A 557,673-nucleotide genomic window follows, 5' to 3' on the forward strand; every position below is an offset into this window, starting at 1 on the left:
GTAATCCTAGCTCTTGGGAGGCCGAGGCGGGCGGATTGCTGGAGGTCAGGAGTTCAAAACCAGCCTGAGCAAGAGCGAGACCCCGTCTCTACTATAAATAGAAAGAAATTAATTGGCCAACTGATATATATATATATAAAAAATTAGCCGGGCATGGTGGCACATGCCTGTAGTCCCAGCTACTCGGGAGGCTGAGGCAGAAGGATCACTCAAGCCCAGGAGTTTGAGGTTGCTGTGAGCTAGGCTGACGCCACGGCACTCACTCTAGCCTGGGCAACAAAGTGAGACTCTGTCTCAAAAAAAAAAAAAAAAAAAAGAAAGCTGGAGCATAGCATAGATGAGTCTTGAGGACATTGTGCTAAGTAAAATAAGATAGTCATGAAAAGACATATACTCATTCCTGTCTCAAAATCCCAAGTTCTTAAGAAAAGATAAAAATTTTATTAATAAAAAAATGAAAAGGCCGGGCGTGGTGGCTCACGCCTGTAATCCTAGCACTTTGGGAGGCCAAGGCGGGCAGATTGCTCAAGGTCAGGAGTTCGAAACCAGCCTGAGCGAGACCTCGTCTCTACCAAAAATAGAAATAAATTAATTGACCAACTAAAAATATATATAGAAAAAATTAGCCGGGCATGGTGGTGCATGCCTGTAGTCCCAGCTACTCCGGAGGCTGAGGCAGTAGGATCGCTGAGCCCCGGAGATTGAGGTTGCTGTGAGACAGGCTGACGCCACGGCACTCACTCTAGCCTGGGCAACAAAGTGAGACTCTGTCTCAAAAAAAAAAAAAAAAAGACATATACTGTATGATTCCACCGATATAAAATACTTAGAGTAGTCAAAATCATAGAGACAGAAAAGTAGAATGGTAGATGCCAGGGCCTGAGGAAAAGGGGAATGGGGAGTTAGTGTGTAATGGGTGCAGAATTTCAGTTTTATAAGGTGGAGAGTTCTGGAGACAGATGGTGGTGATGGTTGTATAATAAATAGTATGGATACTTAATGTCACTGAACTGTCCATTTAAAAATGGCTAAAATGGTAAAGAATTACAATAAAATAAAACTACAAACCAATATCCCTCGTGAATATAGGCACAAAAGGTCTTTTTATTTATTATTTTTATTTTTAAATATTTAATTGTGAAATGAAGATTGAATATATGCAAGGTTACTGTGTGATGATTTGATATACATATACTTTGTATAATGATTACCATAATCACATTAATTAACGCATTGATTTCCACTAATGCTATATATTAGATCCCCAGAACTTATCTCAAAACTGAAAGTTCGTACCCTTTGACCAACATTTCCCTGTTTCCCTCACTCCCCAGTGCAAAAATTCTTAATTTTTATAGAATAAACAGAATTCTTAACAGAAAAAACTGCCACAGGGTTTGTGGTAAGTTATTGCAGAAGTCCTAGGAAACTAATACAATTGTAGTCTATATAGAAAATGCTATAGAAGGCCGGGCGTGGTGGCTCACGCCTGTAATCCTAGCACTCTGGGAGGCCGAGGCAGGCGGATTGCTTGAGGTCAGGAGTTCGAAACCAGCCTGAGCAAGAGCGAGACCCCGTCTCTACTATAAATAGAAAGAAAACTAATTGGCCAACTAATATGTATAGAAAAAATCATCCTGTTCTATGTTGTCCAAAAAAAAAAAAAATAAATAAAAAAAAAAAAAAAAAAAAAGGAAAAGAAAAAATCAGCCGGGCATGGTGGCACATGCCTGTAGTCCCAGCTACTCGGGAGGCTGAGGCAGCAGGATTGCTTAAGCCCAGGAGTTTGAGGTTGCTGTGAGCTAGGCTGACACCACGGCACTCACTCTAGCCTGGGCAACAAAGCGAGACTCTGTCTTAAAAAAAAAAAAAGAAAATGCTATGGAATTTACAAAAAAGCTTCTAGAACTAATGAGTGACTTCAGCAAGATTGTAGGATACATTGTCAATATATAAAAAGCAATTTTTCTTCTCTGTTGTCATTTAAAAAAGTAAAGAAGAAACGAAAATGTTAAAATTTTTTTTGAAAAACAGATGCCACGTGCGTGCCTTTTCGGATGTGTGCACCCCCCCAGCCAGAACTGGGACCCCCTTTGGGGCCACCTGGCTCGTCATTAGGGGTGGGGAGGAGAAGCTTGTTTCTAATTCTGTCAGTTCCTTGCACAATGGAAATCACTGTGATTTGTATATGTATATATACCTTAGGAAGATTTTACTGCTGTCTCATTTATGTAATAATACTATTGATTCCAGGTTTGTTTAATAAAACTTTGTATTTTTAAAAAAACTTTTTTTAAATAAAGAAAAAAAGCAATTTTATTTTATATACTAGTTATTAACAATTGGAAATTGAAATTTTAAAAAATATCATTTACAATATAATCACAAAATATGAGGTACTTAGGGATAAATCTGACCAATTATGTGTAAGACATATACTAAAAACTACAAAATATTGCTAAGAGAAATTGAAGAGAGATATATTATGTATATCTCAGTATTATAGAGCTATAGTACAGAGCTTCAAGACATATCATAGAACTACTTACATAGTGTTGTGTGGCCAAAGATAAAATGAGATCATTGACATGTAACAGAGCCCAGAAATAGACCCCAAATATAAAATATATATGACTAATTGATATTTGCCAAAAGTTCCAAGGCAATTCAGTTGGAGAAAGAATAATTTTTTCAACAAATTGTGCTGAAACAATTGGATACTTATTTTTTTATTTTTTTGAGACATAGTCTCGCTTTGTTGCCCAGGCTAGAGTGAGTGCCGTGGCGTCAGCCTAGCTCACAGCAACCTCAAACTCCTGGGCTCAAGCGATCCTCTTGCTTCAGCCTCCCAAGTAGCTGGGACTACAGGCATGCGCCACCATGCCTGGCTAATTTTTTCTCTATATATTAGTTGGCCAATTAATTTCTTTCTATTAAAGTAGAGACGGGGTCTTGCTCTTGCTTAGGCTGCTGGTTTCGAACTCCTGATCTCGAGCAATCCGCCCGCCTCGGTCTCCCAGAGTGCTAGGATTACAGGCGTGAGCCACCGCGCCCAGACTGGATACTTATATCTAAATAAATGAACTTCAGCCCATACCATGCACCATTTACAAAATTAACTCAAAATGAATCATAAAATTTAAAAAATGGATCATAGTCCTAAATATAGAACCTAAAACTAAAATGTGGGGGAAAAACATAGGAGAAAATCTTTGTGGTCTTAGATTAGGCATGATGTCTTAGATATGTCATCAAAGGAATTGTGAAGTTTATCAAAATTAAGAATGTCTGCTCTTTGAAAAACACTGCTAAGAGCATATTAGGTTATTAAGTATGAAATGTCCAATTTCCTTAAGTACTAAGTCTGACAGTTGATAATCTCTGACATTTTACTTTGACATTTCTTGTCTTATTTTTATAATGAATGTACATCCTCAGTCTTTCAAACACACCTTTTGGCTTGTGATTATCTTTCAAATTTTTTTTGGAACAATGTTTGTGAAACCATGGATAAGTCAAAAATTCATGTCATTGTCGAATATGAGTTACATTGTCGAATATGAGTTACAGCAGCACAGACAGCTTGAAATATCAACAGAGTGTTTGGGAAGGATGTGGCAAATGGATGCACTGTACCTCTATGGTTTGAGAAATTTCATTCTGGTATTTTAATCTTGAAAATGAGCCACGTGGGTGACCTCAGACCAAGGTGGATAATGATGAGCTGAAAGCTGTAGTGGATGCGAATCTATCTCAACTCACGTGTGAATTAGCAGCAAGGTTTGACGTTACTACTCCAACAATATTGGACCACTGGAAACAAATGGGCAAGGAAAAGAAGCTGGATAGAAGGGTTCTGCATGAATTAAATGAGCATCAGAAGAGAAATCATCTTGAAGCTGCCCTTCTTTGTTGTCAGGACATAAAGTTCAACCATTTCTACACTGTGTTGTCACACTTGATGAAGAATGGATTCTTTTTGACAATCGCAAGCGCTCGGCACAATAGTTGGATAAGGATGAAATGTTGAAACACTGTCCAATACAAAATGTCCATCAAGAAAAGCTAATGGTCTGTGTTTGGTGGTCCAGCACTGGTATTATCCGCTACAGCTTCATGAAACCTGCTCAATCAATTGCAACAGATGTCTACTGCAACCAGTTGGGTGAAATGATGAGGATGCTTGTGATCAAGCAGCTGATATTGGTCAATAGAGACAGGCCAATCCTCTTGCAAGACAATACTCCACACATGTGGCACAAACAATGCTGCTCAAACTACAGCAGCTGGACTTGGAAACTCTCTGTCACCCACCATGTTCACCAGACCCTGCACCAAGTGACTAGCACTTCTTCCAGGCTTTGGACCACTTCTTACAAGGTAAAATATTCAATTCTCAACAAGCTGTGGAAAATGCCTCCAGGCTTCTTCACTGCTGGCATAAACAAGTTACCATTAAGATGGCAAAACTTCTGCAGGATCTACTTCTATAAAAAAAAAAAAAAAAAAAAATGGCAAAACTGTGTTGATAGTTTAGGCACATAATTTGATTAATCATACTGCTTCTTGTTTGAGATATAATAAACTAAATTTTTGATTTGAAATGGGACATTTCATATTTAATGGCCTAATATAAAGACAAGCCACACACTGGGAGAAAATATCTGCAAATCACATCTCTTTTTTTTGGCAGGGATGGGTCTCATTCTGTCACCCAGGCTGGAGTGTAGTGGCACGATCATAGCTTTCACTGCATCCATGAACTCGTAGGCTCAAGCCATCCTCCCACCTCAGCCTCCCAAGTAGCTGAGGCTACAGGTGCACACCACCTATAGCTATGGGCTGCTATGTTGCCCAGGCTGGTCTTGAACTCCTAGACTCAAATGATCCTCCTGTCTCAAACCACATATCTCAAAAAGACTTGTATCACTTCATACTCATTAGGATGGCTGCAATCATAAAAACAAAATACATGTTGGTGAGAGTGTGGACAAATTGGAACAATTGTGCCTGGTTGACAGCAACGTAAAATGGTATGGCTGCTGTGGAAAACTGTTGTGAAGATTCCTCAAAAAGTTAAAAATAGTTTTATCATTTGGTCCAACAATTCCACTTTTGGGCATACAACCAAAAACATTGAAGACAGGGTCTTGAAGCGATCTTTGTACATCCATATTCATGGCAGCATTATTCACAATAGCCAAAAGGTGGAAGCAACCCAAGTGTCCATTGACAGATGAATGGATAAACAAAATGTTGTATAAACTTTCAATGGAATATTATTCAACCTTAAAAAGGAAGGAATTTCTGACATATGCTACAAAATGGACAAACCTTAAGGACATTATACTAACTGAAATAAGCCAGTCACAAAAAGACAAATGATGTGTGATATGAGGGACCTTGAGTAGTAAAATTCAAACAGAGAGAAAGTGGAGTGTTGGTTGTCAAGGGGTGGGGTAAAGAGGAGGGGAATGGGAAATTGTTTAATGGATATAGAATTTCACTTTTGCAAGATGAAAAGAGTTCTGGAGATTGTTTGCACAGCAATGTGCATGTACTTAACACTACTGAAGTGTACACTTTTTTTTCCTTGAGACAGAGTCTCTGTCACCCTGGCTAGAGTACAGTGGCGCCATCGTAGCTCACTGCAGCCTCAAACTCCTGGGCTCAAGCTATCCTCCTGCCTCAGCCTCCTGAGTAGCTGGGACTGCAGGCGCATGCCACCACACCTGGTTAATTTTTCTATTTTTAGTAGAGACAGGATCACGCTCTGGTCAGGTTGGTCTCAAACTCCTGAGCTCAAGCAATCCTCCTGCCTCAGCCTCCCTGAGTGCTAGGATTATAGGCGTGAGCCACCCCACCCAGACTGAATTGTACACTTAAAAATATAACCACTGGTAATAGTAAATTGTAAATTTTATGTTATGTGTATTTCACCACAATTAAAAATTAAGAGGCCGGGCGCAGTGGCTCACATCTGTAATCCTAGCACTCTGTGAGGCTGAGGCGGGTGGTTTGTTTGAGCTCAGGAGTTCAAGACCAGCCTGAGTAAGAGTAAGACCCCATCTCTACTAAAAATGGAAAGAAATTAACTGGACAACTAAAAATATATGGAAAAAATTAGCCGAGGGCCAGGCGCAGTGGCTCACGCCTGTAATCCTAGCACTGTGGGAGGCCAAGGAGGGTGGATAGCTCAAGGTCAGGAGTTCAAAACCAGCCTGAGCAAGAGCAAGACCCCGTCTCTACTAAAAATAGAAAGAAATTAATTGGCCAACTAAAAATATATGGAAAAATTAGCTGGGCATGGTGGCACATGCCTGTAGTCCCAGCTACTCAGGAGGCTGAGGCAGCAGGATTACTTCAGCCCAGGTGTATGAGGTTGCTGTGCGCTAGGCTGATGCCACGGCACTCTAACCCGGGCAACAGAGTGAGACCCTGTCTAAAAAAACCCCAAAAACAAGCAATTCAATAAAAAAAATGGGCAATAGAGCCCGGCATGGTGGTGCCCACCTATAGTTCCAGCTTCTCAAGAGGCTGAGATAGGAGGATTGCTTGAGCCCAGGAGTTCAAGGTTATAGTGAGCTATGATCACACCACTGCACTCCAGCCTGAGCAACAAAATGAGACCCTGTCTCTAATAAATAAATACTAAATTAAATTCAATTAAAAAGACTGACCATACCAAGTATTGGTGAGGATATGGTACAACAGGAACCTGTATACACTGCTGGTGCAAGTGTTAAAGGATACAACTATTTTGGAAAATTTTTGGCATTTGAATTTAAAATTCATCTACCATATGATCCAGCCATTGCACTCCAAGAGAAATGGAAGGATATGTCCAAATAAAGATTTGTACATGAATGTTCATTGCAGCTTTATCTGTAATGGCCTCAAACCGGAAACAACCTAAATATCCATCAACAGGTGAATCGATAAACTGTGGTATGTTCATATAATTGAATCTACACAGCAACAAAAAGGAATGAAGTGCTGATACATGCTCTGACACACAGAAATCTCAAAATAATTATGCTAACTAAAAGGAGCTAGATGTAAGGTGTGTATGCTTCCCTTTATATAAAATTCTAGAAAGTGCAAACTAATTTATAGTGATAGCACATCAGTGCCTGGGTGTGGGGTCGATAGGGTGCATGGAGGGTGCATAGGGTGTGTGGGGGTTGGATAGGGTAGGCAGAAAGAGGAGTATGGGAGGAAATATAAAGGGGCAGGGGGAATGTTTTGAGGCAGTGAATATGTTTGTTATTTTAATTGTTTACATTTATTTGATGGTTTCACAAGTGTATATATATTTCTAAACTTATCAAATTGTACACTTAAATTATGTGCAGTTTATGTACCATCAATTACATTTTAGGAAAGGTGTTAACATTGTATTAAAATAAAACCATGGGAGAAACTTCATGAAGAGTACAAAGGACCTCCCTGTACTATCATTGTACCTTCCTGTGAAACTATAATGATTTAAAAACAAAGAGTTTGGTTTTAAAAAAAGAAGCATACTAAGCCGGGCGCGGTGGCTCACGCCTGTAATCCTAGCACTCCGGGAGGCTGAGGCGGGCGGACTGCTCAAGGTCAGGAGTTCAAAACCAGCCTGAGCAAGAGCGAGACCCCGTCTCTACTATAAATAGAAAGAAACTAATTGGCCAACTGATATATATATAAAAAAAATTAGCCGGGCATGGTGGCGCATGCCTGTAGTCCCAGCTACTCGGGAGGCTGAGACAGAGGATCGCTCGAGCCCAGGAGTTTGAGGTTGCTGTGAGCTAGGCTGACGCCACGGCACTCACACTAGCCTGGGCAACAAAGTGAGACTCTGTCTCAAAAAAAAAAAAAAAAAAAAAAAAGAAGCATACTAAGCCGGGCGCGGTGGCTCACGCCTGTAATCCTAGCACTCTGGGAGGCTGAGGCGGGCGGATTGCTCGAGGTCAGGAGTTCGAAACCAGCCTGAGCAAGAGCAAGACCCCGTCTCTACTATAAATAGAAAGAAATTAATTGGCCAACTAATATATATATAAAATTAGCCGGGCATGGTGGCGCATGCCTGTAGTCCCAGCTACTCGGGAGGCTGAGGCAGAAGGATTGCTTGAGCCCAGGAGTTTGAGGTTGCTGTGAGCTAGGCTGACGCCACGGCACTCACTCTAGCCTGGTCAACAAGCGACTCTGTCTCAAAAAAAAAAAAAAAAGCATACTATTTTTTTTTTTTTTTACAAATTGTATTAATACTTGCCGAATTGCTCTGTGAAAAGGCTGCACCAGTTAATTCTTAAAAACTGAAAGAAGTTGGTTTCTCCACCTCCTACTAGTGGTGGTTGTAATAAATATGGGTTGCTCTTACCAATCCAGGAGGCAAAATGTGCTTGTTCAGTTTGTACTCCTTTGAGGAGTAGTACAATTTAATGTCTTATCAGGTTTTGGGACTTTTTATTTCTCCTTTGATGTGCCTGCTTATATGCTTCACTGTCTTACCTCCTTCAAGTGTTTGCTTAGATGTCACCTCAGAGAAGCCCTCCTGACTCCACTATTTAAGATTTCAGCAACGCCCCCGTTCCTGCTTGATTTTTCTCTGTAGGATACATCCCCATCTGACACATCACTCAGTTTACTTATTTATCTTTTTTCTTTTTTTTTAATTTAAGATTCTTAACCTCTTTATTTTTTTTTTAATTTTTACCATGGCTATTTAGCGACCTACACAAAACTTATTTATCTTATTCAACATCTATGTCCCCATACTGAGATGTCAATGCATCAAGGGCATGATTTTTGTCTGTTTTGTTCACTACTAAATTCCCAATATGTAGGTTGTGCTTGGCACATCATAGATAATAAATTTCTTGAATGAATTAATGTTTCCCCCCATGGGTGTGTTTGTCTTTTTCTTGTTGGTTTACTATCTCTTTATATGTAAGGGATATTAACTCTTTTCATAAAAGATGCAAATATTTTCCCCTGTTGCTATTTGTCTTTTACTTTACCACAGAGATTTTAACTTTCATGTGGTTATATCATTGTCTTATCTTTCTTTTCTTTTTTTTTTTTTTTTTTTTGAGGGAGGGAGGGAGGGAGGGAGGGAGGAAGGAAGGACTCATTGTCTTATCTTTTGTGGTTTCTGGGCTTTGTGTCTGCCTTAAGATTGTAAACATTTTTCTTTATACTGTTCTTCTAATCCTATAGATTTTTCCTTTATTTTTTTCTCCCCAGAGACAGAGTTTCATTCTGCCACCCAGGCTGGAGAGCATTGGCATGATCACAGCTCACTGCCTTGAACTCCTGTGCTCAAGTGATCCTCCTGGCTCAGACTCCCAAGTAGCTGGGACTACAGGTGCAGTGTATCCGCCAGATTTTTCCTTTTCAGAGCTTTAATTAATTTCGAATTTATTTTTGTGTTAGATGTGAGGTAGGAATAGAATTTTATTTTTTTCCAAATGACAGCCAACTGTCTGTATTTTTCCTGAGATATCATGTGTGTTTTTCCTGTCTTCCTAACTAACATTTTAAAGGGTTGCCTGGTATTCTTTTTATCCAAAAGTTATTCCTTGCCTCTTGTACAAATTAAGTCAATGTTTCTTCCTTTTTTATATGTCATCCAAAAAAAGTTAATCTTTGTATTCTGCAGAAACATTTAGCATAGTGCCCAGTACATAGTGGGAGCAGAAATTGTTTGTAGATTCAGTTGGTAACTCAGAGTGGAAAAAATAAAATAAAATAAAAAAAGAAATTGTTTGTAGAATGAGTGAATGAAGGAACAGATATGTGTACCTGCTGTATTGGGCAAATGAAATCCTCGTGGGGAGGCACGTGAAAGCTGGAGGGGAGAAGAGGTTGGTTACAGTCCAGTGTCAAAGTTTTCACTGACCTGTGGATAAATTAAAAGAATAAGGCCAATATGCACATATGCATAAATGTGTAGAGAAAATCATTTTAGGGCTGCCAACTGTGTTTTCTTGGAAAGGATTTCTGAAATCTTGGCTTTCCTTTTCCATTGTTCTGAAATTATGGTAAAATTACTGAAATTTTATTGTTTATAAAATCCAAAACAAAAGGAAACACTGAATTGCAGTCGTGCTCCTCCATCCAGTATTTACTGAGCTACCTGGCCAGTGCTGGTCACTGCTACAGTCCTTGAGGACTCAGAAGTGAACAGGAGAAGCCCAGAGGCCTGTACAGTTTAGCAGAGGGGACTGACATTCATAATTACAGGTGGGGTACGTGTACGGAAGATAGAGTGACGGGTATATTGCGCAGATAGAGACTCAGGCCGAAGGAAGTGCAAGCAATAGCACAGGGACACACAGTCTACGCTGTCCCTGGTAGGTCCTCACACTTTCCTCGCAGGGTTCGCCAGACCGCGGCAGCGCGACCCAGGTCCCTCTATCCTCGCCAGAGCTGCAGCCCGACCGGGTTAGGGTGGATGGGTAGGCGGAGAGCAGAGGGTAACACGTGACAGGGCGGGGCGGGGCCAGCGGGGCAGGACTTGGCGGGGCGGAACACTCAGGCTTGTGCTTGTGTTTCCGGCCGGAGGCTTTTGCCAGACGCCCCGCGTCCCTGGGGGGCGGCGGCAGCAGCGGTACAGGCTGCAGAGGCACCTGGGGGGTCCGGAAGTCAACACCATGTCGAGTCTGCACAAGAGCCGGTAAGGGGCCACGGTCTGAGTCGGCCAGACTACTCCTGGCCAGGCCGCCCCTTCTGTCCCGCAGAGGGTGGGAGCGACGGCGCGGCCAGGAATCGGAAGGCCACTTTCTAACCTCATTGCTGTGGGCCAGGGGGAGGGCGGAGCGGAGGCATTTCTCCTGCCCCTGCTGTCACCCCTTCTGTCTCTCTTCCCTTGGACCCCTGGTTTCCCCCTTCCCCTGGTGTCTGCCCCATCCAGACCGCCATGCCCTGCCCCCGTCCCTTTCTCCCTTTTAAACCCCTCTGCCTCTGTATTCTTTATCCAAATTCTCCCTGTGCCCTTTTCTTAGTAGAAATGCTAGAGAACTTGCTTTCTCCAATCTTTCCCCTCCCCCAGCCAGATCCTGCAGCATTGGCTAAATTTTGCTCACTCCTCAGTTTTCCTCCAGGATGTGCTTTTTATACCTTTGTCCTTCCCTGTGGACAGGCCCAGAGGTCTTGTAATGGTTATATTTGTGAGCTTGGAGAGCTGCGCGCAGATTGCACAGGTCCATCGTCTGCGGATCAAATTACCCTGGTTCCTAGGGTTCATAGAGTTAAGGTCCTGGCTGTGCTGTGAGCCGGGCCTGGCCAGCAGGAAGTGCCCAGTAAATGTCAGTTCACTAAATATCAAAATGTGTCTAATTTTATGGTGCTCAGTTGAGAACCTCTAGATAATAAATATCTCAAGTTTCTTCACTGGCATTCTATGTTTCTAAACTTAGAGGAAGAAATACTCTATAGATCTGTTGTTCCCCAGAGCTGCTTTTGGTGAGGACCTTGAATGAGCTTTGGGTTTTTATGTCCTGAAGGGAAAGGAGGGACAGGTTGGAGACTGGAGGTGTGAGGGAGCTGTGGGCAGCAGGCTGTCACTAAGCCTGCCACCTTAGGATTTGAGTGTGCTTCATTTGCCTTCTCCCCCCTCCAGGATTGCAGATTTCCAGGATGTCCTGAAGGAGCCCTCAATTGCATTGGAAAAGCTTCGAGAACTCAGTTTTAGTGGTAAGAGGCAACTCTGAGTTTTCAGAGTTTCCCTAGAGCAGCCTTGTGTCTGGCATGGAGGGGAAGGTGCTGAGGGCCACACCTGGTCAGTTCTGGGGGCCAGCCTCACTCCTGAGGCCTTCTCCAGGTTCTGGAGAGCTAAACAAGCAGTGACTGTCCTTAGCTTGGAGAGCTTTCCCAGAGGAGTTGTGGCCACAGTTAGCATACCTTTAGGCCTTAGACAGGAGTCACCAGGTTCTTGAAAGTAACTGGAGAGGACTGGAAATGGGAGAATGAAAGTGGGCATTTAGTGCCTAGGTCAGGCCTTTCCTCATTTCTCAGCTAGCTTCCTATGTTGTGGAATTTGATTAGCTGCAAGGTGGTTCCTGGTTCTCTCCCTGTCTTGGGATCTAAGCTGAGGTGACAGTACATTTTGGTTAATGGCAAAATTTCAGCCTTGGGACACTAACTTTAAGAAGCTTATGCTCCACAGTGTTTGACTTTGCCCTCCCTGGCATGGTTAATTATCTGCTTTTTGCTTGTGTTTAAAAATACCCCAAAGTGTTCCGTGAAGCTTCTTGTCACTACCTTGCCCCTGTAACTTTGCCAACAAGAAGTTCTTTCATTATCCCTGTCATTCTGAGTGGGGGGCATTAGCTCATGTTCACAGGGATACTGCTCTAACAAGACTCCTGACAGTGTTGCAGGACAAGTTTGCCTGGAAGGGAAGGCAGTCTGTGTCAGCGGTTAAGAGTTTGGGCTTTAGAGTCAGACCTGTGTTGAGGCCTTGGTTACTCTGTCTTTATAGATAAATTTCCTTATCTGTAAGATGAGAATGATGATGCTGATCTTTCCTACTTACTGGGTTTATAATGAGGATTAAGTGAAATAATGTCTGTAAAGTACAAAGCACTTAGCATTAGTAGCTTAGTTTTTTTTTTATTATTATTACATATATTTATTTCATTTCTTTTTTCTCTTTTTTTGATTACCAAATTTGGCAAAGTGTTGAAGTAGTTTAGTTTTTATTCCACAAATACTTACAGAATATTTTCTGTGTGCCATGCCCCATGCTAGGCACTGGGAATAATAGACAGATGTTGGTTTTGTCTTTCTGGGGCTTACCCAGTAGTAGGGGTTAGAGATATTAAATAAATACATAAATTATATTATATAATTCTAGTTGTGATAGATGCTGTGAAGAAGTCACAGAGCCATTATTGTTTGTAACAGGGAGACCTGACTTTGGGAAGAGACGGTGGTTGGTAAAGGCTGCTCTGAGGAAAGAATATCAAAGATGAAGGCCGGGCGCGGTGGCTCACGCCTGTAATCCTAGCACTTTGGGAGGCCGAGGCGGGCGGATTGCTCAAGGTCAGGAGTTCGAAACCAGCCTGAGCGAGACCCCGTCTCTACCAAAAATAGAAAGAAATTAATTGACCAACTAAAAATATATATAGAAAAAAATGAGCCGGGCATGGTGGCGCATGCCTGTAGTCCCAGCTACTTGGGAGGCTGAGGCAGGAGGATCGCTTGAGCCCAGGAGATTGAGGTTGCTGTGAGCGAGGCTGATGCCATGGCACTCACTCTAGCCTGGGCAACAAAGTGAGACTCTGTCTCCAAAAAAAAAAAAAAAAAGATGAGACTGATGAGAAGATGTTAGCCTCAAAAGAGTGTTCTAGACACAGGGAGCTCTGGGCTAGGGCCTGGGGCCGTGTTCAGAAATTACACACAGAATTAGCTTCCAGTCTAGTAATCTTTCTGACAGAAAATGATTCCTGAAGAAATACTTCTTGCCTACTCCACTCCCTGCCAGCTGGCTCCCAGGTGAAGGGCTGGGGGGTTCTGGGACTCTGGCCTGGGCGTGACCTTTGCCTGCTGTGTCCACAGGCATCCCCTGTGAGGGCGGACTGCGGTGCCTCTGCTGGAAGGTGGGTGTGCCTGGGCTGGGACTTCTGCTCTGCTGAGGGTCCCTGGGTTCCTGCATGGGCTGCCCCCACCCTGGCCCCTTCCTCCTGTTCTGCACCTTTCCTTGCTTGTCTGAGGAAGCTTTTCTGGAAGTTCTGGGTTTTCTGTTGCTCTTGGTGTCCCCTCCAGGATCTCCTTGGGGATGGGACACTTTATAATGCTGGTGAAGGCCTCTGCTTCCTGGTCCATACAAGCAGAAGTGATGCTTACTGGGATAAAACAAAGGCTGTGCTTTCTCCAAAGCTGTCGGCTGAGGTGGCAGTGGAAACCCAGTGTCCTGGTTTCTAGCCCCTTTGAGCACAAGTGGTGGTGTTGGTGCTGTCGTTTGAATCATTTGAAAGGGCGTGTGTGAGGAAAAGTGGAGGAAAGGGCTGGTTTGGGATAAAGGGGAAGGGAGGCAGTGGGGAGGAAAAGGGGGGACTAGCCCTGGTTCATGTGGACGTTCCTGGGTTCTAGCACTTCTCGTCTTCTCTGGGCTTTATGAGATGTTTTTCTTGAGGCCTGTCAGCCTCCACCTATTGTCTGGTTGTCACCAGTGCTTAGCCCATCTCCATCTGTGCAGATTCTCCTGAACTACCTCCCCTTGGAGAGAGCCTCATGGACCTCCATCCTGGCCAAGCAGAGGTGAGGCCCTGTGGAAGGGTGATGGCGGGAGGGCCTTTGCGTCAGACAGAGCTGGTGGTGCCGAGACCAAGCTGCCTCCTATTGCTGCTTCTCTGGTCTGGGCTGGGCTCCCTGAGCAAGACCTTTGGGAACCATCACTCTTTCTCCTCTCCACAGGGAGCTATACTCTCAGTTCCTGAGGGAAATGATCATCCAGCCTGGCATTGCCAAGGCCAACATGGGTGTGTCCAGGGAGGATGTGACCTTTGAGGACCATGTGAGTAAGGGGACCGAGCAGCAGGGACTGAGGCTAGAGAATGAGGCGGGTGGGGCCTTTTGAGCAGGCCAGGCGCCCCCATGCCAGAGGATGGGTGCAGCAGCCTGGCGTCAGCTCCCTCTGGACCTTCCAGTCCCTCCTTTCTGCATTTGGTTGCTCAGCCCCCGAGGACAGTTGTCTGCCCCACTCCTCCTCAGGCCCCGTCAGTGTATAAACAACGGCCAGTGTCCCGGGAGTGCTATGGGCAGCCCTGCTGCAGGTGCCCCAAGGGCAAGGTCTCCTTCCACACTCGTCCACCTTCCTTGAGGCAGGTCCCATGATGGTGTAGTTGAAGGAAGTCAGAGCAGGGCAGGAGGGGGACAAACTGCCTTTCTGTGGCCTAGGGCATCACAGAAAGGTTCCTTTTCAAAGGTTGAGCTTCTCCCACGTGCATCACACTGCAGGACATGAAAAGGGATTGACCCTAGGCCTGTCCTCCAAAGACTCAAAGCATTGATAAATGACAGTTGAAGAAACCTAATGATATAACATTCATTCATTTAGCAAGCACTTATGAGCACCTGTTACACACAGAGTTCTAGAGCTAGGGCAAGGAACAGAAAGAACAGAGACCCCGCTCAGCAGGGCTAGACCAGAGCAAACTGCTGGCTGAGCTGCCGGCTGTGGAGTCTGAATGGGGTTTGGGAGGCTGTGGGAAGGCCTGTACCGTCTCCTTTGAGCAGCTTGCAGGCTATCTCAGGGCCACAGCTGGGTGTGTGGTGGGATTGTTGGGGAAGGCCACTGCTCAGGCCTCCAGGGCAGAATCGGTCCTTGGGCCCTAGCTGTGCCATGGATGAAGCATCTTCTTCTCCCCCCACAGCCACTCAACCCCAGCCCCGACAGCCGGTGGAACACGTACTTCAAGGACAATGAGGTGCTGCTGCAAATCGACAAGGATGTCCGGTAGGCAGGGCACCCAGGGGCTAAGGGCTGACCCACGGGGCTTCTGGGCGTTTCTCCAGCTCTGTCCTTTCCTTTTGCAGCCCAGGTGCACAGGGTGTGTGTAGAGTGTCCCTGTGGGTCCAGGTGCCATTGATGATGGGCCTGAGAATAGACTATCAAGGGAAGTATGTGGGAGGGGCTCTACTCGCACACGCCCAGCTCTCCTAGTCCACACTTGAGTTTCATTTGTGTCCTGGGTGTTCATGGGCTCATCTGATCATTCATTCAACAAGTATTGAGCCCTGGCCATATATAGTGCTAAGCTCAGGGTTGAGTGCTAAATAGACAGGCATAGTCCTTCTGCTTAAGTAGCTTACAACTTAGAGGGAAAGATGGAAAGACAGACATTCAACCAGTTAGACCTTACCTGCACTTAGCACTCATGGTAAATGTTTTGACTTAAAGTTCAGGGGGTTGGGGGAGGCCTAGCCTGAGAAAGCAGTGTGGTAGCGGCTGTCTGAGGAGTCAGAGGCCTCAGGAAAGAAGAAAAGGCTGTTGCAGGCGGGAGGTTTGGGAAGCCCTGGAGAGCCCACAGAGCTTGGTGCATTCAAGGAGCAATGTAAAAGCTGGGGTACGAGGCAGGGGCTGGACCTTGGGCCTGATCGTAAGGGCATGGGGCAGTCATGCAAAGGCTTTGAGCAAGGAAGCAACATGGTCAGATATGTGTGTTTTAAAATTGTGAGCTACAACGTGTGACCGCCCTTCCACTTGCTAAAGAAATGTGGAAGTGCTGGCTCTGCTGCTCTGCCGGGTTGGGAGTCTGGCAGCATTTGGGATCTCCATAAGGCAGGGCGAGGAGCTAGAAGGAAGGCCTTGTCTGCAGGGTGGTGGAGTGGCTGAGAGCCTGGCTTCTGAAGTCCATTTGACTGGTTTCAGTCACACCTTTACCGCTTGTTAGCTGTGTGACCTTGGCAAGTGACTCAGGCTTTCTGAGCATGACTCTTTTTTTTTTTTTTTGAGACAGAGTCTCACTTTTGTTGCCCTGACTAGAGTGAGTGCCGTGGCGTCAGCCTAGCTCACAGCAACCTCAAACTCCTGGGCTCAAGGGATCCTCCTGCCTCAGCCTCCCAAGTAGCTGGGACTACAGGCATGCGCCACCATGCCTGGCTAATTTTTTGTATGTATATATTTTTTAGTTGGTCAATTAATTTCTTTCTTTTTTTAGTAGAGACGGGGTCTCGCTCAGGATGGTTTCGAACTCCCAACCTCGAGCAATCCACCCGCCTCAGCCTCCCAGAGTGCTAGGATTACAGGCGTGAGCCACCGCGCCCGGCCTGAGCATGACTCTTTATATCTGTAAAGTAGGAGTAAGATGGTTCAAGTTAAGGGCATAGAGTGGGGCCTGGGTCTCCATGGATAAATGGAACTGTTGTGCTGGTCTTAGCACAACATGGAGGCCCTTAAAATCATTAGCTCTCCATTGGAGAAGGGTTCTGGGAGCTCGTCCTATTCCACTTCCCGCAGCCTACCTGAATCCTCCTCTGGCATTTTTCTTGGTCAGACAGGACAAGCTAGCTGTCTGTCCCACACAGTGACCCTTCAGCACTTCCAAGGGGCAGCTCTCAGGTGCCCAAGTTGGTCTGCAAGGCCAGGTGTACCTTCATTTGGCTGCTTCTCAAGGAATTGCTGGATGCCTGTGTGAGTAAAGGTCTAGGGGTAAGCAAGACTGAAAGGGTCTCTGCCCTTGGAGAGCTTCCAGTTTAAGTGAGGAGACAGACACTAAACCTAGAAACACATATGTAGTTCCAAATACTGCAGATGCTGTTATAGAAGGAAAAACTGATGCTCTGAGAGAATAAAAGGGGGGTCCTGTTTACACTGGAGGAATCAAGAAAAGCCTTTCTAAGGCGGTGACTCAGCACAAGACATGAAGGAAGAGGAAGAGGCCGTGAGGCAGACCAGCTGGGCTGAGGACCAGCACCAGAGTGCCCTGCAGCTTGGGAAGACGGTACATGGCAGGGGAAAGTCAAGGGAAAGGTCCTCCTCACACTCACCACCCTGGGTGCTGCTCCCCTGCCCAGGTACATCTGAAGATGGCCCCAAGGGACCCCAGCACTGGGTAGCTCAGCCAGGCTGCAGGAGAAAGGGGGCTCTGCCACAAGGTGTTCTGATGGCCACATGTAAGTCAGGAACCACATGTTGACCCAGGAGAGCAGCTTCCGTCGTACCCTGGTGTAGTGATTGTAGAACAACCTTCAGTGTTTCTAGAGGGCAGGTTTGCAATGTGCTATGTCTAAGAAGTCTACAAAATGTGCATATGCTGCAATACATCTAATTTAAAAACTAGATCACATTCTAGTGAGACTGTCTCCCAACTTATTTTTTCTCTTACTCTGCCTTGGACATCTCTCCATGTTGGCTATATAATATTCTCTTGTATGGTGTATAACTTACTTAACCAAACCTCTTTCACTACTTCAAACAGCATAACAGTTAATAGCCTTGTGCATACTAGATAAATGTTTTTGACATGGAAAAATGTTTTTGACATTGAAAGATGTTTGTGGTTGAAGAGAAGAGTTAGGTTGTTTGACCATAAAGACGCTTAAAAAATGTGCATGTTATCTATTTGGAAATGCACATAAAATATGGGTGCTATACATATATAATGACTTTTTTGGGGGAGAGTAGGAGACAGGGTCTTGCTCTGCCTCCTGGGCTAGAGTGCGGTGGCACCATTCATGGTAGCTCACTGCAACCTCAAACCCCTGGGCTCAGGCAGTCGTCCTGCCTCAGCTTCCCAAGTAGCTGGGAATACAGGCATGCACCACCACACCTGGCTAACTTTGGTATTTTTTGTAGAGATGGGTTCTCACTGTTGCTCGGGCTGGTCGTGAACTCCTGGCCTCCTTGAACAATCCTCCCACCTTGGCCTCCCAAAGTGCTAGGATTATAGGCTTGAGCCACCATACGTGGCCCTATATTGTTTTAATTTTTATTTATTTATTGATTGATTGATTGATTGATTGATTGATTGATTGAGACAGAGTCTTGCTTGTTGCCCAGGCTATAGTGAGTGCTGTGGCGTCAGCCTAGCTCACAGCAACCTCAAACTCCTGGGCTCAAGTAATCCTTCTGCCTCAGCCTCCAGAGTAGCTGGGACTACAGGCATGCGCTACCATGCCCGGCTAATTTTATATATATATATATTAGTTGGCCAATTAATTTCTTTCTATTTTTAGTAGAGACGGGGTCTCGCTCTTGCTCAGGCTGGTTTCGAACTCCTGACCTCGAGTAATCCGCCCGCCTCAGCCTCCCAGAGTGCTAGGATTACAGGCGAGAGCCACCGCGCCTGGCCCTATATTGTTTTTTTTTTTTTTTTTTTTTTGAGACAGAGTCTCACTTTGTTGCCCAGGCTAGAGCGAGTGCCATGGCATCAGCCTAGCTCACAGCAACCTCAAACTCTTGGGCTCAAGCGATCCTCCTGCCTCAGCCTCCCGAGTAGCTGGGACTACAGGCATGTGCCACCATGCCCGGCTAATTTTTTCTATATATATTAGTTGGCCAATTAATTTCTTTTTTTTTTTTTATTTTTTATTTTTTAAATTTTTTTTACATTTTTTTTTTTTTAGGGTCTAAGTCCCAGAGCACCGACACGGCGGCCTCTATTGGGACAAAGACCTAATTAATTTCTTTCTATTTATAGTAGAGACGGGGTCTCGCTCTTGCTCAGGCTGGTTTCGAACTCCTGACCTCGAGCAATCCTCCCGCCTCGGCCTCCCAGAGAGCTAGGATTACAGGTGTGAGCCACCGCGCCCGGCCCCTATATTGTTTTTATTTTATTTTATTTTATTTTTTTTTCTTTTATTTGTTTTTGGTACCTATTGGTTTTGATGTTAATGTTACACATTTTCTTTTTTTTTTTTTTTTTTTTTTTTGAGACAGAGTCTCACTTTTGTTGCCCAGGCTAGAGTGAGTGCCGTGGCGTCAGCCTAGCTCACAGCAACCTCAAACTCCTGGGCTCAAGTGATCCTCCTGTCTCAGCCTCCCGAGTAGCTGGGACTACAGGCATGTACCACCATGCCCGGCTAATTTTTTGTATATATACTTTTAGTTGGTCAATTAATTTCTTTGTATTTTTAGTAGAGACGGGGTCTCGCTCAGGCTGGTTTCGAACTCCCGACCTCAAGCAATCCGCCCGCCTCGGCCTCCCAGAGTGCTAGGATTACAGGCGTGAGCCACCTCGCCTGGCCTATTTTATTTTATTTTATTTTATTTTTTTTGAGACAGAGTCTCGCTTTGTTGCCCAGGCTAGAGTGAGTGCCATGGCGTCAGCCTAGCTCACAGCAACCTCAAACTCCTGGGCTCAAGCGATCCTCCTGCCTCAGCCTCCCGGGTAGCTGGGACTACATGCGCCACCATGCCCGGCTAATTATTTTTTTTTTTTTATTTTTTTTAACGTAACATCAAGATTTTATTGTCTTCATAATAAACAAAAGACGCTTAGAACTGGATCACTTGGCCCTTTCTCTTCTTATCTCCTCCCAGTTCAAAATGCTTGCATCTCTTAATAGCCAGCATTCTCTTAGATCTGCAGTTGGGCTCGACACACTCAAGCCTCAGCACAATTTTCTTTGTAGTTTTAGCCTTTTTCCGGAAAATCGGCTTAGTCTGCCCACCATAGCCACTCTGCTTCCTATCATAACGCCGCTTTCCCTGGGCATACAGAGAATCCTTGCCCTTCTTGTACTGTGTCACTTTGTGGGGTTGGTGCTTGCCACATTTCTTACAGAAAGTCCGACGGGTTTTAGGAACGTTCACCATGTTTGCGTGCGCGCTATCGGCCCCCTATATTGTTTTTAAATAAAATGTTATAATTATGCCCATCCTGAGGTCCACAAGGAATAAGAAAGAAAAAAATGTTATAATTAAAAACAAGGCTGAGCACGGTGGCTCACGCCTGTAATCCTAGCACTCTGGGAGGCTGAGGTGGGCGGATTGCTCAAGGTCAGGAGTTTGAAACCAGCCTGAGCAAGAATGAGACCCCGTCTCTACTAAAAATAGAAAGAAATTAATTGGCCAACTAATATATAGAAAAAATTAGCCGGGCATGGTGGTGCATGCCTGTAGTCCCAGCTACTCAGGAGGCTGAGGCAGAAGGATAGCTTGAGCCCAGGAGTTTGAGGTTGCTGTGAGCTAGGCTGATGCCATGACACTTTAGCCTGGGCAACAGAGTGAGACTATCTCAAGAAAACAAAACAAAACAAAAAATAGATTTTTGCCAGCTAGGCTGATGCCACTGCACTCTAGTCTATGCGACAGAGTGAGAGTCTATCTCACTGTCTCAAAAAGAAAACAAAAACAAACCAGGGTGAGCATGGAGAACTTCCATTAATATGTAAAATAATTAAAAACCCCCCAAACAGATAGTGCGTTCAGTGGTCCCATGGATCTGTCTCTTGCTTCAACAGTGTTTGGATGGAACAGACCCAGGGACTCCCTTTCTAAAACAAAAAAACCAAAAAACTCTAAAAACAGTGCTTTGGGGAACCTTGGAGTCTCCTAGCAGCAGAGGGCTGATGCAATAGCCAAAACCATCCTGAGTAACAGGATTCTCTCCTGTTCCTTCTTGACAGGAGGTTGTGCCCAGACATATCCTTCTTTCAGAGGGCCACCGAGTACCCCTGTCTCCTCATCCTGGACCCTCAGAATGAATTTGAGACCCTTCGTAAGCGAGTGGAACAGACGACGCTGAAATCCCAGACAGTGGCCCGGAACCGGAGCGGGGTTACAAATGTGAGCCAACCTGGGGCCCCCAGGGACTCCTCTAACAGCCTCCCCCTTCCTGCCTCCCATGGACCACTGGTGCCAGGCCCCAAACCATCTGCCCTGACAGTTACCCAAAGCAACTTTGGTCCTGCCAGGTCCACCTCTAGGGCTCTCTCTGAAAGTTGAGCCTCAAAGGTTCATTGCCCTTCACCTGGTATAATGGCTACCAGGGTAGGGCCTTGCATCATGGTGAACAAGCTACACTTCTGTTCTTATGACAGAAGTGGCTTTGAGAATGTGATTAGTAACGTGGTAAGGAAGTGTGAGGCGGGTGGGATGGGCAGGGGGCTGACCCGTTCAGGGTATCAGAGAAGACTTCCCTGAGGAGGTGGCATTTGAACCAAGGCTTGAAGGACAAAGAGGAAGGAACATTCCAGGTGGAGAGGAGGGCATATGTCAAAGTCCTCAGGAGAAGAGAGTATGATGTGTGCAAGGTCCTGGGGCCTTGGCTAGAAGCGGAGAGCAAGGGGAAAGAGGTTGTTGGTGGTGAGGCCACAAGGAACCTTTGTCCTGAGGGGTGGGGAGAGCCTTTGCAGCATTCTCAGCAGGCGGTGATTTAGGTCTGCTTTTGTAAAGGATTGCTTTGGGCACTGGAGGTGGGGAGGCCACCCGGGAGGCAGCTGCAGTCATCTAGGCAAGAGGTGGTGGTTGGGAGGGCTGAGCGGAGCAGGCATAGATCTGAGAGCCTCAGGATGTGGAATTGGTGGGACTCTTGCTGGGCAAGTCATGCTGGTGTTTGAACCCAAATCTTCTAGCAGATTCCTGTAACTCTGAGAAGCTGCTTGTAGCCAAACAAGTGTTATTACCTTGTTCCTTAACTTACACCTACTGCTTTGGTACCTGGAGCAGGGGCTTTTTCTTCCAAACTTCTCACTGTCCTCTATCATGGAAAAACCATTCTCTGTAGCCTCCAACAAGCTAGAGACGGATACTGCTGCAGACTCCCATTCCCAAGGGAATGACTTTGATCAAGGCTCTGACAGGATGGCAGGGACAGGGGCTGATATCAGAATTCCATGTGCCTACGACAGAGTTGGGAGCAGCAGAAGTGCTGTGAGGTGCAGAACACTTGCTTAAATAACCACGTGGCTTATTTTGGTGGCAGCCTGCTAGGCTGAGGATTTCCTGGCTGAGCAGCTGGGCAGGTGGGTGGGGGGGGGTTGGGGGACTGGCCCCTGTCTGTAGTAACTGGGGTCTGAGAGCAGAGCTCTTAACACATTTTAACTTTTGGAATGGGTCTTGGTGGCAGAGAACCCACCAGAAACTTCATCTCTAGACCTCTGGGCCTGTGGTTGGGTGGTTTGAGTTAAAGTGGACCATCTGTGTGATGCTGGGCAAGTAAACCTGGCTCATGTTCCTGGGCCTCTGCTTCCTCTTCACATAAACTGGGCATGATCATTTCTGCCCAGCCTGGCTTTTGAGTTGCCAGGAGGGTGAAACGAGGTCATGGCTGTGCAGATTCTTAGAGAGCAGAAAGCGCTGGGCATCTCTGAGCGGCAGCCTGCCCTAGAGGCCTGGTTCTGCTCGTCTGGGTTCAAGTCTCAGTGCCATTGCTAAGTGTGAGACATTTAATGAGTGACCTAACATTTCTGAGCCTCAGTTTCCTCTTCTTGAAAATGATGTTGAGAGAGTATTCTAGGTTGTTCAGGGGGTTATTTATGGAGGAATGTTTGTACAGCACTCTCTGTTACATAGAAAGCTCTCAGTAAATGTTACTGAGATGTGTGCATGTAAACGTGTGTGTGTATGTGTGTGTGTGTGTGTAAGGGGAGAGGGAGTTTAATGTCCTCAGGACCCTTAGTGCCAGCATAGCTTCATAAACTCTCTCTGCCTGGGTCACCCCCACTGCTGGGGCTGCTGATTGAGTAGGTTTAAGAAGCACAGACACCTGAATCTTTAGAGAATTCAAGGGATCCTGAGGGGCAACTGGTACTGGGGTTGTTGCCCAGGCTGGAGTATAGTGGCACTATCATAGTTCACTGTAACCTCAAACTCCTGGGCTCAAGCAATCCTCCTGCCTCAGCCTCCTAAGTAGCGGGGACTACAGTCACACAACACCACACCCCTAATTTTTAAATATTTTTATAGAGATGGTTTCTCACTAGTTTTCCCAGGCTGCTCTCAAACTCTATTTTTTTTGATGTATAGTAGTTTTATTTACACAGCCACATTATCATAGCAATAAGAAAGGAGGTGTAGGCCAGGCGCAGTGGCTCACTCCTGTAATGCTAGCACTCTGGGAGGCCTAGGCGGGCGGATTGCTCGAGGTCAGGAGTTCGAAACCAGCCTGAGCAAGAGTGAGACTCTGTCTCTACTATAAATAGAAAGAAATTAATTGGCCAACTAATATATATATAAAAAATTAGCCGGGCATAGTGTTGCATGCCTGTAGTCCCAGCTACTCTGGAGGCTGAGGCAGAAGGATCGCTTGAGCACAGGAGTTTGAGGTTGCTGTGAGCTAGGCTGATGTCACGGCACTCACTCTAGCCTAGGCAACGAAGAGAGACTCTGTCTCAAAAAAAAAAAAGAAAAGAAAGGAAGTGTAGTAAATAGTTGGAGAAGCTTTGTCAGAAGGAGAAAAGCACTGATGTGTTTAACACTAGTAATGCAGTTAGAAACTTATTTATTTACAGGAACAAATGGTGCCTGAATATTAACAGTGTTTCGACTTAAAAAAAAAAGATACATATGCCTTGTAAATGGCTCACTGAGTTGTCAGTAGTCACTTCAACTCTTTTTTTTTTTTTTTTTTTTTTTGAGACAGAGTCTCACTCTGTTGCCCAGGTTAGAGTAGTGCCGGGGCGTCAGCCTAGCTCATAGCAACCTCAATCTCCTGGGCTCAAGCAATCCTGCTGCCTCAGCCTCCCGAGTAGCTGGGACTACAGGCATGCACCACCATGCCCGGCTAATTTTTTCTATATATTTTTAGTTGGCCAATTCATTTCTTTCTATTTTTAGTAAAGACCGGGTCTGGCTCTTGCTCAGGCTGGTTTCAAACTCCTGACCTCGAGCAATCTGCCCACCTCGGCCTCCCAGAGTGCTAGGGTTACAGGCGTGAGCCACCGCGCCTGGCCCACTTCAACTCTTAGTTCACTTTTGTAGTGTCGACCAATCCTCCTGTCTTGGACTCCCAAAGTGCTGAGATTACAGGCATAAGCCACCATGCCTGGCCTTTCAGAGAGATCATCATCTCTTTATCTTCTAACCTTTTCTTTTTTTTTGTTTTTTAACTGTTTTTTCCTTTTAAATTTTATTACCACCACAACGTGCCTGCATCCATATCTTCTAACCTTTGCTTAGGAAAATTTCTAAACATTCGGAAAAGCTGAAAGAAGAGTACAGTGCACATCTGTATACTTTCCATCTAAATGCAACAGTTGTTAACATTTTGCCATGTTGCTTTATTTATGTGCATCACATATGGAGAGAGTAAGTTGCAGTTGTCTGACCCTTCATCCCCAAGTACTTCAGCAGGCATCTGATAGCACATCTACGAAAATCAACAGTAATTCCATAATATCATCTCATATCCAGTCTGGGATCAATTGAGATGTCATCCTCACTTGTACCAAGAGTATCTTTATTGTTTTATTCCAAACCGGGATCCAATCAAGGTTTATACCTTGCATTGGGATGTTATGTTTCTTTAGTCTCTTGATGTAGGACAGATAGATCTCTCCCCTGCCCCCCAAACAAGTGACTTTTTAAACAGTTTTGCCCAGTCATGTTTTTGATATATTTAAAGGTTTTAAAATGAACTGTAAGTTATATATAGTAAAATGTATGTATGCAACTAGATAAATTTTATTATATATACACGTTTGTAACCACCAGAGTTAAGATACAGAACATTTCCATCTTGTCAGGCCACAGTTGCTGCAAGTCAAAAACACTAAAGCAAAAGCAAAAAAAAAAAAAAAAAAAGAACAATTTCCATCATCCAGAAGGTTCTTTCATGCTCTTTCCCTGTCAGTACTCTTTGCCTCAGATGTAACTGCTCTTCTGGCTTTTACCACCATGAATTAAGATTAGGTCTTAATACTATTGTCCTGTAGAATGCCCTGTATTCTGGAATTGTGATTGACATGTTCCTTTATGTCTTATATTTTCCCTAAGCTGGAAGTTAAGTCCAGGCTTAATGGTAAATATTTCTGGCAAGACACATTGTTCTTCCTGATGGGCTCCTCCTCTGCTCCCCAGATGAGCTCCCCACACAAGAACCCTGCACCATCATCCCTGAACGAGTATGAGGTACTGCCCAACGGCTGCGAGGCCCACTGGGAGGTAGTGGAGCGGATCCTGTTCATCTACGCCAAGCTCAACCCTGGCATCGCTTACGTGCAGGGCATGAATGAGATCGTGGGACCCCTCTACTATACCTTTGCCACTGACCCCAACAGCGAGTGGAAAGGTAAAAAGGCCCTTGGCTGCCCACATCCCTCCTTGCTGGCTCCTAGGAAAATGGACCAAGGCAAGCAGGCTGCATCCGGCTGTCAGCTCACTTTCCCCCTCGGGCCTCCTCTCTCTCTGTCACACGAGGGTTTGGCCTAGATCATCTATAAGATCCTTTGTGGCTCCAGTCTTCTAGAATGTTGGATGTTTACTGATCTTATAATATTTGTAACTTCATTTCTGGTAGAGGAGCTGAGATGTACATACAGGAAGCTTACCTTCTTCTGTGAAAAATGTCATCAGGAGAGCATGTAATAAATTGCTAAGTGAGTGTACAGCATTGCCAGATGTGAGAAGAAAGCAGTGATGTCCTTAGTCTGGGAGTGGAGTGTAGTCAAGGACAGAGGAAGGACAGCCTGACCATGAGGGAAGGGTAACCTGGGGGGGCTCAGAGGGGCCAGATTTCAGCAAAGTAGGTGGGGGTGGTGGGCCCCATGCTTGCCACTTCTGTGCACCCTGCGTCTTTCCAGAGCACGCTGAGGCAGACACCTTTTTCTGCTTCACCAACCTCATGGCTGAGATCCGGGACAACTTCATCAAGAGCCTGGATGACTCCCAGTGTGGCATTACCTACAAGATGGAAAAGGTGTACTCCACCTTGAAGGATAAGGACGTGGAACTCTACCTGAAACTGGTGAGGACCCCCAGAACCAGAGAGGTGGAACAGGGCAGAGGTGCAGAGCAGTTCCTGAGCAGCCCAGGCCTGGGGCCAGGTCTGGCTTGAGCCTGGGGATTGAAAGTGGCTGCTGCTGCTGCTGCTGGGGTGCTCACCGCACACAGAGGCAGGCTTGGGAGGGAAGGGGAGAGTTGAGAGCAGTGCTCGTTGTGTGCCAGGCACAGTCAGGGCATTTACCATACACTAAACTAGTTAAGCCTGTTAGTAGTCCTCTGGGATATGCATTAACTTCATTTTTAAAAATTAAAATGAATTGCCTGGGCATGGTGGCTCTTGCCTGTAATCTCAATATTTTGGGGGGCCAAGATGAAGGATCACTTGAGGTTAGAAGTTCATCACTAGCCTGGGCAACATAGTGAGACCCCATCTCTACAAAAAATAGAACAATTAGCCAGATGTGGTAACCTGTAGTCCCAGCTACTCCAGAAGTTAAGGCAGGAGGATTGCTTGAATCTAGGAGTTTGAGGTTTCAATGAGTTATGGTGACGCCACTGCACTCTAGTCCAGGAGACAGAGTAGGACCTTGTCTCTGGCAAAAAAAAAAAAATCTGTGTTTGTGGCTTCTCTTGAAAACTCAAAAGGTCTGAAGACATTGGCAGCAAGAAGCCCCTGCCTGTTTAACCAGGTGAGGCTCTTTGGTGGCCTAGTGCTGCCCCCATAAGAGTACCTGGCACTCACACCTGGCCCACTCTATCCTGGATGTTTGGTCCTGGGCCCTGGTGTTTGTCTGCATTCACTTTTAAGAGGCTGTGTGGGCCGGGCGCGGTGTCATGCCTGTAATCCTAGCACTCTGGGAGGCTGAGGCAGGAGGATCGCTCAAGGTCAGGAGTTCGAAACCAGCCTGAGCAAGAGCAAGACCCTGTCTCTACTATAAATAGAAAGAAATTAATTGACCAAATAATATATATAGAAAAAATTAGCCAGGCATGGTGGCGCATGCCTGTAGTCCCAGCTACCCAAGAAGCTGAGGCAGCAGGATTGCTTGAGCCCAGGAGTTTGAGGTTGCTGTGAGCTAGGCTGACGCCACGGCACTCACTCTAGCCTGGGCAACAAAGCAAGACTCTGTCTCAAAAAAAAAAAGAGGCTGTGTGGTGCTGTGTGGCAGCTAAAACCAGATTCTTGCACCCCACCCCCTACCACTCTCTCCCCAGCAAGAGCAGAACATCAAGCCCCAGTTCTTTGCCTTCCGCTGGCTGACACTGCTGCTGTCCCAGGAGTTCTTGCTGCCTGATGTCATCCGGATCTGGGACTCCCTCTTCGCCGATGACAACCGCTTTGACTTTCTCCTCCTCGTCTGCTGCGCCATGCTCATGTGAGTGTGTGGCCATGGCTTTGCCTTGGTTCACCTGGCCAGTCCTTGGGAGCAACCAGAGGGGAGGACCCTCAGCCCCCTCCTGGAGGGCGGGCAGGAGCTGCTCTCAGGTGACTGGAGAGAGCCTCTGGAATCCTTGGTGGTGCCAAACCAAGCGCGCTGTGGGTGGTGAGGAAGAAGCTGGAAGGGGCCTGGCAGGGCCTGCACTCAGAGCGGCCCAGGGTCCCAGCACTTTTGCTGCTTCTTTTTCTTAGACTGATCCGGGAGCAGTTGCTGGAAGGGGACTTTACCGTAAACATGCGACTCCTACAGGTAATGGGGGTTTGGAGGGGCGAGCCCAGTCTTAGCCACAAGGCAGATGCTTACCAAGCTGCCACCCACAGCAGCTGCTGTGACAGCTAGGGTCAGGAACAGTAGAGTGTAGCAGAGACGAAGAATCCGGGCCCCTGAGGCAGATCTGGTTTGGATATGGGTTTGAATCCTGGCTCTGCCACTGACCTCGAGTGTTGTGTGGCCTTGAGCAGATGACTTGGTCTCTCTGAACCAAGTGCTATATGTAGGTTAGTCACACCTGGGACACCGCAGGCCCCAAGAACATGGCAGTGCTCATTGGTAATTGTGCTCAGACTCGAGCTAGGAAAGCGGAACACAGATTAAGAGCATGGGCTCAAGGGCCAGACAGCTCTGGGTTCACACCTTTATTCCTCTGTGCTCGTCGTGTGACCCGAGTGCCAAGTGACAGCCTCTCTGGGTCTTAGTCTCTTCACCAGCATCTGGCCTAAGTTGGTTTTCTATGACTTCACCGATGAGCTCTGCAAGACAGGCCTGAGCACAGTGACCTACTCCTAGGGCTGTTGAGGTGACTCAGGGAGCTGACGCTTAGTGCCTGGCCCTGTACTGGGTGTGAGTGGAGTTTGGGGTTTGATGGCAACAGGGCCCTGGTCCTGGTCCTGAGGAGGGGGCTGTGGGACCCCTGGGTGGTGCTGTTTGGGTTGGCTCAGCTAGTGCTGCAGTGGGTGCTGCGTTGGCTCTACCCAGGGGTTTGGGCAGCATGTGCGGAATGTCTGATGTTCTGTGGTCCCTGCCCTGGGCCCAGGGTGCAGCATGGTGACAGGCCCCAGTGGGAAGGGTACAGGTGTGGCAGAGATGGCAAAGGGTGAGCTGGCTCAGGCATTTTGTTGGCCTTTCTCATGCCCAGGATTACCCCATCACAGACGTCTGCCAGATCCTACAGAAAGCCAAGGAACTCCAAGACTCAAAGTAGGCCAAGGTTTGGGAGAGCAGCCACTGGACCTGGTGCCCTGGCTACTGGGACACGCAGAAGCCTGTGGGGCCCCTAGCCCGGGGGGAAGCTGCAGGATTGATCCACTCCAGTCCTTCCTGCCCTGGCTTCTCGCCCTAGGCCGCTCCCACTGGGAGCACACTGTGCCGTGTCCCTTCCCTACCACCAGGCCCGGCTCCCTGCCAGCTCTTCAGCCCAGCAACCCTTTGCCCTGGCCTCTGAGCAGGGTTGGGGCTTGGGAAGTTCTCTTTTCTGGGGCCAGGGTCTGTGTGGGGGTACTGGGAGGCTGGCCAGGGCCCCTCCCTGCCTCAGTTCCTGCTTCTGGTCTTTTCCTGGGCGCTGGTTAGGGAGGTGCTTTGGCAAAGGGGCCAGAAACCATTTCTGAGGGTTGGTGCTTAGGCTTCTCCATGGGGTCACTACTATAGGCTTCACTACCATATGGTCACTCCATAGGCTTCTCCAGGGTCACTACCCTGAGGGCACTAAGCATCTGCCAGGCCCAGGTCACACCCTCTGTGTGTCTCCCACTAATCATGTGTCTATCTGGTGGTGTTGGTGTGTATGTGTCCCTGAATTCCCCAGGTGTCTGTACATTCGTGTGTGTGTGTGTTTTGTGTGTGTGTGTGTGTGTGTGGAAGGGGGTAAGGGGTGAGGGTATCTGAATCCCACTTGGTCTCACTGCTTCTCCTTCTTTGCCCCCTCTCTACCTCTGTCACCCTCCACCTCTGTTGCAGCGGGTGTGTACGCCCCCTCACTCTATGTTCCTCTCGCCATTACTCTCCTTTTGCCCTTCTCTCTTGGGGTGCCTTATTCTGAGCCTCTTTCCCCCTCTCCTCCCCTCCACTCCCATGAACCGGGAGACAGTATGAGGCATCTGGCTCAGCAAGGCCCCTGGAGATCAACCTTGGCCTTTGCATACTTTCTCATCCCACAACCCCAGGCTCCCAGGTCCCCAGGCTGGGAGGGAGTCCTCAATGCCTCACTATAGGGCCCTGAACCTGCTTCCTATAACAGGATTCTTGGAAACCAAAAGCTGCTGAGAATTGTTGAGGCTTTGGTCCTCTTGCCCCTGCTTTCTGCCCAGGGAGGGAGAAGGACAAGGAAAGCTGGGTTTTCTGGAAGTGCCCCCAAAGGCCCTCCTGTCCCAAAGGAAAAGGACACTAAGGTGACTCTGTACCCAGGGTTGGCATCCAAGTGCTTCACAAGAGTTGTCATTCCCTTGGCCTCCAGGTTCCAGCCCAGGGTGGTGAGTCCCATAAAGGGCAGGTGGGACCCGGCACATCCCCGGGCCAGCCGTAGCTGAGCATTAGGCCTTGGATCCTGTCAGTGCCAGGAGGGCCATGGCTGCATCTCTGTGTGCCCCTCCAGTCCATGCAGGCTGGCGGTGCTGCTGGCCCTTCTCTGGGCACCTGCTTGGGCTGTTCCCAGGGTTGGGGCAGGTGCACTCTGAGCAGGGGCAGCGTGCCTACTCCCAGCTCTGGGAGGGTGGGGCTTCTTCTGACCAAGTGCCCTCCCTCCTTTTGTGAGCAGGCAGGTGGTTTGTGTCTGGAAGCCCAGGTAACTTGGCAAAGGTCCTCATCCTCTTCCCAGATGGCCAGCAGGAACCAGGTCCCGAAAGCCTTCCTGAGTCTGGCAGGTGGGACCTCTTGCTGCCTTCCCAGGCCTGGCTGTGGGCCAGAAACACCTTCTCCCAGGTGGCTCCTTTACCAGGCTTTTCCTTGGAGGCTGCTGGGACTTTGTGCACTTGCCTGTTTCCTCTTCTCCGAACACACAGTATTCGGGAGATTTTTACTATTTATTGAGACTCCTGGCTATTTATTGCAGATTGGCAAGCGCTTTGGGGACAAGAGGTGGGCCTGGGAAGGTAGAAAGGAGTTGGAGACATGGTCCTCTTTGTTTCCCAAGGTCAAAGTCAGCATCTTTTCTCCCTGCCCCAGGACCTTCCTGGTTTTCCAGCAGGAAGAGGGCTGGGAGGGCTCTGAGCTCTCTCTGTACAGGAACTGCGTGTAAAGGAGACTCAGGGACCCCTGGGATGAGGCAGAGACACACACTGCCTCCTACCAGCCTGGTCCAGCCTCTACCTGGAACTTGTTGGCTGGTGGTTCAGCCCCACTTTGACTCCTTCACAGCCTGAGGTTTGGGCCACTGCCTGGGACCCAGCAGACACTGCCCAGGACACCTGATGCATTCCCTCTTGCCTGTGCCCTACCCTCCCTGCTGGGACCATACTACTTGAATCACTGCATCTGATTTGCCTCTGGCAGCACTGGGTCTGATGCCCTCTCTTTGACCCTGAGATGAAAGTCAAGAGCACAGGGACCATGTCTTGGTTAGGCTGAGCTCCCAGTGGGATACTGTCTGAAGAAAGGACTTGCCCTTGGTGAGTTCCCCTCTCCAGATTCTCAAGGGAGGTCCCCACAGAGCCAGAGTGCCTGAGCTTTCCTGCTTGAGAAGCTGCTCCCAGCTTGGGACACTTACAGATTGAGCTGTAAGAATTCAGCAGGTCTCACTCCAGAGTCAGAATGTTAGTCTGCTTTTGTTTTTTTCATCTGTTTTGTTCCTTGAATCAATGCTGTTGATGATGTCTTTAATAAAATCATGTATTCTTTACAGTGGGCATTGGGTACTGTGACGGGTTGAAACCTTTGAGTTCTCAGAACAGGGAGAAAAATTTGAGCAGGGATGGAGTTAGAGTGTCTCAGAGTGGTCTAAGAAAAAGGCCACAAAATTGTTATTGGAAGAGCCTCTTCAACTCTTCTAATTCAGCTGCAGTAATCTGCAGCTTCCAGGAGGAGGGAGTGTGGACTTGAGAAGGAGGTAAAACACATGATCACATAGCAAGTTTTTAGATTTAAAAATTAGATCATCTCATTAGATACAAAAACATTTGACAAAGTTTGACATATTTTCATGATAAAAACTCTCAAATTAGTGCTGGGTGTGGTGGCTCACCCCTATAATCCTAGCACTTTGGGAAGCTGAGGCAGGAGGATCACTTGAAGCCAGGAGTTCGAGACCAGCCTGGGCAACCACAAGACTCTGTAGAAAATTTTAAAAATTAGCCAGGCATGGTGGTGCACTCCTGTAGTTCCCAGCTACTCAGGAGGCTGAGGCAGGAGGATCGCTTGAGCTCAGGATTTAGAGGCTACAGTAAGCTGTGATCATGCCACTGTACTCTAGCCTGGGGGACAGACAGAAACCCTGTCTCAAAAAGGAAAAAACCTCAAATTAGGCACAGATGGAGCATACCTCAACACAATAAAAGCCATATATGAAAAGTCGACAGCCAACATACTCAATGATGAGAAGTTGAAAGTCTGTCCTCTAAGACAAGGATGCCCACTCTCTCCAATTTTGTTCAAAATAGTCCTGAAAGTCCTAGCTAGAGCAGCTAGGCAAGAGAAAGAAGTGAAAAGTATTCAAACAGGAAAGGAAGAAGTGAAATTGTTTCCTAACATGATCTTATATATAGAAAACCCTAAAGAGTCTACCAAAAAAAACCTGTGAGAACTAATAAGTGAGTACAGTAGGAAAGCTGCAGGATACAGAGCCTGTAGCACTTCTGTGCTCTAACAACGAACTCTCTGGGAAGAAATCAAGAAAATCCCATTTACAATAGCTACATGCAAATTAAATACTTCAGAATAAATTTAACCAAGGAGGTGAAAGACCTATTCACTGAAAACTATAGAATATTGATGAAAAATTAAAGACAAATAGAAAAATATCCCATGTTCCTGAAATGGGAGAATTAATACTGTTAAAATGTTCATACTACCCAAAGCAATCTACAGATTCTGTGCAAACCCTATCAAAATTCCAATGTCATTTTTGACAGAAATAGAAAAAAAAATTGGGCCAGGCGTGGTGGCTCACACCTGTAATCCTAGCACTCTGGGAGGCTGAGATGGGTGGATCATTTGAGCTCAGGAGTTCGAGACCAGCCTGAGCAAGAGAGAGACTCTGTCTCTACTAAAAATAGAAAAAAAAAATTAATTGGCCAACTAAAAATATATAGAAAAAATTACCCGGGCATGATGGCACATGCCTGTAGTCCCAGCTACTCAGCAGGCTGAGGCAGGAGGATTGCTTGAGCCCAGGAGTTTGAGGTTGCTGTGAACTAGGCTGATGTCATGGCACTCTAGCCAGGGCAACAGTGTGAGACTCTGTCTCAAAAAAAGAAAAAAAATCCTAAAATTTATATGAAACCACAAAAGACCCTGAATAGCCAAAGTGATCTTGAGTAAAAACAAACAAAACTGGAGCCATCACACCACCTGATTTCAAAACATATTACAAAGCTATAGTAATCAAAACAGCATGATGCTGGCATAAAATAGACACATTAACCAGTGGAACAGAATAGCCCAGAAAATGAACCCATACATTTATGGGCAATTGATTTTCTATAAAGGTGCCAAGAACATAATGGGAAAAGGACAGTCTCTTCAAAAAATGATGTTGGGAAAACTGGGTGTCCACTTGCAGATGGGAGAAATTAGACCTTCATCTCACACTGTGTACAAAAATCAACAATGGATATGACGTTGGTCTGGACAGTGATTTTTTTTTTTTTTTTTTGGATTTGACCACAAGAGCCCAGGCAACAAGAGCAAAAATACACATTAAACTAATAATTTGCACAGCAAAGGAAACAGCAGCATGAAGAGACAACCTGTGGAACGGAAGAACACACAGTCATACAGCATACAACTTCTCTGACGATGAACTGCACATACGCCTGTGGTCCCATAAGATAATAGAGCTGAAAATTTACTGTTGCCTAGTGATGTCCTGATCATTCTGATCCTGTGTGGCCTAGGCTAATGTGTGTCTTAGTTTTTAACAAAAAAGTTTAAAAAATAGGCCGGGTGCAGTGGCTCATACTTGTAATCCTAACACTCTGGGAGGCCGAGGGGAGGATCGCTCAAGGTCAGGAGTTTGAGACCAGCCTGAGCAAGAGTGAGACCCTGTCTCGACTAAAAATAGAAATTATCTGGACAGCTAAGAAATATATATATATAGAAAAAATTAGCCGGGCATGGTGGCGCATGCCTGTAGTCCCAGCTTCTCTGGAGGCTGAGGCAGGAAGATTGCTTGAGCCCAGGAGTTTGAGGTTGCTGGGAGCTAGGCAGATGCCATGGCACTCTAGCCCGGGCAACATAGACAGACTCTGTCTCAAAAAAAAAAGTTCAAAAAAAAAAAAGGAAATTTTAAAAATTTAAAAACAAAAGCTTATAGTATAAAGGATGTAACAAAATATTTTTGTATTGCTGTATAATGTGTTTGTATTTTAAGCTAAGTGTTATTACAAGAGCCAAAAAGTTTTAACAAATTAAAATTTATAAAGCAAAAAGTTACAGTAAGGCCGGGCATGGTAGCTCATGCCTGTAATCCTAGCACTCTGGGAGGCTCAGGCAGGAGGATCGCTTGAGTTCAGGAGTTGGAGACCAGCCAGAGCTAGAATGAGACTCCGTCTCTACTAAAAATAAAAAGAATGGCCAGTCGTTGTGGCTGGCATATGTAGTACCAGCTACTTGGGAGGCTGAGGCAGGAGGATCACTTGAACCCAGGAGTTTGAGGTTACTATGAGCTATGATGATACCACTGCACTGTACCTAGGGTGACAGAGCAAGACTGTGTCTCAAAGTTACAGTAAAAGTTTATTATTGAAGAAAGAAAAACATTTTTAATAAATTTAGCATATATAAAGTGTTTATAATATCTACATTAGTGTACAGTAATGCCCTAAGCCTTCCCATTCACTCACCATTCACTGGCTCACCCAGAACAACTTACAGTCCGGAAAGCTCCGTTCATAGTAAGTGCCATATAAAGGTGTACCATTTTTTATCTTTTATGCTGTATTTTTACTATACATTTTCTGTGTTTATAGATTTGTGTAGATACACAAATGTCACTGTGTTACAGCTGCCTACAGTATTCAGTACAGTAACATGCTGTATGGGTTTGTAGCCTAGGAGCAATAGGCTCGCTATACCAGATAGCGTAGGTGTGGAGTAGGTTATACATCTAGGTTTCTGTAAGTGCACTCTACGATATTCACCCAACAAAATCACCTAACGTTTCTCAGAATGTATTGTACATCGTGTCCCAAAAGTCGCCATACATAGGGGAAATGGGAAATTTTAGCTGAATGTACCTTTATTTACAAAATATTCATTACAAAATTTTACAAAAGTTTTCCTTTGTATGGAGACTTGGGACACCTCGTATCTAAGCAACACATAACTATTTGTGAACCATGCATCTGATAAGGGGTTAATATCTAAAATATATAAGGATCTCAGACATCTTAATAGCAAGAAAACAACCTGATTAAAAATAAGCAAAGGGGGCCAGGCGCCGTGGCTCACGCCTGTAATCCTAGCACTCTGGGAGGCCAAGGCGGGTGGATTGCTCCAGGTCAGGAGTTTGAAACCAGCCTGAGCAAGAGCAAGACCCCATCTCTACTATAAGTAGAAATTAACTGGCCAACTAATATATATATATATATAAATTAGCCGGGCATGGTGGTGCATGCCTGTAGTCCCAGCTACTTGGGAGGCTGAGGCAGGAGGATTGCTTGAGTCCAGGAGATTGAGGTTGCTGTGAGCTAGGCCAATGCCATGGCACTCACTCTAGCGTGGGCAACAAAGCGAGACTCTGTCTCAAAAAAAAAAAGAGAGAGAAAGAGAAAGAAAAAATAAGCAAAGGGGGAGTGGGGGGAAAATAAACATTAAAAATGGGCAAATGGGCCGGGCGCGGTGGCTCACGCCTGTAATCCTAGCTCTTGGGAGGCCGAGGCGGGCGGATTGCTCAAGGTCAGGAGTTCAAAACCAGCCTGAGCAAGAGCGAGACCCCGTCTCTACTATAAAATAGAAAGAAATTAATTGGCCAACTGATATATATATAAAAAAAAAATTAGCCGGGCATGGTGGCTCATGCCTGTAGTCCCAGCTACTTGGGAGGCTGAGGCAGAAGGATCGCTCGAGCCTAGGAGTTTGAGGTTGCTGTGAGCCAAGCTGACGCCAAGGCACTCACTCTAGCCTGGACAAAAAAGTGAGACTCTGTCTCAAAAAAAAAAAAAAAAAAAAATGGGCAAATGACCTGAATGGACATTTCTCAAAAGAAGATATACAAATGGTCAACAAATACATGAAAAAATGCTCAATATCACAGATCATGAGGGAAATGCAAATTAAAACCAAAATGAAATATCACCTCACACCACGCAGAATGGCTGTTATCAAAAAGACAAAAGAGGCCAGGTGTGGTGGCTCACGCCTGTAATCCTAGCACTCTGGGAGGCCGAGGCGGGCGCGGATTGCTTGAGGTCAAGAGTTCGAAACCAGCCTGAGCAACAGTGAGACCCCCGTCTCTACTACAAAGAGAAAGAAATCAATAGGCCAACTACTATATATAGGAAAAAAAATTAGCTGGGCATGGTGGCACATGCCTGTAGTCCCAGCTACTTGGGAGGCTGAGGCAGGAGGATTGCTTGAGCCCAGGAGTTTGAGGTTGCTGTGAGCTAGGCTGACGCCATGGCACTCACTCTAGCCTGGGCAACAAAGTAAAACTGTCTCAAAAAAAAAAAAAAAAAAAAAAAAGACAGGCCGGGCGCTGTGGCTCACGCCTGTAATCCTAGCTCTTGGGAGGCCGAGGCGGGCGGATTGCTCGAGGTCAGGAGTTCAAAACCAGCCTGAGCGAGACCCCGTCTCTACTATAAATAGAAAGAAATTAATTGGCCAACTGATATATATATATAAAAAAATTAGCCGGGCATGGTGGCGCATGCCTGTAGTCCCAGCTACCCGGGAGGCTGAGGCAGAAGGATCACTCGAGCCCAGGAGTTTGAGGTTGCTGTGAGCTAGGCTGACGCCACGGCACTCACTCTAGCCTGGGCAACAAAGTGAGACTCTGTCTCAAAAAAAAAAAAAAAAAAAAAAGACAAAAGACAACCGTGTCAAGGACATGGAGGCTAGATGTGGTGGGATGTGCCTGTGTAGTCCCAGCCACTTGGGAAGCTGAGGCAGGAGGATCACTTTGAGCCCAGGAGTTTGAGGTTGCAGTGAGCTGTGATCATGCCACTCTAGACTGGGTGACAGAGTCAGACCATCCTGTCTCAAAAAATAAGTAAATAAAAAGATATGTTGAAAAGGGAAACTTTGTATATAAAATACGCTGATGATGGGAATGTAAATTGGTACAGCCATTATGGAAAACTGTATGGAGGTTCCCCAAAAACCTAAAAATAGAACTTCCATATGATTCAGCATTCATACTTCTGGGTATATATATCCAAAAGATTTGAAATAAGTATGTTGAATTATCTACATTCCTATGTTTATTGCAGCAAGGTGCTGTATGGTTAAAAAATATTTTTATGGGCTGAATATTATTGAATTTAATATGCTAAAAGTGTCCTTAACCAGTCCATTTCTGATTATTTTGCTTATTTCATCCTCTAGTGTAAGTGATACTGTGGGGAATATTCGTGTTTGAAATCCTTCCATTTCCAATTTCCCCGGCTCGTCCTCTATGTGGTTTGAAAGGTATGAACATTTTAAAGGCTTCATCCATCCTGTCAAGCTGCTTTCTGGAATCGCTATGCCCAGTTTCTGCTCCATACCGGAGTTGGCGTCAGCTGCCTGCATCCTTGTCTTCCCGCCGGTGTTAACGTGAAACTCTTTGCCAATCTAGTAGAATGTGGGGCTTTACGGTATAATGGTTAGGAGAGCACCCTGGGGCCAGACAGATCTGGGGTCCTGTCCTTGTTCGGCCAAGTAGGCGCTCCCCTTGGGGGCTGTCGGGGATTAAATGAAGTAGCGATAAGAGCGCTTTAGAGTAGTTTGCGACCCTTCCCGGGCGCTCGTTCAGCCGCAGCGCCGGCGCTCCTGGCGCCCCGTGCGCAGGCGCAGAGGAGGAGCGGCCCCTCCCGCGGAGCCGACCTCCCGGCGGCCACCGGGACTGAGGCGGCGCCACTGCCCCGGCGCGCATCCGAAAGGGCAGGGGAAGGGCGCGAGGACGCCACCCCTGGAGCGGGCCCTGCGTCCTCTGGTGGTGAGTCCCAAGCCCTTCGGGGCGCTTGTGACCGGTGAGGAAGGTCGTCTCAGCGCCCCGGCCGCCCCGGCCTCTTCCCCGCGGGCCCGCGGCGCGGCCCCGTTAAGAGCCTCGGGTCGCACGCCGGCGGTGGCCGCGCGCCCTCCGCCTGCCCGGGTCCCGGCCGCGGCGGCGCTCCGGCCATGCGGGCGCTGCGGCTCGGCCTGAGCCTGGCGCTGGGCGCGGGGCTGGGCGCGGCAGCCGAGCGCTGGCGGCGGCGGCGGGCGGACGCGCAGGCGGCGCCGGGGCTGCTGGGCCGGCTGCCCGTGCTGCCCGTGGCGGCGGCGGCGGCCGAGCTGCCGGCTGTGCCCGGGGGACCGGCAGGCCGCGGCCCGGGCGAGCTGGCCAAGTACGGGCTGCCCGGGCTGGCGCAGCTCAAGAGCCGAGAGTCGTACGTGCTGTGCTACGACCCGCGCACCCGCGGCGCGCTCTGGGTGGTCGAGCAGCTGCGGCCCGAGCGGCTCCGCGGCGACGGCGACCGCCGCTCGTGCGACTTCCGCGAGGACGACTCGGTGCATGCGTACCACCGCGCCACCAACGCCGACTACCGCGGCAGCGGCTTCGACCGCGGCCACCTCGCCGCCGCCGCCAACCACCGCTGGAGCCAGAAGGCCATGGACGACACCTTCTACCTGAGCAACGTCGCGCCCCAGGTAGCGCCCGCGCCCCAGCCGGCCGGGTCTCGGATCGCGGGGCCAGCGCCTGGCTTCTCTGAGCTTCGGTCGCGCATCCGCAGAACGGAGGAGCTCTCGTGCGCGCTCTAGGTTAGGCCCTTCTAATCGGGCCGAGCGCCCTAGGTGGGAGGGAGGACACGGGCTCTGCATGCAGGCAGACCAGGGCTTGAACTCGAACTGTGAGCCTTGGCACCTCCTTGAGCTTCAGCTTCCTGGTCTGTAAAATGGGGGTAGTGGCGAAGCGAAGCACTGAAGACAGTGCAGGTAAAAGTACCGAGCACACTTCCTAGCTCACTAGTTATTAGTTATAAGGAGGGATTGAGGCTCAGAGAGGCAAAGTGACTGGCCCGGTGCCACACAGCAGGAAGAGAACCCAGGCAGTCTGTCTAGAGGAGTCTGAGCCTTAAGCCATTGTCCTACCCTGCCCGCCTGAGAGCAGGTGCCACCTGGCACAGTCGGGATGCTTGTGCCGGGCACTGTGCACCCTGGACCAGCTGCCCTACATCTAGGCCTGTTCCCAGCAGGGCCGAGCACACAGTGGATGGAGACCCAGCTGGGGCTTGGGTGAATTCCATGGGGTACAAGCATCCCACCCCAACTTGTAACTTCTCTGCCAGCGGAGCGGCTCAGTCCCCTACCCATTTTCCATTGTCCTGAGGCCCCGGGAGCTCAAGCCATGCAGGCAGATCCATGACATTCCCAGCTGGGCACTGCCCATGGCTCAGCCTGAAATAGGACAGGGCTAGCCTTCCTGTGAGCCCCTGGGTAGGGGGCAGGGACAGGCCTCAGTCCTTCTCTGAAAGGCGGAAGTGTGCCCCTTCCTCATGCAGCTCTTTGGAGTTGAAACTTTGAGACCTGGAGGACGGCTGCAGAGGGTGGCACCGAGAAACTGAGGCTCCAGGCGATGAGAGTGGAGCCTGGGCTGGGCTGCCAGGGACGGAGAGCCCTCTGATGGAGGGGGAGGGTCCCAGTCCCAGTCCCACTGAGCCCAGTCTGCCCAACCAGGTGCCCCATCTCAACCAGAATGCCTGGAACAACCTGGAGAAGTACAGCCGCAGCCTGACCCGCAGCTACCAAAACGTCTATGTGTGCACAGGGCCGCTGTTCCTGCCCAGGTGAGGCTGCAGCCAGGCCCAGAGGTGGGCAGGGCCTCCCATTTATGACAAGGCCCCTCCTGTCACTCACGCGCCAGGCTTGCTTGGACTCTGGGTTAGTACCAGGTTACTACTCATCTGGTTTCTTGGCAAGTCTGTTTCCCGGCCTCAGCAGCCCCATTCCACTTCCATAGCCAGAGAGACCTTTGGGGTACTCACCTGGACAATCTGTCACCCCTTGCTACACACCCCCAACCCTGGGTTTTGCCCAAACGGAAACCCTTGCAGTCGCTGATGCACCAGCTCTGTTGCAGCACTCTTCCCCGGAGCCAGAGTTTGAACTGGGATCTGCCTGGCCAGGGCGCTCACTCGTGTCCCCTGCAGCCCTGCCTCTCAGGTGGAAGGCGCTGAGGTCCTCAGGGTGTACTCAGGGATTTTTCTGGCCTGCTGAAGACTGGGACCGGGTGAGGCAATAGGTCGCAGTTGCGCAGCTGGCTCTGGAGTCAGCAGACTGGGATGGAATCTAGGCCCTGTCACCTAGTCCCGTGGTGCCAGGGGCAAATAACTTAATATTCTCCCCTGCAAAATGAGGATAAACCTTGTGACCTCATAGTATTGTGGGACTGAGCGGGGTGGCAGACATCACATGCTTAGCTCAGGGCCTGGCCCATGGCAAGGGCCCCCCCAAGGGCGGCTGGGGACACTGATAAACTGATTAGCAAGTGAAATAGGAGACTGCTGAGGGGAAGCCGGGCAACAGCCCCTCCAGTGTCCTGCACCTACCATGTGCTGTGTGCCAGGCCCTATGCAGGGGGCTGGGGTTTCAGCTGTCACGGCCCTCGCCCACTTGGTGCTCACCTCCATGGGGAGAGACAGCAGTAAACACGAGTCTGCATAGATGGATGTGAACATTAGAAGGCTTAATTCTTTCAGCAACATTTATTGTTACCCATTCTACCCAGCCCAGTGTTGGGCTTGGGAAGAACTGGGGCAAAGAGTCTTCACCCTGGAAAGACTTCCCAACTGCAAGGAGGAGCCAGGCAGGGCCCAGAACCTCACCGTGAAGGGTTGACAAAAGCCTGTGTCAGATCATGAAAGGTTTCCTGGAGGAGGTGGTCTTGGGTTCAACCAGGCTCCCTTCTCATGTGTGCCTGGGTCTGCCCACAGGACGGAGGCTGATGGGAAATCCTATGTGAAGTACCAGGTAATTGGCAAGAACCACGTGGCAGTGCCCACACACTTCTTCAAGGTGTTGATCCTGGAGGCGGCAGGTGGGCAGATCGAGCTCCGCTCCTACGTGATGCCCAATGCGCCTGTGGACGAGGCCATCCCACTGGAGCGCTTCTTGGTGCCCATCGAGAGCATCGAGCGGGCCTCCGGGCTGCTCTTCGTGCCAAATATCCTGGCGAGGGCAGGCAGCCTCAAGGCCATCACTGCCGGCAGCAAGTGAGACTGTGGACTATGGGCGTGGGGGGGCTGGGTCTCATTAAAAGTGGTTATTTTTGGAGACAAGTCTTGGCTGTGTCTGTTCTTGTTGACCAGCAGGAGCCCCTGGTTTCATGGCTGCTCTGGACCCGATGGAACTGTCAGGTGGGCCGGGTGCCCGCCAGGGTGAGGCCAGGCTGCAGGGCGGCCAGGGAGATGAGGATGGCTTCCTGTGAGAGGAGCATGCAGCGGGCTGGGGCCTGGGAGGCTGGCAGGTGCCTGGCCACCCAGGACCCGGCCCCATGGGGTCAGCTGCCCTGAGCAGGGCAGGGGAGGTTAAGGACAGGCCTGGTCCACACTAAAGATCTGCCACTTGGCGAGTGGCACAGCATGTGTCTCAGTCTCCTCTTCTGTAAAACGGGGAGGATGGTAGTAACGCCCACCTCCCTGGGGCGGGGTGGGGGGGTGAGGGGTAGGAAGTTCTCAGTCCTGGGGACAGGTGCTGGAGGGGTGGGAGCCTAGGTTCCTGCTGGGGCTGTGGCTGGCAGGCTCATAGCACCTGGCCTGGGCAGGGCCTCAGGGACAGGTAGACTGGGGCGGCCCACGTGTCGGGACCACCCCTTTGAGACTGAAGGGAGGAGAGTACGCACAGCATAGTGTTCTATGCTGACCCTGAAAGTGGGCGCACAAGTTCCATGGCGCCCAGGACTAAGGCTCTCAGCTCTAGCTGCACATGGCTAAGGAAACAGGCCTAGAGCAGGAGGGGGCAGGGTTGAGCGGGCCACCCAGCCTGGGAGCACAGGACCCACTGAGCACTCAGGATTCTTGACTCCCAGCTGCACTTGAGTCTGTCCACACCACAAGACTGCTGTGGCGAGAGGCCCCGGGGGTGGGGAGACCACCCCCAGAGAAGGCATCCTTGAGTGGGGGTGAGTTCCAGGGAGAGAGCTGCACTGACCCCCACCCCCACAGAGATCCTGAAGGCCCTGGGCAGAGGCCAGGTGCTGGTGGCCGGAGGCGGGGGAGGTGGCGGGCTCACCTCCGTGCGGATGGTGCGGCTGCCCTGGCTGGGGCAGGTGTTGACGTAGAGGTCGAAGAGGACGCTGGGTTCAGCTACCTCCAGGTTGGGGTCCGCATCCACTGCAGCTTCCAGCCCCTGGAGGCCCCCAAACACCACGAGCACATGCCTGGAACCCACAGGAGGGGTGACCGACTGTTAACCAAGGCCCAGAGGACACAGCCCCCAGCACTGGCAGCTGCCACACGCAGAGCTGGGCCCAGTCTGTGCAGCTTCACCCACCAGGCGGGTTCCCCGCTCCACTCCTGTGCACCCCCCCCAGGCAGCACGCACCTGAAGCTGGGCAGCTGGGCAGAGGCCACGTCCGAGCCTCGCTCTGACGTCCCGATGGTCAGGTCGTAGCCGTCCTGGAAGGGGGCCTCAGCAAACACAGCACCTGTTGCGGGGGCGGCCAGCTCAGGGGGGTCCTGCTCCCCACTAAGCTGTGTGCGCGAGCATGTGTGTCGCGGGGTAGAGAAGAACGCTCAGTGAGGGCGCTGCGCCCGGCCTCCACTATTCCTGGGAAGTGAAGGATGAGCAGGGTAGAGAGCAAGCCTGTGCTTGGTGGGGAGAACTGGGCAGAGGTGGGCCAGGGACATGGAGTGGACCTGTGGCTTCTCTGGCCTTGTGCCCCATCCCCACCCTACAGCGGACGTCAGTAAGCAATCGCGACACTTTGCCTCAGAAGTCAGAACTGCAGTCAAGGCCTGAGGTCAGGGAGACCCAGAGGGGAGGCACCTGCCCAAGGCCACACAGCAACTTGGTAGGACGAGAACTCTGGTCTGATGTTTGGGTCAAGCAAGGCTGTCTGCCACCCCCCAGACAGAGGACTGGGTGGCTATTCAGAGGCAGAAGCTGTGTCCTTACTGAGGCAGGAGGCCAGTCGGACGGTGTAGCCCCAGTAGAGACCCGCTTTCGTGCGGGGGTCCTGTGATGACACAACTTTGCCTCGGTAGGTCTTGCATCCTGGAGGGGAAACAGAGTCGATAAAGTGGGGTGAGGGGACGGGGAAGTGGATGGAGGAGGCTCAGAGCCTCAAGATGGCCAGGCCACCCCAGGAGCCAGGGAAGTTTCCAGATACCTGGGAGCTGTTTCTGGTTTAGTCGCACAGTCACCCTAAGTCCAGGCTCCAGGTTCTTGTCAATCTTCACCTCCTGGGGAGAAACCAGAAGAAATGGGTGGTGTTCCCCTCAAGACCAGCAGGGGTCACCACTCTCCCAGAGGCCACCAGGGGAAAAGCAGCCCAAGGGGTCTAGGTCACCTTATCCCCTGCCCCCACTCTGGCACATGTTGGACCTGCTGGGAGACCACTCCGTGCAATGCAGTGGTCAACAATGAAGGCTTGGGGCCTGGTGCAGACTAGAAGTAGATAAAACCCCAGTGCTCTACATTTTGGTAGCTCTGCTACATAACTGACTGTAGGAGTTTGACCAAATCACTTAACCTCTTTGAGCCTCAGTTTCCTCATCTGTGAAATAAAAAATTCTTCATGACCAGGCACAGTAGCTCATGCCTGTAATCCCTGCACTCTGGGAGGCTGAGGCAGGAGGACCACTGGAGCCAAGGAGTTAGAGAGTGCAGTGAGCTATAATGACGCCACTGCACTATACCGAGGGTGACAGAGGGAAACTATCTCAAAAAAAACCAAAAAAATGTCCACAAACAAGCTGGGCATGGTGGCATGTGCCTGTAGGCCCAGATACTCGGGAGGCTGAGGCAGGAGGATCCTTTGAGCTTAGGAGTTCAAGACCAGCCTGGGCAACAAAGCAAGACCCATTTCAAAACCAAACTCACCAAAAACAATGGCTATTGTTACATCACATAAGGCCTGGCATGAGATAAATGCTTACCATGGGAACTGTGATGAATGACAATTTTGTTTATGTTTTATGCCCATTTTGAATTTATCACCCTTAATGGGGCATTTTCTTTCTTTTCTGAGGGTTTTTCATGCTTTTCCCCTTTTGTCTGTGTGTCATTCTGGTCTGTGCTTTTTTTTTCCTGTATTTTTTTATTTGCTTTTTTCCCCTTTCTTTAATCAGTTTTCTTAGATTAAGATTTGCCTTGTATTTTTATCTATTTATTTATTTTAGAGACAGGGTCTTGCTCTGTTGCCCAGTCTAGTATGCAGTGGTGTTGTCATAGTTCACTGCAGCCTTAAACTCCTGGCCTCAAGGGATCCTGCTCCCAAGCAGCCAGGAGTACAGGAGTGGGCTGCCACGCCCCAGCTAACTTAAAAACATTTTTTTTATAGAGACAAGGTCTCACTCTGTTGCCCAGGCTACAGTGCAGTGGCGTGATCATAGCTCACTGCAGCCTTGAACTCCTGGGCTCAAACGATCCTCCTGAGTAGCTGAGGCTTCAAGCTTGCACCACCACAGCTGGCTAATTATTTTTTGTGGAGATGTGGTCTCTCTATGTTGCCTAGACTGGTCTCGAACTCCTGGTCTCCAGCAATCCTCCCAAAGTGCTGGAGCCACTGTGCCAGCCCTATGATTTGCTTTTAAACAATAGTAAATTCATCCCTGGCTTTATGCATTGAGCCCTGTTTAGGGCGCTCCTCTGGCCTGAATTTGCACCAGTGGGGGATCTGCAGGCAGGGGCCAGGGGTCCCAACCCACATTCCCCTGTCTGCCTGCCAAAGCCAGGGTGCATCCCTGAGGTATGTGTGGGACCACTTTTTCATTCCTACCTTCTTCATGCCACAGTTGACAAAGGAGCCGTGGCCCAGCCGGGTGGGTCGGTCCACCACGATGCCCTCTCGGAACTCGGATTCCTCATCCTGACGCATGTGGTGAGGGCTGTCCAGGGGATTCAGGAGCCCTGTGGGAGGGAGGGCCGGGAGGAGTCTGGAAGGTGCCAGAGTGCATGGGGGTGCAGTAGGGACCATGGTTCAGGGTCCCCCACAGAACTGCTGTTACAGGCCTTGGCCTCCCAGGTCTGTTTTCCCAGGTGGACAGCAGTCTCTCAGTGGGGCGATCCATGGGAAATGGGGGTCGGGCCCCACCCCCGGCCATACCTGCAAACTGTAGATCCTGGTGCTTGGGGAAGAACGCCTTTCTCAGGTACCTAGCAAAGAACACAGATGGAGGTACCCAGGCCAGGGGAGGCCACCTCCTACCTGACCTCCACTTTGACATACCCTCCCTCACGCTCAGGGGAGTCACCCCCTTACTGTGGACACTCCAGGTACTGCAGGATCCGGGCCAGCTGTACACATGCCTTCCCCTTCTTGCCGACTCCCGTGAACTCCCCCTCCACAGTCCTGGGGAGAGGAAGATAGGGTTCAAGATCCAATTGCAAGGCCGGGCGCTGTGGCTCATGCCTGTAATCCTAGCTCTTGGGAGGCCGAGGCGGGCGGATTGCTCAAGGTCAGGAGTTCAATACCAGCCTGAGCAAGAGCGAGACCCCGTCTCTACTATAAATAGAAAGAAATTAATTGGCCAACTGATATATATATAAAAAATTAGCCGGGCATGGTGGCGCATGCCTGTAGTCCCAGCTACTCAGGAGGCTGAGGCAGGAGGATCGCTTGAGCCCAGGAGTTTGAGGTTGCTGTGAGCTAGGCTGACGCCACGGCACTCACTCTAGCCTGGACAACAAAGTGAGACTCTGTCTCAAAAAAAAAAAAAAAAAAAAAAGATCCAATTGCAGGCTGGGAGCGGTGGCTCACGCCTGTAATCCTAGCACTCTCAGAGGCCGAGGTGGGAGGATTGCTCCAGCTCAGGAGTTCGAAACCAGCCTGAGCGAGACCCTGTCTCTACTATAAAAAAATAGAAAGAAATTAATTGGCCAATTAATATATATATAAAAAATTAGCCGGGCATGGTGGCGCATGCTTGTAGTCCCAGCTACTCGGGAGGCTGAGGCAGCAGGATTGCTTGAGCCCAGGAGTTTGAGGTTGCTGTGAGCGAGGCTGACACCACAGCACTCACTCTAGCCTGGGCAACAAAGTGAGACTCTGTTGCAAAAAAAAAAAAAAAAAAAAAAATCCAACTGCGGCCCCTTCAAGAATTCTTCCCACCCAATCTTCCATTTGCAGTCACCAGCCCTGCCTGGCAGCTCTACCCACGAAGGATTACAGTGGGGGCATTCCAGGCAGGCCACTGAGGAAGAACTAACTAGCAGGTAGACAGAGAGGGCAGGGTGAAGCCACACCGATCTTGGCAGTCCCTTCCTTCTCCCTGAGCCCTGGCACCCTATGGGATGGCCCCTCACTTGGCATCCTGGCCCTCCTCATCGAACACCACAATCTCATCCACGCAGAAGATGGCACAGGCTCTGGCGATCTGGCCAGCCAGGTAGGTGCGAAGCTCAGGCGACTGGGCGTTGTCCAGGATGGAGCCTGGCAGGGCCACGGTCAGGGTGTACGGCCGCCCTGGGCAGGGGAGATATGTCCTGGTCAGCCTGAGAGGTCAGAGTCCCACCCTCGCCTCCTTTCCTCTGTCCTCAGGTCCCAAGATTAGAGAACTTTCCAACTGGCAAGAATTCTGACATCAACAAAATAGCTTCAACTCTCCTCTCCAGGTCTCAATCTCCCAGGAGGAAAATGGATGGAGCAATCTCCAAGACTCCTTTGAGCAGGGCAGAGCACTGGGCAAGGCCAGGGAGTGGTTAGAAGCACTGGCCTAAGTTCATATCCTGGCTTTGCCCCTCACTGCCTCAGTTCTCCAGCTGTCCAATGGGGATAATAACGTGAGCTAAGGCTGGGAACTGTGGCTCACTCCTGTGATCCTATTACTTTGGGAGGCTAAGGAGGGAGGATCACTTGAGGCCAAGAGTTCAAGTCCTGCCTGGGCAACATAGCAAGACCTCATCTCTACAAAAAAATAGAAAAATTAGCTGGGTGTGGTGGTGAATGCCTGTAGTCCCAGCTACTAGAGAGGCTGAGGCAGGAGGATCACTTGGGCCCAGGAGCTTGAGCCTGCAGTGAGCTATGATGATGTCACTGCACTCTAGCCTGGCCAACAGTAAGACTCTGTCTCAAAAAAAAAAAATAATAATGTGAGCTAATATCTAACTTTTTTTTTTTTTTTTTGGGACAGAGTCTCGCTTTGTTGCCCAGGCTAGAGTGAGTGCCGTGGTGTCAGCCTAGCTCACAGCAACCTCAAACTCCTGGGCTCAAGAAATCCTGCTGCCTCAGCCTCCTGAGTAGCTGGGACTACAGGCATGCGGCACCATGCCCGGCTAATTTTTTCTATATATATTAGTTGACCAATTAATTTCTTTCCATTTTTAGTAGAGATGGGGTCTCGCTCTTGCTCAGGCTGGTCTCGAACTCCTTACCTCGAGCAATCCGCCGGCCTCGGCCTCTCAGAGTGCTAGGATTACAGGCGTGAGCCACCGTGCCCAGCCTCTAACTTTATATGTACATATTAACCCAACAGCCCTCGGAAGCAGATACTACCATTATCCCCATTTTCAGGTGTGGAGGCTTGGGTCCAGAGAAGTCAAATACATGACCCAAGGTCATACAATAAGTGGGGCAGCTAAGATACGGGTTCAGGCCTTCTGGCTCTAGAGGAACCCCCATATTCTCTCCTTTCTAGGGTTTTCTGGAGGGAGCTGCATGAGATACCACCCATAAATGGCTTCCTGGTCTCTGGCACAGATGATTTGCTGGGTTGCTGTCTCCACTGTCACCATCCTCACTGGTAATTATTAGGCTCTACCAGGCTAAAATGTGGCTCCCTGACTCGCCACAGATTCTAGTCTGGCAGAATTTTAGCAGGGTGGATCCTGACATATTGATGTGGAAGAACACCCAGGGTGTAATGTGGGATGAGAAAAACCAGGTCCAGAAGCATGTAGATAAAATAGTCTCACTGATGTAAAATCGTATCTATACCCCTCTCTACATTTGGATAAGTAGGTATAACGTCAGGACAAACTTTCAACATAATGTTTGCTGGGATTGTTCCTTTCTTCTTTGTAGCTTTTTGTATTGTTTTGAGCATGTATTATTTACAATGAGAAAAAAGGAGACATTATTATTATTAAATGAAAAATGAAATTAAAGCACAGAGAAAATACTCAATAAAAAATGCTCAGTAAAAAAAGAGCCAGGCGCAGTGACACATGCTTGTAATCCCAGCTACCCAGGAAGCTGAGGCAGCAGGACCCCTTAAGACCAGCCTGAGCAACATGGTAAGATATTGTCTCAATTAAAAAAAATTGTTTTTAAAGTAAAAAATAACTATCATTAAGATTACGAGGTTCTAGAGGTATAACGTTTGCTTACCCTCCATAGGCTAGAAATCAATCTACAGAGGGGGTGAGAACTCAGTTTGCTGAGTCCCTCTCCTAATCTGGGCCTGGTCTCTCCATCAGGACAAGATGCTTGGTCCCACTAGTCTCTCAGGGCCCTTCCAGACATGACATTTTCTGCTCTGCCTGCAGGACAGCTGCTGCAGGCCACAACCCAGGACTGGTTCCAGGACTTAGGCTGCTCACCTCTGTCCTCCCTTTGTGCAGCTGCCTCCTCCTCCTCCTGGCGCTTTGCCTGCTCCTCTTGTGCCCGCTGCCGCTCCAGTTTTTTCGTCAACTTGAGATCCTTCCATTTCTTTTTCTCCTCTTTCTCTGGATAAGAAAACATGCCGATTGATCAAAGGAGTGGTTCCCTCTCACTGAGTCAGCTGGGGCTCTCAAGTGCTGCTGGGTGAGCAGCCAGAGGGCAGCAAGGCAGCCTCCCCAGGGCTCCTGGCCCCCGCCTCCCCACCTTGGGTGCTGTGGGATCCGGAGAGGACAAAGCTGGTGTCTTTCCCCAAAGCTAGGCTGCGTATTGCTCGGGTGGTCTAGGGGAAGGGTGGGCACACTCCTCCCAGCCCCCTAGCCTTTACTTACTCTGTTGCTTCCATTTTCGCCACTCAACCCTTTGGCCATGTTCACCCTGGAGTAGGGGAAGGATTAGGACTGTGAGGCTGAAGGTCACACCTGGGAAGTCCACTTGCTGCTCACCACAGCCATCCTACCCCTCTAAACGGAGGCGATGATGAATGTAGGGACCCTTCACACACTGCTGCCCCAGGAAGCGGCAGGGGCTCGCTGTACACTAAATGCCTGGAACCAGGCCTGGCACATAGTAAGCACTAAATAAATTGTTGAATGAGTTCCCACGGAACAGAAGAGGAAACTGAGGCTCAGGAGGCAGGACCTGCCCACTGTCGCCCTGGGAGTCAGAAGACACAAACCACGAAAGGGCTCAGAATTGTGAGCAGGCTCCCACCTGCTCTGTAATCCAGCTGGTACCAGAAAACCACAGGCGGCTCCGGCCACAGGCTACCCTACACTGCCCCAGCCCCAGACCACGCTCCCACCTCCGGTTCTCATCGAGCTGAGCCGCACGCGACAACTAGCTTGCGGCACCTCCGTGGCTTCCGGCCTCGGATCGGCACGAAGTAGGGGGCAGGAGGCCCGCCCTGGCCCCACCGGAGGCCCCTACACCTCTCGTTCTCACGCCTCCAACTCACTGCCAGCCCGGGATCCCGGCTCCCGCCACCTACCGGGCCGCAGGGCCGCTTCCGCGCGGGCTCCGCCATGTTGCGCCGCACACCTTCGGCCACGCCCCTGCCAATCCGACTCGTCTCTTCCGGCCACACCTCCACGAGCTGTCCAATCGGAGAGCCAATGGCGCCCGGGGGCGTGGCCTAGACGCGCCGCGGCTGCAGGAGCGCGTGGGCGCGGGAGGGCTCCGCGCGTGGGCGCGGGAGGGCTCCGCGCGTGGGCGCGGGAGGGCTCCGCGCGTGGGGATCTCCGGCGCCGGGCTGCGCTGAGCTAGTCGCGGGGACAGCTGGGCGCCCACATGAGTAGCATCTCGCGCACTGTCCTGGACCCTTGGATGGCTCGAGGGCCTCCGTCTGGGCTGGGGCAACTGCGACACTCAGACCTCTGCGCGGTTTTATACCTGGGGACCCTCAGGGCCCAGAGCTGGAGTGTGATTCAGTGCTGGAAATGACCATGGAGACAATTTAATCAATTTCTTTTATTAAGTCATTCATGTACTCCTCTTTTTTTTTTTTTTTTTTTTTTTTTTTGAGACAGAGTCTCACTTTGTTGCCCAGGCTAGAGTGAGTGCCGTGACATCAGCCTAGCTCACAGCAACCCCAAACTCCTGGGCTCAAGCAATCCTCCTGCCTCAGCCTCCCGAGTAGCTGGGACTACAGGCATGCGCCACCATGCCCAGCTAATCTTTTCTATATATAATAGTTGGCCAATTAATTTGTTTCTATTTATAGTAGAGACGGGGTCTCGCTCTTGCTCAGGCTGGTTTCAAACTCCTGACCTCGAGCAATCCGCCTGCCTCAGCCTCCTGAGTAGCTGGGACTACAGGCGTGCGCCACTGTGCCCGGCTAATTTTTTCTATATATATTAGTTGGCCAATTACTTTCTATTTATAGTAGAGACGGGGGTCTCGCTCTTGGCAGGCTGGTTTCGAACTCCTGACCTCGAGCAATCCGCCCGCCTCAGCCTCCCAGAGTGCTAGGATTACAGGCGTGAGCCACTGCGCCTGGCCCATTTACTCCTCTTTTAATTAACAGACTTTATTTTATTCTTTCTTTGTTTTTGTTATTTTTTTGGACCGCTTCATGAATTTTGGTGTCATCCTCACACAGGGGCTTCCTAACATTCTCTATATGGTGCCAATTTTAGTATTTGTGCTCAACAGACTTTAAAGTCGTCTTCTTTCTTTCTTTTTCCTTCCTTCCTTCCTTCCTTCCTTCCTTCCTTCCTTCCTTCCTTCCTTCCTTCCTTCCTTCCTTCCTTCCTTCCTTCCTTCCTTCCTTCCTTCCTTCCTTCCTTCCTTCCTTCCTTCCTTCCTTCCTTCCTTCTTTCCTTCCTCCCTCCCTCCCTCCCTCCTTCCTTCCTTTCTTTCTTTCTTAGACAGAGTTAAGCTCTGTTGCCCAAGCTAGAGGATGGAGTACCCTGGCAGCAGCCTAGCCTCCAGCTCCGACTCTGGGTCTCAAGCGATCCTATTGCCTCAACCTTTCGAGTAGCTGGGACTACAGGCACACGCCAACACGCCCAACTAATTTTTTCTATTTTTAGTAGAGATGGGTCTTACTCTTGCTCAGGCTAGTCTCCTCCAAGGAACTCCTGACCTAAAGCTATCCTCCCACCTCAACCTCCGAGAGTATTAGGATTACCAGCATGAGCTACCCTGCCCAGCTGACTTTAAAGTCTTGTAAAGCAGTTTTAGCTTTAAAAAAAAATTGAGGCCGGGCGCGGTGGCTCACGCCTGTAATCCTAGCACTCTGGGAGGCTGAGGCGGGCGGATTGCTCAAGGTCAGGACTTTGAAACTAACCTGAGGAAGATCGAGACCCTGTCTCTACTATAAATAGAAAGAAATTAATTGGCCAACTAATATATAGAGAAAAAATTAGCCAGGCATGGTGGCGCATGCCTGTAGTCCCAGCTACTCAGGAGGCTGAGGCAGGAGGATTGCTTGAGCCCAGGAGATTGAGGTTGTTGTGAGCTAGGCTGACACCACGGCACTCACTCTAGCCTGGGCAACAAAGCGAGACTCTATCTCAAAAAAAAAAAAAAAAAAATTGAGCATATGGTACAGAGAATCCCCATATACTCTCCCTCTCTTTGCCTCAGTTTCCCTTGTCTTGGGTGTGGTATTGTTATATTTGATGAACAATATCAATACATTATTAGCAACTGAAGTCCTGCATTTACATTAGGGTTCACTCTTTGAGTTGTACATTTCATGGTTTTTTTTTTGTTTTTTTTTTGAGACAGAGTCTCGCTTTGTTGCCCAGGCTAGAGTGAGTGCCGTGGCGTCAGCCTAGCTCACAGCAACCTCAAACTCCTGGCTCAAGCAATCCTCCTGCCTCAGCCTCCCAAGTAGCTGGGACTACAGGCATTCGCCACCATGCCCGGCTAATTTTTTGTATATATTAGTTGGCCAATTAATTTCTTTCTATTTATAGTAGAGACGGGGTCTCGCTCTTGCTCAGGCTGGTTTTGAACTCCTGACCTCGAGCAATCCGCCCGCCTCGGCCTCCCAGAGAGCTAGGATTACAGGCGTGAGCCACCACGCCTGGCCTCATTTCATGGTTTTGACAGATGCATAATATCCACCACTGCAGTGTCTTACAGAATAGTTTCACTGCTCTAAAGGCCCCTGGGCTCCTATTCATCCCATTCATCCCTCTTCCCCTCCTATCCCCTGGCAACCACTGATCTTTGTTATTTTTGTTGTTGTTTTTTTTTTGAGACAGAGTCTCACTTTGTTGCCCAGGCTAGAGTGAGTGCCTTGGCGTCAGCCTAGCTCACAGCAACCTCAATCCCCTGGCCTCAAGCAATCCTTCTGCTTCAGCCTCCTGAGTAGCTGGGACTACAGGCATGCGCCACCATGCCCGGCTAATTTTTTCTAAACATATTAGTTGGCCAATTAATTTCTTTCTATTTATACTAGAGACCGGGTCTCACTCTTGCTCAGGTTAATTTCAAACTCCTGAGCTCAAACGGTCTGCCTGCCTCGGCCTCCCAGAGAGCTAGGATTACTGGCATGAGCCACCCCGCCCGGCTTGATCTTTGTTTCTATAGGTTTTTATTGTTGTTGTTGTTGTTTTGAGACAGTCTCACTGTGTTGCCTGGGCTAGAATGCCGGTGGTGTCAGCTTAGCTCACAGCAACCTCAAACTCCTGTGCTCAAGCAATCCTTCTGCCTCAGCCTCCTGAGTAGCCTCATGCCTGGGACTACAGGCATGCACCACCATGCCCGGCTAATTTTTTCTATATATTTTTACTTGGCCAATTAATTTCTTTCTATTTTTAGTAGAGAAGGGGTCTAGCTCTTGCTCAGGCTGGTTTCGAACTCCTGACTTTGAGCAATCCTCCTGCCTCAGCCTCCCAGAGTGCTAGGATTACAGGAATGAGCCACCATGCCTGGCCTGTTTCTATAGTTTTGCCTTTTCTAGAATGTCATATAGTTGAAATCATATAGTATGTAGCCTTTTCAGATTGGCTCTTTCATTAAACAATATGAATTTAAGGTTCCACCATGTCTTTCCATGGCTTGATAGCTCATTAAAAATTTTTTTTAGGGACAAGGGTCTCCTCTATCATCCAGGTTGGAAGGCCGTGGTGTCACCATAGCTCAGAGAAGCCTTGAACTTAAGGCTTGGCTTAAGGGATCTTCCCTCCTCAGCCTCTAGAGTAGCTGGGATTACAGGTACAAGCTGAATGCTCAGCTAATTTTCTTTTTTTCTTTTTTGAGATAGAGTCTCACTCTGTTGCCCAGCTAGGTGTCAGCCTAGCTCACAGCAACCTCAAACTCCTGGGCTCAAATCCTGCTGCCTCAGCCTCCTGAGTAGCTGGGACTACAGGCATATACCACCATGTCCGGCTAATTTTTTCTATATGTATTAGTTGGCCAATTAATTTCTTCCTATTTATAGTAGAGACAGGGTCTCGATCTTGCTCAGGGTAGTTTCGAACTCCTTACCTCGAGCAATCTGCCCACCTCGGCCTCCCAGAGAGCTAGGATTACAGGCGTGAGCCACCGCCCGGCCAGCTGCGTTGTTTTTTTAACATGTGGTGTTGCAAGAGGATTGGCCTATCTCTATTGACTGATCTCGGCTGCTTAATGACAACCATCTGCATCATTTCATCCAACTGTTTGCAGTAGACATCTGCTGTAATCAATTGACCAGGTTTCATGAAGCCGTGGTGGATAATAGCAGTGCTGGACCACCAAACACACACCATTAATTTTTTTTGATGAATATTCGATTTTGGACTATATTTCAGCACTTTGTCTTTAACCATTGTGCTGAATGCTCTCGATTGTCAAAAAGAATCCATTTTCATCACATGTGTCAATATGGTGCAGGAATGGTTCACCTTTATGTTGTGACAGCAAAGAAAGGCAAGCTTTGAGATGATTTCTCTTCTGATACTCATTTAATTCATGCCAAAACCATCTATGCAGCTTCTTTACTTTACTGATTTGTTTCAAATAGTTCAATATTGTTGGAATAGTAACATCAAACCTTGATGCTCATTCACACATAGGTTGAGATGGATTCAAATCACCATAGCTCACAGCAACCTCAAACTCCTGGGCTCAAGCAATCCTCCTGCCTCAGCCTCCTGAGTAGCTGGAACTATAGGTATGAGCCACTACACCTGGCTAGTTTTTGTATTCTTCTTCTTCTTCTTCTTTTTTTTTTTTTGAGACAGTCTCACTCTGTTGCCTGAGCTAGAATGCCTTGGCATCAGCCTAGCTCACAGTAACCTCAAACTCCTAGGCTCAAGTGATCCTTTTGCCTCAGCCTCCTGAGTAGCATGTACCACCATGCCTGGCTAATTATACATATATATATATTTTAGTTGTCCAGCTAATTTCTTTCTATTTTTTTAGTAGAGATGGAATCTCGCTCTTGCTCAGTTTGGTCTTTAACTCCTGAGCTCAAGCTGGAGCATTCCAGAATGCTACAATTATAGGCGTGAGCCACCACGCCCAGCCATAATTTTTGTGTTCTTTATAGAGAGTGGTCGGTCTTGCTCTCATTCAGGCTGGTCTTGAACTCCTGGCCTAGAGCAATCCTCCCGCCTTGGCCTCCCAGAGTACTTGGATTACAGAAATGAGCCATAGCATGTGGCCCAGTTTTAGGGCTTTTATATAGGTTTTATTAAACAAAAGTGTATTGGAGGCCATTGTTTTGGACTGAGCTCCTGCACTAGACACCGATAAACTAGACCAAACTAGAATAGAGTCACCTGTGCTAAGTGCTACTTAATCAAACTGAACTTTGAAATGGGCCAGTTCCCTTCCCCTGCCAAAAAAACCCCAGAAGATTCACAGCAACCAATCAGAAGGAGTGCAGTTTACCTGAGCCAGCATGATATGAAACCCCCATCATTTTGGCCCTATAGGGAAAATAACTTTGAAGGAATCAATCCACTTTTCTTTCTTATTTCTACTTTCTTCAGCTCTTTTCTGCCTATAAAGCCAACCCCCATTGCTAAGCAATTTGGAGCACCCATTCTATTTTATAGAATGAATTGTTGCCAGTTCTAGACTTGCTAATAAAAGTTAATTATATCTTTTTATTTTTTTTTTTTTTTTGAGACAGAGATTTACTCTGTTTCCCCAGCTAGAGTGCTGTGGCGTCAGCGTAGCTCACAGCAACCTCAAACTCCTGGGCTCAAGTGATTCTCCTGCCTCAGACTCCCAAGTAACTGAGACTACAGGAATGTGCCACCATGCCCGGCTAATTTTTTCTCTATATATTTTTTAGTTGGCCAACTAATTTGTTTCTATTTTTAGTAGAGATGGGGGTCTCACTCTTGCTCAGGCTGGTTTCGAACTCCTGACCTTGAGTGATTCACCTGCTTTGGCCTCCCAGAGTGCTAGGATTATAGGCGTGAGCCACCGCACCCAGCTGGTAATTAGATCTTTAAACTAAATCTGTTGTAATATTTTTAAACAGGTCCCATTTCACGGCCATGACTGATTAAATCATTGGCTGTGTGATTGAGCTCAAAGTCCCTCTCTGGAGGCAGGGATGGGCTAGAAGTTCTGACCCTCTAATGTGGACGTCCAGAGGGATGCCTTATGAATAACAGACACTGCTGTTACTCAGAAATTCTATGGCTTTTTAGGAGTTCTGTGCCAAAAATCAGGGACAAAGACCAAATTTTTTTTTATTATACATATGCTCCCAATAGTTCCCCCAATTAAACACATGATATAAGCATGTGCTTACTATGCAAATGCAACTTCAAGACATGTCCCCTCTGACTACCTTACAAGTGAATGCAGGAACGATCTTGCTTTCCCATGGGATGAACATCCTACTAGCTACTCCTTCTCCTCCTGTCTAATTCTGCAAGTCCCTGGCACTCCCAGCCCACAGCCCACAGCCCACACTGGGGCAGTTCTCTCTCTCCTGTGGGAATGTCTGTATCTTCCTTGTCAGAAGCCCCCATCCTCTACAAACACACAGGACACCCCTGACCTAGCCATTGCACCCAGCACCAGTAATCACTACTGTTATCAAATTAATGGAGGATGGGGAATGCAGTTGGGGCAAGTCCCAAGTCCCCGCCCTTCTCTGGGCCTCGCTTTTATTCCACAAGAAAGTCTGCACAAAGTGTGTGTGTCAGGGGTCTGAGGTTCTCTGAGGTTCCTCCCTTCCTGACCAAGTCTAGGTTGGCTATCAGCACCACAGTGCAAAGCAGAGGAAAGCTGTCATTAAGTGTTTGAATAACTTAAAACTTTATTATGGGCAGAAAGGGCTGGCTTGAGGACTCAAGATTAAAGGCAACTTCCCAAGGTCAAGATTAGACAGGAAAGGTAGGGGTTATACCTGAGCCTTAGCTGGGGCAGTGCAGGGTTGGGGACATGAGTCCAATACACTGTAGGACTCTGCCCTGTCAGTCCCAGCCACACTGGGGAGACCAGAAGCAACCCAAAGCCCTGTGACTTGACCCAGAGAGGGGCAGGAAGAGGCCAGGTCAGGCCTCCCTCTACTTGGGGACAGGAGTATGGACAATGTGGAGAGGTAACACCTGACTCCCCAAGAACAAGGAGGGGGCTCTTCCCTGGGAACACTCTACGTCACAGAGAAGGGGTCTCCCAGTGCCATCTTCCCCCGACCTGGAAAGACCCCACAAGAATGTGTGGGGACTGGGTGGATCAGGGCTGAAGAGGAGGCTTCAGGGGTTGAGCTCGGCCTTCCACTCCTGCAGCTTCTCGTCCATGGCGCGGAGCGTGGATTCATCCTGCACCGACACAGGTTGGTCCCACCCTCTCCCCACACTCCCAGCAGCCTCGGGAGCTTGGTGAGGGCTTCCCTCCCCCTGCCACGCCCCTTACCTTCACAAAACAGAAGCGGATATAGTGGTCGAAGTGCTTCTGATGCGGCTTGCTGCAGAAGATGGACACGGGGATGGCCACCAAGCCCTGTGGAGGAGGACGGCCACGTCTCAACACAGCCTCAGCACAGGGGTGCAGGGAGAGCCTCGTGATGGGGAATGAGGGGAAGTTAGCTCCAGCACTTCAAAGTGCTGTATTAAGGTCAGAGGAAAAGAATCCCAGAACGTCATGCCAAGTCCCTGTGTACTGAGGTGATGGAGGCCAAGAGAAGGAAGATTGTGCATCAGGACAGAAATAAGCCTTATGTCACAGATTTGAGCTAGAAGGACTAGCTCAGAGTAAATGGGCCAACTCACCACAGCACAGACAGGAAGACTTGGGTCCCAGAGAGGCAGGAAATCCTGCCAGCCTACATGGCATCTTGTGCAAATTAGGAACAGGCTCCCCATTCCTTGAAGTAGATGCAACCCTGTACCAGGGCTCATGGCAGAGGCTGGGCTGGACTTTGGCCCATCAGCCCTTGTATGGGCACCCCTGAACAACCCACAACCCATGAAATCACACATGGTGGCCTTGGTGGAGGCCCAGCCCACCTTGTTCTTGATCATCCACTTGACGAAGCGGCTGTCATAGGGCTCATCCGCAGTGCCAGGCAAGTCGGGCATCTTCCTCTCTGTGGGACAGAGACCATGCTAAGCCGTAGGCGGCCTCCAGCCTCAGACTCTGCCCAGACTGGCCAGTCCCACTCACTTAAGTCTGAGATGTCTGTGATGAGGAAGTAGCTGCCCTGGGGGACCACGGGCTGCAGGCCCACTGACTGCAGGCTGCGGATCATGTGGTCACGCCTTCGCTGCATGGCCTGTGGGAACTGCACAAAGTAGCTGCTGGGCTGGCCAAAACACAGCTGCTCCCGCTCAAAGCTCCAGGCTACTGCGGCCTAGGCAGGGCAGATGGACAGGTAGGTCAGGTGTGCCCTGACACTCCACCCAGGGCTCCTCTGTGGCAACCCCTGCCACCACTGTGGGGTCTCCTGCCCCTCCTCACCTGGCTCTGTGTGGGGCAGTGGAAGATAGAGTTCTGGTGTACAGTCCTCAGGTGCTTCAGGATATTATCTGGACCCAAGACCCAGCCCACCTGGACCAGGAACACAGGTAGGGGATGAGGCCCTCCCAGGCCTGGCCAAACCCTTTCTCAATTCCCAGCCCCACGTCACCTGGCATGGATCTTGGGGAGGGGATTATCCCACACCCTCATCAACTCACCTTCCAGCCGGTGGCGCTAAAGGTCTTGCCAGCGCTACCGATGGTCAGGGTCCGATCCCACATGCCAGGGAGGCTGGCTGCCAAGGCCAAAGGGAGCAGCAGGTGAAAGGGGGTGGGGGCAGGGGGATGGTGGCCTTCACACCGGGAGCATTCGCAGGCCCAACACTTTGGATTCCTCTGTGCACTAAGCTATATGCAGGACTTATTTTATCTCATCCTCTCAAGAACCAGGGGGCAGATGCTACTGTGATCCTTCGCATTCAGGGAGGAAAAAGCCACAGGACCCGTGTGGCTCCAGACCTCTTGGTCCTAACCACCAGTCACTGACTCTCAGAACAGGTCAAGGCCCTGCCACCAACACCCAGGGGAGGGGCCCCCGGGCCAGCCTGGCTCACCGATGCTGATGTGCTGGTGCCCGTCGTAGACCAGCCACTGGTAGACCTCGTCAGTGATGCACACCACATCATGCTGCTGGCACATGCTAGCCACCAGCTCCAGCTCCTCCCTGGAGAACACCTGCGGGGACCCAAGGAGGGCACAGGCCTGCAGCCAGGACCATTCTGAAACACAGATGCTGCTAGGAGAGATTAAAGGATATGGCCAAGCCTGGTGCTAAGGGCTATTCCGCACCGTCCCATTGGATCTCTGCAACCCAGACTCCGTGAGGATGGTTCTTTCATGTTCCCATTTTATAGATGAGGAAACATGGTGAGAGGTTGAGTCACTGTCCCAAGGTCACTGGCAAGTGATGGAGGCACCCAGCCCACTCCCTCCCCCCAACTCTCCTGCCCTCCCTGGGGATTCCTGCTGCTGTCGATGGGGCCTCTGGAGCCTCGGTCCTAAGAGCTTATCGCACGTGGCCCTCCCACTTCACAGATAAAGAAACTGAGGCCCCACAGCAGCAAATCAGGAATGGGGCGGGATGTGAACCCAGTCTGGAGGGGTCCCTGGAAGGGGTCTCTCAGGTACCTTTCCCAGAGGGTTGTTGGGTGTGTTGAGGACCAGGGCTTTGGTGCGAGGGGTGAATTTGCTGGCCAGCTCTGTGGGGTCCAGCTTCCAGTTGCTGCTGGAATCTAGTTCCCCGTCCTGGATGGGACTCTGCAAGAGCAGGTGGCAGTGGGTAGCAATATTCACCCACTGGACATTCAGCTCCCCCCCCCAAGCATCTGTCCTCACCTCCTTTCCTCTAGGCCAGGGGTCCTCAAACTTTTTAAACAGGGGGCCAGTTCACTGTCCGTCCCTCAGACCGCTGGAGGGCCGTTGGAGAGTGCTGTGCACATTCTACACATGCGCACTGTGGGCCAGGGACAGGTCCGCTGCTAAGCAGGACAGGCAGCAGCGGCAAAAACACCCAGCAGGCTGGATCAATGTCCTCAGCGGGCCGCATGTGGCTGGCGGGCCGTAGTTTGAGGACCCCTGCTCTAGGCTCTAGGCTCTGAACACACACCTAGCTCAGAGGAACTGGCCTCCTTCACTTCCCTCCTCCCTTCCCTCCTCCCAGGGTCTAACTCAGCCCATACCTGGGGTCCCTCTGCCCACCCACACCCCACCTAGCATGCTTACTGGCTTCAGGGACACAAATACAGGGCGACCCCCAGCCATCAACGTCATGGGCTCGTAACAGTCAAAAGCAGGTTCGATGATGATGACCTGATACACAGATCAGATTAGCTGAGGTCAGCATGGCCCTGACCCCTCCCCCACCCGACTCAAGCCTAGCCACTCACCTCGTCACCATCATCCACCAGGGCCTGGAAGGCTGTAAACAGGGCCCCATAAGCTCCCACAGTCACCAGCACATTCTTGTGTGGGTCCATCTCCTGTCCCAGCAGCTTCCCAAAGAAACTTGCCAGGATCTCCGTCAGTGGCGGGTAACCCTGCCAGGACAGCAGGGGTTAGCCACCAGGCTCGGCCCACCCTTGTGCCCATCCTCCCAGCAGCCTTGCAAGAGAGGTATTATTTGATCCCCACCATTTGACAAGCAGAAAAAATAAAGACCCAGAGAAAGGAAATAACTTGTCCAAGGTCATAGATGGTGATGGGCAAGAATAGGACTTTATTTTGCAGCTTTGGAAGCACCCCACTTTGAGAGGAAGATTGGATCCATAAGCTTGTTTGCCGAGGCCACTTAAGAAATACTCAAGGCTAAGCCAAGTGACTGAAACTTTGTCTAGAACACAAAGATGAAAATTTTCTGTGCAACAAAAAGCACCATGAGCAATGTTAAAAGACAAAAACATTGAAACATAAGAGAAAGAGGTAAATATATTTAATATGTAAAGAGCTTTTACAAAGGAGCAAGACAAAGATATACACCCAAATGCAAAAATGAACAAAGGAAGACCATGAAAGAAAAAATGCTGATGTATACAAAAAGAATAATAACTAAAGATGAAAAGAATAATAACTAAAGAAAAGCAAATAACAGGGAAATACTACTACCATGTTATAAGAATATAACATTAGGCTGGGCGCAGTGCCTTATGCCTGTAATCCCAACACTTTAGGAGGCCAAGGTGGGAGGATCACTTGATACCAGGAGTTTGAGACCAGCCTGGGGCACAGAAAAAAAAAAAAAATCAGCCAGTGGTGGTGGTGTGCCCCTGTACTCCCAGCTACTCAGGAGGCTGAGGCAAGAAGATCGCTTAAGCCTAGCAATTCGAGGCTACTGTGAGCTATGATGGTGCCACTACACTTTGGCCTGGGAAACAGAGTAAGACTCTGTCTCAAAAAAAAAAAAAAAAAAAAAAAAAGAGGCTGGGTGCAGTGGCTCACGCCTGTAATCTTAGCACTTTGGGAGGACAAGGCAAAAGGATCGCCTGAGGTCAGGAGTTCGAGACCAGCCTGAGCAGTCTCCCTGTTGTTTCTAAAAATAGAAAAAATTATCCTCGAGTGGTGGCACATGCCTGTAGTCCCAGCTACTTGGGAGGCTGAGGCAGGAGGATTGCTGGAGCCCAGGAGTTTGAGGTTTGAGGCAGGCGTGCACATGAGTGGACCTTACTGAGGGCAATTTAACAATATCTATCATATATTTAAATTTTACAGCCTGTGATTCACGAGTTTTACTTCGAGGAATTTTTTTTTTTTTTTTTTTTGAGACAGAGTCTCACTTTGTTGCCCAGGCTAAGAGTGAGTGCCATGGCGTCAGCCTAGCTCACAGCAACCTCAAACTCCTGGGCTCAAGTGATCCTGCTGCCTCAGCCTTCCGAGTAGCTGGGACTACAGGCATGCAACACCATGCCCGGCTAATTTTTTCTATGTATATTAGTTGGCCAATTAATTTCTTTCTATTTATAGTAGAGACAGGGTCTCGCTCTTGTTCAGGCTGGTTTCGAACTCCTGACCTGGAGCAATCCTCCCGCCTCGACCTCCCAGAGTGCTAGGATTACAGGCTGAGCCACCACACCCGGCCTACTTCGAGGAATTTATGTTAGAGAAATCCACATATATGCAAAGCTGTCCTCACAGGGCTATTCACTGTGGCATTGTTTATGATAGTGAGATATCTGATATAATATTAGTGTCCATGTAAGATTGGTTCAATAAATGATGATATATCTAGGTGCAGGAATACGGGGAACTTCACGGCTCCCTGGTCTAATGAGTATTTTGAATTAAAGGCCCTTAAAGATCAACAGATGCTGGAAAAGACTTTTCCTCTGTCTACATGAAAGACTGATGGACCCAACAACAAATGATTTTCCTTCCCTTTCCTGTTATCTCAGCATCTACTACAAAGACCAAGAATGTAAAACACGCTTGAACAGACTGTTTCACAAACATCTTTCAGGGTCATTTAATTTCCAAAGAGAATCATTTACAAATGGTTATTCTAGAGACACAGTCTCACTGTATTGCCCAAGCCATGTGCCTGATCATAGCTCACAGCAACCTCCAACTCCCGGGCTCAGCCAATCCTGCTGCCTCAGCCTCCCAAAGTGCTGGGATTATAGGCAGGAGTCACCCACCCCCAGAACCATTTACAAATTAATCTCTGTTCCCAGATCCATTCACTCTCCCTAGCCCTAGTAATCATTTATTGCTCTTCAACAGAATTACCTATATTCTTTATTTCCTCCTGCCCTCTGAAATGAGGCTATTTAAGTATCTGGGCCCTGTTAGGCATGGGGTAATCACTCTGTGGTTCTCTCTCATGTGCATGTTAATACATTTGTATGCCATTTCTTCTATTAATTAACTTTTGTGCATTGATTTTTTTTTTCTTTTTTTTGAGTCAGAGTTTCACTCTCTTGCCTGAGGTAGAGTGCTGGGGCGTTAGCCTAGCTCACAGTAACCTCAAACTCCTGGGCTCAAGTGATCCTCCTGTCTCAGCCTCCCGAGTAGCTGGGACTACAGGCATGTGCCACCATGCCCGGCTAATTTTTCCTATATATTTTTAGCTGTCCAATTAATTTCTTTCTATTTTTAGTAGAGACGGGGTCTCACTCTTGCTCAGGCTGGTTTCGAACTCCTGACCTTGAGCGAACTCCTGACCTTGAGCAATCCGCCCACCTTGGCCTCCCAGAGTGCTAGGATTATAGATGTGAGCCACCATGCCTGGCCTTGTGCATTGATTTTTCAGTGAATCTTGAGAGGATAAAGGGAAACCTTTCCCTTGGTCCCTACATAGGCAACCAAATACTATGCAGCCATTAAAAAGAATGAGGTTGTTCTGACATGGAAAGATGTCCATGACATTCTTTTCGATTTTTTTTTTTTTTTTTTTTTTGAGGCAGAGTCTTGTTCTGTTGCCTGGGCTAGAGTGTTGTAGCATCAGCCTAGCTCTCAGCAACTTTAAACTCCTGGGCTCAAGCAGTCCTCCTGCCTCAGCCTCACCAGTAGCTTAGGACTACAGGTGCATGCCACCACACCTGGATAATTTTTCTATTTTTAGTTGCCTGCCTAGTTATTATTCTATTTTTAGTAGAAACAGGCGGGCGGGGAGGGGGGGTCTCACTCTTGCTCAGGCTGGTCTCGAACTCCTGACCTCAAGCAATCCTCCCACCTTGGCCTCCCAGAGTGCTACGATTACAGGTGTGAGCCACCGCACTTGGCCCATGACATTCTTTTTAATGAACTAAGTTATGGGACATGTATAGCATGAGTCCATTTGTGTTAAAAAATGTTGCATGTGTGTATGCCTCACATGGATTAAATATGTGTGTGCATATGCATATGTTTTTATAGGCATTTTTAAAAGTCAGAACAGTGAAAAAGTCTAGAATACTCTTCAGCAAAGTAGCAAGCTGTGGGCAATGGTTATCTCTTGGTGGTGGAATTGGAGGGGACCTCTATCCAGGCCATTCTGGGGCATATAAAAATTTAAGAACCATTGTTCCAATTCAATGCTTGGTAAATATTTATTATGTGGCCCTTTACAGGAACAGTTTGGATTTAAAGTGTAATCCAAGCAGCAGCTTGTCTTTCAGGGCTTGGTTTAGGTGTTACTTCTTCTAGGAAGTCTTCCCCAATCTCCCCAGATTTAATTCCTTCCTTCCTGCTTCCACTGTACCCTGTCCTCCTCCACTGCAGCCTGTACCAACTGCCTTTGTCATTACTGGTCTCTTGTCTGCCTTCCCCACTGGGCCACGAGACACTCAGACTGAATTCCCTGGGCTCTGCCCCATGAACCCGGACGCCTAGGTGGGCTTGATGTCCAGAAACAGCCGCTCCCTCCTCCCCGGGGCATCCAGAAGAGGCCAGGAAACTCACAAATGCTTTGGTGTACTGATTGAGCATGAAGTCCCCGCTGACAGCGCGCTGAAGGGCTTCCATGGCGAAGTCTGGGGGTGCGAAGTCAGGGAAGCCTTGGCCCAAGTTCACAACGTCATACTCACTGGAGAGTCTGACAAATTCCACCCTAGGGAACAAATGGAGAGTCAGCACCAGCCCAACCCTCCACCCCGACCGACGACCCTGACTTCTGCCTGTTTCCAGGCAGGGTAAGCATGTGCGGAGCCTGTTCTAGAAAGACTGGGCAACCAGCATGTGCCTAAGCCTCGAAACCTGTGTGAAGGCGTAAACAATCTCCTGCTTTGAGGTCAGGGACTGCACCAATCGTGTGGGGCAGCCCAGGGGCTTCTGAACTTCCACCCTGACCCAGAGTAAGGAACAAGCTTCACATCACAAATCCTGGAGAGCACAAGTGCAGAAACGTCATCCTTCTAGGTGCGATCTAGGACAGCATTTTCTATCCTATCCTGTTGTACTCTATTCTTTAAAAATACTAGTTGAGACCGCCCACATGGATTGCATGACTCCTTGGTCCATTTGTCAACACCACAGTTTGAAGTGCTCTGCTTCTGTAACCTTCACAATGGCCTCTGACGTACATCCTGTTCTTGGACCACAATCCGGACAGAGAGCCAAGTGACACCAAGGTCTTCCAGCTAGGATAAGGCATGTCAGCCTTTGATTCTGCATCTGTCTGAAGCACAGTTTATGCTTTTTTTTTTTTTTTTGAAAGAGGGTCTCACTCTGTTGCCCCGGGTAGAGTGCAGTGGCATCATCATAGCTCACTGCAACGTCCAACTCCTGGGCTCCAGCAATCCTCCTGCCTCAGCCTCCTAAGTAGCTGGGACTACAGGTATGTGCCACGATGCCTGGCTAATTTTTTCTATTTTTAGTAGAGACAGCATCTTGCTATGTTGCCTAGGCTGGTCTTGAACTCTTAAGCTCAAATGATCCTCTCACCTCGGCCTCCCAGAGCACTAGGATTACAGGCATGAACCACTGCGCCCAGCCCAGTTTATGCTCTTGACTCTATTCTGGACAAACTGAGGCTGGACCCCTGCACCAGACACCTCTGGTCCCTAGCAACCTTTGTTTTGGCCCTGCCTAGGATGCCACTCTGGGGAACTGGGAAAGAAGCTTGGAGCCACATATGTGGTTCTGGGCTGACTGGGAGCAGAGAAGTCAGGCTTGGCTGAGTTGAATTCATGGATCAATATCATTTATGTCTAAAATTTGTCATTTCCCCTCAGAGCTCCACGATGCCTCTGAAGGCACATAGTTGAGGCTCAGAGTGGGCAGTGATCTGCCCAAAGTCACATAGCAGCCAATGGTGGAGTTGGGACTCAAAATCTAGTGGTGGATGTTCCATTGCAATTTGTTTTTTTTTTTTTTAGAGACAGGGCTGGGAAGAGGGGAACCAGGCTCAGGGCCCTGCAGAGAACAACTGCTTCTTGGTCAGGCCTCCAGGGTCCTAGTCCCAGAGGGTGGCAGGAGCCTGGGACTCTCTTTTGCTGACTCTCCTCACATCCCTGCCTGTCTGTGCCTTGCAGTCCTTCCAGGCCAGCTCCTGCTCTGCATTGCCTTTGCAGGAGATTTAGCCTCTCCTGGCCTCAGTTTCCCCTTCTGTAATAACAGGAGTGGGTTTGGGAGTCTTACAGCTCTGCCCCCCAATTCTGCTAGGTCTGAGAGTTAGGAAAGAGCCTTTCTCAGCGTGCTTACAAGTTTTTCTTTCCTCTAATTTAGAGCGGCTAAACTCCTTGGACTCTCTGGAGTGATAAGAATACCTTTTGTGGGCCCAGAGCAGTGGCTCATGGCTGTAATCCTAGCACTCTGGGAGGCCCTGGCCAGAGGATCGGAGGATCACTTGAGCCCAGGAGTTTGAAGTTGCTGTGAGCTGGCCTGACGCCATGGCACTCTACCAGGGGCAAAGTGAGACCCTGCTTAAAAAAAAAAAAAAAAAGAGTGCCTTTCGTATGCTAATGAATGACTGGTGGCTGGGGGAGGTGGCTGGGACTGGTTGTCAGGGGAGCCAACCATGTGAGTAGAGGGCTGAACTTTCAGTGGTGCCCTTTGAATTCCAGGGAAGGAACAGGGGCTGCAGGTCAAGCCAGTAAACCAATGGCCATTGAAGCTTCTTCTGTAAGAATGCCAAAGGACTGAGTTCCAAGGGCTTCCAGAGAGCTGAACACATGGATGTTTCTGGAGGAACCTTCCCCATACGCATCTCTTTGTCTGGGTGTTCATATGTATCTTTTGTATTGACCTTTATAATAAATGGGTAAATGTAAGTACATGCCGTCATGAGTTCTGTGAGCTGCTCTAGCAAATTGGACCCCAGGTCGTGGGAGCCCCGATTTATAGGTGGCTGGTCAGAAGCACAGGCCACAACCTGTGCTTGTGACTGGCACCTGAAGTAGGGGTGGTCTTTGTGGGACTGAGCCCTGAACCTGTGAGATCTGATGCTGTCTGCAGGTTGACAGTGTCAGAATTGAATTGGAGGACACCCAGATGGTGGCCATTATTTTTTTTTTTCAAATATATAGCAGTGTCTCTACACCCCTGGCCAAAGGTAGGGGGAGGGAGTGGGAAGATTATTAAAGCTTTGCACCTTCCCATGGCATCCATTGTATCACTAGTGACAATGGCCACATGTTCCTTTCATATTTAAAACAAGTCAAAAAAGAAAGGAATATCAAGTCTGCAAACATCTAGTGAAGAGCTGACTGCATCTTACTTTCTGGCTTACTTATCTAAGATTATTTTACGCCATGCCAAGTGGGAAATGAAATAATCGCTGCAAAGCTCTCAGGCTGGGGCCTGGGGAAAATGGCTATTGCTATTAGAGAGCAGTTCACCTTATCCTCCCCAAGACCGCTCAGGTAGGTATCATTACTTCAATTTTGAACTGGGGAGCTGAGGCTCAGAGTAAGTATGTCACCTGTGCCAGTGCCACAGCCAAGTGGCAGCAGACTCAAGCCTGCTGCCTCGGGTCTTGCCTCTCTTGGGCTGTGCCTGCAAATCTTGCAGTCTGTGTACCATGGTCACCCTGGGTACCCCTGGTAACTCAGGGGTGGCTAACCCATGCCCGAGTGGATACCCCCACCCCTCCCCAGCCCAGCCAGCTCACCAGGGGTTGTGATCGATCCCATTCAGCCTTTGGGCCTGCAGCCGCTTGGTCATGGCGAGCTGGAGACAAGCAAGTGGAAGGTCAGAGTCTGGGCCTGCCCAGCTGCTTTTAGGCCATAGCTCCACCCATCCACTTCCAGGCGGGAGGCAGAGATCAGAGTTCCCTTAAGGCAGGGTAGGCTTCAGCCTGGCCTCTACCCCACTCCAGCAATCCCAGCCTCAACCTCCCCACCTTCAGGGTTGCCCGGCCCCTGCTCAGTGGAGCCCAGCCTTGGCTCCATGTGTCCTGAGATACAACCCTGACTTAGCCAGGTACAGTTTGACCTAAGAAGGGCTGGGGCTGAGGAGGAGGAGCTGGAAGTAAGGAACAGGGACAGGACAATGGCAACACTGACAGCAGCAGCTTCTCTTTACAAAAGTCTTGCTAAACTCTTGCATTTAACTTGCGGAATGATCTGGCTGGGCCCATCTTATAGATGAGAAAATGGAGGGTGGAGTCAGGGGAGTGATGTGTTCAAGGTCACTCAACAAATACATTCAGACACAAGCCTGTTTGACCCAAGGCCATGTTCTAACTCAGGGGAAGGGGACATTTCTCCAGTCCTGGGAGAGTCCCAGGGGTTCTTGTTCCCAGCCTGCTCCTCCCCTTCCTGTGTCCATTCCAGGCCAGCTCCTCCCACACCCACATGTGCATAGAACCTCCTAAGCCTGCCTGGGCTGGGTGACATTGGACAGGTAATTTGACTCCTCCTGGCCTCAGTATTCCATCAGTACAATGGGAGCATGGGCTTTGTGGTCCCTGAGGAACTGTCCATTCTGTGGGTTTGCCAGTCTCGGAGGGCTGGGAGGTAGTGGAGCCAGGTCTTTAACATTTGTCTCAGCCACCTGCTGTGGCCAATAGTGAACCCTTACTGCAGTTCCTGAGCTCACTCAGTTCCCACAGCATCTCCACTAGAGGTGCTAATAACCACCCCCAGCTAACACAGGAGGACACAGAGGCTCAAAGAGGCTAGGGATCAGCCCAAGGTCACAGGAGAAGCCAGCCAGGACCCAGGGGTGGTTGTCGCAGCAGGTCTTAGCCCCAGGCCACTTGCCTGGAGGTCCCCCACCCCCACCCAGGGACCATTTGTATAAGGGCCAGGCCAGGTTCTTCCACAGCCTGGGAATCCTGCCAATGTGAGCGATTCACAGCACCCGGCAGGGGGCCTGGCACCCACTGGTGCTTTGCCAACAATGACAGACTTCTCCCATCACTGAATCCCTAACACATATCACCAGGCCTCGCACTCAGTACACATCAAAACAGTTGAAAACAATGGTGATTCCTGCCAGGGAAAATGTGGTTATAACCAAAATTTTATTGGTGATTATTTTTGATTAGTTACTTAACAGACATTTTTTATTTTTTTTCCTTATAATTTTCTTATTATCCAAATGTTCTGAAACAAATGTCTTATTTGTATGATTAAAAATGTGGGAGACCAGGCTCTGTGGTTTACACTTGTAATCCTAGCATTCTGGGAGGCCAAGGTGGGAGGATTCCTTGAGCTCAGGAGTTTGAGGTTGCTGTGAGCTAGGCTGATGCCATGACACTCTAGCCTGGGCAAAAGAGCAAGACTCTGTCTCAGAAAAATAAAAACTTTTACTATCATGGTTTCTGTGGATCAGGAATCTGGGCGTGGCTTTGAGATCTCTTAAGGCCAGGGGTTTGAGACCAGCCAGGGCAATATAGTGAGAGCCTGTGTCTACAAAAAATAAAAAATTAGCTGGGTATGGTGGCACATGCTTGTAATCCTATCTGCTCAGGAGGCTGAGCCAGGAGGATCACTTGAGCCCTGGAGTTTGAGATTGCAGTGAGCTATGATCTAGTCCAGGTGACAAAGGGAGAAAATCACAGTTTAGGAGAGTATTGGTCAATGTAATATACTGATATCAATAAATAGGCTACAAAATAGCATGTAGACTATGATTCTGCTTTGTAAAGAAAATACTCTAAAATATATTTTTGTGTGTATGTTTTCTGTGACCATGATGAAGAGAAAAAAAACTTGGAAAGAACTTTATCAAACGGTTAAGAAAGGTTCTCTCTGGCCGGGCGCTGTGGCTCACGCCTGTAATCCTAGCTCTTGGGAGGCCGAGGCGGGCGGATTGCTCAAGGTCAGGAGTTCAAAACCAGCCTGAGCAAGAGCGAGACCCTGTCTCTACTATAAATAGAAAGAAATTAATTGGCCAACTGATATATATATAAAAAATTAGCCGGGCATGGTGGCGCATGCCTGTAGTCCCAGCTACTCGGGAGGCTGAGGCAGGAGGATCGCTTTAGCCCAGGAGTTTGAGGTTGCTGTGAGCTAGGCTGACGCCACGGCACTCACTCTAGCCTGGACAACAAAGCGAGACTCTGCCTCAAAAAAAAAAAAAAAAAAAAGAAAGGTTCTCTCTGAGTAGTGGAATTATAGGTGACTTTACTTTGGGGCATGTGCTTTTCTAAGTTTTTCTATGGTGAGCGTACCTATGCAATTGATTCAGGTCTATGCATTCTCTTGCATTGCATCCTTCTCTGTGAATTCAGATGTGTCTTACAATCTCTAGCATGAGTTTAGTTGGCACTTGTCCCCTTTCTAGTCCACAGAATAGCAATGCATTTTATAGCTGATGGTATAATGAATTCAATGATATATGGAATCACTTTTGAATTGGGGATACATCGTATTAAAAAAAGTGAAGTGAGGCTGGGTATGGTGGCTCACGCCTGTAATCCTAGCACTTTGGAAGGCCAAGGCTGGTGGATCATTTGAGCTTAGGAGTTCGAGACCAGCCAGAGCAAGAGCCAGACCCCATCTCTGTAGAAAGAAATTAGCTGGACAACTAAAAGTGTATATATATAAAAATTAGCTAGACATGGTGGCACATGCCTGTAGTCCCAGCTACTTGGGAGGCTGAGGCAGGGGGGTCGCTTAAGCCTGGGAGTTTGAGGTTGCTGTGAGCTAGGCTGACGCTACAGCACTCTAGCCTGGGCAACAGAGTGGGGCTCTGTCTCGAAAAAAAAAAAGGCCAGCCCGGGCAACTTAGTGTGGCTGTCTTAAAAAAAAAGTGAATGGCCTGCGCGGTGGCTCACGCCTGTAATCCTAGCACTCTGGGAGGCCGAGGCAGGAGGATTGCTCGAGGTCAGGAGTTCGAAACCAGCCTGAGCAAGAGCGAGACCCCGTCTCTACTATAAATAGAAAGAAATTAATTGGCCAAATAATATATATAGAAAAAATTAGCCGGGCATGGTGGTGCATGCCTGTAGTCCCAGCCACTCGGGAGGCTGAGGCAGTAGGATTGCTTGAGCCCCCAGGAGTTTGAGGTTGCTGTGAGCTAAGCTGACGCCATGGCACTCACTCTAGCCTGGGCAACAAAGCAAGACTCTGTCTCAAAAATAAATAAATAAATAAATAAAATAAAATAAAGAAAGTGAAGCTGAGTCAGGGATAGTGGGGGTTGGGGGCATCTGGGGGATAGAAGTTGGAGTGAGGGGAGTGTAGGGAGGGGTAGGGTGTGGGAAGGAGTAGAGGGGCACAGATCGAGAGGGAGAAGAACAGAGGAAGTGAGTGGAGTTGAATGGGTTTAGGAGGGAGACAGAGATAATGGGGGGACCCTGGAATGTGGGGTGTTCAAAAGAACAACTTTTAAGTATGTCACACAGTGCTTGGATAAGTGAGGACAGTGTCTATTCTTGGGTTTATGCATAACACACTCATTCAGTTAACATTTACTGAGCACCTACTGTGTACTGGGTGCTGGGCTGGGCCCTGGGGATGATGGGGAGGCAGCAGCACTGCAGCAGCACCCAAGCAGTTCATTTTGATGCAGAGCTACAGGTTCCAGACAGAGAAGCAGGGGTAAGGAAGGGACCCACATCCAGCCTGCAGCTAGAGAGGGCTTCCAGAAACAGGAAGCTCATGCACAGCTTTGAAGCCAAGACCAAACAGGGGCCATGCAGATGGCAGAGCGCTGGGGGTAGAACACTTACAGTCTGGTGCAAGCACCGGGCGAGCGCGGCTCCAGCCTTCCTTCCCCGGAGGGCCCCTACCAGGTGCACACATCTGGCTGCTGCATTCCTGAACATGCCTCCTAGAGCCACGGGGCACTGCTGACTTCTCCTCCAGGGACTGAGGAGGAGGGAGGAGAGAACCCTGGCCAGAAAATGCCTCTGAGCTCAGGACTTGGGTCTCACACAACAGCTCTAACAGTAACAATAACAGCAACAACAATGTGGTCACTGGGTGTCAGGTACATGCCAAGTGCTTTCTTCCATGATTATCCCACTCCGTCCTCACAACAACTCTGGCATTCATACACAACACACACCTCAGCAAGCGGAGTGACCCTTTCAAAATGCAAATTACCTCTAAGGAAAAAATAATCCAGGTGAGGAACACGGATAGCCCCTAACATGACAGATGGCATCCACCCGGGAATTATTCCTACAGAGTGAACCTAAATCAGATCACAGTGAGTTACTGAAATACAGGGACAGAAGAACATGTTAAATGACACTACAGAGATGCAATCAACAAATTCAAACTGATGGAAACTCTACAGAACAAATGACCCTGTTTCTTCAACAAGTAAATTGCAAGAAATAAAAAAAGGCTGGGGCACTACAGATTAAAAGAGATTTAACAGACAAATAAAAAAATTCAATGCCTGAAAAAGAAGAAAGAAGTTGAATGAATCATACTGCACAATTTCAAAGCTTATTACAAAGCCATAGGAGCCAAGAAAGTGTAGTACTGGCTTAAGGGATAGATCTATAAATCAATAGAACAGAACAGGCAGTCCAGAAATAAACTCTCACATTATGCTCAATTGCTATTTGACAGAGTGCCAAAAAAAACTAAATAGGTGAAAGAATAACCCTTTCAACAAATGGTACTGGGACATCTGGATATCTACATGTAAAAGAATGAATCTGGGCCAGGTGTGGTGGCTCCCACCTATAATCCCAGCACTCTGGGAGGCCAAGGTGGGAAGACCACTTGAGGCCAGGAGTCTAGACCAGCCTGGACAACATAGGAGACTCTATCTCTAAAAAATACATCTTTAAAAATGTATTTTTAAATACATTTTAATGTATTTTGGCCATTTAATTGGCCAATAACATTGGCCATTTAATACATTAAATACATTAATGTATTTAATGTATTTTGGCCACCACCTGGGCGTGGTGGCCAAAACCTGCAGTCCTAGCTACAAGGGAGGCTGAGGTGTGAGGATTGCTTGAGCCCAGGAGTTTGAGGCTGCAGTGAGCTATGACAAGGCCACTGCACTCCAGCCTAGGGTGACAGAGCAAGACCCTGTCTCAAAAAAAAAAAAAAAAAAAAAGATAAAACTCCTAGAAGAAAACAGGAGTAAATCCCTGTGACCTTGGGTTTTTCAGATATAACACCAAAAGCACAAGCAACAAAAGAGAAAATAAACTGGGCTTCATCAAAATTAGGAACTTTTATGCTTCAAAAGATATCCAGTAAGGGAGTGAAAAGACAACCAATGGAATAGGAGAAAATATTTGCAAATCATAAGTCTGAATTTCTCCAAAGATGATATATAAGTGGCCAACAAGCACATGCAAAGATGCTGAATGTCAGTCATTAGGGAGATGTCACAATTTGGAGAAGTCACAACAGGACACTGCTGCACACCCACTACGATGGCCAAACAAGTAAGATGATAACAGCCAATGCTATTGGCCAGGCTTTGCTGAAGCTTCCTGGGAACTGCAGCACAGTGAGACTTCTTCCAGCCTCCCTGCCTTTGCTCTGTCCCCAGGGCAACCTGCATGGCTGGCTGAGGACTCGCCCAGCCTCCCCACTCCCTCCCATTTGCCTCTCCCACGTGTTTCCCCCAGTAAGTCTCCTGTATGCCTAGTCTCATCGTAGCATCTGCTTCTCAGAGGCTATGTTAACACAGCCCTGAAGAAGTGCACGTCTGGGGGTGAGGGGGGCTGTTCTAGATTAGAAGAGACTGAGGCCAGGCATGGTGGCTCACGCCTGTAATCCTAGCACTCTGGGAGGCCGAGGCAGGTGGATTGCTCAAGGTCAGGAGTTCAAAACCAGCCTGAGCAAGACCCTGTCTCTACTATAAAAAAATAGAAAGAAATTAATTGGCCAACAAATATATATATATAAAATTAGCCGGGCATGGTGGCGCATGCCTGTAGTCCCAGCTACTCGGGAGGCTGAGGCAGGAGGATTGCTTGAGCCCAGGAGTTTGAGGTTGCTGTGAGCTAGGCTGACGCCATGGCACTCACTCTAGCCTGGGCAACAAAGTGAGACTCTGTCTCAAAAAAAAAAAAAAAAAGAAGAGACTGAGAAGACACAATGAGCAAATGCAATATGTGATCCTCAAGTGGACGCTGGATCAATGATGACAGGGAGGACAACAAAAGTCCACAAGAGATATCTGTGGGACATCTGGGGAAATCTGAGTGACCTGTGTATCAGATGACACGACTGAATCGAGGGCTGGTTTCTTTGCTGGTGTGATAAAGAGGGGTGCTTATGCAGGACATAGCATTCTTAGGAGGCACGCGTTGAAGATATTTAGGGGTGAAGGGTCACAATGTCTGCCACTGGCTTTCAAGGGATTCGGTAAAGAAGACATCTGCATGAAAAGGCAGAGTCGGGAAGAGAGAGACGTTAGCCAATGTGGCAAAATATTAACTTGTGGTGAGTCTGGATGGCAAGCATATGTGTGGCCACTGTACAGTTCTTTCAACTTTTCTGTACATTTGACTTTTTCAAAATAAAAGGTTGAGAGAAAGAGGAGGCACAACAATCAATGCAACGTACAGACTTCCCTGGGATTTCATTCAGAGAAACCGACTACAGATGCTGCTGCCCTCGCACATTGGGGGTTTCGTCAGAGAAGCCACACCTGTCGCACTCAACACAGACACTAAGATATTTATTTTCTTTTCAGTCTCTTAAGGAAGGTTTTGAAAAATCTGGTAATTAAGCAAATAGGGTTATGGGAGAGAAAAGGAGAGGGAAGAATGAGCTGAACTCGGCCGGGCGAGGTGGCTCACACCTGTAATCCTAGCACTATGGGAGGCTGAGGTGGGTGGATTGCTTGAAGTCAGGAGTTCGAAACCAGCCTGAGCAAGAGTGAGACCCCGTCTCTACTATAAATAGAAACAAATTAATTGGCCAACTAATATATATAGAAAAAAAAAATTAGCCGGGCATGGTGGCACATGCCTGTAGTCCCAGATACTCGGGAGGCTGAGGCAGCAGGATCGCTTGAGCCCAGGAGTGTGAGGTTGCTGTGAGCTAGGCTGACTCCACAACACTCACTCTAGCCTGGGCAACAAAGCGAGACTCTGTCTCAAAAAAAAAAAAAAAAAAAAGAATGAGCTGAACTGGATCTCCTTGGCCAGAGGACGTGGGGCTGAAAGCCAGAGATAGAGAGATGGACAGAGACAGACAGCAGGCACTGGGGGCTGTGCATGCAGGAGAAACTTCACCTCTGCCCTGGAGAACCAGGAAAAAAGGGGCTCCTTGATTCGGGCTGGCCACCCCAAACCCCCAAAGTGGGCATCTAGCAGACAAGTGTCCCCGGCAATGGCGCTCTGGCCTGCTGGGCCCCTGCCCTGTGCTGCCCGGCATATCCGTGCCCACTTAGGTGGCACAAGAAGAGAAGCAGCCACTGTGCCTCAAGGGCAGTTCTCAGGGAGTGCGCTGTGGGCCCCTGGGTGGGAGTGCCAGAGCCCAGCTTTGTTCCAAGTGGTAAACATTGAGACAATCGGTGTGTGGGCTTCATGGCAGCTTCCCAAATGTTAGGGGCCAGTCTGACAGGCAAATGTGAACACTCACTGGGTGTTGCACCTTATCAAGGAATCATTCATTTCTTTAGGTGTGATAATTACTATGTGTCAGACACTGAGCACCAGAAACACAAAGAATGAGCTACATTATTAAATTGAATCAAACCTCCACTCCCACCTGTGTCCCCATACCTGCAAGGATCAGTTCCCAAATCTGGCTCCCTTTCTATCCCAAATCTTTGGAGAGCAAGGGCCATTCCTAGGTATTTGACTCCAATATAGTTTGGATACTTGTCCCTCCAAATCTCATGTTGAAATTCTATCACCAGTGTTGGGGTGGGGCCTGGTGAGAGGTATTTGGGTCACAGGGGCAGATCCCTCATGAATGGCTTGGTGCCCATCCCACGATAATAATGACTAAGTTCGCATTAACGGAGCCTGGCACCCCTCCTCCCTCTCTCGCTTCCTCTCTTGCCTTGTGACGCACCTGCTCCCCCTTCTCCTTTTGCCTTGAAGCCCTCACCAGAAACAGATGCTGGTGCCATGCTTCTTGTACAGCCTGTAGGACTGTGAGCCAAATAGATCTCTTTTCTTTATAAATTAAAAAAAAAATTTTTTAGGTGTGATATTGTATTGGGGACTGCTCTTTTAAAAATCCAAAACAATCCAGATGGAGGAAGTGGGAAAGTAGACGGGTTATAGTTGAAACAAAATGGGCCAGGAATTGAGGTTTAGGGAGTTTGTTGTAGTTGACGCTCTCCTTTTGTAAATGTTTGAAACGTTCCATACCCATGAGGTAGAAGTCAGAGCCACAATATGGAAGAAGCCTGGGTCCCTGCTGATTGAGGAGCCATCACTTACCTGTGGACTTACTTTATGAGAGCAGAGGGAGAGAGAAATCTGGATCTTGTTTAAGCTACTGTTATACTGGTTTTCCTTTCATTCATAGCGAATCTAGTCTTAACTGATACCCTGTCAATGCTGTCAGCCATCAGCCACCAAGAGCACAGCTGTGATTGAACATGTTGCAGCAAACGAAAATGCACACCACAAGGAGCCATGGGTGCCTCAGTAAAAAGGTGCTAGAACTCATCATAGGATTAGGACTTTGGTTGGGTGATTTGCGGGAGGGTCCAAGGAAGCCAGAATTTTGCTCTGGATTGGTGCCTCCTGAAGCAGGAATAATCTTACGGCTGGGAAGCTCAGTACATTTTATTTATAGGGAGAGCAGGCTGGAGTGAGGCTGAAGCTGGAACTGGTAAGGAAGCAGCCATCACTCACACGAGCCAGGAGAGGGAGTGACTGCCATTTTGTGGCTTCAACAATGTTCATGTTTGTCTGTATTCAGACAAGTTATGAAGTGGTCTTGTTTTCCTTTTTTCCCACCCATCTACCCACTCTCTCTGTCTCTCTCTCTTTTTTTCAGGCAAGCACAAAATGAGGTTATTGAGAGAAAGATAGGATTATAGGGCAAGGGTAAGATACAGGCTTACAGAGCATGATACATATGCCACAGATGACGACTAGACCCATTGTCACACCACAGGGAGAGCAAAAGGGAAGGTGCAAAAAGGTGGTCTTGTTTTTGTTTTGATTTTTCATGGTCACAGAGTGGCCTCGTCTGGGGTTGATGTTCTGTGAAATTGTTCCCATTTAATAGGACACCAGGTCCTATCTGTGGGTGCCGGGCCAGCTCCCAGATGCTGCTTTATCTTTCTAAAGGCACATACTAAGAATACAATATAAAGCCTTTACTATGTACCATAAGTCTCTATTAGATCAGTTTGAGGTCACCTGTCCCAACTCATTTCTTGCCACACTCACCATTCCTGTCTACTTGTTAGTTCTTTCCAAATTTCCACTCTCCATCTTCTAGAGCAGGGTCAGAAAACTTTTTCTTTAAAGGGCCACTAAATGTCCACAATTTTCAGGACATGAAGTCTCTGTCACAACTTCCCAATTTTGCTATTGTAGTGCAAAAGCAGCCTTAGGCTGTCTTATCCACTGTCCCCAGGGCCTGCCTAGCATGTGGCAGGTGCCCAGTGACTCTTTGCTGACTGATTCCAGCACCCTGGTCTCTCTGTTCCTTTACCAGCCCTTCCTTCCTCTCCCATGATACCCCCGGGAGAGTGATTCATGACCCTGTGAGACCCAACATTCTTTTTATAACAAATGTATTATATGAAATGTCTGATTTCCAATCAAAAGTGTAGTTTATTATATCTCAAACAAGAAGCAGTACAATTAATCAAAGTATGCACCTAAACTATCGAGACACAGTTTTGCCATCTTAATGGTAGCTTGTTTATGCCAGCAGCGAAGAAGCCTGGAGAATAAGCAGCATTGAAATCATTAAAGGTATTTTCCATACCTTGTTGAAAATTGAATATTCTTATTTGAAAGAAGGGGTCCAAAGCCTGGAAGAAGTGGTAGTCAGTTGGTGCAATGTCTGGTGAATACAGTGGATGACAGAAAGTTTCCAAGTCTAGTTTCTGTAGTTTTTTTTTTTTTTTGGAGACAGTCTTATTCTGGGCTAGAGTGTCATGGCGTCAGCCTAGCTCACAGAAACCTCAAACTCTTGGGCTCCAGCAATCCTCCTGCTTCAGCCTCCCAAGTAGCTGGGACTACAGGCGTGTACCACCAGCTAATATTTTTTCTACTTTCAGTTGTCTGGCTAATTTCTATTTTTAATAGAAATGGGGTCTTTCTCTTGCTCAGGCTGGTCTTGAACTCCTGACCTCAAGTGATCCTCCTGCCTTGGCTTCCCAGAGTGCTAGGATTACAGGCATGAGCCACCATGCCCTACCCCAGCTTCTATAGTTTGAGCAGCGTTGTTTGTGTTATGTGGTTGAACACTGTCTAACAAGAGGATTGGCCTGAGCCGGATGCTGTGTAATCCTGGCACACTGGGAGGCCAAGGCGGGAGGACTGCTTGAGCTCAGGAGAGTTTGAGACCAGCCTGAGCAACAGTGAGATCCTGACTCTACTAAAAAAATAGAAAAATTAACAAGGAATCATGGTGAGTGCCTGTTGTTCCAGCTACTTGGGAGTTTGAGGTTGCTGTGAGGTAGACTCAGGCCACAGCACTCTAGCTGGGATGACAAAGCCAGACTCTGTCTCAAAACCAAAACCCAAAGAAAGGATTGTCCTGTCTCTATTGACCAATCTCGGCTGCTTAATTACAAGCATCCTCCTCATTCCATCTAATTGGGGGCAGTAGACATCCGCTGTAATCGATTCATCAGGTTTCATAAAGCTGTAGGGGATAATACCAGCGCTGGACCACCAAACAGACACCATTGGCGTTTTTTTGATAATGTTCAGTTTAGACTGTGTTTCAGCACTTCGCCTTTATCCAATCATTGTGTTCAATGCTTGCAATTGTCAAAAATAATCCATTTTTCATCACACGTAACAATGAGGTGTAGAAATGGTTCACCTTTATGTCATGACAGCAAAGAAAGGCAAGCGTTGAGATGATTTCTCTTAAGCTCACTTAATTCATGCGGAACCCATCTATCCAGCTTCTTTACCTTGCCCATTTGTTTCCAATGGTCCAATATTGTTGGAATGGTAACGTCAAACCTTGCTGCTAATTCATGTATGAGTTGAGATGGATTCGCTTACACTATAGCTTTCAACCCATCGTTATCCACCTTGGTCTCAGGGCACCCACGTGTCTCATTTTCAAGACTAAAATCATCAGAATGGAACTTCTCAAACCATTGACATACTGTGCTTTCATTAGCCACAACCTTCCCAAACACTTTGTTAATATTTTGAGCTGTCTATGCTGCATTGGTTCCATGACAAACTCATATTTGAAAATAACAGGAATTTTTTACTTACCCATGGTTTCACATAAATTGCCCTAAAAAAAAATTTGAAAGATAATCACAAGAAAATTTGCATTTGAAAGACTGAGGATGTACCTTCACAATAAACATAAAACAAGAAGTGTCAAAGTGAAATGTCAGAGATATCAACTGTCGAACTTAGTACTTAAGGAAATCGACATTCCATACTTCATAACCTAATGTAATGCCCCATTTTTTCCTTTTTTTTGAGACAAGGTCCTGCTATTGTTGCCCAGGCTGGTCTAAAACTCCTGGACTCAAGTGATCCTCCTGTCTCAGCCTCCTGAGTAGCTGGGATTACAAACACACTCTATCTACCATGCCCAGCTCAATGTCCCTTTTACATATCCTGAAATAAACTAAATAGACAATATAAGCTTTCACTGTCTCCTTGCCTGTATGGTTTCTGAGGAGAAGTTGCATGTAAATTTCATCTTTGCTATCCTATAGATAAGAAGTTTTTTCCCTTCTGCCTTCTTTGAAGATGTTTTCTTTATCTTTCATTTTCTGAAGTTTGAATATGATGTTCTTAGGTGTAGTGTTTTTTTGTTTTTTGCCATTTTTGTTGTTTGGCATTTTGGCTTGCTATTCTTGGAGCTTCCTGTAAAACAAAAGCTCAGGTTTGGTGTCTGATCTTAGCTTGGGGGAAATTCTCAGTCATTATTATTTCAAATGTTTCCTCTGTCCTTTCTCTCTTTCTTCTACTATTCCCATTACATGTACGTTAAACCTTTTGTAGTTGTCCTACAGCTACAGTTTTTGGATATTTTGTCTGGTTTTCTTTATTTTCAGTCATATTTCTTTCTTAATTTCCACACACAGCATTGATCTCTTTGAGTTTTGGAAATTTCTGTTACTATATCATTAAGCTCAGAAATTCTTTCCTCAGCTGTGTCCATTCAGTCTACTAATAAGCCCATCAAGGGCATTCTTCTTTCCTGTTACAGTGTTTTTGATCTCTAGCATTTAAAAATTGTTTTCTTAGAATTTCCATCCTCCTGCTTACGTTGTCCATCTGTTCTTGCATGTTCTCTACTTTTCCCATTAGAGCCTTTAGCATATTAATCAAAGTTGTTTTAAATTAGTTGGTCTATGCCAGGTCTGGTGGCTTACACCTATAATTCTAGCACTTTGGGAGGCCAAGGTGGATCACTTGAGGCCAGGAGTTTGGGATCAGCCTGAGCAAAAGTGAGACCTTGTCTCTAAAATAATAGAAAACTTAGCTGGGCATGGTGGTGTGCACCTGTAGTCCCAGCTACTCGGGAGGCTGAGGCAGGAGGAACACTTGAGCCCAGGAGTTTGAGGTTGCTGTGAGCTATGATGACACCACTGCACTCTAGCTGGGGTGACAGAGCAAAACTGTGTCTCAAAAAAAGTTAAATATATAAATTAGTTGGTCTAATAATTCCAACATTTCTGCCACATCTGAGTCTGACTGTGATGTCTGCTCTGTGTTTTTAAACTATGTATTCTGACCTTTAGTATGCCTTGTTATTTTTTGCTGAAAGCTGGACATGATGTCCTGGATAAAAGGAACTCTGACACACAGGCTTTTAGTGATGTGGTGGGAAGAAGGCGTAGGGGAAAGGGAAGCATTTTGCAGTCCTGTGATGAGGTCTCAGTGTTTGGTGATCTTGTGCCCCTGGACTGTGACCTTCACCAGTGCTTCTCATTCTCCTCCCCCTTAGGTGGGACAAGATAGCTACAGGGGGCTGGAGTCAGGTATTTCCTTTCCTCGGAGTTGCTTAGGATCTGATAAAACCCAGCAGGATAGGCTCTGGTAGAATAGTTTCTCATGCAGGGAGGCCTTATTAAGAAAAAAGAATATCTTGGCAGAATGCTTTGGCAGAAAAATGGTTACTTCCCCCTCCTCCAGTGAGGGGGAAGTAGGAGGGGCTCTATCTCTGATATTCACTGGGAGAACGAGGTGGAGCTCCTAGACATAAAACTCACAAACGGTGCCCCCTCCATGACCGGGCCCACTCCCACCTGCCAGGGTTCTTAACTCTTAGACTTGTATTAGTCAGGGTTCTCCAAAGAGACAGAACTCATAGGATAGACAGACAGACAGACAGATGGGAGGGGATTTGTTAGGGGAAATGGCTCATGCAATTACAAAGGCTGAGAAGTCTCATGACAGGCCATCTGCAAGCTGGAGATCCTGGGGTGCTGGTAGTGTGGCTCAGTACAAGCCCAAGAGTCTAAATAAAATCGTGATTTCTCAGAGGAGGTCAAAATATCAATATGAGCATGAGTTTGGAAGAAGTTGATTCCAACCGTCACGGATGACTTTGAGAGGCTCGAGACTTCAGTGGAGGAAGTCACTGCAGATGGGGTAGAAAGCACGAGAACTAAAATTAGAAGTGGAGGCTGAAGATGGGACTGGACTGTTGAAAGGTCACACAGGTTAGCACATCAACATGACTTTTTTAGGGACACAATCCAAGCCATCACACACAGCTGTGCACTTGTCAGCAAATACTTGCTGGATGAATGAAGGAGACTATGCTTGTAGAGCGTCTCTCTCCCCGCAGGGAACGTGAGGCAAGGCTTGCTGGGCCCCACTGCAGTCTCAGCACAATGCTAGGGCATGGCCAGCAAAGATGGTTAGGAGAAGCTGATGAGTGAATGAAAAGCAGAACAAAGTGTCCCACCTTTGGCCAGACTGCAAGTCCTCAGGGCTCAGAATTGCTTTGAAAGACCTTGAGGGAAGAGGCTGGGTTTGGAAGGGATTGGGACTAGGGAGTTGCCTGGTCTAGGGCATCATTGTAGCTCACAGCAACCTCAAACTCCTGGGCTCAAGTGATCCTCCTCTTGTTTCAGCCTCCCGAGTAGCTGGGACTATAGTCTAGAACTCCTGAGCTCAAGCAATCCTCAGCCTTGGCCTCCCGAATGCCAGGATTACAGGTGTGAGCCACTGTGCCCATCCAGGAATCACGAATGTTCTTAACGGCATCCAGAATTGTGGGTCCTTTCCAGCAGGTTTTCAATTTCCTTTGCCCAGGTCCATCAAAGGAATCGCTATCTATGACAGCTATAGCCTTACAAATGCATTTCTTAAATAATAAGACTTGAACACGAAAATTACTCCTTGATCCATGGGCTGCAGAGTGGATGTGTATTAGCAAGCAAAAAATCAGTATTAATCTTATACATCTCCATCAGAGTTCCAGGTGACTAGGCACACTGTCAATGAGCAGAAACATTCGGAACAAAATCTTTTTCTGAGCAGTAGGGCTCAACAGTGAGCTTAAAACATTCAGTAAATCATGCTATCAACAGATGTGCTGTCATCCAGGCTTTATTGTTCTGTTTATAGAGCACAGGCAGTGTAGATTTAGCACCACTCTTAAAGGTTCTGGGATTTTCAGACTGGTGAATGAGCATCGGCTTCAACTTAAAGTCACAGCTACCTTAACCCCACATAAGAGAGTCAGCCTGTCCTTTGAAGCTGTAAGCTTCAAGCATTGACTTCTCCTCTCTAGCTATGAAAATCCTAGATGGCATCTTCTTTGAATAGAAAGCTGTTTTATCTACATTGAAAATCTGCTATTTAGTGTAGCCATTGGATTCTTTCCTTAAACCTCATGAGCCAATCTCTGCTAACTTCTAACTTTCCTTTCGCAGCTTCCTCGCCTCTCAGCCTTCATAGAATCCGAAGAGAGTTGGGGCCTTGCTCTGGATTAGGCTTTGGCTTAAGGGAATGTTGTCGTTGATTTGGTCATTTCTCCAGACCATGAAAACTTTCTCCATATTAGCAATAAGGCTATTTAGCTTTCTTATCATTCCTGTGTTCACTGGAGTAGCACTTTTCATTTCCTTCAAGAGCGTTTCCTTTGGATTCTCAAATTGGTTAACTATTGGTGCAAGAGGCCTAACTTTCAGCTGGTCTCGGCTTTTGACATGCCTTCCTAACTAAGCTTGATCATTTCTGGCTTTTGATTTAAATAAGAGATGTGCGACTCTTCCTTTCACTTGGATGCTTAGAAGCCATTGTGGGTTATTAATGGGCCTAATTTCTTTCTTTCTTTCTTTTTTTTTTTTGAGACAGAGTCTCACTCTGTTGCCCAGGCTAGAGTGCCGTGGCGTCAGCCTAGCTCACAGCAACCACAAACTCCTGGGCTCAAGCAATCCTACTGCCTCAGCCTCCTGAGTAGCTGGGACTACAGGCATGCACCACCATGCCTGGCTAATTTTTTTCTATATATACATATATTTTTAGTTGGCCAATTAATTTCTTTCTATTTATAGTAGAGACAGGGTCTTGCTCTTGCTCAGGCTGGTTTCAAACTCCTGACCTTGAGCAATCCGCCCGCCTTGGCCTCCCAGAGTGCTAGGATTACAGGTGTGAACCACCACGCCCGGCCAACTGGCCTAATTTCAATGTGGTAGTGTCTCGGAGAATAGGAACGCCCAAGGAGAGGGAGAGAAATGGGGGAACAGGCAGAACACACACAACATTTATTGATTGACACTTATACAGGCACAGTTTGTGGCTCCCCCAACAATTACAGTGGTAACATCCAAGGTCACTGATTACATATCACCATATCAGATATAGTAATAAAGTTTGAAATATGAATTACCAGCTGGGCGCAGTGGCTCACGCCTGTAATCCTAGCACTCTGGGAGGTTGAGGGGGCGGATTGCTCGAGGTCAGGAGTTCAAAACCAGCCTGAGCAAGAGTGAGATCCTATCACTACTAAAAATAGAAAGAAATTAATTGGACAACTAATATATATAGAAAAAATTAGCCGGGCATGGTGGCACATGCCTGTAGTCCCAGCTACTCGGGAGGCTGAGGCAGCAGGATTGCTTGAGCCCAGGAGTTTGAGGTTGCTGTGAGCTAGGCTGACGCCATGGCACTTACTCTAGCCTGGGCAACAAAGCGAGACTCTGTCTCAAAAAAAAAAAAAAAAAGAAATATGAGTTACCAAATCGTGATAGTGCTGTGTTCTCAGGAAAGAAAAAGAAAAAAAAAACCCCAAATGTGATAGAGACATAATGTGAGCACATGCTGTTGGAAAAATGGCACTGAGAGGCTTGCCTGATGCAGGGTTGCCAAAAACCTTGAATTTGTAAAAAAAAAAAAAAAAAGATGTATCTGTGAAGTGCAATGAAGCAGAGTGCAATAAAATGAGACGTGCCTTGCTTTGTTTCAGCAGCCCTAGGAAACTAATACGGTGGACACTAGAGGGCGCTCCCGGAGCGCCTGCCTAATACAAGGGCACCCGGCAAGGTTCTTGGCGGCTGTGACTGAGTTCCAACTAACAGTGTGCCAGGCGGAGAGAAGGGTCAGTGCAAAGGCCTGGGAGTGGAAGTGAGCTGGGCAGACTCCTGAAGCTGAGAAGTCAGTCTGTCTAGAGTTTACCCTCCAATTTCTCAGAATTGAGACTGGTCTACAGGAAGTACTCCCTGATCTCTGGGGCTAAGAACCTGTGCTTTGGAGCAACAGGGTAATGTTACTACCATCCCAGGAGGGACATCAGGTAGTGTCACTTAGGGGAGGCAGTCTGGTGCTTCAGCCTCAGAGCACTCAGCTAAGGGGATGTGAGGCCCAATACCAGGGCCCAGCCCAGGGCTGGCCGTCTTAGGCACCTGTGCCCCTGTGTGTTCCAGGGGGACCAACTGTCCTGCTAGCCTGGGACTGAGGGGTTTCTTGGGATGGGACCATCCTGGGTTGGCCTAATGCAGGGTTGGCTGCTCCTGTCCTGAACCCTGTCCTGCTGACACCTCCAGGTGGACCCCATCCTACCAGGACCCTACTCTGCTGCCTCCTGAATGCCCAGATCAAAACCAGTGGCTGCCTAGTAGGTCGAGCCTCTCTTCAACACCCTCCTCCCTATCAGCCTCTGTGTCTATCAAATTGGTCTTTTACCCTGAAGTGACAACATCCTAAGTCAGGCCTTCCTCATCTCACTGGATGATGGTGATACGAATAATAGTAACACAATCAGCTCTAATTTACTGAGACTCACTCTGTCTCAGGCACTAATACAGGACCACTGGATGTGAGTGAGCTCTGTAAAGCAGGTGTTATCCTCACCCTTGTTACTGGGGGTGAGGAGACTTGTAATAATGCTATAATAACAACTAACACATATACTGAGCCCCTCGAGCGCCCTATAGCCGTCTGTACACCTGGTGCCAGCTCAGGGCAGAAATTCAGGAGGAAAAGATCCCAGCTGTGGCCCTCCTCTCCCCTGCCTCAACCTGAGCTCCTCAACCTTCTCTGGGCACTGCCAGGTCTCCGGAAAGGTGGTGCCTGGTAGGTGTCCAGAGCACCTGGCTTCACGGAGGGCAAGGAGAGCTAGGTGGCACCTGTCTGTGTGTCTGTGCTGGACAAATATGCTTAGCCAGTCTTGCAGCCTCAGGGCTAGGGCTGGAAACCCCAGGATCAGCTTTAACACAGGGGACTGGCAGGGTAGGGGGTGGTATGTGTGCCCAGGCAAGTCTGCCGGCACAGGAGTGACCATTACGCCATGTGTCTCCCGTGGGATAGGTCTGCTCTACTGTTGCAGAACCATTGGTGCCCACCTAGGCCCAGGCCCCAAGGAAACCTCTAGCAGGAGGGCAGGGGCAAGGGCACAAGTGGAGAAGGATGAGAACACAGGCTTTGGTGTCCTTGGCTGTGTGACAGACCTTGGCTGTGTGACCTGAGATAAGCCACCTTACCTCTCTGAATATTCAGTTTCCCTATCCACAAAGTGAATAAACATGGAAAGCATTTTACTTAGTGTCTGACACATAGCAAGCATCCAGGAAACGACAGATGTTACTAATAGAGAGGGACCTTATAAACGAACACTCACGGGTTCATATAATATGGCATGTGAGGCCAAATGTGTTGAATTCACACATGCACACGGGCACGCCAACTTCTCTACCAGATGCAGGAGGCGCAGGCCCGAGGGACCACAATACTTTGAGAGGCCCATGAAAATGTTTTAATTTTAATTTCTCTTAGAACAAGAAAAAAGATAATAATATAATACTAATAAATGTGTAATGATGAATCCAATCTGGATGATATTTGTTCTTTATGTCAACAGTTGTAAAATATACTTTTTATGTTTTTTAATGCAGAACGGGGCCCATGAAAGGCATATTCCAGCTCTGAACATGGGTAAATCTGTGTGTGGCTGTGACTTCACGCACATGTGAGTGTTTGCACTGGAGCATGTATACACCTTTGCATCTGTTAGTGTGTGGGTGTAGTGGGGACAGTTTCCAGGAACTTGAAAGAGAGGGAGAAGCCATGGGGGGGGGGTCTGAGCCAAGGGCAGGAAGGGCACAGGTGGTCACATGGGCTGCTCTCACCCAACAATACTTGTTGGGGTCTAGAAGGTCCCCTGGTGGGTCTTCCAGCTGGGGGAGGGGGGAGGGTATCACAAAGAGCCAACCCTGTCTTGGCTTTGGGCAACCTGGCCCTGAGGCTCCCTGACTTGGGCAGAGGGCAACTTCCATGCCCCAGGAGGGGACTGTGGCCTCACTTCACAGAGGCCCAAAGCAGAGAGGATGCTGGTCCATGCCCAGTGTGAGGCAGGACTCCTGGCCTCCCAGCCCAGACTTCTAGGGACCTCATACAGAGGCACTTGGGGGCTCTCACTAGGGACTTGTTTAACTCATTCAGAGACAGCTGGGGGCCTCTGTGGTATTCCTATCACAGGCCACACCACCTCCAACATCACCCCCTACCCTTTTCCAGGAAGCAGGTTTTCACTAATCAGCCCATCAAGGGTCCTGAGGGTAAGGACAATGGCCTTTTATTTACTGCACACTCTGTGCAGGTTCCCTGCTGAGCACATTACAGGTCCTATCACTTTACAATTTTTTTCCTTTTCTTTCTTTTTTTCCCCCTCTTTTGATAAAATACATATAACATAAGATTTACCATCTTATTATTATTATTTTTTTAAAGACAGAGTCTTGCTTTGTTGCCTGGGCTAGAGTGCCATGGCATCAGCCTAGCTCACAGCAACCTCAAACTCCTGGGCTCAAGCAATCCTCCTGCCTCAGCCTCCCGAGTAGGTGGGACTACAGGCATGCGCCACCATGCCCATCTAATTTTTTTCTAGATATTTTTAGTTGGCCAATTAATTTCTTTCTATTTTTAGTAAAGACGGAGTCTCGCTCAGGCTGGTTTCGAACTCCTGACCTTGAGCGATACTCCTGCCTCGGCCTCCCAGAGTGCTAGGATTACAGGCATGACAGCCAATGCGCCCGGCCAAAAGTTACCATCTTAATCGTGTTTAAGTGTACAGTTCAGTGGTATTATTAATAATATTGTTGTGCAACCATCCCCATCACCCATCTTCAGAACTCTTCGTCTAGTAAAACTGAAACCCTACACCCATTAAACAGTAATGCCCCTTTATCTTCCTGCCCCCTGTCCATTTCTGTCTCTAAGATTTTGACTGTTCTAGGTCAGGTCCCTTCACGTTTAATGCTATGAGAAAGGTTCCATCAAGAGGGTAAGTCACACACCCAAGGGCAGAGCTCACAAGTAGCGGAGCCAATGTTTGAACTCAGGACTCTGACTTCAAAGCCTGTAGACACTACCACTGTGGGGCAAGAGAGGCTCTAAGCAGTGACATGATGGCTCCTTGGGCCAATGACTCCTATTTCCTAGAAGAGCCAAAGAAGCACAGACTGATAGAAGCTCAAGGGGAAACGAGAGCTTTGGCCCAGCACTCACACTTTATAGATGCAGATGCTGATAACCAGGGATGGGGAACTGGCTCACCCAGATTCCCACCAGGACCAGGTCACCCAAGTCCTAGTCCTGGCATCTTTCTCATCCTACCACACTGGCTCTTCCAATCGGTGTTACGCAACTGGCAGAGAGTAGCTGCTGAATGAGAGCACCAGGCTGTGAGTTCTATTAGAACAAGGACTCTATTCTGTTCATCTTTTTATTTTCAAAACCTGGTGCACAGCATGCCATACAGTGGTACACGCCTGTTCACTGCTTCAGCCAAATATTTACTGCACTCTCATTACGTGCTATTCCTTACACTAGCCACCACGTATACAAGGGTGAATAGGATACTTCCTTTCCTTCAAGGAGTGCACAATCTAATAAAGGAGACAAACAAGTAATTGGGCCATTTAAATATAGTGTGAGCCTTAATATACAAAGGATTCCTACAAATCACTAACAAAAGACTAACATCTCAATAGGAAAAAAAAGTGGACAAAAGATATAAATGGGAAATTCACAAAAAAGAAAATAGTCAATAACCTTGAAAAGATGCCGAACCTTACTCATAATTACTGAAATGCAAACTAAAATGAAACACTATTTTTTGCCTCTCAGCTGGGCAAAAAAATAAGAATATTGAGACCCACCAAATTACAACTACAACGCACTAAAAGGTCATAATCCATGATTTGAAAAATACCAGGTTGGCGCATTCATTAGTATAAGTTTTGGAGGGCAATTTAATAATTGTACACATTACTCTTTTTTTTTAATATGTGAGTATTCTTCATTAACTATTCTATATCTTAATTAAAAATTGTTTTATTTCAGCATATTACAGGGATACAAATGTTTGGGTTATATATATATTGCCTTTGCCCCACACGAATCTGAGCTTCAAGCGTGTCCATCCCCCAGACAGTGCGCACTGCACCCATTAGGTGTGTATATACCCATCCTCTCCTCCACCCTTCTATCTGCCCAACACCTGATCCATGTTATTAGTATATGTGCATGTAAGTGTTGATCAGTTAATACCAATTTGATGGTAAGTACATGTGGTGCTTGTTTTTCCATTCTTGTGATACTTCACTTAGTAGAATGGGTTCCAGCTCTATCCAGGATAATACAAGAGGTGCTAGATCACCATTGTTTTTTGTGGCTGAGTAGAACTCCATGGTATACATATACCCCATTTTATTAATCCACTCACGGATTGATGGGTACTTGGGTTGTTTCTACACCTTTGCGATTGTGAATTATGCTGCTATAAACATTCTAGTGCAGGTGTCTTTTTTATAGAGTGTGTTTTGTTCCTTTGGGTAGCTGCATCAAATGTTAGTTCTACTTGTAGATCTTTGAGGTATCTCCATATTACTTTCCATAGAAGTTGTACTAGTTTGCAGTCCCAACACATTATTTTTTGACCCAATTCTTTCTCTTGTAGAAATTGATCTTACAGGAATATTCATACTGATATACAAAGAAATGTACATCTGGATGACTGATGCAGCACTGAGTATGAGGGAGAAAAAATTAGAGACAATATGATGTCCATCAGTGTAGGGCTGGTTCAATATTGTGTCACTGTAGGGTTTGTCCATACAATGGACTACTGTACAGCCACCAAAAATAGTGAGATTGCTTCTAGCATTCTGACATGGAAAGATATTCAGGTTACATGAAAAAGGCAAGTTAACTTTAAAACTCATTACAAAGCTACAGTAATCAAAACACTGGTACTGGCATAAAGATGGATATAGACCAGTAGAACAGAATTGAGAGCCCAGAAATAAATACAAACTTCTATAGCCACTTGATTTTTGACAAGGATACTAAGGCCATTCAATGGGGGAAAGAATAGTCTCTTTAACAAATGGTGCTGGGACAACTGGATATCCACATGCAACAGAATGAAGTTGGACTTCTATCTCACTTCATCTACAAAAATTAACTGAATGAATCAATGACTTTGGTCATATTCTTGATATTGTTCTTTGAAGCACAAAAGTTTTTAATTTTTAATTTTTTTTTTTTTTTGAGACAGAGTCTCACTCTATCCCCTGGGCTAGAGTGCCGTGGCATCAGCCTAGCTCACAGCAACCTCAAACTCCTGGGCTCAAGTGATCCTCCTGCCTCAGGCTACCCAGTAGCTGGGAGTACAGGCATGCACCACCATGCCCAGCTAATTTTTTCTATGTATATTTTTAGTTGGCCAATTAATTTCTTTCTAAATTTAGTAGAGACGGGGTCTCGCTCTTGCTCAGGTTGGTCTCGAACTCCTGAGCTCAAAGGATCCTCCCACCTCGGCCTCCCAGAGTGCTAGGATTACAGGCGTAAAACATCGGGCCTGGCCAAAAGTTTTTAATTTTTATGAAGCCCAAATATAAAATTACCTTATGACCTAGCAATTCCACTCCTAGGAATTAATAACCCCAAAGGATGGAAAAATATGTCCATACAGACACTTGTACACAAATTTTTATAGTAGCAGTATTCATCATAGCCACAAGGTGGAAAAAAAATCCAAATGTCCATCAACAGATGAAAGGATAAATAGTGGTATATCCATACAGCGGAATGCTATGTAGTCATAAAAATAAATGACAGACATACTGATAACATGCTACAACTAGGTGTGGTGGCACATGCCTGTAGTCCCAGCTACTCAGGAGGTTGAGGGAGGAGGATTGCTTTAGCCCAGGAGTTTGTGGTTGCAGTGAGCTATGATGACACCACTGGACTCTACGCACCAACCTGGTATTTTTCAAATCATGGATTATGACCTTTTAGTAAATAAATAAATAGAGCTTGCCACTCTTCAGGGAACTAACTGGCAGTGCCATCCAGGACTGGGATGTGGACCCAGGTTTGTTAGGGCCATATAGTTACAGTGACTTCCTCACTGCTATTAATTCTCATGTGTCCCTTTGTTGCCTCCCCACCTGAATGATAAAATCAGGAGCCCTACTTTTTGGAGCCTGCAGAGGTTAATTAGGTGTGGAGTTGGTGGGAAGCCAAGTCAGCACCTAAGGGAGGCATTCTCCAGGAGGACAGAAGAGTCCCACAGAAGCCAGACTGAATGCTTCTTCTTTTTTTTTTTTTTGAGACAGAGTCTCACTTTGTTGCTAGAGTGAGTGCCGTGGTGTCAGCCTAGCTCACAGCAACCTCAAACTCCTGGGCTCAAGCAGTCCTCCTGCCTCAGCCTCCCGAGTAGCTGGGACTACAGGCATGCGCCACCATGCCCGGCTAATTTTTTATATATATATTTGTTGGCCAATTAATTTCTTTCTATTTTTTTATAGTAGAGACAGGGTCTTGCTCTTGCTCAGGCTGGTTTCGAACTCCTGACCTCGAGCAGTCCGCCCGCCTCGGCCTCCCAGAGTGCTGCTAGGATTACAGGCGTGAGCCACTGAATGCTTCTAACCTACATGCTCTCTGATAGTGTCGGTTACCCCTGGCTCCTGCACGGACCCCCAAGGCAGATTCCCGGCCAGGGACCTGTCTCTGCTTGGGTCTTCAGCACCATCATTTCTCCTTCTAGACATCCTTTTAATCAGCCACAGATTAAAACTCATTTCCTTGGAGAAGCCCTTTCTGACTCCACTCAGGCCAACCTACGTAGCCCCTGCTTTGTGGTCCCAAGGCCCTGGGCTTCTGCCTCCAAGGCACTCAACTCCCAGGACAGGAACTATGAGCTTGTCCTTTCCCCACTAGATCCTCAGCAACTGGCAGCTCAGCACGCATAGGTCCCCAAAGCATTAGTGCTGATGAGCCCAGGAATCTGAGGGAGACCGAGGAGCCCAACCTCTCCCAGGAAGTAGGAGAGTAAGGACTTGTGGTAATCTTCTTTGGGTAACTTTCTTAACCTCTATGTGCCTCACTTACTCATCTGTAAAATGGGGCTAATCTGCACATAAAGTATTAGAGTATGAGTGGGAGTGCTCAGTGTCCACTATTGTGGTTGTGGTTGTTTGCTTTACAGATGGGGACATGGAGGCCCATGGAGGACATGCCAGATCCATAGTCTCAAAGTTGGAAAGAGGGGAGCGAGCCTTGGACTCTGTCCTGGGCTCTGACCTTCAATGTTTGCTTCTTTTCACTCTACACCTAGGGTTGTCTCTTCCATTTGTTCCACTTGTTCAGTCAACAAACAATTACTGGGTGCCTGTTGTTTGCCAGTCCCCAAGCTGGGTGTTGTATAACTGAAAACAAAAAAAAAGCTTCTCACTAGAGAGTAGGATAGATGGTGGGCATTAGTGTAAAATCCTCCAGAGCTCAAATTCCAGCTTCTCTACTTTCTGGCTATGATATTGCCATGTTTCCTCACCTCTCTGAGGCTTTCTCTTTTATTAAAAAGGAAAAATAAGATCTCCTAGTGGGAGACCTGAAATTAGGCATTGGCTCAACACATGACAAATGGGAGCTATTACTATCTTCATCATTTTGTTTTTATTTATTTCTTTAGAGACAGGGCCTGGCACTGTCATCCAGGCTGGAGTGCAGTGTGATTGTAGCTCACTGCAGCCTCCAACTGCTCGGCTCAAGGGATCCTCCTGCCTCAACCTCCCCAGTAGCTGGGACTACAGGTGCACTCTGCTACACCTGGCTAATTTTTATTTATTTATTTTTTTAAGGCAAGCATGAAAATTAGGTTTATTGAAGCGAGAAAGATAGGATTATAGAGCAAGAGCAACATATAGGTTTACAGAGCATAATACATACTCCACAGATGACCAGACCCATTGTCACAGCACGAAAAGAGCAAAAGGGAGGGCATAAAACGGCTAATTTTTAAATTTTTGTTTTAGTAGAGCCAGGGTCCTTCCATGTTGCCCAGGCTGGTGTCAAGTGATCCTCCCACCTCGGCCTCCCATAAGTGCTGGGATTACAGGTGTGAGCCACCGTGCCTGGCCTTATTTTTAATAACCAACCTGTGCACATGGTAGCAAATTATTCCCCCTTGTCCCGGTACCCAGGATCCCAGTTCTCCTGTTCGAGGCAACCACAGTTAACTTGTGTGTCTTATCGCTCAGCTGGGGCGCACACCCTCACCTGTCCCTGTACACAAACGGAAGCACCCACCAACGCTGTTTTTTCTGTTCCTTCCTTTTTTCACCTAAGGTACCTAGGAAGTCGTCCCATATTAGTGCATATTGAACACGTATCGTTTTAACGTCTGCACATTATTCCATTTACGAATTATTTTTTAACTTGGCTGCCGTTACTATGAACAGCCTGGGAACTGCAAGGACCCAGGAGGAAACATGGAGTTGTAGAGCTTGGAGTCCAGGGACTGGGTTCCGACCCAAGCTCTGCCCAGAATTGGCTGTTACTTCGGGCTTCATTTTCTCCCTCGTAGGCTGCCGGGAGGAGGGCAGGGGTGCAGAGAGGACCAGCCCCAGCGTCCCAGCACGGACCAGGGAGTAGTGCGCGCAACTTAAGCCCACAGGCAGCTCAGTCACTCGGCGCAGCTACTCCGTTACACGTACAGCACTAAACGCATTGAGCACGGCGGCACAACCAAGCTCAGAACCGTTAGCAGGCCCTCCCAGCCTTGGCACACGACCTCGGGGCAGCACGCTCGGCACCAACTACTCACCTCCATTTCAGCAGCTTTCCCCTCGTCCCCAAGTACTTTCTGAAGGTTGCAGCCTTCCCTGTCCCTTTAAGTGGGCTGACCCCGAGGTCTTCTACTTCCGCCACGAAGCAGCATGGCGAGGGCGCGGGGGAGAGAGCGGGGTGAAGGCAAGGAGAGAGCTCCCCACATAAAGATGGCGACCCCCTGGCCACGGCGTTCGCGCCCGGCGGTGACGTCACTTCCGGGGCGGAGGAGGCTGAGTGGTGCAGTGAGGGACAAACAAAAGGAGGCGCCGGAGGAGCGCTGCGGCCGGCAGCGGGACGGAGTGGCCAGGGGCTGGGGCTGCCTGCTGGGCGGCCGGGCGCGGCGAGCCCAGGTGAGTGGGTGGGGTGGGGAAAGGGATGGTGTTGTCACCTTTCCAAACCCACTCACACACACCCCCAGTCATCTGCCGGGCCCCAGGCGCTCCGGCCGGCTGGGGCTCTGCTCGCCAGGGCCGACCCCTCGGGGGCCTTCCGTGGCCGCTCTGTTTGGCCTACCTCCGGGCTCCCCCATGCCTCGGTCTCTGGGGCCCCACCCTGTCCCCGGCGCCGCGGCGCGCGAGCCCCCTCCCAGGCACCCCCGAGTTTCCGCCTTGGCTTCCCCATGTCCCCTTGTCATTCCCTGGGTCCCCCGGATCCTTACCCGTCTGCACACACACTCCCATTCCCAGAGGTTCCACTTCTGGGCTCACTCCTTGCTAGTTCTTTTTCGTTTTCAAAAAGATTCTCCCAGCTGTCTTTTCCCGGGCCCCTTCTCTTCCTTCGGACCCCTCTCTGCCCTTATCTGGCGGGGACAGTGCCCTGACTTGGGGGCAGGATCCCTGGCTAGGTTCTTGGGGCCTGTCTGGGCTGGGGTTTCTGGGAACACCCTACCGGAGTGTGAAACCCCAGCCCCTGCCCCTGTTCTGTGCATCCAGATGGGCCTGAGAGCCAGATCTAGTGTGGTCCGGGCCTGGTCCAGCTGTAGGTGAGCCGGAGGTCAGCAAAGTTGGTTCTCTGGCTGATGGAACATAGCTTGGGGTTCTTGGGGGTCATGATATTGGCTGCTCTTGGTGACTGCTTTTTCCCCTTGGTCTGATCTGGAGTGAACCAAGATGGGCCGGTTCTTGGCTGATGCAATTGTTGCCTTTTTTGGGAAGGAGTGATGAGTTGGGGGTTGTCTGGCAGCCTCCTCCTGATGGGGACTTGGCTGGAAGGGTGAGGTGGCTCCTGCGTGAGCCACACTTCCACTAATTTCTCTTCCCCTGCCCTACCTCAGGAAGCCTTTTAAGGATGAGGTGTGGAGGGAGAGCACTTGGTGAGAGAAAAGGAGTGTGGCCCTAATTGAGGAGGAGGGATTTGGGGGAGCCTAAAGTTCCCAAGGGCCTTTTCCACATTTTCTGTTAGGAGTATTGGTCACCCCTCCAAGCTGTATTCTGCCCTCTGGAGCAGAGGCACTGCCAGACAGACTGTAGGAAGGGGAGGAGATGGGCTGTTGGTGATACTTCCTGTGGAGGGGATGGGGGAGTGGGAGTTTGTTCAGGGGGACTGGACAGTGCTGGTGGCTCAGCCACACTGGTGTTGCTTCTGTAAAGGTCAAGTCATCTTCTGGCTCATGAGGGGAGGCAAGGACAGATGACTTGTGCCGGAGGGCTGGCTGCTGTAGAGATGCCGGGGATGAATGACTGGCCTCTGCTTCCTTGCCTTCCCAGTCTTAAAGATTCTTTGGGGTGTAGTCTAACACCCCGCTGCCTTCCAGGGACTGTGGGGTACAGAGCAGGGGCTCAATAAATGTTTATGATTATCCCCCAGAACTCGACCAGATGTGTGTGTTCTCCATCTCTTGCGCACACTGCTAGGAAGCAGTTTCCTTGCAAACTTTGAGTGACCTTTCTGGACAGTGGGGGCTCCTGAGGATTGCCCCAGTGGGTCAGAACGCAAGGAGATGGCTGGGCCTTGGGTTGCTGCCTGGCCCGGCCCAGACCTTGGCTGTAGGAGTTAGAGGGAAGGAATCAACTTGGTTCCTGATTTCCTCTCTGAGAGTAGAGGTGATTCCAGGTTTGGCCTAAGACCTCTTGGGGATTCAGGTGGGATGGATGCGGGGCCCTAGAGCCCAGCACACCATCTCTCCATCCCTTGATTCATTCATTCATTCAGCCATCCTTTAGTAAGAACCTGTCCTGGGCCGGGAATGGTACTAGGAAAACATGGTCCCTGGCTGGCTCAGAGCTGCAGTCTGGGAAGAGAGGCAGCCAGGAAAACACATAAGTTCTGATACACTGTGGCCAGTGTAATAATAGAAATACTACAGAGGCAGTCCAGAGGAAGGAGGAATTTATTTGCTCTGGGTGAATATGTAGGAGATAGTCAACATATGCTTCCTGGAAGAGGAGGGAGAAGAGTCAGTGACAGGGAGTCCAAAGGTCTAGTCCCACCTCTGCCATGGGCAAGTGACTAGACTGCCTAGCCTCAGTGGGTGCCCCATCCTCGCAGAGGAGGGCAGGGTGGAGTAGAGGTTGACCTGGATGGCCTCTGTGCCTTTACACCTCTAGGTACTTTACTGCCCAGTTGCCACCACCCCATGTGAAATTGCTGGGTTATTGACCTGTCTCCGTGAGAGGGGAGACCATCTTCTGCTACCCTTTTCCTGGCACAGTGCCTGGAACTGAGGTGGTCTAATAAATACTTAGTGGCACAAGTGATTGAAAGGCTCCACAATCCCTCCCAGGTCTGTTCATCTCCCTCTGTCTACCCTCCTTCCTGGCTAATTCCAGCTAATCCTTTGGCCTTCCCCAGTGGCTGTGCCACACTCCCAGCTCCTGGCTGGTTTGGGTGCTCCCTGCTGCCCTATTATAGCTGGTTACACTTCGCTCTCCACCTTGCCAATTTGTCTTGTTCAGCTTCGTGAACAGCTCTGAGCAGAGTGTCTGGTGCGTGGTAGATGCTTACCAGTGCTTATTGACTGGTAGAGATGCTGAGTGGGGTCTGTGTTTGGGCTGGAGTCTGAGCAGAGGCTGGGTCTTTGCCTGCCCAGCTCACCCCACTGAGGCTCATCTTTTGCTGCTTCCCACCTCCAGCTCTGGCTTTAGCCATGCTGAACCACTCAGCATTCTCTAGATGCCGTGTCCTCTCCCCTCCAGGCAAACATGTGCTCTGCCTTCTGGCTGGAATGCTCTTTTTCAACTCCTACTATTCTTCAGGAGCCAACACAGGCAACTCCTCCTCCTGGAAGCCTTCCTCGACCCCACAGTCTGGATCTAGTGCTCCTCTTGGACTCACCCCAGCAAAGCCCTGGGTTCTCCAGGGCTTTGGACAAATTGCCGATTTGTCATCTCCTCAGTTAACCAAGTTCTGTGAGGGAGGGTCTCTGTCTGAATCTCTCTTGTCACCGGGAGCCCAGGCCAGGGCCTGGCACCAAGCAGGCTCTCAGAAAATGTTGGCAGCACAGCAGGTAACTCTGATAGTCACACATTCGCCTGCTGACAGTAGCTCTCACTTCCTCGTAGGGAGGCAGCGTCCATGGAACGAAAGGAATGCCAGGACCCTGCCCAGGCAGACGTGGGCCGGCCTCAGCACCGACAGCCAACGCACAGATAGCGGAGCCGTCCTGGGGTAAGGACTGGGTCCCCCTCCTGCCAGGCCAGCTCCAGCTCTGGTCAGGTGCCTTTCCCAGCCCAGGGAGCAAAGGGCAGCATCTCTCTCTCCACAGTCCTTTGCCCTTTTCACTGTAGGTCCAGAGAGTCCAGGACAGAAGCAGCAGACAACAGAATCATTCTCTTCTCCCTTCTCCTGACTCAGTGGCCAGCTGAGTAATGTCTGATTGCTGTACTCTTTGAATGCCAGTGTTGTTTAATTGCAAACCTGTGTTTTTTCTCTCTCACTCCAGATCTTATCAGTCGGTATTGCTAATGCTGCCTAGTGACTACATTTCCCAAAGAGTGTTCTGTGGAACACCAGTTTCTTTGGCCACGGTGGTTAGATAATTCTGGGAAATAGCTACTTCTTGTTATTCTTGCTGCAGACTTTTCAGAGCCTTGAATGTATTGAGCTGAGCATGATGAGTCTCTGAGAAGGAGCTGGCATGTCATATTTCCCGACACTTACTTGATCATGTAGACATTTTTGGGGACTGGGGTTCCTCAGCCTACACTTTGGAAAATGGCTCCTGGAGTGTGCGCTGGTTAGGACCTGAACTCTGTAGTCAGGATTTAACTTTTGGCAGTCATATTCCTGCTGAGTGACTGTGGAGCAGTCATTATACCTCTCAGGGCCTCATGTCCTCATCTGAAGTCCTTTCTTCTCTGTCCTGGGGCCTCCCTGCCTCCATCCACCCCTCTCAGTTTTTTGTGAAGGAAGGCCTGAGCCTCCCCACCTAGATTTGAAAAGGAATAATAATATCATTATTATAATTATTTTTTGGTAATTACCAAATAGTTATGTGTTCGTTATATGTTTTTGTACTGTTTGGGTTTTTTTTTTCCAATACAGAGTCTCACTCTGTTGCCCCCGCTAGAGTGCAGTGGTGTCAGTCTAGCTCACAGCAACCTCAAACTCCTGGGCTCAAGCAATCCTCCTGCCTCAGCCTCCTGAGTAGCTGGGACTACAGGCATGTGCCACCATGCCTGGTTAATTTTTTCTATATATTTTTAGTTGGCCAATTAATTTCCTTCTTTTTTTTTTTTTTCTTCAGTAGAGATGGGCTCTTGCTCTTGCTCAGGCTGGTTTCGAACTCCTGACCTCGAGCAGTCCTCCTGCCTCGGCCTCCCAGAGTGTTAGGATTACAGGCGTGAGCCACTGTGCCCGGCCTGTTTGGGTTTTTAATGTAATATAGAAAAGGAAATCTCCCGTGATCCTCATCTGCAGAGTTGTGAATGGGGACAGGTATAATCTACCACATCTATTAGTACTGTTTGCATATTTTTATGAAAATCAGGCCATGTTTGAGTTACTGATTCACAGCTTACTTCTGTTTCAATTAAGGGTGTCCCCTGGACCTTTTCCCAGGCAGGAGGCAGATAGGTCTGCGTGTGGTTGGGGCAGAACTGCCCCGCTCTTGTCCTGCCACCACATGGCCCCCCTTCACCATACTGGGAGTCTTGACCTGTTTGGGCATTCACAGCAGCAGAGGGAGGTAGGAAATGCCTGGTGTGTGATTTTGTCAACTCTCCTGTTTATTGGGATAAGGTCACCCAACCGGGCCCTGCCCTGTAGGAGTTTCCTGTTGGTTTTGAGGAACTCTGTCCCCTGGAGAGAGGAGGCCTGACCCGAAGTCTCTCATGCTGGGCAGCCATGAGCAGGAAGCAGCAGGTCCTGCTTATCTGGGATCAGAATTCCTCCTCCCTTCCAGGGATAGCTTGGAGGGAACAGCGGGCCAGCTGCGCCCTCTAGGTTGTGGCTGCTGCTGTCTGCCTGAGGCAGGCCTGGATTGGGGGCTGGGGGACACACAGTTAAGTCAAGTTGAGTGTGAGTCATTGTGTTTGCCTGAGTCTGGCCCTTTGCAAACCTTCAGAAACAGGCAGGCCCTGACTCAGTTTACCCTTGCAATACCTGGAGCAAGCTTTGGTTTTGGTCCTTTTGGAATGCTCCTTTCAGATTTTAGCCCTGAGGGTGGGCAGGTGAGGAGAACAGGAGAACCCACCCTGTCACCTAGGTCAAAGATGCTCTTTTGGGAGCATAGATGACCTCATGATGGGCTTTGGCAAAAAAAATTTTAGGCCTGGCAGCCTTGCTTTGTGGAGCTGGGAGAGTGTTGTTTGTCAGGTTTGAGCTGGGAAAGAGATCTTTGCTGGAATTCCTGCTGTCTCACCTCACCTGGTGGTTTTCCCAGGCTCACTGTCCTGGCCCTCTCCCTCTTGCATGTTTCTTCCTCCCGTTCTTCCCCAAGAGTCTCTTCCTGCTCACACGAGACGATGCCTGGCAGGCAGGAGCCCTTGGAATAGGCCACTGCTTAGGTGATGCGCAGCTTCTCCAACCTCTTCCTGGCAGCGGTGCCTTCACAGCCCGGGTCATCCTCAGCACCGTGTCTGAGTGTCAGGTGGTCTGCTGGTCACTGCCTGTGTGTGCTCGTCTTACCCTTGCCACCGCCTTGCGTGTGAGGTCACTTCACCGTTTCACAGACAAGGAGACCGAGGCCCAGAGGGATGAGGTCTCTTGCCCAAAGTTGTACAACTTACAGGTGGCAAAGCCAGGAGTTGAACCCAGGCCTGTTTGGCTTTGCAGTCTGTGCTCATTCTACTCTGCCCTCCACTGCTGTTTTTTTCCTAGTTTCTCAGGCTTTGCATGGTGCTTCAAGGTCACGTGGGAGCTTGTTTAAAATACTCTGCCCGCTAGGCCCACCACCACAGACCCACGGAGTCTGTCCTGGAGGGCTGGGCCCAGGAGTCTGCAAGGTGAAGAAGCTCCTGTGGCAGTGGTGAGGCTAGTGGGCTGCGGACCACACTGAGAAACACTGGCCAGAGTCTACTCTTTCAGTCCTGGTGCTCCCCTCTGGGGAATGAGTCCATCCGCTGCCAGAACTGATGCCGGTGGGTAGAAGCAGGGCTGAGCTCTCCTCCAGGACTGGGGCTGGATGATTGTGTTTTAGTGGTTTTACTCTGTGTGTGTGTGTGTGTTGGGGAGGCGGGGACTAAACCTTCCTTCTTCAAGGACGTGTGGGGCCGAGTATAAAAGGACTTTTACTCCCAGCCACAAATGTTCCCAGCTGTCTTTCCTGATGCATTTCTACGGCATCTTGAGTCTTGCAGCAAGTTCTTCTACATCTAAATGTCTCTTGAGGGCTTAAAACCTCAAAATTAAATTGCCTGCTGCAATAAAGCCTCACGCCTAGAGCATCATTCCACTGGAGTAAAAGTGGCTGTAAAATTCCACGGCTTTCACATGCCACCTGGACACCCTAGAGGTGCAGCTGCCAAACCCGCGCCCTCTGACAGGCAGCATGACAAATGCACTGACCAGCAGCGGGGGCGGGCTGGGCGGGAATCCTGGCCCTGCGGGCACCTTGCATCTCCAGCTGGCTCCCTATGTCGGTGGCCCCGGGTGTCAGGCTCCCCCTCAGCCAGACCCCTCATTCCTCCCCCTGACCTGCCTGGGATCTTAGCCGAAGGTACCTCTGCAGCCTCTCTGGGTGCTTGTGGCCACATTTCATAACCCATCTGGGAGGACAGTGCCAATAATGTTCATGGCAGTTAGTACCTGTCTCCCAGATCCCTCTGCCCCAGGGGCCCAGACCTGGACTTTGGCTCCCTTCCAGAGTTTCCTGAAAGTGGGACATAGGAGATCAGAGACATCTGAGTGTGGCCTGCTGGGATTCCCTTTGGAGCCCTTGTTCCCATGCATCCCTCAGAAAAAGGTTCTTCTTCTGGGAAGCAGCTCCAAGGGCCTGGATGCACAGGCAGGCCCAGGAAACCTGTTTGCCTTTGAGGCAGGTTGGCACAGTGGAACGTCAGACTTGGGCTGGAACTTCCCGCCCTCTCCTAGTTGTGTGGCCATGGGCAGGTCAGTTAACTTCTCTGGGCCTCAGACTTCATACCCGTAAAGGGACTGATACAACCTACCATGATGGTAACAGCAGCTAACATTGCAGGGTCTTGCCACACGGCAGACGCTGGTCCAGAAGATTTGTATGGACTTCCTCACTCAATCCTCACTGCAACCCCATGAGCAATACATGCGTCAGCCCACTTTACTGATAGGAACGCAGAGCCCAGCAGGTGAAGGGACTTTCCCAGGGTCACACGCTGGTGAAGTAGAGATCCCCCTTCTGGCCTGCTTGGAGACTGGGAGCTGAGGCATGGCTGCGTCAGGGCTTAGTCTGTGTTCAGTAGCTGGGCACTCCAGCACCTGCCTGGCAGTGCAAAGGCAGGCCTGAGCCTGCGCCTCCAACTGGGCAGGCTACCTCTGTGTGCTTGGCTTACAGAGCTGGTGGGGGAAGCTCCAGGTGGGTCACCCTTGCCTGTCACCCTTCACTGAGAAAGGCAGGCCATGCCCTTGCCAGTTGGCATGAGGATGAACCTGTTGAGGAAGCCCAGCCCAAGTGAGAGCAGTTTGCAACTAACTCTTGTTCCCCTCCCCCTCCGGCCCTGCCTGTCTCCCCTCTTCCTTTCCCCAGGAAGTGAGGGCGTGCCCTTCTACACAGGGTGAGTCCCAAGCCAGGCAGCACCCCCAGCCCGCAGCCTCTGACTCACCCCAGCTGGGTGTGGAGCCTAGAGGGCAGCACACTGCTCTGGGGAGGGTGGGAGCTGTGTGTGCCAGATGAGGGGTGAGACCTCTTCTCCCCCTCCTGCCTCTGGGACCAGAGGAAGCACATGGCAGAGCAGATTCACAGGCCCAGAGGCCTCCTGGGACGGGACCTCTTGAGAATGGCCCTTCCCCCGTCCCTGGGAGAGTGTTGGTGGGACAGCCTTCCCATCCGTGGTACAGGAGGGGCGCCTGCCTCCCGCCTCCCCTCCTGCCTGGGAAATCTTCCCGTCTTAGCCCTGTTTGTGCTTTAACAAAAGGCTCTCTGTGCCCTGTTTACCCACAGCCCGCCTGCCTGCCGCCCAGGTGTGGGAGCCACGCCAGACCTCTGCAGACCCACGTGGGGTTTGGGGAAGGCCTGGGTGGTCTCCCTCTGGGACAGAGGGGACAGCATTGTCCTTTCTTTGACTCCCTTCCATGTTTGTAAGAAGCACCAAGAGGACATGGACCCTGTGGACTGGGGTTGCACCTAAGGACTGGTTCTGAGAGCAGGTGGCCAACTCTACCCTCGCTCCTTTCCTGGGGCCCCAAGCCTGGAAGGGTCTCCAGGAGTTTGAGGCTCTCTGAGGAGGTGCTGGGGGGTCTGGCCCCTGCCCAGAGACTTCTGTGCTTGAGGTCCAGCCCACACATCAGGGAGGGTGGGTCTGTGCTTTGCCAGGAGTGAGACCTCTCCTCCCCTCTGAACTCTGGGAGGGTCTTCTGCGATGGCAGGTGGGATTGTGGAACAACAGCCATATGCTGTGCCAGGTGTTGTATTGACACATAAGACCTTATCTTATTTTTAATTCTCACAATAACCCTTTCTACAACTATAACATTTCCATCTTGCAGTTGAGGAAACTGGGGCTCTGAGGCCTCAAGAAGGAATTTATGGGGTTGGCATTTGTGGAGTTGGCCACTCTGCTCCCATGAGGTGAGGAGGGTGGCCCTGTTGAGTGTGTGTGTTGTCAGGTATGGCAGGGAGCATGGGCTTCCCTGTTTCTAACAGCAGCCACTCCTCATAAATTCTTTTATAATCCTGAGAAACCACATGGTGAGGAAGGTCTTTTTTTTTTTTTTTTTTTTTTGAGACAGAGCCTCACTTTGTTGCCCAGGCTAGAGTGAGTGCCGTGGCGTCAGCCTAGCTCACAGCAAGCTCAAATTCCTGGGCTCAAGCAATCCTGCTGCCTCAGCCTCCCGAGTAGCTGGGACTACAGGCATGCGCCACTATGCCCGACTAATTTTTTCTATATATATTACTTGGCCAAATAATTTGTTTCTATTTATAGTAGAGACAGAGTCTCGCTCTTGCTCAGGCTAGTTTCGAACTCCTGACCTTGAGCAATCCGCCCACCTCGGCCTCCCAGAGTGCTAGGATTACAGGCGTGAGCCACCAAGCCCGGCCAGGAGGTCTTTTGATTTTTTTTCCAAGTATCTTCTCTACTGGTAAATATACCATCCTTAAATAATAAAAGAATGTACATTGTAGATAACTCTCTACAATCCTACCTACCCTTAGATTTAACTACATATAGTTCTATGTATACTTTTCCAAATTTTTCTCTGTATTCAGTAATAATTTTGCTACTGATACAATTTTTTAAATAAGAATGGGATCATATTTTTCCCTAATTTTTTTATTATGGTAAAATACACATAACATAAAGTTTACCATCTTAACCACTTTTAAGTACAACAGATCAGTGTATTAAGTATATTTATAGGCTGGGCGCGGTGGCTCACGCCTGTAATCCTAGCTCTCTGAGAGGCCGAGGCGGGTGGATTGTTCGAGGTCAGGAGTTCGAAACCAGCCTGAGCAAGAGTGAGACCCCGTCTCTACCATAAATAGAAAGAAGTTAATTGGCCAACTGATAAATATAGAAAAAATTAGCCGGGCATGGTGGCGCATGCCTGTAGTCCCAGCTACTTGGGAGGCTGAGGCAGGAGGATTACTTGAGCCCAGGAGTTTGAGGTTGCTGTGAGCTAGGCTGACGCCACGGTACTCACTGTAGCCTGGACAACAAAGTGAGACTGTCTCAAAAAAAAAAAAAAAGTATATTTATATTATTGTGCAACCATTGCCACCTGCCATCTCCAGAACTCTTTTCATCTTACAAAACTGAAACTCTCTGTCCCCATTAAACACTAACTCTCTATTTCCTCCTCAACTAACACCTGGTAACCACTCTTCTACCTTCTGTATCCACGAATTTGAACTTCTCTAGGTATCTCATATAAGTAAAATCATACAGTGATTTTCCTTTTATGGCTGCCTTCTTTCATGGATCTTACATTTTGTATACTGCTACTGCTCAGGACCTTATTTATATATTTCTTTTGTAAGAGACAGAGTCTCATTCACTGTTGCCCAGGTTGGACTGCAGTGGTTCAATCACAGCTCACTGCAGCCTTGAATTCCTAGGTTCAAGCAATCCTCCTGCCTCAGCCTCCTGAGTAGCTGGAACTATAGGCGCGCACCACCATGTCTGGCTAATTTTTTCTATTTTTAGTAGAGATGGGGTCTCACTGTTGCCCAGGCTGGTCTCGAACTCCTGACCTCAAGTGATCCTCCTTCAGCCTCCCAGAATGCTGGGATTACAGGTGTGAGCCACTGCACCCAGCCTGTTCCTGTTTTAAGTTGCAAAAGCAGAAGCTTAGGCTAAGTAATTTGCCCAGAGTCATAGCATTATTTCATGCCAGAGCTGGATTTCAACCCACATGTTCCCAACTCCAAAGCTCTTGCTCTTTGCGCTCACCCAGATCTGCCTGTCCCCAAGGAAGGATGGGGGCTCTCTAGGTTGCTCATTTGACTGCTGAGGGACAGAGATGTCCCAGCTCTGCCACAGGAACCTGGTCTCTCTTCTCCCACCTGCCTGAGCTGCCTTACAGGAAGGGCCTGCATCAAACCCTCTTCTGTGTCTCCCTGGGGACAGGGCAGGTCCAGGCAGCAAGGTGCTCCCTTGTTCTGTAGTGTCCTCAGAGGCCAAGGAGCAGGCAGGCTGGAAGGAGGAGTAGCAGCTGCTGCCCTGATACCTGGTAACTGGCACAGTAGTGGCTGCCTGCTAAGCATTCACAGGTGTGAGGACAGGGCAAGGACTAGCCATGCAGGGTAAAAATGCATGATTGTTTTGGTAAATTTGGTGTGATGAAGTAGTTTAAGCATACTGGGCACACTGGCACCCACCTATAGTCCCAGCTGCTCAAGAGGCTGAAGTGGGAGGTTTGCTTGAGCCCAGAAGTTCGAAACCACCCTGGGAACATAGCAAGACTCTGTCTCAAATAAATAGCCTAGTGCAGTGGCTTACACCTGTAATCCCAGCACTTTGGGAGGCCGAGGCAGGAGGATCATTTGAACCTAGGAGTTCGAGACCAGCCTGCAACATAGTGAGATCCCTATGGAAAAAAATTTTAAAATTAGACATGTTGGCATGCACCTATAGTCCTAGCTACTGGGGAGGCTATACCAGGAGGATCACTGGAGCCAAGAGTTTGAGGTTACAGTGAGCTATGATGATGCCACTGCACTCCAGCCTGGAAGACAGCAACACCCTGTCTCTAAAAAAAATTCTAAATTAATTAATTAATTTTAAAAAAGAAATAATTTAAGCACATAGGAAAGTATAAAGACTAGAACAAGCCAGGCACAGTGGATCACACCTGTAAGCCTAGCACTTTGGGAGGCCAAGGCAAGAGGATCAGTTGAGGCCAGGAGTTTGAGACCAGCCTGAGCAACATAATGAGACCTCATCTCTACAAAAAAAATTAACAAGTAGCCAGGTGTGGTGGCACGTGCCTGTAATCCCAGCTACTTGGGAGACTGAAGCAGAAGGACCACTTGCCTAGGAGTTTGAGGTTGCAATGAAGTATGATGATACCACTGTACTCTAGCCTGGGTAACAGACTGAGACCCTGTCTCCAACAAACAAAGACTAGGACAGATATTTCTGTATCCAGAATTCAGCTTTGTCAGACCTTAATGTTTTGTGGTAATTGCTTCAGATGCACACGTGCACGTGCACATGCATGTAAATAAAATACTTCAAGCACAATTGAAGCCTTTTCTCCAGTCCCATTTTCTTCCCTCCCTAGATGAAATTACTATCTTGATTTGGTGACTTTCCATGCATGGTTTTATACCTTCACTATACTTGTATATATCCGTTATAGAAAATCTCGTAGAATATGTGTATCGTTCTACAACTTGTTTTTGGATCAACGTTGTTTTTGAGGTTTATCCAAACTGATACGTAGCTTTATCAATTAAATCAATTAACTTTAATTGATTTAAAGCATTCCACTGTATGAATAGAACAATTTATTCTTTCTTCTGTTGATGAAAGTATAGGTTGTTGCCAGTTTTTTGCTGTTAGAGACAACTATTTAGTGAGCATTCTTTTTTTTCTTTTTTTTGAGACAGAGTCTCACTGCTTTGGCCAGGCTAGAGTGAGTGCCATGGCGTCAGCCTAGCTCACAGCAACCTCAAACTCCTGGGCTCAAGCAATCCTGCTGCCTCAGCCTCCCGAGTAGCTGGGACTACAGGCATGCGCCACCTTGCCCGGCTCATTTTTTCTATATATATTAGTTGGCCAGTTAATTTGTTTCTATTTATAGTAGAGACGGGGTCTCGCTCTTGCTCAGGCTGGTTTCGAACTCCTGGCCTCGAGCAATCCGCTCACCTCGGCCTCCCAGAGTGCTAGGATTACAGGCATGAGCCACTGCCTGTAAAGAAGATACAGATTCTTGTCTGTATCTTCTCACCTGTGTGCAAAGCAGCTAAGATGTATAACAAAGAGAGAAATTGCAGGGTTGTAGAGTATGTACTTTGTAAGTTCTCATCTAGGAGTTCACATTTTTTGCCAATCAGAGGGCGTGAAATGACATCTGATTGTTTTAATTTACATTCTTTGATTATTAATGTGGTTAAGAATTATTTCATGCATTAATTTCCATTTGTGTTTTTCCCCTGTGAATTGCCTATTCATATATTTTGTCATTTCCCCTCATTGGATTGTCTTATGTTTGTAGGAGTTCTATATTTATTCTAGATATTAATCCTATGGTAGTTTTTTGTTTGTTTGTTTATAATCCTTTTTTTTTAAATTTTAACGTATTATGGGGGTACAAGTGTTAAGGTTACATATATTGCCCATGCCCCCCTACCCCCTCGAGTAAGAGCTTCAAGCCTGTCCATCCCCCAAATGTTGCACATCTTACTCGTGGTTGTATATACCCATCCCCTCCTACCCCCTCCCAATCCTATGGTAGTTTTATACACTTTGGAAATATCTCTTCCTAGTGTTTGGCTTCTTTTCACTTGTTTATTACTCTGTCCTTTCATGTGCATATGTTTTAACTTTAATGTGATTAGTATATCAGTCTTTTCCTGTAAGGGTTTGTACATTGTGTGGCAAGCTATTCTCCCTTGTCTCAATGACATTAAGATAGTCTCTTAGATTTTTCTTTGAACATTTTCAAGTTTTGCCTTGAGTCTTTAATTCATTGGAATTTGTTTTTGTGTAAGAAGGGAGATGGGGCTGTATATGCTTTTTCATGTGAGAGCCCACACTGCTTATGGACACCCATTCTTTTCCCCTAACCTGCAAAGCCTACACTCTCTTGTCTAAGTCTACAGAAGCTTGGGGAACTGTTCCCACATTCTTTCTTCAGTTATTTTGGTCCACCCATCTATCCATACCAGTGTTGGTTTCATTCCTACGGCCTTATAGTAAGTTTTACTATCTGGAAGGGTGTCTCTTCCTACCTTATTCTCTCAAATGTCTTAGCTATTTTTGATTCTTTGAAATAGTGATTTTTAAAAATTGTTTTTAGGCTCAGCACTGTGGCTCATGCTTGTAAACCCAACATTTTGGGAGGCTGAGGCGGGAGGGTCACTTGAGGCCATGAGTTCAAGGCTGCAGTGAGCTGATTGCACTGCATTCTAGCCTGGGCAACAGAGCAAGACCCTGTCTCTTTAAAAAAAATCATTTTTCTTAATTATCTGAGTAACTTGTACTTATAATAAAAAACAGAAGCAAATTTGGGGTGAAAAAGGATTATAAACAGCACCACAGAGAGAGAGAGTGTGTATAATTTATGGCTGAGTGGATACTCTACACAGTTTTATTACCTACTTTTTGCATTTAACATATTTTGAACATTTTCTCATGGCATCAAGTGTTTTGCTCTAATGTGTTTTCATTATTGTATAGTATTCCATCCTTTGATCATTTAGTAAGTAATTAACCATTCACCTAATAACAAGCACCTAGTTTTTTCCCAGTTCTTCTGGGATGTAAACAGCACTGTTGATGAACATTCCCGTGACTGAATCTTTATCCTAGAGTCTTTCCCAGACATCTGCCATCCTCCTCACTATCTCTCCTTCCTGGGCTCAGTCCAATTCAGCAACTTCTACTCTGCCCTCCATATCTGAGTTCTGCTCAAAGGGCTTGGGATGAGTCTGAAATGGTCCCTGTCCTGCAAAGCTCCCAGCCTCCCCCTGCTCCGCCCCCACGGTGGTCTCTTGCCACTGCCTCTTGAGTTTACCCGGGTGCAGCCAGGGACCTCCCACCTCACTGTTAATCCCTGACTTTAAGGAGCAGTCTTCAGCAGAAACTGATGCGTCTGTTCTGGAAGGAAGAAAAATAGTTAGGCGAGAGCCCAGAGGACAGCAAAGCGTACATCTTTTTTGTCTTTTCTCAGCCACCCAGATTTCAAACCCTTTAATCTTTGTCTTCTATTCAGGATTCTCTGCAAATTCTCCTCTTCTTGGGGCAGATACCTGGCGTGACCTGTCTCTCTGTTGTTGCCTTCCAAAACCACCCTCTCAAAGCTACAAAGAACACCTAATCCCCACACTGAGAACTGCGTCTTTCTTTCTTTTTTTTAAGGCTATATTTATTTAACATTCTGTACTATTTTTTAATCACCAAGATAATGCGTGCTGATTAAAGCTAGTTTCCATTTTAGATTTCTGCTTCCTATTTTCTCTCCAAGGTGCAGGAAGTGCTGGTCAAGGGTTTATCAATATGGGATTGTGTCTGTTCACTTTTCTGGATCTTGCTTTTTTCCAAAAGGGCGGTATGTGAAGAGCTGAGTCATTCCACTAGAAAGGCCCTGTCCCATTCCAGTGGCTTCTTTAACTCACTAGGGTGTGCTTCTTGCCCACCTACTGTGCGCCAGGCTCCACCTAACTCTGTCTCTTGGCCAGGTATCTATCTGGGAGCCCTCTGGCTGGTTTTCCCTCTTCCATTTCCTGCCCCAACTCTCCCACACACTTTTCATTCACTCATCCCACTGAAGCCAGGATTGTTGGGGCATGGAGGCTGGGGGGAAATGGAGGGCCCTGTCTGTTTTGCTCTCACCTCCTCACTCCCACCCCTGGCTCTGGCCCCAAACCTGGTATGTGTTCAGTATTTCAGGCTTTAGCCTTTCAACAGCCCTGTGAGGCAGGGCCTGTCCTTTGCCCCATCCCACAGATGGGGGAACTGAGGCTCTGAGAGATAAAGTCACCTACCCTGGATCACAAGTGGCAGAGCCCAGGCTGGCCCAGACCAGTCCTCACACTTCTAAGAGCACATCTTCAATGCTGTGCAGGGTCCTGCTCTCCACCTGTCTGAGGCCCCGCTACAGGTGATTTGGGAAACCCCATGTCTGTGACTGTCATGATAGTCCTGAGAGCTCTGCAGGGCATTTGTCACCATCCCCATGTAACGGATGGGGAACCTCCCCCAAGGGGCCCTCGACCTGGACAGCACCTCCTCTCTGCTGGATAAAAGCAGGAGTGTTCGGGGACAAGGGGTATCTGTGGTGGCAGCAGTGGCTCTGGGGTCACAGCCCTGCTGTCTGATGTGGGGTGGGCTGCAGGTAAAGGAGAAGGAAGAGTCCAGACTTGGGCAGTGCCTGGGCTACACAATCCTTGGTACCTCGGTCTCCTTTTTACACAATGTGGCCACATCTCTGAGATTCTCCACTCCCTTCCAGACAGGAAGACTAAGGCCTGGGAGAGAAGCTGTTCCACACTTCAGCTAGAGGCAGTGCCAGCTACGGAGGACTAATTACAGGGAGAGGACAAATACACTGCCTGTGGGAAACTTTCTTAAAAAGGACAGTTTTCATAACTTAGAGAAAGGCCCCTGCTTCCCTGAATATGCCCCCTTCCCCTCCTGGTGCTTTTCTGACCACACCGAGATGTGCCCCAGTGGTGGCTGTCGAGTGGGGTCTGCCACATCTGAGGGTACCCCCCCAATCTGGGTCTGAAGGCTGCCTCTGTTCGAAACCAGCCTGAGCAAGAGCGAGACCCTGTCTCTACTATAAATAGAAAGAAATTAATTGGCCAACTGATATATATAGAAAAAATTAGCTGGGCAAGGTGGCGCATGCCTGTAGTCCCAGCTACTTAGGAGGCTGAAGCAGGAGGCTCGCTTGAGCCCAGGAGTTTGAGGTTGCTGTGAGCTAGGCTGACGCCACAGCACTCGCTCTAGCCTGGGCAACAAAGTGAGACTTTGTCTAAAAAAAAAAAATTTTTGAAAATTTAGCCAGGCATGGTGGTGTACGCCTGTAGTCCCAGCTACTAGGGAGGCTGAAGGAGGAGGATCACTTGAGCCCTGGAGTTGGAGGCTGCAGTGAGCAAGAAGGAAATTTTGAACTGCTATAATGTGGGTGAACCTTGAGGACACTATGCTAAGTGACATAAGCCAGTTACAAAAGGACAAATACTGTATGGTTCCAGTTACGTGAAGTCCCTAGAGTTGTCAGATTCATAGAGACAGAAAGTAGATGGGGGTTGTCAGAGGATGGGGCAGGGAGGTTAGTGATTGATGGGTGCAGAGTTTCAGTCTCACAAGATGGGAAGGATGGTGGCGATGGCTGCACGACAGTGTCAGTGTGCTATCTGCCACTGAACTGTGCACATAAACATGGCTAAGATGGCAAGTTTTGTTATGTGTATTTTACCACAATGTAAAACAGTTGAGAAGAATGGACCTGGAAACAGTGGGCACCTCCTGGCTTCTTTGAGGGTTCTGGCCTTAGCCCCCATCATCTGGCTGTGACAGGGAGCTGCTCTCATGTGGGTATCTGGTCACTGAGTCTCCCAGCTCCTGGGCAGGTCCCTGCACTGGGGCTCCTTCCCTGTGGGATTCGGGATCCCTTCCTGCCCGAGGGCCCCAGGGCTGGGCAGGAAGCAGGCAGGTCTGGGCCAGGCTGGCCTCAGCTTCCTGCTCCACCCCAGCCCACACCCACCCGAAACTGCTGCCTCCCCACCACACGTGGGGCCCACGCCCTGCACATGCCCACCCTGCCCTGTGCCTTTCAGGTTCTCTGTGGGAGGACATCTGAATTTATTGAGCATCTACTGTGTGCACTAGACTCCAGTCCTCAGAGAGCACGTGGCCTTGCCGAGGTGATAAGGAGGCTGAGGAAGGATGAAAACACCAGCCCAGATACCGCACCACCTGTGCAGTATCATGCCGTTGTGCACGTGTGGAGCCCGCTGCGAGCCAGCCAGCCTGGCCCACAGCTCGGTGCTGGCATTCCTCTTCTATCCTGGGCACAGCCACATGGGGGCCAGCGGCCGGTGCTGGGGTCAGGCAGGCACCTGGTGGTCTCCTGGTGAGGGCCTGGGTGTAGGGCAGGGCGCCTCTTCCCCAGCACCCCTGGGGACTAAAGCCCTGGGTTTGGTGCCTGCACCTTCTTTCCTGATCCCCCCAAAGCCCCAGCAGAGAGAGGCGGCGTTGTATCCAGAGTCACTCAGCAGAAGGGAGTAGGAAACACAGATGCAGCTGGGTGTGACCCCTCCAGACAGGTGATCCTCACAGGTGTGGCCCAGGTGCGAGCTGGACCAGGCCTGCTCTGGACTCCAGGCCTGGCCCCTCTTAGCGCCGCCTCTCTGAATCTCTGTGTCCTCTTCCCCACACGCCCACACAAGACCAAGAGGACCCTGAGGTGGGGGATATACCTTGGTCACTTTTGTTTTCCCCACAGGACCTAGCCAGGGGCTGAATAGAGCCCACACATGCTGCAAGACCAAGGAGGGGGGTAAGTGCTGACAGACCTGAATGGGACACACTGTTCCCTACCTTGGGCAGGTGGTTTAACCTCTGAGCCTCAGGTTCCTTAACCCCTGCAGCGGAGCTGTGAAGGCTTCCTGCCTCAGCGCCAGGAGTCGGGAGGGCGTCCGCAGGGCGAGGTGGCGCCTCAGTGTGAGGAGGCACACCCCACTCCCCTCAGAAATGGAGGGAAGTATTGTAGTATTGCAGCCACATCCTGTCTGCTCATAAAGTGCCCGCACCCCAAATGTCTGGCTCCCTGCCCTTAGCAGTCTCATTCTGATCCTTCACAGAAGGCTGCTGCACACCCTCAGGCCCTTTAGTCTTGTTCCCTCCTCACTTGTGGTCCCCAATCTTTGGGCCCCTGTCCTGGATGAGGACTCAGGGAGCCAGGAAGCAAGGGACGGACAGGCGTCTCTGTGGAGGAGGCTGTGATTCAGCAAGCGCTTTTCCGAGTGCCAGTCTCTCCCGGGAGTGTGGGTGGTGCGTGGGGCCAGCTGGTCATTAGAGGGCCCGGGCCTTCCTGTGGGGCAGGCACTCACCCTGGCCCGTGAGTCCTGGCCTCACTAGGAGGGCCGACCCGTGGGCTGCTGGCTTAAGGTGGGTGGTAGTGTCTGCTGGCCCCACGGTGACCTGAGCTCTGGGAACCCAAGCGGGCCAGGAAGCCGGACTCCTGGGCCCGTCCTCTTGGCACTGCCCGTGTGGGGCCTCAGGCAAGTGGAGAGCAAGCCCCACACAGCGGTGAGGACCGAAGCTCAGCAGTGGAGGGACAGGCCTGCTGCGTTTGGCCACAGCTCTGCCACTCAGTAGCAGGGTGATGCTGGGCAGCTAACTCCACCTCCTTGAGCCTTAGCACCCTCATCTGTGGAATGGGGCCAGTGGCCTTGTCTCCCAGGTGTCAAAGGAACTCCAGGAGAGCCTGTACAGGAGGATTGCCAGAGTCTAGGAGTTCAAGGTTACAGTGAGCTATGGTGATGCCACTGCATTCCAGCCTGGGCAACAGCCAGACCCTGTCTCAAAAATATAAAGATAGAGAGCCTGCAGGGAGGGCCTGCCTAGTGCCTGGCAGACATCTAGGCCCTCAGCAACTGCTGTGACCATCCTACCTCTACTGAGTGCCCTGATTACTCCTGCCTCACACGGGGTCCTGGTCTGCTTCCCTCCTGTCCTCCCTATCCATCCCAGCATTTCCTGGAAAGACTAGGAACAGGAAGCATTTGGCATTTGTACAGAGCTCTTGTTCTTGAGGGGTTTGTTACTATAGTGTTTACTAATATTGTCAGTAATCAAAGGGTGGCCCAGTCCCATCACCTGGGCACCCTGTTCCCTCCCAAGAGAAGCAGATCCATTTGACACGGGTATTTAAAACTCAGTTTAAATTCTAGATTCAGACTTAGAAAATAAAGTATAAATAAAAGCAGTATTTAAAAAAACACATAGAATGGACTAGGCCAGGCCAGTGGCTCATGCCTGTAATCCTAGCACTCTGGGAGGCTGAGGCAGGAGGATTGCTTGAGCTAAGGAGTTTGAGACCAGCCTGAACAAGAGTGAGACCCTATCTCTACCAAAAATAGAAAAATTAGCTGGTTGTGGTGGCACATGCCTGTAGTCCCAGCTACTCAGGAGGCTGAGGCAGGAGGATCACCTGAGCCCAGGGGTTTGAGGTTGCTGTGAGCTATGATGACACCACAGCACTGTAGCTGGAGCAAAAGAGTGAGACTCTGTCTCAAAAAAAAAAAAAAAGAGAGAGAGAGAGGACTAGAAGATTATTACTCAGTGAGAAGTTAAGAGTGGGTAACTCTTGGTGGTGTTTTTACAGGGAATTTCTTTTTTTGCCCTTATGCTTTTTTTTTTCCTCCCTGTTTTGCCCATGTTGAAAATCCCTTATGCTTGTTTATATTTTTCCAGATGTTCTGTAGTGAACATCTAGTGCCTTTTCCCCTTTTGTTACAATCTTCGGGACCATTATATTAATAAGAACAGTCTACCCTGGCAGGGTGAGCACGGATGGCCGAGGAGCAGAGTCCTCCCATGTTTATCTAGTTGGGGCCTCCTGTGTGGCACAGGCTGGATTTCCTGAATGTGGCTTCTGATCCAGCGTTTCCCAAACTTGGCTAATCATTACTGTCACCAAAGCCATATGTTAAAAATCAAATTCCCAGGCTCTACCCAAAACCAGCCAAATTGGGCTCTAGGGGGAGAGTCGGCTGCTACTGCTATTCATTCCTTTACACGCACACAGCCAGAGATGATGTTACATGAAGGCCTCAAAGTGACCAGGGCCCCCAGCTAGGGGTGGAGGGCAGTCTTATTCTCTCATCTCTCTGGCCCCTCACCCAGGAGCCCATCATTACACCTACATGTGTGACATGTAGTCTTCCCTGAGAGCTCCTGGAATCCTGTACACCTGTAACTATGCACACATGTAGAAGTTTTAAACTTCATTATTTGTTTTACAAAAGTGAGTTCATGTTACACCCCTTCTGCATGTTGCTTTCCTCATACTTTGCAGAAATCCCTTTGGATCACTGCTACAGCTTCACAGTGGCTGGTTCTGAGTGAACTGGGAGTTCCACGCAGGCCCCTCTGCTCAATCTAATCATTAAATGGGTGGACTCCAGACGGGAATTCCTGAATGCTCTTACTGGAATGCAGGGGTGGAGAGGGCAGAGAGCAGGGAGGCTGTGCTGGGGAGGTCAGTGGTTCCCTAACCTCACATGCTCAGCCTTCCCGTATGTTACATGGTAGACTGCCCCCCTCCGGGGTGGTTTTCCAGCCCACAGGTGACCACATGGTTTCTGCAGAAGGGCATTTGGCCTATGGAGTGGCCAGGCTTTGACTCCCAGCTAGATTCAATGTGGAAGTATGGACCATTGTCTTCTTTTCCTGACCCTGGGTCCCCAGAGAGCCAGGCCACCCTATGGTAACTCCCTCCTGTGGGTCCCTTTCAGGTTGAACCATGATTCCGGTGACAGAGCTCCGCTACTTTGCGGACACACAGCCGGCCTACCGGATCCTGAAGCCGTGGTGGGATGTGTTCACCGACTACATCTCCATCGTCATGCTGATGATTGCCGTCTTCGGGGGGACACTGCAAGTCACCCAGGACAAGATGATCTGCCTGCCCTGTAAGTGGGTCACCAAGGACTCCTGCAACGACTCGTTCCGGGGGTGGGCAGCCCCTGGCCCAGAGCCCACTTACCCCAATTCCACGATCCTGCCGAGCCCTGATGCGGGCCCAACGGGCATCAAGTATGACCTGGACCGCCACCAGTACAACTATGTGGATGCCGTGTGCTACGAGAACCGGCTGCACTGGTTCGCCAAATACTTCCCTTACCTGGTGCTCCTGCACACTCTCATCTTCCTGGCCTGCAGCAACTTCTGGTTCAAGTTCCCACGCACCAGCTCGAAGCTGGAGCACTTTGTGTCTATCCTGCTCAAGTGCTTCGACTCACCTTGGACCACACGGGCCCTGTCGGAGACAGTGGTGGAGGAGAGCGACCCCAAGCCAGCCTTCAGCAAGATGAATGGCTCCATGGACAAGAAGTCATCAACAGTCAGTGAGGACGTGGAGGCCACCGTGCCCATGCTGCAGCGGACCAAGTCTAGGATCGAGCAGGGCATCGTGGACCGCTCAGAGACAGGTGTACTAGACAAGAAGGAAGGGGAGCAGGCCAAGGCGCTGTTTGAGAAGGTAAAGAAGTTCCGGACCCACGTGGAGGAGGGGGACATCGTGTACCGCCTCTACATGCGGCAGACCATCATCAAGGTGATCAAGTTCATCCTCATCATCTGCTACACCGTCTACTACGTGCACAACATCAAGTTCGACGTGGACTGCACTGTGGACATCGAGAGCCTGACGGGCTACCGCACCTATCGGTGCGCCCACCCTCTGGCCACGCTCTTCAAGATCCTGGCGTCCTTCTACATCAGCCTGGTCATCTTCTACGGCCTCATCTGTATGTACACGCTCTGGTGGATGCTGCGGCGCTCCCTCAAGAAGTACTCGTTCGAGTCCATCCGTGAGGAGAGCAGCTACAGTGACATCCCCGACGTCAAGAACGACTTTGCCTTCATGCTGCACCTCATCGACCAGTACGACCCTCTGTACTCCAAGCGCTTCGCCGTCTTCCTGTCGGAGGTGAGTGAGAACAAGCTGCGGCAGCTGAACCTCAACAACGAGTGGACGCTAGACAAGCTGCGGCAGCGGCTCACCAAAAACGCACAGGACAAGCTGGAGCTGCACCTGTTCATGCTCAGCGGCATCCCGGACACCGTGTTTGACCTGGTGGAGCTGGAGGTTCTGAAGCTGGAGCTGATCCCCGACGTGACCATCCCGCCCAGCATTGCCCAGCTCACGGGCCTCAAGGAGCTGTGGCTCTACCACACGGCCGCCAAGATCGAGGCTCCCGCCCTGGCCTTCCTGCGCGAGAACCTGCGGGCACTGCACATCAAGTTCACTGACATCAAGGAGATCCCACTGTGGATCTACAGCCTGAAGACGCTGGAGGAGCTGCACCTGACCGGCAACCTGAGCGCCGAGAACAACCGCTACATCGTCATTGACGGGCTGCGGGAGCTCAAGCGCCTCAAGGTGCTCCGGCTCAAGAGCAACCTGAGCAAGCTGCCGCAGGTGGTCACGGACGTGGGCGTGCACCTGCAGAAGCTGTCCATCAACAACGAGGGCACCAAGCTCATCGTCCTCAACAGCCTCAAGAAGATGGTGAACCTTACCGAGCTGGAGCTGATCCGCTGCGACCTGGAGCGCATCCCCCACTCCATCTTCAGCCTCCACAACCTGCAGGAGATTGATCTCAAGGACAACAACCTCAAGACGATCGAGGAGATCATCAGCTTCCAGCACCTGCACCGCCTCACCTGCCTTAAGCTGTGGTACAACCACATCGCCTACATCCCCATCCAGATCGGCAACCTCACCAACCTGGAGCGCCTCTACCTGAACCGCAACAAGATCGAGAAGATCCCCACCCAGCTCTTCTACTGCCGCAAGCTGCGCTACCTGGACCTCAGCCACAACAACCTGACCTTCCTCCCCGCCGACATTGGCCTCCTGCAGAACCTCCAGAATCTGGCCGTCACGGCCAACCGGGTGAGTGGCCCGGCCATGGCTCAGTGTGTGGCTGGGTGGGCGACTGGCTGTGGCCTGTGGTGGGATGCTCAGGAGCCCCAACGTCTAGGAGAGCTGATGCTCCTGGGTGTGAAGTCCTCACTGGGTTCTTCAGAACCACTAGGAGGGAGTTGAAGACACAGACTCCCAGGCCAGGCGCGGTGGCTCACGCCTGTAATCCTAGCACTCTGGGAGCCCAAGGTGGGCGGATTGCTCGAGGTCAGGAGTTCTAAACCAGCCTGAGCAAGAGCAAGACCCCGTCTCTACTATAAATAGAAAGAAATTAATTGGCCAACTAATATATATAGAAAAAATTAGCCGGGCATGGTGGCGCATGCCTGTAGTCCCAGCTACTCAGGAGGCTGAGGCAGGAGGATCGCTTGAGCCCAGGAGATTGAGGTTGCTGTGAGCTAGGCTGACACCATGGCACTCACTCTAGCCTGGGCAACAAAGCGAGACTCTATCTCAAAAAAAAAATCCAGACTCCCAGGCCCCACCACAGACCTGCTGAATCAGAATCTCTGGGCTTGGGAGCCTATCTTTGCCACAAAATGCTGCGGAGTTCTTCTGCCAGGAGAGGTGGTATGGCCAGGCAGTGCCTGTCCCCAAGATGGCCTTGAAACAGGTTCTTCTCCTGCTGGGATGTGTATGGGCAGGAGCTCCAAGGCCCATGGTTCTCTGTTAGGGCAGTTGGTGGGAGACAGGACTTAGCCCAGAGCTTGTGGTATCTTCCTCAGCTCATTCCAGAACAGATTTGGATCAAAGGGGCCAATCTGCATCCACCAGAGACAGAAATTGGGGTGGCCTGTGCTGGCTGAGGTGAAGTCAGACGGTGCAGCTCCCAGCATGGCTCACGTCCCTCCTGTACACCGGGCTGGTGAAGGGCGGAGCTGGGCTGAGATGAGGCTGGCTTGTCACCACTTGCCTTTCTGGAGAGGAAATTGTGCAGACCATTACTGCTGGCAGTACGGGAGGCCATGCCCTCAAGATGCCCTTGAGACTGTTGGTGGCCCCTGTGCACCAGTCCCTTGCTTTGCTGGGGAAGCCCCCACCGAAGGGCACCTTGGTGGAGGCAGGCAGGGTGGGGTACTCCTGTGGCTTTGTGGTACAGCCTTCACAACAGAAACAAAGCCGCAGCCACTGGGGGGACCTACCCCTGCCTGCCCCTCTTGGGGACCTACAGGGCTTCCTAGGCCTTACTTTCAGGTGGAGATTCTTGCAGCAAGGAGATGGGAATGGAAGCTTGAGGCCAGGGGCCTGGAGACAGACTGAGAGCTGCTTCAGCCACCACCTTTTTTTTTTTTTATTGAGACAATCTCGCTCTGTCACCTTGGCTAGAGTGCAGTGGTGTCATCATAGCTCTCTGCAGCCTCAAACTCCTGGCCTCAAGCAGTCCTCCCGCCTCAGCCTCCCAAAGCGCTTGGCCAAGCCACCACCTTTGCCTGTGGTGTAATAGCCCTAAGGCAGCCCCTGTTGATTTATTAAGCACTTGCTCTGTGTCCTTGCTGTGCCAGGCAAACTGCTGCCATCCGCCTCCCACCAGCATTGCTGAGTCCTAGCATCAAGAGCTACCGTGTTTCCCTGAAAATAAGACCTACCCATAAAATAAGTCCTAGCAGGATTTCCAAGCATTTGCATAAGATAAGCCCTACCCAAAAATAAGACCTAGTGATGGGTGTGGCTACGCAGCGCATCCGCACAACCCATGCATTTCCTCACGGAGCAGGAAAGAAGATGAGCAGCCCTTCTCATCTGCCCCATGAGAGCTTTAGTGCTCGACATGAGAGATTGGGGCCAATGGTTCTAAAGGAAATAGAGTTGCAAGAAGTTCAGGATGGAATTCGGAGTTTGCAGAGTTATGATGATGTTCCAGAAGAAGAGGACTTAACTATATTTGAATAAATGTAGATTGTTGCACTGTACTTAAAAAAAATAACACATCCCCTGAAAATAAGCCCTAGGGTGTCCTCTTGAGGAAAGATAAATATAATACCCTGTCTTATTTTCAGCACGGTATCTGTGGCAGCCTCAGATGCTGAGGAAGGTGGCCCCTGAAATGCCCGTCCTGTCCTTCTCCAGCGTCACTCAGACTGGAGGGTTCCGGCCCTCCAGATCCCTCACAGCTTAGAAGCTGTCCTCTTCCTCAAGTTTTTTTTTATTTTTTTTACTGTTCAAAATCATCTTTATTCATTTGGCTACTTGTTTAACCCTTCGCCCCTTCCTCTGCCCCCAAGCTTCCTCAAGTCCTTATTGCCAGCCTGCCTGTCTCCTCCATGCATTAGAGATTGTGACCAGTCCTTGTCTCCCTCCCCCACATTATGAGGCAGGAATGCGAGTGTGTAGCAGGATGAGGTGAAATCTTAGATTGTTTCACTCTGGTGGGGCCTGGGGCAGGCCCACTGATCAGGAAAGTTGGAGTCCCCTGGGGGAAGCCAGGTTTGGGATGCATTGGACAAACCTAGCTTCTTTACTATACGGAGGGGAGCCCCAGTGGCTTACCCACAGCGCGGCGTTGGAGCCAGATTGCCCCTAGAGTTTGTTCAGACTCTCACCCACAACTCTTTGCGATGCCTGCTCTGTCGGGGTACTGTGTTGGACTCTCCATCCTGTCTCCCACCCCCAGCTCCTCACACCAAGCTTGTGAGTTAGTATCATGCCTGTTGGCTGAGGTCACCCCTCAGGAAGGGAGCTGGCGGCAGGCACGCTGTCCCGGAGGAAGGACAGCCTCTGGACACCCTGTTTAGCACACTGCTTAATCACATCCTGTCCCCACCTCCTGCAGCACCAGAGGCCTTTATAGGGAAGAAGTTCACTAGGGCCAATCCCAAGTAGGCTCCTCTTTTTAAGGTTGATGCATGAGCCTTTCTCCTTCCTCCCCCTTGGGCGTGATGGCCCCTTGAAGCCACCTTAGACTGTGGTGACTAGGAAGGCTGAGTGTGGCCACTCCAGCCCTTGGGTGCTGTTTCCCCTGGTTTGCAAGGCGGGTGTTCATTGGTTTGCTCACTTGTCCAGCTGCGGAGGGAGGTGCTGGGGACATGGGGATGAACAAGCCCCACAGGTGACCAGGCAGTTAGTACACAGTGCCACAGAGCTCCGCTGGGGCACAAGATTCATGGGAACACAGAGGAGTTGTCCTGGGGTGGGAGTAGGGGGGTTAGATTTCACCTGGTTCCTGAAGGACCAGGAGGAGGTAGCCAGGTATGGAGGAAAGGAAGAGTCTCGTACAGGGGTGGGGAACCTGCGGCCTTAAGGCCACATTGTGACCTTCTTGGTCCTTTTGACTGAATCCAAATTTTATAGAACAAGCCCTTTTATAAAAGAGGTGCAGCAGAGAAAGACAAAGCTTTTCTTACCTCCTTTGGTGCTTAAAAAAGAACAATCTTGAAATCAGAAGGCAGCGGGTTCTAGTAGGTTCTGGCTGGGAGGAACAGAGAGCTGGTGGCTGAGTGGAGCTGCCAGGGAACCTTGAGGTGGGCAGGGCGGGGCAGGGCTGTGCTGGGGCTGGTGGGAGGAGCAGAGCCTCCACTTCAGTTTTAGGTGTCTCTCCTTTGTTCGAGTCTTATCCCCTCTCCAGCCATATGCTCAGACTAGTAGTATCTTGGCTCTTTTGTTCAAGACCTGACGAATAGCAAGAGTTCACCGAATTCTTGTTGACTGTGTGGATGAAGGAATGAGCTGACTAGTGGTTTTGATTGGTTCCTCTTGCTACAGTGAGGGGGGTGGGGTGTGAGAGGCAGGGAGGCTGCCAGGAATGGAGAGTTGTGGCCTTGTGGACGGATTAGGGAGAGACTTTGGAGATAGAGTCGGAGATAGAATCCACAGGACTGAGAAATGGTGGGGGAGGGAGTGGTCTCACTGGGTAGATGGAGGATCGTTGAGACAGAAGCTGGAGCAAGCACAGGTTTTCAGAGAGGCGAGGGTCTGTCCTGTGTGGGGCGGGGCCCTAGAACATCCCGGGGACCGTGTTGAATCGGCCTGAAGCTTGAGGCATCATCCTTTCCCCAGGCACGTGGGTAAAGAGGGGCCCTAGACAGGATCACCAGGGAGAGCAGAGAGGAAGAAGAACCAGAGTCTGCCTCGCGCTCCAGGAGGGACAGCGGAGGAGGAAGGCTGGGCCAGGCCGGAGGGTGCAGGCATGCGGTGCACGGAGAGTCGGGTGGATAAGGAATGATGCAGGTGACTCTAGCCAGACAGTCAAGGGTGGGTGGGGACAGGAGCCAGGTGGTGGTGGACTGAGGAGAGAGACGGTGTCTTTCTGGATGGTCGGGCAGGAAGGCTAGGAGCCAAGAAGTGATGGCGTAGCCCCAGAAGTCTCCTGGGAGGGCTGTCTGCTCCAAAGCCCAGGATGGCTGAGGCCATTTCAGCGCTGACAGGGGAACCCCTGCAGTCCCTGAGGAGGCAGGAGAGTGCGAGTTGGGTGATGGGAAACTCTTTAAGCCTTCCATGGACAAGCAACACTTCAGCAGAGAAGGACAGGTCCAGAGGATGGGTGTGGCTGTGGTAGGGACTTGAGCGACTAAAATGTGCTTCCTCTTCTCTCTGCGGAGCCTGCAAGGTTGGGGTTCAAGTCTGCGGAAAGGTCCTCAGCTGCAGAGCATCCCAGTGGATAGGCCCTTGTGGCAGAACAGGAACACAGCAGGGCTCTGAGCGGGAGAAAGCAAGGCTTCCATCTCCTCTTACATTCCCTTTCTGAGAGGGCGAAACCATGGACAAGTGGCCTTTCACCTATCCAGGCCTCAGTCTCCTTGGCAGGGGGATGGAGACAGTGATAGAGCAGCCCAAGAGGTTACCGTACAGTTTTCCGTTGTCCTCACTTGGGATTGGGGCCAAGGCTCCTGGCTCCTGCCCACCATGTCTGAAGGAGTCAGGCCCAGTAAGAATGCGTGTCCATAGCCGATTGCACACAGAAGGGCAGGGAAGGAGCTGGTGTTCACGAGGCTCTTCCTGCATGCTGGGAGACACAGCACGGACCCCTCTGGCCCAACAGTTTGCTCCTTGCTCCACCAGTTCTGTGGATGGTTAGCAGAGCATGGGCTGTTGAACCAGGTTCAAATCCTGGCTCTGCCACTTACCAGCAGATTCTCTGGGCAAGTTGGCTTCTTTAGGGCCTCAGTTACTCCATCGGTAAAATGGGAAGTGTGTTTTGTTTTTTTTGTTTTTTTTGTTGTTTTTTTTTTGAGACAGAGCCTCGCTTTGTTGTCCAGGCTAGAGTGAGTGCCGTGGCATCAGCCTAGCTCACAGCAACCTCAAACTCCTGGGCTCAAGCGATCCTCCTGCCTCAGCCTCCTGAGTAGCTGGGACTACAGGCATGCGCCACCATGCCCGGCTAATTTTTTCTATATATATTAGTTGGTCAATTAATTTCTTTCTATTTATAGTAGAGACGGGGTCTCACTCTTGCTCAGGCTGGTTTAGAACTCCTGACCTCGAGCAATCCTCCCGCCTTGGCCTCTCAGAGTGCTAGGATTACAGGCGTGAGCCACCGTGCCCGGCCGGGAAGTGTGTTTATAGGTAGTTTGTGGGTTGAACGAGTTAATAGTATCAGTGCTCAGAGTGAGCCTGTCACACTTGTCCCCCATTATCTGCAGGGAATACATTCTATGACCCCCAGTGGATGCCTGCAACCACAGATAGTATTAAACCCTATACATACTATGTTTTTTCCTATACATACATACCAGTGATAAAGTTTAATTTTAAAATGAGGCATAGTACTCTTTATACTTTGTTAAATAAAATAACAAAGTAGCTTGTGCTACTTGAGCACAAGCACTGTGACACTGCGACAGTTGATCTGATAACCAAGACAGCTACTAAGTGACTCACAGGCAGGTAGCAGATGCAGTGTGGATTGCTGGACAAAGGGACGATTCACATCCTGAGCAGAATGGAGCCAGAGAGTGCAAGACCATCACACTACTCAGAATGGTGTGCAATTTAAAACTTATAATTTAAAGGCCGGGCATGAGTGGCTCACACCTATAATCCTAGCACTCTGGGAGGCTGAGGCAGGAGGACCTCTGTTTTTTTTTCTTTTTCTTTTTCTTTTTTTATTTTTTTGAGACAGAGTCTCGCTTTTGTTGCCCAGGCTAGAGTGAGTACCGTGGCATCAGCCTAGCTCACAACAACCTCAAACCCCTGGGCTCAAGTGATCCTACTGCCTCAGCCTCCCAAGTAGCTGGGACTACAGGCATGCACCACCATGCCCAGCTAATTTTTTCTATATATATATATTAGTTGGCCAGTTAATTTCTTTGTATTTATAGTAGAGACAGGGTCTCGCTCTTGCTCAGGCTGGTTTAGAACTCCTGACCTCAAGCAATCCTCCCGCCTTGGCCTCCCAGAGTGCTAGGATTACAGGAGTGAGCCACTGCGCCCGGCCAAGGAGGACCTCTTGAGCTCAGGAGTTCGAAACTATCATGAACCCTGAGCAAGAGCAAATCCGCATGTCTACTAAAAATAGAAACAATTAGCCAGGCATGATGGCATGTGCCTTTAGTCCCAGCTACTGGGGAGGCTGAAGCAGGAGGATTACTTGAGCCCAGGATTCTGAGGTTGCTGTGAGCTAGGCTGATGCTGTGGTACTCTAGCCCAGGTGACACAGCGAGACTCTGTCTCAAAAAAAAAAAAAAAAAATGTATGAATTGGGCTAGGCGAGGTGGTTCACGCCTATAATCCCAGCACTTTGGGGGGGCTAAGGCAGGAGAATTGCTTGATGCCAGGAGTTCAAGACCAGCCTGGGCAACACAGTGAGACTCCATCTCTACAAAAATAAGAAAAATTAGCTGGGCTTGGTGACACATGCCTGTAGTCCCAGCTACTTGAGAGGCTGAGCCAAGAGGATCACTTGAGCTCAGGAGATTGAGGCTGCAGCGAGCTATGATGATACCATTGCACTCCAGCCTGGTCAATAGAGTGAGACCCTGTCTCTAAAAAAACAAAAGCAAAACAGGAAAAACTTATGAATTGTTTCTTTCTGGAAGTTTTCATTTAATAGTTTGGACTGTAGTTGACCGCAGATAATTGGAACAGCAGAAAGTGAACCTGCAGATGAGAGAAGACTCCTGTATTCACATTTGGTACAATCAGAAGGAAGGGGCTCTCAGTAGTAAGCCATTTACACTCATGCTTACCCTGTGACTTGACATATGGGGAAACTGAGGTCCAGGAGGGCACAGTCACACAGCTGGGATTTTCACCCCATCCGTGAACTCTCCCCCGTTCTCAGAAAGAATTAAGTGGGTGGCATTTTCTCAGCATGCCACTCTGCTTTCATAAGTCATTCCTAAGCTGGGTAGGACCAGCAGCCTGGCTCCTGGTAAGCACTGGCGCATGCAGGTGGCAATAGCTTACCAGTGCGATATACTTCCTCTGGTGCCAGGTGCTGGGAGACAGTGGGGGACAAGACAGGTCCAGCCTACCCTCTAAGAGCCACAGTCCCGGGGTGACAGATGGAAAGATCAGTGCTGTGAGGGGGGTGTGGTTGCCATGGGACCCAGGAGGTTGAGAAAGCTTCCTAAAGGAAGTGACTGCAAGAGCCGAGACCTGCCGCACAGGTGGACAGTTGGCCAGACTTTGGCGCAGACTGTGCTGGGGCCTGGGGCCGGGGGAGCGGAAATGGGGATCTGAAAAGGACGCCTGGGGGAAGGATGGAAGGGAACCCAAAGGCACCCACCTCACTCTCACCGCCTGCTCCTCCCCTGCAGATCGAGGCGCTCCCTCCGGAGCTCTTCCAGTGCCGGAAGCTGCGGGCCCTGCACCTGGGCAACAACGTGCTGCAGTCGCTGCCCTCGCGGGTGGGCGAGCTCACCAACCTGACGCAGATCGAGCTCCGGGGCAACCGGCTGGAGTGCCTGCCCGTGGAGCTGGGCGAGTGCCCGCTGCTCAAGCGCAGCGGCCTGGTGGTGGAGGAGGACCTATTCAACACACTGCCGCCCGAGGTGAAGGAGCGGCTGTGGAGGGCCGACAAGGAGCAGGCCTGAGTGCGGGCCGGCCCAGAGCAGCCAGCAGTGGGAGTCCTGGCCAGGAGGGCCAGGCCCTGTTCCTCCCGGAGCTCCTAGACAAGCAGGCCAGCCTCTTGGCTGGGCAGGAGCCTGGGACCAGATGTGAGTCGGGCCAGAGCGAGAGGACAGTGTCTGCGGGGCTGGCCCCTTTTCTCCCTCTGAGACTCAAGCCCCTCAGGGTAGGCGCCTGTCGGAGAGACCAGAGACCTGGTCAGGCTCAGAGTGCAGTATGTGGACAACTGGATCTCCTCTCTGGAGGCCATCTCCGCCCCGGAGGCTGAGCCGACGCTGGAGGCCCTGGGACTGAGCTCTTGGTATTTATTTTTTTCCACCTCCCACCTCCTTCGTCCAGATAACTTATACATTCCCAAAAAGTTCAGCCCAGATGGGAGGTGTTCGAGGAAGGGTGGGCTGTTTCCCCTTCTTACTTAGCAATGCCGCCAGCAGTTGGCGCCCACCCAGACTGGAACAAAGCAGTCCAGGGCAAGCCAGCCGCAGGACGGTTGCCCCATTGGTGCCAAGCTGGGCTCTGGTGGCCTGTGGGACAGCAGGCCACCAGGCGGAAAGGCCAGGCCTGGGGCTTGCCTCATCAGTTTGTGTGGCAGTTTTAGATTTTTTTTTAAGCAAAAAAAAAAAAAAATTTTTTTTTAAGCTTTAAAAATTGATGATTTGGGTATTAAAAAGAAAAAAAACTAAAAAAATTAAAAAGACACTAAAGGCCAGTGAGTTGGAGTCTCAGGGTAGGGTAGCAGTTTCCTTGAGCAAAGGGGCGAGACACGGATCGTGTTTCCTCTCCCTGGGGTGCGGGGTGCAGGATGTCTCCCGAATCCGGTGTGACCTTGGTCCAGGAGTTCTGTTTGTTCCTCTCCTCTCCTGGGGCGGGGATTTTGTTTGTTTTTTAGGCTTTTTTGGTGTCTTGTTTTCTTTCTCCTCCATGTGTCTTGGCAGGCGCTCATTTCTGTGGCTGTCGGCCAAAGGGAATGTTCTGGAGCTGCCAAGAAGGGAGGAGACTTGGGTTGGCTAATCCCCGGATGAACGGTGCTCATCCTCCTCTCCCCCCTCGCCCCCGCGCCCCTCTTCATGCACAGTGTTAAGGAGCCAAGAAGAGCTACTGCGCCTGGACTCTGTCTCCCCACGTCACGTGTCACGGGTTTGCCCAGGGCCACCACAGGCCTCTGCTGCTTACATCAGCCCTGTCACCACCTGTTTCTTCATGAAGAGCAGACACTCGGAGGTGGGGCTGGGCACAGGGAGGTCACCACTGGGAGGGCAGGCTCCCCAGTTTCTGGTTCCAAGCCCGTTTCTGTCCCAGGCGCCTAGTGCACACGTAGCCCATTCAGCGCCTGGTGGCAGGAAGCCACCCTGCTATAGATCAATCACTCGGGTCCCCACCTTAGAAGGGTCCCCACCTTGGATCAATCACGTGGACACTAAGGCACGTTTTAGCGTCTGTTGTCTTAACGATTATGTCCATCAGTCTGTCCATCTGTTTTCTGTGTCGTGTCTTGTATGTAATCCTCAGAAATAATGCACACTAGCCTCTGACAACCACGAAGCAATCCGTTACCTGTGGGTCTGAACTTGTAGACTCGGTTCCAATATCAAATAAATCTATAACAAAAAGTAGCCTTTGGAGGTCTCCTTGTCATGGGGGGACCCTTCCCTTGCTCTGTGAAGCCTGCCTGGCCGTGCCAACGGGACTGCTTGTGCCCATCTCTTGGGCATCTATGGACTAGTTCCCTCTGCCCAGGGAGCTGCCCACAGTCAGCACTCTCTGCTGTCCCAGTCACCTGTGGTTTGGGCCCTCATGGGTTTGGATGGGCAGGGGCTGGGAAAGGAGGCAGTGGAACGGGAGCCAGTAGTCCTGGGTCCTTGTCCCAGCTCGGGCTTCCCGTGCCTGAAGCTGGGCAGATCCCTTCCCTCCCATGGCTTCCGTGTCTCCATCTATATCAGGCGCCCTCAAACTACGGCCCGCGGGCCACATGTGGTGTTTCTGCCCGTTTGTTTTTTTACTTCAAAATAAGATATGTGCAGTGTGCATAGGAATTTGTTCATAGTTTTTTTTTAAACTATAGTCCAGCCCTCCAACGGTCTGAGGGACAGTGAACTGGCCCCCTGTTTAAAAAGTTTGAGGACCCTTACTCTATATAATGGGCATTTGCACTCCGTGGGCTCAGAGGTCCTTGCAATTCCAATAGCAAAGCTCGGGTTCTACAGGGGTGCGCTGAGCCACCACAAGAAGGCCTGGCTCTGCTCCCAGCCCCTCTGGGGCCTGCTGAAGGTACTGGGTCAAGGGCAGAGGCTGAGGGAGGTAGCCAGAGCTGCCTTCAGATCTCAGTTCTGCCATAGGTTTCATGTGAGGCTTCAGTTTTCTCATTTGTGAAATCAGGGTGATAATGGCAAACTTACAGGATTGATTCAGGAATGATAATGATTATGTAGGTAGGTGGAGTTTTTTTAGTGGAGGGCCTGGCTCCTTCTACCCAATAAATTGTCTGATATTTTCCTCCTGGACCAAGAAGCCTTGTGCTGGGCCAGCATGGGTGCCCTGCAGCAGGAATTTCTGGATGAAGAAGAAAGGCCATCATATTTGACTTTGGCCTGTGTTGCTGCTTGGGCACCTCCTCTGGAGCAGGCCAGAGTCTACCCTTCCTCGGTCCACAAAGACTCTGACCCCTCAGGCCTAAGCCAAGACCCTCCCTCTTCTACCCCTGTCTTGGGCTTTCTGACAGGGAGGCTGAGCAACTTGATGGCCACCCACCTCTAAGACCCTCTTTTTTTCTCTTTGGTTCTTCCCCTCCAGTCTGGTATGGTAATATTCCCACCAACCTCCACCCACTACCCCACTCTTACCCCTACCCTGGCCTTAGGGCTTCCCAGCGCCCAGGGCAGGACAGTTGATCTGGAGCTGGTTAACTTTTGGAAAAAACAACCATGTAGAAACACCGCCCACCCACTTCCGAAAGCTGAGCGGAATGAACAAACAGTGGGAGGCCAAGCCTCTCCTGTTCCCCCCACCCCACCCACCCAGTGCTCTCCACTCTGCCTGAAACCACAGTGGCAGTCTTTTCTGTGATTGTAGCAGCAATTTGGAAAACTTGGGGAAGCCCAAAACCTTTTTTTTTTTTGAGACAGAGCCTCACTCTGTTGCCCAGGTGAGTGCCATGGCGTCAGCCTAGCTCGCAGCAAACCTCAAACTCCTGGGCTCAAGCGATCCTTCTGCCTCAGCCTCCCAAGTAGCTGGGACTACAGGCATGTGCTACCCGCCATGCTTAGCTATTTTTATTTATTTATTTTTTATTTTTAGTAGAGATGGGGTCTCACTCTTGCTCAGGCTGGTCTCGGACTCCTGACCTCAAGTGATCCTTGGCCTTGGCCTCCCAGAGTGCTAGGATTAGAGGCGTGAGTCACCGTGCACAGCCGCAAAGCATTTTTTTTTAATCTTCATATTCCACCCAGAACAGCTCCTGCTAACATTTGGTGAATAACTCCGGTTGGTAGGCACTTAGTGCCAGGCCCGGTGCCAAGCCCTTTATCAGCAGTGAGGCATGTGTCTATTCACGGCTCACAGGGGTCTTTCTATTGTCCCCAAATTGCAGATGGGGAAGGTAAGCCCCAAACATCTGGGCCTCAAACCCAGCCTGCCTCACAGAACCTCCACTACCAGCCTTGTGGGGGTTCCCAGGGGCAATGCTGCTCAGCACGAGGACCTCACCGTGTACCTGGCACATGGCAGGTGTTCCTTGGGGGTGGCTGCATCAGTCTAGGACAGCGGGGGGCACACCCTGCCTCCACTGAGTCTCATGGTTCTGTCTTCTGCCTGCTCCCTGGCCTGGCCTCAATGCCTGGCTGGACTCGCCCCTCCCGAAAGCCCTCGGAAACCTGGACGCCTGGACAAAGCAGCAACTCTCAGTGCAGTGTCCCAAAAAACACAACTTGACTTAGGGCCAAGGCTCTCAAAGGCTGAGCAGTGTCCCCATGCTCACTCCTGAGACACTCTGACCCTTTGCCATTCACAAAGCGTCATTTCAGGGAAGGCCACTGGCTGGCATTTCAGAGCTAGAGAGTGGCCCTCTCAGTGGCTGAGCAGGACTGGCTGAGAGACAGTGGTGGTGGCACTTGCAGGTGTTCTGACCTGAGGCCATAACAGGAGCCATCTCTCTCTCCCCCTCACTCTGGAGACCCAGGCCCCGTCTCTCTGGCCCTTCCTCTTTCCAGATATCCCTTATCTCTGCCTCCTGAGCTGCAGAGGGATGGTTACTCCCTCCCTAATCCTTCAGGACTTAGAGGACTTCAGATCAGAGCCCCAGGGGCCCAGGCACTTCTCTCAGGACCCAGGAATGCAGAGCCACTCAGGGCAGGTCTGACCCGCAGGTCTCCTGCCCAGACAGGGCACTAGGGAGGGCAGACTTTCCTCGGTTACAGCGAATGGTGGCACCCAGACTGAGACTCAGGTGTCCTCCTGCCAGCCAGCTGCTTTCATGTGCAGTCTCAGAGCACAACTTCTGGGTACTTGGTATGCAATGGCCAGGAGTGTTTTCTGGAAAGAAACCCAGAGGGAGTGGTTAAAAACCAGGAAGGAAGTGGGAGAAGGCAAATCCTGGACTAGTAGGGGGAGGGGGTGGGGGGAGGGGGGAGGGCAGAGACAACACCCTCCTGGCGGGTGGGGCTGGAGCTCAGCCTGGAGGCCTGGTCTGTTAGGGGAGGAGGGCTGGATGTGGGACTGGGTTTTCTCTGAGTAGGGAAGTGTTAAGTCCTCCCAGCCTCGTGCCAGGCCCCTCCTCCTGAACTTAGTCCTCCCTAGCCCCGGACACCCAGAGCCGCCTGTTCCTGCAACTGTCCCCATGGCAGGCTTGAGCCCCTCACAACTCCAGAAGGTAGGAGTCTGCAGGGTGGTAGCTGGGAGGGTCAGGTGAGAATTGGGGGCCCTTGTGGCCTCCAGTAGTCTCAGGAACTCAACCCAGCCCCTGCCATTTTACAGAAGCCCAGAGTGTTGCCACCCAACCAGGTTCACTTGTCCTCTGCCCAAGAGGAAGCAAAATGCTGAGACAGCAGGGTTTATAGCAGAGAAGGGTTTATCCTGCACAGTGCTAAGTGGGGAGACAGGAGAATTTGGGAAATAGGGTTTTTAAAGACAGTTTTTATGTAGGCAATTGTGTCTGCTAATTGGCGGGGTTCGGGGCAGAACCATAGGGTTGTAGAAATTGTCTTCTTTGCTGACCAGGTTCTTGGATGGGGTTCACAAGACCAGTTGAGTCAGTTCCTCAGTATGGGCTGCTGGTCTGGGTGGGTTATGGGTGGGTTAGCCGTTCCACTGTAATTCGGGACCTGGAAGATACTCAGAAACTACCCCTAGTTTTCAAAAAGGTGATGTTATCTATGGAGAAAGCTAAGACCACCAGCTATGTGGCTCCAGAGTAGCATATTGGGGGACAGTAGCTAATATTATTTTTAGGTGGACCTGTACCTTATTTTTAGCTAGGCCCTTACCACAGTTCTCACCTTGCACCCCTTTATCAATTTGCAAGGGCAGTTTCAAGAGGGTTGGGTTCCAAACCATCGCCCCAACTTCTGCACACACAGCCTGGGGAGTCCATGTCACAGGACCCAGGGTGTGTGTGTGTGTATGACCAAAACCAGAATAAAGCCTTGGAATCAGCCAGGCCCGGCCCTGGGTGTGGGAGGTGGGGCCGGGAGGGGGTGGGAGGTCATCCTCCTGGGTCCCAGTTCTGCAAACAGGAAAGGCTGACACATGGGAATTAGAGCAACAGACTTGTAAAAAACCACTCATAAAGTTCTGTGCTGAAACTGTTAATATTTTGGTACATAGCCCTAGAATCTTTGCTTCGATGTCCATCATAACAGCTACCACGCATCTGGTCCTGCCAAGTTTTGCAAATGAGGCTCTGCTGTTGTCCCCATTTAATAGTGTGAGTGTCCCAGAGAGAAACACACTTGGCCAAGTTCTCACAGTGCCCAGATACTTACTTGCATCTGACCTTTTTTCCTCTCACAATGTATCCGTATATGTCATTCCTATGTCAGTGAATGCTTTCCTACAACCTGATTTTTATCACGTCATGTTCCAGACAGATATGCCACGCTTCGTTAAACTAGTCCCTTGTGCCAGGCATTTAGGTTGTTCCCAATTATTGCTGTCATTGGGCAAGGCTCAGCAGATGCTCTACACATACATGTTTGCTCCCTGATTTCCTAATCTTAAGAGGGGCCTTCCAGGCAGTGTGTTGACTGGATCGAGGGTATGCACAGTTTGCAAGGAGGTCATTTTTAGCTTAACACTGACATGACTGAATTTCTAACATGCAGACAGAAGAGCCCACGCTGGGTGTTCATGAATGTTCCAATATCTGGTGTGCGGAAGCCAGAGCTGGACATCCCACCATGGGGCGGTGGTGTCAGCAATGGGAAATAAGACACTTCATGGGGTGAAGCAAGGGGTGGCGTCCAATGTCCCTGTTCAGGCTAAGACTTTGCCATGCTCTGCACGCAAATATGTAGGTATTCATTCTTCCCATATCTTTTCAGTAGCCTCAGAATGAGGGGACTAGAGGCAAATCAGAATAAGCCATTTGCTGTGCCCCCCCACCCACCCTGCACTCAGAGTAAAGTCCAGCTCCCCACTTGGCCCAGCCCAGCCCCCTTTCACCTCCCCTTCCACCCTCCCCTTGCCCTGTGTTCCATCCATTCCCAGTTCCTCCTCTTCCTCCCACGTTCAGGAGCTTCACCTACTCTGTTCCTTCTATCTGGAATGCCCTTCGTCTTATCCTGGTGGTCTGCTCTGCAAATGCCACGCCACTGCCTCAGAGCTGCTGCCCTGAGACCCTTCTCCTTCCCCCGGCTGGTTTGCATCAGCCATCCTCTCCCTCCCTGCAGGCAGCGCAGTTTGTGATGTGGTGCTGGTCTCCTTCACCAGACTGTAAGCTCCAGGACAGCAGGTGTGGTGGCTGGCTTGCTCAGAGCCGTCCCGCCAGCTCCTGGAACCATGTCTCACACACAGTAGGTGCTCAGTCAGGATGAGTTGGATACCTCATCTGAATGAGGTATTTCCCTGCACCCCAAGCCTGCTGGAGGGGAAGGGCGGGGGCAGCCCCCCCCTTCTTCCTTCACTCAAGCAGCCAGTATGAATGGCTGCTGACGGGGTGCCAGGCTCCATGCCTGGGTTGGGGGACAGAGCAGTCAACAAGAGCTTGGTCTCACCTTCACATAGCTCCAACATGGGTGATAAGGAGAGTGTGAGGACAGGGGAAACCCGAGTCTCACTCCTGCCTGCAGTTCCGGGACGATGGATTCCTGGTGCTGGAAGGATTCTTGTCTGCAGACGAGTGTGTGGCCATGCAGCAGAGGATTGGCGAGATAGTGGCCGAGATGGATGTCCCTCTCCACTGTCGCACAGAGTTTTCCACCCAGGAAGAGGAACAGATTCGAGCCCAGGTAGGTGCCTGGGCAGATGGGGTTGGGATCTGGTCCATGATGAGGGGCTCAGTCCCAGGCCAGAGCGGCAGCCTGGTAGGGAGGACCCCAAGGCCCAGGGGGAGCACGTCTTTCTTTCCCTCCTCACTGTGAATTCGTAGTATAGGGATTATAGTCCTATTGGACAGGTGGGGAAAATGAGGCTCAGATCTCTTGCCCCAAACCACACAGTCGTCAGGATTTGAACGCAGATCTGTTTGAGACCAAGTCCCTGCTGTTCCCCACTCTGTTGTGCTTCCTCAGTAGCTCTCCCGCCACAAAAGGCCTCTCTGCGGCAGCCACTGGGAACAAGGCCATGCTTATGAGGGGCCCACCTGTGCACGCCTCAGCCCACAGCCAGATTAGGAACTCTGGGTGCTTCCCCAAGTGACCTAGTGTGTCACACAGCAGGGCACAGCACAGTGTGAGATGGACAAGTTGAGCCTGGGGGTCTCCCGCACAGTTCTCTTAACCCTTCCCGGTCTGAGTGTAGGAGCCTGTCTGTCTCCCAGTCCCCGGCTGTGCCCAGGTGGGGAGCTGGAGGCGCTCGCTCACACTCACGCCGGGGAGCGCCTGCCATCTGCTGGGCGCGACGGGAATTACAGCAGCCGGAAGCCGTGCATCCCAGGGATGCGCCAGCCGGATGGGGTCTTGAGAAGGAAAAGAGGTGACAGAATGACAGTTTCCGCCAAACAGCTGGTCTCATTTGCTGCATGCCTGCTTTCCAGGTGGGGAAAGCAGAGACGGGTCCTGCTGCCAAGGACAGTCGGGCTACCCAAGGGTTCCAGGAGGGAGGAGGGCTGAATCTTGTGCCCTTCAAGCTGCCTTCAGTGACCAGTGTGCTGGGGGCTAGGAGAAATGTGGGAACAGAGCGCATATGTCTCCTTCCGTAACACAGGCAAAGAAAGCTCTGCACGGGCCCAGCACCCAGTAAAACCCTCAATATTCACTATCGATATCATGGGGGGAAAAGAATGGTGGGTGTCCTGTCTCTCTCTCCCTTCCCGGTTACAGCCACCCTTCGTGGTCTTTGCGTTATTGTACAACTGTGTAAGTTATAGAAAACTGAAAACAATGCACAGGACATTTGTCCATAGAAATGGATATGGACTGGGTCCTAGGGAATGCAATTCCTGCCCTGTGGATAGAGCAGTTTGGAACTGATTTGTAAATCCATTCCATCATTCCTTATTGTCTATATACGTGTGGTTCCTGGAATTCTCCTTTGAACCAGTTGTAACATCTTACTGGTTTCCCTCATGAATAAACGAGGCAAGTAAAATCTTGTACACATGTTCAGCATCATTATCTTGAATATTATTAACAACTATGCCCCCTGACTTGTTTCCCTCATCCCGATCCTGCTGCAGACTTGCTAGGAATGTTGAAAACAACTTTTAGTTTTCCCTCGGAAGGGTTTTGAAAAGGCAGGGCATGGGCCAGAGGGAGTGGGGGGCTGTGGCCACATGGGGATCCAGGTAGGGAGTCGGTGCCACTGGGTTCGAGTCACGTGGCCACACAGAAAGGTAGGCCCAGTCTGCATGTACAAAACAGAAAGGTTGAATACTATCCTTGCTTCCCACCGAGGAGGGAGAGCCGTACGGCAGCAGTCGAGGTTGGTTAAGCCATAAGGAGAAACACGAGGCATCTTCCTGGAGCATCGTCTTCATATGCTGCTAAGAAATTTAAAACATGACTGTTAAGAAAACAGAAAAAGATGAGTAATGGCTTATTTATTTATTGAGTATTTAGCCATGCCCTTGCTGAGTATTTTACATATAGCAGTAGTAACAGTAGTAATAATAATAATAACAAATACATGGTACTTAGCATATTCCAAAGACAGTTCTAGTGCTATATATACACCAACTTGGAATGCTTACACACCCTGGGAGATGGGTACCATTAATGGCATCTATATTTTGTGAAGAAACTAAGCCCAGAGAAGTTCAGTAAAGTGGTCATGGCCACACAGCCAAGAAGTGGCAGAGCTGGGATTTTTTTTAAAGTCCAGGAGTCTTTTGTACACTGCTTGTGCCATGAAATCATAGGGAACAGGTTCCAGCAGCTCGGGCTCCTTTCCATTGGTTCTCACAAAGCGTGCTTCTCTGGGTGGAGCAGGCTGTCGCTTCAGTTGAACCCAGGTACCTTTCTCTTTGGCTTCCTTCTTTTTCTGATCATTTTCCTTCACACGTTTCAGGAAGCCATCTCCACTCTCAGAGTGCTTAATGTGCTCAATACGCACATTAATCCTCTTGGCAAGAATCTTGCTCTTGTTTGTTAACGACAATGCCAACAGCACGCTGGGTAACAGTGTAGGTTCTTCCTGTGTTGCCATGGTGATGTCTATGGGGCATGCCCTTTTGAGCAATACCTACACCCTGGATGTCTACAATATCACCTTTCTTGTAGATTCACATGTATGTGGCTAAAGGAACAACTCCATGTTCTCTAAAAGGCCTAGAGAGCATGTATAGGTGTCTCTCCTCTTTCCCTGGGTTCGCCATTTTGGCAAATGACTGGAAGATGGCGGCTCCGGCCGAAAGGAAGCCAGAGCTGGGATTTAAACCCAAGTATTTGAGCTCCAGAGTCTGTGCTCTCAGCTGCTGTAAGATTCAGCCTCTAGCTGAAGCCTCCGATAATTCAGGGAGGTCAGTGCTATTATTATTCCGCTTTTGCAGATGAGGAAATCAAGGCTTTGAGAGGTAAAACGTGGGGCTCAAGGCCGCCTGGGAACAGCCCTGTTAGACTCTGGTGGCTGTGTTCTGAGTCACAATAAGAGGTTTCTGAGCAAAGCAGCTTTGGGCTGTGCTTCCAGGCAGTTGGGGTGCTGGTTCACTGTGCCTCAGTGGACAAGTCTGTGCGCCTCCTTGGGGATCTGTGACCCTGCGGGGGTGGGAAGGCATCCTGCCCCCCCTTGCCAGGCCCAGCTCCGTCCCCAGGGAGCTCTGCCAGTCCCTCGATGGCCCCTTTCCACAGGGCAGCACGGAGTATTTCTTGAGCAGCGGCGACAAGATTCGATTCTTCTTTGAGAAAGGCGTTTTTGACAAGAAAGGTTTGGAGCTGGGGGCCCTAGAGATGTGTGGGAGCTATGGCGAGGGTGGGCTGGACTCGAGCATTCCCCCACCCCCAGGGCTGGGAGGGTGCTGAGGCCAGATCTCCGTGGGAGACTGGACTCTAGTAGTTCTTCGGTTCTTTGTGCCACAGGAAATTTCCTGGTCCCTCCAGAGAAATCCATCAACAAAATTGGCCACGGTAAGCAGGGGCCTGGGGGTGCAAGAAAGAAAATGGGGAAACTGAGGCCTGAAGCATTTAGGAGCCTTAATCAAAGCCCATAGTAAGTTAGTCATCGGGCAAATGACATTTTGGATCCAGGTTTCCCTCTGGCCTTAGGGCTTCTATACCTCGTGATGCTAATCATATGACACTGCCACCACAGCACTGGGAAGAGGAGGTCCACTTGAGGGACCAAGTGGCATAAGAGGAGGTCCAAATGGCATAACCCAGGCGCCAGGCACAGGGGAGCGGCTGGGGCCAATCTTCCTGCAGCCTCCTTACATCTGACATGCTGACGTGCTCCCGTTCTGAGACTCCGAAACCAAGTACAGAAACCCTCACCTTTTTTTCAGGATCATACGTTATAATTTGTTTTGTAGACTGCTTATTTTTAAACTTGATGTTATATCTTGGTAGCTTTGTAAACAAGTTTTGGTAAAATACACATAACATAAAACGAACCATTGTAAGCATTTTAAAGGATGTAATTCAGTGGCATTAAGTACATTGAACCCTCACATTTTGTAATAACGATAGTAATAGCAAAGAATGATGACAAGTGACTGTCCCTGCCCGAGCCCTGGGCTACTGCTGCACATGCCTTTGCCCATGGAGTCCTGCAGCAGCCCTGAGCGGCACAGCTGTTCTTCAAATCCCCGCTTGACAGAGGAGGAAACTGAGGCTGACAGGAGAGAAATAGTGACCTGAGGTCACACAGAGTAAGTGGTAGTACTGAGATTGCAACCAACTGATCGGCCCCTTGGAACCCTTAGTCCTCTGAGCGTGGAGCAGAGTCAGGGCTGGTGTGAGCTTCCCAGATGGCCAGAGGTCAAGAATCAGGTCACAGGTGGCATAGGGCCTGGGGTGGGATGAAGGCACCTGTGGGGCCCACTACTCGGTTATAAACCAGCATAAAGTCTAATGCACACAACATAGGTGAGACTGTCAGAGGCCTGAGTCTGGGTGCCCAGAGCTAGGTGTGGGAGGGACACATGGAGCCCAAGACTGGCCCATCAGCCTGCCTCTGTCCCGCAGCACTGCACGCCCACGACCCTGTCTTCAGGAGCATCACACATTCCCCCAAGGTGCAGGTGAGCAGAGGTGGGGGTGAGGGTAGGAGGGTGGGCCAGGTGTGTGTGGGGGCAGGCTGGCAACGTGACCTCCGCCCCTCTCCAGGCCGTGGCCAGAAGTCTGGGCCTCCAGATGCCCGTGGTGATACAGAGCATGTACATCTTTAAGGTGAGCTCCCTGCCCTCTCCAGGCCTCAGTTTACCATCTGTAAAATGAGCAGACTGCTCATTCTAAGCCCTTCCTCACAATGGGCCAAAAGCTGCTGGAATTATTATTATGTTGGTAGGAGAACATAGAAAATTGGTCTCCTCTGGCTAAAGCACCTGGCACTTAGTTGGTGCTCAGTTAAAATTGGGTGGTAGGAGGGAAGGGGGCCCCTAGGACTCCCACCTCCCTTCTTTGCTCTTGAAATGCTCTGCTCCTAGCTTTCAAGGCCCAGCTCAGTGCCACCTCCTCCAAGAAGGCTTCCAGGTCCCCTGAGAAAAGAGAGACTCATGTCTGACTCTGAGGCCGAAAGGCTCAATTGCTGGCCTGTGTCCCAGCCTCCCCTTCTAGCCCTCACTCCGTTCTGCTCTGGGACCTTGTTAGGCACATGCGTGCTGTCTCCTGCACAGGCTGGGAGCTCTGTGCCGGGCAGGGTGGTTTTTCTCTTTGCATCCCTCCTGGGCCTGGCACACAGTAGGTGCTCGGCAGCTGGTGTTGAATGAATCCTGGGAGGTGAATGCCTGTAGCCAGGGCAGCAGCATCCTGGGAGACCCAGGACAAGCCCTGCACCTCCCCACCGTCCTCCACCCTCACCAGGCTCTCCCTCTCTCTTGCAGCAACCTCACCTTGGTGGCGAAGGTGAGCTGACAGCAAGCTGTGGGGCCCAGCAAAGACCATGGGTGGGACATAGGGGACATCATTGGTTGTCAGGTCTTTGAAGAGAGGGAAAGCACTTGTTGCAATGTCTGCAGGCTGGAGCCTGGGCTGCGGTGGAGGAGCCACCTTCCATTCCTTCCAAGAATAGAGGATTGGGAGGGAGCCCTTGAGTTCTTGGCATGGTGGTTCCTGAACCTGACAGCAACCCCCAGCTGGTTAAAAGTACAGATTCCTGGGCCCTGTTGCCTGAGATCCTAAGCCAGTAGGTCTGCATGGGCCTGACGATCTGTTTTTTTGTTTTGTTTTATTCTGTTTAGACAGAATCTTGGTCTGTTGCCTGGGCTAGAGTGCCATGGCATCAGCCTAGCTCACAGCAACCTCAAACTCCTGGGCTCTGGCGAACCTCCTGCCTCAGCCTCCCAAGTAGCTGGCACTATAGGCGTGCACCACCATGCCCAACTAATTCTATTATTTTGTTAGTAGAGACGGGGTCTCGCTCTTGCTCAGGCTCGTCTTGAACTCCTGAGCTCAAGGGATCCTCCTGCTTCAGCCTCCCAGAGGACTATTTTAGCATAGAATTTGCTGATCTAGTCTCACACCCTACCCAAGGCACAGATAACATTTAGGTGATTAGCCACTTCTGCTCAAATACCTCTGGTGACAAGGAGCTCAGCCCCTCACAGGCAGCCCTTTCCTTCCTGGCCCAGGCCCAAGTCTGCCTCCTTGTGAGCAGCCCCTGCTCCCAGCACTCAGCCTAAGCGCAGGCCTGAAGGAGGACTGTCCCTTTCCTGAGCCTCCTCTGCCTGAGTCTAGCTCCCCGAGATCCTTCAGCCATTCCTCCTCCAAATGCTTGGAAGTCCCCACCATTAGGAAACCTCCATCTGGACAGTGTCTGCATTGTCCAAGTCCCTCTTAAAGTGTGGTGTTCAGATGACACAGTTACCCAGAAAGGAAGGAGGTGAGACTAGCACTCCCTTTACTTTGTTACCACAGACTGAGTTCCTCAGTTCCATCCTGACTGTGCCCCGGCATCACGTGGGGAGGTTTTTAAAAATGTGAACACTTGGTCATAGCGCCCCTTGCTTCACACCCAACTTTCCAACCTTATGCCATGGGGTGAACCATCTGGTGTCTGGGGACTGCTAGTCCCTGGTTAAGAACAGTCACTTCGCCAGATGTGGTGGCTCATATCTGTAATCCCAGCATTTTGGGAGGCTGAGGCAGGAGGATTGCTTGAGGCCAGGAGTTTGAGACCAGCCTGGGCAACATGGTAAGACTTCGTCTCTACAAATAAATTAGCTGGGTACGGTGGCACACACCTGTAGTCCTGGCTATTCAGGAGGCTAAGGTGGGAGGATCGCTTGAGCCTAGGAGTTGGAGGCAGCAGTGAGCTATGATCGTACCATTGCACTGCAGCCTGGGTGACAGAGTAAGACCCTGTCTCAAAAGAACAAATACAAAAACCAGTGGCTTTAGTTACCTGGCTGGAATTAATAAACCAGAGCAGCTGCTTTTTGGCAAGCAATTAAATGTTGGGCCCTGTCTAAGTTCTTTTAATACATCCTCCAGCAACCCATGAGGGAAGTTACCGTTGGGGCTGCTTTACAGTTTAGGAAATTGAAGCTTTGAGGGGTGAAATCTCTTGCCTGGAGTTCCTGGGCTAGGAAGTGGTGAGATTCTAACTGATCAGGAAAGGCTGGCCCTGGAGGGCTTGGGGAGGACTGAGGAGTGGGAAAGGAGGCCAAGGGGAGGTGGTACTGGGCAAAGGGGACAGCTCCTCACCCCCAGGCGGGCCTGCTGCAGTCACCCCTCACCAGGATGCCACCTTCCTGTACACGGAGCCGCTGGGCCGGGTGCTGGGCATCTGGCTTGCGCTGGAGGACGCCACGCTGGAGAACGGCTGTCTCTGGTTCATCCCTGGCTCCCACACCGGTGAGGACCTCTGCCCCTCCCTGCCCGCCCGCACTGCCCCATCCCTACCCCTCAGGGAGAGGGACCCAGAGAAAAGGGATCAAAGCTCCATGTTGGCCTGCAGGTGGTGTGTCAAGAAGGATGGTCCGGGCCCCTGCTGGCTCGGCGTCTGGCATCAGCTTCCTGGGGGCCGAGCCCGACCGGGATAACAGCCTCTTTGTGCCCACGCCTGTGGGCAGAGGTAGGAAGGATGCAGAGGGCAGGGAGGCAGGGGGCCATCTGTGTCCACGGGTCCGCACTTGCTCCACCACCCAGTGTCTAAGAGGCTTCCTCAAGGTCATCTGAGGGTAGTGAAGTCACAGAGAGAGAAGGCAGCGGGCTGGACGGCACTGGGAAGTCAGGAAGCAGGGTGGTTATCAGCAAGTTTGCCCTGGTCAGGCTAAAACCCACACTCTGCTACTGACAGGCTGCTGCTCTGAGCAAATGGCTGACCCTCTGAGCCTCAGTTTCCTTAATTATCAAGTGAGAAGTCAGTGAAATGATGTTTATAATAAATATCATAAAATCCACGTGGTTAGGCTGGGCACGGTGGCTCACACCTGAAATCCTAGCACTCCGGGAGGTCAAGCAGGAGGATTGCTTGAGATCAGGAGTTCGAGACCAGCCTGAGCAAGAGCAAGAAACTGTGTCTACTAAAAAAAAAAAAAAAAAAAAGAAAAAATTAGCTGGGCGTGGTGGTGCACACCTATAGTCCCAGCTACTTGGGAGGCTGAGGCAAGAATATCCCGTGAGCCGAGGAGTTTTGCTGTGAGTAGGCTGATACCATTGTACTCGAATTGGGCAACAGAGCCAGATTCTGTCTCATAACAACAAAATAAGAATCTACGTGGTGCACCACAATGTTCAACAAATGTCGGCTATCAGTCCCCCTCTTCCTCAAGGAAAAGGGAAAACTGAGGTCCAACTGAGAGTCACCATGAAGGTCCCAGAGGACAGGCACAGTACAGAGGGGAGGCCCTTCCTAAGGCTTGCCAAGGCCACAGCAGAGGGAACTTGATCCTGGGCAACCCACATCTAAGCAACACAGCCTCTGGCCCTGGAGCAGGCTGCAGATATCCGAGCTTCCAGGGAAGGGAATGTGGACGGAGGGGGCCACGACCCACTTTGGGTAGGAGCACCCATGTCCCTTCCTGCCCCAGGGAGGGGGAATGTGGGGCTGGTGTTTTGACCTGCTGTCCCCGCCAGGGGCCCTGGTCCTAATCCACGGAGAAGTGGTGCACAAGAGTGAGCAGAACCTCTCCGCCCGCTCGCGCCACGCCTATACATTCCACCTCATGGACACCTCTGGCACTGTCTGGAGCCCAGAGAACTGGTAGGTGGCAGGGTGGGGGTGTGTGCCCCAGACGGTCCCCGAAGAGACCCTGGAGCCTGGGAGCAGTGATCTGGCATCTCAAGTTCATCTCCTCTGTCCTTTGCAGGCTCCAGCCAACAGCTGAGCTGCCCTTCCCCCCACTGTATACCTAAAGGCCCTCTCAGGGCTGGGGCCCTGTCCCCCGCCAAGTGGGCTCTGGCTGAAACACTAGTGCCGTGCTTGGCCTCCCAGCTGCAATGGGGAAGTCGTGTCTCCCCGCTCAGGCTTTCCTCCTGTGGGTGTCTGCCCTCAGCCCCGAGGACAGCAGGCAAGAGGCAGAAGTGACGGGGCGGCAGCCTGGGCTGGATGGGAGGCTTCCCCAAGATTTTGTCTCTCTGCCTCCTGCTGCCCCAACACAACCTCCCCCTCGAGGTGGCCCTCAGCCAGAAAGTCTGGCTTCTCACTCGTCTCTCCTCTCTGATGGAACTCTGATCATCATGGTGTAAGACACGGAATAAAAATGACTTCTGAATGCAGTTTCTCGTTCAAGCCTTCTTTCCCAAGCAGCCTTGCTCTCCAGAGGGGAGCTGTGCTGGAAATCATCCCAGGGGCCTCAGCCCTGCCTGGTGTGGTTCCATGATTCTAGGAAGGATAAGTAACATTTAGGGGGCACCAGCTGTGGGCTGCACTCTGCTGAGAGCTGAACACACTTCATCTTCTTGAACCCTCACCCGGAGCGCAGGGTGCTCTTACCATCTGCATTTACGGCCAAGGAGGGGCAAAAGGCCTGCCCCGGTCACACAGCTGCTTGACAGTTCAGCCGGGCAAGCCTGATCCAGAGCCCGTGATCCTAACGAAAGAAGCCCAAGGCTAAGAATCCATAGTCTCAGGTTCTGGCCCTGGCTGTGACCAGCTCGCTCCCTGGTCTCAGGCCAACCCTTTCCTCTCTCTGGGCCCATTTCCCCATTTGTACAATAAAGGGGCCCCTTGAGCATGCTTGGCAGGCACCCAGACCTTTCTGAAAAACTACCAAGTCCAATACTCACTTAGCTGGGGGCTGGTCCATATGCTGTAAACTGAGGGCTGCTGGCTGATCCCAGACTGCAGATGTGCTTTGTCTGGGCTTCAACACTTAAGAGAAACCTTTTTTTTTTTTTTTAATAGACAAGGTCTCTCTCTGTCACCCAGGCTGGAGTGCAGTGACAAAAATCATAGCTCACCGCAGCATCAAACTGCTGGAGATCCTTCTGCCTCGGCTTCCTGAGTAGCTGGACTACAGGCGTGTACCACCACACTGGCTAATTTTTCTTATTTTTTGTAGAGATAGTGTCTCACTGTTGCTCAGGCTGGTCTCTAACTCCCTTACTCAAGTGATCCTCCCACCTCAGCCTCCCAAAGTGCTGGGATTACAGGCTATCACACTCAGCCAGAAAAAACTTTTTCCCCCACAGTATTTGTTAATTATTTATCAAGAGAAAGTATTCCTTAGCCCACATATTCATAGCTCAGGAACACAGGGCAATGACAAACATCTATGTAAATCAACCCAAAGAAACTCTTTTATCTTCCAAAATCACTTCGCACTCTGAAAGGTGCCAGCCTTCCCCATCTCAAAATCTTTCATAGAACCATAAGGCGTGTAGAAATCTGCATATGCCTTCTTTCTTGGTTCAGCCACAGCAAACTTATACAAAGCTGCAACCGACATTCACGTTGGATATAATGAATGCTCCGACAATATGAAACTGCAGATGCCTGGCCAAGAGGCCACACATCTGAGGTTTCATCAAAGTGTTGGAAGTCATGGCAGTTACTGACTTTGATGGGTATGCCAACCTCAACACGTCCTTCCTGGCTGATGGAGAAATGAACTGTACTCTAGCATCCCAGAAGAAACTTAAAAAAAAAAAAAACCAAAACCTTTTTTTTTTTTTTCTTACCACACAGATAGCCAAGGTATAAAACCTTTTTAAAACTTGGGAGATTTCACATAGCAATCCAGGTTTCTAAGCTTCCTTGAACAAGTGCCCAATTGTCACACTGGGCCTGCACTCCAGCATGGTGGCTACTGGCTAGAGCTGCCTCCTTAGAGGCCATGGTCTCCTGTCCTCATTGTGACACCTGCCTGGCCTTGGCAGCCATTTGAGTTTGTGACCCTGTTTTAGTCCATCCCCCTACTACCGTATACATGGACAAACCAAGGCCCAGAGGATAAAGCCCTTTCCCAAGGCCACCCAGGGAGTCAGTGGGGCAAAGATGGTGCTCCTTCACCAACAATTTGCCACTTCCTTTGGCAAACAGTACAAGGAACTGTGAGAGAACAGGTTTCTACTGAGCCCAAAATGAATGTCTCGATACTCTTCTCTCAGGGAAAAGACTTGGCAGTGATTCTGACTCTCTAGAGCTCTGCTCCTGGATACTGCCTTGATGGGTCAAAGTTCTCACCTCTGTCCAGGCACGGTGGATCACACCTGTGATCCCAGCCCTTTAGGAGGCTGAGGCAGGAGGATCGCTTGAGGCCAAGAGTTCGAGACCAACCTGAGCAAGAGTGAGACCCCATCTCCATAAAAAACAGAAAAGTTAGTTGGGCCTAGTGGTACGTGCCTGCAGTCCCAGCTACTAGGGAGGCTGAAGCAGGAGGTTCACTTGAACCCAGGAGTTTGAGGTTATAGTGAGCTATGATGAGGCCACTGCACTCTAGACCAAGAGACAGAGAAAGACCCTGTCTCAAAAAAATTCTTACCTCTTCCTAGTATGCCCCTCCCTGCCAGGCCGGGAAGAAGCAGGAGAACACTGTCCAGCCTCAGGAATCCTGCTGTGCTATGTTCTCAGCGATGGGACATGTTCGTCCATTCAGTGAATGTCTACTGAGACCCTGGTCCATGCCAGGCTCTGTGCTAGCCTTCAGGGATGTGGTGGGGAACCAGGCAGACCCAGAGCCTGTCCTCCTAGAGAGCAAGGCTAGAGCACAGGCCCGAGTAGAGCCATTCTGAACTCCCAGGAAATTTCCCCCAACTCCTGTGGATCCTTCCTAGGCCACAGGAAGAGACAAACACTGGCTTAGATAGGCCCGGAATGTGAAAGGGTCAGGAGGGACCCTTTGACAAGGACCCAGTGCTGTTCAGTCCATTCTTCTCTATCAGCACCACTCGCCAGGCAGCACAGGCAGCAGTGGGGTTGGCTGAAACAGGACGTCAGCCCAGTATCTGATCCTCTTCACCATGCCTTCCACACATGCAAAAAGCTGACCCCACCTCTCCCTTCAGCTCTTCCTAGCCCAAATGAGAGAAACCACATGCACGCTACTCCTTACGTTCTCCACCCCCAAGTAAAGCCAGGAGAGTAAAGGTCACTCTGGTTTCCAAGTATAAACCATAAAACCCCTTGGTTCGGCTGGGCGCGGTGGCTCACGCCTGTAATCCTAGCTCTCTGGGAGGCCGAGGCGGGCGGATTGCTCGAGGTCAGGAGTTCGAAACCAGCCTGAGCAAGAGCGAGACCCCGTCTCTACTATAAATAGAAAGAAATTAATTGGCCAACTAATATATATACAAAAAATTAGCCGGGCATGGTGGTGAATGCCTATAGTCCCAGCTACTTGGGAGGCTGAGGCAGGAGGATTGCTTGAGCCAGGAGTTTGAGGTTGCTGTGAGCTAGGCTGACGCCACGGCACTCACTCTAGCCTGGGCAACAAAGCAAGACTCTGTCTCAAAAAAAAAAAAAAAACAAAAACAACCCCTTGGTTCACTTGGGCTTTTGCTAAGATGAGGACTGGTCTTGGGTAACAATGACACTTTCCCTTACTGACTGCTTATCATGGCAGGCCCTAGGCTGGACACTTCACACACCACCCCCACTGGACTCTCACAACACCCCACAAGGCTGTCATTTCTATTTTGCAGACAGGAAAATTGAGGCTCAGACTCGTTAAGTGACTCATCCAAGGTCACCCAGGTAAGAAGTTGTGCAGTCAAGGATTCTGACCCGATTAATTTGACACCAAAAACTAAAGCATTAACCGTTATGCTTTAGTGTTTCCAATGTCCACTGCGGCCCCATCTGAGATTGCAAGGTGAGAAAAGGGGGCCTACAGCAAACTTGAGTTGAGCTGTACTATCCTTTAAGCTTTTTCTCTTTTTTAAATATCAGCACAACAAGAACCAGAAGAGCTTTGCTTTTTTATTTTAAATCTGAATCAAATGAAAAATCAAATCTGTTTTTTATCGCTTGGCTCTTCATGCCCAAGTGGCTTGCTGCTGTGAGGACCATTCATCCTCCCCATGTCCCATGTTCCTGCTTCTTCCATCACTGCTGCTGTTCAACAGCTAGGCCATCAGCAATATCAGGAGGTAGAGAGGCAAAAGGAGATTGTCTATCTGTGTCGTGTACGCTTCTAGAAGGGACACAGTGCTGATGGACCCCAAAATCCAAGCGTAACTGTAGTTTAGGTCCACTCCACTGTCAAAGATTAAGATTAACGCTACAGAAATTATCTGTGCAAATATAGACGTCATGGTCCCCTCAAAAGTCTTTTTGGTTCCAGGCCAGTGGATCTCCCCCATGGTGCTGCCAAAGATGGAGGCCACAGTATCACCCACACCCACGGCCAGGACACCAGCATAGGGGACTAGGGCCCTGGCTCCTCCGAGGCTACCCTTCTGTGTGCAGGGTCTAGGAACCAACCAAATGGGAAGAGACATGCCCAGGAGCAGGTAGATGTGTGTCAGAATGAGTGGTCCGCTATCTCGTTCATCCAGGAAGAGGGACAGGAGGCTCCGCAGAGTGTGACCCAGGGGCTTGATGCGGAAGTAGCGCACATACTCCAGGAAGATGAAGACTGCTAGACATACAGTGGCAGCCACATAGAGCAGTGGCCGGTCAAAGATGATACCTGGGACGTAGGTGGCTACAACAATGAAATGGAAATACTTTCGGGCAATAGTGGGGGCCTGGTGCTTCTTGGACTCCGAAGATGACCGCTTGGCATTCTGGTAGAGCACCACCAGGCAGGCAAAGGTGGCCAGCAGAGACCAATAGGCTAGGAGGTAGATGCGGGTGTCTGTCTGGAAGAGGAATTGAAGAAGCCAAAGCAGGGGGTTCCTGCGGATGAGCCGGTGCAGCCAGGGCAGGACCACGCCAAGGCCCAGTACACAAGTCATGAGGTGGAAGAAGATGGAGGAGGCCCAGGTGCCTGAGTCCATGAAGACAAAGAGGGTGCTGAAGAAGATGCCCATGAGCACCATCCCTACCACAACCACCAGTAGGAAGAAGTCCACTGGGTCCCCCTGGCTTTCTACTACTGTCAGAGAGCGCTTGATGAGCTGGTTGAGGACAAAGCTAATGCCACCCAATACTAGCAGCGCCTCACCAGGAGTGAAGCAGCGGGGCAGCAGGTATAGCAGGATCATGTTGAGATAAACAAAGATTAGGAGGACTTCCAAGACCTCAATCACTTCTCCCACGCTCAAGGAGTGTTTCATGATATAAATGATAACACCTCCGGCCAAACCTGAGATGACACAAGTGTTGGTTGGCACCGGGCGAGTGATGCCCAGCGCTAACACTGATGAGAAGAGGGCCACTGCCATCCCAGTGGCTGCCACCACAATGCCAAAACGCTCGAAGAACGGATTCCCTGCAACTTGGCAGCGCTCCTTCATGACTAGTCCAAGCAGAGGCATGACCATAGAGGCGGGCAGTAGACCGCTGTTTGCAGACATTCGAAACTGGAAGACGGCGCTTCCCTGTTGTAGTAGCCGGTCCCACTTGTATTGGACGTAGAAGGCCTGTACTGCGAGGGCCACGGCGCACCACGAGTATCGGTCCCACACGGCTGCATGGATGCTCAGCACCACTACAAACACCACTGCCGCCTCTGCCAGCACCGACCCACTCAGCGGTGTCCCGGTTGGGGTGGGGGCCGGGGGTGAGTACCCTCGGGTCATGTCTCTAAATGTGGGGCTCCGGTGAAGCCGGGGTACCTAGGGAGCCCTTGGACTTTGGGCCCCTCAGCACCGCCAAGCTGAGGGCGGCACCTTCACCCAGACAGCAACCTTCTCCCTCCGTTCTCCAGCTGCAAGGAGGGAACTCCACTGCAGGTCACTCGCTAGCCTGGGAGATGGCGTTCAGCCACCCTCCACAGCCTCCAACCTACAGCTTAGAAGTCGCCACTCCGTCGCCGGTCTCACAGTCTCAGCCACCCGTGCTGCCGGATCCTCACCTCATCGGGCGTCGCCATCTTGGCACCGCCCCGCACCACTGTCACGTGACAGACCCCTGGTTCCCCTGCGGGTCCGGGGAGGGCGGTCACGTGGGCTTCGCGTCTGGGGGCGGGGCTGGAGCGCGCGCGCGAAGATGGCGGCGGACGCCGGCGGGCCGTGTGTGAGGTGCGGTGCGGTGCGGTGCGGCCCGAGTGGACGGCATGGTTGTGAGGCGCGGGGTGGAAGCCGAGCGGAAGCAGGGCGGGAATTGGAGCCGGGATGTGGCGGCAGTGACCGGGCGAACCTCGGCTGGGTGGACGGGCGCCGAAAAGGGAGGCGGTTACATCCAAACGGTCCCCGCTCGCGGGGATCTGAAGAGATTTCTCCAGGAGGGGGCCGGCTCCTCACTCCTTCCCTCCGCGCTGGGCCTCGGGTCTCCTCACCCAAGTACCTTTTCCTTCCTCTCCTCCTCACCGGCCCGTTCTTTGGCGCCCCACCCGCGCTTCCTCGTCCGGCCGTGACGCGCCCTGGAGGCGCGACGGGGCCCTTGGCGGTCGCCAGGAGGACCCTCCACCTCCGTCCCCACTGTAGGGCCCTGGTGTCCTGCCCTGGCGTCGGGTGTGCCTTGCGGGATCCCCTGGTTATCCCCATTTGCTCTTGTTAGGAGTTGTTTCATGTTGGGCTGAGCCACTCTGCAGTTTCTGCCCTCCGTTTCCGCTCTTCTGTTCATTTTTTTTAATGAATTGAATCAGTCGGCCGACATGCCCAAATCCTCCAAGAGATGCCAGGCTTTAGGGAATACTAGGCTTTAGGGACAGGAAGATGGAACTATTAAACATGAAAGGTACAGTTTTCTCTCATAGAGTGCTTGCTTACTGGCGCCAGACCCTGGCGAAGTGCTTCTTATGCGCTGTCTCATTCAATTCTCACAACTCCAGGAGGTGTCTTCTATTTTGCAGATGACTCAGAAGTCAACTCAGAGGTAGCCAAGCAATAAAGTGAGGATTCAAACCGAGGTCTGGGTGACTCTGACACTATAACATTACCACCACACCTCCATCTTCCACATTGCAGCTTGAAGCTCTTCGTTCTTGCCACCATCCTCCCTCCTAAAATTAAACATCCCTGTCGCTTGTTTCTTGTTCCAGCAGTGTTTTCCCCACTTTCTTTGTATGTTCTCCGCTGTATTCTCAACACCCAGAAGAGCATGTGATAGGTTCTCTCAGTAGATATTTTTTACACATACTGCCTTTCCTCTATTCCTTCACCTCTCAGCTGGAAGTGAGACTTCTTTGAAGTTTCCACTGGACAAGGTTTGAACCTTCTGAGAATCAGTTTGCTTTTTCCTCCGCTGGTATTTCGTGCCAGCTCTTATTTCTGGCGGAGTTGTCATTACTGTGCCTTCCTTTTCTCAGGCCTATTTTATAGTAATTGTGGAACTTGGGTGAAGTTCGGCTCCTGCGGATAAAGAGCTTATTCTTTAATGAAAGAGATCAAGAGAAGAAAAGCATTGGTTCTCTGGCATGCTTTGATCGTGGTGGTGAACCTACCAGACTCATCCCTAAAGATGGAATTAAACTGACACTATGATTTCTAGGCATTGTTCTGCTCATGGTCTGTGTTAGGAGAGTGATCTGTATTTTATTGTTGGAAAGCATGCTCCATAATGGTTGAGATTATACCGAGCTACAGTCTTCTGTTTGAAATGCTTAGAGATCTGGACTAAGAGACAATTTAAATTCTATTCCTGGTGCTTGTTGATTTCCAGTTGACCTCAGACAGGTGGTCTTATCATTTTGAGCCTCAGTTTCTCCAAACGATAACCCTTTTCAGAGGGATATTGAGATGGCTGTAATGTTTGGTGTTCTTTTTTTTTTTTTTGAGACAGAGTCTCGCTTTGTTGCCCAGGCTAGAGTGAGTGCCATGGCGTCAGCCTAGCTCACAGCAACCTCAAACTCCTGGCTCAAGCAATCCTCCTGCCTCAGCCTCCCAAGTAGCTGGGACTATAGGCATTCACCACCATGCCCGGCTAATTTTTTGTATATATATTAGTTGGCCAATTAATTTCTTTCTATTTATAGTAGAGATGGGCTCAGGCAATCCTCCTGCCTCAGCCTCCCAAGTAGCTGGGACTACAGGCATGTGCTACCATGCCCGGCTAATTTTTTCTATATATATTAGTTGGCCAATTAATTTCTTTCTATTTATAGTAGAGACGGGGGTCTCGCTCTTGCTCAGGCTGGTTTCGAACTCCTGACCTCCAGCAATCCGCCTGCCTCGGCCTCCCAGAGTGCTAGGGTTACAGGCGTGAGCCACTGCGCCCGCCCATGTTTGGTATTCTTGTAGGAAGTTCATTGTGTATGTTAATAATAGTTGGCACTAGTCAGAAATGGAATAATACTCTTAAATCACTTAGGTTTGGGATGGTCACTCAGGATTTAGTAGAAAGTCAGTTTGAATATTGGCATTTTGGGTATCTCTTGTGTTCTTCAGTTAATGTGTTTGTGTCTCAGCTTTCTTTCCTTTTTTTTTTTTTTTTAAAGGAAACAGGGTCTCCCACTGTTGCCCAGGTTGGAGTGCAGTGGTGTGATCATGGCTCACTGCAATCTCAAATCTCAAATTTCAAATGCCTGGGCTCAAGCAATCCTCCCACCTCAGCTGCCTGAGTAGCTGGGACCACAGGCGCAGGCCACCATGCATTGCTAATTTTTGTATTTTTTGTAGAGATTGGGTCTTGGTGTGTTGCCCAGCCTGGTCTTGAACTCCTGGCTTCAAGCAATCCCCCGACTTTGACCTCCCAAAGTGCTGGGATTGCAGGTGTGAACCACTGTGTCAGACTGTGTGTCTCAGCTTTCTACCAAAAGGACTCAGTTGTAGAAACTGTTATTCCTAACCTTCCAGTAGCTTTTAGCCAAAGGTTTCCTAATGAATCTCCAGGTGAATCTCTCTAAGGAAGATAATTTCTAATGTCCATTAACTTCAGGTTTTTTAGAAATGATGTTCCATGTTGTCTGCTAGAACATGAGACTGGAAGTCAATACATTTTTAAAACTTTACCTTCGAGGCAAGTTATTTAATTTATGTGCCTTAGTTTCTCTCCCAAATACTTAGCTCAGATTTATTTATTGTGCAAATAAATGATAGACACTATAGCATATATTTAGTTTCTTTTTTTTTGAGACAGAGTCTCACTTTGTTCCCTGGGCTAGAATGTCATGGCATCAGCCTAGTTCACAGCAACCTCAAACTCCTGGGCTCAGGCAATCCTCCTGCCTCAGCCTCCTGAGTAGCTGGGACTACAGGCATGCGCCACCATGCCCAGCTAATTTTTTTATATATACTTTTAGTTGGCCAATTAATTTCTATTTTTAGTAGAGATGGGGTCTCACTCTTGCTCAGGCTAGTCTTGAACTCCTGAGCTCAAATGATCTGGCCTCCTTGGCCTCCCTCAGTGCTAGGATTACAGGCGTGAGCCACCGTGCCCGGCCTTGTTTCTTTTTTTTTTTTTTTTTTTTTTTGAGACAGAGTCTCGCTTTGTTGCCCAGGCTAGAGTGAGTGCCGTGGCGTCCTAGCTCACAGCAACCTCAAACTCCTGGGCTCGAGTGATCCTTCTGCCTCAGCCTCCCGGGTAGCTGGGACTACAGGCATGCGCCACCATGCCCGGCTAATTTTTTTATATATATATCAGTTGGCCAATTAATTTCTTTCTATTTATAGTAGAGACGGGGTCTCGCTCTTGCTCAGGCTGGTTTTGAACTCCTGACCTTGAGCAATCCGCCCGCCTCGGCCTCCCAAGAGCTAGGATTACAGGCGTGAGCCACAGCGCCCGGCCTCCGGCCTTGTTTCTTGAAAATAGATATAGAAGATATTTCCCTAGGGTTTAGATTGGATATATCATTGTTCTAGCCATATCTGTGTATCTTTTGAGAATCACCTTCTCAAACCTTCAGGTTCCAGTTTGAGGTGAAGTCTTTCTTCCATCCCTGGCTAGTTCCCTGTGATCTCTCTCTGTTCTCTGACTCTTTCTGTTCTATATGGTTATGTTCCTCTGTAGTCTGCAATTGTTAGGATGCTGCCCTTTAGTACTTTTTCCTTTTTGATGATTGTATAGTATGTCTTTAATGTCCTTTGTCATTCCCAACACTAAGCTTATGAGCATCATGAAGATCTTAGATTTATTTGTATCCTCATTATTCCTAGAACTGTTGATGTGTAGTAATTGAGGATCCAATTACACATTTCCATAAGAATTCTCTTCCCACTAAACTATATTTTCTCCTTTATTCTGCCTTCTCTTGACACTGCTGCATATATTACTTGTTTTTTTCTGATTTTTATGTTCTAATTAGATTGCAGGTCTAAAAGGCACTCATGTCATTCTCTTTTGATATTTATTCATTCACCATGTATTTTGAGCCCCTCTTGTGTTCCAGTCCCTGTGTTAAGGATATGGTCTGCCATTGTAGAACATAAAGCTTCACCTCAGTGGACACCTTTGCTTACTTGCAGGATGAATTCTTGTGTGCAACTTGAGGCAGTGTAATGTAATGGTTAAGTAAGCTCTGGAGTCAATGCAGACCTGGGTTCAAACTCTGGCTGCGTTAGATATTATCTTTGGACCTTAGATGTTATCTTTGTGACCTTAGAAGAGTTACTAAACCGCTCTGACACCTCAGTTTCTTGATGAGATAAAGAGGATAACAACTGTTTCTGTCTCCCAAGTAAGATATTAAAGTTTAATAAGACAAATTGTTAAACTACAGAGTATGGTGCCTGACATATAACTGCTCAATAAATATTGGCTGTATGTATGTATGTATGTATGTATGTATGTATGTATGTATTTATTTATTTATTTAGAGACAGAGTCTCACTTTGTTGCCCAGGCTGTGGCTTCAGCCTAGCTCACAGCAACCTCCAACTCCTGGGCTCAAGCGATCCTTCTGCCTCAGCCTCCCGAGTAGCTGGGACTACAGGCATGCGCCACCAGGCCCGGCTCATTTTTTCTATATATATATTAATTGGCCAATTAATTTCTTTCTATTTATAGTAGAGACGGGGGTCTCGCTCTTGCTCAGGCTGGTTTCGAACTCCTGACCTTGAGCAATCCGCCCACCTCAGCCTCCTAGAGTGCTAGGATTACAGGCGTGAGCCACCGCGCCCGGCCAATTGGCTGTTTTTAATATAAAAAACTTAATTTCAACACCTTATAACAAAAAGACCATTAGATAACATAGTTTTGTTAATAAGATTTTTTTCTTCAAATGTAGAGTGATCCTTTTATTATTTTTTATTTCTTTTTATTTTCCTCCCAGCTTTATTAAGGACAAATAAAAATTGTATGTACTTAGCATGTACAACATGATGCTTTGATATATGTGTACATTGCAAAATGATTAAATCAAGTTGATTAACTTATTTGTCAATGAGAATTTTAATTTATTTATTTATTTTTTTTGAGACAGAGTCTCGCTTTGTTGCCCAGGCTAGAGTGAGTGCCATGGCGTCAGCCTAGCTCACAGCAACCTCAGACTTCTGGGCTCAAGCAATCCTGCCTCAGCCTCCCGAGTAGCTGGGACTACAGGCATGTGCCACCATGCCCGGCTAATTTTTTCTATATATTTTTAGCTGTCCAATTAATTTCTTTCTATTTTTTTTTTTTTTTTGAGACAGAGTCTCACTTTGTTGCCCAGGCTAGAGTGAGTGCCGTGGCGTCAGCCTGGCTCACAGCAACCTCAATCTCCGGGGCTCAGCGATCCTACTGCCTCAGCCTCCCAAGTAGCTGGGACTACAGGCATGCGCCACCATGCCCGGCTAATTTTTTCTATATATATTTTTAGTTGGTCAATTAATTTATTTCTATTTTTGGTAGAGACGGGGTCTCGCTCAGGCTGGTTTCGAACTCCTGACCTTGAGCAATCCGTCCGCCTCGGCCTCCCAAAGTGCTAGGATTACAGGCGTGAGCCACCGCGCCTGTCCTCTTTCTATTTTTTAGTAGAGACGGGGTCTTGCTATTGCTCAGGCTGCTTTCAGACTCCTGAGCTCAAACGATCCACCCGCCTTGGCCTCCCAGAGTGCTAGGATTACAGGCGTGAGCCACCGCGCCCGGCCTAGTTTCTTTTTTTTTTGAGACAGAGTCTGACTCTGTTACCCTGGCTAGAATGCAGTGGCATCATTATAGCTCACTGCATCCTCAAACTCCTGGGCTCAAGTGATCATCCTGCCTCAGCTTCCTGAGTAGCGAGGGCTACAGGTGGGTGACACTATGCTGGCTAACGTTTTCTCTTTCTTTTACCTTTTGAGTTTCTTTCCTAGAAATAATTTTTTCAACTTTTGGTAGAGATGGGGTCTTGCTATAGTTCAGGCTGGTCTTGAACTCCTGACCTCAAGTGATTCTCCCACTGGGGCCTCCCAGCGTGCTAGAATTACAGGTGTGAGCCACTGCACTTGGCCATATTTTAGTTGCTTAATTTTTATTTTAAACATCAAACGTCTAAGAATACTGTAATAGGATTACTTTCCCAAATTTTAATTAATTGTTAAAATTTTGAGTTTTACAATGAGCTTTTTTGTATGTCGAGTTTGTTTTTGTTTTGCTTTTATAGAGGAGGTAAAATAGCTATGAGGCAGCTTTGTCAAGTTCATGTAATTTATTATTATTATTTTTTGAGACAGAGTCTTGCTTTGTTGCCCAGGCTACAGTGAGTGCTGTGGTGTCAGCCTAGCTCACAGCAACTTCAAACACCTGGGCTCAAGTGATCTTCCTGCCTCAGCCTCCCAAGTACCTGGGACTACAGGCATGCGCCACCATGCCTGACTGGCTAGTGTTTTTTTCTATATATATTAGTTGGCCGATTAATTTCTTTCTATTTATTGTAGAGACGGGGTCTCGCTCTTGCTCAGGCTGGTTTCTAACTGACCTCAAGCAATCTGCCTGCCTCGGCCTCCCACAGTGCTAGGATTACAGGCGTGAGCCACCGCACCTGGCCTTATTATTATTATTTTTTGGGGGGCAGCACTCTGCACCAGTGAAGGTTCAGAGAGCTTCCAAGTTCATGTAATTTAAAAGAGCAAAATCACCTCTGTTCTCTCATTTTGCAGGAGCAGTAGAGAACTGTGGACAATTCTTCTTGGAAGGTCAGCTCTGAGAGAGCTGGTAAGTGTTGGTGTTTGAGTGAGTTCTGTGGGGTCTTTGTGTAGCTTTTGTTAGCAGAAAACCTGCCTCCTCTTTGATATAGGAAGTAAATACATTTTTAATTCCTAAACTTTATAAACATTCCCTACTTCTCTCTGCTGAAATGAGAATATATGTTATAGACTAGCTGCTGAAATTTTCTAAATCTACCTTTGTTTGTACCTCATTGATTCCTTTGCTGCAAAGATACTAGTGGTGATTGATTTGGTGCTGAGAATAGCAGTACAAATACCATTCAGCTACCTCAGCCTAAGAAAGAGTCTCAGGCTTTTTCTCTCATACCTTACTTGCTTTTTCTTCCTTTCCCATCTAGCTATCTCCTTTAGGCCTGGCTCGGTAGCTCATGCCTGTAATCCTAGTACTCTGGGAGGCTGAGGTGGGCTTATTGTTTGAGCTCAGGAGTTCAGGACCAACCTAAGCAAGAGCAAGACCCTGTTTCTACTAAAAATAGAAAGAAATTAGCCAAACGACTAAAAATAGAAAAATTTAGATGGTCAGGAGTTCAAGACCAACCTGAGCAAGAGCAAGACCCTGTCTATACTAAAAAAGAAAAATTAGCTGGGCACAGTGGTGTACGTCTGTAGTACCAGCTACTCAGGAGGCTGAGGCAGGAGGATCCCTTGAGCCCCGTAGTTTGAGGTTGTAGTGAGCGATGATTATGCCACTGCACTCTATCGAGGGTGACATAGCAAGACTGTCTCAACCAAAAAAAAAAAGGAAACTGGGCTGGGTGTGGTGGCTCATGCCTATAATCCTAGCACTCTGGGAACCGGAGGTGGGCGGATTACTTGAGGTCAGGAGTTCGAAACCAGCCTGAGCGAGAGCAAGATTCCCGTCTCTACTATAAAAAGAAATTAATTGACCAACTAAAAATATATTCAGAAAAAATTAGCCGGGCATGGTGGCTCATGCCTGTAGTCCCAGGTACTTGGAAGGCTAAGGCAGGAGGATCACTTGAGCCCAGGAGATTGAGGTTGCTGTGAGCTAGGCTGACGCCACGGCACTCACTCTAGCCTGGGCGACAAAGTGAGACTCTGTCTCAAAAAAAATAAATAAATAAAAAATTTAAAAAAAGGAAACTGAAATAGCTGCCTCCTTTAGGTCATAGAGGCTGTGGTTTCTAATCTATTTCCAAGTGTGTAATCAGTAAGGCGCAGTTCTTCATGTTGATCCTTGGGTGTTCTGACCCTGTGATAATTAAGTATTAAGATGACATTCAAACAAAGTGAAACTCTGTCTCAAAAAAAAAAAAGATGACATTCAATTCTTATTAATTTTATTATCATAATTAACATAATGAATGTTATACTTTTTAGAACCTTAATATTTTTTGATATGCCTTATCTGATAATTCCACTTCTAGGAATGTATCTTAAAAGAAATCCTGAAAAAGTTTTATAGGTAAAACTCTTCCAGACCACAGCATTATTTATATTATTAAAAGATTAAATTCAGCTTTAGTGTGTCTAACATTAAAGGAATGATAAATTATGATCTAGTCACTTGATAAAATATTATGTAATCACTAGAAAGCATTATGTATATATATATATTTTTTTTTTTTTGAGACAGAGTCTGACTTTGTTGCCTAGGCTAGAGTGACTGCCGTGGCGTCAGCCTAGCTCACAGCAACCTCAAACTCCTGGGCTCAAGCAATCCTTCTGCCTCAGCCTCCCAAGTAGCTGGGACTACAGGCATGCACCACCATGCCCAGCTAATTTTTTTCTATATATTTTTAGTTGGCCAATTAATTTCTTTCTATTTTTAGTAGAGACGGGGGTCTCCCTCTTGCTCAGGCTGGTTTCGAACTCCTGACCTTGAGTGATCCACCCGCCTCGGTCTCCCAGAGGACTCGGATTCATAGGTGTGAGCCACCACGCCTGGCCAGTATTATATGTTTATCAAGATTTTCATAATAAGGTTAATCAAAGAAAAGGAGGTTATGGGATTCTATATTTAAAATGACTTCAACTGCGGGGAAAAGTACATATTAAAAATACTCAAAGGATTCCAGGATGTATCGGTAAATGAAAAAAAAAAAAAAAAAAAAATACTCAAAGGAATATGTGATCCTCAGTGTAATCTTGGAGTCTGATTAAAATTGCACTTGTATAATTGCCCTTGTTCTTTTCCAGAATCAGATTGAGGCAGAACTGAGTAAACATTGGCAGCGGTTGTTAGAGGGGCTTTCTTACTACAAACCTCCCAGGTATGGCTATTCCATGCATCTGTCTAGAGTGATTCCCCTGTGGAAGCTGACATAGATGAAACCATTCTCATGTATGCTTTTATGATATTGCTGGGTTAGGTAGATCTGAGAATACAATTTGGTTACCAGTGTAAAAGAGTAGGGTACTTTTTTTTTAATTTTTGAAAGAAAAGGAAATTCCTTGTAGAAATACAGTATTATAGAATGCGATTATATTAGCCTATGTGTGGGGATGAGGATTTATTAAATATTCAATGAATATTTATAATCTTTGGGATCTGCTGTGTTTGTGTGATCATTAAATGCTGGGATATAGCAGTGAATGGTGATGGTAACAACAGCTGGCACTTGTGTAGTGTTTGCTGTGTACCAATGATTATTTTAAGCACTTATCAGAAGTTATTTATGCCTCACAACAACCCTTTGAGATAGCTACTACTTTTATTTTTTGGATGAATATGTAGGTTTTCTTACTGAGCAGTAGCAACAACAATAATAAAATATAAAGTAGTTAAAAAAGAAGAGAACACAGCTTGTAGGGCTAGACTTATTTATCTTAATTCCTAGTCCAGATCTCATTCTGTTATATATTATAGTCCCAAGTCACTGTCATTTCTCCTACTTCAGTACATCTGTTAAATCTATTACTTTCTTACCTTCCATCTCGGTTCTCTTAGGTTAATGATGAACTTCTTGTTGTAGTTCTCCTTCCCCCCATAATTATTTTGAAGTAACTCTCAAGATATCTTGTTATTTTATCTGTAAATACTGTGTATCTAAAATATATGGACTTTAAAAAAGAACATAATCATTGTATTATCACATTTAGGTACTTTTATTATTATCATTTCCATTTTACAGATGGGGAAACTGAGGCACAGAGAGGTTAAGTAACTTGCCCAAGGTCACACAGCTAGTAAGTGGTAGAACCAGGATTCAAACCTGGCAGTCTTATTCCACTATATGTGTTCTTATTCATCATTCTGTGTTGCCTCTTTCATAACTTACTGTTTACTCCTCCAGGGTTGGGGAACCTGCAGCCTTAAGGCTTTCTTGGGACCTAGAAGGCCATATGTGGCCTTAAGGCTGCAGCTTCTCCACCCCTTGGAAGTAACCTTTATGTTGTGGATTTTCTGTGAAATGTGAGAGTCTCTATTAAAAAAAAAAGTCCAACCACAACATCATGCTGTATGTTCTGTAAAGTTTTGGTTTAGTCAAAAGGCCACACTTAGGGACCTAGAAGCCACATGTGGCCTTAAGGCTACAGCTTCCCCACCCCTGTTATGTTGTGCATTTTCTGTGAAATGTGAGAGTCTCTATTAAAAAAAAAAAAAAATCCAACCACAACATTATGCTATAGGTTACAGAATGGACATTAGTGGCATTTAAAGAGAAAAATTCCCTTTGTAATAGCATGAGATTTGAAGTCTGACAGATACTTTTTAAAAAAATAAAACTAAACTCCATACTTTGTTGGAATTTAACCAGTTTTTTCTTTAATTTCCTCTTTTATTCCAGGCTCCAATCCAGAGTACCACATTGCATTGAGTTGTCATATCTCTGGTCTCCTTTACCTATGACAGTGTCTCAGTCTTTCCTTGATTTTCATGATGAGCATTTTGAGGGGGACTGAAAAAGTATTTTGTAGAATGCCCTCTATTTAGATTTGTCTGATGTTTTTCTCATTATTAGACTGGGGTTGTGAGGTTTGGGGAAGAATACAAAGAGGTGAGGTACCATTCTGATCACATCGTATGAAGGTACATGTTATCTATGTGAAATCACTGGTAATATTAACCTTGGTCACTTGTTAAGGTAGCTTTTGCCAAGTTTCTCCTTTGTAAAGTTCTTTTTTTCCCCTTTCCTCAATCTATTTATTCTGTGGAAGTGAGTACTAAGTGTAGCCCACTCTCAATGTGGGGTAGTAGTGGAGTTAAACTCCATTTCTTGGAGGTCAGGGTAGCATCTACATATATTATTTGGAATTCTGTAAGGAGGATTTCCCCTGCTTCTCCCATTTATTTATTTAGTCATTCATTCATTTATATCAGTATGGACTTGTGTATATTTATTTTATTCTTTGTGTATACTATGTTCCAGCTTTTGCCATTGAGATTTCTTTCAGGTTGGCTTCTGTGTCCTTTTGACATGTCCCCATCCTCTTGTTTTTTTAAGCACTTTCTTTCTTTCCAGCATTACAAGATGCTTCAGGCTTATCTTGTATTTTCTCTGTCCTGCTGCTAGAATCAGCCAATCCTCCAAGGAGTCCTGGTGCTTTTTATTAGAGAATGGTGTTAGAAACCAAGATCTGGGTGTTGGCTGGACTTGCTGCTACTAGGGTATTGTAAGTTCTAGGCTTTCTCAGTGGACAGACCTAGATAATACAGTTAGTATGTATACTAACAGACCTGGTTTTAAATCTTACCTCACCTTTTATTAGCTGTGGGATTTTTGGTAAGTTATTTACTCTTTTTAAGTGTTGATAATTCCATTTGTAAAATGATAATAATATTTGCCTTTCAGAGTAGTTGTAAGGATCAAATATAATTAATGTAACCTAATGAATTTATAAATAATATTGTTATAACTATGGTTTATAAGAGACATATACTATTTTTTATTACTTAGGCATAAACAGTTCTTTTTTTACAAAGTCTATAGAGGTGAATTTGTGTGTGTGTGTGTTTTATAGGTACCTAAAAGTTAAGAAAAAAAGTCTGTAGTAAAAATATCTTTGTATAGTTTTATACCCATAGACGGTTATTGAGAATGAGGAAATGATTCACTGTTCTTTTCGTAGCCCAAGTTCAGCTGAAAAAGTGAAAGCTAATAAAGATGTAGCTTCTCCACTGAAGGAACTGGGTTTAAGAATCAGCAAGTTTTTGGTGAGTAAAAATTAGGACCTGTTCAGTTTATTACATGTAGTGTGGATGTGCATGGTTTTATGGTTAGTGATGGTGAAAATTCACTTTATTTTAGTTTTGGGGATTAAATTGACCATGCTGTGTTTCAGATATACCCGAATGCAACTCTTTTCCCTAAAAGTCACAAATCAAAGTTGCCTGACCCATTTACTACATATTATTGAGTTTATTTCAGCATGCATGTGGTGGTCTTTAAGCTGACCAAGTTTGTATATAGCCGTTTCCTTTTATTTTGGAAGCTCAGATTATGCCTACTGCTGTGTTAATGTGCTTGATAAATGAGCACAGTTGGTTGTTTTTGGCATGTAAGTATAATTATCATGTAAATTGCATGTTAATGACCGACTCTTTTTTTCCTCCTATTGGGATCAAAATTGCTATGTTCTATGAAATCTTTGGAAAAGATTTTTTTTTTTTAAATTCAAATCCAGTGTTCATTCCACTGCACAAATCTTTAGAATGCTTTGCATCCTAATGTGTGGTTTCTGAGCTGAGGTGGCTACTCTTCACTTTAAGACCTCTGTATTTCAGGGTCTTGATGAAGAACAGAGTGTGCAGTTACTCCAGTGTTACCTTCAAGAAGATTACAGGGGTACTCGGGACTCACTGAAGGTTTGTGGTTATGTCCAGCTCCTTTCTGCTGTCTTTATCCTTTTTCCTCATTTGTTTTAGATAATTTAGGGTTTGGCACCAATTCTTTTAACAGAGGTAGATAATCAGATATAGCCATTATTAGGAAAGACTTTCTAAAGGCTTGAAAAAGAACATATACTTAGCTGAGATCTGTCCGCATACTTGGAGGTGTGGAGAAGTCAAAGACTGACATGTTAATCATAGAATCTTAGAATATCAAAGGCGAAAAGGATTTGAGAGAATGTCCAGCCTGCCCAGCCCCTCATCTTACATATGAGGAAACCGAGACCAGAGGAGAGGGGCAGGGATTTGAGCACAAGTTTGAATACACTTAGGTAAAAAAGGTGAAAAGGGCTGGGCATGGTGGCTCTCTCCTGTAATCCTAGCACTGTGGGAGGCTGAGGCAGGCGGATCACTCAAGGTCAGGAGTTTGAAACCAGTCTGAGCAAGAGCGAGACCTCGTCTCTACTATAAATAGAAAGAAATTAATTTTCCAACTAAAAATATATAGAAAAAATAGCCGGGCATGGTGGCACGTGCCTGTAGTCCCAGCTACTTGGGAGGCTGAGGCAGAAGGATTGCTTGAGCCCAGGAGTTTGAGGTTGCTATGAGCTAGGCTGACACCATGACACAGTAGCCTGGGCAACAAAGTGAAAATCTTTCTCAAAAAAAATAAAAATAATAAAAATGGCGAAAAGCATTTACAGAAACAAATGTGCAGTTATAATCTTGAAGGAAGAAGTGAAGATATGTATCTTTTTCTTTGTTAATTCAGTTTTGCCCATAAGATGGCTTTTTGACTACTTTGTTTTTCTTCAGACGGTACTACAAGATGAGAGACAGAGCCAGGCCTTAATCCTGAAGGTCAGTAGTAGTCACCATTTCTATTCTTTGATGTAAAATTGGATGACGGCTTCTTGACCTTGTTTTCCTGAGCATTGCTAAAACTCTTCTGTTGGGTAAGCATTGATGTCTTAATGAAGAAGCTTATTAACTCACTTGTGAAACAAGATGCTTTTATCCACTGGACCCAGCTAAGAAGTTTTTCCCCGGGAGATTCCTCAGCTACTGGTAGTGAGAAGTATTTTTTCTCTAAGTCTAAATCCAATAGGATTAATTTGTATTTCTTTATTCCCCAGCCCTCCTCCAGAAACCTTCTCACTTAGGATCTCATTTTAAAATGGAATTTGACTGTGACGTCTGCAGAAATTTCCCCACGTGATATTTAGTGAGAATGAAGTACATTAGTTATATGCAATTAGGACCTGTATTAGTGGTGTTTTTTCATTTGTTTTTGTGTGTTGGCCTGTCGGTATATAACACTGTGTTTTACTTGAATGTTCTGAAAAATCGTGCTAGAAAACATTTTTGAAACTTGTTTATATTATTAAGTAAAAATTCTATTCATCCTGTATGACTTGACTTATATCCTGGTTTATGAAGGTCTTTTGCTTTCTTTTGGGTTAATTGAATATGTTTGTATTTCTTTGTTGCTTATTTATAAGCAACAAAGAAATTAAATATTTTTTCATTCACATCTTTACATGTTCTGATTATCAGTATAAAATTGAGTATCTTCTATACAAGGTGAGTAACTGATTTTGAATCTTTGTATGTTTCTCAGATTGCAGATTATTACTACGAAGAAAGAACTTGTATTCTTCGTTGTGTCTTACACCTTCTCACTTATTTCCAAGATGAAAGACACCCCTATAGAGTAAGCTTATTTAGTTGTCTTGGTTCTCTTTACCCTGTATCATCCAACTTTTTAAATAATTTTATTCATACTAATTTGAATATTTACCTTTCAGTCTAGGTATAAGTTACTTTGTTTTGATTTTTTTACTTTTTTTTTTTTTTTTTTTAATCAAGACCCTAGTGAAAGAATGTTTTGATTTTTTTAAGGTTGAATATGCAGACTGTGTTGACAAATTGGAGAAGGAACTAGTTTCAAAATACAGGCAGCAGTTTGAAGAGCTTTATAAAACTGAAGCACCAACATGGGAGACACATGGAAACCTCATGGTATGTGGTTACTCTGCTTTCCTATAACTCTTAGGAGAATTGTATACCCTTGCTCATAGAGCTCCAAGTTAAATTACTAATTTTTTAATTTAAAACATGTATAGACCGGGCGCAGTGGCTCACGCTTGTAATCCTAGCACTCTGGGAGGCCGAGGCGGGTGGATTGCTCAAGGTCAGGAGTTCGAAACCAACCTGAGCAAGAGCGAGACCCTGTCTCTACTATAAATAGAAAGAAATTAATTGGTCAACTAATATATATATATATATATATATATATAAATTAGCCGGGCATGGTGGCGCATGCCTGTAGTCCTAGCTATTTGGGAGGCTGAGGCAGCAGGATTGCTTGAGCCCAAGAGTTTGAGGTTGCTGTGAGCTAGGCTGATGCCACGGCACTCACTCTAGCCTGGGCAACAAAGTGAGACTCTGTCTCAAAATAAAAAAAAAAAAGTATAAATTATCATTTTTCAGAAAAGTTTAAACATGCCGTATAAATGAAAACATTGATGACTTTAATTAATGGTACTTAATTCTGGCCTTTTCCCTTGACTTTATCATGTTACTTTACTTTCTCTTCCTAAAATAATCTCTTAGTGTTTTTTTGTTTTGTTTTGTTTTTTTCTTTTTGAGACAGAGTCTTGCTCTGTTGCCCAGGCTAGAATGCCATGGTATTAGCCTAGCTCATAGAAACCTCAAACTTGTGGGCTCAAGCGATCCTCCTGCCTCAGCCTCCCAGGTAGCTGGGACTTCAGGCATGCACAACCACACCTGGCTAATTTAATTTTTTGTAGAGACAGGGTCTTGCTCTTGCTTAGGCTGGTCTTAAACTCCTGACCTCAAGCAATCCACTCTCCTTGGCCTCCCAAAGTGCTAGGATTACAGGTGGAAGCCCAGCCTCTCTTAGTGGCTAATGGAACTCTAAACCTAAGATGTTATCTTCATTATCATTTTTATTAAGTGTGTGACACTAGTCTGATTGTTTTATCCTAAATCCTAACCAGTTTGCATTTATAGATTATAGCATGACCTTTTTATTTTAAAAATAATACATTCTTATTAAAACATGTCAACAAAAACACAGACAGTAACTATTTAAAATATTTAATAGAATAGAAAGGCCCATGTATAATGTAATGTATAGAGCTTTATAAAGACTGAAACTTTGGTTTAAGCATTGATTTTAGCTGCATCCCTCAAATTTTGAAATATTATATTTTCATTGTCATTTAGTTCAAAACAGTTTCTGGTTTTCCTTATGGTTTTTGTTGATTCACGTATTATTTAGAAATATGTTTAATTTTCAAACAGACTGTTTTTCTTAGCTATCTCTTACTGTTTCAATTTTTTATTTTATACTAAGATCACAGAACACATTCTGTGTCGTGTTAGTCTTTTAAAATTTGTTGTCTCTTGGCCGGGCTCGGTGGCTCACGCCTGTAATCCTAGCTCTCTGGGAGGCCGAGGCGGGTGGATTGCTCTAGGTCAGGAGTTCGAAACCAGCCTGAGCAAGAGCGAGACCCCGTCTCTACTATAAATAGAAACTAATTGGCCAACTAATATATATAGAAAAAATTAGCTGGGCATGGTGGCTCATGCCTGTAGTCCCAGCTACTTGGGAGGCTGAGACAGAAGGATCGCTTGAGCCCAGGAGTTTGAGGTTGCTGTGAGCTAGGCTGACGCCATGGCACTCACTGTAGCCTAGGCAACAAAGCGAGACTCCGTCTCAAAAAAAAAAAAAAATTTGTTGTCTCATAGTTTATTGCCCACCATATGATTTTTCTTTTTTGTTTTTTTGAGACAGCGTCTCACTTTGTTGCCCAGGCTAGAGTGAGTGCCTTGGCGTCAGCCTAGCTCACAGCAACCTCAAACTCCTGGGCTCAAGCGATCCTCCTGCCTCAGCCTCCCGAGTAGCTGGGACTACAGGCATGTGCCACCATGCCCGGCTAATTTTTTCTATATTTATTAGTTGGCCAGTTAATTTCTTTCTATTTATTGTAGAGATGGAGTCTCACTCTTGCTCAGGCTGGTTTCGAACTCCTGACCTCGAGCAATCCGCCCACCTCGGCCTCCCAGAGTGCTAGAATTACAGGCGTGAGCCACCGCGCCAGACCCATATGATTTTTCTTGATTAATGAACGATTTGCACTTGAAAAAAATGTGTGTTTGACAGTAGTTGAGTGTGATGTTCTGTAAATATCAGTCAGGTCAAGATTGTTCAGGTTTTTTTTGCTGATTTTTTTGTCTGGTTGTTCTATCAGTTGTATAGCATGATTTTGTTAGCAAAAGATTGGTAATGACCTAAATGCCCATCCAGGTAGTCTGGTTAAATTGTGGCATTTACATGGAGTACTATGCAATATTAAAAATAATGAGAGGACTGATGGAATAATCTATGGCATATCCACATAATGGATTACTCTGTATGTATAAAAAGGGATGAGAAATAAGGAAATTCTTTTTTTGTTTGTTTCATGAAAATATGAGAGTACAAACATTTTGGTTACTTTTTATATCTTTGCCTCTCCCTAGCAAGGGTTAGAGGTATGCCCTTCCCCTCCACAATGCTTACCGCATCCCTCAGATGTGGATCTATCCCCCCAAACCCCGAATTCCTGGTGAACACCACCACCATTTGAGCACCATAGTGTTAATCAGTCAGTACCAATTTGATGGCGAGTACATGTGGAGCCCATTCTTCCGATCTTGTGTCACCTCACTTGGGATAATGGGCTCAAGCTCAATCCAGGATAATATAAGCTGTGCTAGCTCACTGTCGTTTCTTAAAATCGAGTAATATTCCATTGTAAACATATACCAAATTTTAATAATCTACTCATTAATTGACGGGCACTGGATTGTTTCCACGTCCTTGCAATAGTGAATTGTGCTGCCATAAACATTCGGGTGCAGATGTCTTTATTATAGAATGTCTTATGCTCTTTTGGGTACATTCAATAATGCTATTGCTGCATTGAATGGTATTTTTAGCTCTTTGAAGTATCTCCAAATTCTTTTCCACAAAGGTTGCACTACCGTGTTTCCCCGAAAATAAGACCTACCCATAAAATAAGCCCTAGCAGGGTATCTAAGCATTTGCGCATTATAAGCCCTACCCCAAAAATAAGACCTAGTGATGGGTGTGGCACCACAGAGTATCTACACAACCCATGCATTTCATCGCGGAGTGGTAAAGAAGATGAGCAGCCCTTCTTATCTGCCTCATCATGATAGCTGCTATCCTAGAGGTGACCAGAAAGGGCAGGCAGCCCCACCAACAATGTCGGCTCCCCCTGTCAGCTCCCGGCCATCCTGTGTGTGTTGCAAGCTAAGGCTTTGAGTGGAAAATAGCACATTCCCTGAAAATAAGCCGTAGGGTGTCTTCTTGAGGAAAAATAAATATAAGACCCTGTCTTATTTTAGGGGAAGCACAGTAATTTGTAGTCTCACCAGCAGTGTAGGAGGTGTTCCTGTCTCTCCACATCCTTACCAGCATTTGTTGTTTTGGGATTTTTTGATAGAGGCCAATCTCACTGGGGTTGGGTGATATCTCATTGTAGTTTTGATTTGCATTTTTCTAATGATTAGAGATATTGAGCATTTTTTTGTATGCTTGCTGGCCATTCTGTCTTTGGAAAAGTTTCTGTTCATTTCTGTTGCCCATTTCTTGATGGGGTTGTTTGATTTTTTTCTTGTTAATTCTTTTGAATTCTAGATAGATTCTTATTATCAGACCTTTATCGGAAATGTAGAGAGCAAAATATTTTCTCCCATTCTGTAGGTTGTCTATTTGCTCTAATGATAGTTTCCATGGCTGTGCAGGGAAATTCTTAACATACTGTTACAGGAAATAATCTTTAAACGTACATTGTTAAGTGAAAAATGTAAGGTACTCTGAATGGTTTATGTAATATATTAATTTGGTTTAGAGATAGCATATAGAATGAATGATTTAATATGTAGGCATATTGCTGAAAAGAGAAATATCTCTTAATAGTGGTTGCTTCTGGGGAGAGGAGAGGTTTGCATGACTGGGCAATAGGAATTATAGGGTGGCAGGCCTTTTTTCACTCTGTTCTTACACTTTTTGAATTTTCTATCATGTGCCTGTGTTACCTAATAAAAATAACTTCATTATTTCTCAGTTTTTTGACTGAGATCAACTGTAAAAGTAACTTTAAAAAGTTTTAAATATGGTTTTTAATATCATTTTATTCCTTTCCCATTTTTTTCTTAACTGGTTGTACAGACTGAGCGCCAGGTATCTCGCTGGTTTGTTCAGTGCCTTCGGGAACAGTCCATGCTGCTAGAAATTATTTTCCTTTATTATGCATATTTTGAGATGGCACCTAGTGACCTGCTCATATTAACGAAGATGTTTAAAGAGCAAGGATTTGGTAGTAGGCAGACCAATAGGCACCTGGTGGATGAGACCATGGATCCTTTTATAGATCGAATCGGGTAAGTCTGAATGAATTAAAGGTCATAGAACTTGTATAATGTTTAGAGCATTGATACTGTATTGGTTCTGTAAATGGGTGAAGGGGTAGGTGTACTTTTCATTTAATGGATTGGAAATAGGTGGGTATAACTGCCACATTCCTGTTCACGTAGGGAATAAAAACTGGGGTTGAGAGGCACATGTTCTTCTCTCAAAATAAGTATTGTATTCTACTTTTTTTTTTTTTTTTTTTTTGAGACAGAGTCTCGCTTTGTTGCCCAGGCTAGAGTGAGTGCCGTGGCGTCAGCCTAGCTCACAGCAACCTCACACTCCTGGGCTCGAGCGATCCTTCTGCCTCAGCCTCCCGAGTAGCTGGGACTACAGGCATGCGCCACCATGCCTGGCTAATTTTTTATATACATATCAGTTGGCCAATTAATTTTTTTCTATTTTATAGTAGAGACGGGGTCTCGCTCTTGCTCAGGCTGGTTTTGAACTCCTGACCTTGAGCAATCCGCCCGCCTCGGCCTCCCAGAGAGCTAGGATTACAGGCGTGAGCCACCGTGCCCGGCCTGTATTCTACTTTTTTACTTACAGTCTTCATCCAAGAAGTTCATCCAGTCAGTAGAAATTTGTTGAGCAACTATTGCAAGCCAGGCACTATGCAAATGCTAAGAAGATAGTGATAAATAAGGCATATGTGCTGTCTGACCTCTCTGAGGTCATGGTCTATGGATTTTGAATTTTGTCACTTTTTCTCTATTTATGGCTATGGATATATCCACATTTGGGGGCCTGTTCCCTCTGTGAGTAAGGATATACACTTGAGAAATGAGACAATTCACCTAGGTCATGTAAAACTGGTAGCTGTAGAAACCTTTAGTGCTAGATCTATGTTTTCCAGTATGGTAGGTACAAGCTACATATGACTATGAAGCACTTGAAGTGTGACTAGTCAAATTGAGATGTACTGGAAGTATAAGATACATATTAGATATAGAAAACTTATAAAAAAAGAATGTTTAATAACTCAATAATTTTTTTGATACTGAAGTTTCTTATATCTCAGCTTAGTCTCCAGTGAGTTTCAGAGCAGCGTGTGTGACACCGTGATACCATTTTTCTTTCCAGCTACTTCAGTGCCCTCATCCTGGTGGAAGGCATGGATATTGAGTCCTTACATAAGTGTGCTTTAGATGACAGAAGAGAACTTCACCAGTTTGCCCAGGATGGGCTTATTTGTCAGGTAAACTTGGAGTAGCATCTTTTCTTTTTTTCGGACTGTTTATAGTTAATAGTGTGTTTTTAACCACTGAACTATCCTGCTGCATAAAATTTTCTGCCTTGTATGATTCTACATTGTTCAGTGTTGTAGAGGTTCTGTGTTGTTAAACAGATTATAGGGTCCAGAAGAAATCTCATATTTGTTAGTCATCTGTACAGAGGTGATAATTGTATCTGTGAAGAGTGAGTCACTCATGGAGATGGTACAAGGACAAAAGAGGCCCTTGAACAAAACTCTGGAATTGTCTGCATTTATGGGGCCTGTGAAAGAAGAGAGGAAAACATTGAGATGGGATAGTTAGAAAGAAAGAAAATGAGGAGAGATCACAGAAAGTTCAAGAAGGATCGGGGTAAAATTTCTAACAAATATCTGTTTGAACATGTATTTTATAATCTTAAATTAAACTTTTTTTTTTTTTAGACAGAGTCTTGCTCTGTTGCCTGGGCTAGAGTGCTGTGGCATCAGCCTAGTTCATAACAACCTCAAACTCCTGGGCTCAAGCGATCCTCCTGCCTCAGGCTCCCAAGTAGCTGGGACTAAGGCGTGCACCACCACACCCAGCTAATTTTTTTCTATTTTTAGTTGTCCAACTAATTTTCTTTCTATTTTTAGTAGAGATAGGGTCTTGCTTTTGCTGAGGCTGGTCTTGAACTCCCGACCTCCAGTGATCCTCCTGCTTTGACCTCCCAGAGTGCTAGGATTACAGGCATGAGCCACCATGCCTGACCTAGATTATTTAAAATCAGTAGAAAAAATTTGTGGGTAAAGGAAAGAGTAATTGAGGGGTTTGTTACTGGGGTTGCTGGGGGTTTGAGAAGAGTGAACTATCAGAATGGGAAAGAGAGGCTACTCTGGATGGTTGAAGGGCATATTGAACATGATGAAGAATCTGGTTGAGGATTTCTGTTTGGAGACACATGTGTTTTCTCCTCATTAGGATATGGACAGTTTGATGTTGACTTTCGGGGACATTCCACATCATGCCCCAGTGCTTTTGGCCTGGGCTCTCCTCCGTCATACCCTGAACCCAGAAGAGACAAGCAGTATGGTCCGGAAGATAGGTGGTACAGCCATCCAGCTGAATGTATTTCAGTACTTGACCCGACTGCTCCGGTCACTTGCCAGTGGGGGAAATGATGTGAGTCTAAAGCTATTGGTGGTTGAGCATGATAATACTGTAATAATTGTAATGGTAAAGTGGATAATGAAGATAATATTGTAACTAACATTTATAGAGCATTTGCTATGACCAGACAGACACTGCCTAGCACTTTCTGAACGTTATCTTTTTTAATCCGTATAACACTTCTTTGTGTTAAGGATTATCATCCTGTTTTTTTAATTTATTTTTGTTTTTTTGAGACAGAGTCTCACTTTGTTGCCCAGGCTAGAGTGAGTGCCGTGGCATCAGCCTAGCTCACAGCAGCCTCAAACTCCTGGGCTTGAGCAGTCCTCCTGCCTCAGCCTCCCAAGTAGCTGGGACTACAGGCATGCACCACCATGCCCGGATAATTTTTTCTATATATATCAGTTGGCCAATTAATTTCTTTCTATTTATAGTAGAGATGGGGTCTCACTCTTGCTCAGGCTGGTTTCAAACACCTGACCTTGAGCAATCCACCCGCCTCGGCCTCCCAGAGTATTAGGATTACAGGCGTGAGCCACTGCGCCCGGCCTACAGCTGTCTTTAAAAAGAAAAAGGGAATGAGAAACAGTCGCAGGTCCCAGCCATCCTGTGTGCTGCAAGCTGAGGCTTTGAGGGGAAAATAACACATCCCCTGAAAATAAGCTGTAGGGTGTCTTCTTGAGGAAAAATAAATATAAGACCCTGTCTTATTTTCGGGGAAACACGGTAGTAGAGAGGAGGTCTTGCTCTTGCTCAGGCTGGTCTCCAACTCCTGACCTCAAGCGATCCTCCTGACTTGGCCTCCCAGAGTGCTAGGATTACAGGCGTGAGCTACTGTGCCCAGCTGGAAATCTCTACTTTCTGCTCAGTTTTGTTATGAACCTAAAACTGCTCTAAAAAATAAAGTCTATTTTAAAAAGAAAAGAAACCTTAGCCAGCAGGCTCCGGCAGTTCAGGTGCTATATCAATTTGTATCAGGACATATTTACTCTTTATTATTTCTCTAGACTGGATATGGTTTTCTTCTTCCCCACACAAACTTTGATCATTTTGAAAATAGTTCCTTTTTTATTTTATTGTTTTTTGTTTTTGTTTTGTTTTTTTGAGACAGATTCTTGCTCTATTGCCTGGGTGGGTGCCGTGACATCAGCCTAGTTCCACAGCAACCTCAAACTCCTAGGTTCAAGTGGTCCTCCTGTCTCAGCCTCCCAAGTAGCTGGGACTATAGGCACACCCAGCTAATTTTTTCTAATTTTAGTAGAGATAGGGTCTCACTCTTGGTCAGCCTGGTCTCGAACTCTTGAATTGAAGCAGTCCTGCTTTGGCCTCCCAGAGTGCTAGGATCACAGGCATGAGCCACTGTGCCTGGCATTTATTCTTGACTGTGTTATGATATTTGTGGTTCCTGCTTCCTCTTTTCTCCCTGATCTTGTAACTAAATTAGAAAAATTATGAAGCTTCAGATTTCCTTCCCATTTGTTTATAAGGACTGTATATATCTTTTTTTCATTATAATTTCTTGGTATTACAAGGACTATATTAATGTAGTAGGATTAGCTGAATCTGGGGAAGAGTTGTGTTATTGAGAATTATTTACTGACTTCTTTGCTATTCCAGTGTACCACCAGCACTGCTTGCATGTGTGTCTATGGACTGCTGTCTTTCGTTCTCACCTCGCTGGAGCTGCACACACTAGGCAATCAGCAGGTTGGTGTTGGGCTTTTATGAAGCTGACTATAGTACTGTTCAGCTTTGCAATCAAGTCCCTAAATATATCAGATCTGATATAGTTTACCTCATGTCTTAATTGGTTTTCTTTTGTTCATTTTCATTTACCATTATACAAATGGTACATGGTAATTATAGGAAAAACAGGAAATGCTGATTAAAAGAAAAAATTATAATCTCACCATACAGGGTAACTTCATAACATTTTGATGTGTTCCTTTCCAGTTTTTATATACCTATATACTTGAAAATATAATAATTCTCTAAAAATGGAACCACAGTGTATATACTGTTTTGTGTCCTCATTTTTTTATTCTGTAGTTCATCTGTTCTGGACATCTGTTGGTGCTAATAAATCTCCTGCAGTGTTTTTTAAAATGAAACATTTTAATTTATACCAAAGGACACAGAATTGTGTGATGAACCCTCATGATCCCATCCCCAGCTTCCAACTGTTACTAACTCGTGACTTATTTCATTTCTGTCCTTTCCCTGCATGATTATTTTGAAGTAAATGCCAGACATCACTTAATCTATGAATATTTCAGTAAAACTTAAGTTTACAACTATTATCACGCCAGAAAAAACCCAGAGTCTTCAAATATCAAGTCAAGGTTCAGACTTCCAATTGTCTTATAAATGTTATAAATTTTTTTTTCTATCTTGAGACAGAGTCTCACTCTGTTGCATAGGTTAGAGTGCTGTGGCATCAGCCTACCTCACAGCAACATCAGACTCCTGGGCTCAAGGGATCCTCCTGCCTCAGCCTTCTGAATAGCTGGGAATATAGGCTTGCTGGTCCACCACACCTGGCTAATTTTTACTATTTTTAGTAGAGATGGGGTCTCACTCTTGCTCAGGCTGGTCTCAAACTCCTGAGCTCAAGCAATCCTCCCAGCCTAGCCTCCCAGAGTGCTAGGATTATAGGCGGAGCTACCACACCTGGCCTAAATGTTATAAATTTGTCATAAGTTTGCTTGTTTGGATTAGGATCTAAATAAGGACCACACATTATAATAGGTTGATGTATCTTTCAAGTTTCTTCTAGTCTGTAACTGCTGTTGATTATGGTAGCCACAAGCCACATATGGCCATTTAAATTTAAATTAACTAAAATTAAATTCTCAGTTCCTAAATTGTACTGGCCACATTTCTTTCTTTCTTTTCTTTTCTTTTTCTTTCTTTTTTTGTTTTTTTTGTTTTTTTGTTTGTTTGTTCGTTCAGAGTCTTACTCTATGACCCAGGCTGTAGTGCAGTGGCATAATCACAGCTCACAGTGGGCTTGAACTCCTAGTTCAAGTCATCTTCCCACCTCACGTTCTCCTATAGCTAGGACTACAGGTGTGTGCCAACATGCATGGCTAATTTTTTAATTTTTTGTAGAGATGGAGTCTTGCTATGTTGCCCAGTATGATCTTGAACTCCTGGCCTCAAGTAATTGTCCTGCATTGGCCTCTCAAAGTGCTGGGGCTATAGGTATTAGCCACTGTGTGTGGCCCATTGGGTTAATTTTCAATGATTAGTGACTTGTTTTGTAAATTGATTAAATTAATAAAAAATGAAAATTTCTTACTATTGGGGAGAAGTGACTTTGGTGGTAAAGACTCAATTTGCAAAGGTCTGTCTAGGGGCCATAGCTGTGGGTACTTTGGACAAATTCTGGTTACCTCTGGACCCTACCTGGCACTTGGAGGATTGATATTAACATATTGGGGTTTTAGGAGTTCTGGTACTTAGATATTTTTAAAAAGTCATTCTGTAAGTATTCATTAGATTCCCAGTATGTGCTAAGCTCTATGCTAGGTGCTGAGGACTAAAAAATTTAAAAGACATTATTTTTACCCTCTAGGAGGATAGTCTAGTTGAGCCTGCTAACATCTTACATTTACATTGCATTTTTGAATTTACAGTCAATTCCTGGGCCTAGACACTCGAAAAAGAAAGAAAAAAGAAAAAAAAATGAATTTACAGTCCACTTCTCCATGCATTATTTCATTTAGTTCTTACTGTAATACTCTGAAGCAGATATTATTGTCCTTATTTTACAGATAAAACATTTAAAGTTCAGAATGGTAAATTTGTCTAACATCATATATCAGACACAACACATCCCTTTGGACGGGGTGTAATCTTACTTTTTAAAACCAGAGTTCTTTTGGGCATATGTGGCAGTGTCTATGGTGTTTATATTTCAACAGAATACAGTAAAAAAGATTGGTTCAACTAGAGAAAATGAACTGTTTTCTCCTCTCCCCCAACAGGATGTAATTGACACAGCATGTGAGGTCCTCGCAGACCCTTCTCTTCCAGAACTGTTCTGGGGAACAGTAAGTATGTGAGAGAGGATCAATGTGTGACATTCTCTGGAGCAAAAGAATTTATCAAACAGTTGCTTTGTGATAGGTTTTATACTAAGCTTTTATGTATATTTTCTCAATGTAATCGTCATAAAAATCTGTGAAGTAGATACTGTCACCATTTTTTATATGATGACAAGCGATGCTTAAAGATGTGAAAGTCTGGCCGGGCGCGGTGGCTCACGCCTGTAATCCTAGCACTCTGGGAGGCCGAGGCGGGCAGATTGCTCGAGGTTGGGAGTTCGAAACCATCCTGAGCGAGACCCCGTCTCTACTAAAAATAGAAAGAAATTAATTGACCAACTAAAAATATATATACAAAAAATTGGCTGGGCATGGTGGTGCATGCCTGTAGTCCCAGCTACTTGGGAGGCTGAGGCAGGAGAATCGCTTGAGCCCAGGAGTTTGAGGTTGCTGTGAGCTAGGCTGACACCACGGCACTCACTCTAGCCTGGACAACAAAAGTGAGACTCTGGGCCGGGCGCGGTGGCTCATGCCTGTAATCCTAGCTCTCTGGGAGGCCGAGGCGGGCGGATTGCTCGAGGTCGGGAGTTCAAAACCAGCCTGAGCAAGAGCGAGACCCCGTCTCTACTATAAATAGAAAGAAACTAATTGGCCAACTAATATATATAGAAAAAATTAGCCGGGCATGGTGGCGCATGCCTGTAGTCCCAGCTACTTGGGAGGCTGAGACAGAAGGATCGCTTGAGCCCAGGAGTCTGAGGTTGCTGTGAGCTAGGCTGACGCCACGGCACTCACTCTAGCCTAGGCAACAAAGTGAGACTCTGTCTCAAAAAAAAAAAAAAAAAAAAAGTGAGACTCTGTCTCAAAAAAAAAAAAAAAAAGATGTGAAAGTCTTTTTTTTTTTGTCCTCCATTCTGCAACCTACCAATTCTTATTTCACAATAGCAGTCTCTTAGGCAACAGTGTTTCTGCTGCTCTTGAAAGTGCTATTAGGGGATTTTAACTGTATCTTATGAATTGCCAGAATATTGTAATTGATTCTAATGAGAATTTGGCTTTGGAGAGAACAATTTTTTTTTTTTTTTTGAGACAGAGTCTCACTTTGTTGCCCAGGCTAGAGTGAGTGCCGTGGCGTCAGCCTCGCTCACAGCAACCTCAAACTCCTGGGCTCAAGCGATCCTCCTGCCTCAGCCTCCCGAGTAGCTGGGACTACAGGCATGCGCCACCATGCCTGGCTAATGTTTTGTATATATATTAGTTGGCCAATTAATTTCTTTCTATTTATAGTAGAGACAGAGTCTCGCTCTTGCTCAGGCTGGTTTCGAACTCCTGACCTCGAGCAATCCGCCCGCCTCGGCCTCCCAGAGTGCTAGGATTACAGGCGTGAGCCACTGCGTCTGGCCGGAGAGAATAATTTTTCACCAGTAATTTGTCTTAGCATTGGCCATAGCCTCAAACCTCAAGGTCCAGATGATGAATAAGTCTGTTTTTTCTTATGATTGCTGGACAATTTGAAGGTATGTTATTTTGTGGACAACGTGAAGATCAGTGACTTCTGTGCTTCTACCATAGGAGCCAACCTCTGGTCTTGGGATCATTCTGGACAGCGTATGTGGAATGTTTCCCCACCTGCTTTCCCCACTCCTGCAATTGCTTCGAGCCCTCGTATCAGGGAAGTCCACTGCCAAAAAGGTAAGCTGTTCAGTCAGATACCTAAAGAGAATAGGAGATATTTTTTGCACCATTCATAAGGATTTCTTTTTGCTTTCCATCTTGTAGTTCCACTTCCTTGACAGGAGTTAGTATGAAGTTGAATGAGAGATGCCAAAGATAGTGCCTCAATTCTATAAAATTAGAATATTTTAATTATTAAGTACCTATTATAGATACTGTGGGAGTAAGACCAAGTATAAAGCTCTTTAATATCTAGTTGGAAGAGAATCATATATATATAAGAAACAAATAGCTAATAACCAGGTGGTACATAGTAAATGTCATTTGAGCAGTAAAGACCATACTGTTCAGGAGAGACAACTGTCTCTGTGTGGAGTAAGAAGGACTTGAGTTGGGTGTTAAAGCATGGTGAATATTTGGCAAGGAGGACAGAAGGCAATTTCAAGAACAATCATAGTCGTGAGCGTATAAGAAGTTAAGAGAGTCTGGCTAAAAGAGCAAAAGAGCAAATGGGGACCCCCTTGCATGTCCCAGAGGTGACTGTGTGATGGTTTCTTTTCGTGTGTCGGCAGGTGTATAGTTTCTTAGATAAGATGTCTTTCTACAATGAACTTTATAAGCACAAGCCCCATGATGTGATCTCACATGAAGATGGAACACTTTGGCGGAGACAAACACCCAAACTTCTTTATCCTCTTGGTAAGATAAAGAGATCCTTGGTGCATTAGTCCCTTTTTTGACAGCCTCTGTTTAGACCTCATTATTGTTTTTATTCTTTCATGTGAGGTGCCTTTAAAGCAGTTCTTCTCTCTAACCATGTATGTTGATTCATTGATAAGTAATTAGAGTCAGTTTCTCTCTTTTGTAGTTAACTTTTTTGCATCATTAGATTGATTTCTAAAATAATGCATGTTCATTGTAACAAGGTAAGTAATGCAGAGATATATTTTAAAAAGTTAATGTCTCAGTCCTTTCTCCATCAGATAATCAATGTTAAGAATTTGATGTATGTCCTTTCACATATTTCTGTGTACTCTCACAATTCATTCTGCAAGTTGATTTTATTATATACGGCTCTGACTCATTTGTTTTAGTAACTACTGAATTATCCTTGATGTTTCATAATTTTTTATCTTTCTCCTTCTAAAGGACGTTTAGACAATGTTAGTGTTTTGCCACTACAAATAATGCTGCTTGTGTTGGGTATGTACATACCCAATATACATACTGGTGCTTTTATTTTTAGTAGATAGAATCCCCAAAATGAGATTTTTGAGCAAAAGGGTTATATAGAAAATAGAAATTTTTTTTTTTTTTTTTTTGAGACAGAGTCTCACTTTGTTGCCCAGGCTAGAGTGAGTGCCGTGGCGTCAGCCTAGCTCACAGCAACCTCACACTCCTGGGCTCAAGCGATCCTGCTGCCTCAGCCTCCCGAGTAGCTGGGACTACAGGCATGCGCCACCATGCCCGGCTAATTTTTTGTATATATATTTTTAGTTGGTCAATTAATTTCTTTCTATTTTTGGTAGAGACGGGGTCTCGCTCAGGCTGGTTTCGAACTCCTGACCTTGAGCGATCCGCCCGCCTCGGCCTCCCAAAGTGCTAGGATTACAGGCGTGAGCCACCGCGCCCGGCCTATCAGAAAGTAGAAATTTTGAATAGATTTCCATTGACAGATGAATGAATAAATAAAATGTGGTATATACATAAAATGGAATATTATGATATTTAGCCTTAAAAAGAAAGGAAATTCTGATGCATACTACAACATAGATGAACCTTGATATTTTACTTAAGTGAAATAAGGTAGTCACAAAATAACAAATACTGTATAATTCAACTCATATAAGGTACTTAGAGTAGTCAAATTCATAGAGACAGAAAATAGAATGGTGGTTGCCAAGGGCTAGGGGTTTGAGAGAATGGGGGAATTACTGATTAATGGGTACAGAGTTTCAATTTTGCAAGATGGAAAAAGTTTTGTGATAAATGGTGGTGGTGTACAACAATGTGAATGTACTTAATGCCACTGAACTGTACCTGTTGTCAAAATGATAAATTTTATGGTATTATATTTTACCACAATTAAAAAAATTTTTTTAATGTTTGATTAGATTGTGCCCAATTAAGTTGTAGAGAAAGGTTGTAACAATTTGTTATTAGCAGTGAGTATGTTAGAGTGACCAGTCACTGCTTTTGGGCTCATGTGTATCCCAATTTCTCAAGGAGTAAAATAAAGAGGGAACGGCCTTACTGTTCTAGTCCTGGCATCACCACTGATTCACCCAGTGATCTGTGGACTTTCCATAGCCATCATTTGAATAGAAAACCACTCTCTGCACTCATCTTGTTTTCAGACATGTAGAAAGTCATTTCTTCAGGCCGGGCGCGGTGGCTCACGCCTGTAATCCTAGCACTCTGGGAGGCCAAGGCGGGTGGATCGCTCGAGGTCAGGAGTTCAAAACCAGCCGGAGCAAGAGCGAGACCCCATCTCTGCTATAAATAGAAAGAAATTAATTGGCCAACTAATATATATAGAAAAAATTAGCCGGGCATGGTGGCACATGCCTGTAGTCCCAGCTACTCGGGAGGCTGAGGCAGGAGGATCGCTTGAGCCCAGGAGTTTGAGGTTGCTGTGAGCGAGGCTGACGCCACGGCACTCACTCTAGCCTGGGCAACAAAGTGAGACTCTGTCTCAAAAAAAAAGAAAGTCATTTCTTCAGATCACGAGAATTTTGGGGTTTTTTTTTAAACATGAATAAAGCTGTAGGAATGTTAGCTACCAAGATGTGTTTAAATATTGGTGTCTGGGAAAGGAGTTACCTCTTCTTATTTGTCTTCAGATATTAGACTATTGTTCTTTCTCCTTCGTTAGGGGGTCAGACCAACCTTCGCATACCTCAAGGCACGGTGGGCCAAGTAATGCTGGATGACAGGGCTTACCTGGTGCGCTGGGAATACTCCTATAGCAGCTGGACCCTCTTTACCTGTGAGATTGAAATGCTGCTTCATGTTGTTTCAACTGCAGGTAAGGTCAGCTTTGGGAAACATGGAGGAGTAGGGGATGTTGGACATGCTGGGAGGATTTGAAGGAATTTCAAGATAAAATTCAGAACCATCTAGATTGTGATTTGTTTATCTGGGTCTCAGGGACTATTCTGTGGTTGTATGTTTTTTTTTTTGAGACAGAGTCTCACTCTGTTGCCTGGGCTAGAGTGCCATGGCATCAGCCTAGCTCACAGTAACCTCAGACTGCCAGCCTCCTGGCACAGAATAGGATGGAATGTTTCAGCAACACGGCTGCAGGGGAGGCATTACCTCAGATGGAGAGAAGAGCAAAAAAGATCGAGATTGTTGTGGAGTATTTCAGATACTCCCCAGTGTGATGGGGAGGCAAGTGATGATACTTACAAGGCATAGGCTATTAACGGGCAAGGAAGTCCCGCAGGGGAGCAGCCAGAGGTCCTCATAGCAGAACCAGAAAGGCCAGTAGATAACATGAAGAGGCTAAAAGGAATATTTGGAGGGTGCAAGGGGAGCTGGGACAGGGGAAGGAGGTGGCTAGAGAAGAAAGCTCTTTTAGCAAGGCCAGCAGTACAAAGACTAGGAGAATGGCCTTAAGGGTGGGACTGCCTGGATTCAAATCTGAGCTTCATCTCTTACTAACCATCTATTTGGAGCAGCACTTAACATCACTGAGCCTCAGTTTTTTTTTTTTTTTTTTTAGAGACAGAGTCTCACTCTGTTGCCCAGGCTAGAGTGAGTGCCGTGGCATCAGCCTAGCTCACGGCAACCTCAATCTCCTGGGCTCAAGTGATCCTACTGCCTCAGCCTCCTGAGTAGCTGGGACTACAGGAATGTGCCACCATGCCCAGCTAATTTTTTGTATGTATATTTTTAGTTGGCCAATTAATTTCTTTCTATTTATAGTAGAGACAGGATCTCGCTCTTGCTCAGGCTGGTTTTGAACTCCTGACCTTGAGCAATCCGCCCGCCTCGGCCTCCCAGAGTATTAGGATTACAGGTGTGAGCCACCACGCCTGGCCTCAGTTTTTTTATTACTTAAAAGAAAGGATAGAATACTGGGAGGCCGAGGTGGGTGGATTGCTCAAGGTCAGGAGTTTGAAACCAGCTTGAGCAAGAGCGAGACCCTGTCTCTACTAAAAAATAGAAAGAAACTAATTGGCCAACTAAAAATATATAGAAAAAATTAGCTGGGCATGGTGGCACATGCCTGTAGTCCCAGCTACTCGGGAGGCTGAGGCAGAAGGATTGCTTGAGTCTAGGAGTTTGAGTTTGCTGTGAGCTAGGCTGATGCCACAGCACTCTAGCCTGGGCAACAGAGTGGGACTCTGTCTCAAAAAAAAAAAAAAAAAAAAAGGATATGATAGAACCTGTGCCTGTTAGCAAAAGTTCGGCACTTGTCCCTGAGGCTGAATCAGAAGAATGAGGACAAAGAGTTTGAAGATAAAGAAAGAGGAGTTTATTAATTTGCTGGCAAATCAGGAGGTTACAGATTCCCACCTGAAAATACCAACGTCCTTTATTTTGTGATTTTAAAGGAGTTGTTTGCCATGAGGTCATAGTTTGTCTTTCCTCTCAGATGTGATTCAGCACTGTCAGCGAGTCAAACCCATCATTGATCTGGTCCATAAGGTCATCAGTACTGACCTGTCAATAGCAGACTGTCTTCTGCCCATCACGTCCCGCATCTACATGCTGCTGCAGCGGTGAGTCTCTTGTGGCCAACCCTTAGCTGCCTGGCAGAGCTCTCAGCAGTTATTCTCTTGGTTTTGAGGAGCCTGGAACATACCCACTAGGTTAAAGTCCACACATGTTCCTCTGTGCGAAGCCCTGGTGTAGTATCTGTCCCCAGCTGAGGGCTTTCCTGTTTTTATATCCCTGCTGAGATGAAGGACTTGGGAAGAGAGAACTGGGAAATATTTGTGATGGAACCAATTGTATTATTCATTTAACTGAAATTTACCAGTACACTGTTCATTTAACAGTACACTGTTCTTCCTAGGTTAACAACAGTGATCTCCCCACCTGTACATGTCATTGCTTCCTGTGTCAACTGCTTGACTGTTTTGGCTGCCCGGAATCCAGCAAAGGTGAGACATCAAATCTTTCCAACAGCCAAAAATGCAACAGTTGACATATACCTGAAGATACGTGGACATTTAATTCTTCTTTTCCCTTCTCAGGTCTGGACTGATCTTCGTCACACAGGCTTTTTACCATTTGTGGCCCACCCTGTCTCCAACATGAGTCAGATGATCAGGTGAGCCCAGGTCCTAGGGTGGATAGAGCATATTTTCTAGAGAGAATCATGCATGTTTCAGGTCTAGCCTAGCTTTACAGGTCTTAAGGAAGCTTGCCTGTCCACTTATTCTGTGCAGTCTTTGCCTATTCAGCCCTCTGGTCAGAAGTAGGATGGTGAGTGAGGACAGGGTAAAAGAGATGGTGGGGTATATGGGGCCCAGAGCTGCTCTCCTCTCAGGGTAGCACTGATCGCTCATAGTCTTTAAGCCTGAGAGTGGGAGAGCAAGGAAGATTCTCATCTAGCTGCTGCCATTTTAGGTATGTGCGAGTTTACTTTCCAGCCTAGAGAATCCAGAGATATCTAGATCCAGCGACTTATCTCATTCTTAAGCCACAGTAACTCTGTATTTTTTCTGTTTTCATGGGTGCTTGAACTTGTTCAGTGGACCACTTACTAATGCACTGGCTCTATCTTACTACCTGAGCATTCTTACCTTGCCGGCTCTTGCTTATAAGACAAAAATGTTTCCCTGATGTTCATTTGATTTTTTACTTTGAATCTCTTGATGTTGTACATCAATAAAACATGTTCTTAATGTTTACTCTGGGCATAAAATTGATTAAGGCTCTTGCAGAGCTTTCCTGTTTTATGCTTGAACCATCTAGACTATAACAAGACTGCTATGTGATTAATTTCTTGAAACCTGAAATTTCCTCATCATTTTTTTTTGCCTTTGCCTCTCTGTCTTCCCAGTGCGGAAGGGATGAATGCTGGGGGGTATGGAAACCTCTTGATGAATAGTGAACAGCCCCAGGGCGAGTATGGGGTCACTATTGCCTTTTTGCGCTTGATCACCACCCTTGTCAAGGTACAGTCTGGTCATATGATTCTGAAATAATTTCCCTCTCCCTGGCTACTGTAGTCATCTTGTCTGTAGGTAGAACAGTTGTCCTGAAGTTATGGTGCTTACCATTTCAATACATGAAGTATTGTATTGTACCCATATATTCTATAGTGGATACTTAATTATGTGAATTTATTTAATAGGAGGCTTATGAGTTAGAACTGAAGAGGCCATATGGGTAATGCAGTGGCTGTCAAGCTATTTTGATGGTAGCCCAGGGTAATAGGCATCATTGTATATCATTTCCCAGTATATATGTGTGTATATATACTCCTGAAGCAAAATTTCACAATACAGCATTTACTGTTACTACACAACATTCACTCAGTCCCACTCCCCTTTTTTTAAAGTGAGTTGTGACCATATACTGATTTCATAATCCACTAATGGATCACAGCTTAGTTTGAAAAATACTCTATATGAGTTGAGAGCATAGATTTTGGAGTCAAATAGAATTCGGTTTACATTTCATGTTGACCACTTACTAGCTGGCATGACCTTGGGGACAAGTACAGAATTTCTCAGAATCTCTGTAAAATAAGAGTGGTACATGGTCTGCCTGGTTGAGTTGAAAGAGGGTCATGTGTGGAAAGCACTTGACCCACTTCCTGCCTGCAGGAATCAATGAATGTTTAAAAAGATAGAAGCAATTGTATACAGAGGTAGAGATACAAATTCAGGTGTAAATTTAGAAAACTGAAGTTAACAAGTACCATCAGGGCAAAGAATTTGGGGTATGAGATCTCCTTTCTCATATTTCAGCGATGGGGTTGAGGTTAGGGACGGCTGATGATTGTGACAGTGAAATTGGCAGTCTTCATCGTCAAAAATCCTATAGCCTTTATGTTTAAGGTACCTCCCTTCTGTCCACATTTAGCCTTCATCCCTCTTCATGTTGGTGCCTTTAGTAACATTTTCACATTGTCTTTTTAGTCACTTTTTCTATTCTAAAGAAACCCACAACTTGGGCTCAATTAAAGTACGATGTTCTGATGTTTTGGTTTTTCACTGATGGCCAAAGCTTGCCCAGAATTCCTTTGGACTGACCTATCTATGGTTTTGGAGTTAAGTGTCTAATCACTAGATGACTTTTCTTTAAGTGGCAAAAGCCTTCACAACATGGTTTTTTGTAGGGGCAGCTTGGTAGTACGCAGAGCCAAGGACTTGTGCCGTGTGTAATGTTTGTGCTAAAGGAGATGCTTCCCAGCTATCACAAGTGGCGCTACAACTCCCATGGTGTGAGGGAACAGATTGGTAAGGACAGCATGGGCTGGAAAGACCTGGGAATTTCTGGGTGCCTGGAGAGCTTTCTCTCCCTTTCTGGGGATTAGGGTCATCACATAAGGCCACATTATAATTTTGTCTTTCTTGGAGTCCAGGTTGCCTGATCCTGGAGCTGATTCATGCGATACTGAACCTGTGCCATGAGACAGACCTGCATAGCAGGTAATGAGGGTGATTGTTAGAGCTCAGTGCTCACCAAGAGATATGTGGGGCTATTGCTGTGTAAAGCCATCTCATTTCTTCCTGAGAACTCACCTTGGTTGAGCCCAGAGCTCAGTAATCTTGAGATTATGAGCTGGCCTATTTATCATTTTTCCTTGAGAGAGAAGAGCAAATGAAGTGGGAACAAGATTGTGTGTGTGTGTGTGTTTGTGTGTATACTTATATAATAATCATTTTTATGATCCTTCCAAAAGCTATGCACATTCATTGGACAATATACAGTGCAAATGCCCTTCATATATCTACTTCCCATAGGCGATGTTAACAAGTTTGTGTTTCTTCTAGGTTTTTTCCTCCGCCTATACTAACTTTCTGTGCCATTTCATACTGATCTGTCTTGTTTTAATGATTCTGTGGATTCCATTTTATGGATTAATCATAATTCATTATATTAACTGTATCAGTTAATTGGTGAACATTTAAATTCCTTCTTAAATGATTATTTCAGGCATATATGGGAAATAAAATAAATACATAAAATAAATTCCTTCTTAGTGTGGTCTTTAGGATCAAGTCTATTTCAGGAAAATGATCAGAGTGCCTTCAGCTTACAGAGAGCTGATCTGTATCACCAATGGCCAGTTTGTTAAGTTTGCCACCCTAGGCAGCTAGATAGTGCCCTTTCCTTTCAGTGATGAACTTGGCAGCTCCCTAGTAACTCAGAACATTTCTTTCGTTCAGCCACACTCCCAGCCTGCAATCTCTCTGCATCTGCAGTCTGGCCTACACAGAAGCAGGACAGACAGTTATTAATATCATGGGCATTGGTGTGGACACCATTGACATGGTGATGGCTGCTCAGCCCCGAAGGTAGGGCTCCTTCTCATCCTTCCTGTTGTTTGTCTTTATTGTGCCTGTGTGTTCTAAGAAATCCAGTTAAGGTTAACTTGCAGTAGGTTTTTTTTTTTTTGAGACAGAATCTGGCTCTGTTGCCAGAGCTAGAGTGCCGTAGCGTCATCTTAGTTCACAGCAACCTCAAAGTCCTGGGCTTAAGCAATCCTTCTGCCTCAGCCTCTCTAGTAGCTGGGACTACAGGCATGCGTCACCATGCCTGGCTAATTTTTTTTAGTTGTCCAGCTAATTTCTTTCTATTTTTAGTAGAGGCAGGGGGTGGGGGGGTGTCTCCCTTTTGCTCAGGCTGATCTCCCTGCCTTGCAGTAGGTTTTTTAAGATAACCTTGTTCTCAGTATATAGCTGTTATCTAACCTAGTGGCTGCTAAATAGACTGGCACATAGCAAAGGGAGTTGATTACTCCTCCTCTCTCTTAGTTTGGACTGGGGCCTCTAACAGCAGCTGTTGAACTCTAGGATTATTGTTGGAATCTAATTCATGAGAGCACTTATGTTACAAATGAAGTCGTATTGTCTGAATCAACTTTGGTTTCCATTTGGCACCCTAGTGATGGGGCAGAGGGCCAGGGGCAGGGCCAGCTGCTGATCAAGACAGTGAAACTGGCATTTTCCGTCACCAACAATGTTATTCGGCTGAAACCTCCTTCTAATGTGGTGTCCCCCCTGGAACAGGCTCTCACACAACATGGTATGTATTTCTCTTCCAATCAGCAACATTTCTGTCCATGAATACATATTTTAGGCAGTGTTTTTGGATGTCAAAACTATTTTCTGATTAACTTCTTAAAGAAATTTGGGAATGATTACCAGCCCCTTTACTGGTTTTGGAAACAAGAGGACTGGGTCATACTCTATTTCTGCCTCCTATTGATGATAGAATGATAGTTAAGAACACGAGTTCAAAATCAACCTGCCTTGGTTCAAATTTTGGTCCCGACCACCATGACCTTGGGCACATTATTAAACAGTTCTCCCTTGGGTTTCTCATCTGTAAAATGGGGATAATAGTACAGGTCGAATATCCTTTATCTGAAATACTTGGGGCCCAGAAAAAAAGATTTCAGATTGTTTTGGATTTTGGAATATTTGATTTATACTTACTGGTTCAGCATCTCTAGTCCAAAAACCTAAAATCCAAAAAGCTCCAGTGATCATTTCCTTTAAGCTATAGTTTTAGATTTTGGAGCATTTCAGATTTTGGATTTTTGGATTAGGGATGCTCAATCTATAGTATCTACCTTGTAAAATTACAATGAAGATTAGATAAATGACTATGTAAAATATGTAGAGAATTACTATGTAAAATATGTAGAGATGGTTTTGATACCTATTAAATTTTGGCTATTACTCTGTGACTTTAAACTAATTATTTAATCTCTTTAGGACCCACTTTCCTTATTTTTAAGTAAGTGTTTGGATATGTCTAAGACCCTGTTGAGCGGTATAATTTTGGGAATTTTAAGATTTTTTACATATCAGTGCAATGCCTTTTTCTGACCTATTTGATAAAAGTATGTATTTTCTTCAAAGTATATCTTTGCTATTAATGAATTGCATTGAACTGTTTACCCCCAAATCCTGGTTATTCCTTTGCTCCTGAATGAAAGAGAAGGATGCTGCCACCTGGGTTTGCTCTGGCCCTCCAAGAATTTGAGAGCAAATTCCCTCACATATCCAGCATAAGCCTTTTAGAACTACAGCTTCTCTAAGAACTTGAGTGAGGCACACTTGATGTCTAAACTGTTTCCTGTGCTTCTTCAGGTGCTCATGGGAACAACCTCATTGCTGTTCTAGCCAAGTACATCTACCACAAACATGACCCTGCTCTGCCACGTCTTGCTATTCAGCTGCTGAAACGTCTGGCCACGGTAGGATCCCACTCAACCAACTAGAGCCTCAGGAAACTGACTCTTCCTGGCTTCAGACCACCCTTGCCCCATCTCCCAAAAGAAGCAGCTGACTAACTTGGACTTCTCTGACTTTTAAAGTATAATAATATAGCCATACACACACACACACAAAATGTGTGTTTATATGAGGGTGGTTTTTTCCCTGATTACAATAAATATACATGCTCATTGTAAAATATTTCTTTAAATGTTACAGAAATGTTAGAAAGTTGAGGTGCCCTGTGGTCCCCTTGTTCCAAGAATCCCTATGGGCAGGTTGATATGCATTGCTCCAGATTTCTTTTTATCTGTGTTTATTTGTTAAATAAAAGTATTTGGTGCTTTGGTCAGATGAATCTGTTTTTTTTAAAAAAAGAACATATATTTTTGTTCTTTATAAAAGTAGAATTCCACTACACGTACTGTTTTATGACTGGCTTTTTTCATGTGGTACCATATTGTGCAATCGTTTCACATGAGCACATTTGGACCCACTTCATTTTTTTTAGTGCTATATATCATACCCTGGAGTGGATATACCTAATTTATTTGGGCTATTTTGTATCTCACTGTTATAAACAGTGCTGCAGTGAACATTATTATCCCTAGAAGCTTGTAAATGTTTATAGTTACTAAAAATTAGTAGGCATAAATGAACATTTTAATTTTTAATAGATATTTCCAAATTGCCCTCCAGAAAAGATTCTAACAGTTTATATTCCTCTAACACCAAGTCTTGTATCCTTGCCACGATGCCTTCATCAGTTTTTTAACCTTTGTCAATCTAATAGGTAAAAAAATGCTATGTAATTTTTCACTTTTTATTTATTTAACTGTGAGAGAGGTTAAGTGTTTTTTTGTGTTGATTTCTCCTGTGAATTTTAGGGCATCTCATGCTATTGGTTGGCATGATGTCCCCTTTGTCCCTTTATGTCTGGATGCTTCCCTTTCTGCCAATTTTTAGGGAGTTCCCCAGAGCCTTTCTGCAGAAGCCCACTGATGTTTTTCTGGAAGCAGAGCTCTAAGCCTGTGTGTCCTGGTCTCCATCAGGTGGCCCCAATGTCAGTGTATGCTTGCCTGGGCAATGATGCAGCAGCCATACGTGATGCCTTCCTGACCCGACTGCAGAGCAAGATTGAGGACATGCGCATCAAAGTCATGATTCTGGAATTCCTCACAGTTGCAGTAGAGACCCAGCCAGGCCTTATTGAACTGTTTCTGAATCTGGAGGTGAAGGATGGGAGTGATGGCTCCAAGGTGAGCCTGTACTTGGGATGAGCTGAGAGGTGGCTTCTAAGATGTGCTGGGTTCTGCAGGCATGGATGCTAGCAGTGGCTGTGAGACTGAACTCTCACCCACACCCGATTAACAGGAATTCAGCCTTGGGGTGTGGAGCTGCCTCCATGCAGTGCTGGAGCTGATTGATTTCCAGCAACAAGATCGATACTGGTGTCCACCTCTGCTGCATCGTGCAGCCATTGCCTTTCTGCATGCCTTGTGGCAAGACCGTCGGGACAGTGCCATGTTGGTACTCCGAACCAAGTGAGTCTGACTCTGCGAGTAGTCTCCTTGTCCTTGTCTGTATAATGGGAGTAAAAGTAGTTGTCTCAGGGTTTTGTTGTGACCGTTCACTGGGAATGAGCATAAAACATGCTTAGTGTATGTTTCCATATATGAAAGTTTTATACTTACTCTCTTTTTAATGCTGTCAGTAGCAATTAAGGATCTTTAAGCATTAAGCATCTTTTTTTTTTTTTTTTTAAGACAGTCTCGCTTTGTTGCCTAGGCTAGAGTGAGTGCCGTGGCATCAGCTTAGCTCACAGCAACCTCAAACTCCTGGGCTCAAGCAATCATCCTGCCTCAGCCTCCTGAGTAGCTGGGACTACAGGCATGCGCCACCATGCCCGGCTAATTTTTTTTTATATATATATATTAGTTGGCCAATTAATTTCTTTCTATTTATAGTAGAGACGGGTCTTGCTCTTGTTCAGGCTAGTTTTGAACTCCTGACCTTGAGCAATCCGCCCGGCTCGGCCTCCCAGAGAGCTAGGATTACAGGCGTGAGCCACCGCACCCAGCAGCATTAAGCGTCTTTAAGGTTCAACTACTTTTGTGTTCTTGCCTTCTGCTAACTCCGTCAAAACCCAGTGGTCTTGAGAAACAGTAGATTCAGATGAGAATGGCTTGCTTAAGCCACTGGACCAAATGGAACAAATATCGTATTCTCTTGGATCCCGTTGACACAAAGGAAAGAGCATTAAAAACTCAGAATTTGGAACTCTGCTGTCTTATTTCCCTTCTTTGTGAGGCTTTTGGAAATGTACAATGGAAGGAATCATTAAGAGTTTTTATTGATCAACTCTATAATGCATAATTGTGTTTCTTAAAATGTGGCTGGGTGCGGTGTCTCATGCCTGTAATCCTAGCACTCTGGAAGGCCGAGGTAGGAGGATCACTCAAGGTTAGGAGTTTGAAACCAGCCTGAGCAAGAGCGAGACACTGTATCTACTGAAAATAAAAAGAAATTAATTGGCCAACTAAAAATATATATGGAAAAAATTAGCCGGGCATGGTGGCGCATGCCTATAGTCCCAGCTACTCGGGAGGCTGAGGCAGATGGATTTCTTGAGCCCAGGAGTTGGAGGTTGCTGTGAGCTAGGCTGATGCCACGGCACTCTAGCCTGGGCAACAGAGTGAGACTCTGTCTCAAAAAAAAAAAGAGAGAGATAAATGTAATTTTTATCTACTCTATGTAGGAGCAATTGACTTATGAGACAGATGTGAGTATTGGGACTGGTAAAATAGGAAGAAGTGACCACCATAGGGAGCTGGAGAGAGGAGAAAAGGACTATGGGAGAGAAAAGTGTGATTTCCAACATGTGTTTCCTTTCTAGACCCAAGTTTTGGGAGAATTTAACTAGTCCGCTGTTTGGAACCCTTTCTCCTCCCTCAGAAACATCTGAGGTAAGCTGTGGCGGAGGGTAGGACAGCAGCTGCAATCCCTGAGAGAAAAGGCTGGCCTGTGAGATGGGGGTGTAGAAAGTAATATGTCCCATAATTAAACAACAGAATATTCTCTTCACTAGAAACTTCTATCTTAGAGAAGTGCCTGCTTCCTCTCCCTTTGGTATCTTGCTTTGGGAAGTACAGTGGCTTGCCCTGCCTCTTCTTGTTAATGGTTTTGTGGTCTTGTCCACTCACTTGCAGACATTGTGGACCTGACACTTCTGCTTTTGCAAGTCATGTGGCCATTTACAATTTAGAGGGAGTATACTTGCTTATTCTCCAAGTATTGGGTCCTGCTCTGTTGACTTTTGGGGCCACTGGGGGAGATGTTCCTCCACGTGATCAGTCTGTTCTTTTCCCTCTTCACAGCCCAGTATCCTGGAAACCTGTGCCCTAATCATGAAGATAATTTGCTTGGAGATATACTATGTAGTTAAGTGAGTCCTTTCCCCTTTTGAGATTTTAACTGAAGGTTGGGAGGAGAGGAAGATTGTGGTGGCCTACCACTGGGTGCATGGTGGTATGAGCCAAGGCAGAGGACAGAGCTTGTTTGAAACCATTTATGGAGGGCCAGTGAACTGTGTCCCTGGCCAATCCATTGATGGCATTTATGATCATCAGAAAGTTATTGTGAAGCAAACTCCATGTGACCGGGATTTTATGGAGGAGGAATCCTGGAAAGGCCTCAGCCTAACCCATTATGTTGAGCAAGAAGTATGAGTCCCACACTTTGGAGGTGATCCTGGAGCCGTCTGCCTTTAAGCCCATGTGAGGTTGTTTTCTCTGCCTCAACAAGGGTCTGTGCCCGTCACACTCCCATCTGCTTTTAAAACCTAACTGTGGGTTTTGTTTATTTCTTGACACCACAGGGGTTCATTAGACCAGTCATTAAAAGATACACTCAAGAAATTTTCCAGCGAGAAACGCTTTGCCTACTGGTCAGGGTATGTCAAGTCCTTGGCAGTTCACACAGCTGAAACAGAGGGCAGCAGCTGTACCTCCTTGTTAGAGTATCAGATGCTGGTCTCTGCCTGGAGGATGCTTCTCATCATCGCCACCAGTCACGTAAGAACTTCCTGGGGCAAGTGTTCACTTTGATGTCTTAACAATGACCCTTTGAGATGCCTAGCAGATACAGGTCCTTGGGATGAAAAACGAACCAGTATGGTTTTATCCTTGAGAGCTAAAATTAACAGATTGTTTGCCAAGAGATTGGGGCAAATGTGGAGTATTTGAGGGTATTGGGCCCAATGGACTCTTAAGAATAGTGTAGAGAAGTGATTCGAAATCCTTTCAGACGTTCTTAAAGCCTTGTGTAGTTCTCTTTGAGCCTTGACTGGGTCTCAGCTGTTCCCTCTCTGCATCTACGTCTTGTGCAAATATGTAATTGCCTTCTTGTGCTATGTGTCCTGTAGATACTAGGTAAATATTTGTAGACTAGTCAGCAGGTAGCTCTGACAGCTGTAGCAGCACCCTGTCTAAAGAGCAGTTTATTTTCATTGGTTCTAGAAACTGCATTTCCTGGTCTTAGAAAAAACAGAGGCCATTGTCTTTGCATTGCATGCTACTCAGAGGTGGTTTCAAAAGAGAGTTTGCATTGTTTGTGGCATTTTTCGTGGTTTGATGCTATCATGCTATATTGTAAGACTTGGTGGTGAACTATTTTTCCTTAGGGTATACAGACAGATTTCTTGACTTCATTAACAACTTCAGCTTGATGGATGTCTTCTTGTTCCAAGTGTCTCTTACATCTTCTGTGAAATTTGTTCCCTAGTGCCAGACTGCCCACATGCTTGGAGCTTTGCACCTAGAAAGAGTGGATGTGTGAAACACCCTTGCCATGGCACAGTGGCTATGGACCCTAAAACCCCAGACACACTGAAAGGCTCAGCCATCTTTGGGAGTAGTTGATTCCCCAGGGTATAATCTCTCTGCCTTTTAGGCCCTAGTCAGGAAGCAGTTTTTGAGTTGTAGTTCTGAAAATCCCACCATCCTCTTTCCCCTAGGAGACCTATCTGGCTAAGTCTAGGATGTTGATCATTCATTCATTCAGTTAATGGCTTTTAGTGGAATGCTTACCATGTGCCAGGCATCAGGATACAGCAATGAGTAAGGTAGATAAGATCTTCAATCTCATAGAGGGTGGTCCATGAAGGAGGTAAATTGTAAACAAATTTGCCAGTAAAAAATATGGTTTCAGATAGTGATAACTGTCTGTGAAGGAAATAAGGTGCTATGGTAGTGAACATGTGAGACAGAAGTAGTCAGGGAGGCCCACTCTGATGAGGTGATGTCCCACCTGTGACCTGAGTGTGGGAAGAAGCCTTCCATATGGAATGCCTGTGGAGGAGAGGTCTGGGCAGAGGAGCTTGCAGGTACCAAGGTACTGAAATGGATAGGAGCTTGGTGTGTCCAAGGAGGGGCAGGAGGCAAGTAGGGCTGGATTGGATTGAGCACAGTGGGATAATACCAGAATGAGTTGGGAAGAGTTTGGTTTGCATTTTCTGGGCACTGGGAAGCCTTTGAAGGGTTCTAAGCAGAGGACAGATGGAGTCATGAAGAGGCAGTGAACCTGGACTTGACTCTGACCATAGCTAAGAGTCAACAGAAACAGCAGGGCTGCAGTGACTTGTCAATAGCTAATTGCCTGACAGAGGACCCCACATTTTTTGGCTCTAAAGTCTGGGAAATTTTCCCAGCTGAAATCTTTTTCTGTTCCTTTGCAGGCAGATACAATGCACCTGACCGACTCTGCAGTGCATCGACAGCTCTTTCTTGATGTACTTGACGGGACCAAAGCGTTAGTAAGTGTGTCTGGAAGGTTTCCTGTTTCTCCCAGGGAGAGAGTCGCCAAAGTCAAATAGCAGAGCTCGTGTGTTGGCGGCCAGCGCACAGTGGTCAGGTCAGAGGGCTCATGTGGGCCTGAGGGGCGCCAGAGGCTGTGGTGTGTCAACAGGGTCTGCTGCTGCTGTGCCAGCACTGGCTTCTCCCCCTCCGCTCCGCCCCTGTGAACTTGCTACAGGGAAGAAAGGCATGTGTCCAGGACGTGCCCTGTGGATAAAGTGTGGATCCTCTCGCTGTCTGCTCACAGGAAGTCAGGCTTCTCACTGGTGTGCTGTCTCCCCTCAGCTCCTAGTTCCGGCCTCCGTCAACTGTCTCCGCCTTGGCTCCATGATGTGCACTCTGCTGCTCATCCTTCTCCGGCAGTGGAAGAGGTGAGCGCTGTGCCAGGAGAGGCGGGCTGAGGCCACAGCCTCCTGGCAGTGCCTGCTTACTCCGCTTACTGGCCTTTCGCCTTCCCGAAGGGGAGAAAGTGCGTCTGAATTGGCTTGGCTTTCCCTCATAGGGAGTGGATGTGACATGGCAGAAGGGAGGGGAAGTATACTGCCTAGGGGCCCTGCTGACGTGGAGTATGGGTAGAGTATGACCTTCTGTGAGGTGTTATCCCCCCTCCACTCCCATATTCTTTATAGAGAGTTAGGTTCTGTGGATGAAATCCTCGGACCCTTAACAGAGATCCTGGAGGGAGTGCTGCAGGCAGACCAGCAACTCATGGAGAAGACCAAGGCCAAGGTGTTCTCAGCGTTCATCACAGTGTTGCAGATGAAGGAGATGAAAGGTGAGGAGCAGGGACAGTGGGAATAGCAGCAGTAGTCTGCCCACCCCTGCTGGCAGCCATCTTGGGTGGGCCTTCCTACAGCTCAGGGCACACATTTCTCTTGTGACTTTTAAACTTTCATTCTTGGAATTTTACCTCAAGAGTACTCTTTTTCTTCCTGACCTGTCTTTCCTCCCTTCCTGCCAGACATACACTCTCCCTCTTAGCACTCTACCACATTCCCAGCCCCTTGCCTAGGAAGGAATGTGAGAGTTGGCCTGGTGAGCATGACTGTGTCCCCTATCTGTTCTGCAGTAAGTGACATACCCCAGTACTCCCAGCTGGTGCTGAATGTCTGTGAGACCCTCCAAGAAGAGGTGATTGCACTGTTTGACCAAACTCGCCACAGTTTGGCATCGGGCAGTGCCACGGAGGACAAGGATAGCATGGAGACCGATGACAGCTCTCGGCCCCGGCACAAGGACCAGCGTGATGGGGTGAGGGAGTGCACTAGCAAGCCATCTGTCCTTCCTACTGCCTGCTAGCTCTGTCTCTGACCCTAGGGGGACTAGTGAGCAAGACAGATAGTTGCTGCACTTCTAGAATTCACAGCCTGGAAGGAAGAGTTAATAGATGAGACACTGTGCAGAGAAGCAGAGGAGTCCCAGAGGAGTTACACCTTAGAGTAGATGGAGTTGCTGTCCACTGAGAGCTAGACCCAAGAGGGCAGGATGGGGAGATAGCATGAGTTCTGATAGTCAAGCTCATGTTGGAGGTGTGTGACCAAGCAGGTCTTGGGCGTCCAGGCCCACATTGTGACAAGTGATGCAGGGGAGAAGTGCAGGGAGAACTTAAAAGCCTGGGTTCTGGCCGGGCACGGTGGCTCACGCCTGTAATCTCCTAGCACTCAGGGAAGCCAAGGCAGGTGGATTGCTCGAGGTCAGGAGTTTGAAACCAGCCTAAGCAAGAGTGAGACCCCATCTCTACTATAAATAGAAAGAAATTAATTGGCCAACTAATATATACAGAAAAAATAAGCTGGGCATGGTGGCGCATGCCTGTAGTCCCAGCTACTCAGGAGGCTGAGGCAGCAGGATTGCTTGAGCCCAGGAGTTTGAGGTTGCTGTGAGCTAGGCTGATGCCACGGCATTCACTCTAGCCTGAGCAACAAAGCGAGACTCTGTCTGAAAAAAAAAAAAAAAGCCTGGGTTCTACCCTGATCCATGACTCGGACTGAAAATGCCTTTTCGGAGATGACATGGATTGGTAGAGGCAGGCAGTGAAAGGGACTGGAGAAAGACCATTTAGGGGGCAACTGCATTAGTGCAGCAAGAGGTGGTGAGATCTCTCCAACTCCTGGTGGTGCAGTTGGGTGGAACATCCAGATTGGGGACAGGAGGTGGCACTGACAACACTTGGTGACAGTGTGGGTGAAGGCGGAGGGAGGAAGCAGATGTAGAGCCCATAGGTTATGGGGAGTTACACCTTAGAGTAGATGGAGTTGCTGTCCACTGAGAGCTAGACCCAAGAGGGCAGGATGGGGAGATAGCATGAGTTCTGATAGTCAAGCTCATGTTGGAGGTGTGTGACCAAGCAGGTCTTGGGCGTCCAGGCCCACAGCTGGCCATCATCATCATCCTCTTCCTTCCCCTGGACTGCTTCCTTCCTCTTCTACTCATCTTTGCTCCTGGGTTCCAGCAGGTGTGTGTCCTGGGCTTGCACCTGGCCAAGGAGCTGTGTGAGGTAGATGAGGATGGTGACTCCTGGCTGCAGGTGACCCGCAGGCTCCCCATTCTGCCTACCCTCCTCACCACCCTGGAGGTGAGTCTTCGCATGAAGCAGAACCTGCACTTCACTGAGGCTTCACTGCACCTGCTCCTCACCCTGGCTCGCACCCAGCAGGTAGGAGGCCAGTCGAGGGCAGGAAGGGATCACCTTGTTTTGTGTGGGTTCTGACATTCGAGAAGCTGTGGTCTAGCCCAAGAGCCCTACCTGCCCTTTGGCAGAGGGCTACAGGCTTAGGCTCTGGTTGTGGTGGGGCAGGAACAAACAGGCTCCGTCACATTCTGTGTCCTTATCTCCCAGGGAGCCACAGCAGTGGCTGGAGCTGGCATCACTCAGAGCATTTGTTTGCCCCTCCTGAGCGTGTACCAGCTCAGCACCAATGGCACAGTGCAGGTGAGTGCCAGGAGTTTGCCGGGAGGCCCAGCATGGCCAACCTGCAGTTCCAGTTGAAAAGGACCCTTCCCACCTGGCCCTGGAAGTTGCTCTCCTCTTCTTGGCTTGCTTAATACGCTGATGGTTAGGAATCTTCCTTACCCCCAGGCTGATCTCTAACAAACTTGCCACTAAAAGGTACCACCTAATCTCTGTGCACCACCTTTGGGAGATGGGATGGATTCTTCCTATCAAAAGCATAAGGAGGGCCAAAGAACACATTCCTGAGATTGGGCCTGCAGCCAGGACAGCTGTCCTCTCCTCTCTCCCTCTGAAAGGCAGCGTGTTACTGTGACTCCACCCCTGTCCCATGGGACCAGGAAAAGGGAAGTGGGTGGTATGAGGGCTTGATGTGGCCTCAGCACCCTGCCCTCTGGGTACCTTGGTTACTTATAGTTTAACAGATGTCTCTTAATCCCAAAAGAGTAGTCTTCACTTGAACCTCTCACTCTTGTGAGAATTGTTAAGTAGTTGGGCATCTAGCCCAGCTGCCCTTTAGAGGAAGCACATGAGGGCCAGAGCTGGGCAGTGATATGTCCAAACTTACACAGCTGGTTAGTGCCAGACCTGAGTCTGGATCCCAGGATCTTGAATCTCTGCCTAGTGCTCTTTCCTTGCATCTGCTGGCCTTGGCCCCTTTTCTGGCCTTGCTGGTTGCCAGGCAGTGGCTGTGCCCACCCTGGTATATTTCTCCTCCCAGCAGTCAGTTGCCTTACCTGCTGTACTACAAGGAGGCCTTACCCTCCCTGTCAGTTGGGTTCCTGTGGCACTGTGTCCTGAACTTGTCTGCTGTTTTTCTTCAGACACCTAGTACCTCTCGGAAGTCCGTGGATGCCCCGTCTTGGCCGGGTGTCTACCGCCTGTCCATGTCCTTAATGGAGCAGCTGCTCAAAACTCTGCGGTACAACTTCCTGACCGAGGCTCTGGACTTTGTGGGTGTCCACCAGGAGCGGACCTTACAGGTGAGCACCTGCCAGCATCACAGGAGAGGAGACCTCAGGGTAAAAAGGGATCTGGGCCATTCAGGAGGCAAGTGGGTATGGAGCTTGGGCCTCGGCAGTGGAGGCGTGTTGATGCCCTTATTTCTAAGATGTGCTGAGGACTGTTGGCTCATTGGCCAGCCAGTCTGCTGAGTGACGGGAATGGTCTCATGTCAGCTCAGACAGAAACTTGCTTGTACTGCCAAGTGACATGTTGTGCTGCCACCTCAGTGTTTGTGGGCTCAGGACCAATCCTCTCCATGGGAGGGCAGGCATGGTTGTGTCTCAGCCATCCCCATCCTTCCCTGCTGTCCCGTCTCTTCTCAGTGCCTCAACGCAGTAAGGACAGTACAGAGTCTGGCCTGCCTGGAGGAGGCGGACCACACTGTGGGCTTTATTCTGCAGCTGTCCAACTTCATGAAGGAATGGCACTTCCACCTGCCTCAGCTCATGCGTGATGTCCAGGTGGGGGCTTCAGACACTGTGTCTTGGAGGTGTCTGGGGAAATGCTTAGGGACAGGGAGGCTGTGGGCACTCTCTGGGGCACCTCCAGTGAATTGCAGGCTATTCCTGAACATGGGCTTTTTGCTTGGGGAGCACAGGGTTTGGTTTCATTTTGCTTACTCTGGCTGAAGTTTTCCCTCTACCATGAAGGGCAGCCATGTAGATTAAGAACCTGGGCTCTATCAGATAGACCTTATTCAGATCCCATAAGGACAGACCTGGAGCTGGGAACCAGCAGGGAAAGAACACAGGCTCTAATGCCAGATAAGCTTTTGTCATATGCTGATTTTGTGACCTTGGCCAAGTCACTTCACCTCTATTTTTCTTTTCCTTTTGTTTTTGTAGAGACAGGGTCTCACTATGTTGCCCGGGCTGGTCTTAAACTCCTTGGTTTAAGCGATCCTCCTGCCTTGGCCTCCCAAAGTGCTGGGATTACAGGCATGAGCTATTGTACCTGGCCTCACCTCTATTTCTAGGCTTGTATTGTTTTCCTATAAAATGGGAATCAGTCTTATCTCATCTTCTTTACTTACTTAGAACCATATAACGTGTCAGGCATTTAGCTAGGTCCTAGGTAAACGTTACAAGCCTGAGCCCTGCTGACCCCAAGTTTGCAGTGCTATATATTTAGTGGCTATAGGCTAGAGTGTGGCCAAGTGAGCACTGGCAGGTAAGAGAAGAGTGTCAGGGAGTGAGAGAAGCACATTGCTATCATGTAGAGACTTGTTGGGTCAGTCTAGTCAGATGACTGGGGCTGCTGCCCACAAGAATCTTCCTCTCCCTCCCATGTCTGCCCCAGGTCAACCTGGGTTACTTGTGCCAGGCCTGCACCTCTCTCCTGCATAGCCGCAAGATGCTGCAGCACTACTTACAGGTAACTGAGTTATGAGTGCCCATGAGTGCCCAGAATGCCTCACCCTGGCTTCCCTGGGCTCCACTTTCATTTTCTGACTCCCCAGAACAAAAATGGAGATGGCCTCCCTTCAGCTGTCACCCCCCGAGTCCAGCGACCGCCCACCACTGCTATGGCTACACCTGCTGCGCCAGCCTGCTGCTCCTCCTCCAAGCAGCCCACTGCTGACACAGAGGCCTCAGAGCAGCGGGCCCTGCACATGGTCCAGTACGGCCTTCTCAAGATCCTCAGCAGGACCCTGGCAGCCCTACGCCACTTCACCCCAGATGTCTGCCAGATCCTGCTCGATCAGGTACCAGTTGCCACCTGTGCAGCTCTGCAAGCTTCCTGGATCCTTGAAGTCTGTGTTGTTTTGTGCTCTGCTCCCCTCTGCTGTGTACTGAGAGCCATCTGGCATCTTAGCTGGGTCCTAGATCTTCCCTGTCTTGCCTCGTAGTCACTGGATCTTGCTGAATACAACTTCCTGTTTGCCCTGAGCTTTACCACCCCCACGTTTGATTCTGAAGTAGCCCCCTCCTTTGGGACCCTTCTGGCCACAGTGAATGTGGCCCTCAACATGCTTGGAGAGGTAAGTTGGGTACTGTCAAGACTTGCCCTCTACCCATTCTTCCTCCAGTCTGCCACCTCCTCACCTACCGTGGGCCTGTTATCTAACATTCCTGGGGATAGAACCTACCCCTGAGCATTATTGTATAAATTAAATGAGGTCACTGGGTTGGCTCACGCCTGTAATCCTAGCACTCTGGGAGGCTGAGGAGGGCGGATTGCTCAAGGTCAGGAGTTTGAAACCAGCCTGAGCAAGAGGGAGACCCTGTCGCTATTATAAATAGAAAGAAATTAATTGGCCAACTAATATATATAGAAAAAATTAGCTGGGCATGGTGGCGCATGCCTGTGGTCCCAGCTACTCGGGAGGCTGAGGCAGCAGGATCGCTTGAGCCCAGGAGTTTGAGGTTGCTGTGAGCTAGGCTGACGCCGGGGCACTTACTCTAACCTGGGCAACAAAATGAGACTCTGTCTCAAAAAAAAAAAAAAAAGTCACTGATAAGCAGGAAACTTTCAGCAAGTGAGAGCTGTTACTGTTGGCTTACTTTTTTACTGCTTGCTTCTCTTCTTCCAGCTGGACAAGAAAAAGGAGCCCCTCACCCAAGCTGTGGGGCTCAGCACACAGGCAGAAGGAACCAGGACATTGAAGTGAGACCTCCCTCTGGGATCTGACAAGGGGCTGGGGCAGTCATAGGGCCACCGTTCTATTGGAAGGTCCTCTGCAACAGTGCCGAAAGCCTGCCCTTCCTTCCAGGTCTCTCCTGATGTTTACCATGGAAAACTGCTTCTACCTGCTCATCTCCCAGGCAATGCGGTACCTTAGGGACCCAGCTGTGCACCCCCGGGACAAGCAGCGGATGAAGCAGGAGCTCAGCTCAGAGTTGGTATGGATAGAGGGCTGATTAGAGGAGTCTGGACCAGCAGGGCATGAGCCCCATGGGGTCCTGCCTGCCCAGTTCCTAAGGGGTAGGGATGGTGCCCTAGAGGTGCTAGGTCTCATCAAGCTTATTTTCTTATAGAGCACACTGCTCTCCAGCCTCTCACGCTACTTCCGCCGGGGAGGCCCCAGCTCCCCTGCTGCTGGCGTCCTCCCTTCATCACAGGCCAAGTCCAGCTCTCTCTCCAAAGCCAGCCCCGAAAGCCAGGAGCCTCTGATCCAGCTGGTACAGGCCTTTGTCCGTCATGTGCAAAGATAGAGCAGTGGCATGCTGCCCACCTGCCACTCTCCAGCACCGTGACCCTGGACAGTGTGGGTGCTGTGGCTGCCAAAGCCAGTGTGCAACAGGGAAGATCCTGTCACCCTCTTCCCAGTGTGGCCACGACTCCTACCACCCGTCTGCTGACATTATTTTTGTAATAGATTAAGAGGTCAACAGCAGGGGCGGGGAGCCAAGAGCCCCTTGTGCTCAGGCCCTCACATTCAAAATGCCCCAGAGGTAAATTCCTATCCTTCGAGCATTCCCCACAGCACTCAGCCCCCAGGGGAGAGGCGGCAGCTGGTGTGTGACAGTCCAGGAGAAGCTCTATACACGGGTTTGAAAATCTGTTTTCCATGATCTGTACTTGCAGTTTTTTGGTAATACTGTGGTCTATTTATACAAATATTAAAATACTGTTTATAGACAACTGTGTCATATGTAACTTCAAGGCCTGGGAATGATAAGCCAACTCTCAGAACCTTGAACAGTAGTCTCCCTCGGCCAGGGGCCCAGGCAGTGATTTGGGAAGGCAGGATACTTATCATGGCTGACTCTTCAGCACCCCTGTTAATGTCCTCGGGCAGAGGGGCATGCTGGGTGGACATTTTGTCGTGTCCCCGACCACCCTCTTCCATCTGCCCAGCTGGCTGAGCTCATCTGTGGGTGTGGCCTTTCTTGAGGCTCTGGGGCTCTTACAGCCTTTCCCGTCCCCCTCTCCAGAAGCCCAACAGCCGTTGGCCTCCTCAGGACTAAAGTCAGAGTGCGAGGCCCCACTAAGAGCCATCTAGAGGCTTCTAGAATCAGGCTGACCTGGGCTTGAGTTTCTGCTCGGCCACTTGGCAAGTTGTCCCTTGAGGAAGTGACTATCTTGCTTATCTTTCCTCATCTGTAAAATGCCGCAGAGGACAGTGTGAGAACGTGTGGGCCCTGTGCTGGGCTGTCTGACCAGCAGAAAGTGCTGACGGCCACAAATGACTGGAGCTTAAACTGACAGGCAAGGCAGGTTCTACAGTCCACTCCACGATGCAAATTTAGGAGTGTTTTTCTTAGGAATGGAATGTTTCCTGTGCAGCTTCGTGTCTGGGAATAGCGGTGCCCTCTGAGGCACAGGCCCCACATGAGGAAGGCGGCTGCCTTCCCACTGCACTAGTGTCTTGCGGGGCCAGCTTCAGGGCACCCTGTTCACTCCGTAGGTCACTCCACCGAGAAAGAGTGGGGAGAAGTGGAAGTCTTCCCTTCCCTTGCCCACCTGTAGGGCTGGCCCCTGACAGGAGCCCAGGCAACTCACACATGAGGAGGGTTTATTATTCGTCATTGGCTAGAGAGCAAGCGACAGGCAGAAGTAGAAATACCAGTTAAAAAGTGAGTGTGGAGAGGTGAAGGCTGCAGCCACCAGACTTGGCTTGAACTGTGAGGGGTGGGAGGGGCAGGGTAGCACCGGAAGATGCTGCTCCAGGCTCAACCCTGGTTCCTGCCAGGCTCTCCCCTCCCTGCCAGACCCCTGCTGTCACCACTTTCCCCTTTGCTGCTTTTGGCAACTAAATGGCAGGGGCTCTCTTCTTGCCAAGGGTGCCCCAGGGCTTCCTAGGCCTGTCTGTGGCTGCCCCCACCCTGGCTTAGGTGCCACGTGCAGCTGCTGCAGGCAGCCCCTCCCTCCTTAGCAGGAGCTGGGAGGTTGGGTGCTCAGGAGGTGCAGGCAGGGGTGGGGGCTCCAGAACCACAGGGCAGAAGCAGGGCTGGGGGAGGGCTGGGGCCATTCAGCCTCTTGGGCTCCTCACAGCTGATAACTGGGGCATAGGCAGGATGGGGTGAATCAGTCTCCCAATCCTGAGCAGCTGCAACGCCCGCAGACAAGGTAAGTGGCAGGGCTGTGCCTGTCCTCTTCTGCCCAGGCCAGAATGGGCAGGGGCCCAGAAAGGGGCCTTCTTAGCTGAGCAGTTCCAAGTAGGTGACAGGGACCTTGCCCTTCTTGTTGCCTCTCTCACCAATGAGCCAGTCAGGGTCCATGCCAGGAAGGCTGTAGACGGTGATGAGCTGCAGAGGTATGGCAGAAAGGGAAGGTCATGTCCTGGCCAAGGGCAGGGCTGGCCCCAGGTCTAAGGGGACAGAGCTGCTACCTCCCCATGATGAGGGTGTCTACACCTTCAATGGCAGGTGTTCACCACCTCACCCACTCTGCTGAGACCTGGCAGAATAAGGATTGCTTCCTCAGAGCTGGAACCTCCTGGCCCCCAGACAACCCCTACCCAGCCCCCCCCCCAGGTCCCATGCACCCAGTCCTGGCTCCCTGGTGGCCTCATCCAGCCTGCTCCTGCCCCCCGCGTGGCACCAGGCCCACCTCATCGGCCAGCAGGGCCAGCTCACTGCTGTCAGCAGCCTCGTAGTCGTAGAGCACGCGGGCTTTGCGGGTCCCGCTGGCAGGGGGGGCCACCTCCTCCAGGCAGAGCGCAGCCTCTCCTGCAGGGGGCAGGCTGGCCACGGAGGGCACCACAGGCATAGTGGCCGCGGTGGTGGTTGGTGAGGTGCTGTTCAGGGGTGGGGAGGCAGGCTCTGTGGTGCCCACGAAGGTGCCTGGGAATCTGGAGAGGAGGGAGCGCTTCAGCAGGCAGGAATCATGCCCCTGAGGGAATCCCACAGGCCGCCCCATACCCCAAAGGCAAGGGTCCCTCCCCAGTCCCAGGAGATGCCCTCATTACTCACATGGCACCCTGGGAGCTGGCAGCACAAAGGGAAGAGCAAAGCAAGAGTGAGATGGTCCTGCCCCTAACCTCCACACCCCAAGCATTCTCTAGAAACTGCTCTCAGAGCTCCAGGTGACTCGGTGGTCACCAAGGCTAGCCGCCTCACCCTCATACACATGGGGTGCCCAGGCCCAGAGCAGGTTCTTCCCTCCAGTGAGGCTACGTGTAGAGGCCCTCAGCTCCCAGGGAGAAGGCCCTTGCCTGGAGAAGCTCCCACTGCCCACTGGGTCTGGGAGCTAGGGGACCCCCGTGCCCGCCCCACACCTGCCCAGCTGCTTCTGCAAGTCCAGCATGTGGCGGTAGCACTGCGCGTAGTATGTTGTCTGAGACTTGACGAACTCGTGCAGGCAGCGAAGATGGTTCACCTGTGGGGAAGAGGCCAGTGTTGAGTTCCACTCCTGCCCCAGGGGTGAGCAGAGCCTTGGGACAAAAAATTCCGTTTCTACCCTAGTCCTCTGCCAGACCCCGGCCCAGCATTCCCGTGTGTTGTCCCAGCTGCCTGCTCCGCTGGGGGCAGAGAGAGATACCTAACCCTGGGGGCCTTGCTCTGTGAAAGCCCCTCTGGTCATGCTAAAAGCCACCTTCAGGGACTCAGGGACAACACTGCCCTGCTCACCTTCTGAGATTCAGGGTCACTCCTACCTGTGGATGGGTTTTACCAGGGGGCCTGAGGGCAGGACTCACGTGAGTGCTACTGATTCCCTCCAGCAGGAGACGGGTCACTTCTGCCTGCCGGTCAAACTCTGTCTGGGCCACTCGAAGCTCCTGCTCGGCCTGGACAGGACAGGACAGACGTGAGCACCCACATCGCCTCCCTAGCTTCCCTCCTCTCAGCCTTCCCCTGTGCCCTGAAGAGCAGCCTGTCACTTCCCCAGGGGATGCAGAGATATCTGGGTCTACCTGACTTCATACCTGGAGCCCTGACCCCTGCAGAAGCTAGAGCCCCATTCAGGACCCCCATGGGCAGGTGCAGTGACAGGCCTTCCCTCCACCACCCATCAGGAAAATCCACCTAGCAGGTGCCTCCCAAGGGCTACTACCCACAGGGAAAAAGCAGTCACCCCTCACCCCTGACCGGAGCCCAGTGGCTATGAGGCAGACCCTGCCAGAAGGTGTGCCTGGGCCCGTCCCCACCCCCACTTCCCCCAAGCCCCTCAGGCCTCAACTCACCTTGTCCACCTCATCATTCCAGAGCTGTGGAGACCATAACAGGATCGGTCAGCAGGGGAGGGGAGGTGGGCACTGGTCAGTGGGGGAGGGGAGGACACCTAGACCCTAGAGCCTGTGCCCTGCCCCCGCTCTCAGAGGCCCTAGTCTGCCCACCCTGCCCCTCCACCCCCACCCAGCCGGGAGCTGAGGCTAGGGTGAGGCCCAGTGTGAGAGCAGGGTGCCACATGCAGGGAAGCGGACGGCCAGCCGGGAAGTCCTGCCTGTGTTTCTCCTACAGTGTCAGCCCCAGTCTTTGAGTGGGGTCTCAAAAGAGACTGAGTGTCCCCCACCCCACCCTGACTTTTGGCTAAGGCTAGTGGGCTGGGAGGCAGGGTGGTGTGACTCTGGGACAGTCACTGAACCTTTCTGTCCTCTGGCAGAGAAAGGCAGCCTCGTGCCTGAGTCACACCGGGGCTCGGTGGCAAAAGAAAAAAACAGGGCAGTCTCCACCCTCCAGGATGTTTCTCCTTCCATGCAGCCCAGCGAGGAGGGCAGGAAGAGTCATCCACGGTCTAAAAAGAAAGATCCCCCCGCCCCGCCATGACTTGGGAGGCCCATTGCTCCTGCCCGCTTCTGGAAATCCAATCTAAGACAATAGCCTGCAGTGTGGACCGTGAACCCAGGCCAGCCACGTGGACAGTCCCTGTGGACCACCCGCGTGGCCCCCAGTGCTGCTTGGGAAGTGCACAGCAGGGGCAGCCTCCGCCTACACAGCACTGGACGCCGCCATGGGCCTGCGGCAGCACACAGGGCTGGCACCTGGCGGGACAGTTACCCAACCATGGAACAACTGCACCAATGACATTTGGCAGCATGCTCATCATGATGGGCAGGGCCAGAGGGTCGCCCCCTCAGGGAGATGGAAGAGACGGAAGGGGCAGAAAAGGCACAGCAGTGGTCGTGACAGGCATGAGGGAGAGGTGCGACTGGCCTAGTTCCCAAACTAAACAGTAAATAGCAAACATCTCTACAAAGCTGTAAGAACAACAGACGCCAACACATACGAAGACTTCCTGGCCCAGCCCCACCTGCCCCCCCAGGACAGGCCCTGCTCCCCAGCGCCTGGCCTTGGCACAGCCGCGGGTCCTCTGCCCTCCCAAGCCCTCTCCTCTGCCTCACACACCTAGCAGATGTCCTTGCCACCTGTCTTTTAGAGGTCTGTGAACTCTTCCTGTGCCCTTGTGGCCCAGCCATGGCCTGGCATTCAGAGGTGGTGAGGGGATGGGGGTAGGGACAGCAAGACTCTCAGGGCCCCTGGAGAGAGGACAGCTGCTGTCCTAAGTCCACCATGCTCCTCAGTTTAGCTTGCGGAGCCACCATCACCAGCATTTTGCAGGGAGAAGCAAGTCCCACCACACGGTCACAGGGCAGGGAGCCAGGCCGGTGGAGAGGTGGGGGCTGGCTGCGTGTGCGGCACCCCCGGCTTACCGCCCGCTCCAGCTCCAGAGCACTCGGGGCCAGTGGCGCAGGGGTGGGGGAGGCAGCCCGAGGTGGGGGTGGGGCGCTTACCGCGGAGGCGCTGGCCGAGAGAATGTAATTACGAGGTCTAGTCTCCTGAAAGTCAGGCACCGTCTGGCGGGGAACAGAGTTCATGGGGGGAGGGGGTCACCCTGGGCCAGGGCCAGGGCCAGGGCCAGGGCCAGGAGGCTGCCCCAAAGTCTCCCACAAGGAGATGTCAGGAGGCCCCGGCCCCAGGGACAGGAGGACACAGACAAATACAACATGAAGCCCCTTCTCCCGACTCCTACCGCCTGGAGATGAGGAGTCCAAACAAAGACCAAGTGGGTGTAGGCCAGAGGGTGGCCCATGAGAGCAGATGTCACAAGGAGACAGCCCATGGCTGCTGTCACAGCCCTTGCTTCTGGGCAAGCCACACACTGGGCCCCGCCCTACCCCTTCCTCCCTGGACCAGCGGCACTCAGATGCCCCAGTTAGCCCCACAGTCCCCCAAACAAAGCCCATCCTGTCCCCACCATAGCTTTCTCCATCCCAGAACCCCCATACAGCACGTCTCGCTCCTGCTTCGAGGGCCAGGCCCCTCCCCGACAATGAGCATGAACAGATGGATGCATGGACGGACAGAGTGATAGGCTTTCAACATTTGCAAAAAGCTGACTCACAGGCTCCAATGCCTGGCATCCCCCCTAAACCAGAGACTCCGCGTGGAAGAGGCTCTGGTGGGGAGATCAGCTGCTTGCAAAACGCCCAGGGAGCGGGCCGGCCACACATGGTGGGCCCACGGGCGTGAAGGGCAAACCAGAAGCAGCACAGCACGTGGACAGGTATACTCACATCTCCCTCACACTGAGCCAAGTTACCCAAAGCAGAACAGAAAGGAACAAAAACAAAGAGTTAGTGAGTCCACAGCGCAGGCGGGAGCAGGCCCCCCAGGCCCCGGCAGGAGGAGGGCGGGCTGGGTGGACAGGCAGCTGATGCACGAGGCCCACCCTCTGAAGAAGTCCCGGGGGACTGGGGGCGGGTGGGGTGTGTGTGTGTGTGTGTGTGTGTGTGCGTGTGTGTGTTGGGAGGCTTGAGTCCTCTGGGACGCTGTTCCTAGTACTGCCAGGTCCTAGCTCTGGAGAGGGTGGCCTGGCCCAACCCTAAGGCATGAGGACGTCTGGGCCCAGCACGTGAATAAGTCACACCGCTGCAATGACTACAGAAAGGCTCCCTGGCCTGGCTAATGGAGGAAGAGTCTGTTTTGGCCGAGTTACTTGAGAGAGGTTGTCCAGCCCTGATGATGGGGGGAGACTGTCCTGTCTAGGTGACTTAGAAGAGGCCATACCAATAGCCACAGGTCACCCTAGCCAATCCTGACCAGTTGAGCCCTACCCTCCAGTCTACAGCCCACACACCTGAGTGAGCTGAGAGATTGCCCATGGCTCTTGCCAGGGGTAGTGCAGGCCCAGTCGTGGCCCTGGGGCTCTGGGGCCACACTGTGGGAGGGAAATGCAAGGAAGGTTTGGGGCCAGAGCTGTCATGGGCAGCTGGGAGCTGGGCTCAGAGCCTGGGCAGGCAAGGTTGGCAGTCTCCCTAGCATGCTGTGTGCCTGGGAGTTCCTTCTGCAGGGCATGAGGTGGCCTTTCGGCCCCTGCACCCCCCCAAGCAGCCAGGCATGCCAGGAGTAGGCTCACCCACAGACCCAGCTCCCTGAATCCCAGCCTGGCCCTGGTCAAATCATCCCTTGCTGTGTCCCACTGGCCCGGCCAGGCTGAACAGGCCTCGATGAGCTGGGAGAGAAGAGGGAGTAGGGACGGCCCAGGCCTCATCCAGTCTCACGGGGCTGCTTGATAGGGCTCTTCAGACTTGCCCCTGAGCAGCTGGGCAGTCCCGTTCCAGGGTTCTCTACCCCACCGTGCGCGTGCCTGAGCATAGGGCAGCCCAGGCCCAGCGTTCAAGCAGCAGGTTGGGGCGTTAGTAAGGGGAGCCATGGCGAGGCAGAGCCAGGGACAGAGCTGAGCATCTGGAAGGGCAGGGTGGGGGAATGCGAGAGACTCCAGCTGGCTGTCTGGGGGGAATGTGTTGTGCCCTACACCCAGGTGGGGGTGCTGCTACTCCACCCACCCCATAAACCTCTTCCTTGGGACCCATAGTTCTGGGGCCACCAGGGTTCCCTGTGGGGTGGAGGCGGACAGCCGTGACCCCAAGTGGCCAGGGCAGCCCAGCACCCCCAGCCATGCCTCTCCAGCCAGGGAGAGGAAGAGAGGTCATGCCAAATACCAGGTCCCTTCACATCCCCTGCCCTTGGCTCCAACCAGAGCCTGGGGCCAGGAGGCCAGCGGGGACACCTACCGTGGCTTTGGCTTCTGCGGCCTTGGCTCTCTTCAGCCGTGCTTTGCAGGCATCCAAGTCCAAACGCCGGTTTTGGAGGAGCCGCCTTTCCTTCTGGAGGGTGGGACGGGGGAGCAGTGAGACCCTGGGCAGCCCTGGGAGACCCTCAGCTGTGGCAAGACTGGCCTATGGGGATCTCTGGTCAAGATCCACAGGGAAACTGAGGCCCAGAGATAGGAGGTCACTCCAGTCATTAGTCCACAGGAGCCACCTCTGGAGAGGCCCCAGGAGTTCTGGGTCCCCAGCATAGGAGGAGAGGGGGGACCTCCAAGGAGAGTACTCAAAGGATCTGAGGAAGGGGCTGTTGAGGTTGCCAGGAGGCAGAGCAGTCCCAGGTCCCTCACCGATATTGTCTTCCAGTCCCCTTCCAGGAAGTTTCGCAGGGGAGTGAGGAAGCTGACGGAGGCCGTGTGGATGAAATCCCTTTCTGCAGCTCCCAGGCGCTTTTCAGCTTCTGACACCTTGATCAGTGTCTTCCCTGAGAAAACAGAGTGGAAGGGTGAGGAAGAGGGTCGGGCTCAGGTTGCTCTGACCCGCAGGCGGTAGGGGGAGCTCAGGAGAAGACACGCTGAGCACAGAGCAGGGGCGTTCTGTGCTGACGGTGTGTCTGGCAACAGTGAAAGCAACCTACATAGACATCATCGGGGACTAACAAACAGTAAAGCTGCCAAACTATGAAACGCTGTGTAGCCATTAAAATGACTGGGCGGTCAGGCAGGGCGCAGTGGCTCATGCCTGTAATCCCAGCACTTTGGGAGGCTGATGCAGGAGGATGGCTTGAGACTAGGAGTTCAAGACCAGCTTGGGCAACATAGCAAGACCCTGTCTCTACAAAAAATAGAAAGATTAGCTGGGCATCATGGCACACACCTGTAGTCCCAGCTACTCAGGAGGCTGAGGCAGAAAGACTGCCTGAGCCTGAGAGTTTGAGGACAGCTTGAGCAACAGAACAAGACCCTGTCTCTGAAAAAATAAATGAATGACAGAGAAGAAGCAGTTCCACAAATCTTCTCCCTAAAAAGTAATAATAAAACTAGACACACCTGTCAAAAACATCCCTTTCCATACTCTGGAAATCGACTAAAGGCAAAAAAACAAACTGAGAAGTATTTATTGAAGACAAATGACTGGATCTTGGGAAGAACAGTGGCGTGGCGTGGCGTTTTAGGTTTTAGCTTGCAGGGGCTCCCAGCTCCTGTTCTGCGGTTCTGTAGCTCTACCAGGCGGGGCAGGCTGACAGGCCGGCAGTTCTGCTGCTGGAAAGAGCTGACTTGATTTGGAGCCAAAGCACAGAAAAACCTATGGGACAATGTTGGAACAGTAATTTCAATGGCAAATAATAGGGAAAGGCCAATATTGCAGCTAACCTGAAATTGGAATACTACTCAGAACACGTAACACACCTGCTAGAACAGATGATCCAGGAAACAGGGTGGGCCTTGGTAAGCTCCCAGACACCGCTGGTGGTCTGGAAGGCTGTGCATCCGTGCAGCATGCTCAGGAGAGACTGGAGAGAACCCCAGCTCTCTGCTTATGCATGGCTGAGCAGGAGGCTTTGTACACTCACAAAGTTAAAGCTGGGGCAGACGAACAAGCTGCCTGAACTTGGAATGTGTTCCCCAATTCACTGAACAAATTTACTGGTAAAGCTTTAATGGTTCAAAATGTGTAAGCACAACCTCTGACCAATCACTGGCTGATGACTATCATATGCTCACCCAGGAGCAACCCCTAGGTTGCTAAACTTAAGTTCAGCTTAAAATAAAAAGAGTAATTTAAAGGGGGGGGGCAAAGGCAGAGACATTAGTGGCTGCACACTGCAGAGGACACAGACTCTAAACAATTAGCTTAGGCAAGTCTCTAAACAAACAGCGATAACAACCCCCGGAGGGATCAGAATACAGAGCTGCTATATTACCTATATCCAGAATTTGACAAAGAAGACATACAAAGAAGTAGAAAAGTGTGGTCCAGGCTGGGCGTGGTGGGTCATGCCTATAATCCTAGCACTCTGGGAGGCCAAGGCGGGCGGATCGCTTGAGGTCATGAGTTCGAAACCAGCCTGAGCAAGAGCGAGACCCCCCCTCTCTACTAAAAATAGAAACAAATTAATTGACTAACTAAAAATATATATACAAAAATTAGCTGGGCATGGTGGTGCATGCCTGTAGTCCCAGCTACTCAGGAGGCTGAGGCAGGAGGATTGCTTGAGCCCAGGAGATTTAGGTTGCTGTGAGCTAGGCTGACGCCACAGCACTCACTCTAGCCTAGGCAACAAAGTGAGACTGCATCTCAAAAAAAAAAAAGAAAAGTGTGGTCCATACACAAGAAAAAAAGCAATCAATAAATACTGTCTCTGAAGAGGTACAGATGTTACACTTAGCAGACAAAGGACTTTTAAGAAGCTATTACAAGTATGTTCAAAAAAACTAATAGAAACCATGTTGAAAGAATTAAAGGAAAGTATGATGGCAAAGACTCATTAAATAAAAAAATATCAATAAAGAGATAAAAATTTTAAAAAAAGAACCAAATGAAACTCTTGGAGGCGGAGGCGGGCGGATTGCTCGAGGTCAGGAGTTCGAAACCAGCCTGAGCAAGAGTGAGACCCCGTCTTTACTATAAATAGAAAGAAATTAATTGCCCAACTAATATATATAGTAAAAAAAAAATTAGCTGGGCATGGTGGCACATGCCTGTAGTCCCAGCTACTCGGAGGCTGAGGCAGGAGGATCACTTGAGCCCAGGAGTTTGAGGTTGCTGTGAGCTAGGCTGACACCACAGCACTCACTCTAGCCTGCGCAACAAAGCGAGACTCTGTCCCAAAAGAAAGAAAGAAAGAAAATGAGACACCAAAAAGTAATCTGAATCCATGTAAAGAAATAAATAGTATTAGTAAAGGTAATTACATAGGTAAAGATAAAATATATTTTTTCTCTTTTCTTCCCTGATTTAAGATAATTATATAAAACAACAATTATAAAACTATTATTGGGCTTATAACATACAGAGATGATTCAAGGAATATTCAGAAAAAAAAATTAAACAAAGCAAAACAAAATCATACAGAGATGTAATATATATGACAACAATAGCACAAAGAAAGGGGGAGGGGATGGATGTCATATTGGAGCAAAGTTTCTATATTTTCCTAGAATTAATATTACTCAGAAGTAGACTGTGATAAGTTAAAATGCATATTGTAATCCTTAGAATAAGCACTAAGAAAACTTTTTAAAGTTAAAAAAAATCAACAATGAAATTTAAATGTCACACAAGAAAATATCTTTAACACAAAAGAGGGCAGTAAAGGAGGAAGAGAGGACAAAAATTACCTGAGACACCATAGCAAAATGGCCTATGTAAATCCAAACACATCAATAATTACACTACATGTAAATAGGTTAAACACTCCAATCAAAAGGCAAAGATTAACAGACTGGATTTTTCAAAAACATCCAAATACATGATGTTTATAAGAGACACACTTTAGAGTTAAAAACATAAATAGGTAGAAAATAAAAGGATGGAGAAAGGTATACCATGCAAGCAGTAACCAGAAGAGACCTGAAGTGGCTGTACTACTATAAGACAAACGGACTGTAAGACAACAAATTTTCCTAGAGACAAGGAGTGGTATTTTATAATGATGAGTCAATTCATCAAGAAGATATACAATTATAAATATCTAGACATAACATATAGAACTCCAAAATACGCAAAGCAAACACTGATAAACTAAAGAGAAACAATGCAATACTTGGAGGCTTTAATACTCTACTCTTAATAATAAATAGGACAGCAAGACAAAATCAGCAAAGATACAAAAGACTTGACAATATCAACCAATTTGGCCTGTATACAACACTCCACCCTACAACAACATAGTATACAATCTTCACAAGTGTACATGGAACATTCCCCGGATAGACCATATACTAGGCCATGAAACAAGTCTCCACACATTTAAAAGGCTTAAAGTTAGCCAGGCGTGGTGGCTCACGCCTGTAATCCTAGCACTCTGGGAGGCCAAGGCGGGCAGATTGCTCGAGGTCAGGAGTCCGAAACCAGCCTGAGCAAGAGTGAGACCCCATCTCTACTATAAATAGAAATAATTAATTGGCCAACTAATATATATAGAAAAAATTAGCCGGGCATGGTGGCGCATGCCTGTAGTCCCAGCTACTCAGGAGGCTGAGGCAGGAGGATAGCTTGAGCCCAGGAGTTTGAGGTTGCTGTGAGCTACGCTGATGCCACGGCACTCACTCTAGCCTGGGCAACAAAGTGAGACTCTGTCTCAAAAAAAAAAAAAAAAAAAAAAAAAGCTTAAAGTCATACAAAATACATTCTCTGAGCTCAGTGGAGTTAAAATCAACAACAGAAGGAAACTTGGAAAATCCACAAATATCTGAAAATGAAATAACATACCACTGATAGGAATGTAAAATCATGCAGCTACTTTGGAAAACAGTTTGGCAATTTTTTTTAAATGTTAAACTAAATTTACCATTTGACCCAGCAATTCTACTCCTAAGTTATATACCCAGGAGAAGTGAAAACATGTGTCCCCACAAAGATTCGTATGTGAACATCCATAGAGAAACAACCCAAATGTCTTTCAAATGGTGAGTGGATAAGGAACTGTGGTACTTCCATGTAGTGGAATACTATTCAGCTATAAAAAGGAATGATAAAAGAATGATAAAACAGGCTACAACATGGATGACCCTCAGAAATACTGTGCTAGGTGAAAAAGCTAGGTGTGAAAGACAATATATATGATTCCATTTATATAAAATGTTCAGAAAAGACAAATTTATAGAGACTAAAAGCACATTAGTGGTTGGATGGGGTAGGAATGGGGCATGACAATCAACAGACACAAGGGACTTTGGGGGTGATGGAAATGTTCTTTAAAGTGGATTATGGATGTAACTTTGTCACCAGGCAAGAAAGAAAAGAAAGAAAGAAAGAAAGAAAGAAAGAAAGAAAGAAAGAAAGAAAGAAAGAAAGAAAGAAAGAAAGAAAGAAAGAAAGAAATAGAGAGAGAGAGAGAAAGAAAGAAAGAGAGAGAGAACTATGGAGATGCTTGTACAAATCTAAATTTGCTAAAAATCATGGAATTACACACTTAGAACAAGTACATTTTATGATATATAAATTATACTTCAATAAAATTTAAAAATTAAAAAAAAAGACAAACATGACTCTGTAAGTGCTACAGTGAACAGATTACCTGGAATATGATGCCAAGTTGAAAAGTCAAGTTGCAGAATAGTACACATAGTATGATCCCATTAAAAAATACACGTAACCCTAAACCGGTTAGGGGAATATTAATTCCATTTGTACTCTATTTTCTTCTGCATTGATTGAGGTTTTTACATTTAGAATGAATTCAGGCATTATTTGTATAATTAAAAAGAAAACAAACAAAGGAAGGAGGAAAGATCAGGGCGCGAGAGACTGGGCCCCCCAATCTGGGGCTATGAGGTGTGCTCACCGTAGGGAGTGGTGGGCCCCAGCTCACTGGCCGCCTCCGCCATGTACTGAGCCAGCAGCTCCCCATTGGTGACCCGTGAGGGGACCTTCCTGTCCAGCTTCTCATACAGGAACTCCTCCACTCGGGCACCTGTGGGGAGACAGCAGCCAAAGCCACAGGGCTCTGCAGTCCAAGCCCAAAGACAACAGCCACGGTGACAGACCCAGACCAGGCCCCACTCACAAAAGCATCCAGCCTAGTGACTTCCAGAATAATCTCTTGCTATGCCCCCCTCAACTATTCACCCCTAACTCCACAGAGGAAGAAGCCAAGGCTTAGGACACAAAGCGCCTGCCTGGGGTCACACAGTTGGGGGTGACGGGGCTGAGGTCAAAGCCCATCCACTTCTCCCCCATTCATATGATTTACAGAATGTAATGCACGTTTGAGCAGTCCCCTGGTCCTCGCTCCCAAAGCCCTGCGGCCACTGGACTGGCCACACAGCAGGTCTACGACTGCAAGCCCCCTTCTCTTCCTGCAGGGCCTCCTGCAGCCAGCGCCCCTTGTGCTTCGCTCACAGTGTGACTTTGGGCAAGCCCTTTTCCGCCTCTGCCCTGCTGACCTCCTGACAACGACCAGGTTTGTGTTTTGCCTGCCTCTGCTTTCGTTTCCAGGCAGTTCTTCAACTGCTCTGTGCAAAACTTAGCATTTCTGCTGTCCCAGAGCACATCTTGGAACCCAACACTGAGTCCCTTGTTTTCTTTTAATGGAGATCCCCCCACAACAGCCCCGAGCCCCGAGAGTCTCCGTGAAGCTCTCCCGCAGCCCCGTCCCTCCTGCATGGCCTCGGCAGGGCCGCTTCCTGCCAGCCGCGTCCCGCCCGGCCACTCACTGGGGTTGGGCTGCAGCAGCACCTCTGTCTGCCTCAGGATCTTCTCTGTCCAGTTCTTGGTGCTGTCCGCCCGGGCCAGAAGGTTTTCAAAGTGGGCATCGAGCTCGGTCTTCTCGGCCTGGCCAAACTTCTCCTCTGTGAACTGTGGCGGGAGCACCAAGGCAGGGAGGGCTCAGAAGGAAGTAGGGGTGGGACGGAAGCTCCCCCTGGCTGAAAGCCAGCCCCAGGGTCAAGGACCTTCCCCCGCAGGTGAGGCTCGGGACCTTGCAGGGCTTTGAAGGTCTGGCCTCAGTGGAGCTGGCCTTGGCCTGGCCTAGGCCTCAGTGGGCCCCTTTGAGAAGCAAGGCAAGTCTGGGATCACAGCTTCTCTTAGAAATCTAGTGAAAGCTACAGAACACTCTCCACGAAAACGCACGTTCGACACGATCTGGCACACGACTTAGAAGGACGAGGAGCCCTTGGGAGGCCATCTCTAGGGTCCTTTGAGCCTGACTCTGAAGGAGACCACTTGGCAGAAAGTGCTCAGGGAACCAACAGGGCACGGAGCAAGGTCGGGTCCCCAGGGGGCTCCACGGGCAGCTGGGAGCTGCCAGGGGGGCAGGTGGGAAGGACTCGGGTTCCAGAATCAGAGGGACTGATTCAAGTGTTAGTTCTACCCGTGCTGAGCTGTGTGACCTAGCGTGAGGGGCTCTGCCTTACTGAGCATCAGTTTCCTAAGCTGAAAAATGGGAACCACGATAGCAGGTCCTCATGGGCTGAGATGGGGCTTACACATAAAGGCCAGGCCGGCGCAGAGCTGGTGCCCCGCATGAGGCGCTGCCAAGAGCTGGCCGGCGCAGTGCTGCCCAGGAAGGGAAGAAGGGAGGGAGGCAGAACGGACAAAGCTTTGCCTCCGGCCGCCTGGCACAGTGGACAGGAACACTGCCAGCCCGCCAGAGCCTCCCCAGGGCCTAGCATATCACATGCGTCCCCCACCAGAGCTGGCAGGGGTCATGGGGGCCACTTAGGAACAACCAGAAACTGGCCCAAGTCCTGCCCCTTCTAATCTAGAAGAGCCCTGGAACAAATGTCCCCATTTTCCTAACAGGGACACCAAGGCCACCTCCAGCTAGGTCAAAGGACTTGCGCAAGGTCACAGCCAAACAGTGATAGAGTGAAGCCCAGCAGGAGTAAGATAAGGAACAACAGATACTGCTGCCCGACCCTGCCCTAGGGGCTTCACACCCATGACCTCAAGTTGCCCATTTCTCAGATGCTGCCACTGAGGCTGAGCCAAGAGCAGGACAGTGCTGGAGTCAGCATCAGCAGGGTCCAGGGCAGGGGCTGGAGGCCCTTCCCAGAACTACTTGGTAGTAATGAATCACCCAGAGGCCCCAGACTGCTCCAGCTGCGGGGTGGGGAGCAGGAGGCAGGAGGCTGCCAGGAGCCACCCTGCAGCTCAGCAGCCATCAATTATGTAGCAGGGCTTAGGTTTCTCCCGCTGGGCTGGGGGGCCAGACCCAGGTTACAGCCTCCAGCTCCCACCTGGGGCAGCTGCTCCTGGCTTCCTCCTCCCTCCCCCACCCTGGCTGGCCCAGCCTCCTCTTCCTCCTCACATTCCCCAGACTGAGGCCTTCCAGGGTGGGTCTCAGGCTTGCCCGCTACCGGCACCATGTTCCGGTAGCTGTGGCTCCATCGCACACTGGCAGCCAGGCCCGGAACAGGCCTCACCTCACCCAGCCCTTTAGGGGCGTGGTGTTTACCCCATCTTTGAGACAAGGAAACCAAGGATCACAGAGGCAAAGGGGCCTCTCTGGGCCTCAGTGCCCCCCCCACCAGAATGTGGGTAGCAGGATCCATTTCACAGAAGATCTGGCCGGCAAGCAGCATGGGGCTGATGTTAGCTGTTCTTATAGCCATTGTCATTAATAATAATATAGTCTCATCTTCCGCCTCGGCTGTGGGAAGCTGCCCTGAAGGCACCAGGGTGTCACTGTAAATGTGCACCTCAGCACCTCCCCTCCTCACCGAGGCTGAGAGCTGAGAGCGGCACCACCCACCTGCGGCCTGGCCCCCCACACCCACCCAGGTTCGCAGTTCCACCAGGCTTTCCTGACCTCCTGGGCATCTCTCCCCGTCCACTGTGGCCTGCCTGGCCTGGATGACAGTGCCATCGCCTCTCTGGCTTTTATGATTATTGCTGTACTCTGTTATTACTACTAATAGTATCAGTACTATCAACTCCCACTCCCACTGGCATCTTATGCAAATATGCCTGAGTTTTTCCTGCCCTGGTGCCCTTATCTGGGCTGCTCCTGCCACCTGGACCAACGTCACAAGCCCTTCCCTACTTTCACACACAGCTCAGGGGCTCTCCATGCAGGAAGCATCCCAGAATCCTCCAGGCAAAAGAGATGCTGCCCTCTGGAGTCTCATCTGGGGGGGGGCAAGGTCTCATTCCCTGCCAGATGGGGCTGGGGCGAGGCTCTTCAAAGTTGTCCCTAACACATGCAGGGGCTGGGAGCTTAGCCAGCATGTCCTGGTGCCTGGTGAGGTGGCATCTACACATATGTATTGATAATAAAGAACCCCCCTCCCGGCCCTCCTGACAGACCCCACCCCAGGGCAGCCAGTCCTCAGGCAGGTCCCCTCTGTGGCCTTTCCTGCCAGGTCACATTTCAGGCCCCTCTCTCATCCGGCCTGCCATCCTGCCCACTCCTGCCAAGGGGAAGGGGCTTGGTGCTTGAGGCCGAGGCTGCTCCCTGCAAGATGACAGCAGCAGGGGGGTGGGCGTGCAGAGTAGAGAAAGCCTCTATTTATAAAGCTCCCAACCCACCTCCCTCCTCCATCCTGGAGGCTGGGGCCTGGGTGCTGGCTCCCACTCTGGTACGAGTGACCCTGCGGGCCTGGCCCCCACCAGGCGGAGCAATGCCTCCCTTGTCCCCAGCCCTGAGCCCAAGCCTCTCCACACCTAGGCTCTGCGGGTCCTGGCCAGGTCAGGTGGCAGGGCCCCAGTGGTAGCAGGAAACTGGCAGATCAGGTTCTTCCCAGATATGGGAGATAGTGTGGTTGCCATACCAACCCTGGGGAGGGTTCCCCACCTCCCAGATGGACTGGGGCCATCCAAGGGGCTCTGGGGTCCTGGCATCCCCACTAGGGCTGGGGAGGCACACCAGGCTTGGAACACAGAGCAGCAAATTCTCACTGGGACACTAATCCTCAACAGGACACAGCGCTTTCTAGTAAACATGGCCACATGGGCTTCCAAGAGACTGGCTGGGGCTGGGCTTCTCTGTGGAGGGAGGACCGTGCTCAGCAGAGCCAACAACAACGGTAGACAAGGACAACACAGCAGGACCAGTTCCCAGAGCGCTGAGATGGGCCAGCTCTGGGTCTGCAGAATTTCACTGAATCCCACAGCCACCCTTGAAGGCAGGCACAGTGTCACACCCGATTTACAGAAGGGGAGACTAAGCTCAGAGACAAGTGATTTGCCCAAGGTCACATGCTGCACAGGTGCAATATTAACCACATTAGACACCAATAATGAACTTGCCTTCAGTGAACACATACATGCAGAGTGCCACAGAATCCTCACATCCATCCTGGGAGGGAAGGATACTGATGCCATTTTTCAGACTGAGAAACTGAGGCCCAGCAAGGAGAAGAGAAAGGCGAGTTCCCACCCATACCTGACTCTAAGCCTTGCCCATGACATTAAGCTGCCTCAGTTTCTCTCCCTGCACCCAAATGTATAGGACTTGTTTCAATCTCAGCATCACTGGCCTGGACAGCTTACCAAGGAGGGAACCCAGCCAGACCCCACCCCTCTCCCCATCGCCCAAGCCCAGGAAATAAGAGGAAACAGACTCTCACAGAGCCTAAAGGAAATAGTTCCTGGCTTCCAGCCCGACTATCCAGCGGGTAAAGTGGACCTGAGGGATCACAGTACCGCCTGCCCATTGCACAGGTGCAGAGACTGAGGCTCGGAGAACGGGTTGTGGCGGATGCATGAGTCCTTGGGCCTGGGACCCAGGCCTCCAGATGCCCCTCCAGGAGTCAGAGTCACTGCTGGACAAGGGCAGGGAGGTAGGAGCCACCCAGTGCCCTCTCCTCCCCTCAGCTGGGCAGGCGCCAGGGCGGCGGGGTAGCCCAGCCAGTCCATATGGTGAGCCCCAGGCAAGAGGGCCAAGGCCCTGCTCCACCCCGACTCTGGGCCGCCCGAGCTTTCTCTTTCTGGACAGCGCATAAGGAGCAGAGGTTCAGGGGGGCTGAGCCGGGTTGCAGCAGCACGGGAAGCTCCCCAGGCTTCTGTCGCAGGGTGCTCCCCGCCCGCCCCACATCCGGGCCCCGGGCGCACGGCGCGGCGCCAGGCCTCACCTGCACCGCCCGGGTGAAGAAGATGCCCGCGTCCGACGCCAGCTTCTTCATGTTGAAGTCCATGGCGCGCCCGCAAGCAGCCGCGCCCGGCCCGAGCGCAGCCGGCAGCCCCAGGCCCGGCCGCCGCCACCCGCCCGCACCCCGCCCACCTGCTGCCGGGCGACGGCCCTCTCTGCTAGCCCGCCGCCCGCAGCCGCCTAGCCAGCCGGAGCGCGCAGGGCGGGGCGCGGCGGCGGCGGGGCGGAGCTCGTGGGCGGGGGCGGAGCCGGCGGGGCGGTGGGCGGAGCTCGTGGGGGGCGGAGCGGAGCTCGAGAGGGGCGGAGCGGAGTCGTGGGCGGGGGCGGTCCTACGGGCGCTCTCTGAGGCACCCTGAGCTCGGGACTGTGGGCGGGCCTGTTCTTTTCCCCTTTTACTGAAATTATTATTGAAATTGAAAACACAGGTCCTCTTAGATTATTGTAGGTACACACTATAATTACACATTATTTGCAATCTTGCTAATGCTTTTTCAAATTTTTATTTTTTAAAATAATTTTTGTTTGAGACAGGGGTCTTGCTGGTTTGCCCACGCTGGTCTAGAACTGCTGTGCTCAAGGGATCCTCCAACCTCTGGTCCCCTGTAGCTGGGACCACAGGTGGACTCCACTGTGTCTGGTTATAAATTCTTATTTTTATAGGGTACAAGGTGATGTTTTTGTATGGTTTTTTTTTTTTTTGAGACAGAGTCTCACTCTGTTGTCCGGGCTAGAGTGTCATGGCATCAGCCTAGCTCACTGCAGCCTCGATCTCCTGAGCTCAAGTGATCCTCTTGGCTCAGCTTCCCAAGTAGCTAGGACTACAGGCATGCGCAACCATGCCTGGCTAATTTTTCATATATATATATATATATATATATATATTTTTTTTTTTTTTTAGTTGTCCAGATAATTTCTGTTTTTAGTAGAGATAGGGTCTCGCTCTTGCTCAGGCTGGTTTGGAACTCCTGACCTTGAGTGATCCTCCCGCCTTGGCCTCCCCAGAGTGCTAGGATTATAGGTGTGATCCACCATGCCTAGCCAAGGTGATGTTTTGATATATGTTTACATTGTCAATGAGGAAAGAAAGCTAATTAACATATTCATCACCTCACCTACTTATCAATGTTTTTGTGGTAAGAACATTGCAAATCTATTCTCTCAGGAATTTTGAAATATACATTACTGTTAACTACAGTTGCCCTGCTGTGCAGTAGGTCTCTACATGGCCTCCCTGGCCTGCTCCTCGCTGGCCCATGTCCCCCTGCCTCTCCCTGTTTGTGCCACTTCAGCTCCTTCTCCCTTTATCTGCACCCTTCTTCCTCCTCTCTCAGCTTCTCTGCCTCTGTTTCCCTGGGGCTCCCTCCCTGACCTCTCTCCCTATACTTCTCCCCCTGACCCTGGTGACACAACTGAGCCTGAGACAGGCTAGCTGTGGATGCACCCTCTGCTACTGGAAGGGCTGTTTGTCACCCTGGGAAGCCCTTTGGCTTCCCAAAGTTGGGGGAGGGTTTGCAGAAGGGTCAGGGGCAGGAAAGGGATTCTGGGTCTGGGCAGAGGAGGAGGTCAGTGTCAGAGTGGAAGGAATGAGCTGCCTTGGGGGTACAGACATGTGCTGACCTTGAACCCAGCTCTTCAGAGCCCTAAACATGCTAGGGATGATCTGTGGAGACTTCCAGCCCACCCCCCCTTCCCTTGTGGCTTGGGAGGGGACTTTTTTTTACTGGTTTTCACCTCTCCTTGCTCTCCACTTCTAGCCTTCCTCGCCCCACCCCTAGCTCTGCTCCTGAGCTGGTAACTGCTCCTCCCTGGCTTTGTTCATCTCCCTATACTTACCCCAGTTCTCCAGCACCTATTCCAGCCTTCTGTGCAGGGTGAGCTTCAAGTCACCGGGTGCTTGTTCAAAATCCTCCTCCCTCTCCCAACCCTGGTTCTCTCAGTGCAAGTAGTGGCCAGGCAGGTAGGATTTTTGAAAGCTCTCAGGTGATTTAATGTCAGAACCACAGACCAATTTAGAACCACTGGTGATTTATGTTTATGGAGTCATAGACTTTCTTGTCATTCTCATACCTGGAATCCATCAACTCTGTGTTTCTCTTTGTGTTTCTATGTGTTCATTATGTGTTTCTATTTGTCTGTGTTGATCATTGACTTATTTACCAGTAACTGTCTAAAGCTGACCATATCATTCATTTAACCAGCATCCAGCCATATCCTTTCCAACAAGCGTATATGAATATAGTCCTATGTTCACTCACTCATTAATTCAGTAACCCACGTTGAGTACCTCTTATGTGCCAGGCACTGTGATAGGCGCCAGGGATGCAGCAGTGAACAAAATGAGGGCTCCTTCCCTCATGGACAGACAAATAAATATACAACATATCAGGTGATGGGTCCCAGGGTAAAGGGGACACAGAATGCAACAGTAGGTGCTAGCTAGCGCTGATCTAATAGCTATACCAGTTCAAATATTCACCTATTTAGCCACCTTTCCACTTGGCTATTGCAGTTTTTCTAAAAGCAACAGCCATCAATATTCAAAATATTCCATAGGGGGGGAAAAAAAAATAGAAGCAACAGCCAAAATGTCCTGAGCCCATGACAGGCTCAGCAACAGAGCAAGACCCTGTCTCTAATTAAAAAACAAAAACAACAAATTCCAGGAACACAAACATAAGGGAAGAGGCAGCTAGCCAGGAACAAAATGCCTTTAAACAATTGTCCCTTGGCACAGGAGTGTGACTGAAGTCCCATAGCCCTGTTTCTCTGGGCATAAGTTTTTCATAACTCACATAGTTCAGACTGCTCTGAGAGACTTTTCTTTTCTCAGTGACTTTACGGCAAGTATAATTGTAAAACGCAGTTGTGCCCAGCCTTTTGCAGTTCTGAAAGGGCTGCCACACCGTCGCACCCTCACCTTGCAGCAGGGTGAGCTCCAGAGAGCTGAAGTGGCAGAACTTGATTCCACCTCATGTCTCCCCTATCCTAAGCCCAGTATTCGGTGTCGGGCACAGCTCGGTGGTCAGACTCGAACACCCTGGACTCGGGCTCTTCGCGAAACAATGTCTGGTCGGGGCGACCCGGCGCTGTCGCCAACTCCAGAACACGGAGGAGAATGGCAACTGTTTGAGAGGATGCCGTGGGAAGTCAGAGGTGGAGGCATCTGAAACTGGGCGCTTGGAGAGCGGGAAGGATTTGTCCGAGTGGGGACTGTTAGGGGCAGGGGAGGCAAAGGTGACGGTACACACTGCGGAGATTCCTTTCCGAAAGCCCCTTGGAGGCCTGACTGCTCCGCCTCAGCCTCTTTAAGGGCGGCCCCGCCCTACTCAGACGCTCGTGTCAATCTAATCCCCATGGCCAATCGTAGAAGATGAGAGACCACTTCCGCACCTCAACCGCACTAGGAGGCGGGACAGCTTGGTCACGTGGCCAGACGGATTAGCCAGAGGCGGTAGAGGCCTGGAGCGGTTTGGCGACGCTTATTGGCCGGAGAAGGGTAGGCCCGGCGCGAGGCCACGCCCCCCGGCGGCCATGGGTTTGGTTGCGCGGACGCGGGGGAAGGAGACGCTGTCCTTCCGCAGCTATGGGATCCCGGGTGAGTGGCGGCCGGGGCTGAGCCCCCCCGGCGGCGGGGCCTGGGTCTGAGGTTTGCGCAGAGGACTGGGCGGGCGCAGGTGTCCGAGCTCAGCTGGAACCGGAAAGTGCCTGGGTTCGAATGAGTAGCTGCCCGGGCTGAGGGCGGCGCGCGAGGATGCCTTTCTTGGGGGTAGAACGAGAAGGTACGTGGGTCCGGGAGCAGATGCCCCGGCCTGGAACGTTGCGAGGCTTGGAGCAGGGGCGCAGGTACCCGAACCCGGGCTGGGAAAGTAGCCGGGATGGAAGGAGCAGGTGTGCCGGCTGTGGGTGGTGTCAGAGGGTACTTGGGTGATCCTCTAGGATGTTAGGGGATGGGGCAAGAGATGAAGGGGCCTGACCCGGGGCTGCGCAAGGAGATGTCAGGGGTGGAATGAGCAACTTGCGGGAATGCCCAGTGCCTGGCGAGTGGGACAGGTGAGGTGTCTAGGATGGGATGAACAGGCGACTGAGCAGCGAAGGCCTAGGGAAGTGCCTGGCCGGGGACATTGCTGGGGTCAAGGAGAAACGAGGGTGTGCTCAGGCCACAGTCATTAGTTGGGTCATCCAGGGACGGGGAGGATTGTCTGGGATGGAAAGCTTGGGCATCCAAGCTGAGAGTTGTAAATGCACAGGTTGTAAATGTCGTGGTGGGGGTGTGAGGAGGTGTCCACTTGAAGTTGTAGGGCAGGAGAAGTGGCTGCTCAGGTGGGGCCAGGCCCTGCACTGCATTGGAAGTGACTGCTTGGTGGGGAGCATTGCCATAGGCTTTTTTTTTTTCCTTGAAAGAGAAAATATGCCATAGGCTTTTATTTTGGGGAAGAGGTGGAGACCCTGGGTCATGCCAGGAGGACGGACAGGGTGTGGGTGGGCTGGATTTGGATCCATCTTTGGAGTGAAACAGTCTTCGGGGCTGATGGTGTTGCCTCACACCTGCCACTCTTCCTCTCAGTGAAGACAGCAGGGGATGCCTTGGACTGTCCTGTTAACACCAGGCCTCAGTACCCCTCTACCAGCCCTGTCTCTCTCTTGAAGCATGTGTCCAGGCTCATCTTTGTAACCCCACCTGGGCTTCTCGTGTGGGGGCCCAGAAGTCCTGCAGGTGTGTCTGGGAGGGAACAGTGGCAGTTGTAGGCAGCGGCTGGGAAACACTGTAGAGCCTTGGGATCCCCCAGAGCTGGGGTCACATCCTAGCTTGGCCACTTGCTCAGTGACCTCGGGCAGGTTGCTCCACTCTCAGAGCCATGTGGTTTCCCCATCCGTGAGATAAACATGGGTCATCGTGAGGGTTCTGTGAGTGGCTAGACTGAAAACCTTTAAGAGCTCGTTCCAAGTCTGGCCTAGAGTAAGTGCTTGGGAAATAGTAGCTGCTGATCCTCTGAAGTTCTTGTCTTCCCTCATTCTGAAGCCTGAGCTGGGCTGGGTTGGGGGGAGTGACTCACAGTATTGACTCGGGCCCTGACCACTGGAGGTCATGTAGCTCAATTCGTAGCCCCCTGGCACCATGTCTCCTAGTCCTGACAACATGGCAGTTCCCTTAGGCCCAGATCATTACTCTGCCTGCCCCTCCTCTCACACACCCACCCCAGCCCTAGAGCTAGACTGATAGGATCCTTTGTCCTTCCCACTCACTAGGGATAAACTGTTTCTTGTGCTGGCTCAGTGACTTTGGCTGCCATCCCAGGAAGACAGGGTCTGTCCTGGCCTGCATGTTCCTTCCACTTGAGGTCCCAGGAGACCTTGAAGCCATCCTTAGGCTTGGTGCTGGCAGTTGGGGAGCACCCTGCAGGGTCTTGGGGTCTGGGCTATGTGTGATCAAGCCACTTATTCCCTGGCCTTGGAATGGGGCAATGGAGTATGGGGTTGGTGCGCTTCCCTTGTGCTCGAGGGTTCTGCTGGGACTGCTGCTTCTTGCTCTGTGTCAAATGTTGCCAAAGGGTTGCATTGAGCACAGAGTCTAGAGTCCGATAAACTTTGGTCCAAATCCTCACCCCACCCCCGGCATTCCAGCTGTGTCACTGTGGACTCCTGACAGCTTCCCGGAGACTCAGTTTCCTCACTGGAAATTGGGGGTAGGGCTAGGGAGGAAGGCATCTACTTCACAGAATTGTAATGATTCAGTGAGAAAATGTATGTAAAGAACTCAACATGAAATACACAGATAAAGCATAGTAGCTATTATTATCTGGGGAAATGCACTGCTGTTTTCATAATACAGTCCACAGGAAATAAAACATTCTTAGCTTTGTGGGAGGTGAAAAAAAAAAAGGATTCTCAGTCTGGGGCCTGAGATTTTTGTGTAGCAAATGGCCCATTGGTTTAAAAAGGTTGAGAAAATGTGACATAAAGCCCCAAGTTTGAGAGTGACCTATCTATCTCCCAGGCCCTGCATCTTCTTGGGCCAGCAAGCCAGAACTGTTTCCACTCCCAGGGCTCATGGTGGGTAGAGGGTCTGTGGGGCATTCGGCCGCTGGCCTGCTGGTGGGTGTGAAGGGCGGGGCTTGATTCTAGGTCTGGTATTCCATAGGTAGGCGTTGCTCTTGCCTTATCGCCCAAGGGCACTCGTGTGCATTTCTGTGTGCTTACATGCTCATGTTCTGTATCTGTTTCTGTCTTTTAGCTTGGTGGAGGGACTCTCTGGTATGTGTGTCCCTGTCCTTCCGCGGTGTGGATGGTGCCCGGGACCCAGCCAGCAACCAGTTGAAGACATTCTCCTTGGAAGCTCTTGGCCCAGGGGATCTTGCCTGGGGTGCTGGCCCTGCCATGGCGTTCAGGAGGACCGAGGGCATGTCCATGATCCAGGCCTTGGCCATGACGGTGGCCGAGATCCCTGTGTTCCTATATACAACGTTTGGGCAGGTGAGGATTGAGACAGGCTTTGATCCTGCTCTTTACCCCTCTGGTCCATGAAACACTGAGATACTCAAGGCAGGGTCTCTCATTGTCCAGGAAAGCCATGCCCTCATTATTGCTGTCCCAGACATCTGGTGTTTCTTTGAGCAGAGTAAGGACTGGTTTAGGAGTCTTGAGGCCTGAACCTGGTCTTCGCCCTAAGACTATGTGAACTCTTGACCTCAGTTTCTCAGTCTGTAAAAGGGGTCAGTAATGTCTTCCCTGACAACCTCAAATGTTTCCAGCTGACTGGGACTCTTGATACTTCCTAAAGCTCTGCCCCATGGGGTGCAGTCCCACCCAAGGGGCACCCAGTCCAGTGGGCAGAGGAGGTGGTTGGGTGGAGTGAATGTCATTGTCCTCAAAGAGTTGTTAAGAAATCGGGGTCAGCAGACCTGGGTTCAATTTCTGTCTCTTTGTCAAGTCCTAGTGTAGCGCCTGGCACAGCAGGCGCCTGCTTACTGCAGCTGTTGTAATCATGAGCAGCGGTGCTAGGGACCCTGCTGCACCCCAGCTCGTCGCCTGGGCATAGGCATTTTGCTGTCTTAATATCTCTGAGGTGCGTATTTCAGAGAGGCTGGTCAGGTTCCATCTCTAGAGATGGCTGCCTTCAATCATGCCTCTGGTCAGCAGATGTACTCTGAGCACGCAATGTGTGTCCTGCACCCTGCGTGCTCTCCGGGCAGCTCTGCCGCCTCGGGCCCTCCCTCGGGAGATGTGACCTGGCTGCCTCTCTCTTTCCTGCAGTCTGCATTCTCCCAGCTGCGATTGACACCAGGCCTGCGCAAGGTCCTCTTTGCCACAGCCCTGGGGACTGTGGCCTTGGCCCTGGCTGCCCACCAGCTGAAGAGACGTCGACGGAGGAAGAAGCAGGTTGGCTCTGAGAGGGGAGGTGAGCAGCTGGGCACAGTGCCCCTCCCTATCCTCATGGCCAGGAAGGTCTCTTCAGTGAAGAAAGGTAGGTGTGAGGTGGGGGTATGGGCCTGACCTGGGTCACGTCCCAGCTGGGCCACTATTAACTGTGGGATCTTGGGCTAGTGACTTCCTGTCTCAGAGCCAAGTTCCCCTCATCTGGGAACAGGATGACAGTACAACTCCCTTCCTTGAGTCATTGTAAGGATTTGGTGGGTGGTGCAGCTGGATGCCCAGGGGGTGGTGGTGGCTCTGGTTGTTCTCATTATCTGAGCACCCTTTGGGGGCATCCAGGTCCATGGAATGAGGCTCCTCATTCCGCGGAATGACGTTCTCCTAGGCTAAGGAATGGAAGGGCCATGTAGTTCTTGAACCACGCAGCATTTCTTTTAACCCCTTCTTTTTTAGAAATTAAGGTTTAATTTGTATACAGTAAGTCATACTTTTTAGTGTACAGCTCTATGAGCTTTGACACACAGGTAGTCATATAACCACCCACATAATAAAGAACCATTCTATCACCTGCTAAGTCCCATCTTGTCCCTTTGTCATCAGCCCCTCTCTTCTGCCCCCACTCCTGGCTGCCACCTATCTGTTTTGTGGCTGCTGATGTGGTTTTAAAAAACTCTTACAGTTCCTGTTAATCTTGTGATGCAGACACCCAGTGTGTACCACATTGGATATTGTCTCAGTTTCTTTCCAAGGCAAGGAGTTCTTGCCTTGCCGGGCTCTTGTCTTGGGAGAAACTTGTTTTAAGAAGCAAAAGTCTCGGCCTGGCCCTGTGGCTCACCCCTGTAATCCTAGCACTCTGGGAGGCCGAGGGGGGTGGGGGATTGCTCAAGGTCAGGAGTTTGAAACCAGCCTGAGCAAGAATGAGACCCAGTCTCTACTATAAATAGAAAGAAATTAATTGGCAAACTAATATATATACAAAAAATTAGCTGGGCATGGTGGCACATGCCTGTAGTCCCAGCTACTCGGGAGGCTGAGGCAGCAGGATCACTTGAGCCCAGGAGTTTGAGGTTGCTGTGAGCTAGGCTGATGCCACGGCACTCACTCTAGCCTGGACCATGGCACTCACTCTAGCCTGGGCAACAAAGTGAGACTCTGTCTCTAAATAAATAAATAAACCAGCCTGAGCAAGAGCAGACCCCGTCTCTACTATAAGTAGAAAGAAATTAATAGCCAACTAAAAATATATAGAAAAAATTAGCCAGGCATGGTGGTGCATGCCTGTAGTGCCAGCTACTTGGGAGGCTGAGAGAGAAGGATTGCTGAAGTCCAGGAGTTTGAGGTTGTCGTGCGCTAGGCTGACACCACAGCCCTCTAGCCCAGGCAACAGAGTGAGACTCTGTCTCAAAAAAGAAATCTTTTGTGTATTTAAAAAAACTTTTTTTGTGTAGAGCTGGGGTCTTGTTATGTTACCCAGGTTGGTCTCAAACTCCTGGCCTGAAGAGATCCTTCCTCCTCAATATGCTCCAATTACAAAGTGTGAGCCACCACATCTGGCCATAATTAATAAAATTTTCTTTAAATAGGGTCTCAGTGTGTTGCCCATGGTGGAGTGCAGTGGTGTAATCATAGCTCACTGTATCCTCAAATTCCTGGGCTCAAGGAATCCTCCCACCCCAGCGTCCTGAGCAGCTGGGACTACAGGCATGCACCACCATGCCTGACCAGTGTTTTAAATTATTTTTTGTAGAGATGAGATCTTACCATGTTGCCCAGGGGGGTCTTGAACTCCTGGCCCCAAGTGATCCTCCCGCCTCAAACTCCCAAAGTGCTGGGATTACAGGCGTGAGCCACCTTGCCTGGCTCTCTTTTGTGTTTTGTTTTTTGTTTTTTTTTTGAGACAGAGTCTTGCTTTGTTGCCCAGGCTAGAGTGAGTGCCGTGGCGTCAGCCTAGCTCACAGCAACCTCAAACTCCTGGGCTGAAGCAATCCTGCTGCCTCAGCCTCCCGAGTAGCTGGGACTACAGGCATGCACCACCATGCCCAGCTAATTTTTTCCATATATATTAGTTGGCCAATTGATTTCTTTCTATTTTTAGTAGAGATGGGGTCTCACTGTTGCTTAGGCTGGTTTTGAGCTCCTGACCTCGAGCAATCTGCCCGCCTCAGCCTCCTAGAGTGCTAGGATTACAGGCCTGAGCCACCGCGCCTGGCCTCTTTTGTGTTTTTTTAAAAATTGTTGCCTTGGCCGGGCATGGTGGCTCACGCCTGTAATCTTAGCACTCTGGGAGGCCCAGGTGGGTGGATCGTTCGAGGTCAGGAGGTTGAAACTAGTCTGAGCAAGGGCGAGACCCTGTCTCTACTATAAAAATAGAAAGAAATTAATTGGCCAATTAAAAATATATAGAAAAAATTAGCCAGGCATGGTGGCACATGCCTGGAGTCCCAGCTACTTGGGAGGCTGAGGCAGGCGTATTGCTTGAGTCCAGGAGTTTGAGGTTGCTGTGAGCTACGCTGATGCCACGTCACTCTAGTCTGGGCAACAGAGTGAGACTGTCTCAAAAAAAAAAAAAAAAAAATTGTTGCCTCAAATCTCTTTTGGAAGGAGAATCCGAAACCAGCTACTCAGCCACGCAGAGAGGCTAAGAAGGCAAAGAAGTAGCTGGACCTCATTCTCTGCTCATCTGGCAGATCTGGGTCCTTCTTCTGGACCCGGCCTTGTGTTGGGTGTCAGGGATGTGGCAGTGAGCAGGACAGTAAGGAGGGGCTCTGTGCACGCACTCGGGGGGCTCTGCCGTTACCCTGACTTAGGCTAGGTTCCCAGATAAGGAGGAAGGGGGGTGGCTGGGGCATCTGTACAATGGCCAGACGAAACATCTGCATGGCCCCGCCCTCCGTTGTCCCCACAGGCTACTCCAGCCGGAGGGTGCAGAGCCCCAGCAGCAAGAGCAATGACACGCTCAGCGGCATTTCCTCCATCGAGCCCAGCAAGCACTCGGGCTCCCCCCACAGCGTGGCCTCGGTGAGCTGCGGGGAGCAGGGCACCCAGCCCAGCCCTCTGAGGACTCTGCCCTCGGGAGGCTTATGGACTGGTAGGGAGAGCGGAGAAGAGGCTTCGTTCGTTCCTTTGTTCTCATTCACTCATCCGTCCACGCAGGCTCTCGGAGATGGTCACTGATTCCTCCCTGTGCCGGGCATGGGGGGAGCAAGGTGGATGGGGCAGAGGAGAGACACTCACTGATGGTCTCTTGGGGAAGTCACGTGTCTGTGAGAGTACATATTCATTCGCTCGACGCCCCTGCGTTGTGCCAGGGCCTCTGCTGGGCGCTGGGGACGTGGAGATAAGTGTGACTCAGAGAAGATTGTCTTTTCCTGGGGAGTGGCTTTCAGTTCATTCATTCATCTAGTCATTAGTTCATTCAGCAAGCACTGAGTCCCAGCTCTGAGCCACACCCTGCCCTGGGGACACAGGGGCAAGCGAGAGTTGGTTCTTGTTCTAGAAGAGCCCACAGCGTGGTCGATGGTGAATGAGAGGCGTGGGTGACGGCCAGGGCCCTGCCCGGCCCGCACATGATGCGAGCTCTCTGTCTCCCTTCTCCGACCTGTAGAGGAGCCTCACAGCTGGAACAGAGAACTCTGGCCAGGAGAGGGGCTCAGGGCGGGTTTGTAGGAGGCTGCTGCTTCCTGGCCTGGCATCGGCTTTGGTGTTTCTTCCGTGAGGCATGGGCACTTGGAGTTTGTGGGTCCCGGCAGTCCTTAGGGTGTGGCCTCTGTGGCCAGGGCTAGCACAGGGATGGCACGTGGAGAGGGCATGAGGCACATGGTCGGGCAGTGGGGAGGTCTCAGGAGGTCCTACAGAGAATCAGGGATGGCTTCACTCTTTGTCTTTGCACCGATCTGTGCCCAGATGGTGGCTGCAAACTCTTCCAGCCCCACGGCTGTGTGCCCGGGACCATGGGATGCCAGAGGGATGGACGAGTCCTTGACCAGCGAGGGCAACGCCGAGAGCCTCTACATGCAAGGTGCGGGCAGGAGGCACCCGGCCTCAGGGGCAGGGCGGGTGGCAGGAACGGCCTCCTCCTGGGTGCCTGAGCTCAGGTCACTTCTCTGGATGGTGCTTTGCACCCTCCCCCACCACACACGCACACGCACACACACACACACACACACACCCCGTTCTGCCCTAAACCCCTTACTCAGTGCTTTTAGCCATTTCTGAACAGGGGACAGTGTCCAGGAACAAATCTGGTCTGAATGAAGGCCTAAAAACTACCAGCCCTGAAAAAGTGATCGAGCCCCTGATACATGATCCTGTCCTTCAGGGCCCTCTGCATTCTGAGCCTCCTCTTGAGTGAGACTGGGGGACCTGACTCTCTTCTCTCCCTGCCTGTGCTCAGGCATGGAGCTGTTCGAGGAGGCTCTGCAAAAGTGGGAGCAGGCGCTGAGCGTGGGGCAGAGAGGGGACAGCACGCCCACCCCAGGGGACAGCCTCAGGAACCCGGAGACTGCTTCAGAGCCACTCTCTGAGGTAGGTGGTCTTCCCCTGTGTTTCCCATCCCACCTGCCATGGGAAAAGGTTGGTAGCGTAGAAGAGGGGCGGCCAGCCCTTGCTGCTACCAACAAGCCTCTTATCCCCTGTTTCCCTCTACAAGGCTATTATTATTATTATTTTTTAATTTTTAAAAATTTTAGTTGGCCAATTAATTTCTTTCTATTTTTAGTAGAGACAGGGTCTCACTTTTGCTCAGGCTGGTTTCAAACACCTGACTCTTGAGCTCAAACGATCATCCCGCCTTGGCCTCCCAGAGTGCTGGGATTACAGGCGTGAGCCACCATGCCCAGCCTACAAGGCTATTAAATTAAGTAAAACAGGCTGGATGTGGTGGCTCACGCCTGTAATCCCAGCACTCTGGGAGGCTGAGGCGGGAGGATTGCTTGAGGTCAGGAGTTCGAGACTAGCCTGAGCAAGAGCAAGACCCCGTCTCTGCTAAAAATAGAAAGAAATTACTTGGCCAACTAAAGATATATAGAAAAAATTAGCCGGGCATGCCTGTAGTCCCAGCTACTCAGGAGGCTGAGGCAGGAAGATCGCCTGAGCCCAGAAGTTTGAGGTTGCTGTGAGCTAGGCTGATGCCACAGCACTATAGCTTGGGTGACAGAGTGGGACTCTGTCTCAAAAAAAAAAAAAAAAAAAATTAAGTAAAACTAGCTAGGATTACAGGCGTGTGCCACCGTGCTCGGCCAAGATTATAAATTTTTTTAAAGAGCACACCAAGTATATGTATCCTAGGATGGATGCTTATTGAAGCATTGTTGTATAATAGTTAAAAAAACATAAAAACATAAAAGACTGGGTACTAAATGCCCATCAGTTTTTCAGCTATTAAGAGGAACAAGGAAAGCTGAGAGGACAGCTGGGTCATCTCTAGGCTGTATAACTGAGTGACAAAGGCAGGGTAGAGAATAGCATGCACAGCACTGCCCCTTGTGTTTATTTTATTTTATTTTGAGACAGAGTCTCACTCTGTTGCCTGGGCTAGAGTGCCGTAGTATCAGCCTAGCTCACAGTAACCTCAGACTCCTGGGCTCAAGGGATCCTCCTGCCTCAGCCTCCCGAGTAGCTGGGACTACAGGCATGTGCCACCATGTCTGGCTAATTTTTTCTATATATTTTTAGTTGGCCATTTAATTTCTTTCTATTTTTAGTAGAGACAGGGTCTCGCTCTTGCTCAGGCTGATCTCAAACTCCTGACCTTGAGTGATCATCCTGCCTCGGTCTCCCATAGTGCTAGGATTACAGGCGTGAGCCACCACGCCCGGCCTGCCCCTTGTGTTTAAATTTTAGAGACGCAAAAAGTGTGTACACTTAATAGGTAGTGCTGGTGTATACATGCATTATTATTTCTCTCTTGATGGACACATAGGAATTGTTAACAGGTATCTATGGGGAGAAGGTCTGGAGGGAAAGGTGGAAAAGACTTTTATTTAACTTTTCTCTACTTTTCGGTACCTTTCTTTTCTGTTTGATTTTTATAATTTTGAGCATTTGCTTATGGGTAGGGCTTACATAGTTGACAATATTGTGGACTGTTTTTGTTTTATTCTTGATGCTTTTCTGTATTGGGGAAAAATAGAAAACAAGCCCAAACTCCCCTGAGCTCTGCTGGCCCAAGGTCAGGTGGGGGCCCCCCCCCTCTTCGGCTGCTTGACAATATGTGGAGAATCAGCCAGGTCCTAACCAGGAAATGGGAACAACTTCAGGCACTACAAACAGAGGGACTTGCATCCAGGAGTTGGTTGCACAGGTGGGGGAGGAGCTGGGGAGAGGTGGGAGCAGGGAGTAAACCCAGAGCTCAGGCCAGCGCTGTCTTGTAGGAACTAGAACTACAGCACGGGGCTGACCAGCGAGCGGGGCATGTGCCCACTTTGGGGGGTGGGATACAGTCTGAGGCTGAACAATGTGGGATTTCTCTGTCCACTCCCTCCACCTGCCTTTCTTCCTCAACCCTTGTCTCCCTGTGGCCGGGAGCCAGTCAACAGGGAGCCTGGGAAGCATTTTGCAGAACAAGGGTGAAGACGTGCCTGGCACAGCCCGTGACAAGTTGAAGGTGTCCTGTCCTCCACCCCCGCTGGGCTACACCGAGCCCTGTCTGAGTGTGGGCAGAGGCCGGCGCCTGCAGGAGTGCGCTAGGGAAGGGGCGCCGAGGGAGGCAGCCTTATTTCCCAAGGTGTATTTATTGCCAAAACTACATCTGAAAATTACAGAACTTCTGTTGTTGTCCTTATTGTGAAAGCAATTAAATATTCCCTATGAAATAGTGAAAACTACAGAAATAGAGAAGGGGGAAGGGCCCAGAGTCCTGATCAAGTAGCTCATGGTTGCGTGCCAGAGGGCACAGGCCCTCGGGCTCTGGGAGTGCTGGTGCTCTGGGTGGGGCTCCAGGACCAGATATTCAGGCCTGGCCCATAGTGGGTAGTCAGTAAATGATCTGCCACCAGTGTCATTGATGCCTTTAACCCTCTGTCCAGGTGTAACCACTTTGGGTTTTTGTTTATACAGACAGGGTCTCACCCTTTCCCCCAAGCTGGAGTACAGTGGCATAATCATAGCTCACTGCAACCTCAAACTGTTAGGCTCAAGCGATTCTGCTGCCTCAGCCTCCCGAGTAGCTGGACTATAGGCATGCACCACTGTGCCTGGCTAATTTTTTAATATTTTGTAGAGATGGGGTCTCACTTTGTTTCCCAGGCTAGTCTTGAATTCCTGGCCTCAAGTGATCCTCCCACTTTACCCTGCTAAAGTGTTGGGGTTACAGGTATGAGTGAGCCCAGGTGTAACTACATTGTATTCTTGCAGGCATTTTTCTGTTGCTATAATTTCTTTTCTTTTTCTTTCTTATTCTATACAGAGTCTCACTCTGTTGCCTGGGCTAGAGTGCTATGGCGTCAGCCTAGCTCACAGCAACCTCAAACTCCTGGGCTCAAGCAATCCTCCTGCCTCAGCCTCCCGAGTGCTACTCAGACACGCCTGGGACTACAGGCGTGTACTACCACATCTGGATAATTTTTTTCAGATGGGTCTTTTTTTTTTTTTTTTGAGACAGAGTCTCACTTTGTTGCCCAGGCTAGAGTGAGTGCCGTGGCGTCAGCCTGGCTCACAGCAACCTCAATCTCCTGGGCTCAGCGATCCTACTGCCTCAGCCTCCCAAGTAGCTGGGACTACAGGCATGTGCCACCATGCCCGGCTAATTTTTTGTATATATATTTTTAGTTGGTCATTTAATTTCGTTCTACTTTTGGTAGAGACGGGGTCTCGCTCAGGCTGGTTTCGAACTCTTGACCTTGAGCAATCCGCCCGTCTTGGCCTCCCAAAGTGCTAGGATTACAGGTGTGAGCCACTGCGCCCAGCCCCCCCCTTTTTTTTTTTTTGAGACAGAGTCTCACTCTTGCCTGGGCTAGAGTGCCATGGCATCAGCCTAGCTCACAACAACCTGAAACTCCTGGGCTCAAGCAATCCTTCTGCCTCAGCCTCCCGAGTAGCTGGGACTACAGGCATGCGCCACCATGCCTGGCTAATTTTTTCTATATGTATTTTTCTTTCTTTATTTATTTTCTTCTTTTTTATTTTTTGAGACAGAGTCTTGCTTTGTTGCCCAGGCTAGAGTGAGTGCCATGGCATCAGCCTAGCTCACAGCAACCTCAAACTCCTGGGCTCAAGCAGTCCTGCTGCCTCAGCCTCCCAGGTAGCTGGGACTACAGGCATGCGCCACCATGCCCGGCTAATTTTTTTCTATATATATTAGTTGGCCACTTAATTTCTTTCTATTTTTTTATAATAGAGACGGGGTCTTGCTCTTGCTCAGGCTAGTTTTGAACTCCTGACCTTGAGCAATCCCCCGCCTCGGCTTCCCAGAGTGCTAGGATTACAGGCGTGAGCCACTGCGCCCGACCTATGTGTCTTTTTATTTTGCCAATTAATTTCTTTCTATTTTTATTAGAGACGGGGGTCTCACTCTTGCTCAGGCTAGTGTTGAACTCCTGACCTTGAGCGATCCACCGCCTTGGCCTCCCAGAGTGCTAGGATTACAGGCATGAGCCACCATGCCTGGCCTCAGGCTGGTCTTCAACTCCTGACCTCAAGCAATCCTCCTGCCTCAGCCTCCCAGAGTGCTGGGATTAGAGGCGTGAGCTACTGTGCTCAGCCCTTAATAACATTTTCTTTTCTTTAGCTTGCTTTATTGTAAGTATACAGTATATAATACATATACAAAATATGTGTTAATTGACTTTTTGTTATCAGTAAGGCTTCTGGTCAACAGTAGGCTACTTGTAGTGAAGTTTTTGGGGGAATCAGAAGTTGTATGCAGAAATTAACTGTGGGGGCATTGGTGCCCCTAACCCCCACACTTTTTTCAGGAGTCAGTTGTACTTTATGTAAGTTGATATATCCCAAATATGACCATTTCAGCATGTAATTGACATAAAATATTATTGAGATATTTTACATTTCCTTTTGATGTTAAGTGTTTGAAATTGTGTGTTTACACTCATGGCACATCTCAGCTGGGACTAGCCGGGTTTCAAGTGCTCAATCAGCACGTGTGGCTGGTGGTTCCTGTCTTGGGCAGGAAGGTCTGGAGCATGCGCACTTGCCTGCTGCGCCCCAGAGCCTTCTCCCTTTTCTGCAGGGGCCTGGGGCCCCCGTTAGTGGTGGGGGAAGGGGCTGTCGGTATGGGGAATTTGGAGGCTCTGGGTTGACGGTCATTATTTTTCCCGTAGCCGGAGTCACAGCGAAGGGAGTTTGCGGAGAAGCTAGAGTCCCTCCTGAGCCGGGCCTACCACCTGCAGGAGGAGTTCGGCTCCACCTTCCCCCCTGACAGTGCGCTGCTGGATCTTGGTGAGCTGGGCCTGGAGCAGGGGGGCGGCGGTCGAGGGTCGGAGGAATAGACATGGGGCAGAGGTGAGAGAACCAGGGCGTGGTTCCCATAGTGCATCAGAAAACCAGAATCATCCAGTCTAGCACCTCAGTGCACAGGGCGGGAAACTGAGGTAGTCCCTTATATGTGGCAGGCAGGAGCTCAACGTCTCCTTGACGTCTCTTCCAGGCCTCTCTTTTGGGCCATTCCCTGCAGGCTCAGCCCGGTGGGTGGATGGGGTGACTCACCTGGAGGTTGAGCCGAAGCAGGTCAAGGGCCCAAGAATGGACATCTGCTGTGGCTCCCTCGAGGTGAAGTGACACCACTGAGAGGGAGTCACAAGTTGTCCAGCCAGACACCAGTGTACTCTGTGGGCCTGCTGTGTGCCACCCTCATGGCGAATGACACCCCCAGGCCCTTCCCTGGGTGCACTCAGCCCTTGCGGGGGCATTATTAGGCTCCCAGATGTCAGGCTTCCCGGCGCTAGCAGTGGGACACTGGGAACCAGAGCAGCTTGGCTAAGGCCACGCATCCCCTGGCAGCCCCCCATGTACCCCCACCGTGGCTTTGCCTGTCAGAGGAATCCTGGCCCTTGTGGGCTCCCCACATGGCAGAGCTGGCTGGTAGGGCCTTCACAGCTTGTCACAGATCTGTGGCCTTTGCTTATTGGTCCAACAGACCTTTCCTAAGTGTCCTCAAAGGTCCAGACCCCTCAGCCCTGGAGCCAGTGGGATGGGAACACCCAGCGAGTGGCCCATGGACTCCCTAGAGCCCTTCGTATCAGTGGCTACGTTTCAGCTTGGCAGGGAGGAGAAGTGACTTGCTCAGGGCCACACCGCATGGCAGTCCTACCCCCACAGTGCTCCACGGCCATCAGGCCTCGGATCTGGCCGTGTGACCCTAGGGGAGTCCGCTTGGCAGCCTAGTGTCTACACCTAATGCTGCCCACCCCTGAGGAGGCTGTGAGGACAGACGGAGGCGATTGTGTGAGGCAGTGAGCCCGCGTCTCACACAGACGCGCTCGGCAAGGAGCTTTGCCACTGTCGGCACTCGGGCCCAGACAGACAGAGCCTCCGCCGCGGCTCTGCGCCCAGGCTTCCCGCGGGGGCTCAGCTCTGCCCTCCCGCCGCTCTCCCCAGAGAGGACCCTCATGCTGCCCCTGACCGAGGGCTCGCTGCGGCTGCGGGCGGATGATGAAGACAGCCTGACCTCGGAGGATTCCTTCTTCTCTGCCACAGAGGTGACGTGGGGGACCCAGCTGGGCGTGGGGTGAGGCCTCGGCTCCGGTGGAGACCAGGGGGCAAGTGCGAGGTCATGGGAAAGAGAAGGCATTGCCTTCCGCGGTAGCAGAATTTGGAGGTTACTGAGTACTGCTCCTTGGAGACTCAGAGAAGTTGCTGGAACGGGGAGGCCTGAGAAATGGGGGGTCGCAGGTCCTGTGGGTCAGAGCGGAGGTCCCAACCTTAAAGGCTCCAGCACATGCTGACGGCTCCCTTCTGCAGACACCGTGCCTGCTGCTTGCCGCTAGTCTCCTGCCACGAGCACGTGTGTCAGGCATGGTGTCCTTCCCCGGAGCGGGAGGACATGGGCGTGTGTCCAGTACGTGGCCTCTTTGGGAAGGGTCCCTGGAGATGGGGGTGCTGCGGGCCAGAGCTGGACTTCACAGGGCCTGCTGTCTCTCGGGCCAGTGTTCCGTCTGACATGCCCTGTGGGAGGGGCCCTTGCCAGGGACTGATGGCAGGTGCCCTACCCCACGGGACGCAGCTCACACGGTTCCTCTGCACCCTCCCCCAGCTCTTCGAGTCCCTGCAGGTGGGAGATTACCCCACCCCGCTCTCCAGACCCGCTGCCGCCTATGAGGAGGCCCTGCAGCTGGTGAAGGAGGGCAAAGTGCCCTGCCGGACCCTCAGGTGAGTGGGGCGGGGCAGGGAGCAGCGGGGGAGCCCCAGCCCCCTGGGGAGGTGGGGGAGCGAGCAGCGCTTGGTGAGGACTTGGCTGGGGTGATTCCAGGCTGCCTGGGGGCTGCAGCAAGCCCATCCATGACAGCTCTCGCCCCTGCTGTGGCCCTGAGTACCACGACCAGCAGTCTAGTGTCAATAATAACAGTAACGAATTTCCATAGTTAATACAATGACAATAGTTAATACCTGGGCTAAGTTCGCAGAGGGCCCAGCCACAGAAGCACAGGGGGCACTGTTCCTAAGCCCAATGTCGGGACACAGCCCATCACAGCCAAGGTCAGGAACCTGGGCTCTGGGGACAGACGACCTGGATTCTCTCCAGGTTCTGCCAATTTGTCGTGTGTGGCCCCGAACAAGTCGCCAAACTTCTCAGCCACAGTTCCCTCGTCTGTGGTTATCTCAGGCCTCTCAGCCATCTGCAGTTAACTCGCTGTGCTGTAGGAAGCTCAGAACCTGGCTTTTTGATCACGCCTTGCAGATTTAAGTATGTGTATTTGAAAGTTCACTGACCAGAAATGCCTGAAAGTTTTGGTTGCAGCTGTGGTGATTTGGATAAAGGGGCGCCAGATGGGTGGCAACTCTGCCTGGGTGCTCTGTGATGTGGGGACAGTTTGGTCATTTGGTCCTTTGCTAGTGAAGGTTTAGGGCTGGTTGTGGCCGCAAAGAGCCCTTGGTTGCCTGCCCCATGACCAGACCTACCCCTGTGCCCAGTGCCAGGACTGCTGACATGTCCTCAGGCCACGTCCTTTGGCTTGGAGGAGACTGAGGCCTTGAGGGAGGCAGGCATCAACCAGAGGTCACCCTGCTGGGCAGGCAGGGCCGGGGCTGGGGCCAGAGCCTCCCACTTCCCCACCCAGGGCACCACCTGACCCCATGGGGCATTGCTGGGCAGGGACCGGTGGTGTGACAATATCTGTCCTTCCCTCAGGACGGAGCTGCTGGGCTGCTACAGTGACCAGGACTTTCTGGCCAAGCTGCATTGCGTGCGGCAGGCCTTTGAGGTGGGTGTGGTCCAGGAGCTCCTTGGGGTGGATGGAGCCTGGGACGAGGGGCGGTCAGGCTGGCCACAGCCGTGGCACATGTACTTGGTTTCCCTGTCCCCAGCCAGAGCTGCTCCCACACCGGCTCCTCCGTGGTGGGTGGGTCACCTACCCAGCCCATCTTACTGCCCTGTCCATGGGCTTTGGGGGACTGCTGTGCCCGGCAGCTCACTCCCTCCCTTCCTCATTCCTTAGGGGCTTCTGGAAGACAAGAGTAACCAGCTTTTCTTCGGGAAGGTTGGCCGGCAGATGGTGACAGGCCTGATGACCAAGGCTGAAAAGGTAGCAGGGGTGGGGACACAGCCCAATTATGAAATGCAAACCACAGAGGGATCCCCGAGCCCCCCCAGCCAGAGGCGGCCACTGTCCTGTTCAATAGATGTCCCTCCCACTCCATCCTGTAGCCTCTGGCCCTTGAACATTGCTATCGAATGTACAAACCTTTGTGCCCTACTTCCCGTCACGCCACTTTGCTTTGTGGTGTGACAGTATATCCGTTCCATCCGGCCACATCGGTACAAGGAGTCGCTCTTACTGCCTGTAGATTCTGGGGTGTGGAAGATGTCAGGTTATTTATCTGGTTCCCTGACGGGTGGACATCTGGGCTGGGTCTGATTTCTAACTGTCACAGACGTCACTGCCATAATGGCCTTCACACTGCTGTCTTTAGCTACTCGTGAGGTTTTCTGTGGGCCGAGCCCAGACTTGGCGGGTCTTGCCAGCTGGCCCTCTGAAGGGCCATGACAACTCGCGGCCACCAGCGCTGTGAGTGTTTCCTCACATCTTGGCCACTACCAGATATTAGTGATCTTTTTTTGTGTGTGTGAGACAGAGTCTTCCTCTCTTACCTGGGCTAGAGTGCCATGGTGTCAGCCTCGCTCACAGCAACCTCCAACTCCTGGGCTCAAGCGATCCTCCTGCGTCAGCCTCCCGGGTAGCTGGGAATACAGGCATGCGCCACCATGCCCAGCTAATTTTTTCTATTTTTAGTTGTTTTGGCTAATTTCTTTCTATTTATAGTAGAGATGGGGTCTCGCTCTTGCTCAGGCTGGTCTCGAACTCCTGAGCTCAAGCAATCCTCCCGCCTTGGCCTCCCAGAGTGCTAGGATTACACGTGTGAGCCACCGCACCCGGCCATTTAGTAACCTTTTGAATCTTTCTTATTTTAACATGCTTTATGGTTCTTATTGTTGGTGAGGCTGAATAATTTTTCATGTTTCTTGACTACTTGTGTTTTGTTTTTTTTTTTCTTTAATGAGTTTGAACCTTTTTTTTTTTTGAGACAGAGTCTCGCTTTGTCGCCTGGGCTAGGGTAAGTGCTGTGGTGTCAGCCTAGCTCACAGCAACCTCAATCTCCTGGGCTCAAGCAATCCTGCTGCCTCAGCCTCCCGAGTAGCTGGGACTTAGGACTCTGTGCCTCAATCCCTTTTTCTTTTTAAAGACAGTTGTAGTGTGACATACACATAGAAAAGAGTATAAAAATTATCTGTAGGATTTAATGAATGAAAAGACAATCCCTGTGTCCCCAGCCTGGTCTGGGAAGGTGCAGGCCCCATGGGAAGTGACCAGGCTCTGGGGTTATAGCACTGGGTCCCTCTCTCACTTTGTGTCACTGGGCTGGTCCTGAAACCAACTCTCTTTCTGTGTACCTGGGCGTGTCCCAGATGTTGTGAGATGGTGTCAGATGGGCTCAGGTATCTTCATCATTGTCACTGTTTACAAATGAGGAGACTGAGGCTCAGGAAGATTAAAGGGACAGTCTAAGTCATCCCAGTAAATTTTCTCTAAAACTTAATCACAATACCTAGCACTCTGGGAGGCCAAGGCAGGTAAGTGGATTGCTCGAGGTCAGGAGTTTGAAACCAGCCTGAGCAAGAGCGAGGCCCCGTGTCTACTAAAAACAGAAAGAAATTAATTGGCCAATTAATATATATAGAAAAAATTAGCCAGGCATGGTGGCACATGCCTATAGTCCCAGTTGCTCGGGAGGCTGAGGCAGGAGAATTGGTTGAACCCAGGAGTTTGAGGTTGCTGTGAGCTAGGCTGATGCCACAGCACTCACTCTAGCCTGGGCAACAGAGGGAGACTCTGTCTCAAAAAAAACAAAAACTTAATAACAATAGGCCAGGCGAGGTAGCTCACACCTCTAATCTCCCAGTATTTTGGGAGGCTGAGGCAGGAGGATTGCCTGAGGCCAGTAGTTGGAGACCAGCCTGTGCAGGAGCAAGACCTTGTCTCTACTAAAAATAGAAAGAAATTAATTGCCCAACTAAAAGATAAATGGAAAAAATTAGCCGGGCATGGTGGCACATGCCTGTAGTCCCAGCTACTGGGGAGGCTGAGGCAGGAGGATTGCTAAGCTCAGGAATTTGAGGTTGCTGTGAGCTAGGCTGATGCCATGTCACTCTAGCCTGGGCAACTGAGTGAGACTGTGTAAAAAAAAAAAAAGCCAGGCCGGGCGCGGTGGCTCATGCCTGTAATCCTAGCACTCTGGGAGGCCGAGGCGGGCGGATTGCTCAAGGTCAGGAGTTCAAAACCAGCCTGAGCAAGAGCAAGACCCCGTCTCTACTATAAATAGAAAGAAATTAATTGGCCAACTGAAAATATATGGAAAAAATTAGCCAGGCATGGTGGCACATGCCTGTAGTCCCAGCTACTCGGGAGGCTGAGGCAGGAGGATCGCTTGAGCCCAGGAGTTTGAGGTTGCTGTGAGCTAGGCTGACGCCACGGCACTCACTCTAGCCTGGGCAACAAAGCGAGACTCAAAAAAAAAAAAAGCCAAAAGAACACAAGCAAAGTAGAACCTGCTGCCACTCTGTTCACATTTTGGCGAATGTCCATTTGGCATCTCCTCTGCCTCCAGTGCTTCATAAAAGGCATGTTCTGTGTCGGCTCCACCTGCCTGGCTCTCAGGAACATCGCTGATCTCCCAGAGCCTCAGTATTTCTACGTGTCAGATGGGCATAATAGTGGAAGTCCGTCACAGGACTGTAAGAATGCAGCCAGTCTATGCATGCTCAGTGCTCAGCACAGATCCTGACACTCACTGCTTTTCCACGTCCGTGAATGCAGACCCACATCTGCAAATGTGTCGTGAGCCGCAGCTGTCTCTCAGGGTCCCTCTGAGTGAATGAAGAACAGTGCAGGACTGTGTAGAGAGTCTTGCCTTGCAGTCAAGCACTCACATGCTTTTTTTTTTTTTTTGAGACAGGGCCTCACTCTGTTACCCAGGCTGGAGTGCAGTGGCGCAATCACAGCTCACTGTAACCTCCAACTCCTGAGCCCAAGCAATCCTCTTGCCTCAGCCTCCTGAGTAGCTGGGACTACAGGCATGTGCCACCACACCTGGCTAATTTTTAAAATTTTTTCTGGAGATGGGGTCTTGCTTTGTTGTCCAGGCTGGTCTTAAACTCCTGGGCTCACATGATCCTCTGCCTCAGCCTCCCGAAGTGCTGGGATTACAAGTGTGAGTCAGCACACCCGGCGCTCATGCACCATGGAATGCTCAGGTGCAAGGACTGGACTGATCGCATTACATTCGCGAGCTCGTCCGCTCCCCCAGAATGGCCTGATGAGGGTGGGGCCGTAGCTTCTCCCATTTCACCACAGAGATTTGAATCTTTGGCTGCTGGACTCTAAACCTCACGTTCTCATGCATCCCTCCAAAGTGAGACCTCCTGGAAGGCAGTAAGCGCTGCATACGTAACCAGCCTGGGACGTGGCTGGTGCCCTGGCTCTCTGGAGAAGCTCATCGTGGTGGGCAGAAGACGCTTGCTTGTCTCGGTTTCTCTGTGGCTGCTGGGGTAGAGCCCAGCCGTGCATGCGTGTCCCCCACCCGCAGGCCAGCCTGTTCCTGTGGATCTTGTGCAGCTGGGTCTTAGGGCTGTGACCAGGACAGGCTGTGTTTCTCCCCACAGAGCCCCAAGGGCTTCCTGGAGAGCTATGAGGAGATGCTGAGCTATGCCCTGCGGCCTGAGACCTGGGCCACCACACGGCTGGAGCTGGAGGGCCGCGGGGTGAGTTGGTTTGTGCGCAACCCCGGTGTCCTGGGCTCCCTTGCATGTGAGATCGATGAGCAGGGAGGGGGCTCCCACGCCAAGCTCCACCTCAGTTCTGAGCAGCTGAGAGGGCTCCATTGCTGGTTCAGGTGCCTGGTTCCTGCCCTGGCCCAGGCCCAGGCTGGAGAAATGCTCCACCCCCGGCCCTCAGTGTCCCTCCCCGACCCCGTGGGGCCCCGCAGCACAGGCGTCCGCCTCTTGCAGGTGGTGTGCATGAGCTTCTTCGACATCGTGCTTGACTTCATCCTCATGGACGCCTTCGAGGACCTGGAGAATCCCCCGTCCTCGGTGCTCGCTGTTCTGAGGAACCGCTGGCTGTCGGATAGCTTCAAGGAGACGGTGGGTCACCGTCCGGATCCCACACACGCATGCACGTGTAACCCTGTGTGCTCGCCTGGCCCCGCTCCCCCATCCCTAGCTCTGGCACCAGGGCTGCCCCCCAACCCGCCCCCTGCCCCAGCTCTGGGGCTGCTGGGCCTGGGGGATGGGCTCCTGCTCTGGACAGGCCACTAGGATGCTCCGTTGCTGCCCTCAGCCCTGGCGTAGAACCAACACAATGGTTTGTGTTTTCTGCCTCCCCAGGAAGGGGGTTTCTGCTCATCCCGCGCTGGCATTAATTCTGTCCAATTATAATGCATCCTATTAAGTCAAGTCAAAATGGGGAGACACAGAGCGAAAGGGCATAGAGCAGCAGCAAGCCCAGTGCAGGGCACACGGATACTCGGCAGCCGCGCTGCCCGGGCCGGGGCTTCTGCTGGGACGCTTACAGGTGGCGCGCTCTGCTCCCACAACCTCCAGATGAGGTGGGAGTGCTGTGTCGTGGCCATTTTATGGAGGAGGAAACAGGTTCAGAGAAGATCCCTGGCCAGTCCAGGGACACACAGCAGTGAGGGTTAGAGGCAGGATTCAAATTTCGGGGCAGGAAGCAGCAGAGCTCCGGCACCAGCCCCATCTTCCTGCTGGGGCTGAGTGGGGGAGAAGGGCTTGGTCCTGGGTGGGTGGAGGGGGAGGGTCCGTGGTCCTAGCCTGTACTGACACCAGGGTGGGGGCCCATCTTTGTTTTAGGCCCTGGCCACTGCTTGCTGGTCGGTCCTCAAAGCCAAGAGGAGGCTGCTGATGGTGAGTGGCCTTGCTCAGCCCCGGCACCTTTCACCTCTCGTGGCAGGGCCGCCTCTCCCTCAGCCAGGAGCTCCCCCAATGCCAGCACAGGAGGGGTTGTCGAGAAATGTCTGAGGAGTCAGAATAGGGGAAAGGGCACCCTCCCAGGGGGAGAAAGAGGAGGGAGGAGGGGCATGGGCATGCCCTGGAGGCGTCTCGCTGGGGGGCACGATGCCCCTGGGCAGGCAGAGACCACCCCTCTGCCCTTTGCCCTTCCGCCCGCCCTGTCTGCGCTCCCAGGCGGCCATGGCTGCACTATCTGGGCTGTGCAGCTGCTGCCGCTGCCCTGTGCTCCAGGCACTTCCTGCTGAGCCCACCACGGTCTCCTGGTGCTCACTGCAGCCCTGTGGTTACCCTGTCTGTAGACATGAAAACGGTGTCTTTGAATTGAGTCATTGCCCAGGGTCATCTAGCAAGAATGTGAACCAGCAGGGTCTACCTCCAAAGCCTCTCCTTTATATGGTCCCCAGAGCCTGGTGGTCCTCGCCCTCCCTGGGCCGCAGCTGGCCCCTTAGCCTTGCCGCCCACCACAGGTGCCCGATGGCTTCATCTCCCATTTCTACTCCGTATCGGAGCACGTGAGCCCTGTCCTAGCCTTTGGCTTCCTTGGACCCAAGCCCCAGCTCGCCGAAGTCTGTGCTTTCTTCAAGGTAAACTCAGTGGCTCCCACTCTTCCCGGCCCTGTCCTGTCCCGGGCGTGGGAGCCCTGGCCGATGCCAGGAGTGCAGTGGGGGCCCAGGTGGGTGCAGGGGAGGCCCCAGGAGGGGATGAGTCTGAGGATGGGTTGGGGCTTTGAGGGTCTGGGGGACTTTATGGGGCAACAGGGGCTTGGGCCAGGCCCAATGCCAGCCCTGTACCCCCAGCACCAGATTGTGCAGTACCTGAGGGACATGTTCGACCTGGACAACGTGCGCTACACGTCGGTGCCGGCCCTGGCGGACGACATCCTGCAGCTGTCCCGGCGCCGCAGCGAGATCCTGCTGGGCTACTTGGGGGCCCCAGTGGCCAGCAGCATTGGCCTGAATGGGGCGCTGCCCCGAGAGAACGGGCCCCTGGGGGAGCTGCAGTAGCGGGGCACAGAGACGGCCGCCTCCCTTTTGGGGTGGCATCCAGCCGCGGTGGCCAAGGGCACTCGTCCTGACTTTGCCCCAACCCCCATCATCTGGGAAGCCCCCAGGCCCAGGGGACAGATTTCCGTTGAGAGGCGTGGAGCCCCTAGGGCCCCGCCGACTGCCCTCAGCGGTCCCTGGGGAAGCAGAGGCCGGGCCAGCGGCCAGCAGGGCCTGCGCGAGAGGAAGGTGTTGTGGAGAATGGATGTAGGCAGAGCTGGGGCGACCTGGGTGTGGGCCCCAACCCGTTGCCTCCCATCACCTCAGGGCTTCCCACGAGGGGCCTGGGAGGGTGGCGGTGAAGGGTGGCACCAGAGCTCTGTGGTGAAGGCCAGGGTGTCCCGAGCTAGAAGCCACTCACGGCTGCACAGCTCAGAATCCAGGTACCCGGCCCACCAGTCTTGGTGGCCTCCCCACCTGGGCCACCTCTCTAGAGAGTTTGGAAGTCCAGAGAGCCAGAGTGGGGGGTGCTTTGGTGGGCAGCAGGCCTGGGCCATCCCGAGGTGGGACAGAGGTGGGCCTTCTCCTTGTGTTCATGTCTGCTCAGGGACTGGGCCCTTGACAAACCCAAGCACCAAACCAGGATGCTGTCCTTCAAACATTCCCTCACCCTGCCAAAGACTGTTTCCTCTCCCACCTCCGCCACCACCAAAGACGAGAGGAGGTGGGGTGGGCACGCCCGTCCCCCTCCACCTCCCTCTGTGAGCCCGGAACTCCCTGGGCGGTGCTAGGCTCTGAGCTGAGGGCTCTGACCAGGGGTCCCTCAGGCCAGGGACCACGTTGGGGAGGTCAGAGGATGTATGTGGCTGGACCAGCTCCCCAACCCTCAGTAGGACAAGAAACTTTGCCTGGCACTTTGCCTTCAACGCACAAATGCTCGGAGCCTGCAGGGGTGTGGAGCCGGCCGGTCCTGCTGGCGGAGTCCAGTTAGCATCTGTCCCCGCAGCCATGTCCCCACGCCACAGGGTTCCCATCAGCCCAGCAGACTCAACTCCTCTTAGAGGGTTTTCACCCGAGCTGGGAAGTTTTATTTATTGCCTTAACACTTTATTTTGAGGTTCTGCCCCTTTCCAGGTTGAGACCTGCAGGAGAAAGACTCCCCGTCCTGCCTCTCCATACTTGAGTTCGCTGTGGGCAGGCTGCTCGCTCCCCAGTGCCTCTGCCCCGCATGGGAAAGGTGTCCCAGGGGTGAGAGGGAGGGCACACCAGGGGAGGGGATGAGGGGTGATGCTGGGTGTGGCTCATCACCTCGGGGCCAGGTCCCCAGACCGCAGGACCCATGGGCACCTCCAAGACCAGTGCCCAGAGGGAGCAGCCTCCTGACTGAGCAGTAGGGACCCCGCACCCTCCTCCCCTCCCTCCGGACATTCCGTTCATTTGCACTTACCCCGAGCTGTGAATGTAATATTGGGCCTGGGCCTGGCCCACCCTGATTTGCTCCCAAACCGCACAGAAGTGGCATTTTTGTCTCGTCCTCATTTACACGTCATGCACTGCCTGCAGCACTTGATTTGTTGCAGCTTTCACCTTTTATACGATAGAGCGTGTGCAGCGGCTGCGAGTCAAATAAAGGATTTGAACAATTTCCTTCCATTTGGCCATGTTGTTGGTTATGTGCATGGCTGTTTGCTTCTGGGCCAGAGCAGGGCACCTGTTCTCTGGAGTGCAGAGGGTGGAGGCTCCAGGAGAACAGAGGTCAGGAGGAGCCTGGTGGGGGCTGAGCCCACTTGGCAGCCTGACAGGGTCCGCGTGTCCCTAGGCAGGGCGGTCCCTGGTGGTGGGGGTGAAGGATGGGGAGTGGCCAGTGTTGCACTCAAGGGCACAGATGCAAGGTGGGCAGCCTGGGTGTAGATCCAGCCCAGGCTCCACCTTAGGGACATTGCTTCTCTCTGGGCCTCAGTTTCCACATCTGTGGACTGGGCCAGGGGTACAGATTCACAGGCCTAAAGGCTGTTACTATAACTGCCTGAGTCATGGGGCAGGGGGGAGGCCGACACAGGTGGGAGCGACCCAGTCTTCAAATGTCTTCATGGGCAGTTGGAAAGCACAAGTTTTTTTGTTTCTTTCTTTGAGACAGACACTCTTGCACAGCCTAGAGTGCCTTGGTGTCAGCCTAGCTTACAGCAACCTCAAACTCCTGGGCTCAAGCAACCTCTTGCCTCAGCCTCCCCAATAGCTGGGACTACAGTCATTCACCACCATGCCCGGCTAATTTTTTTTCTCTATATTTTTTAGTTGTGCAGCTAATTTCTTTGTATTTTTAGTAGAGACAGGGTCTCGCTCTTGCTCAGGCTGGTCTCAAACACCTGAGCTCCAACGATCATCCTGCCTTGGCCTCCCAGAGTGCTAGGATTACAGGCGTGAGCCACCATGCCCTGCCTGAAAGCACAAGTTTTACTTGAAAGGTCATTGAAGAAAACTGTTTCAGATGTACAGAAAAGCTGTAAAAACCATATAAAAAACACCCATAAAACCAACACCTCCAGTCAGCAATTAACATTTTGTCATATTTATTTCACACATTTCCAAAATGTTTTAGAGACGTTTCAGACATGTACGTCACCCCTCAACCCTTAAGCAAGCAGATGTTAAAAATCAGGTAGTTCTTGGCCGGGCGCGGTGGCTCACGCCTGTAATCCTAGCTCTCTGGGAGGCCGAGGCGGGCGGATTGCTCGAGGTCGGGAGTTCAAAACCAGCCTGAGCAAGAGCGAGACCCCGTCTCTACTATAAATAGAAAGAAACTAATTGGCCAACTAATATATATAGAAAAAATTAGCCGGGCATGGTGGCGCATGCCTGTAGTCCCAGCTACTTGGGAGGCTGAGACAGAAGGATCGCTTGAGCCCAGGAGTCTGAGGTTGCTGTGAGCTAGGCTGACGCCACGGCACTCACTCTAGCCTAGGCAACAAAGTGAGACTCTGTCTCAAAAAAAAAAAAAAAAAAAAAAAAAAGGTAGTTCTCTGGCATAACCACAATACCATAATCGCACCTAAAGAAACTATCAGTCTCTACGGGGGAGGGGGGCATGGGCAATACATGTAACCTTAACACCTCTACCCCCATAATACGCTAAAACAAAAAAAAATGCAATAATAGCATGTCCTATATTTACATGGCGCCTTGCATTTTCACAGGGCTTTCAGTCAAAGACTGGCTCCTTGGTGATGGTTTTGCTCATTTCATCAAATGTAAATTTGCTCCTTTTTTTGAGTTCTCTTAATTCATTGTTAATTATATTTGAGTATTTATTATGGTCAAAAACAAAAGCTATCAGTCATTCTCTAACATCTTTGCCAGGATTCTGAAAAGAGCTTTTTCCAATCAACTGGGGACGGACTCCATTTCCACTTAGATAAATGCTCAAATCTTTACTGATTAGAGACATGAACTAATACAGTAATCCCCTCCAATGCTGAAAAACAAGTGTGTGTTTTGGTTTGTTTTAATTTGTATACCAAAACTTCACCTGCTTGAATGACTTTCAGTAAATTAACAGGCATTACCTGTTAACCAATTACCACAGTGTAGTTTTAGAACATTTCCATCACCCAGAAAAGACCGTGTGTGTCACGTGCAGTACATCTTCCAGGTCACTCTGTTCTCTCTAGACTTGCCTTTTCTGAGCATTTCCTATAAATGGAATCACACGATATGTGGCATTTTGTGCTTGGTTTCTTCAGGTAGAATAATGTTTTTGAGGTTCATCCATTTTATGGCATGCATCAGTATTTTATTTCTTTGTTGCTGCATAGTATTCTGCAAATGAGTCTTTTCCCTTCTTTTTCAATGCCTCTGTGGACTCACAGGTTTTTAATTATTTGGTACTTTCCAGTCAGTTAACAGAGACACCCTGGCCAGCAGCCCCAGGTCACTGCCAGACCTGAGGGAGGCCTTCTCAGGCCACAGGGCCCAGCTGAGCGGCCAGCTGCACGAGGACCCCAGCAGAGCCCAGCCAAGACTGCAGATCTTGGCGTAAAAAGGGGATGGTTGTGACACAAGGGCAGGTAACTGAGCCCAGCCCCCTTGTTGAGGAAAGGAGAGATCCTGAGGGGTGGGGGCTGCGGCGGTGCACACAGCACCTACATGGCAGCCCCAGGCTGGACACCCAGGTCTCCCGAACCCCAGCCCAATGCGCCATCCGCTGCCCCGTGGCGTGAGCTCGGTCACGAGCAGCTGTGGGACTTTGGCTGGCATCCCCGGCCGTGGGCTGACTCCCACGCGGTTGTACGGTGGGATCTCCCAGCGCTAAGTCTTTGGTCTGTGACAGGCTCACACCAAGTGCTCAATGAGCAGTGGTGTGAGTTACAACACAAATGGCTCCCAGGACGCAAGCACAAACGCGACAGGGCAGTTGCAGAATAGCTATTTATTTACTGTGCACTTAGGGTGTGCCGCACCTTGTGCCAGGTGCTGCCCAGGCAGGGGTGGAGTGCGCTGGGGCTTGCACCGCCCGCTCTCCAGGGGGCGGCGAGGCTTCCCAGCTTTCTCAGAGCAACAGTGTGATGGCAGCTTGACGGGGCCCAGGAGGGAGTATTTACATGGCAGAAGTCAGCAAGTGCTCCAGGCAGCCCAGGGAATGAGCCTGACCATTTCTGTCTCAGGGATTTGGTCCCAGGGTGCGTGGAACTCCAGGCCTTGCCTTCCAGAAGCTTCTAAGACAAAGATAACGAATTTCTCTCAGAGGTTTTGACAACCAGAACTATCACTTCCAGTTTGAGTCCATTTGTCTTTCTAACTGGCGCCTTCAGGATCCAGGAGTTCTACAACCTCCACGTTTCGCGAGGGCGGCGCACGGCTGGCTGTGCTCCCTCTTCGTCCCCGACTCCCACACACTGTCTGGCTCGGGCGGCAGAACGCAAATATTTCCTGAAATGAATGTATGCACCTCTAATCTAGAGGGCAGCATCTGCTATGTTTTGGGGAAACAGGTCCAGACAGGGGAAGAGAATTTCCTAGGGCCTTGCTGGGACTTTGAGCACAGACCAGTGTGGCCAGGGTGCAGTGCAGAGTTAGGTCTGCACCTCTGATCTCGAGTCCGCCTGTCTGGGAACTCCCTGTCAGAGGAGAGGCCAGAGGTGAAAGGCCAGATGCTGCCCTAGGTCAGCTGGGGCTCTAGAAGAGCTGGGGTCTCAGGACGCCTGGGACAGTGGGAGGAGATGGCCAGCAGTTTGGTTCTGAACCTGGGCCTGCCAATCAGGTAGACCTGGATTCAAACCCCAGCCCTGCCACGTACCAGCCAGCTGCCTGCGGCAAATGTTGGCCACTCTGAGCATTACTGTCCTCAGCTATGAACTGGGAGCTTTAGGAGCTGCCTTTCAGCGCTGTTGTGAAGACAACATGAAGGACTAGGGATGCAGCACCTCACAGGCTACACAGAGGGACATGAGGAAGACCCTGGTCTAAGCTCAGCTCAGAGGGAGGAGGCAGGTGGCTCCTGCAGCCTCCCCTGGGGCTCCTCCCTCATCCACACGGCAGGTCTGTGTCATTTCTTCCATCTCAAGGGACCTTGCGATGGCTCCTAGCACATCTCCATCAGAAATGAACTCACAGGTGCACCAAATATGTGCACAAGGATGCTCACAACAGCACTATTCATAACACCCTAAACCTGGAAACACCCCAAGTGTCCATCAAAGTAGAATGGGACGACAACTGTGGTATGTTCACACCATGGAATATCACACAGCAAGGAGAGGGAACAAATTTCATCTAGAGGCCCCAGCACAGCTGACCCTCACAGCCATAATACTGAGTGAAAGAAGCCACACACTTCCTGCGAAAAAAGCACCTACTGTTAGATTCTGTTTGTAGGAAGCAGGAAACCAAGGCAGACCTAATGTGCAGTGTTAGAAGTCAGAAGTCACCTGGGGTGACTGGAAGGAGTGTTGAGGGGTTCTGGGGTCCTGGTTTTTGAACCAGTAACTGTTTAAAGTGTATTTGGTTTGTGAAACTACATCAAGCTGTACACGTTTGATTTCTGGAACTTTCTTTATGAATGTTATATTTCAATTTAAGCAAAAAAGCAAACCAAAACAACCAACCCATCCTTCTGAGCTCCCCTCTGTCCTCTCCACCAGCAGTCCCCTCAAAGTTTCAGATGGCCAGGCCCCTGCCAGCTTCTGCCTTTCCTGCACCTGCACCCTCCTTCTTGAACATTTCTTTTTTATTTCTTTTATTTTTTTAGAGACAGGGTCTCACTCTATTGCCCAGGCTGGAGTGCAGTGGCTCAATCATAGCTCACTGCAGTCTCCACCTCCTGCCTCAGCCTCCAGAGTAGATGGCACTACAGGCATGTGCCACCATGCCTGGCTAATTTTTAAAATCTTTTTGAAGAGACAAGGGTCTCCCTATGTTGCCCAGGCTGGTCTTGAACTCCTGGCCTCAAGGGATCCTCCTGCCTCTGCTTCCTAGAGTGTTGGGCTCACAGGTGTGTTGCACATTTCACTGAGCCACAGTCCATTCTCAGGACACTTGCTTATGCTGCTCCTTCTGCCAGGACGGCCCCCCCCCTTGGATAATCCCACTCATTTTGTAGCTCCACATCCTCTTCGCTTCCTCAGGACACACTCCCCCTTAGATAACAGGACTCCATGGTCCGACAGGCCTGTGCTTCAGGGACTTTGCCTCTCCAGGCCTATTTGGGAGGGGCAATGCGGCCCAGATCCAGGATAGCCACCCTGCCCTGGTGAACTATTCTGGGAAACTCTTGGCCCACTCCTCACACCTCCTGCTTCTCAGAGGCTAATAATGGCAGTGCCTGAGGAAGGTGAGGGCAGGTGACAGGGAAGGGGGGCCAGCTGACCCAGACAAGCCCAGGCCGGGCCAGGTTGGGAGTGAGCACAGCTGAGCTTAGGGCAGGGAACCTTCCTGGCTCTCCGGTGGGTTCTGAATTGCCATCATCTCCCCAGCCCACTCAGGAAAGAGGATGCAACCGTGGGAGCCCAGTGGAGGCCCCTCACTTTGCCATGGAGATCTGTAAGTGGGAACAGACACTTGAGCCAGATTTGGCCCGGCAAAGTAGGGCAGGAGGGGTAGTGCGTTCCAGGCAGCGGAAAGGCATAAGCAAAGGCTAGGAGACGGAGCCGAGGCCAGTCCTCCCCCGCGCCCACGCCTCACCTGGACAGATTCCATCTAGCTGGAGACACAGTGGGGGTATGAGAGGGAGAAGTGGGTGGGAAGGTGTCGCTGTTTACACGGGAATGTTCTGGGAAAACTGAGGGAGGGGTGGGAAACCGACTTCTTGTTTCAAGTACTCCCAAGATGCTTCATTAAGTAGCATAAATGTGACTGAATCAATACATCTTTGCTAAATGAATGAAAGAAGGACGGAGTCTTTAACTTCAATTACGCTTCCGTTCGGTACAGCGCCGCTGTGCGCCCCGCCCCAGGGGTTCCCTCCCCCACGCCATACACTTCCACCAAAAGGTCGTTTACTCTGCGTGACTCTCGCCGCTCAGTTTAGCGCAGAGGAAAATGAGCCCCCTGGGTCTCCGGCCTCAGCTTACTCATAACAAAGTGGGTCGCCTCAAACCCTCTAGTGCCTAGGTTGCCTTTCCGCATCAAACATACGCTCTGCTGGGCCCGCAGGCCCCGTCGGGGTCCCAGCGAAGCCTTCTCTCCGGGCGCAAGTCCCAGCAGAACCAAAGCTCCCACCAAAGTTCAACACGCCCCCCAAGCTAGTGGCTGATTGGCCCGCCCTGTCTACACTTTGAGCCAGCCTCGCCTTCCGATTGGCTGTTATGCTCCCTGTTCTGTGCTGGAACCCTCCCCTTCCCTGATTGGCTAGACACCTACCTGTGCTCGTCCCAGATTGGGCGCCAGCTGGGTCGGCTCGCTGGTTCCCAGGGCCCCCCCTCTCTGATTCGCTGTTCGGGCCAGCCCCACGGCCTGCACGCTGAATGGCTGCGCCGCTACCTGTATCGGCCTCCGATTGGGTGCACGGCGCCTCCCCGGCGTGATAGGTCAGGACCACCGCCCCCCTGGTTCCCGATTGGCTGCTCGGCGAAGCCCGGTCTCCGGGTAAGATGGCAGCGGACGGACAGTGCTCGCTCCCTGCTTCATGGCGGCCGGTGACCCTCACCCACGTCGAGTATCCTGCAGGTAAAAGGCAGCCCCGGCTCCGAGGAAGCCTTCCCGGGGCCAGCCCCTCAGCCTCGGGCGCTCCGGCCTGTGCGAGCCCGCGGAGGGGGTTCCGGGGGACCCGGGTGGGAACTGTCAAATAGTGAGCCATGGAGGGGCTCGGCCGGCGCGCGCGCCGCGCAGGCGCAGTGGTGCAGGGATGAGCTGGGCGAAATTGTGAGCCGCTCGCTCGCGCGCTCTGCGGCTGCGCGGCCGGGGTGCTCTCTCCAGTCGCGGGGTGCGGGTGGGCTGAAATGGGTGGGGGTCTGTGTGAGGCGCGAAAGGATCACTGGCCTGGACCTTGGCCCTTCTTCCCCGCCCTCCCCTGAGCCGGAGAGGCGGCACTCCTTCCCCGGCATGTAGGGAATGCCTGTTTCCTTCAAACAGCACTTTGGGCTGCCTGTAAGAGAAAGAGCTCCTGGTTGCAGGGAGTGTGTAAGCTGAGGCCAGGCTTTTCAGTACTTGTGGTGCCACGCCCTGAACAGGGCACAACTCCACAACAGAGGGGACCCTGCGAGGGGGCAGGCGCCCCCTCCGGGATCCTGACTTCTGGAACGTCCCATCAGATACACCTCTTGAAGCGCAGGGTTTCCAGTTGGGAGGTCCATTAGTAACCGTTCTGGAGGCGGTCTAGTAGAGTCGTGCCGTCGTGGGCCGTGGGGTCGGAGCTGTCTGGGCTCGAGTTGAGGCTGAGGCCTTGTGCAAGTGCCTCCTGGGCCTCGGTTCCTTCATCTCTAGAGTGGGACTAATTACAACGCCTCCTTTCTGGTGTTGGTGTGAGACTCGAGTAACAGGAGTAATGAGAAGGGCTGAGCCCAGTGCCTGGCACACAGTAAGCATTCAGTGAATACCTGCACCCAGTGTTGTCCTACCTCCCTGGATAGATGATGGAGTGCCAGGTAGGGCTGGGGCCCTGTACATGAGCCCTGGTTGCCCCAGGAAGGGCCTGCTCATGATGCTCTCGGGCAGAGCTGTGAGAACCTGGCCCTACTGAGGGCCTCAGGGCTGGATGCCAGAGAACTTTGCACCGTGTGTTCTGGAGGTGGGGCAGCCCTGCCAGGTGCAGAGCCCTACCCACCTGCCTGCCCACCGTTCGTTCATCCATTCATTCAGCCAGTATCCACTGCGTACCTCCTGAGTGCTAGGCCTTCGGCTGGCCCCCAGCTGGCCCTGGCTTTAGCATGATCAGTAGGTCTGATAGGTCCCTGCACTCCTGCACTGTGAAAAACTCCTACTTTGTAGGAGGGAAACCAAAGCCTGGAGAGAGAAAGACTTGGCTGAGACCTCTGCGCCTTCATGACTTCCACTCCCTGGCCTCAGAGTAGCTTCTAGGAGTGCTCACAGTCTAACAGGTGAGAAGGCCTCGGGCATTTGTGATGGTGCAGGCTGTAATGAGAGACCTAGCTGAGCCTGGGGTCATCTGGTAAGGCCTAGTCCCCTGTAAACCCTTCTGTGGCCCCTGCACTACTTCTTCACACCCCTTATCACACTGATGCTTGCTTCCTTCATCCATTCATTTGACATCTTTTTTGAGCCCAGTTAAGTGCCAGGCACTGTGTTGGGATCCAGTGATAGAGAGGAGTGTGAAGAGACCCCATCCCCACTCCCACAGAACCATTGTAGAGGGAGAGCAGACACTTTCCCAATATCCACAATAACTAGTGAATCATGAACTGTGTCCTAATGACAGATTGCCCTGCCAGACTGAGAGCAGGGGGGTGTCTATCTTTTTTTGCCACTGTGGTGGGTAGTTAATTTATGTTTGCTTAGTTAATCCAGACAGCATCCCAGGTGGGGGAAACTGTATGCAAAAGTCCAGAAATAGGACAGAGCATGGTGCATTCAGGGTACTAGAGTTTGGTCCCTGGAACTGGATAGCAGAGGGTGGGAGGAGAGCAGGGCAAGGACTCTGCAGGGCTGGGTGAGCTGGGCTTTGTCCCAAGGGCAGTGGGAGTCATGGGGGTCTTGGATCAGAGAGTGGCAAGGCCAGAGTCCCTGGCAGCATCTATAGGAGGGCCCCAGGGTAGTGCTGGCTGTGGCACAGGCCATGGTGATGGCCAAAAGTTTGGGGGCACCAGCCACTCCTTGTCCTCATAGCCCAGGGCTGTGGGTATGGGCGGAGAGGCCGACTCTCAGGGCTGAGGAAGGCTATCCTCTTCATCTGGGTGGGGAGGCAGAGGCCCAGGATGGGGAAGGGATTCATCCAGTGTCACCCAGAGGGACTGTGGCAGCGCCAGCACTTGAACCCAGGTGCTTAACTTAACCAGGCTGCCCTATTCTCCTAGGCCAACTCCAAGGCAGCCCGATCCTGGGAAGGTACAAGGCCAGGCATGTGTGCTCCCATCTCTTCAGGCCTGGAACCTGGGCTCAGCCCTCTGTGCGCACCTGCCCTGCTGCTTGTGTGAGGCCAGGCTGGTGGTGTGGGCCACTTCCCACACTGGTTCTCTGCCCCAGCGTGGCACTGTCCTGGGTGTCAGGGACCGAGCTGGGTGTCTCACAGGCCCCACCACATCAAGTCTCAGACAGCTGTAGGAGGTAGGCACTGCTGTCCCTGTTCCACAGGTGAGAGAGCTGAGGCTCAGGGAGGTGAAGTCCTTGCCCGAGTTCATGCAGGCCTCAAAGATGGTGCAGGAACTGAACCATGCCTTCAGGCCCCAGATTGGCCACATAGCTGCCTTGTCTCAGGTGGCGAGGGTGGCCTTTGGATTCATCCTCAGCCCTATCCTTGGGCAAGGGAGAAAGTGGCTCTCATCTCTTAGCTTCAGTGTCCACAGCTCTTAAAGGGGCCAGTGGTCCTTATGATGCCTCCATCTCAGGCCTGTTAGGAGTGTAAAAAGCAGGTAGTCAATAGGTAGCCAATTTCTTGCTAGTGGCAAAGCAGAGAGAAGCTGTTACCACAATGGGGAGCCCTATGGGTGCAGTCCCTGTTGCAGTCCTCAGTGTGGCCCCAAGTCTGTGTGGTGTGCAGACTCCCCTGGGGGCCCTAGGCTCAGTGGGGGGCCCCTCAGCCCAGCACAGCAGGGTGCTGCAGAGGCCCTCACACACCTACCTCTGTAGTCAGACAGGGCTCAAATTCTTGCTGTGGCAGGGGTGAAGGGTATAGTGTCTACACCAGGCCAGAGACTTGGATGTTAGTCCAGGTCCCAACTCTTCCTGGTTATGTGAATTTGGGCGAGTCACATTCCCCTTTGGGACTCAGTTTCTTCACCTATAAAATGGGGACGGTAAAGGCAGCTGCTTCAAATGTGTGACAAATGAGCTTTAGAGTTCAGTAATAGACGGTCACATTATGCCCGTGACTAAGTTGGCATGGTCAACCGTTAAACTGAGGCGTCCGTTGCTGCCCTCTGTGCTCCAGGCTCTGCCGGGACCTCCTTTCTGGCTCAGGCCTCACTTGACTTGCCGGGGTTTGGCCCTCACTTGCAGGGGCTGGTCCCTATTCTGATGCTGTGCCCAGTCCTCATTCTGTTCCCTTCTCCCCCAGGTGATCTCTCTGGCCACCTCCTTGCCTACCTGAGCCTTAGCCCTGTATTTGTCATCGTTGGTTTCGTGACCCTCATCATATTTAAGCGGGAGCTGCACACGGTGAGTCTGTCCCTACCTGCCCCCTCCAGTGCTCCCCAGTGTCCCCTTCCTCCCAGGTGCTTTGCCTTCCCTCCCGTGCCCTCACTGTCTTAAAGTGTGTGGAGCCCTCTAGCTGCTTCCAGGTTGCTCACTAGTTGGGCTGGGCTGGGAGGTTCAGTCAGTGGCCACCATCCTTGGGCCTGGGTGCTGGCTGGCGGGTTCACAGAGGCCCAGCTGACCACACGTCTTCCCCAGCAGATCTCGTTCCTGGGGGGCCTGGCACTGAACGAGGGGGTCAACTGGCTGATCAAACACGTCATCCAGGAGCCTCGGCCCTGTGGAGGTAGGGCCCAGGCTGTGGGGGCCTGGGGGTCCCCCAGGTCGGGGCATTACTGGAGGGCCACATCCTCCCATGATGCCTTGGTCTCTTCTCTCTCCCAGGTCCCCACACAGCAGTGGGCACCAAGTACGGGATGCCCTCCAGCCATTCCCAGTTTATGTGGTTCTTCTCCGTCTATTCCTTCCTTTTCCTATATTTAAGGTGAGCATTTGCCCCCGCTGGGGTGACCCTGAACTTGCCCAGGCTGGGCTGTGTTGGGAACTCACTGCCTGCCCTTAGGACTCCCCTTGTGGTGGGAGGAGCTGCAGCCAAGGCAGAGGCGCCCAGGAGCATTTGAATGGGGCAGGGGACTGTTTGGGAAGCCTGGGCTCCAGGCTGTGGGCTGAGGCCATCTGGCGGGCCTGTTTTCCCAGAATGCACCAAACCAACAACGCCAGGTTCTTGGACTTGCTGTGGAGGCACGTGCTCTCCCTGGGGCTCCTCACCGCGGCCTTTCTAGTCTCCTACAGCAGGTATGGAGGGAGGGAGAGCCCCCACCCTGCACCCTGCCCCTTGGGGTCCTGCTGGATTCTTGGTCCCTGGTGGACCCCATGTGGACCCTACTGCCAGAGCCTGTAGGGCAGGGCTGGGAAAGGAGCCCCTGGCCTCTAGTTTTAAAGGGATGGGGCCTCCAGCTGCCCCTTCTAGCCCAGTCCTGGCTGAGCCCAGGATTCTGAGGACACCTCCATGTATCAGTCATCTGTTCCCCGCATTCTGAAGGAGCCCATTGCAGACAAACTCAGAGTCAAGGGCTGGACAGAGGGAGGCAAATCCCAGCCAAGCCATCCTTTCACTTCTAGAGACAAGAGAGCTGCAGCTGGGGTCCAGTGCCCCCAGCTGGAAGTAGGAAGTAGATCTGAGGCTGTGTTCCTGGGAGTCTGCGTCCTATTTGTGTGTCTCCTCTTGCGTGTGCACAGGTCCCTGGGAAGTTGGCACCTGGGCACGGGGGATTATTCAGGCCTGTCTCTGGCTTACTCTCACAAACTTCCCTCTGGCCTTCGCCCAGGGTCTACCTGCTGTACCACACCTGGAGCCAGGTACTCTATGGAGGCATCGCTGGAGGTCTCATGGCTATCGCCTGGTTTGTCTTCACCCAGGAGGTCCTTACTCCGCTGTTCCCCAGGATAGCAGCCTGGTAACTGCCTGGCCCCTCCCACCTTCCCTGGCACCGTGGCCCCTGCACCCTCCTGCCATGGGCTGTCAGTGGGAGGACCCGGGAGTCCTGACTCCAGCCCAATCTCTCTGGGAGCCCCCATGCCTGGGCCCCGCTTGCCTGACTTCCATCTCCCCCAGGGGTTTGCTGCAGGGACATGGGGAGGGTTCTTCCAGCCCAGGCACCAGAATGCCATCCTCTGTCGTTGCCTAGGTTCTCAGGGACTTATAAAGCAGCCTGAGTCTTGTTGGGCTGTGTGTGCCCTGGGACAGTGCCCCTATCTGAGGCGACACAGGTGACACAGCTGGGTCTCTCAGTGGCTCTGGGGTCTCTGGCCAGGCAAGACTCTAGGCAGTGGGGCAGAGTGCAGCCCTCGGCACTGGTGGGGGTGTCTGGCTTGGTGACAGCCGGTGCCCTGATGCAGCCCTGGCTTTCTGGGTGTCTGTCTCTCCAGGCCTATCTCCGAGTTCTTCTTAATCCGAGACACAAGCCTCATTCCCAACGTGCTCTGGTTTGAGTACACAGTAACCCGGGCAGAAGCCAGGTGAGTTAAGTGGGACACAGCCCCCGGATGTGCACTGCCTCCGTATTTGGAGGGCTCCCAGGCACTTGCCTAAGCACTTCTCTTGCATTGCCCCCTTAGACCTTCCTGTGGCATCTGTTTTCCAGATGAGAAAATGGAGGCTGAGAGAGTAGAAGGGCAGTCCCTTGCCCAAGACCTTGCAGATGGTGGGTAGGGGAGCTGGGTTGTGAACCCAGCTGTCTGGCCCGGAGCCCATAGAGAGCTAGGCAGTGAAGAGGCTCAGGGTGCCTGTGTGTGGACATCTCTTGGGGTTGTTTAGTCCAGACACTTTCTTTTTTTTTTGAGATAGATTCTTACTCAGATTCTTGCCCAGGCTAGAGTGCCATGGTGTCAGCCTAGTTCACAGCAACCTCAGACTCCTGGGCTCAAGCAATCTTTCTACCTCAGCCTCCCAAGTAGCTGAGACTACAGGCATGCACCACCATGCCCAGCTAATTTTATTTATATATATATATATATACTTTTTTTTTTTTTAGTTGTCCAATTAATTTCTTTCTATTTTTAGTAGAGACAGGGTCTCGCTGTTGCTCAGGCTGGTCTCAAACTCCTGACCTTGAACGATTTGCCCTCTTCGGCCTCCCAGAGTGCTAGGATTACAGGCGTGAGCCACCACGCCCGGCCCAGACACTTTCTTGTAGCTGGGTAAACCGAGGCACTCTGGGTTGGGGGCTGGCCTACACGGCAAGTTGGGGCAAAGCTGGGCTTGGAGTCTCCTGACTCATGCTCTTTCACTCACTCCAAATCCTGGGTGGGGCGCCTGCAGGGTTGGGGCGGCTGGCTCCTCCCAGTGTTCACAGGGCAGCGCGGCTCCAGAGGAAGCCTGGGAGGTTTCTGAGGAGGGGTGAGAGGAGCCCTGGGCAGGGCAGGGTGGGGCGGCCTAGCAGCCAGGAAATGTGTTTAGTGCATCACGGTCCAAATTATGCTAACAAGCTTAAGGCTGAAGCCTGGGATCCGTGAGGAAAGGGGATTTGAGGGCCAGGGCAGGGCAATCCCATTAGTGGCAGAAAGGCCCCAGCTGGCCTGGCTGCGTGCTCCACCTGGCTCCCCGAGTGGCCAGACCGGCCTAACCCTGTCCTAACTAGCCGCCACCTGCCTTCACTTACCAAGACCCCAGCGTGCACCTGTCAGTGCCAGGCCATGTACTAAGGTAACAGACAGGGGCAGCCCTGTGTCCACCCTGTGCTCTCAGCAGACAGTGGAGGCACAAGACACGATGCACCTACCTGTGTGATCAGTCGGAGCCGTGGAGTGAAGCTCAGCGGCTTGAGAGCTTGTGACAGGAGGCTGATGTGGGGGCAGGGTGGTCGGGCTGGCTCCCAGGACCGGGGCGTGGAAGCTGGGGGCTGGCAGGGGGAGTTCTCAGCTGAGGAATAGCATGCGCAGAGCACCTGAGGCAGATGGCCTTGTGAGGCCTCGGACAGAGGCCAGACAGAGGCCGCTGTGGCTGGAGCCCGGGGAGCAAGGAGGAGGAATGTGAGGGAGGCTGGGGCCAGATCGCGTCTGACCTTGTGGGCCATGGTTGGGTTTCTAGATTTTAATTGGGACCCTGGACAAGCCCCATCCTCCCTACTGGGCCCCAGTCAGCCCCTCTAGAAAATGGGGGTTATTATCCCTACTTCCCCCAGGTTCCTGGCCATTTTGGATGTAGCCACAGCCCAGACCTGGTGCCCGATTCCTCTCTATAGCCGCCATCAGTGGTTCTCCCACCTTTGCTCACAGACATCCGGTGGAGAGCGCACGTGGCCATCCTTTTGTGACTCTGTCTCGGTCGATAGGAACAGAACCCGTGCATGCTGGCTTGTCTGTGAGGGGGACTCCAGCCAGGTCCCTCTGCTTCTCTTGTCTCATCCTGCCCCCACCCCGGCCCAATCTCCTTGCTCCACTTCCCGGACTCCAGAGCTGAGATATCTGTGGTACAGGCCCAGCCAGAGACAGTGACCCTCCCTAGGTCCCCGTCCCAGGGCAGAAGCTCCAATCAGCCCCATGTGGGTCAATCACTGGCTACTAGGGGTGGGCATTTGCCCACTTAGTTGAGACTGGGGTGGGGACAGCTTGTGGGGGTAGGTCACTGAATAGGTATCCCCACATCTGACCCCCACCCCATTTTGCAGGAACAGACAACGTAAGCTGGGGACGAAACTGCAGTGACTGGTGGGTGTGGCTGGGTCCAGCCCCCAGATCTGGCTTGCACCATGCCTTGCAGGATGGACAGAATGACAGACAAGGGATGAAGCAGAGACCTCTACAGACCCAAGTCACCAAGTGGAGCCTTTTTTTTCCTTATTTTAATTTTAATGAACAAGGTGGACCAAAGGGCCGAGCCAGCCCCTCAACCAGGACCCTGGAGGGCCTGCTGCCTGGGGCCACACGGCCAGAGACCCTCGCTGTGCTGCTGCCAGCCCCCGGCCCGGCGGAAAGTGCCCTTGCTGTGGGCACCTGGGTGTGGGGTAGAGGAGGAGGGCTTGAGCCTCTGGTCTCAGAGGTGGCGTGAAAAGTACACACTATTTATTTTTTGGTTTTCTCAAAGGCAGACAGGATTTTGGAGATGGGGCTAAGAAGAGCCACTCTCCAGTGGCTGCCCTGTGTGAAGAGTGGCCCAGGTCAGCCCCCAGGCCCTTCACCCTGAGTCCAGGGGGCAGACTGCCTCTCCCTGGGCCCGAGGGATGGCCTGGGGGGGTCAGGAGGAGGGGAGCATCCCCTGTGCCCTCCCTGCCACCATTGCCATTCCAGAACCTCGTTCAGTGTTTCCTTGTCTGGGGGCAGGGCCCAGAGCGAGCACGAGTCTGGCGGCTGCTATTACCTTGTTCTACCCCTGATCGACGCTACACCACAAGGGCTTTCTCTGGTTCCCTGTCCCCAAGACAGTAGTCCCTTTCTGACAAAAGAGCCTGCACGTGAGGGTGAGCAAACCCAAGCTGTTTACAGCTCATCCTGTCCCGCCGTCTAGCAGCAGTCAGTCCTCGTCCCACTCGAACAAAGTGCAAGGGACAGGAGCCAGGAGGAGAGGAGTGAAGCAGTGGGTGCCTGAAGTCCCCTGCCCTTTCCTCTGTGCTCTGAATATGTCCTTGTCCCTCCTCACCCACCTCCGACTGGCTGGGAACCTGTTTGGGGTCATCCTCGAGCCTGTGTCCTGGGTGTGGGCTCAGATCCCTGCCAGCCCAGTTCAGAGGAGCCTCTTCCTAAAGGGACCCATCTCTAAGTGGCTCTGAAACAGAGTTGTGGACAGGAGATGCTTCCAGGCTCTCAGAAGTTTCAAGAACTGAACTAGGCCCCTCGGGATCTGTGTTTGAATCCTTCCCCCCTCTTTTTATTTCTTTGTGGAGGTTTCCTAACCTGCTGCTGAAGCACAACATTTTGGTGCTTTCTTTTCTCATTTGTTAAAGACAGTGTCCAAAAGCCATTCCGGATGCCAGGACCAGGGGCTTATTTCTAGGGAAGGTAGGTGAGTTCCCACATTTCCCTCCTCTTCCCTTATTATTTTTATTTTTTACTTTTTGCCTGAGACAAGTCGAGTGTGAGGTGGTTTGATTTAAGAAAAATCAATGAAATTATTTACTATTGTTTTAAAATAAAATCTTAAACTCTGGCGGCTTGAGCACATGTTGACCGAGCTCATGAGAGGAGGCTAGGAGTGGCTGTGGAGACATGTGACCCTTATGGGCAATGATATGGTGAAGATCATAAAATCATAACCTTTGGCCGGGTGCAGTGGTTCATGCCTGTAAGCCTGGCTCTCTGGGAGGCTGAGGCAGAAGTATTGCGAGACCAACCTGAGCAACACAGTGAGGCCCCCTCTCTACAAAAAATTAAATAATTAGCTGAGTGTGGTGGCACACGCCTATAGTCCCAGCTACTTGGGAGGCTGAGGCAGGAGGATCCCTTGAGCCTGGGAGTTGTAGGCTACAATGAACTATGATCAGGCTACTTGAACTCTAGCCTGCGTGACACAGTGAGACCCTGCACCAAAAAACAAAAATCATAACCATCTCAAGGATAGCTATTTTCTTCCATCCCCCTGGCAGGGGGTTTGAACGACCTCCCGACATTTTCCACCAGGGTCTGTCCAGCCTCTGGTTACCTCTCTCCATGGAGCCTCACTGAGGCCCACTGTCACATACCGGATGCTCTTCAGCTTTAGGAAGTTTCAGTCTTGATCTCCCTCTCTGTTCTAAGCCTAGCTGCTCCTGTGCAGGACAGCCTGAGGACGGGGACAGCCCGCTTGCCTTTCCTAAGGTGCCAGGATAAACATCTCCACTTTGTTTAATTCAGTTCTGCCTGGCATGTAGATGGGTGAATATCTTGCTTTGGAAGAAATAACTGCAAACCAAGCTGGGTATTTAGAGCCTTGTAGCAGTAAGATGACTTGAAGTCAAACCCAAGGGCTGACCCAAGTGGGGGAGTCTACTCCTTGATCCACTGAGCTATGGAACAGCTACACCCTCAGGGTGAGGGTGAGTCAGAAGTAACCTCATCCTACTGTGGGTTTGAAGGCTGGGTCTAGGTCCCCCAGGTGGTCTATAGAACCTTAACATTCAGTTAAGGTGACTTTAGACTGGTAGTGTGTGGCAGAAGCAAACAAATTTCTGGAAGAAGGAGCTTTCATCCTAGACTTAAAATTATTTGTCAAATAGTTTTTAAATTATAGTGAACAAGATATAGACAAAGATGACCAGGTATGAAAGGCAACAAGACACCATGATTGAGAACCAGCAGAAAACGGATAGTAGATGCTAGCACTAGAAATTTCATCCCTAGCCACAGCGCCACTGGCATAACCTTCAGACCGTAGGATTTTTAAGCTCTCTGTTCTGTAGTAGCATGGTGACACTCTCCCCAGCAGATGCCTCCCTGCTGCCTTTCCAGAGACCTTTAAAGCGCTTGCTTATTCCACATCCAGCACTTGCAAAGTGAGGTGTCAAGAGGAATTACTAAATTTCATTGTTTCTTTGCCTTTCTTTTTCCTATTAGGGGGCCAAGTATTCCATCTAACAGTGACTGATGCTGTTTTAGATGCTGATGTGTCTTCCCCAAACACCACTTTGTGGCTCTAAAAATCTGGGGGGGGGGTTCCATATGATGAGACCTGTGGCAGCTCAGATGTCCAGGAATGCCCTCATTTCCGAAGGGTAATTTTTGGGGAAAAGGATCCTGCCTTACATATATTCAGACCTATGTGGTTCTTGGGTGACTTTCAGGATCCTGATGGGGTGGCTGCCTCTCCTATCCCCGCCACTGCCCCAGGCTGGCCTGGGCGTGGCCCACCCCAGTGCTGCTCACACCACTCCCTCAGTGCCTGCTGTGACCCCTGCCTCCTGGTCATCCCAGTGAGGGTACCAGGACCCAGAGGCCCAAGCTCTCTGGGTGGCAGAGCAGAGCCTGATTCTCTTCCGGGTCAGCCTGTTCACCCCCCCCTCCTGCCTAGGGGCGCCACTCACTCCCATGTCCAGGCTCCCCCTCTCGTTCCCTGGGGATGTGGGCAGCACCCACCTTTACATGGTGAAGAGACTCGGCCAGACCTGGCGGGCCCCAATGCCTGATCAAAACCCAGGCTTGGCTGTTTCTTCCTGTGCCTCCCAGGCTGTGGCCCTGTCCTCTCTTCTGCCTGAGACTGGAGCAGTTTCCACTCATGGCCTCCCTCTTTCTCCACCCCCTGCCCCGGGACATCTGGGTGGATGTGACCTGGGGCTGGGGGACCGTGGCCTTTGGGAACCTCTGCTCTGCCATGTAGTGTCCTGGTGACCTAACTAAGCCTGTTTCCTCATCTTAAAAATGGAGAAAAGCACAGGTCCCACCCTCACACGACTGTTGCAGGTCAGGCAGGCGTGAAGCACTCATGCTCCCGCCCCACACTGCCCGGTATCCACCCTTGGTGGATCCACATGTGCCTTCCTCAAGGGCCAGTGTCCCTCTGAGACAGATTCTCCTCTCTCTGCAAACAGAGCACTTGACTTTGCCAGGACACTCTGCTTCTACCAGGTGCATGTGGTTGGGGGCAGGTACATGCTCTGTTCAGGTGGCCGCTTCCCCCAGAGGACCCCTAGCAGTGTCTCCCCAGGCAGTGGCTGGGCTGGGCCGAGCGTACTCACTTGACCGCAACTCCTGCTGGGCGTAGGTGGGGCGCAGCCACACTGCCCAGCCCGTCAGACCTGGGCCTACTGGGACGCGAGGTCCCCTGGGAGAGCGATCCCTACCCGCAGTCCATGGCCCAAGCCAGAGGTAGGTGGGAAGTTGCTGGTGACGAACACAGCCCTGGGTCTGGTGGGCCAGTGCCCTGAGGTGGGAGCTGACCCTTGGCTCCCTCACCCAAGCCTGAAGATGACTCCTCTGGGAGCCACAGGGCCCACTGGCTGCTTAGACATCAGCTCCCAGATCCAGGGAAAGCTGGATGAAGGCAAGGGCAGCTCCTGGCCCACCCTTCCTGCCCCTCAACTGAAACACCCCTTGTCCAACACATCTCCCCTTTATTAATCACCCTGCACGCTGGTGTTATACAACCTTAAACGTGGTTCGGGAACCAAGCTGAGTAGAGGCAAGAGGGCCAGGGCTCGTGGCCGCATCATCCAGAAGAGCGTGGCTGCCCTGCAGGGGATGGGGCCCGTGACATGGCATGGGCTGAGGCAAGTCCTCGGGGAGGCCCAGAGCCCCTCGGCCCCAGATGCAGGTCCTTGGGAGCTCAGGGATCAGAGTGTAGCCCTGGCCTGGCCTGGAGGAGATATACATGTGGCCTCTGGGAGCAGCCAGAGCTAAGATTGTGAGAAAAAGAGCCCTTGTCAGTCTCCTGCTCTGGCTGGGATGGGCTAGGCTGGTTCTCCTCCCCAGAGGTGGCCTCAGTGGATGATACTCAGGGGCCTGGGCCTTGCATCCTGCTCAGCTTTTGGACTCAGCGCCAGGCCTCAGGCCGCAGCAGGTGCTAGGGGTAACCCATGCAAGGCACTTGGCTTGGGCCTGCAGGCCCCACTGGAGGATGCTGTCCCTGGCTCAGTCATGTCTGGGTGGACCAGGGAAGAGAGAACAAAGGACTTGAGCCCTGGTGGGTGGCCCATCCCAAGGTGCACTTGGCTGTGGCACTGGCAGGCCTGAGGCCGGGGGCTCAGAGCTTGGCCCGAGGAGGCTGGCCCTGCAGCAGGGTGCGCATGTCTAGGAGTGCCTTCTCCAGGTAGTGCGCCAGGCGGGCGGCGTTGGTCTCTGCACAGCTGTTGTAGGCGGACAGGGAGAAGTTGATGTGGGCCTCCATGGGGTTATAGCAGACACCGTAGCCGTCTGGGACCACAGGCCCAAAGAACATGACGCAGTCTGTCTTGGCAGGGACCTGGGGACGGCAGGACTACAGCTCTCATCTCTGCTCTGCGGCAGCACCATCCTGCCTTTCACGTCTCGGCTCCCCTGTGCCCCGCCTGGGACACCCCTTCCTCTTCTCCAAAAGGTGCGTTACTCCCTCTCCTCCTTAGTGGTGCAAGCCTGTTGTCACCTCCTCTATGGAGCCTTCTTTGACATTCCCTGAGGTTGGGGGCTCTAGCTGCTCCCCCCCTGCGACTCCCCTGAGCCTTCAGCACTTTCCAGGGGCCATTCCTGCCTCACTGCCTCGACTGCAAGCCCCTTGGGGGCAGGGACTGTGGTCCGTCCCCTGCTGTAGCCCAGCGCAGGCTGGCATAGACCAGACGTTCGTTTCCATCTTACCAGTGAGTGAATGGAGCCAATTCTCCCATGGGGGCCCTGACGCCTTCCTAGCTGCCTGGGCTGCAGAGGCCCCTCCCCTAGCTCCTCCTCTGTGATTCAGCTGCTTTGGCAGTGGGCCCGTGGTGGCCTGTGTGGGTCACCTCACCCCGAAGATCTACCTGCCAGAGGGTTCTCCCCACTGCCTCCCTGGGTCCCCGGAGCAGTGGCCCACCTGGCTGGTGGAGAGGTGGAAGTGCATGGCGATGGCGTAGGAGGTGTCCATGAAGATGTCTGGCATGCTCACCAGGTCCTCGATGGCCTGCAGCTTTAGGCCCAGCAGGTGCCGGTCGAAGCCTTCCCCTCGGATGGCCTGTGGGGGTTGGGGGCTGTCAGGAGCGGGGGCTGCAGGTCCACAGGGCATACCTGCCCTCCTCAGCCTGTGGCGGTACTGCCCCTTGCAGTCACTGGCCCCTTGGTCCCATGAGACCAGAGTGTCCAGGCAGGAGAACCCTTGCTCACAGGTGGGGAAACTGAGGCCAAGGGAGGGGCACAGATATGCCTAGGGAGGCAGGAGAGTGCAGGATACAAGAGCACAGGCCCTGGCCAGGCATGGTGGCTCACGCCTGTAATCCTAGCACTCTGGGAGGCCGAGGCGGGAGGATTGCTCGAGGTCAGGAGTTCAAAACCAGCCTGAACAAGAGCGAGACCCCGTCTCTACTATAAATAGAAAGAAATTAATTGGCCAACTAATATATACAGGAAAAAAAGAATTAGCCTGTGGCACTCACTCTAGCCTGGCCAACAAAGTGAAACTCTGTCCCCCCCCCCCAAAAAAAGGTGCTATGTAGACCGGGCATGGTGGTTCACGCCTGTAATCCTAGCACTCTGGGAGGCTGAGGCGGGAGGATTGCTCAAGGTCAGGAGTTCGAAATCAGCCTGAGCAAGAGCAAGACCCCGTCTCTACTAAAAATAGAAACAAATTAATTAGACAACTAAATATATATGTGGAAAAAATTAGCCAGGCATGGTGGCACATGCCTGTAGTCCCAGCTACTCGGGAGGCTGAGGCAGGAGGATTGCTTGAGCCCAGAAGTTTGAGGTTGCTGTGAGCTAGGCTGACGCCACCATACTCTAGCCAGGCAACAGAGTGAGACTCTATCTTGGAAAAAAAAAAGAGCACGGGCCCTGAGCCAGGTGGCTTAGCCCTATCGTGGCTGTGGGACTTTGGCAGGTCGCTTACATTTTAGAGCTTTGGTGTCTTCATTTGCACAATGGGGACAGTCCTGACCTCCCCTTGCAGGGTGGCAGTGAGATCTAAACAGCCATCTGCACATAGCTTGCTCAGTGCCTGGGCATGGTCAGAGCCTGGACACAGGCGCTCAGAGACAGGACCAGGATGGGCACCCAGGCCACAGCTCCCTGACCGTGGCCCAAGCTGCTGGAAGGCAGAAACCCTGGACTGCTGGACCGTGTGCATCCTCCGTATCAGGCAGCACATGACCCAAGAGCCAGGGGTCTGTGCTAACCCTGGAACTCGGGACTGGGCACTTATTTCACCCAACTTCGGTTTCTCCAACTTTAAAATGGGGATATTCAGCCTTGTTCCAGGTGCTTCAAGGCTCAGGGGAGGGGTGGTCCTAGCTAAGGGTTGGCAACCATTTACTGCAAGGATGGACAGGCAAGTGGGAGGACAGGTGGGAGAGGCTAAGGGACAGGTGAGTAGGGATGGGCAGGGCTTACTTACTCGGTCGGTATAGGCTCGGTGGGCCTGCACCGCCTTCCGTAGCAGCTCCACCTTCTCATGCTCCTAGAGGGGTGCAGGGCAGAGGGAGCTGAAGCACTGTCCCTTCCCTGTTCCTCATTCACCACAGGAACCCACTCCCCACCCAGCATGAGATTCTGAGCTCCTCAAATGCACATCTTGGAACTGCAAACTCTTCAGTCCTTAGCCAGGGCCTGACATATAGCAGATGCTTACTGCTGACAAATAAGTGAATGAACAATCAAGTGGCTCCCTTTTCTCTTTGGCTGCCAGGAAGCTCAGAGCTAAATTCACGGCTCCATCTTCTGTTAGATTCTCAGTGCTCATCACAGAGTTAGAATACCATAGGCGCTCAGTCAATGTATGTTGACAGAGTGAACAGGAAGGGAGGTAGCTCTAGCCCAGCTCATCCACCCTTGCCCCAGACTTCTCACCGTCACATTAGAGTCATCCATGGCCTTGACGAAGGCCAGTGAGTCTATGGAGGCCGAGCGGATGGTGTCTGTGCGGCCCAGGTGAAACATGCGCAGGGAAGCACTTTCGTAGGTGGCACACGCCTGCTTGTAGATCCTGGGTGGGAAGCAGAGCTGAGCATATCCCTTGGAGGTTGCCCCCCCACCTTATCCCCGCTTCTTGGGCATGTGGGGTGCACCTGTAGTAGGCCAGCTGTAGGGCCATCTGGATGAAGGCATCTGGGCTCAGCTTCTCAGACTTGGGGAAGTCCTTTCCAAAGTGGTGGAACACCATCACTGTGATGTCCAGGTCCTGGATCATGCTGGGGGGTGGGCGGAGCGGGTGAGAAGTGGGCTCCCGGCAGCCCCCGCCAACCCCTGGGAAGGCCTGGCAGCACGGTCTCAGAACCAGACAGAGCATAATGACAGACCTGGCACAAGAGCCTCTCAGGCTCGAGGGCCCTGGCCTTGTCCACCCAGCATGGGGTGGGGGGGTGGGCACTCACATGCTGAGGTTCTGCTTGGCCTTCTCAATGTCGTTCTTGATCTCGGGGGTGATGTTGAACCGCAGCTTCTTGGGCATGGGCAGGGGCACCATGGGAGACCGAACGAGCTCGGGCTTCTTCCTGCGGGGGATGTGGGGCCTTAGCCTCGTGGGGGCCCCCAGAGCCTGGGTCTGTGGAGGGACTAGGGTGGGGAGGGTGGGTCCCTGAATCTGAGGGCAGCCCAGGGAGACTCGGGCTGGCTTTTCTGGAAACTGCCTTCACTCCAGCTTCAGGGGGCCAACGGAGGTCTAGGGAGGAGAAGGGGCTTGTCTAAGGTCACACAGCTGGAAAGTGGCAGAGCCAGAATTCAAACCCACATCTGCTGGCTTCCTTTGAAAAAGCAGATTCCTAGGTGCAAAGGAGAGTGACACTCCCCTACGAGCCAGGTCTGCCACCTGTGTGTCACCTGTCACCAGGAGCTGGGCAGGATGTTACTATACTCACGTGAACTCCATCACATGGTCCACAAGGGAGACAATGGGGGGCCCCTCCGCCGCTGCGTGCTCATAAACGAGCCCACAGGAGCCATCTTCTGCCACGATGAACTGCAGAAGTGGGAACTCCATCAGCCCCAGGTCCCTGTAGGAGGCTCCCCACCCAGCCACTAGCTAGTTGGGTCTCCTGGGAAGGGCCTGTCTGCAGCCATCTCAACGTTGGGGTCATGCTGACTTATTACTGTGACTAACGATGGCTGACACTCACTGGGTGCGTGGGGCGGCCGTCCCAGGCATGTCCCATGCTACGCACACCTGAGTCCTCAGAACTATCCTGCCGGAAGGGTCTACCGCCACCCCCTTTCACAGGTGCAGAGGGGAAACGATCTCGTCGCCCTGCCTGACCCCACTTGCCACGCTCGCTAGGATGTGCTGAGGGTGGCAGCCGTTTCCGGGCCAGCGGGCAGGACAGTAATGACAGGCTGGCTGCCTGGTAGTTACAGCGGCGTCCAGCCTGCTGGCTTCCCACCTGCTTTACAAGCTGGGAGGCCAGGGACGCCGGCCGGGAAGGGCAGGAAGTCGTGAGGCCGCAGAGGACCACGTTAGGTGCGTGTGTGGGCGGGAGTCACGGCCCTACTGGGTCCTCACCTGCAGCGTCTTGTCGAACCAGCGGTTGCCGCTGTTGAGATTGCTGCCGCCCCCGTGCAGCATCTGGCCGGCCACGCGGCTGCGGTACACGTCCTCAGAGACCCTCGGCACGGGCGCGTCCAGGCACACGGTGAAGATGCTCCTCTGGATGGAGCGCACCGACTCCCGGTTCACCTTGTCTTTGGCGGCATGGGGGGTGGGGGCACAAGATGGGGCTGAGTCTCAGGGCCTGGGGAAGACACGTCGCCCCTCTGTGGCCTCCTGCCTGGGGCTCTTCTGGCCTGTCTGTGTCCCTCTGGGGATGGGGAGCCCCCCACCTCAGGGAGCCTCCAGGGAGTTCACTACGTGCCGGGCCTGGGTTCAGAGCTCCGCACCCAACGGGGCCCTGCAGCCTCACAGCGAGTGCCCTGCGATGCAGGGCCAACACCCGGGCCACTGTAGGTAGACACGGCGAAAAGGAAGCCCAGGGCGACACAGGGAGCTGATATGGCAGCCTGACTCTGGGGACAATGCCCCAACCAATACCGGCTTTGGGGGCTTGGGGGACAGGAGGAGTGTGGAGACAGGGGAGGCTCCTCAGCCAGAGAACTTGGACTCTAAGCCCAACTTGCTACTTAACAGAGAGAAACTATCTTAACCAAACCGAGCCTTGGTTTTCTCATCCATAAAATGGGACTGCCAACACCTGCTCTGAGCTGAGAGCATCCAGGGGAAACGTGGCTGCCCAGGCCGGGTGCCCGGCCCAGCCCCATCATGGGAAGAGGCCTGGCTGTGTGGCCTCGCCACGAGACCCCCACCCTGGAGGCACCTTTGATGAGGGTGTTGTATGCCTTGGCCCAGGAGTTGCGGTGGTTGGAGGTCAGGATGCCCACGGGCTCCTTGTTGGTCTGCAGTGAAGAGTTCCAGATCTTCTCCAGCTGCATGAAGATCTGATCGGCAGTGAGGGGCGTCCCATCGCTGTGGTACACGTCCAGCTCAAAAAACTGTCCGGCACAGGCAGGTGGAGAGAAAGGGGCTGGGTTGGGGGGGGGTCTCAGGCTGAGCGCAGCCTCTCCCGCCCCTGCCCACTCACAGCACCTGGCCCGGCGGAGGGGGTGGAGTCAGGCCGAGAGGAGAGGGAGGAGGCCCTCGGATCGCCCTCCTGTGCTGGCCTCCCTCGGGCTGGAGGGAGCCGCCTGGGCACCCAGTGAGCCGCCAGGGGACGGCATTCCTGGGGCACATGGGCGTGTGGACTGGGGGTGTTGGTCCTGCCCCCCCCTCCCCTGCAGCAGGGCCACCCACCTGGTAGTTGTGCACCACGGTGATGTGCGAGGGCGGTTTCTTGGTCTTGCTGAAGTTGCTGACCGAGTCCTGCTTGGGGCCCGGCACGCGGCATGAGGACAGGATCTGATAGTACTGGTTCATGCACAGGGGCTTCCCCCCCAGGTACTCCACAGGCAGAGTCTCACTGCAGGGGCAGAGGGACAGCGAGGGGCCGCTGGGCATGGAAGTGGGGAGGAGAGCAGGGCCAGGCCAAGTCGGGGCTCACGGTCAGTGTCCCTGCGACCCCCTCAGCACGAGCAGCGGACCCATCAAGGCACATCATCTGGAAACTCCTTCCCTTCCCCTCTCTGGGCTTGTTTGCCAAGGGGGAGGTGAGGCAGTGAGTCATCTCCCGGGTCTCTCTCTTTTTTTTTCAAAGAGACAGGGTCTCACTCTATCACCCAGGCTGCAGTGCAGTGGTGCGATCATAGCTCACTGCAGGCTGGAACTTCTGAGCTTAAGGGATCCTCCTGCCTCAGCCTCCTGAGCAGGTGCAACTATAAGTAGGCGTGTGCACCACGCCTAATTTAAAAAAATTTTTTTTGTAGAGATGGGGGTCTCACTATGTTCCCCAGGCTGGTCTCAAACTCTTGGCCTCAAGTGATCCTCCTGCCTCGGCCTCACAAAGTACCATGTTTCCCCAAAATAAAACAGGGTCTTATATTTATTTTTCCTCGAGAAGATACCCTAAGGCTTATTTTCAAGGGGTGTGTTATTTTTTTTTTAAATACAGTACAACGATCCACATTTATTATTCAAAGATAGTTAAGTCATCTTCTTCTGGAACATCATCATAACTCTCCAAACCCCGAATTCCATCCTGAACTTCTTGTGACTCTATTTCCTTTAGAACCATTGGCCCCAATCTCTCATGTCGAGCAATAGAGCTCTCATGGGGCAGATGAGAAGGGCTGCTCGTCTTCTATACTGCTCCACGATGAGATGCATGGGTTGTACAGACATACTGGGTAGCCACGCCCATCACTAGGTCTTACTTTTGGGGTAGGGCTTATATTGCACAAATGCTTAGAAATCGTGCTAGGGCTTATTTTTTTCATTATTATTATTATTTTTTGAGACAGGGTCTCACTTTGTTGCCCGGGCTAGAGTGAGTGCCGTGGCGTCAGCCTAGCTCACAGCAACCTCACACTCCTGGGCTCAAGTGATCCTCCTGCCTCAGCCTCCCAAGTAGCTGGGACTACAGGCATGCGCCACCATGCCCGGCTAATTTTTTCTATATATATTAGTTGGCCAATTAATTTCTTTCTATTTATAGTAGAGACAGGGTCTCACTCTTGCTCAGGCTGGTTTCGAACTCCTGACCTGGAGCAATCCGCCCGCCTCGGCCTCCCAGAGTGCTAGGATTACAGGCGTGAGCCACTGCACCCGGCCAGCTAGGGCTTATTTTATGGGTAGGGCTTATTTTTGGGGAAACACGGTACTAGGATTACAGGCATGACCCACTGCACCCGGCCACCGGGTCCTCTTTGGATAGGATGGGGCAGGATTACCAGGAAGAGGTCCCAGCAGCCGGAGTAGAGGGCAACCCCAGTGCCCAGTCTCCCAAACACCAACAGAAGCTGGGCCCACAGGAAGTGAAAGTAACAGGGCTCTGCAGCAGGGCTTGGGTCAGGGCTCTGGTCAGGGGTGGCTGTGGTAATTAGGCAGGCCTGGGCAGGGGTGGGGCTGCTCACTTGTCAATCATGGCCTTGAACACCAACACGCCCTCGATGAGCTTGGCAGCAAATCTGGAAAGATCAATTAGAGATTATAAGCTATGTGACACCCTGAGGAGGGCCCTGGGCCAGGGACACCTGCTGGATGAGGGGAAGGCCTAGTCTTCCCACCTTCCTCACTGCTCAGGGAGAGCCTCTGCAGCTCAGGGCAGGGGCTGGGAGTCCCGGCTGGCCCCAACAGCAGTGTGCATGTGGCTGGAGTATGTGTCAGTGGGCTGGTTCCACCCGCAAAGGGCCTGAGTTCCTGAACCACAGCCTGGAGTCTGGAAGGTGACCTTTGTACATAGTCCCCTTTTCCACATTCGGCAATGTCACTCTGCCCTAAAGCATCAGTTATCGAGGGACCCAGGCCCCTGGCGGTGGTGAAGGGGTGGAGAGTGGCTCAATGTGTCACCAGGACACCTCTCTCAGCCTGGCCTTCCTCAACGGACTGTATGGGGTTATAAAGATGGGATCTCTGACCCACATCAACCAGCCCCAGTGCCTGGGCTGCCCCGGTCCCCAACATTCGGACCACTGGCTTGAGTTCCTGGGTCAGAACCAGCCCTTCCCCAGGTGCCCTGGTCCCTTTAAGAGAAGCAGGTGGTGGCAGAAGTGGCTGGTCCTTGGGCAGGAGATCCCTGTCACTGGTATTTTTATCTCTGGTAGGACTGGAATAAGAGCCAGGGCAGGTGACCAGCCCCAGTGCCTGGGCTGCCCCGGTCCCCAACATTCGGACCACTGGCTTGAGTTCCTGGGTCAGAACCAGCCCTTCCCCAGGTGCCCTGGTCCCTTTAAGAGAAGCAGGTGGTGGCAGAAGTGGCTGGTCCTTGGGCAGGAGATCCCTGTCACTGGTATTTTTATCTCTGGTAGGACTGGAATAAGAGCCAGGGCAGGTGACATGGCTGAATGTGGAAAAGGGGACTGTGTACAAAGGTCACCCTGTGGCCAGCTGAGCAGAGTGGGGAGGAGGGGCGGATCTTGGGGTGGTGGGGAAGCCTCAGGCTTGGGCGAGGGAGTGCCTTTGGTCTGAGGTTTGTTGGTTAACAGGAAGTTTTAAAGCTGGATGGACCCTGCGTCCTGTGCAGGATCAGCCAATCCTGAACGGGGATGTGGGCAGCTCCCTTCACTGCTCTGAGCCGAGGTGTCCCCTCGGTGGGGATGATGGTCCCCCTCCATAAGGCTGTTCGTGGGGATGAATCGTGAAGGGGGTCAGGGCCCTTCTGATCTCCAGGGGAAGTGGACTTGAGGGCCCTGGAAGCACCCAGAGCCCTGCCCCCGCTGCCTCAGGGCCTCCCAGCCCCAGTCGCTCACCTGAGCTGGCCCTGCACATCCACGAAGTCCTGCTTGGGCAGAATCACGCCCGGGCTGGAGTAGATGACCACAGGCTGGCGGAACTGGAGGTAGGCTGTCCTGAGCCACCACTCAGACAGCTGGGGAAGGACCAGAGCCAGTCAGGAGCAGGCGGGACCTGGTGCCCCTTCCTCCCTGGGGCCAGAGGACCCGGGCCATGCCCCATTCCCCCTTTACAGAGATTCTCAAAGTGAGTGCTTAGGCTGGGCGAGGTGGCTCATGCCTGTAATCCTAGGACTCTGGGAGGCCGAGGCGGGCGGATAGCTTGAGGTCAGGAGTTTGAAACCAGCCTGAGCAAGAGTGAGACCCTGTCTCTACTATAAATAGAAAGAAATTAATTGGCCAACTAATATATATAGAAAACATTAGCTGGGCATGGTGGCACATGCCTGTAGTCCCAGCTACTCGGGAGGCTGAGGCAGGAGGATTGCTTGAGCCCAGGAGTTTGAGGTTGCTGTGAGCTAGGCTGACACCACGGCACTCACTCTAGCCTGGGCAACAAAGCGAGACTGTCTCCAAAAAAAAAAGTGAGTGCTTAGATCCAGAACACCCTCCTCACCCCCCACCTAACCAGCATCTTTGTCTGACCCTGGGCGGTCGTTAGCAGGAGAAATTGACAACACTGTTGAGAAAGAGATTGAGAGAAAGGGTGGAAGAAAACCTGAGAGGAGGGGAAGGGGCAGCAAGGTGAATGATTCTTCTTTATCTTAAAAATTTTCTGGGGTCGGGCGTGGTGGCTCACGCCTGTAATCCTAGCACTCTGAGAGGCCCAGGCAGGTGGACTGCTCAAGGTCAGGAGTTTGAAACCAGCCTGAGCAAGAATGAGACCCCCATCTCTACTAAAAATAGAAAGAAATTAATTGGCTAACTAAAAATGTATAGAAAAAATAGCTGGGCATGCCTGTAGTCCCAGGTGTACTAGGTGTGTGCTGGGGGGTGTTGCAGTCAGCACAGAAGGCTCAAGTAGACAGTCACTGGGCGTGTACACAGCCCCAAGATAGGAGCCTTTAACACCACACCAGGGGCCGGACCCGGTGGCTCACGCCTGTAATCCTAGCACTCTGGGAGGCCGAGGTGGGCGGATTGCTCGAGGTCAGGAGTTCAAAACCTGAGCAAGAGCGAGACCCCGTCTCTACTATAAAAATAGAAAGAAATTAATTGGCCAACTAATATATATAGAAAAACATTAGCCGGGCATGGTGGCGCATGCCTGTAGTCCCAGCTACTTGGGAGGCTGAGGCAGCAGGATTGCTTGAGCCCAGGAGTTTGAGGTTTCTGTCAGCTAGACTGACGCCATGGCACTCACTCTAGCCTGGGCAACAAAGCGAGACTCTGTCTCAAGAAAAACAAAACAAAACCCACCACACCAGGGATGGTCCCCCGGAGAGACCCAGTCCCAGCTCCTCCCTAGTCCTAGCTACTAGGGAGGCTGAGGCTGAGGCAGTAGGATCGCTTGAGCCCAGGAGTTTGAGGTTGCTGTGAGCTAGGCTGATGCCATGGTACTCTAGCCCGGGCAACAGAGTGAGGCTCTGTTTCAAAAAAAAAAAAAAGTTTTCTGTCAATGACTCTAAGACATTAATAAATAAAAGTGTATGCCTGAATAGATCAAAAGGAAAAAAGGGAAAGATATATAAAAAGAAAGTCCAGTGAGTGAGTTTTGGTTGTCACCAGCTGGGACTTCTCCCAGGAGGCAGGAGACCAGGGTGTTAGAGCAGCCTGAGGGACTCTGGCCTCCCTGTGGCCTCCCACTTTGATCTTAAGCTCAGGCCACTCCTGAGGGGAGCTCACTGCGAGAGTAAGTCATGACAAAATGTGGGTGACACACTCTGAGTCTCCACCCTGGCTGCCCGTCCTCTGCCCCGGGGTGAGGGTCTCTCCGGGGGACCATCCCTGGTGTGGTGTTAAAGGCTCCTATCTTGGGGCTGTGTACACTCCCAGTGACTGTCCGCTTGAGCCTTCTGTGCTGACTACAACACCCCCCAGCACACACCTAGTACACCTTTCTCTGTCCCTCAAGGGACAGGGACAGGTCCCTCAAGCCCCGGAGAATTCCAGGTCCCCAATAGCCTTCCTCACCCCACTGCAAACAGCAGCAGGATGTGGACAGATTCCTGTGTGGCACTGGGCCACTGGCCTTCAGCCCTTGGCAAGGAGTGAGGGGGAGGCAACTTGTCCCAGGCTGCACAGCAGGTGACTGCTGGCCTCTTAAGGATTGGGCCCCTGAGTCAGCCAGACCTGCCTGTGTAGCACAGGGCCTCCCTGAGAGCCACTGTGTGGCTCTGGGCTTTCGGTCTACCTCAGTGGGACTTTCGTCATCTGTAGATCAGGGAGGAGCAGACAGGAGTTCCCTCCCCTTGGGGACTCAGCTAGGGGCTCATATTCCACTAGGGATCCCTGAGTCTCTGGCCAGAGCCTGGGAGAAAGGGGAGACCCTGCAGGTATGGGCATTCCTTCAGTGAGAATCTGCCAGGTGGTGGCAGAGGCCCTTCAGTGGCCCTCTGAGGGGAGAGGGAGCCCCCTTAGCCACAAGCTTATGTTGAAGGAGGAGTCCGAAAGCTAAACTAAGTTGGAAAACCAGTGGGCCCCACACTCTCCAGGGCCCTTGCAGGACAAGTATCCTAATTCCAGAGTCTGAGGCCCTGACCTACTGAGGATCCTTAAATACCACACAAGGGCCAATCCCCCGCCTTCTGGTGTGCAGCCTCCCACCACCCCGAGCCACAGGCTCAGAGTGCCACCTGCCCACCCCATGTCACCTCCTTTAGCACAGTATTCACAGGGCCAGAACCCAGCTCTGCTGTTCTCCCACAAGCCAGTTTCTGCCTTGGTCATCGGGATCTTGGCAAATATCCTCCACCCCAAACCCCACTGACGTTTTACATTAGGACTCTACCTACTCCCACCCCATCAGCAAGTGTCATTGGCACTGCCTCCAAAATACTCCTGGGCCTAATGACTTTTCTCCTGGCCCTGGGAGTGCCAGGCCCAGCCTGCCACATCTACCTCGGGGCAATGGCACTGCCTTTCCCCTCCCCTCTGCCTCCCACACTTGCTCAACCCAGCAGCAGGGCCCTGTTGTTCATCTCTGTGTAGGAGTATGAGATGCACATAGAAAAGCAAGTGTCCACACCAAACACACCTGTGTAGCAGATCGGACACAGAACCAGGGCACTCAACACTGAAGGACACCCACCGCCTCGGGAAGCTGTCCCCCTGAGCTCAAGTCTCCCTCTGAGCTCAAGTCTGAGATCCTTCTACCTGGCAGCCCCTGGCCCCACCCTCCACTCCTGCCTCTGTCCTCGCACACATAGGTGTTGCCACCTTAGTCCCTGCTGTTCCCTCTCTTTGTCTGAGACCCTCATGTCTCAGGCCGCTCCCTGCCCCTTCTTGACGCCCGGCATGATGACACTGCCATCCCCAGCCCTCCTCTTCCTCTTGACTCTTTATATTTCCAGAGAACTTCTCTGCCTGAAACCACCTTGTCCACTGACTTGCATCCTGTCCGTCACCTTCTCTCCCCACTGCTTGCAAGTCGGCTCCAAGAGGCCAGAGACTGTGTTCTCGCTCCTCCAGCACCCTGCCGAGTGCCAGGCACGGAGTCAGTGTTGAGGAAGTTCGGTGGAGCAAACGGATGAATGTGCCAGAGCAGCTGGTACTGGAAAGTTCTGTGTGTGCAGCTAGCTACAGGGCGCAGCCCGGGTGCCATCCCACTCACCCAGTTGTCTGTCTTCCTGGCCCTGCGCTCCAGCCCCTTCTGCAGGCGTTCCCCCACGCCGCCTGAAGCCTGAAACTCGTCCACCAGCTTCTTGGTCTGCGCCCACTCCTCCTCGCTCACGATGGGCTGCAGCGCCTTGAGGTAATGGTCCAGCGACTGCTGGAGAGGGGGCACGGGCAGCCGCGGCAGCGCATCCTGGTGTGCCTTGAAGCGGCCGGACACCTTCGTCAGGGAGGAGGGCTTGAGGAAGCCCAGAGGCTTCACCTGCAGGCAGAACATCCTGTTCTTTCTCTCACCAGCTCGGGGAGCTCCACAATCCCAAAGCCGCAGCTCTGGGCACTTATGTGCCCATCCTTGGGGGCAGAGATGGCCTCTTGGGTGGAGCCTTCCCTGGCCTCCCAGCCCTCAAGCTGTAGGTGTCCCCGCCTCTCAGGGGCCTGGAGACACAGGTAGGGATGGAGGAGGGCGGGGTGTGGCCACTGGTCTTGGCAGAGCTCAGGGGAAACAAGACAAGATGAATGGCCCCTTTGGGCTGGCAGAGGCGCGGGGGACCGCCCACCTGTTTGGATAACCAGATCCCGCCTTCCTGTCCCTGGGAAGAGAAGCCAGTCAGCAGAGGGGAGACTGCTCCTTCTCAGAGGGCCCCACCTCCTTCTCTCCCACCCTTTCCAGGTTGAGAAGAGGAGGCGAGAAGACAGAATCAGAGGGAGCCAGGCAATGACAGTGTCCTTGGGGAGGGGGGCCTCAGGCTTTCTCCTGCCTTGTGGGGGGCAGTGGTGACAGTGTGAGGACAGTGCTGCAGCAAGAGAGAGCTGGGTGGTCTGGCATGGAGGGTGAAAGGTGGCAGAGAGAGAGGGAGCCCAGCAGACTTTGGAGATGAGCAGGAAGAGAGACGGGTGGGGGCCGAGGCTGCTGGCACAGTAGGCGGGCAAGCGGCAGAAGCTCCGTTCTGTTCCATACCTTCTCTCTCTGCTGCCCGTCCTCCTCCATGGCAGGACTGAGGTCCTGAGCCCTGTCTGTCTGCCTTGGCTGGATCTCTAAGCCTAACTGTGCTACCAAGTGGGCGAGCAGAACCTAGCAAGAGGCAGCCACTTGCCTGGGCTGGAAAGAGAAGACAAGAGCCAAGGTTCAGGGGGAGGCAGGGTGGCACAGGTGATGGCTGTGGTGGCATCTGGGGTTGTGGCAGTGACAGGGGAAGCTACTGGACGCCAGAAGCCGCTCCACCCTCCCGAGCTTCCAGAAGTAGAGGACTGGGGAGCAGTGAGGAGGCTGCTGGTGGGCAGTGCGGCAGGAGAAAACCTGGAATGCTCTCTCCTTTCCTCTCGGGGTGGGCTCAGTGCCAGGGAGGCAGGCCAAGAGGCATTAAAAAATTCACCTGTCAGAATCTACATGGCTCTTTCTGACAAAAGAAAACTTGGCTGGAATACTATACCACAGCCCTAAAATCAGTCCTGAAATCAGGGTTGGTGCAAGGGAGCAGACATTAGGAAAGAACCATCAGCAGACAGGGGCCACCAAGAGCCCTGCCCATTTCCTTATCTTTCCCACAATCTTGGGACCCTTCTGGGCCACCACTCTATGAAGGCTGTCTTCTCTGAGCTGCTGCTCATTTAGCTGGGGGCCAAGAGTGGAGGACTTTTGGTATGAAAAATAAAACCAAATGGCCAGGCACAGTGGCTGACACCTGTAATCCTAGCACTTGGGGAGGCTGAGGTGGGAGGATGGCTTGAGCCCACAGGTTCAAGGCTACAGCGAGCTGTAATTGTGCCACTGCACTCCAGCCTGGCGGACGGAGTGAGACTGTCTCAAAAAAACCAAAGCAACCGAACAAAAAATAAACCAAGGGATGCTGGTTTGGGGGCTTGACAAGACTTGAATTAGCAGATCCAGGGGACTCTGGCCAAGTTCCTCCTTGCCTCAGTTTCTCCAGCAATGAAGTAATCAGGCCAGTCTGGTCCTAGAGGACGACCTGGCAGTGGGATGGGACACAGCTGGGGTGGCAGTGGCAAGGGTGAGTACAGCTCAGGGTGCTGGAACACCTGGCAGCTGAGCCCCCAGGTCTGCACCTGGACGTGTACCCTCAGCCCTCTGGCCCCACAATGTCTGTCTGAGACAGAGCGAGACACAAGCAGAGATATGCTTGGATCAGAGAGGAAAGGAACCCAGATCAGCATGGCAGAATTACTCACTCCAGGGTGCCCCGTGGAGGGGGTTGAGGGGGTTACATGTGGACAGGCTGGGGAAGGAGGCTGCCACCTGCTGCCTCCTGCCAGCCCGAGGCCTTTCTGAGCAGCCCAGCTCGATGCCTCCTCGTGAGCTCCTCTGGCCACACACAATTCCCCAGCGGACATTTGATAAACCCCAAGGAGGCAGACCAACTGGATTCGGCCAGGGAAGTGGCTCTGGCGCACGTAGAGACGGCTCAGCCCGGGCGCGCGAAGGGTGTGTGAGTCAGAGAATAACTGGGAGACTGAACGCCCGGGCTGGGCTCTCCCCGCCTTGGGTCGGGGTCTAAGAGTGGGGTGCTGTCTGAAGCCAGGGTCCCCGCTGTCTTTTCCGGGTCGTTGGAACTGAGTGCCGCAGATGTGGGTTCGATCCCGGCTCTGACCTTGTGCCTCAACCCCCTCCTATGCCAAACGGGACGCCCACCTGCCGACCCCTCCCCACCAGCTGGAGGCCGGGTGGGACAGCGGCCGCCCCGCTGCGCCGCCCTAGCGGCCCGTTTCCCTACGCGAGCGCTGCGCGGCCCGCCCTTCCCGTCCAGGGCCCTCCGGCCGGGCTGCGGCCGCACTCACCACGGTCCTGGCGGCGAAGGCTAACATCTTTGCAGTGCGCTCCGCCTCCCGCGCTGGGCAAAGTCCGCGCTGTCGCGGCCGCTGGGGCTTCGGTGGGTTTCTGTTGGAGCCTCCGGGCCAAGGTCGCCGCGTCACCGCCGCCAGCCGGTAGAAGCGGTCCCGCGCCCACCCAGCGGGCCCGGCCGGCGGCGGGCAGGCGGCCCGGGGAGCGCGGCTCGCGGGGCGGGGCTTCGGCGGCTAGCGGGCCCCGGGCGGCTAGCTGCGGGCACGGGGCGGGGCCGCCGGGGGCGGGGCCGGCGGGGCGGGGCTGCCGCCGGGGGCGGGGCCGGCGCGGCCGAGGGCTAGTTAGCGGTTGGGACCCCGCGAGGCGCGGGTGCCCGAAAAGAGGGCTGGGCGAGGTCACCATGCCGCTCTCTCCCTCCCGCCTCCAAATGCCGTCTAAGATGTTGGAGGCAGTGGTATGCACCCCTCCAAGTTGGTGTCCTTGAGCGTAACTCTCAGAGTGGTAGGAAGGCACAACCATGTTGACCGGGAAATGTCAGTGTCACCCACAAAGATGACAGGTGGGACCTGCCCTGCAAAAACGTGGCTGCGCACCAACTAAACTTGACTCCCCGCAAAAGCATGGCGGCCACTGCAGGGCGGGAGCCGGCCGGGCGGATGTTGGTGCGCATGCTCCCCGGTGCCCCGCACTAATATGGCCGCCGCCACCGTCAGAGCCGCCGCCGCGAGCCGGCCGTTGGTGGGCATGCTCCCTGAGTGCCCCGCACCAACATGGCGGGCGTCTTCGCTGGGGTGACTTTAATTCTCGGTGTTCGGTTATAGCCGGCCGGCGCTTATTTCTCTTCGGAAGGCTCGGAACCTGTGGTGTAGTCGCGGAAGGGAGGGTGGGTTCCGGGGGAGAAAGGTGAGAGGGGACTGCAGGCATCCGGGCCGGCTCCTGGCGGGAGCAAGATGGCTGAGGGCGAACGGCAGTCGCCGCCAGGTAGGGCCGGCTGGGCCGGGCCGGGTGGGGTGGGGACGCGGGGGCGGTGCCAGGCGCGGGGGCGGGGAGCGGGTGTGGTGTGGGGGGGCTCAGGCGGGAAAGGGTCCGGAGATGGAGGAACTCGAGGGGCAAAAGTTTGTGGGCCCCGAGGTGGAACAGGAGTTGAAGGGCCTTAATGGAGAGTTGGGGGAGCCGCTGGAGGAGAGGGCAAGAACCAGGGGGCTGCAAAGGGCTGGTGGGTGGGCCTCGGCCCTGGGATTTGGGGAGTGCATGATGGGCAGCGCGGTGGCCAGAAAGGGAGGTCTTTTCCACATCTGGGTAGTGAGTGCTTGAGTAAGCTGTTGACCTGCTGGGGAAGTTGCCAGGGATGCGGACGAAAGGTGATTCATTCGCTGTTTTCTGTATTGGACCCTGCTGGGAGGCGGTGCTCTCCGGGTCTGTGCCTGCCTCGTCGGCATTTTCAGCCCTCCTCCACGCCCTACCCACTCTTCATCCACCTGTTCCTCTCCTTCTTGGAGGCTGGGCTCTGGGGTTTCGATTGCCGAGAATTTATTGGGAGAAACCGCCCTTAGTGTCTAAACCACTAATTTAAAAAGGCTGGTTGTGCAAGGAGATGAGAGTCTCTCTCTGGCATCACCTTCTGTAACTTTTATTTACACCCTGGCCTCTTTTTAGTTTATCTCATAACTGGGATGGAGGTGGGAGGGAGTGATCTTGTTATAGAGACTTTCCTGGAGTAGGGGAAGGCTGTTTGCTACCCCGCCTTGAGCTCAGAAGGACTGACCATAGAAAACTTAAAATTCTGACCGAGGGGCAAATAAGTTGGCCAAACACAGCTGATATTTTGAAAGCATTTGCTAATCCTTCTAACTTGTCTCAAATTTTGTGATCCCTGGGAAGGTCTCAGAAGAGAGGAATTTTAAAAATCAGATGTGGCATCCTTACCATGCCCCCAAACATTGATGAACAAAGAGCTAGGTTTGGTCTGTTAGTGCATTCAAAACCAGACATTTATCGTATAATATTTTTGTACAAAACCTTTGTTCATGTGACCCTTGAAGTTCTGGTAATGACATCAAGAGATATGAGATATAATACAACCAGAATTATCAGTGAGATGAATGTGTCTCTGAAGATGAATAGGGGTGAGGTAAAGAGAGAACCTGTGCAGTGAGAGAGAGGGGACGGCTCAGGGAGATTATCTATAGCTGGAAAGATTGAGGTCCCTGGAGGTGGTCCTCCTTTGAAGTTGGAGACAGGACTTTTCGGAACAAGTGGAAAGAAGTTCTTAACTTAGTATAGTGGTGAAAATGTTAGATTTTTGAGTCACACCAGTCAGGCTCTGCCTGGCAAGTCACAGCCTCTGTGAGCCTCAGTTATCTCGTAAAATGAGGCTCCTGTACTTTCTTCATAGAGTTCATAGTGTGCATTCATTCAGTAAGAAGATGTGAGAAAAGTGTCGGACATGGTAGGTAGTCAGTAAATGGTTTTTTTTTTTTTTTGAGACAGAGTCTCACTTTGTTGCCCAGGCTAGAGTGAGTGCCGTGGCGTCAACCTGGCTCACAGCAACCTCAATCTCCTGGGCTCAGGGATCCTACTGCCTCAGCCTCCCTAGTAGCTGGGACTACAGGCATGCGCCACCATGCCCGGCTAATTTTTTTTGTATATATATTTTTAGTTGGCCAATTAATTTCTTTCTATATTTTGGTAGAGACGGGGTCTTGCTCAGGCTGGTTTTAAACTTCTGACCTCGAGCAATCCGCCCGCCTCGGCCTCCCAGAGTGCTAGGATTACAGGCGTGAGCCACCGCGCCGGCCGTAAATGGTTTTTGTTTTTTTATTAAAACAATTTTTTTTTCACTTTTTTTTTTTTTTTTTTGAGACAGTCTCACTTTGTTGCCCGGGCTAGAGTGCCTTGGCGTCAGCCTAGCTCACAGCAACCTCAAACCTCAAGCGATCCTCCTGCCTCAGCCTCCCAAGTAGCTGGGATTACAGGCATGCGCCACCATGCCTGGCTAATTTTTTTTTTCTGTATATTTTTAGCAGTCCTAGTAATTTCTTTTTATTTTTAGTAGAGAGGGGGGTCTCACTTTTGCTCCGGCTGGTCTTGAATAGAACTCCTGAGCTCAAACGATCCACCCACCTCCTCACCTCGGCCTCCCAGAGTGCTAGGATTACAGGCATGAGCCACTGTGCCCAGCCTTCAGTAAATGTTGATTCCTGCTATCCTTTTCAAAGTTTCAAAGTAATACAGGTTGAACATGTAGACCATTTCCCAAATGGTAGTTGATAATACTGTATATTTTACTCTTTGGTGGTTTTTTAGGAGCAACTCTAAAATTCTGGATGTTTCCATCTTGTACTATGAGGTTGTAGAGGATCCACTGTTCCTTGGCACCTTGTCAGAGACAGAATCTGAGGCTAGAGAGACTGTGGGTGTGTCTTCATTTATCACAGTCCTATCTTTGAAGCCTTGTTTCTTCTGTTTGGGATTGTGTATTCTGGCAATTTATGTGTGTTTCACCAGTAGTTTGTTGCAGTGCTTCTTGGAAGGTAGCCTTTTGTTGGGGAACAGAGAGTCTGGTCTGGCGGCCATGAAATATGCCTGTGAAATGATGTCAGGAGATCTTTCCCCTGTCAGGGATCAGTTTTCTCAGACTTACAAATGGGCTATGTTCCCAAAGATCATTTGCAAGTTGATTATTTGGAATGTGGAATGCATTTTCCCATAAAAGCAATGTCGTTGGGTTACCAGCCTGACCTACAAAGCTTTTTATTTAGCATCTTACTTAAAGTAGCAATTTACTAATAGTAGGGTCCTCAATTTTGGGTTCTGGGAACAGGACTTGCAGGACAGGTGGTAGGAAGAAGAGAGCCTCTGGTCTCTTTCTTTGGCCCTGGTTTGACTTTTAACTGCAGAGGATTGTCTTGCTTGTATCTCGGATTCTCTATCCTTTTCCTTAGGTCTCCAAGACTCCTGGCACTTTTCCTTTCCTCAGGACCTCTCCAGCAGGCTTTATTCCCTTAAATGTCACATGTTCCAGAGCTTTCTTAGGTCAATGTCCCTTTTTTTCCATACAGCTGATGTCAGCTAGGTTTTAGGAGAAAAGCAGTGGGACAAATTTACACTGCATTGTGAGTAACTGATAGTTCTTTTCTCTTCCTCTCTTTCTCTTTCCCTCACCTTCTGGAAAATTGTAAATTCAGGTCTACAACTCCCTATCCAAAACCCTTGGGGCTGGGTATGTTTTAGAATTCAGAGTTTTTCATATCTCAGAAAACAGCACCCCATAATCAAAATTACTTTAGCAAATATATAAATACCCTTACTAAGCGAGATACATAAAGCCTATAAATGTCCTCATTTAGGTTTAGGTATGATACCAAGTGAGCTTGTGATAAATTTATTTGAAAACTAGGTTTTCATAGCTTTTCGGATCTTGGAATTATGTAAAGGATTGAGGGCTTGTATTTTCCATGTGTTACAAAGTGACAAAGTTAAGGGAGTCCTAAGTATTGGGAAGATATCTTTGGGTAGAGAGGTGACTTCTAGTAAGTAACAGTTAGCTTTGGCATGAAGTTTGCCTCTAGGTCACCATATTGAACTGCCCTAGGTTTTCCTTTCCCTCACCTTCTAGAAAATGTAGAAACATTTAAAATGGTCTCTTTTTTCTGATTATAAAAGTATTATATACTTGTATTTAAAAGTGCTATGAGGCCGGGCGCAGTGGCTCACACCTGTAATCCTAGTACTCTGGGAGGCTGAGGCGGGCGGATTGCTCCAGGTCAGGAGTTTGAAACCAGCCTGAGCAAGAGTGAGACCCTGTCTCTACTATAAATAGAAAGAAATTAATTGGCCAACTAATATATATAGAAAAAACTAGCCCAGGCATGGTGGTGCATGCCTGTAGTCCCAGCTATTTGGGAGGCTTAGGCAGCAGGATTGCTTGAGCCCAGGAGTTTGAGGTTGCTGTGCGCGAGGCTGATGCTGCGGCACTCACTCTAGCCTGGGCAACAAAGTGAGACTCTGTCCCCCCCCATAAAAAGGTGCTATGTAGATCGGGCATGGTGGTTCACGCCTATAATCCTAGCACTCTGGGAGGCCGAGGCGGGCGATTGCTCAAGGTCAGGAGTTCAAAACCAGCCTGAGCAAGAATGAGACCCCTTCTCTACTAAAAATAGAAACAAATTAATTGGACAACTAAATATATATATAGAAAAAATTAGCCAGGCATGGCGGTGCATGCCTGTAGTGCCAGCTACTCGGGAGGCTGAGGCAGGAGGATCGCTTGAGCCCAAGAGTTTGAGGTTGCTGTGAGCTAGGCTAATGCCACGGCACTCTAGCCAGGGCAACAGAGTGAGACTCTGCCTCAAAAAAAAAAAAAGTGACTTGGAAAATGGAAGTCCTTTATGAATCACACCCTCTAGAGATAACCATCAATAACTTTGGTGTTTAATCCTTTAAATTTTTCCATTGCGTATACAGTCATGCATTGCTTAATGACAGGGCTGTGTTCTGAGAATGTGACATTAGATGATTTCCTCTTATGCAAATGTCGTACGGTGTACTTGCACAAAGCTAGATGGTATATATATTTTTATTTATGTGTATAATTTCCTATGAAAAACCAAATGTCCTGGCCCCGTTACTCTTCAGCTCCACGTTGTGTTTCTCCATGAAGTCCCTTCATGGGGCCGGATAGGGGGCCCCAAGTGCTGAGGACACTTTCTCCCATTCCCAGAAAGGTCGCAAGATGTTGTTTTGTGAATGCATAGAAAATTGTATTGTATAATCATTTGGTTGCATTAAAATTGGTTAACCTGCAAAAAAAAAAGATAGGTTGCTTACGGCCATGAAATCAGGCAGAAGCCTCCAAGACTGATCAAAATGAAGGGAACCTCAGACCTGGGTTCACACAGCTTCCTAGTCTACTTGTCTTGTAACTTAGACTCTTTGCACCATCTGTAAAATGGGCATAATAAGGGGAAACATCAGTCATTTCCCCTACTTGATCTACAATGCCAACATCAAGTGCCAAATATGAGGTTTCTGTATGTGCTCCACTATAATCTCATGGTAACACCATCGTGTATGTGGTCTGTTGTTGGCTGATGGAAATGTTGTTATGCAGTGCATAGCTGTACTAATATGTGTATGTGTTACTTATAATTAGTATGTATAGTTGTTTTTACAAGTATGGGATGATACTATATATAATGTAGTACAATTTTCTTTCTTTACTTTTTAATGTCTAGCCCGACTTTCCTATGTCAGCAAGATATAGATTTTATTCTTTTAAAAAGCTATGATGGGCCAGGCATGGTAGCTCACACCTGTAATCCTAACACTCTAGGAGGCCGAGGAGAGTGGATTATTTGAGTTCAGGAGTTCGAGACCAGCCTGAGCAAGAGCGAGACCCTGTCTCTACTAAAAAAATAGAAAGAAATTAGCTGGACAACTAAAAAAAATATATATATATATATATATATATATTTATATATATAAATATATGTATCTTCCACTGCTCACAAAAAAAAAATATACATATATATGTATATATATATGCCTGGCATGGTGGCACATGCCTGTAGTCCTAGATACGGGAGGCTGTGGCAAAGGATTGCTTGAGCCCAGGAGTTTGAGGTTGCTGTGAGCTAGGCTAATGCCACGGCACTCTAGCCCGGGACACAGAGTGAGACTGTGTCTCAAAACAACAACAACAAGAAAAAAAGCTATGATGATTTCTATTATGTGAACATATCATTACTTACTCATCATCTTATCAACTGATATTTAGGTTGTTTCAAAATTTTTTTGATGCAATAAGTACATTTGTGTATATCTTTTTTTTTTTTTTTTGAGACAGAGTCTCGCTTTGTTGCCCAGGCTAGAGTGAGTGCCGTGGCGTCAGCCTAGCTCACAGCAACCTCAAACTCCTGGGCTCGAGCGATCCTTCTGCCTCAGCCTCCCAAGTAGCTGGGACTACAGGCATGCGCCACCATGCCCGGCTAATTTTTTATATACATATCAGTTGGCCAATTAATTTCTTTCTATTTATAGTAGAGACAGGGTCTCGCTCTTGCTCAGGCTGGTTTTGAACTCCTGACCTTGAGCAATCCGCCCGCCTCGGCCTCCCAGAGAGCTAGGATTACAGGCGTGAGCCACCGCGCCCGGCCTTTTTGTGTATATCTTTGACTACTTCTGTGAGCACGTATGAAGGGTAAATTCCTATAAGTAGAACTGTTGGTTCATTGGATATGTGCAGCTTTTACTTCAAAAGATAGTGCTGGCCGGGCGCTGTGGCTCACGCCTGTAATCCTAGCTCTTGGGAGGCCGAGGCGGGCGGATTGCTCAAGGTCAGGAGTTCAAAACCAGCCTGAGCAAGAGCGAGACCCCGTCTCTACTATAAATAGAAAGAAATTAATTGGCCAACTGATATATATATATAAAAAATTAGCCGGGCATGGTGGCGCATGCCTGTAGTCCCAGCTACCCGGGAGGCTGAGGCAGAAGGATCGCTCGAGCCCAGGAGTTTGAGGTTGCTGTGAGCTAGGCTGACGCCACGGCACTCACTCTAGCCTGGGCAACAAAGTGAGACTCTGTCTCAAAAAAAAAAAAAAAAAAAAAAAGATAGTGCTAAGTTGCCTCCTTAGCAGGTCCCACCAATTAGCAGTCCCACTGACAGTGCAGCGGAGTTCCTGTTTCCCTTTCCCAGAACTAATGCCAGATATTTTTAATCTGCCAATGTTATTTGGGAAAAGAGATCACATATAATTTACATGTCTTTTCTGGAGGTTGGTGTTTTTGCTCAAATGTTTGTTGCAATTTGTATTTTTTTTCTTCTTTGAATTGCCTGTGTGTATTTAAAATGTTAACTTGGTTTTATTTTCTAACTGACCCACTTGAGTGGGGAGTGGGAGGGGAGGGCATGATTATTGAAGGATTATCCATACCGCCTTGCTGTTTTTTTTCTTGCAGGGTGAGGAAAGGAGGGGACCAGAGGGTTTGGCTTAGCATGTCTGGTTTATGCCAGGGCTCGAGTATTGGACTCTTGACTTAAAAGTGAGAGAGAGGGCTGGGCACGGTGGCTCAGGCTTGTAATCCTAGCACTCTGGGAGGCCGAGGCGGGTGGATCGTTGGAGCTTAGGAGTTTGAGACCAGCCTGAGCAAGAGCGAGACCCCATCTGTACTAAAAATGGAAAGAAATAAATTGGCCAACTAAAAATATATAGAAAAAATTAGCTGGGCATGGTGGCGCATGCCTGTAGTCCCAGCTACTCAGGAAGCTGAGGCAGAAGGATTGCTTTAGCCCAGGAGTTTGAGGTTGCTGTGAGCTAGGCTGATGCCACAGTACTCTAGCCTGGGCAACACAGTGAGACCCTGTCTCAGAAAAAAAAAAGTGAGAGAGGAGAGAGAGAAAGAGGGAGGGAGGGAGGGAGGACGTGCGTGCAGCACGCCTGCATGTGCGTGCGTGTGTGTGTGTGTGTGTGTGTGTGTGTGTGTGTGTGTGTTGGGGAGAGGATTCCATTTACCAATTTGTTTTTTCATTTTTTTCATCAAGATTCTTCGGAGGAGAACCCTCCAGCCACTCAGAACTTCCTTATTCCAAAAAAGGAGATCCACACAGTTCCAGACATGGGCAAATGGAAGCGTTCTCAGGTACCAGTGGTGTCTGCACTGTAGGTTGGAACAGGGTGAGAAACGTGGGCTTTTTCAAAGACAGTAGTTTTCTAGGCATGAATGGGGCTATGAGCTCCTGGCCCTTCTTGCCCTTGGAACCTGAGCTGTCAGAAGCCAGGGAGTGAGGTGACAGGGGAGCTGGGTGTCCCTCTACCTCAGGGACAGCACTCAGAGATGCTTTATCCTAAAGGTCTCAGAACCAGTGCCAGGGTAACCCCGAAGAGTTCTGCTCCTGGTTCTCATAAACCATTGCCCCTGGAGTGTTACTCTACTGGCTGAAAATGAGTGTTCTCAGTGGTAAAGTGGGTCCCTTTGATTCTGGCTGCAAATAACAGCAAGTGTGGGAGCGAGGGCATCAAGGGGAGAAGAGGTTATCTCATGGACACCTTGGCCAGGGATGTGACTCAGCCTGAAAATACCTGGGAGCTGGGACTCAGAGCACTGGGCATAGACTGGCTTTCTCTGCTGCTCAGCCCAAATGGTAGGTAGAAGATAACAGCTTGTACCTCCCGTGCTTCTGTTACGGGCTGTGGAAAGACAGATCAAGAAAAAGAACATCAATTTCAAATTCTCAAGGAAGGCCTTGGGTCTACTTCCAGTTGGGCCTGACCTCTGGTCTGGTCATCTGGGCTAGAGAGTGTCACTTGTACAAAGGGCATCATTTGTACAAAGGGCAGGCAGCCTAGAAGGTTCTCTGTGAGGAGTCTGCTGTGCTTACATTGCTTCAGTGTCCACACCTTGTCCTCACTGGGGCTTGAGGCCATCCAAGCTTATCTGATTCCTCTTTCACAAGCCTGCCCTCTAAATATTTAGAGATGGTTATCATGTCTTCACCAGGATGAATGGTTCCTTCAGCTTAGGGACAGCATCGTCCCTTTAGCTGTTCAAGGATATGGTTTGAGTCCTTTTGTCATCTTGGTTGCTTTACCTCAGGATTTCTCAACCTTAGCACTGTTGACATTTTTGGGTGGATAATTCTTTGTTGTAGGGGGCTGTCATGTGCATTGTAGGATATTTAGTAACATCTCCGGCTTCTGCTCACTAGATACCACTAGCACCCATCCCCCAGTTGTCACAACCAAAAATGTCTCCACGTATTTTCTCATATCCTCTGGGAGCCAGATTGCACCAATTGAGAACCAGTGGTCTACCCTGAACCTGTTTGTCTGAATCTAAACATGGCACTTCCCCTTTTTTGCTGCTTTCTACCCTTGTATTCCAGTGTGCTCTGCGATAGGAATGATTGTGAACACTGGCTATAGTGTTCAAGGGCTCAAACTTGCTCTGGGCTGGAGAGGTGCTCTGGATAATTCCTGTGGTCTGTTGGGGGTCATTCCATGGGCTGGCAGGAAGATCCTGGTATAGACATGTTCCCTTCTAGATATTAAGTGGTTGGTTCTCAGGGCTTATCTCAGGGATTGCTGTGGCTGCCTCCAGCATCCATGTGGCTTGGACAAGCAGAGAATGAGAGGGAAAAGGGATGAAAAAGAAGATCTAGCAGCAGTCAGTTGCTCTCAGCAGTTGCTCTCAGTCAGTTGCTCTCAGCAACTGACTGAGAGCCTGCTCCAGGGGCCTGCTCCTCAGTGCTCGGAGCCTTGGTGGTATTCCTTGAACTCCTGGTTGTATGGCCTAATGGTCATTCTTTTAGCCATTCAGGTTTGGATTTAGGCTGGCTGGGTCCTAGCTCCATGTCTAATGAGATCTTAGTCTTGGGGAACCTTGGGCAAATCACTTCTTTTGGTTTCCTCATCCATAAAATGCAGAGAGCAATAGTGTCTACCTCATGGGGTTGTTGTTTAAAGAAACTGCTGGCAGTTTCTTTACTGCCAGTGAGTACTCAGTAAACACTGGTTGGAGGCCAGGCATGGTGGCTCATGCCTGTAATCCTAGCACTCTGGGAGGTGGAGGTGGGAGGATCGTTTGAGCTCAGGAATTCAAGAACAGCCTGAGCAAGAGTGAGACCCCGTGTCTACTAAAAATAGAAAGAAATTAGCTGGACAACTAAAAATATATTAAAAAAATGAGCCGGGCATGGTGGCGCATGCCTGTAGTCCCAGCTACTTGGGAAGCGGAGGCAGGAGGATCGCCTGAGCCCAGGAGTTTGAGGCTGCTGTGAGCTAGGCTGATGCCATGGCACTCTAGCCTGGCCAACAGAGTGAGACTCTGTCTCAAAAACAAAACAAAACAAAACAAAACAAAACAAAAACACTGGTTGAGGCTGGGCATGGTGGCTCATGCCTGTAATCCTAGCACTCTGGGAGGCCGAGGCGGGCGGATTGCTTGAGGTCAGGAGTTCAAAACCAGCCTGAGCAAGAGCGAGACCCTGTCTCTACTATAAATAGAAAGAAATTATTTGGCCAATTGATATATATAGAAAAAATTATCCGGGCATGGTGGCGCATGCCTGTAGTCCCAGCTACTCGGGAGGCTGAGGCAGCAGGATTGCTTGAGCCCAGGAGTTTGAGGTTGCTGTGAGCTAGACTGATGCCACAGCACTCACTCTAGCCTGGACAACAAAGCGAGGCTCTGTCTCAAAAAAATAAAATAAAATAAGGTCAGCCGGGCGAGGTGGCTCACGCCTGTAATCCTAGCTCTCTGGGAGGCCGAGACGGGCGGATTGCTCCAGGTCAGGAGTTCGAAACCAGCCTGAGCAAGAGCGAGACCCCGTCTCTACTATAAATAGAAAGAAATTAATTGGCCAACTAATATATATAGAAAAAATTAGCTGGGCATGGCGGCGCATGCCTGTAGTCCCAGCTACTTGGGAGGCTGAGGCAGTAGGATCGCTTGAGCCCAGGAGTTTGAGGTTGCTGTGAGTTAGGCTGACGCCACGGCACTCATTCTAGCCTGGACAACAAAGTGAGACTCTGTCTCAAAATAAATAAATAAATAAAAAAATAAAATAAAATAAGGTCAGGAGTTTGAAACCAGCCTGAGTAAGGGTGAGACCCTATCTCTACTAAAAATAGAAAGAAATTAATTGGACAACTAAATATATATAGAAAAAATTAGTCGGGCATGGAGGTGCATGCCTGTAGTCTCAGCTACTTGGGAGGCTGAGGCAGAAGGATTGCTTGTCCCCAGGAATGTGAGTTTGCTGTGAGCTAGGCTGACACCACGGCACTCTAGCCCAGGCAACAGAGTGAGACTCTGTGTCAAAAAACAAACAAACAAAAAACACTGGTTGTTGCTCAGGTATTATTATGGTCACCGGCTTGCCAGCTTTTTTGGAGGGTCAAAGTGGGCTGTTGGCATTACCCTTCTACCTCTCCTGCTACTGGGTTGGAATCCAGGGGCAGCTTGGAGCTCTTTGGTAAGTGGTGGAGCTAGGGGCTGGTGGGAGGTAGTCCACCCCTCTCTCCCCATCCCCATTCTCCCCTCTATTCGATAGGCATATGCTGACTACATCGGATTCATCCTCACCCTCAACGAAGGTGTGAAGGGAAAGAAGCTGACCTTCGAGTACAAAGTCTCTGAGGTAGGCACAAGGAGGAGCCTGCTGTAGCCGCCTTCCCAAAAATAGCTCCAGTCACATGGGCTCAGTGCTTACCACCAGGCCAGTGTGGAAAATAAGATTACCCAAACACATGTGCACTTCACATTTTGATGTCTATAATTCTAATTTTTTAAATCTATGAATAGATGGATATTTACAGAATTGGAATCAATGTAAATATGCTGTTTTATTTTTTTTATTTTTTTATTTTTTTTAAATTTTAAATAAGGAACCACATTTTCTGCTATAAAATGCTGTTTTATAGCCTGCATTTTTGCTAACTGGTGGCTTTTTATAACCTTTCAAATTAAAAAAGATTATAAAAGAAGTAGGCTGGGCATGGTGGCTCATGCCTGTAATCTTTGCACTCTGGGAGGCCAAGGCGGGAGGATTGTTTGAGCTCAGGAGTTTGACACCAGCCTGAGCAAGAATGAGACCCTATCTCTACTAAAAAAATAGAAAAAAATTAGCTGGACAACTAAAAAAAAAAAAAATATATATATATATATATATATAAATTAGCCCGGCATGATGGCGCATGCATGCCCATAGTCCCAACTACTCAGGAGGCTGAGGCAGTAGGATCGCTTGAGCCCAGGAGTTTGAGGTTGCTGTGAGTTAGGCTGATGCCACGGGGCACTCTAGCCGGGGAAAGAAAGTGAGACTCTGTCTCAAAAAAAAAAAAAAAAAAAAGGAAGAAGAAGTAAACGTGCTCACTGGAGAGCTTGCTAATAGAAATGTTATTAAAATAACATTAACAGAAAAGCTGACCTCTCCCTATGTTTTCCCTCATACCGAACATCTGGGGCAGCCCCTGTTGACAGCACACACCCCAGGAAATCATGAGCACCTCTTCCCCTGCAGTATAAGTGGCTGCCTCGGTGGGCTTTACCCTTGTTTATTGAAACAACTCCAAGGGTTGACTTTAGAATCTTGGTTGTATTCCTAAACATTGTTGCCCTGAGCATCCCTACACATAGATCTGCTTTCTAAGAATGCATTCTTTTTTTTTTTTTTTTCCGGCATATTATGGGGGTATAGATTTTAAGGTTTCAATAAATGCCCTTTCCCCCCTCCCTCCACAAGTCTGAGTCTCCAGTGTGACCATCCCCCAGATGGTGCACATCTCACTCATTATGTATGTATATACCCGCCCCCTTCCCCCCTCCCACCTTCCCAATACTGTATTACTGTAGTGCCTATGTGTCCACTTAGGTGCTGCTCAGTTAATACCAGTTTGCTGGTGAGTATATGTGGTGCTTGTTTTTCCATTCTTGGGATACTTCACTTAGTAGTATGGGTTCCAGCTCTAACCAGGAAAATATAAGATGTGCTATATCACCGTTGTTTCTTAGAGCTGAATAGTACTCCATGGTATACATATACTACATTTGATTAATCCATTCTTGGATTGATGGGCACTTGGGCTGTTTCCACAGCTTTGCAAGGCTGTTTCCACAGCCTTGCAACTATGAATTGTGCTGTTATAAACATTTGAGTGCAGGTGTCTTTTTTGTAGAGATCATTGGATCTTTTGGGTAAGATGCCCAGTAATGGGATTGCTGGATCAAATGGTAGATTCACTTGTATCGCTTTAAGGTATCTCCATATTGCTTTCCACAGAGGTTGAACTAGATTGAACTACACCTGCAGTGTAGGAGTGTGCCTCTCTCCACGCCAGCATTTATTGTTTGGAGACTTTTTTGATAAAGGCCAAGAATTCATTCTTATAAGTAGAAATGCTGAGTCAAGGGATACACGCTTTTTTTTTTTTTTTTTGCCTTTGGGTACACACTGCTGGGTAGGTGCCTTTTGGATGTTTGGGTGGTGTTTCAGAGATAGGCTTGGTGTAGGGAGGGCAACAGCCATGGGGAAGCAGATACCCATCGGAGGGTGTGGTCTTGCAGGTTGTTTGCTTTTGCTAGGGTTGCCATCTCCCAGGGCTAGGGCCCAGACCTCCAGTGGCCTCTTGGGTTCATGTCCCAGTTAGCCTAGAGCCACCTTGAGCCTCTTATCACAGACACCAGGGCCTCAGCAGCCTCTCTCAGTGCCTTGGCCCACCCAGCTGGCTAGCCATAGCCTTAGGCTTGTTGGGAAAGGTCTGGCCCTGCTGCAGCTCAATTTCTCTACTTTTCCCAAGACCACCATTGTCCCCTTAGCCCTCATATCCAGCCCTTGGTGGAATTGCCTCTTCCTGGGCCTTATCTGACTGCTGGGTGGCTGAGGTCCTGTTCTATTCACTGGAGGGGAATCAGGCCCGTGCAAGGGATAGACAGCTTTCACTTGGGACTCAGCCCACCAGTGGCTTTTTGCGTTCCTCTTGGGGCCACCAGTGCTCTGGGACTGTGGCTCTAAGTGCAGGATGGCTGGGGAGGGGGAGGGCTTTTCCTTGAGCCTGTGGGGAGGGATGCTCAGCTGTGCTCAGTGGGCCAGGAGTGTTGAGGGGGAGGGCTAATTAAAGGGGAATGTTGTAATTACCCCAGCAAATCCTTAGCTGCTAAATCCCTTTCAGGGTCCTTAATTGCCCCTGAGGCTTTGATGGTAGACATCCACACCAACCAGGTATTGTCTTTAGCTGGAGAGCTACTTTTGCAGGATTGCAGTGTGATTACAGGCTTGGAGTCAGGCTGACTTTGTGGTAACCTGTCAACTTTGGAACTAGCGACCTTGTCATTTCTGACCCTCTATTTCCTCATCTGTGGATGGGCAAGAGCCAACAGATCTACTCATGACTCCATGGGGAGGATTCACTGAGATCTCACATCTGGGTGTTTTTGCATAGCGCCTGGCACAGACTAAATGCATTTATTGTTGACTGGGCATGATGGCTCTCGCCTGTAATCCTAGCACTCTGGAAGGCCGAGGCGGCGGATCGCTCAAGGTCAGGAGTTCAAAACCAGCCTGAGCAAGAGTGAGACCCCATCTCTACTATAAATAGAAATACATTAATTGGCCCACTAAAAAAATATATATATAAAATTAGCTGGGCATTGTGGCACATGCCTGTAGTCCCAGCTACTCGGGAGGCTGAGGCAGAAGGATTGCTTGAGCACAGGAGTTTGAGGTTGCTATGAGCTAGGCTGACGCCATAGCACTCTAGCCCGGGCAACAGAATGAGACTCTGTCTTGAAAAAAAAAATGCATTTATTGTTAACTACTGTTATCATTAAGTATTATTCAGGTTTTTTTTTTATTTCGGCATATTATGGGGGTACAAATTTTAAGGTTTCAATAAATGCCCTTTCTCCCCCTCCCCCCACAAGTCTGAGTTTCCAGCATGACCATTCCCCAGATAGTGCACATCTCACTCATTATGTATGTATATACCTGCTCCCCTTCCCTGTATTATTCAGTTTTAATTTTCAATAGTGTTCCTTCTGTCAGGGCCTTTTCTGATCTGGGGTTCATCCTAGTCACCAGAGTAGTGGTCTGTGCCTCACTTGGTGGGCAGAGATAGCTGATACAGTCTCCAGATGTCTCCCAACTTCTCCCCACAGCTGGGAGGGGCAGCAGAATGGACAGCTCTCAGCATGTGGGGGCCACACACAGGGGCTCTCTTCCTATCTGGAATGGCTGTCTGGGCTTCCATACCACCCGAAGCAAAGAATACAGCAGGGATGATATAGCCAGTTTGTCTAGACCCAAGTTTAGAAAGCTATCTTTCGTTTTGAGATTGTGCCTTCTCTACCCTTTGGGGCTTAAGATTTTCGAGTTTTGCAAAGTAAAGGTGACAGTAGATAGGAGATTTATTTTGGTTCTGTTGAATTTTTTTTAATGTACTAAGGGAGCAAAATAAAAAATTGGGTGATAAAATTTTAAGGAAGATTTTACTGGTCCATGAAATCAAAAAATCTTTTTCCAGGAAGAAGGGAGGGTAGCTGAAGTTATTCTTTTGTCTCAAAAGAGTTCCAGCCCACAGTTCCCTCCCTGTCCAACTCTTCTCTGCCAACACCCCAAACAATAGAGGCAGCCCCCTGCATTTAAAAAGCCCTCTCCAGAAAGAGGAGCTGGGCATGTTTTAATTATTCATTGAGCTAGCAGCTGGGTCCTGGCTCCAGTGGCCTCCAGAGGCTTCCTTTTTTATCCCGTCAGTGCCTCACCTAAGACTGAGAGCCCCAGGGAATGTGGGGCTTGCTGGGGCTTCCGGGGCCAAGAGTACTGTGCCGTCCATCGGGTTTGCCTGTTCTCATTAGCTGTTCCTGATGACCTGGTTCTTCACAAAGCCAGGCTCTGGCAGCACCCTGTCACATTTCAGCAAGGCGGCTTTATGCCACCCCAGCCCTCTGCCTCAGCCAGGTATAAAGGGAAATTTCTCCTCTTACTCGTGTTTTACTCCTCTTACTTCTGTTTTGTCTCTTTATGGTGTTTTCTATTGTTTAGCACACTAAGAATTTCAGAGGCAGAGGTGCCCCTGGATTCAGGTCCCAGCTGAAATATCACTTAGTTGCTGTGAGATCTTGAACAAGTGACTTTAATTCTTGTCAATGTTTATGCCCCAAGAATAGGTAAAGGGGAGGTGAGGTAGAGCAGCATTCAGGGCCATTGTCACACTGTACATCGCCAGGGGACACTATTTACATAGACTGCAAAGCCATTGGTGCTTCCTGGAGCTGTGTAGCTGGGCACACGGGCCAGCCTGGTTTCTGCTAGCTCGAGCCTGCCTCCCCCAACCCTCCTCTCCCAGTGTACACACAGCTCTCAGCAGCGCCTCTGCCACCGCAGCAGGCCGCGTGTGCCTTGCCCTCCCAGGCGCAACTTGCCGTGTGGACATCACTCTGCTAGTTCCTGCCCAGTGCCAGGATTTCCTAGAGGTTTCTCTTTATGCTGTTTGTTCCCATAGACACAGGCAAGATCCAATTCCTGGCAGGGACCCTCTTCTGAGGGCTGCCTAACTTGAATCGCCTTTGCATGGCGTTTCCCACCAGCCCCAGCGCTGCCCTATTTCCACAAGCCACACTTGGAAGGAGTACCCTGTAACCGCCTTCACGGATCTATGGTTGGGGTGGACAGCCCTACTTGCTTTCCTGATTGAATAACATTTTGTGTGCCAGTTCTGCCCACACCTGTGACTCCAATTTCACTTCTTAGTTCCTTTTCTGTGGGAAAGGTATAGGGAGATGGGCTCCCAAAACCCTTCCTGCCCTCTGGAGTCACACGATGACCCAGCATTTCCAGAATAGTTGAGTTGCAACACCATAGTGGTGTTTGTGGTAGCAAAACAATTGGAAACAACCCAAACATTTAACAGTGAGGAACTAGCTAAATAAATTATGATACATTAGTACAATTAAGTACTATTAACTTAGTAAAGGTTGAAACAAAATTATGTTTACATGTTGCTGTGGAATGAGGTTCACGAGTAAGAGGAGCAGGCTGCAAAGCAGAATGTGCCTGTGTATGAATTTATTCTGTTAGCCTGTGCAGGGCACTGCACTCGGGATATTTATCATCAGCCCCATTTCGGAGATGAAGAAACTGAGGCTCAGAGAATTAAAGTCACTTGCTCAAGATCTCACAGCAATTAAGTGATATTTCAGCTGGGTTCTGAATCCAGGGGCACCTCTGCCTCTGAAATTCTTAGCATGGTAAACAATAGAAAACACCATAAAAAGACAAAACAGAAGGTCATGTTAAAATGCTAATAATGTTTATTTCTTGGTGGCAAGCTTACTGGTAATTTTCATTTTCTTCCTTTTACATTTCTGTGTTCTGTGATGAGTAGATATTGTGTACTTTTTGTTGTTGAGACAGAGTCTCACTCTATTGCCCTGGCTAGAATACGGTGGTGTCACCTTAGCTCATTGCAACCTCCAACTTCAGGGCTCAAGCTCAATCCTACTGCCTCAGCCTCTTGAGTAACTGGGACTACAGACTCACACCACGACACCTGGCTAATTTTTCTATTTTTTTTTTAGTAGAGATGGGGTCTCACTTTTGCTCAGGCTAGTCTCAAACTGCTGACCTCAAGTGATCTTCCTGCCTCAGCCTGCCAGAGTGCTAGGATTACAGGCGTGAGCCACTGTGCCCGGCCGATACTGTGTACTTAACAAAAGACCTGAGAGGCAGGCTGGTGGCGTGCATGTATAGTCCTAGCTACTTGGGAGGTTGAGGTAGGAGGGTCTCTTGAGCCCAGGAGTTCAGGGCTGCGGTGAGCTGTGATTGCACCACTGCACTCCAGCCTGGGCGACACAGCAAGACCCTGTTTCTAAAAATAACAATAATAAGAAATAAAAATATAACAAAATACCCTAATAAAATATTTTTTAAAAGGTCAGGGCTGGAGTTGATGCTTGTCTAGTAGCTCCTTCTGGGTAGACTGGCTGTAGAAACCAGATGCTGAAGCCACTCCATCCCTGTCCTGCCACCCTAGTGCTCTTCCCTTTTTGCAAATCTCATTGTGCTCTGCTGACCCTCCTTCATATTTAGGACAGTGAGGAAGAAAGGGGACAGCAAGGAGAATGGCTTGTTAGTGCCATGCTGAGCAGTCATTGTCCAGAAGCAAGTGGAACTTCCCTCTGTTGCTATTGCCTGTTATTGTGGCTTGGTTCCCTCTGTTTTGCCTCCATAGGCCATTGAGAAACTGGTTGCTCTTCTCAACACGCTGGACAGGTGGATTGATGAGACTCCTCCAGTGGACCAGCCCTCTCGATTTGGGAACAAGGCGTACAGGACCTGGTATGCCAAGCTCGACTTGGTAAGGCTACCACTGGACAGGCTTGGGGGCTGGGCTAGTGGGGAGGGTGATTCCGGCACCAGACGAGAAAGGGCCTGCATTGTTTAGAGCTTTCAAACATATCAGAATCACATGGGGTTTATTAAAACGCCAATTCCAAATGAGTTTACCCTCTGTCCTAGCCATCGTCTGGGAATTGCTATTGTAGCTATACAGTTCTCTGCACAAGGCTGTTTATGAAGTCATTGTTTGTATTAGTAGCAGGTTGGAAATATCCCAAGTATTCATTTGCAGGCGATCAATTAAATTAATCCATTCACAACGTGGAGTACTATGCAGCTATATAAAGGGTAAGGAAGCTGTTTAGGGAACTCAGTGGAAGGGACTTTAACTCATTCTTGGTTAAAGAAGCATCAAGTGTAATGATGTAGATTGTAAGCTATCTTTTGCTAAGAGAGAGGGAAAAATATATGTTCCTGTTGCTCATGTTTTCATAAAGAAACATCCCTGGAAGAATGCACATGAGGCTAATAAAGCTGAGGTTTCTTTTTGTAGGCAGAGGAGGGTGGGATGGAGTGAGACTTCTCAATGCATCCTTCTGTAATGTTTTTGTTTTTGAATCTTATGAGGCATTACCTGTTCAAAGCGAACAGAAAACAAAAATGTAGGATCTCAGGCCACATCCTTAGAAAAGGAGAGTCTGTAGGTCTAGAAGGGCCTGGGAATCCAGATTTTCACCAGCTCACCAGGAGTTCTCATGCCAGTTGTCAACAGCTGAGCTTACAGAAACTTGGCTCCTAATTCCTTTGCCCAGTGTTTTCGTAGAGGGCAGAAGAGGGAGTACTGAGGACCCAGCAAGATGCTATCCAAAGAATGGCTTGGGGTGCCTCTGCACTCTAAGGTGGCATGTGCTCTTGTTTTTAAAAAAGATTTTTATTAAATCATAACTTAAAGGTGATAAATCACAGCTGTACAGCTTGATGGATCTTTACATATGTTTTTTGCCATGCACTGACTACCCATATCAAGCTATAGAACATTCTAGCACTCTGGCAGGGCCCTTGTGTCCCCTCCCAATTGATACCCCCCAGACTTTTCTGATTTTTATCTCATCAATTGATTTTTGCCTGATTCTGAACTTCATATAAATGTCTAGCTTCTTTTGCTCAATGTTATGTCTGTGCGATTTATCCACGTTGTTGTGTATAGCAGCAGGTCTTTTTCACTGCTACATAGTATTCCATTGTGTGAATATACCAGTTTATTCATTCCACTGTGGATGGACATTCAATTTCATTTCCCCATTTTGACCAGTATGAACAATGCTGCTGTGAACATTCTTGTGCATGTCTTTTGGTGGACATAGCACAAACTCTTGCTGCCCTGGAAGTGTGAAGGAAAATGGCACCTATGGGGACCATAGCACTGACCTCCTGGAGTCCCCTTGGGGCTCCATTGAGTTACCAGCTGGGAGAGTTGAATGGCTCCTACTCAGATTTGTCCTGTCTTTCCCCCAGACCCCTGTGCCCTGGAGGAAGGGTCAGCAGATGATAAGCCACCCTGAGGTAGTCTTTCAGTTGTGTAAGAATAAATGCTATTCCTCTTCTTTCTTCTGGGGCCAGTCAGAACAGGGAGCCAGGCCTGGTACGGCAGCCTGGGCTCCTGCCCACTGGGATGCTGCCTAATCTGCTGCCACCACTTTGTGTCTCTTGTGTTATCAGGAAGCAGAAAACTTGGTGGCCACAGTGGTCCCCACCCATCTGGCAGCTGCTGTGCCTGAGGTGGCTGTTTACCTAAAGGAGTCAGTGGGGAACTCTACGCGCATTGACTATGGCACAGGTATCTGCTGCTTGGAGGGCTCTGCACGTATTTGACTTCACTGCTTTACTTGGGCTCTGGATGGCCTTGGGGCTCTCTGAACAGCAAGAGTTTGCCAAGCTCCTGCAGCCTCTTGGGGCAATCTGGGGTACAGGGTGGTTGCAGGGGCAGGTGGGGGTGGGGTGGGGGACAGTAGTGTCTGGAGGCCTGATGCTGCAGCTCTAGCATGTCCACCAGGGGGGGCTGATGCCACATGCATGCTTATGTGCACAGAGCTGATTTTTTTTTTTTTTTTGAGACATTCTCTCTTGCTCTGTTGCCCCGTGTAGCGTACCATGGTGTTATCATAGCTCACTGCTACCTCAAACCCTGGGGATCAAGTGATCCTCCTGCCTCAGCCTCCTGAGTAGCTGGGACTATAGGCACGTGCCACCATGCCTGGCTAAGTTTTCTATTTTTAGTAGAGACAGGGTCTCGCTCTTGCTGAGGCTGGTCTTGAACTCCTGAGCTCAAGTGATCCTCCTGCCTTGGCCTCCCAGAGTGCTGGGATTACAGGCATGAGCCACAGTCATGAAAGAACTTTTTTGGTAGCCTCTGTAGCATCATGGCACACCCTCTCCCTGACTCCCCTTGTTTCCACCACATTCTCTATGCTGTTGAGCACTTTGAATCCCTGGTCCATGTCAGCCAAGCTGACTTGGACTTTGATGAGGAGTATGTGGGCACAAAGGACACTTGCTCTCTAGGTCAGGGGGTGGCTTGTGTATCTAAGGAGGAATACTGCTTTGGTATGGGGCCCACTCTCCTTTCTGCCCTGAAGCAGGCTAACGGGGGGGGGGGGGGGCTGCTGTTGTCTCAGAGCCCTCCCCTTGTGGAGCTTGTGGATCTTGGTTCACAGAAGGAAGCCCAGACCACAGAGACAGGCTCTGGAAAAGGGCCCTCTTGGACCTGGATCCTGGGGAAGTTTTGTCCTCTGCTTCCCCCTGCTGCTGGGAAACAGGTTTATCAAGTGTTTGACCTTTGAGGGTGGAGCTTTGACTAAGACCAACAGGGAAAAGATCCCAGAGGGCAGCCTGGCAGGTCCGCAGAAGGTGGTGCACCAGAGCCCCTGAGTGATAGTTGTTTGGACTCTGACTGGTCATATGTGGAAACTGTCGTAGGTGAAGAAAACTGAGCTCACAGGCTTTCCTGGGCTCTGAAGAGATCGTCATTCTGCATAAATAGGACAGGAAGTTGCTGACATACTCTCTCCTCACCTCCCTCCAAATATGTTTTTTATGACACCATGAACCATGGGATTCAGTCCAAAGTTCAGTCAGTGGGCTCTGTAGTGATGACCATTCCTATTTGACATGATTGGGAAGGGATTAAGGGTGCCTTTGACCCTGTAGTCTGACCATGTTCCCTGCTTAGAAGCCTGCAGTGGCTCCCTGTTGCTCTTAGGGTAAAGTCTGAGTGCTATACTATGGCCATTAAGCTCCATCTGACCTGTAACCTCATCTCATTATACTTTCTTCCTTGCTCTTGCTGCTCTAGACATACTCGCCCTCTTAGGGTTCTTCAAACAGATGCAGCCTTTTCTTGCCTCAGGACCTTTGCACATGCTCTCTTTTCTGGCTACAATGCATTTCTTGCTTCCCTCACCCCCTTTGCCTTGCTAACTCTCATTCATCTTTCAGATTTCAGATTAAATGTTACTTTCTTAGAGGAAACCTGTGATATCCTCCAGTTATTACCTTTCTCCTTCAGAGCTAGAATCATAGTAGTGATTTAATGTCTGTCGTCCCTAATGAGTCATGAACTCTTTGAGCGCAGGGATTTGTTACTATCTTCCTAGTGCCTGACATGGACATTGCCCACATAATAGGTACTCAATAAATAGGGTGGAATTCCTGTGTGAGTTAAATCTACAAAATAAAATGTAAATATCTGTTTCAGGAGTCAACACCCTGGGCCTTTTAGGAGTAGAATAATAGTTCTAATAGTTCTTGAAAGAGCCTAATATTAATAGGTCTTTATGGACTGGGAAGAGGCCCCGTTATCTCCACGTTGCCTCCTTCCTCAGAGGGGTACTTAACAGTGATTTGAATCAGGGAGACCAAAAGCAATCCCAGTCCTTTTTCTGGAAGACCATCAACCTTGACTGTGTTTTCTCTCTCAGGGCATGAAGCTGCCTTTGCTGCTTTCCTCTGCTGTCTCTGCAAGATTGGCGTGCTCCGGGTGGACGACCAAATAGCTATTGTCTTCAAGGTGTTCAATCGGTGAGGGAGAGGAGGGTAGGAGGACAGGGAGTGAGGGGGACCTCTTTCCTCCTCCGACTGAGGCCGGGTGCTGGAGGGTTCTCCTGAGTGGCTCACAGTTCTCTTGTCCTGTCCTAGTCAAGCTCTGGCTGTGGATGGAGTGTCTAAGACTCCTTTTTCTGACAAGTTTAAATGTACCACCCAGTGAAAACAAGTGAAGGAAATGTCACATACTGACTGCTAATGCTTCCACGTGTTTACCTTGTAGCGGTACCCTTCTAAGTGCTTTACACATAACTCATTTAATTCGTACAACAACTGTATGAAGTAGCAACTGTTATTTCTGTTTTATTGGTGAGGAAACGGAGGCACAGAGAAATCAGGTCTCTTCAGTGAGGTCACGCAGCTGAACACAGGCAGTCAGGCTCCGCCCTGCTGCCCCTCACCACCCTAGCTCCTGCTGGGCAGCACAGGTGTGTGTCAGAGTCACCCGGAGAGTCTTAGCATGTCCACTCCTGGGCCTTGGTGGTGCTGATGCAGCAGGCCTGTGGCGGAGCCCAGGATGCGCGTGTGAAGCCGCACAGGTAGCGGAAGCATAGCCTCCGCTAGAACTGGAGGTCGGAGCCAGAAGGAATCTACCTGGACTCCCATCAGCTTCCCGACGGGCAAGCCAAGCTCGGAGAAATTGAGGCTTCGGCCCAAGGCCTTACTTCTTATCAGGGGTTGATGGCACTAAAACCCAGGTTCGGAGTCAGTGTTTGTCCCTTTCCTGGGCCAAAAGAAGGCCAAATGTGGGGGGAAAAATAAAGCTGCATTATTTTGAGAGTGCCAGCTACAACTTAGGCCTGGAGGTTTCAACTGAAATCTAGACCGTTACAATCTTAAGTGGTTATCTCTGGCCTTCTGGTATTCCCGATGGCAGAGGGTCGAGACTGTCTTTTGACTTTTTGCTACCTTTCCTTTCTTTTCCCACTCTCCTGTGCAGGTATCTTGAGGTTATGCGGAAACTCCAGAAAACATACAGGATGGAGCCAGCCGGCAGCCAGGGAGTGTGGGGCCTGGATGACTTCCAGTTTCTGCCCTTCATCTGGGGCAGTTCACAGCTGATAGGTATTGCGGGGGTGGGGGTGTCTATCCCTCTACCCCCTGCAGGCTGCATTCTGTACCTCCCCGTACCCCTCCTGCTTTCTCGCTTTCCATTCTGCCCAGGGCAGACAGTGACAGCTTGGAAAGCAGGGCATTAGACTGGCTATTGATGGAGGCTGTTTGCTGGTGACCTTCTGCTGCAAGCCCGTGTGGCGGGCCGGGGGAGGCGGAGGCAGAGCACTGCCAAGATAATGGGAAGTGACATGGGCTGGAGCAAGGGCGCTTGCCTGGCGCATAATGGACTGGTGTGAAATGTGCCCCAGCTCCTGGCAGCAGCTGCGGGGTTTTATGTTGAAAATGAGGGGCTCTTTTGATTCAGAGGCCAACGTCATTCACTGTTATTACCGAGCTTTGTGCAGGGGAGCCTGTCAGGGAGCTGCTGCTGAGTGCTGGGCGGTGGGCCTGCTTCGGTGACTCCCCTGCACTCTTGAAACTGTTTTCTAGGCTGTGGGTGGGGTGATCATCTCTATTTTGATTCAAAATGAACTGCCTACAAAATAATATTCACAAATGACCATTGGTTGAGGACTTGCTCTGTGCCAGGCACTGCTCTAAGTGCCTCAGGTACATTGCCTCCCTGAATCTTCTCAGTGGCCCTGTGAAGGGTCTTTGCCAGCATCAGGCCAGCACCACTAACACCTGTGCCAGGCACCCTGCTGGTGAGTGCTGTGGGTGTGGTGATTGTCATGTGGGCCTCAACCGCCCAGAGGGAGGTACTGTTCTTATCCCCACTGCCCAGGTGAGGAAAGCGAGCCATGGTGGGCTGAAGTCATTCATCCAAGGTCACAGAGCTAGAGAGAGGCAGAGCTGGAGCTCAGCACATCAGGACACGCACACATGCCATTTATTGCTCCTGCGAGGTCAAATGTTGAGAGCACCATGGGCAGAACTGTGCCCCTTGGGTGGGGGTCAGCTGTGCTGGGCTGGGGTGCCCAGGTGGTGTGAGAGCCTGGGTCTGAACTCCAGGGCTCTTTGCTCTTCCCAGACCATCCGCAGCTGGAGCCCAGGCACTTTGTGGATGAGAAGGCCGTGAATGAGAACCACAAGGACTACATGTTCCTGGAGTGTATCCTGTTTATCACTGAGGTGAGGGGTAGGGGGTGAGGGAGAAGCCCATGGCCGCCTCCAGGCTCAGACAAACCAAGGCTGGTGGCTTTAGAGTGGGACACAGGAGCCAGAGCTGCTGCTCAAAGATGGCATGGCTGGCACCAGAGTCGGGTATTGAAAAGGAAGTCCCACCGGGTGTCTCCTGAAATGCTTAGTCAGCTTCTGACCATCCAGGATCTCCTCCGCCAAACCTGGGGTTTCTACTGAACACCACAGGACTCTTGAGCTGAGGGACTAAGACTCAGTCACTAGCTGGACTTGGGGACCGATGCAGCAGGTATGAAAGGCTGGGCAGTGTTGTGGGGGAGGGTCCGCATCTTTCAGTGGGGCCCACAAGGGTCTGTGGGGCTGCGTGCTTATGAATGTGCAGACCGGAACTGCCGGCGGAGACCTCGGCGCCGACTTCCAGAGTAGACAACCTTCAGCTAAAGGGACACATCTCTCAGTACCTGAAGACATGGGCCTGAGCATAGTGCTGGAGATGAAAACAAGTAGGCCTGTGGTGGCCATCACTGGGCTGCCAGCCCACCTGGCAGGGGCTCTGTGGCTGGAAGCTCTAGCCTCACCAAGGCAGAGTTCCTCATGGTGGGCTTTGGACCACTTCTTCAAGATCACCTGGGGAGTAGTTTGTTAACATGTACGTTCCTGGGCCCCACCCCAGCTTATTAAATCAGAATCTTAGGAGTCAAGAGCCAGGAACCTGTATTTAAACACACTTTCTAGGTGACTACACAGGAAACAGAGGACCCACTGCTCTCAGGCCTCTCTTCCTTCTGGGAGGTGTCAGGACTTTTCATCTTCCTTGCCCTGTACCCTCCCTGCCCCTACCAACTTCCAAAGGGCGCCCTGTCTGGAGCTGGTTCTTGTCCTCCCGCCCCTTCCTGTGCCTACACGCACGCCTGCTGCCTCAGTGATGCCCCTGGCACACCTGTGGACTCCTGCCTGTGGGGGCTGCTCTCTTGGCAGTCCGTTCTGAGCCCCCTGAAGAGGTGGAGGAGCTGGTTACGCAGCCGGGGCTCTAAGCTCTTCGTGGTCAGCATTCGGCTCAGGCTTCTGCCAAACTCCAGAGGCCAGAGGGGAATGACACATTTTTTCCAAGTCAGCAAATGGAGCTGGGACTGACGGCTGGGCGGCCACTGCTGCATTCTCAGAGATCTGCTGCCTTCAGCAGTGTAGCAGGCCCAAGGTCGGAAGGACTTGGGGGCGGCCTGGCTCGCTGCCTTGAAAACCAGTCACGTGCTGCTCTCTTCATCATGGAATGCGAGACCCGAGGATGAGCTGGAGGACCAGGGTGCAAAGAAGGGGTGCATATTGTACCCTGAGCTCGTGCTTGGGCTAAAAGCCCAGCTGTTTTGGCTCCTGCTGGTGGCTGACCAGGCCCCTGGGTCCCTGTCAATAATTCTAGCTGGGAGGCAGGCCTGGCCTGGCCTAGGGACTCTGGGAGTTGAGTCCATGTTGAAACTTTGTATTTTTGTTTGTTTGATTGTTAATGCTGATGTAAAACCCCCGAAAGCTCTACCAAAGTTTGGGACCCGCTTCTAGGAAATCCAAAAGTAGCCACTAGGTGGCACTAAAAGCACGTTGGAGGAGGTTTTGGTAACATTTAATTAAGGGAGAGGCCAGGACAGGGAGGAGGAGGGGGCAGGCGAAGAGTTTTTGGCTGTTCTGCACCTACTCTGCAAGGCCCACTTTTCAGTTTGGGTCTAGGCTCTTTGGCGTGGTGTTAAACAGTGGATGCTAGGAGGGGCGTGCCTGGGAGCTGAGGGGACTACAGCAGTGGCTGGCTGGAGGAGCCCATGTCATGTGGTTGCTGCTTACAGCACTTGTGTAGCTCTGCAGAGCGCCCACACCTTCATCCCTAGTTGGCGGGCGAGTGGCCTGGCTCGCTTGGGGACCCAGAGACCTGCGTGGAGCTCTTTGGTCGGGAAGGGGGCGATGTTGCCTCTGGAGACCTGGGAATTGCCATGGGCCGGTGCAGCTAGCAGATTAAACAGAACACCAAGAAGTTGGGAATGGAACCTGGTGCTCCTACCGGGTCTCCCGCCAAGACTGCCCTGGTGGCCCTGGGCCTCCTGGATGAAACGCCCACCTTGCAGGGCTTCTGCAGCCTTGGGAAATGCAGCCCTGGTGCCTTTAAGAGCCTAGGGCCGGCAGGAAAAGAATTTCAGTTTCAATCTGGCTTCTAAATTTGGAGTTTTGGGAAGGGAGGGATCAGATTTCAGCTGGAAGGGAAGGAGCTGACAGGAAGGCGCTGTGCAGAGCCTCCCCTCCCCGCCCATCCCCCCCAGTTACTGACAGAGGAACCATTTACAAAAGGCCGATCCTCTGGGGAGTGGAGAGGCAGGAACGCAGCGTCTGTGAGTAATTTCCTGCTCAATATGGCTGCTCTGACTCACACGATTCCCCTGGGGTCACTGCGGACTGCAGCGAGCTTGCTCTTTCTCGCTCTTTCTCTTCTCCCTTTGTGGCTAGAATGAGCTATTTTTTTTTTTTTTTTTGTCTTTTCACCCCTGATTCCTTTTTTTCCCTCATCAGTTTTCCTTTCCCAGAGTTGCGGAGTCTCCTTCTGAAGGACTTAGGGAGACCTCGGGCCCCTGAAGGCTTGGAGGTTGTGAGTGCAGCCCCTCGAGAGAAGCAGCGTCCCTGGGCTTTCCACTGATGCGGGCCCAGGGGCCCTGGGGCTCCGAACACTGGCCTCACCCTGGCTCTGCCAGTGGGCCCGAAAGGCCTTTTGGGGATCCGTTCTGTGCCCCTGGTGGGCAAGGCTGGCCCAGGAGACAGAGCTTCTGGTTTCCCAGTGTCCATCTGCCTGCCTTGGCCTCAGAGCCCTTGCTGAGCCGGTCCCTGGAGCTGTTGCTGTTACACAAAGCCAACAGGGTGCTCCTGGGTGGTTGCTCACTGGGCCTTGTCCAGAGAGTGAAACTGGATACAGCTCCAGCGATCCCCAGCTTCCAGGGCCTGCAGAGAGCTGGAGGGAGTGGGGAGGGCAGAGTGAGGGGGAGGGGGTCAGGTAGAGTCTGGTTCTATGGGAGGTGAGGTGACTATAGGCTAGGGGTTCCTGCTGCCCCCCCGCCCCCCCAAGGATAGAGGCTTGGATGATCCCGGGTGAAGGGAGTGGCCCAAGAAAAGCTTCACAGGGACCAGGGTGGGTTTTGGCTCTGTCTGTGCCTTGGGCTCTGGCCTGGCTGCTGGGGAGCCTGGGACCGACAGGACGGATGGAACTGGATAGAAAGGAGGGGCCTGTTGCCCTGGTTCCTGAGACTTGGTTATTGACAGGCTCTTGGGAACTTGGGCCAGGGGAGGGAGATGACAGGGATAAAATGACAGCGTTTTTGAATTAAATTGTAAAAGTTTTGTCAGAGCTGCCCTTACTGTAGAAGGAAGAGGCCGGTGGGAGTGGGTCACCAGGCAGTTCGGGGGCCCATGTGCTCCTGAGGGCCTTTACAGTTATCATGCTTCAGAATACAGAGAGAGCACTTCAGACTGCCCTTCCTCCCTGGAACAGCTCAGGCTCTACTTCCATGCCTGCATGCACAGTTTCTTCGGGAACCTTCCACCCACTCAGGGTCCAAGTCTCTGCTTCCTTGCCAGACTTAGCTTTGCTTTTCAGTCTTCCTTCTGCAGCCTGAGGCCCAGGGTGCTGGGCCCTGTTTCCCCTACAATGCTGCCTGCAAGCTGGAGGGGGAGGTTAGGGAGATTGCGCTGCTTGGTTAGTAAATATAGATGTGCTGGCCTCATAGTGTCAGAGGGATACACTCAGGCACACAACTTCCCTCTCTCAGTGCTGTGGTTTCTGATGTCATGGGAACTTTACTGGGCTTGCTACAGAATTTTTCTCTTCCTTCCTGGCTGGTCAGACTCTGGCCAGGGAAGGGATCAGGAGTGGAGCTGTCTTGCTCCTGGCTGTGCTCACCGCTGTGGCTGCCACCTCTTCCCCACCTCCTGGCTGAGCTGGGCTGGCTTTCTACACAGACCTTGCTCCAGCCTCTGCTGCAGGCACCTGCCTCCTGCCGGCCCTCTTCTCCCCTCACTGTGCTCCGCCTGCTGCACACAGGGTATCAGCTGCCTGGGATTGGTCATACCCACTTTGGCTCTCCCCTAAACTGACCCTCTCCTTGGCTCTTCTAGCTCTGCCTGTGCAGGTGCAGACTAAGCGCCCTGTTTGAGGAGCGGGGTCCAGGCTGCTGCTGCTGATTATTGCAGTGGGAGTGAGGCCCTGTGCTGGACGTGTTCTGAGGCTCCTCGGGAGTTGTTGGGAGCTGTACCAGGAGCTTGGGTGCAGATCTTAACTGTCCTGCGGTTGCTGGGTTTGGTGGGTGGTAGGAATCAGACCTCTTTTCTTTGGCTATGGGAGAAAGATGTGCGATGGGGGGATGGGCAAAGGATGCCATTTTCCTGTTGGGCCTTGAGGGCCAAGGGGGACCCCTGTCTCTGGCACTTACATGTGTCTGTTTGTATGTGGGCTCCACAGGCAGATGCCTGGCTTGGTCCCTGAGCGAGCGAGTGAGTGAGAGAGAGAGCGAGCAAGCGAGCGAGTGTGCGTGGGTGCGTGCGTGACTTTGCTGCAGGGTAGTGGGAATGGGCTCCCAGGCAGACGTGTCTCCAGCTTGGGGACTCTCTTTTCCAGATGAAGACTGGCCCATTTGCAGAGCACTCTAACCAGCTGTGGAACATCAGTGCTGTCCCCTCCTGGTCCAAAGTGAACCAGGGTCTCATCCGCATGTATAAGGCCGAGGTGAGTGGGGGCTTGCCAGTCTGCCCGCCCTGCTGCCACACTTGGTCCTGGGGCTGGGGACAAAGCAGAAGATGTGGGTCCTAGGGCTCTTGCTTCTCTCTACCCTACTGTGTCACTCTAGATCTTAGGTCAACCACTCTCACCCTTGGGACCTCAGTCTCCCATCTGTGGGGTGGGCAGTTAGAAAAGCACTGGATTCAGGCCCAGTTCTGTCCTAAAAAGCTCAGAGGCTGTAGCAAGGACCTGCTGCTGGGGGAGTGGCGGGGGGAGGGGTCCTCTTCCCACTTGTCAAATGGCCGAGGGCCCCTCTGAGCCTAGGCAGCCTGAGTCTGTCTCTCCCATGGCACACTTGGAAAAGGGGCTTATCCTTTGGAGACACCATGCAGAGTGGTGCCCTCAAACATTGGTATGTATGATCGCTGGGTGGGGTGAGGTCTGGGGGAGGCCAGAAACTCACATTTTTAGTGACCACTTCAGATGATGTTGATACAAGTGGTCTCCCCTGCTCTCAGATCCTTCCCTGTGGTTTCCTGGAGCTCCCCCTGCTGGGAGGCGGCTGCCCTTCTGCTCAGAGGGTGATTCTTGCTCTCTCTTCTTGGCATTGTTCTCCCAGCCAAGAAGGTGGTGGCTTTTTCTCTTGCAAGTAAGGAGAACTTGCGTCACTTCAGCCCTGTCCCTTGCACTAGCTCCTGCCACATCTTGAGCAGACTAATACTGGAACTGCTTGACCTTGGCCTGGGAAGGTTCTAGATGTAAAGTTCCTCATCTAGGATGATGGGTTCCCGAAGTCCCTTCTTTTTGCCTTCAGGCTGGCCTTGGCGACTAGTTCATGGTCTTAGATATTGTCCGGTGGATACTCATCTCTTGACTCTTGTTCATCCTCTTTTGGGAGGGGCTGCTCCAGGTCTTCAGTGTAACCAGAGCTTACACCATCTCATCAGCAGAGGCAGGACCACGGGGAAGGGTGTCAGAGGGCCAGCAGGATCCCGGAGTACAAATGCTTCCAGTTGGCCCGGCTCCCTCGGCACAGCCCTGAAAGGGTTAACAAGGCTTGAATTGAGCGGGCCTGGCCCTCTTCTCTCCCTTCCTTCCGCCCCTTTCCCTCCTCCTCTGCTCCAGGTCCCCTTCCTCTGGACTTCACATCCTGTATTTAGGTTCCAGCCCACATACCTCTCTAATCTGAGAGGAGTTTACTGGGGTTGCAGCTGCTGGTCCTGGGCTTTCCACTCCAGCTCTCCGCAGCCCAGGGAGCCCCTGCCTCACTGCCCTCTGGTGTCCTGATGCTCCTGCCCATCCCCCACTGGGTACCGCTGGGGAACTCTGTCATCCTGTTGTACCCTCCCCCCTTCTAGGGGCTGTCTCAGCTTGTGAGGGGTACACAACACCTCTCCAGCCTCCCCCTGACCCCTGACCTTTGTGTGTCAAAGACAGGACTCTCTGGCTGCCTTTTCTGCTTAGAACTTTAAATACTGCCCTTTCTGCAGGTCTCTTAACTTATCTTGACCCAGGCCCCTTAAGGGCAGGGTGGGAGACCCCATCCTTTTCTCCTACCTGCCCCATCCAGAGGCAGAGAAACTCCAGGGTGACAGAGGGTGAGGGAGGAGCACATTAAGATTCAAAATGGAGGCCAGGTGCGGTGGCTCACGCCTGTAATCCTAGCACTCTGGGAGGCCAAGGCGGGTGGATTGCTCGAGGTCAGGAGTTCAAAACCAGCCTGAGCAAGAGCAAGACCACATCTCTACTATAAATAGAAAGAAATTAATTGGACAACTAAAACCATACATAGAAGAAATTAGCCGGGCATGGTGGCGCATGCCTGTAGTCCCAGCTACTTGGGAGGCTGAGGCAGCAGGATCGCTTGAGCCCAGGAGTTTGAGGTTGCTGTGAGTTAGGCTGATCCCACGGCACTCACTCTAGCCTGGCCAACAAAGCGAGACTCTGTCTCAAAAAAAAAAAAAAAAATTCAAAATGGAAAATGGTGATGGCGCAGCAGAATTGCAAGAACAAAACAGTTGACCATGTAAAAGCTGACAGTATTTCTACGGTTGTTGAACACAGAATGTTGAACGCAGGAGGACAGCACCAGAAGGAGGGCGCTCTAGTAGATAGCAAAGTGGCCTTCTTGAAAATGGGAAATTCCAGCACAGGCCGAGTGCTGCATGTGGGAAGGGTGGGGGGTGGACTTCTTTGTAGGACAGCACTGGAACTCGCTGGTTTCTTTGCAACATTCAGTGCTCACTGATGAGTTCCTAGCAAGTAGCCCTTAGTTTTTGGTCCCAGAGAGTCTGTGGGATGGTATGTGGCTTGCTCAGAGCTCCAAGGGAAGGGCTTGGTTTTTCAGACCAGTTCTCAGTCCACAGGGAGCACCTTCGAGGCCCATCAGTCCTGCAGTTCAGAGGGGACTGTTGGCCAACCCGAGTTGGCTGCTGGAGGAGAGATGGCCTCCCAGAGCTAGAAAGAGCCTGCCCAGCTTGGCATTAGGTGGCCTCAGGATTTGGGACTCTCTGCGCATCCAAGATGCCTGTCCTGGCCCTTCTGAACTGAAGCACCAAGTGCTCTCAGGCCTTGTGTGGTGGGTGGTGGTCTCGTCATTCCCAAGGGTCATCACTATGCTGGTGCTGCCTTCCAGAAGGGCCTTGCAGGGCTTAGAGAGTCCCTTCTCCCTCCTGAATCACTGGAACCTCCAAGGACCTAGGGTCCTAGCCTCTGGGATGGGACATGCACCTGGAAGGTCTCTGAGGGATAGTCTGGACCTGCTCTCTCTCGGCACGGTTAGCTGGGCGGGCCTTGCTGGGGGAGAGGCTGGACTGGAGGCTCCTTTGTGCCCTGGAGCCTTAGACTTCCTGTGCCTCAACAGCCTCTTGCCTTCAGCTCAGCTCCTGGCTTCCCTTGTGGCTCAGAGGAAGCTTGTTCCTTGGTCCTGTGGGCGGAGTGGAGAGAACTGCCCCTGCCCTCTCTTGTCTTTGCCCCTTCTCTCATGTGAGAGCTGGAAGCAGGTTGACCTTTGAACCCTTCTGGAATTTCAGGGCCCTGGGGGGGATGCTTTTACTAACTCCCACCACTTCCTGATGACATAAGCACAATGGCAGCTGCTTTTGCTTTTGCCTCTGGCCTGGCTCTGCTGCTCCTCCTCCCTCCAGAGACTACCCCCTAGTTGCCTGCTCCCCACTTTCTCTGTCTCAGGCCTAGGACTCTGGCTGTGCCCCTCTTTGCTCCCTCTCTGAGCTTAGTCCCCACCCTGTGTGCCTCTCCGTCCTTGGTTCTGCAGCTGGTTTGTGAGGTGAGGGAACCTGGGCCAATCACTGCACCCATTTGTCCCTCTAAGTTAGTTGGAGGTCAAGCCCACAGCTACAGAGTGAGCCTCTCACCCCTGCTGAGGCCGTGGGTTGCCCCACCCCTCCTAGGAGGTGCCCAGTACACTCTGGCTGTCACTGTGGCCAAGGTGTGGGAGGAGGCCCTGGGCCAGCTTGGCAGGTCAGACCTCGCATGCCCAGAGCCACTTCCTGTGTGGTGGGCTTAGCAGGGCAGGCGCAGGGAGGTTGGGAGCTGGGTTCGGGTGGCCTGCAGACCAGGCCAGCTTCCAGCTTCTGTGATAGGCCCTGTCGGTCTCTCCAGACCCTCCCCTCTGCTAGGGGCCTGGGTCAGCTGAGCTCGGGAAGTTGGGCCACCCCCTGCTCAGCCATCCCTCCCCTTCAGCCCCCACTCCCAGGGCTGCTGGGAATTGCTGGGGGGGAGGGAGGACACAGGATGTCAGCTGGTTCTTATTGTCTCACTCTGAAGTGCCAAAATGCCTTTTTCAGTCCAGAGAACTGAAAACTAGAGAAAATAGGCCTCTTCTGGGGCTTGTGTTCAAATGTCCCCACATCACTTTTCCAGGGCCAGGACCTGAGCTAGGGGGCCCCAAAGATCAGGAGGGTTTTTTTCACCTCTGGTCCCCAACTTCCCCCTCTGGGCTGGGTGATGTCACTTGGCTGCCACTCTTCTTGGCTTCTGCTTTGTGGGGTTGGGTTCTCGTTCTCTCTCTCTCTCTCTCTCTCTCTCTCTCTCTCTCTCTCTCTCTGGTGGGTCTGACTGCTGTGGAGTGGTCCTTGGATGGGGGCGAGGATGAAGGTGCTGGGTGGGAAGCCTCACCTTTCCCCAAGAGTGGCTGCTCTGGATGGGCCACCTCCTGGGAACTGCTGTGTTGTCAGCGTCCCTGGCGTGGTGCAGCCTCACCGCTCTGCTCTCCCTCCTTTCTCACAGTGCCTGGAGAAGTTCCCTGTGATCCAGCACTTCAAGTTCGGGAGTCTGCTGCCCATCCATCCTGTCACGTCCGGCTAGGAGGGGCCAAGCCACTGAGCCTGAGCCACCCAGGCCTCAGTTCCTGGGCCCGCCTTCCCCGTCCCAGCCACACGGCCCCCTCCCTGCCCCCTCCCTCTATTCTTTCTGTTTGATGAGGCTGTTTACTGGGGTAGGGTAGAGAGCGCAGGGTTGAGGGGGGCTCAGAGCATAAGGCTGAAGGACCCAAGCTGGGAGAAGTGACCAAAGTGTGGTTAGTTTCCTAACCTCCCCTGTGGTGGACGGGCAAGAAGAGAAGGGCCGGGCCCTGTCCTGGGCTACCCTCTCCTGTCCTGTCCTGGCCTCCTCTCCCTTCTCTCCTGACAGTCTCACTTGAGAACAGGGGCTGTTCCGCTGCTGGGGAGGGGAAGGCACTCGCTGCTTCCTCTGCTTTCCCTTCCTGCAGGGATCTCTTCCGAGGGTTCAGCACTTGCTCCTCTCAGGGCGGGTCGGTTCCAAGCCATGTCTGTGTGGGCGTCTGCGCTTTAGGGCTGGAGGCGGAGGCTGACGGCCAGCTGTGGGGTGGGGTGGGATGGGGTGGTAGAGAGGCTGTAGCTGTCCAGGCTCGTGGCCCTCGCAGGCTCCTTTTCACGCTGCCCCTGGGCCCAAGGGCAGGTGTGTGTCCAGAGCAGCTTCCTGGCTTTACTGTTCTCTGTTCCTCGGCTTTGCTAGGTTTCCTGGCCGTAGCCACATGTCCTCTCTCTCCTGCCCCCGGCGCAAGAGCAGCCTAGCTATGGAAGCTGCCCTTTGGATAGGCACTGAGCTCCTGGGAGGGCCTGGCTGATTGGGTGAGGCCTGTCTTTCCAGAGCTTTCCCTGGCAGAGAAGAGGTGGCAGAAACTCAGGAAGGGGCTCAGGCCCATTGTGTCTGGAGGACCTGAATTCTCCAGGGCCGATGTGCCCAGCCCCTCCCGCTGCCTCTGCCCAGTGCACTGCTGCAGCTTCACCCAGCCCATTGGCCCTGCTTCTCTGCCCCCGGGGGGTGGGCGGCAGTGGGGGGCCCAGAGGCAGCAGCCTCACTCCCTCGTTCCCACCTCCCCAGACCTGCTCTTTGCCTGTATGGGATGAGGTAAGTGACGGCCCCCAAGCCCAGGCATTGGCTGTAGGATGGGCTGGGCCACCCCACTGAGGGCTGAGGGGCCTGGCAGCAGCATGCCTGTTGCTGGGGTTTCTCTTAGGGGTCTTCCTGTCCAGGCCCTTCTCCACCTCCCCCTCCTGAGTCTCCGTGCATATCCCCTTTGGAATGGGGGTGCACCAAGAAGCACAGCACAGGGGCTTGAACTGGGGTCGGGCTGATGGTCTGGGCTGAGGCTAGGACAGGAACCACAAGAGAGTGTCACAGACATAGCTTCCCAGGAGAGGCCTAGCGCCTGCCTTCCTCCCAGGACCAGACCACTGCCTTCCTGGCCCTCCCATGCCCCCAGCCCCTGCGCCTTCATTGCTGTTTGGATTAAAGCCTCTGTTTTGCACCTGTCACCTGTGTGAGGTGTGTCTTTTCATGCCACGTGTTTGTCCCATCTCTGCATGACTGTTTGACCCCCATCAGGTCCTTTCCCCTAGAGCCACAGGGTCTAGGGCTTGAGCTGTTTCAGTTTGGGTGAAGCCTGAACCGGAGCCTGTCCCCTCCCCTGGGCAGTGGGACAGGTAGCAGAGTGGGCTCTGAGCAGAGACTTGGGTTTCAATCCCAGCCATAGGTTGTAGGTAAGTTACTCTTACCTACAAGAATCTCTCTGAACCCCAGCTTCCTCATCTATAAAATGGGGACAGTCACAGGGTGACTTCCTGGAGTGGACAACAGATATGAAGTCCCCAGCCCATTGCCTGGCACATAGCAAATCCTCATGGTCACTGTGGCTGTTTGATGAGAGCAGCCCCTCTGGGCTCCTGGCCCAGCCCCATGCTGGCTGAGGGAGAACAGGAGAGGCTCGGCTTCTGGTCACCTTGCACCTCCTTGGGGGACCCTGGTGGCCAGGAGCCCTGCCTCTGGAGTCAGGCGTACCCTGCAGGCAGGGCGGGGCAGCTGGGAGCTCAGCATCCAGAGGGCAAGGTGTGGGGAGAGGGTGCCCTTTGGCCTCTGCTCAGGATTTGGCGAGTTCTGTGGGAAGATGCTGGAGGGCTTTGTGGGTGAGAAAGGCCTGGGATGGGTGAGGGCCAGAGGGGGACGGGACCATTTGGGAGGCTGTAGCTCTGGGTGGGCACAAGGGTGGTGGCCCCGGGAGGGTTTGGGTAAGATTGGTAGGGAATGGTTAGATTCAGGCTGTCTTTGGAGGTGCGAGTGGGAAAAGGGCAGCCAAGAAGCCCCCAGTTCTTGTCTGTGTAGCTCGATGCCGTTCACTGGGGTGGGGAAGACTGGGGGGGCTTTGCTGTTAGGGCGAGGGGATGCCTGTTAGCTTCTGAGAGGAGGTGTGTGGGCTGCAGGTGGGGCTGTGGGTGTGGAGCCACCAGGCCCAGGAGTGCCACGCGAGCAGAACTGGACGGGGAGGGGGAGGGGCAGGAGACTCTGAGGTCACAGCCCTGGAGTGGGTAGAAGAGGAGCAGAGGCCCTGTGTCTCACCTTGCCGAGGGCTGCTCCGGGGCTGGCTGGCGGGGAGGAATGGGAATAGCACACAGGGACAGTGCGTGACCCTATGAAATCAGCTCGCTGAAGCACAGAGGTAAGGTCCTCGCCCCAGCCACCAGCCTGGAAGTGGGAATCTGGAGTGGGCCATCTGGTTCCCAAGCCAGACTCTTGCCCGGACAGAGCTTGGAGTTTGCTGCAGTGGGGAGAGGGGCCGGGCTCGGGTCAAGGGCTGGCTTTCTGAAGGGGCCCTGAGAGGCGGAGAGCGATGATGGCGGGAAGGTGCGCCATCGAGCACCCATCAGGTGGGTTGTACTGGGTTTACTTTTGGGGGGAAGTGGGAGGCAAGGCCATTGCTTGCCCGTGGTGCAGGCACCGAGGACGTGGGCAAGGGCTTCTGGGCAGGGCGGCACGCCACTCAGGCCCAGGGAGATGGGACATGGGAGGACTCACACCTCCAGCCCATGCCGTGCTCAGTGGAGGGTGGCTGTGTGGCTGTCACCCCCAGAAACTCAGGTGTCTGGGAAGCCATGGGAGAGTGGGAGGTGTGCAGGTGTCACTCCCAGGCCAGAGAGGCCCCAGAGAGCAAGTTGACCGCAGCGCTCGTGGTCCTTCCTGGCCCATAGGCGTGGAGGGCACACTAGCTCTTGGGAGGTGAGAGGAAAGATTCCTTTCCTAAGAGGAAGAGCCTGGGTGGGAGTCGGGGCTGGAAGGGGAGAACCAAGCTGAGTGCTTGGTGTGCCCAAGACTTGGGCCCAGGTCGGGTGACATGTTCTTATTGAATCCAACAAGCATTAAGCACGTGTTACGTATAAGGCATTTGGGGGAATACAGAGATTTAAAAAGGTGAGAATCCTGCCTTCAAGAAACTTCCACTGTAGTGGGGAAACATAGTGAACTAGTCGTGGAGGAGGTGCATGGTGACACAGGCGTGAAGGACTCTGGGGGAGCTCGGGGAAGGTGGAGGGGGTGGCTGGTGGGTGGGGCCCTGAGTGAAGGGCTCAGCCCAAGGGCGTCCGGTGGGTTCCGTGGGAGCAGAGGCGTGGGGGTGTGTGTGGCAGGGGCGGGGCTGCAAAGGGGGGGCTGGCCCAGTGGGCTCTGAGCCAGGCTTGAGCCCGAGACCCCTGCCTCAGCTGCCCCTGGCGCTCTGCACAGCGCCCCGCGTTTGATTCTCTCCAAGACGCAAGTGCTCAGTGTCTGTTGTCCCCACTAGGTGAGCCACAGGAGGGCGGGGCCAGCTGTCTTGTCACTGCTGTGTCCCAGTGCCCAGCGGGAACCTCTGTGTGTGTGTGCGGGGGCTGAGTGTATCTCTGGGATGTGTGTGTGTGGGGTGTGCGTGTGTGAATGTGCGCGGGTGTGGTAAGTGGGATGTGTACGTGTGTGGAGTTGAGTGTGGGGTATGTATGTGTGTGGGTGTGTGTAGAGTTGTGTGGTCTGAGTGTGTAAGTGCATATGTAGGGTGTATTGCCTGTGGGGGTGTGTGGGTGTGAACATGGGTGTGTATGCATGTGTGGGGTGTGGGTGTGAACGTGGGTGTGTATGCATGTGTGTGGGGTGTGGGTGTGAACGTGGGTGTGTATGCATGTGTGGGGTGTGGGTGTGAACGTGGGTGTGTATGCATGTGTGTGCGGTGTGGGTGTGAACGTGGGTGTGTATGCATGTGTGGGGTGTGGGTGTGAACGTGGGTGTATGCATGTGTGTGGGGTGTGGGTGTGAATGTGGGTGTGTATGCATGTGTGGGGTGTGGGTGTGAACGTGGGTGTGTATTCATGTGTGTGGGGTGTGGGTGTGAACGTGGGTGTGTATGCATGTGTGTGGGGTGTGGGTGTGAACGTGGGTGTGTATGCATGTGTGTGGGGTGTGGGTGTGAACGTGGGTGTGTATGCATGTGTGTGGGGTGTGGGTGTGAACGTGGGTGTGTATGCATGTGTGGGGTGTGGGTGTGAACGTGGGTGTGTATTCATGTGTGTGGGGTGTGGGTGTGAACGTGGGTGTGTATGCATGTGTGGGGTGTGGGTGTGAATGTGGGTGTGTATGCATGTGTGGGGTGTGGGTGTGAACGTGGGTGTGTATGCATGTGTGGGGTGTGGGTGTGAACGTGGGTGTGTATGCATGTGTGTGGGGTGTGGGTGTGAACGTGGGCGTGTATGCATGTGTGGGGTGTGGGTGTGAACGTGGGTGTGTATTCATGTGTGTGGGGTGTGGGTGTGAACGTGGGTGTGTATGCATGTGTGTGGGGTGTGGGTGTGAACGTGGGTGTGTATGCATGTGTGGGGTGTGGGTGTGAACGTGGGTGTGTATTCATGTGTGTGGGGTGTGGGTGTGAACGTGGGTGTGTATGCATGTGTGTGGGGTGTGGGTGTGAACGTGGGTGTGTATGCATGTGTGTGGGGTGTGGGTGTGAACGTGGGTGTGTATGCATGTGTGTGGGGTGTGGGTGTGAACGTGGGTGTGTATGCATGTGTGGGGTGTGGGTGTGAACGTGGGCGTGTATGCATGTGTGGGGTGTGGGTGTGAACGTGGGTGTGTATTCATGTGTGTGGGGTGTGGGTGTGAACGTGGGTGTGTATGCATGTGTGTGGGGTGTGGGTGTGAACGTGGGTGTGTATGCATGTGTGTGGGGTGTGGGTGTGAACGTGGGTGTGTATGCATGTGTGGGGTGTGGGTGTGAACGTGGGTGTGTATGCATGTGTGGGGTGTTGTGTGTGGGGAGTGTGGGTGTGTGAATGTGGGGTGTGTGGGGTGTGTGGGTGTGTGAACGTGGGGTGTGTGTGGGGTGTGTGGGGAGTGTGGGTGTGTGAACGTGGGGTGTGTGTGGGGTGTGTGGGGAGTGTGGGTGTGTGAACGTGGGGTGTGTATGGGGGTGTGTGGGGAGTGTGGGTGTGTGAACGTGGGGTGTGTGTGGGGTGTGTGTGGGGTGTGTGTGGGGTGTGTGGGGAGTGTGGGTGTGTGAACGTGGGGTGTGTGGGGTGTGTGGGAAGTGTGGGTGTGTGAACGTGGGGTGTGTGGGGTGTGTGTGGGGTGTGTGTGGATGTGTGTGGAGAGTGTGGGTGTGAACGTGGGGTGTGTGTGGGGAGTGTGGGTGTGTGAACGTGAGGTGTGTGGGGTATATGTGGGGTGTGTGGGGAGTGTGAGTATGTGAACGTGGGGTGTGTGTGGGGTGTGTGGGGAGTGTGGGTGTGAACGTGGGGTGTGTGTGGGGAGTGTGGGTGTGTGAACGTGGGGTGTGTGTGGATGTGTGTGGAGAGTGTGGGTGTGAACGTGGGGTGTGTGTGGGGTGTGTGGGGAGTGTGGGTGTGTGAACGTGGGGTGTGTGTGGGGTGTGTGGGGAGTGTGGGTGTGTGAACGTGGGGTGTGTGTGGATGTGTGTGGAGAGTGTGGGTGTGAACGTGGGGTGTGTGTGGGGAGTGTGGGTGTGTGAACGTGAGGTGTGTGGGGTATATGTGGGGTGTGTGGGTGTGGGGAGGTGCAGGTGTGTGGGGTGTGTGGGTGTGTGGGTGTGTGTGGTGTGTGGGTGTGGGGAGGTGTAGGTGTGAGAGTGGGTGTGTGGGTGTGGGGAGGTGTAGGTGTGAGAGTAGGTGTGTGGGGTGTGTGGGTGTGGGGAGGTGTAGGTGTGAGAGTGGGTGTGTGGGTGTGTGAACGTGGGTGTGTGTGGGGTGTGTGGGTGTGTGAACATGGGTGTGTGTGGGGTGTGTGGGTGTGTGAACGTGCGTGTGGGTGTGTGAATGCGTGTGTGGGGTGTGTGTGGGGTGTGTGGGTGTGGGGAGGTGTAGGTGTGAGAGTGGGTGTGTGGGTGTGTGAACGTGCGTGTGGGTGTGTGAATGCGTGTGTGGGGTGTGTGGGGTGTGGGTGTGGGGAGGTGTAGGTGTGAGCGTGGGTGTGTGGGGTGTTGGTGTCGGGAGGTGTGGGTGTGAGAGTGGGTGTGTGGGTGTGTGAATGTGGGTGTGTGTGCTGTGTGTGGGTGTGTGAACATGGGTGTGTGGGGTGTGTGGGTGTGTGAACATAGGTGTGTGGGGGTGTGTGGGTGTGTGAACGTGGGTGTGTGGGGGTGTGTGTGGGTGTGTGAACATAGGTGTGTGGGGAGTGTGTGGGTGTGTGAACGTGGGTGTGTGTGGGGTGTGTGGGTGTGTGAACATAGGTGTGTGGGGGGTGTGTGGGTGTGTGAACGTGGGTGTGTGGGGGGTGTGGGTGTGTGAACGTGGGTGTGTGTGGGGGTGTGTGTGGGTGTGTGAACATAGGTGTGTGTGGGGTTGTGGGTGTGTGAACATGTGTGTGGGGGGTGTGGGTGTGGGGAGGTGTGGGTGTGAGCGTGGGTGTGTGGGTGTGTGAACATGGGTGTGTGGGGTGTGTGGGTGTGTGAACATGTGTGTGTGGGGGTGTGTGTGGGGTGTGGGTGTGGGGAGGTGTAGGTGTGAGTGTGGGTGTGTGGGGTGTGTGTGTGGGTGTGGGGAGGTGTGGGTGTGAGCGTGGGTGTGGTGTGAGACCCGACCCGCTGGGTGCTGGGTCGGGAGGAGTGCGGTGAGGGCGAGGCCTTGGCCCAGGCCCGAGAAGCCGGGGTGTCGGGTGCCCAGGCGTGGCGGGCCCTGGCAGGGCAGAGAGGCTGGGCTGGAGGGGAGAGGGCTGCGTGCTGAGGAAGCGGGAGGAGGTCTCGATGGCCCTGGCACAGCCAGGCCCGGGGATGATGGCGTCTGAGCTCAGCAGGGTGCTGAGCTGGGGCTCTGTGGTGGACAGCTTGCAGCTGGCCCACAGGGAGGCTAGCAGGGCTGCAAAGACCCCCCAGGTGTGCGGAGGAGTCCGGGCGCAGGGGCTCCTGCCTGCCCCTCACTCTCTGGGTTCCAGCCACACTGGCCTCTCTGTTCCTCAGACTCCCTGGGCCACTGAGCCGCTTGGTCCTGTTCCCAGAGGCCTTCGTCCCACTGGGCAGCCCCTGGTCACTCTTCAGGGCTCAGCTGAGGCCTCGCTCCTGCTGAGAGGCCTCCTCTGGTCGCCTAGACCAGGGCGGGTGTCCTGGACGTGCCTGTGTGGCCACGCCCGCTGAGCGCCGCACACCGGGGCGCAGCCTCCAGCTTGGAAGATGGGGAGGGTGGGGCTGTGTGCTCTGCGGCCACAGCTTCTCCTCACTTGGGGTTCCTTGGTGGGGGCTAGGGACGGGCAAAGCGTGGGGGCGGGGAGGCCCAGTGGCCACTGCTGGCTGCGCTGGAGGAGGGCGTGCGGTTCTGAGGGCAGCGGGGCTGAGAGAGAGGAGGGTGAGTCAGGAGGGCAGAGCGTCAAGGGGAGGCTGGTGGCATTGTTGGGTGGCCCTGCGGCCACAGGCTGGGGCCAGCGGGAAGGAAGGAGGGAGGCATCGGGCAAGCCCCAAGGCGGAGGCGGAGGCAGAAGCGTGAGTTGGGCCACTCGGCCCCACTGTGGAGCACCCTCAGCTCCCAGCCCTGTGCCTGGTGCCGGGGCGCTGCAGGGATGGGACAGACGGGGCCCTCCCTCCTGGAGCGTTTTCTAGCATGGTTGTCCTGAGGAAACCTCGCAAGCCCTCTGTGTCGGCCTCGGGGGACAGTAGAGGCTGGAGGATGCGGCCATGCAGTGGCTGTCAGATGAGGCCCTGACCCAGCACTCTTCTGGAAAGATGCTCACGGTGCCTGGTGAGCGGGAGAGCAGCTGCAAGACGGTGGGTAGAACACAAGCCTTTCCGCAAGACGGAGAAGTCTGTACCCTTTACCCGTCTGTCTCGTCCCTCTGTGTGGACGAAGGACCAGGGGGTGACATGCCTACCTCTGAGTGGTGGGGCCTGAGGGTTTTTGGAAAACCCTTTTTGCTTTTCCTGCTTCCGAAGATAGTTATGAAAATGCTAAACATTACTGAACCACAAAAGAAAAAGTGATTGTGGGTTTTAACTTTGCTTTATGTTTTTCATATTTGATTTTTAAATCTTTCCACAATGTTCACATACTACTTTTCTTTTTAACTTGATGTCTGTGAAACTAGACCATGTACTTCTTTTGTGATAAGAAAAATAAGGGAAACTGATTAAAAAGATTTTCTCCTTAAAGAGTACCAGGGATGGGAGGCCAAGGTAGGAGGATCGCTTGAGGTCAGGAGTTCGAGTTTTGCTCAACCAGCCTGAGCAAAAAACGAGATCCCGTCTCTACTAAAAATAGAAAAAATTAGCCGGGCATGGTGGCACATACCTGTAGTCCCAGCTACTCGGGAGGCTGAGGCAGAAGGATTGCTTGAGCCCAGGGGTTTGAGGTTGCTGTGAGCTAGGCTGACCCCATGGCACTCTAGCCTCTTCGACAGTGTGAGACTCTGTCTCAAAAAACAAAAGCACAGGGGATCATGCACCAAGCAGGGAGGAGGGGCTTGTCCTTCCAGGCAGGCGGGAGACAAAGGAGGGAGCATTGCTCAGGTATATGAAGGTGCAGGAAGGGAGGTGTGTTCTTGGACCCCCTGAGAGGGAGCGGGCAGGTTGGGCTGGGGGCTTCCAGGAGCAGAGCGCGGTCAGGTGAACCGTGTTTACAAACCCATCCAGACTGGGCCCAGCGAGGGGAGGCAGCCGATTCTTCATGGAGCCTTTGGACCAGGGGGGAGGTGAGGCAAACAGTCCCCTGAAGGGTGTGTGTAGCCTCGCTGGCCTGGCAAGGCCTTTGGGACCCAGTTGCTGCTCCTGGGCCCCCAGCAGACATGGGTTGAATCCAGAATTCAATCCCAGAGTTGAGGTGCTCTTTCTCTTGCCTGTGGTCTGGATTGCGGGGTTGGTTATAAACCAAGGATGAATTGTTCCATTTTCCCCAGTGCTCGTGATACTGTGAGGGGTGTTTTCCTGAACCTCAGAAAAGGGGCACAGCCCTTGGAGGGTACAGCTTCATCCACCATCATCCGCCATCTTCCCCTGAACAGGTGGCCGTGCCCAGCACCAAGGACACTTGGGACAGCTTGCAAAGAGGACCCGGGGCAAGGGTCTTCCCCTCTCTGTGCCTCGGTTCACTGCCCTGTGCGTGAGCGTGGCCGTGGGTGCCAGCCCGCAGTCAGAGCGCCAAGGGGCGCTTCCTCTCCTGGCAGGGCAGTGAGCGTGTCCCTGATCTTGATGTTCTCCCCTCTGTCTGCGGCCACCTCCCCTGGCCAGACCTTTGCTGACCTCTGGAGAGACATGTTGGAGCTTTTCAAAGGGACACTGCAAGGCGGGCAGAGTGCAGACACTCGTCCTCCGGTAACTGGCGGCCAGCCCCAGGCGGGACGGGCAGGCCGGGCGGCCTCCCCGGACCTCCACCTAGGACATGCGGTTGCCTCGCTGCCTGGACTTAGGGACCCCACAGGCCCTTCTAGCGGCAGCTCCCAACCGCTGCCCGGGGCTGGGGGCTGGGGGGAGTGTTGTGGTCAAGCTGTGCAGGGGCTCTGGAGTCGGCTCTCGCACTTGCTGCTGTGTGACCCTGAGCCATTGCTTAACCCCTCTGAGCCTCCGTTTCCTCATGCATGAATGAGATAAGTAAACAGGCCATTGAACAGAAGCGGCTTTGCTGGTGCCGTCTCATTTGATCTTCACCGGCCGCCCTGTGAGGTGGGCATGCGGTGACGCAGGCACAGAGGGGAAGCGGTGTTCAAACCCGGGCCATTGGGCCCTAGAACGGACATTTCTACCCACTGAGCTCAGCAGCGGCCGTTCATCCAGCCGGTGGCCGTTTCCTGGGCGCCGGGCCGTGGGAAGCTCCGCGAGACGCTGAGGGCCCTGGAGGAGGCAGGGCGGGCCCTTCCCTCTTGGAGGTTTCAGGAGGAGACAGTGGCGTGGGTGACCTGCGGGCACTTTCAAGGACAGGGCGGGGGGCTTCCCTGCGGGCAGGACTAGGGTCCCCAGCAGCGAGGACCGCGGACAGGCGTGCAGGCCCGGTGGGCATCGCACCTGGGGTAGTCGTCCCTTGCCGGCTGCTGACCCTGGGCCTGGCTTCCGGCCTGGGCCGTGCTGGCCTGGCGGGTCCTTTAGGAGTGGCCCCTGCCCCACGCCATGCAAATTCCTGGCCCCAGTGTCCTCAGCTGCCACTGCTGCCCCAGGCCCCAGAAGCTGCCTGGCCCTGGCCCCTGGGGTCCACCAGAGAGCTCGGAACCAGCGGCTCCTGGGCGCAGCCCGCACCTCCGGCCCCGAGCCACGTGCTCGGGAGCCTGACTTGCCCTGTGCTCACCGCGGGCCAACAGTGTCCTCTGTCACAGAGCAGCAAAGCCGGGCTCAGGGCGGTCAGGTCGCTGGCTGGTCAGGGGAGGTGCAGGGTCTCTTTCCATCAATGCTCGTGCTCCTGCAGCCTCTGCCCGGGGCCCAACATGAAGCCTCTGGGTGGCCCCGGCTGCCGTGTGCTGTCCCCACCAAGGTAGCCTGAGAGCCCTCCTCCTCTTCCTCCTGCTTCTGGGCCCCTCTCAGGACTGGCCCCGGGCCCCGTCCCCGTCTGAGAGGCGCCTCTTTCCAGGGCCCCACTTCTTTCTGGGAGGAAAGGCCGATTCGCACAACGATGACAAAGAGGCGGGATGGCAGTGGCAGCAGTGACGGTTCTGGCTGGTAGCGTGTATCCTGGTGTGTCGGCCTGAGGTGTGCTTTACATGTCCCCGCGTGGAGTCCCCACAGCGAGCCAGGAAAAGTGGATCATGTTCCCATTGCAGGGATGACGACGGAGGGGCTTGGAGGAGCTCAGTGGCTGTCCAGGGTCTCTAGCTTGTCCTGCCTGGTGGGGTCAGGGTGGAACCCGGGTGTGCCTGACACCAGGTCCTAAGAGGGCCAGTGTGACGGGCCACACGCAGCAGGGCAAGAGGAAGACTTCTCCGCAGTGGCGCAAACTGGCCACGGCCCAGCGGGCTCCTGGCTCTCCCCTTGGCCCAGGCCGCCCCTCTCAGCGGACGCCGTCAGGCCCCAAATCCAGGTGTCATCCTTAATTCCTTTCTTCCCTCCACCCCCAAATCCAGCCCATGAGCAGGTCCTATTGGGTCCTCCTCCAGTTGAGCCCCTTCCCTGCACTGCGGCCGCTCAGTCTCGGCCACCATCCGCTCTCACCGGGCCACGCACGGCACAGTCTCCTCTCTGGCCTCCTGACTCCACTCTGCCCTCCAGGCCTGGCTCTGGCCAGAGGTACTTGAAGGTAAATCCCATCAGATCCCTTGGGTGGCTCCTCATGGCGAACAGAAGGCTCCGCTCGGTGATCTGGGCCGGTGGCCCTCTCCTCTCTCTCCACTCCTTGTGCTTCAGTCCTACCGCTCTCGCCCTGGTCCTCCAAAATGCTAAGCTGGTTACTGCCCCAGGGCCTTTGCGCTGCTTTCTCCTCAGCTTGGACTGCCTGGGCCCCAAGCTGAGCAGTGGCTCCCTCCCGATGCTCAGGCTCAGTCCAGATGCTGCCTCCTTAGGGCGGCGCTCCCCGCCTTCTCCCGGTCGCTGCGGAGCCTGCCCATGCCAGCCAGCTGTGCTCCATCCTGCCCTCTGGTCTAGTTGCCTTGGTGACACTTACCAGGCTTTATTACCTACTGACTTGTTTACCTGGTTATCATCTCCTCTCTCAGCAGAATGTAAGCTCAGCCAGGCCAGGGGTAGGTCCGTTGTGGCCACCACTGAGTCCCCAGGGCCTGAAACAGTCCAGAGTAGGTAGGTGCCCAATAACTATTTGTTGAACCATGAATGAATGAATGAATGAATGAATAAAATTAAGTTCCCTGTCCTTGGAGTTACAACCTAGAAAAATCTGGACAACAGGCGCTGGACAGAGCCCTGGTGCCACGTTGCCCCGCCCCCGTCCCAGTGCAGGAGCTCTGAGGGCCCATGGAGGGCCAGGCTGGCAGGATGGCTCCCCAGTGTCCCAAGCTCTGAGGGTTTAGGGTTCTGGGGTTCCCTCCCAAGCTTGGGCGGCACCCTCGATGGAGACAGGGCAGACTGCTCGGACTGGCATTGGGCAGGCTGAGTGTGCAGAACATTCCCAAGGGTGGAGAGGCAGAGTGGCACCGAGTGGAAGCTGCCCTGCTTTCGATGACCTCGGAATGTCACCTGCTATAGCAGGATGAAGGCCCCGGTGCTCATTCCAGACCCAAGACCCTCCCAGAAAGAGCTGGGCCGCCTTTGCTGGCCTCCTTGCCTCCCTCCGGAGCCTCCTCTGCTTCACTGGCAGGGGCCGGGCTCGTTCACGGCCGTCCTCCCTGTGCCTGCCACAGGAGTTTATCGAGCACCTGCCGTGTGCCACGTTCTGCTCTCTCCACCTGTGGGGACAGAGCCGTGAACTGATGAACTCCTGCCTTTGTAGAGTTTGCCTCTAGTGAGGAGGACAGACAGCGAACAAATAAGTGCACAGTGAAACATTAGGCAGCAATAAAGTTAATGAAATAAATAAGGGTCAGGCGGGGCTCAGACCTGTGATCCCAGCACTCTGGGATGCCAAGGCGGAAGGATTGCTTGAGGTCAGGAGTTCGAGACCAGCCTGAGCAAAAGCGAGATCACCTCTCTACTAAAAATAGAAAAAGTTAGCTGGGTGTGCTGGTGTGCGCCTGTAGTCCCAGCTACTCGGGAGGCTGAGGCAGGAGGATCGCTTGAGCCCAGGGGTTCGAGGTTGTTGTGAGCTATGATGACACCACTGCTCTCTACAGGCCGACAAAGTGAGACTTTTTCAAAAATAAGAAAAGAAAAAGGGAAACGTGAGGGGATCGTGATGGAGGGTATTATTGTAGGGGGGTCAGGGTGACATTTGAGCAGAGACCTGAGTGAGTGAGACAGCCAACCATGCAAAGAGCTGAGTGAGGATCGCAGTGGAGGGAACGGCAAATGCTAAGCCCTGAGGTGGGCACAGCCTTGACACCGTGGGCGGCAGTGCGGGCAAATGCTAAGCCCTGAGGTGGGCACAGCCTTGACACCGTGGGCGGCAGTGCGGGCAAATGCTAAGCCCTGAGGTGGGCACAGCCTTGACACCGTGGGCGGCAGTGCGGAGGAGGCTGAAGTGCACTGAGTGACGACGGGGAGAGTGGGGACAAGTGGAGAGGTGGCCGGGCTGGGTCAGGCAGGGCCATGCAGGCCACAGGCCACAGAAAGACTTTGTATTTTATCCTGGGCGGGGCAGGAGCAGCGGTGTGCTGGAGTCGCCCAGACTGGCTTGCAGGAGCGGGCTGAGCACACCTTTCCCACTCCGAGTTCAGAGATGTCACACCGGTAGCTTGGAATTGGCCAGGGCGGGAGTGTCTGCGCAGTAGGAGCCTGCAACGCTACAGATGCGCTTCACCCACCAACCAGTTTCAAGGTTTGCGCCACTGGGAAGCCTGGAGTTGAGGAGCGCCGGCACGCTCCAAGGAGGTGAGTGGAGCGGAGGGAGAGTGGAGGCGAGGAGGCCAGCTGCGAGGCTGGGGCAGTCAGGCGAGAGGCCCTGCGGCGGGGCCAGCCAGAGCAGAGCGAGGACAGAGAGGAGGTGGCTCGTGGGTGTCCTCAAGAAGCGCCCGCAGGGTTTGCTGACGGGCTGGGTTTGGCTTGGTGGAGCCAAGATTGGCTGTCTGGGACAGGCGGGGTGGGGGCAGGGAGCAGTGTTGAGGGGCTCTTAGGGGGCCGGGTGCAGACGGTGAGCTCTGGCGTGTCAGTGCCCCAGAGGCCAAACAGGGCTGGGAGCCCGGGCCTGTGGTTGGCACAGACGTCCCGGCTGGAGAGAGCTGTCCTCCGTGGATTCCTGGGACCAGGGGAAGTGGCTGGAAGGAGAAGGGGCCCAAGGCCAGAGCCCGGCGCCGCCTCAGCACCCAGAGGAAGGGGAGGAGGACTCAGCAAAGGGGTCTGGGGACATATGAACCAGGAGAGTGAGACTAAATTGCTTTCTCCTGCCCACCTGGCATCTTCATATGGCATTTTCATCCACATGCCCCTTTAAGCGTGAGGGGGTGTGGAGGAAGCACGGCGGGGCGTGGCCGTCAGCTCTTTCCTCTGCAGCAGAGTCTCTGCGCTGGGAGGACCCGTCAGAAGGGCTGAGATGAGGCTGACTGGCCCCTGGGCTTAGGGACGGACGCGTGCCCAGAACTGGCCAATCAGAGCGCCCCACTTCCCCATCCACCTTGCTTGGTTCAGGGATGCGCATGTGACCCATGTGCTCCGGTATTTCCTCCGGAGCAGTTGGGAAGGTGCCCCTTCTGCCAGGGCTGATGCTATCATGGGCATGCTGGTGGCCCAGCCAGGTACATAAGCTGTGGGGCCCAGTGCAACATGGAAATGCAGGGTCCCTTGCTCAGAAAGCAGGAAAAATTGCTATAAAGGTACATAGAACACTTTTCTTCCTTCCATGGTTTCTCTCTCTTAGCTTGTCATGGTGTTTTTGTTTGTTTGTTTAGAGACAAGGTCTCACTCTGTCATACAGGCCAGAGTGCAGTGGTGCGATCGTAGTTCACTGCGGCTTCGAACTCCTGAGCTCAAGCGATCCTCCTGCCTCAGCCTCCCGAGTAGCTGGGACTACAGGCACGCACCACTACCCCCAGCCAGATTTTTAGTTCTTTGTAGAGATGGGGGTCTTGCTATGTTGTCCAGGCTGGTCTCAAACTCCTGGGCTCAAGTGATCCTCCCACCTCAGCCTCCCAAAGTGTTGTGATTACAGGTGTGAGCTACCGTGCCCAGACATATCATGGTGTTTCTAATTTTCTATTTAATGTCATTCTAAGTACAGAAAAATTAAAATTTCAGATAATAAGCGTGAATTTTGCCATTCATCTTTATATTGCATAATACCAGTTTTAAGTGCAAACATCAGAGCATTTAATTCAAGTGCAGAATCGCTGATATTATACAATCTGAATTTCGTGTCCCCGAGGCTGCCTTGAGCTGGCCAGAAAAGACAAACACACAAGTCAGGCTCAGGGAAGTTGTGGGAGGAGAGGACACCCCTCCCCCGCTCCATAGGGAGAGCTTCTTCTTATGGGGGACACTGCCCAGGGAGTGCACGCCCTCCCGGGCCCCCTCCAGCCCGGTGGCTTCGGGGATGGGTGCCCCTTCTCCCTGGGCCTGGCAGCAGCTGCTGGGTTAACCCTCCCCCAACCCAGACTGATGTCAGAGCCTCAGCGAGGTTCCTCCCCTTTCCACAGGCCCCACCTCCACCTACAGCAGAGGGGTGGTCTCTAAGGGTCTCAGCACCTGCGTGGTATAGGTGAGAGGCTCACCCCACATCTAGACTTGGTCTCTGGCTGGCTGCCAGACGGGCTGTGGTGCTGCCACCATGCTCTGCAAGCTGCTGGGAACGCCTGACCCCACCCCCTCTGTGCCTGCATCCGGGTCCCTGCCAAGGACGGGAGGGAGAGGCCCAGTGGCCAGGGGGCCAGGAATTAGCGTAGTGGGGGGCCAAGAACCTGTCACAGGGAGGTGGCAGGAGACAGGGCTGCACGTGAGTTGAAGCTTCAAGCCTCCGGCACATGCTCCATTGTTCCAGACCTTACTTCCAAAATAAACTCAAAGATGAAATGATTGTGGATTTCAAGACAGCCACTGCAGAGCATTAAACCTCACGCACGGGGTCATCTGAACACGGGGCCCTGTGTGACTGCAGTGGCCTTGGCTGGTGGCCGTCTTGTTCATGCCACAGAGAAAACCTAAGAAGAGGCCGAGGAGAGACAGGAAGTGCCAGGAGACAGCAAACAAGCCCTGATGACATCATGTGAGCCTCTGGATCCAGCTACGCCTGAGCTAAAACCGCCATGGACTTCCCAGTTTCTGAGCCAAGAAATAAATCCCCCCTTTGCTTGAGCCGGCGTTAGTGGAGTTTCTGAGGCCTGAACAACTTGGGGCCCACAGAGGAGCGGACCCAGGCCTGGGCACCCAGACACCTTTCTTGGCAAAGACTCTTGGGGCTGTCCGTCCAATCAGATGTCTGCGGGTCGTGCAGGGCTCTAGCTGCCCCGCTCCACGTGGGTCTGTCCTGCTCTCAGGCCGTGCTCTTCATCTGCCTTAAGTCTGGACTTCTGTGTTTAATTAAAGGGGAGCCTCATCCCTCGGTCTTCCCCGTTCCCCCAGGCTGGTGGATGTGGGTGTCGGAGGAGCTGGAGTTCCACACTCAGGCTGTGTGTGTGTGTGTGTGTGTGTGTGTAGTGCCCGGACAGTGCTTGGAGCTGTGGAATGAGCATGGGAAGGGTGCACGGGAGTGCCGAAGAAGCATCAGGACTGGGTTTGGGGCAGCAGAAGGGGGTGGAGTTGGAGGCCCAGGACGGACGTGATGGGGGCGGATAGGGGGAGCGATCTCTCGGCAACTGCTTCCCTGGAATGGACAAACAGTCCATTCATTCATTCACCCACCCATGCCTTCATCCATTCACTCGTCAAGCACACATCCTGAATGGCACGTTGAACATGCACTGAATGCTGACTGTCAGGCACAGCCAGACGCTGAACACAACCGGACACCTTCCTGGGGACTCACCTTTTTAAAAACACCAGTGCCAATCTAAGGAAAGAAAAAAAAATCCAACAAAATTGCTAGGGCACTTCCTCCTCTCTCCTCCCCAACCCCAGAGTAAAAAGCTCTTGGTTGGCTCCCTCTGCAAAAGATGTGTCTTTCTTCTTAGGTCATCAATGTTGTTCGACGGAGTCAGTAGGAAGTGTCCTGCATTTTGCAATGAAACGTTACTATTAGGGCAGAGCTGACTGGAGCCAATATAGCCGCTCCCACTTATTGGGCACTTACTGTATGCCAGGCTGGCGCTGTGGGAGCCTCACTGTGCGGGCAGGTGCCTCATGTTCATCCTCACTTTGCAGACATGGGCCTGGCGACACTCGGAGAGGGGAAGGAAAGAGCTTACTGTCACTGAGAAAGCGGCAGAGTCCGGTTAGTGCTCAGGTCCGTGTGGCTCTGGAGGCTGAGCTTGGAACGGCGGCCAGCCTGGGCTTTGGCCAGGCGCCCCGGGTGGGGGTGGCCCCAGGAAGCCCTCTGGTGATTGGCCTCACTCCTGGCAGTCCACAATCGCTCATCTGATGCTTAACAACTTCCAGCAAGGAGCGTGAGCGGCACAAGGAACCTCACACAGCCTGCGTCACCCCTCCCACCCTCCCTCTTTGACAAGGGTCCTTGGATGGGTGTGTCCATGGGGCTCAGTCTGCTGGGAAGAGGACAGACCCTGGATTGGTCTGGAGCCTCAGCCTGCCTGGCACAGCCAGGAGAACCGGTTGGGGCGGCTGACCCAGACTGTGTTTATATTGGCTCATCCCCACCCCCTCTGCCCCTCAGGCACCCTCCCCTCCACTGACCTGGGGAAGGAAGGAAATTCTTATGACACCAATAATTGCCACTATTTCTTTCTTCCTTTTTTTTTTTTTTGAGTCCATGTCTCCCTTTGTCACCCAGGCTGGAGTGCAGTGGCGCGATTGTAGCTCACTGTAACCTCGAACTCCTAGGCACAAGCAATCCTCCTGCCTCAGCCTCCTCAGTAGCTGGGACTACAGGCATGTGCCACTACACCTGCCTAATTTTTTGTAGCAATGAGGTCTCACTATGTTGGTCTTGAATTCCTGGCTCAAGTGATTCTCCCGCCTCACCCTCCCAAAGTGCTGGGATCACAGGCGTCGTGAGCCACTGTGCCCAGCCCACCGCTATTTCTTGAGTGCTTGAGTGCTGGGCAGTGCTCAGAGTCCTTCATAACTCATAAGTGAATTGCCCAACACCCTTCAAGGAGACTAAGTCTCAGAAATGTCAGGGTGCTCGCTTAAGTCCTAGAGTGGCAAAGCTGGGGTTTGAATCCAGGTCTGTGTGATGCCCCTGACAGCACTCGCATCCACTGTATTAATACCTAGAATATAAACTTAACACCTCCTGAGGCCGGGCGTGGTGGCTTGCGCCTGTAATCCTAGCACTCTGGGAGGCCCAGGCGGGAAGATTGCTCGAGGTAAGGAGTTCACGACTAGCCTGAGCAAGAGCGAGACCCGTCTCTACTAAAAATAGAAAAAATTAGCCGGGCATGGTGGTGCATGTCTCTAGTCCCAGCTACTTGGGAGGCTGAGACAGGAGGATTGCTTGAGCCCAGGAGTTTGAGGTTGCTGTGAGCTGGGCTGACACCACGGCACTCTAGCCCTGGCATCAGAGTAAAACTCTGTCTCAAACAAACAAACAAACAACCCACCTCCAGTGCGACATGGGTTCTCATCTCTCCTTTCCTTTCTGGGCCCACCTCCTGCCTCTCCCGCTTGCCCTCTGCCTCGGCCAGTCCTGTGAACTTGCAAATCCGTTCCTGTGTTTAGTCTTTGCCCTTTCTGTTCCTTCTACCAGGAATGCTCTTCCACTGTTGTTCTAGTGAAGAGATTTCTAGTGTTCCTCCACGCCACTTGGTCTTTCCTGCCCAGACAGCGGGAGCACTGCCCTTCCCAGACGGGTCATGGCACTAACTCTGGCCGGTGGGCTCTGAGTGTGAGTGAGGAGAGTCGCTTCCAGGCCGAGACGACAAAGAGCCCTTTCAGAACTGTCTAGCTCTCGTGCTGTGCCACGGTGGTGGTTCCGGAAGTCTTGTGCCAAGATAGAAGCCGCCTGAGTCGGCGAGTCACCGTGTGGAGGACGGCAGCCTAGGGGACTTAGCCGTCTGATTTAGGTGGAATTTGCATGGTCAAGAAATAGACCTTTGCTGTGCTAAATCTCTGAGATTTAGGGATTCATTTGTTACCGCAGCAGCGTCTATCCTGTACTGACCGATATGGCTGATCCGTTCAGGTCTCAGCTCAAATAGCACCTTCTCTGATCCCCAAATATTAATATAAAGTGGTGCTACCCCCGCCAACCAGTCCTCTCTTGCCCTGTTTTTATTTTCCCTTAACACTTACGTAATTGTTTATTGGTTTACTTGTTTATTGTCTGCCTCTGCCACTAGAATATAAGCTCCACAAGGGCAGAGCCCTTTGTCTGTCTGGTTCACGCCTGCATCCTTGGCGTGCAGCGCGGTGCCGGGCATATCTAGGAACTCAATAGCTGTTTGTTTGTTTCTTTTTTTTTTTTTTTTTTGAGACAGAGTCTCGCTTTGTTGCCCAGGCTAGAGTGAGTGCCGTGGCGTCAGCCTAGCTCACAGCAACCTCAGACTCCTGGGCTCGAGCGATCCTCCTGCCTCAGCCTCCCGAGTAGCTGGGACTACAGGCACACACCACCATGCCCGGCTAATGTTTTCTATGTATTTTTAGTTGGCCAATTAATTTCTTTTTATTTATAGTAGAGACGGGGTCTCACTCTTGCTCAGGCTGGTTTCGAACTCCTGACCTCAAGCAATCCTCCTGCCTCGGCCTCCCAGAGTGCTAGGATTACAGGCGTGAGCCACTGCGCCCGGCCTCAATAGCTGTTTGAATGAATGAATGCACTTAATGAATGCGTGAGTAAAATAGGCAGACATGGAATTAGCTATTGCTACCTCTGTTTTTCTTACTCTGAGTGAACACAAAGCCTCAGACCATCAGAAAGCTGGAAGCAGTGGTACTTTTCCGATTTTTAGAGCATCGAAGCTGGTTTAGGACCTTCCTCCTCCCCTCTCACCCTGTTTACAGGTGAGGGAATGTGGGTCTATTAGGAAAGTGGCTCATCCCAGGTCCCCAGGTGAGTCTGTGTCTGAGCCAGAACCTGTCTCTGGGTCTCTGGACTCCTGGTCCAGTGCTCTTTCCACTGAGCTGAAAGTATTTCCTAAGCACACTTGCCTCTTACTGCCCACCCACCGTGTCATCCAGCAGCTCTAGGCAAATCATCTTTTGTTGGGATGGAGTCAGATATAAGAGCCGGGAATGCACCCCCAGCAACAGGCGCTTGTTGTTTCTCACATCTCTTTTAACAAAAACAGAGTGCAGGCTGGAGTATTCGGTCCCCCGAGGCATTCAGCTGAGTGCTCTGTTCCTCAGGGCTTGAGCCTGCCCCGGCAGGTTGGACATAGCTGCTCCCTCCTGCACGCTCCCTAGCGCACTGTTCATCCGTGATAGCACCTGTTGAGTCACACTTTCCTCGAAAAATGCAGTGTTCATTTTTCTTCTAAATATAAAAGTGTTATATGCTTATTGTAGAAAACTTGGAAGATATAGAAACGTATGGATGAAAAAATAAAGGTCATCTCTAGTTCCCCCACCTAGCAATAACTATTTCAACATTTTCAAGCTTGTCGTCAGCCCCTTTTTCTTTAAACATGTGAATAGCAAAGTCACCTGTACCCCAGATGTCCCCAGGCCCCACCAGCTGGGCTATAAAGGTGACATGTCCTTTAGGCGGCCCTCTCCCCTCTGTCCTGCTGGCCAGCACTGCGTGACTTCCTCCAAGGCCTTTCTCTCTGGGAGTCCCTGGAGGAGCCACATATGAGCGCTCTGTCCCTACCCTAAGTCCCGTGAGGGTGAACTTGTTCTGTCCCTGCCATGGAGCCTGCAGGGAGAATCCTGCCCCCTGCCCTTCAGTTCCCTTTTCCCAGGTGATTCCCGAGTGGCCAGCCTGGGAGGCACCAGAGGGCCCTGGCCAGGAGCAGGGACAATGTTCCTTCTCCAGGACTGCGTGGGCTGCACTTAATCACCCAGGTCCCGATGCAGCTGTGCCTGTGCCCTGGGTCTCCCCAAGTTCCACATGAAAATGCCTCCTTCCGCTTGGCTTGCAAGATATCCTTGCAAGAGAGAAAGATACCCTTCTCTGTGGAAGTATCTTTGGTCTGTCACCTAGTACATCCATTCTCTGAGAAGAGCACCCCTTCTCTGCCCATGAACTTTCAGTGGGGGCTAGCTACCAGCCACCCCTCAGCCCTGACTGCAGTTTTGGGACTGGGCTCAGGTTGCGGATATGATAGACCCGTTCCTTGGGATTTTCTGAGTTGAAAATAAGTGGACAGTCCTTCTTGGGTGGCAAAGCTCTGAGCTGGGATGCCAGGAGCTGCCTCCTACGGCTATAGGGAGAAGAAGGTCACAGAAGAACATCTTGGAGAAGATCTGTGTCTGGATCCAGCTGTGCCTAAAGCCAGCTCACTGCTCATCTGAGTGCGGTGAGTGCCATGAGCATCCCACCATGTGCCAAGCTGGGGCCAGACTCACAAGTAGTGAGGACTGAGGAAGCAGGAATAGCTGAGTCCCTGTCCTGCGTGTCCCCACCCCTCGGCCCTGGCCCCAGGGGCATAAAGTATGGAGAGGGTGGGTGTGTGCTCCCAAACTGCTCGTTCAGCCATGGTGAGATTCCAGAACCCGGTGTAGGCTCAGCTGGGACTTACAACCCAGTTCGGTTACGACCGAACAACCTCAGGGTCATTTGCTAGCTCGCACTGTAGCGCTATCAATTCTTACCACTTCCTCTGAGCTCGGACAGGTAGAGACCAGCCTCTCCTTAGCTGTGTGACCTTGGACAAGTTTTCTCATTTCTCAAATGAGGATGCTAACAGTATCTACCTCAGGCGGTAGCTGGGAAAATTAAGTGAACTAATCCATACAGAGGGGCTTGCTGTTCTTGCCATTTTAAATTAATTAATTAATTAATTTTGACACAGGGTCTCTCTCTGTCACTGGGGCTAGAGTGCAGTGGCGTCATCATAGCTCACTGCAGACTTAAACTCCTGGGCTCAAGCGATCCTCCTGCCTCAGCCTCCCCAGTAGCTGGGACTACAGGTGTGTCCCAGCACACCCTACTAATTTTTCTATTTTTTGTAGAAAAATAGACACGGGGTCTTGCTCTTGCTTAGGCTGGTCTCGCACTCCCGGCCTCAAGCGATCCTCCCACCTCAGCCTACCAGAGTGCTGGGATTACAGGCGTGAGCCGCCGCACCCAGCCCTGTTCTTGCCATTTGCTGTTACTGTTCATGATGGTCAGCTTAGTGCTTTGTACAGGCGAGGCACCAAGTGGGAGCTTAGTAAGTGTGTGTCCAGTGAACGAAAGGATGGACATAACTCCCGGTGTGCACATCCTGTGCCAGAGGGACACACACACGGTCACACACACACACTCTATCTTGCTCTAGTGTGCACATGTGCACACACGTGTATGCATACACACACACACACACAGAAGCACCCAGATTGCAGTGCCCTGTGCAGCGGCCCTCCCGGGAGCCCAGGGCATCCCCACCCGGCTTCTCTGGAGAGCAGCCTGAGCTCTCCCAGGCTCTGGGCTGTCGTCCCAGCTGCAGGTTTCGGGGAGTGCAGCCGGAGCCTGGCTCAGCCCTACACCACATATCAAGGGCAGCAGGACCTGGGGTGTCCTAGGAGCCGGGAAAGTATGTGTGGGGAGCTGGTTAACCTGGGAGGAGCAGGGCTTGCTGGAGCTCTCGCTTCCAGAGTTGCTGTTCTCTGGAAGCTCCCCTCCCTAGGGCCCCAGTCTCTTTCAATTCCCCTACCTCCCCAAGCAGCACCCCGAAGTCCTGGGGGGTGTTCCTGTGGGGTCCTGCCTGGTCTTTTCACTGGAGGTAGAAGAGCTTGTCTGTGGACCTGGGGCGGACTCCTGGCCAGCTTGCCTACCTGACCCCATCCCTTTCAGAGGACCCCCCAATCCAGGCAACCCATCCACCCAGCTCCTGGACCCAGCCTTTCCCTTGCGCTATGATGTGAGCGTCAGTCTCTGCATGTTCTGGGCGGCAGGCTGCCTGCTGTGCGAGTGGCCCCAGCCTTGTGCGTGGGGTGAGGATGCTGCTTACAGCATCATTGTTGGAGACAGTGCCTTTGGCTGGGTGTGGCCCCCGCGGTGCAGCCCCCCCCCCCATCCTTACTGTGTTGTGTGGAATGTCTTAGTGTGCCATATAGGCTGCCAGTGGGCTGTGTTTTGGGCCACTGCATATTATACTCAGGACATTAACCCTTTGTGCGACTGCTCCAGGTGCCTGGGCCCTGAACAGCTAAGGGGGGAGGGCACCTCTCTTCTGAGTGTTCCCAGAGCACTAGGTCCCAATATGCCTGAGTCTCCAGGCACAGCTTAAGCTCACAACACCTGGCAGAGGGGAGGAGAACCCTAATCTGGGGTCCTAAGTGCAGGGCCCTTATTGTGCATCCCACCGCCCACACTCCTTTGCCTTAAGGATGGGGACGGGTGGGGAGTTCCCAAACCCTTTAGATGGTCCCTTTCTGTGCCCAGCTCCCAACAAAGGCGGCCGACCACGTGCCCCTCCTCGACGCGGGCCCAGGCTGGGCACGCACGCGGCCCCGCGCCCCAGCTCCGGCCAGGGCTGGATCCGGACGCTGTGCAGCTCCCCCGAGGGGCGCGGAGCGGCCCCCAGCAGCCCCGCCGCCCCCGCCGGCAGCGCCTCGCCCACTCCCAGCCGCAGCCGCTGCAGCGCCCGGAAAGCGGCGCTAGGGGGAGCTGTGGCAACTGGCTTGGCGGCTCGAATCAGAACCGTGCCCCCAACAGCTATTTCCCTGGACTTGCAGGGACTGGGAGGGAGGACGCTTGACGCTCGTTCCCCCTCCTAGCAGCTCCAGACTCTTCCCGTGGGAGGCCGAGAAAACAGCCCTGGGGGGTGAAGGTGCCTTTCCTCCCCGTAACTCTCGCCTCCAGAGCCCTCCTCTCCCCCCACCGCGATCGCGGACCTTCGCGACCCCCCGCGTTCTGCATGTCCCTGAGAACTTCGCCTCGCGCGACACAGGGATCCAGAGCTGAGCAGTCCCCTGGGACCGGCGTGCGTCCGCCTCTCCGAGTCTGGCGTGGGGGCCTCTCGGCGGCGGCCCCTCCTCCCGCTGCAGGAGGCGCGAAGGCCGGCGGGGGGCGGGGGGAGGCGTGAGCCATCCTGCGGGGCGGCGGGGGGGGGGGCGCGGAGAGGGGCGTGTGGGGGCGAGAGAGCTAAGCGGGAGCCAGGCAGCTTTGGGGAGGCAGCCAGAGACTGAGACATCGGGAGAGACGCTATCAAACGAACAGCAAGCAAGCTGCTACTTTGCTTTCTTTTTTTCCCGTTCTTTCTTTCCTAACCCCTCTTTGCAAGCTGGAACCACCCGGCGCGCCCCCGGGCCCGAGTCGCGGCTGCAGATGTGAATTTGGTTCCAGTGGGGAGAACGCGAGCTTCCCCCGGGCCTTGGCACATTCTCCCATTCTGAGGTCATTCCGTAGGTGGTCAGGAGGGAGAGCGCGCCTGGAGCCTTCCTGCCTCCATCCACGGGGAGGGTAGAGAGGCGGGCGGGAGGGAGAGGAGAGGGAGAGGGGAGGAGCGCGAGGAGGGAGGGAGACGCCGCCAGCACACCACCAAGTGGCACCGAGCAGTGATAACAAACTCAACTTGAAAAAAAAAAAAAAGGAAAAAGAAAAGGAAAAAAAACTTCCCCAAGTTGCAGCCCGAGACGTGCGGACGTGCGGGTGGAGACGCAGGGCAGGGAGTGTGGGTGGCCCTGAAGCCCCCCGGCCTCCCCCAGCTGCTCTCCCCAGCCACAGAGAGCTCAGACTGGAGGCCGACCAGGCCCTGCGCCCCTGGACGGGCAGGAAATGTGCTGGAGGCTGGCTCAGCTTCCTGCTGGAGACCCCTGGGGCGGCCGGTTCCCAAGATGGACAGGACCCCCACCAACCAACATCACCCCCCTTCCATCTCCCGCCCCCCACCCCAGCGGCTGTGGGCAGATCCCGCCCACCCAGGCCCCAGAGAGCTGAGGTTTACATTGGGGGGGTGTCTCTCCCCACCTCCCTCTATTCCTCCCTGCCGCCCCCAGGCCGATCTAAAAACAAGGCACCACCATCCTCTATAGTCGACTTTTTATTAAGATTATAAATTTAAACAAATAATCTGAACAGTTTTACCCGGTGATATACAATTCAGTATGCACAAAAATACAGGGAAATGAGGGAGAAGGGCCGAGAAAGGAAGGTTGGCAACTTGTTTTGGAGTCCACATGGTGCTGATGGGAGAGAACCAGAGGGGCTACCGACGAACCCCACCTTTTTACAACAAAAGGCTTTAAATTAAACAAAATCTATCGAGCTGAAGACGCAGGACGGGGTTTTCACAGGCTCGAACAATGCTGGTTTCATGAAATGCAACCAAAGGCTGGACGAGGGCAGTGCAATTTGGAAGCACACACACACAAACACCACAGCTGACCAGGAACTTAGGGAAAAGTCTCCAAAGCAGTCGGCGGTCCCGGCCCCTCCCTCCCCCGGGGCCGCCGGGGATCCAGGTGAAGGAATCGACTTCCTTTTTTGTTTAGTGAGGACCGCAGTGCTGGGCATGATGGGAAATGTAGTCCGCCGTGCCCGCCCCCCACCCCTTCCCCAAACAGTGTCCGAGAGTGTCGGGGTGTCAGGCGCCACCCGAGAGTCCGGGAGACGGATGGAGGAGGGGAGAACGGAGCCAGAGGGGCGGGGAGAAGCGGGGTTCAAGACACCCGCCCCGGGAAGAAAAGAAAAAAAAAGTTGAAGTGTTTTCATTTCTGCCTTCTCATTTTGAGAACTTTGGAGTCCGCCCCCAGAGAGGAAATGTGACCCAAACGTCCCTTTCGGAGATAGAGTTTGCCTTTGTTTTTGCTCAGGATTTCACAAGACCGATTCCTCACCCCACGGAGGGACTCGGGCGAGCGGAACGTCGGGCTTCCCGGGTCTGACAACTGATTGCAATCGGCGTCCCGGGCCCGCGCCCTCCTGCGCTGCGCCCCGGCGGCCCGGGCGCCCTGCCTCGCCCCCGGCTGCCCGGCACCTCCTCCGGGCAGCAGCCCTCCCTCACGTGGCAGGCTCCTCGCTAAACACCACTGCAATCACTACAATAAAAAGAAAAAAAAGAGTAGGAGAAACACAAAGCATACTTAAATAGGCGCTTTTTCTCTCTGCAAAAATAAAGTCCAAGATTTTATATTTCTTTTTTATTTTACAATTTATAAAACATCAGCCGCCTCCCCCTGCTTGCCCCCAGCTCAGCCCCGAGTGGCCTGGCGCCCGCTCGCTCCCTCCTCTCGCCCCTTGGCCAAGTCTTTGTCTGGCCCCAGCCCCGCGGGGCCCCGGGTCCCTGTGCCCTCGGGGGTCCCTAGAAGGCGACAATGGCTCGAGTCCAGGCGCCGAGGCTGGCGAGCGCCTGCTTGGCGCACAGCTGCCCGTTGAGCGGCGGCGGCTGCTCCGAGGAGTCCGGCTGTCGGCTCACCAGCCCGGAGAAGCCCGAGCCAAAGATGGAGATCAAGTTTGAGATGTTGGACGCGTCCGGGGACGAGTCCGGGCAGAAGTCCTCGAAGCGGGCGCGCTTACAGGGGGCGAACGGGGCGCCCCCGGGGGGCTCGGCCCCCAGGTCGCCCGCGTCCTCCTCGTCTTCGTCCTCCTCCTCCTGGCCAGGGTAATACTTGCGCTTGCAGCCGGTGGCGGACGCCAGGCCCGGTCCCGGAGCGCCCTGGCCACAGCAGGGGCAGTGGGCGGAGGCGCAGCAGTCCTGGTGCAAGTAGCCGTTCTCCACCGTAGTCACCACGTGAGTGTCCAGGTCCAGCACGGTGGTCTGGCTGCTGCAGTGCACGCCGAAGTCCGAGGGGGCCGGGTACGCGCCCCGGTAGAAGCCAGGGGAGGAGGCGGGTGCCGGGGAGGCGGGCGGGGAGGCGGCGGCGGCCGGAGGGGTGGCCCCTGGGGGCGCGGAGGGCGCGGAGCAGGCAGCCGAGGCGCGAGGGTCCCGCAGGCAGAGCGCAGCGGGCGCGGGCGGCGGCAGAGGCAGCGGCAGCGGCGCAGGACCCGGCTGCAGCGGCTCCAAGGGCTGCCCGCGGTGGGGCGCGCCGTGCGGCGGCTGGAGCGCGGCGCACCCGGGCAGCTCGGAGAGCGCCCCCGCGCCGCCCGCGGACGCCCCGGCCGCCGCCGCGCAGCCCCTGGGCGCCGGGTGCTGGTGCTGGTGCAGCTGCTGCTGGAGGTGCAGCTGGTGGAGCTGGTGGAGCTGGTGCAGCTGGTGCCGGGCGGCCGGCTCGCGCGCCTCCGCGTCCCCGCCGCCGCCAACTTGGAGCGGGCCGAAGTCAGCCGCGCTGGCCGGCATGCCCGGCGCCGCGTACGCGAGGTGCTGGTGCTGGTGGTGGGGCGGCTGCTGCTGCTGTTGCTGCTGCTGCTGCTGGCGCCGGTAGAGCTCAGCGTAGCGCTCGCTCAGGTAGAGCTGGCGCGCGTTGCGGAGCACGTAGGACACCAGGAGGTTCTTGTGCAGCTTGATGCCGCCGCGCTGGGTCCGGGAGCTGTGGATCTTGCGCAGGGAGATGCTGATCAGGCTCTGGGCGTCCAGGGCGCACTCCATGCTCCCGCGGAGACGGCGGCGGCCAAGCAGCCGCCGCCGCTGCTGCTAGTGCTGCTGCTGTTTCTTTCTCCAGCCGGGCGCCTGGGTGCGCCAGGCAGGGGAAACCGAGCCCGGGTCAGCGGGTCGGCTGCGCTCCGAGAGGCGCCGCCACCATGCGCTGCGCGCCACCCGCGGGCTCGCGCTCCCCAGACGGCGCCAAAGCAATGAGCCTCGGCCGGCCCCGGCCCCAGCTATTTAGCTGGATGCCCGGGCCCCGCCCTACACTGGATGAGCCAATAGGAGTGCTTAGAGCCTCCCGAGTGACAGGCGCTGCCCGCCCCAGGGCCACTCGGCTGGCCAATCAGACCAAGGCGGTTCCTTTGTGCTATTCAAATACCGAACGGACCCAGGGCCTCCAACGCCGCCGCTGCCTCGAATGTTCTCCTGGGGCCGCCGCGTCGCGCGGGACTCGGAGCCGCCGGGGCCGCGGTCTGCAACATGGGTCGCCTCGTAGCAGCCACGTTAGAGCCCGCGGCTGCCCTCGGCTTAGCTCCTGGGAGCCGAGGGTCGGCTCACCTGAGTGCTGTGGCGACGGCTCCTCCCCCTTCCGCAAGGCTGGGCCTCACCTGCGGCAGGTGCTCGCGGCTCCCCACTCCGGGCCATGCGGCGCCTCCTCTTTCTCACCTGTTGGCCCCCGGTGACCCGCGGGAGCCAAGGCCTCTGCTGGTGGGGCCGCCGGCTTGACACTGAGGGACATCAGGGAGAGAGGTTGGGGTTCGCTCCACCGCAGAGAATGCTGGGCCTGACCCCCTGTCATTTGGGCCGAGGGACCTCTGGGAATGCTTGCGGAAGGGCTGTTCTCCCCATTTGCCTGACGGGAAAACCCCAAACGTCGTGAATTTTGATCTCCTCTGACGGGGAAAGTTCAAGGCATGCCCCGAAAGGTGCGAACCTCGCACGAGCTCAGTCCCCAAGGCGTCCTGAGAGCCGGACGCTGAGTTTCCTAATCTCCAGTTCTGTAGCCTTTCCTTTAGTGCCTAACTAATAATAATGACAATGGGAACTATTATCATGGACCTACTGTGGGGAAGGCCCTTCGCAGAACCGCCCTTTGGCCTCACTCTAACGGGGGCAGAGCAGGGGCCTGAGGCTCGGAGAAGTGGAGTGACCTGGGGGTCACACAGGTAGGACTGTGCGCTCCAGACAGGACGTGGATACCAAGGGCCGAGGAACTCCCACCTTAACCTTTGTTCACACCGTTTTCCTTCTTATCCTGAACCACTCATGGGCCACCACCTTCCAGCAGGGGACTGAGACGAGGCAGAAGCGGGGGACAGGATCCGGATTCCTGGGGGCTCCCCATCTGGACTGGAGGCCTGAGGGAGCTGACTGCTGCCCCGAGGGGCTCCAGACATCTGCACAGACAGCTCCGGAGGCTCCGTGAAGTGGTCAGGAGGTTTGCCTGAGGAAGGGCCTGTGAGTGGCCCCAGAGGGGTCCACAGAGACCCCCAGAGCTAGGCAGGACCTGGCAGGGGAGGCTCCATGGGCAACCTCCTGCTGTTTCACCTCCTCCTGGGGGGTCTTTGAGTCTCCTCTTTCCTTAGGCTTCCTTTCTACTGCCCCTAGCACCAACCTCAGTGGGAGTGAGACCCACCAACCTGTCCTACAGTCGCTGGGTCTCCCTTTAGTCCTAAGATTTCCTATGATTTGTTTCCTTAAACAATTTTTCAGGCTGGGCGAGGTGGCTCCTGCCTGTAATCCTAGCACTCTGGGAGGCTGAGGCGGGCGGATCACTCAAGGTCCGGAGTTCGAAACCAGCCTGAGCAAGAGCGAGACCCCCGTCTCTACTAAAAATAGAAAGAAAATTAGTTGGCCAACTAATATATACAGAAAAAATTAGCCGGGCATGGTGGCGAATGCCTGTAAAGTCTCAGCTAATCTGGAGGCTGAGGCAGAAGGATCGCTTGAACCCAGGAGTTGGAGGTTGCTGTGAGCTAGGCTGATGCCAGGGCACTCTAGCCCAGGCAACAGAGTGAGACTCTGTCTCAAAAAAAAAAAAAAAAAAACAAAAACAAAAAAACCCAAACAAACCCCGCCCCCCACCCCCCATTTTTCAGCATCTACTTAGAGCCAGGCGTCAAAGGTGGAAGCAAAGTGAAGGGGCGTGTAGCCCATTTTTCAGATGAGGAAACCTGGGCGCTGACAACGTGAGAGACTGGCCCAGGATCCCTGGGCTCCAGGTCCACGTTCTTTCCATGCCATCTTCGAACAACCTCAAACTGGCCTGGGCCCCCGTGACCAGTGGCAGCTCTCCAGGCCCCCTCTCAAGGAAGCCAGGATTGAAATTTCAGGGCGACTTCAGAGGAAGGACATGTTATACCTACATTCTATTGGTGGCCTGGTGGCAGGGACATCCAGGACTGTGGAACTTGCTCACGTGATAATACCCGTAGGATTAAAAATGCGCTGCCCCTTATTTCCCTGGTGCCACAAAGGCTTCACTTATTTATGTTTGAAGTTCACCTTTGAGACGTCACTAGCACACGCAGGGAACTGGGCGCCCTTATCCGGCTTTACAGCTGTGACGGTTCAGCACGCGACAGTCAAGTCTGGGACCCACGGTGTCTGGCACGCTGCAAGCCGAAAGCTCCAGAATGTGTTATTAACGCTGATTTGGGGCCTTCATTCTGTCCTTGCCCAGTATTTACCCGGGGAAACTAAGAGTTTTCATGCTGTGCTTGAGGTCACACACTGGGAAGGGCTAGAGTCAGGATTGGAACCCAGGCCTGTCTGTTTCTAGGGCCAGAGCTGTTTACAGGTTCCTCAGAATCAGCTTCTGCTGTCAGTGAAGCGGACAGAGTCCAGTTCTCAGGGCCCAGCTCATGGTGACTGTGACCTTGATTTGATCGGCCCCAGCACTTTTCTGCCAACCGCCCTGGGATCAGGGCCTGCAGGAGCCCACAAAGAAGCAAGTGTCCGTCCCTGCTCAGCTCGTTGTGCACAGGCTTTCTTGGGGCTGTGCCCCAGAACACCACTCTAGGGGCTCAGATGGGGAGTCTGGGTAGGGATGGAAGTGGATTCCAGCCACAAGCTGGGGGACGGGGAGCCAGGCCCCTCCCAGTCCCCCTGGTTGGCAGCCTCCACCACAGGGTGGGTTTTGAGGTCCACCAAGACCCTTTCACTGCCTGGGGCCAGCCGAGAAGTGGTCAGCCTCATCCGAGTGTCCCCTTCTCTGTGCCTTTTTGTTGGGGTCCACCCGTGGTCTTCCCCTCTATCTCAAGAACCAAGAGGTGGGCAGGTGGGGAGGGCTAGCAGTTGTCTAGCTAAATAAAAACCCTGATCTTGTGTGGGGTGCACGGGACAGGAATTGCACAGCTGCTGTAAGAAAACCCTTGCTGAAGGAGGCAAAGGAGCAGCCGAACTACTTGGTGCCCCGGGAGCAGTGTGGCTTCGGGGACACACAGTAGGAATTCACAAATGTTTACAGAATGGGTGAGCCACACGCCAGGCTTCTGTTGGGATGCATGCACGGATGGTTCAAGCAGGGACCATAGATGGTCCAGGGCAGCGAGTGTGTCCACGTGTGTATGAGTATCTGTGTGCACACGTGTCAGGGCAGAGGGGGTTCTCGGATCTGCACCCCATGAAGGGGGACAGGTCTGAACAAGACAGATCTGAACAAGACATTGGATGAGGGGCCGGCCTTATTTGTCTGGGCACCTGAGAAAGGTTGGAGTGCTCACCTTTCCCCAGGGGCTGAGGAAATTATATCTGGCTCTGAGTCACTGCTCCCTGGAGGAAGTTAATTAATGCCTCAATATTTACCTAGTGTCTGCTGGGACAGCACGGAGCAGGGCCTGGAACCACTGGGGACCTGGGTGCTTGTCAAACCCAGGTGGTGTCAGCTGCATGTCAGAGCAGTTAACACCTCACAAGTGCACATATGCCTGTGGACACCTTCTGGTCACCCAGGCTTGGGGGCAGGTGGCATGGTTAGGAGGGCTCCAGGCCAGTTGTGGGATTGCCTCCTTGGCTCCCAGGGGTTGGTGGGGAAGAGGGTGCAAAGGCAAAAACCTTAACTTTGAGTGTTGCATCTCGGGGGTGGGGGTTGGGGGTGGGGAGGGAGATTTGGGATTCATGCATTCACACACTTGTTCATTCGTCTGAAAGATATTTCCAGAACCCTCCTTTGGAGTCCCTGGGAGTAAGACCTGATTCTGCCTTCAGAAGGCCATGATTCTGGGGAAGCAGACAGGATAAACAGATGAGACAATACGAAGAGATAAGTCTGTGATCAGGAGGACAGGGCTGGAGGAGGGTGGGAGATGGACCCCACAACTTGTCCCAGAGGGCTTCCCACAGGAAGGTAAGACCTGGAGACCAAGAAGACTTGCTGTTCTCTCTTTCCAGCAGAGAGAGCAGCAAGGGGCCCAGCAAAGGGCCTGGTGTACAGTAGGCACTCAATAAATAAATACTTGTGGAATAAGTGAATCAATGCACATAAATATGCAGAAGATACTGTTAGAGTAAGAAGGGCTCTAGGGACCAGGCTACACCCACCCAACTTCCAGATGGGGAAACTTCGGTCCAGAGAGCAGGAGGGATGTGTTCAGAGCACCGGTCCAGAGCTGTGCCGGAACCCACACGTCCCACCTCCCCGTGCAGCCTCTAGCCACCCCAGGGTGCTGTCTCTGTGGCTGGGGACAGGGTGGGGGCCTGAGAGCCCCAGGGCTTTGGGCAGCGTCAGGGAAGGTGGCAGGGCATGGCTGGCCGCAGAGGTCATTGTTGAGTCCTTTCTCAGACAGAGGAGCGGTGGCATTTGGAGGCACACACTGTTCTTTAGCTGGGGGCACTGGGGAGGGAGGCTGGGGTCCCAAAGCTGGGCAGCCTCCCCCACCTTGCAGGACCTGCAGCCTGTCACCAGCCCAGGTGGAGGTTAATGACCCACCTACGTCTATGTTTGCCCAGTGTGGTCCTGAGCAACCGGCCCGGGGCCCAGAAAGCCATTGTGGCCCCTGGCTTCAAGGACCTTCAGTGTAATGAGAAAGACTGACAGCGGCTTGGCTTCTTATAAAGCTCTTACTCTTGCCAGGCACTGGGCCACGTGTCCCTGAAACCCCATGTCAACCTTTGAGGCAGGTTCAGTTATAATCCCTGTTTCACGGATGAAGCAACTGAGGCACAGAGCAAGGAAGGAGAGGTGCCAGGGCTCTGGGCAGCAGGGGAGTAATGGAGGCTTCACCACTCCCATTCCCTGGTCTTTTGGATGAATTCTTGTCAGTGGAATGTGGGTAGAGCGCAGATATGATCTCTCACACCTGAGGTCCCTGCCCGAGCATCTGGCAAAAGCTGGGTGTCCGCTTGTTCATTCATTCATTCATTCATTCATTCATTCATTCATTCAGTAACTATGAATGCTGGCCAAGGTGCAGGCGCTGTGCTGAGCTGTGGGGAGAACTCCAGGCAGGTCTCATTGCTCAGAGCCAGGCCGAGGGATCCTTTTAATCTCTTGGGCCAAGTCTGATTGACTGGTAGTACCTGGAGCCCTGGGTTGGAAGGGATTTGGCACTTGCCCTGATTGATTAGTGATGTCTGCTGAGGGCTCAGCTGGAGCCTTTGTGGGTAGCGGTTCTGGGATGAGGATGTAGTGTCTGTCCAGCACTTAGGACATCTGAGTAGTCTCACAGATAGAGTGGGGGCCAGGCGTCTGCAGAAATGGCTTCCAGCTCCAGATTGGCCCTGTTATCCCTAGGTAACATACGTCACTTCTCTTGGGCCTCAGTTTCCTCATTTGTCACCCCTCCAGGAGGTGCTGTGAGCATCAAATGACTCAAAAGTGCTTTGCAAAGTTGAGGGGCACTATGACAGGATAGGAATTGAAATGAAACAGGAAACTTCCCTCTTTTCTCCTTTCTCAAAATCCTATCAGAAGCTGAGCACCCTGGGCAGGCCAGAGTTAATCCTGGGCCGGGCCTGGGCATGTGTATGTGTGTGTGTGCGCACGCGCATGTGTATGCATGCACATATGTGTAAAGGCATGCATGTGCACGTGTGCCTGTGTGTACAGGTGTGCCTGCACAGGTGTGCATGTGTGTTCATGTAGACATGTGCATATAGACGTGCATGTGCACACATGTGCACATGTGTAGACATGCGTGCATGTGTGTACCCAGACATGCGTGTATGTGTGCACCCAGACATGTGTGCGTGTGTGCATATGTATGTGCATGTGTGTGTGTGTGTGCATGGCACAGCTCAGTGGTCCTTGGCTCAGACTTGTTTTTATAACTCACTTAGTAGAGACCTTTGTACCCTCCCCAGCTCACTCAGCTGGGAGTTTCTGAGGAGTGAGAATCTCCTTGGGTCTTAGGAACGGAATCCTGGAGTTTTTTCCATCTGAATGGCGGAGCTGGGATATGTGCCTCTTGCCTTCCTCCCTCCCCGCTCCGTGAATAGTAACTGGAGACACCACCGTGCCAGACACAGCACCACGTTTAACAAGAATTATTTTCATTAATCTTCCAAACAATATAACGAGGTGGGTAGTGCTACAATCCCCATTTTACAGTTGAGGAAACTGAGGCCTAGAGAAGGGAAGTCCAGTTCCTGGGGCCGCACTTCTCGTGGCCCTGGTGCCACCTCTGAGCTGAGCTAGGCCAAGGCTGGCCACATCCATCTGTGACCAGCTGCACCCTGGCTCTTTTGGCCATTCACTCATTTGCTCATTTATTCACTCATCCTTCATCCTTGCTCAAGCTTTAAGTGCCTACTGTGTGCTGGGCTCTGTGCCTGCCCTCCTGAGCCTTGCTCAGCTTCCAGACAGGAAATACACCTGCAATAAGGGAGCAGGTAAACAACAAGCTTGCAGTGAGGGCGAGGGAAGCGAGCCGGGCTTCACCGCGGCCCGGACAGTAAGGAGAGTGTCTGGACTCCCAGGCGCCCTGTGCCCGGGCTTGCTCCTGTCCCTCTTGTTCCCACTCTGGCGAATGTTTAGTGCTGTGTACACGGAACGAAGCAGAGTTTTTGTTTCTGTTTTGAGAACACTTCTCAAAAAATCATTTCTCAAGTGTGAGTGAAGAGAGAGAGAGACAGCCCAGTGGGGGCCATTTGTCTGCCCTCAGTTCATCCCCTGAGCTCCTTTTCTTGTTTAATTTTTTTTTAATAGGGCCAGATGGGATTTTGGCTTGGGACTTTGTGCTGGTGAAAGGGCACCAGGCAGGGCCCTCAACGTCCCTGTCCTCAGCGAGCCTGCCCAGCCCCTTGGGAGCTCAGGCACTGTGATCAACTTTGTCAGACAGGTGAGCACACTGAGGCACAGGAAGTGGATTGGGGGCAGAATTCACATAGGCACATGTGCACACACCCACACACGCACACATGCACACACCCACACACATACACACCCCCCCACACATATGCACACACACATGCACTTGCACACACATGCACACGCACACAGCACACACACAAACCTCAGGGCTAAGTGAACTTCCCAAAGTCACAGGTCTGGCCTCAGGAGACCTGAGGGAGGGAAGGAGCCTCACCTGTGACCTCCGAGGGGCCGGGCAGGGGAGGCAGGCGCACAGGCGGGAGAGCGGGGCCTCGCAGTTTGTGCCTAGCAGGGCTTTCCCAGAACTGACCCAGGATGTGGCAAAGTGAGTCTCTGCCTTGTGTCCTGCATGGTAATAAATACGCTTTCTTTAGCGTATGTATTAAGCACTTACTGTGTACTAGCCACTGAGTTATTTACGTCGGGGTCCCCAGCCTGTGGGGAGCTGTATAATTATTTCATCATCTATTACAATGTAATAATAATAGAAATGAAGTGCACGGTAAATGTCATGTGGTTGAATCGTCCCCAAACTGTCCTCCTTTCGCCCCTGCCCAGTCGATGGAAAAACTGTCTTCCATAAAAACGGTCTCTGGTGCCAAAAAGGTTGGGGACCGCTGCTGTATAGCAACCATCTCACTGAGTCCTTGCCATAGAACCTGTGACTGAAGTTCCTTTATTACCGTGCCCATTTCACAGACTGGGAGCCTGAGGCTCAGAGAGGTTAAGTGACTGCAGTCCAGGCCGCTTTGCCTTGAGAGCTGACTCTTTGAATCCCCACTCCCAGGGAGGCTCTTGGCAGGAAGAAGAAGGAGCTTCTGGAACTCTCGAAGCTGAGGTTCACGAGTGTCCGTGTAAACTTGACAACCTTCCATGCTGCTCTGGTCCATCTTTCCAGCCTGGTTTCCCTGGTTTCTAGTCTCCGCTCATCGCTGCTCCTCTAGGGACAGCTGCAGTGGCCACAGCCTGGAGTCTCATCTCCCCTTTGTGCTGCCTCCATCCTTCCTAGTGGTGGGGTCTCTCCGCAGTTCCTGGTTTTCCTGTGCAGTAACGAGGACCTCTTTAGTCCCACGGCCTCATTCGTGAGAAAACAGGAGTGATGTCTATAAAGAACTGCGAGTTGGGCTCTGCTTTGCTGCAGTAACAACTGATTCCTGACTCTTAGGGGCTTGATCCAATACAGGTTTCATTGCTCACCTTTCAGTCCAGTGCGGGTCAGACCCTGTCCTCTTTGTGTGGCTCCACCACCCAGAGCTCTTAGCTTCCAGCCTGGCCGGCGGGGCAGGGCTTGGGGGAAGGGGAGTGTGTGGGTGGTCTTGTAGGATGCTTCATGGCAAAGACCTGGCTGGCATTCTCCCCTTCTATTGGCCAGAGCTGGGCCATGTGGCACCACCTAGCTGCAAGGGAGGCTGGACAATGTCCTCAGGTGTGTTCAGGAGGTGAACGTCCAGATTCAGTGAATACACAACTTTGTCATTGACACAAAAAACTTTGACTGGTTTGTGGATCCCAAGAATGAGCTATAATGCTCTTCACTGTGGCAGGGAGTTCTCATCACACAGCTACCAAGAAAATGTTTATCCTTTTTAACTCTCTGACTCTCTCCCCCATTAGACTGTAAATTCCCTCAGGGCAGGGCCATAAGTCTCTGTGCTTGGCAGCATCTTTAGTCCTTGGCAAATAATAGATGCCCAATTAGTGTTTTCCCAATGAACAAACACTGTCTGCCAGAAAGGAGCCTGATGAACAACTTTTTTAGTTTGCACGTATCCAATGTGTACAAATATATTTTAACATCAGTCTCGCATGTAAGTCCCTCTGCAAAAAAAGTTTTAGTCCTGCACTTCCACGAGGGGCGGGCACAATCCTTTAATCAGCAAGCGTCATTCATTGTTGATTCAGCCATCGATTCCTTGGTGACTGCAGAGATGGACTGAGTCACCCGTTTGACAGATATTTGTTGAGTGTCTACTATGTCTGAAACCCTTTCCAGGACATAAGAGAAAGGAAAGGGACAGTGGCATGCAGTATACTCAGAGGGGCAAGGTAACGACATCAGACAATATTTAATTCTATGAAACCACAGCTTGATTCCCACCTGCAATATCACACACTGAATCTAATCTGTTCTAAGGCCCCCACCTGCCCCCCATATCTAACATCTCTGACCCTTTTTCTGGGTCACCCCTCCACCACGCCATGCAGATGCCCACCCCAGAGGCCGCCACCAGCCCCATTTCTCAGATGGGGAAACTCAGGTGCACGGAGCTTACCTGCTTTGTTTAGATTCACCAAGTGAGCCAGTGGCAGAGCTGGGGTTTGAACCCCAGTCGTTCACTCCCCAGAATGCAAATGCTAACGACTCCATTCTCCCGTATCTGGCTTCTTCGTGGCCTTGACGAGGAGGCTGACTGACAGGGCAAAGGTCCTGAGACTGAACCTGCAAAGGGAGTCTGTTGCAGCCCCTCCGCCTCGGGGGCTCTGGATGAGAATGCCCACCAGGCCAATCATATTCTGATGAGGCTGAAGTGGCCCTGATAAAATTAGCAATGCAGGCCTTGCTTCCGGCCCCGGGGGTGGGGGCCGTGATGGGAGGTGAGCCCTGCAGTGAACGTTGTAGTGGGGTGCGATTTTGGATACCCAGTAACTAAACTCGATCGCTTAGAACATGTATAGCACTGATAGCGGGCTTTGTGGTGAACTTCCAAACACAGGTTCCAACTCTTCTTTGTCAGGGAATAGCCCTGCGGTTTGCATGGCATTGGCTCAGCCCCCAGCTCCAGGAATGGCAGCCCCGTTCCCCCCCGGGGCAGCAGTGGGACATAACCCAAGTCTAAAGCCAAACAGCACAGAGTTCAGGTACCGTTAGGTGCCTGTAAAGCAGGAATTGTTATCAACCCCATTTTACAGACAAGAAAACCGAGGCTCAGAAAGTGTGGTAGATTGGAATATTGTTCAATAATTATTCACTCCTCTTCTACTTGGGACAGAGTAAATGTCCCTATCCCAATGACTTAGGTCTTGGCATATGACTTGCTTTAGCTAGTGGACTGTGGGTAGAAAAGACAACAGATTTCCTAGAAGGAGGCCTTGGCAGATATTGCCTGTTTCTGTTCTACCTCTGGCATATTTGCGATCTGTTATGACAAAATACATCCCACTTAGCTTCAGATCCACAAAGCATGTGGAGGAACATGGAGCAGACTTGAACCCAACCCATGGCCTGGAACCCGGTTCAGCTGATTCACAACTTGAAACGAAACTACCTAGTGGAGCCTCAGCCTGGACCAGGCAAACCACACTCAACCTGCGATTATGAGATTAAATGTTTGTGTAGGAAACCTCTGAGAGTTTGAGGTTGTTTGTTATGCAGCATCATTACAACAAAATCTGACTGCTACACAAATATTAAGTGACTTCTTTAAGGCCATACATCTAATGAGACAAAGAGCCAGGGTCTAGAATTTTGGCCTCCTTGGACTCCCCATCCAATGCTTAACTGGAGGCTCTAGGAAAATGCAGCGGGTAATGAGAACAGAACTGGGAGTAGGGGGTTTTCTTTTTTTTTTTTTTGTCTTTTACTAGACTCCATAAGTAGGGGGTTTTCTGTAGGCATCTGGGACTTCTTCTAGCTTGTTTTCTTTATCTGTCCAGTGGAGACAATAAACCCAGTGTACAACCACACATCTCTGACTACTCCTGGCATTTCATCACCATGTCCAAACATTTGGACATGGAGAGTTTTTGGAGAGAAAACCATATATTAGCATTTTTTCTGTTGTATGTTCTTTAAGGAAGCTTGGTAAGACAACTAGAGATTCTCAGAAGTTTCTCACCTTTTCAAGGACTATTTACCAAGTAAGTCAACTCTTTGTTAAAAGAATCTATTTCTTGGGAACTTAATATCTTGTAGGTATATTTATGGATATGAATTTTCCCTTCAGTATTTCTTTGGCTGCACCCCATAAGTTGTAGCATGCAATATACTCTCATTTTATTTCATGTCCTAATAGTGTGAAACATCAAAATAGTATGTAATTTCCTTTTGAATTTCCTCTTTATCTCCAGTTACTTGGAATACAGTTTTCAGATTTCCAAGTTAGATTTTAAAAAATAAATCTCTAGCTATTAATTTTAAAATTTCATTTCGCTGTATTGAGAATGTATTTTACTTTGGAATTTGTTGAAATTTTCTTTGTGCCCTAATACCATGACTGTTATTTAGCATAATAATGGGATTATTATTTTCAAGAGTACAAGGTTTTGACAGCTCCAAATACCTGCAAATACTTTCATTCCAGGTAAATGTAATCGCTCCCTCTGCTCTTTGGTATCATATGCAAATAATTGAAAGTTGGGGTGCATTTGTTTTAAGAGAAAATCCCCCAAGGTCCAGCCCAGCCAGATGTCTGTTTCTGCTGGTGACTTTGGACTGTTCTGTAGAGATGGGCTCTTGGTTGGCCTCTGCAGTGCCGCCACTATAACAAACAAGAATGAATCCTGAAAACGGGGAGGAAGGGGCAAACGGAAGAAGCGGTTAATTAATATTTGACTCCTGCTGGGCATGTTTGGGGGTGGGTGGAGGAGGCTGATTTTTGGTTTTCTGGTTTATTCACTTTTCTGCTTTTCCCTCTGCTAATTACTGCATTACCGCTCCTATCACTTTCCTCTGTGTTGATAAAATTTGCATTTTAAAAGTGATCTGGGAGATACTGAAAGACCATTTGGCCACAATGAACTTTTCACAAATAAAATGATCCTCCAGCTTCTTGAATGGTCTTTGGGCCATTTCCTGGTCTAGTAGAGACAATTGCCTCGTTGCTGTGGCCTAATGAGTAGTTTGACATCCCAGCTCTGCCAGTTGCTAATGGAGTTTGTGGAATAATAGTCACCATCATATGCGGGGCTGTCACCTCAAGGTAGAGGCCCCAGCTCAGCAGTTTCACAGCTCTGCTGCAGGAGTGGGGCTCATACTCTCCCATTCTCCGGATAAGGAAACTGAGACCTGCACAGGTTAGGCTTGTGGTTCTCGAATCGGGCTGCATCTCAGAATCACCCACGGGGCTTGTTAATCATGCAGAATCGTGGGAGGGAGGGCAAGGTCACACTGTCCCAAACTGGAGTCTAATCCAGACTTCCCTCTTGCCTTCCTCCCTCAGGAAGCACTTCCTGCCTCTGCTGTCACATCCTCCCCTCACACCTCGGAGGACACAGTGGAGTGAGCTCCCAGCCCTTCCGTGGGTTCTTGGTTACTGGAAGACGGTCCCCTCTCTGTTCCCAACCTTTCCAATGCCGCTTCCTACAGGAAGCCTTCCCTGATGTCCCCGTCAGCACACTTCACTGCTCTTTGTCCCTGTGGCTCTGAACATCTCTGCTTAGGAACACTCCAGGGGTCTGGGTTGACATTAGTGTCTGTCCTTTTGTCCTTCTCCCCCTCCGTGGTGCCTCCTGGGAGGGGGATGCAGTGGTTGGGGAACCCACTTTGGAGGCAGAAAGACCCTGGTCGGTCCTGGGACTGCCTCTGGCACTTTCCCCTGGGGCCTCCAGAAAAATGAGTCCTCCTCTTGTAGGTCTGCCCTGTCGCCCTCACCACCGGGGCAGCAGCTCAGTCCCGCCTCACACCTCTCCTTCTCCAGTCCCGGTTCTGCCACAAGGCCGACTTATTTACCCCTGAGCCTCAGTTTCCTCATTTGCTAAACAGGGAAGGAAGAGCACGCGTCCGCAGGTGTGCAGAGAGATGACACACGGTGCTCGGCACGGCCAGCTCCTCAGTGCCAGCCCTCCCGGGCGACGACCAGCCGGGCAGCCTCTTCCTCTCCTCCCCCGAGCAGCACGCGGGTGGAAGGTGAGCGGGCCCCACCCTCCCCGCCGGAGAGAGGAGGAGGAAGAATCCCGAGAGGCTCCGCCCCGAATCTGGCTCCGCCCCGAATCTGGCTCCGCCCCGAATCTGGCTCCGCCCCGAATCTGGCTCCGCCCCTGACAGACCCTCAGAGCCCACCGCCTCACACACCTAACTTCTGGTAGGAGAACTGGGGCCCTGAGAGGAGAAGCAGCTTGCCCAGGGTCACACAGTGTGGCCCGGGGCATCTCCTGAGCCTGGCAGGACCATCCAGCGCTCTTCCCGTTTGGGGTGAGCGTGTGGTTCAGGTCCTGGAGTCTCGGGGCTCCAGGGCACCTCAAAGGCCTAGTCGCCCTCGTCCATCCAGTCACTCCTGGGTGCAGGCACGCTTGTTAAGCAGCCACTCTGTCCTGGCCCTTCTGCCCAGCACCCTGAGGGTCCCCGGGGTGGCCTGGTGATGCGTCAGGCTTTGCAGTTAACTGCAAGTCAGAGAAACCCAATGACAGGGAGCACACAGCCCTGCGGGAGGCCGCCAGGGCTATGGCAACCTCTCAAGACATCTTTCTGGCTTCCCTAGCATGTGGCCTTCATCCGCCTGGCACAAAATAGCTGCTTCACCTCCAGCTACCATGGCAGCATTCCAAACAGAAAAACCAGGATGGAGATTGGTAAAGGGTGAAGGGCAGATGACAAAAGACTCCTGCCAGGTGGGTTGCTCCTTTTATCAGAAAAACAATTGAGTTTTGGACGTTCTCAGTAGGAAACTTCTAGTTTCATCTCATTGCCAGAATTGGGTCAAGTGGCCCACCTAGCTGCAAAGGAGTCTGGGAAGTGAATATTTTCACCTGGGTGTATTTGCCCACTTGGACAAAACCAGGGTTCAGATAGGAAGGAAGCTAAAGATGAAAGAGGCGTCCAGTCGGCCAGCGGTGTTCTTACCCAGCAAACAGGCTTTCTGTCCTCGAGGAGCCCACGTGTGGCCAGCACATACATGTGGGCCTTCCGGCTGCAGTACAGGCTAGGAAGTTGCGGGCTGTGGCCTGGAGGAAGCCCGGCCCTCTCTTACCATCTCCCGGGGTAGCGTGCTGTGCCCAGCGCAGTGCCTGGTGCATTCCAGGGGCCCATCCAATGTTTGCTGGGACCCAGGGGACGAGCTTCTAGATGGCAGCGTGTCCGGGGTATTTGCCGTGAGCGGGTCTAGCTCTTGCGCTGGCTTACGCGGGGCTGCAAGTCTGGGTCTCCGTGAAGCGCCTCCTCAGTGGGCGGCGGGTGGCCGGGGGCAGGCGGGCTGAGACCAGCCCCCTCCGGGAGAAGCCTACAGCCCTCCGCCCTGTTTGCGGGGGGCTGAAATAACTCGCGGAATGTAGTCCTCCGCACGGGGACCTGTGCCCTGCCTCTGTGACCCCTAGACCTGGACAGATCGGGGCTGCCCCCTGTGCTGACAACGTGGCCCACCCCCAGGTGCCGGGGCTACCCTTGCGTCACCCCCACAGGCCCCCCACAAACGACACCCAGGGAGGCCGTGCCAATGGCGTGGCCCCATTCCACAGTTGGGGCGGGAGTAAGCGCCCTCTGTCCTGGCCGGCACCTTGGCTTTATGAAGTGGCAAACGGTTGTCCCCTCGCTGAGCTTATGGCCGTGTTTGGGGGCTGGGGAACGTTCCCAGCGGTGGAAAGCCAGATGTGGGGGAGATGCAGGAAGAGGTGCCAGGTGTCAGGCGAGGTTCAGCATGTCATCCCCAGCGGGGGGCTCGGTGGCCCCTGCCCTGAGGCTGGCATCCCCCGAGCTCCCGAGCTGACGCTGGCCCGCGTCAGGGCCAGCGTCGCTCCTTCCCTCTTCCTTTTTTCGGAGACAGTGATCTTGGCCGTGGCGCCGCATCCGCTCTATGGGAAAAACTTGTTTTTGTCGGTAAACTCTGGCTCTGTGACTCAGAAGACACCCAGGGAGCAGCCTCCCGGTGTCAGGGGGCTGCTCTGCTAATGAGCTAATGCTTGCAAAGTGCTCTGAAGACGAACATTCCACGCGAGGGCTGCGCGCCTGCGCTGCTGTCTGGGGGAGGGGGGAGTGGAAGGACGGGGTAGGGGAAGGGGGCGAACCTGGCTGAGGAGCAGCCCCGGACCCGGGCGTGGCAAGGCCGGGGTGCTGACACCAGCGTCTGGGCAGAAGCACCAGCCGCCCCTTTGTTCAGAGGGAGGCAGATCTGAACTGGGTGACACGCTGCTTTGCTTCGGTTCCTCTGGTAGTGGGGCTGGGAGAATGGGGCTGGGCGTGCCGGGGGTACGGAGGGATCGGACTTGGGTGGCCCTGCCCTCTAGACTGAGATCGTCCCGGCTGGAAGTAGCTCCTGTCGTCCGCTCATTGGACACACACGTCGCCCTGAGCCAGGCACTGCCCAAGGAACAGGGAACAAAGAAGACGGTCCCTGTCCTGTGGAGTGTGTGGCCTGGAGGGGGAGATGACATCTAACAGATGAAGAGGCCAGCCACCTGCCACTGTAATTGTGAAAGGGCAGAGGAGGAGAGACACCTAAAGGCGCGGGCACCGCAAGCAGAGCTGGCCCACCCGGGGCCTGGGAGTGGCAGGAAGGCTTTCCTAGGAGGGGCGGCTCTACGGGAAGAGTGGGAATTTCCAGCTCCCAGGCAGAGGGGGAGAGAGCACATCAGGCAGAGAGAGTAGCATTAATTAATACGTCAATTAATTAATTAATTCCACAAACCTTTATGGAGTACCTACCGTACGCCACACGCTGGGGATACAGAGGCACATAGTACAGGCAAAAATCCCGGCTTCTCAGGAAGCCCACGTTCGGTGCGACAAGCAAATGGAGAAATGAGTGAAGAGAAAGTACCAGATGGCAACGAGGGGTGGGCTCGGGGTAGCTGTGCCTGGGGAGGCGCCCACAGATTGTGCGCTGGACAGGAAAGGCCTTCCCAACGCGGCCGTGTTTAAACTGAGGCCTGAATGATGAGAAGGAGCCAGCCACAAGTAGACGTGGGCAGTGCAAAGGACCTGTGGCAGGAATGAGCTCGATGCCATCAAAGAACCAACGGAGGCCAGTGCAGCGACTGGAGAGCAACGGGACACTGACAGCAGGGCCCGCGTGAAGGGCTGCCTGTGCTAGCATTGAGTTCACTGCACATAAACAAAGTGCTACAATGGCTTAAAGAGACAGGGGAGTTTGACTTAGCCAATAATAAGCGGGTGGGTAGTCAGGGGCTGGTGCGGTGGCTGTAGATGCCACCAGGCACCCTGGCTCTTCCTGTCTTGGTCTTCCCTGTCCTCAGCATGGGGTCCTTGTCCTTGCATTTGCTGCCTCATGGTCACAGTGTGGCTGCTGCACCTCTCTACGCCCCATGTCCATGTTCGAGGAAGGAAGAAGGGGAAGGAACAAAAGGCCAAAGGGCAGAGGGTGAAGGGTCTTTTCCGTGCCAGACTCCATCCCTTTACTCAGAAAGGGAGTTGTGGCCTGGGGACTCCGTTCTACCTTGTTGGCTCGGACTGGGTTACACGGCCGCCTTGAACTATAAAGGAGGCTCGGAAATTCCAGTTTTAAAATCTGCTCTCCATAGTAGAGGGAGGAAAGGGAGAAGGGCTTGGAAGGCCTTGTGGGTCGCCAATGCAGAGTGTTGGCCAAAGGCCTGCAAAGGCCCTTGGAAGGGAAGATCTTGGTGAATTCTGGGCACAGAAAGCCAAGCAATGGGCAGGGGTCAGGCTAAGGAGTATGGACTTCACCTGGAGGGCCACAGGGAGTCACGATGGCTTTAGCTCTGCTATTTAAACCGAGCACCTGTGACATGTTGCTGAGGATGGCACATTCCATGTGAGCTCAGACACTGGACTGGGGAGTCCGCAGGGCTCAGAAGAAGCCCCAGGTCCTCGGAGAAGGGCCTCCAGGCCCCAGGGTCTCCTCCTGTATGGCACACGCCAGCCCTGGCAGCCTGCGCCCTGGCTGGCACCCAGCAGCGGCCCACAGATGGCTCCTGGCTGTCCCACATCGTCACATCAGGGCATGGAATGGAAAGTGACTCACACTGGCGCCTCTCCTGCTTGTAAAATGCCCTGCACATCCATCATCTTTGGTTTTTCTGCTAGAGCTACCCCACGAGGTGGGCGTACTATGACTTTCTTTCATTGACGGGGAAGCAGGCGCAGAGAGGTGAGCACCTTTGCCTGAGTAAGGGCTGGGCTCACCTGGAGGCTCTGACACCACCCCTGTCATTACACCTGGAAAGAGGGCTCTGGTCCAGCCCACGCTGGCCCCGGCATCTCCACCCGTCTGTTTAGGGTAGAGGGACCATTTTCTTTGGGACGATTCAAGAATCTTGGAGGTCCTATGTAAAGAATCCTATTTTCCTGCCCACATTAGGGGAATGGGCATTTTGCCAGGCCCCGAGCCAGGCGTTTTCACTGAGGTAGGACACTGGGCATTGGGTGTCTTTGCCCCTGGAACTCTGCCTCACACATGCCATAGGCAGGGCTGGGCGGGAGGGGTGTGTGTGTGGGGGTGTGTGTGTGTGGGTGTGTGTGTGGGGGTGTGTGTGTGGGGGTGTGTGTGTGTGGGGGTGTGTGTGTGTGTGTCTAGAAGACACATAAGACCTGGGCTCTCTCTTGGGGGCTTTAACATCTGGGCTTGCCTCCTTGGACCAGCTCAACCCCTCATCTCTCTGGGCCAGTTTCTTCGTTGGGATAATGGAGGGGCAGGGAAAGTTGGCAGGGAAAGTTCTGGGTTTTCCCAACCCACCCATCAAATTTAGCCTTCGAATATCAAAGATTCGGTTCCAACGTCTACTCTCTGTGTCTGTCTTTGGCTCAGAAAATCACCTTCCCTGCTGCCCCTGCTGTTGTATTCCTGTGAACCCATCACAAGTAATTATGTATTTGTGCTATTAAATGTCCCATGTCCATCTTCCTGTCTCCCTGCCCAGCAAAGAAGAGAACCATGTGTGTGTTTATCTCTGTCCTCTAAGTGATTAGCACAGGGCTGGCACGTAGTAGGTGCTCACTAAACGGAGCAGTGGTTGTTACTGTTATTGCCATTGGCAGGATTAGGCAGCTGCTGGAACGAAAGGAGCCGCAGACCGGCCGGCAGGCAGCCAGGGCGCTCAGCGGCTCCCTACGCGGCCGCGGAGGCTCGGGTTTCCCCGGGGAGCGCCCAGACTGCCCCCCAGCCCGGGCGGGGCCCCCAGGGAGAACTACAGTTCCCAGAAGGCCGTGGGGCCGCCGGCGCTCGCTCCGCCCGGGCCGCCCGCAGCGCTGCATCCTGGGAGCTGTAGTTCAGCCCCGCGGCCCAGGTGCCGCCGGCGCGGACGCGCGCGGAGCAGCGGGGGGCCCGCGGGGCTCGCGGGGGCTCAGGTCCCCCTCTTCTGCAGGATTCCCCCCCGCCGCAGGCCCTTGGCATGAACTCTTACGGCGCCGGGGACCCTGGGACAACTCCGTCCCGAACTCCAGGGACCCTTTAAGGGGCGGGGCTGGGCGCCGGCCCACCTTCGCTCCTCCACCCCAGTCTCGCAGACATCACCCCGGGCGCTTTAAAACCCTTGGTCTCCCTGAAACCTTCCAGCCTCCGTTGGCCAAGCATTGATTGTCCACTGTGTGTCGAGCCCTTTGGGGTACAGCGCTTAAAGTCGGGGTGGTGGGGAGGGGATCACAGACATTCAACCATCAGTCACACTCAGGTGCCCCCGGCGGAGATGGGGAGGAGGCCGGGGTCTGACTGAGGCCTGGGGTGTGGGCAAGGCTTCCAGGGGACGCTGACATGCAGGCTGGGCCTGGGTTGACCGGGTCAGGAGCAGGGAAGGGTGTTCCAGTGTGGGGAACAGGCGGAGGGAAGGCTCAGTGTGAAGGAGGGCTCTGGGGCCCGAGGGAGCTGGGCTTTGGGGAAGCAAAAGAAGGCCTGGGGGGTGGCGGGGCTGGGCCTGTGGGAGAGGTGCTGAGGGGAGTAGGGGTCATCCCAAGGACCGGGAGCCACGGCAGGAGTGTCTGTCACATCCCCAAATCCCATGTGTGTGACTGATTCTCAGGCGAGTAGCAGCCCCAGCTTAACCAGGGGTGGGTGGCAGAGCGGGACCCAGCCCAGGGGTCCTGCTTCCCGGGTTTGTCCTTAGGGGCAGGGGCTTCCCAGGGCAGGGGTGCAGTGCCAGCTGGCACAGTGCTGTCTGGGGTTTCCCAGGAGCCAGGCGGGGAGGCAGGGGGTGGGAGGGGAAACTGAGACCCTCGAAAATTTCTGCTGAGTGAGCTTCTGTTTGAGATCCAAGAAAAGGCTTTTCCTCCCCAGACTCTTCAGCTATCAGGAGCCCTCCATGAAGAATAGGGGAGGGTCATTTTCACACCCTGCCCACCCCCCCAGATGTGGCCGAAGCAGAAAGGATTTAGGCAGATGTTGGGGTCTGCAGGAGTTGCCTGGGGTGGGGGGCGGCCATGTCTGGAGCTCTGCGGGTGGAAAGTGAGCCCGCGCTGGGTTGGCTGCTCTGGTTGTCCCTGCTCTGGCACTGAAGGCCACGAGACCCCGGGAACAGGCTGTCTGGCTCTGGGCACATTGAAAGACAGCGGCAGGAAGCCCAGGCCTCAGTGCCCACGGCACCTGGGCTCTTCCTTCCCCGGCAACCCTGGCCGACTGTTCTCGGCTGCCTGTCCCAGGCACTGCCTCTGTCCTCCCTGCCGCGAACCCCGGCCTCCTCCCCTGCGCCTCAGGCCCCTGGACTTCTCTGGACTGTTGCAGACACTTGATAAAGCCCAACAGAGATGAAGCTCCCTGACCCCACTGGAACGTGGGTGTCTGTGCCCTGGGTGAGGATGGCATCATCTCAGCGTGGCCTCATCCCCCAGATCAGAGGCCTGGCTCGGCTGGGGTTTGTCTTTGATTAATAAAAAATGGGGAAGCAAATCAATTAGCCCTTCACAAATGCAATTCAGATGGAAGGAAAAATTACTCTTGAGGCTCGCGGGCCTCTTCTTCATGAGAAGATTGGAACACAGACAGTATCGGCCGCGACCCACCACCCCCATCCTGGTGGGAGCTACACACTGGTGCTTGAACAGGGGAGGGGACTGAATATTTATAAATTAAAAACTTACGGTTTGGGGCCGTGGGGGCAGGGCGGGGTAGGGGCATTTGTTCCTGGAGGACCCGTTCCCCGCTGGGAGCCACGGGCTTCTGAGGACTGGATGTGGCTCCACCTGGCGCCCCGCCCCTTTGATTGGATCTCCAGGTTGATATTCTGGAAACCAAATGGTTTCCCCAGATGCCCACTGGCCTGGCTGTATCAGAATCCCCCGGGGGGCTGGTTAAATGCAGATTCCTGGGCCCTCGCACTCTGAGATCCTGACACAAAGAGTCCCAGGAGGGGCCTGGGAATATGAATTTCTAAGCAGCCCCTGAGGCAGCGGTGGCGGGCAGCAGGCTGGAGACCATGGCTCCGGGACGGGCAGCAGTGCAGCAGCCAGCACATGGCTCCGGGGGCAGCCAGACCTGCCCTGGTCCCAGCTCCACTCTTACTGTGGGGGACACCAGTGACGTCCCGTCGGTGACGTCCCTTCTGTGATCCTTGAGTCCCTGTCTGTAAAGTGCTGATAATACCAACCTCCCCCAGGGGCGTGTGGTGTGTGCCTAATGTCCAGTGCATGGTAGTTGTTATTTTTGTTGTTGTTATTGGGACGGAAGGAAGAGGAGGTAACTGCTTTTTGAATTTTTTTTTATTGCTGTCTAAATGACTAATTATTATTGCCTCTAATGCACACTTTGCAGTGCGGTGGTCCCCTGTCTTCCTTTAGGAACAGGTGTGTCATCCCAGCCTGGCCAATTAGGGCCTTCATCCTCCTGGCCAGAGAGCTTGGTGAGGGGGCAGTCACGTGACCCGGGCAGGCCAATGAGACACAGTCCTGGGATTTGTGTGCAAATAAAGGGGACATGAAATCTCTCTCTGCTGGGGGGTCTAGGCTGGGGGGAATAAGGCAGAGTTGCCAGGGTCAAGCGTGTGGACAGCCTGAGCAAGAGGGAGCTGACACGGTAGGGAGCAGCACTGAGAAATGGAGAGAGACAGGGGGAGAGGGAGGGGACACTGTTTGAACACCTGGATCCAGCCTTGCCTGAGAAAGTCTCCGCCTTTTGGCTTAGGGCAGTTTGTGTTGGGTTTCCATACTTGGAGCTGGTCCTCATGCAGACAGCTTGTTTCACCCATTTCTCTGTCCCTCTGTCTGCTGTCCAGCCCCTATTTGCTGAGTGCCTGATCCATACCAGCCCCCCCCCTCACTTTGAAGGAGGAGGTGACAAGGTGACACAAGCTTTTCAGAATGTGGGACACCAGGAGCTGGTGCAGAGAGGAGCCCTGACGGCTGAGGTTGTGAGAGTCTCTATGTTGCGGGGAAGGGGAATCCAGGCAGGCTTCCGGGAAGAGGCGACCTTTGGGGTAGGCAGGATTTTACTGGTTTGAGAATCAGGAAGGGGACCTTTCAGAGAAGAAGGAGTTAAAAGGCAGCAAAGACCAGGAATGCCTGAGCTCTGCCACCTGGGCGGAGGCATGGGATGCGTGTGGCAGTGATGGGGGCCCACTGGTACTCCCGTAACAAGCTCCGGCTTTTGTTGAATGGGCGCCACTGACTTGGTTTCTCATTCATTCTCTCCACCTCCCTGGAGGGAATCACATGCATTCTCCCCATGTTGCAGGTGAGGAACCTGAGGCCCAGAGGGGTGACAGCCTTCTCAAGGTTTTGCAAACACCAGTTGGCCGGCGGGTCTCTCTGACCTCAACCCCAGGTTCTTTTTGTTTGTTTGTTTTATTTTGGCATATTATGGGGGTACAGATTTTAAGGTTTCAATAAATGCCCTTGCCCCCCCAAGTCTGAGTTTCCAGCATGACCATCCCCCAGATGGTGCACATGTCACTCATTATGTATGCATATACCCGCCCCCTCCCCCTCCCCCCTGCCCAATACCCTATTACTGTAGTTCCTCTGTGTCCACTTAGGTGCTGCTCAGTGAATACCAGTGTGCTGGTGAGCACATGTGGTGCTTGCTTTTCCATTCTTGGGAGACTTCGCTTAGTAGTGTGGGCTCCAGCTCTAACTGCTCAGGCCCACATAGGTTCTTTTCAGCTTTGCAGCTTCAGCGACGTCTTCCTGAACATCTTGGTAGGAGGTTGGGGTGGAGGGCGGAGAATCCCTGGAGATTTCTGGAGTTTCCAGGGTGGGGGTGGGGGTGGTGGGGGATGGTGGGTGGGGGCGGCAGGTGGATGGAGAGAGGCTTGCCCTGCAGGCAGGCTCCCCCACGGGGTAGAGACTGTGGCTGTGGTTGCCCGAGGCCCTTCTCCAGCCTGCCCCTCCCGCCCCGTCTTCCCCATAGCAGCCGGAGTGATGTGTCTTTGGGGCTACCCAGGCCTCCCCGTTGCTGAGCGGTCTCCAGTGGCTCCCCCTTGCCCTTGGGGACAGCCCAGACCCTGCCCCTTTGCCCACAGGCTCTTCCTCCTGGCCCTGCCCTGTCTCAGCCTCTTCTCCAGCCCAGCCTCTTCCCGCACCGTGGCCACGCTTCTCCCTGAGTGCCTAGAGGCACAACAGCGCCAGCGATTCTCTGCCACCCCCCAGGAGTCCACACAGGCATCCCCCTTCCAGAGAGTGGGGCTCGGCCGTTCTATGCCCCTACCTTCCCCGTCACAGCATTTCCTTGCTGCAGTGGCGCCGGGTGTGCCTGCGCCTGGCTCTCCCACCAGACCGAGAGCCCTGGGAGCAGAAAGCAGGGCGTGGCCACCTGTGGCTGCCGGGGGCAGCGTGGCATGCGGGGGGGGGGGGGGGGGGCTGGCCGAGAGGGGGTGGAACTCGCTGCCCGGCTTCTCTGGGCTCTGGAGAGAAGCGTGGCCACCTCTGGAACCACCTCACGTCCTGGGCTGGTTGGGAAGCAAAGCCAGAGGGACCCAGCTCCCCTCGGAAGTCCGACCGCAGGCCAGTCTCCTGCTAAAACAGTGCTGACCCCTGAGCCTCGCCGCCCTGGGGGAGCTGGCAGGCCAGGTTGCCTCCATTTCAGGCCTCAGAGGAGGGCCGTGGGCAGGGAGGGAGGAGGGGTGGAGAGGCTGACTTTTGGGACGGGCACAGGACAGCGACGAGGATGGGGCTGCTTGGAGTGGGCCTACTGCTGCCCTCTGCTTGGGGAACCTGTTACACCTTGGGGACCACTGCCCCTGCCACCCTGCCACCCTGCCGGGCAGGCCTGGCCCAACTGCCCTGTCCTCATGCCATGAAGGCTCCATGACCCGTCAGGCCCCAGGGGACAGACACTCCATTGGCCAGGGGTGTGTCCCTCTTGCTCACCGCCTGGCACACAGCAGGGGCTGGATACACTTTATTTTGAACGTTGCACGAGTGAACAAATGCAAAAGCGTTAGGCCTTGAGCTCCCACTTCCGATCTAGAAAGGGCGGCCATCACGGTTATCTGCTTAGAGGAACTTTTAAACAGCAGGCATCAGTACACCTGTGCTCGTGCGCGGCATTGTTCATTCACAACACCGGAAAGGTGGAAGCAACCCTCGTGTCCCCCACTGGGTGGATGGATCAGCAAAAATGGGCTAGCCGCACACCGGGCATCACGCAGCCTTGAAAAGGAAGGAGCTGCTGACACAGGCCACGGCGAGGATGAGGCTGGCGGACATTTAGCCAAGTGACATGGGCCGGGCGCAAAAGCACACATCCCGCGTGATTCCGCCTGTGTGAAGCACGTAAAGCAGTCAAACTCACGGGCGCAGACGGTGGAATAGCGGCTGGGGAGAGAGGGGGAAAGGAGAGAGAGCTAGGGATTGCTGGGGCCGGCGTTCCTTTGGACGAGAAGAGTTCTGGAGGGGTGGTGACGGCCGCACCGTGGTGAGTGCGCTTGGTGCCGTTGGGCCGCGCACTTAAAAATGGTCAAGGCGGTTAATTTTGTCTTATGTGTATTTTATCACAATAAAAAAAACTGAGAAAAAAAAAAACAAAACCCTTTCTAAACTTTTTATTATGGGAGCTATTTAGCTTTAACTTCCCATTATGGAAAATTTCAAGCATCTACCAAAAATGGAGAGGACGGTCCAAGCAGCCCAGCGCGACCACCGCCCGCGGCGGCCGTTTGCGGTCGCTCTGGTTTCATTGTGTCCCGCCCTCTCCCTCCCTGTATTGACTTTGAAGAAAATCCCAGACATCATATTGTTTCATCTGGAAATACTTCGGTATGTAGCTCTAAAATATAACAGCCTTTCAAACTTAACACCTAGCTACAATACCCAAAGAAAACCAAATCAATATCGTCACATTTCTCAAAAGCATAAATATATTTTATACATAGTTATGGCTGCAAAACACATAGTGCCTTCAGATTTCCAATGCTCCCAGTTTATATTTAATATATGAACATATATTATTAAATGTAATATTTAATGCATTTATATAATGCACATTGAATGGATAATTATATTTATAGGTTTAGCATGTAATTGCATATTATGTAACATACCTCGTATATAAAACACACACTCACATGTAATTATTTTCATTTGAACCAGGATTTAATAAGGTTCACACATTGAAATTGATTAAGTCTTTTAAATCTCTTCCTAATCGGACTCCCCCAGCCCCGTGTGTTTTCCTCGTGCTTGTCCGGGAGAGCTCCCTCCGCCTGGGTCTTGCTGACTGTGTCCCCCGTGGTGGCGTTTGACCTGTTTCTCTGCTCCCAGTATTTCCTGTAACTTGGTGTTTGAGTCTGGAGGCTTGGCGGGATTCATGCCTGCAGTTTTGGTAAGACGACGTCACAGGTGGCGCAGTGAGTTCCCGTGGAGGTGCAGCACCCTGCTTCCTCCTTTTCTGGGAGGCCGGCAGCCGTTGCCGGTCCTCGTCTGGGCTCACTCACCCGTGACGACGGGCTGTACAGTGGGGACAATCCAACGCCACCATCCCTTGTTCGTCTATTAGCTGGAACGTTCCTGGAGAGAAACTCCCCCTCCTTTAGAATCGGGCACCAGGTGACATGCTTTGTCTGGGACAGCTAGGGCACATGCCCGGTCCTTTCTCTTGATATACTCCCTCCACACCCCCCCCTTTTTTTTTTAACCAGGGAAGAAGCTGAGGCTCCCAGGCAACATGAGACTTGAGTTCTGGGCCAGAAAGCAAAGGGTTGGAAGGGCCCTGCAGACCAGGGCTGGACCTGCACCGTTTTCCACCGCTGGTCACTGCTGTAGTCCAGGGGGTGAAAGGGCAGGCGTCTTGTGGGAACTGACCTTGGGCTGCGGCCTTGACCTTCTCCCCTGCTCCTGCAGATAGCCCCGGGCTCACCTGTGTGGTTCGTGTACATCACCCTCTGCCTCAGTGCGAGGGACATTTGGTGCAGGTCCCAGCAGGCAGTGGGCCACAGGGTGCAAGGACGGCGGGTTTCTCCCCCTCTCTCAGCTGCTCTTCTCCACGCCGGCCATGCTCGCACTCTCAGCCTTTGCTTCTTGAGAAAAGCAAGCCCTGTCTTGGCTGCTGTCCGGGGGCAGCCTCCCCGGGCCGGCCCGTCGCCCCCTGCGCGTAGCCCAGGCCTCGGGCAGGTCCCCTACGCCTTCCTGGCGCTCACCCGTGGGCGCTGAGCTCCCACCCTCCGCCGATCTTCAGACTCACGTCTTGCACCAGGTACTGACGTTTCATTCATGGAATAGATCATGTCTTTCCTTTAAAGTTTCTTTTTAAAAATAATTCATCGGTGCCACTGAGGCGTAATTGACACGCAACAAACTACACAATGAAGCGTGCTCTTTGGTAATGAGCGGATAATTTATTGAGCACCTATCACGTAATCAGGTACTTGCCTGCAACCAGCATGTGGGGGTGGAGCAGACTGGGCGTCAGACAACCTGGGTCAAAACCCCAGTCAGAGTCACGCTGAGCGGCGGTGTGACCCCGGGCCACCTGTGTCCCTGCGTGAGGCCCTGGATTCTCTCCTCTGTGAAACCTCCTGGGGGTGGATTGCATATCATTCCCAAATTTTCGCCCCCTCCTGTAATGGAATTATACATCCATGTGCTTAGCCGCGTGACTGCAGCAGCTCCCACTGGAGGAGGCAGAGTCTGCTTCCCGCTGCGCCGCAGTGTGGGCCCGGCCGCGTGACGTGGGGTATTGGTGGGTGAGGCAAAGGCACAGGCTTGGGATACGGCTGGGGTTTTGGCTGGGCGGCCTGAGCTCCTGCCACGTGGCACAAGTGCCCCCACAGGTCTCGGGGGGCAGGCGGTTCCAGAGGGGAGACTCGTGGGGCCGGCTTCAACCTGACCCCTGGCCTGGAGCTAAAGCGAACCAACCCGCAGAACCAAGCAAGCCCCCTCGGTTGACCTGCAGACCTGTAAGGGATGGGAATCACGTGGCAGGCCACCGGATCTGCGGCGTTGCTCGTTACACAGCGTTATCCTAGCAGAAACCCGACCGTCCGCGCGTGTCATGATCGTACCCACCACCCAGGATGGCTTGAGGATTAAATGAGATTGTATTGGTATATTTAAAAATATATATATATTTCATATATTAAAATATTTGTGTTGGAGTTGAGCATGTAGTAACTCTATACAATGTTAGTTATTGTTATTAACCAAAGCTTTTCCCATGTGAAAATAAGCATAAATGCGTCTGGACGTATGGCACGATGTGCCGACACATCTGTTTGACTCGTTAGGGTTGTTTTTCTTTTCTAAGCCTTGAGACACAGACCAACTGTGGTACTGACGGAAACACAGCCTGGGACACGGATCATAGAATTTAAACCTCTCAGCATTGAGACCCTAAATCCCCCCTATCTGTTCCCCACCCTCACCTCCACCTGCCATCCTCACCATCTCTGAGATTGCTCAACTTGTGCTTGAATTCTTCTAGTGATGGGGAGCTCCCCACCTCCCATTCCAGCCTCTTTAGTTTTGGAATCTCCCTCACGGTGAAACAGGCTCTCTCTCTGGCCCGATGCAGGATGGCTCTCTTGGGCAAGGCTGGGGATTACTAGCAGCGAAATTCTGGATCCCACGCTTAGTGCTGTGTGACCTTGAGCAAGTGTATTCACCTCTCTGAGCCTCGCTGCAAAGTGGTGGTAGGGGAGATAATAAAAGATCCCTCTCCCAGGGGTGTCGTGAGGATTCAACAAGAGGCACCCGGTGGATTTTCCGCACAGGAGGGCACGTGGAGGTGTGCGTTTCACCCGAGAGTCCCGGGATACGACAAGCGCCTCTTGCTGTGCCGCAGTTAGTCTCGCATCCTCCTCTTCCGCTTCGCTTCGTGTTCCCCTTCTCTGGCTTTCAGCGTCACCCGCACTTTCCAGTTGCTTTGTAGTGTGCGGCAGGAGCTGTCAGTTGGCCGAGGAGCCCCGGGGCATGTTCGTTGTGTATCCAGCACCCGTGATGTGCCGGCAGGGCCCGCGATCTGGCGTGGGGGACTGGCGTGGGGGAGTCGGCCACCAAACCAACGCATGCGGCCTGAGGGGCAGGCCATGGAGAAAACTAGAGCCGAAAGGGCGGGGAAGTAGGGCGGCGGTGGAAGCTTGGGGGATCCGTTCTGAGGGTGCGGGAGGAGAGAGACCGCAATCTCTAGAACCAGGAAGGGCAGCACCCTCCTCTCTCCTGGCCGGGCGACACTGGCGCGTGGGGCTCCGTGCTGGGCGTCTGCGGCCCTCAGGGTGGCAGGAGCACAGGGTGTAGGCCAGGAAACGGAGGTCTGGCGGGGAGGGGACCAGAGCTGCGTCACTCCATCGTCCTGAGAGTGGCTGCCATTTATGGGAGGGGTCCAGGGTCTGAGGTCTCTGTGTCCCTTTCCCATTTTGCAGAAGAGGCTCGGAGACAGGAGGCCTGCCCGGGTTCCCGCTGTGAGTAGTGGAAGAGGCAGATTGGAACCCAGGCCTGTTCCCGCTCCCAATCTGCCTGCTACCCTGGGGCTGGCCACGGGCCTGGGCGTGGCGGGCTGGTGAATTTCAACTTCCAGAGGGGACCTTGCGGGGTACAAGCGACAGGACCTGGTGTTTGGGTGGAGGAAGCGGCGTCAAACGGGCTCCCGGCGAGAGCTGAGCCGGTGAGGCAGGGGTGGGGAGAGGAAGAGGCACCCCCATCTTTTGTTTCCTCCTCACAGCGGTGGTGCTTTGGGCAGATCCTGCAGCTACAGATGCGAAGGTCCAGGGCACGCGTGGGGACCCCCTGGAATCCCACCTGGTGACTGTGGTTCCTTCGCAAAGGTTAACCAAGCTCCTCCAAGGGGGACCGGGTGCATTCCAGGGCCTGGGAGCCTCGGCCTTGGGGTGCCCCATCTGGGAGCGCTGGGCCCCAGGGCAGCCTCTGTCCTCCAAGGTCAAGGCCGGGTGGGGAGGCCAGGCTGGGCCACAGGGAAGAGCTTGGTGCTGTGGCTGCACCCTCCTGGGTGTGAGTCCCTGCCCTGCCACCCCCAGCGTGTGATCCTGGGTGTGACATCTCCCCTCTCTGGGCCTCAGTTTCTCCCCTCGCCAAATGCAGAGGTGGGACCGATGAGCTCTGGGGTCCTCGCGGCTGGGCCTTCCTCAGCCAAAGCCTCGGAGGAGCGCGCACGGGAAGCCAGCCCCGCGCCTGCACACGTTCCCGCCTCTCCTCCCGCCGCACTGCTATTTAAAGTGGCGGTGGCTTGGCTCGCTCTTTTTTTAAAAACCATTCCCGTACTCGAGCTGAGTTCCACAAGGCCAGCTGTCACCACTAAAAATGTCTGTCGTGTGACAGCCACCAGCAAGGCGGTGGGAGGAGGCAGGAGGCCCCGGATGGGACCACAGGGTGGCTGGAATGAAGAAAAAACAAAAAACAAAAATAAAACAACACTGTGCGGAAGAAACAAAAGATGGGGGTGCCTTTCCCTCCTCCCCCGCCCCTCCTTGGCCGGCTCGTGCCCTGCGGGGACGGTGGCAAAGGCCGCCACACTGCCGTGGGGAGGGCGAGGCGCAGGATCCTGGCCGAGGGGCTCCAGCCCCTCCCATGCTGGGCCTGCAGCCCCCATCTGTGCCTCCTGCTTCATCCTCCCCTACCGGCCTCATTCCCCTCGCATGGGGAAACCGAGGAAGTGACCCATCCGTAGACACGGGGCTGCCCCGGGGGTGGAGGAGAAGAACGTCTGATGAGCCCCTGCTGGGAGTCACTTTTGAGGTGAATAAATGTTTATGATAGACTTGAGAAGGAGCTGCCATCACCCCCATTTTACAGACAGGGAAACTGAGGCTCAGGGTGGAGTGACTGGCCTAGGGCAGTGTGGTGTGGGGACAGGAGCACAGACAGGCTGGGTGTGGCTCTTGGCTTTGGACATCTTCACTGTGGGGTCTTGGGCAGGTGGTTCTCCTGCCCAGCGGTGAAATGGGGCAACAGCACACTGCTTCCAAAAGATGCCAGGCCAGGCCAGGAGTGGCGGCTCACGCCTGTAACCCTAGCACTCTGGGAGGCTGAGGTAGGAGGATCACTTGGGGCCAGGAGTTCAAGACCACCCTGAGCAACATAGCAAGACCCCGTCTCTACAAAAAAATTAAAAAATCATCCAGGTGTGGTGGTGCACGCCTGTAGTCCCAGCTACTGGGGAGGCTGAGGCAAGGGGGATCTCTTCAACCCAGGAGTTGGAGGCTGCAATGAGCTATGACGACGCCACTGCACTCTAGCCTGGGCATCAGAGTGAGACTCTGTCTCTAAAAAAACAAAAAACAAAAAACAAAAAAACCACTTTGTCCCCCTGGAAGGAATGTGTCCATCTATTCAAAGGTCTCTTTAGACATTCATTCTTTTATTCATTCGGCAAACATTGGAACACTTATTGAGTACCTGTGGTATGCCGGGCTCAATCCTGGGCACAATAGCTGATCAAATAAGCCCGGACCGTGCCTGCAGGCGCGCAGCCGGGCAGGTGGGCGCGGCTCTGTGCTCATCCTCACTCTTTCCGCGGTGTCTGTTAATCCTCTGGCAGGGGCTGCCTGATCGGGGCGGGGACAGTGGGCCTTGGCTCACGAGGGCGACATTCCCACGGGAGGGACACAGCCCTCGGTGGAGCTGGGCCGAGCCATGGGTGGGGGACAGCAGCGAAACAGGCGGGAGGAGCGAAGGGTGGGGGGCGGAGCGGGCTGGCGGCAGGGCCTGCCCGCAAGGTGACTTCAAGAAATGCCTCGTCCGTCCATTTACCCGTGTTTCGTATGCATGGCGCATTCCCGTGGTTCGAAACCCAGAACAGTGAAAAGCTGTAAAGGGAAAGAGCCCCGTCTAGCCTCTGTCCCCTGCTGCAGGCTCCCTGTCCCAGCAGCCACTGCCCGTCGGTTGGCTTGCACACCGTCCGTAACCGTGAGCGGTCTTCGCATAAGGAAGTCAGCGCGGTGGGTGCCCACGTCCCGACTGAGACCTGAAAGTGGCGGCGGCGGCAGACCCGCAGAGCTGCTGCGCCGGGCGGCGGGGGCCATGGAGGCCGTCTGCCGGCCAGGGCCCGGCGGGTCTTAACAGACTCTGTCTGGCTGCTGTGGGGGCGGGGAAGGGGCAGCGAGGTCACGGAGAAGCCAGGGCTGTGTGGACAAGGCCACCATTCTCTGAGAGTCTGCAGGGTGCTGTCTGCATGGAGTTTTCATGACACCCCTGTACAGAGGAGGAAACTGGCACAGAGAGGTCAATTCACCTGCAGGAGGTCACACAGGCAGTGCGAGCAGAGGTGGGGTAGGAGCTCAGGTGGTCTGACTGGGAGCCCGAGCTTACCTCCAGCTCTCACCTGCCTCTCCCGCGTGGCGTCCACAGGAAGGACTGGGCAGCGGCCACGCAGCAGGGAAGGGGCGAGGGGGGACTCCCGTCTGTGGGCTCCAGGGCTGGGGCCCCACAGCCAGTGGTGCGGTCACCCCTGCCGGACCTGTTGCACCCGGGCCGCTGGTCATTGCAGAGTCCTGGGCCTGGGCCGGGGGAATCGGAGCCGCTGCGGGCAGGGCCCGGGAGCCTGTATTTTAAACCAGGACATTCCCCACCGCCTGAATTGTCCCGCCTCCTCATCTGTAACACACCCAGACATTTGAGATCCCCAGGTGGTGGGGATGGGGACCCACCCGTCACCCAGCTCAGCCTTTGCTTGGGGTGGGTGGCAGCCTTCCAGCGGGCTCTGCAGGCCAGGCCCGCACCTTCTAGAAGCTGGGGGTCCCGGCGGAGGCTGCCTCCCCCCTGAGCCACCAGACCCTCTGCCTTGGCACAGAGACTCGCCCCTGCCACGGAGAATCCCGAGGGCGGGCCGCACTTGCTCCACTCCAAGACCCTGGCGCTCGCCGGAGGCCCAGCCAGCAGCCTCTAAACTCAACCCAAGCCTCACCGTGCCCCGCTGGAGCACACGTGGGCTTTCCAGCTAGTGAGTAAAAATTCATCACCAGGCCGGGCGCGGTGGCTCACGCCTGTAATCCTAGCTCTCTGGGAGGCCGAGGCGGGCGGATTGCTCGAGGTCAGGAGTTCGAAACCAGCCTGAGCAAGAGCGAGACCCCGTCTCTACTATAAAGAGAAAGAAATTAATTGGCCAACTAATATATATAGAAAAAAAAATTAGCCGGGCATGGTGGCGCATGCCTGTAGTCCCAGCCACTTGGGAGGCTGAGGCAGAAGGATTGCTCGAGCCCAGGAGATTGAGGTTGCTGTGAGCTAGGCTGACGCTACGGCACTCACTCTAGCCTGGGCAACACAGTGAGACTCTGTCTCAAAAAACAAAACAAAACAAAAAAAAACTCATCACCAGCAGGTGTCTGCGGTGCCACACCCATACCCCTCCCCGCCACACCCCTGCCCTACTGTGGAGGGAAGGCAGTGGCAGCACGGCGCCCGGGGAATGCAGCTCCCGATCATGCCTCTACCCAGCTTCTAGGCCCACCGCCCTGGACGCCGCCCTGCCGCGCACTCCTGCCTCCTGGCCCCAGCCCTCTCCCTTCCCAGGCCTCTCTGGGCCCGTGCTTGGTCCAGAGCGGCACACTGCTGGGGACAGGAGCCAGGTGGCCCTGCCTGGTGGCAGACCCCGCCTGGACCCAGGCCTGTAGGCTGCTGTTCGGTGCTGGTTCTGCTCCTTCCGGAACCATTTCTCGAGTGTGCACCCCTCCGAACCCGGCCTGTCCCTCTGCTTCTTTTACACCTCGGTTCTCCCATCTGCGAAAGGGAGTCACGAGTGTGGAGCCACGAGTGGGTCACATGATGTGAGGAAGGCCTTGGCACAGGGCTCAACGAATGGCCGGTGCTGTGATTCGGGGTGTCAGGGACTCGGGTTCCTGGGGTGGCCACGAGAGGAGAGGCTTCAGGTGCTCTGGAAACCCGAGCCCAGGGCAGGCGGCTAGACAGCAGTGTCGCGGCCGGGGTGGCAAAGCCAGCACAGGAACTCGAGTCCCGGACCCAGGGCGTGTGCGCTTTGCCATAGCGCTGGAGTCAGAAGGCTCCTCCTAACTCGCTCCCTCCCTCCCTCCCACAAGTGCCCCTGCTGTGTGGCATTTGAGTGGCCTTTCCCCAGCGTGAGAGCCTGGTTGAGGGCCGTGGGCTCTTGAGCAGCCTGTGTCCCAGAGCCCAGGCCAGTCCCTGGCCCCATGTCTGGCTCCTAGGGCCCCCAAGGCTTCCCCTAGTCCCGGATGAGGCGCTGGGGCCTCTGTTTGGGCAAGGTGGGCTGTGAGTTAATCTGTGGCTCCTTCACGTGTTTATTTACACACGTGTCGCTTCATCTGTGCATTTACGATGAATTCTTGCCCCAGATATTTCTCCGGAACTCTGTGCCAGGCCTCGCGCCCGGTGCTGAGAACGCGCCCGTTCCAGAGCCAGCCTGGCCCTCGCTCTGCGGGGGGAGCAGCCCCAGACGGGGACTGGACAGGGGACAAGGGCTCTGCAGGATGGGGAGCCCCGGACGCCCTGCCTCCTGTGAGGACAGAGAAGGCTTCGAGGAGGAGGTGACATTGGGCTTAAGCCTTATGGGAGGCGCAGGGGACCGCTTGGGGTGGCTGAGTGAGGAGGAGGCACCAGGCCCGGGGCCACGGTGGCCGAGGTGAGCAGCGGAGAGGGGAGGGCCTGGGGGGTGAGGCCGGGAGGTGGAGTGGACACAGGCTCAGGGTGCTCTGGGCACCCTGAGGAGCCACTGGTGCTGCGGGAGCACGGGAGGGACCAGGCAGGGCTGGTGGCTGCGAAACGGTGGCCCGCAGGCCTGGAGACGCCAGAGGAGGCTGTGGCGGTGGGGAGCTGGCCGGGCCTGTGGCCACCTGGCGCTGATCTGCCCCTGGGGGCTCCTCTGCCCCTGGGCCTGGGGGCTTCGTGGTCCAGGCGGCCCCTCCCGAGCCCGGGTGCGAGGCCACCCTCCTCCCTGGACGAGCAGGGCGGGCAGGACCGGAGACAGCGGGGCGGCGGGGGAGCTGGCTGCCGACGGACCCAGCCCCTCTCCCTCTGGTGCTCCCCTAAATCTTGAAATAAATTAGGCAGAATCAAAATCAGACTCTCTTCATCAGGAGAAATTACTCATTTCAAATATTTGCAGCCGCTTGAACTGAAATTGAGCGAGATGAGGGCTGAGATGAATAATCTGGGGCCTTTTCAGAGACGGATTTTACTCAGCACTTTTCCCGATTCCCGGCCCCCCACCGCCAGGAGCCACCCTCCTGTCGCCTCCCGAGACTCCCTTCTCCTACCCCAGCCCTGGCCGGGCCTCCCTCCCAGCTCCCTTCTCGGGTTCATTCACTAAACCTGCAAGTTCCCTCCTCCTGCCGGCTCTGAGCTTGGCCTGGGGACAGCGTGCCCTGCCATGCTGTGGTCCCGCCCCTGCCACGCGGAGCTGGGGGCCCTGGCGGGACTAGCCCTGTCCACAGGCAGCGTATCTGCCTCCTTATTCGCCCTACGTGGCACTTCCTAATATTCTCAAAATTTTCCTCTCCACGCTTTTCAACATGAAATCTTATATAACCACCTCTCCAGAGGCCCTTTGGAGGCTGGGAGAGAATCCGGAGAATTCCACCCCCTCCCCCGACCCCTTCCTCCTCCGCATCAGCTTGTGGCCTTCAGGCTGGGCGGTGTTTGACGAAAGGCAGGCCTGCCCACCCTCGCTGCTGCTGCTGCTGCGACCACTGCAGGAAGTCCACGGCCCGCGAGGCACGGGGGAGGGGTGCGCAGACAGCGGGCCGAGTTCTTTGAAAGAAGCTTCCAGGCTGGCCGTGGAGGCTGACCAACCTCCTGGCTCCCGGGGTCCAGGCTGTCCAGTGGGGTGGGCAGGGGACGGGCTGGCCTCTTCCTCCTTGGGTGGGTGTGTGTGAGAGGAGAGAGAGGGAGGAGGGGAGAGGATGAAGGGGGTGAGGAGGAAGGATGAGGAAGGACAGAGCGGGGGTGTTCTGGCAAGTGGGAGTGTAGGTGGGGTGGGGCACAAACCCCATTTGTGAGGAGGCTCAAGGCCTGTGTGGTTAGTGCCTACAGGGGATCTTTGGGGTTCAGGGTCTGAGGCCGCCATGAGGGCATAGGCGTTTCTGTCCCTGCGGCCCTACAGAGTTTGTCCCAGCACCCTGTCACCCACATCTCTCCCCCTGTCTGCCATGAGGAGTTACTTTTAGTTCCCGGGGGATTAGGCTCATGACTGCCCCCGGGCCTTTGCACGTGCTGTTTCCTCTCCTAGAATGATACTCGTTCTTGCCCTGGTCAGCTTGCTGGTACTGGGCCTTCAGGTCTCAGCTCAGTTGTCGCAGTGGCCTCAAGGAGCTTGTGCTGTTTGACAGGCAGCTGGACCCACCCTGGTGGTGGGTCCTGCCCGGCCAGAGAGGGGCGATCTGCTTGGACAGACGGCCCTGCTGTGCAGAACCTATGACGTCTCTGCCCCACTTTGAGCCCTGCTGGGCCAGCCAGGCTCTGGGGGGGTCACCTGGCTCTGCTGGGCCCGGACCGTTGGGTGGGAACTGGGGCTGGGCTCCAAAACCCACCTTGACCTCACCTTAGTCATTTTCCTTCTGTAGGCCGCTGAAGTTGACAACATGCCACTTAGTGTGCGTGTGCTGATGGCCGGGGCAGCCATGCAGGGCCTGGCAAGTTCTGGAAAGCAATCGGTCAGTGGCTTTGCACTGCAGCGTGGTTCAGGGTGTCACAGAGGTCCTGTGGGGGGACAGGCGGCGTTGGGCTCAACCAAACATTGCGGGCGGTGCCTGGGCGGACCCGGAGGCCAGTCCAGCATGTCTGTCTCAGTGCTGGGGCCTTTGGGGACTGTTTCTACCCCCTGCCACTGCCCCGGGGCCCTGGGGTCTGGGAGAAAGCCATGGGAGAGGAGGGCGAAGCCGGCGTGGGCGGGTGGGGAGGTAGAAGCCGGGCGAAGGCCAGGACGCCTGAAGGGGGCAGCTACACAGGCCGGGCTCCCACGTGGGTGGGGGCTGCAGCCGGCGGCGCCCTGGGCTGGGCGTTTTGCCTGTGATGCTCACTGTCCTCCCAGCACGCCCGGGAGAGGCTGTGATTGTCCTCATCATGGGGCGGGGGGGGAGCTGAGGCCTGTCCGTGGCCGTGTGGCTCGGAAGTGGGTGCCAAGGCCTCCGTGTCTCGTCACGATGCCGTGAGGCCTCTCAGAGGCCTCGAGATTACTGTGGACGCCTGGGTAGCGGTTTCCACGCTGCCAGGCGTTGATTAAGGTACACAGACCTCCAAGCTGCCTCAACACTCCCACCTTACAGATGGGAAAACTGAGGTGTAGGGAGGTTAACTAACTTGATCTAGTTTACACACCTAAGTAGCAGTGCTGGGATTTGAACCCAGGAAATCTGGCGGCAAAGTCTGAGCTCCTAGCTGGCTGGAGACGGCAGCCTCTGCTCCTGGCCCCCTGTCCGCCCGCAGGTAAAGGACCTTCGGGCTCCTAAAGCTACTGAGCATTGCTCCCCGCAGCTGTGAAACGGAAATGAGTCTGGGCTTGCCAATTTCTCCCTCTCTTTTTTAAAAAGGAAGAAACTTTTACTAAGACAACTTAGTAAACTGCAGACACCGTGAACGGGTCTCCTCCCCCAGCCCCGGGCGAGGGGAGGCGCAGAAACAGTAAATGAACAAGATCTGGTTCCTGACTATGGCTGGCTGGTGAAATTCTAGGAAAGGATTTTATGGCTCTGACGGAGGAAGCCCTTGTTCCTTCACAGTCCGCGCAGTCCGGGCGGAGCGGGAGTCGGGGACCAGCTCTCGAGGTCCTCCTCTTCCTTCCTTCCTCCCTCCCTCCATCCCGCCACTGAGCACCACTGGGTGCTGGGTGCTGGGTGCTGGGACCCAGCCCTGCAGTTGACTGACAGGGGCGTCCCTCTCCCCCAGCCCAGCTCACGGGCCAATGGGGGCGACAGACCTTGAACACACCATTCTTGAAAGAATGAGTAAACGAAACTGTGCTGGGCCGGGGTGCCAGGCAGCGTCCCTGGGGGACTCGGTCTTTTCTGTGGCGGTGGGGAGGGACGCTCAGCTTGGGGCAGGTCGTAAACAGTAGGTGCCAGTGCTCAGCAGACAGTGCCCCATGCGTGGGGCACCCCTCTCCTTCGGGGTCGCGCCGGCAGTGCCAGCCCCCGACGTGGGTCGGTTGCTCAGCCCGAAGGCAGAGCCGGCTTTGTCCAGGGTTCTGGGAAGCCGCTCTGCCCAGCAATGCTCCTGGGAACCCTCTGAAGTCGGCGGCCGGCTGTGGGCTCAACTTGAAATGCCCTGCGAATTTTGGGGTCCTTTTGATCTGAAGCCAGGGTTGCCCACCCATGAAGAGGAGGAAGTGGGGAGGAGGCGGGGGCTCCAAACAAAAAGTCTTGCAGGCCGAAGCCTGTGGAGGGATGACGTCCTAGAAGCCAGCGATTCCTGGGGGGAACATGGGGCTGCTGCAGTGGGAGGCGCCACCGTCCCCAGCGCGGGGCCTGGCGCTGAGCTGGGCTTGGGCACTACTTGCACAAGGAGTGGAGGGCTGCTCTGTCGCCGTTGCTGTCGTGGAGCAAGCCCCACAGAGAAAGACTCTTTCTGACCCTTTTTCTCTCCCACGCGGGGAGGGCGCCAGGGTGGGGGGGATGGCGGGGGCTTTATTTCCGTGTCCCCTCACAAAACCACGTCTCACCCCTGGCATGGTCTTGGAAGCAGTTCACGAGCTGGGCTCAACCTGCTGAGGCTGAACAGAGGCCGGGGCCGCACGTGCAGCTGCCCCAGATCTGGCCTAAGGCGCTGGGGAGCTATGAACGGATCTCGGGGGAGGGCATGGCACAAGAGGTCCCTCACCCTCTGGTGATGGGATCATGGTTGCCGCATAAAATACAGGGCACCAGTTCAATTTAAATTTCAGACAAACAAAGAATGAATTTTTAGTATAAGTATGTTGCAAATATAGTGTGTGGCACATACATTAAAACCATGTAATTGTTTTTATCTCAAATTCAAACATAACTCGGCATCGTGTATTTTTATTTGCTACATGCGACGACCCTAAATGGGCCCTTTCCCCAAGCTCCCCCTTGACCTCTTGTAGCCCGTGGTGTGCAGAGGGAGGAGCCACAGGCCGGCCCCTGGGTTCCAGAAGCTCCTGGGGGTTGCCTCCTTGGCATCAGGACTTGTTCCTGAAGCCGAGGGGCAGACTGGAAGGGCCACGGAGGTGTGGGCATCCCTGGGTACGTGGTTGGGGTCCAGGAGCTCAGGGAACACGAGTGAGGGGCCCCGCCCACTCCTCACCGCAGTCCTGTGGGGTGGGTGCCACCACCAGCCCGGGTCACTCGCATCTGCAGAGGCCTGGAGGGTCGCAACTGCCCTATCGCACAGCTCTGAGAAGCTGGAGCCCCCTGGGTCTCAGCCACAGCATGCTCTGTCTCCTCCCAGCCTGGAGTTCTCCCCTGGCTTCTGACCCCTGACCCTTGACCCCTCATTGGTTTGGCCTTGGCCTCAGCTTTGGTGCTCACAGCGGCCTGCCCGGCGTTGGGGCTCTGTCTCCCCATATCCTGCCTGAGAGCTGGGTCTCGCGGAGAGAGTGCCTGAGGGGGGCTCTCATTTCCCAAGGCTGGCCCCGCCCCCTCCACAGCCCCCCCCCCCCCCCCCCCCCCGCCTGAAGACACAGTGTGGCAAAGGCTGTTCCTCCAGTTGGCCCGTCACAAGGGGCAAACAGACCCCCCACTCTCCCTGCAGAACAGCGCTCGGGGCTCGTATCTGTGGAGCACTTAACGGGAGTCAGGTCTAGACTTCACTCTGTGACCCTGCCATTGCCCCACACTGACCCTATTGGGTAGGTCCCAGCAGGAACCCCGTTTTATAGGAGGGGGAATGAGGCTCAAAGAGGTGGGGTCCCCTGGTTAACCTCAGCCAGTGGGGAAGGCTGCAGAGCCTGCCCCTCCCTAGTACTCCCTCTCCTGCGAGTGTGGGTATTGTAGGCTGGGTCTGTCACTTGTCACAGCACCTGCTCTAGCCGAGGCAGCCTGGGGTATCAGAAGGGGCCCCAGGCCCGGATGCCAGACCCTGGTTCTGTTCCTGTGACTCAAGCCAGTCACCTGTTGCCTTCGCCAGGCCTTAGAAATCGGGATGAGTGCTGGCTTCAAATTAGAATCACCTGGGGAGCTTTAGCAATTATTGATGCCTGGGCTCCGCCCTGGAAGTTCAGATTTAATTGATCTGGAAGAGGATCCAGGTGTCACAGTTCTTAAAAGCTTCCAGGTGATTCAGAACCATGGGGCGTGTGAAGAGAGTCAGATGAATTGGAGCAAGAGCTGTGTAATGTGGGCGCAAGTGGAAGACAAAGAGCTCTCGTGTCTTTATTTCGGCATCTTAAGAGCTAGAGATGCCACCTTCTAGTGGAAAGCTCTATCAGATTACATTCTATAAAAAGAGAGGGACCCTCCTTCCTGAGCAAATGCCTGGTTGTACCTCCCTCAGGAATCTGTGTAGGGTGTGACACCTTCCATCCCACTACCCCCACATCCCATCCGCCATCCCTCCAAATGTCCAAATATCCACCCATCCATCCATTCACTAATACTTCCTTTCACCCATCCATCTATTTGTCCAGTTACCCACCTGTCTATCCATCCTCTCACCTATTTATCCATCTACTCAAGCTCTCACCCATCCATCCATCATCCATCCATCCATCCTCCCAACTTCTTACCCATTCATCCATCCATCCATTCATCCAATCTCTTACCTATCCATCCATCCACCCAATCTTCTGTCTATCCATCTACCCACCCAACCTCTCACCCATTTATCTCTTATCCATCCATCCATCCATCCATCATCCATCCATCCATCCATCCATCCAACCAATCTTCCATCCATCCATCCAACCAATCTTCCATCCATCCATCCATCCACCCAGCTTCTCATGCATTCATCCGCCACCCATCCATCCCTCATCCATCTCTTTTTCTTCAGCTAAGACTTGCTGAGCCCCCTCCTGTGCTGGGTCCTGGCTGGAAGCTGGGTATAAAATGATGAGCCAAGCCTAGTCTCTGCCCTTAGGAGCTCAGACTTGTGGGGAGCGGTTGTGAAAACACAGTGATAGAGATCTGGAGAGGGTGGGGGTGGAGGAAGGGTCCTTTTTGCCGGGGTGGGAGTACAAGGCTGACAAACTCTCAGCCCATTGCTCTTGGGAGAATGTTCAGATTTCTGCATGATCAGCCTCCCATTGTCCTTTGGGTCTCAGTTTAAATGTCACCTCCTTGGGGACATCCTCTCCTACCCTCTCAAGGCTGGGTACCCTGTTACATGCTTTTTTGGCATCCTGCGTTTCTTCATGGCATTTGTCACAATTGTAAAGAAGTCGTTAGTGAATGGTGCGTGCTGAGTTTATGTCTGTCCCCCTGCTAGCTGTGATCTCTGTGTCTTGATCCCAGCTGTAACTCTAGCGCCAAGCTCAGCGCCAGGCATGTGGCAGGAGCTCCCTAAGGGCTTGTTAAGAATACGAGGGGAGGCTTCGGAAGGGTTGTAGAGTTTCACTGCATCCTGGATGGCTAGAGGCTGGTGCCCAGGTAGGCAGGTTCAGGGCTGGGGGGAAAGTGGTCAGGCACACCAGGTAGGGTCGCGGTGTGGACAAAGGTTTGGAGGTGGCACACAGCTCTGTGTGTTGAAGGAACCCAGGTCCTCGGTGAGCTGAAGCCAGGAGGGGTGGTGGAGAGGGTGCAGGAGAGGGAGGCTGCCCAGGGTGGGTGCATCTGCAGCGGCCTGGGGCACCTGGACGCATTTGGAGTTGGTGCTATTTAGGAACATTCTTGGATCTGAGTGTAGGTAATATAGCGAAAACATTCTTTGCTCAAATGGGGATTTCCTCACTTTCCGAGATGGCTTATAGAGGCGAAGTCTGCTCTTGCTGGGAGCTCCCTATTGGACGGGACCTTGTATCCCTTAGAAATACCTTCAGCTGCAGGAATCAGAAAACCTGACTCTCAGAGGCTTGAACCATAAGGCCATTTAGAGTTTACCTAAAAAGAAGTCCAGGGGCGGCGTTTACAGGGCTTATTCAGCCACAGGTGAGGCCAGGGCCCTGGGCCAGCTTCTCTGTGATTCTCTCGGCCCATCCTTCTTGGTCACAAGATGGTCAGCTTCATGGTGGCAAGACAGGGGCCACAGCTCCAGGCTCCCTGTCTTCAGGGGACCACATCCCCAAGTGGGACGGGAGAGCGTGTGTGTGTGTGTGTGTGTGTGTGTGTGTGTGTGTGTGTGTGTGAGAGAGAGAGAGAGAGAGAGAGAGAGAGAAATAGGGAGAGAGAGAGATTGGTGGTGGGTCCTCTCCTTCGGGCTTCTCCCCTTTCACCAGGAAGGAAAGTATCTTTCCCTAAAGCCCTAGCAGACCTTGCCTTGTACACCATTGGCCAGCACGTGGTCACATGGCCTCTCTAGCTGCAAGGGATGCAGGGAAAGTAAGCCTGTGGCTTTCTTAGCCTCTACGATGGAGGCAGGCCAGGGAGAAAGGGCTTGGGGATGGCTGGGGGAGACTGAGCTTCAGGGTCCCTTTTCTCTAGGAGGTGACCTCATTCACCATTTCAGACCAACCCCAAATATCACCTCCTCTGTGGAGCCAACGTCCCCTGGCAGCTGGCCACCCCCTCCTCGGCGCCGGCCTCAGAGCACCTGGGCGGGGCATCCGTGACAGGAAGCCCTCCCTTCCAACACACTCCTGAAGAAAGCTCTTGAGAGGGGACCGTGTGAGCATCTCGCAGACAGACACGTGACAGCAGGGCGCCTGCTGCCCCAGCAGGACACAACAGCCCCTTGCCTTTTTAAGGCACAATCCCATCAATGTGTCATATCCAGTATTTTGTGTGTTTTTCAGTTTTGTCATTTCACTTCACAGTTTCCAACCCTGCTGCCTGGATGACAGCCAGGGCACGTCCAAAGGAGGGTCACTCCCGTGGCTCTCGGTGGGTCTCATGATGTCACACCAGCGAGCCGCCCCCTCCCCCGGGGGGCCCTTCTGGCTTGTGGTTCTGCCCTTTCGTTTTTCAACTCATTGTTATACAATAAGAGAAAGTGCAATAAAATGTTCTGATACTTCCCACTAATGACACTTGCAGTCAAAGATGCCGCAAACACAGGGACAGCCGTTTGGGGGCCGGGTGCAGCGGGAAGCGCTTGACTAATTCCACCTCTTAGGCCCTCGCTGTGATGCAGGGGTGGAGAGATTGGGAGTCCGAGAGGTCAGGGAGTGTGGCCAAGGCCACCAGATCTGGGACTCACCCTAAGAATTCTCCTTGCTGCTTGGACTCAGCAAACATTCCATCCGTGTCCTCTCACTTCCAGGCCTTTGGTGTCTCTGGCCCAGGGGCTGAGAGGTGACGTGACACTTGTCTCCTCTGGGTTGAAGCACAGAGGGACCAGAGCTGACTTCCCCGTAGTCTCCTCCCCCTTTACAGTGACTGAGAAGGCAACCCATTCCAGATGGGGAGCTGCAAGATGATGAGCCCCGGGTCTAGATCCCTGAGTGGCCGTGTGGAGCAGAGCAGGGGCCACGTAGCCTTAGTGCGAGACAAACTTTCAGGTGGAACCACTAAGATTTGGGGTGGTTTGTCCCTGCAGCAGAGCCTGCCCTACTGCCCTACCCTAACACACACCACCCTCTCCCGCCTCCAAGGCGGCCACGCACTGCGTGTGAGATGAGTGAGCACCGTCCTTGTCCCACACCCGCCGGGAACCCCAGGAGGTGCTCGTGGCTGCTTCCCGAAACAGCCTGAGCAAGGCTGAGCCACACAGCTGCACAGGACACTCTGGCCTTAGCTGCCATGGCCTCTTGTCCACGCTGGGTCCTTGGCAGGGCCTGAGCCCTGGGCTGGCACGAGCAGCCTCCCTTCTCTGTCGGGCCTTTCTGAACCTGGCAGAGCCACCCGGAACCTGGGCACAGCTGGGGTCCCTCCTGTGTGCACCCTCTGGAGCCAGGCCCTTCCACAAAAGCCCCAGCTGCTGCTGGCAGGGTGCAGGGACATCTGCGCCACACTCGCCCAGTGCTTCTGCCAGCACCAGGAGCCAGGCTTCACCCCAAGGCCAGCGAGGGCCTGGCTGGCAGGGCAGGATCTGCAGGGGGCTGGCGGCTCTGGGCTCCCCAGCCTCATCCCTGCCCATCCCGGCCTACCTTCTCCCCCACCTCCCGTACAGTCTTCTGTCTGAGGTCCCTTGCTCCAGCTGCTCCGCCTACCGGAGCACCCCTCCCGCCTGGCCTGCGGGGTTGAGCACGCACACCCTCTTCCCCCTTCTGGACGCTTTCCCCACCCTTCCCAGGGAGCGCCCTCTGTTCTTCTCCCATTGCACTCTGCCACTTTGACACGACTCCTGTCGCTTGGCTGGGTAGCCCTTGGCTTCTCTGTCTGTCCTGTGAGAACGTGGCCCTCGAGCACAGGGACCGCGCCACTCCTGGGGCCAAGCCTGGCTTGGCACGAGAGGCCGTGCGTGGACGCCGCTCTGCGCTGGGACGCCGCACCTGCTCGTACAGCACCCGGTCCCAGCCGGCCGTCACATGCCCGCTGCGCGTGGCTCAGGTGCCGCCATGGGCAGCTGTGGTCATCACATACGCTCATGAAGTCGCCGCTGTTTCTCGTCCCTGACTTAGCCCGGGCTGTCCTGAAAACAGGGCCCGCCGTGCAGACCCGGTGCAGATGGTTTGTTGGGAAGGCTCCGAGGGGGCTGCTCTAGGCGATGGGGGAGTGTGACAGAAGCAGGGGGAGCCCATGCAAGGGGGTGTCGTGGGATTCGTCACCACTCTGGACAGCCGGGGCTCCATCCCTGCTGGGACCCTCCAAGGGGCTTAGGAAAAGCAGCCCAGCCCCACCCACTCGAGCATCTGGACCCCATGGATGCGAGGTTGCCCTGGGGTACCCCCATAGTGTAGCCTTGGGTGGGCTCCCACTGGTGTCCCACACTGCTTCTGGGGATGCATGGTGGGTGTGGGCATCAAGGCACCTGCCTGGGTCTGTCCCCAGCCTGGAGCTTGCCCAGGAGCAGTGATGAGGCTGCAGACACAAAGCATCTGATTCAGTTCCCATTTTACAGACAGGTACACTGAGGCCCAGAGAGGGGAGGTCATTTGAATCATTCCTACTGTTGCAAGTACTTTGATGACTGTGAAGTTCATTCTTTCATCCTTTCAAACAACGTCCGTTGGTGCCCGCAGGGCACACACTGGCGACAGGCTCTCATCCCGGCCCCTGAGGCTCAGGGTCCTGCAGCGGGATTGTCGGGAGTTCAAGATCCTCTGCAGTGTCCAAGAACAGGGAGCGGCCGCTGCCGGGGGTGGGGCAGAGCTGGGTTGGGTCCTAGCACCATTGGTCCCCTGGTAGGAGCCTTTCTGACTCCTGGGTCTGTCCTCTCCCATGAGACGATGAGTCACAGCATTCACCTCCCAGGGCTGCTGGGGGATGGTCCCACGAGAACCGGGTATAGAAGCCCCACACCCAGCCTGGAAGCTTCTGCGTGGGGCTCTGCTGAGAGGCGGGTGTGCAGCGGGATTTCCCGCAGGCCGGGCCTGGGCGGGGCAGGCGGGCTCCAGCCGAGGGCCGCTCTCGCCTTCTCTCGTTTCTCCCTCCCGGTTGCCCCACGAAGCTTGCACATTATTGTCCCATTCAACAGACGAAAGTCAGAGTGGCTCAGAGGGTCAGCTACTTGCTCAAGATCATGCAGCTGAGCTGGGCGTGGAGTCAGACTGTCACGTGGCAGATGAGCCATGACCTCGAGGCGGAGGCCCGTCCCCTGCACAGCTCCGGGGACACAGTGGCCTGTGACTGAAAAGGCACATCTTTGGGGTTCGGGAGCTGGTGGCAAGGGGACAGCCGGGCCCGCCCCAATCCAGGCTGGGCAGTGGTGTGAGCAGCTGTCACTCTTCTGCCGGCCCCTCCCTGCCTCAAGCCTCAGGCATCTCCCCCTGCCGGGAGGGATCCCCAAAGAGGCTGTTCCCAGCTCTGTGCCTCTGTACCCGCAAAGACAGTGACCAGGACCGGCTCTGGGGCCCCTCCCAGCTCTGTCCCTCTCAGCAATTGGGGTTTCTCTTCCAGTGCTGGCGGAGGCCCGGGGCTGGCAGCAACGCCACCCCCCCCCCCCATCTCCAGCCCTTTCCCTGCCCGGGGAGTGAAATTTTAAACAGGCTCATTCCTGCTGCCCAATTTTCATTAATTGGATCTAAAAGGGTTTCTATTTTCTCCCTGAGCACTGATTGATCCAGCCGAGGTAAACAGCACCGCCAAAAATGGGGTGTGGGGTGCTGCGGCGGAGCCGGGGTAGCTAATGTTACTTGACATTTACTCAGAGCGCGGGGGGAGGGAGGTGAGTCAGAGCCGCAGCCCACAGACGTGGAGCAGCAGGCGCGGGCAGGCGGAGCGCAGCTCCGGGAAGCTTCAGTCCCCCGACTTTGCAGGCTTCAGGGGCTCCTGGGGGTTCTCCACTCCCAGGAGGAGAGGGTCTCTGTGTCCTTAAATGGCTGCGCCTGTAGCTCTGGAGGTGGGAGCCCTAGGATGGCGGCAAGGCTGAGCTCGTGGCTGTCCTGCTTGTCACAGGGAGAGAGATTCCAATGCATGCAAATCCCTCTCTCTGTGGGAGCTCTTCGTGGTGGGGGGAGCTGGGACGGGGTGGGGTGGGGTGAGAGGGAGGCAGGCAGGCAGGGCTGGGCGGTTGGTTTCTCTCTCTTGCCCACTCCCCAAGGAAAAGCCCTGCCCAGCAATCTTTGCCCCACCTCCCTCAGTTTCCCCACTTGGAGCTATACCGCCTAGAGTTTGCAGGAGTCATAATTGTGGTTTGGGAATTGCAGATCAAGGAGGATGTCCAGTAAGCAGGTCTTGCTCTCTGCACTGGGTAGAAAAGGAGGAGCAAGGAAGCTGTGGCTTCACCGTGGCCACCAAACACAGTCACCTGCCACGTGCAGGGAAGTCATCTCTTTATTTGCTCAACACGTGTTTGCTGAGCACCTTCTCTGGGCCACACTCTTTGCTGGTTGCTGGGCCCCCAGGTGGGAAGAGCCTGCCCAGCCCACCTCCCTGCCTGGCCTGTGCCCTTCCCCGCACCCCCGCCCGGTCCCTGCTCTATGGACCTGTGTGTGCTGTTCTCTGCCATCTTGTAGATCTTCTTCCTTTTGACACCTGCTCTTCAGAGCTGACTGTATTCCCTCTTCTTCTGGGAACCAATGGCCTTGATTTTCTGGGACTACTACATCCCAAACTAAGCCCGTCCTTTCCCAAGCCTGCTCCTTCTCTTGAGTCCCATCTCCGAGGAGGTCCCTGCAGCCATACAGCCTTCTGAGCCAGACCTGGCCTTTGCCCTGGCCTTCCTCCCTCACCTTGTCCCCCATAAACGCTCAAACACCAAGTTGCCTGGTTGCCCCTCACCAGCTTCTCTCAGACCTGTCCTCCCCCCCCCCCCCGCCATGGACCCGGTCCAGGCCACATCATCTTAGCTCCTGGCTGGGTCCTCAGCCTCTTGTCTGGCCCCTGCAGGCCATCCTGCACTCGGCAGCGCAGTGACATTTCATGGTGGATAATACTCCAGGGAGCAGCACTTTCCATGGCCTCTGGCTTCCACCGTTGCTGTGGAGAAGTCAGCTGTCAGTCTAACTGGGCTGTCTCGAAAGTGAATCCAGCTCTTTTTCCCTGACTGCTTTTAGGAATGTTCTCTCCTTACCTTTGGCTTTCTACAGCTTCACTATGAAGGATTGAAGAGTGGATTCTTTATATTTCTCATTCTTAGGACTCTTTGGGTGTCTTAAATCCATAGTTTGGTGTCTTCCATCAGTTCTGGAAAATTGTCAGCTATCATCTCTTAAACATCGTTTCTGCTCATTTTCTCTCTTTTCCAGAACACCAATGAAACTCTATTTTCTATCCCCTCTGCCTCTTACCGTCTCCTTTTTTCCTATCTTTGTATCTCTCTGTAATGCATTCTGGATATTTTCTTTTGACCTATCTTCTTTTGTCCTAATTCTTTCTTTGGCTGCATTTAGCTCATTCTTAGACCCATCCATTGAGTATTTTTTAAAAAGACCTTATTATTTCAAAATATAATACACTGCATAAATGCACAAATGACAAACATATAGCTTTGCAGAAGAGTGAAAAACAAATGTGCAGTTTAATGAATGCTTAGAAACCAGACATGTATGGGACCATCACCAACAGGTCAAGAAATAAAATCTCTGAGTTTTAGATTTTGGTTATTGTAACGTTCATTTCTAGAAGTTTTATTTGGTTCTTTTATGAATTTGCTGTGTCACTTTTCATAGTTTTATGTTCACTATTGACATTTCAAGCTTGTCTTTTTATTTTATTATGTTCTTTTATAGTCTGTGTCTGCTAATTCCAATATCTGAAACTTTGGTGGGGTCTATTGTTTTGTTTTGTTTTTTGAGACAGAATCTCACTCCGTTGCCCGGGCTAGAGTGCCGTGGCGTCAGCCTAGCTCACAGCAACCTCAAACTCCTGGGCTCAAGCAATCCTCCTGTCTCAGCCTCCCGAGTAGCTGGGACTATAGGCATGTACCACCATGCCCGGATAATTTTTTCTACATGTTTTTAGTTGGCCAATTAATTTCTTTTTATTTTTAGTAGGGACGGGGTCTCACTCTTGCTCAGGGTGGTTTCAAACTCCTGACCTTGAGTCATCCTCCCGCCTCAGCCTCCCAGAGTGCTAGGATTACAGGCGTGAGACACTGTCCCGGCCAGTCTATTGTTTTTGTTTTTTCTCATGGTGTCTTATTTTTTGTCTGTGCCTAGTTTTCTTTGTGTGTTGGTCATAGTGTTTGAAAAATTAAGTGCAGGGATAATAGAAGGCATGGGATGAAGCTACCTTTCTCCAGAGAATATTTTTGTTTGTTTCTGCCACACCCTTGGATTTACCACCTGTATGGACCCACCTTAATCCAAGCCTGAGTTTGCCTGGACGACCTGAGTCGTACAGACCCAGCTATAGTGTCTCAGGAGGGCTGGGCCACTTCCAGCCAGCCTCTCTCTGAAGATGTAGATAATCGTGGGACGATATCCTATTAGACATCTACATTCTGGGGGCCATGGCCCTGGTTTCTGTCCCCTTGTCCTTCACAGATGGCAAAGAACAGGTTCCTCTGGGCTTGGAGCAGCTCTTTAGGCAAAAGTGGCTTCACCATTGTATTCTCTTCTCCGAGTGCCTGTTTTCCTTCAGGTCTGGTATGAAAATTTCTTACTCTCCTATAAGTTTTTAGTGCTTTTGAAAATATAGCTCTATTTTAGATATAAGTTTTTAAGTTATCTTAAGCTGCAAAGCTGGTCCCAGTGCCCGGGCCCACCCTTACCAGAAGTCTGAGCTGTCTTTCTGAACAGGAAATGTGGCTACAGCTCTCCCCCACTTAGACATCTCGAGGGGCTCCAGCTGCCTCCACTGAGAAGCCTGCTCTTGACTGTGTCTTCCAGGACCTGTGTCACCCCAGTCCTGGCCACTGTCTTCTGCAAGCTCACCTCTCACTCCTCCCTGGTGCTGTCTGCTTCAGCCACACTGAGCTCTTCTGGTCCCTGACGGCCACTGCCCTCTAAGAGTAGGTAGGTGCTGTTCTGTTCCTTCAGGCTGAGGTGCTTTCCACTACCTCTTGGCCTCACTGAGTCCTGCTTGCCTTCTAGGTCTCAGGTTAGACGCCACCTCCTCCAGGAAGCCTGCCCTGACTGCACCGCCTGCCTCCCTGCCTGGCCTGGGCTCCCACAGTTGCCTGCACACCCTCCCCTGGAGCACTGACCTCACTGGCCTGTAATCACCCCTTCCCTGAGACTGTGGGCACAGACAGTATTTGTCGAATAAATGAATGGATGGGTGGATGGATGGATGGCTTCTTGCCCTGATAGTGTCAATTGTCTATCTCTCTGGACCCATATCCCACCCCTGCCTGAAGTGCTAGTGCCTGGACAGAGGACCTGTCCCCTAGAGGTCCCCCTGCACGTCCCCTGCCTCCCCCGCACGGAGAGGCTCCAGGCTGCTGCCAGCACACACTTCCCCTGAGGCTCGTGCATCCCCGGCCCCTAAGCCAAGAACTGGGGCTGTAGGTCCCAGCAAGAGGAGAATATCCCAGAGGGGCAGTTTTAATCCAGACCACAGGAAGCCCTGCTTCATGTAAAATTCATTCCTGCGTACACAGATTCCAAAACCTGCAGGGGATGTGTCCAGTCCAGTGGTGACATCCGTGTCTCTGACTTGGGTTAGGATCCCTAACTGTGGGACCTTGAGCAGATGACTTGGCCACTGAGCACCTCAGTTTGCCCACCTGTAAGATGGGGGAGCCACACCGTCTACCTGAGAGCACTGATGGGGGCCGGGCAGAGGGGCATTCTCACCAGATGTCACCTACGTTTTTCCAAGTATTCGCCTCGCCCCGCACTCGGCCCTCCTCGGGCCCCCTGTGCCTGTGCTGGCCCCTCTCTGGGACGCCCTTCCTCTCCCCTGACAGCACAGCCGCCCGCCCATCCTTCGAGGCCGGCTCTGCCTCCACCGGGCAGTTGGCGCCGATCGCCTGTTGCATGCAGGCCTTGCCAGCATCGCCCTCCACAGGGGGTGCACGGCATTCACGTGGAGCACTGGCTAAGCGCCACCTGTATGCAGGGCCCCATGCTGGGGCCACAGCACGGGGTGAGGCCTGTGGGGCCCCTGTGTCGCAGGGGCTGTGTCGCAGAGTCATCCTAGAAAGGCCGACAGCCCGGCTGGCCTCTCGGCAGTTCCCCCCTCCCCTGCCCCTTGGCTGTCACTCAGAGGGGGGTGGTGGAACTCGGGTGGGGCAGGTGGCAGAGAAGCACCATTTCCTGCTGGGGTTTGCAGGAGTGATGCTGACACCCTCACATACTGTGAAGTGCTTTAAAATTCAGAAACCGTGTCCCCTACATCCATATACCTGGTCTCAATCACAGAGGACAAGGTGGGGCTGATGATTTCATAGATGAGGAGACCTGAGGCCAGAGAGGGACAGTGACTGCCCAAGGTCACATGCTAGTGGGTGTCACTTGGCTCGGTGTTCATTCACAGCCTGAGCACTTCACCCCACAGAGCCCCCGGACAGACCTGCCTGTCCCCTCCCGGGGAGTCCACCCACTGAGGCCACAGAGCAGGGGGCGGAAACTTACAGGCATGCTGGCTGGGCGGGCACGTGAAAGAGTGGCCTTCATTCCAAGCGTGGAGCCCAGTGGAGTCTGCAACCAGGGAGCGACTTCTTCGGAGCTGCCTTTCACAGGACCCCTGAGGCTGATGGAGGAGAGCAGTGGAGGCAGGGAGGCCTGTGAGGGCTGGTGGTGATGAGGCTGGGACCGAAGGAGGCTGCAGGAGTGGAGATGAGGGGCAGTGTTTGAGACGTGTCCAGAAGTGGGACCTGGAGGCTGAGGGGCAGGGAGGACTCAAGGCTCTGCAAGGACAGCTAGGAGGATGATGGGCGTCATTCGCAGATTGAAGGAGCCCTGCAGGAGGTTCCAGTCTGCCTGGGGTACCAGGGGCAGGGTGACAAGGAATCCAGTTTGGGCCAAGGTCCCTTTGGGTCATCCAAGTGGGAACATGCAGCGTCCACAAAGGTGGCTGGGATTTATGGGCAGGCCCACTTGAAGCCCCTCCCCAACTCCTGGCCTCCAGCAATATGGGGACTTGGGGACAGTCCCTCGTGGTCCCAGGAGCACACAGACCTCACCTCCCTCCCAGCTTCTCTGGAGGGAAAACACCCCGGGACTTGGAACCCTGGAATTAATTTCATCTGTTTGTCTCATCGTCTCTTCATCGTGAGAAGAATGAATGATTGAGTCATCATTTCATCTGTTCACAGGGAGCTTTCCTAACCCGATCACTTAATCACAAGCTGATTCGTGATGAGGGAGGCAGGGCCCTGGGCCTGGGGGGAGGGCCCTGAGGCCCCCCTGTCCATTCCCAACGCCTACACGCCTGGCGGTGCATTTCAGATGAATCCCCTGCTGTCCCTGGCTGCCTCAGTTTCCCTGCTGGCTTTGGAATCCAGAGAACCTCATGGCGAGAGGGAAGATGATGCAGTGGTTGAGAGGAGTCTGATCTCTCAGCCACGACGGCCATGGGGTGTTGACCAGTCCTCTGCCAGCCATGCCTGGAGCCCCAGGACTTCTGCAGCTCATCCTCCTGGTCCCACCCACTAGCACAGAAACCCCATGAGGGCTTGTCTCTTTGGCTCCTGAGTGCGTGGAACAGTGCCTGGCACCTGGGAGAACTCAGAGTTTACTGAATTTCCACATTTGTCTTAAGCCCAGGCCTCCTGGCCTCATCCCCTGCCCCCCACACACCCCTGCCCCTGCACTCCAGCCCTGGGCTGTGGTCTATCCCCCACCTCCGGGTTTCCTGCTGGTGGTTCCATGAATTGAAATTCTTTTCCCTGCACTCCTCAAGGCTGACTCCCTCTCAACCTTCAGTTCTCGGTTTAAATGTCGCCTCCTTAGAGGGTCCCTCCCTGATCAAGCTATTTAGAGTAGATCCTTCTGTTATTTTTTTCTTTCCTATATTCTCATCTGCAGTGTTTGTTGCTACTTCCTCCCTTCCTTGTCTGTCTTGTTCGGGGTCGCCTCTGCTCCTGGGAGCAGCTCGCAAGGAGGCAGGCCTTGGGGAGCCTTTGACAGTCATTGCTTCGAACAGGCCAGGCAGCTGCTAGCTGCTCAGCGGATATTTTTTTGAGTAAAGAAACATATTCGTTCATAAAGTAGGGGTAACACACACTTTGCGGGGTTGTTCTGAGCTTTCAGTGGGCTGGTGCCTGGGACCACTTGGAACACAGCTCCTGGCATGGAACAGGCGATTGCAGATGGTGGCTCGAGGGTCCGAGTCACCTCCCTAGATGGGAAGCTCCTGGATGCAGGGCCCTGGATCCCAAATCCCTGCCGTGCCTGGCACAACTCGGCAGGAAATCCGCTGAATGCTTGAATGAGAGATTTACAAGACAGAGAAATAGGGTTAGTCATTGTCCTCGGCTATTGTTTTTGTTGCCTAGGAACCGCCCCTCCCCTCCCGGAGGTGAGTGACTTTGTGGAGTGAGGAACAAGGAGCGAATGACCCAGAAAGCAGGCCGGGCTCCGCAGCAGGCAGAGGGAGAGAGGGGCACCGGAGGGGCTCAGTTTTGTGGGACCCAGAGCTGGGGGAGGTGCTGCCTCCCTGTTTGGTAGAATCGAGATTCACAAGGATTTCCCTGATGTCCGCCACTGACAGAAGGAGTTTCACATAAGGAAATGCTAACTCCTGCATTTTGGCTCCAAAAATCAGTTGAAGATGGGGGGAAGGGGATGGGACCCAGCCACAGCAACTTGGGAAGCTCCAGGGCCCCTGGGCTGGCTACAGCTTAGTATGGGCCCCCGATGTCCCCAGATGGCATGTCAGTCCCTGAGAGCCCAGGGTAGGATCTCCGGGACACTTAGGGGTCTGCACTGCAGGTCCCTGGGGCCTGATGCAGTGAGTGCTCTAGTCCCCACGGCAGGAGCCCAACCTTGCCATTCTGTCCTGGACCCTTCTAGGGCGCAGGGTGGGGCACGTTGGGACATCAACCCGGGTCCCATCCCCTTTGCCCCAAGATGACCTCTTGAGCTTTCCAACTCGGCCAGGGTTTGTCGCCTAGTAGGAAAGAGCAATGACCCAGGTTCAAATCCCATCTCCACCCGTTAGTGGCTGTGGACACTCAGACGAATTGCTCAACTTCTCTAAGTCTGCTTTCTCTTCCCTAGAATGCAGGTAGTAACGACTGTTCCTTCTTGCAGTTGTGGTGGGGCTTCCATAAGGCAGCATCTCTGCAGTGCTGGCTGGGGTCCTGGCCCTGGAGCCCCCTTTGGGCCGTGGGGTGCCTTCAGAGCTGGCCAAGTGCCTGCCCTTCTAGAGGAAGCCATGGGGGGCTTCCTCTTGAAGCTGGGTCCCACGTGGCGATAGGCGCAGCAGGTGCAGGAACTCAGGAGTCCTGGGCCACGGGGAGTGCCCAGGTAAGGGCTAAACATCAGAAAGGCCGTTTCTCTGGTGGGGCTGCCACCATGTACCAGCAGCAGTAGTGCAAATGGCAGTGAAAGTGACAATGACAACAATAAAGGCAATAATGACCAGACTGGGTACACAGTGGGGGTAGGGGGAGCTCCAGCCCAGAATCTGGCTCCCAAGTCAGTGCTCTCACCTGCCCACCTGGCTGCCTCCTTTTTGTCCACCTTCTCCCCCCAGCCTGTGCTGAGGCCACCTGCTCTCTCTGCCTTTCTCTGTGGCACTCTGCCACAGAGCGGGCAGAAGTGAGGCAGCACATCACCCCGCCCCTCCAAGCCCGATGCAAGTGTTGACACTTCTTTGAACTTCCTCCCTGAGGGCCTCCCTGACCAGGCCACTCCTCTTATCTTCCAGGGCCAGGAAAAGAGCCAGGGCTTTGGAGTCTCTCAGATCTGGATTAAAATGTTGCTTGTGTGCACCTATTCAAAAACCCTCTCATACTTCATGGTGAATGGCTAAAATCATTTACCCCAAGATCAGGAACAAGACAAAGATGCCCACTCTTGCCACATCTATTCAACAATGTACTAGGGGTTCTAGCCAGGGCAATTAGGCAAGAAAAAGAAATAAAATCATCAAGATTAGGAAAGAACATGTAAGATTATCTTAATTTGCAGATAAGATCTTACATATAGAAAATCATAAGGAATCTACTGATATACATTATTAGAAATAATGAACGAGTTTAGCAAGGTTGCAGAATAAAAGATCAATATACAAGATTGTATTTCTGTGCATTAGCAATGAACACTATGAAAATGAAATTAAGAAAACAATTCTATTTACATTAGCATCAAAAACAATAAAATACTTAGGAATAAATTTAAGAAGGAAGCGTAAGATTTCTACACTGTATTGTACACTTATTGTGCCCTGTAATGTACACTTTATTTGTATACTGTATAAAACATTGTTGAAAGAAATTAAAAGCAGGCCTAAACAAATGGAAAGCTATCCTGTGTCTGTGGATTAGAAGACTTAATATTGTAAAAATGGCAACACCAACTGAACTGATTTACAGATTCAATGCAATTGAATGCAATTCTCAAAATTCCATTTGGCTTTTTGCAGCGATTGACAAGCTGATCCTAAAATTTCTATGGAAATGCAAGAGACCCGGAATAGCCAGACGATCTTGAAAAAGAAGAACAAAATTGGAGAACTCACACTTTCCAATTCAAAACTTACTGCACAGCTACAGTAATCAAGACTGTGTGGCACTGGCATAAGAATAGACTGTAGATCAATGGGAAATCGCAAGTCCAGAAATAAGCCCATATACATTTATGGTCAATTGATTCTTGCCAAGGGTACTAAGAATGAAGGAAAGAATAGTCTTTTCAACAAATGGTGTAGACAACTGGACATCTATATCAGAAGAATGAAATTGGATCCCAACCTCACACCATATACAAAAGTTAACCCAAAATGGATCATAGGCGTAAATGTAAGAATGAAAACTATAAAATTTTTGGATAAAAACATAGAAGTAGGCCAGGTGTGGTGGCTCACACCTGTAATCCTAGCACTCTGGGACTCCGAGGTGGGAAGATTGCTTGAGGTCAGGAGTTCGAGACCAGCCTGAGCAAGAGAGAGACCCCGTCTCTACTAAAAATAGAAAAATTAGCCGGGTGTGGTGGTGCATGCCCGTAATTCTAACAACTCAGTAGGCTGATGCAGGAGAATTGCTTGAGCCTGGGAGTTTGAGGTTGCTGTGAGCTAGGGCAATGCCATGGCAGTCTAGCCTGTCTGTTTTTTGAGACAGAGTCTCAAAAAAACATAGAAGTAAATCTTTGTGACCTTGGATTATGCATATGACACCAAAAACATGAGGACAAAAAGAAAATAAACAAATGGACTTGATCAAAATTAAAAGCTTTTGTGCTTCAAAGAACACCAACAAAGTGAAAAGACAATCCATAGACTGGGAGAAAAACTTTGCAGACCACATATCCGACAAGGGACTTATATCCAGAATATATAAAGAGCTCTTATAACCCACTCATAAAAGATAAGTAATCCAATTTAAAAATGGGCAAAGGATTCGAATAGACATTCCTCCACAGAAGACATACAAATTGCAATGAATACATTAAAAGATGCTCAAGAATCTTGGTCATTAGGGAAGACCATTAGTCATTAGGGAAGTGCAAATCAAAACCGTGAGATACCACTTCACCAGTGTAGAAATCTACAGGATGACTAATATTAAAAAGATGGACGGAAACAAGTGTTGGTGAGGATGTGGAGAAATTGGAACCCTTATACTTTGCTGGTAGGATTGTAAAATGATGCAGTTACTTTGGAAAGCAGTTTGGCAATTCCCCAGAATGTTAAACATGGAGTTACTATGACCCAGCAATCCTACTCCTAGGTATATGCTCAAGAGAACTGAAAACATATATTCACACAAGCACTTATCCTCGAATGTTCGTAGCCGAATTATCCCTAATAGCCAAAAGGCGGAAACAACCCGTATGTCCATCAACTGATGAACCCAACAGTGAAATGCAGTCCATCACGCAATGGAATATTGTTTGGCAATAAACAGGAATGAAGTACCGACATGTGATATGACGTGGATGAACCTTGGAAGCAGCTGAGTATTAATAAAAACAGTTGGGCACAGAAGGCCACGTGCCGTGTGACTGCATTTATGTGACCTGTTCCGAATCGGCAAAGCCACTGAGAGGGAACGCGGATCAGCGGGTGCCAGGGGCCGGGAGGGCGGAGCAGGAGCGAGTGGGAACGGGCAGGAAGTTTGTCTCGGGGCAGTGAAAACGCTCTGAAATTGGACAGTGGCAATGGCTGCACAGCTCTGCGACTATACCGGCGACCGTCGAGTTGCACGCTTTAAAACGGCGAACTCCATGGTGTGTACATTATGTCTCCATAAAGCCGCCATTAAAAAAGGCAGGGGAGGCAACGCTAGCCCACAGGAAATGTGCGGACAGAGAAACGGGTGAAACGGCACGGTGAGGAGGCAAAGGGACAGACCTGGCTGCAGGCACCCAACAGGACCCAGTTTCCTCAGTAAGCCAGCAGCATGAGATTAACTAATTTAGAAAAGGTAACAGGACTTAACATCCTGATGCCGTGGGTAGCCTTACTTGGATCCTAATTTGAACAAACCGTCTGGAACAGGACATCAATGAGAATATTCCGGAAGCTAGATTATGCCCTGGGGATTAGATGACTCCACGGCGGAGCCCGTATTAGAATCCCAACCCACTGGGCTCTGAGCCCCGGCCCTCACCTCCGGGGTGGTGTGTCCCTGCGGACCCAGCAGTTGTCACCTGCGTGTGTGTGTGCACATGAGTGTGTGTGTGCGTGAGTGTGTGTAAGAGACAGAGAAGGAGGGAGGGAGGGAGGGCGGGTGTCTGCCTCTCTGAGGCCAGCCGAGGCCCACTCCGAGGTGGAGTTTGTTTTCTCTCTTGCGAAGGCACAGTGGACACTGGGACGGCCTCTGAGCTGGCCGCAGCCCTCACACAGGCCGCTCAGTCTGTGCCGAGCCCTCCGCCTCTGCCCCAGGTCACCTCTGCCCCCCACTCCGGATGTCTAGGAGCCAGCCTGAGCAGCCCGGGAAGCCGGACAATGGGCCCTTTGGAGGCTGGGCCAGGGCCTGGGCCTCAGCTGTGGGCTGTGGCTGAGGCCACCACAGAAGGCTGCTTGTGGCCCGGCCGGGCGGCAGCCAGAAATAGGTCCTGCTGGGCGCTAGCTCCTGCGGGCCCTGCCCTGGGCTCGGCCGGGAACTCGGGTATTTGTGGAGCTGAGGGGAGGAGACCTTCGTCAGGAAAGCGGGTCTGTCTTGAGGCCTTCGGAGGCAGGGGAGGAGATGGACCCCTGCTGTCAGCTCCTGCCCTCAGCCCGAGCCTGCAGTGCAGGGGTGCAGGGAGCACAGGCTCCTGAGTCCCTCAGGTTCCAATCTTGGCCCTGCCCAGCCAGCTGCGTGCCTGGAATGCCAGGCCGGTCATCCCCCTCCCTGAGCCTCACTTTGCCCGTCTGTATAATGGGGACAAATCATAACAACTCCTTCCGGGGCGTGTGGCTTCCAGGAGACACCCCCAGCGCCTCTGCAGCCAGGACGTGCCTGTGGGCCGCTCCTGCCGTGGGGTCTCGCCCGGCCCTGGGCGGGCACCGCAGGGCCTGGATGGGGGTTTGGGGCACACACCGGTCTCACCGCTGTTTGGGGGATGGAAGCAGGGAAACTGGGCAGAGCCCTGCAGGCCCCCACCGTGGGGCAGCCCCTCCCCTGCGCAGCGTGGTGGCTCTGGGTTTCCAGCAGGCTCCCAGGCTGGCTCTGGGCTGCAGCCTCCGTCCTTCCATCCCACACTGGCGCCCTGCAGGAGTGCGGGCGGTGGGAGGAATTTCAGCCGCTGTTCCCTGTTCCCGCACGACTTCTACGTTTGCCTGTCTGGGTGATGGAGCTGCTGACGAAGGAGCGCTGCCAGCTTAGGCCTGTGGTCCACTGGGGCATATAGACCAGGGTTCAAAGCCAGAGTCATGCGGGCAGCGGAGGGCCCCTGGGAGGGAGGGGGGAGTCTGCGTATCTAGCTCTCCTGGAAGCCGGGGGACCAGGTCCCCCCTCCCGCCCCCTGTATGTCCTTGAAGCTATTTTTACATGCTGCTAGAAACCAGAATTACAGCCAGAGCCGAGGCACTGGGAGCTTTGCGTGCGCCGTGGGCCTTGCCCGGGGGACCAGGCGCCATTCCCAGCAGGCTGGTGGAGCCAGTCCAGATGCCGCACTGTGCAGGTCGGGGAGCCTGGGTCCCCCGTCCCTAATGAGCCTGGGGGTGTTGTTGGCAGGCCCCTGGCTGGCTGGGGAACAAAAACATAGAGAGGCTGTGGTGTGGGTGCTGTTGTCCCCAGCTTCTCGAGCCTCATGAAAATCCAGAATGCTCAACATCATTCATTCATTCATTCATTCGCCACTGACCTCTTCACTCGTCATGCATTTAAGGATCTTCTAGGTGCTAGGGTGGGGGGCTTACCCACAAAACACACAGAGCCTAGCTCTCACAAATCTGACTGCTTCATCCTCTGGCTCAAGACCCTCCCATTGCCCTCTGGAGACGCTTCCATCTTTGTACTATAGCAAGAACCAGTCAGGGAGTGTTCCCTGCTCACCCAGGCCTCCTGAGAGACTCCCGACCTTGCCCGTCCTGCTGTCCCCTCTGTCCTCCCCGCTTCCCAGCCTGGTCAGGACCTTTTGGGGGGTGACTGAGGGGCAGGACTGCAGAGCAGGAGGGGAGGGCAGGGATCGCACTGCTGGCTGAGTTCTGGGCTGTTCTTTGCTGGGGGCTCTGGGAGGCAGAAAGGAAACACAGGCCTAGAGCCACTGGGGCTGGACGGCATGGCACGAGGGAGGGTGGGGTGAACAGGAAGAGGGCAGGGCTCTGCGAGCGAGGGGCTTGGGGCAGCGCATGATACCAGAGCGCTGGAGGGGCAAGCGGGGGGCTGGGAAGTGCTGCCGAGGGCTGTCAGTTGGACTGTCCTTACTATCCTTTGCGTGACACAGAAAGGATTGGCAATCCCTATAAAGAATGTTCGGTCGCTGTCCTGAGCTCCCTTAAGGACACTCTGCAGAGACGGGGCATTGTGGGCCCCAGGACTTACTTGGGTCACGTGTAGACGGCTCCCGAGGCTCTCAGGGTCCGTGCCTGCCCACTCCTCCACTGGACCTCTCACGGTTTTGCCGTCCTCTCCCCCACTCCTCATCTGAATCCCACCTTCCAGCCCATCTAGTCCCTTTGACCTCCCTGAAAGGACCTTGTTCCCTGCTCCCCCCAGCTTTGCTCTGACAACTGCCTGGACCAGCCTCCACCCCCCACCGCCTGGCTGTTCCAAAGTATTTTGTCTCCTGGGCCCCCCAGTTCGCTTTCCTTGGTCACCTGTCTGCAGACCATTTCCCTCTTGCTTCCTACTTTGGTATGAATTTTAGTTCTGTCTTAGAAGAATACAAAATTAGCTTACAGGTAAGTTTTACCAGCCTGTTTACCTTTAGGACAATACACAAATAACTGGCATTGCCAGAGAAATGAGGTCAGCTGGTCACTTTGTCTTGCTGGTTCACAATGACACAGTAATTCATTCCTCAAAAAAACAAAACAAAACAAAACAAACCCAAAACCAAAACCAAAAACAAAAAAACAAACCAAACAAAAAAACCAAACCCATTGGCACCACTATATGCTAGATATTCTGTTGGGTCCCAGTGATATAACTATACATAATGGACCTTGGCCCATAATTCCGATCCTAACCCCAAACCAAACCTAAGCTCAACCCTAACCCCAATACTAACCATAATCCTAAAGCCAACCCTAATCCCAAACCCACAGTAACCCCAATTCTAACCTCAACCCTAAATCCAATCCCAAACCTAACCCAAACACCAAAACCAACTCTAACTCCAACCCAACTCTAACCCTAACCCCAAACCCAAGCCTAACCCCAACCCCAACCCTAATTCTAACCTTTGTGTTCAAATTGTTCCAATAAATGTGTGTCTCCTTTTCTTAGTCAGTGGAGCATGCAAAGTAATAATGAAGCTCATTTCTCAATCATCCAGCGCCTACAGATGGAAGAGGTAGATGGTGAGTGAGACACCTCGAATATGAGCCCAACTCAGGGGATACCTTTGAAAAACAGGCATGTGGATTTTCCTCTAAATCTCCATGACTCTATTTCCTAAAATCAAGATCCCCAGTGTGACCCTGCCTGGCGCCTGCAGATTCCTCCCCTGCTGGCCTCTGGGCCACATAGACACTACCCTTTCGTGAATGTCCTGAGCTCCTTCCTGCCGCACACCCCGCACTGCTCCTTTTGCCTGGCCTTCCTTCCCTCCGCTCCTCACTAGGCTGACTCCTGTTCAATCCTCAGGTCCCTCTCCCATGTCACTCTCGCAGGGAGGCCTGCCCTGCCTGCCCCTCCCCCAGCCTCCTTCTTTCCTGGTGCTAGTGGCTCCATACTTTCCTTTCAGGGCATTTATGGGTATCTGTGGCTACGTGTTTGTTTGCATGTTTATGTCTTTCACGTCCGTCTCCCCAGCCAGACGGTGACCTCTTTCAGGACAGGGACTGCTTTGTTCACTGTACCTAGCACAGTGCCTGGCACATAGCAGACTTGCGGAAAACCTCGTGGAATGAATGAATGCATGCATTTCCCACTTCTTCATAAAAGTGGGGCAGATTCCAGCTAATTGAAGCTCCTAGCTAGGGGATGTTTGCTTGTCTCAGGCCCTGCCCTGGGCCCTGGCAGGCACCAGTAAGAGGTACCCTGTTCCTGCTGCTGCAGTTCCACACCCAATTCTGCTTCCATCGAACTACTTAGAAACAGAGGATCTTGGAAACCCATTTCCTCATTTCAGATTCTCCATCTCACCTTCACCATTTTACATGATGCTTTTTCCCAGCGATGCAGAAAATGCTAGTGTGGCAATCCCCAAGCCCTGTCCTGCCCCCAGCGCTCGGCACCGAAACCTCCTTTTTGTCCCTGCACCCAGAGGGGCCCAGCTCTGTGTCTACCTCCAGGAACGCAGCAGACCGGCTGCTGCCATGGGAACCCTGACAGACGCCAACCCCATCTTCCCGTTTTGCTGACAGGCATGTTGAGGTCGGCGTTGGAACCAGGCTTGGGCAAAAGAGTCAGAGGTCAGAGCCCCAAGAGCCCCCAGCTGAGAGAATGGATTCTTCCCCCCCACATGAGGTCCTGTTTTCCAGACGGGCAGGGAAAGGACAGGGAAAGGGTCACTGCCGTTTATTGCACCTCCTGGTGCGAGGCCTGAGCTAACCGCTGGTCATCCCGCTGGACCCTCGCAGTCGCCCCATTTACCAGGTGAGGCACGGAGAGGCTCATTCACTCGCACAATGCGCACGGCTAGCAGTGTTGCTGGAGTTTAGAGTCTGAGCCTTACACTTCATCGGCCAAGAACATCCCAGGAGTGCCAAGGAAGCGCTGTCAAGATGTTACCAAAAATACGCGGTACCGACGTCAGCCGAGTGGGCATCGTGCGCACTGCGGACCGCGGGGGTCGGGTGACCCGGGCCCCGCCCTCGGCTGGCTGACGCCCCGCCCTCGGCTCGCTGACGCCCCGCCCTCGGCTGGCTGACGCCCCGCCCCCGGCTCGCTGACGCCCCGCCCTCGGCTCGCTGACGCCCCGCCCCCGGCTGGCTGACGCCCCGCCCCCGGCTGGCTGACGCCCCGCCCCCGCCCGCCCCGCCCCGCCCTCCCGGCCCCGCCTGCTCCGGGCCGCTCGGCCCCGCCCCCGCGGGCAGCGCGGGCCTCCCATTGGCCGCCGTTTCCATGGCTACGCGGGCCGGCGGAGCTGCCGGCTTCCCGACACGTGTCCCAGGAGCCGCCCGCAATTTGACAGGCGACCATGTGCGCGGCAGCGCGGGAGCCAGACAAAGGGCGGGAGGCGCGAGCGGGGCCGCGAGGGCGGGCGCGGCCGGACGGTGGGGCCGCGCCCCCCGCCAGCAGGACCCCTCCTCGTGGTTTGAGGGCAAGGAGAAGGGGTCGCCGCGGAAAGCCGGGCAGGACAGGGTCCCGGCAGCCCCACCCGCTCTCCCTCCCCCAGGACAAATCGGGGACTCGGGCCTCTTCTTCGCCCCAGGAGCCACCGCGTCCCGGCTTAGCTCCCGGCCCTGGGCTTCCAACCCGGCCTGGACCTCGGCCCTCGCCATGTGAATTCCGTTTCTCTGGCTTGTTCTAGAAGTGAAAGCTTAACAAGCGTTGTTGTTTCGATACTAGAAAAATGAGACCCAAGGAATTGTGGGGGACCTCGCCATCCACCCATCCATCTGCAGCAGCTGCTGCGCCCCCATCGTGACTGCGCGCCCCTCCGCTGGGCTGCTGCGCCCTGGGGTGCGGTGGAGTGGCCGCCCCGCCGTGGCCAGTTGCATCGGTTTGCTGTCGCGGCTGTAACACTTCACCACAAATGGAGTGGCCTGAAACAGCACGTGTTTACTCGCTCACAGTTCTGCAGGGCAGAGTCGGGCAGGTCTCACTGGGCTAGGTTCAAGGTGCCTGCAGGACTAGCTCCTTCTGGAGGCTCCAGGGAGAATCGGTTTCCTTGCCTTTTCCAAGTATAGAGGCCGCCTACATCGGTCCCCTTCCGTCTTCCAAGCCAGCAATAGCTGCGAGTCTTCCTTCCCTAGCGTCACCATGACGCTGGCTCTTCTGCCTCCCTCTTCCACATTGCAGAACCCCGTGATTACACTGGCCCATCCAGAGAATCCGGAATCCTCTCCCCGTCTCAGGATCAGCTGATTAGCAACCTCAATTCCATGTGCAACGTTCGCTCTCACCTGCTGTGAAACATAAGAAAGAAGTCTGTGTGTTCCAGGGATTGGGATGTGGATGTCTTGGGGGCATTGTTCCACCTGCCACACCCTCCTGACGGTCTTACCTCTGGAATCTCTGAACCCTCCACCCCCATTCTTCCTGCCGCTTCCTTGCTGGTTACTATGTCTCTCCCAAGATGCCCCCAGTAGCACCTGTCCACATGCCCCAGGGCTGGTGCCCCCAAATCCGGACGCTGCCACTTCCAGGGCCCGGGTCACCAGCAAGGGAGCGTCTAAACTCTACTTGGGCACAGGGGCCCTTGACCTGCCTTGCCCTGTTGGCTCCTCCAGACCCACACCCACTCCCACGCTCCAGCTCACACCTGCGCTCCCGTAATACGACATTACTTCTGGTTCTCTTTATGCCCCCAGGGCATTGATCCTTCCTGGCCATTGCCTGTGTGGTTCCCACTCTCTGGACTCTCCTGCCTGCCTTACTCATCCCCCCAGGGGGACCTGGGCCCCTTCGCTGTCCTTCCCCAGGCACTAAGCGCGCTTTTCACTGACTGCGTTGGCTCAAAGAGATCGGAACACGCAGCTGCCTCCCCGTGCCCCTGAGAGCCCTGTGGGGTGGGCACCATGTCTTCCTTGCCTCTTCGGCCGCAGTGCCCAGCACGGGACTGGTCACATAGCAGCTGCTCAGTGAACTCGGATAGAGCTAAACTCAAGGACTTGGTCTGGGGGGTGGTGGAGACCCGCTGGGCTGTTTTGGGGAAGCAAAGGGTAAAGTCGGGTGGGAAAGTCCTCTTGCACGGGGACCCTTGCTCTGCTTCTGTTTACTGGGGTGGAATAATAATTCAACACCAATAATACAACGACAGAGCGATACCACCCGTGGCTGCTGACACTGAAGGCTGCTCGGTGCCGGCATCTGCCAAGTGCTTTACGTGGGTGTTACTGACCGACTCCCACGGCAGCCTCCGGACATGCCAACTCCTAGCCGGTCTCCCTTTCGTAAATGAGGACCCTGGGGCGCCTGAGGTTGACTGCGGCCAGCTTTGGAAGAGACTCGGGGCTAGGAAAGCACGGTGGCTGTCCTGACTAGGGGTGTGGGCACAAGGGTGGTGCCGGCACAGACCTGCAGGGCCAGGAGCCCGGCCTTGGGTCGGCTGGGCCTGGCCCTGGGAAGCAGCTTCCAGCATGTCCGGCCCTGTAGCCTCCTCTTTCCTCTCACTTCCTGCCCCCATTCCTCATTGTTCTCCCAGCCTATTGTCCCCCCAGCCCTTGCAGGATATGTTGGCAGCAGGTTCATTTTCCAAAGTGAAAGCAGGGAGACGGGGAGTTTCAGTCGGGGGAGACGAGAAGTTCTGGAGGGGCTGGTGGCGATGGCCGTGCAAAAACGTGAAGGTTCTTAAGGCCACTGAACCATGCACTTAAAAACGACTAAAATGGTAACTTTTATGTTACGTATATTTTACCACAATAAAAATATTGTTCAAAGAAAATAAAGCGAATCGAAGGAAAAGTGCCCGGGCTTGCTGAGCTTTTGAGGCTGGCCGCCCACGGCACACTTGCCATTTCCTAAGCGCCTCCCACGGGCCGGCCACGCACATCCTCTTCTCGTCCTGGAAAGGAACTCGAGGAGAGAGATGGCCTCCCTCTCCACTGGCGGGGAGTCTGAGCTCGGGGACTGGTGGTGACGAGGCCGCGTTCACAAACCCGGGGGGCTCCGGTTCTAAGGAGCAGTGCAGGGAAGCCGTAGGAATTTGGGCTCAGAACAGGTTCTGTTCCTTCCTGCTGCACGACCTTGAGCAAATTGCTTCCCATCTCTGAACGTCCTCTGGCAATTGGGGACAATAATAGCATCCTCCCCAGTGCAGTGGGAGGATTCAACAAGATGTCGGAAAGTCCTAGCACAATGCCTTGGCCACCGTCAAACATAAAATTATCTCCAGAGCCCAGTTCTTGGCTCCACACGGCACCCTCCCTCGATGCCCACTGGACAGACGGCTGGATGGGCGGCCAGGAGAGCAGCCTCAGGGTCTCAGCCCTGACACTGACTTTCTCCGCGGCCTTGCGGAAGTCCCCTCTGTTCCCTGGGCCTCCCGTTTCCCTCCGTAAAGTTGGGAGAGTGGGTAGGGTCTACAGGGTTCCTGCCGGCTCTGGTTTACTGGGGTTTCGCCCCTAACCCTGGACCTCTTCAGAGCCAGTGTCCTCTGTCTGGCCCACTCTCTGGCAGAGGGGTCTGGCTTGGTCCCAGTTCCACCTTTGCCCCCCAGTCTTCTCAGGAGAGTCTAACCCCCAAGCAAGGGAAAGGAGGAAAGGAAGATGCGGGCAAGAGAGTTCTCGGATGCCGGGGTGTGAATCCTTGCCTGCCACCCAGCCCTGGCCTCTGCCAGAAGTGGCAGCAGGAACGCCCAGCTCCGGGGGGCATTCTGCAGCCTCCTGATGTTGGCTTGAACTGTCGCCTGGTAGTTCTGGGTGCGAGTTCTCCCCTTCTCCCCAACTACGTGCAAGTTTCAGGGGCTCAGACACAGGCTTCATTTCTCCCGTGTCTCCTGCCATCTCCGCAGGGCTGGGCCCACGGGCGGCTCCTCAGCAACCCCACGGTGCGGGGTAGTGTGGCGGGATCCTGGGTGCTGGGAGCAGGAGGGAAAGAGCGAGGGGCTCCAACTGCAGAGTCCTGGGGGGAGAACACGAGCAGGGGAGGGCGGTCGGGTCCGAGCGCTCCGGGGGGCTCAGTAAGCAGGACCCGGCTGGGCGGGCACGGAGGCTGCTGAGGAATCAGAACGCGGAGACACCTACACGGGCGGCGCACAGGCGCCGGCTGTAGGAAGGTGAGCGTTTGCAGAGGCTCGACCACAACAATAGTAATACTCATAATTTTAAAGACTAGGCGATGCTGCGCACATAGTCAAATCTCACCCACGTCTTAGGACGCAGCAGGGACCGTTGGTTTCTCCGTTTTACAGATAGAGACACTGAGGTTTGGGGACGCTGTGCCAAGGTCACACAGCAAGCGGTGGCCGTGGGCCGAGACTGAGAAAGACGTGTGGCCTGGGACTGGAGGAGGGCCGGGATTAGGCCAGGGCGTGACCGCAGGGCAGGGAGGTGGCTGACTGCCCAGGCCTAGGTGGGGGGCAGGGGTCGGGGGTGCCAGGTTCAGTCCAGCAGGACAGGGGCAGCCACCGTGGACCAAGGGGGAGGAAACCTCACGCAGGAGAAGAACACTGAACAGACTTCTCTTCCTGCTCTGCAGTGACCCTAAGTGCTTTGGGCGGAAATCTGAATTCAGCTTTCAAGCAAGACATGGAGTCTCTGCTCCTCCACCCCCCCCAATCTCCTTATAATGTCGACACTGGCGACGGGAAATGTGGCCTTAATCCGAAATCCATTCATTCGTTAGATGTCTGCTGGGCAGCACCCCGCGCCGGGCCCTGCTCTAGGCCCCGGGTGCAGCAGGGAAAGGGGACAAAACTCCCTGCCACGGCGAAACCGAGCGTGGTCGCGCTGTGACAGAGCGGGCGGGCACCACGCTGTGGGGGAAGAAAGGGGAGCGGTACAGGGTTTGTGGGGAAAGGGGTTTGCCATATCAGATAAGGGGGCCAGGTGACCTCAGGGAAAAAGTCACATTCCAGCGGAGACTTGGGAGAGTGGGGAGGGCGCATCGTGCTGGGATCTGGGGGAAGAGTGTGCTGCAGGGGGAACAGCACATGCGAAGGCTCCCAGGGACGGCGAGGTGGCCAGTGTGGCTGGACCGGGAGGGGACGGTGGCGTGCGATGCCGGGAGGTTAGGGAGGAGAGGCCTCTGTGGGGCTGCACTGGCCTCTTAGGGACTTTGGCTTGTACCAGCAAGAGCCGGGAAGCATAACCTGATTTACATTTAGAAAGGACCCTCCCAGCCGCTGTGCGGGCGAGCTGAGGACTGTGGGCCAGGCGGAAGAGGTAGACGAGAAGGAATTAGCTTTAGGATCTAATTTGAAGGTGATGCCGCCAGGATCAGCTGACGCTCTGGATGAGGGTTTACGAGGAGAGAAGTCGGGAATGATCCCAGAGTTTCTGGCTCCAGTCACTTGCTGGGTGGGGAGCGAGCTCTGGGAAGTCCTGTCGCAGCCAGGCGGGCGGGGAACCAGGCGTGTGGAGTTCAGGGGGCAGGGCAGCAGGGAGGTGGCAGTTGTGGTTCTGGAGGCTGCGCTGACCACCACCCAACCGGATGAGACCGCCCAGGCAGAGGGGGAGGAGGGCAGAGGCCTGTATTAGTCTCCCGGGGCTGCTGTGACAAAGTGCCACAAACTTTGTGGCTTCAAACAACAGAAATGTATTGTCTCACAGGCTGGAAGGCTGAGGCCGAGGGGTCAGCCGAGGTCCCCGAGACCTGCCTGGAAGCGTCCCCACCTCTGCCCGCTCCCTGGTGGCTGGCGATGCTTGGCTTGCACTGTCACTCTGAGCTCTGCCCCAGTCATCACATGGCCTTCTCCCCGCGTGTCTCTTTTCATAAGGGCACCAGTCTTCTTGGATTGAAGGCCCACCCCACTCACGTGTGACCTCATCTTAACTAATCACATCTGCAACGACCCTATTTCCAACTAAGGTCACATCCGGGGATAGGACCTCAACACATATTTTTTATTTTTATTTTAAAAAGTTTTTAGGGTCCGGGCGCTGTGGCTCACGCCTGTAATCCTAGCACTCTGGGAGGCCGAGGCGGGCAGATTGCTCGAGGTCAGGAGTTCGAAACCAGCCTGAGCAAGAGCAAGGCCCCGTCTCTACTAAAACAGAAAGAAATTAATTGGCCAACTAATACATATAGAAAAAATTAGCCGGGCATGGTGGCGCATGCCTGTAGTCCCAGCTACTCAGGAGGCCAAGGCAGGAGGATCGCTTGAGCCCAGGAGTCTGAGGTTGTTGTGAGCTAGGCTGACGCCACGGCACTCACTCTAGCCTGGGCAACAAAGCGAGACTCTGTCTCAAAAAAAAAAAAAGTTTTTAGGTTACCTTATTTTATATTGTGGAAAAATAAGCATCAAATTTACCATCTTCACCATTTTTAAAAAAATTTTTTCCAGAGATACGGTCTTGCTCTGTCGCCCAGGCTGGAGTGCAGTGGCTGTTCGCGGGCGTGACTGTGCCGCACTGTGTCCTTGCACTCCTGGGCTCTGGCGACCCTCCCACCTCAGCCTCCTAAGCAGCTGGGAATACGGGAACACACCGCCACGCCTGGCTCCATCGTCACCGTTTGCGAGTGTGCAGCGGCATTAAGCACATTCATGTCCTGGTACACCATCCCCCTCGTCCATCTGCAGAACTTTTCCTCTTCCCGGACCGAAACTCTGTCCCCGTTAAACACGAACTCCCCCTCCCCCTCCCCCAGCCCCTGGCAGCCACCATTTTCTTTCTGTCTCTGTGAATTTGACCACTCTAGGGACGCCATGTAAGTGGAGTCATATGGTGTTTGTCCTTTGGTGTCTGGCTTATTTCAATTAGCATCATGTCCCCAAGGTTCATCCACATCATAGCATGAGTCAGACTTTCCTTCCTGTTAATATTCCTCGGCATATCTTTTCTGGGGACACAATTCAACCCATAACAGGGCCCAGGGACATTTGAATCATGGTCACTGGAGATCACAGAGGTGGGGAGGAACCAGCCAAGAAGGTTGGGAAGAGCGGCGGTCAGGTCCCATCGGGGAGGAGGGCGTGGTGTCCGGTGCCACAGCTGTAACTGGGTGAGCAGTGGCGGCTGTCACTGGGCGAGCAGTGGGGAGCTGGCGGTGGCCTTGGCGAGAGCACTGTAGGTGGGGTGGAGGGGACGGAGCCTGTTTGCAGTGGTTCTGGGACACACAGGTGGGGAACCCTTTCGATAGACACTGCAGCGCGGGGAGCAGGGGGGTGGGCGGGGCCGGGGACAGATGGCAGTCGGAGGTTCTGCGAGGGTGGGAGTAGTCATGGCGCCTTTGCGTGTCGGTGAGAACTGTCCGGCGGGAGGGGACACTGGGGGACACAGGACAGAGGTGGCTGGAGCACGTCCTTCAGGGGAGGTCTGGGGCTCAAGGCAGAGTCACCTGGGGGCTGAGCGTCCTCCAGAGCAGGAGGGTGGCGAGGCGAAGGAGCCGTGGCGGCAGCCCCTGGTTCCCGTTGTCTCTGTCCCTCTGAAGTAGAAAGCAGGTCATCAAGGGACAGATCGGGGAGACGGTGTTGGGGTCTGAGAGGTGACGAGAGGGCAGGGGCAGGTAACCGAGGGGAGGGCGGGCCCGTGGGGGAGGGGCAGGCGCTAGACTGCCGGGACCGGGCGCGGCCGTGTGCCGGGCGCCAGGCCGATGCTGCCTCACACGTCTTCTTAGCTAATTCTCCCAACAGCCTCTACGTCATGTGCGCTTTTATTTTCCATTTTACAGATGTGGAGAGTCTAAGGCTTAGGAAGGAGCTATGGTCTGAATGTTTGTGTCCCCCCCAAGCCCCACGTGAGGGTGTTAGGAGGTGGGGACTTTGGGAGCCGATTAGGTCATGCAGGTAGGACACTCATGCGTGGGATTCATGCCCTGGCAGATAAGAGAGGCCCCAGAGGGCTGGCCGGCCCCGCTACCACGTGAGGACGCAGCGAGAAGTCCCGTCTATGAGCCAGAAGCCCGGCCCTCAGCAGAACCGAATCTGCTGGTGTCTTGGTCGTGGAATTCCAGCCTCTGGAGCTGGGAGAAAGCACTTTCCGTTTTTCCATAAGCTGCCAGCGACGGCGCGTGTTACAGCGCCCAGACAGACCCAGCTGGCGGGCTGCAGCTTTCTCAGCCCAGAGAACCCGTAAGTCTGCGACAATCCTAGAGGTGGCCCGAAGACTATTTTGTCAATTATTAAATTACATTTTTTATGCCTGTAAAAGGACGAAATGTTTATTTCAGAAAATTTAAAGTAATACAAACATGTAGCACAAATACGAAAACAATTTTAAATGCTTATATTAAATAATTTCACCACTCTGGAATAATCGCTGTTAACGGGTGCTGATTTTCTTGCAGTACTGTTTTCTGTGCATGTTATCAGGGGCAGATGTGATGCTGTGTGTTCAGCAAATCCTGTCTCCCTTCTGCTGTGACACACGGCCCGGCCGCCTTTCCCAGCTTCCCCTGCAGGGAGGGCGGCTGCGGTGCCGGAACGTGGGAGAACCTGACGTCACCCGATTCCCTGCCTGCTTCGCCAAATCTTCCACTGATCCTCCCAGATCTCTTCTCTGGTGCTCTCAGGCCAGGAGGGACCCAGCGAAGGACTCCCCCAAGACCCTAGGGAGCAACCAAGCCACTGGTCGGAAAAAAAACCTGGGTTCCAGGGGAGGAAAGGCCCCCAGCCCTGACGCCCCACATTCGATGGTGTCTTAGGGGAAATACGGCTTTGCTTGGCTGAGCCACCGACCTCTTGGAGTTGTTCGTTAAAGCCGTTAGCCTTATGCAGCAACGCCATGTAAACATTGGAATCATACTTGAGATGTTCCTTCGAGACTGATTTAGGATGGTGATTGCTACTGCTTAGCATTCATCACCACCTTTCCCCCATTTTATTCAACCACTCTCGACAGCATGATTTTAATGGTTGCGTGGAAGCCCACCGTGGTCCTTTGCCTGCCCAATCTCGTGTGGTTGGAAACGTGGGCTGCTTCCAACATTTTGTGTGTACAAGTCGTGCTCCAGGGAGCACCTTCACCATAGCTTAGGTGACCCCTTCTGCAGAGGCACCTCTGCACCCCACCTGGTTTCCTGCCTGAGCCTCTCCTCTGTGCTTAATGGAGCGCCCCAAGTCCACAGAGACTATGTAAAAATGAGTATGGTGGGGTAAGTGGTACCATCTTGTGCTAAGTTGTATGAAAAGCCTTGGTTTTCTAGAACTGATCTCATTTTGCCCTTGTGTCTCCTTGCCTGCCAATATCTTCCTGGTGGAGGGGGAGGTGGGGTGACAAAACTGAAAGTCTCTTCCCTTGTAAAACGGCCTCTTCCAGGCAAGCACTCGGTCCACCCAAAGCCCTACTCCTTGTAAGGGGGGAGTGTCTGCACTTGAGGGGGGTGTCTCCCTCCTGTTTCTTTTTTTTTTTTTGAGATAGAGTCTCACTTTGTTGCCCAGGCTAGAGTGAGTGCCGTGGCGTCAGCCTAGCTCACAGCAACCTCAAACTCCTGGGCTCAAGCGATCCTTCTGTCTCAGCCTCCCGAGTAGCTGGGACTACAGGCATGCGCCACCATGCCCGGCTAATTTTTTGTATATATATTTTTAGTTGGTCAATTAATCTCTCTCTCTTTTTTTTTTTGAGACAGAGTCTCGCTTTGTTGTCCAGGCTAGAGTGAGTGCCGCGGCGTCAGCCTAGCTCACAGCAACCTCAAACTCCTGGGCTCAAGCAATCCTGCTGCCTCAGCCTCCCGAGTAGCTGGGACTACAGGCATGCGCCACCATGCCCGGCTAATTTTTTCTATATATATTAGTTGGCCAATTAATTTCTTTCTATTTATAGTAGAGATGGGGTCTCGCTCTTGCTCAGGCTGGTTTCAAACTCCTGACCTTGAGCAATCCTCCTGCCTCGGCCTCCCAGAGTGCTAGGATTACAGGCGTGAGCCACCTCGCCCGGCCTCCTGTTTCTTTTTCAAGATGGTATCTGGCTTATGTGGCCTAAAGGGGTCGGGGAAGGAGTCTCTCGGCCTACTTGCTGTCACTGTACCTGTGCAGGTGTGGCGGTCTGGTCTGCCCTGGTCTCTGGCGTGGCATTGGCGTTCTCTGAAGCTGACCGTGGACTTGGCCTTGCCAGCATGTCTTATCTCAGAGCCGAGCCTCTTCCCGCCTGTCTTGCTTTCCTGTGGCTGCCGTAACAAAGTGCCACCAACGAGGTGGCTTAAAACAACAGGAATGAATTCTCCCACAGTTCCAGAGGCTGGAAGTCTGGAACCAAGGTGTTGGCAGGGCCACGATTCCTCCGAATGTTCCAGGGGAGGCTCCTTCCTGCCTCTTCTGGCTTCTGGAAGCCTCGGACTCAGCTGCATCACTGCAACTTCTGCCTCCGTCCTCACATGCATGGCCTGCTCCCTTCCACGCCACGCGTCACGCGGGGTTCTGGCCCACCCTAACGACCTCCTCTGGATTGTATCTGCAAAATCCCATGTGCGAATATGGGCACATTCCCAGGGCTTAGAACTTCAAGCTTCTTGGGGATACGCTTCAACCCATAACCCCATTCCTGGGTCCCTTCCCTCCGGGGCTTCATCTACTGGACGGCAGTGGGGGTCTCTGTGAGACGGTTCTCAGACCCTCCCGCCTGGGGACGAGGGACCCTCAGCCACTTCTGCTCGGCAGCAGCCTGGCCACGTGGGGTGCAGTGTCAGGCCCAGGGGAAGCCTTTCAGCCCACCTGGGACACACCTGGGGGCACAGGCACAAGCTCCGCCGTCCTGGTAGCCCCAAACCTAACTGAAGCTTCCACTTCACCTGGGCTCGTCACCTCACCCCGCCCCAGCCCTGCTCCCCCGCCTCCTGCCCCCAAAGGGTCTCCCACTCCCGCTGCTGTCCGGCAGGGGCTCTCCTGTGTCCTCCCCCTTCTCCCCGTCCTGTGCTGCAGGGGTCACCCACCAGCTCATCGTGGGGCAAAGAGCTGCATGGCTTGGGTTTCGTGGAGGGGGGAGATGTAGAGAGACGGAAAACATCCTGGGTTAGCTAACGGGAAGACACAGCAGGAACCGTCTCCAACATCCTGTGTTGCTAACATGTTGTTGGTGTTGAACTCTATTTGCCTTGACCTTTGAGAGGCGAAGCAGATGAGAGCCCGGCCTCCCTTTCTCTCCCAGCTGACTTGCGGGCGCAGCGAGCCCGGCCACGCTTCCCAGTCTGTCCCCCGCGCCCTGGGCTCTCCTGGCCCCTTGGCGCCAGGTCTCACTTTCTGGGACACTCTTCCCTGCCTCCTTGCTTGGGAAATCCCTACGCACGCTTTGGGTCTCAGCTTGGACGACACCGCATCCAGGAAGCTGTCCCCGGTGCCCAGACATGTGACCACCGCAATGGCCTCCCTGACACCCGCCGCGCTTGGGGCTACGTGGCGTGACCCTCACAGACCGTAAGCTCCACGAGGGCGAGAGGCACATCTGTTTTGTTCCTCTCTGTTGTCCCCACTGCTGGCATTTGGTGCCCTGCCCCCAAATGTGGGAAGAAGGAGTGAAACGCAGTGGAGGTGAGGACATCGTTTGTGTTCCATGAAAGTGCAACATTTGGCCGTGGTTGACCCGCAGACACCGCGACTGCCCGCGGTGGGCGCCTTCCTCCAGCCTTCCTGTCCCGTAGACGCCCGCCGTGCGGCAAGGGCCAGCTTGTCTGCTGGGGAGGGCAGGCTGCGGATGGCCCGTCCTTTCCTGGGACTCTCCTCTCCCCCTCCGCGTTGGCCACCAGGCCCAGCAGATTCCACGCTGAGTGGGCACGGAAGTGTGTGATTAAGTAGCTCCCGTGGCTCAGCCAGCTGCTCTCCGAATCCTGCAGGCCCTGGCCAGTTACCGTCCTGAGTCCCTCCTCTCGTCTGAGAGCAGCTTGGGGGATGCCACTATTTGAGCCCGTGTGCAGCAGCTGTGAAGAGCAATGAATTTGTCAGCATGGGGCCTGGCACACAGTAGGTGCTCAATAAATGCTCGTGGAATGATGGGAACCAGATTGGGGCTTGTGTTATAGCTCTGCTACCTACTGGCGTTGAGACCTTGGGCAAGTGACTTACACTCTCCGAGCCCGGCTCCTCCATGGCGCTGGGGCCCGGAGCTCAGCCTCTGGGGACACTCTGCAGCCTCGTGCCCCCCCGCTCAGCCCCACAGGGAGAACTGCCGTTTCCGCCCGGCCCTGCCCGTGCTCCCAGCTCCTTGCTCCTCTCGAGCTGCCCCTGCTATCCGGGGACACTCAGTGCACTAAATGAGGGGACGTTTGTCGAAGAACTTTGACTATGACAAAAAAAAAAACAAACCCGGCAAATAGCAAGTATTGATGAGGATATGGAGAAATTGGAACCCCTGAGGACTGCTGGTGGGAATGTAAAATGGTGCAGCCACGTGGAAAACAGCATGGCAGTTCCTCAAAAAAATTAAAAATAGAATTACCATATGATGTAGCTTCTGGGTATAGACCCAGAAGAATTGAAAGCAAGGTCTCAAAGAGATACGTGTGCGCCCATCTTCCTAGCGGGGCTGTGCACGACAGCCGAAGGGGCGTCAGCCCGAATGTCCATCGACGGGTGAGCAGACGGGCCAGGTGTGGTCCCTACATGCAAGGGACAATTATTAGCCTTAAAAGGAAGGACATTCGGACACATGCTGCAACCCGGATGGACCTGGAGCACGGACGTTATGCTCAGCGAAATGATCCAGGCACAAAGAGTCAAGTGCTGTTTGAGTCTCTCACACGAGGTCGGAGTCACAGAGACGGAAAGTGGAACACTGCTGCGAGGGGCTCAGGGGCGGGGGTAACCGGGAGTTAGGGTTTACCGTGGACAGAGTTTGCTACTGTGAGGATGAAAAGGCCTGGAGGTGGTGACGGTTGCACAGCAACGTGCGTGTGTCCAATGCCACCGGACCATACACGTCCAATGGTTACGATGGCAAATTTTGTGTTATGCGTATTTTCAATTAAAAAGAAAAGAACTTTGATGATTGCCTTTGCCAGAAGCCACCGCACCTTTGCTGATTGGGGCAAAGGAGCCGGGCCCTGGGAACAGCCCCTCCTATGCCACCCACCACGGGACAGGAAGAGACCCCTGTGCTTTCCCCGGGCTCCCGCCTCGTCCTTCCCTCGCCTGGCCCCCTGAAGTCCTCTTCAGCCCCTCACCTGCCCGACCTCAGCAGCCCCCTCCCTGGCACCTCTGCCCCTGGCTTGGCCAGGGACGCGCTTGCGTCTGTGGTCTCCTGGGACCCCCGCTCATCTCTCTCCCTCCACACGCTGCCTGCGTGGCCGGGACTCCCGCAGCCCGCCCTGAGGCGCAGCCCTTGTCCCCACCTGTGCCTCCTTCTCGCCTTACCAGGTTCCAGTCTGACGCCCTGTGGCAGACGCCACCACCCACCCTCCACCCCCACCGCCCGGTGCTGGCGAGTCCAGGTGCTGCCTATCGTGCCCCGACACCCCAGCAGTGGAACCTGGCTGGACAAAGCCACCGACAGCGTGACCGGCCTCACCTCATGGCCTCGCCCTCCAGTTGACCTGTGGTGCTGTCCAGCAGGCCTCGTCCTTCTCCTGGCCCGCTCCGGCTCTGCTCTGCCGACGACGTCGTTCTCTCCTCAAACCTCCAACACCTGCGTCCCTGGGCCTCACTCTCAGATGACAGCTTGCTTCTTACTCACCAAAACACAGAAGCACAGAGGGCTGCCCAGCCTGCACTCGCCACCCCGTCCACCTGTCGGCCTTCCCCTCTTTCGCTGCCCGGCCCCTCTGCCGCCCTTCCTGCCTAGGGCCAAGTACCCCGTCCCCTACCCTTCCCCATCCAGAGGCTACACTTGGCATGACCCCATGTCTCCTGTTTTGACGCCTGTCCTCGTCCACACGCAGCCATCTGTCCCCAACCCCACGCAGCAAGCACGCAGGGACGCCTTCCCATAGGTCACGGCTGTCCGTGTCGGCCTCCCGGGCTCTGACCGCCCCTCTCCAGGGCTGTGGGCTCCTCCTCTCTCTGGTGACCGGCCTGCCACCCTCTCACACCACGGAGTCCCAGACTCCTGCCCACAGCACGGCCCCTCCTCTGACCCCAGGAGACAGCTCTGCTGGCTCCTCCAGCCCTGTCCCCCCAACCCGGGAGGCCCCACCGCTCCTCCCACCGAGAGTGGAAACTGCGGGCTCTCACCTCTCCGGCCAGAGCTCTGCCCTGGACCCGTCACGTCCCACGTCCAGCCCGGCCTTCCTGTCGGCTCCATGTTGAAACACACCTGGCCCCTTCCGGGTCACCTGGGCCAGGCCAGTCTATGTGCTCCCTTGTAGGGACGCAGCTGTTCTCCTTTTCCCCGTGACCCCACCCTCGGTCCCCTTGCATCCATTCTTCACACAGAGGCCAAATGACCCTTTCAAATTCTGCGAGTCAGATTCTGCGAGTCAGAATCTTCCAGAAGCTTCTCAGCTGGTGGAGACGGTCCTTGCTGCAGCCCCCGACCTGAGCGGACCCAGCCCCTACCTGGCTGACTCCATCTCAGGCCCCTGAGGACAGGGCTGTGCGTGGTGGGTCGTGGCTGTCTCTCCAGTGACCAGCTCCCAGGCCATGCATCTGCACATGCTTGATGAATGAATAAGTGACCGGTGGGTGACTGCTCCTTCCCTGGGGGCCCCGCCCTGCACTGGAGCCCAGCCCAGCCTCTGCTCGTCCCTGCCCGCCTGGGCCTGCACCTGGCCGCCCTCCCACCTCTGCCAGGTGCGCAGCCTCAAGAGCTGTTGGCTCTGGTTGTCAGCTCTCCTAGAGGGTGGGAGTGCTTTAGGGACCAAGGCTCTGTGACGCCTGCAGGTCCCTGGGAACCTGCAAGAGTCTCCTCCTGCTGTCCTGTCACCCTCTTGGTCCCTCTGCTTCATCATCCTCACCTGGTGGGCGGGACTGAGAGCTGAGACCACGCCCCCAGCCAACCAAGCGCCAGAAAACAGAGATTTGCACAAAGAGCTGGGAGCCTGGAACAGATCCTTCAGGTTCCTCTCCTCTGCCCTGGGGAAGGGGTGGCTGCTTGTCCCAGTGTTGGGGTCGTGACACAGGGACCCCAGCCCCAGATGGCCGCAGCCTTGGCCCTCACTTCCAGCACCTGCACTGCACCACTGGAGTCACTGGCAGCCTGCGGGTCAGCGTGCATGGGCAGAACTGGGCCTGGAGCCCCTCGGTCCCTTCCCCAGGCAGGTCCCACAGTCCCCTTCCCAAAGGACGCTCCCATTCCCGGAGTCTTTTCGGAGTCAAGCTGCCGGGTGGCCGTTAGCCTTGGGTCTCAATTTCCCGCCTGCCCTGCTTCGCTCTGCACCTGCCCCTGCGGCGCAACCTCTCCTGCGCTCGCCCTCGGCCGGGCCGCGCAGCGTCAGCACGCCTGGAGCACACACACCTGCGTGGGGCGCCGCCTGGTCCCAGGTGCGCTCTGCCGGGCCGCTGCCAGGGCTGTGGCTGGGAGGATCGCGCCTGCCTCTGCTCAGAGGCCTGCTGGACCGCCGGGGCCGGGGACCGGACTGCGCTGGCTCGTAGAGGGGCTCGGGCGGCTCCCACAGCGCAAGCCTGCTCTGTGCCAGGCACGCATCTCGCCCAGGCCTCACAGCAGCCCTGCAGACAGCCTCTTTCACAGGGGAGAAAACAGAGGCCCAGAGAGGTAGAGACTCTTACTCAAGGTGGCACAGCGGACAGAGGGGCCTTGGGGATTTGAATTTGGGCTGCTTGGGCTGAGCCCAGGGCTCACACTCTTTAACTGCCCTCCTGGGTGCCGAGGGTCTGGAGGCCCCTCCAGAGTCCAGGTGGGCTGCGGGAGTTGCTGGAAGCTGGGGACAGTCGGGTTGGAGGCTCCTCCTGTGCGGAGGGTCCCTCCTGTTCACGTCGGTGGGCCTGGCGGAGGAGCACGCCTTGAACGTGGAGGACGGACGGGGCTCAGCGCCAGCGCCCCGCTGTCGGCCGAAGCCCCAGCCACAACCAGCAGCACCTGCCCCGAGTCGGCCCCGGCTGCGGATGGAGAAAAAGGTAATGAGCCCGTTTAATGCTGTTTCAAAAGTTCAGAAAATAGACCAACCCCCCAGCACTGGCTGCACAGTCCCTGCCCTGCCCTTGACGCTCCCTGCCCCTGGCTGTCCCTCCGCGGTGCCCGTGCCTTGCGGGCGCTCTTCCCTCACCTGCGGCGCCACCCAACGGTTCGGAAGGTTCCTTTGGCGTTAGGATGGTGAAGTCCGATTCTTTGAAGAAACCTTGTTTGAGGTCTAGTTTGATATGCAAATCAAAGTCTCAAGATGGCCTGTTGGGGAGAGGGGGTGGCAGGCCCCTCGGGGTCCCCTCGGGTTCCTGCTTCCAGTGGGGAAGACGGACGTTACACAGGTGGCCACCTGCAGGGGACTCGTTCTCTGGGGCGATGCATGGGAAGAGCCCGGCAGGCGGGGTGGGGTCTGGGAAGCTTCTGAGCGAGGGTGCCCGCTGCAGGCGGGGGCAGCGGAGTCTGTTCCAGGTGCAGGGAACAGCATATGCGAAGGGGAGCAGGCGAGAAAGGAGCAAGGATCTCCTGGGAATCTGGAGAAGTCTGGAAGGCACCGGGCCGTGCGCAGGGGAGGAGCCTGGAGCCCAAGGTGCTTTCCAGCAGGGTGGCAGGGTCAGATCTGCCACTTCGAAAGATCCCTGGGTAGGGACGCCGGGAGCCCGGCCAGGGCCAGGAAGGGGTGGGGGTTGGGCAGTACCAGGATGAAGGGAAGGATCCGTCTTAAAAGGGTGGACAGACAGGCCGGCGTTCCAGGAGGTGAACTGACTCAGAACTGTAAGGGACTGTTCCCAATCTATAGACTGAATTCAATTAATGCATAGAAAGTCTCAGTTTTAAGTTTCTTTACCTAAAATATTTTTGTATGTTTAACGTCTGCCAATACTTGTCTGTGCGTGACATTCACTGGTGCTCATTGCTACCACGTATGCGAAATTTACCTGCATGTCCCAGGCACGTGCGGCTGTCCCTAGGAACATACAAACTCACAGAATACCTGTGTTTGGTCAGTGCTACTGTCAGGCCTATTTTGCAGATGAGGAAAATGAGGTTCAGAGAAGTGAAGTCCCTTGCCCAAAGCCACACAGCTGGCGCAGGGTGGAGCTGAGACTTGAACCCTGGTCTGGGCAGCACTAAGGCGCCTGCTCTACCCACTCCCCTCTCCTATCTCCCCGTTAGCACAGGGCCCCGAGGCGTTTAGGAGCCTGCTTTCCGATTGCCTCCAACTGCCGCTTGCCTCCAACTGCCGCATCCTGGAGATTGTTTTGGGTGTCCTGCCCCTGGCAGGGAGGGGGGATCCTATTTCACCTGCCTGGGTGTGGCCTTGGGGCTGAGCCTGGGAGGTGGAGATTACCTAGGGTGCCCTGATGGGGGTGGTGGGACGCCTGGGGGCTCCCCTCCATCCACGGGCCCTCCCGCTGCCCTGCTGCCCAACCGGACCCAGGCTCTTCACACTCTAAGCGGGGTGCTCTTGCGCCTCAGGGCCACCTGCACCCCGTGGGATGGACAGGTGTGTCCAGGCTGCTCTCGGGACCTCGGCAGCAACCAGGGAAGATGTCAGGCTAAGGAACGTCATGGGCTTCAGAAGCGAGTCATGGCCAAGCCAGGTCCTGTGTGGACATAGTCTCACTGTCCCCACTGCACAGGGAGCCCTGGGGCTGAGTGGCAGACTTGCCACCTGTGACGTACGCCTCCAGCCTGGACGTCTGTGCCCTGACACGGCCAGCACAGAGCGTGGCCTGCCCGGCTGCCGTTTTGTGGGGATGTGGCAAACAGACACCCGTCCTTGTGCAGGTGAAACGTCACCTCCATCCCAGCTGGTCTCCCACCCAGATGGCTGTTTGGGGACCGTCCTGGCACCCTCATGAGTCCTCCCTTACCCCCTGTTCTGCACGGCCGCCTGTTTCGATTCACACCTTCCTTTCTGAGACTTATAATTGCTTTTCTCACGCAGGAAATGATTAGCACAGGGGATCACTGGGGCCCCACGCACCTGCTCACTTAGAAATTGCGGGGTGACCAGCAGGGCCCCGCTGGCAGAGCGTCCTGCGTCACAGTGGCCGAGCAGCACTGCAGACACCACGATCCTCAGTGGGACGTCGCCCCACCTGCAGAGGCCGTTGTGGGCCGGCCGACCAAGGTGTGCTGGGAGGGGAGGGCGTCCCAGTGTGTGGGGGGTGCTGGGAAAAGTGGGGAGCATCTGCAGGGAACAGACGGTCACTGGGGAGCAGAGGGCTTCTGGAGGCCGTGAGCCGGCTGTCCCCCAGGGCTTTGCTGTCCTTTCTGTAACAGGGACCATGGAGGTACCTGCCTTACACCTGGGCAGTAATAGTAGCACCTGTCAGCATTAGGTGAGACCTGGTCCCCCTCGCAGGGAGCCCCATGCCCTGGCTCACTGGCCCCGCTGGCCAGGGGATCGCCAGTGTGGGGTGGGCAGCCCTGGTGGCCTAGACCGCGGTTGTAGGGGTCGAGCAGACTCACACCACCCCAAGGTGATCCTGATCTCCATCTGTCTCAGTCCCAGGTTCCCTGGAGGGTAGCTCACACCTCCTCAACCATTTTCCATGAAAGAGCTGTTGGCAGACTAGCCGGATAAGAGTTGAACATGGTTTATTTTAATTGTCATTTATTTTTACTTTTACTTTCCGTTTACGGCACGAGATCTTAGTATTCCACTTAACAGTAGTCATCTAAAGTTCCCCGATAGCTACATTCACGTGAGTGAAAACAGCAAATTCGTTTAAAGGAAAATACTAAGCAAATAATAGAATGGGTAAGATTCAGACAGGGCAGCATCACGGGGGTGGCGCCTACGGGCTGGGCCAGCGTGAGGTGGCAGGCAGACCCCTGGTGGCGTTTGGCTTCTTGTAACTCGCAAAGCCGGAGGCGCATCTGACATTTGTTTTGCTGCGACAGCTCCAATGGACAGGGAGCTGTCGGTGCCAGCGCATCTGGCAGGAGGGGCGTGGCTCATGCCAGCGCGCACCCCCAAACCTGTCCGGGGCTTGCTGCCCTGCGAGACGCCCCCACATTCTGTGCCGGAACTGAGCTAGAGGTAGAAGCAGGGGCACAGCGACCGGGCAGGCCCAGGGCAAGGCTGGCCCACCCCACCCATCACCCAGGGGGCCGTGGGAGCCCGACTTCGGAGCCCGCTAACTCGCCACGGCTAGGAGAGAAGGTGCCGCGTGAGCGTGGGGGCGGGTGGCCAGGGCTCGGGCGCTGAGCCCCTGCCTTCTTGGGCTCCACAGTGGCTGCAGCAGGGAGTATGACGTTCATAAAATGTCATCTTTGGTGTATTTTTAGCCCCTCAAATGGTGTCCACCCGTGGATGAACTGCCAAGGGACAACGACCCCTGCTGCCAGGGCCCCTCACGTGCGATGTGGGGGGCGCCAGTACCCTCATTCCCTACAGGAGAATCTTCTCTGACCCCCTTCTCCTCCGTCTCCCCCTGGGCCCGGCTGTCCCTGCTCCCGTCACCTTCCTCTTCCCTGTTCTGGGACGTCCGGGTGCCTTAGGACCCGGGAGGAAGGGGTCCAAGGCAGATTCCTGGGGAGTCAGCTCAGTAGGTCTGGGGGGGACTTGGGGGGGTCTGCATGTTGTTGTGCTCCCCAGTGGGCTGGCGCTGGTGCTCTGGGGACCACATTTGGAAAAGGGGTCCCCTGAGTTTTGGCCGGCACACGGGGCTGTATTTGGGGGCTACGTCCAGGGTGTGGCACAGACGGGTGGGTGGGGTGGAGGCAGACGCTGTGACGCACTGAGGGGCAATGAGAGGAGCTGCCGCCCTAGGCGGCCCGGGGCCACCCACTGCCTTTCAAACCTGACTGTACATCAGTCGCCTGGGCCTTGCTGAGACACAGCTGGCCGGCCACAGGTATGCCAGGTGAGACTGCAGGTGTGCTCCGGCAGCTGCGGCAGTCCTGGCTCGGCCTGGGGGCAGAGACCACGCCCTCCCCTTCCCGGGAGCTGCCTCAGCCCTTGCAGGAAGGAAGCAGGACGTAGACAGATGGCACCAGGTGAAAATAGCGATGTGACACCTGAGTGGGAGCGCTGGTGCTGGGTCCACGCTGAGTGCAGCTTCTGGGGCACCCCCAGCACGCACACACCCCTGCAAGGCGGGGGCCGAGCCAACGTGGCCTTCCATGTAAAGTCAAGTAAGCTGAGCTCAGAGAGGGCAAGTGGCCTGCACAAGGCCACCCAGCCAGTGAGGGGACAGGTGCTCAGACCCAGACCTGCCCATCTTCATATCTCATGCTGGTGGTCGTGGTGTCACTGCTGGTGTCACTACCTGGCCCCAGTCACTTATAAGGGCAGGATGTGGACAAATAGGGGTGTGTATGGCAGGGAGGGGCGGGGGCCAGAACAGGGCCCGGGAGTTTGGAGAGCCGCGTGGGTGCTGGAACCAGCAGCCGCGCAAGGGTGCTGGGTGGGCCTGGACCCTGGGGATTTTGTCTTCACTGGGCTGATGCTGCTCCCCATCTTCAGGGGGCTCCCAGGTGGCCTCCCCCCATCCCCACCCCTCGGCACACAATGACACCTGAGGTTATTGCACCAAAGGGGACACTTATGGGTGGGGTGGGGTGTGGGGAGGGAGGCTGCTGTGTGCAGCCTCAGCGCCCACGGGCCCAACACACCTGGGTGGGCCTAGAGGGGCGCCCAGGTCCTCGGTCTGACCCTGGAGCAGAGACCTGGGCGGCGCTTCCCCCGTGTCCACACCTGAGCTGTGCACAGCCGCCCCACCCAGCGCCTGCTCGTCCTGGCTCCGGCAGCACCTGGGTCTGACTGCGGGGCTTTGCTGGGCGTGGCGGGTGGGCGGCAGGGTGGGTAACCGCAGAGGAGAGGGCAGGGGTGGCCTGAGGGATGGCCGGAGTGGCGTGGGAACGGCACGAGGGAGGGGTCTTCTTCGGGGACTCGGCTTCTCCTTCTGTACAGGGAGTGGGTGGGGCCGGGTGTCCAGAGCGCTCTGGTGGTCTGATGGGGTGGGGGTCGGTGGGACGGGTCCCTGCCCGTCCTGGTCTCCAGCCTGGGCCCCTGCCTCCACCTCCCCTCAGGAGAGCTCCCCGGCTGGGCGGCGCAGCAAGGGTGCCTGGCGCTCCTGCGCTGCGGGGCCAGGCCGCGCTGGCACCCCCCTGTCCAGCTGCCTGGTCTGAGAACCAAGGCTGGCCCTGCGCGGGTGCTCAGTAAACACGCCCGTGAGTTACGATTAGTAACAAAATGCTTGGAAAGCTGGGGGATGAGGGGCCTTCTAAGCATGTTGTCTGGGTTAGGGGTCTTCGCAGTGGGCGGGAGCTGGGTGCCACCTCCCCAAGCAGCCTGGGCTGGAGGGGTCTTGTCTTTTCCTTCCGAGGTGCTGGGCCTCCCCAGACCACCCTATGCTGCTATCTGTGGGCTGTGTCCCCCGTTGGCTGCCTGGCACCTCTGGAAACACGAGGTAGGCGTCCCGGGAACGTCTCTCTGCAGCCTCACAGCCCGGCCGGCGGTGCCTGGCGGGGGCCAGATCCTCCCCAACCTTTGTGAATGAACGAAGGATGGCATCACTGTAACCCACCCCATTTTATAGAAGAGGATACTGAGGCTCAGAGAGGGGCAGCCACTTGCCTGAGGACACACAGCAGGAGAGCAGTGAGCAAGACCCCCGGTCTGTCTGGGTTGGACACCAGCTGCCTCGCAGAGACCCCAGCCCACCCCCCTTGGAGAGTGAGGATTTTACACCCCCTGCGGGCCCAGGGGGCTGAGAAGACGGGGCTGGGGTGTGGGAAGCCGTGGCGCTGATGGCTCCCGTGGCGCCTGGCAGGAGGCCTCGCAGCCCAGCGGGCTCAGGAGGCAGCGGGCGACTCACAAAGACACTAATTATCACGCGTGCGAGAGGGACAGCGCCTGCCAGGGACCGGGAGGCAGGTCCTGCCGTTCCTTGTTGTTTTATTACCGTCTGAGTCTGGGGCCAGTGGCTTCTGCGTGGAGTCACTTAACCTCACACCGCTTTGATGGAGTCGTCGTTGGGTCGTTCCTTCCCTCGTTCATTCGGTAAAGTGCTCTCACGACGAGGAAGAGCCTCTTGGAGATGCCTCTGCCTCCCCCAGGCCTGTCTGCAAAGGGGAAAAGCGAGATTCGGTTTGTCTCCCGTTTGTCCAGTGCCTCCCACGTGCCGGGGCAGGTGTCTAGTTCGACCCCTAAGCACCCGGGTGCGGCCTGCCTGTGTCTCGCATTTTTTACTCTACATTTTACGTTTTGCGTTTCCTTGTGCACCAAAGGCCCCTGTACGAGACGGTGTGTGCAGAGTGGGACACGACACCTCAGGGCCTGCTGCCTGGCTTACCAGGGAGGGGACACCGTCCTCTTCCCAGACAGTGGTCCCTCTGTACCGCCTCCTCTCCATCCCGCTCAACCGTGCTCACCCTTCAAGGCCTCGCCCGGCTCCGCCTCCTCCAGGAAGCCCCCTACTCCCTGCCCCCCTGGCCAGCGCTCTCTCCTCCTCTCTCGTGGAGTCCTGTCTCTTCTCTTCCTTCCCACATTTCGGATCTGAGTTCAAAGTCGCCTTGTCCAGGGGCCTGCCCAGACCACCCTGTGTGATTATCCTGTGGGCTTGTCCTTTGGTTTATCCCGCAGCGTCTGGTCGCTCGGCAGAGGGACTTGTGCAGAAGGTGCTGGGTAGCTGCTCGGTGCCGAAAGACTGGCTGTGTAGAGTGGCCAGATTTAGCAATAAAAATAAAAGAAAGATGCAGCACACTCAGTTAAATGCACATTTCAGATAAGCAACCAGTAACTTGTGAGTGTAAGTGTGTCCTGAATATCGAATGGGATATACTTGCACTAAAAATCTGTTGTCGAGCTCACATTCAAATGTAACTCGGCATCTTGAATTGAATCTGGGGACCCTGCCACCTCTTTGCCCCCTCATTGGCCAAGCTCAGCAGCTAGAGTGTGAGCCCCTGAGGGCAGGAGCCTGTCTGTGCAGGCCACTGCTGTCTGCACGCCCGCCCTCAGCAGGGCACAGATGCGAAGCAGGCTCGGGATGAATACTACCTGTCGGCGGGGTGTGGGGGAGCCGGGCGCTAGCCTGGGCGTCTGGGTGCGTGCGACACTCCTCCATCTCTGCAAATTGGCGAGAAGACTGAGACGCAGGCTGTTTGATCCAAGGGAACTTTTTAATTATTGTAAAACAGCTGTGACTTGCTGAGCACCACTGTGTACCCAGCCTCACACTGTTTCCGTACACAGTAGCTCTGCAGGGAAGGCGTTCTCACGGACCGTGCCGGTGGGAAACTGAGGTTCAGAGAGGAGTACCTGGCCACGGGTCGCACAGCTGGGGATTGGTCTCGGGTCTTTCTGCGGCCCCAGCACCTGCCCCGCGGCGTGGGCGGGGCCACTGAGGCTCCTGCTGCTTTGCTGAAGGTCCTTGGCCAGTGGCGCACCCACAGGCCCTGCTCGGTGCTCACGTGGGCACTGGAAGTTCTGAGCATTCTGTTCTCCTGTTGGTCCTGCTTGTGCTGTTCCTTCTTTCTGCAAACCCTGCGTCCTGCTGGTCGTGGGGTGCACGGGAGCACTCCCCCGCTCAGGGATTCTGAATTAAGGAGGCTTTGAATGAATGAGGCTCTGCTGAACTTAAACTCCAAGCGGGCAGGGAGGTGGGGGGGCTGGTAAGGGGCAGGGGCTGGGCAGTTACACGGGACAGGGTTCGGATCCAGCCCCCACCCTTCATGGGCTCTGTGACTTCAGGCAAATACTTTCCCCCTCTCCCCCTCTGGCCCTAAACCGTCTCTAAAGAGGGGCTTAAATGAACTCAGACACCCCAAGGCCCCAAGAAGTGCCAGCTGCTGAGATGCAGATGATGAAGGTGCTTGGGGCAGGGTGTGGTCACTTCCCCGGGGGGTGGTGGTGATCTGGAGCCCTGTGCCCCCAGGAGCCCGGCGGCATTGGTTACAGCTCCGCCTGGGGAGCTGCTGAGAAGGGGACACTGCCTGTCTCAGTCCCCTGTTTGTTCCCTCCAGCCCCCACGCCCCCTCCGGAGCTATTGGAAGAAGTGAGCGAACTGCGTGGTTAAACGCCCGTGTGTGTTTAGAGCATGGTCTTACTGCACACATGCCTGTCTATCCATCTGTCCATCCGTCCACTCATTCGACAGAAAGCTGTGGGCATCGCCCTTCAGTGTGGAACGAGACACTGGCCCTGCCCTTGCGAACCCCTTTCAGCCAAGTGTGGGGGTGACAGCACCACCGAGCAGCAGAGAGAAGAAACAAACGCCACCTGCCAATTTCCCTGCCTCCTCCCAGCCCCGGCCTCTGTTTTCTCCCACACATTCCCCCTTCTGGATGTTAAGAGTTTAATATATGCAAATACCCTTTTCCTATGGTGGTTTTAGCCTTGAACTCTGTGGATTAAGTTACTTGATTTAAATACGTCTCCCCCCAACGTATACATGTACAAATCCCAAACACTAAATAAAATCCTCGCATTTCCCATGTGCTGTGGAGCTTCTAATCCCAAGTGCTGTGGGCATTTCGGCAGTTAAGATGGTTCACCGGGGCTGCTGGGATTTTATTTGGAATATCAAATACCTGTATAATATGGAATGCTCCTTAACGAGTTTGCTAATGCCAGTCGGGGGAGGGTAGCAAGGCCAGGGCTGGAGGTGCGAGGGGAGGGGCCTCTGGAAGGAGAGAGACGTTGGACTTGGGGGGGTCACACGGCCAGACTGGAGGGACACCTGGGTTTGGACGCATCGGAGGCCTGGGCAGGGCTGTGGGTTCATTAGAAACCATCACTGGGAACAAATGCAAATCCTGCCCAACTCGGCTCTCAGCTTCCCCGCACAGCAAGAGGGCCTCTGGGACCAGAGCATCGGCTGCTGCATCACCTGCACTTCCAGACGTCGAGGGACAGAGCCTGGGCCTGGCCTTTGGGTGCCTGAGTAGCAGGTGCATGGCGGCGACCTGCCCACCCTCCCCCGAGACTGGCAGGTGTAGGGACACCCCCATGCTGTGCCTGGCACCCTCTGGGCCACCTCTTCGTTCCCCTTGGACGCAGAGGCCGCCCTCACCGTAAGTCTGCCCTGAGCAAGCTGCCGGGACCCGCACGCCCCATCCCTTCCCGATCCTCCCGCCTCGTTCCACAGCACCAGCCTCCGTTGTCCTTGTCGAGCAACCTCTGTACTTTACTTTTTCTGCTGTTTCTTGTTTCCCGTCCTCTCCCTGCCCCCACTCCCTCCACCCCCCATCACCAGAACGCAGGCTCCTGGACGCCAGGGTCCGGTTTGGTCTTGTTCACTGATGTGCACCCAGCGCCTGGTCCAGGCCTGGCGCACAGTAGGTGCTCAGGGAATATTTTGCCGACCCACGAACTCCACACACTCTGCGTGAATCCCCCCCCTTGCCAGGCTCTGGCCAGGAGCGGGCATGCAAAGGCAGTCGCAGGCTGCAGAACCAACACACCGCCCCAAAACCAACACAATCCGAGGCGAGTCCTTACTGAGCGCCTGCTGCATACTTGTCAAGCCGACTGCTCGGCTCCACAAAGGGGGGAGACAGGTGAGGAAGACCCAGCCTGGCCGAGGGCCTCCCTGGGCCCACGCTCTGCCCTTCCAACCTCACCACTGCTGCCGGGGAAGGCTTCCCCGGGGAGGTGACCCCAGGGAGAGCTGGTCTGGAGACTGGCTGGCCGCGGCTGTCTTCCGTGTAACATCTCTGCAGAGCCTCGGCCTCCTTTGGCCTGCTGCTTGCACGCGTGTCCTTGGCCACCCACCCGCTGACCGTCGCCGTGTGCGTGTCCTTATGTTTAAAGAGCCGCTCTGCATTTCGTTCCTGTGCACCTCCTCATTATGATGCCCCCGCATTATTATTCATATTAATATTTGTGATTGCTTAAAGGATTAAAATACCCCCCCCCGACTTTTCACAGTTGACTTAGAGTTAATATTGAACCACTTCACATCAAATGCAGAAACCTCACAGCCACGCAGATCCGTCTGGGGCAGCCCTGGTGGCCTTCATGCCATCGCTGTCACAGGTATATGTGTATAACGTCCGCTGTGGATAGTCCTGTATACTTTGCAGAATTCAAGAGGAACACATGATCTTTCCTTTTTACCTGTATATTTATCATTTACTCAGATATTTATCTTTACCCAGGTATTTATCCAATGCTCTTTCTGAAGATCCAAATTTCCGTCTAGTACCACCTCCCTTCGGCCTGAAGAATTTCCTTTTAGCCTTGCTTGCGGTGTCTTTTGGTGCAAAAGTCTCTTCCTTTTTTTTTTATTTTTTATTTTTTTTTATAAATCTGAAAATGACTGCCTTTATTCTTAAAGGATAATTTTGCTGGACATAGAATTATTGGCTTGAAATATTTTTTACTTCCTCTTTTTTTAAAAACTACTTTGGAAATGATTACAGGCTTAGAGAAAGTTCCAAAACTAGGACAGAGAGAGCTGGGCACCCTCCGCCAGTTTCCCCCGTGGTACGCCTCCCCCGGCAGCACGGCGTCAAAGCCGGGAAACCGATGTCGTACCGTGTGTGCGTCCAGTGCTGTGCTATTTTATCACATGCACAGATTTTGTCACTGCCGTGGCAACCAGCAGACAGGACTGCACCATCGCCACAAAGACCTCCATCAATTGCCCCATTTATAGTCACACCTGCCCCCCTGCTCCCCACCTGTCCTCAGCCCCACACCCACCCGTCTGTTCTCATCTCTGTGATTTTGTCATTTCCAGAACATTGTGTAAATGATATTTTCAGAACGGCTTTGGGACTCCATGTAATGCCCGTGAGATCTATCCAGCCTGTTGTGTGTCAACTGTGCATTCTTTTTTATTGCTGAGTAATATTTCGCGGCTCATTTAGCCATTCACTTACTGAAGGGCGTTTTGGTCGTTTTCCAAATTTTTGGCTGTTGCAAATAAAACTGCTGTGAACATTCATGTGCAGGCTTCGCCGTGGGTATAAGTTTTCATTTCTCCGGGAGAACTGCCCAGGAGCATGATGGCTGGATTACATGGTTAGCGTATGCTTAGTTTTTTGAGAAACTACCAAAGAGTTTTCCAGAGCTGCTGTGCCATAACAGTTTCTATTCCCAATAGCAGTGCATGAGTGAGTGACCTAGTTTCTCTGCATCCTCGCCAGCATTTGGTGTTATTGCTATTTTGTTAAGCTGTTCTGATAGGTGTGCAGAGATGTTTCGTGTGGCCTTAATTTGCATTTTCCTAATGGCTGGTTGGACACATTTTCACATGTCTGTTTGCCATCCACATGTTTCCTTCAGAGAAACCTCTCTTCATCTGTGTGCCCATTGTCTAATTGGATTGTGCATATTTTTTACTGCTGAGTTTTGACAATTCTTTATATAATCTAGACACACATTCTTTGTTAGATGATTTGATAGGTAATTTGCAAGTATTTTCTCCTAATCTCCAGCTTGTCTTTTCATCCTCTTATCAGGATCTTTGGCAGAGCAAAAGTTAAAAATTTTGACGATGTCTAATTTATCAATTTTTTTCTATTATGCATTATGCTTTTGTGTTAAGCCTAAGAACTCTTTGCCTAGCCCTAGATACAGAAGATTTTCTTCTATGCTTTTTCCTAGAAAACTTTATAATTTTATATTTAAGTCTGTCATCTAATTTTGCATAAGGTGTGAGGCTTAATTGAAAGTTTAAAATTTCTTTGCCTGTAGATGTCCAATTGCTCCAGCACCATTTGTTGAAAAAACTACTTTCCACCATTGAATTACATTTGTACCTTTGTAAAGCATCAGTTGGATGCATTTGTGTGGGTCTTTTTCTGGGTCTCTGTTCTTGCCCACTCTGTTCTTGCTGTAAGTGTCTGTCCATCTACCAATACCCCAGACTCCTGATTACTGTAGCTACATAGTGTTTTAACATCAGTTAGAGAGATTCTTTCCACTTTATTATCCTTTTTCAAAATCATTTTAGATGTTCTAATTTCTTTGGTTTTCCATATAAATTTTGGAATAATATTGTTTATATTGTCAAAATATCTTGCTTGGGTTGTGATAGGAATTGCATTAAACTTAAATATCAATTGGGGGAGGACTCACATTTTTACTATGTTGATTCTTCCAATCCATGAACATGGATTCTCTCTCCATTTATGTAGATCTTTTAAATTTTTTTCATCAGTGTTTTACAGTTTTCAGCATATAAATCTTGTATATCTCTTGTTATTTATACTTAAGTATTTCATTTTGTAAATGGTGTTATATTTTAAATATTTAAAATATTAGTTTCCATGTGTTCATTGCTAGTATATAGATACACAGTTTGATTTTTTTTTTTTTTTTTTTTTGAGACAGAGTCTTACTCTGTTGCCTGGGCTAGAGTGCCATGGCATCAGCCTAGCTCACAGCAACCTTAAACTCCTGGGCTCAAGCAATCTTTCTGCCTTAGCCTCCTGAGTAGCTGGGACTATAGGCATGTGCCACCATGCCCGGCTAATTTTTTGTATATATTTTTAGTTGGCCAATTAATTTGTTTCCATTTTTAGTAGAGACGGGGGTCTTGCTCTTGCTCAGGCTGGTTTTGAACTCCTGACCTTGAGTGATCCTCCTGCCTCAGCCTCCCAGAGTGCTAGGATTACAGGCGTGAGCCACGGTGCCTAGCCTCACAGTTTGATTTTTCTGTGTCAATCTTGTGTCCTGTGACCTTTCTGAATTTACTTATACATTCTGGGAGATATTTTTGTAGATTCCTTGGGGATTTCTGCATAAATAATCATGTCATCTGCAAATAGGGATTTTTATTTTCTTCCTTTCTTTTTTTTTTTTTTTTTTTTTTTTTTTTTTTTTTTTTTGAGACAGAGTCTCGCTTGTTGCCCAGGCTAGAGTGAGTGCCGTGGCGTCAGCCTAGCTCACAGCAACCTCAAACTCCTGGGCTCAAGCAATCCTTCTGTCTCAGCCTCCCAAGTAGCTGGGACTACAGGCATGCGCCACCATGCCCAGCTAATTATATATATATATATTAGTTGGCCAATTAATTTCTTTCTATTTATAGTAGAGACGGGGTCTCGCTCTTGCTCAGGCTGGTTTCGAACTCCTGACCTCGAGCAATCCGCCCGCCTCGGCCTCCCAGAGTGCTAGGATTACAGGCTTGAGCCACCGCGCCCGGCCTATTTTCTTCCTTTCTGATCTGCATGCCTTTTAATTTCTTTTCTTGCCTTATTGCTCTGGCTAGAGCTTCCGCACTGAACATAGATTGTTGAGAGTGGGCATCCTTACCTTGATCCAATCTGAGAAAGCTTTCAGTCTCTCACCATTAAATATAATGCTAATTGTAGATTATTTCTGATAAGTGGTCTTTATCAAGTAGAGGAAGTTCTCCCCATTCCTAGTTTTCTGAGTTTTTTCAAGAATGGGTATTGATTTCTGTCAAATGATTTCTCCTTATCAATTAATATGATGATATGATTTTCTTCTTTAGCCTGTTATATGATGTATTATATTGATTAACTTTCAAATATCAAAACCAGTCTTATCAAATATCAAACCATTCTATCAAATATCAAAACCAGTCTTATCAAATATCAAACCATTCTATCCCTAGAATAAACTCCACTTGGTCATGATGTAGAATTCTTCTTATGTAGTGCTAAATTTTATTTGCCAATATTTTGTTAAGGATTTTGGCATCTATGTTCATTGTGGATATCGGTTTATAGTTTTCTCTTTTTTTGAACTATCTTTGTCTAGTTTTGATACCAGGGCAATAAAGCCCTCATAAAATGAGTTGGGAAGTGTTTTCTTTTCTTCTTATGAATTCAATTTCTTTAATAGTTTTCACATAGTTTATTTCATATTGAGTGAGTGGTAATAGTGTGTGCTTTCCAAGGAATTGTCCATTTATCTAAGTTGTCAAATTTATGTGTTGAATTGTTCATAATATTCCCTTACTACCTTTCTGATATCTTTAGGGTCTATAGACACTCCCCTGCTATATGTTCTTGGCGTTGGTAATTTGTGTCTTCTTTCTCCCTCTGTTCTTTCATTTGTCAGTCTTGCTAGAGGTTTCTTAATTTCATTAATCTTTTTAAAGAACCAGCTTTCTGTTTCATTGATTTTTTTTCTATTTTTTCTGATTTAAATTTTATTGATTTTTGCTTTTATACTTATTTCTTTTTATTTGCTTTGGTTTTATTTTTGTTCTTTTTTCAAGTTTTATAAGGTGGATGATTAGATAAATGACTTAGACTTCATCTATTTCTAATGTAGGCATTTACTGCTATAAATTTTTCTCTTAGCACTGCTTTAGCTTCACCCCAGAGTTTGGTATGTTGTGTTTTTGTTTTCATTCAAGTCCATGTATTTTTTTTTTTCAATTTCCTTTTTGACGTCTTCTTTGACCTATGGATAATGTGGGAGTGTATTGCTTAGTTTCCAAGGGCTTGAAGATCATCCTTTATCTTCCTGTTATTGTTTTCTACTTTGATTCTCTTATGGTCACAGAATACACACTTAAATTTTGCATGGTATATCTGCAAAATATGATATCAATCCTTTTAAATTTAGTGAGATTTATTTTAGGCCAGGATATGACCTATCCGAGTAAATGTTCTGTGAGCACTTAAAGAGAATATGTATTCTGCTGCTGGGTGGTGTGTTCTGTCAATGCTGATCAGATTCTGTTGGTTGATGGTGTTGGTAAGTTCTGCCAACTTCCAACTCTTGATTTTCTGCCTGGTTGTTCTACCAGTTGTTCTACCAGAGAGGGGTGTTTTCTTCAACTACAATTGTTGATTTGTCTATTTCTCCTTTCAGTTCTGTCATTTTTTGCTTTGTGTGCTTTGAAGCTCTGTTGTTTGATACATATACATTAGAGTTGCTGTCTTCTTAGTTTTTGACCCCACTGTTATTACGTGATGTCTCTCTTTGTCTCTGGTAATTCTCTGTGCTCTGAAGCCTGCGTTAGTCAGCAGTAATATAGGCACTTCTGTTTTCTTTTGACTTAGTTTTGCATGGTATATCTTCTTCCATCCTTTTTCCTTCAACTGACCTGTAATGTATATTTGAAGTGAGTTTCTTACAAATGGTTATATTTGGGTCATTAAAAAAAAAATCTACTCTGCCAGTATCTGCATTTTAATTGGAAGGCCATTTGCATTTAATGGAATTATTGATATGTTAGGGCTTAAGTCTGCCATTTTATTTTTTGTTTTATGCTTGTTCCCTCTGTTTTTAGTTTCTTTTTAATTTTTTCCCCTGCCTCCCTGTGGGCTACTTAAACATATTTTAGATGTCCCATGTTCAGTTATCTGTAGTGCTTTTGAGTATATCTCTTTGCATAATGTTTTTAGTGGTTGCTTTAAATATCGCACTATACACACAGAACTTATTGCAGTGTATTGGTGTTGACATTTTACCAGCTTGAGTGAATAGAAACCTTCATTTCTGTCCCTTTACCTTCCCTTGTATGTAATATAATTGCCTTAAATATTCCTCTCCATATATTGAGAACCACATCAGACACTGTTGTAATTTTTGTTTCAACCATCAAACATAATTCATAAAACTCAAGAGGAGAAGGAAAATCCATTGTTTTTATGCATATTTCTTACACTTTCCATTGTTCTCTCTTCCTTCCAAATGTTCCAAGATTTCTTCTTTTATCGTTTCCTTTTGGTTTCAAGAACTTCCTTCAGCCCATTCTTTTAGGGTAGGTCTGCTGGTGACAATTCTCTTAGATTTTTTTCATCTGAGACTGTCTTGATTTCTCCTTAATTCCTCCCTTCCAAGGACTTACCAGGCCCGACCCTGCTTAGCTTCCAATATCAGATGAGATCAGGAGCATTCAGGGTGGTATGGCCATAGACAATCCTTTATTCCTGAAGGATGTTTTCACGGGATACAAAATTCTTGGGTTGGTAGTTCTTTTCTTTTAGTGCTTGCAAACTGTTGTGCCACTTCCTTCCAGCCACCATGGTTTCTGATGAGAAACCTGCTGTCATTTAAAGTGTTTTATTCCTTTAGATAAGGTATAGTTTCTTTCTCACTATTTTCAAGATTTTTTTCTTTAGTTTTATGATACATCTTGCCATGATTTTCTTTTGGTTTATCTTGTTTCTGGTTTGCTCAGCTTCTTGAATCTGTGGGGTTATATCTTTTGCAAATTTAGGAAGTTCCCATCCATTATTTCTTCTTCTTTTTCAGTTATCTCTGTCTCCTCTCTTTCTGAAAATCCACTGACACAAGTGTTAGATTTTTTTTTTTTTTTTTTGAGACAGAGTCTTGCTCTGTCACCCTGGCTAGAGCTCAGTGGCATCATCATAGCTCACTGCAAGCTCAGACTCCTGGGCTCAAGTGATCCTCCTGCCTCAGCCTCCCAAGTAGTTGGGACTACAGGTGTGTGCCACCAGGCCTGGCTAAATTTTTGATGTTTTATAGAGAAAGGGTTTTACTCTTGCTCAGGCTGGTCTCGAACTCCTGGCCTCATGTAATCCTCCTGCCTTGGCCTTCCAAAGTGCTAGGATTATAGGTGTGAGCCACCATGCCTGGCCCATAGATCTTTTATTATAGCCCCATGGGTTCCTGAAGGACAGTTTTTTCCTTTCTTTTTTTTTTTGGTTGGATCATTATTGTTTTATCTTTAAGTTCACTGATTCTTTCCATTCTGTTCCATTAAGTTCTTCCATTCTACTCTGGCACCCATATAGTGAGTTTTAAATTTCAATTACTGTGTTTTTCAGTTCTAAAATTTCCATTTGTTTTTTATTTATACCTTCTATTTCTTTGTAGAGACTTATTTCCCCCTCCCATTTGTGTCAAGCATGTTTGCAATTGCTTGTTGAAGCATTTTTACGATATCTGCTTTAAAGTCCTTATCCGATAAATTATCTTGGTGTTGGTGTCTGTTGATTCTCCTTGCTCATTCCAGTTGATATTTTCCTGGTTCTTGGTATGTTGACTGATTTCCAGTTGTATTCTGGATATTTTGGGCATGATGTTCTGAGACTAAGAATATTACTTAAATCTGCTGCTGCAGCATGCCTCCTTTGACATCACTTTGGGAGAAGGAGAGCACTGCCTTATTACTACCAGGTGGGGATGCAAGTGCCAGGTTCCTGCTCAGTCTCTGTTGACGCCAAGTTAGGAAAAGAGGTGCCTTGTTCCTGCTGGTTGGGGTAGAAATTTGGGCTCCCTACTCCACAGACATTAGCCTGCTCGGGAGGCTGAGGGGCCCCTCATTACCGCTTCCCCTGTGGTATCCACTGATGCTGTGGGCATGGTGGAGGGCCCTTGCTGCTGGGAAGTGGTGAAGGTCCTGGCCCTTCACAAGGCTTCTTCTGATACCACTTCAACAGGGAGAGGAAGGGGTCTTCACTGTCATTGGGTGGGAGTGTGAGTTCAGGCTTCCTGTGCGGTCTCTACTGATGCTGTGGGGACTTCTTATCGCTTGGTGGGCGTGGAAGTCCTGTCAAGGGATGAAGGAAGAGGGAGGACTTGGTTACAGCCTCCAGGGCCCCATTCTACCTTTGCAACAGGGGTTGGATTGGGACCATAGTTTTCCTGTGGTGTTGGCTGAATTAGGGTGGTTATTGTCTAAACGTTCTGCCTTGCTAGGTATCTCCTTTCCTGCTATTTTGACTAAAGAAGTAGGCTTTCCACAGGGCTTTTTTTTTTTTTTTTTTTTTTGGCTGCATTTGTTGCTTTTTCTGGACCGTTCTCTAGCCTCCATATATGTAGGTATATTTGAGGCAAAAAGAAAACCCAGGGGTCCTGAGGTCCCTAGCCAGTTACTCTTCTTCTCTCTACCTCTCAGAATCTTTGTGTGTTTGTTTTATGCATAATACCCATGGTTTCAAGTTGTATTTAGTGAGAAGAATAGGGAGAAGTGCTTCTACTCCATCTTGTCTAGAACCAGAAGTCTGAAGCATTTTTTTTTTTTTTTGAGACAGTCTCACTTTGTTGCCCAGGCTAGAGTGAATGCCGTGGCGTCAGCCTAGCTCACAGCAACCTCAAACTCCTGGGCTCAAGCGATCCTCCTGCCTCAGCCTCCTGAGTAGCTGGGACTACAGGCATGCGCCACCATGCCCGGCTAATTTTTTCTATATATATTAGTTGGCCAATTAATTTATTTGTATTTATAGTAGAGACAGGGTCTCGCTCAGGCTGGTTTCGAACTCCTGACCTTGAGCAATCCACCTGCCTCGGCCTCCCAGAGTGCTAGGATTATAGGCGTGAGCCACCGCGCCGGGCCTGAAGCATTTTTTTCTTTCAGAATGTTGATGTTTCACTCTCTTATCCCCTTCGTAATTTCTGATGAAAAGTCAGTGATGTTTCAAATCTCTGTTTCTGTGCATGTGGTGTGTCACTTTTCTCTGGCTACTTTCAAGATTTTCTCCTTTGCATTAGTTCTCGACGGTTTTACTGTGATGTGCCTACGTGTGGATTTCTTTGTATTTATCCTGTTTGAGGTTAGTTAAACTTCTTTTTTTTTTTTTCTTTTTTTCTTTTTTTTTTTTTTGAGGACTATTCATTGCAAAGTTAAACTTCTTGATTCAGAAGTTCTTTCAGAAGATTTGGGAGACTTCTGGCCATTAATAAAATATTTTTTTCCGGATGCAGTTTCTGTATCTATTTTAAAATTTAAAACAGTAGTTTAAAATCATAAATTAGAAAACTCTACACCCAGATGGTTTCACTGGTGACTTCTATGAAACATTTAAGGAAAAACGATGTATAAACTTTCAGAAAACAGAGAAGGAAGAAATACTTCTCACTTGTTCCATGAGGTCAGCATAACCCTGATGCCAAAACTTGACAAAGACATCACAAGAAGACTACAGACCAATATCCCTCAAGAACAGAGATGCAAATATTGTGAACAAAGTCTTAGCAAATTTAATCCAACAATGTGCTACTCGCTGGATAATACATTAGGACCAACTGAGTTTTATCTCAGGATGGTACTATTGGTTTAACATTGAACATGTAATAGACTGTATTCACAAAATAAAAGAGAAAAACCAAAAAATAAGAGGTAAAAATCATATGATCATCTCAAAAACACAATTTTTTAAATAAAACTCAATGTTTATTCATGATATATATATGTGTGTGTGTGTATATATATATTTATCATCAACTAGAAATAGAAGGGATCTTTCTCAGACTGAAAAGGGCATGTTTGAAAACGTGCTGATATATACTTACAATGAAATAGTGAACATTTTCCTCCTAACATTAGGAAAATAGCAAGGATCACAGTCTCTCGATATTATTGTACTGAAAGTCCTAACAGGTGCAATAAGGAAAAGTAAAAGAAGTAGAAAGAGAGAAGGAAGGAAGGAAGGAGCGAGCAAACGCATGAAAACCATTAAGAAAGAAGCAAAACTGTCTATGTTGAAAATTCTAAGGAATCAATAAAGCAGCTATAACAGATGAAGGAAGCAAGTTTGAAAAATACAAGGTATTTATATGTATATAACTGATCATTGTATATCTCTACACTAGCAGCAATCAAATTTTTGAAATGCCATTTGTAAATATAGAATACTTAGTGATAAATGTTAACAAAAAGAAGACGTGGAAGAAGCCCTAAGGTGAATGGAAAGGAGCAGTATGTTCATGGATCAGGAGACTCAAGGTCGGTAACAGGTCAATTCTCCCGAACGGACCTATCGGTTCGTACCATCCCGATCATAATCCCAGCAGCCGCGTGAAAATTCGTAAGTTGTCAAACTGATTTTAATACTTATACAGAAATGCAAAGAACCTAAATTAGCCCCCCAAATCTTGCTGTTAAATTGAAGAACTTACACCATCTGATTTTAAGACTAAGGAGTCAAGGCAAGAAGACTAGATTAATGTAACTGACTAGAGAGCCCAGAGGGAGACCTGCACCTACACAGCACGTTGATTTTTGACCAAGGGGCCAAAACATTTTTATGAGGAAAAGACGTATTTGAACAAGTGGTGCTGGAACAATTGGATGTCAGTACTGAGAAACATGAACCTTGACTCTTACTTCCAATTATACAATACATTCAAGAAGGATCATAGATTTAAATGTAAAAGCTAAAACTGTAAAAGGTCCAGAAGAAAATAGAATACCTTCATGACCTGTGAGTAAGCCAAAATTTCTTAAATGGGACACTGAAAGCAACAGACATTAAATATATATATATATATATATATATATATATATATATATATATATATATATATATATATATCAGGCCAAGCATGGTAGCTCTTGCCTATAATCCTAGCTCTCTGGGAGGCTGAGGCAGGAGGAGCATTTGAGCTCAGGAGTTGGAGACCAGCCTGAGTAACATAGCAAGACCCTGTCTCTACTAAAAATAGAAAAAAATAGCTAGGCATGGTGGTGCACGCCAACTGTAGTCCCAGCTACTCGGGAGGCTGAGGCAGGAGGATCGCTTGAGCCCTGGAGTTTGAGGTTGCTGTGAGCTAGGCTGACGCCACGGCACTCTGGCTTGGGTGACAGTGAGATCCTGTCTCAGAAAAAAAAAAAAAGAAAGAAAAAGAGAAATCAATAAATTGCTTCATCAAATTTGAAGACTTCTGTTTACTGTTAAGAAAACGAAAAGGAAAACCACAAACTTGGAGAAAGTATTGCAAAACATGTATCTGATAAAAGACTAGTATCCATAATATATAGATAATCCTACAACTCAATAATAAAAGTCCATATATACTGAAAATATCTGAAAAAAAATACTTCATGAAAGAATGTATATGAATGTCCAATGAGCACATTTTAAAGTGCTCAACATCGTAAGGTACCTGGGAAATGCAAATTAAAATCCATGAGATACTACTACAGTCCCACTAGAATGATTAAAACTTAAAACGATTGATAGCACCAAATGCTGGCTAGGAAGTGGAACAACAGGAACTCCTGCAAATTGCTGGGAACACAGAACGTTGCAAGTACTTTGGAAAGAGTTTCGCTGGTTTCCTATAAAGTAAAACGTACACTCACCCTATGACCCAGTAATGCCACTTCCACGTATTTTCTCGAAAGAAATAAGTGCATAAATCTGCAAAAAGATTTGTACATGAATGTTTATAGCAGGCTTATTTCTGACACCTCCCAACTGGACACTACCCAAATGTCCATGGCCAGGAGAGGATAAACAGACTGCGGTGTACCTGTACTACAGAACAGTAGTCGTCAAAGAAATGGGAATGAACTATCAATACACCCAGCCACAGGGAGGAGTCACACAGACATTATTTTGAATGAGAAAAGTCAGACACAAAACCCCACAAACTGTGCGATTCCATTTATATGAAGTTCTGGAACAGGCAGAACTAATCCATGGTGGAAAAATAATGAGAAAATTGATTGTCTCTTGGGGTGCAGGATTGTCAGACAGCAAGGAACCTTTGGGGGTGATGAACAGGTCCTATATCTTGATAGGTATGTGTGTTATCCAGGTGTATGCCTTTATTAAAACTCATAAAACTATACACGAAATCCGTGCATTGGTGCGTATGGAAATTTTACCTTAAAAACCCGGACCCGTAGACAAACAGATTCAGAACAACGCTGCACGGGTCGGCAGGCATCGCAACAGAACCTCGGCGCCCCGTGCGTGAAGAACGCTCCTTGCGGCACGGTTAGGGCAGAGCTCTGGGCCGCCTGACGGCCCTTGCTTGTAGAATCCCAAGGCAGCGTTCTCCCGCGTTCCAGAGGCTCCGGCCCGCCACTGGCTGGTGTGCCTCCCGGTGTCGGCAGTGGTGACACCTGCTCTCCCTCGCAGCACAGCCTGCTCTGCCTCGGCCCACAGACCCGACGGTCACAGTCAGGGGACCAGTCTCCACCGTGCAAAGATAAACGCGATGCCTCTGTCGCCTCTCCCTGGGGACCTTCAGGCCCCCACAGGCGAGAAGCCTTTGGCCTGCACCCCTCAATCAGAACTGGCCTGGGAGATCGGGCTCCCGGTTCTAGTCTGAGCCAAGAACCTTGGGCTCCAAGGCCCTACAGAGGTTCAGGAGTCACTTCCCATTCACTGAGCCGCCCCTCTTGCAGGTTCTTGGGACACATGAGTGAGCGACACAGGAAAAACCTTGGTCCCCGTCCGCGGGAACGGACTCTGACTGTGGGAGGCAGAATGACGGCCTCCCAGGATGTCCACGTCCTCATCCCTGGAACCTGGGAGCGTGCGGCCGTCTGTGGCAGAGGGAACTCTGCCGGTGTGATTACGAGCCTGAGATGGGGACTGGCCCGGGTGGTCTGGGTGGGCCCACGGTAGCCACGAGGGTCCGTACCCGCGGGAGACGGGAGGGGCGGCGTGAGAGGCGGCCACGTGGCAATGAAAGTGGCGGCTGGAAAGATGCCTTTGGTGGGGGGAGCGTGGGCCCAGGGACACAGGCGGGCAAGGGAGTTAGTTCTCTCCCAGACCCTCCCGAAGGAACCCAGTCTTGCTGACACCTTGACGCTAGCCTGGTGAGCCGCGTTTGGGACTTGCGACTCCCAGGGTTCTAAGATGATACATTTGTGTTGTTTGAGCCACCAAGTTTGTGCTAATCTGTTACAGCAGCAATAGGAAACTGTGCGCTGACTTACAGAAGCAATGGACCTAACACATAAGCAGATGGCCCAGGGCGTGCTAGGAGGTAACGGCCGATGGCCGCGCGCTCTGCTTTGCCGCGGAGACGGGCAGCGCCGCGGGGACGTCTGTTCGCGCCTCCAGTAAACTGGACGGCCAGCGTTTGCCGGTCTTTGCGCTCCTGATCTGGAGGCAAGCCTTTTGTTTACAGATGGGACAGTCTCACCACAGCGGTAACATCCTGTCGTATAGTTCTAGGGGACTGCTGGCCTTGGGCGGAGTTCCATCGTAGGCAAGTGCGCCGGCCATCGTATTGCAAAACCCCCTCTCCCGAGACGTGGAGACTGAGGCACGAGGGCAACGGCTGCCTGCCTGCCCCGGGGCTGGCAGTTGGAGTCTGGTTTCCTCGCACATAGAAGCCACAGCCTCCCTCTCGCACGTTAAACACAGGCCCCGGGGCCGTGCGCACAACCTCCCCGTACGCGCCCGGACACCCCGGCGCGCAGTTCCCTCCCCTCCCTTGGAAACTCAGCAGCTCTCAACGTCCCCTGGAAACACCAAAGACGCTCTGGTGTTGCCGCACACCGGTTTTAACCCCCTGCTCTCTGAGAATCCAAGTGGGGGGCTGGATGTGTGGACACTAGCCTCTGTCACTTGCAAGCAAAACTGGAATCGGGTTTGCTGCATCCTGGTGACTGTGGCTCATGATACAGGCTCAGCTGCTATAACAAAATCCAACACAGCAGTGACCTAAACAACATGTTCAGTCCCAACGTACACAGCCTGGTGCCAGGGGCCCAGACTCCTCTAAGCTCGCTGCTCTGACATCTTCAACACACAGCTTCTGCCTCGTGATCTGAGATGGCTGCCGTGCTTCCTGCCACTGTGTCAGCATCCCAACCAGCAGGAAGTGGAGGTGAGGAAGAGGATCCCTCTCCCCGTAAAGGGCAGGGCATCATTTCCACTCGCAGGCCACTGGCTAGAGGCCAGTCATGTGGCCACAGTGAGCTGCAAGGGAGGCTGGGAAATGTGGTCTCTTGTTGGGTGCCAGGAGCCCAGCGGAAGTGTGTGTTACTAGAGAAGAGGAGAACAGAGATTTTCCCTGCTGTGACGGCTGCCTCAGCTGCAGGTGGAGGCTCTCAAGAATGTTCCAGAGAAACATGGAACTTCCTTGATGCTGGGGACACGGGTCTGGGAGGCAGGGGTGACCTGGCAAAGGCCTGGGAGTTTAGGGCATGGCTTTCTTCTCGCATGGGAAGGGCTGACGGTGACAGCGTCGCCCTGACATTCTGACCCATGCTGAGGGTGGGTGGCCGGGCCCCGCACGCCGTCCCGGGACAGGAGCGAGAGTCTCGAGCGGATGTTGGGGAGCCAGCGGGTGACGGGGCTCTGGGTCCTCTCGGGAACAACTGCTCAGACGAGGACGCACGACTTTGCAATCATCTGCTCCCCCCGCTGCTTAGGGGATCCCTGCCGGATGCGGGGTCCCTAATTCGGGGTTGCTCCGCCTGCCCACGCCCTCCCTCTGCGCTGGAACAAATGCGTGTGGAATCTGTCACACAGTCGTGTCGATTCACCTCGATCACAGAATTGCCGTCTTGTTTGGGCAGCACTGAGGCGAGCCCCGGGGGATCAGTCATGATCCCGCCAAACCACTCGTGGTGGTCCTGTTCCCCTTTTCCAGTGACCGGAACAGGGTGAGCATGTGACCCGAATCTGGTCAGTGAGATAGAAAGGGAAGACTGCCCTCCCACCCAACAGCGAGGGGCGTTCTAGATGCCCGCGTGTGAGGATGTGATGCCTGGAGCTGGGGCAGCCATCTTGGGGTGATGAGGTGATAACTTTCGGGTTAAAAAACAACCTAGGGAAGGCAGCGTGAAAGAGTAGAAGACACCCCTGGGTCCTTGGCTCTTGAGGCTGTCTTACCTCTGTAATTCTTCTTAAGTAAACTTTATGGTTCAAGCCACTCTGAGTGGGGTTTTTGTTACTGGTAGCAACGAAAGCTGTCAAACAGACGCCTCCTCAGCTGCTAGAACCTTCACTGTGCTTAGCCTGAGGACTGGAAGCCTCAGCCTGGCTCACAAGGCCTGTGTCCAGCCTCTCCCTTTGTTCACTATGTCCCCACGACACTGCCCTTCTTAAAACTTTTCTTCTGACTCACCAAGAAGCGCCTCACCACGTTGGGGCCTTTGCAGGTGCCACACCCTCTGCCTGGAACGCTCGCTCCCCGCACCGCCCGGCCACCTTCTACAGATCCTCTGGCCTCGGTTTGCACGGCCCTCCGTGAGGCCTCCTTCCCCGTCTGCGGCCCCACCTCACCTGGAGTTCCATGTTTACTCGTCACCTCGCTTAGTGTCTGTCTCCCTCCCGGGAATCAGAACCTGCCACGGCCGCTCCTGGGTCCGCGTTTTCCACTCGGCAGCCCCGGGCCTGGGACCGTGTGGAGCCCGCAGCGAGCGCATGGCCGTGGTGCTTGAAGGGATGAGACAGTTTGTGAATCATTCCTTCTCTGCCTGTCGGCCCTGTTCGACTCCAGGGACGCCACGGCCAGGAACACCCACCCGGCTCTCGGGAACCGTTCCCGGGCCGGTCCCCCACGTGCCTTGGGGGCACTTGGTTCACTTGCCTGGATGCAGCTCAGCTGGGTGGTTCTGGCTCCGGGTCTCAGGAGCGAGCAGGTGACGGCGGTTACCTGAAGGCTGGACTGCGGCGGAGGACCTGGGCACAGAGAAGGTGTCGCGCAGGCAGGTGATTCGTCTCATCCCACCAGCCCAGCCCCAGCGAGTCTTAGGGGGCTGGGAGGGTCAGTGACGGAGAAGTGGGGGGAAGAGGTGCCACGCCCAACCCCTAGGCACCGAGGAGAAAAGATCTAACGATAAAGGCTTTGCAGCGAATGCGTGCAATGAATGAATGAATGAATGAGAGACCTTGAGGCATTTCTCGTTTTTCGGAGACTTTCTGTCTCCTTGGTGTCTCAGGCCCCGGGATGTGTCCAGGGAGCAGAGTGGGCAGAGCTGCCACAGCCAAGCCCAGGGAGGGCTGAGGCCGGTGTGGTGATGACAGGAAAGTCCTCATTCTGGGGACGTGCTCAGGCCTCTGTCCCCGGCCGGGATTTTCCATGGACTGGGACATCTGCTGGTGGCAGTTGGTGGGGTGGCTCTCAGCTTCACACGTGGTCCCCAGTTGTCTTCTCTGGGGCCTTGGGGGCTCCCTGCCCCACATCCTGGGGTCCTCGCCCCCTCCCCAAGAGAGCCTAAATGTCATTTCGCACAACCGGGCTCCATGGAAACGGCCAGACGCAGTTAATTCCTGCTTCCCTTGCTTTAAGCAAACCCGGTTTATGGAAATCTCTGGGATCACAGTTAAGGAAAAAAATACTGTTTAGCCTCAGGGTCTGCCCCACACACTGAGCCGGACACAACCCGCCCCTTGCTGTCTTGCTGGTGCCTGAACTCGGCAAGGTCGTGGGCGGAGCGTGGCTGTGCCTGCACCGCAAGGTGACCCAGGAGGCCCTGGAAATGACAACACGCAGGAAGACAGGGGCCGCGGAAAAGCTCCAGTGCGGAGCCCAGACAGACAGAAGAGCTCGGACAAATTGCCTGACATCCTTGAGCCTCAGTTTCCTCATCTGGGAAGTGGGGCGGGAGGACAAGGCTCCCGACCACAGCCTGGCGGATCCTACCCAGGGCTGGGTTCACCGACGGCCGGAGACCTGCCCACGCCGCGGTGGGCTGAGCGCGCCTGCTGCCCGTCTGCGCGGCCCGCCTGCCTGCCTGCACGGAGGAACCGGGGCCGGACGCCTCGCAGCGCAGTGGGGGGCTCCGCGCCTTCCACACTTTCCACCCTGAGTGCCCCCCGCTCTGGTGATGGGGAGCCCAGAGACCAGACAGCTGACGAGAGGGGGAGGGAGAGGGATGGGATGAGACAGTGGACGGACCCGGCGGGGCCTGTAGATGCTGGAGGGGGGGCGGCCTGCTGGGGGTCTGTCCCAGGACTGAAGGGAGGCAGGTGGGCGGGGCCTTGGGACGGGCTGATGGGGGGGCCACCACGCGCTGGCTGTGTTACCCCTCCGTGCCTGGGTCTCCTCTGCGACATGGGCATGACAGGGTAGTAAGCCCCACCCAAAGGGCCGATGTGGGGATAACAGAGTGACGGGGGCTGGCGCTCGGGGCAGGGCCTGGCGCTGGCGCCGGGCTGCATGTTCACATTGGGTCAACGTCTCAGAGTAAGTGTGCCCCACGCAGAGTGCCCCCCAAATGCCTGCGGGCCCAGCTGCCTGTGCAGCCAGCCTGTGGCTGAGTCAGGGAGGTCTCCCCCTCCCTGTCTCGCCCCTCCCCTGCCCCGCTGCTGGCCCCTTGTCCCAGGGAAGGAGACCCTGAAGGGCACCTGCCTCCCACCTCCCCTGAGGTCCCAGTGTAGGGGTGGGGGTGCTTTCCGGCCACACCCGTGGTCCCCTATGACGGGGGAGATCTGGGGAGGCATGAAGGCTCTGGAGAGCCTTGAGCTTGGGAGGGAGGCTGTCATGACAGGGTCTCTTCCCCGTCTGGCCCCTGCCCTTCCCGGAGGACCACCAGCTGAGTGTCTGACCATGCGGGTCCCGGAGCCCCTTGCAGCCACCGGGTTAGCTCAGTCCCAGTGTGCTGCCGTTAGGGGTCTGAGGGTCACATGGGCATCACAGCCTCCTTGAGAGAGGTGGGGTGCAAGGAGCTCGGGGACCAGCTCAGCCCCCCGACAAGTGACAACTCTGGGTCTCAACCTCCTCACTGTTCTGCAGAGTAAGGGAAATCGCAGGCACTGAGTCTACGCAGGCCGGAGCTCAACGGATGTGTCTCCCACACAAGGGGTGGGGACGAAGGACAGCCGTCCAGGACAGTGCCAGGCCTGCCCCAGGTTCTGAGCCGCCGTTCCCAACAGCGACACGCGTGGGCTGCGCAGGCCCTACAGGCGGCACTGCCCCTGCTTCCCGGCTGCCCGAGGGGTGTGCCCCAGTGCTGGCTGGTTTGTGAAGGTGTGGGTGCCCCGACCCGGGGGGACCTCCCTGCGCTCACCCGGCACTCACCCCCCGCCGCCTGTGCCGGTCAGGGTCGGCTAAAGAAACAGAAGCAGAGCGGGGCCTGTATCACGAGATTTATCACGAGGAATTGGCTCAGGCAATCGTGGGAGCTGGCGAGACTAGTCTGAAATCCCAGGATCGGGTCGTCGGAAAGGGCGGGCTGGAGCTCTCGGCCTGGGGGGGCTGCTGTCCACGTGGGGGTGGGGGATTTTCTTCTCCGGCAGCGAAGCCTCAGCCTAGTTCTTAAGGCCTTTTACCTAATTCCCTAGTCAGGCCCACCCGGATTACCTGGGCCTCTCTTAAAGTCAGCTGATCACAGACCGGTTGCGGTGGGTCACGCCTGTAATCCCAGCACTTTGGGAGGCCGAGGCAGGAGGATGGCTTGAGCCAGGGGTTCAAGACCAGCCTAAGCAACACAGCAAGGCTCCACTACCCCCATCTCTACAAAAAATTAAAAAAATCAGCCAGGTGTGGTGGCACGTGCCTGTAGTCCCAGCTACTCGGGAGGCTGAGGCAGGAGGATCGCTTGAGCCCAGGAGTTTGAGGTTACAGTGAGCTATGATGATGCCACTGCACTCTAGCCTGGGTGACAGAGTGAGACATAGGCTCTAAAAAAAATAAATGAATAGAAAATATTAAATTTTTTTTAAAATTGAAAAATTCTATCACCCAGATAAGAAAAGCCAAAAAAATATAAATAAATAAAAAAGCAGTCAACCAATCAAGGCCTTGAATCATGTGGACAAAACACCTTCGCAGCTAAATCCGGAGATCAGTGTCTGACTGCAGACCCAGGCACTGTGGCCTCCCCAGGTGGACGCAGGAAACTGTCCTGCTCTCTCTCTGATTTCTGTCTAGCTCCTGCTAGCCGGACACTGGTCTCAGCCACTGTCCCTGCTGGGGGTAGGGTGAGGTCGCCAGCCGAACTCCTGGGCCCTGCTGGACTCCCTGGGCATTCTTCCCACTCGAGCTCCCAGCCCTCCTGGGATGAATTTCCACCTGGACCCCAGCCCTGAGCCCCCGCCATTCCTCCATCACGAATCCCTTCTTGCAAAATCTCCCTTCCCCGGCCTGAGCCAGCCCTGTGTGAGCCCGGCTTGGGCTGCAACCGCCTGCCCCCGCCGCTCTCGGGGAGCTGCCAGTCTCCTGGGGGAGCTGCAGAGCCCAGAATACAGGTTCCAGGTTTGCCGAGAACCTCTGTTTTCCTGGATTCCTGGCTGTGCTCTGGGCTGAATTCCCTGGTTGGGCCACAGCTCTGGGCTGCAGGAAACCAGCCCTGTGGTTGTTTTGTTCCGATTGCACAACCCTGGAGCAGGAGGCCAGAGTGGACATCTGCTGTTTTGGCCAGCCCAGCACCCATGCCCCCCCTTTCTGGCAAGAGCCCCCCAGTTGCCTCATGGGGAACTCCCCCCCATGTGTGCAGCCCGGGGAGTCGGCTGTCAGTCCAGATGCCCCGTCCTTCCTTGCCAAAGGATGGGCCTTGTCTTAGTCCATTTTCTGTTACTTAGAATACCTGAAACTGGGTAATTTATAAATAAAAGGAAATTATTTCTAGCAGTTATGGAAGCTGAGAAGTCCAAGGTCAAGGGGACACATCTGGTCAGGGCCTTCTTGCTGGTGGGGACTGTGCAGTGTCCCAGGGCGGGCAGGGCGTCACATGGCCGGGGGCTGAGCGTGCTCACGTGCTAGCTCAGGTCTCTCTTCCTCTTCTGATAAAGCCACCGGTTTCCCTCCCATGACAACCCATGAATCCATTAATCCAGTAGTGAACTCAGCTGTTCACGAGGGTGGAGCTCTCGGGATGCAAACACCTCTCGAAGGCCCCGCCTCCCAGTACTGCCACAGTGGGGATTCAGCTGCCAACACATGAAATTTAGGGGACACATCCAAACCGTTGCAGGCCTTGGCCTGCTTGGCCACCAGCCCTCCTTCACTGAGGAGAGGAGCTCGTTCTCCATCCTGGAGGCCAGTCCCTGGGGCGGGACTCTGGTCTCCACCTGGCCCACCCGGCGCTGCTGCTTCCCTTCCGTTCTCTGAGCCCCTCAGCCTGGCGCCGAAGCTCTTTCCTGCTCAAGGGGAACGAAGCCCGTCTCTGTTGCTGACAACCACAGAAACCCGACGGATTAGACCCTGAACTATACTGGCTCTGCTCGGACTTGCTGCATGGCCCTGGGCAAGATGACCCTTCTCTGAGCCTCAGTTTCTCCATCTGCACACGTGAGCGCACCTCCGCGCTGGCGCCTCACAACCGCAGGGCTGCTTTGGCCATCGCGGCAGGCGTGGACCAGAATGTCCACTGCTCAGGACCAGGGGGCCTGCTCTGCCCTGGTCCCAGAGGCCTAGGGGGCGTGTTTGGTGGAGGAGAGGGGTAGCAGCTGGGGAGTCCTTAGCTCTGCCACCTGCCGCGTGCACGGGGTCATCAGGTGCGCTCGGTTCCAGCTGCTGCTGCTGCAGTGGGAGAGTGGCCCGGCTCTGCCTAAGCCATTGTGCTTCGAGCTTGCGCGACTCTGACAAAGGCTTTGGATGCTCTCCTTAGACCGAGAACATCTCTCTCTCTCCTCCTCACAAGCGCTTCAGCGTACAGCTTCCGGAGGAGGGCCGGGGACAGCCTTCGGATGCCTGTCCTGACCCTAAGGGGGCCAGCCTGTGGGCTTGCAGAGCAGGTCCCCAGCTCCGCCACACGAACGCCGTGGCCGGGCCCTGCGCCAGGCGCCTTCTTAGCATCAGCCCGTTCCTGCTCGTCCACCCACGGGAGACAGCATTCGTGGCAGGGATTGCCGTTTCACCACACCCCGGGTCGCGGTTCCCTCCTGGGCACGCGGCCGGACTGCGTTTCCCAGCATCCCTTGCAGTCAGGAGTGGCCACCCGGCTGAGCTCTGGCCGGCAGAACGTGGGTGGAGTGATGAGCCCCCACCCCTTTTGGCCTGGTCCAAAACATGCTTCCCTGCCATCCCCACGCGCTCTTTCCCCTTCCCCGTGATTAGGAGAGGAGGGCAGGGCCACAGGGAGAAGGAGCCAGGGCCCCTGAGGGCAGGACCCCTGCCGCTCCCCCCCCACAGTAGACTGCAACATGAGCAAGGAATAACTTTTCTTTGGGGGCTGCTTTTACATCTGTTATGACTAATATAACATTTTTATCATCCCCATCCAGGGAGGTTCTCCTCAATTTAAAGAGAATTCATCTTAGGGCTCCTTTAAAATAGCAAGCCCTCGCCGCCTTCAGCCTGGGCCCAGCCCAAGCCCAGCGCCCGCCTGGACCTCAAGGGGCTTCTCCAGGTCTGTGATTTATGGCGACTCTGGGCTTCACCCCTGCCCTCGGGCCCTACCCTGGCTGTCCTCGGTTCCTCCTGCCCGTGGCCTTCTTCTTCCAGCCCGTGGCCTCCGTGTGCTTTGGCTATTGTCTGGGGTCGAAAGACCAGGGTTGGGTTGGCCGCATCTATTTTTTTTCCATCTCCCTGACAAATAGCTCCCTGCGGGCAGGCCCTGGGGCTGGCTCTGGCGGATTCTCTCCTGCCCAGCGGAGGAGGAGCACACAGGGCCACGTCTGCACGCTGGAGCGTGGGAGGCCCTGAGAAGGTCGTTCCTAGAATCCCATTTCCTGGGGCGCTTGCATTCCGGAGAGATAAGCTGCTTCTGCTCACTGCTCATTTCCTAAGTGAGCTAGCCGGCAGCTGCAGGAGGGTGGAGGCCAGGCGGTAGAGCCCAGGGTCCCTGCCCACCCCGATGGCTGCAAGACTGAGAGACAGGGCAGCGCCCCCATGCCACCCCACTGTGGGAAACTCTTCCCATCCCCATTCCTCAGAGGAACGACCACCCCTCACCTGCTTAATAATTAAATGGGTCTCCAAACTACCAGTTACCAAACCCTTTAGCCCTTGGTAATCTTCCAAATAATAATAATAACACCACCAACTCTGCTTGCTATGTATCAGGCCCCATGCTGAGCCATTTACATCCTAGATTTTACTCATCTCTCATGCCAACCCCTGGGGACGGTCACTCGCCCCATTATATACAGATGAGGCAGTTGAGGTTCAGAGTGCCTCTTGCCCACCAGCCCCCAGGACCAGCAGTGGCAGAGGGCCAGCCAGGCTCCTAACGCCCAGGCCTGGTTTTCCCACCCGCCAGCAGTGGGAGTGAACCCTGCAGGGTGACAGGTCCCTCCCAAGGGGGGCCCCAGGCTCCCAAGGGGACTGGCTCGGACTGGCATGTGGTGGCCTTCCTCTGCTTTGCTCCACCCTGGGCCCCCTGCGGGCAGCTGCCAGCCTGTCTGACCCCGCCCTTGAGACTGTCCCCTCTCCCTCTCTGGTTCCCACCTCTGTTTTGTTTCTCCCCAGCACACCCGGGAGCTGTGCCTCTCCGAGGTTGTGTGCTCACTTTGCAAAACAGCAGAAATTTATAGCCCAAGTAATTGATCACGGTGCTTCTGCCTCCTCCATCTCTCTCGGTCTCCTAATTCCCTTCTCCCCGCTCTTCCTTCTCTTTTTTCTCAGCGCGCCATCTGTGGTGTCAGAGAGAAGGAAGCCAAGGGGGGGGGGTGTTTCTAGTCCCAATTCTGCCAATTACGAGTCACATGAACCTCAGTTTCCCCATCCACTAAACGGAGAAGCTAATAATACCTGCGCACAAGTGACAGGGCGCCGTGGGGGGAGCACCCATGCAGGGTGACTGTGCTCCCCAGAGCAGCCCTGTGGGGCGGGAGGTGGGACAGGGGCCTCCTTCCAGGTGGGGACACCATGGCCCGCAGAGCTCGAGCCATCTGCTCAGGGTCACAGAGCGTGTAGGCAGCAATCTTGGGGCTTGAACCCAGCTCAGCTGTGCGTCAAAGCCCAAACTGTGAGGCCACCCTGCCTCCCCACTCCAGGGCCAAGCAGAAAAGAGGTGACCCTCGCCAGGCCTCCCCACCTTCCACTTCGTCCTGGGGCTAACTGTGGGGGAGGGGGAGAGGCCAGGGCCATGCTTTGCAAACTGTTGAGTGCTGTGAGGGTGAAGGAGGCTTCACAGTCGTCTCCATCTCTCTTCAGCACCAGCTCCTCAGCTGTCTGGGAGACTCTCTGGGACCTAAGAGCTTCCCTCGCTCTCAGACTCCTCCTCTCCTTCCAGAGAAGCTGCATGCACAGGGGCCTCCTGCCAGCCAGGCCCCTACACCTGCCAGCCTGCATAGAACCTTCCAGAACGACCCACAAAAGGACTTCACTCGCCCTTGCAAAGCAGATGAGGCACCACGCCTGGGAGAGGGGGTCCAGGTTCCCCGCACCCCCTTAGCCTTGTAGGCCTGGGCTGGAAACTGCCCTCCTGACCCCCTGCAGCGCTGCCCCCTTCTGTTCAGTTGTGGGGGTGGGGGACACGTGCTTCCCAGGGGCAACTTGTCTTTTGCTCCCTTCAGTCTGGCTTTGTCTCTGTCTCTCGCTTCTGGCCTCTGGCCCGCAGGTACGGACTTGCTTCCCTCCCGCGCTGGTCCCCAAGGCCAAGCACGACCATGGGTGCTCCCGTCCAAGGGCGCCTCTGCACGCAGTGCCCAGCCTCCTCCCTGCCCCCTCCTGGGGGGCTGCACCAGGCAGGGCGGTGGGCACGTCCGTCCCCTCTCATCCCCTCTCAGGCGGGTGGGGACCGCAGGCCGCAGCCCCTCGGGCTGCCTGCTCCCGCCTGGCTGGCGGAGATGAGAGCCGCTGCAGGGCTGGGAGCGAGGCGGCAGCACACAGAACAAACAGAATTTTTTTTTTGCAACTAGAGGGGGAAGCACAGAGCTAAAAATAAAACGAAAAGATCAGTATCTGTCAGTCTGACAGCTGATTGGCTGCTCGGAGATGCATATAATTACCAGCAACTGGCTCTGGGTAGGCAAAGCCGGGAGAAACTGCTGAGACGAGGTTAGGATTTAACCTTTAAATTCTGGAGCCACCGGAAACCGAGGGGAGGACGCCGGGCGTCCGTGCTAATGAGGCTGGGGGTGGGCGGCGGGCGGTGGGCCAGGAGGCTCGGCAGGCCCCCAGGCTCCCCGGGGAAGGCCCTGGGAGCCCTCGCCAGGGCTGCCTCCGCCATCCTCCGCCATCGGACTGGGAGTGCCTCTGATTGGCAGCCAGGACCCTGGTCCTTCTCCCCGCCCAGCTGGGGGTGTTGTCTGGGGAAGTTAGGGTCTCACCTGGGAGGCAGGGAGGGAGGGGGCTGCCTGGGGCCCTAGGCCCCTCCCGGGCTGGCGCACCCCATCCCCACCCACATTCCTGTGCCTTTCCCGCCTTCCGCCACCCATCCCCTCGCTCCACTCCTTCCTTCACCCCGAGTCACCCCTGTTTCTGGCTCTGTTTCCTGCCCCACCTGGGAAGGGCACCTAGACATAGAAAAAGCTGCAGGAGTGGAGGGGTGCTGTGCTCTCACTGAGCCTCAGTTCCACCGGTCACGTGGGAGATGATAGCAGGGCCCTCCTGGCTGCTGGGCAGGTGCCCTGGGTGATGTGGGCCCAGTTTTGCATCTGGAGTCTGTCACCTGGGCCAGGGTCGGGACATCCAGGTTCTAGTCCAGTTGGGAATTGCCATTTTCTCTCTTAGCTCTGGTGTCCCCATGTGAATCGGGAGGAAGAGTTCCTGCCCTCGGACCTCCCTGGGTGGCAGTGGGGACCCAATGAGATGGGGTATGTGACCATGGTCAGTAATTGGCACCTGCCTGGAGAGGTGGGATGAAAACTTGCCATCTTTGAACCTACCACTTTCTTCCAGGCCTTTGCCCAGGCTGTGGCCTCTGCCTGGAACTCCTTTCCTTCCCACTCCAGCCCTTCTCGCCTGTGCCTCTTCCTCCAGGAAGCCCTCCCTGGTGTCCCAGTGGGCCCTCTTCTATGGCCTCTGGGGTTCTCACCGCACGCTCAGGCCCCGATTGTCTACTTTGCACACAAGACTGTGAGCCTCATGAGGGCAGGAAACACACAGCTGTTCACAGTTGTGTCGCCCAGCAAGGGCCTGGCCCAGAGCTCCTCAGGGAATGAGACGCCTACATCCTCTGCTCTGCTCTGCTCTGCTCTGTGACCCTGGGAGCCAGGTGGAGGCAGGAGCCGCCCTGGCCACACCGCCCAGGCTCGGGGAGAGCAGCAGCCGCAGCTGATGGGGCAGCGTCTTTCCCCAGCATGTCATCGGGGAGCACGCTCCCAGGGGCCCCAAGGGCTGCAGAACTCCGGCTCTGCCCTCTGATCACCGATGCCCAGGGCAGCTGCCCCTGTGGGGCGGGAGTAAGCCTGGTTCTAGGTCGTGTTGCCTCCTGCTAAGAAAGTTCCCAGGTTTACCTGCCCAGCAGTGGCCCTTTCCCTGCGTGGTCTGGAATGATGGGTAGAGCTGCCACGGAGCGGTAGGCCCTAGAAAACCCACACGGCCCAGCGCTCCTGCTGGGGTAGGGTGCGGAGGGCAGGGGTGCGGAGGCAGGAGGAGATGGTGGTGGTTCCCACGTGGAGTAAAGTAGCCTGGCTGCGTGCCTGCCGCCCTCGCACGCTTTACTGGGACTGGTTCCTGGAATCCCCACTACAGCCCCTTGAAGGTGGTGCAGTTGTTGTCCGTGATTTGCAGATGAGGAAACTGAGGCACACAGTAGTTAAGCAATGTGCCCAGGGCCCCTAGCCAGGGAGGACAGGCTGGCTCCAACCCAGTCCTCTGGCTCCCAGGACAGGCCCAGCAGCTCCTGCCTCTCTGATAAGGATACCAGGGAGGGAGGTGGGGGGGGGGGAGAGATTTCTGAAGCAACTGCCGTGAGACCTTCGGGGCAGAGAGTCTTGAGAGCATGTTTGTGTATGGTGTGCAAAGGAATTCCCCTTTGGTGTCTCTTTGCGAGATTTCAGGAAGATTTAAACTGCGTTCTCATCCCATGTTATTTCCTTACAGCCTAATGTCAAAATCTGTCTGTCTCTGCACCCGCCGTCTCCCGGTGTTAGGCAGTGAGCTTGCCGGGGGCTTCAGTCTTCTCTCTCCCATTCATTGCTGGGTCCCCAGCACCCAACACCAGCCCTGCCTGGAGACGCTGGTCAGTAAACCTTTGCTGGACATATTTCAGATGAAGAGACTGAGGGTCAGAGAGATCACATGGCATGCCAAGGGGACACCTCAGATTTGTCTGACTCCAGAGCTCAAATTCTGACTACCACGCCACACAGCCACTACAGAGACCCCCCTTCAAGGGAGCCTCAGAGCCTGAGGTTTGGACTCCCTCCCTTCCGCCCCCACCCCGACTCCAGCCCACCAGCTTCTCAGGCTCATGCTAAAACCAGGGAGGCTTCTAACCCGAATCCGCCTGCCACCTTTTCCTTGCTTATCCAGGAATTGGACAGAAGTTGGCCAGAGTCAGCCTAGTCTTGGGAAAGTTGCTTTCTCCTGGAGCCCTCCAGTTTTGCCTTTTTTGCATGATCTGATTCATATTTTCCATCATATTTTGTTACTTTCGGAAGCAGTTTTTGCAGTGGCTGTGACCTACCACGTGATTACTAGCCTGGGCGATTCACATGTGCAGTCGATCCCTGTCGCTTATCTCTGTGATGGGGCCCCTGGTTTGGGAGGCAGCGGGTTTAAGCAAGCATCAGTGAGGCCAGGGGTCATGAATCAGAGACCCTAACGGTTAAGAACTTGGCTGTACCACGGAGTGACCTTGGGAGCCTCGTTTGACCTCTCCGGGCCTTGGCTTCCTCGTTTGCGAAATGGGGACAGGCTGCCACGAGTTCAGCTGAGCTCATGCGTGGATCGTGTCTTGACTGCTACCAGGTCATAAGACCAATTCAACCCTTGCCTTGGCTGCCAGGGACGTCCTGCGTGTGCACTTTAGAGTTTACGAGGCTCTGTTTGTCCTGCGCAAATGTCGGAGCGCGTATGGGCGATGGGTTCTGTGGATGCACGGCCCCTAACACGACGTCCCTCCCCAAAAGGCCTCGAGCCTGTCTGGCTTCGGAGACCCCCCGCGTGGGGCTGGCGTGGGCACATCTCCCCAGCAGCTGGGTGTCCAGCGAGTGTCCTCCCTCAGACAGGAGCATAGGGTCCCAGGAGGTCATCCCCACCCCTTACCCTGGACACTTTGGAAGTTGGTTTCCAAAAACCCTGAATTCCTGTTGCTTTTTATCTGGCCTAGCACAAGCTCGTCAGGAGCTTGGCCAGGGTTGGGCGGAGAGAGAAGTCAAGCTGTCTCTTTAAAAAAAAAAAATCACATTTTCCACTAATAATACATAATCATTATCACTATACTTTAAGAAATATTGCTTTGAAAAAACATCGGTCTAAAGACCAAACAGAGCCTGAGCACCTGCCACGTGCTGGCCCTGCGCTCAACTCGGTCCTCCGTCCTCAGAGCACCTGGCAGTGAGGCCCGCTGTGGGCAGGTCTGTGCTCCCCACTGCGGCCCCATGAGATGCCATTTCCCAGATGAGGGGGAGGCGGCACAGAGGGTGGGGGGCACCTGAGCCCCACCGTGGGAAAGTGCGGGAGCCGGGCTGAGGCCTGTGCCCTGCGACTCCAGGTGGGCGGGCGAGTCCTGCTCTGAACCCGCAGGGCGCAGTGTGTTGGGGGGACACGCCCCCCGACCGACTTTGCGTTCTGGCTGCGGGCACGCTTTGTGGGCACAGACTGGAGCCAGACGTGACCCCTGCCCTGGAGCTGCTCAGGTCTCCTGGGAGAGGGGACACATCAACAAAGCATGGGGCGTAAGGGCACCAAAGGCCGTGGAACTGCTTCATCCCACACGTCATCGCCAAAACGCCCCCACAGGCCTTGCCTAAAAATAGTCCCCTGGGCCGGGCGTGGTGGCTCACACCTGTAATCCCAGCACTTTGGGAGGTGAAGCAGGAGGATCACTTCAGCTCAGGAGTTCGAGGCTGCAGTGAGCTTTGATGGCGCCACTGCACTGCAGCCTGGGCAACAGAGTGAGATGCTGTTCCTTAAAAAAAAAAAAAAAAAAAAAAAAGCCACTGTACCACCCCTTCCCCCATCACATGCCCAGAGGTGACTTCCACTCCGGAATGGAGAAGGCACATTCCAGTCTTCATGGGCTCCAGGATGTCGCAGACGCAGACGGAGGAAGCCTGTTGAGGCAGAGGCTACAAGTTGAGTTGCCGGTTAATTGCAGCACCCGCTGTGTCCTTAGACTTCTGAGCTCTCACCTTTCACCTTTGAACTCTCCTGACCATTATCTCCAAGGCCTCAAACCTCCTGTAGTTGCAGGGTGGAGGTGGGAGGGCGGTGGGAGGGCTGGGGGAGGGAAGGGGTCCGCCTAGAAGGAGCCAGGGCAGCAGATCAGGGTGGAAGCCCCCGAGAGACCCTACCCCCTGGAGCGCAGCTGGGCTGCTGCACCTCGTCTTGCTGCAGGTTTCTACAAGAAATTTGAGTGTGTCTGCGTTGGTTTCTGCCAGACTTCCCTGAAAACCTGCAAACAAGAGCCCACATGTCGTCCTCAAGGACAGCTTGTGCAGAGCACGTGGGGCGAGGAGCATCTTGTAAAAGAACTGGGATGTGAGCACGCGGGCCCTGCCTGTCCTGGGCCTCCTGGGGCCGCCTGTGGCTGCCCGGCGCTGCCACCAGCCCTGCCACTACAGCAGCAGCAGCAGCCGGGCTGGATGGGGGTGGGGAAGCACCGACTTCATTTTAAAGAAAAGAAAGCAAGCGCCAAGACTGGAAAATGGTCGGGACAAATGCCCACCTTCCATATCTCAAATTTCCAAACTAATTCCTGTCTGCATTCCCACGGGAAAAGATCCTCCTGCCGTTATGTGCCCCAAGGCCCACGTTGGCCCAACAAGCAAACTGCGTTTGTTCAGAAATAGAAGCTTTCTCATTTTGGGTTAACAAGGGCAATGATGATGCCTGCTCAACCCCCACCAGTTCCAAGAGTCTGAACAGGCGCCCTGGGTTGATATAATCCCCTCTAAAGCAAAGCAACGCGATGCGTGGAGCCTGGGTTGGTCTGGCCCTCAGGAAAGGTGCAGAGACTGTCGGGAACTGTTGAGGCTAGAAATAGCATGCCCCCCCCCGAGAGCCTTCGAGAGCCCTGGGGAACCCCAGATTGGGAACCACTGGGCCAAGCCAGTTGGATGGAGGTGCAATGTGACCATCCCTGTGGTCACTCCCACTTCCCCATCGAGGAAGTCCTCACACGGCAGGGTGTCCGGGGAGAGTTCAGGGGCTGTGGGGTACCCCATCCTGACCCTGCTCTGTGTGGGGTGACCCTGGCTAGATGGCTTCCCCTCTCTCATCACCCGGGGGCCCTCACCCCCTCCTGGGCTGTGACTGCTCCGTGGGGACTGGGTGTCGTGACTGTGGCCATCATGTCTTGCTCAGGTCTCCCGGCCTCCTGCCCTGTCGTGCCGTGGTCATCTCGCTGGAGCTCTGTGAAGAGAGAGGGATGCGGGGGGACGGAGTAGTCATGGAAATGGCCCTAAGAACTCAGCCGGGAACCCCTCTGAGAAGCGGCAGAGGTCCCGGAGGGGAGGGCGGAAGGCAGGCACGGCCGCCATCAGTGGCAGGCTGGGGACACCGTGGGACCAGGTGCGGCCAAGCTCCCCCGATGTCAATGCGCCAGAGTCCTCGTGGGACTTGTGGGGGGGGGCAGGTTGAGACTCGGGGGCCTGGCAGGGGCTCCACGGGGAGACCACACCGTGGGTTCTCTCCCACCTGGGGCCACTGTGTGTCTGGAGGTGACAGCTCCACAAAGACCAGAGAGCCCAGAACGCCTGCGCCAGGGAAGACAAGCAACATGAGGGTAAAATTACGTTTTTAACAAAAGAAAAGACCTCTGCCTTCTAGCGCAGATTTCTGTTCCCGCCCCCACACAGCCCCAGGGACCTGAAAGAATGTGGTTTTCTGAGCACAACCTTCCCTGGCTGAAGGGGGTGGATTTGCTCTGAAAAAGTTGCCTGTAAAATGAAATTTTCTACATCAAATGCTATTTTCCAGTGGCCCGTGTTTTAAGACCACAGTTGCGCTCCCGCTGAGACATACCCAACTCGGAGGCGTGGCCGGTCGCGCTGCAGCCAGCACCAGCGAGCGGTGGAGGGTTCAAGGGCGCTGGTGGGCGGTGGGGCTGGGGCTGGAGTTTGGGATTCAGAATCCGAATCCCAAGTGCTGCCCAAACAGGCTGGGGTCCCCGGCCAGACATTGGCTCAATACCACTGGTCGTATGACGAGAGGGCCCCGAGGTGGCCCTGGGCAAGCCAGCCCCTCAGCTGGAAGAGGAGCCCAGGGACAGGGCCCCATGGTGGCGGAGCAGCCATCTCGTCTTGGTGTCTCATGCCGTAGGTCATACTCCGATTATCAGGCTGTATTTTTGGTTTTATGTTGGGCACAACCATTTAAAGTGCTCGAGGCCCCGGCTGCTATGACGATTTGGCTGCGTGTCCCAAACAGTGCTCCGAGGCTCAGACAGCAGAGTTCCAGAGTCAAAGGCTCCTAAAAAATGCTGGGTCAGGAGAACAGCTTCCTTTTCCATGGGGAGCTTCTTTAATATGCCAAGGAGCCCCGGGAATCTTGAGCAGGGGACTGGAGTCCACAGGCTGCCTACTTTAGACTGACCTTGGTTTCCCAGAGCATAGCCTGGGATCAGTATTCCAAGGGACACGCTTTGGGAACACGCCCCTCAAAGGCCCTCATAACTAAGAGGTCTCTCTGTTTGTGTATTAGTTACCTACTGCTGCATAACAAATCGTGCCACACGCAGTGGCTTAAAACAATACGCATTTGTTAACAGTATCTCACAGTTTCCATGGGTCAAGAATTCAGGCGTGGCACAGCTAGCTGGTCCCAGCTTGTGGTCTCTCTCGATCATCTGAAGGCTTGAGTGGGGCTGGAGGGTCTGCTTCCTACATGGCTTGCTCGAATGGTTGGAAAGGAGTCTTCAGGTCCTGCACACGGGGCCTTCTCCACGGGGCTTCTTGGGTTTCCTCGCAGCATGGCTGCTGGCTTCCCACAGAGTGAGCAATGCAAGAAAGCAAGACTGCAGCTGCAGGGCCTTCTGTGACCTGGCCTTGGGCAGCGCACGCCGGCACTTCCTCAGTGCCCAGTGGGTTGCGAGCTGGGGCGACCCAGGCTGTGAATGCCGGGAGGTGGGAGTCCTTTGGAGACCATCTTGGAGGCTGACGGCCACAGTGACTGCTGCTGCCGTCCAAGGACAGACCTCTTGCCTCGTTCCCAGAGCTTTGTTACCATTCTGTGGACAGGAGTCACTTGGAGAAGTGAGCCCGTTAGCTTGTGATCTGAAGAGAGGAGGAGAAGACCAGGAATTTACCAGCCACGCTGCACCCCAGTGAACAGCAGCAATAATCATCCTGCCCCGTCTGCTGAGCGCTCCCCGTGCCAGGTGCCTCTTGGGCGACAGGGCGCTGTCACCTTGCCACCACACAGCACGTTCTGCTAATGTTCCCAACCTCTATGAAATGCATGAAATGAGGGTTTTTTTTTTTGTGTGTGTGTGTGTGGGGACGGCTTGGCTACAGCAACACAAGCAGCTCTGCCTGCTGGAAGTTCAGAGGCGAGACTGGTAACCTGGGAGAGCCCATTTGGAGAAGATTCGAGCAGGGAGTAAACGTATTTGTTTGTCATGGATAAATGCCCATGATAAAGGTTTAATAAATAGACGAGGTGAAATATTTATTTTATGTACGAGAGCAAGTACATTAACAAGATGAAGAGTCATGTCTCCAGGCAGGGGCAGGACCTGCTGGCTGGGAAGCCGAGTGGTGACACCCAGGCACCTGTCTCCCATGTCCATTCATGTTGGTCATTAGCTGTGGGGCCCAGGCAGGTGACTTCATGGTCCTCAGTTTCCCATCTGCAAAATAGGGTGATAATGGCAAACTCCTGCAGTTGTGATGAGGATTCAGGGAGATCATTTCTGGCTCGGCACAAGGGCTCTGGGCTGCGTCACCATGGCAAAGCTAATGACAGACTGTGGAGGCGGTGGCACCCCGGGTTTTAGGAACCCTTACAGAAGTGTTGTTGTCTAGAAGGATCCAGTGACAGAGCGTGGACCCTGAGCAACAGAACAGACCTGGCTACTGCTCGGGCCTCCTGTGGGGGTGACCTCCGGGAGGCTGGGAGGGACTCGGCCCCTCCTGCCACCGGGGCATGTGCAGGCATGAAGCCTGCCCAGCCCCTTCCTGCCCTTCCGGGGAGTGATTTTCAACAGAGGGAGCACCTGGGGGTGTTTTCTCTTCCTCCTCGGGAGGCTCAACACACTCGGCAGGACTCAGGGGAACTCTGGCTGAATTTGCTGTCCCAACAAATAGGCCAGACATAGAGGTAACACTCAGCCTGTGAGAGGCGGGAGAGGAAGGGGCCTTCTCAGAGGTTCTGGGCCTCTTCTGTGGGTCCCAGGGTCATGGGCGAGCTGGGCGCTGGCTTCTTCCCAGGACACATGCTGTGGGCATCTCCGCTGCACGCTGCGTGGCCCCCTGTGCCCAGAGCATACGCACGGTGGCTGGCCTGGCCCTGCCACAGCTGCCCCCACAGTGGGAGCCTGGGCCAGCCATGGCAGCCTCTGGGCCTCAGTTTCTTCATCTGAAGTGAGGAGCCTGTGGCCTAGATGATCTCTCAGTCCCTCTCAACTTTATCACTCTGGCTGATTGCTGCATTTATTGAGCTCCAGCTGTATGAAGGGGTGGTGTCTGGGCTATGGGAGGTGCTGACGCCACCCTGGGAGGAGGGACCAGTCTGAGCCTGCTGCTCCCAGTCGCCCTGGGATGGCAGGGCTCAGAGGTGCCACCCAGGCTGCAGGAGAGCCAGTGCCAGGCCCAGCTGCCATTTGAAACGTGTCCTGTTGGTGGCACTTTGGCGTGGTTCAGGTGTTCTGGTCTTAGCATATATTTGGTTTGTACATGAAACATGCTAGCTGCCTCTTTCCATTAAAGGTCTATATTTTGCTCGAGAACTCTTAGTACCTAGAGCTAAACTTGACCATGTCATTCCCACATAAACCCTCCCATGGCTCCTCACTGCCTTTGGATGACAGTCCAAGCAGGGAGTGACCCCAGGGCCTTCCGAGGCCTGGCATGGGCCAAGCTCTCTTCTCTCGAGAGCCTCACATTTGCTGTCTCCTCTGCTGACCTCTCCCTCTGCTCTAACGGGGCTCCCTAAGGGGCACCTCCTCCAGGAAGCCCTCCCTGCCTAGTTCAGCCACTTTAGTTCATGCCTCATCATTGCAATGATCTGAAATAGCCCTGTTCATGGGATCTGCACCCCACCCCAGCCCTGCGCTAGGGCCGCACTGTTGGGTTTTCATGCCAGTGCGAGATGCAATGCCTGGCACCCAGAGGAGGCTCTGGAAATGTCTGCTGAGTGACTCGTGACTACAGACCACTTGACCCCTGTGAGCAACCTGTTGATCCAGGCTGATAACCTGGAGCCGGGTCTGCCAGCAAGTCACTTGACGCTGTAACCCACAGCCTGGGAAGGACCCTGGCAGCTGCCACCCAACTCCACCCTCCCTCTGCCTGAAGGCTCTGCCTGGAAGGAGTGAAGGGGTTAAGAGTTTCTGGCGGCCTTGTGCTGTGTCTGCAACAGTTCCCCCTTCCGGGCTGTAGCAGCCCAGCCCGAGGTTGGCCAGGAATGTTTGCAATGCAGAGTGGGGAGGGTGGAGGGGGGGCTGAGCCAGGCTCCCCAGTTGAGCAATCGCCCTGCTGGTTCCTGTAACTCCGACCCCTCCTGCCTTTTCCCTTCCTGCCTTCCTCCACCCGGCTGGCTGCCCGGCAGTGGGGGTGGCCTGCACCAGTGAGGGGCTAGGGTGGCCTGCACTTAGAGCTTCAGGGACAGAGGACCAGAAAGCCTGGATGTCAGGAGTGAAAGAGAGGGGCTCCCCGAGAGACAGAGAAGGGGTGCAGTGAGCTCAGCCACCCCAGCCCAGAGAGTGCAGGGCTGTGTCCAAGGTCACGCAGAGAGGCACCGTGAATTGGGCCACAGCTCTGGGTTTGGCCTGTTTTGTTCCCATGGCACCAGGCTGCAACTCACACACACAGCATGGAGGTCACATTGCCACTCAGCTGGGAAGCTCTGAACCACAGGGAGTGGGACCCTCTCCCGGCTGAAGGCAGAGACCCCCTTTCATGCCTTGGTCTGGCTTCTTCAGAGGGGACGGCTGCTCCCCCGGAGATGGCTGCACCCCCCACTGCCTCCCCAGCACTGCCCACTGCCCAGTCTGGTCCTGGGGACCCTGGTCACCCCTCTGGCTCGCCTCCAGGGGTGTGAAGTAAATGCATGGAGGCCAAACTTGAGCTGGTTCTCGAAAGCTCCCTCTCCCCTCTTCCTCCCTCGGGTTCCTTTCGAGGAAGGACCTCCATGGGCGCTACATATTCAGCTGGGCTCAGGCACAGAGTCCTTTCTCTCCCCACAAGCTGGGCGGCTGCATTCCCTGACGCTGGGGTGAGTCCCCCCTCTGTGGGCAGTGTCCATGGTGGCCTCTGGGGCGGCCGCTTTGCAGTCAGACAGCCCTGGTTCCAATCCCGGCTGCACCACCTTCTAGTTGCATGGCTTTGTGCCTCTCTGCGCCTCAGTTTCCTCGTCTGTACAGCAGGATTCAGAGACAGGCTGGGTGGCGTGGGAGCCCCAGCCTGGCTCTGCCGGAGCTCTGGGCCGCTTGCATTGTCCTGGTCCCACAGATGCACGGTTGGTGGGGGGCGTGTGTGTGCTGACTCCCCACCCGCCATCCCCGCCATGCGCTTCGCCTCAGCAGCCAGGGGAGCACAGGTGTTGGCAGCTCTTGGAGGTGCCACACTGGCCACATCTGGCTGGAACCGGCAGGAGCTCTCATGGCTGGAGGGCTGGGGAGGTGATCCATGTGTCCTCTAGCTCAGAGCTAGAAGTCCCTGGGCAAATCAAAACAGGAGGCTGGGGGTGGGGGGAGGGTTGGCTTGCCACACCATGCAGACATAAAGAAGGATTTCAACTCCGAAAATTATACCATTAACGCCTAGGACCTGCCTACACCCTGTTTTGCCACCATTTATTGAGTGCTTACTGTATGCCAGGCAGTGAGCCAAGTGCTTTGCAAGGCTGATCTACTTTAACTCAGCAACGTACCTAAGAGGGAGGCATATTCAGCCCTCTTTTTCAGGAAACAGAGAGGCTGATGCACTTACCAAGGACCACACGGCTCATAAAAAGCAGAGCCAAACTTTGAATTCAGGCTGCTGGCCTCCAGAGCCTGTGTTCTTGGCCACCCTCCTCTGGGCCTGGCTTGGGACCCAGGCTCCGCTCACAGGGACTGGGCCACTTGGCTTAGTTGCTTTAATCCCAGAGCTGCAAGGGGTGTGCGGGGTATTTCCAGCAACCTGTGAGGGGGGCTCAGAGAGGTGAAGCATCTTTCTCCAGGGCACACAGCAGCCACTGAGCCTGGCCCACCCCAGGACACTCACTCCGCAGCCCTGTTGATGGCTCCCTGGTGGTGGCGGCAGGGAAGGAACCCCGCGGGCAGCTGGGGGCCAGGCGGACAGACAGGACAGTGGCCCCCTCCCAGGGCCTGCGGGCTGTGTGGCATCGCCACCTCCTCCCGGAGCAGGTTTCCTTTAAGAAACCAGAAGATTGATTTCCTGGCAGGCTCTAGCCGAGGAGCCCGTCCAAATGGTTTGCATGTCTGCATTTTTTACTGCTCCGTTTAATATGTATGCAAATGCCGGCCGGCTGCGCCCGCCGCGGCTGCACAGTCACACGCGGCGCCCCATTAAAGCGGCCGTCCTGGGCGCGCGCCTCATTCGAGGCGACGGGCTCCCGGCCCTGATAGATGGGGTGCGGGACGGAGACAAATGACGGGCTTTGTAATTTCTTTCTCCCTTTTTCCGGGGGAGGGGGAGCCGCAGAGAGGATTTAAATATATGCAAAATTGTTGGCGGGGCGGGGCTGGGGGGTGCCGCCTGGGCCCGAGGGGAGAACCGAACCGGTGTCGCCTGTGGGAGTTGGGCTGGAGGCTGGAGGCTGGAGGCTCGGCGCCCCCAAGGTCCCGAGCGTGGCTTTGCTCGGGGTGGGCAGCGGCGGGAAGCGCCGGTTGCCAGACTGCTGCTGGCTGCTTCCCCACCCCCAACGCTAGCAGCCACGGGGTTCCCCCATCGCACCCCACTTTCTTTTCTTGGGCTTCCAAGGCTTGGAACTTGATAATAGGAGATCATTTAAGTCTCACGCTAGCCCTGTGAGGTGGGGCCCAGGATCACATCCATTGTACAGATGGGGAAACTGAGGCTAACAGGAGAGAAGTCCCTTGGGGAGGGTCCCAGAGGGAGTGGGTGGGGAGTTGGGGTCCCTACAGCCCCCCGCTGCCCCTCTTGCTCTCTGCTATGGGGTGCATGCTCTGAATCTGCCCAGACTCACCCCAGGCAACCCCCCTCCCCCCGGCCCCCCACCCCAGCCAGGTAATACAGGCCCACAGCAGACTGAGCCAGAGGACTGAGCCCTAGATTTTCAAAATATTGTTTAATCTTAAAATTTGCAAAGCTAGTTTTAAAGGAATCTTTCCTAATTTCTCAGGATTTCAGACCACTTGGCGGCTGGAGGGCAGCTGGGGGTCCCGTGGAGGCAGAAACATTGCGGGGAGGTTCCGGCCCCAGAGAGGGCCGTTATGGAGCTCGTGGCTCCGACCAACCGGAGACCCAGAGTCACACATTTGTGCGTGTGTGCTCGTGTGTCGTGTCGTTGTGAGGACGTTGGCTTGTGTGTTTGTGTGCCAGTGTGTGCGCCAGTGCGAGGATGGCATTGTGTGTTCGTGTGTGCCAGTGTGTGCCTGTGTGGCAGGGTGTGGGGCTGCGTGTTCTTGTGTGTCAGTGCATGCATGTGTTGTCAGTGTGCGCGTATGCATGTGTGTGCCAGTGTGACAGCAGCTCAGAACGCTTGTCCTTGGCCTGCAAGCAGCCAGAGTGTGAATTTCCCGGTCCCCGCCTCCCTGTGGTTTAGGCTGGACCTCCCTTCTCAGGGCCCCGGGGTTTGCACCCCCAACCTCCCCAGCCCCAGAATCTGCTTCCCTTCCAGAGAAAATCGCTGCCCTCCCAGCTGCAGAACGGGGCACGGGGCACCTCACCAGCCAGCTGTCCAGGAGGCGAGACTCCCAAAGGCTGAGGCACCCGAGCGCTGTGCATGGTGGGACGGGCGGGATGGTGGGGCAGAGCCTGCAGCCCCTGGGCAAGCCTGGGGGTTCCCACTGTGTGCGCGGGCACATGCGCGTGTGAGTGCGACCATCCAGATTTGTGTATATTGAATCCCTTAAAATACTGTCTACCTGGATGGGGAAACAGCTGCTCTCATTTCAATGTCTTCAGGAGGGGGTGCTCCTCTGGAGGGCAGAGCCGGGCTCTGGTGGCTGCCATTTGGGATGTGGCGCGGCCTGCCACCCCTGCGGCCCACAGCCAGCTCTATGCACGCCCACACCAGGACCAAACTGGGCGCTCCACAGGCCCTGAGGACACCTGCGGGTCCTTGAGCCCTGGAGGGGGGAGGGGATGAGTGTGTGTGTGTGTGTGTGAGAGAGAGAGAGAGAGAAAGGTGGAGGGCATTGCCTGTGTGTGTGTGTGTGTGTGTGTGTGTGTGTGAGAGGGAGGGCATTGCCTGTGTGTGTGTGTGTATATGAGGTAGGGCTGTGAGGGTGTGTGTGTGTGTGTGTGTGTGAGAGGGAGGGCTGTGAGGGTGTGTGTGTGTGAGAGAGGGAGGACTGTGAGGGTGTGTGTGTGTGTGTGTGTGTGAGAGAGAGAGGGCTGTGAGGGTGTGTGTGTGTGAGGAGGGCTGTGAGGGTGTGTGTGTGATGTAGGGCTTGCTTGTGTGCGCATGTGAGTGAGCGTGTATGTGTGTGTGAGAGAGGGAGGGCGGTGAGGGTGTGTGTGTGTGTGTGTGTGTGTGTGAGGTAGGGCTGTGAGGGTGTGTGTGTGTGTGTGAGAGGGAGGGCTGTGAGAGTGTGTGTGTGTGTGTGAGAGAGGGAGGACTGTGAGGGTGTGTGTGTGTGAGAGAGGGAGGGCTGTGAGGGTGTGTGTGTGTGAGGGAGGGCTGTGAGTGTGTGTGTGTGTGTGAGGGAGGTCTATGAGGGTGTGTGTGTGAGAGGGAGGGCTGTGAGGGTGTGTGTGTGTGAGGGAGGTCTATGAGGGTGTGTGTGTGTGAGAGGGAGGGCTGTGAGGGTGTGTGGGGGGAGGGAGGGGTCTGAGGGTGTTTGTGTGTGTGTGTGTGAGAGGGAGGGCTGTGAGGGTGTGTGTGTGAGAGAGACAGAGGTCTATGATGGTGTGTGTATGTGAGACGGTAGGCTGTGAGGGTGTGTGTGTGTGTGTGTGTGAGGGAGGGCTGTGAGGGTGTGTGTGTGTGTGAGGGGGGAGGGCTGTGAGGGTGTGTGTGTGTGTGTGTGTGTGAGAGAGGGAGGGCTGTGAGGGTGTGTGTTTGTGTGTCAGGTGGGGCTGTGAGGGTGTGTGTGTGTGAGGGAGGGCTGTGAGGGTGTGTGTGTGTGAGGGGGGAGGGCTGTGAGGGTGTGTGTGTGTGAGGGGGGAGGGCTGTGAGGGTGTGTGTGTGTGAGGGGGGAGGGCTGTGAGGGTATGTGTGTGTGTGTGAGAGAGGGAGGGCTGTGAGGGCGGGTGTGTGAGAGAGAGGGAGGGCTGTGAGGGTGTGTGTTTGTGTGTCAGGTGGGGCTGTGAGGGTGTGTGTGTGTGAGAGAGGGAGGGCTGTGAGGGTGTGTGTGTGTGAGGGAGGGAAGGCTGTGAGGGTGTGTGTGTGTGTGTGAGAGAGGGAGGGCTGTGAGGGTGTGTGTGTGTGTGAGAGGGAGGGCTGTGAGTTTGTGTGTGTTAGAGAGGGAGGGCTGTGTGTGTGTGCATGTGGTGGAGGGCTTGCGTGTGCGTGCATGTGTGTGAGGGTGGACGTGCCCGAGGGTTGGGAGGAGCCCAGGAGGAACCCCGGGCTTTGCACCAGGCATTTCTGAGCTACCCTCAGGCCTGGGAGGAAGTGGGGGGACCCCTCCCCGCCTCCCCTCCTCGCCATCAGGTCTCCCCGGCCCCTTCGGCTGCTCAGGCCCAAAGCCTCAGCGGCCACCTCTGTCTCACCTCTGCAAGTGCCATCAGCTCTGCAGGCCCCGCTGGCTCTACCGTGGAAGCCCGCCTGGAGTCTGCCTGCCGCGCTCTGCCCGTGCAGCCTCCTGGGCCCAGGAGCCAGGGTGGCCCCTCAAGGCAGGATCTCCCAGAGCCCAGGTCCCCGCAGTGGTCCTTGGGTCCCGTCTGACCTCACACCCACCCCTTCTCCCACTCCCACTTCCCTTCCTCTCTTTCAAGATTCACCAGGCACTGGAGCCTAGGAGCCAGCCCTCCTGCAGCGTCCCCGCCACCCCTGCTCTCCCCCAGGACGGCCCCCAACTCACCTCCCACCCCTTCCTTGTTCCAGGCTCCCTGGCCCTCACCCCGTCACTGCCCAGCCGGCTGAGAACCCCGAGCAGCAGGTGCTCGGCATGGCACCCAGCCCGGGTGAGGATCCCTGGTCCTCGCTGTGCAGCGGCTCCTTCACCCGGGGCTCCCCCTCCGTGTCATGAAGATCCGCTGAACAGTGTGACCCTGAGTCCTCCCTAGACTCACCTACTTTTTGGGACAGTCCATCCTGCTTGCAGGTCTTGTCTTGGTGTCACCTGAGCAGGCCCCAACCACAGTGACAACAATAATGCTAATGAGCGATTGCTACCTGTAGCCACTTGGATATCACGTAAGAAAGTTCTTCACTGAGAAACAGACCCGCCACCCCTCTCTGAGTGCCCCCTCCCCACCAAGCCCTCCGGGGCATCCCACCCACAGGCCCCAAACCCCGAGAACCCGCCACAGGGCGGTGAGCCGGGGCTCGTTGACCACGGGCCTGTGGAGACTGCCCGGCCAGCGCCCTTCTGCTCCGGGAGGGCAGGGCCTGCGGCTTCACTGGGGACTCCCTGCAGCCACGCGGGCACAGAGTATGTGCTCGACAAATAGAGGAGTCTCGGTGCGGGCACCGGCATGGCCCCCTTGCCCATCGCCCTCTTGGGGTCCACGCTTCATTCCCCAGCCGGTCTGGGGGTGCTGCGTGTGGACCGGCTGAGCCAGGCCCCGGCCCTGGGCAAGGGCCGCCGTGGCTCCCTCTGGCTACGCCTCTGCAGCTCCCTCCGTCCCCATCAGTCATGACAGGCGCCTATTCCAAGCAAGGGGCGGCGGAGCTGCCTGGAGCCTCTCTGTGTTCTGAGGAAGGGGCGGCCGCGGGCACAGCGGGAGCTGCGAGCAGCTGCGCTCGGTGCAGTGACCATATTTTTCTGAGCTGAGAAATTAGGACACGGGGTGTAGCTGAGGGCTTTCTCAGATTTGTTCATTTAATGAAGGGAAAAGATCCTACACAGGTATGAAAGTTAAAGCTTATTTAGTTATGTGGGGAAAGGCTTGTCTTTGTTGAAAGAATATGCGTTTTTAAAATCAGGATTTTTCTGGAAAGTAATAATTCAATCTGAGTAATGTTTTGGGACCAACTTTGTCCTCAGTGGGCAGCAAAGCAGGCATGGCCGTGGCTCCACAGAGTGCATGTGGGAGACAGACACTCTCCAGAGTTTCCCGGTGCAGGGCCACCAACACCCCTGAGTGCTGGGGGATTACACAGCTTCGAGGGCAAAAGGCTCCCGCCCAGATGGGGGAGTGCAGGGTGTCCAGAAGGCTTCCCCGAAGAAGAAGTTGTGTTTGACATGCGAGAGAAGCCTTTTCGGGGCTAACTGTTGAAGGGACGGGAGCAGGCTGGGTAGGGGAGGCACTGTCCAGGCAGGGGGAACAGCATGTGCAAAGGGCCTGTGGCAGGAGGGAGTGCTGGGTGTTGAGGGACAGGAAGGCAGCCCCAGAGCCTGGAGTGTGGCGATGAGTGAGAGGAAGAGGAGGTTGGAGATGTCTGCAGGGGTCAGTCTGAGCAGCGCCCAGCAGCCCGTGACAGTGTGATGCACTGATGATGATGATAGTGTCATTAATTGTCGGAAGCGTCTAGCGAGTGCCTACTGTGTGCCGAGCACCATTTCACAGATAAAAGTGAGGGCTGGGGTGGCGGGGGTGGGGGCTGACTTGGCCAAGGTCACACATGTTGGCAAGTGGCAGAAATGGGGTCCAGCGCCCCTGGTCCTGCTTGTCCGGTACACAAGGCCGCCCCTTGCCTGGCGATGGACGCCGAGGGCTGTGCGGCTGACCCCACCGCCCGCCTCCCTGTGGTGCCGCCTCCTCTCCCCCGCTCTGCGTTCCAGGCCCCGGTGGGGACTGCAGGTCACAGGGTCAGCCGGAGCTGGAAAGGCCCGGTCCAGTCCCTGCCCAGGCCCGGCAGCGGAAGTGGGGTTGCAACATCAGAGGCTGAGGCTCTGGAGAACTTGGGACCCCAGCTGCGGGGCGCCCCGACCCCCCACCTGTCCACTGGGGTGCAGGTCACGCTGCAGCCACGGGCTGCAGCACGGCCCCCCTGGCTCGCGTGGGGGTGGAGGACGCTGAGGTGCGGATGCAGCATCCACAGGAGTGGGTAGCACCCTGACCCACTTTCCTCCCGTTGAGACGGGTCCCGGTGGTTACACTGCCGTAGACTCACCAGTGGCGTTCAAAGTCTCTGTCCCTCACTCACCATTAGGGAAATGCGCGTGATGAGCCAGCCCTGCCCGCCCGCCGGGGTGGCCATCGTCAGGACACAGAAAACGGCCGGGGCCAGGGAGGACGTGGAGACATCCTGCACGGCCGGCGGGAAGGTAGCATGGTGCAGCCGCGTGCAAAGCAGCACGGCAGTTCCTCAAAAAAATTAAAAATAGAATTACCATATGATCTAGCATTTCTCCTTCTGGGTATAGACCCAAAAGAATTGAAAGCAACGCCTCAGGAAGATACGTGCGCGCCCATCTTCCTCGCAGCGCCGCTCACAGCAGCCAGAGGTGGCGGCGGCCAGTGGCCATCCAGGGATGGATCCCCAAACGAGACCTGGCGCGTAGGCGTGATGGAATATTGCTCGGCCGTAAAAAGGAAAGAAATTCTGACACCACTACGACATGGATGAACCTCGAGGACATTATGCTACCTGAAACAGCCAGCCACGAAATGACAAATACCGTGCGATTCCACTCATATGAGGCGGCTAAAGTAGTCAAATCCACTGAGACGGAAAGCCGAACGGTGGCTGTCAGGGGGCACGGGGACTTAGCGTTCAATGGGTGCAGAGCGTCGGTTTTGCAAGGTGGAGAGAGTTCTGTGGGTGGTGGTGGTGACGGTTGCACAATAATCTGAGTGCACTTAATGCTCCTGAACTGTATCCTTAAAAATGGTTAAAATGGTAAATTTCATGTTATGTATATTTTTCCACAATTAAAAACAATCCTTATTCCCAGTTATTTGAAGTTATTGACAGTGTGTTTTCTTTTAAGGTGTGTTTATAAGAAATAAAAATGCCACATGGCAACTGGCATTGGAGCAGTTAAGAATCACAGATGCTGGTATTCCTGGGCAAGTAACCTCACCTCTCTGAGCCTCAGTTTCCTCCTGCGGAAATTGAGATAATGATGGCTCCTTCCTCCCAGGGCCACCTGGAAGCTTCCGTGATGCCCTCGAGGTGCTCTGCTCAGCAGCCAGCAGCCCCTAGTACTGGCAGACATTCTTGGGGCCTTTGGGGTTTGGGAACATGGACAGTATAGGCCTCATCAGAGGAGAAAATGGGGGGAAATGTAGGGAAACTGAGGCCTTAGAAGCATCAAGGGACTTGTCAAGGCCTCTCGGCATCCCCTGAACTGGAATGTGGTTTTCTAAGAATCCTCTCAGGAGCTGGGCCAGGCCTCGCCTGCGCCTGGGCATGTCTCTGTATTGGTCAGCAAAAGCCACGTTGTGCTGCTGTAACAGATGAGCCCGGCGTCTAAGTGCCTGAACGCAAAGGCTTGTTCTGCGTCCGGCAGAGTCTGCTGTGAGTCTAGGCGATTCTTCAGGGCAACTGCCCTCCCTGTGAAGGCTCAGGGATCTAGGCTGCCCCCAGTTTGTGGTGTCCCGTGTCTGGATCACCAAAGCAGGGAAAAGAGCATTGCGTCACTTCCTCCCACAGTGTGTTGGCCAGGACTCGCCACATAGCCTCGCACGACCTCAAGGGAGGCAGGTCCTGAGAGAGGAGAGCTGGCCATGGGTGAGCACCAGAAGTTTCTCCTCAGAGTCAAGGTGTTACCTAGCTGCCCCTTTTGAGATACAAAGGAAGGCTTACTATTCTTTCTCTCCTTGAATGGTCCCGGTGATTGGCCCTGGTACGTATTTTTTTAGAGACAGGCTCTGTCACCCAGTGCAGTGGCACAATCATAGCTCACTACATCCGTGAACTCCTGGCCTCAAATGATCCTCCCACCACTGCCTCCCAAGTAGCTGGGACTACAGGCGGGAACCACCATGTGCAGCTAATTTTTCTCATTTTTTGTAGAGACGAGAGTCTTGCTATGCTGCCCAGGCTGAACTTGAACTGCTGGCCTCAAGTGATCCTCCCCCCTTGGCCTCCCAAAGTGCTGGGATTACAGGCATGAGCCACCAGGCTGGCCCCAAGTTTGTATTTTTAACAGCTGTATACTCTTCCATTGTGCAGTGTCTTCCCATTCATGGAGTCTGTCCCCTCTGGATGGGCGTTGAGGGTGTTTCCAAAGTTCTGCTATTGCAAATAGTGATGCAATGAATTTCCTGGTGCATTTCCCCTTGTCACCATGTGGATGCTTCTACAATATAAATCCCTAACCGTTTGGTCAAAGGGCAGGTGCATCTAGCAATCTGACAGCTCTCGGGTGCTGCCTCTGGGGTCTCAAGGAGCTTTTAGGATTGCTGCTGATGGCCTAGGACCTGGAGTTCCCTGGCCAGGGGCAAGTTCTCTGTCCCAGGGGTTTCAAATGGGAGGAACAGGGGAAGCAGGAGCAGGGGCTGCCCTCCCCATCCAGACTCTATACTAATCCTGGTGGCTCTGCAGTCCCTGGCGCACAGATAACACCAAGTTCCGGAGAGATCAAGCCACTTGCCCTGGCCGTGGGGGTGGGGGTGGGGTTCCCAGCTCCCTGCTGGGATCCTTTCTTGACTGGCCACCTCCCAGAGCCACTGCTGTTCCTCCACACCTTTCTGCTGGCAACTTTCTGAAACGCATCTAGCATCTACCGGGTCTGGTCCTGCCGCTCCCAGTTGCGTAACAGCCTGTACTTCTCCCTTTGTTATTTTCCTATCTGCTTCATCTTTCTGCAAGAGCATCTCCGTATTTACACAGCTCTGTCTTGATTTTAAAATCTTCTTTCTTTTTTGGGCAATGTCACTATTGGTCTGGAAAAACAATACACCCTTATTGTAAAATAAATTAATTAATTCAAGCAACACTGAAAACAACAAGAGAGAAGGTAAAAGTCACCAACGTGCCTCACCCAGGGATGCCTCTGGCTAAGGTTGTCATCGTAGCTAAGGGCCCCTCTTATGACAATGGAGAGGAAAATCAAGCGCTACCTTTCTTGCTAAAGGTGGGGAGTATGAGTCACTGCGTGGGCCTGAAAGTCTCTATTAGTTTCCCTCCCCTCCCAGGGCATAAACAAATGGTCCCCCCACCCCCTTCGCCCCTGCCAGGGAGCAGGTCTTGCAGGGTTTGGGACCAACTGAGTAGGTGCTAATGATCTCCCCGATCCCAAAGAAAGTTCCATGCACTCCGCAGCTTCCATTCCCACCTTCCAGACACCCTGGCTTGTCTCCAGTTAGTGCCAAGGCAAGCTGGCCTCTCTCTGCCCCCGCCCTCACCCACCCTCCGCAGCACTGACTTCTCCTGCGGGGCAGAGCAGGCCCCGCTCGGGCCTGGGGGGCCGTACGCCTCTGGGTCTCCCTGGCGCAGTGTGCAGTAGATCCAGCCTTTGTGCTTCAGGAGTCCCGGGAGGTCCTTTGCCAGCAGGGAAGAAAGAGCTGCCGCTCAGGACTGGCCAGGGCCTGGCTTTGTTTCTCGAGAGGCAGCGTGACACAGGGACACCGTGATGGTGGCCCTGGAACCCAATCCATACAGGTGGGGGTGCGGGGCTCCCCGTGTGCTGGAAGGAAACAGGTGCACTGGGACCCGTGCAGTCCTGCTGCGGGGCCTCTTGGAGGCACAGGGCTCTGGCACATTGGGGCAGCACACATGGGGGCGGCAAGCACGGCTGTCACACCCAGTGGGCAGTGGCAGGGGGGCCCCTTGAGGGGTGAGTGTGGAGGACGTGGCAGAGCCCACAGCAGGGGCAGCTGTGCCTGGCACCTCGGTGACTCCTCAGCCTGTTCCTGAGCATTCGTGAGCCCTCCCTGGTGCCCAGAGACTCCCGTGGGGGTGGCTTGGCAGCAAACGTGAGCAGGAAATGGACAAGAACCCTTGACACGGGTGACCGAGTGGCTTCTTCAGGGGACGGCAGTCTATGCAAAAGCCTGGGTTTTGGAGTCAGATGGACCAGAGAGTGTCCTAGTTGAGACTGGTACTGGCTGTGTAACCTTGGACAAGTTACTTAAGGTCTCTGAGCCCCAGTTCCCTGTCCACACGACCCACTTGGTGGGTTTGTTTTAAGGACAGACTCAGTGCCCAGGCGCCTTATGCTGCAGCTCTGTTTTGCTTCTGTCTGCTTGTCCTTGGGTGGCAGCCTGGGAGAGCAGAGTTACATAAGGAGGACTTCAGGGAGCCGCAATTCTCCGTCCAAAATGGCTCCTAATTATTTACAACAGTGGGTTTCAAACAGTCCCCACACCCACCTTCCGTCTCAACCTTGTTAGTTTTTCTTCTCAAAATAAACGTTTCCCAAGTGATCAGTGCCGAAGGAGGCAGGGCAGGGGCTGTGAACCCACCCACCTGGCCCTCTTTGTCCCCCACCCCGGTACCCCTGGGGTCTGTGGAACAGCTAGGGTGTCACTGGCCGCAGGAAGTACTGATGGCAGATAAATATGGGAGTGGTGGTCATTTCCCCATGTCTTTCTCACTGTGCTTGCTTGAAACAAGACGGAAGAAAGAGCAGTGTTCAGGTGAGACAGGCTCTTCTGAGGGGCCTGAGATGGCTAAGCCGGGCCAGGCTGGGCAGCCCTGACCCCAGGGGCTCACCTTCCCGCTGGGCAGGGCATGAGGACACCCCTCCCTGTTGCCCAGGCCAGAGCCCCTGCTCAGCGCCATCCAGCCCCAGGCCCCGGGGCAAGTCGGCGCCTGGAGCTTCAGTCTCCTGCTCTGCGGTGGTACAGGGCAGAGGCAGGCCCTGGGGCGGGGCGGGCTGTGGGGAGGACACCAGGAGCTGCAGGGCCCCGCACACTGCCCTTGGCACTGGTCGGTAACCGGTCAGTGGCACTGGCTGTCGTGAACCGCAATGACAAGGGTCCTAAACACGTGGGGCTGAAAGGAGCCTTGGGACCATCACCCCCAGAGAGGAAAGGGACAGGGCTGAGTTCAAAAGGCAGGCTCAGAACCTGAACCCAGGACCTGACACCTGGGCTCCTCAGCCAGAAGGGCGGGGCCAGCGGAGGGCCACCTTCGCCTGCAGCGTTGGGGGAAGGGTGCAGACTCCCAGTGAATCCTCCAAGGTTTGTTCTTGGCTTCCATGACTCACAGGGAAGCAGGGAACGAATGCCACGTATGTGCAGGGTGCAGCAGTCTGCAGGGGCAGACGAGACTGCCGGCCGTTGTCCTTGATCAATGGAGAGGGAGGGGGAGGTGTCACCAGGCCCAGTTTGCAGACAAGGAAACTGAGGCTCTGGGTAGTGAGGCCACAGACTGATAGCGGGCGTGACCTCTCCACCTGCTTTTCCCACTCCTTGCCCTGATGTTAGGAACTCACATCTTATCTTTTTATTATTTTATTTTTTTTTTATTTTTATTTTTTGAGACAGAGTCTCGCTTTGTTGCCCAGGCTAGAGTGAGTGCCGTGGCATCAGCCTAGCTCACAGCAACCTCAATCTCCTGGGCTCAAGCAATCTTGCTGCCTCAGCCTCCAGAGTAGCTGGGATTACAGGCATGCACCACCATGCCCAGCTGATTTTTTTTCTATATATATTAGTTGGCCAATTAATTTCTTTCTATTTATAGTAAAGATGGGGTCTCGCTCTTGCTCAGGCTGGTTTCGAACTCCTGACCTCCAGCAATCCGCCCACCTCGGCCTTCCAGTGCTAACATCGTATCTTTTTAATGTCTTCCTCAGTTTCTCTTTTGTGCCTGACAAGCTTTGGGGATTGGTGAAACCTCCCAGACTCCAGCACAGACCCCCAAACAACTGGTTTGGTCTTAAAGAACAGGGAGTTAGCCCCTGGCCCTATCCCACAGAGAAGGAAACTGAGGCCCAGCAAGCTGAGGGGCTTGTCCAAGCCCCAGAGTGGCAGATGTGGCCTCAGGCTCCAGCCCAGGCCCTCCTGGGACACAGCCGCTCCTAGCTCTGTCCCCCTTTCCCCAACCCCAGCGTCCCTGTCCTCTGGAGGAAGATTTCTGAGGTCCCGGTTGGGGGTGCCAGACTGCCAGCGACGACAGCGTTTTTTACATCCTAGCCTGACTTGCTTATATGATTATTCTTATTTAAGGTAGGTTAGAAACCCAGCGTATGGCAGCCGGTCACCTGGAGGCGACAGGCGACCCCTCTTCCCACCCCTTCCGAACTGAGGAGGAGGTGGGGGGACGGGGGGGGGGGGGAACGAGGAGGAGGAGGAGGAGGAGGAGGAGGAGGAGGAAAGGCGGGGAGGGGAAGGGAGGGGAGGATGAACGAAGAGGAGCAGGAGGAGAAGAGGGATGAAAAAGGGGGGAGGGGAGGAGGGAGCACAAGAGGGAGCACCCGCCTTGGTCGCTCCTGAAGCACATGGGAGATGCACAGATGAATAATTTACAACGGAAATGCAAAAAGAATTTGGAAACTCTCAATGTATAAATATTTATTCTTACAAGTTCGCCCCGCCCGCGCCCCCCCAGCCGGCCCTGGGCTCTGCTTGGGGCCCGGGCGCGGCCCTCCCCGCCGCGGCCTCCCCTCCCTGCCGCGACCGTCCGTCCGTCCGCGGCCCCGTCGCCCGTGCGGGCGGGCTGTTTTGTGTCCGCGCGTGTCCCTCCTCCGCCCGCCGGTTTCTCTCCGCGGCCTGCGCCTCCCTGCGTCTCCGCCGCGCGCCTCCGTCCCTGCCGCCCTGGTGGCGGGACGCGCGCTTTGTGTCTGCCCCGGCAGGTCTCGCGCTGTCTCCCCATCTCCCCATCCCTGCCTCCCCTTCCCGAGCCGCTCCCGTCCGAGGACCCCAACTCCAGCCAGAGGGTCGAGGCGGGAGGACGCAAAAGGCCCGTGGAGGCTCCGAGGGGGAGGGGCCGTTTCCCCGGCAACGGCGGGCTCTGTGGGCGGGGCGGGAGCGGCGGGAGCCCCGCCCCGGCCCCGCCCCCTCCTTGCCGCGGGTGGGGGGCGCCGGCAGGTGGACCGAACGGGGTGGGGTGGGGGGCTCCCTGGGGGACTGGCCGGGAGGAGGGGCCAGGCAGGTGATCAGCCGATCAGATAATCAATCGGCGGGTCAATCAATCGCAGGCCCGCGGAGCAGGAGCGGTTGAGCGCTGGGGGCTGAGTTCCAAGCCCTGCGTGGCCCCTCCCTGGCCCTGTGGCCCGGAGGAAGGAGTCCCTGCACACCTCTCGGGCCTCCCGTCTGTGCAGTGGGGCTACAGGAGCACCTGACAGTGACCCCTTTCACTGCACAGGTGGGAACTGGGCGGTGCTGAGAGGGGAAATGCCTGGTGGACGCAGAAGGGACCTGGGAGGGGGGTGGCCAGCCATGTAACAAGCTCAGCAGACTCTACTTACTGAGGCAGCTTTTTCTGAGCTGGGGCCCTGAGGTGTTCCCCAGCCTTGGCAGCACCTGGCTCAGTGCCTGACCCAGTGCAGGTCCTGGGCTTCAGGTGGGGGGACTGGAAGTACACCTTTATCTCTCCTTCTTGTCCTCCTCTCCTCTAGTAGTGGGGAAACTGAGTCCCAGAGAGGTCAGATGGATGCAGGGTTGCCTGCCTAGACCGGTGCCAGCTCCTCCCCTTAAGCCATTTCGAGGCCTGACACATGAGCTCAAGGTGGAGGGGGCACGTTTGCTAGAAACGGTCCTGCAGCGTCCTCAGGGTCACCAGCTGGAAGGGTCTCCTGACATCCCCTCCCTGCTCCTGCAACTCAAAACCTAGTGTTTCATTTAGTATGCGAACTCCGTCTGAGCACAGCCCCTCCGACAAACACCAGCTCCTCCTCGCCCGACCCCTCCCTCCCCGAAGCTGGCTGTGGCTGGAGTAGAAGCTGGTGAAGGGCTGGCGGGAAGGTGGCTATTTATAATGTCAGCGGCCCCTTTAAGCCCCAGCTTCAGGCCGGCTGCCAGGCCGGGTCTGTCTGAAGCTCCAGCTCTAATCTGCACCACTCCTCTCACATCTGGATCCTGGGCTGCAGGGCCACCCCCTCCCTGTCCCCAGCCCCCACGCTGGGCGAGCACATGCGGCACACACACACACACACACACACACACACACACACACACACCCTTGCCTGTGCAACAAACACAAAGTCATCCTTTCCATGGACTGGCGTTTCGTGTCTGGGGCCTGCCCAGCCCTCTGTGGGAAGGATTTTTCCAGAACCCTGTGGCCCTCCCCAAAGGTTCTAGACTCTGTGCCCACCCCCTCAGAGCCCCAGGGTACCCCCCCACACACACCAGTGCGTTTAGAACCCACACCAGCCTGGGAAGAAAGTGGCAGCAGTCGTGCCAGGACATGGTTGTCCGACTTTCTGGGGAGTGGGTCCCGCCTCAGTGGCCGGTCTCTGCGCCCACAGGCCGGGCTCCCGCACTTCTGCACGCCAGGGCCGGGCGTTTGACGACATCCTGCCGGCTCCTCCCTGCTGCTGGATTGGGCTTTCCGCAGGCCTTCTGGGGGTGGCAGGACGCTGTATCTGTCGGGCACACCACAGGCGTCCAGTCCACATTCCCTGGCCGATGGCATCTACAGGGGAGAAAGGAGAGAAGGGGAGGCAGGGGCGACCCTAGCCTAGCTGCGCTGTCGGTAGCAAGTGGGTCTCAGGGTGGAACCTGAGCTCGGGCTGTAGCGGAGCTTGCATCTCAGGCAGCTCTGGGGGCAGGGAAGGCGTAAGAGCGATTAGTGGGGTCAGAGGGGACCTGTCCTGGAAACTCAGGGACCCCCATGTCAGGCAAGGTACCAGGAGGGGAGCAGAGGCCTGGGGTCCTGTTCCAGAACTGGCTGTGTGACCTTGGGCCACGCCCTCTACCCCTCTGGGCCTCAGTAAAAGTAAGGGGGCTCAGCCCTCTAATTTCTGAGGGCCATTCCAGGCAGAACAGATGAGGGTTCTCTGAACCTTTCACTCTCCACCAACCCCCCTTGAGCACCAGCGACCTCACAAAGGCTGTTCTTGGGTGCGGTGAGCGGTGAGCTACAAGAGGCCCACTCTCCAGGGAGGGGGTGCCTGGTCCTGGGGAGCCCAGGTGCCAGTGACCGACTCCCAGCACTGGGCCATGTGCTGATGGGGGCAGCAAGCGGCCGATAGTGGCCACCGTCTACTCGGTGCCTGCTGCATGCTTTACCCCATTACCCCGTTCAGTCTGCACAACACCCTCATGCAGTGGTCGTCGTCATTATCCCCATTCCACAGTTTAGGGAACTGAGACCCAAAGAGGCAAATACTTGTCTGATTCTGTACAGCTGGCAAGTGTGAGCCCAGGGAGCTCTCGGTCTCGGGCGCTGCAGCTGCCTCCATGGTTGTTAGAAAAGGGCTTCAAAGTGGAGGCCTCCTATGAGCTGAGTCCAGAAGGATCTTCCCAAGTGGGAAAAGGGGCAGAAGGGCACTGCAGACAGAGGGCACATCCTGAATGCAGTTATCTGCTGCCATGTGACAAGCCACCCCAAACACGGTAGCTTAAAACAATCATTTTAAAATCAAGTTGATGGCAAACAAAACCCCACAGTCATTTATTAGACTGTCTTGTGATTCTGGGGTTGACGGGGCTCAGCAGGGCGGTTCTTGCTTGGGCTCTCTCACGGGGCTGCAGCCAGGGAGCAGCTGGGGCTGGAGTCACCTGAAGGCTCCACCGGGTCTCATCTTGGTGCCTCATACGACCCCCAGCAGCATAGTCCAGATTTCTTATGTTGCAGCTCAGAGCTCCAGGAAGCAGGAGGGAAAAGAAACCATCAGGCTACTTAAGGGCCACCCTTGGAACTGTCACAGTGTCACTTCTACCATCCTCCACTGGTCAAAGCACTCATGCGGCCCACTCGATTGAAGGCAGGAGGCATAGACCCACCTCTCAATGATAGTAGTTGGAGGAATTTATGGCCATGTTAAATCTGCCACAGATGCTACTATGTATTTCATGGAAAAAGTGGAGTTCCTGGCTAAATAAATTGCGGGAAAGGCTGGATTAAACAAAAGGTTCTTTCCTGCAGGAATTCTCAGAGCCTATGCAGGCTGATGTGGATGGTTGGTCTCCACCACGGGGACAGAGTTTGTAGAATTCTTCACACTCATCTTTGGGAACGGATTGCAGTTTGATGGCAAGAGGGTCCTCTCTCCAGTAGAGGATACCAGGCCTGGGAGGATGGGGGCGCCGAGGGCTTCCAGAGCACAGCGAGTGGATACGATAAGATGAAGTGGAGTCCATCTCCGGCTGCTCCCACTTACTAGGCACCTGGGTGTGTGGGGAGCTGCCTGGATCTGCCACCCAGGGCCACCTCCCCTGAGCAGGCTGGGCCAGGTCACACCATCTCAGGCGGCCAGAGCCTCTGACCACTTCCCTTTCTCCCTTCTTCCCGCCTGGCCCTGAGAAAAGGGCGTCTTCCCTTGGGCCTCCTGGCGCTCTCTTGCGTGGGGCAGCAGAGTGGGAGGCAGTTGGGAACCAGGGCCACCTGACTGTGTGACCACACCCCAGTCCCCGCCCAGGGAGAGCCTCAGTTTCCAGCTCACTCCCCTGAGGGTGATGGAAGCGCCCCTCCCCAGCGGTGGTGAGGACACCCCTCAGGAAAGGGGCTGCTCTTTACCTGCTCTACTGGGGGGGCAGGCCCTGTACCCAGCCGGTTCCCAGCTCATGCCATCTTCTCTGGGCCTGAGTGTCCTCGTCTGTATATGTGCCCGCCGCGAATGGCTCAGAGGCAAGGATGAAACAGGGTGACCAGAGTGGAGTTAAGAGATGGAGCCCAGGCCCGCCCAGCCAGAGGTCTCACCCACAAAGGCTGTGGACGCCTCCTGTCCCGCCCACTGGGCTGGCGGAGTGGGGCTGCCGTGCGGGGCTGCCGTGCGGGGCTGCCGTGCGGGGCTGTGTCCTCTGGGTGCAGCTGAGCCTGTGCGTGTGTGACACTGCGCGGGGCGGGCTGCCTGTGGCCCTTCCCCAGTGCGCAGGGCAGGGCTGCCAGTGAATGCTGTGGCTATGTGTGTCCCCTCCTGCCCCCTGCCTGCAGACTGCTCCCCATCCCTCTCCTGCCCGCCCTGGTCCTGGCCCAGGGCCAGGTGCCACCACAGCCCAGGAGGCCATGCCCCGTGACTTGGTGTCTCTGGGGAGAGGCAGGCAGGAGAGGACTCGCTCCCTGAGAGCAGATCAGGAAGCACCTGGCCACCAACCCCTTCCCTGCCTGGAGCAGCAGAGCAGCCCTGGGGACAGTCTCTGGGCCCTTTAGACAGATCCCATCACCCTTGGCTGTGTGTCCCCAGGCAGAAAACACCTGGCCTCAGTTTCCCCCCTCTGAAAATGGTTGGAAGGAAGTTTCAATGCCTTGCTGCTCCTACTACAGCCTGGCGAGGTGGCTCCGTCAGCATCTCTTTTGTGATGTCACCCCCAGGGATTCCAACCAGAGCCCGGGACCAGGGTGGGGAGGGGTTGCAGCCATGGGAGCAGGGCCCAGGTTAGGGCACCAAGCAGCCGGGTGAGAGGACCCAGGCTGAGGCAGGGGACATCTAGGGCACCTGGAGAGGGGGTCCTCGGGCTGGTCCTCTAAACCAGCCCCTCAGTCTGCCCACAGGACTGCACCCTCCATCTGGGAACTGTCGCCCACAGATGGCCGCGGCCATCCTGCTTCCTCCTTCTCTCACCTCCCACGGCCCAGCTGCTCTTCCGCTGCAAGGAGTCACACACCTGCCCACCTCCCCCAGCGCAGGACCCTCCGCTCCTCCTCCACCTCCTGCCTGGAGCGCACCAGCCTCTTCCCGGAGGCCGTCTGCACCCCCGAGCTCGTGACCCTGCTGGGGCCTGAGTCACCCTTACAGGATCAGCTCCGTCCCCTGCCCACCCCTGCAGGCTCGCCCCTCTCCACCCTCACCTCTGCTCCAGCCACACCCAGCCACTTTCCAGGCCTCTGGGCCCTTGCACGTGCTGTTCCTGCTGCCTGGAATGCTCTCGCTTGTCACTGGATCAGCTGCTCATTCCCTAGGACCCAGCCTGGGCCTCCCCTCCTCCCCCCCCCCCAGCTTCTCTGTCCCCAGGGCTTCTCTACTTGCCTGCGACCTGCTGTGTGGCAGGGGCACGTGTCTTGTCTCTAATCCTCCAGCCTGGCCCAAGGCCTACCTGGGAGGTGGGGTCACCAGTCTTGGCAGAAGGATAGCTCAGTCCCCTGACCCACTGTTGTGCCTCGGGCCACCCTTCCCTGGGGCTCTAGCTCGCCTTTCCTGCCCCCCTTTCCACAGGGTGGCATTGTGCTAAGAGCACCCACTTTGAGGTCATACAGACCTGCGTCCACATCCAGCCGCGCCACCACGTGTGCTGAGCCTCAGTGCTCACATCTGCAAAATGGGGAGAAGAGCAGCACTGACGTCCTACAGCTGTGGTCGGGATTGTGTGCCGTAAGTTTACCAAGTCTTTGGACATCACAGGAGTTCAATAAATGTCAACCACGGTCGTCGCTACGTATCACCCAGCACAACCTGTTGCGATCGCCTCCTAGCGTGTGTCTGAGAGCTCCCTGCTCCCAGCGACCCACAGCTTAATCACTTCATTGTCACTTAGAACATTCAATGGCTCCCCATTACCTCCCCCAGGACATCAAAGCTCCAGCAAATTTTCCAAGCTCTTTGTCACCTGTCGTTCTGGACTTTCTGGTGAAGCCGCCCTGACCGGTGGCCAAGCAGGTCCTTCAAGGAGGAAGAGGCTTCCTTGCAGCTGGTGCAGACAGTCCCGCCAGGGGGCCCCTCACCGCACCCCTCACCTCCCCCATGGGGGGACCCTGGGCAGCTCACGTGCCTCTCGGAGCTCCCAGCACCCTCAGTGGCAAAGGGGCATTAACCCCAGGCCCCGTGTTGACGGTTTCCCCTCTCAGGGGTTGTGGGTCACAGGGGGACGCTGGGCTCAGAGGGCTTGGCGCGGTGTCAGGCACGTGGCAGGGGCTCCCTGCGGGCTCTGGAGGGAGGCCAGACGCCACCTGCTCGTCCCCCAGGACCCCCAGGACCCCCAGGACCCCCAGGCCCAATAGCACCCTGACTGTGTCGTAGGAAAGGAAGAGAACATTTGTTTTTTTTTTAAATAATAATGATAACATTTTCTTCATTTACAAAAGCGATACATGTTAATTGTGGATAATTTTGAAATCAGGATAAACCAAAGAGAAAATGTGAAATGATCTATAACCCGTCACCCATCCATCACCACCTCGAGCGCTGGAGCTCCTGAGCCGCAGACCCCGCAGGGAGCGTGGCCCTAGTGGGCCCCAGCCCAGGCGGCCTCACAGAACGCGCTCGCTTCTCCACCGGTTCCTCCGTTCACCCGCGGAACCGAACTTTCTTCCATCGCCTGAAACCCTGCAGCTCCGCGTTCCCCACGTGCAGACTCTCAGCCCCGCCCCAGGCCCGGAATCTGCATTTCCCCGGGGTCCCTGGGGCCGGTAGCCCCCTTCCAGCGGTGGCTGAGTGCCTGTCTATGTGGGTCCCCTCACTCTTACTCAATCCCGTCCCCTACTGCTGATCACAGAGCTGGTTTTCAAGTTGTGATATCATAAATAACGCCACAACGAATAGAATCATTAACCGCCAAAACCCTGGGCACCTCTCGGGGATTTTCCTGGAGGGGCAGTCCGTCCCAAGTTCCGGCAAACCCCAGCCTGGCCAGGCCCTGTCCTCTACCCCCTCTTACTGGCCCAGGTGCTGCGTGGGGCTCCCGTCAGAAGGTCAGCCCCCGAGTGCGGGGTGTGGGACCACGCCCGCCCAGGCTGGGGGCACGCACGGCAGCTCCCCGCCTGCCCTGTCCCTGACCGCGGGACCAGTTTGCCCTGGTGATGGATGAGGTGTGACAGCACCATGCTTGGCTGGGCCGGACTGGGCAGCCTGGGGAGGGGACCGCAGGTGGGGCTTCAGGGACGGGGACAGGACGTGGCAGAGGCAGGAGAGGGGCTCCCAGGCCAGGTGGGAGCGGGGCTCGGGCCCAGAATGGGGGCGGGGCTGTGAGGGACACCGAGAGGGAACCTTCCGGCTCCCCGGTGCCCCTGGCAGGAAACGCAGCCATGTGAGCGTGAATCCTTTTGGGGGAAACCCTTGGCGAGGAACAGAATGCGGCAATGGCAGCGGATTCTATTAAAAGCAATTCTCATTATGGTACCATTAATTATTAATAGGCTTGGACAAATAAAGGATGGGAAAGCCCAGCTGGGCCTGACTCAGGCCTCGCCTCCGAAGCAAATGGCTTTTGGTTTAGGTCCAGGAGCCCCAGCCACGAGTGTGCCTGGTGGAGAAGCAATGACAGCGGCCGCCGCGGTGGGGTGGGTGCCGGCCGTCCTGTGCTAAAGGGTAAGGAAGAGGCAGGCCCAGGAAAGGTGCCGGGGAGTGCGTGCCGCTCTGTGGCTTTTAGACCCAGGCTGTCCTTTCCGTCAGGACACGGGGGCCGCCTGCATGGCAAGTCACGGGGACCTCATTCCCCTCTGAGCCCCAGCCCGCCCCTGCAGCTGGTATGCCCTGAGGAGATCCAGAGAGAACTTTCTCCATGTAGCAGCAGAACAACAGAGAACAAAGCCGACAGGGAGTGTCAGGCTTGGGCTGAGGAGGCCTCAGAGAGACAGAATCTGCCCCTCTTTCCTGCCCCCACCTGGCCTTACCTTCACCAAACTCCTACCCACCCTTCAAAGCCCACTGTCTATGGCCTTTCCTTCAGGCAGCCCTGCCCGGTACCAGCTGGGCTAAGCTCCCAAGGCCACGGACGCTGTCCTCGCCCTTTTCGGGCTGCCGGGCTGGCAGGAGTCTAGCAGGGTCATTATCAGATAAGCATCACGAAGCACAGTGACGGCAGGGATGACGCCCTAAAGCCGGGAGACGGGGCCGCGCACAGTCGGCGCCGGGGCCCCCCTGGGCCTGTCTCTGCCCCGGAACCACCTGCTGCCTAGAGCCAGGTATGTGCTCAAGAGCCGCGTGCGGCTGCGTGGGTCGCTCATTTGCGGGCACGAGAACCAGGTCTCTGAGACCTCTGGGGACTCCGGCTTTGCAGAGCAGAGCGGGAGCGGCTGGGTCCCGCTCGCCCTCCGTCCTCACCAAACCCTCCCAGCTGCTGTGTCTCCCCGCGTCCCCCACCGTGCGGAACGCGGCTGCGGGCCTTTGCTTGCAATAAATGAGCGTGTGGATGAGTGAGTCTGGGCGTAAACAAACAAACGGAAACAGCCAAACCCTGTAGACTGCGACATAAAATGGCATCTAAAGAGAACCCCAGATACGGTCATTCTTACTTTCCATCCCGCCCAGGAAGGCGGGGAAAAGGCGAAACCTCGGTCAGAGTTGGAAACAAAGACCCCCGCCCGGCTCCTGCGGAGTCTGGGAGAAGAGAAGCCCGGCTACCGCGGCGGCGGAGGACGGCGCTGGAGAAAGACAAAGGTGGGGCGGCTTCCAGACCGCCACCGTTGGCTCTCGGGGACCTGGCATCTGTGCCCGGCTGAACACCAGACCTTTGTCCCCGTCCCGCAGATGCTAATCTGCAGGGCGACTGGAGTAAAGTCGCCCGAGCATTCAGAGAAAGCGCGCAGGGAGGGGGTTTCGTGGCGTGGGATGTTCTAGGAAGCGAACGTGAGGCGTGTAGGGATGCATGGGGGCGGGGAGCAGGGAGACTCTGGCAGCAGTGCATGCTGGGACATGCCATTCACATGTTCCGTTGGTTCAGAATATCCAAGCGCTGGAGAGTGGGGCAGGAACGGATGCCGCCTTCGCCCGCAGAGCTGCAGTTGGCAGGAGCCTGCTGGAAACTGGAACGTGGATGGAACAAGCCCCACCGGATTCTGTTGCCCAGACCAGAAACAGAGTGGGGCGCGGCCATCAAACAAGTGGTGAGAGAACAGGACCAAAGGCAATCTCCACACGGTCTATTTATGATCCTGGAGTTCTGTGTTTGAGGGGAAATACAGAGGGAAAAAAACCACCAACAAAGGGCTGTGAAAAAACACCGCAGAACATGGAAAAGGAGTCAGCCTCCGAAGCACAGAGAGCAGCCGATGACAGTGATTTCTGGAAGGAGCCAGAGACGTCGTCAGGCAAGCGCGTGGCGACTGTCGTGGAGAGACACAGCGTCCGCAAAACCAGAGCAGGAGACCGTGAGTGCAGCCCAGACGGATGAGCAAAGGCGGCACGAGGGTAGGACGAGGGCTGTGAATGGCATAGTGGCCCCCCAAAAGAAATGCCCAAGCCCTGACGCCTGGTACCTGTGAATGTGACCTTATTTGGAAAACAAGGTCTTTGCAGATGAAATGAAGTTAAGGATCTCAAGATGAGATCGTCCTGGATTAACTGGATAAGCCCTAAATCTAAGTCCTTAACTGGGTAAGCCCTACATGCAATGACTAGTGTTGGTTTAGAAAAAAAAAAGAAGCCACAGAGAGAAACACAGAGAAGCCCGCGTGAGGACGGAGGCGGGGACTGGAGTTGCACAGCTGCAAGTCAAAGGTCGCCCAGGAGCACAGGCGGCCACCGGAAGCCAGGAGGGAGGCACAAAGCGGGCTCCCCCTCGGAGGCTCCAGAAGCAGCCAAGCCTGCCCGCACCTTGCTTTCAGGCTCCCGTCCCCAGAGCTGTGGGAGAACACATGGCTGTGGTTTGCGGTCTCCTAGCTGTGGTAATCTGTTACAGCAGCCCCAAGAAACCCGCACACAGGACGCCAGGAAGGACTGCGGAGGAAGAAAGAAACAGAGTAGCAGATTAGAATCCGCCAGAGGCAGCCACAGAGCAGAAACTGGGGAGCAGAAAATAAACCCCACCTGGAGGCCAGGCCTGAGACACTTTCTAAAGAGTGTGTGACAAATTGAGAGGTGGAAACAATGCAAGAGAAGGTGATGAGGATGAAGGTTAGAGGACGAGGAGGCAACAAATAACTGGGATTCTTGAAGAAAAGGCCAAACTACTAAGAGATGATTTAAAATGTAATGAGTGAAGATTCACCTGCGTCTTAGAACAGAGAGATCTGAATATGTAGATCGGAAAGTTCACTACATTTTGGGCAAAATAAATAGAGATTTCTACGGAAACAATGTGAATTATGCAAATAATGAAAATGCTTCCAGGAAGGAAATTGAATTATAGGAGAGACTGTGGGTTTGGATCCAGACCCCCACAATACAGCAAATATCACAATAAAGCGAGTCACAGGAATCGTTTGGATTTCTGGTGCATATAAAAGTTATGTTTACACTATACTGTAGTCTATTAAGTGTGCCATAGCATTATGTCTACAAAAACAATGTGCATACCCTAATTTTAAAATACTCTATTGCCAAACAGTGCTAACAATCATCTGAGCCATAATCTCTCTACTGGTTGAGGGTCTTGCCTCAATGTTGACGCCACTGACTGATCAGGGTGGTGGTTGCTAAAGGTTGGGGTGACTTTGGCAATGTCTTTAAGACAGCTATGAAGTTTGCCACATCAACTGACTTTCTTTCATGAAAGACTCCTCTGGAGCATGTGATGCTATTTGATAGCATTTTGCCCACAGTAGAAATTTTTTCAAAATTGGAGTCAATCCTCTCAAACCTGGCTGCTGGGTTATCAACTAAGTTGATGGAAGATTCTAAATCCTTTGTTGTCATTTCAACAATGTTCACAGCATCTCCACCAGGGACAGACTCCATCTCCAGAAACCCCTTTCTTTGCTCGTCCATGAGAAGCAGCTCCTCATCTGTTCAAGTTTCATCATGAGATTGTAGCAATTAAATAATATCTTCAGGCCCCACTTCTAATTCTAGTTCTCTTGCTACTCCTACCACGTCTGCAGTGACTTCCTCCACTGAAGTCTCGAACCCCCATCCATGAGGGTTGGAATCCATTTCTTCCAAACTCTTGTTCATGCTGACATTTTGACCTCCTTGAATGAATCACAAATGTTCTTTTTTTTTCCCCCTACAAATGTTCTTAATGGCATCTAGAATGAAGAATCCTTTCCAGAAGGTTTTCAATTTACTTTGCCCAGATCCATCAGAGGAATCACTACTATCAATGGCTGCTATAGCCTTATATAATATATTTCTTAAATAAGCCTGTAATCCTCCACTTTGGGAGGCTGAGGTGGGCGGATTGCTCAAGGTCAGGAGTTCGAAACCAGCCTGAGCGAGACCCCGTCTCTACCAAAAATAGAAATAAATTAATTGACCAACTAAAATATATATATACAAAAAATTAGCCGGGCATGGTGGTGCATGCCTGTAGTCCCAGCTACTCGGGAGGCTGAGGCAGTAGGATCGCTGAGCCCCAGAGATTGAGGTTGCTGTGAGCCAGGCTGACGCCACGGCACTCACTCTAGCCTGGGCAACAAAGTGAGACTCTGTCTCAAAAAAAAAAAAAAAAATAATAATAATAATAAGACTTGAACATCAGAATTACTCCTTGATCCATGAGCTGCAGCATAAATGTTGTGTTCATGGGCGTGAAAACAACATTCATCTCCTTATACGCCTCCATCAGAGCTCTTGGGTAACCTGGGGCAGTGTCAATAAGCAATCATATTTTGAAAGGAATCTTTTATTCTGAGCAGTAGGTCTCAACAGTGGCCTTAAAATATTCAACAAGCCATGCTGTAAACAGATGTGCTGTCATCCAGGCTTTGCTGTCCCATTTATAGAGCTCAGGCAGAGTAGATTCGGCACCATTCTTAAGGGCCCTAGAATTTTTGGAATGGCAAGTGAGCATCGGCTTCAACTTGAAGTCACCAACTGCATTAGCCCCTAACAAGAGAGTCAGCCCGTCCTTTGAAGCTTTGCAGCCAGGCGTTGACTCCTCTCTAGCTATGAAGGTCCTAGACGGCATCTTCTGCCAATGCAGGGCTGTTTGGTCTATATTGAAAATGTGTTGTTTGGTGAAGCCACCTTCATCAATGTTCTTAGCTAGGTCTTCTGGATAACTTGCTGCAGCTTCTGAACCAGCACTTGCTTCACCTTGTACTTTCATGCTATGGAAGTGGCTTCTTTCCTTAAACCTCACGGACCAACCTCTGCTGGCCTCCAGCTTTCCTTCTGCGGCTGCCTCACCCCTCCCAGCCTTCATGGACTTGAGGAGCGCTGGGGCCTTGCTCTGGGTTAGGCTTTGGCTTAGGGGAATGTGGCTGGTGTGACCTATCCAGACAGCCAGAACTTTCTCCACATTGGCAACAAGGCTGAGTCACGTCCTCGTCATGCCTGTGTTTACTGGAGTGCACTTTTCATTTCCTTCGAGAACTTTTCCTTTCCATTCACAACTTGACTAACTGGCACAAAAGGCCTGGCTCTCGGCCTGTCCGGGCTTTGGGCATGCCTTCCTCATTAAGCTTAATCATTTCTAGTGATTACAGTGGGAGACCTGTGACTCTTGCCTTCACTTGAACGGTTAGGAGCTGCCGCAAGGTCATTAACTGGCCTAATTTCAATATAGCTGTGCCTCAGGGAAGAGGGAGGCCAAGGAGAGGGTGTGGTTTGTGACTCCCCAAAACAATTACAGTAGTAACATCAGAGATCGCTGATATCACAGATCACCGTACTGGATAGAATAACAATAATGTTCGAAATACTATACCGCAAGAATTACCAGAACGTGATGCAGAGACACAAAGTAAACATGTGCTGTTGCAAAGTGGCATGGAGCAACTTGCTCCTCGTGACGCAGGGTTGCCAAAAGCCTTCGAGTTGTAAACAACCCAATAAAACCCGTACTTATAGGCCGGGCGCAGTAGCTCACGCCTGTAATCCTAGCTCTCTGGGAGGCCGAGGCGGGCGGATTGCTCAAGGTCAGGAGTTCAAAACCAGCCTGAGCAAGAGTGAGACCCCGTCTCTACTATAAATAGAAAGAAATTAATTGGCCAACTGATATGTATATAAAAAATTAGCCGGGCATGGTGGCGCATGCCTGTAGTCCCAGCTACTCGGGAGGCTGAGGCAGGAGGATCACTTGAGCCCAGGAGTTTGAGGTTGCTGTGAGCTAGGCTGACGCCACGGCACTCACTCTAGCCTGGACAACAAAGTGAGACTCTGTCTCAAAAAACAAACAAACAAACAAAAAAAACCCGTACTTATAAAAGAGCAAAAACCAGGTTGGTTTAGATCGGGTCACGTTACCTGCTAAATGACACGGGGGTCGTGTTTACGAGGTTTGCAGGAAACCTTGAGGCACCTGTTACGGAGAGGAATGCTCCCATCAACCGGAGTTTAGAAAAGATACCTGCAGCTGAAAAGGCTTGGACATTAGCACTGAAACCCGTCCAAAAGTAGCAAGTCTAAGTAAAGATTGTAGATATTGTTTCCAGGCTGAATAAAATGTCAAAAATTTTTCTTAAATGAAAAATCAGATACCATAAAAATAATAGTTTCCCCATCCGGATCTAAAGCTTTACATCGGGTAAACGTAGACCAGACGGCGGGGGACTTGACCTTCACCTTCGGGAAGAGAGGCTCCGCCCCGCAGAGGGTCAGACAGCTACAAAGGAAAGACTCTCTAAGATGTAAGAGAACTTCTAGTGAAATTAGAAAGGAAATAGCTACAGAAAAAAAAGTCTGGGGGGAGACTAAAGCCAAAAAAACAAAAAACCCAAAAAAACCCAGAGTCCACAAAACAAAATGCAGAAGACAATAGGAAGCCGCCGTGGGGACAGACAGGCGGTGGGAGCCCTGAATCGGGCGGTGACGTCCCTCCGGTGTGGCCGCGTTAATAATGAATGTAAATGCATCACGTTTTCCAGCAAAATATCCGAGACTCTCAGATTGGATAAAACAAAAACTAAGATGAAAAATCTGGCTATCCTTAAAACCAAGGGACATGAAGAGGTTAAAAATAAACGACTGGGCAAAGTTATATGAGGCAAATAAATGCAAGTCAAGTGAAAGCAAAGGCAGTAATATTTACATCAGATAACAAATCACAGGCAAAAATCATGGGAGGGGACAGAAGGTCATGTGTATTGATAAAGGGGACAAGTCACAGTGAAATTCTGATTGTCGCGATCCTTTATGTCCTACACAGCATTGGATCCAAAGAGGGAGAGCACATATACACACGAGGTCAACCAAAACCACAGGAGCAGGGACACTTTGCACACTGCTGTCTCGGACACATTTAAATAGCAGCCCCCACCCGGCGTGTGCAGGATGAGAATAATATACTGAATAAGGTTGATTTAATCATTGAACTTTGTACCCTTCAAATAAAAGATACTCATTTCTTTGCCAGAGCCCATCAAACATTTATACAAATTGATCATATATTAGGCCATAAAGAAAAATTCAATAGAATCCCCCAAAGCAGACGTAGTGAGAGCCTCATTCTTTGACCGCAGCACAATTAAGCTAGAAATTATTAACAAATGTTTAAATTAAAAAGCCAACCATTTGAAAATTAAAAACCACTTTCGTAAATAACTTTAAATAAAACCTACGTGATAAACTGTTTAAAAGAAAGAACCCTGCAAATACCGCATATCTAAACATATGGCAAAGTGGTTAAAACGTTACCAGGAGGAAATTCACGGCTCAGTGTTATGGATTTCTTGACTAAGAAAGGATGAAAGTCAATAAATTGAGATCCAACTCGAGAAATTAGAAAAAAGAACGAAATAAAGCAAAGGAAAGGAGAAAGAAGGAATCATTAAAGATAAAAAGCAGAAGCTAATACATTAGAACAAAGAAAAACAATAGAAGTAAAAAATAATTATATGATGTGTTTTTTTTTTTTTTTTGAAAGTCTAATAAATTAGGTAAACTTCTAGCAGATCCAGAGAAAATAAGCAGGGAGAAACGAATGCACAATAGGAACGAAAAAAGAAATTCTAAAAATTAAATTACATTAAGTAAAGCCTTATGATAATACATTTGGAAATGTGAATAAATGGATATTTTATATAAAATATATATAAGCAAAACTGAGCCAACAAGTAGGAGAAAACCAAAAAGCTTGTTACTGCAGAATAAATGGAAAAGGTAGGAAAGGAGCGACTCCCCGGAGCAGCGTCGGGTCCTAACACTTTTGCTGGGAAGTTCTTTCAAATACTCCGTTTCTGGACACAGGAGAGGTGGGAAGCGTCCCCACCTGTTTTAGGAATGTAGTGTAACCCTAAAACAAAGAGTTGGCAGATAACACAAAACTACAGACCAGTCTCACTTAGGAATTTGATAAAAAAAAAAAAAAAATTAAATATTAGCCAGTTATCCTAGTTGAGACACAAGAGACAGAAATCTGCTCAGATGAGTTCAGGAAAGGGGGAGACACGTTAAGAGGATTCAGAGACCTCACAGAATTGAGGAGGGGCGACAGAGGCCCCCATGGCCTGTGAATGCGCAATGGCTTCACCCTTCGCCTTAGGCCAGCCTCCTCTGCTGCCCGTCACACTGCCGAGGCCCAGTGACTCTTCAACGTGACTTTTAGGGTCTTTATTTTTTTGTGACAGGGTCTCATTCTGTTGCCCGACTAGAGTGCCGTGGCGTCAGCCTAGCTCACAGCAACCTCAAACTCCTGGGCCCAAGCAATCCTCCTGCCTCAGCCTCCCGAGTAGCTGGGACTACAGGCACGCGCCACCATGCCCAGATAATTTTATATATATTTATATTTTTAGCTGTCCAGGTAATTTCTTTCTATTTTTTTAGTAGAGACGGGGTCTCGCTCTTGCTCAGGCTGGTCTGGAACTGCCGAGCTCCAACAATCCGCCCTCCTCGGCCTCCCAGAGTGCTAGGATTACAGGCGTGAGCCACAGCGCCCGGCTGACTTTTAGGGTCTTTCACAGTCCCAAGTCTAAAATTAACATGATTGTGACGACATCTGTGTGTTCAAGGATCTTTCCAAGTCCTTCATCCAAGCTGCCACTGTACTTCCCACTGGCAGGGCCAGTGACTTGTTTTATCCAATAAAATGAGAGTTGAAGAAACAGGTGCCACTTGTAGGCAGAGGGATTTAATTGCTAGTATGAGACTCTCCGATTCTGTTTCCCTGGCTCTAGCAAGCATGAGTAGCAAAGTCTCATCACGGAAGGGCGTGGCCATGGGGACGTGTGATTCTTCAGGGGTCATTATTACAACAAAAATTATTTAAATGACCTTAAGTGATAAAGACCACTGAAACTTTCTGTGCCTCAATTTTCCATCTTTAAAATGTGGATGACAATAATATAATACTAAGAGTGCTGTTTTGAAGACTTAAAGAACAAATCTTTAAAGTGCTCAGAAAGGTACAATATGCCTTTAGTATGGGTATTGTTGGGTAATCCATTTTCTTTCTGGTTGCTTTTAGTCATTTTCTCTGTCTTTAGTATACACATTTAGTATAGATATCTAGGTGTAGACTCACTGTTTGGTTGTTTGTTTGTTTGTTTGTTTGTTTGAGACAGAGTCTCACTCTGTTGCCCGGGCTAGAGTGCCGTGGCATCAGCCTAGCTCACAGCAACCTCAAACTCCCGGGCTTAAGTGATCCTCCTGCCTCAGCCTCCCGAGTAGCTGGGACTACAGGCATGTGCTACCATGCCCAGCTAATTTTTTCTATATATTTTAAGTTGTCCAGCTAATTTTTTTTTCTTTCTTTTTTTTTAGTTAGAGACAGGGTGTTGCTCTTGCTCAGGCTGGTCTGGAACTCCTGAGCTCAAATAATCTGCCTGCCTTGCCCTCCCAGAGTGCTAGACTCACTGTTATTTATCCTTCTTGGGGTCGATGCATTTCTTAAATCTGAGGAGTTGTGTCATTCATCAATGCCAGAATACCCCCAGACATTATCGTGTTGGATACGATCTCTTGGCCATTCTCCTCATAATCTGTCTCCTTCCAGGTCTTCCCTAAACCATATGCTGGACTTTCTCATTCCTTCCACTGTTTCCATTTCATTCTTTCTCTCTTTTTAACTTTGGAGGCTACAATCTGGGCAAATCCCTCAGTTCTGTCGTTCAGTTCATGAATATATCTCTTCAGCTGTGTCTCATCTGCTCTTTAACCTACCCATTGAGATTTCATTTCGATGGCTACATTTTGCATTTTTAGATCTTTGTCTTTCATTCCAATGTGCCTTTTCTTTTTTCATGGTGTCTTTTTATTTTCTTATGGCTTCTTCTCTCTCTCTTTTTTTTTTTTTTAACTTTTAATCGTTTAAAGCACACTTGCTTTACAGTCTCCTTCAAATTGTGCCATTATCTCAATTTCTTGGCGGTCTAATCCTCTTCTTGTTTTGTCCGCTGACTCTCCCGGTGGCAGAACATTTCATCTTGTGGTTTGCATTTTCAGCTGTGCGCTCCCGTTCAGGGGGGACCCTGGCATTCTGCTGGAGCCTCAGCTTCTGGCTCTGGGTGTCTCCTCCCAGCTCCAGCACCTGGGGCGTCTCCCATTCTCTCTTTCAAGATCAGTTATTTTTTGTTGTTGTTAAGTTTTGTCCACATTCCTCAGCAGGAGGCGTGTCAATATTAGCTCAGTCAGCTGGGTTACTAGAACCAGAAGTCAAATTTCATATATTATAAAGGCATCATTCAAAATCAGTAGGGGAAAGATGGGCTGTTTATTAAATGGTATTAACACAACTATTCAATATTTAGAGGTGGGGCGGGGAGGCTGTTAGCCTTAACACATACCATAACCGAAATAAATTGCAGACAAAACAAAAACTTAAATATAAAAGTAGAACTATAAAAGTGCTAGATGAAAATAACACGATGGGAAAAGCCTGTTTAATTATTCAAGTGATGGTAACAGCCTCTTGAAGCTTTGACTACCAAAAATTTTTTAAGTCATGTACACTGAAGAAGTGTGGGAAAAACCTAAAAAGCAGGTGACCAATTAAGATATTCACAGGAGATGACAAAGGCTCAGTGTCCTGCATCTACAAAAGCTCCCGCATATCCATAAGAAGACGATTAAAACCTGATAGGAGGCCGGGCGCGGTGGCTCACGCCTGTAATCCTACGAGGCGGGCGGATTGCTCAAGGTCAGGAGTTCAAAACCAGCCTGAGCAAGAGCGAGACCTCGTCTCTACTATAAATAGAAAGAAATTAATTGGCCAACTGATATATATATAAAAAAAAAAAAATTAGCCGGGCATGGTGGCTCATGCCTGTAGTCCCAGCTACTCGGGAGGCTGAGGCAGAAGGATCGCCTGAGCCCAGGAGTTGGAGGTTGCTGTGAGCTAGGCTGACGCCACGGCACTCACTCTAGCCTGGACAACAAAGCGAGACTCTGTCTCAAAAAAAAAAAAAAAAAAAAAAAAAAACCTAGTAGGGAAATGGGCAAAGGACAGGAGTCTGTAATTCACAAAATAAGAAATACCATTGGCCAACGAGCATATGAGAGTAGGTTCCTAAGAGCAAAACAACAACAACAAAAAACTACGATAAAACAAGGTATCCTTTTACCCTATCAAATTGGCCAAAAATTTCAGAAAGATGAGAGTATCCTGTGTGGTGAGGAAAAGGGATTCTGCAGGGTCCTCCTCCCTGGATAGGAGGGTGCTGCGGGCTGCATGGGGACCCCCCAAAAGACAGGACCGTGCCCTAATCCCCAGAACCCATAAATGTTACCTTATTTGGGAATAGGTGCATGTTATCAATGTAGTTAAGGATCTTGAGATGAGGAGGTCATCCTGGATTATCCAGGTGGGCCCTAAGTCCAGTGACAAGTGTCCTTATATGGGACACACAGGGGAGAAGACAGACAGACAGAGGGGGCAATGTGACCACAGCGGCAGAGATCGGAGTGATGAGGCCGCAGGTCCAGCAATGCCGGCAGCCCCCAGAGGAAGGGTCCCCCCACCCCACCTTCTCCCCCCCCACCTTCGGAGGGGGCGGCCCTGACTGCAGCGAGATCGTGGAGCCTGAGCCCCCAGACCTGCGCAGAATACACTTCTGTTGTTTTAAGCCACCACGTTTGCGGTAATTTGTACGGCAGCCCTAGGAAACCAACACGGAACGTGATCAGAACGCGCTTGGAGGGTAATTAGGCAGCGTGTAGCAGAGGCCCTAAAACGTACAGATCTTTCCTTCTGGAAATGACTCAAGATCAAAAATTGAGGATTTGTCAAAAATTCCTCAGCAAAGATAGTCACTGCAGCGTTCTTCTTTAAGGGAAACTAAGTAAACAACCTGTGTGTTCAGTAACAGAGGGCTGAAAGAGTAAATGACGGTGTAGCTGTATAACGACAAAAATTAAAATAGCAGCCACTGTCGACAAAGTGCTTTCCTGCCCGTCTCGTGGAAGGAGGGCGTCTGTCCCTGTTCTCCTGTCTTTCTCACCACAGCACTGCAGGGCAGGCACAGTAACCCCGCCACACAGAGAAGGAACCTGGGGAGGCCACATCGTTGTCACCTGCCCAGGGTGTGGCCACCTGCCCCGGGTCACAGAACCAAGGGGCCAAGATTCTGTCCCCAAACCCTGGGCCGTGCCTCCGCCATCCAACAAGGTGGCCCACGGCGCAGCGTCAGGTACAGAAGGATGTTGGTGGCATAGCGTTGGGTGAAAAAAGCAGTCAAGCATGTCCCATTTTTGCAAAAATAAAAAGCGAGTTGGATGTGCAGAGAAAAAAGGCTGGAAGGATTTACTGTGCGCCTTAACAGGGAGGTTACCTCTGGGGAAGGATTCCGTGATTTTCATTTTCTACAATGAACACACACAGCTTTTGTAATCAGAACAAAGTATTAAAAGACAAAACACCCGTGGCGCTGGGCTGACCACGCCTGCCTCCGAGGGGCTCTGGGAGGGGGGGAAGAGCAGGCTGCACACCCGGCCCCAGCACCTGACCCGCCCCGCCCGCGGTCTCCTCTCCGCTGTCCCAACCTTCCCTGCACGCGCGTCTGCGGGCATCGATTTTTCCATCCTTCAGAGAAGCGCCTGAGGAAAAGGAAAGAGCATCTCTGGATCAATGAGCAGAGCCCCGCAGCCAGGGGAGGGGGTGTCTGCGCCGGGCCTGCTTGTCACTGCCCTGCCCGGATGGAGGGGAGCTGGGCGGGGGCGGGGAGGGGAGGTGGCCCGGCTGCCCCAGGCAGCCAGTGTGTGTGGCCGGGCGTGGGGAGCAGCGCAGGGTAGGTGTGCCGGGGCACATGTCAGGCGTGTAGTGGGGTGCGCATGTGGGTGGGCACGGTGGGGTGCGGCGCCGGGGTGTGCAGGGGGTGTTGTCACCACGTGCTGGGCAGGAGTCCCCCTCCCAGGGGCTGGCTGCTCTGCTCCTGGAGGAACAGGGAGCGGCCCAAGCCTCCTCCGTGAAGCAGTTCCCCACTGACTCACCTCGGCTCTGCGAGGGGGGCGCTGGAGCCCACTCACTGTGCAGATGGGGAAACTGAGGGGGGGCTGTTTATGGGGGGAGGTAGAGAGGGCAAAAGGGCATTGTTTGTGGCACTTCCAGGCTCTGTCAGCTGCAGACCAGAATCTTACATTTAAGGGACCAGCAGGCATTCATCCGTGCTGGGTGGGGGGCACAAGGGGGTGGGGGTGCAGAGAGAAACAGCCGCAGGGACCTGCCCTCAGGAGCTCACGGTGGGCAAGGGGTGGGTGGGGGCTGCTCCTGGGCCTGTGGGGTCAGCAAACCTCGACTTGACTCTGTGCTGGCTCGCAAGGCCCTGCCTGGGCCTCCCCCCCCCCGCTGCTCACACCAGCCTCTTCCTTCCCGGACAAACAGGCCAAGCCCTGGGCCATCACTGCTACTGCCAGCCAAGGCTCTCCAGACACGCAGTCTCTGTGCTTCTGCTCCGAGGCAACGGCAGCAAACATCCTTAAAGACTTGAGTTCCTTGCTTACCATCTGCCCCCCACCGCCACCCCTGGCCTAGACTGTAAGTCCTCCAGCCTAGGACTGTGGGGTCCTCCTGGCTGGGTCTACAGTGCTCACTGCCTGGCCTGGCACTAAATGCCTCAACATACATTTATTGCATTAACAAATGCACCATGATCATTGCTAAAGAAAAAAACATGCAGACAGTCTGCTTTTAGAGTCTGTGTACAAGTATTGTGTTGGTGTCCACATGCATGTTCTGCACATGTGAGACATGTATGCTTACAGGTGATGTGTTGGATTCTTGTGCATGTGTGCAGGCACACGTGTGCCTGTTTATGTGCATGCATTTTATATGCCAATGTGTGCACGCGAGTGATATTTTTGCACACATCTTGCCAACTGTGCATACAACTTCTTGCTCAAGGTTGGAGGAGCCAACATATCTTTTGCATTTGCTGTCTCTCTCCCTGACCCCCTTCTACCTTTCTGCTGTTTGCATCCTACAATTTCAGCCCCACCCTCCCAGCCCCAGCAACCCCACGCACAAGACTCCAGCTCCACCTGGGCCGAAGAACCGACGTTCCCGGACCTTGCATCTGACTGGAGGACATGGCGAGCTTGCAATCTGGGCTGCAAGCTGTCACCTCTCGCAGTCTCCTCGTCTGTGAAATGGGTGAAGAGCCGTGAGCTCACAGCACTGCTGTGACAAGAGGATCCCAGACAGGCTTGGCCCGGCACCCGGCACACAGCGAGTGCTCAGGAAATGTCACCCACCGAATGATGCCACTGGTGGTGATGGTGGTGGCGACATTCCTCTGGTGGTGGCAAACCCGGGTGATGGGGTTTTGCCCTTGTGCCATCCCGAGGACTGGGGGCTTGGGAGTTGCTGGGAGAGTGGCTGGGGTAGCCGCAAGGCCAGCCCGTTCTCCCGGCCACGGTGCTCCCGGAGGTGGGGGTGGGAAACGAGGACTCGGCGGGCTGAGGAGCAGCCACGTGCTCATCCGGAACTGCTTCTCTGGCCCGAGTGTCAGGCCAGGGTTCCCCACGGCAGCCACCCCGCCCTCTCAGCCCCAGTGACGCGGGACGTATGCACTTGAAGTCAAACCCAAAGTCCTCCCTGCAGCCACCCCTCCTGGCCGCGCTGGCTCCTTCTGTTCCTCTTCCGCACCAGGCACGTTCCTGCCGCAGGGCTTTCACGTGTGCTACTCCCGTCGCCTGGCGTCCTCTGTCCCCAGGTCATCTTCCGGCCAGGCCCTGCTCCCCCTTCAGCTCAGAGCCCCTCCTCAGAGAGACCCCAACGAAGCTCTACAGCACCCCAGCCACTCACTGTCACCACACTTCCATCATCTTAGCACACTGGCCCACCGGGCGTTTGCGTGTGGTCCGCTCCTGGACCAGCTCCAGCAGTCGGGTCACGGGAGGGCGGAGGGCGGAGGGGTGCCCGGGGCCTGGCTCCTGGGTTCCAGTCCTCACGGCCCCTTTAGTCAGTGCTTGCTGCACTGCTTGCTGCACGGCAGGGCCCAGCCCAAGCCAGCCAGCTGGGCGACCTTGGGCAGATGCGCATCTCTCAGACCCGCGGTCTGTCCACCCTTGGCACGAAGGAGCCTCAGGCCCTCCCCACTTTGCAGCTGACGTGTCTCAGGCTTTCAGCAACCAGCAGTCTGCAGAGTGGGGTGTGCGGGACCCCCGGAGTCTGCGTCTCCCAGGAGGCGGCCTTTGCAGGGAGCACCTTCCCTGCTTTCCCCCAGGCCCCTCCTGGGGACACCTCCCGGGCCATACACCCTATTTCCGTTGTTTACTTGCCTGCTTCCCATTCGGCTCTGGGCTCTAAGACCGGACAAGATGTTTTCTTTCTGCATCCTAGCTCAGTGGGGGACACCAGGCTCACCCACTGAGACAAGGACTGGGGCGGGTCTGCCAGCTCCCGGCCACTTTGCTTCCCGGGACCTCAGTGCAGCTTACTGCCCACCAAGGGCACCCAACTGCGGCAGCTCCTGAAACCAGGTGGGAGGTGGGCTCATTACTAGTAGCTTCTACCTGAGCTCTGTCCAAAGGCCAGACCGGATGAGGCACCGGCACCCCCACCTTTTTTGTTAAGGTGAGACCTGGTTTCCACGCTGAGGGTCCCTGGGGGAGGTGCGGGGATGGGGAGCCCTGTGTGGGCAGCAGCCCACCCAGCCCCGGAGGCAGAAAACAATCCTCGCCTGCCAGCCAGAAACCTGACCAGGCTGCAGAGCTCGACAAGCTGGTTGGGGAAGGAAAGGATGGGGGCAGGGAGGCAGGCGGTGGGCCACCCTCAACAGCCCAATGGCCCTTGGGCTCTGGGGGCTGTCACTGCAGGTGTTCTCAGGGAGACCAGCTCTTGCAAGGCCACCTGTGCAGGAACCACGGCGGGGCGCGCCCCTGGGAGCAGCTCGAAGGGGGCTCGTGCAGGCGGAGGGGGCGGGGGAAGGGTAAAGTCCTCCCCTCTGCGGGGCTCCTCTGGCCCGGGCTGCGAGGGTACAAGGCCAGGTGCAACATGTGCCTTCCCCGGGCTGGGCCCCAGGGATCGTGAGGCGCGTGCTGGGGCCTCGCCAGGCTGCTTGGCGAGGGGGAGGCGGCAAGAACTGGGAAGGGGGGGACCTAGTCTCAGGGCCTGGGGGAGCAACGGACACCTGGGGCAGGGATCCCTCCCCCAGCTCCCTAGCGCGCGGGAATGCGCTGCAGCGGCATGGACTGCAGGGCTGCTGTCTGTGCGTGTCTTTTGCTTTCACTAGAGGTTGCTCACTGTCACTCCTTGGCTCCTTTCGCTCCTCTGACGGCTCCCCGAGCGCGTGCGTGCCTGCGTGCCCGCGCCGCACCCTCGCCCTGCACCCGTCCCCGCGGGGAGGCCGCCCAGCGACAGGCGCTGGGGAGTGACCCAGCCTGCTGGGGAAGGCCGCTCGGCCCCTGGGCCCCCTTACACCCCAGCTTGTGTCCCCGCTTGGTCCCCACCCACAGCTCTCACGTTCCGGGTCTTCACACACCCGCCCCTGAAGCTGCTGCTACGTCTCCTGACTCCAGGGACCCCTCCGGCCCGCCAGGCGCGCACTGCACGCACGCACACACACGTGCAAAGGCCAGGGTGGACGGAGCCTTGCCCCACCCAGCAAGAAGCCAGGACGCATGGAGGCTGGAGCCTCCCCCTTGAGAAAGGAGCACTCGGATGGGGCAGAGAGGACCTGCTGGCCTCCTCAGAGTTCTTCTAGTGCACCCTGCTCCTGGGTCCCCCTCAGGGCCTTTGCACAGGCTCTGGGCCCTAAATCACCAGAGACCTCTGTTCTTCACTTGCTGTGTGACCTTGGGCACATTACCTAACCTCTCTGAACCTCCATTTTCTTGGCTGTAAAAAGGGGTCATGTTTGGATATTTGAAGGTTCAAGGCGATGAGCAATACAGGGCACAGGACCGGGCACTGAGGGCAGAGCGAAGGAAGGACGCGATGTGGCCCAGGGCAGCTGTGGGGGCTGGGCAAAAGCCCCCCTCGCCTGGGGTCCTCACTCCTTCAGGGAGCCGCTTCAGCCCCCACATCCCCAGCCCTTGCCTCTGTGTGACCATGTGCAAGTTGCTTGGCCTCTCTGTGCCTGCACGTCCTCCTCTGTGAGATCGAGGCAGCAGGCTGCCCAGCCCACACCGCAGGGCCCCGGAGGATGAGGCCCGTCAAGGCTGGGCCGTCGCTGCAAGCACGTTGCCGCGGTTACTTACGCCCATCGTCCTGGGCACCACGACTCAGGCTTGAGGAATCAGCTCGCTGACTGTCGACTGCGTCCCAGCGGTCCCTGGTGCCGGGGCTGATGGGTGGCCTGGTGGGTTCTGCCACCCACACGTGGCCTCGGTCATCGGCTCCAGCAGCAGGGCTGCTTCAGGTGCTGTGACAGCCCCAGAAAGAGTGTGCTGGGGGAGGGAAGCATCACCCGGGTCACTGCGGAGGGGACCTTGGCCGGGGGCTGTCCTGTGACCTTCCTCGGCCCTGCCACCTGGCCCTGCCTTGACGCTGCCTCAGCCCACCTACTCCCCCCTGAGCACCAGCCCCTGAGAGTCCACGTAGGGGCTCCACAGAGTCTCCCGTGCCCAGGTCAAAACCGCCATCTTTCCCCCCAGTTCACTCCTCCTCTACCGCCGCCGCTGTCTCCCACCCGACTCTTCCAGCCACAAGCTCATGGCCAACTTGTTTGCTCGAGACAGAAACACTGGCATTGATTTTGCTGCATGCTCTTTGTGAAACTTCAAACAATATAAAATATGTATGCAAGTTCCCTCATGGTATGTATGGCTCCCTGGAATAGCCGCTGTCCACAAATTGGTGGATTCCTATATCTGTTTGAACTCTCAGTTACAACAAACGGAAAATCCAATCAAAATAGGAATTACGGGCTCATATAATGAAACAATGCAGAGGTGGGTGTGGGTTTCAGGCATGGCTTGATCCAGGGGTTCAGGATGCTGTTGGGGCTCTGTCTTGGCTTCTTTGCAGTTCTTTCCCCTTTGCCCTCCTCACAGTGCTGGCTGGGCCCACTCTGGGGAGCAGCAATGGCCGCTGGGGTCCCACATCTGCCCTCACACTGCACCATCAGAAGAGGCAAGACGGATCCACCTTTGACTCCTGCGGAGGAGTGAGCAAATCTGCTTCTCTGAGATGCGCTGACCCACTTAGGAGGTCAGAGAAGACTTCCTGAAGGAGGCGAGAGCTAAGGCAATCTAGAGGAACGCTTGCAGGGAGTCGGCGCCTCTTCTACATATGCAAAAGCAACGTGCCCTTTTAGCTCTGAGAGACTTGGGGCTCAGGAAAGTTAAGTCTCGGGGCTGCGGCCGAGGCAGCCTGCAGGGGCTGCAGGCCCGGCGGTCCAAGGGCTCAAGCTCCCGCTCTGCAGACTGGCCACACTGGAGCGCCAGGCCTCAGCCCTGAGCCTCAGCTTCCTGCCGGGACGGAAGGCAGCAACACGCAGCCTCGGAGTTCTGTAGACTGAGGCAGGCCCGGCCTCACATGCACTCTGCGGGCACGGCTTGCTATTCGCACTGTTGCTGTTGGTGGCTTTGTCGTCACTGCCACCCTGGTGACGCCCTCAGCACAGTTCCGGGCCCCTAGAGGTACTCGGGAAATGATAGCCAGGACCCCGCTCTTCATCCCCAGCTCCCTGGGGCAGAGCCAGCGTGGCTGCCCCGCCTGAAACCCACCTCGTGGAGGAGTGATCTCTCCAGTGGCAGGGAGCAAACAAGGTGTGCTGTGGGCCGGGCCCAGCCAGGCACCGAGCCCAGTTTCCCGGCAGGGCCCTTCTTCCTTCACCTCCCCTCACACCGCACCCCACCTGTCTGAGGGCGGTGGGCGTCCACCGGGTGGGATCCTCCCCCTCCCTCCGGCGTCTGAGCCGGCCGTGTGTCTGGCTGGCCGCCCATCCTTCTTCCTCCCTGGCAGGCCAGCCATTAAGCGCCAGGCCCCCAAAGCACCAGGCTGCAGCCTCAGCACTAAGTGCATTTGCTGCCATTAGCAAGAAGCCCCCGCCGGGCCGCCCCGCCTGGCTAGTCGGGGCTGACGCACCGCCCGCCTCACTCCCCGGGGACTGCTCGTCAAAGCTGCGTCCACGAGGGAGAGCAGAGCCTGGGAAGAAAAGCCGGGGGCTTCAGGACCCACGTGGACGGTCATGTAGGTTGTTCGCTGCACGAAGGCACGGCAGGGACGAGGGGCGCTGCGAGCCAGCCAGCGCTCGGCCGCGCCCTCCGCACCCGCGCTCGGGCGCTGCAGGGGAGAGGGCCCGCGTGGGGCACACGAAGACACTGTCTGAGAACTCGAGCCCTACACAATCTTTTTAAAAATTGCATTTTTATTAAATTCTTTTTGGAGTACAGTTGTATGAATTTTATAATGTCCATAAATTTGTGTAACCACCACCACAGCCGGGATCCAGAACAGCTCCGCGGTTCTGCCGCCCCTGCGATGCTATGATGTATGTGTGAATATGCGTGTAGTGTGTATATGCATGTTTCCGTCCGTGTTCCGGGCCCCTCACTCCCATAGTCCTTGTTAGCGCCTTTTGCTATTGTGTTGGGTGCTTCGGGCCTCGGGAAACAGAATCAGGACTCTGACGGTGGCTCGTATGACCCTCATTCCAGAGAGGGGCCCGCCCCGTACCCCGGATGAAGGACGGTGCACGGAGGGCCGAGAAGAATCCGCTCGCACCGGCCTGGCTGGGCTTCCCCACTCAGCAGCAGCAGACCGTCCCCTCTGTGTCCCATCACCTTGCCACACGGCTGTCCATGCTTCAGTCCTGGACAGCCAGTGAGGTCCCACAAAAGGCCCAGAGGACGGGGTTCAGAGAGCTTCGGGACAGCTGAACACGGGGAGGTTCCTGGACGGGGGCGTCCCACCCCCACCCCTCACCCTGGGCATCTCTTCATCTGGGTCGTTTGTCATATCCTTTATAATGAACTGGTGACGCAGGCAAGTGCTTTCCTGAGTTTTGGGGGCGCCCTAGCAAATTGATCAAACCCAAAGAGGGGGTCATAGGAACCCTGACTTGAAGCCAGTCAGTCAGAAGTTCTGGAAGCCTAGACTTGCGACTGGTGTCTGAAGTGGGGGACAGTTTTGGGGACTGAGCCCCCAGCCTGTGGGGTTTGACACTATCTCCAGGTAGATAGAGTCGGAATGAAATTGGAAGATGCCCAGCCCGAGTCGGCTGCCGTGGTGGGGAGAAGTTCTCCCCACATTCGGTCATCTTCTTCTTCCATGTTGATTGGTTTTGTTTTGTTTTTTTTTTTTTTTTTGAGACAGAGTCTCGCTTTGTTGCCCAGGCTAGAGTGAGTGCCGTGGCGTCAGCCTAGCTCACAGCAACCTCAAACTCCTGGGCTCAAGTGATCCTCCTGCCTCAGCCTCCCAAGTAGCTGGGACTACAGGCATGCGCCGCCATGCCCGGCTAATTTTTTCTATATATATTAGTTGGCCAATTAATTTCTTTCTATTTATAGTAGAGACAGGGTCTCGCTCTTGCTCAGGCTGGTTTCGAACTCCTGACCTCGAGCAATCCGCCCGCCTCAGCCTCCCAGAGTGCTAGGATTACAGGCGTGAGCCACCGCGCCCGGCCCTCCGTGTGGATTACGGTGCGAGATCAGAGGAAGACGTGGTTTGAGTGTTTTCCAAACAACCCCAGAAAGTCTCCTCTTGCCATCCTCTGTGGTCACACCTTCCCCTCACTCCTACCCCCGGCAACCACTGGTCTGTTCTCCGTCCCTGTAGCTTTGTCTTTTGGAGAATGTCATATAAATGGAATTGTGCAGTATGTGATCTTCTGAGATTGACTTTCCTCCCTCAGCGTAATGGTCTTGAACTCCATCCAAGTTGTTGCACGTATCAGTTGTTTGCTCCTTCTTGTTGCTGAGCAATGGTCCCTAGCACGGATGGACCACAGTCCGTGTCCCCATTCATCCATCGAAGGACACTGGGGTTGTCTCCAGGCTCTCACAACTAAAGCTGCTGTGAGCTTTCATGCGTGCATCTTTGCATAGACCTAAGTTTTCGTTTCTCTGAAATAAACACCAGGAGTAGAATGGCTGCACCACATGGTAAGAACACGGCTAACTTTTTAAGGACGTGCCAAGCTGTTTTCTGGAGGGGCTGCATCCGTCTGCACCCTCCCCAGTGATGTTGCTCTGTGAACTCATCAGCACTTGATATTAGCAGTATTTTTTTTTAGCCATCCTAGGGGCTAGGGCGTGATTTTGACCTTCATTTCCCTAGTGGCTAATAAAGGCTGAGCATCTTTCATGTGTTCATTTGTCACCTGTGTCTCCTCTCTGATGAAGTGTCTGTGTGGGTCTCTTGCCCATTTTTTGATGGGGCTGTTTTTTGACTGCTGAGTTTTGATAGTTGTTTATATATTCCAGATCCACGGCCTTTGATATGCGATTTGCAAGTATTTCCTTACCGCCTATGGCTTGTTTTTTCATTCTTTCAACAGTACCTTTCTGAGAGCAAAAGTTTTTAATTTCGATGAAGTGAAATTTACCTGTTTTTTTATTTTATGAATTGTTTTTTATTGTCATGTCTAAGAACTCTTTGTCTAATGCCAAGTGCTGGAGATTTTCTCCCACGTTTCCTTCTAAAAGTTTATAGTTACAGATCTTATGTTCAGGTCTGTGATCCACTGTGAGCATGCTTTTGTATATGGTGTGAGGTTAAGGGTTAAGATTCTGTTTTTGCATATGGATGTCCAGTTGTGCCCCAGCACTTACTAAATGAAGACGTGAAAAGCACCAAGATCGGGTAACAAGGCCGGCAAAATAGAGGAAGTCAACAGTGTGTGCTATTCAATAGAGAAAAAATACTTTTTTTCAACAAATGATGAACAACCCATTTTTTAAAACATAAACCTCAGCCTAAACTTCATATCTTATACAAAATTAATTCACAATAGGTCATATCAATTATAATGTAAAATGTGAAGACAAAAGACAACACCATCTTTATCATGTGGGGTTCTAAGCCTGGCTAGCTGGTGACAGTGACTTAGAAGAGGTGAGAATTATGCAAGCACAGAGGTAAATCAGGTGAGAACCTTCCATGGCCACACCTGGCCAATGGAAGTGAGGGAAGCAACATTTTTCAGATGTGAGGTCTGCACTACATTTTCTTAGCTTTGTCTCATTTAATCCTAAAACAAATCAATAAATTGTTGGAGGTTGGAGTTTTCATTCCCACTCTATGGGTTGGAAAACTGAGTTCAGAGAGGTTAAGGAACCTGCCTAGGGTCACACAGCAAATGGCAGAGCAGGGTTTGAACCCAGGGTGTCCATCTGCCAGAGACGGTCAGGGGACAGTGGAGCTGATGACCAGATCTGCACTGCTGCCCACCTGCTGTGGGCCCTTGGCCAAGGTGGGTGTGGGGCGTGGGAGATTTCTTCCCAGGGTGCTGGGGCAATCTGAGGCCTCCATTCTCCCTCCTGGATGGCTCTTGTTCTTGGGAACTCACCAAAACTGGCCTCGACAATGGGCAGCCGTCCCAGACCCAGCCATGGTGACTGCCCTGATGTCCTGGTGCCATGCCCGCCAGGTGGTTTATGAGCATGAGGGCACAGGCCAGGCCTGGGCTGTAGGTGTCCACCCCTGGCCTGGCATTCAGGGTCCCTGCCTCCCGCCACTCTCCACTCCAGCCGAATTCCCAGCCCACGCCCACGCCCTGTCCCCGCGGAGCCTCCCGCCCGCCCAGGATGCTGTCTCACTTCCTCTCACTGGTTCCACACGGCTGCTGTTTCAGCATTCCGCTCAAGTCTCGGCTTCCCCAGAACCTCCTGCCAGCGCTCCCTCTTCTGAATTCCTGCAGCTGATTAATACTCTAGTCCCACGTGGTCTCAAAAGCTGGCATTTTGCAGCATAACTTTCTAGAGGTGCACGGACCTTCTAGAGCCTTCTAGATGCTCCCAGAGATGTATCTATGGCAGTCTCATCCCCAAATAGGTTGTCGGCCTTCTGAGGGCAGGCGTGGAGTCTTAAGACCCTCTCTGCCTGGCACAGAGAAGGCTGGTGCCCAGCCCATGGCGTGGGGGCCAACTGAGCCACCTCTGCCGCTTCCTGGCTCTGTGCTCAGCGTCTGGCATGAGACAAGTCCTCAGTCAGTGGCACTAGCTCCTGCTGTTATTCGCACGGCTACTATTTTTATTATCGGGTTGATTTCTGAACCGCGTAGCTCAGTGGGAAGGTGAAAGGCAGCCTCCCCTCCCAGCCACCCGCACCCCTTGGTGGCCACCCTTGGCCATGCCCAGCTGTCCCTCTGGCTGGCGTGGTCGCCTGCTGGCCCTGGCCACTCCCTCCAGCCTCCCCAGCCGGCTGCAGGTCCTGTGGGGGCGGGGCAGAGGCGGGCTTTCCCTTCTTCCCCACTCAGTCTTGAGTCACCTCCCCCCACCCCACCGTGTGACACTGAGGCCCAGGGTCAGCAGGGGGATGGGCTCTCCCCTGATGGAGTCTGTCCAGGGCCCAGGCCCGCTGCGGCCTGATTAGGTTTTGTGATTCCAAAGGCGCGGCCTGGACCCCCGCTCCCCTCCGAGGCTCCCCTCCGAGGCTCCCCAGCACCAGGCCCTGTCCATTGCAGCCCCCGGATCTCAGACATGGTCTCAGCTGACAACCCGTCACTGTCACCGTCTGCCCTGGCCCTGGCCACCGACCTCTCCCGCTTGGATGCCTCCAGGCCTCGCTGCCCATGCCTGCCCAGCAGCTGGGCCTACCTTTCGAGAACACAAATCCGGCTGTGTCCCCACCCCTCAGCCCCCTGCCACCTTCAGCGGGGGGCTTCTCGTGCTTCTGCAGCTTTCTATGCACAATCGCCACCTGGGTGGGAACCTGTTAAAATGGAGCCTTATTGGGAATGTGGCTTCCTGGGTCCCGGTGGAGCCCAGGAACCTGCATTTCACAAGTCCTCCTTCAGAGCAGGGGACTGCAGCCCGGGGCCTGGGGCCACCGTGTTTTTGTGTTTTGTTGCAAAACTGAAGAGACAAGAATACAGATGTGAACTTGGCCTTGCGGAGCACTGCGAAGATGTGTCTACCGGGGCAGGAGGAGAGGACGGCTCTGCAGTCAGCAGTTTCCTAGCTGCGTCTCTGACTTGTAAATGCCTGGACTTTTGGTACGTGGACCTCCATTTGCACTCTGGCCCCTGGGGCCCCCCAATTCTGGGGGTAGGTCTGCTTGGACCCAGTTCTTTAATCTCTCATCCATAGGAAAAGGTCCAGGGTGCTTGGCTTGGTGGGTGGAGCCCCTCAGGGCTGACCCCTCCCTTTTCCACATTACTCTCCAGCACCCAGGTTGTGGCTCTGACTGTTCTGGGCAGCTTCTCACCTCTGTGCCTCTGTACGTGTTCCCTCGGCCTGGAACACTCTCCTCCCACTTGCTCCCTTGGGGAACTCCTATTCATCCCTCAAAACCCAACTTAGGTTCCATGATTCCTGAGCCCCCTCTGTGCCCTCAGTCCCTTTCCTGAATGCAGGTACCCTGCTTTGCTGTATTATTTTGTATTTTGTTCTGGCTGCTTCCTTAGAGGCAGTTCATCATCATTACCAAGATGGTTTCAGAATCCGGAGACCTGGCTTTGCCTCTGGCCCCCACACTTACCCGGGGTTTGAACTTGGGTGTTACCTGCTCACCTCTCTGAGACCTTTCGTTACTGATAAATGGGGATTAAAATATTGCCCTCTGCACAGGGTTGCCTTGACGTTGAAATGAGATCCACATGTGAAGGGCTTCGAATGCGGCACAGAGTTAACGCTTAGTCATGTCAACGTCTGTCCTGTTGGGGACAAGCTCTGTGACGCCAGGGAGGGCATCTCCTCCAAGTCTGACCCCTGAGGTCCAGGATGGGGCTTCTCCCAGGAAGCTCCTGGCAGGTACTGTGGGTAGCTCCGGCGGTGCTGCTCCGCCCCTGCCCCTAGAAACCGTCCCCACTCTGCGTGTAGTAGTTGGCCATGGGAAGGGCCTGTTGTCCCTGGGGGGGGGGGAGGGCTCCATCTGGAGTGAGAGAGGCCAGTGGGGCCCCAGGGGCAGGGCAGAGCAGCAGGGGTCGGGGCATCGACCTGGGGAACACAGCAGGCAGACCCGGGGCCTGTCTGCGGGGCCTGCCTGTCCTGCCCCCAGGGGCCAGCCCAGTGTGGGAGGAGCAGGCAGGGTGTGAGGGAGGCAAGGACTGGCCCCAGCTGCAGAGCTCCGCGAGAATCTCTTGATCTCTCGGCTGCACCAAGAGGCGGAGGCAGCCAGGCCCTGGAGATGGTCTCCATGACAACCGCTGCCACTCACTCCCCATCTCGGATGGAAATTAGTTACAATTTTATTAGTGTGCAGAATTTCAAGAGGCCAGATCCTGTCTTGGAAGGGAAAAGGATCGTGGGGGGTCAGGGGAGAGTTTCCAAAGCTTCGTAGGTCCACAAGGCCCCCACGCCAAGGTGGGTCCGTGGAGAGAGAATGGGGCCACACGCCCTCAGGTGTCTGCCCCGGGCGGCCTGTCCCTGTGGAGGGCGAAACGCAGGCCCATCTCCTGTCCCATCTGGCCTCGTCCTCCCAGGAGCCTGGGAGCCCCTTGTTGACAGGGAGGCAACTGAGGGCCTTTGGGGGCCATTAGCTGGCCCAAGGACACCCAGCTCATGGGGACCAGACTCTTGCCCTCCCCTCTCTGCCCCAGTGCCTGTCCAGGTGGGTCAGAGTTCACCGAACCCTGCGGGGCACGGGCAGGCAGGTGAGGGCATCTGGGCCAACACCAGCCCTGGGTGTGGGGCTGCTGCCCTGTGGCCGGAGGTCTTGCACCTGCCCCCGAGCCGTGGGCAAAGGAGGCCAGGTAACACCCAAGTCACGGCTTGCTGGCGTTTGGCGCTCTGAACCACGTGTGCACGCACGCACACAGACACACAAACACACAGACATTTCCCCCCCACGGAGGGAAAAAAGGGACGGATTTGTCTTTTTCCTAAGGCTGTTGTTAAACTTAGTTGTGTCCCCTAAGGCACACCCCACTGTGTGTGCCCCGAGGAAACTGCGGCAGGGAGCGAGCTGCAGGAGGCGGCCACCGCATCACAGGCCGGCCAGGCTGCCAGAGCCCCATCTGGTCACTGGGGGGGGCACCGCAGGGGTGGGGCAGGGGCAGCGGAAGAGGGTGGGGGCGGATCAGGGCAGGCTTCACACCAGTGTGAGCCCCCAGGGCAGCAGGCAGGAGAACAGTGTGCCTGGCCAAGGGAACAGCCCGAGTTAAGGCATGACCAGGGCTGAGCGAGGGCTCGGGCCTGGGAGGCTGGGAGGCTGGGAGGCTGGGAGGCTGGGAGGCTGGGAGGCTGGCCAGATAGGTGGAAGGGTGAACTGAAGACTCTAACACATGTAAAGCACGTAGGACAGGGCCCAGTATACAGCAAGTGCCTAATAAATGTTCACCCTGTTAGTACATCCCACGTCCCCGACTCAGCCTTGGGGACTCAGCCTGTGGTGGGAGGGAGGACGACGGGAAGGGGCAGGAGGCCTCGCATCTGCGTCCTCCGGGCTCGGGCAGGGGTGGCCTCGGGAACCTCAGAATGCTCAGTGAACGGAAAGAGGGTCTGGCGGCCCCAGGCCGCAGGGGAATGCGCAGTGAGCACGGGCCCGGGGCACGGAGTTCCTGCCAAGGCAGGTGCGCAGGTGCGCTGGGACAAGGGGGGCCTGACCTGATGGCTCTCTCCTTTGTCAGCAGAACGGGGGTGCCCACCCCCTCTCTGCACCTCAGTTTCCCCAGGTGTATCACGGGCTGGGAGGCTCCTAAAGGTCCTGGTGTGCATGACGACAGACTGGGGGTGCCGGCTTGACGGTGACAGCCCCACCGCGTGGGTGGGGACACGGGTCCCTCCCTCCTAGGAGGAACCAGCGAGGCGGCAGGCCCTCCCTCGGCCATGCCCAGAGTGCGAAGGTGGAACGTGGTCCCACCTCCAGCAGGGCTCCGTGTCCTGGAGCCACCTATCTGTGATTCCACGTGGCCAAGAGGCTGGGCAGAGCCCTTCTGGAACTCCTGCCCGGTGAGGTGGCAGGCTCCCCGAGCGTCCTCTGAGCCCAGTTTCTGGCACCAGGTAGGTGGCAGGTTACCTGTGAGGCAGGGCCACCTGCCATCCCCCAGTGGAAGACAAGAAGGAGTGGAAGACGCAGGCGGTCCCCGCAGCCTGTCTCCCCATCCCCCATGTCACTACTTGCCATATTTTGTGGCCCAAGGGCTGAGAATTCTAACAGGCAAGAGCGGGATGGGACCGCCCACCCAGTTCCAGTCGTGTGTCTTACTAATTATGCCACACACCGGAAAACTTAATTAAATCGATGCTTGGTGTGTAATTTCAACTAGTTTGGAAGTCAGGGGAAATCAAACAAGCCGTTGCCTGGCCCCGCCAGCCCACGTCACCTCCGAAAAATCCCTCGGGTCCTGGGTGCGGGGTCCTGCCCTGTTTGGCTGTGGTGACAACACCTCCTTCTCTCAGGGTCCCTGGGGGAACCCTGCTCCCTCAACTCCCCAGCCTCACACACACACACACACACACACACACACACACACACACACGCACATGCACGAGCACACACACACACACACACACACACACACACACACGCACGAGCACGAGCACACACACAGCAGGAGCTGCAGCAGGAAGCCAGGAGCCAAGGGAGCCCAGGAAGGTGGGAAAACTCAAAGAACCTGGGCTGGTTTTCCTTTATTGTGTAAAATGCTTATGGAGAGCATAGGTAGGTGGGGGGTAGGTAGGTGGGGGGGTAGGTAGGTGGGGGGGTAGGTAGGTAGGGGGTAGCTAGGTGGGGGGTAGGTAGATGGGGGGTAGGTAGGTGGGGGGTAGGTAGGTGGGGGTAGGTAGGTAGGGGGTAGCTAGGTGGGGGGTAGGTAGATGGGGTAGGTAGGTGGGGGGTAGGTAGGTGGGGGGTAGGTAGATGGGGGGTAGGTAGGTGGGGGGTAGGTAGGTGGGGGGTAGGTAGGTGGGGGGGTAGGTAGTTAGGGGGTAGCTAGGTGGGGGGTAGGTAGATGGGGTAGGTAGGTGGGGGGTAGGTAGGTGGGGGTAGGTAGGTGGGGGGTAGGTAGGTGGGGGTAGGTAGGTGGGGGTAGGTAGGTACGGGGTAGCTAGGTGGGGGGTAGGTAGATGGGGTAGGTAGGTGGGGGGGTAGGTAGGTGGGGGGTAGGTAGGTAGGGGGTAGCTAGGTGGGGGGTAGGTAGGTGGGAGGTAGGTAGGTGGGGGTAGCTAGGTGGGGGGTAGGTAGATGGGGGGTAGGTAGGTGGGGGGTAGGTAGGTGGGGGGTAGGTAGGTGGTGGGTAGGTAGGTGGGGGTAGCTAGGTGGGGGGTAGGTAGATGGGGGGTAGGTAGGTGGGGGGTAGGTAGGTGGGGGGTAGGTAGGTGGGGGTAGGTAGGTAGGGGGTAGCTAGGTGGGGGGTAGGTAGATGGGGTAGGTAGGTGGGGGGGTAGGTAGGTAGGGGGTAGGTAGGTAGGGGGTAGCTAGGTGGGGGGTAGGTAGGTGGGAGGTAGGTAGGTGGGGGGTAGGTAGGTGGGGGGTAGGTAGGTGGGGGGGTAGGTAGGTAGGGGGTAGGTAGGTAGGGGGTAGCTAGGTGGGGGGTAGGTAGGTGGGGAGGTAGGTAGGTGGGGGGTAGGTAGGTGGGGAGGTAGGTAGGTGGGGGGTAGCTAGGTGGGGGGTAGGTAGGTGAGGCCTAGTCATTGAGGCCTCCTCAGGCCTAGTCAGTGCCTGAGTGATGGGCAAACGGAGGCTCTGCCATGGTGAGCTGCTGGGGAGACAAACTGAGGTGGCAGAGTGACAGGGACAGCGTCAGGGCAGGCCTCTGCTCTGGGCAGGCACCAGGCTTGTGTGCAGCCTTCTCTCATACTGGTGGGGTAGGTACGGGTAGGTAGGTGGGGGCAGGTAGGTAGGTGGGGGGTAGGTAGGTAGGTGGGGGGTAGGTAGGTAGGTGGGGGTAGGTAGGTAGGTGGGGGTAGTAGGTGGGTGGGGGTTAGGTAGGGGTAGGTAGGTGGGGGCAGGTAGGTAGGTAGGGGTAGGTAGGTGGGTGAGGGTTAGGTGGGGGATAGGTAGTGGGGGTAGGTAGGTGGGGGTTAGGTGGGGGATAGGTAGGTGGGGGTTAGGTAGGTAGGTGGGGGTAGGTAGGTGGGGGGTTAGGTGGGGGGTTAGGTGGGGGTAGGTAGGTGGGGGGTTAGGTGGGGGGTAGGTAGGAGGGGGGTTAAGTGGGGGGTAGGTAGGTGGGGGGTTAGGTGGGGGTAGGTAGGTGGGGGGTTAGGTGGGGGGTAGGTAGGAGGGGGTTAGGTGGGAGGTAGGTAGGTGGGGGGTTAGGTGGGGGTAGGTAGGTGGAGGGTTAGGTGGGGGGTAGGTAGGTGGGGGGTTAGGTAGGGGGTAGGTAGGTGGAGGGTTAGGTGGGGGTAGATAGGTGGGGGGTTAGGTGGGGGGTAGGTAGGAGGGGGGTTAGGTGGGGGGTAGGTAGGAGGGGGGTTAAGTGGGGGGTAGGTAGGAGGGGGGTTAGGTGGGAGGTAGGTAGGTGGGGGTTAGGTGGGAGGTAGGTAGGTGGGGGGTTAGGTGGGGGGTAGGTAGGAGGGGGTTAGGTGGGAGGTAGGTAGGTGGGGGGTTAGGTGGGGGTAGGTAGGTGGAGGGTTAGGTGGGGGGTAGGTAGGTGGGGGGTTAGGTAGGGGGTAGGTAGGTGGAGGGTTAAGTGGGGGTAGATAGGTGGGGGGTTAGGTGGGGGGTAGGTAGGAGGGGGGTTAGGTGGGGGTAGGTAGGTGGAGGGTTAGGTGGGGGGTAGGTAGGTGGGGGGTTAGGTAGGGGGTAGGTAGGTGGAGGGTTAAGTGGGGGTAGATAGGTGGGGGGTTAGGTGGGGGGTAGGTTAGGAGGGGGTTAGGTGGGGGGTAGGTAGGAGGGGGGTTAAGTGGGGGGTAGGTAGGAGGGGGGTTAGGTGGGGGGTAGGTAGGTGGGGGGTTAGGTGGGAGGTAGGTAGGTGGGGGGTTAGGTGGGGAGGTAGGTAGGTGGGGGGTTAGGTGGGAGGTAGGGTAGGTGGGGGGTTAGGTGGGGGGTAGGTAGGAGGGGCGTTAAGTGGGGGTAGGTAGGGGGGGGTTAGGTGGGAGGTAGGTAGGTGGGGGTTAGGTGGGGGGTAGGTAGGTGGGGGGTAGGTAGGTAGGGGGGGTTGGTGGGGGGTAGGTAGGTGGGGGGTTAGGTGGGGTAGGTAGGTGGGGGGTTAGGTGGGGGGTAGGTAGAGGGGGGGTTAAGCGGGGAGTAGGTAGGTGGGGGGTTAGGTGGGGGTAGGTAGGTGTGGGGGGTTAGGTGGGGGGTAGGTAGGAGGGGGTTAGGTGGGAGGTAGGTAGGTGGGGGGTTAGGTGGGGGTAGGTAGGTGGAGGGTTAGGTGGGGGGTTGGTAGGTGGGGGTTAGGTGGGGGGGTAGGTAGGAGGGGAGTTAAGTGGGGGGTAGGTAGGTGGGGGGTTAGGTAGGGGGTAGGTAGGTGGGGGGGTTAGGTGGGGGTAGGTAGGTGGGGGGTTAGGTGGGGGTTAGGTAGGAGGGGAGTTAGGTGGGGGGGTAGGTAGGAGGGGGGTTAAGTGGGGGTAGGTAGGAGGGGGGTAGGTGGGAGGTAGGTGGTGGGGGTTAGGTGGGAGGTAGGTAGGTGGGGGTGTAGGGGGAGGTAGGTGGGGGGTTAGGTGGGGGTAGGTAGGAGGGGGGTTAAGTGGGGGGTAGGTAGGTGGGGGGTTAGGTGGGAGGTAGGTAGGTGGGGGGTTAAGCGGGGAGTAGGTAGGTGGGGTTAGGTGGGGGTAGGTAGGTAGGTGGGGGGTTAGGTGGGGGGTAGGGAGGGGTTAGGTGGGAGTGGTAGGTGGGGGGTTAGGTGGGGGTAGGTAGGGGGGGGTAGGTGGGGGGTTGGTAGGTGGGGGTTAGGTGGGGGGTAGGTAGGAGGGGAGGTTAAGTGGGGGGTAGGTAGGTGGGGGGGTTAGGTAGGGGGGGTCACGGGGGGGGGTTAGGTGGGGGTAGGTAGGTGGGGGGTTAGGTGGGTGGTAGGTGGAGGGGAGTTAGGTGGGGGGTAGGTAGGAGGAGGGGGTTAGTGGGGGTAGGTAGGTGGGGGGTTAGGTGGGAGGTCGGAGGTGGGGGGTTAGGTGGGAGGTAGGTGGGGGGGGTAGGTGGGGGGTAGGTAGGTGGGGGTGTAGTGGGGGTAGGTAAGTGGGGGGTTAGGTGGGAGGTGGGGGGGGTAGGTGGGGGAGGTAGGTGGTGGGGGGGTAGGTGGGGGTAGTAGGGGGGTTAGGTGGGGGGGTAGGTAGGAGGGGGGTTAGCGGGGGAGGGAGGTGGGGGTTAGGTGTGGTAGGTGGGGGTCGGTGGGGGGTTAGGTAGGTGGGGTAGTAGGAGGGGGGTTAGGTGGGGGGTAGGTAGGGGGGGTTGGGGTAGGTAGGTAGGGGGGTAGGGTAGTAGGGGGGGGTTAAGTGGGGGGTAGGTAGGAGGGGGGTTAGGTGGGGGGTAGTAGGTAGGTGGGGGTTTAGGTGGGGGGTGGTAGGTGTGGGCAGGACGAAGCCATGAGGAAGCCCAGCTTCTGCGTTCCCGAGTCTCTCTTGGTTCCTGCTCCTCCTTCTCCCCTGCTCCTCTTGGCGCCCTGCTCTGTGATCTGTGTGTGAGGGGACCCTCAGCCACAGGCAGTCACTGCCCCACCCAGGACCCAGGAAGCGTGTCCCTGGCAGAGGTGGCTGCTGACGCAGAAGGCAGAGGCAGGGGGGACAGGAGCCGCTGCTGTGTGGGACGGATCTGGGGACCCTTCTGTCTCACCCGGCGTGGGCTGTGGAGCTGTGGCGGATAGGTCAGCAGAGAAAGGCGGGCGAGGGTCTCGGAGGCCACGGGGGCCGAGCCGGGCAGCGATTACGCAGCAGCAGGGGCGACACAGCGCTCAGGACAGGCAGGTGCTGCTGGGGCTGCCAGGGAGCAAACGTCAGAAAGACGCTGAGCACACCGGGCGCCCGGCCGGGTCCTGCCAGGGCTGGCAGTGCTGCCTCCACTCCCCCTAGAGCAGCCCCAAGAGGCAGGTGCCTCTCGTGACATCCTTGTTCACAGGTGGGAAACTGAGGCCTAGTCAGTGCCCGAGAGATGGGCAAACGGAGGCTTGGCCATGGTGAGCTGCCGGGGAGACAAACCGAAGTGGCAGAGTGACAGGGACAGGGTCAGGGCAGGCCTCAGCTCTGGGCAGGCACCGGGCTTGTGTGCAGCCTTCTCGCGTATGGGTGGCCTGTCCACAGCCCATCTCAGAGACCAGAGGCTGAGGCCCACCGAGGTTAGGGGACAGCAGAGTGCTTGTGGACGGGGAGAGCAGCTCGGGGCGCAGACTCAGTCTGTCCTGCTCCCGGTCCCAGCATGCCGTCCTTGCCCACAAGGCCACGGAGCTCAGAGTGCAAAGGACTGGCCAGTGACAGTAACAAGGCCTTGCTTTGCAGAGAGGCGAGGTGGTTTTCCCAGTGTCACCGGGCCCTACAAGGCCTGGCTAGTCTGTCCCAGGTGCTGGCCAGGGTGTGTCAGGACTCTGCTGGCCTCTTCTTGATGAGGGGTGAGGCCCCCAGCCTGCTGAAGAACCAAGAAGTAGCTCTGGCTTCCCCCACACCTGAGTCCTGCGTGCCTCGGCCTCCCCGCTGGCCCTGTCCACGCAGCCCTTGCCAACCGGCTCGGGAGCAGCAGCAGAGCTCGGGGCCAGCTGGGCCCGAGATTCAAACCCTGCCCTTCTGCTCTCCACTCTTGGGCTAGCACCTTCCCTTGTCTCTCGGCCTCGTTTCCGTCTTGGGGACCACGCCTTGGACTTTTGCAAGGCTGGTTTCTTCTCACAGCTCAGGTTTTAGGTCCAATGCCACCTCCTCGGAGAGAGCACCCTGAAACCGCAGCAGCACCGCCACTCTGCTTAGGAGTTCCCAGGTTTGTCTCTGTCCGCTGGGGCGAGCACCTTCCTATGCCCCAGGACAGCGGAGGTGCTCCGCAGATGCTGGTGAGCGCACGAGCAAATCTGTCCACCGGACAGTGCCTTCCCTTCCAGGATGCTGAGCACTGAGCTAGCGGAACCTCACTAGCAGGTCTCAGGGATCCAGGTCGCAGCCCAGGCCCACCCCTCGAACAAAGGGTGGGACAGGTGCTGCTGGAGCAGGCCTGGCACTGGGGCCACCTGCTTGACCCTGGCACCCCTGCCAGACTCCCACAGCAGAGCAGGGCTGGGAGAGCTGGCTTCAGTGCTTAGTCACACAGGTCTGTGCCTCCAGCCTTCTCCACTCCTCCCCCTTCCTCCTCCTCCCCCTCTCTCCTGCCCTCCCCTCCCTCCTCTCTCCTGCCCTCCCCTCCCTCCTCTCTCCTGCCCTCCCCTCCCTCCTCTCTCCTGCCCTCCCCTCCCCCTCCCTCCTCTCTCCTGCCCTCCCCTCCCTCCTCTCTCCTGCCCTCCTCCCCCTCTCTCCTGCCCTCCCCTCCCTCCTCTCTCCTGCCCTCCCCCTCCCTCCTGCCCTCCCCCCTCCTCTCTCCTGCCCTCCCCTCCCTCCTCTCTCCTGCTCTCCCCCTCCCTCCTCTCTCATGCCCTTCCCCTCCCTCCTCTCTCCTGCCCTCCTCCTTCCTCCTCTCTCTTGACCTCCCTCTCCCTCCCTCCTACGCCCCTTCACCCCTAGCCCTCCCCTTCAGAGCTCTGCTCTGAGATTTCCCTCTTTCTGAAATCTTTCAGTGCCTGCCTCTCTCCTTTTCTCTCTCCAGCCCTTCCCTCCCACCTCACCCTGTCCCAGGGAGGGATGGCCAGGGGCCAGTGATTTTCGGGTCCCCAAGCAGTCATCTCCCTGCAGCTGCACATCTGGATTGTAGGGACACGCTGGAAAACGGAGGCTGCCTGAGCCCCAGCGAGACCTGCAGACCTGCAGCCCTGCTCCCAGCTCCTCCCCACCCTCCTTCCTCTTCCTCTTTCCTGCATCCTCCCTCCTCCTCCCCCCTCCCTAGCCGGTATTTTTAGCTCTTTTAGCTCTCTGCTGTGCATTAGTGCTGGGGGCTCTTGGTGAAGCCTGGATGAGGTTTATCTGTTGGGACAGCCCCAAGGGCAGCTGGCAGACTTGTCCTCTTAAGTTTGGAGCGTGCTCCCCTCTCCCCCGGGGCAGAGCCTCAGCTGGATGGGGGCTGGGTGGGGCAGGTCTGGCCTCCCTCCCTGGCTGCTCCTCCTCTCCCTCCTTCTGTCCTCGGCCTAGGGCCTTTGTCTCCCCAAGACACCCACAGAGCTCCTGCCTGCAGGCCTCCCCAGCCCTCCAGCCCCGCAGCCCCCTCAGCCCCCGCAGCCCCCACAGCCCCCGCAGCCCCCTCAGCCGCAACCGAGGGCAGCAGTCCCCTTCTCTTCTCACTCAGCCCTTTCCTTGGCCTCTCAAGGTTTCGCTTCTTCTGCGTTTGTTCCTCTCCTCCCCTGCCTGCCTTTCCCACCTCCCCCTTCCTCTCCTCTCCTCCTCGCCCACAGCTTCCTCCCCATCCCCTATTGCTCTCCATCCTCCTCCAGACAGCAGGTGGGGGGCTCCTGGCTCCTGCCCCTCCAAGGTTAACCTTCCGTGGGGCCCACCTGGATGCCACATCTTTCTGGGGCTCCCTAGGGTCCAGCGTGCCCCATGGGACCCCGTGCAGCCTGAGGAAGAAGCCCCCAACACAGCCCTGCCCCTTTCCGGGGCTGTCTCCCCCAGCCCTGCACCCCACAACCCAGGTCCTAGCTCCAGAGTCCTCAGGGGTGCTTCTCAGCGCCCCTGCCCCTCGCCCCGCATCTAGCACCAACCTGAACTTACCTTGGGGAACGGTCATTCAAACTAAGCAACCCGTTGTCCTCAGCACTTTACAGTTTACACATGTCTCTGTTCCCGTCACAGCAACTGTGACCCTATTTTATTCTCTTCATGATAGAGGAGCCACGTGAGCTCCAAGAAGTGTTGGGTGCTGTCACCCAGCCAATCTGTCACCCAGCCAACCTGCCTGACCCCTGTAGTCCAGGCTTCAAGTCCTCCGAGCATTTACACCTTCCTGGGGGGGCTCAGAGACCCAGAGTAGCAGCTGGTGCAGGAGGAGGAGGGGTGGGGCTGAGGGTGGGAGCTTGCAGCCCTGAGGACCCCATACGTCCTTCCTGGGCTGGTCTCCTCCTCGTGTCTCCTCTATCATGTGCCACCCTCACCCCAGGCCAGCCAGGTGGCGCTGGGGCTGGGGTGCTGACTCAGGATGTTACCTGGAGAATGTGCTGCCTGTACCCTGTGCTGTGCACTGGCTTTGTCCTCCTGGGCCCACCCCAGAGCCCCCAGCCTGGGCACCCCCAGTCCCTCAAGGCCCCCAGCTGTCGTCAGGGCTCTGCTCCCTCCTCCCTTCTTTCTCCTTTTCAGTCCATCCTCCCGTGTCCCCCCCCCCCACCTTGAGCCTGGGCTGGCCCCTGGCTGGGCGCCCTCCTTCCCCTCTGTGTCCCTCTCTGAGGGCCTCTCCCTCCCCTCCCCTTCATGCATGTCCCTCTGCTGCTGTGTCACCCAGCCCTCTGCTCTGTCTACAGCTCCCTCCCTCCCTCCCTCCCCTCCTGCCCTGCTGTTTCTGCTCACCCAGCACCACGCCAAGGGTGATCACACACGGCCACACAGATCACACACAGCCACACAGATCACACACGGCCCTCTGCACACTGTCACTGCAGCAGTTAAGGGACTGAGGCTGGCCCCAGGAGGAGTGGACCAGGACCCCATGCCAGCCCCCACCCCTGGAGGCACCTCCTTGGTGGGGTGGGATCCTGGGCTGGGCAGACTCCGTGCTTCTGCAGGCCGGTCTTCTGAAGGTCTTCTGAATGGTCTTCTGAAGGCCATGGGCAAGGGCCACCCTTGATGGGCCACCCCTCCTAGAAGGCAGGTGTCCCTGGAGCGCCCTCCTAGTGGTGGCCCCAAGGGGTGGACTGGGACTGAGCAGTGGACTGGGACGAGGGCAGCCCTGAGGGCGGAGGGGTTGGACCCAGGCAGGGATACAGGGTCTGATGAGGTCCCCCGGCCTCAGGACCACCAGGGGCAGCTTCAGAGAAGACGGACTAGGCCTAGTGCCACCGAGGATGCGTGGAGCCTGCCGTGCCGGGTTCCCGGTCCCTTCCGCTAACCCTCTCTCCTGTTCCCCAGCTGCTGCCGGGAGCATGGGCACTGCAGTCCCACAGTCCTGGCTCAAATCTCACCCTTCACTAGCTGTGCCACTTTGAGGGGTGACTGACCCCTCCCCTGAGCCTGGATTTCTTCACTGTACTGAGGGACAATGCAGCCACTGCCCTCAGGGCTGTCTCGAGGGCCCAGTGGCGCCCATGGGAAGTGTTTGGCCTCCAGGGCCCGGAGCTCAGGGGCCCTGTCCCCAGCCTTGCTAGCCCGGTCGGCAGAGGATAGGGCTGGGGGAGCCAGAGCAGAGGGAGCCCACCCCCCACCGGGCTGCAGGGGCCACCCAGGCCACAGCGGACATGGGAGGCAGCCAGGGAGGGAGGCCAGGCGTGGGGGAGGGGTGGAGAGAAGTCTGCCTTGGGCTGCTGGGAGCACCCGCACCTCCAGGGGCAGGCGCAGGGCGGGCTGGGCATCCACAGGGCGCGTCCCCACGGGGGTTACTGTCTCCATGCCAGCAGTGAAACCCACCTTCCTCCACATCGTACCTGAGCCTCCACCTGACTTCATACTTGTTCGTTAATCCCAGGCTCCGCCCACCAGAACGCCAGCTCCTTGAGTTCAGGGACTTGGTCTCACTCTCCACTGCGTCCCCAGCACCAGGTCGGCGCCTGTGCCCGAGCTGTTCACCGGGAGCTGCCGGATGAATGAGTGGGTGAATGCGTGATTTCTGGGGCAGGGGCTCCTGGGCAGAGAACTCTAGCTCGGCCTGGCTCTTTCTAGATGTGGACAGAGCCTGGACGCTGGCCTGCTGGTCTCCTTGGAAGCGACAGCCGGCTTGGGGGCAGAGCAGCCTGGTGCTTCAGGGCAGGGGTCAGCTCCAGTTCCAGTCCCAGACACTGTCAGTGGAGGCTGGCGGGCTGGGCGGGCTGCCTCCCCCGCAGCCTCTCTCCTGGTTGCGCTGGAGCTGGCGCCTGCACTGGCGCGTTGCAGGTTTGGGGTCAGTGCCACCTCCGTGTCCTTCTTGCAGCCTCAGAGCGGCCACCTCGTGAGCCGAGTGCCCCTCACTCGCTGCTTTGGTTCCCCTCCTCCTTAGCCTTTGTGGCTGATTTCTGTGGACACTCAGCTCGGGGCCACTCGGGCACTGTCGCTGTCAGACTACCACTCCCCTCTCGCCACTCTCCCACCCAGAGCTCCCTGCACAGGCCTCCCGCTGGGAATGCCGCCGGTCCTCCTGCTCGCTCCAGGGCTGCTCCTGAGCCTGCCCTCCTCCTCCGAGGCAGCCCAGCACTCTACAGTGTGTGTCTCCTCCTTAGGAAGTTGGCTGCATGCGGGTTGGGCTGGGCTGGCTGGCCTGCCATTGCTCCCGGCAGCCCCTCCCCCAGTAGAAAACATGAGCTTAGAGCAGCGAGGCCTAGCAACAGGTGAACGAAGGGATAAAAGAACAGATGAAGGGACGATTGAACACCGAAGAGGATGAGTTTTGGAATTAGACTGCCTGGCTTTGTACTCTTACCAGCCTGACCCTTGGGCAAATTACTTGACTCTCTGGGCCTCAGTTTCCTCATCTATAAAATGGGGATGACAATAGTACCTACCTCATAGGGTGGTTATATGGATTGGGTGATCTCAGGACAGCATCTGACACCTGTAAGTGCATAACAGATGAGCATCAAATGGGCTTTGGGGACATGACCTGTCCAAATCCCAACTCTGATGTCCCACCTGACCCCACTCCCAGCTTCTGTGGTCTTCTGCATCCCAGGAAATGGCACCTCCCACCGTCCATGACACTGGAGTCGTCCCCGGTGCCTTTCTTTCCTCCACATCCACATCTGATCCTCTCACAAATCCCGGCGGCGGCTCTGCTTGACATACACCCTCAGTCGGCCATCTGCGTCTCCTCCGCCGTCTCTGACCGGACCACCCCCATCTCCGCTCTGGACTCCATCAGCAAATGACAGTTCTCCCGGCACCCCGCTGGCCCCTTCAGTCTATTCTCCACTCGGAAACCAGAATTTAAAAACACAAGTCAACCCTGGGCTCGCTTCCGCCTTCTACCCTCTGCTGGCTTCAGATACACTTAGAAACAGGCTGTCCGGCACGCCCTGCCTCAGGGCCTTTGCACCTGCTGCCCTGCCCTGGGCCTCTGCTCCCAGCTGTGCACAAGGCTCACTCCTCGCCTCACCCAAGCCTCGGCTGCAGTGTCAGCGCCTCACCTCTCTGAACCCCTGGCCAAATCCCAATGCTTTGTCCCCTGGTCTAGCCCTCACCCTGTTCTGGCTTCCTCTGTGACTGGCCTTGCTCCCTGGCTCATAGCAACGGCTGGTTTCTTTGCTCTTGTCTCCCTCTTCCCTAGAATGTGAGCTCTGCTTTGCTGTCCCCTGTCCCCCGGTGCACAGAAGAGTGCCTGGCAAGGGCATGTGCCCATAAATACTGACTGGACGGATGCATGAATGAATGCTAACTGCTGCTATCACTATTCCTCAGGAAAAGCTAGAGAAAGATAGAGGAAACAGTTAATCTAATTGTGTCTAATAAGGAAAAACAACAACAACAAACTGTGGCCCGACCCTGCCTGTCGCCTGCCAAAGACCAAAGACCAGTGGGCTTTCTGTCCTCAGGGCTCCGTCTTCCTGCTGCCATGGTTACCAGGCTCTGCGAGCTCCAGAAGAAAGGCGAGGCCAGACTGGCCCCGCTGCTCTGCCCAGCTTCCCCGGGTGGCTCAGGGTGTGGGGGAGAAAGATCACATTCCAAACAGGTGGCCGCCCCCATCTCATCTTTTCTCCATTGTGCCCAGGTGGAAGGAGAGGAGGGGCCTGATGTCCTTTAAAAACGGTCCATACTCACTCTGCACTTGCAGAGGACCAGGCCAGGCTCGGGTGACCCAAGGATGAGCAAACCCTGGTCCCTACGCTCGGGGAGGTTTCCAGCAGCTGGGAGGGGCCGGAGACAAGCACGATTTAGCTGTGTATAAAAATAGTGAGTGGCTGCCCGTGGCAGGGGGAAGGCGGGTGGTGGAGGGAAGAGCCCTCTCATCTGCACCTGCTCCCGGCCTCGTGGGCCACTCGCCCTGTGCGTGCCGCCTGGCCGGGGCCCCCACCGCAGCAGCCAGCGCCGCCCGACTCCAGCACCAGGGCCCGACCCGGGGCCAGGGGAAGCCAGCAGGCTGCGTGTGTGCGTGACGCCCCCACAGCTGGTGAGGGCAGGGCTTCGAGAAGGGTGTCTGGCTCCCCCCGGCGCAGGGACTTGGCAACGGTGTCCTGGGATCATCTCTCTCACCTCTTTGCTCCTTCAGCTGATGCCCCCACCCTGCTCCCCACCACCTAGAACAGACTCCCGAGCTCTGGAGAGCCTGTCAGCTGTCCTGTGCGCCCATGACAGCCATCGCCCCGTCCCCTCTGTTATCACCAGTTACAGGATAAATTGTGCCCCCCAAAAAGACAGGTTGAAGTCCTAACCTTCGAACCTCAGCATGGAGTCCCTGGTGTGGTCTTTACAGAGGCAGCAGGTCGAGGTCTGTCACTAGGCTGGGCCTTTGTCCATGAGACTGGGGTCCCTTAAAAAGGGCAATGTGAACACAGAGATGGGCACTCGGGGGGAGGATGACATGAGGACACAGAAGGGACACAGCCCCTGAAGTTGGAGGACAGGAAGATGGGACAACACGCCCAGGATGGCCTGAGGCTGCCAGAAGCCAGAGAAAGGCCCAGAACGGCCCTTCCTGGCACCTTCAGAGGGGGCGTGGCCCTGCCACGCTTTGGACTTCTGGCCTCCCAAGCTCTGAGGCAGTCCAGCAAAAGAATACAGCCACCATCAGCGTCACTGTCACCACCATCCTTACCAACACCTGTCCTCATCCTCGCCCGCACTGCGTCCGTTTGCTACGGCTGAGTAACGAACTGCCGCGCACTCCTGGCTTCACACAGCACACCTCACTCTCTACGGTCCTGGACGCCAGACGTCTGGAACCGAGGTGTCAGCAGGTCACGTGCCTCCCAAGTCTCTGGGGAGGGTCCTTCCTTGCCTCTTCCAGTTCCCAGTGGCTCTAAGTGTTCCTCGGCTTGCGGCTGCATCACTCCAATCTCTGCCTCAGTCTGCACGTGGCCTTCTCCTTTCTGTCTCTTCTAAAGACACTTGTGAGGGCATTCAGGTTTCTGCCCCCAGGTAATGCAGGGTGATCTGCTCTCAACCCTTAATTATAGCTAGGAGACCCCTTTTTCCAAATAAGGTCACATTCACAGGTGCCAAAGATTGGGACATGGACATATCCTCAGGGGGGCCCACCATTCAACCCGCTGCACCAACCAGCATCGCCGCTGCTGCCAGCACCGGTTAAGTTCCAGCACACACAGGTGCTGCCCAGGTGCTTTACCTGTAGCGCGGCCTTCATTCCTGAAGACAAACGCAGGGCAGGTGCTACTGCCATCCCCATTTGACGCGTAAGGGGACCCGGCGCCAGAAGAATTTGCTTGTCCAAGGTTTCACTTGGAAGGAAGGACTTGAACCCAGGCAGGCTGACGTCAGAGCCCCCTGCCTGGCTGGGCGCGGTGGCTCACACCTGTAATGCTAGCACTCTGGGAGGCCGAGGTGGGCAGATTGCTTGAGGTCAGGAGTTCGAAACCAGCCTGAGCCAGAGCGAGACCCCGTCTCTACTATAAATAAAAAGAAATTAATTGCCAACTAACATATATAGAAAAAATTAGCCGGGCATGGTGGCGCATGACTGTAGTCCCAGCTACTCGGGAGGCTGAGGCAGCAGGATTGCTTGAGCCCAGGAGTTTGAGGTTGCTGTGAGCTAGGCTGATGGCACGGCACTCACTCTAGCCTGGGCAACAAAGCAAGACTCTGTCACACACACAAAACAAAGAGCCCCCTGCCTAACCATGGTTGTCCTGTCCCAGCCCCTGAACTTCTGGTCATACAGATAATTCCACAGAAGAAACAGAGGGCATGAGCCACTGAAGGGGAGGCGTGGCGGCTGGGTTCTCATCCAGGCCCTGCCACTCAGCATGGTGCATCTCAGGCATGTCTCTTTCCCTCTCTGGGCCTCAGTTTGCCCAACTGTAAAATAGGAAAGTGGGGAGTGGTTGGTCGGGATAACCTCCAAGGTCCTCCCAGCTCTGGAGGTCTGTGACCCCTGGGTGTCAACTGTCATCTCTCAGTCATAGTCAAACCCTGCCCAGAGGCACAATTCTCCCCTCAGCTAAACCCCCTAAACCTGCTACCTGCTGCCAGAGAGTTTTGTTCGGAAGGTCAGCCTGCAGGGGAGGACTGGTGCCTGCAGGGGAGGACTAGTGCCTGCAGGGGAGGACTGGTGCCTGCAGGGGAGGACCGGTGCCCGCAGAGAGGGAAGAGAGGTTGGCACACCATGGCTGGCAACCAGGAGCTGGGATGCTCTTTGTCTTACTCTATGAAGGACTGTGGGGGAGGGGCAGGGGACACTCTCTTCTTGGAACCGGTGCCTTTTCGGTTCATGCATTCAGGGAGGGCTCTGCAGCTGAGGGCTTGGAGGGAAGATAACTTTATCTTGTTGGGAAGCCCCAATCCCTGCTAGGCTGTAGCCAGGAACTGGCCTGGGTGCTAGACTGCAGAGTGTCTGGAGAGCGAAAGGCCTCATCCATCCTCTATGGAGGATCACCTAAGACCAAGAGATGGGAGAAGGTGTCAGTGACAAATCCTAAACCTCATGCCCCTGGCAGAGGAAAATAAAAACCATAAAACAGGCTGAGGGGGTCTCTGAAAGTTGTTTCCAAAACCTGGGCTTTTTATTAGGAATTGTCCGTAAGCGTAAACATTTTTTTTTTAAAAAAAAATCCATTTTATAGTGCAAGCTCCAGAGGCCTTTTTCCTCTGGCTTTTCCTTTGGCTTCCCAGTCCAGAGCAGCAACTGTTTGCATTTGAGCTAATAATGTCCAAGAGCCAGGAGCTGAGTTAGGGACAGAATTGCAAACTTTAATTAGCATGGTGAGATTAACATCCCAGCCGGGGCTGGAGGGTGGGGCCCATCTGATCCCTGTGGACACTTCCCCACAAACCCCTCAGTGGAGGGCTCCGGTGGGGTGAGCAGGAGCCTGGCCAGCCAGGGCTTAGACCTGCCGAGTTAATCTCCTTTTGCCAGCCCCCAGCTGAGCCTCGCCCGCTTCCAAGGCCCCGAGTCCAACTAGCCTCCGCTGGTTTTGTCCCTGCAGGTGTTTGAGCAGAAGAAAAGCTGGCTGTGTGACCTCCGGGCAGTTGCTCACCCTCTCAGGATGTGGGAGTCTAAGTGGGGAGGTTTGGGGCGGTCGGAGGACGCTGGAAGCCAGGCCCGGGCGCGGGTGGAGCAATGAGCGCGGCCTCCCGGCGGAGGGAGGTCACACGTGCGCCCAGGCTTGGCTTGGGCAGGGCCGCGAATTTTCTGGTCTTTATCTGGTTTAAAGTGCTTCCAACGACGGCGGGGCTGCTCCGCCACAGTCCCCAGGAAGCTGGTCCATGTAGCACGGAGCCTTCCCGAGAATGAAGTCATCTGTTCCTCTTTTATTTTTTGTTGCCTCTCCCCTTCAGCACGAGCCAGCGGGCCCCGCGGTCCGTCCCCGCGCACACACGCCGCGCAGGCCGGCCGGGCGACAGGCAGGGCCCGGGCGCGGCGCCCCCACACGCCCGGCCCGGCCCGCCCGCCCCGCCCGAAGGGGCGCTCCCGGGGCCGCCCGCGCTCCGCTCGGCAGACAATAACAGTAAATAACGCTCCCTTGTCAACGTAATAAAAACGGAAACGGTTACAATGTTTTTTAATAAGCGTCCCCCATCAATCTCCCTCCCTCCCTCCCTCCGCCCGGACCGCGGGCACCGGGGAGGAGGGCCAGGGTGGGGGCACCGGGGCGCGCGAGGGGGCGGCCGCCGGGGGAAGAGGGGCCAGCACGGCGAGCGAGAGACGAGGGGGCGCGAGCGGCCGGGGTCACGCGCGCCAGCCGAGCCGGGAAGCGGCCGCGGTGAGTAACACCGTTGCCATGGCGACGTGGCCGCGAGGAACAGGAAGCGGCAGAAATAGCAGCCGCCGCGGCCTGCGCCGCCCGGCCCCTCCCCCCGCGAGCCCGTTGCCACGGAGACCGGGCTCGAGCGAGGCTGCGCGGGCGGCCTCGGCCTCCTGCGCCCCGGCCCGCGCATGCGCAGAGCGGCCCGGCCCGCGCGGGCGTCGCGGGGCGCCCCGCCGCCGCCCCCGGGGCCACGCGGACCCCCAGATCTGCCCCGGCCGCTCGCCTGGGGCGGGGAAGGCGGGGGGAGCAAGAGTGTTCATTGTTTGTCTTTGGAAAGCGGCCGCGCTTTTGTGCCGGGTGGCTCCGTTGGTGTCCAGGCGCGGAAGGCGGGGCGCAGGGGGGAGCAGGGACACCGGCCCCGCGGTCCCAAGCGTTTCCGAGCCACAGACCCTGGGCTGAGCCCGGGGACGCCGAGGGGACGCGGGCGACCAGCCCTGCCCTACCGAGCCCCGTCCTGGGGCGGCCCTCCCTGAGCCCGGGCTCCCCGCGGGGTGGGGGTGCCTCTCCGGGTCGCCCCGGGGCCCCTCCTGTTTCCTGGCCCTTTCTCCACACGCCCCTTTCCCCAGATTTAACCAGCAAGGAGCACAGAGGGAGAAAACAGATCATGTCAAACCCCAGGCTCCTTCTTCATCAGAAAACCCTGAAACAGTCCACACCTCCCCCACCAAAGTTGAGCGAAACCTAGATGTTTCATAAACAAAATCCGCCCTCCAACAACTTGTTTATGTGGAAGCTGGCTGCAGCCCGCACGTCTGAAGCAGGGTGTGTGTGTGGGGGGGCACGCGATCATCTCTGAGGCTGTTTGTGGAGAATTTTTTTCTTTCCAGGTTTTGTTTGGCCTGTTTTTAATAAGGGTCAGAGGTCTGGGCTTCTGTGGGGAAGGGGCAAGGGTCACCTCGGATGGCCGGGCCAGGAGGTCCCCGTGGGGGCGGGGGAACGGGTCACTGCTGCCGCTGCCGCTGAGGCCAGGAGCCAGAGCCGCCCCATCTGGCTGTGCTCCTGCAGCCCCGAGCAGGAGTCCACCGACAGGCTCCCCCCGGCTGCTCCTGGGGTGTGGCCCCAGAGAGTGCCCAGGCCAGGGACTAGGGGATCTCTCTCCCCTGGGCAGGACAGCTGTCATTCCCGTGGCCCCTGCCTTGGCTACACTGGCCAAGAGAGGAGGCAAGCAGAGTGGCCCAGGTCTCTGGGGCTTTCTACAGTGGAAAGGAGAGGCTTTTGTTTTTTTGCAGAGGGCGGACTTAAACTTTCAGCGTTCAGGCTGACCAGATGGGAATGTAGGGAGCATGTGGGGTGGGGGGAGGACCGGCTGGTTCAAACCTCCCTGCCATCACCACCAGCCAGCCTGGGCCCCCACTGTGGCCTTGTGCAGGCTGCAGGGTCCCAGCCTCGCTCAGCGCTCAGCACAGCGTGCTAAGAACAAGGACATAGGGAGGGGCAGGGGCTGATGTTTTTTTCTTCCCTCCTCACTCCCTGTTTTGAGATGGGAGAGGTGCCCCAGCCCTGAAGGGGAAACTTGTGTCCAGAAGACTTCAGGTCCACTGTGGCCGTCTTGGTGTCACAGTGATCTCTCTCCTTCTTGGAGGAAATGAAGTGGGGGGAAGGGAGCTGGAGCAGTTGCTACAATGGACAGAAGCCCCCACCTTGGTGCAGAGGGCGGTAGCGTGTGCTGAGAACTGGGGCTCAAGGAACAGACAGTCCTGGTTGGTGAATCCCAGCTCTGCCACAGCTGAAGCTTTTGCACCTAGACAAGGGGACAATGCAATCCATGGCCACCTCACAGGTTGTGATGGTTCCTTGAGGTGACACAGAAGAGCTTAAAGCATAATGCCTGGTGAATAGTAGGTGCTAAGAACATGGAAGCTGTTCTTGGGGCCCTTAGGCTCTGGGACTGGCTGTGTCCCTAGGTGGGTTGGTCTTTGGTACAGACCAGAGGGAGAGAGCATAGGCTGGGGTCAGGAGAAGCAGAGTTGGTCATGGGCTCTGCCACTAACCCACCGTGTAGTCTGAGGCGAGTCACTTGTCTTTGGGCCTCAGTCTCCCTATCTGACAAATGGGGTTATTAATTGCAACAACCACTGACTTACTCGGTGCCAAGCACTACATGGAGGTCTGTACGTTTCCTTATCTAATTTGACTCTCAAAACAACCAGGAGAGGTAAATATCATGGTGATCCCAATGTCACAGAGGAGGGGACAGCCCCTCAGAGTGATGCCATCACTTGCTGAGGACCACATAGCTAGAAGGTGGCATGGATCATCTGTCACATGCTGGTATGTCACCGTCATTTCCCCCACCCTTCCTGCTCATCCCCTGCCCTTTTTGGTGGCTCAGGCTACAGCCCTCCTTTTGTATTTGAACCCTCGGGTCCAACCATTCTGGATTCTTCTGGCAGAGACTGGCAGAGACCCAGCTTTCTCGGTGGGAAACATGCTCAGGGTACGTGGGGGCTGAGGAGAGCCAGGTGGGCCCCACACAGTCCGCCCGTTCAGCAGCCGCTTATGACAGCTCTGCCATCCGTCCACCTTGTCTCTCCCTGCCATACACCGAAGGGCTGGGGTCCCTAACACGCCCGGGTGGACGCGTGGCATCCAGATGGTGCAGTGAATCGTGCTGGAAGCCGTAAATCAGGGTTATTGTCCCCTCCCCCGCCCCTCCTCTGTGCTGTCACCTCAGAGGAGCTGGTAGGAGAGGCCCCCCCAGCCCCGCCTGCCCCCCTTGCTTTGTTCCTGCTCGGAAGCCGGGTAGGAGGTGGGCCAGGAGTGGCGCCCACTGCCCATGTTTGGGTCCTGGACCCTTCACCGCCTGGCTGTGTGGCTTTGGCCAAGCACTTAACGCTGCGTGTTATCCTCAGCTTCCTCATCCCTAAAGTAGGGGTGGTCACAGCACCTGCCTGTCCCGGGAAGGTCGGGGCTGCTGTGTTGAGTGCTCCCAGGGGGTCCCCAGGCGTGTTACTTATTGGCTATGACATGCGCTTATTCCTGCGAGGTGTCGCAATGCGTTAGCTCAGTGAAGCCTCAAACAAGCAGGTTATTACCTCTTACAGGTGAGAAAGCTGCAACTCAGAGAAGGGAAGTAAGTTGCCGAAGGCCACACAGCCAATTAGCAGAAGAACTGGGATTGAACCAGGCAGGCCTGTGCAGCTTTAAGGACCTCGTGGTAACCTCAGGTTCCTGGCCCTCCTGCTGCAGCTCCTCTGAGGCTCTCCACCAGCCTCTGCAGTGACAGCGTCCTTAGCCCTGCCCAGAGCCGCTGGGTTAATAGGTCCTTAATAAAGCCTGCTGAGGCGTCTGCAGCCTCCCAGGGCAGGGGCCGGGGTTCCAGGTGCAGCAGATGCGTCCTAATGAAAATGTTGGGTGGGGGGCGGGGGACGATGGGGTGAGCTGCCTGCTCATGTCTCCGTCCGACTCAATCTTCCTGACCTCTGTCCTGAGCCACTGGATGCTTCCTGTGCAGGGGACAGTCACCCATCACTCACTGCATCCATGTGTGCTTTCATCCTTTCGTCCATCCCTCCATCCCTCCCACTCATCCTCCCTCCCTCCCTCTCTTCTATCCATCCACCCACCTACCAATTCCTTCCCTCCCTCCATCTCTCCCTCTCTCCTTCCTTCTTTCCTTCCATCCATCCAGTGTTTATTGATCACCCATCTTGAGCCAAGACTTACGTTAGGTACCTGGGGTTCCTGCCCCCCAAGGGTGTCAAATTCTGGAAAAGATGCTGGACAGCTGACTACAAACACACGGGCACCAGGACAAGAGAGGGCATCAGGGGGCTCTGAGACTGTCTGCAAACCTGCCTCAGCCAAGCTCACTAGGCGACCTCGGGTAAGTCACCCCCCTGCTGGGCCACTCTCTCCAGACCTGTACACAGAAGGGTGTCCTAGTCCATTCCTTAGACTGGGTAATTTATAAACAACAGAAATGTATCATGCACGGTCCTTGAGGCTGGGAAGTCCAAGATCAAGGAGCCATAAGACTGAGTGTCTGGGGAGGGCCTGTTCCTCATAGATGGGGCCTTCTAGCCATGTCCTCACGTGGCAGAAGGGGCGACAGGCTCCCTTGGCCTCCTTCTAAGGGCACTAATCCCCTTTGTGAGGGTGGAGCCCCCATGACTTAATCACCTCCCTAAATCCCCACCTCTTGATACTGTGACATTACAGATTATGTTTTGACGTATGAATTTGGGGGGGACACATTCAGGTCCTCGCAAGGTGGTACACTGTGGTGTCTCCTATTATGGGATCCAGAATTGCAAGTAGGATGAGTGAGCTCCCAGTGAACTACTCTCGCAAGCACCTGTGCCCGCCCTAGTCCCTGGGATCTTTCCTCAGTGCCCTCTAAGTCCCCAGATCAAGGCCCAGGTCCGCTCTGACTGACCCAGGTGTTAAAGAGCACGCTGAGGTGGGCTGGCCGAGGTGGGGCCAGGGAGAGAGCACTGGACTCGGAGGCAGGAGACGAGTCAGGTCCCAGCTCCGTACCGTGATGTGTGACCCTGGGGAGATGGCATCCCAGGCACTCCATCAGCTCGGATGAAGTGCCCCAGAGACTCGGGAAATATCAGCTGTTGGGGACGGTACTGCTATTATTGCCTTCATGTCCCAGTTGCAAAGGAAGCTGGGTATGGAGTGACTGGCTTTGGGAGGCACCATTCATTCAACAGTTACCATTTGTTCAGCCCTCAATCATTGAAAGTTTATTACCATAATCTGCCATGGGTTGGGTCCTGAGCCAGGTGCTGGGAGATACTAGATGAATCCTACAGTCTAGGAAGAGTGATGAACAGGTGTCACCTTAGTTGCCAGCTCCACAGGTGAGAAGGCTTCTGAGACTGCATCAGGTCCTAGAGGGAAAGAGTGCTGTGATCAATTAGTAATGTCTGCCACAGGCACAGGGAGGGGAGCAATAGCATCCGCTGGCCTTAACACTGAAGAGCAGGAAGGACCTCAGACAGGAGATCCCTGAGACTGGCTGCCTGATGCATGACCAGGAACTGTGAGTCAGTGACCTATTGCCTGCCTCATTTTGCCCTTTTGTGAGGCAGAGATGCAGACATGGACTCGCGGCATTTTAGAGGTTAGGAGAAGCTAGAGCCGGACAACCCAGCCTTCTTGTTTTAACCCAGCCTGCTCTGGGCTGAAGTGAGAATCGGGGTGAGATGTCCCCATGGGGAAACATGTAGCACTCGGCAGATGCGTGGTGGGTGGCAGACCAGGAGCCTGGAGCTGCGGCAAGAGCGCAGGCGAGCTGGGGTCCTAGCTGCTCCGTACGTGCGGTGGGCTGGGTGGTGGTGGGAGATATGCTCGAGCCTCCAAACTCTGCTGTCCTGTGACGCCCACCTGCTGGGGCCTGGGGCCCAGAGCAGGATGGAAGAGGCCGGTGGAGGAATTCTCCAGTGCCGCGGGGAAGGTCAGATGAGCAGAGGGAGCCAGGAGGAAGTGGGAAGGGACAGTGGGCTGCTACTGCACCCCCAGGAGAGGTCACTCCTGTTGGGTCTTTCTGAGGGTTGTCCGGCTCCATCAGGGGTCACTGCCCAGGTGCATGCCCTGCACATGCCATCCCTGAGCAGGGAAGGGCAGAGGGCATACAGTGGGCAGCACGGGACCCAGGGAGCTGCCAAGCCCCCGACAGGGCCCTGGCAGCCCCTAGGCCCAAGGCTGGAGCCCAGGAGCAGTGGCCTGGGGCAGCAGACTCAGGCCCAGCCCCAGCACTCAGGAAGACAAGGGCAGCTCCCTGGAAGGCCAGGGGTGACCCGCCCACCCTGAAAATGGACCTGCCAGGTCTCGCAGGCAGACACAATGGGTTTTTCACAAGCCTGACTTGGAGATTTGGGGCACTGGGACTATGCTACCCACCCCCAGTGGCTCCCAGTTGCCCGGAAGGGGAAGTCCAGGCTCCTTGGAGGCAGCACATGCTGGTGAGTGGGATTTGGGAGCCTGAGTCCAAGTTCCAGGCTGGCCACCATCAGCTGTGTGACCACCGGCGACTTGCAGAACTCTCTGGGCCTCATGGGGTTGTTGGAGGGCTTGGTGAGCTAATGCCTGAGACGAGCTCGGCACAGAGCGGGCCTCGTGGTGACCGTTAATAGCAGGGAGGCTGCTCCTGGTACTTGTGCCGATTCCACGGCAGAGCACGTGTGGAGGGCCTGGCCGCTCGGCCCCCCGCCTGCCTCTGCGCCGCAGCCCGGGCTCGGCCCGTTTCCTCTGCTGCAGCTACACCAAGTGCTCGTTCCCCCAACACACCCGCGCTTTCACGCCGCGGGGCCTTTGCTCGTCCTGTGCCCCTGCCAGGAATGCCCTTGCCCCTGGCTGCTTGCAGACTTCAGTGGGGTGCCAAGTGCTCTGGGACCCGCCCTCTGGCACCCAGGGCTCTGTGCACACGCGGCGGCCGTCCTGGTGCGCTCCATGCCCCTCTCCGTCTGACCGTCCACCGCGCTGTGACTTCTCTGCACGCTCGTCTTGGCTTATTTGTGTCCGTGTCCTCGGTGCCCAGCGCCGTGCCTGTCACACGGTGGGTGCTCCTCAGAGTGGGCTGAACGGCTGAAGCAGTCAGTCCCCAAACAGCGACCTGCCCAGCGCGGGGCCAGCAGGTTGCTCCCGGTCCTGCCCCTCCTCCTCCTTCCTTCTCCTCAAGGAGAAACAGGGCGTCTCGGCACGGCTCGGAGGGTCCGGCAGAGAAGCTCCTATGAAGTGCTCGGGCCTCCAAGTCAGAGTTCGGCATTCGGGGGAGGCATGGGGGCCCACGGAAGGTCAGAGGGGCCCCCTGACACCACCCTTCTGCCCCCTCCCCCTGCCTGCTGCTGGCCTGGGCAGTGGGTCATCTCCTGGGACTGGGCGAGGAGCAGAGAGCCAGGGACGGGGGGCCCAGACCCACAGGCGCTGCTGGGGCCAGGATGCCCTGGGAGCGGTCTGCGGCGTGGGGGCAGCCAGGGCTGGGCCCTAGTCCCACTGTCTGCACTGGCCACTGGACCTCTCTCTGCAAGGCAGCCGGGTTCCCCTGTCCTAGTGGAAGACAGGCTGTCACCCCCGTCTGGCTGCATGCTCCACTCCTGGCCACCTGCCCCAGATGAGGGCCCCCGCAGGATGCAGCTGAACAGAGTCCAGCCCTCCCATTTGGATATGTGAAAACTGAGGCCCAGGGAGGCAAGGAGGCTTGTCAAGCTCACACAGGGACCCCAGCATTCTTTCTACATGGCTTTCTGTCCTGCCAGGAGAGAAGACCCAAAGACCTTGGCTTTGACCTTGAGGAAATGGAAAAACCTGGACCTTAAAGACAGGAGATTGCCATGACGAGGATGTGGGCAGGCCGTGTGACCTTGGGCGTGTTACCTAGCCTTGCTGAGCCACACGGTGCTAGTGAGGACTCAGTGAGATGAGAACGGGACAGGGCCTGGCAGGCCTCCTGGCACATCCCTAACTTTTAAGAAGCAGGAGCGTTCCTTAGGATTTGCTCACTTTGAGCAAACACGACTGATGACATTTGTTTCATGCAGACACGGCAGCGTCCGCCCTTCTTTACGCTATGGAAGGGCTGCTGCGATAGGAACGGGGCAGCTGCCCATGCAGCCAGGCGTGGTCAGGCAGGGCCAGGGGAGCATCCTGCTCTGTCCCCAGAAGCCAGGACTCATCTTCCCTGTCTGCAAAACGGGGACAGTGGCACCTCCATGCAGGGGCTGCTGTGGGGCTCAGTGAGATGACTCGGGCGTAGGAAGTCTGGCGATCACAAGCCTTCCAAAAGCCCATCTTTCCCGCCAACTGAGGACGCTCATGGCGAAAGCGCTGTCTTTGGTTGTGGGGCACGCCAGGGAGACCTGGTCGTAGGGCCTGGGTTTCCTGGAGGGATGGGGTCTCCTGGGCTGAGTGAGTGGGGGCCCTCCAGAGACGGGCAGCCCCGCCCGCAGCCCTGTCCACAGCTGGCCGCCCCTTCCTCCCCACCCCCTGGAAGCTGTGACCCCCGCTCCTCCCCGCTGCTGCCGGGCGGGGCTCTGCATGGCTGCCCTTTGCTGAGGAGGGGGTGGGGAGGAGGACGTGCATTTTCCAGGCGACGTTTCCCTGACAGCTCTGAAAATTAATTGGCCTTTAATGTGGCATAGTATTTATTTTAATTAGAAGGAAATTGACCAATTTCCTAATAGGGGGCTTTGTGGAGGCTCTGTATTTGGGGCTGGTGGGGTGGGGGGCGGGGGGCGGGCTGGCAAGAATGACACCCACAGTCCAAGAGGGGGTTTTCTGGCACCGCAGAGCCCTGGCCCTCCTGGCTGCAGCTCCTCCTCTAGGAGTGAGGTGGACGGAGTGAGGGGACGGAGGGGACGGGCCTGGGAGCAAAGTCGGGGGCAGCGAGAGGAGAGGGGTCCGGGCCAGGGCACCCGCAGCGGGCTAAGGGACTCAGCCAGGGCCTCCGTGGGTTCTGACAGCCCAGAGTTCTGCCTTTGAGCTTGGCCTGTTGGGGTCATGGTACCGATCCCTGGCCCGCCCGTGCCTCCCGGCCTTAGCACCTCCCTCCCCACTGGAGGAATTAACAAGTAAACCAGGACTGAGGGACGAACCCTTACAGATCATGTTCCTTTTTGGGGGCTCACGGAATCACCAAGTACGTGTGCCGCCCCGGTTCCCGATGTGGAAGCAGGCTCAGCCCGGAGGGGGCCGTGGCTTGCCTGAGCCTCACGAGGGAGTCTGCTCGCCCTGCAGGACTGGCTCAAACTCCGCTCGGGCCTTGTCCCTCTGGCGCGGGCCCTGTGCTGCTCCCCAGGGTGCTGTGGCAGTGACCCCAAGCGGCCAGTGTGTCGCCTCCCTCCCTGGGCCGAGTGGCCCCTGGCAGGCGGCGTGTCCGTGCGCTCACCCTTGTACCCCAGAACCCAGGGCAGGCCTGGCACATGGGAGGTCAGTGCCCATTGCATGTTTGTTGAATGAATGAGTGAGTGGGTGAATGAATGATGGAGTTAGAACTGAAAAACACACAACCTCGTCACATCTAGTCGGGAACTCCTGCCACCCTCTATCTTGGGTGTCTTTATGATTGCATACACTTGAATCGTGGTGGGGGACTCACCCCTCACCTGCACAGTCTACCCCTACCCGTGGGGAGCCTCCCTCAGCTCCGCTCATTCCCTGGGGGCTGACCCTGGAGCCCCTGTGCACCTGTGGCCCATTCGAGTGGCAGGGAGAAGGGAGTACGTTCCCTCAGGCGCCATGGGTGCAGACGGGGCTGGACCTGGGGCCTCCCTGCAGCCCAGGCCTCCCATAACCAGGGGAGAGTGGGCGCCTGCCGGCTCAGGCCTGAGGGCCTCACGGAGCCAGCCCAGGGCGTCCAAGGACCTGCCTCAGCCACTGGCCGGGGGAAGCCATGACCCCCCGACCCCCAGCACATCCATCCCATGCCTGCTCCTGGCCGAGGGCCCATCAGGCCTCCTAGTCCCGGACAGCGGAAGAGCTCCTCGGCCCCTCCAGCGGGACTCAGACCACCACGTCCCCCACTGACTTATTTAAAACTGCTTACAGCGCTTTCTCTGTGCCCCGCACTGTGCTAAGTTTTTTAAAGATGTTTATCCTCACTGTTAAGTGGATACCACTATGGCCCCATTTTACAGATGAGGAAACTGAGGCACAGAAAGGAGGAGTGACTGGCCCATTTCCCCCCAGGCTTTTGCTGCTGACTCTTGGGGTGGGGACGTTAATTTCCACCAGCTTCCTGGGTGTGTTCTCCCTCCCACGGAGCAGGTCCCATCCAGTCCCTGCGCCTTTGCTCCCACGGTGCCCTCCACCCAGACGCTGGTGCAGTGGACGCCGCCTGGGTAGACGCTGGCAAAACAGATGGAGGTGGGCAGGGCAAGGCCGTGGCCCCTGGGAAGAGCCACACCTGGGGTTTGCCACGAGTATCTGTGGGATCCTGGGCAAGTGGCTTAACATCTCGGTGGTCACCCTCTGAAAAATGGAAATGTATTCAAAGGGTTGCAATGGGGATTGAACATGCACAATGTTGTGAAGTGTCTGGCTTGCAGCTGTTGGTGAGTGAATGTAAGACTCTCTGCTGCTGCTTCCACGCTGTCCTCCGCCCGTCAAACCCCAGCTCATCCCAAAGCCTTTGCCCTTTCCGTGCAGAGTCCCAGTTGCAGGCGTCCCCGGGGCACTTTGTGCGCTCAGCCTGGCGCCTGGCCATGTCCACTCTGGCCCCTGGACTCTCAGGGCCCCGGGCGGAGGGGAGACCAGGCTGGAGGAAGGCAGGGGCTCTGCCAGGGATGGAGCTGGGCTTCGGGGCGCATCCGCTTGGGAGACAAGTACGTGCTGAGCACCGACCGTGTGCCAGCCCTGCGAGGAGAGCGCCCAGGGAGCCCCCGGAGGAGTGGGGGAGGCGGACAAGCGAACTGGCCGCCTTGTGCCGGTGGCCGTCTGGGCCGGGGTCGACCTAGCTGGACCACCAGGGACAGCCGACGGGCTCCAGTAGACCGGGGAGAGGTCCAGGCAGTGGGATGGAGGGCAGACTAGCGTGGCCCTCGGGAAGGAGCTGGTCGTTGCGTGGGGTCTGAGAGAAGAGCACCGAGAGACGAGGCTGGGGTGGCAGAGCAGACGCTGGAGTCCCTGCTGGGTGACCGGTGCTGGCGAGGGAGAGCAGGAGGGATCCGGTCCCTGCCCTCCCAGATCACACTGCAGTGGGAAGCGGAGGGGCGCCCACAGCAAGCAGGCCGCCAAATAAATAGACGAAATCGTTGCAGAGCATGAAGAGTGAAGGAAGCCGGTAAAGCCGGGAGGTGGGGACTGAGCCTGACGCTGCAGCCAGGCCCTGGGACCTGCTCCAGGGGGTGGCAGGAGCCACAGAGGGCTCTGAAGCAGAGGAGTGGCGAGAATGGAGGGGTTTTAGATGACACCTCTACTGCTGCATGGAGCCTGGAGCAGGAGGAAAGACCAAGGACTGGGAGCCGACAGAGCATCCTGGCAAGAGACGGTGGCTTGGGTCAGGGCAGTGGCCATGGGGACCGAGTAGGTCAGAAAACTCTCTAGAAGGTGAAGGGACAGGACTTGATGACTGAGGCTGTGGGGTGAGGGGTGGAGAGGTGAGGCTGAAACCCAGATTTCTGGACAAAGCCTTGGGGTGACAGCAGTGCCATTTGCCAGTGTGGAGAGGCTGGGCAGGTTGGTGAACTCGGCTTCGAGCCTGCCCAGCGTCGGACACCTGAGATGATCTTGGCAGCAAGGCCCTGGCACAGGTGGCCGCGGCACCCAGGTGGAGAACGCCAGGGTAGGACGGAGACTTGAACTCTGGCCACCAGCAAGAACTACCCGAGGGTCTCGCCTGACTTGCATTTCCCAAAGAAGGGGACCAAGTCATGCTTCCCTGTTAGCTTTCTTGACTCATCCCAGAGCCTTGGCAGTGCCGAACATTCCAGAGTCGTGAAGACTTTTCCTGCAGGTCTGAGAACCCCGCCACAGTCGCTGTCCTTGCCCCACACAATCCTCCCTCTGGGATCCGTGGATCAAAGGCACCGGGTAGTGAAGGGGAGAGGCTACTTCTCAGGAAGAAAGCCACCTTGGGAAGCTCGGGCCTGTGTCCACACTGGGTCGGCTTTCAGAGTCACCGTCATTGTGCTGTCATCTCCAACGCTGGTTTCTCAAGGACAGCCCCAGCCCTGGTCCCGCTGGACGTGAGGCTTGGGGCAGAGAGTGGGGCTTGGAGCCCACTTGGTGGGGGGCATCCCCAGGGCTCCCTTACTCTCCTTCCAGGGGATTCCTTACCCCTGGGTGGGGCTCTGTATCTATTTTGTCCCTACCACTAGAGCTAGGCAGAGACCCAGCTGGGCCCTGTCACTGGGCCTTGCAGACTGATGGGGAAAGGGTGTGTGTGTGTGTGTGAGAGAGAGAGAGAGAGAGGAAGGAAGGGAGAGTGGGTGAGAGAGAGCGCCTGCCTGAAACCTAATTGTCCGCTGTCTAATCTGTCAGCCAGAGGACAGCTTGCCGGCCCCTCCCCGGCGCGCTGATAAATGCTGTCCGAGGCCCCCCGCGCCAGAGCTGCCTTAATTGGTATCAGGACGTGCCTGGACTCTGTCCGCCGGGCCCCTGCCTCCATCCCCTCCTGCCACCTCCCCTCCACCCTGTTGGCCTCCACCAGCCCCTGCAGGGCTCACCTGCTGCCCACCCTTGGGGAGGGCGCGGCAACTGAGGCCACAGCCCCAGGAGAAGAGTGTGGGACCAAAATATGACAGCTCCATTTATGTGGCACCTCCTGTGTGCCCAGCACATGCCGACAAAACCCTCCGCCCACCCTCCACCTCCCCACACAGCCCTGCGAGGTTGGGGATCACCCTCCTTTCCCATGCCCGGCCCCAGGCTGGGTGCTGGGATACTCAGGGAACAGGGGACTCAGGGCCTGCCTACCCCGGGAGCTCCCCAGGACTGGCAGGAAGGGGCTCATTCCCAGACAGATGGCCTGGGAGGGTGGGAGGCTGCGTGTCAACCCCCTGCCCATTTTGGTAAGTTCAGAGAGGTTTGGCAACCTGCCTCAGATCACACAGCCGGACAAGGAGGGAGAGAACAAGGTGGCCCCCAAAACAGCACCCGGTTGGTTCTCAGTGCCGTGTGTGTCCACATCATTTGTGTGTGAGCTAGGAACTCAAATGCTCCCTTCTGAGGTTCTGCGTTTGGGTCTGGGTGCCCCAAGGCTCTGTGTGGACATCAGATTCTTTCCACGTGAGCGCCAGTCGGGACACTGGTGAGGGCTCATTCTCCATTGCCCATGACGCTGGGCAATCAGGAAGGGGCTGAGCGCGGAGGGACAGGGGTGGCATCCCATTCCTCCATCCATCTATCCATGCATGCATGCATCCATCCGGCACTTGCTCAGCAACTGCCGTGTGCCGGGGACGCTGGCAGGACTGGCTACGTGATCTGCGGGGCTCTGTGCAAGAGGAAAATTCAGAGCACCTTGTTTAAAAATGTTCGGTATCGTGAATTTCAAGATGGTGACAACAGAACATTCAGCCAGGCCTGGGCCCGGGGGGCTGTGGAGGTCTGCGCACCCTGGAAGTCAGCCCCGCTGCGGGAGACCTCGCCGGAAGGCAGGCCTGGGAGCCCAGTCCTCATCTGCTCCCGTCCCTTCACTGGAATTCTGAAATTCATAAGAAGTCCAAAAACCCAGAGTCTTTTTGTTAAGATGGCGGCAAATTCATGTGGAGGCAAAATCTGACCTCAACGAACAGGAAGCTGTTTACAGCTGTGTGTTCCCCTCGGTGTGAGCGCAGCTAGCAGCGTGCCTGATCGCGGGGCTCCCGAGACCCTGCTGGGGGGTTACCTGATACACACTGTGTGCCCCACACTCCTCCTCTAAACCCCTCAGGCCCAGGCTGCAGGACAAGGGACTGGACCCGCACAGGACCTACCCCAATACCTTGTACCGATGGCCCCTGGGTGCCCCGCTTTTTGCTGTATCATCCAAAGAAGGCCCATCCCGGCCTGCCTGTCCCTTGGGTGCCGGAGATTTGCTCTGTGCTAGACAGGGGGGCCCTGAGGGGTGGGCGGCTGTCCCTCTCGTGGTCCACTGGGAGATGGATTAGGGGAGATGTGAGGCCAAGCAACAGAGCCTTTTTTCTTAAAAAGAGAAAAGAAAATAACTTTATTGATCACACATACACATATGCTCATTGTTAAAAAAAAATTAATGTAAAAGAGGAAAATAACAATAACCTGAAACCCACCCGCTCAAAGTACATACTGTTTTGTTGTTTCTGTGACTGCCCTTCCAGACCTTTCTAGATACATGCCTTTTTCCCCAGAGGTAAGCCTATGCTACCCAGTGTTTTGCAACTCGCTGTTTTGCTCCTCTGAGGAGTGGCACGTGGCTGCGATCGTCCGGCGTCCAGGTCATCGTCTCTCAGTAGGGCGCGGAAATCCATCGTAAACGCGTCCCATAGCCGGCTCGGACAATCCCCCTTGTCGGACACTGTTTGACTCCAGTTTCTCATTAACAGGCACAGCCCCGAGATGGCAGCCCTGTGCACACACTTCCCGGGGTCAAGCCTGTAGATGTGGAACCCCGGCACACCTGTCGTCCCCTAGATGCCTGCAGATTGCCAGCACCACGCTCCCTGCCCGCCCCTGCAGCGCCAGTCTCTCCGAAACAGCCACTGTCCCGTGCTTAGGAAGAGGGGCCTTCTCGGCCAGGCAGGCGTCCTGCCAGAGCAGCCCCCCGAGCTGCGCAGCTGCAGGGGAGGCGGGAGCCAGCCAGGGTGCCAGGTGGGCAGCACGGGCGTCAGGGACCCCTTGGCCACTTTCGAGCGGTCCGCCTCCCTCTGCCTCTGCTCGCTCACAGCTCGCAGCTCACCGTCCCCGTGGCTGCCACCCCCAGCCGGGCCGAGCAACCTCGCCTGGCTCTGGCTCTCTCTTCTCAGACGGGGATAAAAGCTGGACTCCAGGCCCAGCACCCCCTAATCACTTGAGCTCTCTTCTGATTTGCATGTCCTTAAGGCGTCTTGATTAATACCCCTTCCCAGGCTCTTCCCTGCTCCAGCCACCAAGGCTCTGATTGCAAAGTAGCCTCAACTCCTTTAAAAATAAAATAAATCCTCCCTAATGCAAGCGGAGCCCATGCTTCCCTGAACATTAAGAGATCTGGAGGTATCTTGCAGGAGCCCCGTTGGCTTGGAAACATTGGAAACTTCTGGAAGAAATCAGTCCGTTTCTCTAACTGGCAGGCCAGAGGCTTTCCTTGGCACCGATGGTTATTGGCTGTGTGCTCTTCAGGCTGGACGTGAAACCTCATGGCACTTGTCAGAGGTAGATATCGTCTTCTCCATTACTAGAAGGAAACTGAGGCTCAGAGAGGACAAGGTACCTGCTCAAGGTCACCCAGCTAGGCAGTGTTTAGCTCAGCCGGTATTTGAATTCAGCACTGTCTGATGCCACCAGATCTTTAACTAGCACTCTTCGCTGCCTTGTTAGAAGCAGGCTGGCCCTGGGGCTGGGGCTGGAAAAACCAGACACATTTCATATGGTGGCCCTGGCCTCACCCTGAAGAAGAGGACCCAGGTGCCCTCTCTGTTCCCCAGCTGTGTGATTTTAATATGGGGGGGGGGTTGGGGCAAGGCTGGGTCTTGCTGTAACAGCTGCAGGACCCTCGTGGCATGACGCAGGTACCGTGGGCATGACCCATAGCTGTACCCCAGTGTTTCCCATGCAGGGACCCGGTCCTTACATGCATCCCAGTCTGCAATGAATGCAGAGCCCAAAATGCAGCCCCGGAGTTCCGGCTGCTCTCCCCTGCTTGGAAATGCCCTCCAGGGGGTTCTGTGGGGCAGGATGGCTCCCAGCGTTGCAGGGCATGGAGATCTGGCTGAGCTCCTGCCCTTCATTCTCCTGCACCTCCAAGCAACTCTCCTCCCCGCCTGCTGCAGTTCTTCCTGCTTCTCATTAGGGCAGAGCTGCTGGGAGCCAAGGTTTAAAATGCTGTGAGTGTAGCGCCGTGTCCGCCTTTCATCTCCCTGGCTGAGCGGTTTCCCAAGTGCTGCTTCTGCCTCCCTCTCTCCAGGCTTCTTTTCCCTGGTCGCGGGTTCTCGAGGCCTTTTGCAGAGCCCTGGGGTGGCCTGGACTCTCCCACGAGTTCCTGTTATCGCTGGCCATCTCCAGGCTTGCTGGGCTAAACGTCCAGCTGACCCGAGTGTGGCTGTCCCCAGCAGGGACCTGCCAAGCCGCTGGGCCTTGGCACAGGTATGCACACACGGCCCACTGGCCAGAGCCCGGCACGCCCTCTCTGGCCTCTGGAACGTGGCCTGCTCAGGGCTGTACCTTCCGGGGAGCCATAAAGAGCTGTTCCAGCTCCTCCGGAGACGCATCGGCGGGTGGGGCTGTGGGGCGGGGGCAGCAGGAGGCACAGAGCAGGCTGGGAACGGCCTCCCAGTGCCAGGCCTGAGGGGCCCAACGTGCACACCTGGAACTGTGCTTGTCTGCCCCGGGGCCATGCACCCCGCTGCTGGTGCTGCCCCTCCTCTCTGCCTCGTCTGCTCTCCCAGCTGGGCCTGGGCCTGCGAGTGAGTTGAGGGCTTCTCGGGCACACTCCCAGAGACCAATGCAACTTCCAAAGAAAATCTAGGGGGCTGATAGCAAAGATGCCAATGTTTAGTTTTGCGAGGGAAGCATGGTAACAAAGACAAGTAACACACACGTTAAAAATCCCATCATCAACTATTGCCTCATTTCATGAAATAAATTGCATTTTAAAACCTCAAAAGTATGGAAGACATAATCTTAGGGTGAAGGAACATCTTGCCCCTAAAAGAGCATGTGGTGACTTCACACTGTGTCTTTGCGGCAGACCCAGGAAAGGTTTGCCACAGCCCAGCACCAGGCACTGCGCCCTAATGGAGCACTTGGGAGCATCTGTCCCGGGGCCGCTGTAGCTGTCAGTGCCTGGCAAACATTTTACACGAACCAGTGAATTTTCGCTCGTGGTCACACTGTGTGTGATCTGTAGGGTTCAGGATCCTCCCTCAGGCCCCAAGATTGATGAATCTGCCAGGACTTGCACTGGGCTACAAACAACAGAAAACTCCACGGTTTCAGCAAATAAAAAGTTTCTGTGTGTGCACAATGTCAAGAGAGAGGTGGTCTGGAGCTGTGGCAGCCTGGGTACAGGAGAGTTCCCAAGGGTCCAGGCACCCTTGGCTTCTTGCTCTGCCCGCTTTTGTATGTGGCTTTTGTCCTCCTCATCATAAAATGGCTGTTCCACCTCTAGCCATCACATCCACATTCCAGGCAGGAAATAAGAGGGCAAGGGGAAACATATTTTCATTGAAATTTTGACTTTAATTCTGGAAAGGAAACCTTCCTTGGGATTTTGGCCAGAGCTGGGTCACATGCCCTCCCCTAGCTGCAAGAGAAGCTGGAAAATTTCTAATGTCGGCAACCTTCACGTTCAGCAGCATCTACCATCCCAGCTACCCATCTCGGACTCGTTCATTCCGTCCCACCCTCAGCCTTCATGTGGAATCCCAGGCTCTCCGGATTTACCTTGGTCCTCAGCGCTCAGTTCCTTACGCAGGAGTAGGGGAGCCCGATCTCAGCCCCCGAAACCCAGACCGCTTCTCTCCCCAGACTGGTCCTGATTTCGGCAACACAGCGTCGCTTCCTGCCTGTGGTTGGGTTTCTGGCCGGAAAAGCACCCTGTTTCCAAGCCTGTCTTCAGAGAGAGGCCCCCAGATGGAGTTGCCAGATAAAATGCAAGACACCTGGTTAAATGTTAGCTTGAGATACACGGTAAGTTTTCCTTCCAAGTATTTGCATGGGACATGCTAAATGAGCCGGATGTCATCCATTGCTCATTGGAAATGCGAGTTTCTCGGGTGTCCTGGATCCAGAGCCGCGGCCTGTACGGCGAGGAGGCAGAAGGGAGAAGCCAGGGCCAGAGCAGGGAGGGGCTAAAACCGCCCTGCTGTGTGGCTTTGGGAGTGTCCCCTCCTTCTCTGAATTCCAGTGTCCCTGTCTCTGGATGGAGGCCACTCACTCTGGAGGTTCCACGCCTGGTCCTGACCACAGGGCCGGTTGCCGTGGGGCACCCCCACGGAGATTCTAATGGTGGGGAGGCCCGGTCTGCCTTCGGGGTTGCTGTGCGCTGAAGCCCTGCTGACCAGGAGCCCAACTGACGTGCAGCCAGTGCTGCTCTCGGTCGAGCTGCAGACCATTGACATTTTTATAGGTCAAAATGGCTGAATGTCAGCACTTTCATACAGTTCAGCCTAAAAATTTTGCACATGGGGTTTCTGCAACGTCTCTGCCTTTTGGGGCAGAATGGGGTAAATGCGGGTTTGAATGGTGACTTGGTCTCTTCCCAGCCAGCAGACCTTGGGCAAGTCACTGTCCTTTTCTGAGCCTCAGCTTTTCCTCCCCTGGAAAAGGGGTATGATGGCAGCAAGGAGTCCATGAAGCCCACATGCCCACTGGGCGAGTGTCATCGCTGTCCCTGTTACTCTCTGTAAAGCCTGCCTGTCTCCTAGAGGTGGCTGCCCTGGGGCAGGCACAGGCGTGTGTGATGGCCAGGGCACCCGCATCTGCAGAGCTGGCCTGGAGACCAACCGCACCCTCTGTGGCTCCCTCCCGCCCCCTCTCCCCCCGCCCCAGCGTTGCCCAGTGTCTGTGCCAGAAAGTCTCCATTCATGCCCCTCCAGAGGTGGCCCAGGACGGCTGTGCTGACCTTTCCCCTTTGCTGGGCACCACAAGGCCTGGCTTAGTGCCTCCCACCAGCTGTGCATGGCGGCCTGGGGGGTGGAGCCGCCTCCAATGGCCCCTGCTGCCACCCATCAGCAGCCCTGGCTAGAAAGCTCTGAGCCCAGCAGGGGGGCAGGGAGGGAGGTACTTGGAGCATTGTCTCTCATCAAAGGTGGCCTGGAAGAATCTGGAGGGTTCTCTGTCCTACCCTTGCCTGACTGTCCCTCTTTCTAGCTGTGTGACTCTCTAGCTGAGCCTCTGCTTTCTGACCTGTAAAAGGGGGTGGTTCGGTTCATGGCCTCCTCACGGAGTGGGTGGGCCGGTCTGTCTGGTAGTGCCCCGCGGGTGCACAGCACTGGTGGCCACTGTGAGACCCATCTCATGAGCCCCATCTCAAGCCGCATGTCTTCCGGGTGGGGAATCCAGACCCTGGGAAGGCCAGGACTCTGCGCTGGGGCCAGGCTGCCGTGGCAGCGGAATCTGAGCAGGAAGGAGGGAGACTGAGGCAGCTCAGAGTCACGGTGACCGGGCTGTGGGGTGCAGTTTGCAGCGGGAGAGGGAGGACTCACTGCTGCGTCCAAGCAGCCCCTGCACACTGTGAGCCCGAGAGCCTCTCTTCTCCTGGCCCCTCTCCCCTCCTCATTCCCCTCTTCTTTCCCTGCTTCCTGTCCCCCCCCCCAATCCCTGACCTTGAAGCCTTGGGGGGGCTCCTCCCCTGGTTGGAGAGCAGGCAGAGTGCCACTGGCGCTGGGTGTTCGTGTGTGCGTGTGCATGCGTATGGGCCAGTGTGCACACGTACAAATGTGCCTCTGCGTGTGCACACAACATGCATGTGTTTTGTGTGTGTGTGTGCACACGTGCGCGTGTGCATTGTGCAGCGCGCGTGTGCACGTGCGTGCGCCCGTGTGCACACGTGTGGGGGTGCGGCTGAGCTGGAGCGTGCAGGCGGGAGGAGGGGGCGCCGGGCGGGCAGGGATTTAAAGCCGCTTTCCCGGCTGCCGGCGTGAGCGCTGCTGATAAACAGCCCGGAGCCGAGCCGCGCCGCCGGGCGGGGGGCTGCGTGGCACAGCTCCTGGCAGGCGCGCAAAGAGCTGTCCCCGGCCCGCCGCCGCTCCGTCAGCCCACGGGGAGGGCGGGCGAGGGAGGGAGGGGAAAGTATTTGCTTCAGCCCTTAATCACGGAATTTGAAATCCCAGCGAGTTGGTGCCATTTATTTTCAGGGGCTGTCAAGGCTGGTTTCAGCATTTAAAAGAAAGGAGGATAAAAACCATTTGCATTTCTCTCCCCCTCCGCTGCTGCGAGCTCCCCGGCTCTCGCTCCCCTCGCTCTCACGGCTCCCCAGCCGGGCGGGAGGGGGGCGCAGGGGCTCAGCCCCGTGGGGCTGCCCCGGGCCAGGGGCAGGGGTTGCGGTGGGGCTGCAGCCCGCCAGGGGCAAGGTGTGCGGAGGTTGGGAGGTGGGGGCCAAGTCTGCTCACAGGGGCTCTCGGTGCGGGGGAGGGAGGTTCGCGGGGCTGCTGGGTTGGTGCTGGGGCCATCCTCGGGGCTCTCCCGGCAGGGCCCCAAGCTTTCGCCCCAGACAGCCTCCCTGGCCCCCAAATTTGGTCCAGTCCCCGGGGGATCCCACCAGCCCTTCCCAGATTCCCCAGTGAAAGTATAGGATATTGGGGCTTTGAAGGGAGCTAGGGCACGCCCGGTCAAGCCCCTCCCTCTGCAGATGGGGAAACTGAGGCCTGGACACCAAGAAAGATGCTGCCAAGGTCACACAATGGCAGAACCAGGACAAGGAAGGAGACTAACAACGTACTGAGCACACGCTCAATGCAAGCACTGTGTGGGTGCCAAGGACAAGGGTCTCTGGACCCGCTGGACGCTGCGCCCCTCTAGGCCACAGGACCTTTGCAATCAGAGGGACCAGGGTTCGAATGCCAGCCATGGCGCTTTCCAGCAGACGTGCTTGGCCACTGTGCCCTCTCTGACCTTCAGGTGCGGCCTGTGGCACCTCCCGAGGGCGTGTGTGCCTTGTGCTCAGCACATGGGTGGCGTCGGTCACCGGGACTGTCCTGTGTCCACCGTGCAGCTCTTCTTGCCTGTTGTCTCTGTTGCTTCTCGGGGGTGACGTCGGCTCGGTGGCCGGAGTGGCCTGTCCCTGGCGAGGCTCTGAAGCTGAGGCACGGACAGCCCCCCCCCCCCCCCGCAAGGCTGAGTCTCCCCCAGGGCCCTCTCTGGGGCTCAGTTCCGTCACTGGTAAAATGAGGGACCGCAGGGAATTACTGCCGGGGGCCGATGAGTTAACCCGGGTGGAGTCCTTGGCGGGGAGGGCACCACGCGCTTGGAGGTGCCCCCAGTCACACGATTCTTGTTTGTCGTGACGTGTGCCCACTGCCCTGCTCTCTGGGTTCCAGGCTTCTCCAGGCGAGCCGCACAGTTGGTCCCGAACGCCTCTGGGTCCCAGCTTAGGGGCGTCGCACAGACACCAGTGCAGTGCCGTGCTGGGGACGATGGCAAGAAAGCGAGCAGGACAGGAGGGAGAACCCAGGCCCTGGTGACCAGCCTCCTGCTTTTGCCTAAAGTGACGTTGGGATTTTTTTTTAGCCGTGCCTTATTCATCGTTGTATCTTAGCCTCTAGTGCAGTGTTATATGTATATTCCTGCTCTCATTACTATTTCTAATTGACTCATAGCAACTGTACATATTTATGGGGTACAGTATGATATTGGTACACGTATGTAATATGCAATGGTCAAGTCATTACATATGACTTGACAGGGTAATTAGCATATTCAAGGTTGAGATTTTTCTGTCCCTACAAACATTTACAAAAACTTTTTTTGTCTTGGCCGGGCATGGTGGCTCACGCCTGTAACCCTAGCACTCTGGGAGGCCGAGGCGGGTGGATTGCGTGAGGTCAGGAGTTCGAAACCAGCCTGAGCAAGAGTGAGACCCCATCTCTACTATAAATAGAAAGAAATTAATTGGCCAACTAATATATATAGAAAAAATTAGCCGGGCATGGTGGCACATGCCTGTAGTCCCAGCTACTCGGGAGGCTGAGGCAGGAGGATCGCTTGAGCCCAGGAGATTGAGGTTGCTGTGAGCTAGGCTGACGCCATGGCACTCACTCTAGCCTGGGAAACAAAGCGAGACTCTGTCTCAAAAAAAAAAAAAAACTTCTTTGTCTAAGTGAGTCCATATTTTTATTTTCTGTTTGGCAATTTATTCAACCTCATTCTTTTTCATGACTGCATACTGTTCCACTGTGTGACTATCCAATCCCCGATGGATGGGCACATAGGTTATGTCCAGTTTTGCCCTCTGTCCTCAGGGCAGCAGAGGTCAGGCTGGCCTGCTACAGCGGGTGTCAGGATTGTGCAGGACAGGTGCAGGGAGGAGGCAGGCGGCGGTGGGAGGCTCCGTCCCTCTCAAGGAAAGGCAGTGAGGGCCCTGAAGAGCCAGGCTGGGTGCGGGAAATGGCCTCAGGAAAAGGAGCACCCTGGGGACCCAGCCCTCATCCCCGCAGGGAAGGAAGCCCTCGCCTGGCCAGGGGCCCAGAGATGTTGAGGCCTCAGGGCTGTGCGGGTCTCCAGCCTCCCTTGGGGGCGTCGGTGAGTGAGGTCTGTGTTCCAAAGGCGCAGGGCGGGTCAGCAGCCAGCCTCCTCTTCCCCTTCCTCCTCCTCCTCCCCAGCTGCCTCGTGAGCCTGGCGGACCTGAAGCTCACGTCCACAGAGGAGCCTCGTCAGCAGCGGGGAGGGGGCCCCAGGGCTCGGCGGCAAGGCAGGCCTGTGTCCCTGATTTTGTTGTTTGTGCATCTGAGGAAACATTCTCAGCGTGCCTGCTGGCATCAGGTGTCCCTGCATTCACTTACAGCTCCGTCAACCCAAGCTCCATCTCCTTGGAGCCTCAGTTTTCCAATCTGTAAAACAGGGATAATGCTGGCACCCACCTCACAGACGGTCGTGAGGACCGGGCGATGGAGCCCACGCAGAGCCTTCAGCAAGTTTCCACAAACACCACGGGGTCTCAGCGAAGGCTCATTGTCTTCATTGTTATCACTGTTCCTAATAATGACATTTTTAAATTTCTGGAAATAAAAGACCTTCTGAGTTGAGTGTCAAAACCAAGAAAATGTCTGTGGTGCTGTGTGCGTCTGCGTGTGTGTGTATGTGTGTGTGTGTCCGTGGTGGGGTGTGTGTGTGTCCGTGTGTGTGTTTCTGGTGGAGGTGTGTGTGTGTGTGTGTCCGTGGTGGGGTGTGTGTGTGTCCATGTGTGTGTTTCTGGTGGAGGTGTGTGTGTGTGTGTGTCCCCGTGGTGGGGTGTGTGTGTGTCCATGTGTGTGTTTCTGGTGGAGGTGTGTGTGTGTGTGTGTGTGTGTCCGTGGTGGGGTGTGTGTGTGTCCGTGTGTGTGTTTCTGGTGGAGGTGTGTGTGTGTGTGTGTGTCCGTGGTGGGGTGTGTGTGTGTGTGTGTGTGTGTCCGTGGTGGGGTGTGTGTGTGTCCGTGTGTGTGTTTCTGGTGGAGGTGTGTGTGTGTGTGTGTCCGTGGTGGGGTGTGTGTGTGTGTGTGTGTCCGTGGTGGGGTGTGTGTGTGTCCGTGTGTGTGTTTCTGGTGGAGGGGTGTGTGTGTGTGTCCGTGGTGGGGTGTGTGTATGTCCGTGTGTGTGTTTCTGGTGGAGGGGTGTGTGTGTGTGTGTGTGTGTGTCCGTGGTGGGGGTGTGTGTGTCCGTGTGTGTGTTTCTGGTGGAGGGGTGTGTGTGTGTGTGTGTGTGTGTCCGTGGTGGGGTGTGTGTGTGTCCGTGTGTGTGTTTCTGGTGGAGGTGTGTGTCTGTGTGTGTGTATGTGTGTGTCCGTGGTGGGGGGGGTGTCCGTGTGTGTGTTTCTGGTGGAGGTGTGTGTGTGTGTGTGTGTGTGTCCGTGGTGGGGGGTGTGTGTGTCCGTGTGTGTGTGTTTCTGGTGGAGGTGTGTGTCTGTGTGTGTGTGTGTGTCCGTGATGGGGGGTGTGTGTCCGTGTGTGTGTTTCTGGTGGAGGTGTGTGTCTGTGTGTGTGTGTGTGTGTGTATGTGTGTCCGTGGTGTGGGGGGGTGTCCGTGTGTGTGTTTCTGGTGGAGGTGTGTGTCTGTGTGTGTGTGCAGTGTGTATCGGGGTGTCCCTCTCACACTGTCCTCTGCACATGGCCTCTGCCCCTTCCTGGCACTCTCTCCCATTATCTGGGCGCCCCTAGTCTGTGTCCCTCGCCGTCACACCCGCCCCCCCCTTCAGCAACCCGGTGGCTGGGAAGAGCAGGAGAGCCCCGTCCTCTAGCCACCTCCCCATCCGGCCGCCCCCCAGCCCCCTTGAGTGCAGGTCTCAGTGGGACCGCGGTGTCCAGGGTTTCAGTTCTGAGCCTATCACCCCTTGCTTTGGGAAGTGGCTTTAACCTCCCTGGGCCTCAGTTTCTCCCCCTGTGAGATGAGGACAGTACTAAAGATCAGAGACTGTTTAAGACCCAGCCTCAGCCCTGTCGAAACAACAAACAAGGGACGAGAAGACGCGCACCCCCCCAGAGGCAGGCGGCACAGGGCGAGCTTCCGCGGGGTGGTCGGCGGAGCCTCCACACCGCCCAGCCCCTGGGATGGGAGGACTCCTGCTCCCCTTCTCTCTTCTCTTGCACGGGCAGCTGGGTTTCCTTGCCCTCTGCCCGCCCTCAGCCCCGTGGCTCTGGCAGAACCCGGACTCGCAGGTGGGTGGGCAGGGCGGGGCTGAGCTGAAAGGGGGACTGCGGGCTCCACAAGGACAGGCTCTCCCAGCGCCGCCACCCACTCGAGTCGGGACATCAGCACCGTTGACGTGTGTGGGCCGTCCTAAGCCAAGCGATTTCCCACCCTGGCCTCTGAGAGAAGAGACAGCCCAGGGCTGAGACCTGGTCCGTGTGTGGACCATTGGGTTGTTCAGAGTCTGCTCGTAGATCTTGTTTACAATACTTCATAATGCACAAGTCTCTCCCCCTCTCAAGGCCTCAGTTTTCTGATCTATAAAATGGGGCTACGGAGAGGAGACAGTGAGCTAAGGGTGTGAAGCTGCCGGTGTGCGCCCCACAGGGCAAACCCTCACCAGTGTTAACTCTTGTGGTCGAGGGTTGGTTGTGCCCAGCAATCCCCTGCCCGGAGAGGTTACACCTCCCTGCCCCAATGAACACCCTTCCGTGCCCGCTGACATCAGGCGTGGCCCTGTGACTTGCTCTGGCTGATGAAATGGGAGCAGAGGTGCCCAGCAGAAGCTTGAAAGGCCACGCTGTGGTTTCACCAGCCGCCCGGCTCTTGTCTGTCTCGTTGGCACATCCCAGACACAAGCCACACCTTCAGCTTGGATCGCAGAGTGAAGATGGGAACTGGCGCTGAGTGGTGGGGCAGAGACGGCAAACTGTCACCAACATTAACCCTGGATGCAAATAAGCCTTGGCTATCCCAACCCACTGATACTTAGGGGATGTTTGTTATGCAGCATAACCTAGCAAAAGCTGACCAACACAGAAATTGGTACCTAGAAGTAATGGGCTACAACAAATATGTAGCCTCAGCTCTGGGGGCAGGTAACGGGGTGATCAGCAAATAGTTATTAAAGACAGGAAAGACGATGACCCATGTTATACAGTGAGAAACATTTGGTAAGACTCTTGCCTACAAGAACTTCCGAAGCTGATACTATTCTGCCCTTGTGGCTTTGGCTGAAGAGCCTGGGAAACAGAACGTGTCTCTCATGCCTTGGTTGCTACAGACTGAATTGTGCCCCCTCCAAAAATGAATATGTTGAAGCCCTAACCTCCAGTACTTTAGAATGTGGCTGCATTTGGAGCCCAGGTCTTTAAAGTGGTAATTAAGTTTAAATGAGGTCATCAGGGTGGGCCCTCATCCAATATGATTGGTGTCCTTATAAGAAGAAATTTGGGTTGGATGTGGTGGCGCACGCCTGTAATCCTAACACTCTGGGAGGCCGAGGCAGGAGGATCACTTGAGCCCAGGAATTTGAGGGTGCAATGAGCTATGATGATGCCACGGCACTCTAGCCGGGGTGATACAGCGAGACCCTGTCTCAAAAAAAAAAAAAAAAAAAACGCACACCAAAAAAAAAAAAAAGAAGAAGAGGAAGAAATCTGGCCATGGATGTGTATGGAGCAGAGATGGCATGAAGGCCATCCACAGGCAAGGAGGGAGGCCTGGAACGGCTCCTTCTCTCGAAGCCCTCAGAAGGACCCGACCTGCAGACACTTTGATCTTGGATTTCCAGCCTCCAAAACTGTGACACAATAACCGTGTGTGGCCCAAGCCCCCAGTCTGTGGTAGCGTGCCCCAGCAAACCAATGCCGCCCGTCACAGGCCTGCCCACAGAGATGCGCTCTGAGGGAATTAGCCTGTTTGCAAGCAAGGATGAAAGAGAAAGAGCAAACCCAGAAATTCCTAATTTGCAGGGTTGGAAAATGCAATTGTTTCTCCTCTCTGTCCAATGAAACAGGCACCACGTGACCGCTCCGGGTGCCCGGTGCCGGAAGGCGGCAGAGCCCGGGGGAGGATGCAGGGGCCAGCAGGAGCAGGGCCGCCTGTCCTGCAGGAAGCTGAGCTGGGTCCTGTGCCCCGAGCCGGGAGAAGGGCTGGGGTGGCCCACGGGAAGCAGAGCTTGGGCACACACCGCTTATCCCCACGGTGGGAAAAGGTGCGATCCGATCCCCCAGCCCGACACCCGGCGGGACTGTGGAGAACCCAGGGCCACTTCTGGAAGATCCTGCTCTTTGCATAGCAAGTGGGTAGAGCAGGCACGGTCCCTGCCCCTCTGGCAGTCAGTCGCTTCTGCAAAATTCAAGTGCCAAATGACATTTTAGTAAAACTTCTGACATATTTGCGCTTGGAACACATGATATGATCTTGGAGCAGATAAGAGTGTTAAATTTATCTTTGTCTGTGTCCCCAGAAATGTATTGTTTGCGAAGTCTGATTGTGAATGTTAAGCTTTCTGTAGACTCTTCCAAGTGGGTACTTACTCCACAAATAGTCAACAAGGAGTGGCCTGCGCTCAAGAAAAAAATAATAAAACTAAAAGATGCTCTTCTGCGCGGTCGAGTCCGGTTAAGACTCAGGCGCGAGGCACAGATTATGTCGGGGCCACCACGCCCTTTGGCAAACCCTCGGGAGAGCTGGGGAGGAGGTCCAAGCCGGGCGTGTCTTTAGCACAAGGAGCGGGGGACAATGACTCTCTGAAGAGGCTGCGCTGCCCGCTGGACTGAAAGGGGCCGTGACTGTCGACAACTTCAAAGCCCCTCTGGGCCCAGCGGGCAGAGAGCAGCCCGAGGCGGGGCCTCTTCTCCAGGGTCCTCATCCAGGTGGCCAAGGAGGCACAAAAGGAAGGCCCCCGGGGACGGGGTCGGGCAGCTCTGGGAGGGCACAGCGGGCCTGGGGAAGAGCGTTTCTCTCACCGGGGTCGGTGGTCCCCGCTGCGTCCACCACTCAGAATCGCAGTGGCCCCGGACCTGCGGCTGGCCCCCCGTTCCTCCCCTTCCTGACAGGGGTGTCTGTGGGGCCCCCTGGCCTCCCGCCACGTGTGTCGAGTGCCTGTGCCCGTTTGCTGGGGCTGCCACAACACAGCCTGCCTGGCGTGAGTAACAGAAGTCTGCTCTCTCACAGTTCTGGAGGCCAGAAGTCCAAGGTCAAGGTGTCAGCAGGGTGGGTCTCCTCTGGGGCCTCTCTCCTTGGCTTGCAGACGGCCGCCTTCGCGCTGGGTCTTCTCAGGGTCGTCCCTCTGTGGCGATCTCGGCCTCCAGATACAGCCACGCTCTGAGGTGCAAGGGATCAGGGCTTCGACAGACGAACTTGGGGAGGACCCAATTCAGCCGTGAACAGTGTGTGAGACCAGAAAGCTCCCTCCCACCGCCAGCGCCACCACTTACAGGTCTCCTGCCGGGAGAAGCCTCGGCCGGAGTCACGTGCCTGGCTGCGTTTGGCTGGTAGCCGGGCTGGCAGGTGCACAAAAGCTCGCTGCACGTGCGTGGCACCTTGATGCTCCTCCACGGGCCTCTCTCTGTCCACGCGGCTCTCTTGGGCTTCCTCACAGCATGGCGGGTTTCTTTACGGTGGCTGGTTTCCCAGAGGAAGCGCTTCAAGCAGGGTTAAAGCGGTGCCTCAAATCTCTGCAGCCTCAGCCTCAGGAACCGCACAGCATCGCTTCTGCCGCATCTTGCTGTTGAAACCCGGTCCCGGGGCCGGCCCAGGTGCGATGGAAAAGACCCTGTGTTTCCAGCCGAGGAATGGCAGAGTCTGCAGCCGTCTCCACCCCACCTCAACGGTCTGTGCAAGAGAGAGCGCGCATATTTGCCACCAAGACGGGGAACTGTAGTAGATCGGTCATTGCTCCCAACATGCGCCGTCCTCCCAATGAGAGGATTGCCCACGCCTGTCCCGTTGTCACGTGATGCACAGGCCTCCGGGGTGGAGTGCACGTCCCCTCCCCGCACCAGGCTTGGCCACGTGAATTGCTTTAGCCAGGAATCGCGAGCAGCAGTCACAGCAGGACGTCCAGAGGAGACACTTCGAGAGCCCTCACGTGGGTTGGCCGCCCGCCTGCGCTCTTCCCGCGACGAGAACGGTGTCTTCCAGAGAGGGGGCTGAGACAAGCTCCCCTGTTCCATGCCGTACAAATCCAGCTGCTAAGACCTGTGTCCCCCCTGAGACCTGTATACGTTTACAGCGTCTCTCCATTTGCAAATGTTCAAAGCCCCTAAATTCATTTGTTTTTCTGGAAGTAACACCTAGCAAGTTTGGTGTCTCGAGGCACCACCCAATCTTCCTTGATCCACCGGAATTCACTAAGGGCGGAGGGCCTGGGAGGTCACCCCACCGCCCTGTCCGAGTATGCAGTTGGCCGTCGTTCCCGCTGTATGCAGCGGGCACCCCGTGCAGTCAAACAATCCTCCCGTCTCAGCCCCCCGAGTAGCTGGGATTACGGGGTCGTGCACCACCACGCCCGGTGCAGGAACTTTTAGACAAAATTTTCCAACCTGTCAGGAATGATATTTTTATAATATGCACAGTCACAAAGGGATGTAGGCAGCGTCAACTTGCTATGAAAGTTGCTCAATGCTTATTCTCAGTTTTATATTATTTTGTCATGTCTCCAAACAGTGCAGGGACCAGCACCCATGTGCTTTGGGTAGTGCGGGTCAAGTGACTTGCCAGAGGCCACACGGCAGATGAGCGCTGGGGCCGGGATTTGGACCCAGAGCCTGGGCTGTGGGCCACTCACACCAGGAGGAGATGCAGGGAAGGGTTTGGCCGCTGCATATGTTACATAACAAACACCTGAGGAAGAAAAGAGGACAGAGGGGGACAGAAAAGGCCCACAGACTGGTGTCAGGACTGTTCAGGAGGTTCCGGCACATGCAAAAATCCAGGGCTTCCCCTGAGAGGACTGGAGCAAGGAAGCGGGCTGGCGGGAGCAATGGCGTGGGGTGGGGACTAGACCCTTTGCCGTTCTTTGGGAGTCAGGAGCACATTCAAAAGTTCATTTAAATGACTTGTGACTGCTGGGTTGTCACGTCCCTCAGGGCAGAGACTGGGCCTTGTGGAACCCCGCCTTTTATTTGTGCTACACCGGCATTAGCTTAGGTTCCTGCACCTCTCTCTCCACTCCCAAAGGTTTTAATAAAAACACCACTAAATTGTTGCCTCCTGAGGGTTCAATGAATAAACAAACGATCAGGTGCAAAGCTGTCCTTACGTGCCCGTCCGTTGTGTGCAGGGCTCAGAGCAAATGCTAGGTGAGGAGGGAGCCAGCACCTCCAGATACCAGAAGCCGCCTCTCTGGGGGACGGAGAAGCGAGCCTGTGCTGTCTTCGCCGGGCCTGTCTGTGTTTTCTGCAATGAGCAGGCATTACTTTTACAATAGGAAGGAGATTATTTTGGCAGAAACAAGCAGTCCGGGCCCCCGTTCAGCAGTGGGGCTGGGTAAACGCTCGGGGCTGGCGGAGGGCAGGGCTGGGGCGCAGGGACGGCGCCCAGGGAAGGCTTCGGGGCAGAGGTAGGATGCGCCAGGGCGGGGAAGGAAGAACCGGCCTTGCCGAGGAGGGCTCCTGTCCTGTGTCCGTCCCTGTATCTATTGCCCCTGTGCTGCCCCTGGTCTGGAAGCCCTCTGTGGGCAAGAGCAGGCTGCCTGGGGCCGCTTCCCTGCGCCGGCCGGGGTCTCCGATGGCACAGCTGGCTCCCGTGTGGACGGCAGAGGCGGCTTCTGCCCGGATGGCTGTCTCCTCCCAGCTCTCTGAATATCTGGTCTGTTCCGTTCCTAGGGGAAAGGGGACAGGGGACGGGGGACGGGAAGGCAGCGCAGCCTCAGGACCTGCAGAGGACAGACGGCACAGAGGCGCCTGTTCCTGTCCCTCTGGGCCTCCGTGGCCTGCCCCCACCCTCCGACTTACTTCCCGCCACCCGCTGGTCCCCGGCCACGGCTCCGGCCCTGCTCTCCTCTTCTGGCTGCCTCCGTCCTGCTCAAGGTCAAGGAACAAACAGATAAACCCTTTCCCTGGAGCCGGCCACGGAGAGGACGCCTCCAGCTAGAATCCAATTCTGAGTCAGGGCCAGAGCTCTCTCTTTCCTGTGAGTGTGAAGACAGGGAGGAAATTTTTTGCGGCCATAAAATCAGTAAAAATGTTCTGTAGGCAGAGACAGGCCAAGTCGTTGGCTTTGGTTTAAGACACAAGTAGCGAATAAAAATGGTCAGGTTTGGGGACGCAGAGTCTGAGGGGCAAACCGTAATATTCGTGCAGCCATGAGAGGACTGTCTTTCGCCTGAGGGCCGGCCAGGCGGGGGACATGGTATGGAGAACATGCAATCGCCCCCGGCTCACTAGGACAGGAGGACACGGGCGGGCGTCTAACAGGAGTAAGTGTAGGGGTGACCAGGCATTGAAGACTCGGGACTTCTCTAGGCTTCTGGCCATGATGGTCTAGTGGCTGGAGCCAGGACCGTGGCTTTGGAGAGGCAGTGAGGGCAGCAACGAACTTGATGGATCTTGTATCTGAGTCCAGAGAAGTCAACACTGGCCGGCTTGGGAAGGGTCACATGGGCCGTGACAGGGACTTAGGACTGCACCCAGCGGGCAGTGGGGAGCATGAGAGGTCGAAGTGGGGACAGAGTGGTCCAGCCTGTACTTTAGGAAGCCCCCGTCTGTCTACGCTGCGTATTCGCCCTGCGGAGAGAAGGCTGCCGCGCCGATCCCCGTCCGGCCCGCGCAGGGCGAGTCGCAAATCCACGGACGCTGGAGGCAGGATGGGCAGGCCCAGGTGATGGACCGGACATGGCGGGGCACGGGAGGAGCCCACACCCAGGGTCCCCAAGAGGAACAAGGGAGCACAAGGCTTCAGGGGGGGGATACATACTTCTTGTCCCATATTCAGTATGTTTTGAGCTTTGGCCAAGCGCCATGGGCAGGACACCAAGAAGGATGCAGCGCAGCCCTGGCCCAGGCGGCCGGAGGTCACGCGGTGGAGGGAGACCTGTGAGGCGAAGTGCGGGGCAGGTCGCAACGCAGGGGACTCGGGCCAGCAGGGCGGGGGCCGTAGGAGCTGGCCGGGGCCTAGCTGGGAGGGCGGGTGGTAAAGGGCGGAGGACTAGGACTTGGCTGCCGTATGTCCCCTTCCTCTCGTGCCATCCCCGTGCCTGGTTCTGTGCGGGGTGGGCCGCCCCCGCTTCTCGGCCTGGCCCTGCTGCCCACTCCGGCCTCCGAGTCGGCCTCTCCTGCGCTCTGGTGAGCTGCCCTCTCTGGAGCCGGACACGCCCCGATGTTCCCTAAGGCCTCCGTCCCTTGTCCCCTGCCTCCTGTCTGCTGTGGGGAATCCTGTCCCTCCACAGGTAACGCGCGGGCCTGGCCTTGTCTTCACGCCCTGCTCAGCTCTTCCTCCTCGAAGCCTTGCCCAAGGCCCTGAGGCTGGGGCAGCCTCCCTGGGGCTGAGGAAACAGACTGTGGTAGATGTGGGGGTGGCCGGATGGGCGACAAATGGATGGATGGATGGAAGAGGGGGACAACTGAGGATCTCGATGGAGGGATAGACGGACGGAAGAGCAGACAGCGGACTGGGCGGGTGGGGCGAGGTGGTGGTGGCGGTGATGTGGCCGGGCGGACGGGGAAGGAGCCAGGCTGGCCCGGCTAGCGGAGGCCTGCAGGAGGCTGGCGGCACCCAGGGCAGAGGTGAGGGATCTTCCTCTCCTGGTCCCTCTCCCTGCAGCTTCCTCGGGACTCGCCTCCTGTGCTGGGTGGAACCGAGCCCCGGGCACTGGCACGGGGAACCTTCTTCCACGTTACCCCTTTCCCTAACTCTTCCCCCTGTGGGCGGCTTTTGCCGACTGGCCTGATTATTGGTGATGACCTGGGCTTCGGGATGAGAAGAGAAGTGGAGGTCTTCTCTGCACATCCTCTCTTGCCTTCTGCCTCCTCCTCCTCCTCCTCGTCCCCTGTGTCCTTCCAGCAAGGCCCAGGATCCCCAGATGGGCTGGGCGAGCTGAAGGCGCCACCCTAGCCGGGACCAGCTACCCGAGCCAGGCTGCCCTCAGCTCCAGCAGGCCCCGCGCCCGCCCCGCGCCCGGCAGCTCCGATTTTCAGCTCGGGTTTGATCGGCTGCCAGGATCTCCCAAATGTCAGCTGCAGCGTTAGCATCTTTAAGAGAGCGCCCGAGGCGATCTTTAAGCTGGGAGGCTGGGGCCCCATGCTGATGAGAGGAGCTGCTCCGAGCTGACAGCTCTGCCTCCCGCCTCCCCCGCCGGCTCTGGACTCCCCGGGCCTGGACAGCACCAGGACTCATTGTTAAGCCTGGCTGCGCAGGGCTTTGCCCGGAGTTGCAGTCGGTCCCCACAGCAGCGCCCCGCCAGGGAGCCCCGAGAGGACAGGGAGGGCCTGTCTTGTCATCCTGCATCCCCAAGCCCAGCACAGGGCGTGACCCAGAGGAGGACGGATAAACAGCTGCTCATCCAATGAATCATGAACCGCCAAAGCACCTGAAAGAGGCGACGCTGACAGCGCGCTTTCTCCCCTTCCCCACCTTGACGGGGAGATGCCCAGGGTGTGTGGGCATGGGCAAAGGTGTCCCAGGTGTGGCATAGGGAAGCTGTGTGACCATGGGAAAGTTGCTGGCCTCAGCTTTCTCACCAGTGAAAAGGGATAGTATGCCAGCCCTGTAGAGTTGTTGGGGGAATCCAGCGAGAAGCCATGGGAACAACTGCCACTGTGCCTGACACAAAGTAGGTGCTCAGGGAGATCGGCCCCTCCCCCTCCCCATGGCTTTCCACCCCCTTGTACATTTCACTGAGGACAGATCTGTCACGTTTTCTGAGGCCTCCGTGTTTCCCTTCCAGCCCTCAGAAGGACCCTCATTCCCCAGTTGTCCAGCGCCACACAGCACTGGGAGGCCACCGGTTCCGGCCCAGCCCAGTGCTTGTCCTGCTGGTGCTTGGCCCTGGGCCTGGGGGTCTTGGCCTGTACCATGGCAGCCTCTGGTGCCCATGGCCCGCTGCGCTGTCCCCTG

General features: G+C 53.2%; 16 protein-coding genes, 2 long non-coding RNA genes and 1 pseudogene across 38 annotated transcripts; 10 read left to right on the forward strand and 9 right to left on the reverse strand.

The window, feature by feature from the left end:
• The first annotated feature begins 10,550 nt into the window (after positions 1-10,550).
• Positions 10,551-32,913, forward strand: TBC1D13 (TBC1 domain family member 13). Of its 3 annotated transcripts, XM_012772158.2 has the most exons (12): positions 10,554-10,660; positions 11,606-11,679; positions 13,546-13,586; positions 14,186-14,247; positions 14,404-14,503; positions 15,363-15,445; positions 21,061-21,220; positions 25,454-25,664; positions 26,176-26,339; positions 27,533-27,693; positions 27,948-28,005; positions 28,892-32,913. In XM_012772158.2, exons 1-12 carry the CDS (start codon positions 10,638-10,640, stop codon positions 28,955-28,957), a joined length of 1,203 nt encoding a protein of 400 aa, XP_012627612.1. In that variant the 5' UTR covers positions 10,554-10,637; the 3' UTR covers positions 28,958-32,913. The 3 variants fall into 3 exon arrangements, with proteins under 3 accessions (XP_012627614.1, XP_012627612.1, XP_075865220.1); XM_012772160.3 differs by lacking the exons at positions 11,606-11,679; positions 13,546-13,586 and having other exon boundaries at positions 10,551-10,660; XM_076009105.1 differs by lacking the exons at positions 10,554-10,660; positions 13,546-13,586 and having other exon boundaries at positions 11,605-11,679.
• On the reverse strand, positions 19,864-20,269 carry LOC105874159 (large ribosomal subunit protein eL42). The gene has a single exon (XM_012769741.2). It carries the CDS (start codon positions 20,246-20,248, stop codon positions 19,928-19,930), a length of 321 nt encoding a protein of 106 aa, XP_012625195.2. The 5' UTR covers positions 20,249-20,269; the 3' UTR covers positions 19,864-19,927.
• Positions 32,914-37,957: 5,044 nt separating the features above from the next.
• On the forward strand, positions 37,958-41,357 carry ENDOG (endonuclease G). Its single transcript, XM_012772163.3, has 3 exons — positions 37,958-38,730; positions 39,757-39,866; positions 41,013-41,357. The coding sequence occupies exons 1-3, from the start codon at positions 38,221-38,223 to the stop codon at positions 41,293-41,295; spliced, it is 903 nt and encodes a 300-aa protein (XP_012627617.2). The 5' UTR covers positions 37,958-38,220; the 3' UTR covers positions 41,296-41,357.
• SPOUT1 (SPOUT domain containing methyltransferase 1) lies at positions 40,770-49,936 on the reverse strand. Its single transcript, XM_012772161.3, has 12 exons — positions 49,830-49,936; positions 49,171-49,216; positions 48,781-48,906; positions 46,546-46,705; positions 45,503-45,592; positions 45,347-45,396; positions 45,020-45,150; positions 43,409-43,481; positions 43,195-43,293; positions 42,622-42,724; positions 42,310-42,457; positions 40,770-41,500 (listed from the first exon to the last, which is right to left on the reverse strand). Exons 1-12 carry the CDS (start codon positions 49,863-49,865, stop codon positions 41,432-41,434), a joined length of 1,131 nt encoding a protein of 376 aa, XP_012627615.1. The 5' UTR covers positions 49,866-49,936; the 3' UTR covers positions 40,770-41,431.
• A 958-nt stretch (positions 49,937-50,894) lies between these two features.
• Positions 50,895-50,994, reverse strand: LOC142874684 (uncharacterized; annotated as a pseudogene).
• A 5,542-nt stretch (positions 50,995-56,536) lies between these two features.
• On the reverse strand, positions 56,537-94,005 carry KYAT1 (kynurenine aminotransferase 1). Of its 6 annotated transcripts, XM_012772168.3 has the most exons (15): positions 93,252-93,445; positions 71,670-71,760; positions 71,294-71,506; positions 67,283-67,341; positions 64,135-64,282; positions 60,150-60,299; positions 59,986-60,072; positions 59,392-59,520; positions 58,818-58,938; positions 58,423-58,499; positions 58,205-58,294; positions 57,911-58,097; positions 57,754-57,833; positions 57,161-57,247; positions 56,537-57,066 (listed from the first exon to the last, which is right to left on the reverse strand). In XM_012772168.3, the coding sequence occupies exons 3-15, from the start codon at positions 71,387-71,389 to the stop codon at positions 57,001-57,003; spliced, it is 1,377 nt and encodes a 458-aa protein (XP_012627622.1). In that variant the 5' UTR covers positions 71,390-71,506; positions 71,670-71,760; positions 93,252-93,445; the 3' UTR covers positions 56,537-57,000. The 6 variants fall into 6 exon arrangements, with proteins under 6 accessions (XP_012627622.1, XP_012627623.1, XP_075865222.1 ...); XM_012772169.3 differs by lacking the exon at positions 71,670-71,760; XM_076009107.1 differs by lacking the exon at positions 93,252-93,445 and having other exon boundaries at positions 71,294-71,432; positions 71,670-71,758.
• LRRC8A (leucine rich repeat containing 8 VRAC subunit A) lies at positions 93,482-126,276 on the forward strand. Of its 4 annotated transcripts, none has more exons than XR_001155854.3 (5): positions 93,482-93,606; positions 96,757-96,862; positions 114,465-116,629; positions 124,354-124,964; positions 125,739-126,276. XR_001155854.3 is itself a non-coding variant. In XM_012772165.2 (5 exons), exons 4-5 carry the CDS (start codon positions 114,473-114,475, stop codon positions 124,627-124,629), a joined length of 2,433 nt encoding a protein of 810 aa, XP_012627619.1. In that variant the 5' UTR covers positions 93,482-93,606; positions 96,757-96,862; positions 111,449-111,502; positions 114,465-114,472; the 3' UTR covers positions 124,630-126,276. The 4 variants fall into 4 exon arrangements, 3 of the variants coding, with proteins under 3 accessions (XP_012627619.1, XP_012627618.1, XP_075865221.1); XM_012772165.2 differs by adding an exon at positions 111,449-111,502 and having other exon boundaries at positions 124,354-126,276; XM_012772164.2 differs by having other exon boundaries at positions 124,354-126,276.
• Positions 126,277-129,377: 3,101 nt separating this feature from the next.
• PHYHD1 (phytanoyl-CoA dioxygenase domain containing 1) lies at positions 129,378-141,126 on the forward strand. Of its 3 annotated transcripts, none has more exons than XM_076009110.1 (11): positions 129,378-129,527; positions 131,944-132,102; positions 135,100-135,175; positions 135,328-135,375; positions 136,432-136,487; positions 136,573-136,635; positions 137,289-137,310; positions 139,117-139,260; positions 139,364-139,480; positions 140,485-140,611; positions 140,718-141,126. In XM_076009110.1, the coding sequence occupies exons 1-11, from the start codon at positions 129,495-129,497 to the stop codon at positions 140,761-140,763; spliced, it is 891 nt and encodes a 296-aa protein (XP_075865225.1). In that variant the 5' UTR covers positions 129,378-129,494; the 3' UTR covers positions 140,764-141,126. The 3 variants fall into 3 exon arrangements, with proteins under 3 accessions (XP_075865225.1, XP_012627627.1, XP_075865226.1); XM_012772173.3 differs by having other exon boundaries at positions 139,132-139,260; XM_076009111.1 differs by having other exon boundaries at positions 129,428-129,527; positions 131,990-132,102.
• Positions 141,127-144,746: 3,620 nt separating this feature from the next.
• DOLK (dolichol kinase) lies at positions 144,747-146,849 on the reverse strand. Its single transcript, XM_012772177.2, has one exon. The coding sequence runs from the start codon at positions 146,530-146,532 to the stop codon at positions 144,913-144,915; it is 1,620 nt and encodes a 539-aa protein (XP_012627631.1). The 5' UTR covers positions 146,533-146,849; the 3' UTR covers positions 144,747-144,912.
• A 70-nt stretch (positions 146,850-146,919) lies between these two features.
• Positions 146,920-198,152, forward strand: NUP188 (nucleoporin 188). 2 transcript variants are annotated; one of them, XM_076009113.1, is made up of 44 exons: positions 146,920-146,973; positions 153,889-153,943; positions 156,118-156,191; positions 158,992-159,076; positions 159,647-159,727; positions 160,568-160,612; positions 161,373-161,465; positions 161,654-161,773; positions 166,020-166,231; positions 167,343-167,457; positions 168,434-168,634; positions 170,240-170,329; positions 172,612-172,677; positions 174,244-174,363; positions 174,918-175,044; positions 177,221-177,373; positions 178,949-179,075; positions 179,372-179,459; positions 179,553-179,629; positions 180,365-180,479; positions 181,649-181,769; positions 181,895-181,961; positions 182,703-182,831; positions 183,422-183,561; positions 184,635-184,741; positions 185,813-186,019; positions 186,135-186,304; positions 187,657-187,726; positions 188,138-188,205; positions 188,638-188,833; positions 190,495-190,572; positions 190,898-190,983; positions 191,242-191,387; positions 191,682-191,863; positions 193,068-193,268; positions 193,452-193,544; positions 194,387-194,545; positions 194,891-195,028; positions 195,867-195,941; positions 196,027-196,272; positions 196,417-196,548; positions 197,101-197,174; positions 197,281-197,410; positions 197,546-198,152. In XM_076009113.1, the coding sequence occupies exons 1-44, from the start codon at positions 146,942-146,944 to the stop codon at positions 197,720-197,722; spliced, it is 5,268 nt and encodes a 1,755-aa protein (XP_075865228.1). In that variant the 5' UTR covers positions 146,920-146,941; the 3' UTR covers positions 197,723-198,152. The 2 variants fall into 2 exon arrangements, with proteins under 2 accessions (XP_075865228.1, XP_075865227.1); XM_076009112.1 differs by having other exon boundaries at positions 146,922-146,973; positions 193,065-193,268.
• Positions 198,153-199,009: 857 nt separating this feature from the next.
• SH3GLB2 (SH3 domain containing GRB2 like, endophilin B2) lies at positions 199,010-216,470 on the reverse strand. 5 transcript variants are annotated; one of them, XM_012772179.2, is made up of 12 exons: positions 216,240-216,469; positions 211,881-212,022; positions 211,010-211,138; positions 205,851-205,984; positions 205,468-205,560; positions 203,185-203,247; positions 201,637-201,660; positions 201,151-201,240; positions 200,731-200,831; positions 200,426-200,440; positions 200,064-200,304; positions 199,010-199,759 (listed from the first exon to the last, which is right to left on the reverse strand). In XM_012772179.2, the coding sequence occupies exons 1-12, from the start codon at positions 216,300-216,302 to the stop codon at positions 199,652-199,654; spliced, it is 1,203 nt and encodes a 400-aa protein (XP_012627633.1). In that variant the 5' UTR covers positions 216,303-216,469; the 3' UTR covers positions 199,010-199,651. The 5 variants fall into 5 exon arrangements, with proteins under 5 accessions (XP_012627633.1, XP_075865230.1, XP_012627635.1 ...); XM_076009115.1 differs by lacking the exons at positions 200,064-200,304; positions 200,426-200,440 and adding an exon at positions 203,968-203,979 and having other exon boundaries at positions 216,240-216,470; XM_012772181.2 differs by lacking the exon at positions 200,426-200,440 and having other exon boundaries at positions 216,240-216,468.
• A 3,161-nt stretch (positions 216,471-219,631) lies between these two features.
• On the forward strand, positions 219,632-243,958 carry MIGA2 (mitoguardin 2). Of its 2 annotated transcripts, none has more exons than XM_012772184.3 (16): positions 219,632-219,851; positions 222,489-222,727; positions 223,508-223,718; positions 226,533-226,645; positions 227,531-227,645; positions 228,021-228,151; positions 232,903-233,020; positions 234,179-234,279; positions 234,834-234,949; positions 235,929-236,001; positions 236,236-236,322; positions 239,958-240,056; positions 240,303-240,437; positions 241,164-241,217; positions 241,790-241,906; positions 242,120-243,958. In XM_012772184.3, exons 1-16 carry the CDS (start codon positions 219,788-219,790, stop codon positions 242,324-242,326), a joined length of 1,980 nt encoding a protein of 659 aa, XP_012627638.1. In that variant the 5' UTR covers positions 219,632-219,787; the 3' UTR covers positions 242,327-243,958. The 2 variants fall into 2 exon arrangements, with proteins under 2 accessions (XP_012627638.1, XP_012627640.1); XM_012772186.3 differs by lacking the exon at positions 219,632-219,851 and adding an exon at positions 219,902-220,035.
• A 2,758-nt stretch (positions 243,959-246,716) lies between these two features.
• LOC109731192 (uncharacterized) lies at positions 246,717-250,381 on the reverse strand. Its single transcript, XR_002224747.2, has 2 exons — positions 250,160-250,381; positions 246,717-247,017 (listed from the first exon to the last, which is right to left on the reverse strand). It is a non-coding gene; the product is annotated as an uncharacterized LOC109731192 (long non-coding RNA).
• On the forward strand, positions 250,378-259,748 carry DOLPP1 (dolichyldiphosphatase 1). 2 transcript variants are annotated; one of them, XM_012772187.2, is made up of 8 exons: positions 250,378-250,465; positions 253,968-254,068; positions 254,306-254,390; positions 254,489-254,588; positions 254,801-254,899; positions 255,433-255,561; positions 256,034-256,123; positions 258,274-259,748. In XM_012772187.2, exons 1-8 carry the CDS (start codon positions 250,390-250,392, stop codon positions 258,308-258,310), a joined length of 717 nt encoding a protein of 238 aa, XP_012627641.1. In that variant the 5' UTR covers positions 250,378-250,389; the 3' UTR covers positions 258,311-259,748. The 2 variants fall into 2 exon arrangements, with proteins under 2 accessions (XP_012627641.1, XP_012627642.1); XM_012772188.3 differs by lacking the exon at positions 254,801-254,899.
• Positions 259,749-262,603: 2,855 nt separating this feature from the next.
• CRAT (carnitine O-acetyltransferase) lies at positions 262,604-278,795 on the reverse strand. 2 transcript variants are annotated; one of them, XM_012772189.3, is made up of 15 exons: positions 278,540-278,791; positions 276,705-276,845; positions 275,745-276,008; positions 271,991-272,109; positions 270,656-270,709; positions 268,941-269,106; positions 268,468-268,642; positions 267,660-267,838; positions 267,022-267,122; positions 266,539-266,658; positions 266,233-266,355; positions 266,015-266,150; positions 265,563-265,625; positions 264,051-264,188; positions 262,604-263,471 (listed from the first exon to the last, which is right to left on the reverse strand). In XM_012772189.3, the coding sequence occupies exons 2-15, from the start codon at positions 276,732-276,734 to the stop codon at positions 263,253-263,255; spliced, it is 1,887 nt and encodes a 628-aa protein (XP_012627643.1). In that variant the 5' UTR covers positions 276,735-276,845; positions 278,540-278,791; the 3' UTR covers positions 262,604-263,252. The 2 variants fall into 2 exon arrangements, with proteins under 2 accessions (XP_012627643.1, XP_012627644.1); XM_012772190.3 differs by lacking the exon at positions 276,705-276,845 and having other exon boundaries at positions 278,540-278,795.
• A 453-nt stretch (positions 278,796-279,248) lies between these two features.
• PTPA (protein phosphatase 2 phosphatase activator) lies at positions 279,249-313,106 on the forward strand. The gene is made up of 10 exons (XM_012772191.3): positions 279,249-279,524; positions 287,086-287,183; positions 290,596-290,682; positions 297,269-297,394; positions 299,095-299,212; positions 301,353-301,452; positions 302,417-302,541; positions 303,563-303,663; positions 308,312-308,419; positions 312,662-313,106. The coding sequence occupies exons 1-10, from the start codon at positions 279,494-279,496 to the stop codon at positions 312,737-312,739; spliced, it is 972 nt and encodes a 323-aa protein (XP_012627645.1). The 5' UTR covers positions 279,249-279,493; the 3' UTR covers positions 312,740-313,106.
• Positions 313,107-337,869: 24,763 nt separating this feature from the next.
• Positions 337,870-340,574, reverse strand: IER5L (immediate early response 5 like). The gene has a single exon (XM_012772193.2). It carries the CDS (start codon positions 340,364-340,366, stop codon positions 339,143-339,145), a length of 1,224 nt encoding a protein of 407 aa, XP_012627647.1. The 5' UTR covers positions 340,367-340,574; the 3' UTR covers positions 337,870-339,142.
• Positions 340,575-388,361: 47,787 nt separating this feature from the next.
• Positions 388,362-395,490, forward strand: LOC142874386 (uncharacterized). Its single transcript, XR_012922204.1, has 2 exons — positions 388,362-388,411; positions 393,933-395,490. It is a non-coding gene; the product is annotated as an uncharacterized LOC142874386 (long non-coding RNA).
• A 54,731-nt stretch (positions 395,491-450,221) lies between these two features.
• Positions 450,222-451,977, forward strand: LINC02913 (long intergenic non-protein coding RNA 2913). Its single transcript, XM_076008437.1, is given in 7 exon segments — positions 450,222-451,052; positions 451,054-451,189; positions 451,191-451,316; positions 451,319-451,411; positions 451,413-451,578; positions 451,581-451,711; positions 451,927-451,977. Coding segments are annotated over 7 exon segments (753 nt in total). The 5' UTR covers positions 450,222-451,002.
• The last annotated feature ends 105,696 nt before the right edge of the window (positions 451,978-557,673 follow it).

Source organism: Microcebus murinus, chromosome 12, assembly GCF_040939455.1.
Source record: "Microcebus murinus isolate Inina chromosome 12, M.murinus_Inina_mat1.0, whole genome shotgun sequence".
Taxonomy (NCBI): Eukaryota; Metazoa; Chordata; class Mammalia; order Primates; family Cheirogaleidae; genus Microcebus; species Microcebus murinus.

Bases quoted from the DNA above. Each gene is read 5' to 3' on its own strand.
- TBC1D13 (XM_012772158.2), top strand. From the start codon at position 10,638: ATGTCGAGTCTGCACAAGAGCCG. The intron at 21,221-25,453 runs GTGAGCCAACCT...TCTGCTCCCCAG, and splicing joins ACCGGAGCGGGGTTACAAAT to ATGAGCTCCCCACACAAGAA. The intron at 27,694-27,947 runs GTGAGTGTGTGG...TCTTTTTCTTAG, and splicing joins GTCTGCTGCGCCATGCTCAT to ACTGATCCGGGAGCAGTTGC.
- LOC105874159 (XM_012769741.2), bottom strand. From the start codon at position 20,248: ATGGTGAACGTTCCTAAAACCCGTCGGACTTTCTGTAAGAAATGTGGC.
- ENDOG (XM_012772163.3), top strand. From the start codon at position 38,221: ATGCGGGCGCTGCGGCTCGGCCTGAGCCTGGCGCTGGGCGCGGGGCTG. The intron at 38,731-39,756 runs GTAGCGCCCGCG...CTGCCCAACCAG, and splicing joins TGAGCAACGTCGCGCCCCAG to GTGCCCCATCTCAACCAGAA. The intron at 39,867-41,012 runs GTGAGGCTGCAG...GTCTGCCCACAG, and splicing joins GGGCCGCTGTTCCTGCCCAG to GACGGAGGCTGATGGGAAAT.
- SPOUT1 (XM_012772161.3), bottom strand. From the start codon at position 49,865: ATGGCGGAGCCCGCGCGGAAGCGGCCCTGCGGCCCG. The intron at 43,294-43,408 runs GTATCTGGAAAC...TTTCCCCTCCAG, and splicing joins AAACCAGAAACAGCTCCCAG to GATGCAAGACCTACCGAGGC. The intron at 42,458-42,621 runs GTGCGTGCTGCC...TGTGGGTTCCAG, and splicing joins GCCCAGCTGCCCAGCTTCAG to GCATGTGCTCGTGGTGTTTG.
- KYAT1 (XM_012772169.3), bottom strand. From the start codon at position 71,389: ATGTTCAGGAATGCAGCAGCCAGATGTGTGCACCTGGTAGGGGCCCTC. The intron at 64,283-67,282 runs GTGAGCTGGCTG...TTTGTTCCCTAG, and splicing joins GGGATCGATCACAACCCCTG to GGTGGAATTTGTCAGACTCT. The intron at 58,295-58,422 runs GTGAGTTGATGA...TTCCTGGTCCAG, and splicing joins TTAGCGCCACCGGCTGGAAG to GTGGGCTGGGTCTTGGGTCC.
- LRRC8A (XM_012772165.2), top strand. From the start codon at position 114,473: ATGATTCCGGTGACAGAGCTCCGCTACTTTGCGGACACACAGCCGGCC. The intron at 116,630-124,353 runs GTGAGTGGCCCG...CCTCCCCTGCAG, and splicing joins TGGCCGTCACGGCCAACCGG to ATCGAGGCGCTCCCTCCGGA.
- PHYHD1 (XM_076009110.1), top strand. From the start codon at position 129,495: ATGGCAGGCTTGAGCCCCTCACAACTCCAGAAG. The intron at 136,488-136,572 runs GTGAGCAGAGGT...GCCCCTCTCCAG, and splicing joins CACATTCCCCCAAGGTGCAG to GCCGTGGCCAGAAGTCTGGG. The intron at 140,612-140,717 runs GTAGGTGGCAGG...TGTCCTTTGCAG, and splicing joins GTCTGGAGCCCAGAGAACTG to GCTCCAGCCAACAGCTGAGC.
- DOLK (XM_012772177.2), bottom strand. From the start codon at position 146,532: ATGACCCGAGGGTACTCACCCCCGGCCCCCACCCCAACCGGGACACCG.
- NUP188 (XM_076009112.1), top strand. From the start codon at position 146,942: ATGGCGGCGGACGCCGGCGGGCCGTGTGTGAG. The intron at 184,742-185,812 runs GTAGGATCCCAC...GGTCTCCATCAG, and splicing joins TGCTGAAACGTCTGGCCACG to GTGGCCCCAATGTCAGTGTA. The intron at 196,549-197,100 runs GTAAGTTGGGTA...CTCTTCTTCCAG, and splicing joins CCCTCAACATGCTTGGAGAG to CTGGACAAGAAAAAGGAGCC.
- SH3GLB2 (XM_012772179.2), bottom strand. From the start codon at position 216,302: ATGGACTTCAACATGAAGAAGCTGGCGTCGGACGCGGGCATCTTCTTC. The intron at 201,661-203,184 runs GTAAGCGCCCCA...TGGTCTCCACAG, and splicing joins TCTCGGCCAGCGCCTCCGCG to CTCTGGAATGATGAGGTGGA. The intron at 201,241-201,636 runs GTGAGTTGAGGC...TGTCCTGTCCAG, and splicing joins GGAATGATGAGGTGGACAAG to GCCGAGCAGGAGCTTCGAGT.
- MIGA2 (XM_012772184.3), top strand. From the start codon at position 219,788: ATGGGTTTGGTTGCGCGGACGCGGGGGAAGGAGACGCTGTCCTTCCGC. The intron at 234,280-234,833 runs GTGACGTGGGGG...ACCCTCCCCCAG, and splicing joins CCTTCTTCTCTGCCACAGAG to CTCTTCGAGTCCCTGCAGGT. The intron at 236,323-239,957 runs GTAGCAGGGGTG...TTCTCCCCACAG, and splicing joins TGATGACCAAGGCTGAAAAG to AGCCCCAAGGGCTTCCTGGA.
- DOLPP1 (XM_012772187.2), top strand. From the start codon at position 250,390: ATGGCAGCGGACGGACAGTGCTCGCTCCCTGCTTCATGGCGGCCGGTG. The intron at 254,391-254,488 runs GTAGGGCCCAGG...TCTCTCTCCCAG, and splicing joins GGAGCCTCGGCCCTGTGGAG to GTCCCCACACAGCAGTGGGC. The intron at 255,562-256,033 runs GTAACTGCCTGG...CTGTCTCTCCAG, and splicing joins TTCCCCAGGATAGCAGCCTG to GCCTATCTCCGAGTTCTTCT.
- CRAT (XM_012772189.3), bottom strand. From the start codon at position 276,734: ATGGAGGAGGACGGGCAGCAGAGAGAGAAG. The intron at 267,123-267,659 runs GTGAGGACCCAG...CCACTTCTGCAG, and splicing joins GGTTCGACAAGACGCTGCAG to TTCATCGTGGCAGAAGATGG. The intron at 266,151-266,232 runs GTGCACCCCACA...CTTCCCACCCAG, and splicing joins CTACAGCTGGCCTACTACAG to GATCTACAAGCAGGCGTGTG.
- PTPA (XM_012772191.3), top strand. From the start codon at position 279,494: ATGGCTGAGGGCGAACGGCAGTCGCCGCCAG. The intron at 290,683-297,268 runs GTAGGCACAAGG...TTGCCTCCATAG, and splicing joins TCGAGTACAAAGTCTCTGAG to GCCATTGAGAAACTGGTTGC. The intron at 297,395-299,094 runs GTAAGGCTACCA...TTGTGTTATCAG, and splicing joins GGTATGCCAAGCTCGACTTG to GAAGCAGAAAACTTGGTGGC.
- IER5L (XM_012772193.2), bottom strand. From the start codon at position 340,366: ATGGAGTGCGCCCTGGACGCCCAGAGCCTGATCAGCATCTCCCTGCGC.